Source organism: Tachyglossus aculeatus, chromosome 18 (genome assembly GCF_015852505.1).
Source record: "Tachyglossus aculeatus isolate mTacAcu1 chromosome 18, mTacAcu1.pri, whole genome shotgun sequence".
NCBI lineage: Eukaryota > Metazoa > Chordata > Mammalia > Monotremata > Tachyglossidae > Tachyglossus > Tachyglossus aculeatus.
The window spans coordinates 38,136,086-38,671,148 of record NC_052083.1 but is presented as its reverse complement, the minus strand read 5'-3'; the positions used below and the strand labels follow the sequence as shown (position 1 = coordinate 38,671,148).

The 535,063-nt window shown below is 47.2% G+C and overlaps 6 protein-coding genes, 3 long non-coding RNA genes and 1 other non-coding gene across 14 annotated transcripts; 2 read left to right on the top strand and 8 right to left on the bottom strand.

Moving 5' to 3' along the window:
* Nucleotides 1-4,674: 4,674 nt before the first annotated feature.
* LOC119940281 (cytochrome P450 4B1-like) lies at nucleotides 4,675-33,624 on the bottom strand. Of its 3 annotated transcripts, none has more exons than XM_038760453.1 (13): nucleotides 33,386-33,623; nucleotides 21,075-21,213; nucleotides 18,918-18,962; nucleotides 18,525-18,652; nucleotides 18,085-18,209; nucleotides 17,490-17,641; nucleotides 16,318-16,424; nucleotides 12,645-12,835; nucleotides 10,666-10,799; nucleotides 9,548-9,612; nucleotides 9,275-9,357; nucleotides 8,144-8,314; nucleotides 4,675-4,847 (listed from the first exon to the last, which is right to left on the bottom strand). In XM_038760453.1, the coding sequence occupies exons 1-12, from the start codon at nucleotides 33,584-33,586 to the stop codon at nucleotides 8,146-8,148; spliced, it is 1,539 nt and encodes a 512-aa protein (XP_038616381.1). In that variant the 5' UTR covers nucleotides 33,587-33,623; the 3' UTR covers nucleotides 4,675-4,847; nucleotides 8,144-8,145. The 3 variants fall into 3 exon arrangements, with proteins under 3 accessions (XP_038616381.1, XP_038616384.1, XP_038616383.1); XM_038760456.1 differs by lacking the exon at nucleotides 4,675-4,847 and adding an exon at nucleotides 4,872-4,975 and having other exon boundaries at nucleotides 33,386-33,624; XM_038760455.1 differs by lacking the exon at nucleotides 4,675-4,847 and adding an exon at nucleotides 6,390-6,616 and having other exon boundaries at nucleotides 33,386-33,624.
* A 10,063-nt stretch (nucleotides 33,625-43,687) lies between these two features.
* LOC119940308 (tetraspanin-1-like) lies at nucleotides 43,688-62,716 on the bottom strand. Its single transcript, XM_038760511.1, has 8 exons — nucleotides 62,680-62,716; nucleotides 59,244-59,308; nucleotides 53,260-53,415; nucleotides 53,084-53,157; nucleotides 51,272-51,371; nucleotides 48,757-48,897; nucleotides 46,319-46,393; nucleotides 43,688-44,491 (listed from the first exon to the last, which is right to left on the bottom strand). The coding sequence occupies exons 1-8, from the start codon at nucleotides 62,714-62,716 to the stop codon at nucleotides 44,438-44,440; spliced, it is 702 nt and encodes a 233-aa protein (XP_038616439.1). The 3' UTR covers nucleotides 43,688-44,437.
* Nucleotides 62,717-78,058: 15,342 nt separating this feature from the next.
* On the bottom strand, nucleotides 78,059-100,829 carry TSPAN1 (tetraspanin 1). The gene is made up of 9 exons (XM_038760422.1): nucleotides 100,797-100,829; nucleotides 100,610-100,645; nucleotides 93,803-93,867; nucleotides 82,142-82,348; nucleotides 81,640-81,714; nucleotides 81,414-81,512; nucleotides 79,648-79,788; nucleotides 79,449-79,532; nucleotides 78,059-78,144 (listed from the first exon to the last, which is right to left on the bottom strand). The coding sequence occupies exons 3-9, from the start codon at nucleotides 93,857-93,859 to the stop codon at nucleotides 78,091-78,093; spliced, it is 717 nt and encodes a 238-aa protein (XP_038616350.1). The 5' UTR covers nucleotides 93,860-93,867; nucleotides 100,610-100,645; nucleotides 100,797-100,829; the 3' UTR covers nucleotides 78,059-78,090.
* A 156-nt stretch (nucleotides 100,830-100,985) lies between these two features.
* LOC119940262 lies at nucleotides 100,986-101,503 on the bottom strand. Its single transcript, XR_005454900.1, has 3 exons — nucleotides 101,382-101,503; nucleotides 101,179-101,191; nucleotides 100,986-101,022 (listed from the first exon to the last, which is right to left on the bottom strand). It is a non-coding gene; the product is annotated as an uncharacterized LOC119940262 (long non-coding RNA).
* A 9,068-nt stretch (nucleotides 101,504-110,571) lies between these two features.
* LOC119939968 (phosphatidylinositol 3-kinase regulatory subunit gamma) lies at nucleotides 110,572-228,356 on the top strand. 3 transcript variants are annotated; one of them, XM_038760018.1, is made up of 13 exons: nucleotides 110,572-110,648; nucleotides 116,420-116,502; nucleotides 129,492-129,576; nucleotides 133,998-134,090; nucleotides 218,282-218,393; nucleotides 219,530-219,628; nucleotides 221,694-221,874; nucleotides 223,360-223,485; nucleotides 223,935-224,077; nucleotides 225,565-225,741; nucleotides 226,633-226,707; nucleotides 226,877-227,047; nucleotides 227,849-228,356. In XM_038760018.1, the coding sequence occupies exons 4-13, from the start codon at nucleotides 134,069-134,071 to the stop codon at nucleotides 228,045-228,047; spliced, it is 1,305 nt and encodes a 434-aa protein (XP_038615946.1). In that variant the 5' UTR covers nucleotides 110,572-110,648; nucleotides 116,420-116,502; nucleotides 129,492-129,576; nucleotides 133,998-134,068; the 3' UTR covers nucleotides 228,048-228,356. The 3 variants fall into 3 exon arrangements, with proteins under 3 accessions (XP_038615946.1, XP_038615948.1, XP_038615945.1); XM_038760020.1 differs by lacking the exon at nucleotides 129,492-129,576; XM_038760017.1 differs by lacking the exons at nucleotides 110,572-110,648; nucleotides 116,420-116,502; nucleotides 129,492-129,576; nucleotides 133,998-134,090 and adding an exon at nucleotides 193,025-193,620.
* LOC119940484 lies at nucleotides 126,632-126,738 on the top strand. The gene has a single exon (XR_005454962.1). It is a non-coding gene; the product is annotated as a U6 spliceosomal RNA (small nuclear RNA).
* On the bottom strand, nucleotides 223,952-228,383 carry LOC119939969. The gene is made up of 4 exons (XR_005454865.1): nucleotides 228,288-228,383; nucleotides 226,884-227,158; nucleotides 225,413-225,475; nucleotides 223,952-224,428 (listed from the first exon to the last, which is right to left on the bottom strand). It is a non-coding gene; the product is annotated as an uncharacterized LOC119939969 (long non-coding RNA).
* Nucleotides 228,384-229,018: 635 nt separating this feature from the next.
* On the bottom strand, nucleotides 229,019-241,190 carry LOC119940092. Its single transcript, XM_038760141.1, has 8 exons — nucleotides 241,119-241,190; nucleotides 240,817-240,901; nucleotides 237,803-238,034; nucleotides 233,285-233,445; nucleotides 232,289-232,419; nucleotides 231,125-231,319; nucleotides 229,473-229,539; nucleotides 229,019-229,137 (listed from the first exon to the last, which is right to left on the bottom strand). Exons 1-7 carry the CDS (start codon nucleotides 241,188-241,190, stop codon nucleotides 229,480-229,482), a joined length of 936 nt encoding a protein of 311 aa, XP_038616069.1. The 3' UTR covers nucleotides 229,019-229,137; nucleotides 229,473-229,479.
* Nucleotides 241,191-246,683: 5,493 nt separating this feature from the next.
* Nucleotides 246,684-411,759, bottom strand: MAST2 (microtubule associated serine/threonine kinase 2). Its single transcript, XM_038760010.1, is given in 29 exon segments — nucleotides 246,684-247,198; nucleotides 247,201-248,031; nucleotides 249,289-249,476; nucleotides 249,603-249,739; nucleotides 250,617-250,739; nucleotides 252,129-252,355; nucleotides 252,736-252,951; nucleotides 254,577-254,872; nucleotides 255,955-256,109; nucleotides 256,659-256,768; nucleotides 257,456-257,578; nucleotides 258,701-258,802; nucleotides 259,526-259,691; nucleotides 260,689-260,821; nucleotides 261,748-261,886; nucleotides 263,870-264,078; nucleotides 265,265-265,350; nucleotides 265,832-265,893; nucleotides 268,086-268,218; nucleotides 269,290-269,391; nucleotides 274,648-274,857; nucleotides 277,225-277,300; nucleotides 286,360-286,514; nucleotides 294,254-294,332; nucleotides 296,594-296,614; nucleotides 300,576-300,651; nucleotides 305,488-305,579; nucleotides 368,507-368,538; nucleotides 411,659-411,759. Coding segments are annotated over 29 exon segments (4,746 nt in total). The 5' UTR covers nucleotides 411,698-411,759; the 3' UTR covers nucleotides 246,684-246,770.
* A 94,486-nt stretch (nucleotides 411,760-506,245) lies between these two features.
* Nucleotides 506,246-534,139, bottom strand: LOC119940421. Its single transcript, XR_005454918.1, has 3 exons — nucleotides 534,069-534,139; nucleotides 533,707-533,758; nucleotides 506,246-506,498 (listed from the first exon to the last, which is right to left on the bottom strand). It is a non-coding gene; the product is annotated as an uncharacterized LOC119940421 (long non-coding RNA).
* Nucleotides 534,140-535,063: the final 924 nt, after the last annotated feature.

The window sequence follows — 535,063 nt, the reverse complement described above, 5'->3', positions numbered from 1 at the left end:
GGGGGATGGGAGCAGGGGGTTTGGGATGCCCGGGGGCACAAGAAGGAGAATGAGGGTAGCCCGGGTGATGGGAGGAGGAAGCTGAGGGTACCCCGGGTGATGTGAGAAGGAAGTCTGGGCTGCCCGGGGGCACAAGGAGGAGACTGAGGGTACCCCGGGGGATGGGAGGAGGAGGTTTGGGATGCCCGGGGGCACAAGGAGGAGAATGAGGGTAGCCCGGGGGATGGGAGGAGGAGGTCTGGGATGCCCGGGGGCACAAGGAGGGGACTGGGGGTACCCCGGGTGATGGGAGGAGGGGGTTTGGGATGCCCGGGGGCACAAGGAGAAGGATGAAGGTAGCCCGGGGGATGGGAGGAGGGAGTTTGGGATGCCCGGGGGGCACAAGGAGGAGGCTGAGGGTAGCCCGGGTGATGGGAGGAGCAGGTTTGGGATGCCCGGGGGGCACAAGGAGGAGGCTGAGGGTAGCCCGGGGGATGGGAGGAGGAGGTCTGGGATGCCCGGGGGTACAAGGAGAAGGCTGAGGGTAGCCCGGGGGATGGGAGGAGCAGGTTTGGGATGCCCGGGGGGCACAAGGAGGGGACCCCTAGGGCCGCCCTAGGGGGTTGGGGGGGGGGGGCCGGGGCCGCCCCGCCCCCCGCGGGCCTTTCCTTTCTCCTTTCCTTTCCGGTGCGGTGCGGTCAGGGGGGCGTCGGGGGGACGGGGACCGGCCCCTGCCCCTGCCCCTGCCCCGGCCTCCCTTCCCGGCCCATGGCCGCCGCAGCCCGGCCTCACTTCCCCTCCGGGCAGGCGCCGCGCAGCCGCCCAACACCGCGCGCCCCCATTGGTCAGGCCGGCGGAGGCCGCCCAGGATCGCGCGCCCCCATTGGTCAGGCCGGCGGCGGCGGCCGCCCAAGATAGCGCTCCCCCATTGGTCAGGCAGGCGGCCTCACAGGATCGCGCGCCCCCATTGACCAGAACGGGGGGCAGCGGCCGCCGCGCAGCCGGCCAGTAACGCGCACGCCCATTGGCCAGAAAGGGTGATGTCACGCAGAAGCCGAGCCCACCTTTAAAGGCTTAAAGGGGCCGCTGCCTACAGCGCTGACGTCACTCCCCCACCCACTCATTCATTCATTCATTCATTCATTCGTTCATTCATTCATTCATTCATTCATTCATTCATTCATTCATTCAATCGTATTTATTGAGCGCCTACTGTGTGCAGAGCACTGGACTAAGCGCTTGGGAAGTCCAAGTTGGCAACATAGAGAGACGGTCCCTACCCAACAGTGGGCTCACAGTCTAGAAGGGGGAGACAGAGAACAAAACCAAACATATTAACAAAATAAAATAAATAGAATAGATATGTACAAATAAATAAATAGAGTAATAAATCCGTACAGACATATATACATATAGACAGGTGCTGTGGGGAAGGGAAGGAGGTAAGGCGGGGGGGATGGAGGGGGGGAGGAGGGGGCTGAGTGTGGGAAGGCCTCCTGGAGGAGGTGAGCTCTCAGTAGGGCCTAGAATAATAATAATAATAATGTTGGCATTTGTTAAGCGCTTACTATGTGCAAAGCACTGTTCTAAGCGCTGGGGGGATACAAGGTGATCAGGTTGTCCCACGTGGGGCTTACAGTCATCATCCCCATTTTACAGATGAGGTCACTGAGGCTCCGAGAAGTTAAGTGACTTGCCCAAGGTCACACAGCAGACATATGGCAGACCCGGGACTCGAACCCACGACCTCTGACTCCAAAGCCCGGGCTCTTTCCACTGAGCCACGCTGCTTCCGAGAGCTAGCTTGGCAGATGTGCGGAGGGAGGGCATTCCAGGCCAGGGGGAGGATTTCCCATTCAATCGTATTTATTGAGCGCTTACTGTGTGCAGAGCACTGTACTAAGCTCTTGGGAAATGCAAATTGGCAACATATAGAGACGGTCCCTACCCAACAGCGGGCTCACAGCTTCTAATAATAATAGTGATGGCATTTGTTCATTCATTCATTCAATCGTATTTATTGAGCGCTTACTGTGTGCAGAGCACTGTACTAAGCACTCGGGAAGTCCAAGTTGGCAACATCATATAGAGACGGTCCCTACCCCACACTGGGCTCACGGTCTAGAAGGGGGAGACGGACAACAAAAGAAAACATATTAACAAAATAAAATGAATAGAATAAATATGTACAATAAATTTGTTAAGGGCTTACTATGTGCGAAGCACCGTTCCAAGCGCTGGGGGGGATAAAAGGTGATCAGGTTGTCCCCCGTGGGGCCCACAGTCTTAATCCCCATTTTACAGATGAGGGAACTGAGGCTCAGAGAATAATAACTGCGGTATATGTTAAGCGCTTACTATGTGCAAAGCACTGTTAATATTAATAATAATAATAACGATGGTATTTATTAGGCACTTACTATGTGCGAAGCACTGTTCTAAGCGTTGGGGGCGGATAAAAGGTGATCAGGTTGTCCCATGTGGGGCTCACGGTCTTAATCCCCGTTTTATAGACGAGGGAACCGAGGCCCAGAGAAGGGAAGTGACTCTCCCCAAGTCACCCAGCGGAGCCGGGATTAGAACTCAGGCCCGGGCTCCTTCCGCTAGACCGCGCTTGGCCACTTGCCGGACTGAAGCAGTGATGGCGGGATGATGCTGAGAGGGAGCTTGGTTTTGTTCTCTGTCTCCCCTTTTTAGACTGTGAGCCCACTGTTGGGTAGGGACTGTCTCTGTATGTTGCCAACTTGGACTTCCCAAGCGCTTAGTACAGTGCTCTGCACACAGTAAGCACTCAATAAATACAACTGATTGATTGATTGATTGTTCCCTCATCTGTAAAATGGGGATGAAGACTGTGAGCCCCCCGTGGGACAACCTGATCACCTTGTAACCTCCCCAGCGCTTAGAACAGTGCTTTGCACATAGTAAGCGCTTAATAAATGCCATTATTATTATTATTATTATTGTCCACTAAGCCAACCTGCTTCTCTATATCCCCTAAGCAGTAAGGCCTCCTCCCCAAACACTTAGGTCCATATCCTAAGCAACGTGGCTTAGTGGAAAGAGCACGGGTTTGGGAGTCGGAGGATGTGGGTTCTAATCCCAGCTCCGCCACGTGTCTGCTGGGTGACCTTGGGCAAGCCACTTACCCTCTCTGTGCCTCAGTCGCTTCATCTGTAAAATGGGGATTAAGACTGTGAGCCCCATGCAGGACAACCTGATTTCCTTGTATCTACCCCAGCGCTTGGAACAGTGCTTGGCACATAGGAAGCGCTTAACAAATATCATAATAATAATATCCTTTCAATCAATGGTATTTACTGAGGGCCTTCATGTGCAGAACACTGTACTAAGGACAGCCCACTGTTGGGTAGGGACTGTTTCTATATGTTGCCAATTTGTACTTCCCAAGCACTTAGTACAGTGCTCTGCACATAGTAAGCGCTCAATAAATACGATTGATAATGATGATGAATACAACAGAGTTCCCTGCCTACAAAGAGCATACAGATTTTCGGAAGTGCTGTTGCTTTTTCTACATGTAATTATTATTATTATTTTTGATGCCTGCCATTCCTGCTGGATTCTAAGATCTTTGAGCGCTTCCCAAGCGCTTAGTCCAGTGCTCTGCGCACAGTAAGTGCTCAATAAATATGATTGAATGAATGAATGATTGAGGGCAGGGATTGTGTCTACTTACTTCATGGTATTGTACTTTTCCAAGCACTTAGTAGTAGTAATAGTATTTATCAAGCTCTTACTTTGTGCAGAGCACTGTACTGAGTGCAGGGAAAGAGTGCACGTGTGGAAAATTAGCCACAAACCCTGTCCCTGGATGGGCTCATAATCTATAATCAGTCAATCGTAATTATTGATCTCTTACTGTGTGCACAGCACTGTACTAAGCACTTGGGAGAGTCCAATATAACACTATATAACAGATATATTCCCTGCCCACAATGAGCTCACAGTCTAGAAGGGGAGACGGACATTAGTATAAATCAATAACTTATAGGATTAATAATATCATATATTAATATAATGTATAATGTGTAATATATAAAATATAATAAGTTATATTGTGTCGATAATAAATCAATAAATTACAGATACAGACATAAGTGCTGTGGGGCTGGGAGGGGGAATGAATAAAAGGAGCGAGTGGGAGTGAGTGGGAGAAGAGGAAAGGAGGGTTTAGGCAGGGAAGGCCTCTTGGAGGAGATTCATTCATTCAATCAATCGTATTTACTGAGCGCTTACAGTGTGCGGAGCACTGTACTAAGCGCTAGGGAAGTACAAATCGGCAACATATAGGGACGGTCCCTACCCTACAATGGGCTCACAGTCTAGGAGGAGGTGCGCCTTCAATAAGGCTTTGAATGGGTTAGCTTTAGAGGAGGGGAAGGGAGTCTGTCTGCCATCTTCGTTGTATTATACTCTTCCCAGAGCTTAGTACAGTGCTCTGTACACAGTAAGCGCTCAATAAATACCACTGATTGATCGTCCTCAGTGGCAACCACTGAACCAACCTAGCCACACACCCCACCAAGGCAGGACCCCCGTGGATTCATTCATTCAGTCATATTTATTTAGCACTTACTGTGTGCAGAGCACTGTACTAAGCGCTTTGGCGAGTAAAATACAGCAATAAACAGACATATTCCCTGGGGATGCAGGAGCCACACAGAGAGGCACTGGGCAGAGCAAGAAGGTTTATTGATGCCTTGCTGAGAGTCAGTTACAAGTTGGAGCCGACAACTGTTCCGCGACTTGGAGAGGGTGACAGCAGGAGGGATTGAGGCTAGACATCCAGAAGAACTTCCTCGCTCAGAGACTTGTGAGGCGGCGGCGGATGTTGGCGACGGAGCCTGTGGAGGGCAAGCTCTTTAGGCCCAGAATTTTTTAAGGAAAGGCAGGGGATGTTCTGGAAGCTTTAAACGCAATCATCATCTTCACGGTCATCACCAGGATTCACTGAGTGCCCGAAGTGTGACACCTGTGAGCGGGGACTATACTGAGCATCTAATGGGCGCTTAAAGCAGAGCACTGTGCTGGGTGCTTGGGGATCGTTCAGAAGACGTATGAGACTGATCTTCAGCCCCTTCCTACCTCTCCCCCTCATCACCCTCTCCATCCCCCCCATTTTACCTCCTTCCCTTCCCCACAGCACCTGTATATATGTATATATGTTTGTATATATTTATTACTCTATTTATTTATTTTACTTGTACATATCTATTCTATTTATTTTATTTTGTTAGTATGTTTGGTTTTGTTCTCTGTCTCCCCCTTTTAGACTGTGAGCCCACTGTTGGGTAGGGACTGTCTCTATATGTTGCCAACTTGTACTTTCCAAGCGCTTAGTAAAGTGCTCTGCACACAGTAAGCGCTCAATAAATACTATTGATGATGATGATGAATGGGCGCTTAAAGCAGAGCGCAGTAATGGGAGCATACATGTTTGTGGAGCACTGTGCTGGGGGCTTGGGGATCATTCAGAAGACGTATGAGACTGATCTTCAGCCCCTTCCCTCCTCTCCCCCTCGTCCCCCTCTCCATCCCCCCCATCTTACCTCCTTCCCTTCCCCACAGCACCTGTATATATGTATATATGTTTGTACATATTTATTACTCTATTTATTTATTTTACTTGTACATATCTATTCTATTTATTTTATTTTGTTAGTATGTTTGGTTTTGTCCTCTGTCTCCCCCTTCTAGACTGTGAGCCCATTGTTGGGTAGGGACTGTCTCTATATGTTGCCAACTCGTACTTCCTAAGCGCTTAGTCCAGTGCTCTGCACACAGTAAGCGCTCAATAAATACGATTGATTGATTGATTGATTGCCAACTTGTACTTCCCAAGCTCTTAGTCCAGTGCTCTGCACACAGTAAGCGCTCAATAAATACGATTGATTGATTGATTGATTGCCAACTTGTACTTCCCAAGCACTTAGTACGGTGCTCTGCACACAGTAAGCGCTCAATAAATACGATTGATTGATTGATTGATTGATTGCCAACTTGTACTTCCCAAGCGCTTAGTACAGTGCTCTGCACACAGTAAGAGCTCTATAAATATGATTGATTGATTGATTGATTGCCAACTTGTACTTCCCAAGCACTTAGTACGGTCTGCGCACAGTAAGCGCTCAATAAATATGATTGATTGATTGATTGATTGATCGATCTTCGCCCCTGAGGGGCTTAGGGCCTATCAGGGGGAGGTGGACGATTTACACAACTCCTTGATTTTTCCTCTCTTAATTTCCATGGTTCCTGACTGTCATTCAATTCATTCATTCGGTTGCATTTACTGGGCGGAGAGCACTGTATGAAGCGCCTGGGAGAGTACCACAGAACAGTAAGCCGACGCATTCCCTGCCCACAACGAGCTCAGAGTCTAGAAATCAATCAATCGTATTTATTGAGCGCTTACTATGTGCAGAGCACTGTACTAAGCGCTTATCTTGTGGTCAAACACACCGTGGAGCCAGGGCTTCGGAGCAACCGCCCGGTTCCCTCCGCACCGGTGGCATCTGGGGCCGCTGGGTGTCCGGGGGCCGGGCCGGTGCCTCCCGGGGCCCGCGTGACCCCAATGGTTGGCGTCACCCTGCCACGTCTTGTCGCTGATGTCCTGGGGATGACCGTTCAATCAATCAATCAATCATATTTATTGAGCGCTTACTGTGTGCAGAGCACTGGAATAAGCGCTTGGGAAGTACGAGATGGCAACATGTAGAGACGGTCCCTACCCAACAGTGGGCTCACAGTGTGAAAGGGGGAGACAGAGAACAAAACCAAACATACTAACAAAATAAAATAAATAGAATAGATATGTACAAGTAAAATAAATAAATAAATAAATAGAGCAATAAATATGTACAAATATGTACAAACATATATACATATATACAGGTGCTGTGGGGAGCATCATCACGACCCGGGGCCAAGCATGGGAAAGTGGTGGGTGGGACCCAGTGGGGAGGTCTTGGGGTGATTTATTACTCTATTTATTTATTTATTTATTTTACTTGTACATATCTACCCTATTTATTTTGTTCTGTTAGTATGTTTGGTTTTGTTCTCTGTCTCCCCCTTTTAGACTGTGAGCCCACTGTTGGGAAGGGACTGTCTCTATATGTTGCCAATTTGTACTTCCCAAGCGCTTAGTACAGTGCTCTGCACATAGTAAGCGCTCAATAAATATGATTGATGATGATGATGATGATCAGGCCAAGAGCCAGCGGGTCAAAAACACCCCATATGGGGTCTTTCCAGCCTGAGCCCCCTTTTTCCTCTGTCCGCCCTCCCTCCTTCCCCTCCCCGCAGCACCTGTATAGATGTTTGTACAGATTTATTACTCTATTTATTTTACTTGTACATATTTACTCTTCGATTTACTGTGTGCATGACGCGCATTTAGCTTCCATTCTACTTGTTCTGACGACTCGACACCTGTCCACATGTTTTGTTTTGTCGTCCGTCTCCCCCTTCTAGACTGTGAGCCCGTTGCTGGGTAGGGACCGTCTCTATATGTCATCATCAATCGTATTTATTGAGCGCTTACTATGTGCAGAGCACTGTACTAAGCGCTTGGGAAGTACAAATTGGCAACAAATGTCGCCAAATTGGACTTCCCAAGTGCTTCGTACAGTGCTCTGCACACAATAAGCGCTCAATAAATACGACTGAATGAATGAATGAAAGAACGGATGGAAGTTGGCGGGTCCGGTTGGCTGCCTGGAGGGAGTGAGGCTGAGGGAGCGACCTGGGCAGGGAATGTGTCTGTTTCTTGCTCTGTTGAACTCTCCCAAGCGCTTAGTACAGTGCTCTGCACACGGTAAGAGCTCAGTAAATATGATTTAATGAATGAACGACACCTGTGGGGATGACAAAATGGCTTCATCCCAGTCAGTTCCCAACAGCTGGAAGACAGGGGACGCAGGTCCCCGTCACCTTCTGGGGTTGAAACAGGCCCCGACGTCTGTCTGGCTTCCCCTTCTAGACAGCGCCTGGCACATAGTAAGTGCTTAACAAATACCATTATTACTATTATTACTGCTACTAATGATGAATCATTGAAGGCAGCCTCACTACCTCCCGTCACCATCCTTCCCCTCCCCGGGTCACACCTCCCTGTCCCTCGCCTTCCCATACCCACCCCTACTGCAGCTTCCTGAGGCGCAGGTGGATGCCCGTCTTGGACTTGAGGATCAGATGGGGAATGGGCTCCGGGGGCCGGGAAGGGTCGGGCAGGAACTCGAAGCGGAGCAGGCACTGGGCGGCCACCACCTTCATCTCCATCATGGCGAACTGCTGCCCGATGCAGTTCCTGGGGGAGAGAGGAGGCCTCGCCGGTGTCGGGGACACCGGCCGGAGAGAGCCAGGCTCAGGAAAGGCGGAGGGAGGTGGTAGAGACAGAGGCAGAGAGAATACCAGGGTGGGGGGTGAAGAGGGCTTGTAAAGGATGGACATCTTTCCCACAGGCCCGGGAGTGGAGGTTCCATCATCATCATCATCATCAATTGTATTTATTGAGCACTTACTGTGTAGCAGAGCACTGGACTAAGCGCTTGGGAAGTACAAGTTGGCAACACATAGAGACAGTCCCTACCCAACAGTGGGCTCACAGTCTAAAAGGGGGAGACAGAGAACAAAACCAAACATACTAACAAAATAAAATAAATAGAATAGATATGTACAAGTAAAATAAGTAAATAAATAGAGTAATAAATATGTACAAACATATATACATATATACAGGTGGTGTGGGGAAGGGAAGGAGGTAAGATGGGGGGATGGAGAGGGGGGCAAGGGGGAGAGGAAGGAAGGGGCTTAGTCTGGGAAGGCCTCCTGGAGGAGGTGAGCTCTCAGTAGGGCCTTGAAGGGAGGAAGAGAGCTAGCTTGGTGGATGGGCAGAGGGAGGGCATTCCAGGCCCGGGGGATGACGAGGTCCCGTTCCAGAGGGCGGGACCTGCAGGGGGTGCGACATCTGGGAATGGGGCTTCCAAGGGACCGTATTTGTCCATCCTTCCCCCTTTTCCATTCCTCTGGTTCCCATCATCGCCCTGCCTCTGAGTATCCAGCGCTTAGACAGTGCTTTGCACGTAGTAAGCGCTTACCAAATGCCATCATTATTATTATTATTATTATTATGACCCTTCACCTCTCCATCCAGAAGAGGAAAGAGAAGGCCCACCCTCGTTGCTCCTTCTTGGCCACCCACACAGGAGGTCCGGAGGGGGTGTTTGGAGGCTCCCCTCAAGCGGTCTCCCCCGACACCAAACCGTACCTGGGCCCCGCGGAGAACGGCAAGAAGGCGTAAGGGTGTCGGCCCACGGAGTTCTCCGGGGAGAAGCGGAGGGGATCGAACACCTGAAAGGGAGAACGCACGCGCTTCGTCCACCGACCGGAGTCCAAATCCCGCGCTCCGGCCCGCCCTCTTAGACAATGTTGACCTTAGACCCGGCCCTTGTCCCTCTCCGTGCTAGCTTAGGGATGTCCCCCTCCTCCCAACCCCATAGGAAAGAAGACCAGCCCGGAGGCACCCCAATCCCTGAATTACCTCGGGGTCAGACCACACTTTAGGGTTCCGGTGGAGAGCGTAGATATGCAGGGAGACCAGGGCGCCTGGGTGGAGGGAGGGAAAACCCGGTAACGAAATCACAGTTTCACCCCCGCTTCCATGGGCTGAGCTGTGAGGCAGTCAACCTTCAAAGCTCTCTGAAATGGTCAGGCCACCAGTGGAAGTGGAACTGAGGTCAGAGGCCACTGAAGGAGGAAGAGGGAGCTGGTTCCTCCCCTACTCTCTGCCCATCATTTCTCAGAATCTTCTGGGAAAATGATGTCTTCTGGGGGAGCGAAGAGACCGGATCAGCAAGTCGGGCACAGCCCCTAAATTCAGGACTTGAGAGGCTTCTTCTGGGCCTGTTTCTCACCTCCCTTGCTCTACCTGACTCCCATCATCGTCATCATCACCTCTCTCATCCTCACTGTGAACCAGAGTGATGCGCCCATGTTCAAGAGATCATGTTTATAGAACTTCGTTTGAAGGCTGACTTTCTCTCTGTGGAAGTCTATATGGTTACTGAAGCTTTTTTAGTGGGGAAGTGTAAACATTAAAATCTCATCTACTTCCCCCTTTCTCTCCAAACTAAATCCCCTTGTCCAACGTTCCTGCGACGGTTTGAGAATGAATTTTGCCCTGGATCCCCAACCCTCGGTCCTTGAGGGTCAGCTTTCCCAGAATGTCCCAGATTGGAATTGCAAGACAACGGTGGGGAAAGAGGCGTTTTTAGCCAGGGAAGGGATCCAACGCCCGGGTGAGCCGGGGGTCTTGTGGTAACTTGGCTGCTCTCCGGACAGTAGTTCAGTCAGTCGATCGTATTTATTGAGCGCTTCCTACGGGCAGAGCACTGTACAAAGCGCTTAGAAGAGTATGCTATAACAACAAACGGACACATCCCCTGCCCCCAGTGAGCTTGCAATCTAGAGGGGGAGATAGACATTAACGTAAATGGATATATTACAGATATGGACATAAATGCCGTGGGGCTGGGAAGGGGGAAAATAAAGGGAGCGAGTCAGGGCGATCCAGAAGGGAGTGGGAGAAGCGGAAAGGAGGGCTTAGTCGTGGAAGGCCTCCTGAAGGAGACGGGCTTTCGATAAGGAAAGGAAACCGACCTTCTGGCAGGTTCCTTCCATCGACGAAGTGAACCGGCTTGTTCAGCTGGCGATAGATCTGGGGGACGGGCGGGTAGAGGCGTAAGCTCTCCTTCATGCACAGGGTGAGGTAAGTCATCTTTCCCAGATCGTCCCTGGAGGCAACAGGGGCTGTCAACACCGAGGCGGGGAGGCCGGACGCCTCAGTTTCCCCATTGGTAAAATGGGGAAGAGGCTTCCCGCTTTGACCTCCCTCCTGGGAAAAAAAAAAGTCCTGGGATTCTTTCTCCCTCCAGAAGAAAACCCCGCGTTTCAATCAATCAATCAATCGTATTTATTGAGCGCTTCCTGTGCGCAGAGCACTGTACTAAGCGCTTGGGAAGTACAAGTTGGCAACGTATAGAGACAGTCCCTACCCAACAGAGGGCTCACACTCTAAAAGGGGGAGACAGAGAACAAAACCAAACACACTAACAAAATAAAATAAATAGAATAGATATGTACAAGTAAAATAAATAAATAAATAGAGTAATAAATATGTACAAACGTATATACAGGTGCTGTGGGGAAGGGAAGGAAGTACAGTCAGCTGTATTTGTTGAGCGCTTACTGTGTGCAGAACACTGTGTTAAGCACTTGGGAGAGTCCAATGTAACAGAGTTGGTAAACACGTTCCCTGCTCGCAAGGAGCTTACAGTCTATAGGGGCTTGCAAACTAGAGTTTACAGTCTACCATCTAAATACTCCAAATAAATCAATCCATAGTACGAACTAAGCCCTCAACACTGTAAGCTCGTATTCATTCATTCATTCAATCGTATTTATTGAGCGCTTACTGTGTGCAGAGTACTGTACTAAGCGCTCGGGAAGTACAAGTTGGCAACATATAGAGACGGCCCCCACCCAACAGCAGGCTCACAGTCTAGAAGGGGGAGACAGACAACAAAACACAACATGTGGGCGGGTGTCAAGTCATCAGAATAAATAGAAGTAAAGCTGTATGCACCTCATTGACAAAATAAATAGAATAGTAAATATGTACAAGTAAAATAAATAGAGTAACAGTGGGAAGGGAACGTGTCTACCGTCTCTGTTGCATTGTACTCTCCCAAGCGCTTAGTACAGCGCTTCGCACACAGTAAGCACTCTATAAATAAGATCGAATGCATGAATGAATCGATACTGAGCACCTTTTGTGTGTAGCTCACCCCACTGAGTGGTTGGGACCGCACAAAAGAATAAGGAAACACGATTCTTGCCCTCAAGAAGCTTACAACCCAACAGGGGAGTCAGGCTAAAATAAATTGCACTCGGGAGGACGAAGAAAGAAGAAGCAGCATGGCCTCGCGGTGAGAGCGCAGACTTGGGAATCAGAGGACCTGGGTCTTAATCCCAGATCTGCCATGTACCTGCTGTGTGACTTTGGGAGCGTCACTTCACTTCTCTGTGCCTCAGTAACCTCACCCTCGCGGTGAGAGCACAGACTTGGGAATCAGAGGACCTGGGTCCTAATCCCAGCTCTGCCATGTACCTGCTGTGTGACTTCGGGTGCGTCACTTCACTTCTCTGTGCCTCAATAACCTCATCTGGAAAAAGGAGATTAAATCCTCGTCCCTGTGATTGAGATTGTGGGCCTTTTATGGTTGTACATATTTATTACTCTATTTATTTATTTATTTTGCTTGTACATTTCTATCCTATTTATTTTATTTTGTTGGTATGTTTGGTTTTGTTCTCTGTCTCCCCCTTTTAGACTGTGAGCCCACTGTTGGGTAGGGACTGTCTCTATGTGTTGCCAATTTGTTCTTCCCAAGCGCTTAGTACAGTGCTCTGCACATAGTAAGCGCTCAATAAATACGATTGATTGATTGATTGATTGATTGATGGGACAGGGACTGGGTCCAACCTGATTATTTTGCGTCAACCTCAGTTTTTAGAACAGTGCTTAAACACTTACCAAATACCATTTTAAAAAATGGAGGGCGGCGGGGGGACCTTACCACTGGAAGGTGTCCCGGTCTCCCAGAATCTCCTGGACTTCCTCACGGCAGCGCTGCTGATGCTCGGGATGGAGGGCCAAAGAGTAGAGGAACCAGGAGATGCCGCTGGTAGTGGTGTCGTGGCCCTCGAACATAAACGTGTCCACCTCGGCCCGCAGGTCCGCGTCCGACAGCCCCTCGCCGTTTTCGTCCTGAAGGAGGGGGAGGGACGTACTGTGCGCAGAGCACTGTACTGAGCACTTGGGAGAGGCCAGTATAGTTTGTAGACGCGGTCGCTCCCCTCAGAAAGCCTCCAGTCTAGGGGCCACCCATCTCCGTTCTGTGTTTAGTCAGTCAGTCAGTCAGTAGTATTTATTGGCTGCTTGCTGTGTGCAGACCAGTGTACTAAGCCCTTGGGAGAGTATAATATAACAATATAACAGACACCAATCAATCGTATTTATTGAGCGCTTACTGTGTGCAGAGCACTGGACTAAGCACTTGGGAAGTCCAAGTTGGCAACATATAGAGGCAGTCCCCACCCAACAGTGGGCTCACAGTCTAAAAGGGGGAGACAGAGAACAAAACCAGACAGACTAACAAAATAAAATAAATAGAATAGATATATACAAGTAAAATAAATAAATAAATAAAAAACCACAACAATCTCACAGTCTTGAGGGGGAGACAGGCATCAATCAATCAATCAATCGCATTTATTGAGCGCTTACTGTGTGCAGAGCACTGTACTAAGCGCTTGGGAAGTCCAAGCTGGCAACATCTAGAGACAGTCCCTACCCAACAGAGGGCTCACAGTCTAAAAGGGGGAGACAGAGAACAAAACCAAACAGACTAACAAAATAAAATAAATAGAATAGATAGGTACAAGTAAAATAAATAAATAAATAAAAACCACAACAAGCTCACAGTCTAGAGGGGGAGACAGACATTAATCAATCAATCAATCGTATTTATTGAGCACTTACCGTGTGCAGAGCACTGTACTAAGCGCTTGGGAAGTCCAAGTTGGCAACATATAGAGACAGTCCCTACCCAACAGTGGGCTCACAGTCTAAAAGAGGGAGACAGAGAACAAAACCAAACAGATTAACAAAATAAAATAAATAGAATAGATACGTACAAGTAAAATAAATAAATAAATAAAAAACCACAACAAGCTCACAGTCTAGAGGGAGGAGACAGACATTAATATACGTCAATAAATGGCAGATATGGACATAAGTGCTGAGGGGCTGGGAGGGGGACACGAATAAAGGGAGCGAGTCAGGGTGATGCAGAAGGGAGTGGGAGAAGAGGGAAGGAGGGCTTAATCAGGGAGGGCCTCTTGGAGGAGGTGGGTCTTTAAGAAGGCTTCGAAGTGGGGGAGAGTCATTGTGTATATATGTATATATACCTGTATATATGTATATATGTTTGTACATATTTATTACTCTATTTATTTATTTATTTATCTTACTTGTACATATCTATTCTATTTATTTTATTTTGTTAGTATGTTTGGATTTGTTCTCTGTCTCCCCCTTTTAGACTGTGAGCCCACTGTTGGGTAGGGACTGTCTCTATATGTTGCCAACTTGGACTTTCCAAGCTCTTAGTACAGTGCTCTGCACACAGTAAGTGCTCAATAAATACGATTGATTGACTGATTGATTAATGTCTGTCTCCCCCTCTAGACTGTGAGCCTGTTGTGGTTTTTTATTTGTTTATTTATTTTACTTGTACATATCTATTCTATTTATTTTATTTTGTTAGTCTGTTTGGTTTTGTTCTCTGTCTCCCCCTTTAAGACTGTGAGCCCACTGTTGGGTAGGGACTGTCTCTATATGTTGCCAACTTGGACTTTCCAAGTGCTTAGTCCAGTGCTCTGCACACAGTAAGTGCTCAATAAATATGATTGATTGGTGTCTGTTATATTGTTATATTATACTCTCCCAAGGGTTTAGTACACTGGTCTGCACACAGCAAGCAGCCAATAAATACTACTGACTGACTGACTGACTAAACACAGAACGGAGATGGGTGACCCCTAGACTGGAGGCTTTCTGAGGGGAGCGACCACGTCTACAAACTATACTGGCCTCTCCCAAGTGATCAGTACAGTGCTCTGCGCACAGTACATCCCTCAATGAATACGATCGATGATGATGATGATGATGATATGAGGAGGGAGGACGCTCCCCGGGTGAGAGGTCGGCGGAGAGGTAGACGAGATGGAGGTACGGGGAGAAGGTTGGCATTAGGGGGTGAAGTGCGAGAGCTGAGTTGGAGGAGGGGAGCAGTGGGGTGAGACGGCGTCTGGTTAGCCCAGCCCAGCCCTCCGGCTCATGTCTCCAAGTCAATCAATCAATCAATCAATCAATCAATCGTATTTATTGAGCACTTACTATGTGCAGAGCACTGTACTAAGCGCTTGGGAAGTACAAATTGGCAACACATAGAGACAGTCCCTACCCAACAGTGGGCTCACAGTCTAAAAGGGGGAGACAGAGAACAGAACCAAACATACCAACAAAATAAAATAAATAGGAAAGAAATGTACAAGTAAAATAAATAAATAAATAAATAGAGTAATAAATATGTACAACCATATATACATATATACAGGTGCTGGGGGGAAGGGAAGGAGGTAAGATGGGGGGATGGAGAGGTGGACGAGGGGGAGAGGAAGGTAGGGGCTCAGTCTGGGAAGGCCTCCTGGAGGAAGTCCTGTGGCTGTGGCTGGGATGAAGTGCCCCATTTCAGAGGGGCCCGGGAAGGCCCTGGAGTCAGGGGACGGAGGGGAAGGGATTCCAACGTCGCATGGCTTCGGAGGTCCGGCCGCAGGGTTCACGGCGACTTCCCCTATTATTATTATTAAGTCCTCTTTTCCATTTCTTCCACTCCCTTCTGTGTTGCCCTGACTTGCTCCCTTTACTATTGGGTAGGGACTGTCTCTATATAAGCACTGTCACCTTGCCCTCTCCTACTGCACCTGGCTCCTACCTACTCACTGAACCTTGATCTTGCCTATCTCACCGTCAACCTCTCACCCACATCCCGCCTCTGACCTCGAATGTCCTTCCTCTTTATATCTGGTAGTCGATTGCTCTCTACCCTTCAAACCTTAATAGAGGCACATCTCCTCCAAGAGGCCTTCCCAGACTACGTCTGGGAAGCAGCGTGGCTCAGTGGAAAGAGCCCGGGCTTTGGAGTCAGAGGTCGGGGGTTCAAATCCCGGCTCTGCCAACTGTCAGCTGTGTGACTTTGGGCAAGTCACTTCAATCAATCAATCAGTCAATCAGATTTATTGAGCGCTTACTATGTGCAGAGCACTGTACTAAGCGCTTGGGAAGTACAAATTGGCATCACATAGAGACAGTCCCTACCCAACAGTGGGCTCACAGTCTAAAAGGGGGAGACAGAGAACAGAACCAAACATAACATAACCAAACTTCACTTCTCTGGGCCTCAGTTCCCTCATCTGGAAAATGGGGATGAAGACTGTGAGCCCCCCGTGGGACAACCTGATCACCTTGTAACCCCCCAGCGCTTAGAACAGTGCTTTGCACATAGTAAGCGCTTAATAAATGCTATCATTATTATTATTATTATTCCCCTAGGCCTTTTCGGGCCGGTTACGGTTCGGGGTGGGCAGAGGCCCGAACCCCGGCCGTCCCCCGGCCCCGAGACTGACCTTGGCGAAGAGCAGGATGTCCAGAAAATCCAGATGCCTCTTCTTCTGGAGCGCTGCCAGCTCCCGCTCGTTCTGGAGGGCCGCCTTCCTCTCCCGGATGACTTGGTCTGTGTTCAATCAACCCATCGATCAGTGGTATTTATTGAGCGCCTACTCGTAACAACGATACGAGTAAGGGAATACTCTCTCTGATACTGTCTCTGATAAGGTACGATTGAGGGAAGCAGCATGGCGCAGTGGAAAGAGCACGGGCTTTGGAGTCAGAGGTCATGGGTTCAAATCCCAGCTCCGCCACTTGTCAGCTGTGTGACTTTGGGCAAATCACTTAACTTCTCTGTGCCTCAGTTACCTCATCTGTAAAATGGGGATTAAAACTGTGAGCCCCCCCCGTGAGACAACGTGATCACACTGTAAACTCCCCAGCGCTTAGAACAGTGCTTTGCAGATAGTAAGCACTTAATAAATGCCACTAAAAAAATGATAGCTCACCTCCTCCAGGAGACCTTCCCAGACCGAGCCCCCTCCCCATCGCCCCCGCCTTACCTCCTTCCCCTCCCCACAGCACCTGTATGTATGTTTGTACAGATTTATTACTCTATTTATTTTACTTGTACATATTTACTATTCTATTTATTTTATTTTGTTAATATGTTTTGTTTTGTTGCCTGTCTCCCCCTGCAAGACCGCGAGCCCGCTGTTGGGTAGGGACCGTCTCTAGATGTTGCCAACTTGGACTTCCCAAGCGCTTCGTACGGTGCTCTGCACACAGCAAGCGCTCAATAAAGACGATTGAATGAACGAATGATAACGATGGTACTTGTTAAGCTCTATTTTACTTGTACATATCTATTCTATTTATTTTATTTTGCTAGTATGTTTGGTTTTGTTCTCTGTCTCCCCCTTTTAGACTGTGAGCCAACTGTTGGGTAGGGACTGTCTCTAGATGTTGCCAACTTGGACTTCCCAAGTGCTTAGTACAGTGCTCTGCACACAGTGAGCGCTCAATAAATACGATTGATTGATTGATTGATTGATTCTACGCACTGCGGTCGTTACAAGCCGATCAGGTCGGACGCAGTCGGTGCCCCCCGCCCCGTGTGTCCAAGGGGGGAGATCCCGGCCCGGGGAGGAGGGGAGGGAGACCGGGGCGGAGGGAGCCCCCCGAGATGTACCTGTATGGTCATGGGTGGCCTTGCAGGCCCGGAGATAGCGGCGCCCGGCCGGCGTGAGCCAGTAGATGAAGTCGTTGTGATATTGGAAGCGGTCGAGCCGCTGTTGCGTGAGTATGGTCAGGTCGTGGACTGCGCGATAGTAAGCGCTCTCACTGCAGGGGGATGGGAAGAAGGGGAACGGCGTCAAAGACTTCCAGTCCCCTCTCTGCTCCGGCCTCAGACCCGGCCCTGAACCTCTCCATCGATCAGTAGATCAACATGCGGACCACTGAACTGAGCGCTTGGGAGAGTACAATATAGCAGTGTTGGTAGACTCGTTCCCTGCCCGCAGCGAGCTCTCGGGGGCCGTTTCCGCCCCCGTGGAACGGGACTGAGATCTCTGCCATCCTTCCCTCCTTCCTAAACCGTGGGCCCCGGGGCTGGTTCCCGCCCGACCATCCAGGATCCGCTTGGCACGGAGTATGCCTTTCCTCAGTTTCCCGCGGAAGGCCCAAGGAAAGCGGTCATTTCCCTCAGACCAGCAGGAGGTTGGGGGGCGGGGGGAGGGAGGGAAGGGGCTAGAAGACAGGTGAGGAAGGGGCTGGTGACCTCTGACCTCGCCACCTGGCTGTTATTCCCCTTGCCAAAGGTGCACTTCATGAGGCTGTCCAGAGCCATGAGCCCCACGTCGTGGATGATTTCCAGGGACGGCCCTGCGGTCATCTTCTTTTCCCACTTGTCCTGTGTGGGGGATGGAGCAGAAGTCTGTGATTTCTTTATATTAATATCCACCTCCCCTTCTTGACTGGAAATTCGTTATGGGCGGGGAGTGCGTCTACCTACTCTGTTGTACCGTACTTTCCCGAGTTCTTAGCATATTGCTCTGCAGGCAGTAAGTGCTCAATAAATAGGACTGATTGATTAAGTCATAGGGAGCGGGGACAGCCCGGGTATCTACCCCAGCGCTTAGAACGGTGACTGGCAAATAGTGAACACTTACAAATACCATAAAAAAACACAAATACCACGTTCATCATCGTCATCATCATCACTCACCAGCATCACCTTGGAGGAGTCCACAAACACTTGCGTGTAAGGTTTCAGGATGTCGTAGTGAAATCCTGGCGTCAGCAGTTTTCGGTGCTGGAACCATTTGGCCCCTTCCAGAATGAGCAGCCCTTTCCCTGAAACCCACCGGCCCAAGTCCGTCCATCAGTCAATCGTATTTATTGAGCGCTGGGAGCCCCACGTCTAACCTGATTTGCTCTAACCACCCCAGGGCTGGCGCATAGTAAGTGTTTAAAGGACACAACAGTTATTATTATTAGAATGGGAGCTCCTCGAGGGCAGGGAATGTGTGCCTTGCTTCTGCTGCTCTCTCCTAAGCGCTCAGTACAGTGCCCAGGGCGTCCCGCGATGGAGTGGACGAGGCAGGGTCTGTGTACCTACCGATCCACTGGAGAAGTAAATCATAGATGTCCGAAGCCTTGGGATCTAGTGGGGAGAAGAGAAATGAGGGTCTGAGGTCTTCCCTTCATTCATTCATTCATTCACTCAATTTTATTTACTGTGTGCATTCATTCATTCATTCAATCGTATTTATTGAGTGCTTACTGTGTGCAGAGCTCTGCACTAAGCGCTTGGGAAGTCCAAGTTGGCAACATAGAGAGACGGTCCCTACCCAACAGTGGGCTCACAGTGTAGAAGGGGGAGACAGAGAACAAAACCAAACACATTAACAAAATAAAATAAATAGAATAAATATGTACAAATAAAATAAATAAATAAATAGCTGTCCAGACTGGTGGGAAGTAGCATGGCCCACTGGAAAGATCCCGAGCCTGGGAATCAGAGGACCCGGATTCTAATCCCAGCACTGCCGATTGCTCTGCCAAATAATAATAATAATAACGATGGCTTTTGTTAAGCGCTTACTATGTGCCAAGCACTGTTCTAAGCACTGGGGGTGATACAAGGTAAGCAGGTTGTCCCACATGGGGCTGACAGTCTTAATCCCCATTTTCCAGATGAGGTAACTGAGGCCCAGAGAAGTGAAGTGACTTGCCCAAAGCCACACAGCAGACAAGTGGCGGAGCCAGGATTAGAACCCGTGACCTCTGACTCCCAAGCCTGTGCTCTTTCCACTGAGCCACACTGCTTCTCTTGCCAAATGCTAGACACGTGACCTTGGGCAACTCACTTCACTTCCCCGTGCCTCAGTTTCCTCAACTGTAAAATAGGGATTCATCCCATTCTCCCTCCCACTTAAGATTGTGAGCCCCACGCAGGACAGGGACCATGTCCGACCTAATTGACCTGCGCCAAGTACAGTGCTTTGCACACAGTAAACGCTCGATAAATACGATTGAATGAGAATGACTGGAAGTCAGAAGGTCATGGATTCTAATCCTGGCCCTGCCCCTTGCCTGCTCTGTGACCTTGGGCAAGTCACCTCACTTCTCTGTGCCTCAGTGATCTCATCTGTAAAATGGGGATTGAGACTGTGAGCCCCACGTGAGAGAAGGACTGTGTCCAATTCGTTTTACTTGAAACCACTCCAGCGCTTCGAACAATGCCTAGCGCATAGCAAGCGCTTAACAAATACCAGCACTTTTTATTTTTATCACTCCCGCGCCTCTCCCTCTCCCCCTTTTAGACTGTGAGCCCACTGTTGGGTAGGGACTGTCTCTATATGTTGCCAATTTGTACTTCCCAAGCGCTTAGTACAGTGCTCTGCACATAGTAAGCGCTCAATAAATACGATTGATGATGATGATGATGAATAGCGTTTGCCACACAGTAAACGCTTAACAAGGGCCCTAAGAAAACAAAAAAATTCCCCCCCAAACTCTACTCCCAGGCTGGCTCCCCCCACCGAGACCCTCTGAGCCGGGAGGAAAGACCCCCCTCACATCTGGCCTGTGACCCGTTATCTCAATAAATACGATTGATTGATTGATTAATTGATTGATGATCTCCGTAGCCCCTCCCTGGGCCTGCCCGGACTGGCCCGTTCCCTTCCGCCAATCAATCAATCAATCAATCGTATTTATTGAGCGCTTACTGTGTGCAGAGCACTGTACTAAGCGCTTGGGAAGTACAAGTTGGCAACATATAGAGACGGTCCCTACCCAACAGTGGGCTCACAGTCTCAAAGAAACCAAGACAAGGACAGGGATTTTTAGCGGGGAGGTGGGGAAGGAGGTTGTCTATTATCTAAGACTATTCATTTTAAAACTTCATTTGGTCATTTCTTTTAACATTTGAAACACCTTTTGGAGTGTGCTCATGATTAGGGATCTCTGGCCACAACTCCCTCCATGGTTTAGGAAAGAGGAGTGGAGGTAACTAGAGGAATAAAGAGGAAGAAGACTCCTGGGGCGTAGGCAGGGCCATAAACTATGTGACCATGAGAACTCTCCCAGGTCTCCAGGCAATCAATCTTTAAAGCTTGATTTAAAGCTTTAAAGAATGATTTAAAGAGACTAATCTCTTTAGTCTCCAGATAGCCACAGGTCTAACAACTAATTGACTTGGCCTGCGAGCATGTCTAAAGAACCACAGATTGCCGTTCACCTTTCAGCACAGCCTTAATATTTGCCTCACCTCCACGGCTGAACACGGCCTTGGCGAAATCCGGCTCGTGGATGTTCAGATAGCCGATGAATTTCCCGAGCCACAGCGGGAAGGCGTCGGGATACTCCTGGGCCCAAACCTTCACCTTCTGCAAGCCGTCTCGCTGAATCTGGACGGGACAAGAGGTGAATTGAGGACCTGGGACGCGTTGGTGGGAGAAGAGGGAAAGTGCACCCGGCTCCCCGCGGGAAGGGGACGATTTCTAAACCAGGATGGGACAATGAAATTCCTGAGATCAGCCTGTTCTTCAGTGAGGTGATGAACCGACGTCTGCCTCAGGCCGGTAGTCTGTTGACCACTTGCAAGGCTGATGTGTCCACTGATGTCACCTCAGCTTGACTTGGGCAAGTCACTTAACTTCTCTGGGCCTCAGTTCCCTCATCTGTAAAATGGGGGTTGACTGTGAGCCCCCCCCGTGGGACAACCTGATCACCTTCTAACCCCCCAGCGCTTAGAACAGTGCTTTGAATATAGTAAGCGCTTAATAAATGCCATTATTATTATTATTATTATTGACTTCATAAAAGAGAAGCAGGATGGCTTAGTGGTCCATCCCCCCATCTTACCTCCCTCCCTTCCCCACAGCACCTGTATATATGTATATATGTTTGTACATATTTTTATACTCTATTTATTTATTTATTTATTTAATTTATTTGTACATATCTATTCTATTTATTTTATTTTGTTAGTATGTTTGGTTTTGTTCTCTGTCTCCCCCCTTTTAGACTGTGAGCCCACTGTTGGGTAGGGACTGTCTCTATATGTTGCCAATTTGTACTTCCCAAGCGCTTAGTACAGTGCTCTGCACATAGTAAGCGCTCAATAAATACAATTGATGATGATGATGATGATGACAGAGGACGGGCCGGCTCCACCGCTTGTCTGCTGTGTGACCTTGGGCAAGTCGCTTCCGTTCTCTTTGCCTCCCTAATCTCATCTGTAAAATCAATCAATCAATCGTATTTATTGAGCGCTTACTGTGTGCAGAGCACTGTACTAAGCGCTTGGGAAGTACAAGTTGGCAACATATAGAGACAGTCCCTACCCAACAGTGGGCTCACAGTCTAAAAGGGGGAATTAAGACTGTGAGCCCCATGTGGGACAAGGACTGGGTCTAACTTGATTTGCCTGTATCTACCCCAGCACTTAGTACGGTGCCTGCCACGTAGTAAGCGCTGAATACCACTATTATTACTATTATTATTACATAACACCATTAATAACCGGCCCTGGGTGGTTTTACTGGCTGGAAAAGTAAATCTGGAAATCTGGGAGTCAGAGGACGCGGGTTCTAAACCCGGTTCTGCCACTTATCTGCTGTGTGACCTTGGGCAAGTCACTCCGTTTCTCTGTGCCTCAGTTTCCTCCTCTGTAAAATGGGGAGTCAATAGCTGTTCTCCCTCCTATTTAGATGGTGAGTCCCATATAGGACAGGGATGGTGTCTGACAATTAATTTGCACCTGTCCTAGGGCAGTGCTTGGCAACTTCCCCCTTCTAGACTGTGAACCCGTTGTTGGGTAGGGACCGTCTTTATATGTTGCCAACTTGTACTTCTGAAGCGCTTAATACAGTGCTGTGCACACTGTAAGTGCTCAGTAAATATGATTGAATGAATGAATGAATGAACTATAGTAATAATTATAATTGCACTTAGATCTGTACCCCTTAATCACTCCACCCTTATCCTCACAGCGCTTCTATACATACCCTCTAGACTGTAAACTCATTTAGGGAGGGAACATGATTACTAACTCTGTTGTATTGTACTCTTCCAAGCACATAGTACAGTACTCTGCATACAGTAAGTGCTCAATAAATACCACTGATTGAGTGATGTCCATAATTTTTTTTATGTCTGTCTCCCCCTCTAGTTTGTAAGCTCCTCCTGGTCAGCGAATGTGTCTACCGACTCTGTTATACTATAATAATAATAATAATGGTACAGTGCTCTGCATACAGTAAGCGCTCAATAAATACCACTGATTGAGTGATATCCATAATTTTTTACAAACCCCCTCTAGTTTGTAAGCTCCTCCTCGTCAGCGAATGTGTCTACCGACTCTGTTATACTATAATAATAATAATAATAATAATAATAATAATAATGGTATTTGTTAACTGCTTACTGTGTGCAAAGCACTGTTCTAATACTTTCCCAAGTGCTTAGTACAGTGCTCTGCACCCAGTAAGCGCTCAAAAGATACTACTGATTAATATTATCAGTAATAATAGGGGGGGAATGTGTCTGTCTATTGTTCATTCATTCATTCAATTATATTTATTGAGCGTTTACTGGGTGCAGAGCACTGTAGTAAGTGCTTGGGAAAGGACAATGCAACAATTAACAGTGACATTTTCTGTCCACAACGAGCTCACAGACTAGGGTGTGGGGGGACGGACACCAACGCAAAAAGATAAAATTACAGATATGTACACAAGTTCTTTGGAGCTGGGAGAGGGAAAGAGCAAAGGGATAAATGAAATTCTAGATATGTACCTAAGTGCTTTGGGGCTGGGAGAGGGGAACAGCCAAGGTGTTGCATTGTACCCTCCCAAGTACTTATTACGGTAGACTGCAGTCAATAAATACGATTGAATGAATAATCACAATGACAATAATAACTGGCGTTAAGCAAGACTTGAGCCCCTGAAGGGATTCCAGAATCATCATCATCATCAATCGCATTTATTGAGCGCTTACTGTGTGCAGAGCACTGTACTAAGCGCTTGGGAAGTACGATTTGGCAACCTATAGAGACAGTCCCTACCCGACGGTGGGCTCACAGTCTAAAAGGGGGAGACAGAGAACAAAACCAAACGTACTAACAAAATAAAATAGATAGAATAGATATGTACAAGTAAAATAAATAGATAAATAAATAGAATGTGATGTCCTTAACTGCTCCCACCGTCCGGTGGCCCTAAAAGACCCCACCCAGAGAGACCCCAACTCAGCCAGGCTTTTCTTTCTCCTTCGAGAACAGAACGGCAGAATTTTTGGCGAGTGTGGGAGAATGGCCTGTCCTCTCAGCCTCTTAGAAACCATGCCCGGCTGACGCCAGAAGCTCTCAGGACAAACTGAGCCGACCCTCTGAACTCAGACGATGGGGAGTTGTGGGGTGAAGGGGAACAGCCGGTGAAGACACGTCCCTCTTGGCTCGACCACCTTGCAGACTGGGCAACTAGCTCGCCAGCTCAGGGCTACCCTTCTTCTTGGTGGTCTTCGTTAAGGCACCGTTTGAAGTGCTGGGGTGGATACAAGCTAATAATAATAATAATAATGATGGCATTTATTAAGCGCTTACTCTATGCAGAGCACTGTTCTAAGTGGGGTTGGCCACAGCCCCCGTCCCACAGGAGGCTCACAGTCTTAATCCCCATTTTACAGTTGCCGTAACCGAGGCACGGAGAAGTGACTTGCCCAAGGTCGCCCGGAAGGCGAGTGGCGGAGCCGGGTTTAGGATCTAGATCCTTCTGATTCCCAGGCCCGTGCTCTACCCACTAGGCTACACTGCTACCTTTCTCTGCCCCTGCCTTTCTTGAACACGGATCCATGGAGGGAAAAACACTCAATTCCACATTCCTGGGCCGGCTTCCAGCTATCCAAATCGCTGAAAGTTTGAGTGGGTAAAGATCAGATCTGGCCCCGGGGACCAGATTATGTAATAACAATAATGTCGGTACTTGTTAAGCGCTTACTATGTGCAAAGCACTGTTCTAAGCGCTGGGGAGGTTACAAGGTGATGAGATTGTCCCACAGGGGGCTCACAGTCTTCATCCCTATCTTTATTCATTCATTCATTCATTCAATCGTATTTATTGAGCGCTTACTGTGTGCAGAGCGCTGTACTAAGCGCTTGGGAAGTCCAAGTTGGCAACATATAGAGATGGTCCCTGCCCAACAGTGGGCTCACAGTCTAGAAGGGGGAGACAGAGAACAAAACATATTAACAAAATAAAATAAGTAGAATAAATATGTACAAGTAAAATTTTCCAGATGAGGGAACTGAGGCCCAGAGAAGCGAAGTGACTTGCCACAAGTCACCCAGCTGACAAATGGCGGGGCTGGGATTTGAACCCATGACCTCTGACTCCAAAGCCCCTCGCTCTGTCCACTGAGCCCCGCTGCTTCTCTGTTTCGTAATGTAATGTTTTGTAACTATTGACTCGGGCGGACTCTGGACAAAATCCTTAACCCTACGGGAGTTCTTGGGTCAAGTCCCCGGCTGACGCCAGAAGCTCTCGGGACAAGCTGAGCTGACCCTCTGAACTCAGACGATGAGAGTTGTGGGGTGAAGGGGAACGGCCGGTGAAGACACGTCCCTCTTGGCTCGACCACCTTGCAAACTGGGCTACTAGCTCGCCAGCTCAGGGCTACCCTTCTTCGGGGTGGTCTTCGTTAAGGCACCATTCGAAGCGCTGGGGTGGATACAAGGAAATAATAATAATAATAATGATGGCATTTATTAAGCGCTTACTATATGCAAAGCACTGTTCTAAGTGGGGTTGGCCACATTCCCCGCCCCACAGGAGGCTCACAGTCTTAATCCCCATTTTACAGTTGCCGTAACCGAGGCACGGAGAAGTGACTTGTCCAAGGTCGCCCAGAAGGCGCGTGGCAGAGCCGGGTTTAGGATCTAGATCCTTCTGATTCCCAGGCCCGTGCTCTACCCACTAGGCTACACTGCTACCTTTCTCTGCCCCTGCCTTTCTTGAACACAGATCTATGGAGGGAAAAACACTCAATTCCACATTCCTGGGCCGGCTTCCAGCTATCCAAACCACTGAAAGTTTGAGTGGGTAAAGATCAGATCTGGCCCCGGGGACCAGATTATGTAATAACAATAATGTCGGTACTTGTTAAGCGCTTACTATGTGCAAAGCACTGTTCTAAGCGCTGGGGAGGTTACAAGGTGATGAGATTGTCCCACAGGGGGCTCACAGTCTTCATCCCCATTTTCATTCATTCATTCATTCATTCAATCATATTTATTGAGCGCTTACTGTGTGCAGAGCGCTGTACTAAGCGCTTGGGAAGTCCAAGTTGGCAACATATAGAGACGGTCTCTGCCCAACAGTGGGCTCACAGTCTAGAAGGGGGAGACAGAGAACAAAACATATTAACAAAATAAAATAAGTAGAATAAATATGTACAAGTAAAATTTTCCAGATGAGGGAACTGAGGCCCAGAGAAGCGAAGTGACTTGCCACAAGTCACCCAGCTGACAAATGGCGGGGCTGGGATTTGAACCCATGACCTCTGACTCCAAAGCCCCTCGCTCTGTCCACTGAGCCCCGCTGCTTCTCTGTTTCGTAATGTAATGTTTTGTAACTATTGACTCGGGCGGACTCTGGACAAAATCCTTAACCCTACGGGAGTTCTTGGGTCAAGTCCCCGGCTGACGCCAGAAGCTCTCGGGACAAGCTGAGCTGACCCTCTGAACTCAGACGATGGAGAGTTGTGGGGTGAAGGGGAACGGCCGGTGAAGACACGTCCCTCTTGGCTCGACCACCTTGCAAACTGGGCTACTAGCTCGCCAGCTCAGGGCTACCCTTCTTCGGGGTGGTCTTCGTTAAGGCACCATTCGAAGCGCTGGGGTGGATACAAGCAAATAATAATAATAATAATGATGGCATTTATTAAGCGCTTACTATATGCAAAGCACTGTTCTAAGTGGGGTTGGCCACATTCCCCGCCCCACAGGAGGCTCACAGTCTTAATCCCCATTTTACAGTTGCCGTAACCGAGGCACGGAGAAGTGACTTGTCCAAGGTCGCCCAGAAGGCGCGTGGCAGAGCCGGGTTTAGGATTTAGATCCTTCTGATTCCCAGGCCCGTGCTCTACCCACTAGGCTACACTGCTACCTTTCTCTGCCCCTGCCTTTCTTGAACACAGATCTATGGAGGGAAAAACACTCAATTCCACATTCCTGGGCCGGCTTCCAGCTATCCAAACCACTGAAAGTTTGAGTGGGTAAAGATCAGATCTGACCCCGGGGACCAGATTATGTAATAACAATAATGTCGGTACTTGTTAAGCGCTTACTATGTGCAAAGCACTGTTCTAAGCGCTGGGGAGGTTACAAGGTGATGAGATTGTCCCACAGGGGGCTCACAGTCTTCATCCCCATTTTCATTCATTCATTCATTCATTCAATCATATTTATTGAGCGCTTACTGTGTGCAGAGCGCTGTACTAAGCGCTTGGGAAGTCCAAGTTGGCAACATATAGAGACGGTCTCTGCCCAACAGCGGGCTCACAGTCTAGAAGGGGGAGACAGAGAACAAAACAAAATGCATTAACAAAATAAAATAAGTAGAATAAATATGTACAAGTAAAGTTTTCCAGATGAGGGAACTGAGGCCCAGAGAAGTGAAGTGACTTGCCACAAGTCACCCAGCTGACAAATGGCGGGGCTGGGATTTGAACCCATGACCTCTGACTCCAAAGCCCTCGCTCTGTCCACTGAGCCCCCCTGCTTCTCTGTTTCGTAATGTAATGTTTTGTAACTATTGACTCGGGCGGACTCTGGACAAAATCCTTAACCCTATGGGAGTTCTTGGGTCAAGTCCCCGGCTGACGCCAGAAGCTCTCGGGACAAGCTGAGCTGACCCTCTGAACTCAGACGATGGAGAGTTGTGGGGTGAAGGGGAACGGCCGGTGAAGACACGTCCCTCTTGGCTCGACCACCTTGCAGACTGGGCAACTAGCTCGCCAGCTCAGGGCTACCCTTCTTCGGGGTGGTCTTCGTTAAGGCACCGTTCGAAGCGCTGGGGTGGATACAAGCAAATAATAATAATAATGGCATTTATTAAGCGCTTACTATATGCAAAGCACTGTTCTAAGTGGGGTTGGCCACAGTCCCCGTCCCACAGGAGGCTCGCAGTCTTAATCCCCATTTTACAGTTGCCGTAACCGAGGCATGGAGAAGTGACTTGCCCAAAGTCGCCCGGAAGGTGCGTGGCGGACCCGGGTTTAGAATCTAGATCCTTCTGATTCCCAGGCCCTTGCTTGAACACGGATCCAATGGAGGGAAAAACACTCAATTCCACATTCCTGGGCCGGCTTCCAGCTATCCAAACCACTGAAAGTTTGAGAGGGTAAAGATCAGATCTGGCCCTGGGACCAGATTATGCAATAATAATAATGTTGGTACTTGTTAAGCGCTTATTATGTGCCAATCACTGTTCTAAGCCCTGGGGTGGTTACAAGGTGATGAGATTGTCCCATGGGGGCTCACAGTCTTCGTCCTCATTTTCCAGTTGAGGGAACTGAGGCCCGGAGAAGTGAAGTGACTTGCCCAAAGTCACACAGCTGACAAGTGACGGAGCTGGGATTCGAACGCATGACCTCTGACTCCAAATCAATCAATCGTATTTATCGAGCGCTTACTGTGTGCAGAGCACTGTACTAAGCGCTTCAAAGCCCTCGCTCTGTCCACTGAGCCCCGCCGCTTCTCTGTTTTGTAATGTAATGTTTTGTAACTATCGACTCGGGCAGACTCTGGACAAAATCCTTAACACTACAGGAGTTCTTGAGTCAAGTGTTTTGTTTGTGATCTGGGAGACCGGTGAGATAACTGCTCATTCCAGGAGAAATCTCTGCCCCTTCCGGATCCCCACATCCCCCCACCTGACACATTCCATCCTTCCCTTCATCCCCAGGATTCCCACTTGCTTGACAAAACAGGGTAAGGGCTGGAAAGAGGGAGGGGAACAGAAAAGTCCAGAAGCATTTTGCTCTTGAATATGCTTAGCTCAGTGCTCTGCACAAAAGAGCTGTCTGCTCTGTCACCTTGCGCAAGCCATTTAACTTCTCTGTGCCTCAGTTACCTCATCTGCAAAATGGGGACTCAATAATAATAATTAGGGTATTTCTTAAGCGTTTACTATGTGCCAGGCACTGTTCAATACCTGTTCTCCTCTCTACTTCAATTGTGAGCCCTTTGAGGGACAGAAACTGTGTCTGACCTGCTTACTTGGTATCTTGCCCGTTGCTTAGAACAGTGATTGACACTCACTGCTGCTGCTGAATGAATCTCTAGCAAATATTCAATTTGGACACTCTGCCTGTCTCACCTTGGGGTTGGGGGGAGGCAGTGGATCCTGGGGGTCTTGTCAAGGGGCTGCAGCCCCCCTGGAGACCTGTATATATGTTTGTACATATTTATTACTCTATTTATTTATTTATTTATTTTACTTGTACATATCTATTCTATTTATTTTATTTTGTTAGTATGTTTGGTTTTGTTCTCTGTCTCCCCCTTTTAGACTGTGAGCCCACTGTTGGGTAGGGACCGTCTCTATATGTTGCCAATTTGTACTTCCCAAACGCTTAGTACAGTGCTCTGCACATAGTAAGCGCTCAATAAATACGATTGATGATGATGATGATGATGACTGCCCAGGAAAGTTCACTGGAGTTCTGGTAATAATGATAACTGTGGTATTTACTAAGCGCTTACTATGTGCCAGGCATTTGGATACAAGTAAATTGGGTTGGACACAGTCCCCGTCCCACAAGGAGCTCACAGTCTCAATTCCCCTTTTATAGATGAGGTAACTGAGGCACAGAGAATAATAATAATGGTATTTGTTAAGCCCTTACTATGTGCAAAGCACTGTTCTAAGCGCTGGGGAGATTACAAGGTGATCAGGTTGTCCCACGGGGGGCTCACAGTTTTAATCCCCATTTTATAGATGAGGAAACTGAGGCACAGAAAGGTTAAGTGATTTTCCCAAAGTCACATAGCTGAGAGCTGGTGGAGCCGGGATTTGAACCCATGACCTCTGACTCCAAATCCCGTGCTCTTTCCACTGAGCTACGCTGCTTCTCCAAAAAAAATAAAAAAGTGATCCGGTTGTCCCACGGGGGGCTCACAGTCTTACTCCCCATTTTACAGATGAGGGAACTGAGACCCAGAGAAGTGAAGTGACTTGGCCAAGGTCACCCAGAAGACATGTAAGGGAGCCGAGATTTGAACTCATGACCTTCTGACTCTCAGGACCCTTCTGGTGAGGGGTGGGGTGGAGGGGGCTGTTACCTCATCGCCCAACAGGCAGGTTGGGTCAGGCAGCCTTTCCTGCCTTCTCAAGTGTCTGTTTACTGCGGAACAAAAGTTTCCCTGAGGTCGCTGCTTTCTTCAACGACATTTTTTCCTTCCAAGGCTCACAAGGTTTTTTCCACAGCCCTGCAGTTGCCACCCCTAGCGCGGCATCTTAGTGACGATTGTGGAGGTTGGAGTGGGGTTGGGGAGGGAATTCACTGGGGTTGGGGAGGGAATTCATCCAAGAGCAGCTCAGAGACTGAATGATGTTGGAGAAAGGGATCCTGTGGGCCTGGGCTCTGAGTTGACAGCACCTCAGGGCTGAGCGGGAGGAGATTTGAGTTTGGTCCCTTCTTCCCAAGGACCCAGCCGGGATTCCCGGGGAAGAGAAGCGGCGTGGTCCAGTGGATACAGCACGGGCCTGGCTTCTAATCCTGGCTCCGCCGCTTGTCTGCAGTGACTTGGGGTGATTCACTTAACTCCCTAAACTGTAAAATGGGGGTTAAGACTGTGAGCCCTGTGTGTCCGACCCGGTTTGCTTGTATCTGCCCCGGCGCTTAGTATAGCACCCGGCACATAGCACTGAGGATGCTGTGGGAAGGTAGCCTGGGTACGGACGGAGACTAAACGGGGCTTGAGAAAATTGAACGGGGTCAAAAGATTGGCTGCTTCTATGGAGGGAACAGGACAGATTTGAGGGGAGGACGAGGATGGAAGAGAAGAAGGTGAGGAGGTTGAGAGCTAGAGAACTGACCAGGCCCGAGAATCCATTTGCCCGCTAGAAGTGACAAGTCAGTCCCTGGACCGAGCCAATCATCATCCTCATCATCAATCGTATTTATTGAGCGCTTCCTGTGTGCAGAGCACTGTATTAAGTGCTTGGGAAGTACAAATTGGCAACATATAGAGACAGTCCCTACCCAAAAGTGGGCTCACAGTCTAAAAGGGGGAGACAAAACCAAACATACTAACAAAATAAAATAAATAGAATAGATATGTACAAGTAAAATAAATAAATAAATAGAGTAATAAATATGTACAAACATATATGCATATATACAGGTGCTGTGGGGAAGGGAAGGAGGTAAGATGGGGGGGATGGAGGGGGGACGAGGGGGAGAGGAAGGAAGGGGCTCACCAATGCTAATAGCAGTCAGCTGTATGTCCTCAAGGATCATTTCTTGCGCCTCTACTTTGACCTGCTGCCCCTCAAACCGGGTCCCTCCTAACACTGACCCATTCATTCATTCAATCATATTTATTGAGCGCTAACTGTGCGCAGAGCACTGTACTAAGCGCTTGGGAAGTCCAAGTTGGCAACATATAGAGACGGTCCCTACCCAACAGTGGGCTCACAGTCTGGCTGCCAGGAAACAAACACCGAACACTGACCCTGTTCACTCATTAACCTCGCCCCCCCAATGGCCCGCGGCAAATCTGCCAAGTCTCAAAAATGTCCTAAGTGTCCACGCTGTCCCCTCCCCATCACCCCATAGAGTGGTCACTTGAAATTCCTGCTGGACTCGAAGCTGGAATTCCTGAGTGGGAACTCCAGTTCCAAATCCAAGAGGGTCCGGCTCAGTGGAGGCTGAGACCACCCCCATCCAAGCCAGCCCAGTTACCCCTAACATGGCAACCACAGTCCTCTCCCATCCCCTCCCCTAGAGCCCCGGACCATCCCAGACAGATGAAAAGGACGTCCTATCTATCCACACCAGCGCACAGTACAGTTCCCGGCCACATATTAATAATTATTACGGTATTTGTTAAGTGCTTTCTATGTGCCAGGCACTGTTCTAACCACTGGGGTAGATACAAGGTAATCAAAAATAATAATAATCATGTTATTTGTAAAGCACTTACTATGCGCTAAGCACTGGGGTAGATACAGCGTAATCAGATTGTCCCACGTGGGGCTCACAGTTTTACTCCCCATTTTACAGAGGAGGGGACTGAGGCAAAGAGAAGTGAAATGACATGCCCAAGGTCACACAGCAGGCAAGTGGCGGAGTCAGAATTAGAATTCATGACCTTCTGACTCTCGGGCCCATGCTTTATTCACTAGGTCGTGCTGCTTCCCTGACACCTAGTAAGCGCTTAACAAATGCCGTCGTTATTATTATTCTTGTTATTATTAGTAGTAGTAAGCATTGAACAAATAATAATAATAATAATAATAATAATGGCATTTATTAAGCGCTTACTATGTGCAAATCACTGTTCTAAGCGCTGGGGAGGTAACAAGGTGATCAGGTTGTCCCATGGGAGGCTCACAGTCTAACTCCCCATTTTACAGATGAGGTAACTGAGGCACAGGGAAGTTAAGTTACTTGCCCAGATCCTTACTTATTACTGCCGGGGACCACTGCAGAGCTCCTCCCCGCATCCGTCACCCCGCCGTATTCTGAATTCGAACCTGAGATTCTGTGGTAATGTCCGAGCCCCAACGCCATCAATCAGTCAATCAATCGTATTTATTGAGCACTTACTGTGTGCAGGGCACTGTACTAAGCGCTTGGGAAGTCCAAGTTGGCAACATATAGAGACAGTCCCTACCCAACAGTGGGCTCACAGTCTAAAAGGGGGAGACAGAGAACAAAACCAAACATACTAACAAAATAAAATAAATCATCATCGTCATCGTCAGTCGTATTTATTGAGCGCTTACTATGTGCAGAGCACTGTACTAAGTGCTTGGGAAGTACAAGTTGGCAACATATAGAGACAGTCCCTACCCAACAGTGGGCTCACAGTCTAAAAGGGGGAGACAGAGAACAAAACCAAACATACTAACAAAATAAAATAAATAGAATAGATATCATCATCATCAGTTGTATTTATTGAGCGCTTACTATGTGCAGAGCACTGTACTAAGCGCTTGGGAAGTCCAAATTGGCAACATATAGGGACAGTCCCTACCCAACAGTGGGCTCACAGGCTAAAAGGGGGAGACAGAGAACAAAACCAAACATACTAACAAAGTAAAATAAATAGAATAGATATGTACAAGTAAAATAAATAGAGTAATAAATATGTACAAACATATATACATATATACAGGTGCTGTGGGGAAGGGAAGGAGGTAAGATGGGGGGATGGAGAGGGGGACGAGGGGGAGAGGAAGGAAGGGGCTGAGTGTGGGAAGACCTCCTGGAGGAGGTGAGCTCTCAATAGGGCCTTGAAGGGAGGAAGAGATCTGCCATCCCCACCACCGGACCCCCACGCCGTACCTCGAGCGCGTGGCCGAACAGCCAGTGGGCTGGGGGGCCGGGGAAGTTGCCGAAGGCCTTGACAAACAACCTTCTCCGCAGACACAGCTTAGACAACTTGAGCAGGAGGAGAGTCAAGAAGAGCCCAGCCAGCCAGGGAAAGACCCCAGACAGGTTCACGCTGAGCCCCAGGAGCTCCAACCCCTTCCACGACGCCATCATCGCAGGAGGCCAACTTTCCTCTCCCGTCACCTCTGCCCCCGTCCCTCCGCCTCGAGTGGCCCCCTCTTATTCTCCCGCCGGCCGTCCCATGACAGAGCGGGCCGGAGAGTCTGACGGGTTGCCAACTCCCTCCTCCCGCCCTACCCCTGCTCCACTTCCTAGGAAGAGCCGGGAGCTTGCTAAGGCCAATTCCTTAGGGGGTGTTTTCAAATTCTGTTTCCCTCCCAGAACAATAATAATAATAATAATGATGGCATTTAGTAAGCGCTTACTATGTGCAAAGCACTGTTCTAAGCGCTGGGGAGGTTACAAGGTGACCAGGTTGTCCTTCGGGGAGGGGGCTCACAGTCTCAATTCCCATTTTAGACTGTGAGCCCACTTTTAGACTGTGAGCCCACTGTTGGGTAGGGACTGTCTCTATGTGTTGCCAATTTGTACTTCCCAAGCGCTTAGTACAGTGCTCTGCACATAGTAAGCGCTCAATAAATACGATTGATTTTACAGATGAGGGACCTGAGGCACAGAGAAGTTAAACAGCGTGGCTCAGTGGAAAAGGCCTGGGCTTCGGAGTCAGAGGTCATGGGTTCGAATCCCAGCTCCGCCGCTTGTCAGCTGGGTGACGTTGGGCAAGTCACTTGACTTCTCTGTGCCTCAGTTACCTCATCTGTAAAACGGGGATTAAGTTTGTGAGCCCCACGTGGGACAACTTGATTACCTTGTATCTACCCCAGCGCTTAGAACAGTGCTTTGCACATAGTAAGCGCTTAATAAATGCCATTAATTAATTAATTTATTTATTTTAAGTGATGGGCCCAAAGTCACACAGCTGACAATCAGCGGAGCCGGGGTTCGAACCCATGACTTCCGACTCCAAAGCCCGGGCTCTTTCCACAGAGCCACGCTGCTCCTGGCCGGAGTGGGAGAACTGTGAGCTCACAGGCAGCAAGACTACAACCAACCCAGGAGGGAAGCAGGGGGAATCAATCAATCAATCGTATTTATTGAGCGCTTACTGTGTGCAGAGCACTGTACTAAGCATTTGGGAAGTACAAGTCGGCAAGACATACAAGATTTGGGGAAGATTTGGGGGCTCAGAGAGAAGAAGAGGGAAAGCGTTTGGAACGACCTCAACCAGTTTCCAAATCTCAGCACTGCCAAGCTACTCTGATACCCCGGGGACAGAGCCACTTCCTGGAATGAGTAATTCCCCTGGGCTGGGGAATCCTCGGATTAATTCCAGCAGAAAGCAGCCAGCTCTTAGTTGTCTTCTTTTAAAATTTTTTTTATAGTATTTGTTAAGTGCTTACTATGCGCCAGGCATTGTACTAAGCACTGGGGCAGATACAAACTAATCAGGGTGAATACAGTCCAACTGGTGGAGACGGGGAGACTGGTAAATTCAAGTCCGTAGTTAATCTGAAAGCCCAACGGAACACCAATCAATCAGTCAATCAATCAATCTTATTTATTGAGCGTTTACTGTGTGCAGAGCACTGTACTAAGCGCTTGGGAGGTACAAGCTGGCAACATATAGAGACAGTCCCTACCCAACAGTGGGCTCACAGTCTAGAAGGGGGAGACAGACAACAAAAGCAAACATACTAACAAAATAAAATAGAATAGATAGGTATAAGTAGGTATAGAGTAATAAATATGTACAAACATATATACATATATACAGGTGCGGTGGGGAAGGGAAGGAGGTAAGATGCGGGGGATGGAGAGGGGGACAAGGGGGAGAGGAAGGAAGGGGCTCAGTCTGGGAAGGCCTCAATCAGTGGTATTCACTGAGTAGCTACGGTGTGCGGAGCACTGTACTAAGCGCTTGGGAGAGTACGACAACACTATAACAGCCCCATTCCCTGCTCACAATGAGCTGACAGTCTAGAGGGGGAGACAGACATGCGATGCTTAGATTCACCTCTTTCTCCTAGCCCAGCAAATGGAAGCAGAAAGCGGCCGGTGTTCACTTATCACCGTGGATGGGGGCAGGGGGAATGAAGTCAGTGAAAATCTTCAATTAATCCCAAATCCTTTGGGAATACTTGAAGACAAAGGGCCAGCTTCATCCACAGAACAAATAAAGAACCCTGGAGCCTTGATCTTTGCCAGGAGTCTCTCTGGTCACTCAGATGATACCTGACATTGAAGGCTCTAGGGAATTCAGGAAAATCTGATTTTGTGGCATCCAGCCAAGGATATGTTGGCGAATTGTCATGGAATTGTAGACCACTAGAACTGGGAGAAATAAGATTGCTTAGGGCAAATCCCTTGCCTTTGGGATGATCGTTGCCTGCCATTTTCCTGAGCAACCAGCCAATCGATAAATCAATCATATTTACTGAGCACTTACTGTGTGCAGAGCACAGTACTAACGTGCTTGGGAGAGTACAATATAACAGGTGGTAGACTTGAGGTGGAGGAGCCTTGCCTTCAATAAACTTTGAAGGTGAAGAAAGTAATTGTCGGTTACATATGAAGAAGGAGGGGGTTGCAGGCCAGAGGCGGAACAATCAATTAATAGTATTTATTGAGCACTTACTGTGTGCAGGGCACAGTACTAACGTGCTTAGGAGAGTACAATATAACAGAGGTGGTAGACTTGTGGTGGAGGAGACTTGCCTTCAATAAACTTTGAAAGTGAAAAAATTAATTGTCCGTTACATATGAAGAAGGTGGGGGTTTCAGGCCAGAGGCGGGACAATCAATCAGTAGTATTTATTGAGCACTTACTCTGTCCAGAACACTGTACTAAATGATTGGGAGAGTATAATAGAGTTAACCGCCCGCAGAGAGCTTGCAACCTGACATTGCAACAGATGTTAAAAGAAATGACAGGAAAGGAATGGGTTCCACTGCCTTCCAAGTCAAATTCCTCTTGATGGAGGGTGAGCCCCTTCACAGGAGGAGGAGGAGGAGGAGGAAAGAGAGAGGAGGAGGAGAGGAGAGAAGGGGGAGGAATGAGAAAAAGTATACTTTGTTTACAGAGAGGGAGGTGACTCAAGTTTACTTTCTTCTTTTCTCTGAAACCACCTTAGCTCTTGAGGCCTCGGGGTCAGAATCTGCCCCACCACCTTTTCTAATAATAATAATAATAATGACATTTATTAAGTGCTTACTATGTGCAAAGCACCGTTCTAAGCGCTGGGGAGGTTCCAAGGTGATCAGGTTGTCCCACGTGGGGCTCACAGTCTTAATCCCCATTTGACAGATGAGGTAACCGAAGCCCAGAGAAGTGAAGTGACTTGCCCGAAGTCACACAGCTGACAGTTGGGGGAGCCGGGATTTGAACCCATGACCTCTGACTCCAAAGCCTGGGCTCTTTCCACTGAGCTATGCTGCTTCTAGTAAGGTGCTACACCAATCCTACCTCTCTGTCCACAGTCCAAAGGGACAGTGAGGAGGCTGCCCTCCGTCTCAGCGGCAGAGGGAAACACCACCAGCCAAACAAAGGAGTGAGGGTTTAGCGTCATTCCCAAGTCACTTGAGTCAACACCAAGGTTAGAAGTCAGGACACTCAATCAATCAATCAATCAATCGTATTTATTGAGCGCTTACTGTGTGCAGAGCACTGCACTAAGCGCTTGGGAAGTACAAGTTGGCAACATACAGAGACGGTCCCTACCCAACAGTGGGCTCACACTCAATAAGTCTTATTAAAAGCACAATTTCTCCAAGAGGGTACCCCTAAGCCCTCATTTCTGTATATATGTTTATACATATTTATTACTCTATTCTATTTGTCCATATTTATTCTATTCATTTTATTTTGTTAATATGCTTTGTTTTGTTCTGTCTCCCCCTTCTAGACTGTGAGCCCGCTGTCGGGTGGGGACCGTCTCTCTATGTTGCCAACTTGGACTTCCCAAGCGCTTAGTCCAGTGCTCGGCACACAGTAAGCGCTCAATAAATACAATTGAATGAATGAAGGAATTCCTGGGGCAGGGTGGGGTTAGGGCAAACACTCCACCTGCCTTGGCACCTAAGCCGAGGCGTCACCCTGCACCCAAGGCTTCTGTGTTCGAGTGAGTCACGCTGGCAGGGAGGGAGAAATCCCATAAGTAAAGGGAGTAGGGGGCATTCATTCATTCATTCAATTCAGTGATCAATCAATCAATCAATCAATCGTATTTATTGAGCGCTTACTGTGTGCAGAGCACTGTACTAAGCGCTTGGAAAGTCCAGTTGGCAACATCTAGAGACAGTCCCTACCCAACAGTGGGCTCGCAGTCTAAAAGGGGGAGACAGAGAACAAAACCAAACATACTAACAAAATAAAATAGAATGGATAGGTACAAGTAAAATAAATCGATAGAGTAATAAACATGTAAAATAAATAAATAAATAAATAGAGTAATAAATATGTACAAACATATATGCATCAATCAATCAGTGCTACACTATCAGCTTCCTGAAGGTAAGAGAAGCTTAAAGGAGCAGCGTGGCTCCTGACCAGACAGGAAGAGGGCATCAAGCGCTTAGTACAGTGCTCTGCGCACAGTAAGCGCTCAATAAATACAACTGAATGAATGAATGAATGAATAAATACGACTGAATGAACGGCTCTGAGCCCCACGTGGGCCAGGGACTGTGTCCAATCCAATTATCTTGTATCCAGCGCTTAGAACAGCGCCTGGCACATAGTAAGCACTTAACAAATATTATTATTATTATTTCCTGAAGGGCAAATGAGACTCTTCTTTCTTCTTTCTTGTATGGCATTTATTAAGCGCTTGACTCCTGACCAGACCAGAAGAGGGCATCAAGCGCTTAGTACAGTGCTCTGCACACAGTAAGCGCTCAATAAATACTATTGAATGAATGAATGAATGAATAAATATGATTGAATGAACGGCTCTGAGCCCCACGTGGGCCAGGGACTGTGTCCAATCCAATTATCTTGTATCCAGCGCTTAGAACAGTGCCTGGCACATAGTAAGCACTTAACAAATATTATTATTATTATTATTATTCTTTCCTGAAGGGCAAATGAGACTCCTGACCAGACCAGAAGAGGGCATCAAGCGCTTAGTACAGTGCTCTGCACACAGTAAGTGCTCAATAAATACTATTGAATGAATGAATGAATAAATATGATTGAATGAATGCCTCTGAGCCCCACGTGGGACAGGGACTGTGTCCAATCCAATTATCTTGTATCTATGCCAGCGCTTAGAACAGTGCCTGGCACATAGTAAGCACTTAACAAATATTATTATTATAATTATTGCCTGAAAGGCAAACGAGACTCCTGACCAGACCAGAAGAGGGCATCGAGCGCTTAGTACAGTGCTCTGCACACAGTAAGCGCTCAATAAATACAATTGAATGAATGAATACGACTGAATGAATGGCTCTGAGCCCCACGTGGGACAGGGACTGTGTCCAGTCCAATTATCTTGTATCTATCCCAGCGCTTAGAACAGTGCCTGGCACATAGTAAGCACTTAACAAATATTATTATTGTTATTGCCTGAAGGGCAAATGAGACTCCTGATCAATCAATCAATCGTATTTATTGAGCGCTTACTGTGTGCAGAGCACTGTACTAAGCGTTTGGGAAGTACAAGTTGGCAACACCAGATCAGAAGAGGGCATCAAACGCTTAGTACAGTGCTCTGCACACAGTAAGCGCTCAATAAATACGATTGAATGACTCCTCGGTCATCTAGTGGCCAAATCAGAGCCACATCTGGCTTTTCCAGAAAACTCCGGGGCCTGGCACTACCCGCAGGCTCCTGAGATTGGCTCACCCGGGCAGCGTGGGCTGTCAGTGTGGCCAAAGGGGTGGTTGCCATGGCAACTACCAGCTTCTCCACAGCATGTCATAACCACTGGGCACTATATAATGTTGGTATTTGTGAAGCGCTTACTATGTGCCAAGCACTGTTCTAAGCGCTGGGGTAGATACAAGGTAACCAAATTGTCATCATCATCATCATCAATCGTATTTATTGAGCGCTTACTATGTGCAGAGCACTGTACTAAGCGCTTGGGAAGTACAAATTGGCAACATATAGAGACAGTCCCTACCCAACAGTGGGCTCACAGTCTAAAAGGGGGAGTCTAGACAGTCTAAAATTGTCCCACATGGGGCTTACAGTCTTCATCCCCATTTTACAGATGAGGGAACTGAGGCCCAGAGAAGTGAAGTGACTTGCCCAAGGTCACACAGCAGACATGTGGTGGAGCCGGGATTCGAACCCATGACCTCTGACTCCAAAGCCCGTGCTCTTTCCACTGAGCCACGCTGTGCTGCGGCCTCTTTGGCCCCCAGAGGGTTTTGTCCCTAAAACACTCGCGCGCAGGCCTCAACTTGTGGCACCCCGTCCCCCGTCCGAAACACCACCGGCGGGTCCGAAAGCCTGTGCGTGACGCTGCGCGAACCACTAGGCCAACCATCATTTCCCATCAGTTACCTCATCGGTAAAATGGGGATTGAGACTGGGAGCCCCACGTGGGACGGGGACTGTTGCCAGCGCTTTGTACAGTGCCTGGCACATAGTAATAATAATAATAATAATAATGATGATGGCATTTATTAAGCACTTACTATGTGCAAAGCACTGTTCTAAGCGCTGGGGGGTTACAAGGTGATCAGGTTGTCCCACAGGGGGCTCACAGTCTTCATCCCCATTTTACAGATGAGGGAACTGAGGCCCAGAGAAGTGAAGTGACTTGCCCAAAGTCACACAGCTGACAGTTGGCGGAGTTGGGATTTGAACCCACGACCTCTGACTCCAAAGCCCGGGCTCTGTCCACTGAGCCACGCTGCTTCTCTTAATGGGTAGGGACCGTCTCTATACGTTGCCGACCTGTACTTCCCAAACGCTTAGTACAGTGCTCTGCACACAGTGAGCGCTCAACAAATACGATTGAACGAATGACTAAACAATTACCACAATTATTATTATTTTTATTATCAATTTCTCCACCCGGATTCTCACCCCTGAAGCCTTTGTGACAAGGCCGAGGCTTCCCCGCCACCAACTGTAAACTTATCCTCTAGACTGTGTCTGATAATAATCATCATTAATCGTATTTATTGAGCGCTTACTGTGTGCAGAGCACTGTACCAAGCGCTTGGGAAGTCCAAGTTGGCAACATATAGAGACAGTCCCTACCCAACAGTGGGCTCACAGTCTAATAATGATGGTATTTGTTAAGTGGTCACTATGTGCTAAGCACTGGAGAAGATACAAGGTAATCAGGTTGTCCCACGTGGGGCTCTCAGTCTTAATCCCCTTTTTCCAGATGAGGTAACTGAGGCACAGAGAAGTGAAGTGACTTACCCAAAGTCTTACAGCTGACAAGTGGCGGAGACGGGATTAGAACCCACGACCTCTGACTCCCAAGCCTGGGCTCTTTCCACTAAGCCACGCTGCTTCCCTGTTGTGGGCAGGGAATGGGTCTGTCAATTCTGTTACAGTGTACTCTCCCAAACGCTTAGTACAGTGCTCTGCACACAGTAAGGCCTCAATAAATACGATTGAATGAATGAATTAATTAATATAATTGATAGGTGAGGTAATGACCTCATTACCTGTATATATGTTTGTACATATTTATTACTCTATTTATTTTACTTGTACATATTTATTCTATTTATTTTATTCATTCATTCATTCATTCAATCGTATTTATTGAGCGCTTACTGTGTGCAGAGCACTGTTTTTATCTTGTTAATATGTTTTGTTTTGTTATCTGTCTTCCCCTTCTACACTGTGAGCCCGCTGTTGGGTAGGGAGCGTCTCTAGATGTTGCCAACTTGGACTTCCCAAGCGCTTAGTACAGTGCTCTGCACACAGTAAGCGCTCAATAAATATGAATGAATGAATGAATGAATGAATGAATAACGACGGGTTCTGGGCTAGTGCCCCCTGCTGGAGAATTGCTGCCGTTGCAGAGTTCAATGGCCCACGTGTGGATTCATTCATTCAATCGTATTTATTGAGCGCTTACAGTGTGCAGAGCACTGTACTAAGCGCTTGGAATAATGGCATTTGTTAAGCACTTACTATGTGCCAAGCACTGATCTAAGCGCTGGGGGGGATACAAGGTGATCAGGTTGTCCCACATGGGGCTCACAGTCTTAATCCCCATTTTACGGATGAGGTAACTTAGGCCCAGAGAATAATAATAATAATAAATAATAATAATAATAATAATAATAATAGCATTTATTAAGCGCTTCCTATGTGCAAAGCACTGTTCTAATTGCTGGGGGGATACAAGGTGATCAGGTTGTCCCACATAGGGCTCACAGTCTTAATCCCCATTTTACGGATGAGGTAATTTAGGCCCAGAGAATCATCATCATCATAATAATAATAATAATAATAATAATAATAATAATAATAATAATAATAAAAGTAATAAATGCCATTATTATTATTCTTATTAAGTGCTTACTATGTGCAAAGCACTGTTCTAAGCACTGGGGAGATACAAGGTGATCAGGTTGTCCCACGGCGGGCTCACAGTCTTAATCCCAATTTTACGGATGAGGTAATTTAGGCCCAGAGAATAATAATAATAATAATAATAATGGCATTTATTAAGCACTTACTATGTGCAAAACACTGTTCTAAGCTCTGGGGGTTACAAGGTGATCAGGTTGTCCCACATGGGGCTCACAGTCTTAATCCCCATTTTACGGATGAGGTAATAATTTAGGCCCAGAGAATAATAATAATAATAATAATAATGGCACAATAAATTCCATCATTATTATTATTATTATTATTAAGTGCTTACTATGTGCAAAGCACTGTTCTAAGCGCTGGGGGGATACAAGGGGATCAGGTTGTCCCACGGCGGGCTCACAGTCTTAATCCCCATTTTACGGATGAGGTAACAGGCCCAGAGAATAATAATAATAATAATGGCATTTATTAAGCGCTTACTATGTGCAAAGCACTGTTCTAAGCACTGGGGGGATACAAGGTGATCAGGTTGTCCCACCGTGGGCTCACAGTCTTAATCCCCATTTTACGGTTGAGGTAATTTAGGCCCAGAGAATAATAATAATAATAATGGCACTTAATAAATGCCATTATTATTATTGTTATTATTATTATTAAGTGCTTACTATGTGCAAAGCACTGTTCTAAGTGCTGGGGGGATACAAGGGGATCAGGTTGTGCCACGGCGGGCTCACAGTCTTAATCCCCATTTTACGGATGAGGTAATTTAGGCCCAGAGAATAATCATAATAATAATAATGGCATTTATTAAGCGCTTACTATGTGCAAAACACTGTTCTAAGCGCTGGGGGGATACAAGGTGATCAGGTTGTCCCACGGCGGGCTCACAGTCAATCCCCATTTTCCAGATGAGGGAACCGAGGCCCAGAGGAGTGAAGGGACTTGCCCAAAGTCACACAGCTGGCAAGTGGTGGAGCCGGGATTAGAACCCGTGACCTCTAGACTCCCAAACCCGGGCTCTTTCCACTGAGCCGCGCTGTGCGGATAATAATAATAATGATGGCATTTATTAAGCGCTTACTATGTGCAAAGCACTGTTCTAAGCGCTGGATCTCCCCGCCCTTCATTTTCAAAGATAAAGATGCGACTGATGGTGGAATTGTGGCTGCCAATTAATCATTCCCTGAGTGCTCACTGTGGGCAGAGCACCTTGGGAGAGTACTCAGTAGCCACTGTCTACAGAACCCTGTACTAAACCCTCGGGAGAAGATGTACTCAATCCCCGCCCTCAATTTACCGGGGAAGACAGACCAATAATAATTCAGATAGGAGGAAGAAGTGCTAGAATATTTGAGTCTGTACATATCTATTCTATTTATTTTATTTTGTTAGTATGCTTGGTTTTGTTCTCTGTCTCCCCCTTTTAGACTGTGAGCCCACTGTTGGGTAGGGACTGTCTCTACATGTTGCCATCTTGTACTTCCCAAGCGCTTAGTACAGTGCTCTGCACACAGTAAGCGCTCAAAAAATATGACTGATTGATTGATTAGAGGGAGGTTGTAAATGCCAAGGTGCGGAGTGTGGAGGCGAAAGTTGGGAAGTTGGAGCCTGGGGAGAAGAGAAAGGAAGGTCTCTTACGGGTGACAGGACTCCATTTTGAACTCCGACGCCTTCATTTATTTGTTAGCGTTTATTGAGCACTTACAGTAATAATAATAATAATACCACTACTCACTGTGAGCAAAGCCCTATAATAACAGTTACGGCATTTGTTAAGTGCTTAATATGTGCCAAGCACCGTTAAACGGTGTTAACAGATGAATAACTGTGATGCCTGTCCTCTGCAGTGTAAGGGGAGAGGCAGACGCTCATCGGATAGCTACAATGGGAATAGGATGGAAAAAAACCCGGCTACAACTAACACTATCCCAGAGTGAGACGGTAAATGCATAAATAAATGCACAGGGGAAGACTAGAGTCTGATGTGCTGTTACAACCAGGGGTGGTGGAAATTTATCGGGGAAGCTTCCCCGAAGGAGGAGGATTTCTGGGGACTTGGAAGAAGGGGGTCTGGCGGGGTTGGAGGCGGAGGGAGTTTCAGGGTGAGGGACGGTTCGAAGGACAGCTGAGGAAGGGAGAGGAAAGGAGAAGGAGAAGGCGACTGGAAGGCCTCGGACCGATCTGCGGCGGAGAGATCCGAGGATACGGGATGGGTGGGAAATGGCGTTTGGGAAGGACGTCGGAGCCGCTGGAGGTAGGACTGTCTGGGGGGAAGAAAAATTGGAGGCAGGGAGGCTATGGGCAGGTTGAGGGGTGGAGGGCGATGGGGAGAGCGAAATCATAGCCGAGGTTGGAGCTTCTGGGAGGAGATGTAGTCGACGGTGATGGAGACAGGAGGGGTTGGTGTCCGTGGTCCGGCCCGAGATCAGGAAGTGTCCAGCTTGCCGAAGAAATAGAGGGCCACCCCCACGGCGACGATCTGACAGGGGAAGAACAGGCGTAAGGGACAAGGGGCAGAGCCGGGATTAGAACCCATGACCTTCCGACGCCCAGGCGTGGGCTGTATCCACTACACCATGGGAAGAGACTGTATCTGGCCTGATTGTTCATTCATTCATTCATTCGATCGTATTTATTGAGCGCTTACTGTGTGCAGAACACTGGACTAAGCGCTTGGGAAGTACAAGTTGGCAACATAATTAACATAACATAAGATAGAATGTCTTCTATATACCCCAGCACTTACAACAGCGTTTTTAAAATATTATATAATAATAATAATAATGATGATGGTATTTGTTAAGCACTTACTATGTGCAAAGCACTGTTCCAAGCACTTGGGGGATACAAGGTAATCAGGTCATCCCACGTGGGGCTCACAGTCTTAAGCAGCGTGGTTCAGTGGAAAGAGCATGGGCTTTGGAGTCAGAGGTCATGGGTTCGCATCCCCGCTCTGCCAATTGTCAGCTGTGTGACCTTGGGCAAGTCACTTCACTTCTCTGGGCCTCAGTTGCCTCATCTGTAAAATGGGGATTAAGAATGGGAGCCCCCCGTGGGACAACCTGATCACCTTGTAACCTCCCCAGCGTTGAGAACAGTGCTTTGCACATAGTAAGCGCTTAATAAATGCCATTATTATTATTATTATGAATCCCCATTTTACAGATGAGGGAACTGAGGCCCAGAGAAGTGAAGTGGCTTGCCCCAGTTCACACAGCTGACAAGTGGCAGAGCCGGGGTTCGAACCCATGACCTCTGGCTCCCAAGGCCATGTTCTTTCCGCTGAGCCGCGCTGTTTCTCTCCCCCAGCGCTTAGTACAGTACACGACACATAGAAAGTTAAATACCACAGGGATTGTTATTATTATGAGGGAGAGTTGACCCCTGCAGGCCCAGCCTCCCACCCCAAACTTCCCTTCTTCAACTGTCCCCTTCTCCAGGAAGCCCTCCGGCCCTGTCAGCCCCAACCCCAAATGCTTAGTACAGCGCTCTGTACTAAGGTCGGAGATGACAGGATGACATAACTGAGGCACGGAGAAGTTAAGCGGCTTGCCCGAGGTCGCACAGCAGGCGAGTGATGGAGCCAGGATTAGAACCCACGTCCTCTGACTCCCAAGCCCGGGCTGTTTCCACTGAGCCACACTGCTTCTTACCAGATGAGATAACTGAGGCCCAGAAACGTTAAGTGACTTGCCCAAAGTCACACAGCTGACAATTGGCAGAGCTGGGATTTGAACCCACGACCTTCCTCCCTTCAAGGCCCTACTGAGAGCTCACCTCCTCCAGGAGGCCTTCCCAGACTGAGCCCCTTCCCTCCTCTCCCCCTCCTCCCCCTCTCCATCCCCCTCATCTTACCTCCTTCCCTTCCCCACAGCACCTGTATATATGTATATATGTTTGTACATATTTATTACTCTATTTATGTATCTATTTATTTTACTTGTACATATCTTCTATTTATTTTATTTCATTCGTATGTTTGGTTTTGTTCTCTGTCTCTCCCGTTTTAGACTGTGAGCCCACCGTTGGGTAGGGACTGTCTCTATATGTTGCCAACTTGGACTTCCCAAGCGCTTAGTCCAGTGCTCTGCACACAGTAAGCGCTCAATAAATATGATTGATTGATTGATTGCTCTGCACACAGTAAGTGCTCAATAAATGTGATTGAATGAATGAATGAACCCAGCCTTAACCCTTTGTATAGTGCTCCCTTCTTTTCCACCTTCTGTGGGTAGTCTGGAGGGGTGGGATAGTGTCCCCGTCCCTCTGGTCCCCACTGGGAAGGGAGAAGAGGGGGTCTGCTCACCTCCAGCGCCCCGATTCCGGCCATCACCCCTTTGACCACCGTAGCACTGGTCCATCTTTCCCACACGAAGCAGCCCTGCGGGACGGGAGAAAAAAAGACAAGCAGTTAGGTGTAGTGGGGATTAAGACTGTGAGCCCCCCGTGGGACAACCTGATCACCTTGTAAATTAAAAAAAAAAAATAATGATGGCATTTATTAAGCGCTTACTACATTGTAATAATAATCATGATAATAATAATAATGGCGTTTATTAAGCGCTTACTACAGCACTGTTCTAAGCACTGGGGAGGTTGCAAAGTGATCAGGTTGTCCCACGTGGGGCTCACAGTCTTAATCCCCTTTTTACAGACGAGGGAGCTGAGGCCCAGAGAAGTGAAGTGACTGGCCCGAAGTCACACAGCGGACAGTTGGCGGAGCCGGGATTTGAACCCGTGACCTCTGACTCCAAAGCCCGGGCTCTTTCCACTGAGCCATGCTGCTGTAACATCCCCAGCGTGCTTTGCACAGAGTAAGCGCTTAATAAATGCCATTATTATTATGATTATCATTGTTATAGAGCACGGGCCCAGGAGTCAGGTGGTCACGTGGCTCAGTGGAAAGAGCCCGGGCTTTGGAGTCAGGGGTCATGGGTTCGAATCCCGGCTCCACCACAAGTCTGCTGTGTGGCCTTGGGCAAGTCACTTAACTTCTCTGAGCCTTGGTTACCTTATCTGTAAAAATGGGGATTAAGACTGTGAGCCCCACGTGAGACAACTTGATCACACTGTATCCCCCCCAGCGCTTAGAACAGTGCTTTGCACATAGTAAGCACTTAACAAACACCATTATTATTATTATTATGGGTTCTAATCCCGGCTCTGCCCCTTGTCTGCTGTGTGACCTAGGGCACCTCACTTCACTTCTCTGGGCCACAGTTATCTCATCTTGGAAAATGGGGATTGAGATTGGGAGCCCCATGTGGGATAGGGACTGTGTCTAATCTGATTTGCTTGTATCCACCCCAGCGCTTAGTACAGTGCTTGGTCCATTCAAATACCACAGTCATTAAGTCATGAGAAGCAGTGTGGCTCAGTGGAAAGAGCCCGGGCTTTGGAGCCAGAGGTCATGGGTTCAAATCCCATCATCCCATCATGGGTTCATCTCCCCTTTCTAGACTGTGAGCCCATTGTTGGGTAGGGACCGTCTCTCTATGTTGCCAACTTGGACTTCCCAAGCGCTTAGTACAGTGCTCTGCACACAGTAAGCGCTCAGTAAATACGATTGAACGAATGAATGAGTCAGAGGTCACGGGTTCAAATCCCGGCTCTGTCGATTGTCAGCTGTGTGACTTTGGGCAAGTCACTTCACTTCTCTGGGTCTCAGTGACCTCATCTGTAAAAAGGGGATGAAGACTGTGAGCCCCCGTGGGACAACCTGATCACTTTGTAACCTCCCCAGTGCTTAGAACAGTGCTTTGCACATAGTAAGCGCTTAATAAATGCCATCATCATTATTATTATTATTATTATTATTAAAAAGCCCTCTACCCTCCCTCCCCCTCAGCTCACTCTCTCTGCTTCTCCCAAGCCAACCTTCTTACCGTTGTCTCCCCCTTCTAGACTGTGAGCCCATTGTTGGGTAGGGACCATCTCTATATGTTGCCAACTTGTCCTTCCCAAGCGCTTAGTACAGCGCTCTGCACACAGTAAGCGCTCAATAAATACGATTGAATGAATGAATGAATGGCCTGAGATGTTTGTACATATTTATTACTCTATTTATTTTACTTGTACATATTTAGTCTATTTATTTTGTCTTGTTAATATGTTTGGTTTTGTTCTCTGTCTCCCCCTTCTAGACCGTGAGCCCGCTGTTGGGTAGGGACCGTCTCTAGATGTTGCCAACTTGGACTTCCCAAGCCCTTAGTCCAGCGTTCTGCACACAGTAAGCGCTCAATAAATACTATTGAATGAATGAATGAATGGCCTGAGATGTTTATACATATTTATAACTCTATTTATTTTACTTGTACATATTTATTCTATTTATTTTATCTTGTTAATATGTTTGGTTTTGTTCTCTGTCTCTCCCTTCTAGACTGTGAGCCCGCTGTTGGGTAGGGACTGTCTCTAGATGTTGCCAATTTGGACTTCCCAAGCGCTTAGTCCAGCGCTCTGCACACAGTAAGCGCTCAATAAATACGATTGAATGAATGAATGAATGCCAGCGCTCGCCTCTTCCACCTCCATGCCGTTCCCCCTCATCCCAGAACGCCCTCCCACCACAAATCCCTCCCCTCCAACCCCAAATCCCATCTCCTACACGGCTTTCCCACCCAGCCACCTTAGGGCAGACGGACGGATCACCAGGCTCCCTGCCCCGTCCCACCATCCGCTCCCGGCGTTGGGGTTGGGGGGTCCCCCCGAACAAGATTCCCACCCCCGTCGGTCCCTCAGTACCTGGATGGTGTCTACACTTGCTACCGCTCCTGTGCACCGGATGGTTGTATTCTGGCAGCAATATGCTGGGTAGACCTTGGCCATGTTGAAGAAGGGGGAATCCTCAAAGTCCGCGTAGCCATTGATGCCACAGCAACACAGCTGGAAGCGAGGGGAGCGGGCCTCAGCATCGCCGTGGGCAAGGCCAAGGGCCACCGGAGTTCCTCTCCCCCAGTAGCGTGGAGGGTGGACGGGAGGCCTCCATCCTACTCTTCCCACCTCCTCCCCACCCAGCCCCGCCGGGCTGAAACGGGGGCCCGAGGTCAATCAATCAATCAATCAATCAATCAATCGTATTTATTGAGCGCTTACTGTGTGCAGAGCACTGCACTAAGCGCTTGGGAAGGACAAGTTGGCAGCATATAGAGACAGTCCCTACCCAACAGTGGGCTCACAGTCTAAAAGGGGGAGACAGAGAACAAAACCAAACATACTAACAAAATAAAATAAATAGAATAGATATGTACTAGTAAAATAAATAAATACATAAATGAGTAATAAATATGTAATAAATAGAGTAATAAATATGTACAAACATATATACATATATACAGGTGCTGTGGGGAAGGGAAGGAGGTAAGATGGGGGGGATGGAGAGGGGGACGAGGGGGAGAGGAAGGAAGGGGCTCAGTCTGGGAAGGCCTCCTGGAGGAGGTGAGCTCTCAGTAGGGCCTTGAAGGGAGGAAGAGAGCTAGTTTGGCGGATGGGCAGAGGGATTGGGGGCATTCCAGGCCCGGGGGATGACGTGGGCCGGGGGTCGAACCCAAGGCTCAGAAAGGGCTGATGACCTGCCCCGCGTCACACGGCGGCAGGGCCCGGCCTGGCCTTCTACACTGTGAGCCCGCTGTTGGGTAGGGACCGTCTCTAGATGTTGCCAACTTGGATTTCCCAAGTGCTCTGCGCACAGTAAGCACTCAATCAATACGACTGAATGAATGGCCTGAGATGTTTGTACATATTTATTACTCTATTCATTTATTTTATCTTGTTAATATGTTTTGTTTTGTTGTCTGTCCTCCCCCCCACTCTAGACTGTGAGCCCACTGTCGGGTAGGGACCGTCTCTAGATGTTGCCAAGTTGGACTTCCCAAGCGCTTAGTCCGGTGCTCTGCGCACAGCAAGCGCTCAATAAATATGATTGAATGAATGAATGAATGAATGGCCTGAGATGTTTGTACATATTTATTACTCTATTTATTTTACCTTGTTAATATGTTTTGTTTTGTTGTCTGTCCCCCCCTTTCTAGACTGTAAGCCCACTGTTGGGTAGGGACTGTCTCTGTATGTTGCCAACTTGTACTTTCCAAGCGCTTAGTACAGTGCTCTGCACACAGTAAGCGCTCAATAAATATGATTGATTGGTGAGCCCGCTGACGGGTAGGGACCGTCTCTAGATGTTGCCAACTTGGACTTCCCAAGCGCTTAGTACAGTGCTCTGCACACAGTAAGCGCTCAATAAATATGATTGAATGAATGAATGAATGGCCTGAGATGTTTGTACATATTTATTACCCTATTTATTTTACTTGTACATATTCATTCTATTTATTTTATCTTGTTAATATGTTTTGTTTTGTTGTCTGTCTCCCCGCTTCTAGACTGTGAGCCCGCTGTCGGGTAGGGACCGTCTCTAGATGTTGCCAACTTGGACTTCCCAAGCGCTTAGTCCAGTGCTCTGCGCACAGTAAGCACTTAATTAATACGATTGAAAGAATGAATGAATGAATGGCCTGAGACGTTTGCACATATTTATTACTCTATTTATTTTACTTGTACATCTTTATTCTATTTATTTTATCTTGTTAATATGTTTTGTTTTGTTGTCTGTCCCCCCCTTCTAGACCGTGAGCCCGCTGTTGGGTAGGGACCATCTCTATATGCTGCCAACTTGGACTTCCCAAGAGCTTAGTACAGTGCTCTGCGCACAGTAAGCGCTCAATAAATACAATTGATTTATTATCATATAATAAATATAAATAATAGTATTATTATAATATAATTTATAATAAATATAAATAACAACATTCATTATATAATAATAAATTATATTATTTATGATTATAAATACCACCCCAGGGGGGGTCCGAGGGGCCCTGCAGCCGGGAGCCCCAGAGGCCGGCGGAGCAAGTGAGGGGGTAGGGACTGTCTCTATATGTTGCCAGCTTGTACTTCCCAAGCGCTTAGTACAGTGCTCTGCACACAGTAAGCGCTCAATAAATACGATTGATTGATTGATTCTGGGATTGAACCCCAGGCCGGCCCGTGATGGAGCCCACCTTAACTGGTCCGTGGGGGACGGGGGAGGGTATGGACTCTCTGATGCCCACCCCCACATCTTGACCCTTCTAGTATCCTCCCATGGCCTTAGTACAGTGCTTGGCACATAGTAAGCACCGCATGGCTACTATGGAGGCAGGACGGGGTAGGGGAGTGAGAGGGCGAGGGGGCCGGGGAGGGAAGGGGCCTATCAGCTCACCATCTCCATCGTGCTGTTCCAGGCCTGGGTGAAAGACTCTTGGCTGCCATACTCCTTCCGGATTAAGGATCTACTCCGGTGGGACCGGGGGGGGCTCGGGCTAGAATGAAAATCCGAGACTAGAGCCGGGTGGTGGGTAAGGAGGTAAACCTGTTCTTTGGGGGCTCCAAGTTCCAGAACAGTCCCCTCAACAAAGTGAGAGGACTGCTATTCAGTGAACATAATAATAATAATAATAATAATAATAATAATAATAATGATAATAATGGCACTTATTAAGCCCTTACTATGTGCAGAGCACTGTTCTAATCGCTGGGGAATGTACAAGGTGATCAGGTTGTCCCACGTGGGGCTCACAGTCTTCATCCCCATTTTCCAGATGAGGGAACTGAGGCCCAGAGAAGTGAAGTGACTTGCCCAAAGCCACACAGCTGACGAGTGGTGGAGCCGGGATTTGAACCCATGACCCCTGACTCCAAAGCCCGGGCTCTTTCCACTGAGCCACGCTGCTTCTCTTATCCACCAACTCTATTATATTATACTCTCCCAAGCGCTTAGTACGGTTCTCAGCACGTAGGAAGCGCTCAATAAATACGACTGATTTCCACTGCTTTGCGTAGGGCGCTTGGCGGGCTGGGATCTGGATATTGGATCCATCCTGATCCCTATCTTGTATATCTGGGATATCTTGTACATATTTGCTGTTCTATTTATTTTATTAATGAGGTGCATCTAAGCTTTACTTCTATTTCTAGACTGTGAGCCTACTGTTGGGTACGGACTGTCTCTATATGTTGCCAACTTGTACTTCCCAAGCGCTTAGTACAGTGCTCTGCACACAGTAAGCGCTCAATAAATACGATTGATGATGATTTATTTTGTTAATGAGGTGCATCTTAGCTTTACTTCCATTTCTAGACTGTGAGCCCACTGTTGGGTAGGGACTGTCTCTATATGTTGCCAACTTGTACTTCCCAAGCGCTTAGTACAGTACTCTGCACACAGTAAGCGCTCAATAAATACGATTGATTGATTGATTGATTCTGATGACGACACCTGTCCACGTATTTGGTTTTGTTGTCTGTCTCCCCCTTCCAGACTGTGAGCCCGTTGTTGGGTTGGGAAGCAGCCTGGCTCAGTGGAAAGAGCCCGGGCTTTGGAGTCAGAGGTCGTGGGTTCAAATCCCGGCTCCGCCACTTGTCAGCTGTGTGACTTTGGGCAAGTCACTTCTCTGGGCCTCAGTTTCCTTATCTGTAAAATGGGGATGAAGACTGCGAGCCCCACGTGGGACAACCTGATTACCTTGTATCTACCCCAGCGCTTAGAACGGTGCTTGGAACATAGTAAACGCTTAACAAATACCAACATTATTATTATTATTATTAGGGACTGTCTCTGTATGTTGCCGACTTGTACTTCCCAAGCGCTTAGAACAGTGCTCTGCACACAGTAAACACTCAATAAATACGATTGAATGAATGAGTGAATGAACGAATGGGGACTCGCAGTCTAAAACCGGAGCTGGGGGAGGTCAGGGAGACGGCAGGGGAAATTCGGGTAGGAAAAAGCCATAATAACCGCGACATTGATAGAGACTTGGGAAGCCAATGGACACGGCTGTCAGGAAGGGAGAGTCCCGGAGCGATTCACTTCCCTTCTCTGTGCCCCAGTTACCTCATCTTGTAAAGCGAGGATGGAGACTGTGAGCCCCACGTGTGTCCAACCCTGTTTGCCTGCATCCACCCCAGTGCTTAGTACAGTGCCCGGAACCTAGTAAACGTTTTAACAAATACCACAGTTATTATTATTACCATTGTTTGGTAGACCAGGGCGACCACCATGGCGATGATTTCGGCCATGAAGACGAGGATGAGAATGCCAGAGAACTGCAGGGGGAGAGGGAAGTGAGAGACCCGGATTGGGGTGGGGGGAGGAGGAGGACTGGCCCCCCAGGAAGGGGGGGATGAGGGGGTTCCCCAAATACTCACCATTAAGAGGAGCTGCCTGCTCTCCTTCAGGGCCGCAAAGCAGCCCAGGACGCTGAGGAGGATCAGGACCCATCCCACGGCGATGAGAACCGAGCCCACTTTGGTCCGGTCCAGGGATACCCAGAAGCCCTCGCCCAGGAGGGTGCCACCAGCCAGCTGCCAGGGGGGAAAAAGGAATCCGAGGGAGAAGGGAAGGGGTGGGAGGGAGAAAATCAGGGAGCAGAGGAAGGGGCACCAGGAAGAGGGAAGGAAAAGTCAAAGAGCCACCACTCCTGTTATCGACAAGTAGGGTGCAAAATAGGTTAATCGGTGTAAATCGGCCGCAGGGTTCTTGTACCCAGGGTGGTGACGCAGAGAGGAAAAATGACTCGGAGACATGAGTTCAGATACAGCAGGAAAGAAGGAAAGTGGCTACCTGCCCGTTCGCCTCCCGGGAGAGGGACGAGTGACAAGCAGCCCCGATCCCAGCCGCTTCTTCCTCTTTTATTGGGTTTCAAATCCGTGCTACACAAAGGATTCCTGAGAGTAGTGCCGGACGTGAGGCCTTGGCATTCCTAGATCCCAAGTTAAAGTACAACTGTTTGTTTGGCATGGTTTGGTTAGTGTTAAAATCCCCGTTTACAAGATGTTATCAGGAGATAAAGGTCAACACAGGATGGGGACATTCCAGACAGAGAGGGGCCGCTTTGGTTAATGTTACTTTACAAACACTGGAGTGCTTTCGGTCTGCACAAAATAAAGGGTTACTGTTGGTATGCACAAGATGGAGTCAGTCATGCCAAGTTTGCTGGTAGACAACACTCCCACCCCACAACCAACCACACTGAAACATTCTGGGAGAGCAGGTAGAGGAGCAGTGCGGCTCAGTGGATAGAGCACGAGCCTAGGGGTCAGAAGGACTTGGGTTCCGATCCCTGTTATGCCACTTGTTTACTGTGTGACGACGGGCAAGTCACTTCACTTCTCTGGGCCTCAGTGACCTCCTCTGGAAAATGGGGATTAAGAGTGTGAGCCCCACGTGGGACAGGGACTGTGTCCAACCTGATTGACTTACGAGAAGCAGCATGGCTCAGTGGAAGGAGCACGGGCTTTGGAGTCTATTTATTTATTTTACTTGTACATATCTATTCTATTTATTTTATTTTGTTACTATGGTTGGTTTTGTTCTCTGTCTCCCCCTTTTAGACTGTGAGCTCACTGTTGGGTAGGGACTGTCTCTATATGTTGCCAACTTGGACTTCACAAGCGCTTAGTCCAGTGCTCTGCACACAGTAAGTGCTCAATAAATACGATTGATGATGATGATGATGAGTCAGAGGTCGTAGGTTCGAATCCCGGCTCTGCCACGTGTCTGCTGTGTGACCTTAGGCAAGTCACTTAACTTCTCAGAGACTGAGTTACCTCATCTGTAAAATGGGGGTGATGACTGTGAGCCCCGTGCAGGACAACCTGATCACCTTGTATCCCCCCCAGTGCTTAGAACAGTGCTTTGCACATAGTAAGCGCTTAACAAATGCCATTATTATTATTATTGTATCTACCCCAATGCTTAGAACAGTGCTTGGCAAATAGTAAGTGCTTAATAAGTGCTATTATTAATAATAATTTATTTATTTATCGTGTTAATGATCTGGCCTTACTTCTATTTATTCTGATGACTTGACACCTGTCCACATGTTTGGTTTTGTTGTCTGTCTCCCCCTCCTAGACTGTGAGCCCACTGTTGGGTAGGGATTGTCTCTGTATATTTCCAACTTGTACTTCCCAAGCGCTGAGTACAGTGCAGGGACTGTCTCTGTATGTTGCCAACTTGGACTTCCCAAGCGCTGAGTACAGTGCTCTGCACACAGTAAGCGCTCAATAAATATGATTGAATGAGTGAATGAATTATAATAATAATAATAATAAGATTGGGGTTAGGTGGGGCAGGGGGAAGGCCAGCAAACCCAACCTGAGTCTGGAGCAGCCTGGGGGGAAAGATGGACAGTCAGACCGGATCATCATCATCAATCGTATTTATTGAGCGCTTACTATGTGCACAGCACTATACAAGCGCTTACCACAGTCCTCAGGGCCTTCAGGATAGATTTTGGAAACCTCAGAATCCATCAATCAGGAGCACTTACTGGACACCTACTGTTTACAGCGCACTTTGGGGAGTACCAGAGAGATCTGGTCTTTTACTTACAGAACTAACGGTCTGATGGGAGAGTCAGGCAGGCATAAATTATCGACCCCAATTTGTCCAGGAAAATGTGATTGATTTTAGGAGTGACCCAAAGTGCAGGTTTGGTTCCTGAAACAGGGACTAAGGCAGCCTTCCCGGTAGAAAAATGAAAAACAGGCTTTAGCCACTTGCTTTGAGGCTTGCTTTCGTTTATCTCAAAGCAAGTGGGTAAAGCCTGTTTTTCATTTTTCTACCGGGAACAGAGACAAACGAGGAAGAATCCCTTTTGTCTCGAACGGGCAGCAAACTGACCGTAGGCAAGGAGCCCGGGCCCACCCATGGGTGCCGGAAAGGGTGGGCCAATGTTTGAGCACCCTGGCTTCTGCGGGAGTGAACGCGGATGAGGATGGACAGACACGCAAATGCTCTAAATTATGTATTAGAGATTGGGAGTGGGAGGAAGAACAGAGATACGACGGGTAATGCAAGAGAATGGAAAGATGAATAAATAAGCAGATGGAGAAGCAGGGTTCGTAGATCGATGGCTAAGTGAGTGCTAAATGCAGCTGGCGGTTTTCGCCGGTCGGGACTGGAAATTATTCAGGGAAGGCTTTCTGGAAGACGTGGGATTTCATGAAGGCTGCGGTGTGGAAGCTTGGGCCTGGGAGAAGAGGAGAAGGGAGGGGATTCTGGTGGGGGTGGTGTGAGCAAAGTGCTGGAGGAGATAGAGTCCTGAGCAAGGCACAGTAATCAATTGACTGTATTTATTGAGTGCTTACTATGTGCGGGACACTGTACTAAGCGCTTGGGAGAGTACCATGCAACAGAATCAGCAGACACGAGCCCTGCCCACAACAAGAAGCAGTGTGGCCTGGGAGACAGAAGGACCTGGGTTCTAATCCCAGCTCCATGCCACCTGTCTGCTGTGGGACCTTGGGCAAGTCACTTCACTTCTCTGGGCCTCAGTTCCCTCATCTGGAAAATGGGGATTAAGAGCGTGAGCCCCACGTAGGGCATGGGCTGCGTCCGACCTGATTTGCTTTTATTCACCCCAGCGCTGAGTACGGCGCCTGGCACGTAGTAAGCGTTTAACAAAGACCACAGTTAATTTATCGTTATTATAACGAGCTTATAGTATGGAGGGGGGAAGAGTAAGACTGAGGGAAAGAGCAGAGCGTGTAAACAAGCGGGCAGGGATCATGCCCACCGACTTTATCGTACTCTCCCAAGCGCCTAGTACAGTGCTGGGCCCACTGTCAGCACTCAAATGCCAGTGGTCTACTAACCGGTGAGACCTGATGTGTGGCATGGACTAGAGGAGAGAGCACAGCCCAGGGATTCCAGAGACCTGGGTTCTAATCCTACTCCATCATCATCATCGATCGCATTTATTGAGCGCTTACTGTGTGCAGAGCACTGTACTAAGCGCTTGGGAAGTACAAGTTGGCAACATACAGAGACAGTGCCTACCCAACAGTGGGCTCACAGTCTAAAAGGTGGGCTCACAGTCTACTACTCCACCACGTACCTGCTATGCGACCATCATCCAGTCGCTTCAATTCTCTGGGCCCCAGTTTCCTCATCTGTAAAACGGGGGGATTCAATACCGGACCTTCCCTCCCATTGAGATTGTGAGCCCCATGGGGGACCGGAGCAGGATCCCAACTTAATTATCTCGTATCTATCTCAGGGCGTAGTACTTAGTAAGCACTTAGCAAATATCGCTAATACTATTATAACATTGTTGTTACAGTGGAGTCTTAAAAGGATGAGGACCGGGGTCATCGGCGATGTTGAAGAGTGCGGTCTCAGCGGACTGAAGTGGGTGGGTGGGGAGGAAAATGAAGGCAGCCCATGAGTACACCCCACCTTAGAGGAGTTTGAGGCATGGGAGCCCGGAGATGGGGCAGTAAAGGAAACGAAACCTTTTTAATGAATGAATTAACGAAAGCTTTTTAATGAATTAAAGAATGAGTGAGACGGGAGCGTGTTTGGAGGCAGGGAGGAAGGCATCAGTAAAGAATTTTGGAGAGATTGAAAACGGCAGGAGGAGGAGAGAGAAAGGAGGGAGCCTGGGTTTTTAAAGAGTGAGAGGGGGCGGGATCTGAGGCGAGGGGTGATTGAGAGGAAAAAGTAGGAAATTTACAGAGAAATGTTGGGAAAGGAGGCCATGGGGTGGAAGGACAACCTCTGAGGAAGATTCTGCCTGGCGGGGGTCTGTTTTGCCAACAAGGTAGCTAGATTAAAGAGGGATAGAAGAGGAGGAGTTAAAGGTCAGGAGTAGCTGGAGGGGGCTGTGGGCGTGGGAATCAATCAATCAATCGTATTTATTGAGTGCTTACTGTGTGCAGAGCACTGTACTAAGCGCTTGGGAATCCAAGATGGAGGAGGAAGCCCACTGTTGGGTAGGGACTGTCTCTCTATGTTGCCAACTTGTACTTCCCAAGTGCTTAGTACAGTGCTCTGCACACAGTAAGGGCTCAATAAATACGGTTGATTGATTGATTGATTGATTGATTGAATAGTAGTTGCTGAGCAGAAGAGAGAGGGCAGGGTCATCAAAGGCAGTACCCAGCCTCAGGGCCAGTAATTGGGCTCAGATGTCCTCCCACCACCCCAACACCAAGGAGATCCTGCAGTCATTCATTCAGGCCTATTTATTGAGCACGTACTGTGTGCAAAGCACTGTACTAAGCGCTTGGGAGAGTAAATAGACACATTCCCTGCCCACAGTGAGGTAGCTATAATCATGATGGCATTTGTTAAGCGCTTACTATGTGCAAAGCGCTGTTCTAAGCACTTGGGAGAGTAAATAGACATATTCCCTGCCCACAGTGAAGTAGCTATAATCATGATGGCATTTGTTAAGCGCTTACTATGTGCAAAGCACTGTTCCAAGCGCTTGGGAGAGTAAATAGACACATTCCCTGCCCACAGTGAAGTAGCTATAATCATGATGGCATTTGTTAAGCGCTTACTATGTGCAAAGCACTGTTCTAAGCACTTGGGAGAGTAAATAGACACATTCCCTGCCCACAGTGAGGTAGCTATAATCATGATGGCATTTGTTAAGCGCTTACTATGTGCAAAGCACTGTTCTAAGCACTTGGGAGAGTAAATAGACACATTCTCTGCCCACAGTGAGGTAGCTATAATCATGATGGCATTTGTTAAGCGCTTACTATGTGCAAAGCACTGTTCTAAGCGCTTGGGAGAGTAAATAGACACATTCCCTGCCCACAGTGAGGTAGCTATAATAATGATGGCATTTGTTAAGCGCTTACTATGTGCAAAGCACGGTTCTAAGCCGTTTGGGAGAGTAAATAGACACATTCCCTGCCCACAGTGAGGTAGCTATAATCATGATGGCATTTGTTGAGCGCTTACTATGTGCAAAGCACTGTTCTAAGCGCTTGGGAGAGTAAATAGACACATTCCCTGCCCACCGTGAGGTAGCTATAATGATGATGCCATTTGTTGAGCGCTTACTATGTGCAAAGCACGGTTCTAAGCCGTTTGGGAGAGTAAATAGACACATTCCCTGCCCACAGTGAGGTAGCTATAATCATGATGGCATTTGTTGAGCGCTTACTATGTGCAAAGCACTGTTCTAAGCGCTTGGGAGAGTAAATAGACACATTCCCTGCCCACAGTGAGGTAGCTATAATCATGATGGCATTTGTTAAGTGCTTACTATGTGCAAAGCACTGTTCTAAGTGCTGGTCACACTGTGCGCCAGCCCCCCAAGTCCATCTGGTGCTAAAAGCCAGGGCGGGAGGATGGCAGCCCCCGCCCAGTCCCACCCCCGGGCACTTACATAGAGGGTCAGGCTAGAGATGACCATCAGGATCTTTATCCAGCTGAAGCCACCCATCTTGGCTCCTGTGGAGGAAGGGATTTATTTATTTATTTATTTTACTCGTACATATCTATTCTATTTATTTTATTTTGTTAGTATGTTTGGTTTTGTTCTCTGTCTCCCCCTTTTAGACTGTGAGCCCACTGTTGGGTAGGGACTGTCTCTATATGTTGCCAACTTGTACTTCCCAAGCGCTTAGTACAGTGCTCTGCACATAGTAGAAACAGCGTGGCTCAGTGGGGAAGAGCCCGGGCTTTGAAGTCAGAGGTCATGGGTTCAAATCCCGCTCCGCCAATTAGCTGTGTGACTTTGGGCAAGTTACTTAACTTCTCCGGACTTCAGTTACTTCATCTGTACTCCCAGACTGAGCCCCCTCCTTCCTCTCCCCCTCGTCCCCCTCTCCATCTCCCCCGTCTTCCCTCCTTCCCTTCCCCACAGCACATGTATATATGTTCGTACATATTTATCTTTTAGACTGTGAGCCCAATGTTGGGTAGGGACTGTCTCTATATGTTGCCAATTTGTACTTCCCAAGCGCTTAGTACAGTGCTCTGCACATAGGAAGCGCTCAATATATATGATTGATTGATTGATAGTAAGCGCTCAATAAATACGATTGATGATGATGATGATGATGGAGGGGCTGGGTGTGTCGGGGTGCGGCCGCAGACCTCCCCGGCCCCCCAGGACAGACCAGAGCAGGGCGAAAGGATCCCCCAATCCCTCCCCTCCCTCCCCTGCACACACAAACCCATCTCCGGGCCAAACACACGCAGGCGAGCGTGACTGTGGACCCACTTTCAGGGTGCACACACTCACTCTCCCCTCTACGGACCCCCAAACCCCGTTCCCCGCTACAGGCCCACCTGCTCCTTATTTTGTTTTGTTGTCTGTCTCCCCCTTCTATTCATTCATTCATTCAATCGTATTTATTGAGCGCTTACTGTGTGCAGAGCACTGTACTAAGCGCTTGGGAAGTACAATTTGGCCCGTTGTTGGGTAGGGACCGTCTCTATCTGTTGCCGCTTTGCACTTCCCAAGTGCTTAGCTCTCTTCCTCCCTTCAAGGCCCTACTGAGAGCTCACCTCCTCCAGGAGGCCTTCCCAGACTGAGCCCCTTCCTTCCTCTCCCCCTCGTCCCCCCTCCATCCACCTCATCTTATCTCCGTCCCTTCCCCACAGCACCTGTATATATGTTTGTACATATTTATTACTCTATTTATTTATTTCACTTGTACCTTTCTATTTATTTTATTTTGTTAGTATGTTTGGTTTTGTTCTCTGTCTCCCCCTTTTAGACTGTGAGCCCGCTGTTGGGTAGGGACTGTCTCTATGTGTTGCCAATTTGTACTTCCCAAGCGCTTAGTACAGTGCTCTGCACATAGTAAGCGCTCAATAAATACGATTGATGATGATGATGATGACGATGATGTTTGTACATATTTATTACTCTATTTATTTATTTATTTTACTTGTACCTATCTATTCTATTTATTTTATTTTGTTAGTATGTTTGGTTTTGTTCTCTGTCTCCCCCTTTTAGACTGTGAGCCCAATGTTGGGTAGGGACTCTCTCTATATGTTGCCAATTTGTACTTCCCAAGCGCTTAGTACAGTGCTCTGCACATAGTAAGCGCTCAATAAATACGATTGATAATAAATACGATCGATTGATTGCTCTGCACACAGTAAGCGCTCAATAAATATGACTGAATGAATGCTCCTGAGCAAAAGTTTAGCTCAGAGAGTCTCAGTCCAAAGCCTTCCTTGAATTCTAGGGGTTCATGGCTCCGGCACTCCCAGGGGGGCATCTTCCACCCCTCATCCAGGGACTGACCGCTCCCCGCAATCGCCCAGGGACCGAATGACCCCCCAAGTATCCATTCCCTAGTCATTCATTCATTCAATCGTATTTATTGAGCGCTTACTGTGTGCAGAGCACTGTACTAAGCGCTTGGGAAGTCCAAGTTGGCGACATATAGAGATGGTCCCTACCCAACAGTGGGCTCACAGTCTGTGCTTACTGCTTGCAGAGCACTGTACTAAGCCCTTGGGAAATACAAATTGGCAACATATAGAGACGGTCCCTACCCAACAATGGGCTCACAGTCTAGAAGGGGGAGACAGCCAACAAATCAAGTAGACAGGCGTCAATACCATCAGAATAAATGGAATTAAAGCTATAAACACATTATTCATAAAATAAATAGAGTAATAAATATGTACAGATATATACAAGTGCTGTGGGGAAGGGGGTACAAATAGAGTAACAACTATATACAAGTGCTGTGGGGAAGGGGGTACAAATAGAGTAACTCTGCACATGGACCCCCAAACAAATATATATAAAAAACAAATATATACAAATATATACAACATATATATTATATATATACATATAACAAATTTTTACAAGTGCTGTGGGGAAGGGGGTACAAATAGAGTAATATATACAAGTGCTGTGGGGAAGGGGGTACAGATAGAGTAACAAATATATACAAGTGCTGTGGGGAAGGGGGTACAAATAGAGTAACAAATATATACAAGTGCTGTGGGGAAGGGGGTACAGATAGAGTAACAAATATATGCAAGTGCTGTGGGGAAGGGGGTACAAATAGAGTAACAAATATATACGAGTGCTGTGGGGAAGGGGGTACAGATAGAGTAACAAATATATGCAAGTGCTGTGGGGAAGGGGGTACAAACAGAGTAACTCTGCACATGGACCCCCCCAAACAAATATATACAAATAACAAATATAACAAATATATAACAAATATATACAAATATAACAAATATATACAACATATGTATTATATATATATATAACAAATATATATATATATATATATATAACAAATATATATATATATATATATATATATATATATAACAAATATATACAAGTGCTGTGGGGAAGGGGGTACAAATAGAGTAACAAATATATACAAGTGCCGTGAGGAAGGGGGTACAAATAGAGTAATATATACAAGTGCTGTGGGGAAGGGGGTACAAATAGAGTAACAAATATATACAAGTGCCGTGGGGAAGGGGGTACAAATAGAGTAATATATACAAGTGCTGTGGGGAAGGGGGTACAAATAGAGTAACTCTGCACATGGACCCCCAAACAAATATATACAAATAACAAATATATACAAATATATACAAATATAACAAATATATACAACATATATACATATATATATATGTGTGTATATATATATATATACATATATATATATATATATATACAAGTGCTGTGGGGAAGGGGGTAAGGCAGGGCGGGGGTGATGGGGAAGAAGAGAGGAAAAAGGGGGTGGGAAGGCCTCCTGGAGGAGGTGAGCTCTCAGTAGGGCTTTGAAGGGAGGAAGAGGGCTGGTCCTGGGGTGTACCTGGTTGCAGCTGTCCATAGTCCTGCATCAGGGCCATGGCCAGGCCAGACAGAGGAAGAAGAAGAAGGAGAAGATGAAGAAGAAGAAGATGAGGAGGAGGAGAAGGAGGAGGAGGAGAAGAAGGGGGAGGAGGAGGGGAGGAGGAGCAGGGAGAAGCCGGGCCGACACACCCACACGCCCCCCAGCGGCCGCCCGCGACACTGAGCCCCCCAGCCTCCTCCGCGCGTGCGCGCTCCCGGCCCGGTGCTGCCCCCTGCTGCCCCGGCCTGGGAGCGCCCCCACGCCTAGGCCCCCTGGACTAATAATAATAATAATAATAACAATAATAATAATGATGATGATGATGGCATTTATTAAGCGCTTACTATGTGCCAAGCACTGTTCTAAGCGCTGGGGGAGGTTACAAGGTGAACAGGTTGTCCCTCGGGGGGGCTCACAGTCTTCATCCCCATTTTACTGATGAGGTCACTGAGGCACGGCGAAGTCAATCAATCAATCAATCAGTCGTATTTATTGAGCGCTTACTGTGTGCAGAGCACTGGACTAAGCGCTTGGGAAGTCCAAGTTGGCAGCGTAGAGAAACAGTCCCTACCCAACAGTGGGCTCACAGTCTAAAAGGGGGAGACAGAGAACAAAACCAAACATACTAACAAAATAAAATAAATAGAGTAGATATGTACAAGTAAAATACATAAATAAATAGAGTAATAAATATGTACAGACATATATACATATATACAGGTGATGTGGGGAAGGGAAGGGAGGTAATATGGGGGGATGGAGAGGGGGACGAGGGGGAGAGGGGGAGGAGGGGGAGTTAAGTGACTTGTCCAAAGTCACAATGATGGCATTTGTTAAGCGCTTACTATGTGCGAAGCACTGTTCTAAGCTCTGGGGGGGATACAAGGTGATCAGGTTGTCCCACGTGGGGCTCACAGTCTTCATCCCCATTTTACAGATGAGGGAACTGAGTCACAGAGAAGTTAAGTGACTTGCCCACGTGGGACAACCTGATCACCTTGTACCTCCCCAGCGCTTAGAACAGTGCTTTGCACAAAGTAAGCGCTTAATAAATGCCATAAACATTATTATTATTATTCTCTGTGCCTCAATTCCCTCATCTGTAAAATAGGGATAAAGATTATGAGCCCCATGTGGGACAACCCGATCACCTTGTATCCCCCCCCCCCCCAGCACTTAGAACAGTGTTTGGCACATAGTAAATGCTTGTGGTGTAGTGGAAAGAGTACAGACTTGGGAGTCAGAGTTGCGGGTTCTAATCCCGCCTCCTCCACTTGTCAATTGTGTGACTTTGGGCAAGTTATTATTATTATTATAATGGCATTTATTAAGCGCTTACTATGTGCAAAGCACTGTTCTAAGCGCTGGGGAGATTACAAGGCGATCAGGTTGTCCCACGGGGAGCTCACAGTCTTCATCCCCATTTTACAGATGAGGTACCTGAGGCATAGAGAAGTTAAGTGACTTCCCCAAAGTCACACAGCTGACAACTGGCAGAGCCGGGATTTGAACCCATGAACTCTGACTCCAAAGCCCGTGCTCTTTCCACTGAGTCACGCTGCTTCTTAAGTCACTTTCATTCATTAATTCATTCATTCAATCGTATTTACTGAGCACTTACTGTGTGCAGAGCACTGGACTAAGCGCTTGGGAAGTCCAAGTCGGCAACATCTAGAGACGGTCCCTACCCAACAACGGGCTCACAGTCTAGAGGGGGGAGACAGACAACAAAACAAAACATGTGGTTAGGTGTCAAGCCGTCAGAATAAATAGAATTCAAGCTAGATGCACATCAGTAACAAAATCAATAGAATAGGAAATGTGCACTTCACTTCTCTGGGCCTCAGTTCCCTCAACTGTAAAATGGGGATGGAGACTGTGAGCCCCACGGGGGACAACCTGATGGCCTTGTGTTTACCTCAGTGTTTAGAACAGTGCTTCAATTACTGTCTGAAGCCAGGCCTGCCTTTGAGTGTGAATCTTGGCTCCCACTAGGAACTCTCAACGCTAATCTATCTGCTCATGTTAGAACTGTAATTTAAACTATATAGTTTAAACTATATAAACTATAATTTAAGCTGTAATTTAAACTATATAATCTCCTTGAGGACAGGGATAACAGCATGGCTCACTGGCAAGAGCCCGGGCTTGGGAGTCAGAGGTCATGGGTTCAAATCCCGGCTCCGCCAATTGTCGGCGGTATGACTTTGGGCAAATCACTTCACTTCTCTGTGCCTCAGTTCCCTCATCTGGAAAATGGGGATAAGTCTCTGAGCCCCCCGTGGGACAACCTGATCACTGTGTATCCTCCTCAGCGCTTAGAACAGTGCTTTGCACATAGTAAGCACTTAACAAATGTCATTATTATTTATTTTTTCACCCGTCCACATGTTTTGTTTGGTCGTCTGTCTCCCCCTTCTAGACTGTGAGCCCGTTGTTGGGTGGGGGCCGTCGCTAGATGTTGCCAACTTGTACTTCCCAAGCGCTTAGTACAGTGCTCTGCACACAGTAGGCGCTCAATAAATACGATTGAATGAATGAATGAATGCTTGGCACATAGTAGGCACTTAACAAATACTATCACCAACAAATACCATCAATATTATTATTACTATTATTCTAGTAGGCGGCGCCTGCAGTGGGCCTAGGTGGCCGCCAGGGGGCGGAAAAACCGCACAGACCTGGGGAAATCATTCATTCATTCATTCATTCAATTGTATTTATTCATTCAATCATTCAATCATTCAATCGTATTTATTGAGCGCTTACTGTGTGCAGAGCACTGTACTAAGCGCTTGGGAAGTCCAAGTTGGCAACATCTAGAGACGGTCCCTAACCAACAGTGGGCTCACAGTCTAGAAGGGGGAGACAGAGAACAAAACCAAACATATTAACAAGATAAAATAAATAGAATAAATATGTACCAAAAAATTCATTCATTTATTCATTCATTCAATCAATCAATCAATCGTATTTATTGAGCGCTTCCTATGTGCAGAGCACTGTACTAAGCGCTTGGAAAGTCCAAGTTGGCAACATCTAGAGACGGTCCCCACCCAACAGCGGGCTCACAGTCTAGAGGGGGGAGACAGACAACAAAACCAAACCTATTAACAAGATAAAATAAATAGAATAAATATGTACAAAAAATTCATTCATTCATTCATTCAATCGTATTTATTGAGCGTTTACGGTGTGCAGAGTACTGTACTAAGCTCTTGGGAAGTAAAGTTGGCAACATCTAGAGACGGTCCCAACCCAACAGCGGGCTCACAGTCTAGAAGGGGGAGACAGACAACAAAACAGAACATATTAACAAAATAAAATAAATAGAATAAATATGTGCAAGTAAAATAAATAAATAAGTAGAGTAATAAATACGTACAAACATATATACAGGTGCTGTGGGGAGGGGAAGGAGGTAACGGGGGGGGGGGGTGTCCCCACAGCACCTGTATATATGTTTGTATGTATTTATTACTCTATTTTACTTGTACATATTTACTATTCTATTTATTTTGTTAATGATTCATTCAACCGTATTTATTGAGCGCTTACTGTGTGCAGAGCACTGGACTAAGCTCTTGGGAAGTCCAAATTGGCAACATATAGAGACGGCCCCTACCCAACAACGGGCTCAAAGTCTAGAAGGGGGAGACAGACGACAAAATGAAACATGTGGACAGGTGTCAAGTCATCAGAATAAATTCATTCATTCATTCAATCGTATTTATTGAGCGCTTACTGTGTGCAGAGCACTGTACTAAGCGTTTGGGAAGTCCAAGTTGGCAACATATAGAGACGGCCCCTACCCAACAACGGGCTCAAAGTCTAGAAGGGGGAGACAGATGACAAAACAAAACATGTGGACAGGTGTCAAGTCATCAGAACAAATTCATTCATTCAATCAATCAATCAATCGTATTTATTGAGTGCTTTCTGTGTGCAGAGCACTGTACTAAGCGCTTGGAAAATACAATTTGGCAACAGAAAGACAATCCCAACCCAACAACGGGCTCACAGTCTAGAAAGGGGGAGACACCCAACAAAACAAAACAAGTAGACAGGCGTCAATAGCATGTCCCACGTGGAGCTCACAGTCTTAAACCCCATTTTACAGATGAGGGAACTGAGGCACAGAGAAGTGAAGTGACTTGCCCAAGGTCACAGTGCAGAAAGGCACGGAGCCTTTGGGAAGTACAAGTTGGCAACATCTAGAGACGGTCTCTACCCAACAGCGGGCTCACAGTCTAGAAGGGGGAGACAGACGACAAAACATGTGGACAGGTGTCAAGTTCTCAGAATAAATAGAAGTAAAGCTAGATGCACATCATTGACAAAATAAATAGAATAGTAGATATGTACAAGTAAAATAAATAGAGTAATAAATCTGTGCAAACATACATCAGCGTGGCTCAGTGGAAAGAGCACAGGCTTTGGAGTCAGAGGTCATGGGTTCAAATCCCGGCTCCGCCAATCGTCAGCTGTGTGACTTTGGGCAAGTCACTTCATTCTCTGGGCCTCAGTGACCTCATCTGTCAAATGGGGATGAAGAGTGGGACAACCTGATCACCTTGTAACCGCCCCAGCGCTTAGAACAGTGCTTTGCACATAGTAAGCGCTTAACAAATGCCATTATTATTATTATTACTAGGTCCCTTTTTTTAAAATGTTTTTTGTTAAGCACTTACTGTGCACCAGGTACCGTACCAAGCGCTGGGATGAATACAAGATCATTCATTCATTCATTCAATGGAATTTATTGAGTGCTTACCGTACTAAGCGCTTGGGAGAGTACAGTACAACAATAATAGAGACATTAATAATAATAATGATGACATTTATTAAGCGCTTACTATGTGCCAAGCACTGTTCTAAGCGCTGGGGAGGTTCCAAGGTGATCAGGTTGTCCCACGGGTTGCTCACAGTCTTCATTTTACAGATGAGGTCACTGAGGCCCAGAGAAGTGAAGTGACTTGCCCAAAGTCACACAGCTGACAGTTGGCAGAGCCGGGATTTGAGCCCATGACCTCTGACTCCAAATAACAATAATTATTAATGGCATTTATTAATGTCATTAATAAATATATTAATTGCATTAATATTAACTAATTAATATATTATTTACTAATATATTAATTAATTGCCTGTATATATGTATATCCTGTATATATGTATATATGTTTGTACATACTTATTACTCTATTTATTTATTTTACTTGTACATATCCATTCTATTTATTTTATTTTGTTACTATGTTTGGTTTTGTTCTCTGTCTCCCCCTTCTAGACTGTGAGCCCACAGTTGGGTAGGGACCGTCTCTATATGTTGCCAACTTGTACTTCCCAATCACTTAGTACAGTGCTCTGTACACAGTAAGCGCTCAATAAATATGATTGATTGATTGATTAAGCGCTTACTATGTGCAAAGCACTGTTCTAAGCGCTGGGGAAGTTACAATAAAAATAATAATAATAATGGCATTTATTAAGCGCTTACTGTTCTAAGCGCTGGGGAGGTTAACAAGGTGATCAGGTTGTCCCACGGGGGGGCTCACAGTCTTCATCCCCATTTTACAGATGAGGTAACTGAGGCCCAGAGAAGTGAAGTGACTTGCCCACAGTCACACAGCTGATAAGTGGCGGAGCCGGGATTTGAACCCATGACCTCTGACTCCAAAGCCCGGGCTCTTTCCACTGAGCCACGCTGCAGGTTCCCTGCCCACACTGAGCTTACAGTCTGGAGGGCTCCCAGCTCTGCCACTTGCCTGCCTTGTGGCCTTGGGCAAGTCACATCACTTCTCTGTGCCTCAGTTACCATTGGTGAAATGGGGATTAAGACCGGCAGCCCCGCGCTTAATAAATGCCGTCATTATTATTCATCATCAATCGTATTTATTGAGCGCTTACTCTGTGCAGAGCACTGTACTAAGCGCTTGGGAAGTACCAATTGGCAACATATAGAGACAGTCCCTACCCAACAGTGGGCTCACAGTCTAAAAGACTGTGACGAGTATGACTGTGACTGTGACTAAAGACTATTATTATTATGGGAAGGCGGAGGGGGAGCAAGGGGAGGACCAATCAATCAATCAATCAATCGTATTTATTGAGCGCTTACTATGTGCAGAGCACTGTACTAAGCGCTTGGGAAGTACAAATTGGCATCACATAGAGACAGTCCCTACCCAACAGTGGGCTCACAGTCTAAAAGGGGGAGCCAGAGAACAGAACCAAACATACCAACAAAATAAAATAAGTAGGATAGAAATGTACAAGTAAAATAAATAAATAGAGTAATAAATATGTACAACCATATATACATATATACAGGTGCTGTGGGGAAGGGAAGGAGGTAAGACGGGGGGATGGAGAGGGGGATTGATTGATTGATTGACCAGAGAGGGGTAGCGCGTGTTCTGAGGTCCCACAGCATCCTGGTCCTGGCCTGGCAGGGAGGAGGAGGGAGCCGGGGCCCTCTGGGGAGTTAATGGGCTGGCATGTCCTGGCCTGCCTTGCCCGCCAGCCGCGTGGCACCGTTGCCCGGGGTGACCGGCGGCAGAGCCCGAGATTTCGACCTGGGGAGGGACAGAGAGTGATGACCAGCGCTCAGGGCCAAGGGGAAGGGGACGGGTGACATGGTGTCCCGGCTGGACACGAGCGCTGCCCGCTTGGTGGGAAACTGAGGCCTGTTTGCGCGTTCATTTACTGCCCTCTGGACCGTAAGTCCATCAGGGGCAGGGAATGTGTCCATTATATGGTTATACGGGGCACAGTCCCAAGTGTTTAGTGGAGTGCTCCACATATCAGCACTCAATAAATATGATTGATTGGCGGACTATAGTGCTTAGTACGTGCCTGGCACATCGTAAACATTTAACCAAAGAGAGTGGAGGAGACCGTGAGCCCACTGTTGGGTAGGGACCGTCTCTATGTGTAGTCAACTTGGACTTCCCAAGCGCTTAGTACAGTGCTCTGCACACAGTAAGTGCTCAATAAATACGATTGATAGAAGCACTCAATAAATATGATTGATTGGCTGACTATAGTGCTTAGTACGTGCCTGGCACACAGTAAACATTTAACCAAAGAGAGTGGAGGAGACCGTGAGCCCACTGTCGGGTGGGGACCGTCTCTCTATGTTGCCAACTTGGACTTCCCAAGCGCTTAGTACAGTGCTCTGCACACAGTAAGCGCTCAATAAATACGATTGATAGAAGCACTCAATAAATATGATTGATTGGCTGACTATAGTGCTTAGTACGTGCCTGGCACACAGTAAACATTTAACTAAAGAGAGTAGAGGAGACCGTGAGCCCACTGTTGGGTAGGGACCGTCTCTATATGTCGCCAACTTGGACTTCCCAAGCGCTTAGTCCAGTGCTCTGCACACAGTAAGCGCTCAATAAATACGATTGATAGAAGCACTCAATAAATATGATTGATTGGCTGACTATAGTGCTTAGTACGTGCCTGGCACACAGTAAGCGTTTAACCAATGCCATTAGAAAAAGAGCGGAGGAGACCGTGAGCCCACTGTTGGGTCGGGACCGTCTCTCTATGTCGCCAACTTGGACTTCCCAAGCGCTTAGTCCAGTGCTCTGCACACAGTAAGCGCTCAATAAATACGATTGATAGCAGCACTCAATAAATATGATTGATTGGCTGACTACTGTGCTTAGTACGTGCCTGGCACACAGTTAAGCGTTTAACCAATGCCATTAAAAAAAGAGTGGAGGAGACCGCGAGCCCACTGTTGGGTAGGGACCGTCTCTATATGTCGCCAACTTGGACTTCCCAAGCGCTTAGTCCAGTGCTCTGCACACAGTAAGCGCTCAATAAATACGATTGATAGAAGCACTCAATAAATATGATTGATTGGCTGACTATAGTGCTTAGTACGTGCCTGGCACACAGTAAGCGTTTAACCAATGCCATTAGAAAAAGAGCGGAGGAGACCGTGAGCCCACTGTTGGGTAGGGACCGTCTCTCTATGTTGCCAACTTGGATTTCCCAAGCGCTTAGTACAGTGCTCTGCACCCAGTAAGCGCTCAGTAAATATGATTGATTGATTGATATAAGCACTCAATAAATATGATTGATTGGCTGACTACAGTGCTTAGTACATGCCTGGCACACAGTTAAGCGTTTAACCAATGCCATTAAAAAAAGAGTGGAGGAGACCGTGAGCCCACTGTTGGGTAGGGACCGTCTCTCTATGTTGCCAACTTGGACTTCCCAAGCGCTTATACAGTGCTCTGCACACAGTAAGCGCTCAATAAATACGATTGAATGAACGAATGAATGTCTGCTGTATGACCTCAGTCAAGTGGCTTCACTTCTCTGGGCCTCAGTTCCCTCATCTGTAAAATGGGGATTAAGAGGGTGAGTCCCCATGTGGGACAGGGGCTGCGTCCAATCTGATTAACTTGTATCTACCCCAGCGTTTAAAACAGGGCTTGGCACATAGTAAGCGCTTAACGAGCACCACAATTATTATTACAACAGAGATAGTGGACATATTCCCTGGGCACAAGGAGTTCACTCTCCAGAGGGCGAGACAGACATTAATTTGAATAAATAAATTATGGGTGTGCACTTAAATATTGTAGGCTGAGGGCGAGGCAAATATCAAGTGCTTAATGGGTACAGATCCAAGTATGTAGAAGGAAAAGGAAGTAGGGGAAAACAAGGCTTAATCAGGGAAGGCCTATTGGAGGAGACGTGATTTTATTAATAATACTAATAATAACGATGGCATTTATTAAGCGCTTACTATTTGCAAAGCACTGTTTTAATCAATCAATCATATTTATTGAGCGCTTACTGTGTGCAGAGCTCTGTACTAAGCGCTTGGGAAGTCCAAGTTGGCAACATCTAGAGACGGTCCCTACCCAACAGTGGGCTCACAGTCTAAAAGGGGGAGACAGAGAACAAAACCAAACATACTAACAAAATAAAATAAATAGAATAGATATGTACAAGTAAAATAAATCAAGAAATAAATAGAGTAATAAATATGTACAAACGTATATACATCATCATCATCATCAATCGTATTTATTGAGCGCTTACTATGTGCAGAGCACTGTACTAAGCGCTTGGGAAGTACAAATTGGCAGCATATAGAGACAGTCCCTACCCAACAGTGGGCTCACAGTCTTAAAGGGGGAGACAGAGAACAAAACCAAACATACTAACAAAATAAAATAAATAGAATAGGTATGTACAAGTAAAATAAATAAAGAAATAAATAGAGTAATAAATATGTACAAACGTATATACATCATCATCATCATCGATCGTATTTATTGAGCGCTTACTATGTGCAGAGCACTGTACTAAGCGCTTGGGAAGTACAAATTGGCAACATATAGAGACAGTCCCTACCCAACAGTGGGCTCACAGTCTAAAAGGGGGAGACAGAGAACAAAACCAAACATACTAACAAAATAAAATAAATAGAATAGATATGTACAAATAAAATAAATAAATAAATAGAGTAAAAAAAATATGTACAAACATATATACATATATACAGGTGCTGTGGGGAAGAAAAGGAGGTAAGATGGGGGGATGGAGCAGCGTGGCTCAGTGGAAAGAGCACGGGCTTTGGAGTCAGAGGTCATGGGTTCGAATCCCGGCTCCGCCACATGTCTGCTGTGTGACCTTGGGCAAGTCACTTAACTTCTCTGAGCCTCAGTTACCTCATCTGTAAAATGGGGATGAAGACTGTGAGCCCCACGTGGGACAACCTGATCACTTTGCATCCCCCCAAGCGCTTAGAACAGTGCTTTGCACATAGTAAGCGCTTAACAAATGCCAACATTATTATTATTATTATTATTATGGAGAGGAGGACGAGGGGGAGAGGAAGGAAGGGGCTCAGTCTGGGAAGGCCTCCTGGAGGAGGTGAGCTCTCAGCAGGGCCTTGAAGGGAGGAAGAGAGCTGGCTTGGCGGATGGGCAGAGGGATTGGGGGCATTCCAGGCCCGGGGGTCGATGGCGGGACAGGCGAGAACGAGGCCCGGTGAGGAGATTAGCGGCAGAGGAGCATATCCCCCCAGTGCTTAGAACAGTGCTTTGCCCGTAGTAAGCGCTTAACAAATGCCATCGTTATAAAAGGAAGTGGCGGGCACGTGGACACCCACAGAGCCACATCCTGCTGGCGGGCACCCAAACCCGGGCAGGTGACCAGGCTGCAGAGGGGGTGGTGGCGGGGGGGAGGAAGAGGGCCCCTTCAGGGAGAGGGACAGGGAGGGAGAGAAGAGGGAGAGAAAGTCACCGGGCCGGTTGGCCGGAGAGCCCAGCTGGGCCGCCCTGCTCACCAGAGCTTTGGTCCAGAACGGGGTTCGGCTAATCATCTACTGGCGCCATGGAAACTGGCACAGGACCAGGCCAAGAGGCCGGCCGGCGGGGCTCGCCAACAAAATAATAACCATGTTGGCATTTGGGAAGCGCTTACTATGGGCCAAGCACTGTTCTAAGCACTGGGGGGGACTACAAGGTGATCAGGTTGTCCCAGTCTAAAAGACTGTGAGCCCACTGTTGGGTAGGGACTGGCTCTATATGTTGCCAACTTGGACTTGAAGCAGCGTGGCTCAGTGGAAAGGGCCCGGGCTTTGGAGTCAGAGGTCATGGGCTCGAATCCCGACTCCGCCAATTGTCGGCCGTGTGACTTTGGGCAAGCCACTTTACGTCTCTGTGCCTCAGCTACCTCATCTGGAAAATGGGGATTAAAACTGTGAGCCCCCTGTGGGACAACCTGATCACCTTGTAACCTCCCCAGCGCTTAGAACAGCGCTTTGCACAGAGTAAGCGCTTAACAAATGCCATCATTATTATTATTATTATTGTACTTCCCAAGCACTTAGTACAGTGCTCTGCACACAGTAAGCGCTCAATAAATTCGATTGATTGATTGATTAATCCCCATTTTACAGATGAATAAACTGAGGCACAGAGAAGTGAAATGACTTGCCCAAGGTTACACAGCAGACGTGTGGGGGAGGCGGGATTTGAACTCATGACCTCTGACTCCCAAGCCCGGGCTCTTTCCATTGAGCCATGCAAACTGGCACAGGACCAGGCCAAGAGGCCGGCCGGCGGGGCTCTCCAACAAAATAATAATCATGTTGGCATTCGGGAAGCGCTTACTATGTGCCAAGCACTGTTCTAAGCACTGGGGGGGAATACAAGGTGATCAGCTTGTCCCAGTCTAAAAGACTGTGAGCCCACTGTTGGGTAGGGACTGTCTCTATATGTTGCCAACTTGGACTTCCCAAGCGCTTAGTACAGTGCTCTGCACACAGTAAGCGCTCAATAAATATGATTGATTGATTGATTAATCCCCATTTTCCAGATGAATAAGCTGAGGCACAAAGAAGTGAAGTGACTTGTCCAACATCACACAGCAGACATGTGGGGGAGGCGGGATTCGAACCCATAACCTCTGACTCCCAAGCCCGGGCTCTTTCCACTGAGCCATGTCAACTGGCACAGGACCAGGGCAAGAGGCCGGCCGGCGGGGCTCTCCAATAAAATAATAATCATGTTGGCATTTGTTAAGCGCTTACTATGTGCCAAGCACTGTTCTAAGCGCTTGGGGTGGGGGGGGGAATACAAGGAGATGAGGTTGTCCCATGTGGGGCTCACAGTCTTAATCCCCATTCTACAGATGAGGGAACTGAGGCACAGAGAAGTGAAGTGACTTGCCCAAGGTCACACAGCAGACATGTGGGGGAGGTGGGATTCGAACCCATAACCTCTGACTCCCAAGCCCGGGCTCTTTCCACTGAGCCATGCCAACTGGCACAGGACCAGGGCAAGAGGCCGGCCGGCGGGGCTCTCCAATAAAATAATAATCATGTTGGCATTTGTTAAGCGCTTACTATGTGCCAAGCACTGTTCTAAGCGCTTGGGGTGGGGGGGGAATACAAGGAGATGAGGTTGTCCCATGTGGGGCTCACAGTCTTAATCCCCATTCTACAGATGAGGGAACTGAGGCACAGAGAAGTGAAGTGACTTGCCCAAGGTCACACAGCAGACATGTGGGGGAGGTGGGATTCGAACCCATAACCTCTGACTACCAAGCCCGGGCTCTTTCCACTGAGCCATGCCAACTGGCACAGGACCAGGGCAAGAGGTTGGCTGGCGGGGCTCTCCAATAAAATAATAATAATGTTGGTATTTGTTAAGCGCTTACTATGTGCCAAGCACTGTTCTAAGCGCTTTGTGGGGGGGAATACAAGGAGATGAGGTTGTCCCACGTGGGGCTCACAGTCTTAATCCCCATTTTACAGATGAGGGAACTGAGGTATAGAGAAGTGAAATGACTTGCCCAAGGTCACACAGCAGACATGTGGGGGAGGCGGGATTCGAACCCATAACCTCTGACTCCAAAGCCCAGGCTCTTTCCACTGAGCCACGCCGCTTCTCTCCCTCCCTCCTTCCCCTCCCCACAGCACCTGTATATATGTTTGTACAGATTTATCACTCTATTTGTTTTACTTGTACATATTTGCTATTCGATTTATTTGGTTAATGAGGTGCATCTTGCTTTACTTCTATTTATTCTGACGACTTGACACCTGTCTACATGTTTCGTTTTATTCTCTGTCTCCCCCTTCTAGACTGTGAGCCCACGGTTGGGTAGGGACCGTCTCTATATGTTGCCAACTTGGACTTCCCAAGCGCTTAGTACAGTGCTTTGCACACAGTAAGCGCTCAATAAATATGACTGACTGAATGAATGATAATGATGATGGCATTTATTAAGCGCTTACTATGTGCAAGGCACTGTTCTAAGCGCTGGGGAGGTTCCAAGGTGATCAGGTTGTCCCACGGGGGGCTCACGGTCTTCATCCCCATTTGACAGATGAGGTCACTGAGGCCCAGAGCAGTGAAGTGACTTACCAAAGTCACACAGCGGACATGTGGGGGAGGCGGGATTTGAACCCATGACCTCTGACTCCAAAGCCCGGGCTCTTTCCACTGAGCCATGCTGAGAAGCAGCATCCCAGCACATCCTCAACCCATCCATCCCCCTGCCTCCGCCATCAAAGGCGGGAAGGGTGCCAGGGATGGGGGAAAGAATTCAGACTCAAGAGGGATTTAGTGGACCACCCTCGCTCTCTGAGGGCAAGGCTTGAGGGATCGGATTTGAGCTGCAGCAGGAGGGATCTGGGTTAGATCCGAGGGACCGGAACGATAACAACCCAATTGAGGGAAGGGGATCGGAGCCCCTTCTAATTAATTAATAATGGCATTTATTAAGCGCTTACTATGTGCAAAGCACTGTTCTAAGCGCTGGGGAGGTTACGAGGTGATCAGGCTGTCCCTCGTGGGGCTCACGGTCTAAATCCCCATTTTACAGATGAGGTAACTGGGGCCCAGAGAAGTGAAGTGACTTGCCCAAAAGACTGAGAGCCCGTTGTTGGGTAGGGATTGTCTCCGTCTGTTGCCGAATTGTACTTTCCAAGCGCTTAGTACGGTGCTGAGCACACGGTAAGCGCTCAATAAATACGATTGAATGAATGAATGGACGAGAGGCTCATGGAGTCCAGACTTTCCCTCTATTCATTCATTCAATCGTATTTATTGAGCGCTTACCGTGTGCAGAGCACTGTACTAAGCGCTTGGGAAGTCCAAGTTGGCAACATATAGAGGCGGTCCCTACCCAACAGTGGGCTCTAGGCTGTGAGACCACTGGGGTCAGGGAATGTGTCATTCATTCAATCGTATTTATTGAGCGCTTACTGTGTGCAGAGTACTGTACTAAGTGCTTGTCAGTCAGTCGAATTGTGTCAAATTGTTGTATTGTGCTCTCTGAAGCGCTCAGTCCAGTGTTGTGCACACAGGAAGCGCTCAATAAATATGATTGAATGAATGAACGGACAAGAGGCCACGTTGCCAACTTGTACTTCCCAAGCGCTTAGTACAGTGCTCTGCACACAGTAAGCGCTCAATAAATACGATTGATTGATTGATTTTACTTGTACCTATCTATTCTATTTATTTTATTTTGTTAGTACGTTTGGTTTTGTTCTCTGTCTCCCCCTTCTAGACTGTGAGCCCACTGTTGGGTAGGGACCGTCTCTAGATGTTGCCAACTTGGACTTCCCAAGCGCTTAGTCCAGTGCATCAGCACACAGTAAGCGCTCAATAAATATGATTGATTGATTGATTCATTCATTCATTCTCTGGGCCTCAGTGACCCTATCTGTCAAGCGGAGATTAAAACCGTGAGCCCCCCCCGTGGGACAACCTGATCACCTTGCAACCTCCCCAGCGCTCAGGACAGTGCTTTGCACATAGTAAGCGCTTAATAAATGCCATTATTGTTATTAGACTGTGAGCCCACTGTTGGGTAGGGACCGTCTCTAGATGTTGCCAACTTGGACTTCCCAAGCGCTTAGTCCAGTGCTCTGCACACAGTAAGCGCTCAATAAATACGATTGATTGATTGATTCATTCATTCATTCTCTGGGCCTCAGTTACCCCACCTGTCAAGTGGGGATTAAAACCGTGAGCCCCCCCGTGGGACAACCTGATCACCTTGCCACCTCCCCAGTGCTCAGGACAGTGCTTTGCACATAGTAAGCGCTTAATAAATGCCATTATTATTATTAGACTGTGAGCCCACTGTTGGGTAGGGACTGTCTCTATATGTTGCCAACTTGTACTTCCCAAGCGCTTAGTCCAGTGCTCTGCACACAGTAAGCGCTCAATAAATACGATTGATTGATTAGAAAGCCGTGCCCGGCCACCTGGGAGAGTAAACCAATCCCAGCCATTTCGAGGGCACTGTGGATGAACCCCACCCGCACTCGAGCCCACCCCCCCACCACGCGACCGACACTCGGAGAGTAGGGGGTCCCCCAGGAGGACCGTCCCACCCCGCAGAGGGGGACAACCCACATTCTGGAAAAGTTGACGGTTTTTATTTCAAAATCCGCCCTTCCCAACACCCACCTTGCCCCCCTTGATCACAGGGCGGGGGGCGGGCAGGGCCTCAGGGGAACCAGCCCCCCCCCCTCCACAGGCCCCTGACCCACCAGGGCCGTTCAGTCTCCGCAAGAGAGGTCATCATCACAGCCCTTGGGGTGCATCCCCCCCCAACCACAGAACCGAGGGAGGTAGAGAAAGGGCCCAAAAGCCACCTTCCCTACCCTACAGTGAACAGTTGGAGGTTCCCCAGCTCCCCAGGGGGAGAGTTTTAGGGGGGCTGGGGGGGTCTCCCCCCAAATTCAGCATTGGCTGCAGGCGGGCCCAGGCTTCGAGATGAGGCCTGTCGATTTATCCATTTGTGCATTAAAATCCCCCTCCCCAGTTCCCCCCACCCCCAGTTCCCACCCCGCCCCAGCCGCTGGTCCTTCCGTCCGTCCGGGGGTCAGGGTGTGCCCAGCTTGTAGTAGAGGTACAGGGCCACCACCATGGCACCGAGCTGCAAAGGGAGAGAAACAGAGTCAGGGGGGCGACCTGGTCCGGACGGGCACCCCCTTCCTCCAGGAAGCCCTCCAGGACTGAGCCAGCACCAATCATTCACTCATTCAATCGTATTTATTGAGCGCTCACTGTGTGCAGAGCGCTGTACTAAGCGTTTGGGAAGTCCAAGCTGGCAAGGTATAGAGACGGTCCCTACTCAACAGTGGGCTCACAGTCTACAAGGGGGTTATTCATTCATTCATTCAATCATATTTATTGAGTGCTTACTGTGTGCAGAGCGCTGTACTAAGCGTTTGGGAAGTCTCAAGCTGGCAAGGTATAGAGACGGTCCCTACTCAACAGTGGGCTCACAGTCTACAAGGGGGTTATTCATTCATTCATTCAATCATATTTATTGAGTGCTTACTGTGTGCAGAGCACTGGACTAAGCGCTTGGGAAGTCCAAGTTGGCAACGTATAGAGACGGTCCCGACCCAGCAGTGGGCTCACAGCCTAGAAGGGGGTTATTCATTCATTCATTCAATCATATTTATTGAGTGCTTACTGTGTGCAGAGCACTGGACTAAGCGCTTGGGAAGTCCAAGATGGCAACGTATAGAGACGGTCCCTACCCAACAGTGGGCTCACAGTCTAGTAGGGGGTTATTCATTCATCCAATCGTATTTATTGAGCGCTTACTGTGTGCAGAGCACTGGACTAAGCGCTTGGGAAGTCCAAGTTGGCAACATATAGAGACGGTCCCTACCCAACAGTGGGCTCACAGTCTAGAAAGGGATTATTCATTCATCCAATTGTATTTATTGAGTGCTTACTGTGTGCAGAGCACTGTACTAAGCGCTTGGGAAGTACAAGTTGGCAACGTATAGAGATGGTCCCTACCCGACAGTGGGCTCACAGTCTAGAAGGGGGTTAGAACCCATAACCTTCCAACTCCACGGATAGGCCCGTGCTCTATCCACTATGCCGTGCTACTTCAGGTCTTCGCCCGCACCAACGCCCCCCTTTCCCACCCACGTCATCATCATCATCAGTCGTATTTATTGAGCGCTTCCCGTGCGCAAAGCACTGTACTAAGCGCTTGGGAAGTGCAAATTGGCAACATCTAGAGACAGTCCCTACCCAACAGCGGGCTCACAGTCTAAAAGGGGGAGACAGAGAACAAAACCAAACATACTAACAAAATAAAATAAATAGAACAGGTATGTACAAGTAAAATAAATAAGCAAATAGAGTAATAAATATGTACAAACATATATACATATATACAGGTGCTGTGGGGAAGGGAAGGGTGGAGGGGCTCACCTCCAGCGCCCCAATTCCGGCCGCCACCCCGCCGACCACGGAAGCGTTTTGCTGAATGTCCAGAAGAAGTTGTCTGAAGCAGCCCTGCGTAGGGGAGGGAAAAAACAGAGAGAACCTGGCTTCTCAGCTCTCCGAGGGGTGATGGGGCAGACCCCCCCACCCCGGCAACCGGGAGAACGAATCCCGGGCTCCTCCGTACCTGGACGGCCGCATTGTCCGCCATGCTCTCCGAGCACGTGTCGTTGGCGGGAGAGCAGCAGTACGTCGGGTAGGAATTGTGCTCCTTGTAGAAGGGGGAGTCTTTGAAGTCGGTGTAGTTGTGGAAGCCGCAGCAGTGCAGCTGGGAGAGGGGACACCCCGTCTCATCATCATCATCATCAATCAATCAATCAATCGTATTTATTGAGCGCTTACTATGTGCAGAGCACTGGACTAAGCGCTTGGGAAGTACAAATTGGCAACACATAGAGACAGTCCCTACCCAACAGCGGGCTCACAGTCTAAAAGGGGGAGACAGAGAACAGAACCAAACATACCAACAAAATGAAATAAATGGGATAGAAATGTACAAGTAAGAAAAATAAATAAATAAATAAATAGAGTAATAAATCTGTACAACCATATATCCATATATACAGGTGCTGTGGGGAAGGGAAGGAGGTAAGATGGGGGGGGTGGAGAGGGGGACGAGGGGGAGAGGAAGGAAGGGTCATCATCAATCATCAATCGTATTTATTGAGCGCTTACTATGTGCAGAGCACTGTACTAAGCGCTTGGGAAGTCCAAGTTGGCAACATAGAGAGATGGTCCCTACCCAACAGTGGGCTCACAGTCTAAAATGGGAGACAGAGAACAAAACCAAACATACTAACAAACATCTTCTGGGTCCCTCCTTCCCCAGCCCGATCCACACCCCGACCGGACGAGGGTCTGGGGCGGAGACCCTATTGGAAGTCATCATCATCATCATCGTCAATCGTATTTATTGAGCGCTTACTATGTGCAGAGCACTGTACTAAGCGCTTGGGAAGTACAAATTGGCAACATATAGAGACAGTCCCTACCCAACAGTGGGCTCACAGTCTAAAAAGTCGTTGCGGGAGGGGACGTGGCTGTTTATGGGTCTATCGGACTCCTCCGAGTGCTTAGTACAGTGCTCTGCGCACAGAGTGAATACGACTGATTATTTTATTTTGTTAATATGCTTGGTTTTGTTCTCTGTCTCCCCCTTCTAGACTGCGAGCCCGCTGCTGGGTAGGGACCGTCTCTATATGGTGCCAACTTGTATTTCCCAAGCGCTCTGCACACAGTAAGCGCTCAATAAATACGATTGATTGATTGACTGAATGAATGACTGAAGTGTGGAAACACCCCCGACAGCGCTTGGGTCCGCCTGGACAGTGCTTTGCACGCAGTCACGTGGCTCAGCGGAAAGAGCCCGGGCTTTGGAGTCAGAGGCAGTGGGTTCGAATCCTGGCTCTGCCGACCGTCAGCTGGGTGACTTTGGGCAAGTCACTTCACTTCTCTGGGCCTCAGTTCCCTCTTCTGTAAAATGGGGATTAAGACCGTGAGCCCCCCGTGGGACAACTTTATCTCCTTGTATCTCCGCCAGTTGTCAGCTGTGTGACTCTGGGCAAGTCACTTCACTTCTCTGGGCCTCATGTTCCCTCATCTGTAAAATGGGAATGAAGACTGTGAGCCCCCAGTGGGACAACCTGATCATCTTGTAACCTCCCCAGCGCTTAGAACAGTGCTTTGCACATAGTAAGCGCTTAATAAATGCCATTATTATCATTATTATTATAAATACAACTGGATGAACGTTGGTTCCAGGTGGGGAACCCCGGGTGGGGCGGGAGCGGAGGAGCCCGGTCGGCTTCCCAGGATCCTTCGCGCGTCAGGTCCGGATCTGGGATGTCAAGAGATGTCAAGCGGTGGGGGGGACGACAGAGAGGGTGGACTCACCCCCTCCATGGTGCTGTTCCAGGCTTGCGTGATATCCTTCTGCGCCCCGTACTCTTTCTTGATCATGGGCACCACGAGGTTTTGCAGGAGAACCTCGGCCTAGCGGGAAAATCGGGCCCTGAATCCCTGGCCTGGGTCCGGGCAGGGGCCTCGGGGACCCCCAGCGCCGGCCCATCCCTCCTCCCCGCCTCAGCCCCCGCCACTCCCGCCTCCCCCCCAGCCCTACCAGTGAGGTGTAGACCAGGACAACCACTGCCACGGCGATTTCGGCCACAAATATGATGAGGAGAATGCTGAAGAACTGGGCGGGAAGGGGTGGAGGGTCAGGGTCCCCCCTCTGCCGACCGGGACCCTCCCTCCTTTCTCCCCAAACTGAGCTGCGAGTTTCCTCCCGTCGGGAGTGACCCAAACGACCCATCGCTCCCCACTCCGGGCCTGGGCCGTGGGGCAGTCACCCCTTATTGCCCCGGAGTACTCTCCCAAGCGCTTCGCACGCAGTAAGCGCTCAATAAATACGACTGATTGATTGATTGATAAATATGAGTGGATGAATGTTGGCTCCGGATGGGAAACCCTGGGTGGAGCGAGAGCTGAGGGACCCAGCCGGCTTCCCATTGATCCTCCGCACATCAGATCCGGATGTGAGATGTCGAGAGTCCTGGGGGGACCGGGGAATTTCGGGCGGGAAGAGAGGAAGGAAGCACTGGCCAGGAAGGGCCCCCGCTCACCGTGATGAGGAGACATTTGCTCTCCCTATGAGCCCCGCAGCAGCCCAGGAAGCCGAGGGACATCAGGACACAGCCCGCAGCAATGAGGAAGTAGCCTACGTTCACAAACTGCATAGCCGAGGCGGACACCGGGCCGAAGATCTTCAGGAAGGACGCGCCATCCACTGTCACCCAGATGCCCAGGCCGAGGAGGGCACCTCCACCCAGCTGCCAGGGGGAGAGGGAGAGGGGAAGGGAAAAATCAAAGAGCAATCCCGCCACTCAGCAGCCATCTTGGTTGCTTCTCCTGATCTCTTCCCTTCGTAGTGCCTCAGTTTATCTCACTCTCTCTCTCCCTCCCAACACCGGACCCTTTTCCACCCAAAGGGACCCCAACCTTCCCGCCCCTGGGAGCCCCAAAAGATTTTCTCTGGTGCCTTGAGGGCCTTGAACTCCGACTGCCCGGTTCATTCATTCGTTCAATCGTATTTATTGAGTGCTTACTAAGCGCTTGGGAAGTACAAGTTGGCGACATATAGGGACGGTCCCCACCCAACAACGGGCGGAGGGAGCACGGTGGAAAGAGCAAGGGCTGGGGAGACAGATCACAGCGAGGCTCAGAGCACGGGCTTTGGAGACAGAGGTCGTGGGTTCGAATCCCGTCTCCGCCACATGCTGTGTGACCTTGGGCAAGTCACTCAGCTTCTCTGAGCCTCAGTTCCCTCATCTGTAAAATGGGGATTAAGACGGTGAGCCCTGCACGGGACAAACTGATCACCTTGTATCCCCCCCAGCGCTTAGAACAGTGCTTTGCACATAGTAAGCGCTTCACAAATGCCATCATTATTACTATTATCACCTGGGTTCCAGTCCCGGCTTCACCTGTTGCCTGCTGTGTGACTTTTGGCTCGTCACAACTTCCCTCTGCCTCGTTTCCTCGCCTATAAAATGGAATTCAGATCCCGCCCTCCCATCCTCTTGGATGGCTCACCGGGACTGCATCCAATCTGATGAATATCGCTATTGTCCTACTGTCCTCACCCAAGCGCTGAGTACAGTGCTCTGCCAGTAGTGAGTGCTCAATAAATACCACTGACTGATTGAAGAAGGAAGATTGCGATCTCCGCAAGGGCATTACCTACTCACGCTATTGCAGACTCTTAAAGTGTTTAGTACAGTGCTGATAAGCGTCCAGGAAATACTGTGGATTGACTGAGGAAGGCCCGCGATGAAGTGGGGAGAGCCCGGTTGAGGGGTGAGAGGCTGAGGTGAGGGTGTCACAGAGGGAGTCAGTCAGTCTGTAAATCTTATTTATTGAGCACTTACCGTCTGCAGAGCCCTGCACTAAGAGCTTGGGAACGTACAATATAGCAATAAACAGACACATTCCCTGCCCATAATGAGCTTACAGTCCAGAGGGAGGAACAGACATATATAAATCAATAAAATACAGATACGTACGTGAGTTCTGTGGGGTCGAAGCGGGGATGAATAAAGAGAGCAAGTCAGCGTGATGCAGAAGGGAGTGGGAGAAGAGGAAAGGAGGAGTTAGGCCTTCAATAAGCGCTTAGTACAGTGCTCTGGACACAGTAAGTGCTCAATAAATACGATTGACTGAATGAACAAGGGTTTGAACAGGGTGGGGGGAGACTGACACCATGTCTCTCTCCAGGAGTTAAACCGGGGCTGTCGGGGTGGAGGAAAGACAAATAACAATAATAATAATAGTAATACTATTCATTCATTCATTCAATCATATTTATTGAGCGCTTACTGTGTGCAGAGCACTGTACTAAGCACTTGGGAAGTACAAGTTTTTTTTTCATGGCATTTGTTAAGCGCTTACTATGTGCAAAGCACTGTTCTAAGCACTGGGGGATACAAGGCGATCAGGTTGTCCCACGTGGGGCTCACAGTCAATCCCCATTTTACAGATGAGGTAACTGAGGCTCAGAGAAGTTGTGACTTGCCCAAAGTCACACAGCAGACGTGGCAGAGCCGGGATTCAAACCCATGACCTCTGGCTCCAAAGAGACGGTCCCTACCCAACAGTGGGCTCACAGTATAGAAAGGAGAGACAGAGAACAAAAAACATATTAACAAAATAAAATAAATAGCATAAATATGCGCAAATAAAATAAATAAATAAATAAATAAATAAATAAATAAATACTAATAACAATAGTACTTGTTAAGTGCTAACTACGTGTCAAGCACTGTTCTAAGCACTGGGGTAGATACAAGTTAATCAGGTTGGACCCAGTCACCATTTTCCAGATAATAATAATAATAATGACGGCATTTATTAAGCGCTTACTATGTGCAAAGCACTGTTCTAAGTGCTGGGGAGGTTACAAAGTGATCAGGTTGTCCCACGGGGTGGGGGGCTCACAGATAAAATCCCCATTTTCCAGATGAGGTAACTGAGGCCCAGAGAAGTTATGCGGCTTGCCCAAAGTCACACAGCGGACACGTGCCGGAGCCAGGATTGGAACCCGGGTCTTTCCAACTCCCAGGTCCGAAACCCACGACACAGACCTGGGGGGGATGTTCCAGTGCGGCCCAGGGTCAACCAGAAAGTAGTCAAAAATTACCCCCCTTGTGCCCCCTCCCTCCACGCCAGCCCCCTGGACCTCACTGCCCTTGCAGGAGTCTGCCCCTCTCCACTTATAATAATTGGGGTATTATTGGGGTAATAATTGGGAATTCATTCAATCATATTTATTGAGCGCTTACTGTGTGCAGAGCACTGTACTAAGTGCTTGGGAAGTCCAAGTTGGCAACATCTAGAGACGGTCCCTACCTGACAGCGGGCTCACAGTCTAGGAGGGGGAGACGGACGACAAAACAAAACATGTGGACAGGTGTCAAGCCATCAGAATAAATAGAAATAAAGCTAGATGCACATCATTAACAAAATAAATGGAATAGTCCATATGTACAAGTAAAATAGAGTAATAAATCTGTACTTTTTAAGCGCTTACTACACGCCAGGCACTGCGCTGAGCGCTGGGGTGGATACAAGAGAAGCAGCGTGGCTCAGTGGAAAGAGCCCGGGGTTTGGAGCCAGAGGTCATGGGTTCTAATCCCAGCTCTGCCACTTGTCAGCTGTGTGGGCAAGTCATTTCACTTCTCTGGGCCTCAGTTACCTCATCTGGAAAATGGGGATTATGACTGTGAGTCCCATGGGGGACAACCTGATTACCTTGTATCCCCCCAGCGCTTGGCACATAGTAAGCGCTTAACAAAAGCCATCATTATTATTATACAAGCAAATCGGGTTGGAGCCGATCCCCGTCCCACGAGGGGCTCGCTGTCTCAACCCCCATTTTACGGGGGAGGTCACTGAGGCCCAGAGAAGTGAAGTGACTTGCCCAAATTCACAATGTAGACTCACCACCCCACCCCACCCCACCCCGGCCACCCCTGGCCTCTGTCCCAGTGACCCTCCCACCCAATATCCCCCAGGGACTTTGAACCTGGGACCTGCTTTTCCCCACCCCGCCCCGGGCCTCTGTCCACCCTGGGTCCGGCCCAGACCCGGGAGCAAACAGGCCAGCTGGGACCCCGGGGGCTGTTGACTGAGGCAGGGAGGAACACGGAAATTTCCCAGAGAAGGAAAAACGCAAGGAGGTTCAGATTTCAAGGGACAAGACTCCGGCTGGGCCTCGGGCCTCCGGAAAGGGGCATCTGTGGCAGAGGACAAACCGGCTTCCCTTAACCCAGCCCTCCTTTCGCCAGTCCCACCGGCCAGAGACTGAACAGGTGGGGGAGGGTTTGTCAGTCCCCACCTCTGGAAAACCTAGTTCTTATTACTATTATTATTATCGGATTTAAGTGCTTACTATGTGTCCAGCCCTGTCCTAAGCACTGGGGTAGATACAAGTTGTCGGACACCGTCCCTGTCCCACATGGGAGCTCACAGTCTAAGTAGGAGAGAGAACAGCTCTCCACCCCCATCCCAGCCCCCAACCCCTTCATTTCCCAGGTTTGATCCTGCTGTGGGACCTTCAAAGACTTATTATTATTGTAATTATTAATATTATATTGTGCTATTGGAAGGAGAACAGCTCTCCACCCCCATTCCGGCCCCCAACCCCTTCATTTCCTAGGTTTGGTCCTGCTGTGGGACCTTCAAAGCCTTATTATTATTGTTATTATTAATATTATATTGTGCTATTGTCTGGTTATTAATATTATTAATAATAATAATGGCACTTACTAAGCGCTTACTATGTGCACAGCACTGTTCTAAGCACTGGGGTAGATAAAAGTTGTCGGACACCGTCCCTGTCCCACATGGGAGTTCACAGTCTAAGTAGGAGAGAGAACAGCTCTCCACCCCCATCCCAGCCCCCAACCCCTTCATTTCCTAGGTTTGGTCCTGCTGTGGGACCTTCAAAGCCTTATTATTATTGTTATTATTAATATTATATTGTGCTAGTGTCCAGTTATTAATATTAATAATAATAATAATAATGGCATTTATTAAGCGCTCACTATGTGCACAGCACTGTTCTAAGCACTGGGAAGGTTACAAGGTGATCAGGTTGTCCCATAGGGGCTCACAGTCTTGTACATATTTACTATTCTATTTATTTTATTTTGTTAATATGTGTTTTGTTGTCTGTCTCCCCCTTCTAGACTGTGAGCCCGCTACTGGGTAGGGACCGTCTCTATATGTTACCAACTTGTACTTCCCAGGCGCTTAGTACAGTGCTCTGCACACAGTAAGCGCTCAATAAATACAATTGAATGAATGAATGAATCCCCATTTTACAGATGAGGTAACTCAGGCCCAGATAATAATAATAATAACGGTATTTGGTAAGCGCTTACTATGTGCCAAGCACCTTTCTAAGCACTGGGGGGACACAAAGTGATCAGGTTGTCCCACGTGGGGCTCACAGTCTTAATCCCCATTTTACAGATGAGGGAACTGAGGCCCAGAGAACTGAAGTGACTTGCCCAAAGTCACCCAGCTGACAATTGGCAGAGCCGGCATTTGAACCCATGACCTCTGACTCCAAAGCCCGGGCTCTTTCCAGTGAGTCACGCTGCTTCTCTTCAGTTACTTGCTGTGTGACCCTGGGCAAGTCCCCTAACTTTTCTGTGCCTCAGTTTCCTCAACTGTAAAATGGTGATTCAATACCTGTTTTCTCTCCTACTTAGACTGTGAGCTCCCATGTGGGAGAGGGACGGTGTCCGACTTAACTTGTATCTACCCCAGTGCTTAGAACAGTGAGCCCACTGTTGGGTAGGGACCGTCTCTATATGTTGCCAACTTGTACTTCCCAAGCGCTTAGTACAGTGCTCTGCACACAGTAAGCGCTCAATAAATATGACTGAATGAATGAATGAATGAATGAACAGTGCTGGACATATAGTAAGCACTTAAATACAATAATAATAATAGTAATAAGAGCTAGGTTTTCCAGAGGTGGGGACGCACAAACCCTCCCCAACCTGTTCAGTCTCTGGTCAGTCAGGAGAAGCAGTGTGGCTCAATGGAAAGAGCCCGGGCTTTGGAGTCAGAGGTCATGGGTTCAAATCCCGGCTCTGCCAATTGTCAGCTGTGTGACTTTGGGCAAGTCACTTCACTTCTTCGGGGCCTCAGTTACCTCATCTGTAAAATGGGGATTGAGACTGTGAGCCTCCCGTGGGACAAGCTGATCACTTTGTAACCTGAACAGTGCTTTGCACACAGTAAGCACTTAATAAATGCCATTATTATTATTATTATTATTATTATCCCCCTCACCCCGCCACCTTGCTCACCAAGAGAGGTGACCTCAAAACTCCTTTTCGCTACATGGGTGGGGGATTTCGGAGTTAAGGGACAAGAGGAAATGCGTTGGAGGTGCAGCAAGAAAGATTAAGGTTAGACTTAAGGAAGAACTGTCCGCCCGTGGGGTTTCCGAGGTGGGTGTCTGCTGTGTGGCCTTTGGCACGTCACTTCACTTCTCTGTGCCTCAGTTACCTCATCTGTAAAATGGGGATGGAGACTGTGAGCCCTTTGTGGGACAGGAACTGTGTCCAACCCGATCTGCTTGTATCCACCCAAGTGCTTAGTACAGTGCAGTTAAATATCACAATTATTATCATTATTGTTATTATTAGGCTGGGCCCTCTGAGCCCCCAACAGTTCATTCATTCATTCATTCAATTGTATTTATTGAGCGCTTACTGTGTGCAGAGCACTCTACTAAGCGCTTGGGAAGTCCAAGTTCCACTTGCCATCCCCTCTGCCCATCCCAATGCCCAGGAGACCCTTTTCCCTGGGATATTGGAGAGGCAGCGTGGCTCAGTGGAAAGAGCGCGGGCTTGGGAGTCAGAGGTCATGGGTTCGGATCCCAGTTGTCAGCTGTGTAACCTTGGGCACGTTACTTAACTGCTCTGTGCCTCAGTTCCCTCATCTGTAAAATGGGGATGAAGACAGTGAGCCCCCCATGGGCCAACCTGATCACCTTGTAATCTCCCCAGAGCTTAGAACAGTGCTTTGCACATAGTAAGCGCTTAATAAATGCTATCATTATTATTATTATATTGGCAGTAGAGAGCGAGGAGGGGGGGAAGATCATTAAGTCAGATCCCCCTCCCCGCCGCATTTCTGTCTATGAACTCTTTCTCAGTGACCTCTCTGATCTTGTTCCCACCCAGCTGTCCTTCCCACGGTAAGCGCTCAATAAATATGACTGATTGATTGATTGATTCCCAGGAGCTTGGCCACCACGGGGTTAATCCTGTGTGTTTCTGTGTTTCTATTCTCAGAGCTCAGGGTGTTTACCCAGCACCTGTGGACTTGTCCACTTCCTGGTCAGGGCTGGCCTCCCCCCACCCTTCCAGCTCATCCAGAAGCAGATTCAGGAAAACCGGGAGAGGCCCTTCCAGTGCACCCTCCTCCTCTCCCGATCCAGGGTCTCCCGCACTGCGTTGGGCTTCCAGGATGAAAATCCAGGAGTCTTGGCCCCTCTCCCAAGGAGCAGGGTGAAAGAGGGAATAGCTACCTTCCTTCCCTCCCACTTCCAAGCCCTTAGGAGATTGGCAGGCACTGGAATTCATTCAATCATATTTATTGAGCGCTTACTGTGTGCAGAGCACTGTACTAAGCGCTTGATGTGTTCCAGAGGACTTGGGGGTGGGATTCATTTGGAGTGGAGGAGGAAGGAAAGAAGGAGGAGGAGGCAGTTCTTCCCCTTTCATTCATTCAATCATATTTATTGAGCGCTTACTGCGTTCAGAGCGCTGGACTAATAATAATAATAATGGCATTTATTAAGCGCTTACTATGTGCAAAGCACCGTTCTAAGCGCTGGGGAGATTACAAGGTGATCAGGTTGTCCCACAGAGGGGGCTCCCAGTCTTAATCCCCATTTTACAGATGAGGTCACTGAGGCCCAGAGAAGTGAAGTGACTTGCCCAAAGTCACCCAGCTGACAGTTGGTGGAGCCGGGATTTGAACCCATGACCTCTGACTCCAAAGCCCGGGCTCTTTCCACTGAGCCACGCTGCTTCTCTAAGCGCTTGGGAAGTCCAAGTTGGCGACATATAGAGACGGCCCCTACCCGACAACGGGTGAGCCCACTGTTGGGTAGGGACCGTCTCTATATGTCGCCAACTTGGACTTCCCAAACGCTTAGTCGAGTGCTCTGCACACAGTAAGCGCTCAATAAATACGATTGAATGAATGAATGAACAAACGGGCTCACAGTCTAGAAGGGGGAGACAGACCCGAAACACAACCTGTGGACAGGTGTCAAGTCGTCAGAATAAACAGAATTAAAGCTAAATGTACATCATTAACAAAATAAATAGAATAGTAAATCAAATAGTAAATATGTACAAGTAAAATAAACAGAGTAATTAATCTGTACAAACATATATACCTGTATATATGTATATATACATATATATGTATGTATATATATATATATACCTGTATGTACATATAAACATGTACAAGTAAAATAAATAAATAAATAAATAAATATATAGAGTAATAAAGCTGTACAAACATATGTACAGGTATATATGTTTGTACAGATTTATTACTCTATTTTACTTGTACATATTTATTCTATTTATTTTATTCCGTTAATATGTTTTGTTTTGTTCTCTGTCTCCCCCTTCTAGCCTGTGAGCCCACTGTTGGGTAGGGACCGTCTCTCTACGTTGCCAACTTGGACTTCCCAAGCGCTCAGTACAGTGCTCTGCACACAGTAAGCGCTCAGTAAATACGACTGAATGAATGAATGAATGAATGAATGAATAAATAAATGAATGAATGAACGAGGTACAGTCTCCTGGGCTGGGCAGATGAAAGCCAAAGGAGCCAGGCAAGGAGCCAAGGCCATTTCTCCTTCATGGGCAATTTGCATCCCCGGATGAGGGAAGGGCGGTGGGAAGGATCCGTTTTATCCACCACTGGAAATTTGGTTCCCTATAATCCACTGATCCATGTCGCTCTCCCCCCTTGGCAACAGACACTTCCTCTTCCCCAGCCCTGCCTTCCAGCCCCCAAACTCTATTTAATAATAATAATAATAATGGCATTCATCATCATCATCATCAGTCGTATTTATTGAGCGCTTACTATGTGCAGAGCACTGTACTAAGCGCTTGGGAAGTACAAATTGGCAACATATAGAGACAGTCCCTACCCAACAGTGGGCTCACAGTCTAAAAGGGGAAGACAGAGAACAAAACCAAACATACTAACAAAAGAAAATAAATAGAATAGATATGTATAATTTATAATGATGGCATTAATAATAATAACGATAATTATGGTATTTGTGAAGCGCTTACTATGCGCCAGGCACTGTAATAATAATAATAATAATAATAATAATAATAATGGTGGCATTTATTAAGCGCTTACTATGTGCAAAGCACTGTTCTAAGCTCTGGGGAGGTTACAAGGTGATCAGGTTGTCCCACGGGGGGCTCACAGTTTTAATCCCCATTTTCCAGATGAGGGAACTGAGGCCCAGAGAAGTGAAGTGACTTGCCCAAAGTCACCCAGCTGACAATTGGTGGAGCCGGGGCTTGAACCCATGACCTCCGACTCCAAAGCCCGGGCTCTTTCCACTGAGCCAGGCAGCCCCCAGCCATACCCACCCACTCCAGGAAGCCTTCCTGGATGATCTGGGACCTCCACCCGCCCTCCTGGGCCCGGCTCCCACCCTGTGGGTGACCGGCTCTGGATTTCCATTCCATCATTCACTCAATCGTATTTATTGAGCGCTTACTGTGTGCAGAGCACTGGACTAAGCGCTTGGGAAGTCCAAGTTGGCAACATATAGAGACGGTCCCTACCCAACATTCATTCCTTCGTATTTATTGAGCGCTTACTGTGTGCAGAGCACTGGACTAAGCGCTTGGGAAGTCCAAGTTGGCAACATATATAGGGACGGTCATTCATTCATTCAATTGTCTTTATTGAGCGCTTACTGTGTGCAGAGCACTGGACTAAGCGCTTGGGAAGTCCAAGTTGACGGTCATTCAATCATTCAATGGTATTTATTGAGCGCTTACTGTGTGCAGAGCACTGGACTAAGCGCTTGGGAAGTACGAGTTGGCAACATATAGGGACGGTCATTCATTCATTCAATCGTCTTTATTGAGCGCTTACTGTGTGCAGAGCACTGGACTAAGCGCTTAGGAAGTCCAAGTTGGCAACATATAGGGACGGTCATTCATTCATTCAATCATCTTTATTGAGCGCTTACTGTGTGCAGAGCACTGGACTAAGCGCTTGGGAAGTCCAAGTTGATGGTCATTCAATCATTCAATCATATTTATTGAGGGCTTACTGTGTGCAGAGCACTGGACTAAGCGCTTGGGAAGTCCAAGTTGACGGTCATTCAATCATTCAGTCATCTTTATTGAGCGCTTACTGTGTGCAGAGCACTGGACTAAGCGCTTGGGAAGTCCAAGTTGGCAACATAGAGAGACGGTCCCTACCCAAAAGGGGGCTCACAGTCTCCCCAACGCTTAGAACAGTGCTTGGCACATAGCAAGCGCTTAATAAATGCCACTATTATTATTATTATTAGAAGGGGGAGGGCTTTGCCAAACTTGTACTTCCCAAGCGCTTAGTATAATAATAATAATAATGTTGGTATTTGTTAAGCGCTTACTATGTGCAAAGCACTGTGGGCTCAATCAATCAATCAATCAATCAATCGTATTTATTGAGCGCTTACTGTGTGCAGAGCACTGTACTAAGCGTTTGGGAAGTCCAAGTTGGCAGCATATAGAGACAGTCCCTACCCAACAGTGGGCCTTCATTCATTCAATCGTATTTACTGAGCGCTTACTGTGTGCAGAGCACTGTACTAAGCGCTTGTACCTTCTCCCTACCCAACAGCGGGCTCACAGTCTAGAAAGCCCCTTCCTTGGAAGTCTTCTTGAGCCAGTGTTCCCCTCCCTCCTGAACCCAATTCCTGGAGGGATGGGATCTCATCTACCTTCATTCATTCAATCATATTTACTGAGCGCTTACTGTGTGCAGAGCACTGTACTAAGCGCTTGTTCCTTCTCCCTACCCAACAGTGGGCTCACAGTCTAGAAAGCTCCTTCTTTGGAAGTCTTGTTTTGAGCCAGTGTCCCCCTCCCTCCTGAACCCAATTCCTGGAGGGTTGGGATCTTGTCTACCCTCATTCATTCAATCGTATTTACTGAGCGCTTACTGTGTGCAGAGCACTGTACTAAGCGCTTGTACCTTCTCCCTACCCAACAGCGGGCTCACAGTCCAGAAAGCCCCTTCCTTGGAAGTCTTCTTGGGCAAATGTCCCCCTCCCTCCTGAACCCAATTCCTGGAGGGTTGGAATCTTGTCTACCTTCATTCATTCAATCCTATTTACTGAGTGCTTACTGTGTGCAGAGCACTGTACTAAGCACTTGTACCTTCTCCCTACCCAACAGCGGGCTCACAGTCTAGAAAGCTCCTTCCTTGGAAGTCTTCTTTTGAGCCAGTGTCCCCCTCCCTCCTGAACCCAATTCCTGGAGGGATGGGATCTCATCTACCTTCATTCATTCAATCCTATTTACTGAGCGCTTACTGTGTGCAGAGCACTGTACTAAACGCTTGTACCTTCTCCCTACCCAACAGTGGGCTCACACTCTAGAAAGCCCCTTCCTTGGAAGTCTTCTTGAGCCAGTGTCCCCCTCCCTCCTGAACCCAATTCCTGGAGGGTTGGGATCTTGTCTACCTTCAGTCATTCAATCGTATTTACTGAGTGCTTACTATGTGCAGGGCACTGTACTAAGCGCTTGTTCCTTCATCTCCGGCATTGGCTGGCTGCCCTTTGCTGTGCTTCACCTAGGAAAGGAGTGAACTTCCTTAATCCCGCAGGATTCTCAGGCCGGGTGAGCCCACTGTTGGGTAGGGACCATCGCTATATGTTGCCAACTTGGACTTCCCAAGCGCTTAGTACAGTGCTCTGCACACAGTAAGCGCTCAATAAGTACAAATGATTGACTGGAGGTTCCCAGGGGCCCAGTCCTTCAGGTCACTTGGCGGGCAGGTGTCTGAGGTGGCTGAGCTCCTCTCCTTATCCCACCCATGCCCCACCTGACGCCGGGCTTCCTGGAAAGGTGTGCGTAGGCGTCTACTCTACTCAGCAGTCACTGCCCGTCCCCTGTCCCCCCCACTCCCGCCCACCCCGCGGCACTTACAAAGATGACCAGGTTAAAGAGGATCATCAGGAGCTTGAGGAACGAGAAGCAGCTCATCTTGGCCCCTGCAGAAAAACCAGAGTCAGAGGGACTGTTTGGACGCCCCGAGACCCCGCCACCGACCACCCCGGCCCCCGATCGGGACAGAACCCGGGACAAAAGAAACACTTCCTCCAAAGCTGCACGTGTCTGTGAAAACACACACACACACACACATACCCATCTATTCATTCACTCATTCAACCATACTTATTGAGCGCTTACTGGGGACGAAGCACTTGGGAAATCCAAGTTGGCAACACAGAGAGACAGTCCCCCCCCAACAGCGGGCTCACAGTCTTAGAGGCTCACAGCGCTTAGTACACTGCTCTGCACACAGTAAGCGCTCAATAAATATGGCTGACTGGATGAATGAATGAACCAATTCCATAATTATTATCCGGTCATTCCTCCAATCGTATTTATTGGGCGCTTACTGTGTGCGGAGCGCTGTACTAAGCGCTTGGGAAGTCCAAGTTGGCAACATCTAGAGACGTTCCCTACCCAACGGCAGGCTCACAGTCTAGAAGACAGTCTAACACGTCTGTGTAATCACTCAGTCGATCGAGGCTATTTACTGAGTGCTTACTGTGTGCAGAGCACTGTACTGAGCGCTTGGGAGAGGACAATACCACAGAATTAGCAGACACATTCCCTGCCCGCAGTGGAGCTAGGAGGCTATTTATTGAGCGCTTACTGTGTGCAGAGCACTGTACTGAGCGCTTGGGAGAGGACAATTCCACAGAATTAGCAGACACATTCCCTGCCCGCAGTGGAGCTAGGAGGCTATTTATTGAGCACTTACTGTGTGCAGAGCACTGTACTGAGCGCTTGGGAGAGGACAATACCACAGAATTAGCAGACACATTCCCTGCCCACAATGGAGCTAGGAGGCTATTTATTGAGCGCTCACTGTGTGCAGAGCACTGTACCGAGCGCTTGGGAGAGGACAATACCACAGAATTAGCAGACACATTCCCTTCCCGCAGTGGAGCTAGGAGGCTATTTATTGAGCACTCACTGTGTGCAGAGCACTGTACTGAGCGCTTGGGAGAGGGCAATACCACAGAATTAGCAGACACATTCCCTGCCCACAGTGGAGCTAGGAGGCTATTTACTGAGCTCTTACTGTGTGCAGAGCACTGTACTGGGCGCTTGGGAGAGGACAAGTCCACAGAATTAGCAGACACATTCCCTGCCTGCAGTGGAGCTAGGAGGCTATTTATTGAGCGCTTACTGTGTGCAGAGCACTGTACCGGGCGCTTGGGAGAGGACAATTCCACAGAATTAGCAGACACATTCCCTTCCCGTAACGGAGCTAGGAGGCTATTTATTGAGCACTTACTGTGTGCAGAGCACTGTACTGAGCGCTTGGGAGAGGACAATACCACAGAATTAGCAGACACATTCCCTTCCCGCAGTGGAGCTAGGAGGCTATTTATTGAGCGCTTACTGTGTGCAGAGCACTGTACCGGGCGCTTGGGAGAGGACAATACCACAGAATTAGCAGACACATTCCCTTCCCACAGTGGAGCTAGGAGGCTATTTATTGAGCGCTTACTGTGTGCAGAGCACTGTACCGGGCGCTTGGGTGAGGACAATACCACAGAATTAGCAGACACATTCCCTTCCCGCAGTGGAGCTACGAGGCTATTTATTGAGCACTTACTGTGTGCAGAGTACTGTACTGGGCGCTTGGGAGAGGACAATTCCACAGAATTAGCAGACACATTCCCTGCCCGCAGTGGAGCTAGGAGGCTATTTATTGAGCACTTACTGTGTGCAGAGCACTGTACTGCGTGCTTGGGAGAGGACAATACCACAGAATTAGCAGACACATTCCCTGCCCACAATGGAGCTAGGAGGCTATTTATTGAGCGCTCACTGTGTGCAGAGCACTGTACCGAGCGCTTGGGAGAGGACAATACCACAGAATTAGCAGACACATTCCCTTCCCGCAGTGGAGCTAGGAGGCTATTTATTGAGCACTCACTGTGTGCAGAGCACTGTACTGAGCGCTTGGGAGAGGGCAATACCACAGAATTAGCAGACACATTCCCTGCCCACAGTGGAGCTAGGAGGCTATTTACTGAGCTCTTACTGTGTGCAGAGCACTGTACTGGGCGCTTGGGAGAGGACAAGTCCACAGAATTAGCAGACACATTCCCTGCCTGCAGTGGAGCTAGGAGGCTATTTATTGAGCGCTTACTGTGTGCAGAGCACTGTACCGGGCGCTTGGGAGAGGACAATTCCACAGAATTAGCAGACACATTCCCTTCCCGTAACGGAGCTAGGAGGCTATTTATTGAGCACTTACTGTGTGCAGAGCACTGTACTGAGCGCTTGGGAGAGGACAATACCACAGAATTAGCAGACACATTCCCTTCCCGCAGTGGAGCTAGGAGGCTATTTATTGAGCGCTTACTGTGTGCAGAGCACTGTACCGGGCGCTTGGGAGAGGACAATACCACAGAATTAGCAGACACATTCCCTTCCCACAGTGGAGCTAGGAGGCTATTTATTGAGCGCTTACTGTGTGCAGAGCACTGTACCGGGCGCTTGGGTGAGGACAATACCACAGAATTAGCAGACACATTCCCTTCCCGCAGTGGAGCTACGAGGCTATTTATTGAGCACTTACTGTGTGCAGAGCACTGTACTGGGCGCTTGGGAGAGGACAATTCCACAGAATTAGCAGACACATTCCCTGCCCGCAGTGGAGCTAGGAGGCTATTTATTGAGCACTTACTGTGTGCAGAGCACTGTACTGCGTGCTTGGGAGAGGACAATTCCACAGAATTAGCAGACACATTCCCTGCCCGCAGTGGAGCTAGGAGGCTATTTATCGAGCACTTACTGTGTGCAGAGCACTGTACTGAGCACTTGGGAGAGGACAATACCACAGAATTAGCAGACACATTCCCTGCCCACAGTGGAGCTAGGAGGCTATTTACTGAGCTCTTACTGTGTGCAGAGCACTGTACTGGGCGCTTGGGAGAGGACAAGTCCACAGAATTAGCAGACACATTCCCTGCCTGCAGTGGAGCTAGGAGGCTATTTACTGAGCGCTTACTGTGTGCAGAGCACTGTACCGGGCGCTTGGGAGAGGACAATTCCACAGAATTAGCAGACACATTCCCTTCCCGTAACGGACCTAGGAGGCTATTTATTGAGCACTTACTGTGTGCAGAGCACTGTACTGAGCGCTTGGGAGAGGACAATACCACAGAATTAGCACACACATTCCCTTCCCGCAGTGGAGCTAGGAGGCTATTTATTGAGCGCTTACTGTGTGCAGAGCACTGTACCGGGTGCTTGGGAGAGGACAATACCACAGAATTAGCAGACACATTCCCTTCCCACAGTGGAGCTAGGAGGCTATTTATTGAGCGCTTACTGTGTGCAGAGTACTGTACCGGGCGCTTGGGTGAGGACAATACCACAGAATTAGCAGACACATTCCCTTCCCGCAGTGGAGCTACGAGGCTATTTATTGAGCACTTACTGTGTGCAGAGCACTGTACTGGGCGCTTGGGAGAGGACAATTCCACAGAATTAGCAGACACATTCCCTTCCCGTAATGGAGCTAGGAGGCTATTTATTGAGCACTTACTGTGTGCAGAGCACTGTACTGCGCGCTTGGGAGAGGACAATTCCACAGAATTAGCAGACACATTCCCTGCCCGCAGTGGAGCTAGGAGGCTATTTATTGAGCGCTTACTGTGTGCAGAGCACTGTACCGGGCGCTTGGGAGAGGACAATTCCACAGAATTAGCAGACACATTCCCTTCCCGTAACGGAGCTAGGAGGCTATTTATTGAGCGCTTACTGTGTGCAGAGCACTGTACTGAGCACTTGGGAGAGGACAATTCCACAGAATTAGCAGACACATTCCCTGCCCACAGTGGAGCTAGGAGGCTATTTACTGAGCTCTTACTGTGTGCAGAGCACTGTACTGAGCGCTTGGGAGAGGGCAATACCACAGAATTAGCAGACACATTCCCTGCCCACAGTGGAGCTAGGAGGCTATTTATTGAGCGCTTACTGTGTGCAGAGCAGTAAACTGGGCACTTGGGAGAGGACAATTCCACAGAATTAGCAGACACATTCCCTTCCCGTAACGGAGCTAGGAGGCTATTTATTGAGCACTTACTGTGTGCAGAGCACTGTACTGAGCGCTTGGGAGAGGACAAGACCACAGAATTAACAGACACATTCCCTGCCCACAGTGGAGCTAGGAGGCTATTTACTGAGCTCTTACTGTGCGCAGAGCACTGTACTGGGCGCTTGGGAGAGGACAAGTCCACAGAATTAGCAGACACATTCCCTGCCCGCAGTGGAGCTACGAGGCTATTTATTGAGCGCTTACTGTGTGCAGAGCACTGTACCGGGCGCTTGGGAGAGGACAATTCCACAGAATTAGCAGACACATTCCCTTCCCGTAACGGAGCTAGGAGGCTATTTATTGAGCACATACTGTGTGCAGAGCACTGTACTGAGCGCTTGGGAGAGGACAATTCCACAGAATTAGCAGACACATTCCCTTCCCGCAGTGGAGCTAGGAGGCTATTTATTGAGCGCTTACTGTGTGCAGAGCACTGTACCGGGCGCTTGGGAGAGGACAATACCACAGAATTAGCAGACACATTCCCTTCCCACAGTGGAGCTACGAGGCTATTTATTGAGCACTTACTGTGTGCAGAGCACTGTACTGGGCGCTTGGGAGAGGACAATTCCACAGAATTAGCAGACACATTCCCTTCCCGTAATGGAGCTAGGAGGCTATTTATTGAGCACTTACTGTGTGCAGAGCACTGTACTGGGCGCTTGGGAGAGGACAATTCCACAGAATTAGCAGACACATTCCCTTCCCGTAATGGAGCTAGGAGGCTATTTATTGAGCACTTACTGTGTGCAGAGCACTGTACTGCGCGCTTGGGAGAGGACAAGACCACAGAATTAACAGACACATTCCCTGCCCACAGTGGAGCTAGGAGGCTATTTACTGAGCTCTTACTGTGCGCAGAGCACTGTACTGGGCGCTTGGGAGAGGACAAGTCCACAGAATTAGCAGACACATTCCCTGCCCGCAGTGGAGCTACGAGGCTATTTATTGAGCGCTTACTGTGTGCAGAGCACTGTACCGGGCGCTTGGGAGAGGACAATTCCACAGAATTAGCAGACACATTCCCTTCCCGTAACGGAGCTAGGAGGCTATTTATTGAGCACATACTGTGTGCAGAGCACTGTACTGAGCGCTTGGGAGAGGACAATTCCACAGAATTAGCAGACACATTCCCTTCCCGCAGTGGAGCTAGGAGGCTATTTATTGAGCGCTTACTGTGTGCAGAGCACTGTACCGGGCGCTTGGGAGAGGACAATACCACAGAATTAGCAGACACATTCCCTTCCCACAGTGGAGCTACGAGGCTATTTATTGAGCACTTACTGTGTGCAGAGCACTGTACTGGGCGCTTGGGAGAGGACAATTCCACAGAATTAGCAGACACATTCCCTTCCCGTAATGGAGCTAGGAGGCTATTTATTGAGCACTTACTGTGTGCAGAGCACTGTACTGGGCGCTTGGGAGAGGACAATTCCACAGAATTAGCAGACACATTCCCTTCCCGTAATGGAGCTAGGAGGCTATTTATTGAGCACTTACTGTGTGCACAGCACTGTACTGCGCGCTTGGGAGAGGACAAGTCCACAGAATTAGCAGACACATTCCCTGCCCGCAGTGGAGCTAGGAAGCTATTTATTGAGCGCTTACTGTGTGCAGAGCACTGTACCGGGCGCTTGGGAGAGGACAATTCCACAGAATTAGCAGACACATTCCCTTCCCGTAACGGGGCTAGGAGGCTATTTATTGAGCGCTTACTGTGTGCAGAGCACTGTACTGAGCGCTTGGGAGAGGACAATACCACAGAATTAGCAGACACATTCCCTGCCCACAGTGGAGCTAGGAGGCTATTTACTGAGCTCTTACTGTGTGCAGAGCACTGTACTGGGCGCTTGGGAGAGGACAATTCCACAGAATTAGCAGACACATTCCCTGCCCACAGTGGAGCTAGGAGGCTATTTATTGAGCGCTTACTGTGTGCAGAGCAGTAAACTGGGCACTTGGGAGAGGACAATTCCACAGAATTAGCAGACACATTCCCTGCCCACAATAGAGCTATGAGGCTATTTATTGAGCGCTTACTGTGTGCAGAGCACTGTACTGAGCGCTTGGGAGAGGACAATACCACAGAATTAGCAGTGGAGCTACGTTTAGAAGGATAAATTTAAGTCCTGAGCTTCCCCTGCCCTTGGGGGTTGCCGGCTTCTGCCCCCCGCCCCAGGGAGACGCCCCCACCCCGGGACCGACCCCTGGTTCTGAGCATTCATTCATTCATTCAACCGTATTTATTGAGCACTTACTGTGTGCAGAGCACTGGACTAAGCGCTTGGGAAGTCCAAGTTGGCAACATCTAGAGGCGGTCCCTACCCGACAGCGGGCTCACAGTCTATTCTATTTATTTTATTTTGTTAGTATGTTTGGTTTTGTTCTCTGTCTCCCCCTTCTAGACTGTGAGCCCGCTGTTGGGTAGCAACTGTCTCTATATGTTGCCAACTTGTACTTCCCAAGCGGTTAGTACAGTGCTCTGCACACAGTAAGCGCTCAATAAATACGATTGATTGATTGATTGATTGAGACGGACAACAAAACAAACCATATTAACAAAATAAAATCAGTAGAATAAAGATGTACAACACGAGCAGTACCTGGTCGCTTGGGCTGCGGCAGAGAAAATCACCGGGCTGGAGGAAGGAAAGACAGCAGGTCCAGCCAGTAAGTGCTCAATAAATACGATTGATTGATTGATTGATTGATTGATTGAGACGGACAACAAAACAAACCATATTAACAAAATAAAATCAATAGAATAAAGTTGTACAACATGAGCAGTACCTGGTCTCTCGGGCTGCGGCAGAGAAAATCACCGGGCCGGAGGAGGGAAAGACAACAGGCCCAGTCAGGAAGCGCTCAATAAATACAATTGATTGATTGATTGATTGATTGATTGATAAGATGGACAACAAAACAAATCATATTAACAAAATAAAATCAATAGAATAAAGATGTACAACATGAGCAGTACCTGGTCTCTCGGGCTGCGGCAGAGAAAATCACCAGGCTGGAGGAGGGAAAGGCAACAGGCCCAGCCAGTAAGCGCTCAATAAATACGATTGATTGATTGATTGATTGGATTGATGGATTGAGACAGACAACAAAAAAAACCATATTAACAAAATAAAATCAATAGAATAAAGATGTACAGCATGAGCAGTACCTGGTCTCTCGGGCTGCGGCAGAGAAAATCACCGGGCCAGAGGAGGGAAAGACAGCAGGTCCAGCCAGTAAGCGCTCAATAAATATGATTGATTGATTGATTGATTGATTGATTCATTGATTGATTGATTGAGACGGACAACAAAACAAACCATATTAACAAAATAAAATCAATAGAATAAAGTTGTACAACATGAGCAGTACCTGGTCTCTCGGGCTGCGGCAGAGAAAATCACCGGGCCGGAGGAGGGAAAGACAACAGGCCCAGTCAGGAAGCGCTCAATAAATACAATTGATTGATTGATTGATTGATTGATTGATAAGATGGACAACAAAACAAATCATATTAACAAAATAAAATCAATAGAATAAAGATGTACAACATGAGCAGTACCTGGTCTCTCGGGCTGCGGCAGAGAAAATCACCAGGCTGGAGGAGGGAAAGGCAACAGGCCCAGCCAGTAAGCGCTCAATAAATACGATTGATTGATTGATTGATTGGATTGATGGATTGAGACAGACAACAAAAAAAACCATATTAACAAAATAAAATCAATAGAATAAAGATGTACAGCATGAGCAGTACCTGGTCTCTCGGGCTGCGGCAGAGAAAATCACCGGGCCAGAGGAGGGAAAGACAGCAGGTCCAGCCAGTAAGCGCTCAATAAATATGATTGATTGATTGATTGATTGATTGATTCATTGATTGATTGATTGAGACGGACAACAAAACAAACCATATTAACAAAATAAAATCAATAGAATAAAGTTGTACAACATGAGCAGTACCTGGTCTCTCGGGCTGCGGCAGAGAAAATCACCGGGCCGGAGGAGGGAAAGACAACAGGCCCAGTCAGGAAGCGCTCAATAAATACAATTGATTGATTGATTGATTGATTGATTGATAAGATGGACAACAAAACAAATCATATTAACAAAATAAAATCAATAGAATAAAGATGTACAACATGAGCAGTACCTGGTCACTCGGGCTGCGGCAGAGAAAATCACCGGGCCGGAGGAGGGAAAGGCAACAGGCCCAGCCAGTAAGCGCTCAATAAATACGATTGATTGATTGATTGATTGGATTGATTGATTGAGACGGACAACAAAACAAACCATACTAACAAAATAAAATCAATAGAATAAAGATGTACAACATGAGCAGTACCTGGTCACTCGGGCTGCGGCAGAGAAAATCACCGGGCCGGAGGAGGGAAAGGCAACAGGCCCAGCCAGTAAGCGCTCAATAAATACGATTGATTGATTGATTGATTGGATTGATTGATTGAGACGGACAACAAAACAAACCATATTAACAAAATAAAATCAATAGAATAAAGATGTACAACATGAGCAGTACCTGGTCACTCGGGCTGCGGCAGAGAAAATCACCGGGCCGGAGGAGGGAAAGGCAACAGGCCCAGCCAGTAAGCGCTCAATAAATACGATTGATTGATTGATTGATTGGATTGATTGATTGAGACGGACAACAAAACAAACCATATTAACAAAATAAAATCAATAGAATAAAGATGTACAACATGAGCAGTACCTGGTCACTCGGGCTGCGGCAGAGAAAATCACCGGGCTGGAGGAGGGAAAGGCAACAGGCCCAGCCAGTAAGCGCTCCATAAATACAATTGATTGATTGATTGATTGATTGATAAGATGGACAACAAAACAAACCATATTAACAAAATAAAATCAATAGAATAAAGTTGTACAACATGAGCAGTACCTGGTCTCTCGGGCTGCAGCAGAGAAAATCACCGGGCCGGAGGAGGGAAAGGCAACAGGCCCAGCCAGGTCCCACAGAGCTTGTGTGGCCCCTAGTCACACGTCAGGCCTCTTACAAAGCGACACACCCACAACCCCCAAGTGGCGTCCAGGAAATCCAACCCCCTCCCGCCCTCGATACCCTCCCCTCTTCTCCCCAGGGTGATGCCAGTCAACTTGGGCCCACCCCCACCCCGCCCTGGGCACTCCTGGCCTCCTGATGCCATCTGCTGCCCCGAGGAAGGGACGTCCCCGGGCCAACTGGAAAGTCAGACAACAGCATTTAATAATAATAATTACTGTTATTCATTCATTCAATCGTATTTATTGAGCGCTTACTATGTGCAGAGCGCTGGACCAAGCGCTTGGGATAGTCCAAGTTGGCAACATCCCTCCTTCCTCTCCTCCTCTGCCCTCTCTCCATCCCCCCCGCCTTATCTCCTTCCCTTCCCCACAACACCTGTATATATGTTTGTACATATTTATTACTCTATTTATTTTACTTGTACATATCTATTCTATTTATTTTATCTTGTTAATATGTTTGGTTTTGTTCTCTGTAATTACTGTTATTCATTCATTCAATCGTATTTATTGAGCGCTTACTATGTGCGGAGCGCTGGACCAAGCGCTTGGGAGAGTCCAAGTTGGCAACATCCCTCCTTCCTCTCCTCCTCCGCCCTCTCTCCATCCCCGCTGCCTTACCTCCTTCCCTTCACCACAGCACCTGTATATATGTTTGTACATATTTATTACTCTATTTATTTTACTTGTACATATCTATTCTGTTTATTTTATCTTGTTAATGTGTTTGGTTTTGTTCTCTGTCTCCCCCTTCTAGACTGTGAGCCCGCTGTTGGGTAGGGACCGTCTCTATGTGTTGCCAACTTGGACTTCCCAAGCGCTTAGTACAGTGCTCTGCACACAGAAAGCGCTCAATAAATATGATTGATTGATTGATTGATTGAGTTTACTTGTATATATCTATTCTATTTATTTTATTTTGTTAATATGTTTGGTTTTATTCTCTGTCTCCCGCTTCTAGACTGTGAGCCCGCAGTTGGGTAGGGACTGTCTCTAGATGTTGCCAACTTGGACTTCCCAAGCGCTTAGTACAGTGCTCTGCACACACTAAGCACTCAATAAATACGATTGATTGATTGATTGATTGATTTTACTTGTACATGTCTATTCTATTTATTTTATTTTGTTAATATGTTTTGTTTTGTTCTCTGTCTCCCCCTTCTAGACTGTGAGCCCGCTGTTGGGTAGGGACCGTCTCTATGTGTTGCCAACTTAGACTTCCCAAGCGCTTAGTACAGTGCTCTGCACACAGTAAGCGCTCAATAAATACAGTTGATTGATTGATTGATCTAGAGACAGTCCCTACCCAACAGTGGGCTCACAGTCTAGAACGGGGAGACGGAGAACAAACCCAAACATATTCACAAAATAAAATAAATAGAATAGATATGTACAAATAAAATAAATAAATCAATAGAGTAATAACTATGTACAAACATATATACCCCTTTGTTAATATGTTTGGTTTTGTTCTCTGTCTCCCCCTTCTAGACTGTGAGCCCGCTGTTGGGTAGGGACTGTCTCTATGTGTTGCCAACTTGGACTTCCCAAGCGCTTAGTACAGTGCTCTGCACACAGTAAGTGCTCAATAAATACGATTGATTGATTGATTGATTGATCTAGCGATGGTCCCTACCCAACAGCGGGCTCACAGTCTAGAAGGGGGAGACAGAGAACAAAACCAAACGCATTAACAAAATAAAATAAATAGAATAGATATGTACAAGTAAAATAAATAAATCAATAGAGTAATAACTATGTACAAGCATATATACCCCTTTGTTAATATGTTTGGTTTTGTTCTCTGTCTCCCCCTTCTAGACTGTGAGCCCACTGTTGGGTAGGGACTGTCTCTATGTGTTGCCAACTTGGACTTCCCAAGCGCTTAGTCCAGTGCTCTGCACACAGTAAGTGCTCAATTAATACGACTGATTGATTGATTGATCTAGAGACGGTCCCTACCCAACAGCGGGCTCACAGTCTAGAAGGGGGAGACAGAGAACAAAACCAAACGCATTAACAAAATAAAATAAATAGAATAGGTATGTACAAGTAAAATGAATAGAGTAATAACTATGTACAAACATATATACCCTTTTTTCCCCGCCCCCCACTCTTCGCCCCCTTCTTCAAGAGCTTAGTACAGTGCTCTGCACACAGTAAGCGCTCAATAAATACGATTGATTGATCCCCCCATACAAATACAGGTAAAATAAATAAATCAATAGAGTAATAACTATGTACAAACATATATACCCCTTTGTTAATCTGTTTGGTTTTGTTGTCTGTCTCCCCCTTCTAGACTGTGAGCCCGCTGTTGGGTAGGGACCGTCTCTAGATGTTGCCAACTTGGACTTCCCAAGCGCTTAGTCCAGTGCTCTGCACACAGTAAGCGCTCAATTAATACGACTGATTGATTGATTGATCTAGAGACGGTCTCTACCCAACAGCGGGCTCACAGTCTAGAAGGGGGAGACAGAGAACAAAACCAAACATATTCACAAAATAAAATAAATAGAATAGGTATGTGCAAGTAAAATAAATAAATAAATAGAGTAATAACTATGTACAGACATATATACCCGTTTTTCCCCGCCCCCCACTCTTCACCCCCTTCTGCAAGCGCTTAGTACAGTGCTCTGCACACAGTAAGCGCTCAATAAATATGATTGATTGATCCCCCCCCATCAAATCCTGCCACATTTTGGGGCGCTGGGGGCGTCATGCCCTCCTCGGCCACAAGGTGGCGCTTCCCCCGCTCAAAATCCGGGTCCAGATGTGCTGGGGCCGTGGACCGGCTCCCCCTGCTGGTCAATCAATTAATCGTATTTATTGAGCGCCTCCTGTGTGCAGAGCACTGTACTAAGCGCTTGGGAAGTCCAAGTTGGCAACATAGAAAGACGTCCCCTACCCAACAAGCGGGCTCACAGTCTAGAAGGGGGAGACAGACCACAAAACCAAACATGTTAACAAAATAAAATAAATAGAATAGATACGCACCAGTAAAATAAATCAACATCGCAGCCTCGTAGTATCAAGAGCACCAGGCCCTGCAAAGGAGGAAGGGGTCACATTTTCTGCAAATTTGGAATTTTTCCCTTTCACGGCCCCCGCCTTTCCCTGACCTCCTTGCTGTGGAGTGTTCCAGAGGAGGCAGCTCATGTCCTTTCTCGGTCTCCCTCGATCATCCATCCCACTGTCTAACCCTGAGGCAGGTCAGGATGTTCTCTCAGTCTAGCTTAAGTCCCTCCGGCTGCAGAGTGGCAGTTCCCCAACATTCAGCCATGAAAGCCGTGAAATCACTCCCCGATTTCTGCTGATCCCAGCCCCTCAGCTCACCTTTCTGGGTGTCTCCTCTGATCCATCTCTATATGGATGGATCGCTATATGTTGCCGTCTCTATATGTTGCCAACTTGGACTTCCCAAGCGCTTAGTACAGTGCTCTGCACACAGTAAGCGCTCAATAAATACGATTGATTGATTGATTGATCCATCTCTTCATTTTCCAGACAGACCCGTGAGAGAAGGAAGCAGGACTGTGAGCCCGTTGTTGGGTAGGGACCATCTCTATATGTTGCCAACTTGGACTTCCCAAGTGCTTAGTACAGTGCCCTGCACACAGTAAGCGCTCAATAAATACGATTGACTGATTGATTGGTTGATCCATCTCTTCATTTTCCAGACAGACCCGTGAGAGAAGGAAGCAGGGCTGGATTGTTAATATGTTTTGTTCTGTTGTCCGTCTCCCCCTTCTAGACTGTGAGCCCACTGTTGGGTAGGGACTGTCTCTATATGTTGCCAACTTGTACTTCCCAAGCGCTTAGTACAGTGTCCTGCACACAGTAAGCGCTCAATAAATACGATTGATTGATTGATTGATCCATCTCTTCATTTTCCAGACAGACCCTTGAGAGAAGGAAGCAGGGCTGGATTGTTAATATGTTTTGTTTTGTTATCCGTCTCCCCCTTCTAGACTGTGAGCCCGCTGTTGGGTAGGGACCATCTCTATGTGTTGCCAACTTGGACTTCCCAAGCGCTTAGTACAGTGCTCTGCACATAGTAAGCGCTCAATAAATACGATTGATGATGATGATGATGAGATAATAATAATAATAATCCCCTTCTAGACTGTGAGCCCACTGTTGGGTAGGGACCGTCCCTCTATGTTGCCAACTTGTACTTCCCAAGCGCTTAGTACAGTGCTCTGCACACAATAAGTACTCAATAAATACGATTGAATGAATGAATAATAATAATTATTACTCTATTTATTTAATTTATTTATTAATTTATTTATTTTACTTGTACATATCTATTTATTTTATTTTGTTAATATATGTTTTGTTTTGTTCTCTGTCTCCCCCTTCTAGACTGTGAGCCCACTGTTGGGTAGGGACCGTCTCTATATGTTGCCATCTTGCACTTCTCAAGCACTTAGTACAGTGCTCTGCACACAGTAAGCGCTCAATAAATACGATTGATTGATTGATAATAATAGCATTTAATAGGTGCTTACTATGTGCAAAGCACTGTTCTAAGCGCTGGGAGGTTAACAAGGGGATCAGGTTGTCCCACGGGGGGCTCACAGTCTTCATCCCCATTTTATAGATGAGGTAACTGAGGCCCAGAAAAGTTAAGCGACTTGCCCAAAGTCACACAGCTGACAAGTGGTGGATCCGGGATTTGAACCCATGATCTATGACTCCAAAGCCCAGGCTCTTTCCACTGAGTAAGCACTTAGCAAATACCATTATTATTTTGATAGCACCTTGAGGGATAGCAGGCCTCAGTTACCTTATCTGTAAAATGGGGATTAAGACTGTGAGCCCCATGTGGGACAACCTGATTACCTTGTAATCTCCCCAGTGCTTAGAACAGTGCTTTGCACATAGTAAGCCCTTAACAAATGCTATCATTATTATTATTATTATGGGCTTTGGAGTCAGAAGTCATGGGTCCAAATCCCGGCTCCGCCAATTGTCAGCTGTGTGACTTTGGACAAGTCACTTAACTTCTCTGGGCCTCAGTGACCTCATCTGGAAAATGGGGATTAAGACTGTGAGCCCCCCATGGGACAACCTGATTACCTTGTAACCTCTCCAGTGGTTTGCACATAGTAAGTGCTTAATAAATGCCATCATTATTATTATTATTATCACTAAGCACTGGAGTGGATACAAGCAAATCGGATTGGACCTGGTCCCTATCCTAAGTGGGGCTCACAGTCTCCATCCCCATTTGAGGTAACTGAGGCCCAGAGAAGTGAAGTGACTTACCCAAGGTCACAGCAGACAAGTGTAGGAGTCGGGATTAGAACCCATGACTTTCTGACTCATGATGCACTTTCCTCCTCCTCCAGGGCAAAGCCCGTGGGAACAGGTGTGTGCGTGTTCGTGTGTGTATGCACACACATTCAATCGTATTTATTGAGAGCTTACTGTGTGCAAAGCACTGTACTAAACGCTTAGGAGGGTACATCGTAACAACAGACACATTCCTGCCTATAACGAGCTCATGGCCTAGAGAGGGAGACAGACATTAATATACATAAATAAACAGAACAATCAATAAATAAGGGACTTAGTGCTCTCTACCCTTACATAAACCTCTGTAAAAATGAGGTGCAAAATGACAATCTCTGCACGAATGAGCTACAAAAAGAAAATCTCTGTAAGAATGAGCTACGAAAAGAAAATATCTGTACAAATGAGCAACAAAATGAAAATTTTTGGACGAGTGAGCCATGGAAAGAAAATCTCTGCCTGAATGAGCCACGAAAAGAAATTCTCTACAAAATGAGCCACAAAAAGAAAATCTGTACAAAATGAGCCACAAGAAGAAAATCTACAAAGTGAGCCACAAGAAGAAAATCTACAAAATGAACCACAAGAAGAAAATCTACAAAATGAGCCACAAGAAGAGAATCTCTATAAAATGAGCCACAAGAAGAAAATGTCTACAAAATGAGCCACAAAAAAGAAAACCTCTACAAAATGAGCCAGAAGAAGAAAATCTACAAAATGAGCCACAAGAAGAAAATCTACAAAATGAGCCACAAGAAAGCCTCTACAAAATGAGCCACAAAAAAGAAAACCTCTACAAAATGAGCCAGAAGAAGAAAATCTACAAAATGAGCCACAAGAAGAAAATCTACAAAATGAGCCACAGGAAGAAAATCTCTACAAAATGACCCACAGGAAGAAAACCTCTACAAAATGAGCCACAAAAAAGAAAACCTCTACAAAATGAGCCACAAGAAGAAAACCTCTACAAAATGAGCCACGAAAAAGAAAACCTCTACAAAATGAGCCACAAGAAGAAAATCTCTACAAAATGAGCCACAGGAAAGCCTCTACAAAATGAGCCACAAAAAAGAAAACCTGTACAAAATGAGCCACAGAAAGAAAATCGGTACAAAATGAGCCGGAAGAAGAAAATCTACAAAATGAGCCACAAGAAGAAAATCTACAAAATGAGCCACAGGAAGAAAATCTCTACAAAATGACCCACAGGAAGAAAACCTCTACAAAATGAGCCACAAAAAAGAAAAATTCTACAAAATGGGCCACAAGAAGAAAACCTCTACAGAATGAGCCACAAAAAGAAAACCTCTACAAAATGAGCCACAAGAAGAAAACCTCTACAAAATGAGCCACGAAAAAGAAAACCTCTATAAAATGAGCCACAAGAAGAAAATATCTACAAAATGAGCCACAGGAAAGCCTCTACAAAAACTGAGCCACAAAAAAGAAAACCTGTACCAAATGAGCCACAAAAAGAAAATCTGTACAAAATGAGCCAGATGAGGAAAATCTACAAAATGAGCCACAAGAAGAGAACCTCTACAAAACGAGCCACAAGAAGAGAACCTCTACAAAACGAGCCACAAGAAGAAAACCTCTACAAAATGAGCCACAAGAAGAAAATCTACAAAATGAGCTACAAGAAGAAAACCTCTACAAAATGAGCCACAAAAAGAAAATCTGTACACAATGAGCCGGAAGAAGAAAATCTACAAAACGAGCCACAAGAAGGAAACCTCTACAAAACGAGCCACGAGAAGAAAACCTCTACAAAACGAGCCACAAAAAAGAAAACCTCTACAAAATGAGCTGCAACAAGGAAATCTCTGCACAAATGAGCTACAGAAAGACCGGCACGAAGTCAGATGTTTTGGAGTCACGGGTTTTGGTCATTTCTTTTGTTTTATTTTTTTTAATGGTACTGCAACAAGGCTTCACCCCCTCCTCATTTTCGGGGTGGGGGTCTCCCTCTTTATCATCTCCCCCCCCCCCAAAAAAAACTTGGCCTGTCTCTTGCGGCCCCATCTCTGCCTCCCTGCCCTGCTGGTGGTGGGCAGGGGGGGAGAGGGAAGGATCTGCCCAGGGGTCTTTCTGCTGGAGCCCCTCCCCCTTCTCCGACAGGTCCCCCCGCCCCCCGAGGAAGAGGAGGGAGAGGAGGGGGCGTCCTCCTTCCCTCCATCCCTCCCTCCCTCCATCCCTCCGCACTGACATCACCGGGGAAAGCGCGGAGGACCGGCCGGAGGAGGGAAGTCTGCAGGTTGCCTAGACAACCGCAGCCCCCAGCCCCACATCCAGCCGCAGGAGGTGAGCTGGGGGGTCCCAGCTGGGGGGAGGGAAAAGGAGGGGAGCCCCCTCCCCCTGTGCCCACCGTGGGGATGGGTAGGAGGGGGCACAGCCAGGCGAGGGGCGAGGCCCAGGAACTGGGGAGGGGGGCTCTGAGACAGGTGGTGGTGGTGGGGGAATCCAAGACCTGGAGAGATTGGGGTGGGGGCACCCACCCCCAGGACCACTTGGAGACCCTGCCCCTGGATGCCACCCCTGGGAGGAGAACAGTGCTTGGCACATAGTAAGCCCTTAACAAATACCGTTATTATTATTATTATTATTATTATTATTATTATTATTGCCCAGCTGGTCAGCCACTCAAGGGGCCTGGGGTGGTGAGGGGCTATTTGTGGGGTGGTGAGGGGTTATTTGTGGGGTGGTGAGGGGCTAGTTGTGGGGTGCTGAGGGGCTATGTGTGGGGTGGTGAGGGGCTATTTGTGGGGTGGTGAGGGGCTATTTGTGGGATGGTGAGGGGCTATTTGTGGGGGGTGAGAGGCTATTTGTGGGAGGTGAGAGGCTATTTGTGGGGTGGTGAGGGGCTATTTGTGGGGGGTGAGAGGTTATTTGTGGGGTGGTGAGGGGCTAGTTGTGGGATGGTGAGGGGCTATTCGTGGGGTGGTAAGGGGTGGGATATTTGTGGGATGGTGAGGGGTTATTTGTGGGGTGGTGAGGGGCTATTTGTGGGGTGGCGAGGGGCTATTTGTTGGGTGGTGAGGGGCTATTTGTGGGGTGGTGAGGGGTTATTTGTGGGGTGGTGAGGGGCTATTTGTGGGGTGGCGAGGGGCTATTTGTGGGGTGCTGAGAGGCTATTTGTGGGGTGCTGAGAGGCTATTTGTGGGGTGGTGAGGGGCTATTTGTGGGGTGGTGAGGGGCTATTTGTGGAGGGTGAGAGGATATTTGTAGGGTAGTGAGGGGCTATTTGTGGGGTGGTGAGGGGCTATTTGTGGGATGGTGAGGGGCTATTTGTGGGGGGTGAGAGGCTATTTGTGGGGTGGTGAGGGGCTATTTGTGGGGTGGTAAGAGGCTATTTGTGGGGTGGTGAGAGGCTATTTGTGGGGTGGTGAGGGGCTATTTGTGGAAGAACTGGGGGAATTCCAGGGAACAGAAACACTCCCCCAAGCCCCCTTCTCCCCAAAGACTGAAGAGGCTGGAGGAATTACCATAATGTTGTGCCCAAGGCCCCCACGCCAAAGTCCCTCATTGCTTCCCCTTTCATTCATTCATTCATTCATTCATTCATTCATTCATTCATTCAATCGTATTTATTGAGCGCTTACTGTGTGCAGAGCACTGGACTAAGCGCTTGGGAAGTCCAAGTTGGCAACGTCTAGAGACGGTCCCTACCCAACAGTGGGCTCACAGTCTACAAGGGGGAGACAGAGAACAAAACAAAACATATTAATAAAATAAATAGAATGAATATGTACAAATAAAATAGAGTAATAAATACGTACAAACATATATACATATATACAGGGGCTGTGGGGAGGGGAAGGAGGTGGGGGGGTCCCCACAGCACCTGTATATATGTATGTACAGATTTATTACTCTATTTTACTTGTACATATTTACTATTCTATTTATTTTGTTAATGATTCATTCAATCATATTTCTTGAGCGCTTACTACGTGCAGAGCACTGGGCTAAGCGCTTGGGAAGTCCAAGTTGGCAACATATAGAGACGGTCCCTACCCAACAGCGGGCTCACAGTCTAGAAGGGGGAGACAGAGAACAAAACAAACCATATTAACCAAATAAAATAAATAGAATAAATATGTACAAATAAAATAAATAAATAAATAGAGTAATAAATACGTACAAACATATATACATATATACAGGTGCTGTGGGGAGGGGAAGGAGGTAAGGGGGGCGGTCCCCACAGCACCTGTATATATGTATGTACAGATTTATTACTCTGTTTTACTAGTACATATTTTCTATTCTAGTTATTTTGTTAATGATTCATTCAAACGTATTTATTGAGCGCTTACTGTGTGCAGAGCACTGGACTAAGCACTTGGGAAGTCCAAGTTGGCAACCTCTAGAGACGGCCCCTACCCAACAGCGGGCTCACAGTCTAGAAGGGGGGGACAGAGAACAGAACAAAACATATTAACAAAATGAAATAGAATAAATATGTACAAATAGAGTAATAAATACGTACAAACATATATACATATATACAGGTGCTGTGGGGAGGGGAAGGAGGTAAGGCGGGGGTGTCCCCACAGCACCTGTATATATGTATGTACAGATTTATTACTCTATTTATTTTACTTGTACATATTTACTGTTCTCTTTATTTTGTTAATGATGTGCATTTAGTTTTAATTCTATTTATTCTGATGACTCGACACCTGTCCACATGTTTTGTTTTGTTGTCTGTCTCCCCCTTCTAGACTGTGAGCCCGTTATTGGGTAGGGACCGTCTCTAGATGTTGCCGACTTGTACTTCCCAAGCGCTTAGTACAGTGTTCTGCACACAGTAAGCGCTCAATAAATATGATTGAATGAATGCTGGGTCTAACACACACCTGAGCTGCTAAACTAGCCCACTTCCCCCTCTTCAAAGCCCTACTGAGAGCTCACCTCCTCCTAGAGGCTTTCCCAGAGTGAGCCCCCCTTTTCCTCTCCTCCTCCCCCGCTCCCCATCACCCCGACTCCCTCCTTCTGCTCTACCCCCCTCCCCACCCCACCCCACTTGTTTATTTATTTTTATTATTTAATATTTATTATTCTATTTATTTTATTAATGATGTGCCTCAGTGGAAAGCACATGGGCTTTGGAGTCAGAGGTCATGGGTTCAAATCCTGGCTCTGCAAACTGGCAGCTGTGTGACTTTGGGCAAGTCACTTAACTTCTCTCTGCCTCAGTGACCTCATCTGGAAAATGGGGATTAAGACTGTGAGCCCCCTGTGGGACCACCTGATTGCCCTGGAACCTCCCCACCGCTTAGAACAGTGCTTTGCACACAGTAAGTGCTTAACAAATGTCATTATTATTATTATTCATGTCTTTATTCTCTATTGCTTTACCCTACCTGTAATTTATTTTAGTGTCTTCCTACCCTGCTAGATTATAAACTCCTTGAGAGCAGGGATCATGCAAACAATAAGTGCTCAATAAATATGATTGAATGAAATGAGTGAATGAACGGGATACCGGCTTTACAACGTCCCTGGAAAATAGGGTTAAGGGCATGGAAAGAGCCCGGGGCTGGGCGTCAGGGGAGCTGGGTTCCAATGCTGCTTCAGCCACTTGTTTGCTGTGTGACCTTTGCCCAGTCACTTAACTTCTCTTAAGTTACCATCTTACCTCCTTCCCTTCCCCACACCACCTGTATATATGTATATATGGTTGTACATATTTATTACTCTATTTATTTATTCATTTATTTATTTATTTATTTATTTATTTTACTTGTACATTTCTATCCTATTTATTTTATTTTGTTGGTATGTTTGGTTCTGTTCTCTGTCTCCCCCTTTTAGACTGTGAGCCCACTGTTGGGTAGGGACTGTCTCTATGTGTTGCCAATTTGTACTTCCCAAGCGCTTAGTACAGTGCTCTGCACATAGTAAGCGCTCAATAAATACGATTGATTGATTGATTGATTGATTGATTGATTCTCTGTGCCTCATATTCCTCATCTGTACTATGGGGATTCAATTCCAGTTCTCCCTCTTACTTAGACTGTGATCCCCGAGTGGGACAGGGACCGTGTCTGCCCTGATGGAGCTTGTATCTACCCCAGTGTTCAGTACAGTGCTTGGCACATAACAGGCGCTTAGCAAATCCCACAGTTATTATGATTTGGTACCACGAAACTCCACGCGGCCAACATTTTGGCTGAGACCCCCCTTTCCACTACTGCCCTTTCGGCCCGTCTAGGCCGTCTGCCCACCGCCGTGGGCAATAGTGGGCACACGGTGACAAAGCACGGGCCGAGACTCAGAAGGACCTGGGTTCTAATCCCGGCTCTTCCACATGTCTGCTGGGTGACCTTGGATAAGTCACTTACACTTCTCTGGGCCTCTGTTCCCTCTTCTGTAAAATGGGGATTAAGGCTATGAGCCCCGTGTGGGACGGGGACCGTGTCCAACTTGATTTGCTTGTCTCCAGCCCAGCGCTTAGTACAATACCTGACACATAGTACGCACTTAACAAATACCACAGTTATTATTACTTCTCTGAGCCTCAGTTACCTCATCTGTAAATGGGGATTGACTGTGAGCCCCACGTGGGACAACCTGATCATATGTTTGTACATATTTATTACTCTATTTATTTATTTATTTTACTTGTACATATCTATTCTATTTATTTTATTTTGTTAGTATGTTTGCTTTTGTTCTCTGTCTCCCCCTTTTAGACTGTGAGCCCACTGTTGGGTAGGGACTGTCTCTATATGTTGCCAATTTGTACTTCCCAAGCGCTTAGTACAGTGCTCTGCACACAGTAAGCACTCAATAAATACGATTGATGATGATGATGATATCCCCCCAGCGCTTAGAACAGTGCTTTGCACATAGTAAGCGCTTAACAAATGCCATTATTATTATTATTATTATTATTATTATTATTATTACTATTAATATGATTAAATTCTGCCTCTGCCTTGGCCTTCTCCGAGATCTTGGGTAAGCCACTTTCCCTCTCTGAACCTCAACTGTGAAATGTGGCATGAGGGACAAGAAGTAAAATGAGTTAAGAAATGTGAAAGCCCTTCGGCAAAATCACAAGCGTTCTACCACATTTGAGGCATTGTTACGGCACTAAGTAGCCCCCAGTCAATCAATCGTATTTATTGAGCGCTTATTGTGTGCAGAGCACTGGACTAAGCGCTTGGAAGTCCAAATTGGCAACATATAGAGACGGTCCCTACCCAACAGCGGGCTCACAGTCTAAAAGGGGGAGACAGAGAACAAAACCAAACATACTAACAAAATAAAATAAATAGAATAGATAGGTACCAGTAAAATAAATAAATAAATCCATCACTCAGCCCACCGTAGCGCTCAGCACGGTGTTTTGCTCACCACAGGTTCAGGTAATCCTGGCGGTGCTGACCTAATCAATCAATCAATCAATCAATCAGTCGTATTTATTGAGCGCTTACTGTGTGCAGAGCACTGTACTAAGCGCTTGGAAGTCCAAGTTGGCAACATATAGAGACAGTCCCTACCCAACAGCGGGCTCACAGTCTAAAAGGGGGGAGACAGAGAACAAAACCAAACATACTAACAAAATAAAATAAATAGAATAGGTAGGTACAAGTAAAATAAATAAATAAATCCATCACTCAGCCCACCGTAGCGCTCAGCACAGTGTTTTGCTCACCACAGGTTCAGGTAATCCTGGCGGTGCTGACCTAATCAATCAATCAATCAATCAGTCGTATTTATTGAGCTCTTACTGTGTGCAGAGCACTGTACTAAGCGCTTGGGAAGTCCAAATTGGCAACATATAGAGACGGTCCCTACCCAACAGCGGGCTCACAGTCTAAAAGGGGGAGGCAGAGAACAAAACCAAACATACAAACAAAATAAAATAAATAGAATAGATAGGTACCAGTAAAATAAATAAATAAACCCATCACTGAGGCCACTGTAGCGCTCAGCACAGTGTTTTGCTCACCGCAGGTTCAGGTAATCCCGGCGGTGCTGACCTAATGACCACCCCAGGCTGGGCAGGTGCTGGGTTTGAGTCAGGCTTTGGGTCTGAGTGTGTTTTCTGTGTTTTCCAGGATCGCAGGGATCGTAGTTGTCGCCACTCCCCGAAGGTGCCAAGCTGACTGTACTACACTCCCAGAGGGTCCGGAGAGAGCAGGTGATGGACGGGTGGGCCGGGGGGCGTGGGGGAGACTAAAGAGGGCTGAGGTGATGACGGCGAAGATGTCTTGTCTGCCCCGTGGAATTCACGCTGCACGATAGACCACGGGCCTGGCAGTCGGAAGGACCTGGGTTCTAATCCCGGCTCTGTCCCTTGTCCGCTGAGTGACCTTGAGCAAGTCACTTCGCTTCTCTGATACTCGGTTCCCTCATCTGGAAAAATGGGGATTAAGACGGTGAGCCCCGGGTGGGACAGGGACTGCGTCCATCCCTATTAGACTCTTTTAGACTGTGAGCCCACTGTTGGGTAGGGACCATCTCTATATGTTGCCAACTTGGACTTCCCAAGCGCTCAGTACAGTGCTCTGCACACAGTAAGCGCTCAATAAATACAATTGAATGAATGAGGGAATGAATAAATACGATTGATTGATTGATTATTAGGGATCGTGGGGGTGCAGGGAAAACTGATCACACCAGGCTGCTGGGGACAGTGGGTCTTCTGGGGATGGTGGAGACAATTTTCAGCGCTTAGAACAGTGCTTTGCACGTAGTAAGTGCTTAATAAATACCATTATTATTATTATAATTGGGGGATGGTGGAGTCGCTGGGAATAACAATACTAATGATAATTGTGATATTTGTTAAGCGCTTTTAGGCACTGTACTAAGCGTTGGGGTGGATACAAGCAAATCGGGTTAGACACGATCCCTGTCCCCCGTGAGGCTCACAGTCTTAATCCCCATTTTACAGATGAGGTAACTGAGGCCCGGGGAAGTGAAGTGCCTTGTCCAAAACCACCCGGCAAACAAGTGGCTGAGCTGGGATTAGAATCCCAGAGAAGCAGCGTGGCTCAGTGGAAAGAGCCCGGGCTCTGGAGTCAGAGGTCACGGGTTCAAATCCTGGCTCCACCACTTATCAGCTGTGTGACTTTGGGCAAGTCACTTAACTTCTCTGGGCCTCAGTTCCCTCGTCTGTAAAATGGGGATTAAGACTGTGAGCCCCCCGTGGGGCACTTCATCACCCTGTAACCTCCCCAGCGCTTAGAACAGTGCTTGGCACGTAGTAAGCGCTTAATAAGTGCTATCATTATTATTATTATTATTAATCCATGACCCTCTGACTCCAGGCCCCTGCTCTAGCCACTAGGCCATGCTGCTTCCCCACTGGGCACACTGGGAACACTGGGCATACTGGGGTTCCGGGGATGGTGGAGATGCTGGGAATACTGGTTACTGAGGATGCCGGGAGATGCAGAGAAGCTGAAGATGGGGAAGACGCTGGAGATGCTCGCTCGGCCTGAGCGGCGGTTGCCTGGGAACAGTCGCTCCATCACCTCCTACGTACACACCCAGACACGTGTACTCACACAAACACACCTCCACACCCCCACGAGAGGCCCAGAGGAGCAGGGCTCTATATGTTGCCAGCTTGTACTTCCCAAGCGCTTAGTACAGTGCTCTGCACACAGGAAGCGCTCAAGAAATACGATTGAATGAATGAAAGCGTGGTCCGCTGTTGGGTAGGGACTGTCTCTATGTGTTGCCGACTTGTACTTCCCAAGCGCTTAGTACAGTGTTCTGAACACAGTAAGCGCTCAATAAATACGATTGATTGATTGATTATATATATGTATATACAATATATATACATCTATATATGTATACATATACATACATATACATACATATATACATATATGTACATATACATATACAAATATATACAAATATATGTACATGTACATATACAAACATATATACATATATATGCATATGTATATATGTTTGTTATGTATATATGTTTGTACATTATGTATATATGTTTGTACATATTTATTACTCTATTTATTTATTTATTTATTTTGCTTGTACATATTTATTCTATTTATTTTATTTTGTTAGTATGTTTGGTTTTGTTCTCTGTCTCCCCCTTTTAGACTGTGAGCCCACTGTTGGGTAGGGACTGTCTCTGTATGTTGCCAATTTGTAATTCCCAAGCGCTTAGTACAGTGCTCTGCACATAGTAAGCGCTCAATAAATACGATTGATGGTGATGATGATGATTGATGATTGATTGAAAAGGCCCAGGATGCCCAGGTGGCGGAGCGCAGTCCCAGAGCCCGCCAGCAGGTGGCGACTCGGCGTCAGCCCCACCCGTGTCAATCAATCAATCAATCAATCCATCAAAGGTATTTATTGAGCGCCTACTGTGTGCAGAGCACTGTACTAAGCGCTTGGAAGAGTACAATAGAACAGTCAGCAGGCACCTTTCCTGCCCACAACGAGCTTAGAGTCTTCTAGACTGTGAGCCTGTTGTTGGGTAAGCCCGTGGTTGGATTAAGCGCCTAGTACAGTGCTCTGCGCACAGTAAGCGCTCAATAAATACGATTGAACGAATAATAATAATAATAATGGCATTTGTTAAGTGCTTACTATGTGCAAAGCACTGTTCTAAGTGCTGGGGGGGATACAAGGTGATCAGGTTGTCCCACGTGGGGCTCACAGTCAATCCCCATTTTACAGATGAGGTAACTGAGGCTCAGAGAAGTGAAGTGACTTGCCCAAGGTCACCCAGCAGACACGTGGCAGAGCCGGGATTCGAACCCATGACCTCTGACTCCAAAGCCCAGGCTCTTTCCACTGAGCCACGCTGCTTCTCTGAATGAACGAATGAATGGGTAGGGACCGTCTCTATATATTGCCAACTTCTACTTGCCAAGCGCTTAGTACAGTCTCTGCACACGGTAAGCGCTCAATAAATATGATTGAACGAATGAATGAATAGTTGGGGAGACAGCCTCCGTGGAGGGAGGCTCAGGAAGGGGAAGTGAAACATGGAAATTCAGGGAATGCTCGCCCTGGCCCAAACGGGATACCCAGCAGGACAATAGCTCCTCGGACAACACTAGGTAGCCGCAGTCGGCGCATGAACCGCTGGGCTTCCGACTTGGATTCCGGCTTCTGGCCACGGGCCTGGACCCCAAGAAGCCCCGCTTTGTCCCCTTCCACGGTGGCTAAGCCACTGTCCTGTCTGGCCGGTCCTCATCCCGGTCCAAGGAGCCGCACTGACCCTCCTTCCCTCTCGGCCTGCTTAATAATAATAATAATAATGGCATTTATTAAGGGCTTACTATGTGCAGAGCACTGTTCGCAGCGCTGGAGAGGTTACAAGGCAATCTGGTTGTCCCATGGGGGGCTCACAGTCTTAATCCTCATTTTACAGATGAGGAAACTGAGGCCCAGAGAAGTTAAGTGACCTGCCCAGAGTCACACAGCTGACAATCGGTGGAGCCGGGATTTGAACCCATGACCTCTGACTCCAAAGCCCGGGCTCTTTCCACTGAGCCACGCTGCTTCTCTGTTTCCACACTCCCGCGGCCCACGCCACCAGATGTGGCCGGTCTCCTTTGCCTCTGGCCCAGAGACCCCCGCGAGGGCAAATATATACAAATATATATGTATATATGTTTGTACATATTTATTACTCTATTTATTTATTTATTTTACTTGTACATATCTATCCTATTTATTTTATTTTGTTAGTATGTTTGCTTTTGTTCTCTGTCTCCCCCTTTTAGACTGTGAGCCCACTGTTGGGTAGGGACTGTCTCTATATGTTGCCAATTTGTACTTCCCAAGCGCTTAGTACAGTGCTCTGCACATAGTAAGCGCTCAATAAATGCGATTGATGATGATGATGATGAGGGCAGCCATCCGTGTACCCTTCCATTCACTCAGTCGTATTCGTTCATTCAATCGTATTTATTGAGCGCTTACTGTGTGCGGAGCACTGTGCTAAGCGCTTGGGAAGTCCAAGCTGGCAACATCTAGAGACGGTCCCTACCCAACAGCGGGCTCACAGTCTAGAAGGGGGGGACAGAGAACAAAACAAAACATGTTAACAAAAGAAGATAAATAGAACAAATATGTACAAATAAAATAAATACATAAATGGCGTCTTTCTTCTGAACAGGCATATAGAATATAAACTTGTTATATATAAAGCTAGAAAACCTGACAGAAAGTGACCACACAACCTTCATTTCAACTTTTGAAGAACTCACCACCACAGTCAGACTCACGAATCAATCAATCAATCAATTGTATTTATTGAGCGCTTACTGTGTGCAGAGCACTGTACTAAGCGCTTGGGAAGTCCAAGTTGGCAACATATAGAGACAGTCCCTACCCAACAGTGGGCTCACAGTCTAAAAAGGGGAGACAGAGAACAAAACCAAACATACTAACAAAATAAAATGAATAGAATAGATAGGTACAAGTAAAATAAATAAATAGAGTAATAAATATGTACAAACATATATACATATATACAGGTGCTGTGGGGAAGGGAAGGAGGTAAGATAGGTAAGAATTAACATGATGCTCTCACCTCATGAGAGGCACTACTGGAAAGAGCACGGCTCCGGGAGTCAGGGGGCATGGGTTCTAATCATCATCATCATCATCATCAATCGTATTTATTGAGCGCTTACTGTGTGCAGAGCACTGTACTAAGCGCTTGGGAAGTACAAGTTGGCAACACATAGAGACAGTCCCTGACTTTGCCACTTGCCTGTAGTGTGACGGACCACCCCCCAACACCGAAATGGTACTTGTTAAGCGCTTACGCTGTACCAGGCGCTGTTTGTAGATACAAGTTAGGTTGGACACCGTTACAGTCTTAATCCCCACTTTACAGGCGAGGAAACTGAGGCCCGGAGAAGTGAGGCGCCTCGCCCAAGGTCACGCAACAGACGCGGGGCAGAGCCGGGACTAGAACCCAGGCCCTTGTGTCTCCCAGGACCGGGCTCTATCCACTAGGCCACCCTGCTTCTCTAACCGAGTGGGAGAGGGGCAGGAGGACAGGCCGGGGCTTGCCGAGCTATCTGCCCCCCATTTCCGCGCCACAGCCGCCCCCCGGCCTCTGTCCTCTCCCCGTCTCCGGCCCCCAGCTGACTCCGGCCAAGGGAAGGTCATTTCCTGGTTGAAGCAGGAGAATTCCAGCCCCCTCCCACTTCCAGGGCAGCTGCCAGAGGAGCTGAGTCAGCAAACATACACGCACACGCGTGCACACACATGTGCACACCCCTTTTTAACCCCCCCCCCCCCAGCTAAGAGTCTGCCCTTCTCTGTCCTCCTGTCCGTCCTAAATCCCAACTCTGGAGTCCATCCTGACTCCTCCTAAATCCGAACTCTGACCTAGCCCCTGACCGCCCTTCCTCTGGTCCGCACGGAAGACCAAGCTGTCAATCAATCAATCAATCAATCAAACGTATTTATTGAGCGCTTACTGTATGCAGAGCACTGGACTAAGCGCTTGGGAAATCCAAGAGACAGTCCCTACCCCACAGCAGGCTCACAGTCGAGAAAGGGGAGACAGAGAACAGAACCAAACAGACTAACAAAAGAAAATAAATAGAATAGATATCATCATCGTCATCACCAATCGTATTTATCGAGCGCTTACTATGTGCAGAGCACTGTACTAAGCGCTTGGGAAGTACCAATTGGCAACATATAGAGACAGTCCCTACCCAACAGTGGGCTCACAGTCTAAAAGGGGGGAGACAGAGAACAAAACCAAACATACTAACAAAATAAAATAAATAGAGTAGATATGTACAAGTAAAATAAATAGAGTAATAAATATGTACAAACATATATACAGGTATGTATATATAGATATGTACAAGTAAGATAAATAAATAGAGTAATAAATATGTACAAACATATATACAGGTACACTCCACACACCCCCAGCTCCCGCACTTTGGAGCGCCCAAAATAGAGCCGGCGGACTGGACTCCAGCCTCCAGCTGCTGCGGCCACGGGGATTTCCTGGCATACGGGGCCGGGAATTTTTTCCACCGTGAGAGCCGGGGTGAGTGGGCGGGAGGACGTCTGTGCAAGCGATAATAATAATCGTGGCATTCATTCGGGCGCTTACACTATGCCAAGCGCTGTACCCAACACCGGGGTGGGGGACGCGTGTGTCTGGGAACGCGTGCACGTGTGGACGGACGTTTGTGTCTTTCTGGGAACGCGCGGCTTCGGTCTAGGTTTGTCTGCGTGCGTGCGTGGGCCTTAAAGTAGCAATCAATCAATCGTATTTATTGAGCGCTTACTGTGTGCAGAGCACTGTAGTAAGCGCTTGGGAAGTCCAAGTTGGCAACATCTAGAGACGGTCCCCACCCCACAGCGGGCTCACAGTCTAGAAGGGGGAGACAGAGAACAAAACAGAACATATTAACAAAATAAAATAAATAGAATAGATAGGTACAAGTAAAATAAATAAATAGAGTAATAAATACGTACAAACATATATACAGGTATATAGCAGCATGGCTTAGTGGACTGTGAGCCCACTGTTGGGTAGGGACTGTCTCTATGTGTTGCCGACTTGTACTTCCCAAGCGCTTAGTACAGTGCTCTGCACACAGGAAGCGCTCAATAAATATGATTGATTGATTGACTGAGCGGGGGGCCGGGAGTCAGAACGTCGTGGGTTCTAATCCCGGCTCCGCCACTTGTCTGCTGTGTGACCTTGGGCCAGTCACTTTGCTTCTCTGGGTCTCAGTTACCTCAACTGTAAAATGGGGATTGAGACCGTGAGCCCCATGGGGGACCGGGGCTGGGTCCAACCCCATTTGCTCGTCTCCACCCCAGCGCTTAGTACAGTGCCTGGCACATAGTAAGCGCTTAGCAATTATTATTATCATTGGTGGGTCTGAATCTGTGAAAGGGGAGGGCTTGGTGTGGGTTCCCCACATGCATCTTCCTCAACTGGATTTATTTTGTGTCTTTCTCCCCGTGATAGTAGTAATGATGGTATTTGTACACATAGTAAGCGCTTAACAAATATCACAATTATAATAATGTTGGCATTTGTTAATCGCTTACCATGTGCCAAGCACCGTTTAAGCACTGGGGGGGATACAAGGTAATCAGGTTGTCCCACTTGGGGCTCACAGTCTTAATCCCCATTTTACTGAGGAAGTAACTGAAGCACAGAGAAGTGAAGTGACTTAATAATAATAATAATAATAATAATAATAATAATAATGGCATTTATTAAGCGCTTACTATGTGCAAAGCACTGTTCTAAGCGCTGGGGAGGTTACAAGGTGATCAGGTTGTCCCACGGGGGGGCTCACAGTCAATCCCCCTTTTACAGATGAGGTAACTGAGGCCCAGAGAAGTGAAGTGACTTGCCCAAAGTCACCCAGCTGACAACTGGCGGAGCCGGGATTTGAACCCATGACCTCTGACTCATTCATTCATTCATTCAATCGTATATATTGAGCGCTCACTGTGTGCAGAGCACTATACTAAGCACTTGGGAAGTACAAGTTGGCAACATAGAGAGACGGTCCCTACCCAACAGCGGGCTCACAGTCTAGGGCTTTGGAGTGAGAGGTCATGGGTTCAAATCCCGGCTCCGCCACTTCTCAGCTGTGTGACTTCATACAAGTCACTAAACTTTGCTGTGCCTCAGTGACCTCATCTGGAAAATGGGGATTAAGACTGTGAGCACTCCCGTGGGACAACCTGACCACCCTGTAACCCCCCCAGCGCTTAAAACAGTGCTTTGCACATAGTAAGCGCTTAATAAATGCCATCATTATTATTATTATTATAGAAGCAAGCGGCATGAAGGAGTTTGCATCGTAATGGGGCGGACAGACACGTAATGGGTGAATTAAGCATAAACAGCAGTGTGGCTCAGTGGAAAGAGCCCGGGCTTTGGAGTCAGCGGTCATAGGTTTGAATCCCAGCTCCACCCCGTGTCTGCTGTGTGACCTTGGGCAAGTCACTTAACTTCTTTGGGCCTCAGTTACCTCATCTGTAAAATGGGGATGATAACTGTGAGCCCCACGTGGGACAAGCTGATCACCTTGTATCCCCCCCCAGCGCTTAGAAGGGTGCTTTGCACATAGTAAGCGCTTAATAAATGCCATCATTATTATTATTATTAGACTGTGAGCCCACTGTTGGGTAGGGACTGTCTCTATATGTTGCCAACTTGTACTTCCCAAGCGCTTAGTACAGTGCTCTGCACTCAGTAAGCGCTCAATAAACACGATTGATGATGATTATTATTATAAACCACATCTGATGAGAAAGACGTGATTCTGGTCCGATCGACTGTAACTCTAGACTTCTAGCAGACCCTAGTCTTCTAAGACTGGGAGCCCACTGTTGGGTAGGGACCGTCTCTATACGTTGCCAACTTGGGCTTCCCAAGCGCTTAGTCCAGTGCTCTGCACCCGGTAAGCGCTCAATAAATACGATTGAATGAATGAATGAATGGAAGGGGGAGACAGACAACAAAACAAAACATATTAATAGACTCCAAAGCCTGGGCTCTTTCCACTGAGCCACGCTGCTTCTCTGCTATTTTTATGCTGTCAATGTGGGTGTGTAGAAGTATGTGTGCGCATGCACGTGGGTGTGACCCGGAGCAGATGTGGGGGTCGCCTACATTGAGGGGGCGGGGGGTCTGAGTTGTTCCCGAACAGCTGGAGGACGTGGGAAGCGCTCAATAAATACCACTGATTGATTGATTGATTGATTGGAAGCAGCCTGGAAGCATGTTGGGGGTGGACGGGGGCCTTTGGGGGGCCTCTGGCAGGAGCCCCTGAAGGGATGTGGGGGGATTCATCATCATCAATCGTATTTATTGAGCGCTTACTATGTGCAGAGCACTGTACTAAGCGCTTGATTCAGAGGGCAGGACCCTGGAATTCCAGCCCCTTTGGCTTCCCAGGAGGAATTCCCCTTCCTGCCTGGTGGCTCAGAGGATCCGGAGCAGGAGGAACAGGCCCCACAGGGAGTCTCTTGTGAGGAGCTGGGGACAGGCCCCGCTGACCACCGGAGCCCTGACGGCCACTGCCTCATCATCATCATCATCAATCGTATTTATTGATTATTGAGCCTCCGGCTCAAAGCTCCGCTCTCCCCCTTCTAGACTGTGAGCCCGTTGTTGGGTAGGGACCGTCTCTATACGTTGCCAACTTGGACTTCCCAAGCGCTTAGTCCAGTGCTCTGCACACAGTAAGTGCTCAATAAATACGATTGAATGAATGAATCCAGGGAAGCAGCATGACCTGGTGGATAGAGCCCAGCCTGTGAGTCAGCAGGACCTGGGTTCTAATCCCGGCTCCCCCACTTGCCTGCTGTGTGACCTAGGGCAAGTCACTTCACTTCTCTGGGCCTCATTTCCTCCACCTGTAAAATGGGGCTTAAGAATATGAGCCCCGTGTGGGACAGGGACTGTGTCCAACCCGATTTGCTTGTATCTCCCCCAGCGCTTAGTACAGTGCCTGGCCTATAGTAAACGCTTAACAAATACCATTATTTTTATTATTATTATTCGGAAAACAAATCCTTTAAGTGCTTTGAGATCCTCTGCACTTCCATGCCCCCTGTGCCCCGGGTGCTCCACCCCCGACAGAATGCTTATAGACATAGTTTTCTGTTATCTGTTATCTGTTCTATTTCTGTATGAGAAGCAGTGTGGCTCAGTGGAAAGAGCCCGGGCTTCAGAGGCCATGGGTTCAAATCCAGGCTCAGCCAATCAATCAATCGTATTTATTGAGCGCTTACTGTGTGCAGAGCACTGTACTAAGCGCTCGGGAAGTACAAGTTGGCAACATATAGAGACAGTCCCTACCCAACAGTGGGCTCACAGTTTAGAAGGGGGAGACAGAGAACAAAACCAAACATATTAACAAAATAAAATAAATAGAATAGATATGTACAAGTAAAATAAATAAATAAATAGAGTAATAAATACGTGCAAACATATATACATATATACAGGTGCTGCACACAGTAAGCGCTCAATAAATACGATTGAGTGAGTGAATGAATGAATTATTATTATTGTTATACTGTCCACACTAGGAAACAACACCGCTGGCTCAGAACCAAGTGAGCCAGCCACCCCTTGGCCCCTTCCCCCTCCCAAATGCTGCCGGAAAATCTCCTTTCGGTTGCGTAGACAACAGGACTTGAAAATGACTCATTCGTTGGTTTTCTAATCCTGAGAATGGGGAGAAGCCACCCTGGGAAGGCGAATGGGGTCCGGGTTCAAGGTGCCCTGAGCTCCCTGGAAGATTGGTGTGCTCGCTTCGGCAGCGCATATACTAAAATTGGAACGATACAGAGAAGATTAGCATGGCCCCCGCGCAAGGATGACACGCAAATTCGTGAAGCGTTCCATATTTTTCTATTTATTTTACTTGTACATATCTATTCTATGTATTTTATTTTGTTAGTATGTTTGGTTTTGTTCTCTGTCTCCCCATTTTAGACTGTGGGCCCACTGTTGGGTAGGGACTGTCTCTATATGTTGCCAACTTGGACTTCCCAAGCTCTTAGTACAGTGCTCTGCACACAGTGAGCGCTCAATAAATATGATTGATTGATTGATTGATTGATTGATTGGTTTGCGGGGGCAAGGTGGGGATGGGAGGCGGTGCTCCTGGATTCCTGGATTCCAGTCAGAGCGGCCCTTTTGGTTTGACCGTTCCCCTGAATCGGGAGGTGTGGGGACCGTTCATGGAAAACAGGGTCCATGAGAAAATAACACCTGTAATAACAATAATAATAGTTGCATCTGTTAAGTGCTTACTACGTGCCTGACACTGTACTAAGCCCCAGGGTAGATACAAGCAGACCAAGTTGGACACAGTCCCTGACCCACACGGGACTCACAGTTTTAATCCCCATTTTACAGCTGAGGTAACTGAGGCCCAGAGAAGTGAAGCCGCTTGCCCAAGGTCAGGCAACAGAGAAGTCTCATCTTCTCACCCACGTCTGCCGTCTCCTGGACCTTTGCACCCACACACTCACGTCGGATTCCGGAGATGGTTTAAGCGCCCTTTCTCCTAAACTGCTCCAAGAGCTGTGTGACCTTAGCCCCTAGCCTGTCTAGAGGAAAGGAGCGGGATCCTTCTAATCAGGGGGTACCTAAGTCCCAGAAAGGTTAAGTAACTCACCCGACGTCACACAGCGAATCGAGAACGGAACGGAAAGAGGCCGGGAAGAGGGACTGATTTGGAAGGGGCTTTGAGATCCGTTGAGGTGGGAGCAGGATGGATCCCAGCCGGCTCCGGGAATTTCCTCTGGGGACTAGGGCCAAGACGTCTGCGGGTTTTATTTTTGACCATCCTTCCTTTTGGGCAGTTGGAGCGCAGACAGAGCCCCCTCCCCGAGCACCCCGCCCTCCTATCTGGGGAAGGCTTCCAATCCCTCCCGCTCCTTTCTTCTGCATGAGGGATAACTCAATTTTCTCATTTACCTGGGACAACCCCGATAAAGTCTAGGGGGGTCCTCTAGACTGGAAGCTCATTGTGGGCGGGGAACATGTTTACCAGTTCTGTTGTACTGTAATCAATCAATCAATCGTATCGATTGAGCGCTTACTGTGTGCAGAACACTGTACTAAGTGCTTGGGAAGTACAAGTTGGCAACATCTAGAGACAGTCCCTACCCACCAGTGGGCTCACAGTCTAAAAGGGGGAGACAGAGAACAAAACCAAACATACTAACAAAATGAAATAAATAGAATAGATCTGTACAAGTAAAATAGATAAATAAATAGAGTAATTAATATGTACAAACATATATACAGGTGCTGTGGGGAAGGGAAGGAGGTAAGATGAGGGGGATGGAGAGGTACTCTCCCAAGCACTTAGTACAGTGCTCTGCGCACAGTAAGCACTCAATAAATGCCATTTATTGATTGGGCCTAGACTAGGCCCCCCTTTTCCTCTGCTCCTCCTCCCCTCCCCATCGCCCCAACACCCTTCCTCTGCTCTACCCACCTCCCCGCCCTACAGCACTTGTGTATATAGGTACATATTTGTTATTCTAATTATTTTATGAATGATGTGCACAGAGGAGCAGCGTGGCTCAGTGGAAAGAGCCCGGGCTTTGGAGTCAGGGGTCATGGGTGCAACGAGCTCACAGTCTAGAGGAGGATGGAGAGTTGGAGGTGGCTAGAATCAATCATTTATTCAATGATATTTAGTGGGTGCTTACTGGGTGCAGAGCACTGAACTAAGCGCTTGGGAGAGTACGGTATAACAGAGTTAGGAGACATGGTCCCTGCCTTCAAGGAGCTTAAAGTCTAGCGGGAGAATTAAAAGCCGTAAGCCCTCTGGGGGCAGGAACTGTTGTTTGGTATTTGTTAAGCGCTTACTATGTGCCAGTCACTGTTCTAAGCGCTGAGGTAGATACAAGGTAATCAGGTTGTCCCACATGGGGCTCACAACCTTAATCCCCATTTTACAGATGAGGGAACTGAGGTACAGAGAAGTGAAGTGACTTGCCAGGGTCACACAGCAGACAAACGGGATTAGGGCGGGATTAGAACTCAGGTCCTCCTGAGTCCCAGGCCCACGCTCTATCTGCTAGGCCGTACTGCTTTTCTGCTTCAGGGTCCTTAGCTTCTGGGACTACAGCGTGTTCCGGGCCGCTCCTGGGGAAGTAACAGAGGTTGCCCACACCATTCCCGCCGCCCTCGCTGCCCCCTCCCCATCTATCCTGGGCAACAAGGGGCTCCGCAGATGCAAATCCCACTGACGCAAGTTGCAGTAAGAGTGTACGTATGTGTGAACGGGGGCGGGCTGAGGGCAAGACGCCTTCTTCATGAGGATGGGCTGGTGGAACAAGGTGGAAGAGAAGAGACGGCGTAGTTGTGTGTCTGTATGCCTCTGTTTATGTGGGTACATAAACAGTGTTTATGTACATACATAGTACAGTGCTCTGCACATAGTAAGCGCTCAATAAATACGATTGATGATGATGATGATGTGGGTACATATTTCTGGGTGGGAGTGCGTGAGCAGATACACGTGAGGATGGCTATGTGTATGTGTGTGTATGCAGGTAGGTGTGTTTGTGTATGTGTCCCTCAACCTTTTCTCTTGCTTGACCTGTCTCTTACCCTTCCTTCCTTCCTTCCCTGTCCCACAGACTTCCCCCGGCCCGGAGGAGTGAGAGTCATCCAGCCACCCTGAGGTCCTCTGCCACTGCCCTCCACGCTTGCCCGCCTGCCCAGGTGAGGAACCCTGGGGTCAGAAGTCAGGGGGCATCATGCCCATTTCTCAACATTCCTCAAGTCAGAGTCCCTGGGCTGGTCAGGGGTCGGCGTCTGAACCGACCGGGCGGTTTAGCTGACCTCCTGGGTGGGGTGGGGCCAGAACTGCCCAGAAACGGGGGTCCCATCACCCCAGAATTCCCAGCAGAGACTTTCCCCAGCTCCCTCTGCCACCCAACTTCACTTAGGAACAGCAGAGAACAATTTGGCCCCAAATTGACCCAGCTGGGCCAAATTGACCCAGCCCCAAGGAGGCTTTTCTCCTCCCAGCACCCCAGCTCCCCCTTTCCTCTCCTGCCCTCCCCCAACTAGGGCAGCTGGCCAGGGTGGGTGGTTTTCTCCTGATTGTGCTGAGCGCCTGCCAGCTGGACTCGGCCTACACATTCCTGTCACCACATGGCAGGGGACGGGCGGGAGACGACTCAGTCCCTCCAGGGTCAGAGGTCTTCCCAACAGGGAGGGGGTGAAGGGGAGTGGGAGAGGTATTATCTGGGAGTTCTGGGGTCCCCCCCCATTATAGAGTGGGCTGCCTCCCTCGTTGGCTCAGACAGTCCAAGGTCTCTATCTTTCAGGGCCTGAGACAGGGCCCCCGGCTCTCTCCCTCAGCCCTCGCCTCCAACCCTCTGACTTTCCACATCCCCAGCTGTGGAAAGTTAGCAGGAGATGGGTGAGTATTTCTTCCCACTGTCTCCTGGTCTGTCCGGTACCCCCCAGGCACAGCCCTGGGTTCGAAGATTTACCCCTAATGGTAGGAGGTGCAGGCGACCTGAGGGATGGCGTTCCCCATATCACACGGCCGGGAATCGGGGGCCCAGAGAGGTTTAGTGCCTGGCCCGGAGGTGCCCAGTAAGGCAACATCCGAACCGGATCGATGGAAATTCAGTCAGTCACTTGTATTCATTGAGCGCTTACTGTGTGCAGAGCACTGTACTAAGAGCTTTGGAGAGTAACAGTAGACACATTCCCCTTCCTTCCTCTCCCCCTCGTCCCCGTCTCCATCCCCCCCATCTTACCTCCTTCCCTTCCCCACAGCACCTGTATATATGTATATATGTTTGTACATATTTATTACTCTATTTTATTTGTACATATCTATTCTATTTATTTTATTTTGTTAGTATGTTTGGTTTTGTTCTCTGTCTCCCCCTTTTAGACTGTGAGCCCACTGTTGGGTAGGGACTGTCTCTATATGTTGCCAATTTGTACTTCCCAAGAGCTTAGTACAGTGCTCTGCACATAGTAAGCACTCAATAAATGCGATTGATGATGATGATGATGACACATTCCCTGCCTCAGTTAGCTTACAGATTTAGAGCGAGGTCTCTTGCCTCTCCATCCAGGGTGGGAAATCCTGCCTCAGAACCTTGACGGTTCCTGAGGATCCCGTCTAGACTGGAAACTCGTTGTTGGCAGGGAATGTGTCTATTTATTGCAATATTTACTCCCCCAGGTGCTTCGTACAGTGCTCTGCACGCAGTAAGTGCTCAATAAATATGACTGACTGAGGGAGTAAGGGGGCATGGAGAGAGGCAGGATGCCCAGAGCTCAGTCGTCAGTCTGGGGACACCTGCGATGCTGTGTGACTCGGAGCTCTGAACCCACATTGCCATTTTCTAGGCTGTCCCCGCCGAAGTGCCCAGCACGCCCCGCTCCCACCCTTGAAATCGTATTTGAGTGCTACTGCGTGCAAAGCACTGTACTAAGCGCTTGGGAGAGTACATTAGAACAACAGACACACTCCTGCCCACAAGGAGCTCACAGTCTAGAGAGTTTCCCGAGAGGCCTCGGCGAGGAGACGGAGAGAGCGGGAGAGGCGGGGCCGGAGATGGGGTGCCAACCTCCGGCTTCCCAGATTCTGGAAAAAGGCCTCGGGGCCCCGTTGTGCGGTTGGCGAGCAGACAGTCTTCCCGGAGATGAGCTTAGCCAACAGCTGACATTGGGGAAATCGCCCCCGCCAGCCCCGGCCCTTCTCACATACACTCCCTCACACACACACACAAACACACACATAAGCACAAACACATACACCCCAGCTTACTGGAACACCTCTGCCTTCCCTGGAGCACAGGTGCCAAGCCTTTGGGGCACAGTTAAAGGGGAAGACTCCATTTCCCCCTTTAAGACTGTGAGCCCCCCTTTTAGACTGTGAGCCCACTGTTGGGTAGGGACTGTCTCTATATGTTGCCAATTTGTACTTCCCAAGCGCTTAGTACAGTGCTCTGCACATAGTAAGCACTCAATAAATACGATTGATGATGATGATGATTTCCACCCCAGCGCCCGCCTCATCTGCCCCGGTCCCTCAGATAAGTCCCTCAATCGTATTTATTGAGCGCTTACTGTGTGCAGGGCACTATACTAAGCGCTTGGGAGGCCTTCCCAGACTGAGTCCCCTCCTCCCTCTCCCCCTCCTCCTCCTTCCTCTCCCCACAGCACCTGAATATCAATCAGTTGTATTTATTGAGCACTTATTGTGTGCAGAGCACTGTACTAAGCGCTTGGGAAGTAAAAGTTGGCAACACATAGAGATGGTCCCTACCCAACAGTGGTCTCAATCAATCAATCAATCAATTGTATTTATTGAGCACTTACTGTGTGCAGAGCACTGTACTAAGCGCTTGGGAAGTCCAAGTTGGCAACATCTAGAGAAGGTCCCTACCCAACAGTGGGCTCACAGTCTAGAAGGGGGAGACAGAGAACAAAACATATTAACAAAATAAAATAAATAGAATAGATATGTACAAGTAAAATAAATGCATGTATATATGTTTGTACGTATTTATTACTCTTATTTGTACATATTCTATTTATTTTATTTTGTTAATATGTTTTGTTTTGTTCTCTGTCTCCCCCTTCTAGACTGTGAGCCCACTGTTGGGTAGGGACCGTCTCTATATGTTGCCAACTTGGACTTCCCAAGCGCTTAGTACAGTGCTCTGCACACAGTAAGCACTCAATAAATATGATTGAATGAATGAATGAATGAATGAATGGGAGAGCTTATCACAACACTGTAACAGACACATTTCCTGCCCACAATGAGCTTACAGTCTAAAAAGGGAGATGGACATTAATATAAATAAATTAGATATAATAATAATAATGATGTGTTAAGCACTTACTATGTGCAAAGCACTGTTCTAAGCGCTGGGGAGGTTACAAGGTGATCAGGTTGTCCCACGTGGGGCTCACAGTCTTCATCCCCATTTTACAGATGAGGTAACTGAGGCACAGAGAAGTTAAGTGGCTTGCCCAAAGTCACACAGCTGACAGTTGGTAGAGCTGGGATTTGAACCCATGACCTCTGACTCCAAAGCCCGGGCTGTTTCCACTGAGCCACACTGTTTCTCTGTGTATGTACATAAGTGCCGTGGGACTGGGGATGATAACTAGAACAGTGCCTGGCACATAGTAAGTGCTCAACAAATAGCACAATTATTAGTATTTATTAAAGGGAGCAAGTCAGGGTGACACAGAAGAGAGTGGGAAGAGAGGAGGGCTTAATCAGGGAAGGCCTCCTGGAGGAGGTGTGCTTTCAGTAAGGCTTTGAGGGTGGGAAGAGTCGTTGTCTGTCAGTCATGAAGGGATAGAGTGTTCCAGCCCAGAAGCAGGACATGAATATTATGGTATTTATTAAGCGCTTACTATGTGCTAAGCATTGGGGTAGATACAAGGAAATCAGGTTGTCCCAAGTGGGGCTCACAGTCTTCACTTAACTTCCCTGGGCCTCAGTTTCCTGTTCTGCCTTTTACTTGGACCGAGAGCCCCATGCAGAACAGGGACTGCGTCCAACCCAATTGACTTATGTCTACCCCAGCCCTTAGACCAGTGTTTGACACATAGTAAATGCTTAACGAGTACCATAAAAGAAGCAGAAAACAACAACAGGGCAGGGAGGGGAGCTTGTAGCCTGGGGAGTGATGAGCTGCTTTGGACTCATTGCTCGTGCTTTTCCCCCTGCTTGGCGCTCCCTCCGCTCCCTCAGAGTCCTCCTGAAAAGCCGCCTTCTCCAGGAGTTCCTCCCTGATTGCCAGGGAAAAGCCAATCCAAGCATAACGTCAGGATGTAGGAGCCCAAAGATGAATTGCTTCCCCACAGCCGGGGTGGGAGTCCCCGGAAGGCAAAGGTCACCGAGCAGCCCTCACTGAAGGCTTCCTGGAGGAGACGGGCGTTGAAAGAGGAGGAAGGCATCGTAGACACATCATAGCTCAGCCATGCCTCAGTTTACCCCTCCCCTCCAGTGCTGAAGGGCTTCTCCAGTTGCACCCCAGACTCAGCTGAGTTCAAACTAACCCTAGCCCCACCCAAGCTCAGTTACAGCCCCTCCTAGCCCCAGCTGAGTTCAGTCCCACCTCAATCCACCCCTCCTCCTCTCCTTGCAGACTGCAGCGAAACCTCAGTTCAACGTGAGACCCCCCGGAAGCTAGAGAGTCTCCTCACGGCCAGAGGTGGGATGGAGTCCCAGGTTGGAGCAGGTAGGGAAACCAACTTTTCTCCTTCGCGGTCCGTGGTCTGCCTGTCTCTGCTGCTGCCTCGTCCCCAAACCCCAAGGGTGCTGGAAGGGAGAGGGGTGGATGAGGGTGTGTTTGGAAGGTGGGAAATCACAGGTGGGGTGAGGAAGCGGCCTCAACTCCTTCTCTGTGACTTCAACCGGCCCCGGCTTCTAGAGGGCAGGGAAGGTGGGTAGGCCGGGTGATCCGGCCGGTGTCTGACAGAGGAGGGAGGACCAGGGCTTGGAGAGGAGGGTGATTGTTTCTCCTGTAGCCCTGGGGTCAGGGTGGGGGGGCTTGATGGGGGGTAGGGGCTTCGCCTCCATGTCCAGTCACCAGCTGGTTGGCCCAGGACAGCCTCGAGCCCGGCCTCACCCGTCAATCTCAGTTGCCTTTTGTGTATTTATTGAGGGTGGGCAGAGATCAGACTCTTGGTGTGATATCCGGGGCCTTGCTCTTTCCGGGACAATTTATCTGGCAGTTCCCACCCTCCCATGTCTCTGTTTTGGCCAAGAGCTCCTCTGGGAAGGACTGCGTTACCTTGCTTTGTGGGGGTCCCCAGGGGCTGGCCCGGGCCCTTGTTCACTAGGGGTACCCCCATGCCCCTTGGCCACTGCCATCGCCGCCCCAGAAGCTCTGCCCCAGTGGCAGGAACGAAGCCCTAGTGAGATCTGGTGACACGGGGAGGGCGCGGGAGTGTCGGAAAATCCAGACCCAGTTCGGGGATGGAGGTTGTCAGATCAGTGCTCGGGGACCGGGCTTCAGGATTGCTCACTGGGAAACTTGCCCGTGCGGACGTGAAAACTTTGGTGGGGGCGGGCAGGAGGAGGCAGAGGGGAGGGCTGGTGGGTTATCGCTCCATTGGGTGGAGTGGAGAACTGGCTCCTTGACCCACAGTGGAGCCAGCTGGGCTCCTTCCACAGGGAAAATGCTTTATCACGATGGACAGACAGATGGACGGGCGGGCAGACGGACGGAGAGTCGGCTGGGGAGGAATGTGGGGAGCAGGATGGGGCTGGAGGTGGGGGGAGACTCTCCTGGAGGAGACGGCTGAGGCCAGAGCGGCTGCCAGGAGCAGTGGGAAGGGGCTGGTAGCGGAGCTCTTGGGGGACTGAGCCCAGTTGGAGTCTGTCCAGCCCCTCCAGTCTCCTTCCCTGGGGCTCTGAGTGAACCTGGGGGCGGGGAAGATATGATTCAGATTAGAAATAGGAGCTGGTGGAGTAGCCAAGATATCTGGGGAGGGGGACAAGGGACCCCTTTCATACTGGCAGAAAGGCAAATTGTGTGTCTGTGTCCATGCATCAGAGCCACCTGGTATATACATCTATACATGGGTACACCTGGACTGATACAGGCCCTTTAAAAAAACCTTTTTTTAAAAAAATGGTATTAAGCACTTACTAAGTGCTAGCCACTGTACCAAGTACTGGGGTGGAGACAAGCTAATCAGGTTGGATGCAGCCCCTGTCCCACGTGGGGCTCACAGTCTTCACCCCCGTTTTCCAGACAGCCCCCCTTCTAGGCTGTGAGCCCGTTGTTGGGTAGGGATTATCTCTATTTGTTGCTGAATTGTACTTTCCAAGCGCTTAGTACAGTGCTCTGCACACTGTAAATGCTCAATAAATACAGTTGAATGAATGGACGAGGGAACTGAGGCCCAGCCAAGTGAAGTGACTTGCCCAAGGCCACCCAACAGACAAATGGGGGAGCTGGGATTAGAACCCAGGTTCTTCTGACTCTCAGGCCTGTGTTCTAGCCACTAATAATAATAATGATAGCATTTAGTAAGCGCATACTATGTGCAAAGCACTTTTCTAAGCGCTGGGGAGGTTACAAGGTGATCAGGTTGTCCCACGTGGGGCTCACAGTCTTAATCCCCCTTTTACAGATGAGGTAACTGAGGCCCAGAGAAGTGACTTGCCCACAGTCACACATCTGGCAATTGGCAAAGTGGGGATTTGAACCCATGACCTCTGACTGCAAAGCCCGCGCTCTTTCCACCGAGCCACGCTGCTTCCTTTTCTCTTCAACTAAATACCCAATCCCCCTGACACCCAATATTCAAACCTTATGATACTGGCAAAATGTTGAGGCGCACACTGCCGTTTTTAAGTAGTATTTGTTCATCCGTCAATGCTATTTATTGAGCACTTGTTGTGTGCAGAGCACTATATTAAGCGGTTGGGAGAGTACAATCTAACGGACACGTTCCCTGCCCAGCTTGTTGTGGGCAGGGAATGTGTCCGTTAGATTGTAACCCATTAGGTTATTCTGCTTCCAACCCCCTGTCTCCATCGGGGTCAGTCCCCCGCCTCTGCACCTGTCCCCCTCCAGGGCCCACCAGGCCAGGTTGAACTCCCGAGAAAACGTCCCGTGATGGGGAGGGTCCCCAGGAGTCCCCGGGTTGGGGGGACCGCAAACCTTTGACCCTGGGGGGATGGGGAGGGTCCTCCAGGTTGGGCCCCCCCAAATCAGGAGGCTGGAGGAGGGGGGCTTTGAAAGAACCAGGCCTGCAGGGAGGCGGGGAATTGCGGTGGAGCTCGAGCTCGGCTTATATAAATGAAGATGACATCAGTGCTGCACAACCTATTTATAGCGCGGGCCTTCTCCCTCCTGCTTCATCACCCTCCGCAGCCCCCCAGCCTCCGCACAGCCCCCCTTCACAGCCCCCCACCCACCATTCATTCAATTGTATTTATTGAGTGCTTACTGTGGGCAGAGCACTGTACTAAGCGCTTGGGAAGTACAAGTTGGCAACAGATAGAGACGGTTTAGAAGACTGTGAGCCCACCAATGCCACCTTTCCCTCCTCCTGGGGGCGGCTGCCCACTTTCATGCATCCAGCCGTATTTACTGAGCGCTTACTGTGTCCAAAGCACTGCACCAAGCGCTTAGGAGAGTAAGCTATAACCAGTGTCCCATCCGCCTCTGCCTCAGTTACCCCTCTGGGAAACAGGGGAGCACCTCTCATCCGATCCTGGCTCGCTGTCGAGTCTGACCTAATTATTTATTGAGGGCTTACTGTGTGAACTGTGCTAAGCGCTTGGGAGAGGACAGTATTCATTCAGTCAGTCGTATTTACTGAGCACTTACTGTGTGGAGAAGCAGCGTGGCTCAGTGGAAAAGAGCCCGGGTTTTGGAGTCAGAGGTCACGGGTTCAAACCCCAGCTCCGCCAATTTTCAGCTGTGTGACTTTGGGCAAGTCACTTAACTTCTCTGTGCCTCAGTTACCTCATCTGTAAAATGGGGATTAAGACTGTGAGCCCCACGAGGGACAACCTGATCACCTTGTAACCTCCCCAGCGCTTAGAGCAGTGCTTTGCACATAGTAAGCGCTTAACAAACACCATAATCATCATCATCATCATCAGAGCACCTTATTAAGTGCTTGGGAAGTACACTCATTCATTCAATCATATTTATTGAGCGCTTACTGTGTGCAGAGCACCGTACTAAGCGCTTGGGAAGTACAAGTTGGCAACATTTAGAGACGGTCCCTACCCAACAACGGGCTCACAGTCTAGAAAGGAGAGACAGAGAACAAAACAAAACCTGTGGACAGGCGTCAAGTTGTCAGAACAAATAGAATTAAAGCTAGATGCACATCATTAACAAAATAAATAGAATAGTAAATATGTACAAGTAAAATAGAGTAATAAATCTGTACAAATATGTATACAGGTGCTGTGGGGAAGGGAAGGGGGAGAGGAAAAAGGGGGCTTAGTGTGGGCCGTGAGCCCACTGTTGGGTAGGGACTGTCTCTATATGTTGCCAATTTGTACTTCCCAAGCGCTTAGTACAGTGCTCTGCACATAGTAAGCGCTCAATAAATACGATTGATGATTGATGATGTGGGAAGGCCTCTTGGAGGAGGTGAGCTCTCAGTAGGGCTTTGAAGGGAGGAAGAGAGCTAGCTTGTATGAGCCGGTAGACACATTCCCTGCCCAAAACGAGCTTAGAGGCTAGAGGGGGAGGCAGGCATTAATAGAAATAAATAACCTCGTCTCGGTGTGCCCCCCGGATGGGGAAACTGAGGCCCGGAGAGATGGTTCCCCGGATCGACAGTGGGCAGGGAGGGGAAGGGGTCTGCAGGAGCAGGTGATAACTGTGCACTCTCCCCAGCACCCTCAGCCCCTTGGCATCGCCACGACTGAGGCAGTAAAAAGGGGAAGGCAGCCCAGCCAGCTGGAGGCCAGAGGTTGAGGGGCCTGGTGCCCCTGCTCCTCTCCCTGACCACTTCCCCTCCGCAGGAGGTCAGGAAAGATTTAGGTTAGGCTCCAGACAAAACTCCCCAGGCTGTCTGAGGTGGGGGCCGGGGGCAGTCTCCCTCCCCCCCCCCACCTCCAGCCTGCTCTGGTCAGCTACGCAGCGGAGAGGGGAATGGGAGAGACTTGGGAGAACCAGCTGGGATCACCGATTCCTGAGTCGGCCGTGCCTCCTATGCCTCTGGGTTCTGCTTCCTTTGTCATCTCCATCCTCCCTCTTCCCCTTCCCAATCCAGGAGGAAGCCCCTCTCCCAGAAGGGATTGCTGGCAGCTTTGTCCTCAGGGAGACAGATGGCTTCCTCTTCCTCCCTGGATTCCACCGCATGGGAGACAGGCAGGCGGCCCCCTCCTCTGCCCCTATTCCCAAAGTCCTGCCCCTTCTCCTCCAACCACTCCGGGGATTCCCTCTCCTGAGACGCCCCTCCGGCCCCTGCCATTGGGACCCGTGGTTTATCTGTAACCCGGGGTACCTGCCCATGCCCACGTTGTGTAAAGGAAACAGGAGGCTGGGAGAGGGGCTTGTCCCTGGAAAAAAGGACAAAACTGGAGCCGGGATGGGGCCGGGGACCCTAATGGGGACGCCTGCAAGGAAGGGCCCAGAAATGGTACGGAACCAGCTGTGGGCAGGAGATGGGCGGGTCCAGTTCTTCCTATTCTCCCTGCCTCCATTCCCCCAGGTCCCCTTCCTAATAATAGTAATAATAGTTGTGGTTTTCAAAGACCGGAATAGTTACCAGATAATCAGGTTGGCCCCAGTCCTTGTCCTACACAGTGTTCATGGTCTAAATAGGAAACAGTCAGTAGTATTTATTGAGCGCTTACTATGTGCAGAGCAGTGTACTAAGTAGAACAGTACTTTGCACGTAGTAAGCGCTTAATAAATGCCATTATTATTACTTGGAAGAGTTCAATACATAGAGTTTAGAGGGGAAGGCAGACGTTAATATAAATAAATTACAGATACGTACATAAGTGTTGTAGGGCTGGGATGGGGGAAGAATAAAGGGAGCAAGTCAGGGCGATGAGGAAGAAGCGGGAAGCAGCGTGGCTCAGTGGAAAGAGCCCGGGCTTTGGAGTCAGAGTTTATGGGTTCGAATCCCGGCTCTGCCAATTGTCAGCTGTGTGACTTTGGGCAAGTCACTTGACTTCTCTGTGCCTCCGTTACCTCATCTGTAAAATGGGGATTAAGACTGTGATCCCCCCGTGGGACAATCTGATCATCTTGTAACCTCCCCAGTGCTTAGAACAGTGCTTTGCACATAGTAAGTGCTTAATAAATGCCATTAAAAAAAAAAAAGGAGGGCTTAGTCAGGGAAGGCTTCTTGGAGATGTCTGCTGTGCGACCTTGGGCAAGTTAATTAACTTTTCTGTGCCTCAAATCCCTCATCTGTAAATTGGGGATTGACTGTGAGCCCCACGTGGGGCAGGGACTGTACCCAACCCATTTAGCTCGTCTCTACCCCAGCGCTTAGTACAGTGCCTGACACATAGTAAGTGCTTGACAAATATCTCCATTATTATTAAGTTTGGTGGATGATGGAGGGTAGGAGGTGCCTCCCCTCCCTCTGGCCAGGGTGGGAAGAAGCTTTAGGGAGACAGAGAGAGTCAGAGAGCCTCTTTCTTTCCCTCCACCCCCCAACAAGACAGAATAGAAGACACAGCCTGGACCAGACACTTGGCTCAGCCAACAGCGCAAAGCCCCGGGGCAGCTGAGTGGTCGGAACAAGGGAGCCCTGTCCGGTTCCAGACCCGTGGGCTCCGGGACACAGGCCTTTCTCCTCCTCTCCCCCCCGCACCCTTCCCCCAGCGTCCTTCCCAGTAGTCATGGGGTCCCCTGACTCTTAAACCGCCCCCCCACACATACACGCAGTCTGTTAATCGTATTTACTGAGAGCTTACTGTGTGCAGAGCACTGTACTAAGTGCTTGGGAGAATACAATATAACAATAAATAGGCACCTTCCCTGCCCACAACCAGCCTAAAGTCTCGAGGGGACTATCCAGGGGAGGCCAATGTGGAAATGTTGGGAAAACATCATTCATCATCATCATCATCATAATAATTTTGGTATGTGTTAAGCTCTTACTATGTGCAAAGCACCGTTCTAAGCGCTGGGGAGGATACAGGGTGATCAGGTTGTCCCACGTGGGGCTCACAATCTTAATCCCCATTTTCCAGATGAGGGAACTGAGGCCCAGAGAAGTGAAGGGACTTGCCCAAAGTCACACGGCTGACAAGCGGCGGAGCCGGGATTTGAACCCATGACCTCTGACTCCAAAGCCCAGGCTCTTTCCACTGAGCCACACTGCTTCTCTAAATACATTCATTCAGTCGTATTTATTGAGCACTTACTGTGTGCAGAGCAACAAATCCCAGGACCTTTTAGTGAGTCTAATCTGCCCAAGTAAAGTGACTTGCCCAAGGTCACACAGCAGGCAAGTAGAGGAGCCGGGATTAGAACCAAGTTCCTTCTGAGTCCCAGGCCCGTGCCCTATCCATTAGGCCATACTGCCCAACCTCTCCAAAGTGCTCAGTACCAGGCCATGCAAGCAGCGGGTGCTCAGGAAAGAGATCATCATCAATCGTATTTATTGAGCGCTTACTGTGTGCAGAGCACTGTACTAAGCGCTTGGGAAGTGCAAGTTGGCAACATATAGAGACAGTCCCTACCCAACAGTGGGAGATAATTCCCGATCTGCGATGGAGAAGCAGCACGGCTCGGTGGAAAGAGCCCGGGCTTGGGAGCCAGAGGCCATGGAGCAACACATGTCTGCTGTGTGACCTTGGGCAAGTCACTTCACTTCTCTGAGCCTCAGTTACCTCATCTGGAAATTGGGGATGAAGACTGTGAGCCCCACATGGGACAACTCGATCACCTTGTATCCCCCCCAGCGCTTAGAACAGCACTTAGTAAGCGCTTAACAAATGCCATCATCATTATTATTATTATAGATTGGGAGCTCCAGGAGGATGGAATTCTAGCAGGACGGAGGGCAGGAGTAAGAGACTGTGAGCTCGTTGTTGGGTAGGGACCGTCTCTAGATGTTGCCAACTTGTACCTTCCAAGCGCTTAGTACAGTGCTCTGCACACAGTCAGCGCTCAAGAAATACGACTGAAAGAATGAAAGAAAGGAAATCTTAATGGGCCGGGGTCTGTCGGCCAGGGCAGGCAGGGGGACCGATTCCGCTGTAGCCCGGAACCCAGATGGCCGCACCCCTGGCCCACCTGACCAAGCCAGATGGGTGGCTTCGCTCTGCTGTGTGAGGCTCACCACATTGAGCTTCCTGCCCCGCTTCCTCCTCTCCCGGTCCCTTCCCCCAACTGCTCCCTGATTCCAGGCCGGGGAAGTCTGGAGCCTGTTCCGGCCTACTGTCCCCTTTGGTCCCCAGTTCCCCACCCCCCTGCACTGCTCCTCTCCTCCAAATCTAGGACATTCCTCCAGTCAGTCAGTCAGTAGAGCTCCGGATGCTCCCCGGTTCGTTTCAGTGCCGAGTTCCACGTCTCAGACTTGGCACCGATGTCTCACGGACCTTGGAGGGAACGAGGAAGCTCCGGAGCAAAGTTAGGGAGGCACCGGGGTGCTCTCAGTGGACCGCTGTAGGATCACGCAAAATCCATGGTCTTCCACAAAATGGCACCCGTGATGTCGTCACGTGAGGCGGCGAGCTTGGCATCACACCTGAGGCATCAGGGGGGGTGGCCTCTCGTTTGCAGAGTTTCCCTTCTCTCGCCGGACAGGGGGACGTCTTCCCCGTCAACCAGGACGGCCCCTGCTGGGGGCCCAACACTTCTGAATGGACCGGAAACAAATCACTGAACGTTTAGTACAGTGCTCTGCTCGCGGGAAGCGCTCACTAAATGCCACTGATTGAGTAGATCAGGCCGGACGAGAAGCGGCCCGAAACTCCCTTCCATGAAGGGAGGGGATTCTTGGCAACCTCCCCGGGAGTGAGCTCTGGGCCGCTTCCTGTTTGGTGACGCTCACCTCCTGGTCGTCTCGGCTCGCTTCCCGTTCGACACGGCTCGCTTCTGGTCCGGAGCCCCCGCTGCCCCCGGCCCCGCAGGTGGGAGAAGCGGCGTGGCTTAGTGGATAGAGCACGGACCCGGGAGTCGGAAGGAATCCCGGCTCTGCCACATATCTGGTGAGTGACCTTGGGCAAGTTACATAACGTCTCTGGGCCTCAGTTACCTCATCTGAAAATGGGGATTAAGAGGATGAGTCCCATGTGGGACAGGGACTGATTAACATATACCCACCCCAGCGCTTAAAACAGTGTTTGGCACATGGTAAGTGCATTCAGGGTCTGACCGTAGCTCAGCTGGGACTGTGGTGGGCCACCCAACCTGCCCAGCCAGTCAGTCAATCAATCATAAATGATTAACAAACTACCCGAGCATCCATCCCTCCTATCCAGAATTCCCTCCGTCTTCCCCTCCGGCCGGCCCCAGCTCTCCCCGTCTCTAAAGCCCTTCTGAGATCACATCTCCTCCAGGAGGCTTTCCGGGACACATTTCTGTTCTTTTTTAAAAAAACGGTATTTAAGTGCTTGCTGTGTGCCAGGCGCTGTTGTAAGCGCTGGGGTAGATTTAAAATCAGGTTGGGGCCCACAGTCTTCATACCTGTTTTACAGGGGAAGTAACTGAGGCACAGAGAAGTGAAGCGACGGGCCCAAGGTCCCACAGCAGACAAGTCGTGGAGCTGGGTTAGAACCCAGGTCCTTTTGGCTCCCAGGCCTGGACTATATCCACTAGGCCAGGTTGTATCTCCCAGCTCAGCCCTTCATTCGTTCAATTCAATTTATTGAATGCTTACTATGTGCCAAGCACTGCTACCAAACACTTAGGAGAGTACAAAATAACAGTAAACCAACACATTCCCTGCCCACAATGAGTTCATGGTCTCTGCGCTAATCATGCACTTGTTGTATACTTCACATAGCAACTCTGTACAAGTGTGACATACCCAGTTACTTAAGCATTACCTCAAAAACATATCCCCTCTCAGTCAGCGGTATTCACTGAGTGCTTACTGAGACCCGGGTTCGAATCCTGCCTCTGCCTCCAGCCTGCTGCTGAGTGACCTTGTGTGAATCACTTTGCTGCTCTTTGCCCCAGTTTTCTCACCTGAGGCCCTCTCCTCTCTCCCCTCTCCCATCTTTAGTCTTGCCTCGTCTCTTCTCCTTCTTCTCCCCCTCTCTCTCTTCTCCTCCTTCTCTTTCTCCTCTCTCTTCTCTCTCCTCCGCCTCCTCTGTCTCTTTCTCACTCCTCTCTCTCCTCTTTTTCTGTCCTCCTCCTCCTCTCTTTTCTCTCCTCCTCCTTCCCTCTCTCCTGTCTTTTTCTCTCCATGTCCCTCGGCTGTGTGTCTGTCCCACTGTCTCCCAGTCCAAGGAACAGGAGAAGTTGGCGTGGCTGCTCAGTGATGGTGGCGTGAGGTGGAAGGGCCTGGCTCCCACGTCCCCCCACCCCCAGCCAGGTGGTGAAGGGGGAGGGAAGGAGCGTGTGTTTGCAGGAGGAAAGAAACTCTGAAAAGCTGCCAATTCCTCCAGCTCCCCTGCTTGGCCAAACCGCAGAGAGCCAGTGAGCCACCTTTCTCCAAGGCCCCGATCCTCCGGGGGCGGGAGGGGGGCCGGCCAGGCGGAGACCGGCGGGACGGAGGCCAGGGTAGCAGCCGCCCTGCCGGACTGAAGGATTCTGGAATTTTTGCAATGATGTTTTCTTGGGCCCGAGTCCTCCCAAAAAAAGGATAGCTTATATCTACCTCAGTGCCTGGCACACAGTAGGCACTTGACAATTACCATTATTGTTCTTAAGAAAGTGGAGCTAAGGGAGTGGAGATCCTGGGAGTCGGGTCAGGGCAACTAATGCCTGGTATAGGCCAGACCGCTGTGAATAAGGACTGACCCGCTAAGGGCTGTCTCTCTTCCCACTGTCCAGAGGCTGGACTGAGGGGTTCCAGCCGGAGAGGAAATTAGGGATCTGAGACCACCCCTGCCACCTAAACTGATGTCCAAGGGGGAGGACGGGGGAGGTCTTGCCGTGCTTGTTCTTTCAGAATTTGCAACCAGCAATCTCAAGCGGGTCACAGAGGGTTCGAATAGCCTCGCTCCGTGCCATTGATCCACCCCGGGCAACCAACTCTGCTATAATAGTAGTAATAATAATGGCATTTGTTAAGCGCTTGCTATGTGCAAAGCACTGTTCTAAGCACTGGGGGAGGATACAAGGTGATCAGGTTGTCCCACGTGGGGCTCACAGTCTTAATCCCCATTTTACAGATGAGGGAACTGTAAGGAGTCCAAGTCCAGGCTGGTACCCGTTGGCTGTTCCTTTTCAGGAAGCTGCCCCGGCAAACCGATTGCGTTGGATTTTCCTCAGGGGCTCGGGAATTTGGGCCCAGAACATGGTAACCCGTGGCTGGTGGGTTGACAGGATTGAGGATTCTAGCTTCCTCCCCTTCCCATTGAAGGGAAGGCGAGGAAAGCCCATTGGATCAGAATCCAGGTAGTGAAAGAAATCGGGCAGCGAGTCAGGAGGACTCTATTCAAAATGAAATGTGTGTCTTGGTATGTCTTTCTCCCTCCTCTCCATAATCAATCCAAGCTATGTATTGAGCGCTTACCGTGTCAGAATGCTAAGCACTTGGGAGAGTACAATATAGCAGCAGTACAAATGAGAAGCAGCGTGGCTCAGTGGAAAGAGCCCGGGCTTTGGAGTCAGAGGTCATGGGTTTGAATCCCAGCTCTGCCACATGTCTGCTGTGTGACCTTAGGCAAGTCACTTAACTTCTCTGAGCCTCAGTTCCCTCATCTGTAAAATGGGGATTAAGACTGTGAGCCCCATGTGGGACAATCTGATCACCTTGTACCCGCCCCCAGCGCTTAGAACAGTGCTTTGCACATAGTAAGCACTTAACAAATGCCATCATCATTATTATTATTATTATAGCAGAGTTGGTAGACACTTAGGGGAAGCAGCATGGCTCAGTGGAAAGAGCCCGGGCTTTGGAGTCAGAGGTCCTGGGTTCAAATCCTGGCTCCGCCACTTGTCAGCTGTGTGACTTTGGTCAAGTCACTTCACTTCTCTGGGCCTCAGTTACCTCATCTGTAAAATAGGGATAAAGACTGTGAGCCCCCCGTGGGACAACCTGATCACCTTGTAAACTCCCCAGCGCTTAGAACAGTGCTTTGCACATAGTAAGCACTTAAGAAAAATGCCATTATTATTATTATTATAGACACGTTCCCTGCCCACGACGAGTTTACAGTCCAGAGGTGCAGACAAGGTATTTCAAGTATTTTTAGACTGTAAGCCCACTGTTGGGTAGGGACTGTCGCTATATGTTGCCAATTTGTACTTCCCAAGCGCTTAGTACAGTGCTCTACACATAGTAAGCGCTCAATGAATACGATTGATGATGATGATGATGATTTCAAGTGGCTCACACCTAAACTCGGTCTTCAGGGCCCCGGGATCGAGGGTGGGACGGCCCCGGTCTGAATCCTTCACTTCTCCAGGCTTCAGTTTTCCTCTCTGCGAAATGGGGAGAAGAGGAAGGCTGAGGCTAGGAGCTTGCCAGAAGTCTCGAGTTGAGATGGGGGGGAGGGAGAGGGGGAGAGAATGAGGTCATGTCTGCAAAGGGCTGAGGGGGTGGGAAAAGAGGAAAACTTAAGTGCCGGTTACTAAACTTCAAAGGGCCGACGGGAGGGCATTGTTGTGACCTCTGCGTTTGCTGGCACTGATGAGTTAACTGTTGCAATAGGTAATGGTTAATCATTGATGCAGCCAGAGAAACTGAGGCCAGTGAACCTGCCTGGCACTAGCTCAATGAGGCTAGCACTGGCCTGCCTAAGTTGCCAGACATAGGGTGAGGAGGAGTGTGGGCATCCCATCTCCTGGCCTCTTCCCCCTGTCTCCTGACCCTTCGCTATTCTCCCTCTCCCCCTCCTCCCCCTCTCCATCCCCCACGCTTTACCTCCTTCCCTTCCCCACAACACCTGTATATTTATATTTATATATAAATATGTATATGTATATGCATATTTATTTTACTTGTACATATTCTACTTATTTTATTTTGTTAATATATTGTGTTTTGTTGTCTGTCTCCCCCTTATTACTCTATTTATTTTACTTGTACATATTTATTCTACTTATTTTGTTAATGTGTACTCTTGTCTCCCCCTTCTAGACTGTGAGCCCACTGTTGGGTAGGGACCGTCTCTCTATGTTGCCAACATGGACTTCCCAAGCGCTTAGTACAGTGCTCTGCACACAGTAGGCGCTCAATAAATACGATGGAATGAATGAATGGACCCTATCTGAGCTCTCTTTGCCACTGGGCACAGCGTCATTTATGCCACCCTTTGTGGGCAAGCCTAACGCATCATGCCGGGTCACTGGGGGAGAGTCAGCTCCCCCTCCCCATCCCCCCCGCCTTACCTCCTTCCCTTCCCCACAACACCTGTATATATGTATATGTGTGTGTACGGATTTATTACTCTATTTATTTTACTTGTACATATTTATTCTACTTATTTTATTTTGTTGATATGTTGTGTTCTCTGTCTCCCCCTTCTAGACTGTGAGCCCACTGTTGGGTAGGGACCGTCTCTCTATGTTGCCAACATGGGCTTCCCAAGCGCTTAGTACAGTGCTCTGCACACAGTAGGCGCTCAATAAATACGATGGAATGAATGAATGAACCCTATCTGAGCCCTCTTTGCCACTGGGCACAGCGTCATTTATGCCACCCTCTGTGGGCAAGCCTAGCGCATCATGCCGGGTCACTGGGGGAGAGTCAGCTCCCCCTCCCCATCCCCCCCCGCCTTTCCTCCTTCCCCTCCCCACAGCACCTGTATATATGTATATATGTTTGTACGGATTTATTACTCTATTTTACTTGTACATATTTATTCTACTTATTTTATTTTGTTAATATGCTGTGTTCTCTGTCTCCCCCTTCTAGACTGTGAGCCCACTGTTGGGTAGGGACCGTCTCTCTATGTTGCCAACTTGGACTTCCCAAGCGCTTAGTACAGTGTTCTGCACACAGTAAGCGCTCAATAAATATGATTGAATGAATGAATGAACCATATCTGAGCCCTCTTTGCCACTGGGCACAGCGTCATTTATGCCACCCTCTGTGGGCAAGCCTAATGCATCATGCCGGGTCACTGGGGGAGAGTCTGCTCCCCCTCCCCATCCCCCCCACCTTAACTCCTTCCCCTCCCCACAGCACCTGTATATATGTATATGTTTGTATGAATTTATTACTCATTTATTTATTTTATTTGTGCATATTTATTCTATTTATTTTATTTTGTTAATATGTTTTGTTTTGTTCTCTGTCTGCCCCTTCTAGACTGTGAGCCCACTGTTGGGTAGGGACCATCTCTCTATGTTGCCAACTTGGACTTCCCAAGCACTTAGTACAGCGCTCTGCACACAGTAAGCACTCAATAAATACGATTGAATGAATGAATGGAATTTCCGTTAATGTCTGTCTCCCCCTCTAGACTGTAAGCTCATTGGGGGCAGGGCATGTGTCTATTATTTTGCTCTATTGTAATAATAATAATAATTAATGGCATTTATTAAGCACTTACTATGTGGAAAGCACTGTTCTAAGCGCTGGGGAGGTTACACGGTGATCAGGTTGTCCCACGGGGGGCTCTCAGTCTTAATCCCCATTTTACAGATGAGGTAACTGAGGCACCGAGAAATGAAGTGACTTGCTGTCCCACGGGGGTCTCACAGTCTTAATCCCCATTTTACAGATGAGGGAACTGAGGCCCAGAGAAGTGAAGTGACTTGCCCAAAGTCACGCAGCTGACAATTGGGGGAGCCAGGATTTGAACCCGTGACCTCTGCCTCCAAAGCCCGGGCTCTTTCCACTGAGCCACGCTGCTTGCACTCTCCTAAGTGCTTAATACAGTGCTGTACACACAGTATGCTCAATAAATGACTATTACATGTAACCAGGAAGATGTGTTGTCCGGGAGAGCAGGCAGCCACCGGTTGTACTCATTCTGCTGCTTCCTGTGTGACCTTGGGCAAGCCACTGAGCATCTCTGAGCCTCTTTCCCTTCTGCATCCAGATGGGAAAGGATTGGAGGGATTTTAGGGAAGAAAGGTCCCACTAGGAGCCACACGCTGCACCTAAGGGAGGCCCCTGCTTAAACCCCCCCTCCCCATTGTACAGATGGGAACACCGAGGGTCAGAGCCGGGAGCCGCCTCGCTCTCTTGGCCACGTCAGTCGTATTTACTGAGCGCTTACCGTGTGCAGCGCGTTGGACTAAGCGCTTGGGAGAATACAGTATAACAATACACAGTCACATTCCTTGCCCGCAAGGAGCTTACGGTCTAGAGAAGAGAAGCAGCATGGCTCAGTGAAAAGAGCCAGAGGTCATGGGTTCAAATCCCAGCTCTGCCCATTGTCAGCTGTGTGACTTCGGGCAAGTCACTTCACTTCTCTGAGCCTCAGTGACCTCATCTGGAAAATGGGGATACAGACTGTGAGCCCCCCGTGGGACAACCTGGTCACCTTGTAACCCCCGCCAGCGCTTAGAACAGTGCTTTGCACATAGGAAGCGCTTAATAAATACCATTGTTGTTATTAGAGGGTTGAGACGGATATTAATCCGTGGAGTGTCACGGAGGGAAAAATACCATCGTTGTTATTAGAGGGAGAGACGGGTATTAATCCGTGGAGTGTCACGGAGGGAATTAGAGCCAAGAGGGAATTAGAGCCAAATGCAGGCCTTCTGGTGCTCATGCTCTTACAAGCGCTTAGTACAGTGCTCTGCAATACGATTGAATGAATTTTCAGGGTACCGCCTTGTCCTCGGTCAGCCCCATCTGTGTCCGGAGTTGAGATTCTCAGCTGACAATCTCTGTGCCGCTCCGACGCTTCTCCTCCCCTCCTGATTCCCCTGGGCTTTCCGCCTCTCTGCGTCCCTCGCTGTGCCACTACCTTTGTGCCGCCTAAGCACTTAAGTACTAAACAATTCCCCAGAGAAGTGAAGTCACTTGCCCAAGGTAAAAAAGTAGCGCCGATTTTCCAATCTTATATACTTAAAAATGATAATATTACGCCCCTCGCAGCGTGGCTCAGTGGAAAGAGCACGGCCTTTGGAGTCAGAGGTCATCATCATCAATCGTATTTATTGAGCACTTACTATGTGCAGAGCACTGTACTAAGCGCTTGGGAAGTACAAATTGGCAACACATAGAGACAGTCCCTACCCAACAGTGGGCTCACAGTCTAAAAGGTCATGGGTTCAAATCTCCATACTGCCGCTTGTCAGCTGTGTGACTTTGGGCAAGTCACTTTTTTTATGGCATTTGTCAAGCGCTTACTATGTTCAGAGCACTTTTCTAAGCGCTGGGGGTGGGGGGCGATACAAGGTGATCAAGTTGTCCCACATGGATCCCTGCCCTCAAGAAGGTTGCAGTTTAGAGGGGAAGAAAGGCCCTAAAGTGAATAATAATAATAATAATTTTGGTATTTGTTAAGCGCTTACTGTGTGCAAAGCACTGTTCTAAGCGCTGGGGAGGATACAAGGTGATCAGGTTGTCCCACATGGGGCTCACAGTTTTAGTCCCCATTTTGCAGATGAGGTAACTGAGGCTCAGAGAAGTTAAGTGACTTGTCCAAGGTCACACAGCAAACATGTGGTGGAGTCGGGATTCAAACCCATGACCTCTGACTCCAAAGCCCGTGCTCTTTCCACTGAGCCACGCTGCTTCTCTGTGCCTGTTACCTCATCTGTAAAATGGGGATTAAGATTGTGAGCCCCACATGGGACAACCTGATCACCTTGTATCCTCCCCAGCGCTTAGAACAGTGCTTTGCATATAGTAAGCGCTTAACAAATACCAAAATTATTGTTATTATTATTAACTTTAGGGCCTTTCTTCCCCTCTAAACTGCAACCTCCTTGAGGACAGGGATCCAATCTACCAATTCTTGTGTCATCTACCAAGTGCTTAGTACAGCACTCTGGACACAATAAGTGTTCAATTAATACTACTGAAGGGACTCTAAGCTCCTGGTGGTGTCTACTCTGTTGTACTCTCCCAAGCCCTTAGTTCAGTGCTCTGCACACAATAAGTGCTCATGTTCAATTCAGACGTATTTATTGAGAACTTACTGTGTGCAGAGCACTGTACTAAGCCCTGGGAGAGTCCAATAAGAGAATAGACACATTCCCTGCCCACAATGAGCTTACAGTCTAGATGGGGAGAGCACAGACCTGAAAGTCAGAAGGACCTCGGTTCATTCACTCATTCAATTGTATTTATTGAGCGCTTACAGCGTGCAGAGCACTGTACTAAATGCTTGGAAAGTACAATTCGGCAACAAATAGAGACAATCCCTACCCAACAACGGGCTCTCTATTACCGGCTCCGCCACTTGTCTGCCGCGTGACCTTGGACGAGTCACTTAACTTCTCCCCCTTCTAATAATAATAATGTTGGTATTTGTTAAGCGCTATGAGCAAAGCACTGTTCTAAGCGCTGGGGTAGATACAAGGTAATCTTGTTGTCCCACAAGGGGCTCACAGTCTTCATCCGCATTTTACAGATGAGGGAACTGAGGCCCAGAGAAGTGAAGTGACTTGCCCAAAGTCTCACAGCTGACAAGTGGCGGAGTGGGATTTGAACCCACGGCCTCTGACTCCAAAGCCCGTGCTCTTTCCACTGAGCCACGCTGCTTCGAGACTGTGAGCCCACTGTTGGGTAGGGACCGTCTCTATATGTTGCCAACTTGGACTTCCCAAGCGCTTAGTACAGTGCTCTGCACACAGTAAGCGCTCAATAAATTTGATTGATTGATTCTCTGGGCCTCATTTACTTCCTCTGTAAAATAGGGATTAAGACTGTGAGCCCCAGTTGGGACAGGGACTGTGCCCAACCTGATTATCTCGAATCTACCCCAGCGCTTAGTACAGTGCAAAGTGTAACAAATACCATATAAAAAATAAATACCATGCTTGATTGTCTGTCTGTCTACCTCTGCCTGTCTGTCTCCCCTTTTTCACCCTCTAGCAATGGCTCCAGCCTCCCTGGCAGGTTCAGGGTGAAAGAAATGTGGAATATTCCATTTATGCACACACAATACTCTCTCTCCCCCTCTCTTTTTCTCCCGTGCGTGCTCTCTTTCTCTCACACACACACTCCGTGGGCTGCTCTCTGCACGATTCTTTAATAAATCTTTTCATGCCTAATGAAACCCGCTCCCCAAACTGACAGTTAAAAAAAATAATAATAATCTCAGCCCCCAGACAGGAAGGAAAAAAATGGTAATGATGCAGGGGGCGGTCAAAACCCACCCCAGTTAGATGGGATCAATATAACCATAATAATAATAATCAATCAATCAATCAATCGTATTTATTGAGCGCTTACTGTGTGCAGAGCACTGGACTAAGCGCTTGGGAAGTCCAAGTTGGCAACATATAGAGACAGTCCCTACCCAACAGTGGGCTCACAGTCTAGAAGGGGGAGACAGAGAACAAAACCAAACACACTAACACAATAAAATAAATAGAATAGATATGCACAAGTAAAATAGATAGAGTAATCAATCAAATCAATCATATTTATTGAGCGCTTACTGTGTGCAGAGCACTGTACTAAGCTCTTGGGAAGTCCAAGTCGGCAACACATAGAGACGGTCCCTACCCAACAGTGGGCTCACAGTCTAGAAGGGGGAGACAGAGAACAAAACCAAACATACTAACAAAATAAATAGAATAGATATGTACAAGTAAAATAAAGAGTAATAGATGCACCTCATTAACAAAATAAATAGAATAGTAAATAGGTACAAGTAAAATAAATAGTGATAAATCTGTACAAACATATATACAGGCTAGAAGGGGGAGACAGACGACAAAACAAAGCATGTGAACAGGTGTCAATCGTCAGAATAAATAGAAGTAAAGCTAGATGCACCTCATTAATATGTACAAACATATATACATATATAATAATGGTATTTAAGTGTTTGCTAGATGTCATTCGTTCATTCAATCGTATTTATTGAGCGCTTACTTTGTGCAGAGCACTGTACTAAGCGCTTGGCAACATATAGAGACAGTCCAACAGCGGGCTCACAGTCAAGGACTGGGGTAGATGTGAGATAATCAGGTCAGGCTAGTCTCCAAACCACTCAGCAGGAAGGTAGCAGAATCAGGATTAGAACCCAGGACTTGAACAAGAAGCAGTTTTGCCTACTGGAAAGAGTGCAAGCCTGAGAGCCCATCTGGGTTCTAATCCTGACTCTGCCATTTACCAGCTGTTTGACCTTGGGCAAATCATTTAACTTCTCTGGGCCTCAGTTCCCTCATCTGCAAAATGGGGTTTCAAAACCTGCCCTCCCTCTTATTTAGACCGTGAGCCCTTATGAGAAGCAGCGTGGCTCCGTGGAAAGAGCCCGGGTTTGGGAGTCAGAGGTCGTGGGTTCTAATCCCGGCTCCGCCACAAGTCTGCCGTGTGACCTTGGGCAACTCCCTTAACTTCCCTGAGCCTCAGTTCCCTCATCTGTAAAATGGGGATTAAGACTGTGAGCCCCACATGGGACAACCTGATCACCTTGTATCCTCCCCAGGGCTTAGAACAGTGCTTTGCACATAGTAAGCGCTTAACAAATGCCATTATTATTATTATTATTATGGGACCTGTTTATTTTGTATCTCCCCTCTAGTGCTTAGTACAGTGCTTGGCACACAGTAAGGACTTAACAAATACCACAATTATTTTGGACTCAATCAATGGTATTTACTGAGCATTTTTTACATGCAGAGCACTGTATTAAGTGTTTGGAAGAGGCTAATACAACAGACACCCAGGCCCATATTTTTTTCATTTAGGCCATTATGTAGACAGAGCCAACCCCAAGTCTTCTCCATAATAATAATAATATTGGAATTTATTAAGCGCTTACTTTGTGCAAAGCACGGTTCTAAGTGCTGGGGAGGTTACAAGGTGATCAGGATATCCCATGGGGGGCTCACAGTCTTAATCCCCATTTTACAGATGAGGTAACTGAGGCCCAGAGAAGTGAAGTGACTTGCCCAAAGTCACGCAGCTGAGTGGCGGTGCCGGGATTTGAACCCATGACCTCTGACTCCAAAGCCCGGGCTCGGCCCACTGAGCCAAACTCCTTCATCCCACCATCTGGTCATTGAGCTTCTGGGAGAGACCATGGCCTAGTGGAAAGAGCATAGGGCTGGGAGTTAGGAGACTTGGGTTCTAATCCCGGCTCCGCCACTTACCAGTACTAAGCGCTTAGTACAGTGCTCTGCGCACAGTAAGCGTTCAATAAATACGATTGATTGATTACCATTTGCGTGACCTTGGGCCAATCACTTCTTGTACCTGTTTCCCCATCTGTAAGATGGGCACGTTACCTGTTTCCCCCTCCCTCGGACTGGAAGACCCTAGTGGGGCAGGAACTAGAGAAGCAGCGTGGCTCAGTGGAAAGAGCGCGGGCTTTGGAGTCAGAGGTCATGGGTTCAAATCCCGGCTCCGCCAATTGTCAGCCGTGTGACTTTGGGCAAGTCACTTCACTTATCTGGGCCTCAGTTACCTCATCTGTAAAATGGGGATGAAGACTGTGAGCCCCCCGTGGGACAACCTGATCACCTTGGAACCTCCCCAGCGCTTAGAACAGTGCTTGGCATGTAGTAAGTGCTTAACAAATGCCATAATCATCATTATTATTATTATCATTGTAACCTCCCCAGCGCTTAGGACAGTGCTTGGCACGTAGTAAGTGCTTAACAAATGCCATCATCATCATTGTTATTATTATCATTGTAACCTCCCCAGCGCTTAGGACAGTGCTTGGCACATAGTAACTGCTTAACATGCCATCATCATCATTATTATTATTATTATTATCATTGTAACCTCCCCAGCGCTTAGGACAGTGCTTGGCACATAGTAAGCGCTTAATAAATGCCATCATTATTAGCTATGTCTGATCAGATTGGGTTGTGTTTGGCACAGCGTTTGACGCACAGTAAGTGCTTAATAAACATCAGCATTATATTATTTTTGGACGGTAATAATCGTGGTGTTTAAGTGCTTACTATGTGCCAAGCACTGTACTCAGCACTGTGGTAGATACCAGATAATCAGGTCCCACATGGGGCCGACAATCTAAGTGTGGGAAGGACAGGTATTGAATCCCCATTTTTGCAGGTGAAAGAACCGACTTGCCCAAGTTCACACAGCAGGTACGTGGTGGAGACGGGATTATTATTACTCTATTTATTTATCTATTACTCTATTTATTTATTACTCTATTTTATTACTGTGTTTATTTTACTTGTACATATCTATTCTATTTATTTTATTTTGTTAATATGTTTGGTTTTGTTCTCTGTCTCCCCCTTCTAGACTGTGAGCCCACTGTTGGGTAGGGACCGTCTCTATGTGTTGCCAACTTGTACTTCCCAAGCGCTCAGCACAGTGCTCTGCACACAGTAAGCGCTCAATAAATACGATTGATTGATTAGAACCCAGATCCTCTGACTCCCAGCCCCCTGGCCCTTTCCACCAGGCTATCCTGCTTCTCAGACCGGCAGCAGGATGGAACGGAGAGGGGCAGAGAGCGAGTGCCAAGCCGAGCGAGGGGCGAGGGCGGTTGCCAGGCGGAACGGGAAAGATGAATAGGGTTGGGAGTCTTTGCCACTTCCCGGCTCAGATTAATAATAATAATGATAGCATTTATTAAGCGCTTACTGTGTGCACCATTCTAAGCGCTGGGGAGGTTACAAGGGGATCAGGTTGTCCCACGGGGGGCTCCCAGTCTTCATCCCCATTTTACAGATGAGGGAACCGAGGCCCAGAGAAGTGGAATGACTTGCCCTTCTAGACTGTGAGCCCACTGCTGGGTAGGGACTGTCTCTATGTGTTGCCGACTTGTACTTCCCAAGCGCTTAGTACAGTGCTCTGCACACAGTAAGCACTCAATAAATACGATTGATTGATTGATTGCCCAAAGTCACACAGCTGGCAATTTTCAAAATCCCCTCTCCAGCCCTGATGTCTCTCCTGCGAAGAAGCCTCACATTCCCTCTGCCCTTGTTATGTCTCTTATCTGGATGTTCCCCCGACCCCTCAAACTAAACATGCTCAAAACAGAAGTCCTCCTCCCCTGTCTTTCCCACCGCTGTAGACAATACTACCACCCTCCCTATCTCACAGACCTGCAACCTTGGCATTATCCTTGACCGACCTCTCTTAGTCAACCCGTACGTTCAGACTGCGAGCCCGTTGTTGGGCAGGGACCGTCTCTATATGCTGCCAACTTGTACGGTGCTCGGGACACCGTAAGCGCTCAATAAATACGATCGGATGAACGAGTGAATCGGCAGAGCCGGGATTGGGCACGGGAATGCCCCAAACTGACCAGCTTGCCCATCTCACAGGCGGGGGCTTCTGTCTTCAGTGGGTGAGGGCCCAAGGGAAAGCCCACTGTTGGGTAGGGACTGTCTCTATATGTTGCCAAGCGCTTAGTACAGTGCTCTGCACATAGTAAGCGCTCAATAAATACAATTGATGATGATGATGGACCCAAGATACCGGCCGGTCAACCTCCCTGCCCCGGCCCAGGATGGTTTGGGCGACAGAAGGCCCGGCCGGCTCTACCCGGGTCTTCCCGCTCTCCTCCTCGCCCCCTCCTCTTCCCACCCAACCTGTCTCCCATGGCTCGGTGCGGCAGTGGCTTTGGAAAAGGCAGTTTCAGCCGGCTGGGCCGAGGAATGGGAGGCGGTGATGTCATCCCCTTGGTTGGCACAGCCGCACTTGAGCGCTCTGTGTGACTCATCAGGATCCGATTTGTGAATGGCAGATGCGGGCACCCCAGTGCCAGCACCCCCAATCAGTCAATCGTATTTATTGAGCGCTTACAGTGTGCAGAGCGCTGTCCTAAGCGCTTGGGAAGTCCAAGTTGGCCACACAAGTACAAGTTGGCAACACAAAAGTCCCCCACACTGAAGTCCCCGCTGCTCCCAAATCCCCAGACGCGGGACGCTGTAATCGGCGCGCTCCAGTGATTTGGAGGGCGGGAGAGCGGACACTCTCGGCATAAAGGAGAGGGCCTGTGTGCGTGCGTGCACGTATGCAGGACAGAAAGATGGGGGTGGGAGGGAAGGCCAAGGAGGTGGCGGGGTTATGGACATGCACAAGTGCCCGTGTGGGTAAATGCTTTAAGCAGGGCACTGGAAAGCGTAGCTCCTTGCCTTGCCGGAGAATCAATCAATCATTTTTATTGAGCGCTTACTGTGTGCAGAGCACTGGACTAGGCACTTGGGAAGTACAAATTGGCAACATATAGAGACAGTCCCTACCCAACAGTGGGCTCACAGTCTAGAAGGGGGAGACAGAGAACAAAACCGAGCATACTAATAAAATAAATAGAATAGATATGTACAAGTAAAATAGAGTAATAAATATGTACAAACATATATACATATATACAGGTGCTGTGGGGAAGGGAAGGAGGTAAGATGGGGGGGAAGGAGAGGGGGGCGAGGGGGAGAGGAAGGAAGGGGCTGAGTGTGGGAAGGCCTCGTGGAGGAGGTGAGCTCTCAGCAGGGCCTTGAAGGGAGGAAGAGAGCTAGCTTGGCGGATGGGCAGAGGGAGGGCATTTCAGGCCCAGGGGATGTGTGCAGAGGACTGTACTAAGCGCTTGGGAAGTCCAAGTTGGCAACATATAGAGACAGTCCCTACCCAACAGTGGGCTCACAGTCTAGAAGGGGGAGACAGAGAACAAAACCGAACATACTAACGAAATAAAATAAATGGAATAGATATGTACCAGTAAAATAAATCAATCAATAAATAGAGTAATAAATATGCACAAACATATATACAGGTGTTGTGGGGGAGGGAAGGAGGTAAGGCGGGGGGATGGAGAGGGGGAGAAGGGGGAGAGGAAGGAAGGGGCTCAGTGTGGGAAGGCCTCCTGGAGGAGGTGAGCTCTCAGTAGGGCCTTGAAGGGAGGAAGAGAGCTAGCTTGGCGGATGGGCAGAGGGAGGGCATTCCAGGCCCGGGGGAGGACGTGGGCCGGGGGTCGATGGCGGGACAGGCGAGAACGAGGTACGGTGAGGAGATTAGCGGCAGAGGAGCGGAGGACCGACTTGGCTCCCAAAAAGCATCGGGCCCTTGGCCTGGTCCACAGCCCTCCGTTCCGGGCACCAGGCTCGGCCAGAGCAGAGGCGTTCCAATCCCGGCTCTGCCAGTTGTCAGCTGTGTGACCTTGAGCAAGTCACTTAGAGAAGCAGCATGGCTCAGTGGAAAGAGCGTGGGCTTTGGAGTCAGAGGTCATGGGTTCAAATCCCTGCTCCGCCACTTGTCAGCTTTGTGAGTTTGGGCAAGTCACTTCACTTCTCTGGGCCTCGGTTAACTCATCTGTAAAATGGGGGTTAAAGCTGTGAGCTCCCCATGGGACAACCTGATCACCTTGTAACCTCGCCAACGCTTAGAACAGTGCTTTGCACATAGTAAGTGCTTAATAAATGCTATCATTATTATTATTATTCTCTGTGCCTCAGTTAACTCATCTGTAAAATGGGGATTAAAACCGTGAGCCCCTGTGGGACAACGTGATCACCTTGTAACCTCCCCAGCACTTAGAACAGTGCTTTGCACATAGTAAGCGCTTAATAAATTCTATCATTATTATTATTATTCTCTGTGCCTCAGTTACCTCATCTGTAAAATGGGGATTAAAGCTGTGAGCCCCCTGTGGGACAACCTGATCACCTTGTAACCTCCCCAGCGCTTAGAACAGTGCTTTTCACATAACAAGCGCTTAATAAATGCTATCGTTATTATTATTATTATTATTCTCTGTGCCTCAGTTAACTCATCTGTAAAATGGGGATTAAGACTGGGAGCCCCCCGTGGGACAACTTGATCACCTTGTAACCTCCCCAGCGCTTAGAACAGTGCTTTGCACATAGTAATTGCTTAATAAATGCTAACATTATTATTATTATTATTATTCTCTGTGCCTCAGTTAACTCATCTGTAAAATAGGGATTAAAACCGTGAGCCCCCTGTGGGACAACTTGATCACCTTGTAACCTCCCCAGCACTTAGAACAGTGCTTTGCACATAGTAAGCGCTTAACAAATGCTATCATTATTATTATTGTTATTATTATTATTATTATCATTCTCTGTGCCTGTTAACTCATCTGTAAAATGGGGATTAAAGCTGTGAGCCCCCCGTGGGACAACTTGATCACCTTGTAACCTCCCCAGCACTTAGAACAGTGCTTTGCACATAGTAAGCGCTTAACAAATGCCATCGTTATTATTATTATGGCCCACTGCCATCCTCCACCGGCCCCCGGCTGACCAGGCCTCCTCCGGGAGGCCCAGCTGCTCTGCTCCTTTGGGAGGGCTGCGGTGGATGCTGTTGTGGTCAGGGTGCTCAATAAATATTGAATGAATGAATGAATGAATGAATACATCAGTTTAGACGGAGCCATTCCGTGGGAGAGGAAGTATTCTCAGCTGGATGAGGGGAGGGTCAATCATAGAAACATATTTATTGAGCGCTTACTGTGTGCAGAGCACGGTACTAAGCACTTTAGAAGTAGTATGGCTTAGTGGATAGAGCATGCATCCATCCCGGCGCTTAGTACAGTGCCTTTGTGGCTCAGTGGAAAGAGCCCGGGCTTTGGAGTCAGAGGTCATGGGTTCAAATTCCGGTTCCACCACTTGTCAGCTGTCTGACTTGGGGCAAGTCACTTCTCTGGGCCTCAGTTCCCTTATCTGTAAAATGGAGATTAAGACTGTGAGCCCCACGTGGGACAACGTGATCACCTTGTATCCTCCCCAGCGCTTAGAACCGTGCTTTGCACATAGTAAGCGCTTAATAAATGCTATTATTATTATTATTACACCCAGCATGGCACAGTCCTTGGCCCTTGAAGTCAGAAGGTCATGGGTTCCAATCCCTGCTCCGCCACTTGTCTGCTGTGTGACCTTGGGCAAGTCACTTCACTTCTCTGTTACCTCATCTGTAAAATGGGATCGAGAGTCTGAGTCCCAGGTGGGACAGGGATTGTGTCCAACAGCACTTAGTACAGTGCCTGGCACATATTAAGCACGTAACAAATACCAGAATCTTTAGGGGAAGCAGCATGGCGTGGCGGACAGAGCCGTGGTCTGGGAATCAGAAGGTCATGGGTTCTAATTCCGGCTCCACCACTTGTCTGCTGTGTGACCTTGGGCAAGTGACTTCACTTCTCTGGGCCTCAGTTACCTCGTCTGCAAAACGGGGATTGAAACCATGAACCCCACGTGGGCTCACCCGATTTCCTTGTATCCACCCAGCGCTAAGTACAGTGCCTGGCACAGAGTAAGCACTCAACAAATACCACAATTACTATTAACAGATGCCACTATTATTATTATTATTATCATTATTGAACTGGGCCCCTGCAGGGAGCCGGAGAGAGGAGGAAGCTTTGGGGTTAGTTGGAGGGGCCTGGGGCGAGGGAAGGTTCTCTGTGGGAGCCTTGGGGAAGGGTTGGGGGTCCCGCAGTACCCACCCCAGGATGGCAGGAGGTGGGCACAATGCAGCCAGCAGTGACATCACCCCTTTGCTGGAGCCCGGGAATTTATTTGCAAGCTCGGGGGGGTTCCCTTTGCAAGCCCGGGAATTTATTTGCAAGCTCAGGGGGTTCACTTGCAAGCTTGGGAATTTGCTTGCAAGCTCAGGGGGTTCGCTTGCATTTGCTTGCAAGCTCAGGGGGTTCCCTTGCAAGCTTGGGAATTTGCTCGCAAGCTCAAGGGGTTCACTTAATAATAATAATGGCATTTATTAAGCACCTACTATGTGCAGAGCACTGTTCTAAGCACTGGGGAGGTTACAAGGTGACCAGGGACAGAGAGGGGGCAAGCCACAGGGCTGCCTGCTCTCCTCCTCGAAGGTTGGGCAACCGAGGCAATGCCCTGCGCGCCGTGGGTGCCCAGTACACTGCCCCCACTTTCTGTAATTTATTGATTTACATCAAAGTCTGTCTCCCTCTGACGGGGGAGCCGGGATTTGAACCCCTGACCTCTGACTCCAAAGCCCATGCTCTTTCCATTGGTGATTGAGTGCTTTAAAGCCTCTGACAAGGAGTTTCTGTTTGACAAGGAGATGGATGGGCTGTGTCTGATCTGATTATATTGTATCAATCCCAGTGCTTATGTACAGTGCATTGCACAGAGTAAAGACTTAAATACCACTATTATTATTATTACTTTTTGAGTGGGAGCAAGCCTCAGAGATGGGCATTCCCATGGCAGCCTGTAATGAATGCCAACCTTTCATTCCCTGCTCACCGAAGGAGGAGAGATGCGGCAACCATGGATGGGGGATGCCCCGGCCTACTTTTCTTTCATTCGGTCGTATTTATTGAGTGCTTCCTGAGTGCGGAGCGCTGTACTAAGTGCTTGGGAGAGGACAGTACAACAATAAACAAACCCATTCCCTGCCCACGGCAAGCTTACAGGCTAGAGGGGGAGACAAACATTAATATAAGAAGCAGCGTGGCCTAGTGCAGAGAACGCAGGTCAGGAGGTCATGAGTTCTATTCCTGACACGGCCACGTGTCTGCTGTGTAACCCTGGCCAAGTTACTTCACTTCTCTGGGCCTCAGTTACCTCATCTTTCAATGAGGATTGTGAGCATGAGACCCCCTCCTCCCGATCCCGCCTGCCTTACCTCCTTCCCCTCCCCACAGCACCTGTATATATGTATATATGTTTGTACGGATTTATTACTCTATTTTATTTGTGCATATTTATTCTATTTATTTTATTTTGTTAGTATGTTTGGTTTTGTTCTCTGTCTCCCCCTTTTAGACTGTGAGTCCACTGTTGGGTAGGGACTGTTTCTATATGTTGCCAATTTGTACTTCCCAAGTGCTTAGTACAGTGCTCTGCACATGGTAAGCGCTCGATAAATACAATTGAATGAATGTGGGACGGGGACTGTGTCCAACCCGATTTGCTTGTATCCACTCCAGCGATTAGTACAGTGCCTGGCACATAGTAAGCGCTTAACAAATACCATTATTAGTATAATAAATGCATTAAAGATATGGACATAAGTGCTGTGGGGCTGGGACGGGGGGGGTGGGGGAGAATAAAGGGAACAAGTCGGTGACGCAGAAGGGAGTGGGAGAAGGGAGGAGGGTTTAGTCAGGGAAGGCCTCCTGGAAGAGATTCCCTCATCTTGGCTGAAACCTGGATGTTCCCAGTTCCTCCAGCATGTGACCCCCATCCCGGCAGGCCACTCCCTAAGGAATAAGGAGCATTTCCTTAGCGGCTTGACATCAAAAGTTAATCTTTAAACAATGCCCCCAGACTTAGCCCGCACCTGCTCCCTGCCCACAGGCTGGAGCGGTTGGTAACCTTTGCTTGAAGGGAGTTTTGCGGGAGGAGCCCCACACAATCCCGGGAAATCCCCTTCATCCCGCCTGGCCCTCCTGTCTGGCCACACTCTCCCCCTCCTCACCTGGTTGGGCCCGGGCCAGACCGATGCTTGGAATAATCGTAATTGTGGTATTTGTTAAAGGCTTACCAGTGCCAGGCACGATACTAAGCGCTGGGGTGGATACAAGGAAATTGGGTTGGACACGGTCCATGTCCAGCTCCCAGTCTTAATCCCCATTTTCCAGATGAGGGAACTGAGGCACAGAGAAGTGAAATGACTTGCCTAAGGCCCCACAGCAGACAAGTGGCAGAGCCGGGATTAGAACCCGGGGCCTTCTGACCTCCAGGCCCGGACTCTAGCCACCAAGCCATCCTGCTTTCCCACCTTGGAAGGCAGTTCCTGAGGAGACTGCAGGCCTCTAGACTGTAATCAATCAATCAATCAATCATATTTATTGAGCGCTTACTGTGTGCAGAGCACTGTGCTATGTGTTTGGGAAGTCCAAGTTTGCAACATATAGAGACGGTCCCTACCCAACAGTGGGCTCACAATTAATCAATCAATCAATCGTATTTATTGAGTGCTTACTGTGTGCAGAGCACTGTACTAAGCGCTTGGGAAGTCCAAGTTGGCAACATAGAGAGACGGTTCCTACCCAACAGTGGGCTCACAGTCTAAAAGGGGGAGACAGAGAACAAAACAAAACATATTAACAGAATAAAATAAATAGAATAGATATGTACAAGTAAAATAAATACATAGAGTAATAAATACGTACAAACATATATACGTATATACAGGTGCTGTGGGGAAGGGAAGGAGGTAAGGCGGGGGGGATGGAGGGGGAAAGGAAGGAGGGGGCTCAGTCTGGGAAGGCCTCCTGGAGGAGGTGAGCTCTCAGTAGGGCCTTGAAAGCTCCTTGTGGGCACGGAATGTGTCTGTTCTTCTATTGTACTGCCCCAAGCGCTTAGTATAGTGCTCCATACATGTAAGCACTCAATAAATACTGGAGGCCTGAGGCCTCCAGTGTGGCTCAACTCCTCTGTTCCTCTGTCCCTCATCAGGTGACCGGCCCCAAGGACCGGTAAATAAACAAAGGGCCCAGGCTAGGAGCCTGGGCACTTTTTTTTTTCCTCGCCTTGGCAATTCTCTATCAACGCTGTGGGGGAAAACAAGGCAGAGAGAAGCCAGCCAGGAGGGTGACAAGAAGGGGTGTTGTTCGGAGAAGGACCCGGCCACCCCAACGGCCAAACTGAAAGCCATTGAGGCCTCGGGCGGGCGGCCCATGTGCGGCTCAGCTGACCCTCTCCCCGTCACAGGCCCCATTGTGCCGCCCTCCCGGGACAATGGCAGGAAATCCAGTCCCCTGCACATGCTCCCATCCGAACAATGCATCTCGGGGATCGGCCGTGGAGCGGCTGGACCCTCGGGGCCCCGCGTGGGAAGAGGAGGCGGCCCGGTGGTGGTGGTGGGGAGAAGCCCGCTCCCCTCGCCCGGGGCGTGACTGGCACTGCCCCTGGAGACTTTCCCGGAAAATCCCGTCCCTTCCAGTCCCAGGTGCCTTGGGCCGGAGGAGCAGGGCAGCACAGCCCTCCTGTCTACGCTCCATGTCGCCCACCTATCCTCCTTTCCCTTCTCGCCTTCCTCTTAGCTGTAATTAATAATGATGGCATTTAGTAAGCGCTTACTATGTGCAAAGCACTGGTCTAAGCGCTGGGGAGGTTACAAGGTGATCAGGATGTCCCACGGGGGGCTCACAGTCTTAATCCCCATTTTACAGATGAGGGAACTGAGGCCCAGAGAAGTGAATAATAATAATAATAATAATGTTGGTGTTTGTTAAGCGCTTACTATCATCATCATCAATCGTATTTATTGAGCACTTACTATGTGTAGAGCACTGTACTAAGCGCTTGGGAAGTACAAATTACTATGTGCAAAGCACTGTTCTAAGCACTGGGGTAGATACAAGGTAATCAGGTTGTCCCACGTAGGGCTCACAGTCTTCATCCCCATTTTACAGATGAGGTAACTGAGGCCCAGAGAAGTAAAGTGACTTGCCCACAGTCACACAGCTAAGTGGCGGGCCGGGATTTGAACCCATGACCTCTGACTCCAAAGTCCTGGCTCTTTCCACTGAGCCACGCTGCTTCTCCGTAATTATTTTGTGTCTGCCTCCCCCACTAGACTGTAAGCTCCCGGTGGGCCAGGATCGGGTCTCTTAAGTCAGGTCTGCCCTGCCCACCGATCTCTAAGAGTGCTTAGTACAGGGCTTTACCATCTGAAGGTGTCCAGCCCAGTGCCCTACACACACAGGAGGCACACAGACGACTTGCCCAAGGTCACACAGCAAAGTGGCAGAGCTGAGTTTAGAACCCAGGTCCTTCTGACTCCTGGGTCAGTGCTCTATTCACTAGGCCACACTTTTGCATCTTAGACTCCCACCATCATCATCATCATCAATCGTATTTCTTGAGCGCTTACTGTGTGCAGAGCACTGTACTAAGCGCTTGGGAAGTCCAAGTTGGCAACATATAGAGACAGTCCCTACCCAACAGTGGGCTCACACCATCTTTCTGCTGTGTGACCTTGGGCAAGACACTTCACTTCCCTGGGCCTTGGTGCCCTCATCTGTGAAATGGGGATTGAAACTGTGAGCCCCGCATGAGACAGGGACTGTGTCCATCCCAACTGGCGTGTTTCCACCCCAGTGCTTAGTATGGTGCCTGGCACACAGTAAGCGCCTAACAAATTCGTTCAATCGCATTTATTGAGCGCTTACTGTGTGCAGAGCACTGTACTAAGCGCTTGGGAAGTCCAAGTTGGCGACATATAGAGACGGTCCCTACCCAACAGTGGGCTCACAGTCTAGAAGGGGAATACCAGAATTATTATTATTGTTAGATTGTAAACGCCATCTAGGACAGGAACTCTGTCTGACCTGCTAATCTTGTATCTACCCCAGGGCTTAGTACAGTTTTTGGCACAGAATAAGCACTTAACCAATACCACAGTTGCCATTATTCTGGTTCGGTCTCCGTGGGCAGGGGCTGTGTCTTTTCTTCAAACCGAATATTCCCAAATGCTTTAAACAGTGCTTCCTACCCAGGAGGTGCCCAGCACATTGCTCCCCAGTCAGCGGCTCCCAGGGTGGCACCACCGGCGATGGAGATTGTTTTGGGGGTCACCAGCCCCGACCAAAGCCCTGCCCCTGGACCCCCGAAGCAGAAGATAATCCTGCCAGCTTCCATTTATTACTCTATTTATTTTATTTGTACACATTTATTCTATTTATTTTATTTTGTTAATACGTTTGGTTTTGTTCTCTGTCTCCCCCTTCTCGACCGCGAGCCCACTGTTGGGTAGGGACCGTCTCTATATGTTGCCAACTTGGACTTCCCAAGCGCTTAGTATAGTGCTCTGCACACAGTAAGCACTTAATAAATACAATTGAATGAATGAATGAATTTAACTCCTGTGACGTCACCCCCCTCCCCTCCCTCGCCTCTCTGGCAGGCTTTTTTTTTTTTTAAATCATCATCAATCATCAATCGTATTTATTGAGCGCTTACTATGTGCAGAGCACTGTACTAAGCGCTTGGGAAGTACAAATTGGCAACATATAGAGACAGTCCCTACCCAACAGTGGGCTCACAGTCTAAAAGGGGGAGACAGAGAACAAAACCAAACATACTAACAAAATAAAATAAATAGAATAGATATGTACAAGTAAAATAAATAAATAAATAAATAGAGTAATAAATATGTACAAACATATATACATATATACAGGTGCTGTGGGGAAGGGAAGGAGGTAAGATGGGAGGGATGGAGAGGGGGACGAGGGGGAGAGGAAGGAAGGGGCTCAGTCTGAGTGCTTACTATATGAAGAGCACTGTATTAAGCACTTGGGAGAGGACAGTAAAACAGAATTAGCAGCGTGGTTAAGTGGAAAGAGCCCGGGCTTGGGAGTCAGAGGTCATGGGTTCTAATCCCGGCTCCGCCGCTTGTCGGCTGTGTGACTTTGGGCGAGTCACTTCACCTCTCTGTGCCTCAGTTACCTCCTCTGTAAAATGGGGATTAAGATTGTGAGTCCCACAGGGGCCTGTTCACCCTGTATCCCCTCACTGCTTAGAACGTGGCTAGGCACATAGTAAGCACTTAACAAATACAATTATTATTATTATAATTAGCAGACGCGTGGTTCCCTGCCCGTAATGAGCTTACAGTTTAGAGAGTTCCTCCTCACTCATGGCTTGAGCCCCACCCTGGCTACTGGTCGATGACTGGAGCCTTCTCTGGACCGGCCCTCTCGCAAGCATTAGATGAGGTCAATCGATCAATCGTATTTATTAAGCGCTTCCTGTGTGCAGAGCACTGTACTAAGCGCTTGGGAAGTCCAAGTTGGCAACATATAGAGACAGTCCCTACCCAACAGTGGGCTCACAGGTCGTTTATCAGGCTTCAGCAGGATCCCCGGGGCACAGCCCAGTGCGGAAGAACTTGAACTCCTCTCTACCAAATTCAGCCTTTTGGCTTCCTGACAAGATTTCTGTCCTTTTCTGGTCTACCGAGGCCTTACTGAATTGGGTCCAAATTTCTGGAGAAAGTGGCTCAGCAACTGGATCTGGGCCCAAAGATTTTGCCCTCAATCCTTCCACTGAGTCCCTGGGTGTCTTTGGGCAATTGGTTGGGAGGCAGTGTGGCCTAATGGAAAGAGTCTGGGGTTGGGAGTCAGGAGTTCTGGCTCCACTCATTGGTATTTCTTGAGCTCTTAGTGTTTGGGAGAGTACAATATAACAAAGTTGCTGTACACATTCCCTGCCCATAAGGAGCTTACAGTCTAGAAGGGGAGACGGACATCTGCTCTGTGACCTTGGGCAAGCCACATCTCTGTGCCTCAGTTACCTCATCAGTAAAATGGGGATTACAGTCTAGGAGGGGAGACGGACATCTGCTCTGTGACCTTGGGCCAGCCACTTCTCTGTGCCTCAGTTACCTCATCAGTAAAATGGGGATTATAGTCTAGAAGGGGAGACGGACATCTGCTCTGTGACCTTGGGCAAGCCACTTCTCTGTGCCTCAGTTACCTCATCAGTAAAATGGGGATTAAGACTGTGAGCCCCATATGGGACAAATTGGTTACCTTGTACCTACCCCAGTGCATAAAACAGTGCTTGGCACACAGCTATTGGTACAGTGCCTGGCACCTAATAAGCACGTAACAAATCCTGCAATTATTATCGTAATTCAATCATATCTATTGAGTACTTACTATGTGCAGAGCACTGTACTAAGTTCTTGGGAAAGTACAATGCAACAATAAACAGACACATTCCCACTATTATTATTATTTTGTTGTTTATAACAACAATTTTGTTGTTTATATGTGTTGCCAATTTGTACTTCCCAAGCGCTTAGTACAGTGCTCTGCACATAGTAAGCACTCAATAAATACGACTGATGATAATAATAATAGTAATTATCTCTCCCATTCACCCCCTATCTCCTTTAGCCCGGTTTCCCTCCAAGATAGAACATTCCCTCCCATCCTTCCCATCCCATGAGAAGCAGCGTGGCTCAGTGGAAAGAGCCCGGGCTTGGGAGTCAGAGGTCATGGGTTCTAATCCCGGCTCCGCCGCTCATCAGCAGTGTGACTTTGGGCAAGTCACTTAACTTCTCTGGGCCTCAGTTCCCTCATTTGTAAAATGGGGATTAAGACTGTGAGCCCCCCGTGGGGCAACCTGATCACCTTGTATCCACCCAGCACTTAGAACAGTGCTTTGCAGGTGGTAAGCGCTTAAAAATACCATTAGTATTATTATCCCATCATAATTCAATTATTTTTGAAGCCTTTGGTGTAGACCCTTGCCAAAGACTTTTTGAAAATCGAAATGTATTCTCTGTTTACCGAACCCTTCAAGGAACTCCAACAGACTAGTGAGGTATGATTTATCTGTACAGAAACCTTGTTGTCCTTCCGTCAACAGGTTGTACTTCTGTAAGTGCTCACCCATCTTAAGCATAATTACAGAGTCTACCAGTTTGCCAGACAAAGTGACACTTGCATTTTTATAGAGGGCACCTGTGGAGTCCTTCTTATGAAAGAGAGTTGGCATTGGCCAGTCCTCTGGACAGATGCCATTTGTGATGATAGGTTACCCCTTCTTTACCAACAGTTCCATACCTTCCCTTTTGAGTTCTTCAGAACTCTTGGGTGATTTTCCTCTGATTCTATGTGTTTATCTCTCGTTTATCAATTGGGACAATACCATCTTGTGTGCTTTATCACTTGGGCTCTCGTGTCTCTCTCCACTTCAATCCATACTTCATGCTGCTGCCCGGATTATCTTTGTCCAGAAACGCTCTGGACATATTACTCCCCTCCTCAAAAACCTCCAATGGCTACCGATCAATCTGCGCATCAGGCAGAAACTCCTCACCCTGGGCTTCAAGGCTGTCCATCACCTCGCCCCCCTCCTACCTCACCTCCCTTCTCTCCTTCTACTGCCCAGCCCGCACCCTCCGCTCCTCCACCACTAATCTCCTCACTGTACCTCGCTCTCGCCTGTCCCACCATCGACCCCCGGCCCACGTCATCCCCCGGGCCTGGAATGCCCTCCCTCTGCCCATCCGCCAAGCTAGCTCTCTTCCTCCCTTCAAGGCCCTGCTGAGAGCTCACCTCCTCCAGGAGGCCTTCCCAGACTGAGCCCCTTCTTTCCTCTCCCCCTCGTCCCCCTCTCCATCCCCCCGTCTTACCTCCTTCCCTTCCCCACGGCACCTGTATATATGTATATATGGTTGTACATATTTATTACTCTATTTATTTATTTATTTTACTTGTACATTTCTATCCTACTTATTTTATTTTGTTGGTATGTTTGGTTCTGTTCTCTGTCTCCCCCTTTTAGACTGTGAGCCCACTGTTGGGTAGGGACTGTCTCTATGTGATGCCAATTTGTACTTCCCAAGCGCTTAGTACAGTGCTCTGCACATAGTAAGCGCTCAATAAATACGATTGATTGATTGATTGATTGATTGGGCGATGTCAGGGCTCGGCCTGGGACGGGAGCAGACCCAGAGAAGCTGAGACCAGTGGCCACTCCAGTGAAGAAGGCAACTGTTTTGGGGCACAGCCTCAAAAGGGGGTGGTGATTTAAAAATATGAAAGTGTTTAAAAATATGAAATTGTCCACTCATTGGGTGTGACCCTTGTGTGAACAGAGACCTGGGAGAGGGCACAATAGCTCTGTACTTCCCAAGCGCTTAGTACAGTGCTGTGCACACAGTAAGCGCTCAATAAATACGATTGATTGATTGGAGCAAGATGAATGGTGGGGGTACCCCGCCCCCCTAGAGAATGCTTCATCTGTGGAAGTCAGTCTCCATTTAGGAACCGATAGGAAAACCCTTTTCTAAAGACCCAAAGCTCCTCCTCAGGACTGTGAGCTCCTTGTGGGCAGGGAACTTGTACTTCCCAAGTGCTTAGTACAGTGCTCTGCACACAGTAAGCGCTCAAGCTATAATTCTATTTGTTCTGATGCTTTTGACACCTGTTTGCATGTTTTGTTTTGTTGTCTGTCTCCCCCTTCTAGACTGTGAGCCCGTGGTTGGGTAGGGACCGTCTCTATGTGTTGCCGACTTGTACTTCCCAAGCGCTTAGTACAGTGCTGTGCACACAGTAAGCGCTCAATAAATACGAATGAATGAATGAATGGACATTGATACAGAGTCACCATGTTACATCAGGTGCACACGCAGCGTGACGTTACGACATCAAACTGGACGGACCTGGCGGAGTCACCGAGCTGTGGTATCAATCAAGGGTATTTATTGAGCGTCTACTGTGTGCAAATGCCTAGTGCCAGTGGGTGCTCACTAAATGCTATTATTTTTATAGCATTCTAAGTGCTTAGCACAGTTCTCCACACATTGGAGCGGCTCAATAAATACCACTGATTGATAAATCAATTGATGATATTTATTAAGTGTTTACTGTGGGCAGAACGCTGTACTGATTGATTCTTTCCCTCCCATCCACCCCCAACCCTCTCCTTCATTCAGGGGGTCAGGGAGAGACTCTTTCACCCGATCTGTTTCCTCGTCCTTTTCCCATTGGGTGGCCAAGAGATGCCAGAGTTTCTGTGACCTGGTTGAGGAGGAGGCAAAGTGGTGTCCAATCTGATTGACTTGTATCTACCCTAGTGCTTAGGACAATGCTTGACACATAAGTGCTTAACAAATACAGTAATAATAATAATAATAGCATTTATTGAGCACTTACTGATACTAAGCATGCAAAACAGCGAAGCAAGAGTTTCCCCTCCCACACGGAGTTTATGCTCTAATGGGGGAGACCGACATAAAAATATTTGCAGATGGCATCATCAAAATAAAAAAAAATATATTGAATGGAATAATCATACCCAAGTGCTGAGCTGGAGACCTTAGCATTTCTGACTTTAACCATCATCATCATCAATCGTATTTATTGAGCGCTTGCTGTGTGCAGAGCACTGTACTAAGCACTTGGGAAGTACAAGTTGGCAACATATAGAGACAGTCCCTACCCAACAGTGGGCTCACAGTCTAAAAGGGGGAGACAGAGAACAAAACCAAACATACTAACAAAATAAAATAAATAGAATAGATATGCACAAGTAAAATAGAGTAAAAAATATGTACAAACATATATACATATATACAGGTGCTGTGGGGAAGGGAAGGAAGTAAGATGCCAGCCTAAACCAAGGGCTGTCAGAATATGCAAGTACCATAATTATTAATTATTGCAGCCAGTACTAGGCTGGACCTCTATCCATCAGACAATGGTGGTGTTTATTGAGCTCTGACTATGTGCAGATCACTGCATAAGAGCTTGGGAGAATCCAATGCAACAGAATTAGCGGACACATTCCCTGCCCATAATGAACTTTCAGTCTAGAGGGGCAGAGAGACATTGATCTGAATAAATAAGTAATGAATAATATATCACTTAAAGATATGTACATAAGTGCTGTGGGGTTGGGGCAAATAGCAGATGTCCAAAGGTCACAGATTGCGGTGCATAGATGATGCAGAAAGGAGAGCGGGCTGGGGGAAAAGGGGGCTTAATTGGGGAAGGCCTGGCGGAGAAGATGTGACCTGAGTGATGCTTTGATGGTGGAGAATCTCACCATGAGGAAGCTAGTGGGTGGTGTGTTTAGCTCTTGCCCCTAATTTCACTCACCGCCCCCTCCTTCTCCCAGGCCCCTATTCATGGCTTAAACGGTCCCCTCCCCTTCCCAATGACCCACCCATCAAATCACCTTGGATCGACCCTCGGGGTGTCAATCAATCAATCAATCAATCGTATTTAAACCGAACCTTCTGAGTTATTTTCCTAATGGCACTGTTGTGACTTCAGTTCCCCTTTGAGTTTGGGGTGGCTCAGCTCGGTAATTACACACACTTAACAAAAATAGCAAACCACCGTAGTAGCCTCTTAGAAATAAGCGGCTGATCGTCCCTGACCTGTTGTGACCTCTTCTTCAGCTCCAGTGCAGCACGTAAATACGCGTTTAAATAATTCAAAACTATAGGTTTCGGGGGTGGGCCATTGGGGACCAATTATGGTTTACCTGGCAATTAAACTACATCTTTCCTTTTAAAAATTAAATGTCTGTTATTGTTGCTCCTATAAGTTGGTCTCTTCACCCGGTTACATGGAGTCTTTGCTACCGGGCCCTTATCAGAACATGCCAGAAGTCTAGCCCTTTCTTCCTAACTTGTTCTGTAAGCCAGGGGATCCTTGTAGTTGTCCATTTGAAAATGGGGAAAGGGATGCATTTAATTTTTAAAATATCTGCACACATGGCTGTGATATCCGAGCTGGAAATCAATACCTCACTGTTCCTACAAACTCGCCCTGAGGTCTCTGGAAAAAAACAAATTCAGCCCAGGACATGATCTTTTTCTGCCTTTTCTGTCTCAGAGTGGTTATTTCCCCCGACCCTCTCTTCCAAAACTTGGGTTCAACTTGTTAATAATAATAATAATAATTATTATAACAATAATGGCATTTCTTAAGCACTTACTATGTGCAAAGCACTGTTCTAAGCGCTGGGGAGGTTATAAGGTGATCAGGTTGTCCCACGGAGGGCTCACAGTCTTAATCCCCATTTTACAGATGAGGGAACTGAGGCCTAGAGAAGTGAAGTGACTTGCCCAAAGTCACACAGCTGACAAGTGGCAGAGCCGGGATTTGAACCCATGACCTCTGACTCCAAAGACCATGCTCATTCCACTGAGCCGTGCTGCTTCTCACTTGTTGAGTTCTTTGTCCCCAAATGGATTGGCTCCCCAAATTTCCCAGAGGGTTAATATGAATAATGATATAGTACTGATGATAGTAATAATAGTTGTGTTTTTTTGAGCACTTACTACGTGCCAAGTATCATACTAAGCGTTGAGGTAGATACAATGCAATCAGATCAGATACTGTCCCTGTTCCACACAGGACACTTACAGTCTGAAGTGGAGAGAGAATAGGTATTTCATCCCCATTTTCCAGGTGAGGAAGCTGAGGCCCAGAGAAGTGAAGCAACTTGCCCAAGGTCACACAGCAGGGAAGTTGCAGTGCTAGGATTAGAGCTCCGATCTCCTGACTCCCAGTTCCCGGGGCCACGTTGCTTCTAGTGGAAAAATGAGAAATATATATTGGCTTGGGGCTGGGCAATCAGCCAACCAATCGATCAATCGTATTTATTGGGCACTTACTGTGTGCAGAGCACTGTACTAAGCGCTTGGGAAGTATAAGTTGGCAACATATAGAGACGGTCCCTACCCAACAGTGGACTCACAGTCTAGAAGACAATCAAAGGACATCCAGGTCTCTCCGGGGAGGGGAGGATCTGAGCTGGCATACTGAGACTAGTTTGGATTCTGCAATTCCCGTGCATTGGGTGTTTGAATTTGCAACCTGGGGGCTCCTCCTCCACCCACCCCAAAAATTTCCCTCATAGTTACTCCGTCTAGCACTCACACCCTCTAATTAAGCCAGCCTGACATCTAAAATTAGTGCAAGATTACTGTCTGGGCCTACTAATACTAATAGTACTTAATAAATGCCATTATTATTATTATTATTACTAGCTTTCTGTTTTGGGGGGCCCCTGTCATGTCCGAGTAGGGTTCTCAAGCCAAGGGAAGCCAGGTGGAGAAGAAAGCAGCAGGTTATTTGCTTTTCATTACGGCTCCTTGTATGGAGGGCCTACCAAATATTCCGTTTTTCGAAGGATGCGTAAGTGTTGCAATGGAATGGGTGCCAGCCATCGGGTCAGTAGAGAAGTGGGGAGGTAAATTCCCCGATATTCTGGACCGCTGATGATTTTCGTAATTGATAATAGTAATGACTGTGGCATTTAAGCACTTACTGTGAAACTGTGTCCAACCCGATTTGCTTGTCTCCACCCCAGCGCTTAGTACAGTGCCTGGCATTCATTCAATCGTATTTATTGAACACTTACTGTGTGCAGAGCACTGAACTAAGCGCTTGGGGAGTACAAGTTGGCAACATATAGAGACGGCCCCTACCCAACAAAAGGGCTCACAGTCTAGAATGGGGAAACAGACTTCCCCTCCCTACAGCACCTGTATATATGTATATACGTTTGTACGTAGTTATTACTCTATTTATTGTATTTGTACATATTTATTCTATTTATTTTATTTTGTTAACATGTTTTGTTTTGTTCTCTGTCTCCCCCTTCTAGACTGTGAGCCCACTGTTGGGTAGGGACCGTCTCTATATGTTGCCAACTTGTACTTTCCAAGCGCTTAGTACAGTGCTCTGCACACAGTAAGCGCTCAATAAATACGATTGAATGAAGGAATGAATGTAGACAGGCACATAGTAAGCGCTTAACAAATACCATTATTATTATTATTAAGCCCTGGGGAAGATACAAGAGAATCAGGTCAGACACAAGACCCTGTTCCACACGGGGCTCACTGTCTAATGGTGAGGGAGAACAGGTATTGAATCCCATTTTACAGATGAAGAAACTGAGGACCAGAGAAGTGAAGTGACTCACCCAGTGTCACACAGCAAGCAAGTGACAGAGCATGGATTAGAAGGATGGTCTTCTAACTTCCAGTCCCGGGGTCGTCCTTCTCTAAGACAGGTGGTTGTCAGCTCTAATCAATCAATCAATCAATCAATTGTATTTATTGAGTGCTTACTGTGTGCAGAGCACTGTACTAAGCGCTTGGGAAGTGTGCTGCCTGGATCTATTGCTTCAGTTTCCATAAACTGCTCCATTTGGGATTTGTCCCCCTAGGGAGGCAGCATGGCCTAGTGGATGACTGGGAATCAGGAGACCTGGGTTCCAGTCCCAGCTCTGTCACTGAATCTCCCTGGCCCTCAGTTTCCCCACCTGCTAAATGGGGACAAAGGTCCCTCTCTCCCTCTCACTCTTAGATTGCGACCCCCGGGTGTGGTAGGGAATAGGATCTGATCTGATTAGCTTGAATCTACCTCAGTGGTTAGCACAGTCAGTTGATCGTATTTATTAATAATAATAATAATAATAATGATGGTATTTGTTAAGTGCTTATTATGTGCAAAGCACTGTTCTAAGCACTGGGGAGGTTACAAGGTGATCACGTTGTTCCACGGGGGGCTCACAGTTTTAATCCCCATTTTACAGAAGAGGGAACTGAGGCACTGAGAAGTTAAGTAACTTGCCCAGAGTCACACAGCTGACAGTTGGCGGAGCCGGGATTTGAACCCATGACCTCTGACTCCAAAGCCTGGGCTCTTTCCACTGAGCCACGCTGCTTCTACTGAGCACTTACTATGTGCAGAGCACTGTATTAAGCAGTTGGAAGAGTACAATAGGCTCCGGGATCCAGGGCCAGCTGCTCCGCTTGGCCTAAATTCCTTTCAGGGTCAACTCAGACTGGGCTTTGTGCCATTGTGAGAAACAGCAGGCTCAAAGCACGGGCTTGGGTTCTAGTCCTGGTCGCCCCCTCTTGTCTGCTGTGTGACCATGAGCGAATCACTCAGCTTCTCTGTGCCTCAGTTACCTCATCTGTAAAATGGGGATTAAGATTACGAGCCCTATGCAGGACAGGGACCATGTCCAGCTCTCGGTTTAGTGCATGGCACAAAGAAAGCACTTAACAAATACCATAAAAAAGCTCTTGAGAGAGAGATCAGTGACCTTTGGGAGGCAGATGGGACCCAAAGTGCGGGGCTGCAGCCTACCCTCCATTCATTCCTCTCATTAAATCGTATTTATCGATTGCTTACTGTGCAGAAAGCACTGTACTAAGCGCTTGGGAGAGTACAGTATAACAATAAACAGACACATTCCCTGCCCACAATGAGCTTACAGTCTAGAGGCAGACTCTGTCTTCTAAAAACATCACTGAGACCCCTATGTGTCTGTCCACAGGCAAGGAACTGGTCCAGAGCTGGGAGAGAGTCAAATCAAATCCTTACTTCTCTCAGCCAAATAACAGGAAACACGGACCCTTCATTTATTCGTTCACTCAATCATATTCATTGAGCACTTACTGTGTGCGGAGCACTATACTAAGCACTTGGGAGAGTACAGTCCTTCCTCCCCTACTTTCTTGGATTTCAGTGTTCTGTAATTCCTGAGGATTGCGCCATTGGAATATGTATTGTTATTATTTCAGTAAAAATTCCAAGGGAATGAAGAAGGGGAATCTTGTTCCATTTCAGTCTTCCGCTGACCTACAAATCATTCCCCATTTGACCTCTCTCTTTGCTTTGGACATTGCCCTGTAAATTGGAAGCTGAATTCCTTCTTATTTTCGGAGCGTCATTTAGCAAAAAACTTCATCTACAGGGTACGTCGTATGTAGGTTTTTGATTTCTTTAACTTTTCTGAATTCAGCGTCACGATAAAGTGATTTATTTAATCCAAGGGAAAGTGGGCAATTATGGGATTTATTGATTTTTCTTTTCCTTGCAGTCAGGTTACTCGGCACAAACCAGTAGGACCCGAAAAGTGTTTCCGACTCTCCCCGGCCACCTCCGAAACTCTCCTTAGTTATTTTTGAGGTGGGCGGAAGAGGCACGGGTTACTAAATACTCTGTAAAAGATCTCCAGAGTCTCCCAAGAAGAAAAAATGTAACATAGCACGTGGACTGCAGTTGACATTTTTCCAAACTGGGGCTTTGGCCTGTTCCAAAAATGCAACGTTTCATCTCAGAAATTTTTTTTTTTTTACTTTTTAAGAGGTCTCAGGTCAGAGGGATCGTAGTTCAGTCTCCCTTCATCCCCCCCACAAACCTCACTCCCCTCCCCATTCCAGGAAAACCTGGGAAAGGATAACAGATCCAGGGATTGGCACCATCCCAAACTTCTTTTACCTCCCAAACCACCACCCGAAAGAAGGCCAATGGGACCCTCCAGGCCCTGCTTTCACAGCTGGGGTGGGTTAGTGCCTGCAAGATAAGGAAGAAGGCCCATGGTTTCATTTATTTTTTATGTTATCCGTTAAGCGTTCATTCATTCATTCAATTGTATTTATTGAGCGCTTACTATGTGCTGGGCACTGTACTAAGCCCTGGGGGTAGATACAAGCTAATCAGGTTGGACACAATCCCTGTCCCTCATGGGGTTCCCCATCTTTTTACAAATGAGGTAACAGGCACAGAGAAGTCAAGTGACTGGGCGAAGTCACATAGCAGACAAGAGAAGCAGCTGTGGCCTAGTAGATAGAGGATGGGCTTGGGAGTCGGAAGGACTGGGTTCTAATCCTGGTTCTGCTAGCTGTCTGCTGTGTGACGTGGGGCAAGTCCTCTCCAGGCCTCAGTTTCCTCATCTGTAAAATGAGGATTAAGACTGTGAGCCCCATGTGGGACAGGGACTGTGTCCAATCAGATTGGCTTGTCACTACCCCAGTGCTTAGAGTGCCTGGCACGTTGTAAGTGCTCAACAAATGCCATTAAAAAAAAAAAAGGCGGCAGAGCTGGGATTAGAATCCAGGGCCTTCTGCCTGTCCGGCCTGTTTTCTATCCATTAGGTTTTGCGGCTTCCCAGGCTATTTGGAGTACGTGTCTCTCTTGGCACCAGAGGAAGGTGGCCCACAGGCAGTCTCAGTGAGAACTCTGGTCCCTTCTTCTCTCCCTCCCCCCCACTGTTGGGTAGGGACCATCTCTATATGTTGCCAACTTGTACTTCCCAAGCGCTTAGTACAGTGCTCTGCACACAGTAAGCGCTCAATAAATACGATTGAGTGAATGAATGAACAGGGGTCTTTCTGACATTCTCCTCTTGCTGCTCCTCTGTATAGAGGGTGAATGTGGATGAATGTGTGGGTCTCTGTGGACTGGGTTTCTGAGAGAGTAGAGTGGGTGCTTTCGGGGTCATATGTGTCAGGGACTGAATTGCTTTCTGTGTCAGTCTTCCCCAAGATTCATTCTATTTCTTTGTTTTGGTCTCCCTCTGGGATTCTGTTTCTGCCTCCGTTTCTGTCTCCCCCGAGACGCTTTTTTTTTTTTCCTGTCTTCTTCTGGGGCTCTTGGTTTCTGTTTCCTTCTGGAACTCTTTTAGGCTTGCCTCTGTCTCCTTTTGATCACTCTCTGTTTCTTTCTCCTTTTGGATCACTCTTGGAATCTCTCTTCTTTTTGGATCATTTTCTGTTTCTGTCTCCTCCCGGATCTCTTTCCATTCCTGCCTCCTCCCGGATCATTTTCTGTTTCTACCTCCTCCCAGATCACTCTCCATTTCCGCCTCTTTCTGTCTTCTTCTGGAACTCCTTCTGTGTCTCGATCTCGCTTTCTCGCCTTTTCCTCCTTTTTCATCTGCCTGGACCATTGAAGTCCAGTCCCCCCCCCCCCCCCCCCCGACCCATGTAGAGCTCCAGAAAGCCCTGGCTGAGGGAGAGGTGAAGCCACAAAGCCCAACAGTCACTTTTTTAAGGCCCTAGAAGCTGGCTATCTGTTTCTGTATCTGAATCTTGGGTGGTGTATCAGCAGGCCACAGCCACCCTGCTGGCCTCCTAACAACTTTCCGAAAGGGATTGATCACACACCCAAGTGCAGCTAGCAGATAAGTAGAAGATCTGGGTCACGTGGAAGAAAACGCGTCATCCGCATGATGGTGACCCAGCCAAACCGTTGTGATCTTAGGTGACATTCCCATCGGCAGGCCGCGTTACTTATTTTAAAAAGTTCCAATTTTTAAAATATGCTGCCGAAGGGACTCGGGCCTCAGGTTCAAAAATTAAAAAAGAAAAAGCATGCTAAAGTCGGAAACCCGTTCAGATTAGATGCAAAATGGCCTCAGGCCCATTGGGAGAGCCTAAGGCCAGCCAGATAAGATGTGCACCTTATCTCCGAAGGTTATCAAACTAGACTTCTGATGGATCCCTAGGGATGAATCTTTTTAGGGGAGGGGAGACCGATTCTATACTTGCTCCTGCTGCCTCAGAATAACATTTTTCTTTTACAGTGATTCCCCAGAAGAGAAACTGCATCTGTAGAGTTGAGGAAAATGAGGCAGTGACTGCATAGCAAATAATTATACTGCTAATATAGGAAGTGGTTTCCAGCTTCAAGCATTCTAATAGCGTAAACTAATTAACTTACGTTTGGTTAAGCGCTTACTATGCCAGGCACTGTATTAAGCGCTGGGGTAGATACAAGATAATCAGGTTGGGCACTGTCCCTGTCTCACATGGGGCTCACAGTCTCAATCCCCATTTCACAGATGAGGTAACTGAGGTCCAGAGAAGTGAAGCGACTTGCCCAAGGCCTCACAGCAGACAAGTGGCTGAGCTGGGATCCACACGGACAGCAGCCCCCAAACCAAATCCATCCAGCAGTGAATAGTATTTATTGAGTTCCAACTCTCTGCAGAGCACTGGACTAAGCACTTGAAAGTGTATCGGTGGGTCAGTCAATGGTATTTACTGAGAATTTGCCATGTGCAGACCGCTGTACTAAGGCCTTGGAAAAGTCCAATAGAATAACGTTGGCAGGCGATCCCTGCCCACAAAGAGCTTGCAGTCTACAGGGAGATGGGCATTAAAATGAATTACTAAGAGGGGAAATAGTAGGATTTGCATGTAAATGCTGGGAGGCTGGGATGGGCATCAAAGTGCTTAAGGGGTTCTCGGCGAACCACATAGGAGAAGTCGCAGAGGGGAGGGTGGATAGGGGAAGCCAGGGCTTAGGGAGTACAGTGCCCTGTCCTCAAGGAGTTTAGAGCTAGAGGGGGATACAGATGGTAATATATATATATATATATATATATATATATATTACAGGTATGTACATGAGAGCTAAAGGGCTGGGTGAAGGGGATGAATAAAGGGAACAAGTCAAGGCTAAGCAGAAGGGAGTGGGAGAAGAGAAAGGAGGGCTTAGTTAGGGAAGGCCTCATAGAGGAGATGGGCCTTCAATAAGGCTTTGAAGTGGGAGGGAGTAATTGTCTGTCAGGTATGAACAGGGAGGGCATTCCAGGCCAGAGTCAGGATAGGAGAATAGCGAGGTGAGGTAGGAGGGGGCAAGGTGATTGACTGCTTTAAATTTGATGGTGAGGAGTTTCTGTTCGATGCAGAGGTGGATGGGCAAACACTGGAGGTTCTTGAGGAGTGGGGAAACATGGCCTGGACATTTTTGTAGAAAAATGATCCTGGCAGCAGAGTGAAGTAAGGACTGGAGTGGGGAGAGACAGGAGGCAGGGAGGTCACAAAGGAGGCTGATATGGTAATCAGGGTGGGATAGGATAAGGGCTTGGATTAACGTAATAGCAGTTTGGGTGGAGAGGAAAGAGCAGATTTTAGCAGCTTCGTGAAGGTTGAACTGACAGGATTTGGTGACAGATTGATCATGTGGCTTGAGAGAGAGGAGTCAAGGATAATGTCAAGGTTATGGGCTTGTGAGACAAATAGGTTGGTGGTACAGGGATGGGAAAGTCACGGGGAGGACAGGGTTTGGGTGGCTCTGTTTTGGACATATTAAATTTGAAGTGACAGGACATCCAAGTAGAGATGTCTTGAAGGCGGGAGAAAATGTGAGACTGTAGAGAGGGAGAGAGATCAGGGCTGGAGATGTAGATTTGGGAGTCATCAGCATAGAGATGGCAGTTGAAGCAACATGGCCCAGGGGGTAGAGCACGGGGCCAGGAGTCAGAAGGTCATGGGTTCTAATCCTGGCTCCTTTGGGTAACGTTGGACAAGTCACTCCACTTTCCTGTGCCTCAGTTACCTATCTGTAAAATGGGGATTAAGACTGGGGCCCCCATGCGGAACAGGTACTGTGTCCAGACTGATCACTTTGTATTTACTTCATGGCTTAGAATAGTACTTAACAAATAGTAAGCGCTTACAAAATTCTATTACATTTATTATTATTATTAATGATAATAATAATAATAATAAGCCATGTGAGCAAATGAGTTCTCCAAGGGAGTGGGTATAGATGGAGAATAAAAGGGGGCCCAGAACTGGACCTTGAGGGACCCCCCCCACACAGTTAGGGGGTGGGAGGCAAGGAGGAGCCTGCGAGAGAGACTGGGAAGTGGTCAGAGACATAGGAGGAGAACCAGGAGAGGACGATGTCAGAGAAGCTGAGGTTGGATAGTGTTTCCAGGAGAAGGGGGTTTCAGAGGCAGCCGAGAGGTCGAGGAGGATTAGGATGGTGTAGAGGCCGGTGGATTTGGCAAGAAGGAGATAGTTTGTGACCTTTGAGAGGACGGTTTCTGTGGAATGAAGGGGTCGGAAGCCAGATTGGAGGGGGGATCAAGGAGAGAATTGGAGGAGAGGAACTTGAGGCAGTAGGTGTAGACAACTCTGTCAAGGTGTTTGGAGAGGAATGGTAGGAGGGAGAAGGGGTGATAACCGGAGGGAGCCATGGGGTCAAGGGAGGGGTTATTTTAGGATCGGGGTGACCTGGGCATGTCTGAAAGCAGTATCTGAAACCTGTTCAAGTCCAGTTCCCTGATGTGGAATTCGATTTCGTCTCTCTCACCGCCAACATCTCGTCCACATCCTGCCTCTTACCTGGAACTCCCCCCCTTCATATCCGACAGACGATGACTCTCCCCACCTTCAAAGCCTTATCGAAGGCCCATCTCCTCCAAGAGGCCTTCCTTGACTAAAACCCTCCTTTCGTCTTCTCCCCACTCCCTTCAGTGTCACCCTGATTTGCTCCCTTTATTCACCCCTCCCCCCAGCCCCACAGCACTCCTGTCCATATCCGTAATTTATATTATTGTCTATCCCCCCGTCTAGACTGTGAGCTCGATGTGGTCAGGGATTGTGTCCACCCACTCTGTTATACTGTTGTATTGTCCTCTCCCAAGTGTGTAGTATAGTGTGCTGTTCACAGTAAGTGCCCAGTAGATATGATTGATTTGGCTTTGGAAACTCCTTGCAGGTGGCTTCCCGCCCGACACTGAACTGCCTTTGCTAGTTTCAAAGCAATTTTTCTGCTCCCCAGGCGGTATTGCCAGGAAGAATTTTGGAGCGTTTCAGATGTTGGTCAGGCAGGGGTTGGCACCGTCCATCTCTGTGGTGAGCTGAGCATGCTTCAGGGCGATGTAATCAGTGAGGGGCCAGTGTTTATTAAACGCTAGGATTTGTTTCTCACATTCAGTAGAAAGAAAATAATGCAGTCACTGCCGGGCATCTCTTACCTATCTTGTTGTGTTGCAACAAGGAAGAGGTTTTTGTGTGCATGATATTGTGTGGGTCCCGCGTTGGCCCTTTCAGCCACGCATGCACTCAGTCCACCAGTCAGTGGTATTTATTGAGCGCTTACTGTTTGCAGAACACTGTACTAAGTGCCTGGGGAGGTACAATATAACAATGAACAGATATATTCTCTGCCCACAAGGAGATTACAGTCTAGAGGAGGAGATAGGCATTAATAGAAATAAATTACAGATGTACGTAAGTGCTGTGGGTCTGGGAGTGGGGATGAATAAAGGGAGCAAGTCAGGGCGACACAGAAGGAAGTGGGAGAAGAGGAGAGGAGGATTTAGAGAGGGCCTCTTGAAGAGATGTGCCTTTAATAAGGATTTGAAGTGGGGGAGAGTAATTGTCTAATTGGAATTACTGTGAAGGCAGGGATCATGTCTTCCAGACTTCCTCCCCTCTAGGCTGTAAGCTCACTGTGGGCAGGGAATTTGTCTGTTTATTGTTGTACTGTACTCCTCCAAGTGCATAGTACAGTGCTCTGCACACAGTAAGTGCTCAGTAAATACAACTGTATGAATGAACTAGTGACTTCTAATTCGGCTATATTCTCCTAAGCACTTAGTGCGGTGCTCTGCATAATGTAATCAATGCTATTGATTGATTACGAGGAGGACTCCTGCTTTTTAGCTTTCCAATACCATATGGGCCAGAGACTTCCTCCCACCCTTGTTTCAGATTGAGTGGCAACCAAGGATTTGCACAGTCACATCACTGATTTTTGACCTTTATGTCTTTGAAATAAAAGTGCACTTTACCACTACTATTGCAAGTAATATCCAAATGCCATTCATTCTATTTTACTTTTAACGTACAGAGATTTTCCTTTCACATGCATGATCTCTTTTTAAAGCAGAATACATGTATGGATGAAATTTAGAGCGGTGTTAATGAATTGAGGGGAAGAGAATAGGATAAATGAAATACATGCTGAACTAGGTGAAAGAGCCTGTGGCATACTATTTGCTTTTTATTAATCTGCCCAGAATGATCAGGTGTGCCTTAAAATCGTTCGTGATTTCTATACTTGTTCTGGTCAAGCACTTTGGTGAGAAAATGGCTGTTTGTGAAGGGTGAATGTAAATTCGAAATTTGCCGAAGGCAAACTGAATAGAACCAAAAAGCCCATTTGGATAAAATCAGTAAGTCATTCCAGTCCACCAGTTAGTAACTCAGTAGTATTTTTTGAGCATCTACTGTGATCGGAGCATTGTACAAAGTATTTGGGAGTGTACAGTAGAGTTAGAAGCACGGTTATTAAGATGACGGTAGTTGTTAAGCACTTACTATGTGTCACGCACTGTTTTAAGCACTGGAGTAGGTTCAAGACAATTAGGTCTGACCTTTTAGTAGAAAGAGCATTGATTGAGCTCCCATTGGGGACAATGTGCTATACTAACCACAATACTGAGTGAAACATTCCCTGTCCACAAGGAGTTTATGCTCTAATTGAAGAGTTTACACTCTAATGGAGTGGACTGACTTGGATCAAGGGGAATAAGGCAGCTGGAAGTGTTGAAAGGCTAACTAGAGTCTCTCATTGCATTTTTCCAGGCCCGATATCCGCCCTCAACGAGCTTACACAGGGGAGGTATAATTTACAGATAGGAGGAAAAATAGAATGGCAAGTGTCCTTGCCCAGAAAGGGGGTGATAATACTCTGCCTTGGTAGTTAATTACTGTGGGAAAATGCTCTGAGATTCTCAGCTGTAAAGCCTTTTCTTTGTACAAAGTACATTTCAAGAGTCACCCAACCTTCCAACCTCGCTCTCTCCCTGACAAATTCTTCCTTTATCCCTTTTCTTCTTCTCTCTTCCTACTCCTCTTCCTCCCCGCAGGGCCTAGAGTGTGAAGCACGAAGGGCTCAAAAACTAGTGTTAACAATTCCGACAACGGTCTCCCCGTTGGATTTCTTAAATGAGAAATAAATTTCCTCACCCCCACTTGCCTCCATTATGGAGCGGAGGAACTGCCTGGGAGAGATTGCAGGGCTGGACGTGAAACTGTCTGCTCCAGACGGAAGAGCAGATAGTTATCCGAACGGGCCCGATGATCTCCTAACCTCCGAGCGACACGCAATTTCCACGGACTTCAATCAGACAGCCACAAGCAGGGACACTTAAGAGTGAAGGATCAACCTTCTAGACAGCTAAATTCTAATTAGTTTTAAACCGGGCTCGGCACGGCCCTCTCTTTTCCGACGGATGCTGGAGATTTTTCTTGTCAGGAGCAAAGAAAAAGTATTGTCGCATATTTTGAAAAAGCAACAGAATGATCAAATTGGGAAACTGAGATGATTTTTTTTTTCCCCTTCAACTATGGAACACTCCAAAAACTGCTTTTAGATTTGGAGACCTGGGGAATTACGGGCCAGTTATTGAACATTCCAGGGAAAAAAAGTCGGAGCTACAAATTGTTCCAAAAGCATTGAAAGAATGAATACAGCAAGTGGAGGTATTTTAAAGCCCTATATGGTGTTACATTTCTGAAAGGGTCTCCTTACCGAAACCCCAAAGCAGTTTCTTAACTTGCAGGATTATTTTCTTGAATTTTCTACAAACCGCTTGGAATTTTTGCAAACAATTTGCAGCTGATCAAATAAAAGTAGAGTGAAGATAAATGTTGGGGAAGAGGGGGCAACAGACAGCTTTAGATCTGTAACTCGAGCAATGTAGAGCCTGTTGGGGGTTTATTTGTTTTTCGGCGTTATTTTCTCTCCCCCTTTTTCCAGGGATCAAGGGAGGACATATGGAACAGGTCTGTGGGATTATTTTTCCATGTTCTGCTCTACGCAATTGTCCGGCCAAATCTACTTACGGCTTATCTGTCACCTCTTCGCTAAAGCTAGCCTATCGTCAGCTGTCTGGATAACTTAACAGCAAAGCAATAATGATTCTCAGGGCCCCAAGATAGCACCAGTGCTGCAGAAAGGGGGATTTCAGGAGCAGAGAGATGATGTGCTTCTGCTCTACGGCTCCGTCAATCCGGGTGGAAGTCGGCTAAGACGCGGGTTTCCTCAACTGCAGGGTTACTAGCCTAGAAGCAGTGTGGCCTAGTGGATAGAGCCCGCGCCTCGGAGTCAGAAGGACCTGGGTTCTTATCCCGGCTCCTCCACTTATCTGCTGTGTGACCTTGGGCAAGGGACTTCTCTCCGCCTCAGTCACCTCATCTGTAAAATGGGGATGAAGACTGTGAGCCCCATGCGGGACAGGGACTACGTCCGACCTGATTAGCTTGCGTCTACCTCAGCTTTTAGAACAGTGCTTTAAACCTAGAAATGCTTAACAAATACCATCATCATCACCAGAAGCCTGTTCCTAGCTTGAAGAGTTCTCTTTTGAGATAAACAAGCTATTCCACTCAGTATTGTCTTTTTTCGATGTTTTTGGCCAATCGGCCTAATCCTAGTTTTCACGCTCTTCAGAAGAGCGGGAGACAGGGAAGGCTGTTAAATAAGGATCCCTCCCAGGAGCCATCAATATAATTAGGGTATCTGTTAAGCACTTACTTTGGGCCAAGCACTGTCCTAAGCGCCCGGGGTGGAAACAAGATCATCAGATTGGACACGGTCCCTGTCCCTCACAGCGCTCAAAGTGGGAAGAAGTCGGATTGAATCCCCATTCTAAAGGTGAGGAAACTGAGGCCCAGAGAAGAGAAATGACTTTCTTAAGTACGTACAGAGGGCACGTGGCAGGGCTGGGATTAGAAGCAATGTGATCTAGTGGATGGAGCACAGGCCTGGGAATCGGAAGGACCTGAGATGTTATTCCATTAAGTCACTTAATTTCTCTGCGCCTCAGTTCCCTCATCTGTAAAAAGGGCATTAAGACGGGGGCGTGGATTGCGGCCAACCCAATGCTTAGTACAGTGCCCGACACATAGTAAGTGCTTAGCAAATACTACGGGGAAAAGCAAAACAAAACAAAAATAACTCAGGTCTTCTAACTCCCAGGGCCGGGGTCCTTCCACTAGGCCGCTCTGCTCCTTGTCACCTTAAGAAACATTGGCACCACCCGAACTCTTGGGTGCTCACAACCTCCAGTAGCCCTTCTGTTTGCATCCTACCCTCCTTGTAACTCGAACACTGATTTGCACACATCTCCCCTTTTTCCTTCTTCCCCCAAACTGTAAACTATTTCCCAGTCCACCTCCGTATTTTCAGGTCTATGAGGGCAGAGATGATGCCGATGAGCTCTGTTGTACTCTCCCAGACAGTATAGTGCTAGACACTGCAGTAAACAATCAGCCAATCAATGGCATTTACTGAGTGCTTACTATGTGCAGAGCACAGTACTTAAATGCTTGGGAGAGTACAATTATCATCAATACTATGGATTGATTAGATCAGGCTCTTCAAGGGATGACTATTGGTTTCTCCTCTGAGGTGGCGGCAAGATGACCCTGGTTTCACTCGGTTCTTTCACCCTGGGAAGAGACCTCTTCCATTTAGAATTGCGATTTCTCCGTCTCATAGGGCCTTTGGGCGGGGAAGGTCACGGTTAAAGGTTACTTTTAATTTCTTGGGGTCTACCTCTGGAGTAGCTCTCCGTACTCTCAGGCTAATAGGAGATGCAGGAAAACTGCCGCTGAAATGAGAGGTGTGAGGAAACTTAGGCCCTAAGGGTGGGGAGACGGGAAGGGAAGCCAAGCCAGTGCTCCCTGAGCCTTAAAACCAGCCCTGCTCTTCAAACCGGTGGTCTTTTCTTTTTCAGTCCAAGCACTGCATTTCCATTTTGCACGTCTTGACACTCAAATAGCACCTTGAATCACACAACACTCTATAACCCACTGGCTCGGTTCCAGGCCGATTTTGCTGGCATAAGGAATTCTGAGACCAAGCTGTATGTATATTCGTGCAGTGAAAAATTTTCACCATCTCTAAAATGCAGCCACTTCTGGGGGGAAAACTGTAGCACAGCGTGTAGAAATAGCAATGAATCACTTCACAGCCACACTGTATGGTAAACTAGGATCGAAAGTAAATAATGCTAGCCGTCAGTCATTTTCTTTTCCCTTTCCGTGGCGTTTTTCATTCTCAGAACCCTTCACGATCAACTAGCCTGATGAATTTTAATTGTGATTCGGGGCCTTATTAAATAGTTCCAATGTGCCTAAGCCATAGGGTAGATTCGGGGAATCACATCAGACACAGTCTGTGTCTCCCATGAGGAGCGAAGCAGCGTGGCTCATTGGAAAGAGCACGGGCTTTGGAGTCAGAGGTCACGGGTTCAAATCCCGGCTCCACCAATTGTCAGCTGTGTGACTTTGGGCAAGTCGCTTAACTTCTCTGGGCCTCAGTTACCTCATCTGTAAAATGGGGATTAAGACTGTGAGCCCCCCCATGGGACAACCTGATCATCTTGTATCCTCCCCAGCGCTTAGAACGGTGCTTTGCGCATAGTAAGTGCTTAATAAATGCCATTATTGTTGTTCAAAATCTTACAAGGTGGGAGAGCGGAGATTTCACCCTCATTTTACAGATGAGCCAGCGGAGGCACAGAGAGGTTTTGCCCGAAGTCACGTGGCAGAGCTGGAACCGGGACTCGGGTCTCTCAACCTCCAGCCCCCTGCTCTTTCCGTTAGGCCAATCTGCCTCTTGTCAACAACTGATTCTCCTAACTCCGTCGGACAGACCGGTGATAGTGTCCGTTATACAGAGGGGGCAAACTGAGCCTGACCCAGTTGGGCAACTTGCCCAAGACCAGCAGCTCGAGGCCCAGGATGAGAACTCAGGAGTTTCGACTCTCAGAACTGAATTTGAACCGCACCTCAAAATGGAGGCGGTCCAGAACATTAGGGCTACTATCCCTCCCACTTTCCCTCCCTTTCTCCGCTCCTCCTGCCAGAAGGGCCTCGGGTTGTTTAGTGACAAGCCGCCAGGACCTTGTTTTTTATTTCTCAACTGAAAGAAAGCCATACCAGGATCATCCTGCCCCTTACCACCATGCTAGGGCACTGGTTCAATCCTGTCTCAGAAGGAAGTGGGCCACCTCTTGAATCATCTCCACTTCTTACATCACTCTGTTTTTCTCTCATCCGAAGTATTAAAAAAAAAAAAAGTTGGACACCTGGTAAAGAAACCGCAACCTTAAGCGGCACAGCTAAGCAGTCTCCCCTATTCCTTTACGCCCCGTTCTTCAAGATTAAATGTGTATTATTTCTCCTCACGATTCCACCTTGACGAGTCTCTGTCCAAAGAGAGGCCCTTTGTGCTGTTTTCAAAATGGAGCCCCTCGGCATAATGGGAAACTTAGTCCAGGGATAAGTCAAGGGTAGAAAACTGGAGACCATTATCTTTCCACCTGCTTCCTCCTCTCCTTCGTCGAATCGAGGGAGCACGGGCAGATACGTGAATGAAAATAAGCCAGCTTGCCCTTGACCGCTTGTCCGGTGCTCTCAAAGGCTGGCTCCTTCCCGGATATGGCTAAGGGAGGTGACCGCTGGGAAGCCGGCCATTGATCAGAACCGGTCCGTGGCCAGAGAGGAGGCTTCTTCCTTGTACTTTGGAGGCCACTGATATCCCCCTGCCCTCCACCCACCTCCAGTCAGGGCCCAGCCTGGCCCGTGTTTGAATTTCAGAAACCTCAGAAAAAAAACGGAGTACCCTGGGAACTCTTCCACTGCCCCAAATCACCGTCCATGGTAGAAACAGTTGACTTGGATTGAAGTCTTTGGGCACCCGGGTGACTCCGCCTATTCCAAAGTTGCAGCCGTCTCTGGAGGTGGAGGGTGAGACGTGGCAGCCTCTGTTAGAGCTACACGGGCCACTCCGCACAGCAGCTTAGGGTAGGAGGTTTAGTTGGGGCTTAAAGCGGGTTGCCAAATATAACACAATGGGCTTTGTTACTCCAGAGTGAAGAGGAAATGGAGCCGTTTTCTGCCTCCCTGTACAGTGCCGTGGGGTGTGTAGAACAGCAATCTCACATGCACCCTACAAAATATAAACGCGCGTTTCCTCTGCTCAGGTTCTTCGCCCAATTAATTACGCTGCCTCTGAAATACACGGGCATTGCCGGGCCTTACATCCTGTCTCGGGGCGTCCGTTTTATGGGGCTGGGAGACTGAAGGGTGACTTTATGTTGATGAATAGTAGCACCTATGGTTTATCTCAGAAGCCACACGGATGCCCGGTGCTTCCAGATCACTTTTTCTGGCCGGATAGCGCGACCCAGATCACGGTGGGGAGGAGGGAGTTGGGAAAGGGGGCAAGTGGTCCGTCTTGGGCCTCAGGTGGCTTTGGGTCGGCCTGCCCTGGGGGGCCGTGGTTCTCCGCAAACCTCCTCTCGGGTGGCAGAAAACAGGGAGACCTCTTAAGTAGCAGTTAGCCCCAGAAGCCAGGGGCTGGAAATCAATCAATCAATCAATCAATCGTATTTATTGAGCGCTTACTATGTGCAGAGCACTGTACTAAGCGCTTGGGAAGTACAAATTGGCAACACATAGAGACAGTCCCTACCCAACAGTGGGCTCACAGTCTAAAAGGGGAGTCTAAAAGGGGAGTTTGTCTTTGCCCGGGTGGTTTGGGGAGTCCAGAGGACCGACCACGAGACGTAGCCCAGGGCCTTGGTGCCAGCCGAGCATCACACCCTGGGCAACTCGGAGTGCCCGGAGGCGTCTGGGAGTTTGGCTCCCTTTTCAGGGCGACCTCTTGCCCCAAGAACCAGGAAGGGCTTTTGTATACCTTGGCCGAGCCGAGCAATGCCCCTCGTCGATTACGGTAATATTTGCCGAGCACCCGGAGGGCACTTGGCACCCTCCGGGAGACAGGGAGAGGGCAACCGGCCTCAGCTGTCAAGGAGCTTGGACAAACAGGGAGGCGGCGACCGGTCTGCGACGGTGAAGGGGACTAGGTTTATTTCATTCACTCATTCAATCGTATTTATTGAGCGCTTACTGTGTGCAGAGCACTGTACTAAGCGCTTGGGAAGCACAACTTGGCAACATGTAGAGACGGCCCCTACCCAACAGCGGGCTCACAGTCTAGAAGTTTGTTGGGTAAGGATCATCTCTATATGTTGCCAACTTGTACTTCCTAAGCGCTTAGTACAGTGCTCTGCACACAGTAAGTGCTCAATAAATACGATTGAATGAATAGAAGGGGGAGACAGACAAATATTAACAAAATAAAATAGACTAAATATGTACAAATAGAGTAATAAATATGTAGAAACACATTGAAGCAGTGTGGCTCAGTGGAAAGAGAAGGACTTTGGAGTCAGAGGTCATGGGTTTGAATCCTGACTCCAGCACGTCTGCTGTGTGACCTTGGGCAAGTCCCTTAACTTCTCTGAGCCTCAGTTACCTCATCTGTAAAATGGGGATTGACTGTGAGCCCCTCGTGGGACAACCTGATCACGTTGTATCCCCCCCGCCCAGCGCTTAGAACAGTGCTTTGCACATAGTAAATGCTTAACAAATGCCATTATTATTATATACATATATACAGGTGCTGTGGGGAGGGGAAGGAGGTAACGTTGGGGGCGAGGGGGAGATGAAGGAGGGGGCTCAGTCTGGTGGAGCAGGGGCAGGAAAGTGGGTGAATTGATGCCTTTTGGGGGAGTTTCGGGGGGTGACTTGAGGGGAGAGGGAGGATAGGTCCCTCGTCCATCTTCCCCCCCCCCCCCCCTTATCTGTCTTTTTTTCCCCCGTCTCGCTGGTGTAAGAAAGGAGGTTTGGTCCGTTGGTCCCTCGTCCATCTTTTCCCCCCCCCATCCATCTTTCCCTACCCTTATTCATCTACCCCCCCCCCCATCCATCTTTTTTTCTCCCCCGTCTCGCTGGAGTGAAAGAAAGGAGGTTTGGCCCGTTGGTCCCTCGTCCATCCTTCCCCCCCGACTTATCCATCTCCCCCCCCCATCCATCCTTTTTCTCCCCCTCGTCCATCTTTTCCCCCCTTATCCATCCCCCCCCCCATCCATCTTTTTTCCCCCCCGTCTCGCTGGAGTGTAAGAAAGGAGGTTTGGCCCGTTGGTCCCTCGTCCATCCTTCCCCCCTCATCCATCTTTTCCCTCCCTTATCCATCCTTTTTCTCCCCCTCATCCATCTCCCCCCCCCCCATCTTTTTTCCCCTGTCTCGCTGGAGTGTAAGAAAGATTTGGCCCGTAGGTCCCTCGTCCATCATGCCCCCCCATCCATCCTTTTTCTCCCCCTCATCCATCCTTTCCCCCCCTTATCCATCCTTTTTCTCCCCCTCATCCATCTTCCCCCTCTTATCCATCCTTCCATCCCCCCGTCTCGCTGGAGTGTAAGAAAGGAGGTTTGGCCCGTTGGTCCCTCGTCCATCTCCCCCCCCCCTCCATCCTTTTCCCCCCCCATCCATCCTTTTTCTCCCCCTCGTCCATCTTTTCCCCCCCTTATCCATCCCCCCGCCCCCATCCATCTTTTTTCCCCCCGTCTCGCTGGAGTGTAAGAAAGGAGGTTTGGCCCGTTGGTCCCTCGTCCATCCTTCCCCCCCCATCCATCTTCCCCCCCCCCTTATCCATCCTTTTTCTCCCCCTCATCCATATCCCCCCCCCATCCATCTTTTTTCCCCTGTCTCGCTGGAGTGTAAGAAAGATTTGGCCCGTTGGTCCCTCGTCCATCATGCCCCCCCCATCCATCCTTTTTCTCCCCCTCATCCATCCTTTCCCCCCCTTATCCATCCTTTTTCTCCCCCTCATCCATCCTTCCCCCCGGCTTATCCATCTTTTATCCCCCCGTCTTGCTGGAGTGTAAGAAAGGAGGTTTGGCCCGTTGGTCCCTCGTCCATCTCCCCCCCCCCCCATCCTTTTCCCCCCCATCCATCCTTTTCCTCCCCCTCGTCCATCTTTTCCCCCCTTATCCATCCCCCCCCCCCCATCCATCTTTTTCCCCCCCGTCTCGCTGGAGTGTAAGAAAGGAGGTTTGGCCCGTTGGTCCCTCGTCCATCCTTCCCCCCCCCATCCATCTTTTCCCCCCCTTATCCATCCTTTTTCTCCCCCTCATCCATCTCCCCCCCCCCATCTTTTTTCCCCTGTCTCGCTGGAGTGTAAGAAAGATTTGGCCCGTTGGTTCCTCGTCCATCATGCCCCCCCATCCATCCTTTTTCTCCCCCTCATCCATCCTTTCCCCCCCTTATCCATCCTTTTTCTCCCCCTCATCCATCTTCCCCCTCTTATCCATCCTTCCATCCCCCCGTCTCGCTGGAGTGTGAGAAAGGAGGTTTGGCCCGTTGGTCCCTCGTCCATCTCCCCCCCCCCATCCATCCTTTTTCTCCCCCTCGCCCATCTTTTCCCCCCTTATCCATCCCCCCCCCCCCCCCCATCCATCTTTTTCCCCCCCCGTCTCGCTGGAGTGTAAGAAAGGAGGTTTGGCCCGTTGGTCCCTCGTCCATCCTTCCCCCCACATCCATCTTTTCCCCCCCTTATCCATCCTTTTTCTCCCCCTCATCCATCTCCCCCCACCTCCATCTTTTTTCCCCTGTCTCGCTGGAGTGTAAGAAAGATTTGGCCCGTTGGTCCCTCGTCCATCATGCCCCCCCATCCATCCTTTTCCCCCCATCCATCCTTTTTCTCCCCCTCATCCATCCTTCCCCCCCTTTATCCATCCTTTTTCTCCCCCTCTTATCCATCCTTCCATCCCCCCGTCTCGCTGGAGTGTAAGAAAGGAGGTTTGGCCCGTTGGTCCCTCGTCCATCTCCCCCCCCCCCATCCATCCTTTCCCCCCCCATCCATCCGTTTCCCCCCCTTATCCATCCTTTTTCTCCCCCTCATCCATCTTTTCCCCCCTCCCCGTCTCTCTGGAGTGTAAGAAAGGAGGTTGTGGGAAGGCAGGGCAAGTGTGTCTTCGCTTCTTTCCCCGCCCCTCAGGCCGGTCGGTCTCTGGGCAGAAGGAGGGCTGCTCCCTCCCCCTCCCCCCCCGTCGGTCCGCCCGGGCTGTCTCCGGGCAGCGCGCGCCTCCCGAACGCAGCCCGGCCCGTCACCAACGGCCGCTTTCTTCGCCCCCCCCTCCGCCCCCCAATCCTGCCTTTTGTCCCGCTTAGTAACCGGGAGCCAGCCAATCAGCTGCCGCCCGCCCGGCGCCCGCTGCCTCCTGATTGGCCGGAGCGGGCGCGCAGGCGCCCGGCGCCCCCTCCGAGGAACCAGGCAGACAAAAGACGCAGGCTCCGGCTCCGGCAACGGGGCTAAGCCAATCCGCCCCTCCCCTCGGCGCGCGTGCGCCTCCGGCCCGTACCACCCCTCCGACCCTCTCGGGGGGACACGGGGGGGCGAGGTTGGATTAATTCAGGGACAGGGCGGGGGGAAGCCCCCTTTCCTCTACCAATCCCAACTAAACAACAAGTTAAATCAGTCCCATCCGTACTGGGACCCATCATCCTGGAGATAGCGGGGGATGGATGCGACCGTTGTCTTTGGACCCCCCCCGGATGGTGGAGGCGCGTTGGTCTCGCCCGTCCCCTCCGCGCCCTTAAAAAGGCCCGGGCACGGGGGCTCGAGGGCAGAGGAGGATTCGGCGTCGGGACGTCGACATCCCAGCTCCCCATCCCTCCGGGGAGGGATCCCTTCCTCCCCCGAAACTTCAACCACCACAGTTTTCCCACCCAATTCCCCTTCCCTCTTCTCCCCAGCCCCTGCGGCTTTTTAAAAGGACACACACACAAAGTGCCTTTTCTAAAGACCAACCTTCCAGGCAGCCGGCCCTTAATTTCTTTTTGACACCTCACTCCCCCCACCCCCCAAATCCGCTCCCTTTTTCCCCCTCCGAGGAGCAAACCCTTTGGACGGAAAGTTTGGGTTTTTATTATCATTTTTTATTGTTTCCCCGGTCAGAGGGGAAGATCACCACCACCCCCCTCCTTACCACCAGTAGTGACTGTTCCGAAGCCTCGCATACGTTTCCGGAGGGGACTTTTGAAAAGACAGAATTCTATTTTTTCAAATTTTTTTTTTCTATCCCCCAAAAGTATCTATTCTCTTGTTTCCCAACGACCTGCTCCTGGCCCCGCGATGTACAATACAGTGTGGAATATGGACCGCGATGACGCAGACTGGAGGGAGGTGATGATGCCCTATTCCACGGAACTGATATTTTATATTGAAATGGACCCTCCAGGTACTGAGGAGAAAAAAGAAATTGTTAAATTGCTCGCATTTGTGCTCAACAGTACGTCCTGTGGTGTCTTCCAGCTAGGTTTATCTCTTCAAGTAAAGGGGTCATTTGCAGAGAAGGGCTACAGTCTAAGTGCCTTTACCATTATATATATATGTATATATATAATGTTAAACTTGTAAACTTTATACATTTAAAGTTTGCAACGAAAGCCTGTCCCTTTCATTGTTCAGGACGGAGTGGTGGGGGGAAGGGACCCCATTCACGGGTTTTATCTTTTTTGGGGGTGTTGGGGGATTTTGACCCCTGAATGCGGGGCCTATTATACTTGAGTCTTCACAAAATAGGAATATGGGCTTGCAAAAGAGGTTTCTTCATCCAAGATCGGGGCCGGGAAGAGGCGGTCTTCCTCCATTCTTGGTTCCTTTCTTTGATTTAATTACCGTCCTCCTCTGGAGAGTTTGGTACTTTCGTGCATCCCCAGAATTTGGTTGATTGGTACCTTTTTGGCATTGTCCGCTTTTGAGGTTGAGAAGGTTTGTTGGGGACTTTATACGGGCATATGTTTATATCAAAGTACATCTGTATATCTGTGCTTTTTCCCTGTCGCTTTTTTAGAATCCTAAATCCAGTTTGGTAACGCTCAGGGATTGGGGAGAGAGAGTCTAAGGGCTTGGAACCTGCGCTGAGATTTCTTCTTTGAAAGCTGCCGTTGAGAAGGATGTGTGTAGTTTCTTTGCATTTCATTTAAGGCGAGGTGGAGGATTTAATGAGGCTTCCACCATTACTTAATCTGCAAAGAAGGAAGGAAAAGTGTGTGTGTGTGTGTGTGTGTGTGTGTTAAAGAGGGGGAGAGAGAATGGGGTGGGTGAGTGACTGCTCATATGTACAGATACATGTGTTCCCGCATACATGTGTGAATGCATGCATTCACACGAAGACAACCACCCTTCATTTTAAAGCGTTGCTTAAGTCCTCAGATGCGTTTCTTTTGTGCCCTTTTGGAAGAGTGCAACATTGGAAAGGAAGACTGAAAAGTTGGGTGGTGTTTTTTTTTTCTTCAGAGTGCTACGTTTTACTTTATCAAATTTTTAAGCCGTATATGCATGTTCAGTTGACACTTCTAATAGTCATCCAGACGATTTTGGATAAGTAGAGGGCCTTTATGAGTATTTTCGTTCGGAATGACTTCAGTATGTTTTATTTTTTTTAGCTCTTACAGCCAAGTCTGCAGAATAAATTGGCATTGGAGGTTTCATTTATTATAATGCTCTTGATGCCTGTCTACTTGTTTTGTCGTCTGTCTCCCCCTTCTAGACTGCGACCCGTTGTTGGGTAGAGATTGTCTCTATCTGTTGCCGAATTGTACTTTCCAAGCGCTTAGTACAGTGCCCTGCACACAGTAAGCGCCCCATAAATACGAGTGAATGAATGAATTATAAGGCTGTACGTTGAGAGCTGGTGCCCCTTGTGTTTTTTGGATGGGTTTGAAAGGATTTGAGGCCATGGCAGTGCATTCACAGTACATGCATTTCATGTAAAAAGTATTTCTTTATTCTTTGGTAACAGAGAATGAATTGTTTTGGCTTTCAGTTTTCTCAGTTCAGTCTTAAAACCGGATTATTCAGTAACATTTAAAAAACAATAAAAAATCAATTTTTGACTTTCCCGTCATTTTCCCTATCAGTTTTCCTTTCCCTGCTGCCTTAAGTATTTGAATGTCATTAATTTTTGTTCGTTACAATTGAGGATTCTTTTTTTTTTTTGCATGTACAGTACCCAAATGTTTATCAAAGTTTGTAAGCCCTACCGGAGTCCATTGTGTGTATTTTTCCCTTTTGTTTCCCCCTAATGGTAAAGCATCACTTCCTAGAGTTCATTTGTCATTCATATGACTGGAAACTGGTAAATGATAGGGACTGTATTAATAAAATCAAGGTAAGCGATCCTGAATTTTCTTTAATGTAGGCATTAAGCATTCAAAATGCCTTAGAAATCTACAGTATGCATTATTGCCTCAGCAGACATACAAAGGGATTGGGGGAGGGGAAGAATAATTAATGGTTGAAAAATATCGGTCTAGTTAAATTAGTCAGAAAATGCTATAAAAGAAAGGTGGCCAGAAACATGGTTGGGCAATTAAGATTGTGCCAGAGTATCGAGCTAGTCACACATTTCAATGTAACTCACCCGAAATTCAGGCCGAGGTTTGGGGGTGTCTAACGTTTGTGTTTAAAATTGCCTTTCTGGAAGAAATTTACCGTAGTGTCATTCTCATCTAGTTAGGGTGTATAGATGCTTCTTTTAGTACAGGTTATATTTTTTTGTAGCACTTGTCTACTATATGGTCCATTTCATCCAAGAATTTGTATGAAGAAAAGGGCATATTATATATTACCTTGTCAAAAAAGTTCATCTTTTTGGTAGGGAAATTGGGCATGATGGCTAGGTTTGTGTTAATGTCAACAATTCCATTCCCATTCTTCGATAAATGGGGGATTTTGAAGTGAGTTGCTATTGACAAATAAAGCGGCCCTAAAGCTTAAAAGTCTGTTGCTTCTAGAGTTTCCCTATCAGAGGGTCTAAATGGTTTTTAAGAGTCACTATTTATGTGGACGCAAGGACCCATACTGCAAATTTTCAGACTACCTGTAGACTTTTGGTTTTCTTGTTACTTTCATAAGTTTCTTACTTTTCGACAAAAGTGCCAAGTTGTTAAATAAAATTACTCCATGTGTTGGGTCCCATAGAGGTCACGTCCACAGGGAATATCCTCCCCTTAGAGCAGTGAGAGAAAAAGTGGGTTTTTGGAAGTAGCGTTTGTCCGCACTCTGGTTTGGTAGATAATGTGAAGGTTTGTGAGTCCCTTAAAGATGATCTGGCTACGAACACACGGCTGGGGACTACCCAGAAAGAGCAGCCTTGTGGAAGGCCTCCCTTCCCAGTGATGCGGGAAGTTTCTGTGTATCCTAGGACTCTGTGCTCACTGGTATTTGGTGCTGTGTACCCTTCCACTGCTCTACCTTTCCAATACTTTGGGGGAAAAAAAAAGATGACATAATTACCTCTTTGATTTTAGGAGTAGAAATAGTATTTATGAAATGCTTAAGCCATTTAATAGAGCACTGTAAGCCTATCTACCAGCTTTTCACTCATTTTTTTTTTAAATTTAGGGTCCACAACATGCCAAAGAACTTGGGGAGTAGGCTCCCCATCCCCATGAAAACTAAATCCGGGGGAAAGCTAAGAAATGTTAGAAGAGCAATAATTATGGTAATGATGATGGTATTTAAGCGCTTATTATGTGCCAAACACTGGTCTAAGCACTGGGGTAGATACAAGATAATCAGGTTGTCCCACGTGGGGCTCACAGTCTTAATTCCCCCTTTTACAGATGAGGTAACGGAGGCACAGAGAAGTAAAGTGGCTTGCCGAAGGTCACACAGCAGACAAATGGCGGAGCCAGGATTAGAACCCATGTCCTTTGATTCCTAAGCCCGGGTTCTTGCCACTAAGCCGTGCTGCTTTTCCAATAGCGTTCTAACTCCGGAGGAAGGATTCTAGGGACTGCCACCAGCTAGTTGTTTGAAGACTGAATGCTGGGCTAGGTGGGTCATTGTTCTGATTCATTGTGGCATTCCTTCTGTCCTAGCAGCAAGCTGAGGGCCAAGCTGGAAATAGAAACAGAGGTCCACACTCCTGTTTCGGTCTTTCAAGTCATGCCTGCTAGCTGTTTTATTTGCCTTTTTCTTTTCCCAAGAGCTAGAATTGGGGTTCGGTAATAGAATCTGGGGGTGGGAGTGGGCTTTGATGGCGAGCTGCAGGGCCCACAGTTGGGGACCGTTGGCTCAGTGGTTGGAAAATGACTGCTGAGACCAAGGGCCCCAGAATTAGGTCACCTGACATCATGTGGTTCTTGCCCACTGGTGAGCAAGTGACCCATATCTGCGGCTGACTAGGCAGTCAGGTTGGACTTTTTACTTCAAATAGATCTACCTCTTGTGAGTCTTCCTCCTTTTCATCATGAAGATATTTCATTTTGGCCAGATGACATTTCTTAGTAAGGGAAGCGTAGGTGACGGTGGCTTAGTACTAAATTCCCCCTAAAGGTATTAAAACAGTGCTACTATTGAGTACTCTGCAGATTCCCCTCATGATAGAAAAAGAAATCATCGGCTCTATTTCACCTGTCTTAGCTTACCCAGCTTTACTTCGTTAACCGTAGAGTTCTTTTGTGGGCATACATTTTAAGTATCCGGGTAACTGATTGAATTCGGAACCTCATCGGTAGTGCAGATTGAGCGCTTAGGTTTCGAGGACTTAAGTTCTTAGGTGATACAGAAGTGTTGAGCAGGCAGTAAGGGGATATAAATGCAGGGATTAGAAATTAATTGGGGAAGGTCTCCTGGAAGAAATGGGATTTCAGAAGGGCTTTGAAAATGGGGGGAGCCGGGGTGTTTAGGATCTGAAGGGCAGAGCATTCCAGGAAGTTTGAGGGACGTGAGGAAGAAATTAGGGTCAGGATAGATAATAGTAGGGTTAGTTTGAGAGGGAGCTGGGCTGGGAGGGAGGGGGGGTGTAGTGGGAGAAGAGGATAAGTAGGAGAGAACTGTCCGAAGGCCAACAACAGGTGATGAGAGGAATGGGTAGCCACTGGAGGTTTTTGAGGCGTTGAGAATGACATTTTTGGAAAAGAGTTTGGGCAGCCGAGGAAAGTATGGGAAATTATGGTCCAGGGTAGCGGCCTTCCGGAAAAGCTGTGAAGGAAAATCCGTCAGGTTGGAAGAGGTGGGGGTGGAATGCAGTTTTAGTCTTGTACCATTAAGTCCCTAGAAAAGGGACTAGTATTTTTGAGTGTAATGCAGCTTTTATTTTGGTCCTCGTGATCCAGTATCTGGCTGTAAATATTTGTAATGAATGAACTTCCCCATGGTCCAAGTTCTGCCCTTTAAAAGGGGATTTTGCATTGCAGCCGAAAGTTATCTCAATGTAATTTATAACTGAAACATTAAATCGTATTGTGTAGGTCACCACCACACCTTTCAGTTAAGAGGGTTTATAGCTCTTTTCTCTCATTTGTCTCATTTACTTTATCATCAATATGCATTTCTGCAGTTCTGATATGACAGCTTGGTTTTCAGAGAGCAAAGAAAATCAATGAAGACTATAATATTTGTACTGTAGATCTTGGCTCTGATCTACTTGAGCGCTTACTACCGGCACACCCTAAGCAATTATCCCCCAAGCGCTAAGTACAGTGTTCTGCACACAGTAAGCGCTCAATAAATACTAATGAATGAATGAATTATTAGCATGGATTTTCACCGAATTCTTCAGGGCATAAATCAGCTGCTGGGAGGACTGGGTTTAGCCTGCCAGGCCTTGGTGTGTAGCCATCCCAATAGCAATGTTGTCATCGGTGGGTGATTCCTTGCCATGCTGGTGCCCCCACCCTTCAGTCCAGCCACGAGGGGACATTCATCGCTCCCTCCAGACCATCCGCTATTCCGATGTGTCACTGAGTGCACCATTAAACCCGGTCCCTGTTAATACTTTTATGATAGTAATACGCACAGCCCAAGGGAAGGAGAAGATTGGACCATTATCCAGTTGCTATTAAACAGCCCAGCCGGAGGATTCAAGACCAAAAACTCCACTTTGAGTCCCTTTCCAGGCCTCTCTGTAGGACACTCATCAGCTGGTATCTACTCTGCCCTTCTCCTCACATTGGTCGGGCAGATCCAGCTAGCCTCTGACCCATATCTTGTTGTATTAAAATTAGTCTAAAATAAGAATACACTTCTTTTTGAAATATGACTACAACCAGTTATCACAACGTGGTTTCTGACGGAATGCACCATTAATGAGGTGAAAATTACCCCTCTTGAATTGATGTATGCTAGAGGAAAGTTCTTCCCAATTGCAAAATGATAGTGACGCTTTTTGTGTCATCAGGTCTGGGGTTTATTACACTGCCCAGCTTCAGCGCTTTCAAATTCCAGTGTGATACTCTTCATTTGGATATGTGAAGTTGCATTTGGTTCTTGGTTTTAAAATCTTTATCAGTTAGTGTTACATTTTGGAGAGTTAAGTGAAAACACACCACACTTGTGAAAGTGGAGTTTTAAAAAAAAAAAAAGATCTGGCATGAAGCCTGTTCATCTCCTTGCTAAAAAAATGTTAAATCTATTTAACTACTTGGTAACAGAACTGTTTAGGAATTTTAAAAAAAATGTTTCTGTATATCTTGGCAGCCTTTAATAGGGACCCAAGAACATCACTCTTGGAGTGGTCACCTTTTTAGTGTCATTCTGGAGGGGGTTTGACTTTGGTATAAGCATTCAGTTGGAATTTTTTTTAAAGTAAGTGCTTTAATTAAGCACTTACCATGTGCCAGGCTAAGTGCTGGGGTAGATTCAAGGCAGTCAGGCTGGACACAGTCCCTGTCCCACATGGAGCTCACGGTCTTAATCCCCATTTTATGGACGAGGTAACTGAGACCCAGAGAAGTGAAGTGACTTGCCCACGGTCACACAGCAGACAAGTGGCAGAGCCAGGACTAGAGCCCAGGTCCTCCTGACTCCCAAGCCCGTGCTCCATCCACTGGGTCACACTGCTTCTCAAACCTGTATGGGAGATGTATGGAAAAAGTTACTTTATGTGGGAAGTATTTGGTGAAAAGAGATGAGGTCAGTATAAAACTCGCAAATTAGAGCTTTTACAGGGGAGAGATACCCGGAGGCTAATCTCCTAACCATGCCGTGGGTCACTGGGTTGAGTGAATGATGTGGGAAGAAGTTGGTGGGGGGCGAGGGGGATGGCCTGGACTGATCTCATAGGTACCAACCCCAAGGGGGACAATGGAGGCAATTGCCTCTCTAGTGGTTTGAGCTGCCCCCCTTAATCCGTCCCAGTCCCAGGACTCTGACAAGATCTGAGAATTTGTAATTAATGCTGAAAAGGTCCCCAAATGGCAGCCTCCTGTCAGTCAGTCCCTGAAGTCTGCCGTCTTTCAGTCCCACCCCGTCAAAAATCCATGCTCCCTTTTTGCCCCATGCTCTTAAAAGCTCTTTTGTGGGGGGGAGAGTCAGGGGTGCTTTTAGGGAGGTCTTTTAGTGGTAGGAGACTTGCACAGGGAGAAGTCCGATGCCTCCACATTCTGCCTGCTAACGTTTTAGCTGAACAGGAAAGCTGGCTACGGAATTCATTTTAAAATTTCAGTTAGCAGATCTCGAGCCTTTTTTGTAGAGTAGTTGTAAATGATGGGATGAGTCGTGCCAAAGAAAGCCAAGATTTTTCAAGCACGGTGTATAGCGACATGTTTTGTTTCCATTATGGCTTTTTTGGTTTTGAGAGTAAAAAAAAAATTGGCTTTTTTTGGTTACTCAATTTGTATGATTTAGAAATAGAAAAGATTTAAAACTCACCCATATCCCAGAATAATAGAAATAGATAATTATTTTTTGGTTTTGACATGATTGTTGGGGGTTTGCCTATCAGCCCATTGCAATGAAAAAAAAACAAAAAAGTGTGGAGAAGCAGTTTTAAAAATAATTGCAGCACAAAAATTCAATGATCTAAACCCATACCAGTAAAAAGAGACCTGGATGACTGCAAGGCTGATAGTTTCACTAGCCAGAATTTTAAACATTGAGAAAATGTGATATTATATTGCCCTAGTTTGGGCTTCTGGAGGGTGTATTCAGTTTAATAGTGTATTGCAATCCACAATCTTAAGGTTATAGTATCACCCCAGAGTATTATCAGTATATTTAATTGGGCCAATTAAAACATTCATCATTGCTGAGGTGACTTAGTTCTTTAATCTTACATTTAACTGAAAGTGATATTTCTCTGTGTTGTTAGTCTATATTAGTCTATATTTTTTTCCCAATTCTACACCCTTTTTTAAAAAATTTTGGATTTGTTTCCCTAGTGAAATAGATTTCAGATCATTCGGCCAAGCAGAGTTTACCCAAGGGTAGTCATCTGCAGAATTTTTCATCTTCAGAGGCTACTTTTATAAACATTACTGATCAAATCTGAACTGTGATGTGGTTTCCTTTCAGTGATAGCTTGGTATGATTTAATGTTAAGAAGTCCTTTCTACAGAATTTCTGGGATGGGAATGGGTGGGAACAGAGATGTCTCCTTCATTTGGCTTCCTTGGTTTGCTGAATCTTTTGTCTTAGGTAACATCACCTTTTCTCTAGCCACATTAATGTTTACATACCTGTGCATGGAAGGCAATATAGAAATTAGTGGATCAAGAAGTTATACTAGTCCTTATATAATATAATCTGTGCCCAAAGTGCAGGAGAAATGAAAGACTTCTCATTAATGATTTCACTTTGTAGACAATTTTTTTTCCTACACACGAAGCCCTTAGCCAAGTTCTATTGTCTTGGGTTACTTCCTTGCTATTTTATTTGAGGATTAAAATATTTTGTTTAAATCTGGTTGCTTCTCAGAAGAGATCAGCCCGGATTCAGTTTCCATTCCTACTTCTGCTTCTGACTTTAATATGAGAAGTCCAGAGGGAGGTGTATTCTCAGGTGAAATTTATGGCCAGCATCTTTCAGCATGTAAAGTGAACTCTGGGCCAAAGCTGCCATGGGATGATCCAACTGGATTTTAGATGTTCCTTTGGTCCAGAGAACATTGAAGGGGCCAGTGTATTTTTGCTGCAAAGCAAGATTTTTAATAAGGGGGTGTATCGGCCTCAGCAAGGATGCTTGAGCCAGGAGGGAAGAAAGAGGGAAGAGAAGAGAGAGGGAGAAAACCAGCACCCACATACTGGGAATTTCTTCATGGGCCAAGCTCCAGTGGTATCGGCCCAACCCTGGTAGCCGATTAACTAGAACCTTTGGAAAGGCCCCGTGGCCCCAGGGGACTCTAGAACTCCTTTCTGGCAGGAAAGGATTTCTGAAATAACATTGCTACCTTCCTGTTGACTTTTGGTCAATGTTAATGATGTACTTAACAGTGAGGGGTATTTATGGAGCACCTACTGGAGCACTGTATTAAACCTGTGGGTGAGACCATTAAAGTTGGAGCCATGGTCCCTGCCTTCGAGAAGCTTATAGTGTAATGGGAGAGACGTATTAAAATAAATAAGAATAGGGGAAACGATGGACGAATATCCAGAAAGGCGGTTTTAGGTGAAATGACAATGATGATGGGATTTGTTAAGCACTTACTATGTGCAAAGCAGTGTTCTAAGCGCTGGGGAGGTTACAAGGTCATCAGGTTGTCCCACGGGGGGCTCACAGTTTTAATCCCCATTTTACAGATGAGGGAACTGAGGCACAGAAAAGTTAAGTGACTTGCCCAAAGTCACACAGCTGACAGTTGGCGGAGCTGGAATTTGAACCCGGGACCTCTGACTCTAAAGCCCGTGCGCTTTCCACTGAACCATGCTGCTTCTCTGTTGTTTTGAAATATGACGATTGTTTTGAAATATGCATTGCGGGTGAGGAAAGTGTAGACTCTTACACCAAAATGTTCACTGTCACATCTACATTTCGTAACGTAACAGTTTTGATTAACTTGTAATTACAAGAATGATGATGATATTTTTTGAGCATTTAGGATGTGCAGAGTGCAAGGGTAGATGTAAGATTATCAGACGAGACTCAGCCCCTGTCCAACATGGGGCTCAAAGTCCAAGAGGGGAAAGAACAGGTATTTTATCCCCATTTTTTAGATGAGGAAACTGAGGCAAAGAGAGGTCACTAGGTGACTTGCCCTGGTCACTCAGCAGGCCAGTGGCAGAGCTGGTGCTGGAATCTGGGTCTGTGGAGTCCGTCCTGTGCTCTTTCCTCTAGCAGCAGTTGGATTTTTTTGGCTAATCTAGGATATTGAATCTCCTGAGAGGGAAAAACAAAATTATTCAAAGTCAGCATTTCTATGTTGTGACCAGAACCTGAAGTTTAAAATTAATAGGCTTTTTTTTTTATCATGTTCTGATGCACCTTTTTCTTTCCCCATAACTTCCAAGTCCTCCAGTTCCTCTCCAATTCTGATAATGATTCTGTTAAAAATTATCTTTTTTTTTTTTTTTTTTTACTTTGCAGGAATTTTCCACTTCCCAAATTTAAACGACGTCTTGGTTCTGAGGCCAGCCATCACCCTTAACTCCAACACCTCACTCTGTCTCCCTGTCTCTTTATAGGGAAGTAGCCTGGTGGCTAGATCACTGTCCTGGGAGTCAGAAGGTCATGGGTTCTAATCCCGGCTCTGCCACTTAATAATAAATAATAATAATAATAATAATAATAATGGCATTTATTAAGCACTTACTATATGCAAAGCACTGTTCTAAGCGCTGGGGACGTTACAAGGTGATCAGGTTGTCCCATGTGGGGCTCACAGTCTTCATCCCCATTTTGCAGATGAGGGAACTGAGGCCCAGAGAAGTTAAGTGACTTGCCCAAAGTCACACAGCTAAGTGGGGGGAGTCAGGATTTGAACCCATGACCTCTGACCCCAAAGCCCGGGCTCTTTCCACTGAGCCACACTGCTTCTCTGCAGTGTGCAGTCTGCATTGTGACTGTGGGCAAGTCACTTCACTTATTTGTGCCTCAGTTACCTCATCTGTAATCTGGAGATTGAGACTGAGAGTCCCAACTGGGACCGGGACTGTATCCAACCCGATTTACTTGTATCCGCACAGTGCTTGGCATATCGTAAGCACCTAACAAATGCCGTAATTACCATTACTCTAAAAATACCATTTAAAAAAGTAGCTTGAACCTAACATTCAGCTGTGTTTAGAGCACTGACACTTCTCCACGGAGAAAAGGAGAGAAAACATTCAGAGCAATTTTTATTAGTCTCGTTAACTTAGATGTCTGCTCCTAGACTGTTGGAACTGTCTTCTGATCAGCTCCGGTGGCGTTGTGGACATGAAACTATAGATTAAAAAGTGTGTGTGTACGTCCACACACCCCCATATGTACATTTTTCAAGTTTGAAATCGAAGACACCATCAGTGAGAATTTTATCTGTGCAGGTGATAAATATCAATTCCCTCCTACATTGAGTGGAGTGCAGTCGACTTTCCTTTAGACTGCCAACTCACTGTGGGCAGGGAATGTGTCTACCAACTCTGTTATATCGTACTCTCCCAAGTGCTTAGTACAGTGCTCTCCACACAGTAAGCCCTCAATATATACGATTGATTTAGTGCAGCCAAAGGAGACTGTTCTTTGCTGCTCAGTTGCTTTGGCTACCTGTAATGCCCGCTACCATTTTTCCCCCTTTTTTGTCTGTCTTGCGATGTTTTCGAAGCTTGTATTCCAAGAAACCCCTTCCCCGTTATTTCAGATGATTTTTGATGTGGTTAATCTGTCTTCTGCTGCTTCCCAACTACCCGCCACTCATGGCCACAGGGGTTGAGGTTTTCTTTCTTTGTCCTTAAAGCATTTCTTCTTCTGTCTTCCTTATTTATTGTTCCTCCTTTTCGGTTCACCCCAGAGCAGCCGTTTGGGTCTTCTGCTGTGACAATGGGTCATCCATTGTCCTCCCCAATCCCTGCCCAGGTGGGAAGCAGTGAGCATTCTCACAAACTGGTAAATGGCCTGGGTTTCAGCAAGCTCTGCTTGCTTCTGATCCTGTCTTGCCTTGCAAGCCAGGACATGTTTGTTCAATCAATTGTATTTATTGAGCGTTTACCATGTTCAGAGCACTGTACTAAGCGCTTTTTCACCCGGGTGGGATTGATGGAACAGAACTGTGTATCTTGCGGCTAAACTGAAAATGTAGTTGTCTCTAATTGGTGGAATAATACTACTAATAATAATAACAATGGTACTTAAGGTAGCCAGGATTCTCAGAATGCCTGATGGGTGCCTATTAGAGAAGCAGCGTGGCTCAGGGGAAAGAGTACGGGCTTTGGAGACAGAGGTCATGGGTTCAAATCTGCCAGTTATCAGCTGTGTGACTTTGGGCAAGTCACTTAACTTCTCTGGGCCTCAGTTTCCCTCATCTGTAAAATGGGGATTAAAACTGTGAGCCCCATGTGGGACAACCTGATCACCTTGTATCCCCCCCCAGCGCTTAGAACAGTGCTTTGCACATAGTAAGCGCTTAACAAATACCATTATTATTAATAATAATAAGTATGGTGGTATTTTATTATGAAATTACTATGAGCTAAGCGCTGGGGACAGAGTGGACAGTCTCTGTCCCCACTGGGGGTCACATCTAGCAGAAGGGAAAGCAGGAATCTGAGCCCCATTTTATGGAGGAGGAAACAGGCATAGGAGGGTTGTGACTTAGCTAAATGATATTTTTTTGTAATGGAATCAAAGATTTGAAGTCCTCAGACCTTGATGGTAGGAAAAACAGCGTGACTTTGGGGTCACCCTACCTTTGGCAAATTGGATCTTGATCACTATTTTCCAAGATGCTCAAGGCCCACTATCATTTCCCCCACCTACTCAGCTAATTGTCCCTTTTATAACTACTCTGGAAAACAGGCCTTTATGCCAATGTGATTGCCTCTTTTTAATCATTGATACCAAGAGGAAGGCTAAGAAAAGGTTGTACATTCTTTTAAACCACAAGGATTAGGAAACATTTTTAAAAGTGAACCCAATCCTCATACATTAAAGCATCTAAGTGGGCAGAACACCAGGGTGTTTTAGGGTGGTGGTCTGAAATTCCCTGACACGATTAGGTTGCTTGGGTGGAAGGAATATTTGAATCGAGAATTTTTACAAGCGCCTATCACAAAAGATGTTTTAGGATTTTCCTATTCACTTTTTAAGTAGGCATTTTCACATAGATCCCTTTAGTTCCCCAGTGCTAAGACGTCAGTCATTTCTACATGTAAACTAAGCTAATTTCTACATCTAGTATTGGAATTGATCTACTTTCTACAGATTGACCCATTTAAACGAGTTCTCATTTAATTCAGTTTGGCTTGTATTTCATCTGTGGAATGGCCTTTCTCAACTTAGTTTAGTAATATAGTATACAATTCAATGAACTATAATGCAACCAGAAAAAGTTACTTTTCATGAAAAATGAAACTTTTGAAAAGAAAATTTAGACGAGGGTAACAGTACTAAATGTCAAAGTTTAAAGAATGGTTGCTTAATGGTGACAATTTTTCATCTCAGAGTAGTAAAAGCAATTTGTCTCTTCCAGATTGGAGTATATTATGGGTGTAAAATAAATTTACAGATAAGAATTGTCTCAGTTATGACGTTCCTTGATAATATAGCTGTGTGAATCTTAAATGAGAGGCCATTGGGTTAGCTAAGAATTTATGATATACTGAACATAATTTCCTTTTTAAATTTGTTCATCTTTTTTTAGTTTTAAGAGTGACAAGTCTTTTTTAAAAGAAGAATGTTCTTTATCATTTCTAATTAAATTTGAATGTAAAAAAGTGCACACGTGGTGGTTTTATTGGGGGTGTGTGAGTTTTGACTAAAGTGTTTCTGCAGGTCATAGTAAAATAATTTTTCAAGTTTCTTCCAACACTTGTTAAAAGTAAACCCAGGCTGAAGTTAGCCCTAAATTTAAATATGGTCTTTTGGACTGGTAAATACTTTTGACCTTTAAATGGTGAATTAAAGTTTTCAGTATTCCAGGCTCATTTTGAATCTATATGCTCTGACTAGAGTTGGAATTGATTGTAGTACTTTGGGTTTGTTTTTGGCATTTCTAGAATCGATGTTCGTAATTTTCCCTAAAGAACCTATTGTCCTTACACCAATTAAGTGTTGAGCAGCCAAGTAGTGAAATCTGTTGATATTTGAAATGGAAACGTAAAATCCTTTTATTTTTAATTTTTTTTTTAGAACTTGGAAAATGGCAAGGACTTATTCTTGTTTTCTGTCGGTGAAAGAAAATTTCTTTAAAATGTTTATTATATTGAATTTTAGTGTGGGAATGTGTGACACATCCCTTGAATCAGTGCCAAGAGTAGTTTCAGTTTTGATTCTTTTTAGGGGCGGGTGTATATGTAATACCTTTTCAGGAATACTTGAAATTAAAAAAAAAAAACCTTCCAGAAAAACAGACTAAGCAGTATCATTTTCAGTATTGAGCAGCATCAGGAGAGAGCAAATCCTCTCCCTCCCTGAGTCAACTAAAACTACCTGCTGGAAACAGCTCAGCTACTTTCTGTCTCCACGTCAGGAACATACGATCCCAATGCTGGGTTGTGATTGGCCATTGAACTGTCTCCATTCAGAGATTAGTTTTGCCAACGTCTGATTTGGGATTTAGCTCCGAAAGCAGTTTTGGTTGGTGGGGGGGAAAGGAAAGGTTTAGGGTTACTAAGAAGCCAATTACAGAGGAACCATGTCAGTGCAAAAAAATGGTACTTTTGTGAGCCAGAATTGGTGAGCGATTCAGGGCTTGCGAGCCAAACGGTCGTTGGTCTAGATTTGAACACGGCCGTGCGCTGTTGAAGGAAGAAAGTGACTTTGTTTTAATTCTTCCTTTTTTTGGATTTTACCAAAAAAAAAAAAACCACGCCCACCCATAAACTCGGACTGCTTTCATCTACCTTAAACAAAACAAAACATAACCGTTATCTTTTCTTCCCAGCTCCTGGTTCTTAGTTTTCCCATGCTTTCACAAAACTGAAAAGAAAGCAAAATGGTTACTAATTCACCAGTGTTTTGTATGCAAAATGTTAAATTTTAGTAATTCTTTACAACAAAGGCACTACCCAGTGCAGTACTGTTTAAGTTTTTCTCATTTCCCCATAGGTTTCTATTTGAAACTAGATTTTGAGAGGTGTAACAAAAATCTTCAGTATCCAATTCTTGGTTTCAAATTTGTTTTCCTTGTGCTTTACTCACAAAACGTTTCTTATTTTGTTGCCACCCGATGGATGGCTGTTGGCAAACCAGGTAAAAATTAAGACTTCACATTTTTGAAACTCTCCTTGTGAGAATACGAAGGCCAAACTTACTATTCAGAGGGTAGGTAGTAGACCAACAGGGCTTCACGTACCAGTGGGCTGATTACTTCAGACTCTTCACTTCTGTTCGAATTCATTTTGGAACATTTTCAAACGCAGAATTTTATGCAGTTAATCATTCAGCATCCTTGTTGTGTTCAGCTGTCTAGATAAGTTGGTGTAGTGCCAGGGTGAGCAAAAACGCCTGTCTATACATCAGGAGTCTGGTAAATCACTCCTTCAAAATGGTGAGAGCAAGAATCTACCTCAAGGCTGTAGGAAGAGGAGGAGGAAGGGGAGGAGAAGGAGGAAGAGAGGATCAGGCAGAGACCTGGCTTCCCATTTTCCAGTTTCTCTGTGGTCTTCCCACCATCTTCCACTGTCCCAGCTGTAGCTCCCCCCTTCCCCCTTGTCACCTCCTGATGTTCACTGGGGTCCCTTCAGTCCAGTCACCTCAGCCCCATCTCCACATTTAGCACTTGGGTGCTTTGTTCCTCTCCTCAGCACTCCTGTTTTATATTATTCATTCATTCATTCAATCTTATTTATTGAGCGCTTACTGTGTGCAGAGCACTGTACTAAGCGCTTGGGAAGTACAAGTTGGCAACATGTAGAAACGGTCCCTACCCAACAGCGGGCTCACAGTCTAGAAGACTGTCTGTCCATGAAATTATTTATGGGACTGGTCCTGTTTTCTCTATATATACTGCTTCCTGCTTTATCCTTGCTATTCCTTGAGTTTTCACTGTCTGTAAATCATTCTGTCTTCTTAAATTGCAAGCTGCTTGAGGGCAGATAATGTGTAGCAACTGGTATATTTTCCCCTATCTGAGCAATAATAATAATTGTGATATTAAACACTTACTACATGCCAAGGACTGGGTTAGATACAGTACAATCAGATCAGATACAGTCCCTGTCCTACATGGGGCTCTCAGGCTAAAAGGGAGGAAGGATAGGTAGCTAATCCTCATTTTACAGAGGAAGTTAAGTGACTTGTCCAAGGTCACCCAGCAGGGAAGTGTTGGGACTGGGATTAGAACCCAGATCTCCAGACTCCCAGCCCTTTGCTCTTTCCAGTAGACAGACCTGCTTCTCTGTCCTAAGTGTTAGAAAAGTGCCAAACCCTTAGTAGATAATCAATCAAATGTATTTATTCCACGGATTAACTGTTTGTAAGACTGTAAGGAGTCCATGTGAATGAAGCATTTTTTGTCCTCAACAGCTTTGCATTGGAATTTGTTTGTCACCATTCCGAAGCAGCAAGCCTTGCTGTAGATCGGTTCCTTTATTCATGGTTTTTAGTCCCTATCCCTGCCTCAGAGTAACTTAGCATTCTTTGTCTGGTCTAGTCAGTAGAAGATCATTATGTAGCCTGGATGCGCTGTTTCTTGGAATGAGTGTATATGTCCCCCTTTTTTCCACCCTCACCATTCCGTTCATTTCAGAGCTGAAATTTAGAGTTAGTAAATTGCGGAGGAAAGGAAGTTCATTTTAGTCTTGGTCAGAGCACCATCCTCTCAGGGCTAAGGTATGGTGCAGTGGTTTGCTCACATCGTAGGGTGATGTTCTTGCAGAATCCCTCTTTAAGGAAAACAATCTATCAATTTCACTCCTTGAATTTGGTTGGACTCTACAAGTAGCAGGATAGTCCCCTCAGGTTTTCTTAGCACTATGCTATCTACCTCATAGTTTATTTTCCTACTTTTGTCATTTTTATCTACGTCATTAGTCCTATTCCTGTTGTATGCAATTCCTGTTCCTGTTGTATGTTTGTAACTTGGAGTTCAGGGATGTGGTTTTGTACTTCAATTGTTTGCTCCCAAGTGCCTAGAACAGTGCCCTGGTTAGGGGTTCTCTAAATAGTGATTAAGAGGATTCTTGTAATTTCTAATCAGCCTTCACTCTGTGCCAGGGTCAACCAACATAGGGTAAATTCACAAAATAGCACCCATTAGGCCCTCAAGGTCTTTGCTTGTGTTTGCCTCCTTTGGCAGAGGTAAGTTCCTCTCTATCCTTGGGAAATGTCGCAGAGAAGATGGATAATAATAATAATAATAATGGCATTTATTAAGCACTTACTATGTGCAAAGCACTGTTCTAAGTGCTGGGGAGGTTACAAAGTGATCAGGTTGTCCCACGGGGGGCTCACAGTCTTAATCCCCATTTTACAGATGAGGGAACTGAGGCACAGAGAAGTTAAGTGACTTGCCCAAAGTCACACAGCTGACAGTTGGTGGAGCCGGGATTTGAACCCATGACTTCTGACTCCAAAGCCCGGGCTCTTTCCATTGAGCCATGTTGCTTCTCTGATGCATTTCACGTTGTGAGTCTGAACGTGTCGAGATTCTCCTTCAATCAGTGGTATTTATTGCATGCGTACTGTGTGCACAGCATCGTACTGAACACTTGGGTGAATGAATTACAGTAGAGTTGGTAGACACGTTCCCTGCCCACAAGGAGTTTAAAGTCTAGGGTGGGAGAAGGACATTAAATAAATTGTGGAAGTGGACAGGTGCTGTGGGGCAGAGGGAGGGGTGACTATAAAGTGCTTAAAGAGGCCAGATCCAAGTTCTTAGGCAGCGCAAAAGGGGTAAAGGAATTGCATTTGCCACTCCTGCTGTTTTTTACTGTACTTTTGTTGCCAAATCTTCCGGGAGCCCCTGTTCAAGGAGAATAGCTCCTTCTCAGATAGCTCTATGCCAGGTTGCTATTATTATAATAATAATACAGTGATAATTATTATGGCATTCAAGCACTTAACGTATCAAGGACTGTTCTAAGCGCTGGAGTAGATACAAGTTAATCAGGTTGGACATGGTCCCTGTCCCTCATGGGGTTCACAGTCTTAAATAGGAGGGAAAATGGGTGTTTAATCCCCTTTTTACAGCTGAAGAAAGCAAGGCACAGAGAAGTGAGGTGCTTTGCCCAGTATCACACAGCAAGCAGTTGGCAGAGCCAGGATTGGAATCTGTGTCCCGTCCACACCTCTCCATGCCACTGATTTCCTTTTTCACAGCATCATACTGGGGGCAGACTAAAAAATTAATGTTAAGTATCAGTCAGTCTTAATCATTGAATGCTTACTGTATGTAGCATACTGAACTGAGTGCTTGGGAGAGTACAGTAGAGTTGTCATCCCTGCCTTCAGGGAGCTTCCAGTCCAGTGGTAGAAACAGATAAGAAAATAAATTGTAGTAGGGGGAAGCAGTAGTGTATAAAGCTGTGTACATAAGTGCAGAGGGGGTTGGAAGAGGAACGTAATTACTCAGGTGCTTCGGCAAAGTGGCAGGAGTGAAGGAACTAGGGTGGGAAGGTGAGAAATAGACGGGATAAGAGAGGTCTCGGCATAAGAGAAAGTGCTGTAACGGCCCTGACCCTTGGGCCTGGGCTGCGTTCACCTGCCATCTGAACAAAAACGGTCTGGTCTTCACCCCTCTATGCCATGACTCAACTTTGCCACTGTACAGATAAGAAGGGAAGAGGGGGGGTAGTTAAGAGGTGCAGGAGGGAGGGGAAGGGGGTTTGGGAAGGGTATGAAAAGGTATCTGACGCAGTGGTGGCTTTGGGAAAACTCCATTCACTCACCAGAGGGCTGTGCCCCATAAACCTTTGTCTTCCCACATGAATAGGATCTAAGCACCTATAGTGCCTTCCTTCCAGAATGAAAATGGATGGCTTTATACACACCCTCCGAAGAGGTCAGTGTAAACCTCTCTGTCTTGGTCTTGCTGTCCGGTTGCCAGTAACGATTAGCAAAATTCCAGCCAAAAGCTGTGTAACGTGGATCACAGGGGACCTCTCTGGGACCCCAGTTCTCAGAAAGGCACCCCCCCCCCCCCATTGTCTCCAGCAACTCTAGACAAGAAGCGAAGGCAGGTTAGAAGTCCCCAGGGGGTGTTTTTTCTTTAAATTCTAATTATTCGTATGGCAGGAATCACTGTGAACTCCAGATCTGCCAAGTTGAATTATGGGCAGTTGGGAAATGCAACAAGATGGTTTCTGAGATCAACTTTACATCCTCTCAGGGCCCGTTAGTGACTTTAAATATATATAACAGCCCAGGATGTCGTTTTCCGGAATCAGCATAATTTTAGATCTGCAGACCTAGGTGTGCGACAGAGTGCTTCGGGGTGTAGGGTTTGATGTGGACAAAGGATGGTTCTGTACCCAACATCCTGGAGGGAGGACAGCGATCGGGAAACTGACCACCCAAACGAAATAAAAGAGGGGCCCTGAAACACATTTGTCCACCGAAGCAGTGAGGAACTCTAACCGCCAAAGAGAAATTCAGTTTTGAGTCCTGCCAACCCACCAACCAGAAAGTTGAGCATAGTCTTTGGGAAAGTCTGGCTCATTACGTTAAAACAACAGAAACCCCTCATTGGGTTTGGGGTTTAGATGAATGATAGGATGGAGGATTGAGTCAAGGTTCTGGGGTCAGATGACAAGATATTGGCACTCCTAGCCGAGATGGGGCAAGCGAAGCGGAGAGTTTAACGGTGGTGGAAGATAGGGAATTCTGTTATTACCAGCCTATCTCCTGACCAAAATGAGGACTTGAATGGAAGTAAATTGGCTGTCAGTCAAGGCTGGTAACCCCGAAGTAATGCCTTTGGACAAGAAATAAGGCTAGAGAAAAGTGAGCTGAAATCATCTCAATCCGAGGCAGATAGGTTCCGTTAGGTATTGGCCCCTGTGATATTTTGCAGGCCTCTTGTCCATGGAGGTTTTTGTGTGTTGTGTCCTTGGGCACACGTGTGGTTTTAGGACATTTCAGTTTACATAGACTATATATGGGAAGGCTTTTACTGAGTAGCCTCTGGGCCCAGTCTTCACATTCAATGCCTCTGAGGGCAATTCAAGGTCCAGAATATGTGACCATCTTCATTGCATGCCAGAAAAGCCTCTCTCTGTCTCCCTGTCTTTCTTTTTATGGAACTGGACTTGTGAGTCCTGGCTGCAGAGGGCTTTTGGTATTAATCCTTTTCCTTTGGAATTTTCTCTGCCTGCCAGTTTGGCAGCCTACAGAGGATACTTGTAATCTTTTTTTTTGCTCAGTTTCTTAGTTTTTGTGTTTTGCTTTCCTGTTATTCTAGCACCAGTGTGTTTTGGAATGAGATGGAAAGTCTAATACCCCTTTTGGAATAACTTGTTTGCTTCTAAAATGGGGTGAGGCTAAAGGGATCAAGAGAAAGATTGCTTTGGCTATGTGTTTTTTTTTTTTTTTTAACTAGCACCTGGTAGACCTAATTAAAGGTACGGACCAGAAAAACCATGAGAGTGAGCATATAACCAACTATAGCTAGAAACTTGTACCTGTACTGTATTAGGTAATGACACTGTTTTACTGAAAATGCTATATGCTTGGTGAAAAGACTCCATTAGTTTTCTCAGAAATTCTCAATCCTGAATTTTTAAAAGTCTCTTACCAAAATGCGGTGGGCACAGATTCTCACTTGGTTGCAATTTTGAGGACTGTATTACCTTAAGTAATTATCAGAAAGTGTTCAAAAAAACCACTTCAATCTGCTCCATCATCCAGTGGTTAGATTTATAGTCAGATTGTGTTTTGCCTCTTCCATGCTTCTTTTCTCTCTGTATATTGTCATTGAATTTTGAATTTCCATCTCACTACAACTGATATCCTCCCTACTCATAGCTTCCTAAGTTGCCATTCTTTTTTCAAATTCTTTTAGGATAATTGAGATTTTATCATTAAACAAATAATGTGCAGAAACACTGTCTTTTCCTTTTTTGCCATTGCTACAACCTAACTCTAAACTCTACAATTCTAAAAATGTGGCAGCTGTAGCTTTGGTTGTTCTTTTGATTTTTTAAATATTAGACAAAATTGCCTAATTTAGGGTTCCTCCGGTTAAGGGTAGCTCAGGCCCCTCTTGCCCTGCTCTTTGGAGAGAGCCAAGGTTGCAGTGCATCTTTTTAGAAGTACTATATTTGCTTTACGGAGAACCTCTTTCCAACTCTAGCTTTACATACAGAAGGGACAATTTTTTTCTTTCCCCCAATTGTACCTCCAGATCATTCCAGGTTCATCCTTGGATGCAGCAGCTCATTAGAATTGCAGCTAGCATGGACATCCTGGAGGAGAGCATACACGTTTCATGGAGCAGTGGGGATAAGGATTTTCAGTTTGCCCACGAACCATGAACTCCTAGTCTAAGGGAACTACTTACAATTCCCCTCCAATTTCAGTGGAAAATGAGAAATATGCTCTGTTATTGTTTTAAATTATGGCTTTCTATAAGGGAGGCTTACTTGTTTATATTTCATAAGTGGGGGTGATGAGGCCTTTCTTTGGGCGTAGACCACTCCCCATAATACGATGCTAACCACACTAACCCATTGTGGGCAGGGAACACGTCTGCTGACTGGTTGTGTTGTCCTCTCCTAAGTTCCTAGTACAGTGCTCGACACATAAGCGCTCAGTAAATAACCATTGATTGATTTTAAATTGCTACCTATGTTTCCAGTTTTCCTGATGGGTTCATTTGTTTCCAGTGTTCACGGACTTAGAAAAATGATGGGCCCCTTTCACCCAGAAGGCCCCAAGTCTCTTGGGAAACTCAAGAACTAAGAACTCATTCAGCATTAAAAGATGGAGAAACCCAATCACCAAACCACTGTATGGGGCCTTCTAAGCATAAAAGGAGCAAGTTATTTCCCCACTTGAAACGGTCAGGTGCTTGGATAGGGCAGGAAAAGGCAGTTTCTCAAGATGAGATTGGATGAGGCCCCTGGATCTCTCGGCTGGTCAGAGGTGGCCTCTTGAGGAATAAAAGCACCCCACCCAACTCTGTTTCCGTCATCATCTTTCGATAGATTTTGCTTTCGCCTTCTCGCTGACTGGGTGGTTCTACCGTGTTTAGCGGACGCCTCCCGGATAGATGTTGTGCTAGTTGTTCCTTCAGCAGGGCCCGCTTGTCTCTTGGACGCTGACCACTGGCCTCTTTGCAAACACCTCCTCTCCCTGGGCCTCCTATTCCCTTAACCAATCAATCATATTTATTGAGCGCTTACTATGTGCAGAGCACTGTACTAAGCACTTGGGAAGTACAAATTGGCAACATGTAGAGACAGTCCCTACCCAACATTGGGCTCACAGTCTAAAAGGGGAAGACAGAGGAAAAAAAAAAAAAAAAAAAAACCAAACATACTAACAAAATAAAATAAATAGAATAGATATGTACAAGTAAAATAAATAGAGTAATAAATATGTACAAACATATGTACATATATACAGGTGCTGTGGGGAAGGGAAGGAGGTAAGATGGGGGGGACGAGGGTGAGAGGAAGGAAGGGGCTCAGTCTGGGAAGGCCTCCTGGAGGAGGTGAGCTCTCAGCAGGGCCCTTAGAAGCATTAAAGGACTGTCAGAAGGGGTGTCCAGCTCATCCCATCCCCACCAGCACACCCGCATAGGCCTGGAAATGCCAAGTGGAAGGGGCAGTCCCTGCTTTCCTGCTGGCACCCCAATGGGAGACAAGCAGACACAAATCGCCAGCTGTAAAAGAAGGAGAGTGAAGTCATTTATTCATTCATTCAGTCGTATTTATCGAGCGCTTACTGTGTGCAGAGCACTGTACTAAGCGCTTGGAAAGTATAATTCGGCAACACTAGTCCTCCCTCTGTAATGAGTCATGGGGGTGGTAAAGTGTGGTGAAGAGGATTGATTGGGGAAGCGGGAATTAGTTTGGGAAGGTCTCTCGGCAAGGATGACTTTTCGGGGGGGGGGTTTAAAGGTGGGGAGGGAGACGCTTTGGGAGAGCATAGGGAAAGGCGGAAGCTGTGGGTCGGTGATGGGAAATTCCCGAGTGACATACAGGTCCTGTTAGTTGGGAGGAGCGAATTGCTGAACGGGAGGCCACAGGCACAACTGGCGTTTCACCGTCCTGCCGGTAGCCCTCCTGTTACAGTCCGCTCCCTCTGGCAGGGAAGAGAGAGCCCCAGTGGAGTTGCACAGGTCAATCAATCAATCAATCAATTGTATTTATTGAGCACTTATTGTGTGCAGAGCACTGTACTAAGCGCTTGGGAAGTACAAGTTGGCAACATATAGAGACGGTCCCTTCCCAACAGCGGGCTCACAGTCTAGAAGGGGGAGACAGAGAACAAAACATATTAACAAAATAAAATAAATAGAATAGATATGTACAAGTAAAATAAATAAATAGAGTAATAAATACGTACAAACATATATACATATATACAGGTGCTGTGGGGAAGGGAAGGAGGTAAGGCAGGGGGGAGGAGGGGGAGAGGAAAGAGGGGGCTCAGTCTGGGAAGGCCTCCTGGAGGAGGTGAGCTCTCAGTAGGGCCTTGTGTCCCGCAGGCTCTCGATCCTGAGGTGATGGGACTGAGGCTTGCCTGCTCAGCTCCACAGGAGGCATCAGGCGGACAGACCCAGCCCCTCCCCTTAGCACTCGGATTTTACCGAAAACCTTTCCCGCCCAACCCCATGGTTTATTCATTCCTCGCTGCTCTTCCCAAAAGATAACAATAATAATAATGGCATTCGTTGAGCGCCTACTATGTGCGAAGCACTGTTCTAAGCGCTGGGTAGAATACAAGGTGATCAGGTTGTCCCACGTGGGGCCCACAGTCTTAGTCCCCATTTTACAGGTGAGGTAACTGAGGCTCAGAGAAGTAAAGTGACTTGCCCAAAGTCACACAGCAGACAAGTGGCAGAGTCGGCATTAGAACCCATGACCTCCAACTCCCAAGCCCGGGCTCTTTCCACTGAGCCACGCTGCTTCTCTAAGATCTGGCAAATACCACAGGCGAAGGGCTGGACTACCTTGGGTGCGTGTTGTGTGTTCTTCTGCCCAGTGCGATGGAGCGAAATGGTGATCAATGAACTAGGCCCCCACAAGAAAGCAAAAGAGAGTTTTAGAATAGAACGAGGCCCAGCCTGGCCCTCTCCAGAACCCCTGAGGACGGCTGCTTTGTATCACATAGTCTGATTCCGTTAGAAATCCAGGAACTATGAGAGACGATTGCACGTTTTCTAAAATAAAAGCCCCCGACTTTGGCTAATTGAACAGAAAATTGTCTGATAAGCTGCCGGCCGGCTGTAGTTCAGATTTCACGTTTCCGAAAGATCTCTATCATCCTGGGGATTCTGCCAATATACCCATCTCACAGACTTTGCTCCAGGGGGTTTTCGGTTTGCAGAGTTTGGGGGCGTTTATTAGCCCAGAACCAATATCAAATCCGAAGTGTTGTTAGGGAAGCAGCATGGCCAAGTGGAAAGAGCACAGGCCTGGGAATCAGAAGGCAACCCGGGTTCAAGTCCCAGCGTCTGCTGTGTGACCCTGGGCATGTCACTTAACTTCTGTGCCTCAGTTCTCTCATCTGCAAAATGGGGATTCAGTCCCTGTTCTCCCTGCTAGTTCAACCGTGAGCCCCATGTGGGACCTGATTATCTTGTATCTATCCCAGCACTTATTACAGTGCTGGATGCATAATACGTGTGTGACAAATACCACTAATTATTATTATTGTTGTTACCATAAAAGCCAAACGACTGTTTTTTTCCTCTTCACACAGTCTCTGGCAGAGGTCTAGATGGAGTCTTTCTTTGCTGGGCTAATATTTAATACAAAATAGTGTTTGGTTATTGCTCCGGACTTGATATATATTAGTGGGCTGGTTTTAGCTGAGGAGACAGGAACGTGAATGACAGCTACTCTATGTAACCTTTGTTTCTCCTCTTCTAGCTCTTCCTCCCAAACCGCCCAAGCCAATGACTCCGTCAAGCACAAATGAGGTCAAGGACAGTGCTGCTGTAGCCCTCCAGGATGCCGAGTGGTACTGGGGGGACATTTCCAGGTAACTAAGATCCTTTCTTGCCACAAGCTGATAGATGCTCTTAAGCCTCTTTGTCCCTCGAGAATTAATAGTTGGTTTTTTAAGTGTTAATGCGCCATTAGGTGGTCTTTTTTTTTTCTTTTTCCCCCAAGGTTACCTTTCCTTGGCAAAGCGTTCCTTGGAGGCTTTTCAGCTCTGAATAGCAATTTCTTTTTCTCTTTCAGCTTTGTATTTAATCCAAAGCAGTGGTCCCATCCCTAGAAATGTCTCACAGAAAGGGACTGGAATCATTCCTTATTTCCCGGGGGTTAAAAATTTTGATTAGATTAGGTACTGCCCCACGAAATCGGCAAAGGAGAGAGTTTTTGATGACTGCTGCGTAGGTTTCAGGCCAAAAGGAAAGTAAAGGTTATATTGTTTCCATTGTTTTGCAGCTGGTTTTTGTCCTTCCCTGTCTTTGAAAGAAAGCGGGGTTCGTGGGGGAAAAACGTCGGGCTCTTAGGTTTAGAGGTTCTTAAGGTTTTGAACTATTTTCCCAAGGCGTCAGGTGTATTTATTTATTTATGAATGGATGAATGCTAGAAAGACCTCTTCTCCCTGGTCGGAGTGATAAGGCCTGGGTCCTTCCTTCCTCTCGTCCACCTTGTTGGAGAGTTGAGGGCCCATTTCCCCAAAGAGCCCAAGCCTCAGTTTCCCATAAGGGCCCAACCCCCAGCCTCACAAAGGGTGATGTTCCCAGCGCAGACTCAGGCCGGAGCAGATCACGCCGAGAGGTTGTGAACTCGGTGATTTTCTCCGATCAGACCCAGCTGTTACCGCTGCTTTAAATATAACCTTCCTTCTAAACAGCAGATCAGCGCAGCTGCTGGTTTGGCTAAAAAGCTACAAGTCCAAACCTGCCTGAGGAAGCCCTGAAGACCGAACAGAAACACTATCCCCTGCAGACCTCCAAAACCCGAAAGGACGGTTTCAAAGGCAGATAGCCATCCCCCTCCCTGCGGTCGCCTACTACCGAACAGCCAGGAGGAAAGGAAAGCCAGTCCATGTCGGGGGTCAGGAGAGCTGGGCGCTCTTCTCCCGCCCTCTTAGTTGCCCACCACGTTAGTCAGGTGACGCCAGCTTATTTATCTCACTGTTACCGTTGTTTCCTCATCCAGGGAGGAGGTGAACGACAAATTACGAGACATGCCGGATGGGACTTTCTTGGTGCGCGATGCATCCACGAAGATGCAGGGAGACTACACTTTGACACTGAGGTAAAAACTCTGCCCGAGCACCCGTCAGGCCGACCGCCCGCTAGCGGGATGTTCAAAGTCTGGGCTGGGGATGGACGCGTATAGAGAGAAAGAAGGCGACGAGGGCATGGGAAGCAGCATGGCCTAGCGGAAAGAGCAGGGGCCTCTGAGGCACAGGACCTCGGTTCTCATCCGGGCACATAGGAAGCGCTTTCCAAATGCCATTTAAAAACCAAACAAAAAACGCAATAGTTCAGATAACAGAGCAAGTGAACATTCACCAGTCCAGAATTGCAGCATTAAAACCCGTAAATCCTACAATCCAGGTAGGGCTCAGTCAGCCCTTCTGGTCCCTCACCACCCCAGGCTGGGAACTAGTCCTTTGTGGAGAAGCGGCCACATCTTTCCCGGCGTTCCAGCCGTTGGGAAGGTAGCAGCCAAGGAGGCTCCAAGCCTAAGGAGCCTCCAAATTCCTGCTTGCCATGCCCCCCCACCCCTAGAGAGCAGTTACTCCTAATGTTTTACTCATCTGACAGACGGCTGAATGACATGAGAATCGTACCTTTCTTATGTGACTACAAATGGCTGTTCGCAAGTCAGGATGATGTAAAGTCCTGGATTAATTTCCCTGTAATCAGTCATTCAGAGGATTGAATTAGGTTCGAGTGTCGTGCTTGAGCATCAAAACCTTGAGCCACATCGATGATTGCATTAGCAATCCATCTTCATCTATTGTTCGTGATATAAATGGCTTTTGGGGGGAGCTTCTGAATGCTGCAGCTTTTTCGAATGATCTCTCAGGCTGGCTGAGGGGCCTATCCTGTTATTCCCCCTGAGAAATTAGAGTTAAGTTGTAGTTAAATATGAGGAGCAGGTTGAGTGCTGAGAAGATGAGGTTCACTTCAGGTTCTTCACTCCAATAGTCCATAAAAACTTCAGGATTTACGTGTTGTGGTATCGATAGCTGGGTGAATGAATTATCCTCTCCCCTCGAAATATTTACACCGGTAACTCAGAGATACGGGCGGCCGGTGTATTTTTCACTTTCCCCCCCGCAGGCTGGGTCGGCCGAAGGTGAGGAGATCAGTGATTCCGCCCGGGACCTTATCGGGCCTCCCGGAACCTGGCTCATTTGTTGGCTGACTGCACGGGGATTTTATGGGCAGAATTTTTTTGTGGGGGGGACGGGGGCGGGGAGGGACTGAAAAATGATCTGCTGGGACCTGCAGCTAGTGAGCTCTGCCGTGAGATAGTGTCTTCGTTTCTGCCTCCTGGTTGTGCTCCCTTCATCACTCTTTTCTCCGCCTCCAAGACTGAGGTGTGACCATCCTGAGGGTCTCCATCCCTTCCCTCCATCCTTCACCCCATCTCTTCCCCCAAGTGAATGACATCAGGCAGAGAGGGCCCTGGCTGGAAGAGACTGGACCGGAGAGCTGGAGATATGCCCTTGTGTGTTAGGGTACCCTGGGCATTTTCACATTTTCAATCACATTTATTGAGCGCTTACTGTGTGCAGAGCACTGTACCAAGCACTTGGGAAGTACAAGTTGGCAACACATAGAGACGGTCCCTACCCAACAGTGGGCTCCCAGTCTAGAAGGGGGAATCCTGCGTGACGGAAATAACTAGTGCTAGTGGTTACTGCAGTGCCACATGCTTTCTCCTTTCCCTGTCAGACACATTCCCCCTGGGGTATGGAGTACAATGAACAAGTAGGTGAGGAGGTTTCACACCCATTTAGAGCCAAAGGGACACAGAACAGTGCTGACATTTTCCTTTTTTTAATGGTATCTGGTAAGCACTTACTATGTGCCAGCCACTGTTCTAAGTGCTGGGGTAGATACAAGTGCCTGGCCTGACAGTGCTCCACGGATAGCATGGTTTGGCATTTACCTCTCCTCAACTTGGTTTGCGGGCGAAAAGTTCTCTTCCAGAGCCCTCCTGCCCTGGTCAGGCCCGGCCCTTTCTCTACCACCCCGATTTTGCCCTGACTTCAAACTTGAACTCGGTACGAGGAGGAGCTTCTCCGATGCATCTCGCGATACCCGGGAAAGAAAATTCCTAAAGCCGCTGTCTTGTTTTACAGGAAGGGAGGCAATAATAAGCTGATAAAGATCTATCACCGGGATGGTAAATATGGTTTTTCGGATCCGCTGACGTTTAATTCTGTGGTGGAGCTCATCAACCACTACCGCCATGAATCCCTTGCTCAGTACAATCCCAAACTCGATGTGAAGCTGATGTATCCAGTATCCAGATATCAACAGGTGCGATTTCCAAAGTGTCCTCTAACCCTTGAGATTGCCAATGCACGTGGGGGGGTGAAACGGGTCACTTAATAAGCGCCAATGAACAACACTATGCTAAATTATAAAAGGCGTTGTGGTATTGTACCTACTGTGCTGTGTGCCTAGCACTGTGCTACACAGAAGATGGGGAGATCTGACAAACCTTGGAACCACCCCAAGCATCTCGTCTCTTATTTCCCGGATTAATCAGCATTTAAAATTCTCTAGAACCAAGGGATCGGTCCCCGTAAATCAATCAATCGTATTTATTGAGCGCTTACTGTGTGCAGAGCACTGTACTAAGCGCTTGGGAAGAAATCACCACTCCCCACTGGCGTTCAGCAGCCTGATCGGGGTGGTGTCTAGAGCCACTAGCTTGGGAGTCAGAAGGTCATGGGTTCTAATCCTGGCTCCACCACTTGTCTGCTGCGAGACATTGGTTAGGTCACTTCACTTCTCTGTGCCTCAGTTACCTCAGCTGTAAAATGGGGATTGAGACTGTGTGCCCTGTATGGGATAGTGACTGTGTCCAACTTGATTTGCTGGAATCCACCCCAGTGCTTAGTACAGAGCCTGGCACATAGTAAGTGCTTAACAAATACCATCGTTATTATTACCTGCCCAGAAAGTCGGTGGCCCTGCTTGAATTCCAGGTTTATACTTGAGGGTGGCTGGGTTATAATAATAATAATGGTATTTGTTAAGTGCTTACTATGTGCCAAGCACTGTGGTAGATACAAGGTAATCAGGTTGTCCCCCGTGGGGCTCACAGTCGTAATCCCCATTTTACAGATGAGGTAAATGAGGCACAGAGAAGTTAAGTGACTAGCCCAAAGTCACACAGCTGATAAGCGGCGGAGCCGGGATTAGAATTTATCATCATCATCATCAATTGTATTTATTGAGCGCTTACTATGTGCAGAGCACTGTACTAAGCGCTTGGGAAGTACAAATTGGCAACATTTAGAGACAGTCCCTACCCAACAGTGGGCTCACAGTCTAAAAGGGGGGAGACAGAGAACAAAAACCAAACATACTAACAAAATAAAATAAATAGAATAGATATGTACAAGTAAAATAGAGTAATAAATATGTACAAACATATATACATATATACAGGTGCTGTGGGGAAGGGAAGGAGGTAAGATGGAGGGGATGGAGAGGGGGACGAGGGGGAGAGGAAGGAAGGGGCTCATTTATGGCCTCTGACTCCCAAGCCCGGGCTCTTTCCACTGAGCCACGCTGCTTCCCTGCTACACTTAGCATTAACTGGACTAGCTGCCCCAAATCGCCCATCAAATTGAAACGCTTGTAATTTTTCAGCCTCTCAGCTCCCATGGGGTTGCCCCCGAGGGTTGCCCGGTAGGAGGGCCTACACGTGGAGGATGGGAAAAGGATGTAGAAGGAATGATCCGGCCTTAGCCAGTCAACCCTTAACCCTCTCCCTTTGGTTTCTGCCCCCAGGATCAGTTGGTGAAGGAAGATAGCATCGACGCCGTGGGGAAGAAGCTTCAGGAGTACCACGCTCAGTACCAGGAGAAGAGCAAGGAGTACGACCGCCTGTACGAGGAGTACACCAGAACCTCTCAGGTAGGGGGGCTCGGTCCCGTCTGCCCCCTCACTCTTGTTCCTTCTAATCTGGGCAAGCTCCTCGAGGGCAGGGATCGGCCCACTCGAGGCCCAGGGAGGAGCCGTGCGTGCGAGCTGGGGGGCGGTGGGAGGGGGAGTGCTGCTTGGCAGGGGTTTAGAAAGGGTAGGAAGATGCGGACAGAGGCAGCCTTTTCAGGAAGAGGAAACGGGGGCCAGAGTAGAGTATGGATTGGGAGCCTTAGGGCCTTGTGTCTTGGAATTTTAGCCACCTTATGTGAGGGGAGATGGATTTCTACTTGAGGCAGTTGGTTGGGTGTGGTCACGTGACAGATTCCTTCAGGAACCCTAATTGCCGCTCCCAAGAGGGATGGGAAATAGACCTGGGAGATCGTCCGACAAAAGACAGTGAGGTCAGTATTCCCCACCTCCTCCCTCTCCTCCCCCTGCAGGAAATTCAGATGAAGAGGACGGCAATTGAAGCTTTTAATGAAACAATTAAAATATTTGAAGAGCAGTGCCACACCCAGGAGCGGTACAGCAAAGAATACATCGAGCGATTTCGTCGCGAGGGGAACGAGAAGGAAATCGAACGGTAAGCCCGGCAGATCCTGCGAGGGGCTCGTGTCTGTCTCTTCCCTCAGCTCCCGGCCCTGCCTTAGGGTGGTTCCGGCCTCGATGGGAGAGAGGGTGGGGTGGGGACGTGCACCTTTTAAGGTAGTGAGAGTTGCGCTCAACTTCTGGAATCTCATCGGCTGATAAGAGCAGTAGTTCACCTGGGTCTTCAGTGCCCAACCTGTGGCACCTCCAGGGCAAGCAGTGGTCCTGTGGGGATGGAGTCAGTCTCCCATGGAAGCTGGCATGCGAGCAGAAAAAACTAGGCGTTTGGCTGGTACTCCAGAAGGGAGAGCATGCCCTTCAAGTTCATTGCCCGGGTACTTCCTCTCTGGCAGGGAGATTTGGGGCCAGAGAATAAACACATTAACGTGAGCCCGATTCTTCCCTTTTCACCCAAGAGGCAGCCAACCTACTGGCCCTCTGATTCTGCCACCCCAGGGGCCCACCAGAGTTGTGGGGAGCTGCTTCGTTACTGCAGTTAGCCAGGGCAGGAGAGGAGGGCAAGACAAGAACGAGGGGGCACTGTTTTGGTGCCCCTATCCCCCTTCTCTTCTCCCCTGCCCTTTCGGGATAGGGTTAAACAGGCTAGGCCGCAGGTGGAGTTGGCCTTCCCAATTGTTGTGGTGATAGTGAAATTTCCCACAAAGTTGTTAATCCCCCCTGCACACCCACCCACCCCAGGTGGAATCACAGTGTCATTGTGCACAGGCAGAAGGCTCCATGTCCTCCTCTTTTCAGCTGGTCACTCACTAGGTGAGGTGTAGGTATGGCTCTCCTCTCCTCCTCTCCTTCCCTCCTGTCCCTGGCACTTGGTCTGTTTCCATCTTCCTCTACTTATTTTATCCATCAGGTCAACCCCTCCGAACCTCTCCTTGTTGGGCACCCTTTCTTGGTACTATCACCCTTGGTTTATCTTTAGTCTCTACCCACTCTTTTCTTCACTCCAGATTCTCTCACCACTTTTCTCACTATCTAACCTTTTCTCACTACTGTTTTCTCCACTTTTTGCACTCTCCTTCTCTCCACGCCTTCTCTCCCTCCCCTTTCTCTGTCTCCTTTTCCCTTCCACCCCACCTTTTCCATTTTTACTCCCTTTTTACTCCCTCCTCCACTTCTCAACTTTTTTCTCTTCCTTCTCTCCATCCTTTCTTTCCCTCCTCTTCATTTTTTACTTCTCTCCTCTTCCTGACCTCTCTCTGCATCTCACCGTTCCTTTCTTCCTCTCCCTCCTCTTCGCCCACCCCGCCCTCTCAGTTTTCAAATGGCTGCAAGAGGGGTGGGCTTTGGTTGCCAGGGAAAGCCTGGTGCTTACCTCCCCTCATCCACAGCTGGCATTTTGGGCAGGGTCCTTTTGTTCCTCTGGGAGCAGGGTCACCTAAACGAGGGTACAGAGAAACCCCAGCCCCTGGACGGTGAGCCCCAAGCTGGCTTAGAATCTCTCCAGTCAGTGAAAACTTTTCCCAGGATTATGATGAACTACGAGAAATTGAAGTCCCGACTGGGAGAGATCCACGAGAGCAAAATGCGGCTGGAGCAGGACCTGAAGAAACAAGCTTTGGACAACCGGGAAATCGATAAAAAAATGAACAGCATCAAGCCAGACCTCATTCAGCTGCGCAAGATCCGAGACCAGTACCTGGTGTAAGTCAGGGCGGGCCGGTTCGGGGGCTGCCTCCCGGAAGGGCGTTTTAGGCGAAAGCTCTCGGGCCAAAAGCAGCCCTCCCTTCCTTCCTCCCTCTCTCCCACGGCAGCTTTGCATAACTTGAAGGAAGAACTTTTGACCGGCGCATTCAGTTGTTTAATCGCTCAGGAGTATTTCTTGAGCACAGAGCGTGCAAGTCCGAGGACCTGGGTTCTAAGCTCGGCTCTGCCCGTAATAATAATAATAATGGCATTTGTTAAGCGCTTACTATGTGCACAGCACTGTTCTAAGCGCTGGGGAGTTTACAAGGTGATCAGGTGGTCCCACGGGGGGGCTCCCAGTCTTAATCCCCATTTTACAGATGAGGGAACTGAGGCTCAGAGAAGTGAAGTGACTTGCCCAAAGTCACCCAGCTGACAAGCGGCGGAGCCGGGATTTGAACCGATGACCTCTGACTCCAAAGCCCGGGCTCTTTCCACTGAGCCACGCTGCTGCCTATTACTTGCTGTATGACCTTGGACAAGTCACTTCTGTGCCTCAGTTTCCTCAGCTGTAAAACGGGGATTAAATGCCAGTTCTCTCTCCTACTTAAACTGTGTCCAACCTAATTAACTTGTACCTACCCCAGTGCTTACAACAGCGTTTGACACGTAGTAAGCGCTCAAATACCTTAAAAAAAAGGCTTAGGAGAGTTAGTAGATGAAAGTCCTGCCCTGAAGGAGATGACAATAAGGGGTTAGTCAGGGAATGCTGGAGAGGAGGGGCCTTCCTCCCCACCCCGGGATGGGAATGTGATCCCTTGTCAACCCCCGGCCATGGCCACGGCCTTTTTCCCCTGGTCCCTAGTGATGAGACGCCTCATCCCTTCTTTCCGTCTTCTCCCACGGCAGCTGGCTTAACCACAAAGGCGTCAGGCAGAAGCGGCTCAACGACTGGCTGGGAATCCAGAACGAGAACAGAGACGAGTGAGTTCCCTGTTTCCTTTGCATCTCCCTGTTGCCCGGGCCCGGTCCACCTGCGTGCGTGTTGGTTGGGGGGTGGGTGGGAGTCTGTAACATCCCCCCGCGTCTCAGCAGCGAGTTTTAATTCCTCTGAATGGAAAGAAACCCCTTCCGTCCCCCCCTGCCCCCGTAGCACTTACTTTGTGAACGAGGAGGACGAGAACCTGCCCCACTACGACGAGAAAACCTGGTTCGTCGGGGATCTCAACCGCACCCAGGCGGAGGACTTGCTGCGCGGGAAACCCGACGGGGCCTTCCTAATCCGCGAGAGCAGCAAGAAAGGATGCTACGCCTGCTCCGTGGTGTAAGTACTGGCCGGCTCCGGGCGCGGAAGGAAGGGTCGGCGCTCCGCTGTTACGGACCCCCTTGGCCACGACCTGCCCGCTCGGTGGTGTAGAGGTCGGGGTGGAGCAGCCTGGGGGAAAAAGAAAGGAGAGTTCTTACTACATGATAAAACTCAGGGGGGCCGAGTGCCGAGCGAGTACTCCCCCTTACCCACGGACCCCCAAAAGCAGATGCGATGAAAACGGCGTAGGTCAGAGGCATCTGTCCTGGCTGGCGCCAGGAGCCTTGATTGGACTTGCCGTTTTTCCACAAGTCCAGATGGGTTCCTGGGGTCCAGCATTGACCTGGAGGAAGCCCCCCACCTCCAACTCCGGCTCGCCTTCCGCCCGTACAGGCCAGCTCTGTGCTGACGCCCCATTTGGGGTGATGATGTCGCCCCGTTGCAGAGTTAGACTAAAACTGCAGTCAGAATGCCTTTGGGATTTCTACACAGAGGGGGACAGAGGCCCCGATTTCCGGCGTCTGGCGTCAGCTCCTCTACTCACCCGGGGTCCGGCGAGGCGGGGTGAGGCTGCCTCTGGTCAGCAGCAGCTAGGAGGGAACCGGGCGAAGGGGTTCTGCCCTCCGGGCCCACGTGGACGTCTACTGGATGTCCACGGGCCGTGACCGGAGAACCAACCTTGGCCGCGGCCGGGGATGAGCCGAGCTCCCGCCGGGAGACTGAGAGGGGGCGGAGGGTGTTGGGGAAGGTCATGGCATCCCCTCGCCCTGTCCGCTCCCCAAACCCCTGCCTAACTGTCGGTCCCGGCCTCCCCCGCAGGGCCGACGGCGAAGTGAAGCACTGCGTCATCTACAGCACCCCGCGCGGCTACGGGTTCGCCGAGCCCTACAACCTGTACGGCACCCTCAAGGAGCTCGTCCTCCATTACCAGCAGACGTCCCTGGTCCAACACAACGATTCCCTCAACGTCCGGCTCGCCTACCCCGTCTACGCACAGATGCCCGCCCTCGGCAGATAAATCCACCCGCGGCGGGGGCCGGGGCGGGGGCGGGCCGGGCCGGGCCGCCGTGGAGTCTTTTCTACCGTTTTTACTAGGACTCGGAGGGCATTCTTTCTACTTAGACTGCTTGTTTTGCACAAGAAGTGATTCTGTGAATGTGAAGCGGCGAGGCCGAGCGCCCACCCGCCGCCCACAACCGGAAGCGGGGGGTTGGACGAGGAAGAGGAGGAGGAGAGTGGGGGGTTCTCGGTTTCGTACCTGTCCGTTCCTCTGTCAGCTAGGGATCTTCGGCGAGCCGTGGGCCGGGATGGGGGGGTGACCGGGTCCGGAGCGCCAGCCTCCGGGGCGGGAGGGGTTGGGGGGGGGAGGGGGAGTGACCCGGACAGCAACTTGGGTCTCTCTTCTGATGAAGTGGGGACCTGGCGAGAGAGAAGACCAAAGGAAGAGGGGGGGGGAAGGTTCAGGTTTTGAACTTCAAAAAGAAAGAAAGAAAAAAAAAAGTCATTTGTTCAATGTTGCTTTATTTTATCCGCCCCCCCCAGCCCCCCACCAGTAAACCCAGTTTAGGCCGCCGTGCTCCCCGGCTCTCGGCTTGAGGAGAGACACCGTTCGTTTTTACCAAAAGGAACTCACCAAAACTTGGTTCGCGGCTGGGCTGAGCACTTACGGGGAAAAGGTTGCACTAGCATCCGCACATTTCTACACCAAAACTTGAAGAGAAATAAAAGGAAAAACTGAAACCCGTGTGTGTTTTTTGAGAACGTTAGCACTCTCACCTTGAACACGACTCCTCCGGCTTCTCCTCCTCTTCCTCCCAGCTGGGGCCCGGCGGGGCCGAAGGAAGCTTCCGCCGACTCCGCGCTCATCGGCGGAGGCTGAGCGCGCGGGCGTTGGCGGCTCGGGGGGCTGCGGACGATCTAGCTCCTCGGTGCGGATCCCGCTGACTTTTACCAGCCAAAGGGGCAGCTTCGGTGCTCCTAGCTGGCGTGAATCAAATGGGAAAGGTCGGTTTAAACCAGAAAATACCAGGGCCGAGCCCGTTGACTCGCTCGGCCTCACCTTTTGGGTCGCACTTGTTTTCCACCCCTGGCCAGGCGCTCCCCTGCTCCTGTCGAGTGAGGAAAAAACCCCACGAGAGCCCAAGTGAGGACGACTAGATCTCGGTTTCCCCCGCACCCACCTAGAAAGCCAGTCTTCAGTCAAATAAGCCCACCGAGAGCGAGCCCAGGAACACGAAGCAGCAGCGGACTAGATTAGGCGCGGGCGACCGCTAAAACGGACCTCCCCGAGCCCCGCGGTCCTCTGTCTAGGGGGTCCAGCCCTCACCTGCCAGAGAGGACGGAGGAGCGGGGCCATTTATGCCCCGCCCAGCATCTTTGAACAAGTCTTATTTATTCCCCTTGCTTCTAGAACAAATAGCCACGGCAGATGAAGTCGGCTTACCGTTAGGTCAGAGCCGGGCGGAGTCCGGGTTCCAGTCGTCGCCATCGCTCCCGGCTGGATCCTTCACCTGCGAGGCGGAAAGGACCGAGCTGTAGAGCGGGGACCAGTTTCCACCCTGCTCTCGGCCCAACCAAGCCGGTCCCGGCTCACTCTAGGAATCGGCCGGACCGTGGCCGGCAGCCCAGGTACGTTAGCACTCACCTGAGCCGAGCTTGTCGACTTGGGGACACCTGCCCTGTCTTTGGGGTGCTTTTGGGGGTGGGGGGGTGACATCGGGAGATGGGAAAGTCCCGATTATTGTTGCTACGCTGTTTCATTCATTCAATCGGATTTATTGAGCGCTTACTGTGTGCTGAGCACTGGACTAAGCGCTTGGGAATCAATCAATCGTATTTATTGAGCACCTACTGTGTGCAGAGCACTGGACTAAGCATTTGGGAATCAATCGTATTGAGCGCTTACTGTGGGCAGAGCACTGGACTAAGCACTTGGGAAGTCCAAGTTGGCAACATATAGAGACGGTTCCTACCCAACAGCGGGCTCACAGTCTAGAAGGGGGAGACGGACAACAAAACAAAACATATTACCAAAATAAAATAGAATAGTAAATATGTACAAGTGCTGTGTGTCAAGCCCTGTGCTAAGCGCTGGGGTGGAGCCAACCTAATCAGGTCGGAACCGATCCCTGCCCCACATGGGGCTCACACTCTTAGGTGGAGAAGCAGCGTGGCTCAGTGGAAAAGAGCATGGGCTTTGGAGTCAGAGGTCGTGGGTTCAAATCCCAGCTCCGCCACTTGTCAGCTGTGTGACTTTGGGCAAGTCACTTCACTTCTCTGGGCCTCAGTTCCCTCATCTGTAAAATGGAGATTAAGACTGTGAGCCCCATGTGGGACAACCTGGTCACCTTGTAACCTCCCCAGTGCTTAGAACAGTGCTTTGCACATAGTAAGCGCTTAATAAATGCCATTATTATTATTATTATTATTATCCCCCGAGGCACTGAGAAGTAATGATAATCACTGTGGCATTGGTTAAGTGCTTACTATTGTCAAGCGCTGTACTACTTGGGGTCGACGCAAGATCCTCTATGACCCGTAGGAGAGGAGTCAAGTGACTGTCCTAAGGTCACGCAGCAAAGTGGCAGAGCCGGGCTGAGGCCCCAGTTCCCCTAAACTTCCATCATCATCATCATCAATCGTATTTACTGAGCGCTTGCTGTGTGCAGAGCACTGTACTAAGCGCTTGGGAAGTACAAATTGGCAACATATAGAGACAGTCCCTACCCAACAGTGGGCTCACAGTCTAAAAGGGGGAGACAAAACCAAACATACTAACAAAATAAAATAGAGTAATAAATATGTACAAACATATATACATATATACAGGTGCTGTGGGGAAGGGAAGGAGGTAAGATGAAGGGGGTGGAGAGGGGGACGAGGGGGAGAGGAAGGAAGGGGCTGAGTGTGGGAAGGCCTCCTGGAGGAGGTGAGCTCTCAGTAGGGCCTTGAAGGGAGAAAGAGAGCTAGCTTGGCGGATGGGCAGAGGGATTGGGGGCATTCCAGGCCCGGGCTCTTCCCGTTAGGCCACGCTGCTTCCTTGATCCAAAGCCAAGCCCGCGCACGAGGAAAGCCACGTCCTCTCAAAGCACTGACCTCAGTGGCGGCTCTGCTGTGGCCAGGGGTCCACTGGTGGGGTCGTAGCCCAGGCCGGCGGGGGGGCGTGAGCCTGCAGAGTCGAGTGGGGGAAGCCCGGGCTTTGGAGTCGGAGGTCACGGGTTCAAATGCCGGCTCCGCCACTTTGCTGTGGGACTTTGGGCGAGTCACTTCACTTCTCTGGGCCTCAGTGACCTAAAATGGGGAGGAAGACTGTGAGCCCCCTTGGGACAAGCTGATCACCTTGTAACCTCCCCACGCTTAGAACAGTGCTTTGCACACAGTAAGTGCTCAATAAATGCCATCATTATTATTATTATTATTATTAAAAGGAACACAGTGAATGCAGACCGGGCCGGGGCTCGAGTTTCAGAGAGACCAACTTGTCTGCCCAGTGTTCGGCGGAAAGTGACGGGACGGGGGTGTTGGAGATGAGTTTTTTTCCCTTAACGGGCATTGTCATAGTCCAGTTGAGGTGTATCTGCAGGGGTCTGATTCAGCGTTGTGCCGTCTCCAAAGCGAGAAGCCAAATCGACTTCTGGGGCTGCCGCTGTACTCGCCTGGGTTCCCATCCCTCCCAGCCCGGGGCTTGGGTTCACCGGATTCCAGTTGGCCCAAGGGCATTTCTAGCTTTTAGACTGTGAGCCCACTGTTGGGTAGGGACTGTCCCTATATGTGGCCAACTTGTACTTCCCAAGCGCTTAGTCCAGTGCTCTGCACACAGTAAGCGCTCAATAAATACGATTGACTGATTGATTCTAGTCTTGGGGTGGGGTCCCTGGGTGGGTCGGGGCTGCAGGAGGGCACCACAGGGGAGATGGAAGAGGAGGAGGAGGACGAGTCCGCCACCCTCTCCCCTCTCTAGGCCGAGGAGCCAAGGCCCGGGGAGCTGTGGTGCCCCCCGGCTGGTTCCCGGGACCCCGAGAGCCGGGATGGGATGGGACGGAGCGGCAGCGGAGGCCGTGTGGAAGTGGATTCTGCCACCAGGAGATTCGTTCATTCATTCAATCGTATTTATTGAGCGCTTACTGTGTGCAGAGCACTGGACTAAGCGCTTGGGAAGTCCAAGTTTGTGTTTGGGGCTGGGGGCGAGGGGGGCAAGGTGAGGGTGGGCCCCACGGGGTTTAAAATAGCCGGACGGCTGACCAACTGGCCATCGCTTACCGTGTAGAAAAGCCCCTTGTTGGCTATTGAATGATCTCTTCTGTTGTTCTGAGTGTCGGCTTTTTCCGCGACTGGGAAGTAAAAATCTCCATCGTTAGGGAGTCCTGTACGTCTGCAGACGGAAGCGGCTCCTTTCGGTGAGGAAGGGGACACAGAGAGGGGATGAAAAGGCAACGTCCCGTCTCCCCCCACCCAAGCGGGCCTGTGGGGTTGGGAGGGCGGGGGCGTGAAGGGGAGAGGAGACTTTCCACTTTTCTTTCTCACTTCTCTTCCAACGTCTGTTATTTTAATTCACTGACTGGGGTCGCTCCGTGGGCTTCAAAACCCTGGCATTGTGCAGAGCAGAGCTAAATGCTACACTTTATGGGGCCCCGGAGACTTTAGCGGGAGCTCAGTGGGGTAAAGCCCAGCTTCAGGGTCATAAAGAAGCCCCAACTTGGGACACCTCAGACACGGGGGCGATTGTATTTGAGCAGGGCCCAGCCTGCCTCTGAATAAGCCTCTCTCCCTTTCTTCAGGACTCACAAAGGGGAGATTAGGGCCCAGGATGGCCCCGTTCTTCTGCGTATTGTTTTTAAACCGTCCGCTCACGTGTTGTGTGTCCGATCCGGGGGCCCATCCCGTCCCCCCACCCTTGGTCCAGGCTCTTTCAGGGGAAGGCCGCTCCCTCTCCTCCCTCTCCGCTCCTTGCGGGGCCTTAGGCGATCCCAGGGAGCAGCGGACGGACGCCGCGGCCCCTGCTCTCGGCCCATTGTTCCGGGGATTAAAGGTGACGGGTGCCACATGTCCCACGGGGGTGGGCGGCAGATGGCCCGAGCCAGCCCACGGAGCCCAGGTCTGGGTGGAGGGTTTTGTCTCGGTCGGAGGGGCCCCGGCAGCTGAGACTCGGCCAGGGATTTGCGGGAGGAGGGGATCGGCGTCCAGAGCCGTTGGGGCCCCGGACAGGACGCAGGCAGGGGGTGTCGGGAAAAACGGGACCCAAGTGACCACACTGACCTCCTCCCGGGCTCCGGCTCCTGCTCTCTTTCTCCCAAACCGGCTTCCGGGGACGGGGAAGGCGGCGCGGCCCGCTTTTCTGCTCCCCGGGTGTTCCGGCGTGTAACTCTGGTACTTCGGCGTTATCGGTTGTGAACGAGACTCTTCCGTCCTTTCCGCCGCTGCAAAAGAAATCCGCGCCGTTAAAACCTGCCGAGACGGGTTCCCGCGGAGACCGATCGTGCGTCTGTGTTTTTGGCCTCGTCCCGCTGTAGTTCCTAGACTGGTGTTGCAAAACTGTACTTGTCCCCGGCTCCGTTCAGACTTTGGGTTGGGGAAAGGGAGGGGAGGAGGTCTGTTTTGTTCTTACCTTTCCGAGATGCTCCGGCCCCCCAGAAGGGACATGTTCTGGCCTACTTCCTCCAGAAGAAATGCAATAAAAACATTACCGTAAAGCACGCTGCCATACTGTTTCGGAAGGATCATCAATCGCATTTATTGAGCGCTTACTATGTGCAGAGCACTGTACTAAGTGCTTGGGAAGTACAAATTGGCAACATATAGAGACAGTCCCTACCCAACAGTGGGCTCACAGTCTAAAAGGAAGGATGTGCCGGGGTGCCTCCACTGTAGCGGGGTTGGGGTTCTGGGGTGTGGAGAACTGTCGGTTACTGTCGGGAAGCAGCTCGGCCTTCGGAAGAGGCTTATGGAGAAACCTCAACCCGGAGGAGGGGGAGGTGGGGTGAGGAGAGGGGGCACAAAGCCAGGTGCCATCTTGGCCTCGTCCCTCCTGGGGCGGCAGAGCTGGGATCAGAGCCGAGGCTCTGGGAATTTCGGGCCGCCCCGCCGCCCTGGATTGGGGCAGCTCCCCTGGTCGGTGCCCGTCGGTCTTGGAGGAGGGAGAGGAGACCCCACTTGCTGGGGGCTTTGCAGGGTGTGGGAAGCAGGAGCCCCAGCAGCCGGGAGGGTCCCCCTTCCTGGTTAGAAAACCCTCCCTTTTCGGTTGGCGCCGGAGTGGCTTCTTTGGGAAAGCCCGCGGGAAAGCCCGAAGGCCCGGGGAGACGCTCGCTCCCCAGAAGCCGGAACTCCACTGGGCCAGCTGGGACCCTGAGCGGCCTGAGGGACTAAAATAATGATGAGGATGGTACTCATCAATCGTATTTATTGAGCGCTTACTGTGTGCAGAGCGCTGTACTAAGCAGCGTGGCTCAGTGGAAAGAGCCCGGGCTTTGGAGTCAGAGGTCAGGGGTTCAAATCCTGGCTCCGCCACTTGTCAGCTGTGTGACCTTGGGCAAGTCACTTCACTTCTCTGGGCCTCAGTTCCCTCATCTGGAAAATGGGGATTAAGACTGTGAGCCCCCCCCGTGGGACAATCCGATCACCTTGTAACCTCCACAGCGCTTAGAACAATGCCTTGCACATAGTAAGCGCTTAATAAATGATATTATTATTATTATTAAGCGCTTGGGAAGTACAAGTTGGCAACATATAGAGACAGTCCCTACCCAACAGTGGGCTCTGTGCCAGGCACCGTTCCAAGCACTGGGATAGAAACAAGCTAATCAAGTTGGGCATAATCCATGGTCCACACGGGGCTCCAAGTTTGAACCCCCATTTTGCAGAGGAGGGAACTGAAGCACAGAGAAGGGAAGTGGCTTGCCCAAGATCACACAGCAGACGTGGTGGAGCCGGGATTAGAACCCAGCTCCTTCTGATTCCCAGGCTCCGGCTCTGCTCAGTAGGCCGTGCTGCTTTTCAGTTAGGTGGAAACGGGGGAGGACTTCCTACCCATGAGGGCTGTCAGACTGTGAGCCCACTGTTGGGTAGGGACTGTCTCTATATGTTGCCAACTTGTACTTCCCAAGCGCTTAGTACAGTGCTCTGCACATAGTAAGCGCTCAATAAATACGATTGATTGATTGATTGATTGATTGAGGAGCCCGGAAGAAGATCCCAGGGGAAGGGCTGGGGTGGCCTGGGCCCCAGCAGCCTCCTTCGTGGCTGCCGGCCGGTCCCGGGATCCTCCTCCTCCTCTGAGGAAAAAGCAGGCACTGCCCACTTCTCTCCCCAGCCCTGCCTGGCAGCTGGGCAAAAATAGCCCAAGGCGGCCAAGCGTGTGGCTCACTTCCAGAGATCTCTCTTCTTCCTCCTCCTCCTCCTCCTCCACGCGAGCCCAGGGCGAGATCCAACCCCGCAGCCTCTGCTTCACTGCCTCCTCCAGGCTGTCGGCCCAGGGCCCCGGAAGCAGAGCCCTCTCAGCCCAGGACTGTGGAGCCTCAGTTTCCCCTTCTTCCGGCCTACCGAGAAGGTGGGGATACGACCGCAGGTCCAGCCCGGAGAGGCCAAGGCCCCAGGGGTCCGCCAAATCGTCCTGTCCTGCCCTCCCCTCCCCTCCAATGACTCTCTGGGGACATTCTGGCCGCGAGAACTTGAGCTGAGGCAGACGGGCAGGTGGGCCGGCGGGCGGGAAGGGGGCTATTTTGGGAAGCTGAAAAGTGTCCAAGGAGGGGCTGGCCCCTGGGGCTCAGATGCAGCCAGATAGAGCCTCTCGTGGACGTGCATCTGACTGAGACCAAACCTACTGCCCCCTTCCTCTCCCCCTGGGGACCCCCAAACCCTCCAAGAGGAGCGGGGGTGGGCGATAGGGCCCCCAGGAACAGCAGCCTCAAGCCACCTGGACAAAGGCCCGCGAGTCGGAGGACGTGCGTTCTAATCCCGGCTCCGCCACTTGTCAGCCGTGTGACCTCGGGCAAGCCGCTTCACTTCTCTGGGCCTCAGTTTCCTCCTCTGTAAAATTCAGGTTAAGACCATCAGCCCCACGTAGGACATGGACTGTGTCCAACCTGATTAGCTTGTATCTACCCCAGTGCATAGTGCAGTGTCTGGCACACAGAAAGGACTTACAAATGCCATTAAAGTAAGAAAAACCCCCTCAAAAACAAGAAAACCAAGAGTACAGAAACTGCCATCCTAAAGGGAGACAATTTAGGCTGGAACGGGCTGCCGGGAGTCACCCTGTCCACACCCCTACCTCCAGGCAGACTACATCCAAGCCGTCCCAGACTGTTGGGGATTTCCCTTCCCGTCAGTTCGGAGTTGAATGATCTTATTCAGGTCCCGACCAAAATCTCTCCCATGGCCGATTTTGGCCCCTTTGCCCTGGGCCTGCAATGGCTACTCTGATGGGGTGGCCGTCCCACCCTGCTCCTCCAAACAGATCAAGGCCCATTCTCATTCCCCCAGCCCCCAGGAAGTGGCGGGGAGAGGGTGGGAGAGACGGGGAAAAGGACGGAAGGAGCAAGGAAGGAACATCAGCACTCTGTGTCGCCTGAGGAAACTGAGGCCCAGAGGGGGCCAGTGGCGGCCTGAGTTCACCCGGCCCCGTGGGGCAGAGTTGCCCCCGCTACAAGGAGGGATGACTCCGGACTCTGGCCTGGCCCAGGCCCAGCGGGCAGTTAGGTAACCGGGTGGCACAGAGTGACGTCAGTCTGTGGGCCAGGAAACCAAGAGAAAGCAAGCCACGCCGGCCGGAACATATTTATCCCAAGAAGATGAAGAGATGTCCCCCAGCCTGGGTTCCCGGGGCTCCTGCTGCTATTATACCTCACCCCTTTTGTCTTTCACCCCGGGCATCAGGTGTCCAGGCTTGGGGAGTGGGGGGCTCTCTCTCCTCCCCACCCCCTCACCCCAGCCGCCGGGATCTGGGCTCGGCTCTCGGGGCCTTGTCCCAGCCCGGAGACGGCGGTCAGAGTGCGGGCACCGGAGGGATTCTGGGGAATTTCCACTGGAAGAATCACCCACTTCGGAGGGTCTGTCGCCATGGTGACCGGAGCCGGCATCGTCTCCATGGAGACCCCCGCACTAGCCCTCTCTGCGGGAGCTCAGAGCCACAGGCCCACAGAGGGTGGGGGCAGTTAGGGGGGCAAGGGGGCTGGTGATTTGAGGTGAAGTTGGGCGTTCATCCTGCGTGCCTGCGGGCTGCTGCAGCTCTCTGCCTCTGAGCCGGCTCAGGGTGGGAGGGGGCTGTTCACAGGGCCCTTTTCCCAGCCAAGGCCCCAAGATGGATGGGCTGTCTCCTCAGGCTCCTTCCTCTGACCTACCCAAAGCCCTGACCGCCAGAACCCAGGCCCTTAGGCCAGCTCTCTCTCCACCCTCGTTCCTCTCTCACCCACCCGCCCGCACGATTTTCTCCTCCAACAAAAATCTCTTCGCCGCCTCTCACTGTCCCCCTCCCTTCCCCTACACATCTGACAGACCAGTGGCTTGAGAAGCTGCGTAACCTAGTGGGCAGAGTCCGGAGGCCCTGGATTCGAATTCCACCTCCGGGCTCTGTGGCTTTGGGCAAGACACATCACTTCTCTGGGCCTCAGTGACCTCGTCTGTAAGCTGCAAATTAAGACTGTGAGCCCAAGGTGGGACACGGACTGTGTCCCACCTGATCACCTTGTATCTACCCAGCCCTCAGGACATTGCTTGGCACGGTAAGCACGAAACAAGTACCGTAATCATCGTTATCCCGATTGAAGCCAGTGTTCTTACCGGCTGAGTGATCCCGTGTCTGTATCCGACGAGGTCCTGGCTGCTCCTCTAGCGACGACGAGTGAAAGCCTTTCTGATGGCAGAGCTGAGTGTCCCCGCCACTCCTCAGCTCCGGTGTCCCGCCTGGGCCCCGGGTACCTCTGTCTCCCATTTGCCGTGATCCCGAGGAGCTGTTGTGAGGCACCGTCCGGGCCATCTCGGTTCTCCCACTTCAGACGGCAAGAAGGTTTTCCTCATCGGAGAAGCAGCGCGGCCTACTGCATAGAGCCCGAGCCTGGGAGTTGGAAGGACATACGCTCTTGTCCCGGCTCTGCCACTTGTCTGCTGTGGGACCATGGGCATGCCACTTCAGTGCTTCAGTTCCCTCATCTGTAAAATGGGGATAAAGACTGTGAGCCCCATGTGGGACACAGACTGTGACCAACCTGATTATTTATTTATTTATTTTACTTGTACATATCTATTCTATTTATTTTATTTTGTTAGTATGTTTGGTTTTGTTCTCTGTCTTCCCCTTTTAGACTGTGAGCCCACTGTTGGGTAGGGACTGTCTCTATAGGTTGCCAATTTGTACTTCCCAAGCGCTTAGTACAGTGCTCTGCGCATAGTAAGCGCTCAATAAATACGATTGATGATGATGATGATGATTAGCTTGTATCTACCCCAGGGCTTAGAACACTGCCTGGCACATAGTAAGAATTTATAGCAAATACCATAAAAAAACCCCTCAACACCCCTCCCACCCTCCACGAAAAAAAACCCAAAGCGCCTTCAGGGCTGGGAATGTGTCCCCTGTCTGAGCTGTCCTTTCCCAAGCGCTTAGTACAGCGCACATTGTCCTCGGTGGGCACTCGGTCAATACCACTATTCCCGCTACTGCTGCTGCCGGAAGTCACGGCGTGTCTCCTGCCCCCGTCCCCCTCAGTGGCTGCCCAATCCTGGGAGAGCCTTCCCGGAAACGGGGCAGTAACTGGGAATGGTAGGGAAGCAGCGTGGCTCAGTGGAAAGAGGCCGAGCTTTGGAGTCAGAGGCCATGGGTTCAAATCCCAGCTCCGCCAATTGTCAGCTGTGTGACTTTGGGCAAGTCACTTCACTTCTCTGGGCCTCAGTTCCCTCATCTGTAAAATGGGGATGAAGACTGTGTGCCCCCCATGGGACAACCTGATCACCTTGTAACCTCCCCAGTGCTTAGAACAGTGCTTTGCACATAGTAAGCGCTTAATAAATGCCATAATTTAATTTAATTTTTATGGGCCTCAGGCCGGAAGAGGCAGCCCAGTCCTGTCTGCGGAGGACAGCCCGCAAAGTGTCCAGTGGCGCTCACCCCCCTAGGAGTGTCCGGACCTGCCCAATGCTCCCCTCCTTTCTGACCCCAGGATGGGGCCCACAAGACCCCCTGCCTGATCCGGCCCATGGAGCAGGGGCTGGGGGTAGTGCTGTGTGTGACCCCAATTCTGACCGCAGGAGGAAGGAAGGGGCAGGGCCTAAAGCAAGAAGGAGACACAGAGGGGGACAAGGAGAGGGGAGGGAAAGGAGATGGGAGGAGGAGGAGGAGGAGAAGAACGGGAACAGGAACTGCGAGACCTACGCCACGCCTCCCCCCTCTCTAAAAAGATCACCCTCGACTTTGCTGGCCGGCAGATCCTGGAGGAACAAGGAACTTTGTTAGAATAGCACAGCAAGCTGGATGAGACCATCCAGGACATTAATTCTGGAGCCTTGAACAAGCCATTTCCCAAGCTGAAGCGAACCTCAGGAGAGGCCTTGGGGGTTCTGGTAAATCCACATCTGCACCAGCCTGCTCCTCTGGTTAGTGTCTGTGAAAGAAATCTCCTATCTCACTGTGGACACTGTACAGAGAAGCAGCGTGGCTCAGTGGAAAGAGCCCGGGCTCGGGAGTCAGAGGTCATGGGTTCAAGTTCCGGCTCTGCCACTTGTCAGCTGGGTGACTTTGGGCAAGTCACTTCACTTCTCTGTGCCTCAGTTACCTCATCTGTAAAATGGGGATGAAGACTGTGAGCCCCATGTGGGACAACGTGATCACCTTGTAACCTCCCCTGCGCTTAGGACAGTGCTCTGCACATAGTAAGTGCTTAATAAATGCCATTATTATTATTATTATTATTATTATTATTATTATTATTATTATTATTAAAAAAGGGGGTTGTCCAGACTGTGGGCTGACACTGCCCACTGGTGGCCGCTCCCTGGTACTTCAGGGATGTGCCCAGCGCTGCCCAGCCTGTGCCAGTGGCCTAGGCCTAGACCTTGGATAGGGGAATAATGATAATGATGGCATTTATTAAGTGCTTACTATGTGCAAAGCACTGTTCTAAGCGCTGGGGAGGTTACAAGGTGATCAGGTTGTCCCACGGGGGGCTCACAGTCTTCACTCCCATTTTACAGATGAGGGAACATGAGGCCCAGAGAAGTGAAGTGACTTCATCATCATCATCATCATCATCAATCGTATTTATTGAGGGCTTACTGTGTGCAGAGCACTGTATTAAGCGCTTGGGAAGTACAAATTGGCAACGTATAGAGACAGTCCCTACCCAACAGTGGGCTCACAGTCTAAGAGGGGGAGACAAAACCAAACACATACTAACAAAATAAACAGAATAGATATGTACAAGTAAAATAGAGTAATAATAAGTAGAGTAAAAATAGAGTAATAAATAAATAGAGTAATAAATAAATAAATAGTGACTTGCCCAAAGTCACACAGCTGACAATTGGCAGAGCCGGAATTTGAACCCACGACCTCTGACTCCAAAGCCCAGGCCCTTTCCACTGTGCCACATGTCTGGGCCCTGAGAGGGCACCTCCCGGGGACCACTTCCTCCAGGGAGATTTTGCCTTGGAAGAGAAAATCTCCCCCCAAGGAGCCGAGCCCCATCAGGATGCAACCCGGCTTTTTTCTTAGTTGGGCTGAGGGGTGGGATGGGCAGGGCCTCAGTCCGGCGTGGTCCTTCCTGGAGGAACCCTGGGCGCCATCCGACAAACAACCAGACTTTCCCAAGGGCCTCCCAACAGGGTGAGGGAGTCGGGGGTCCCGCAGGTGTTCCATTTTCCTACTCCCGAGCCTCTTTGCAGGGCCTGGGATCCGAATTGAAGCAGGGGTCCCGGTGGAATTGCCCCTCCTGCCCCCCTTTCCCCCGTCCCAAGGTCAGAAAGCACGGTCCGCCAGGGGAGGGATGTGCCATGAAAATGCTTCAGCAGAGAAGCCTGGGCCAAAGAGGGGTGGGTGGGCTCACCTTAGCCATCAAGGGGTCACTGCGTTCTGGCTCCCGGAAGCTCTCCAAGCTCGACTGACCTCTGAGTCTCCTCTGGCCTCTGCACGGCTGTCGGATGGGCCTTCTTCTTCCTCCATCTGGGGTCTCCACATTGCGTGTCACTGGCTGGAATCCCCCCTCACCCCCAAATAACGGTCCCCTTGTGCAGCTCCTAACATCCCAGGCCTTGGGCCCGGCTCCTCAACCGAACACCCCATTCTGGAGCTGGGGAGCCTCGGGGTCTGGATGGCCTTCACGGTTCCAAGTTCCGTCACAGGCTTTAACCAAAGAAAGATAGACAATTCCTCCTCTCGCCGAAGCCCCCGAGGGGTCATCTCATCCGACCCCTCCGCCTCCAGCAAGGGTGACCTAACCCTGCTCGGCTACTCGAGGACCCATTTTAGGCCCGACGACGTGAGGCCCTGAGCCGCTGCCTCAGAAGCCCGGTCGGTTTGGGCCTGGGTCCTAATCCCGGCTCCGCCACCTGTCTCCTGTGTGACCTTAGGCAAGCCACTTGACTTCTCTGTGCTTCAGTTTCCTCATCTGTAAAACGGGGATTAAGACTGTGAGCCCTTTGCGGGACAGGGACTGTGTCCGACCTAATTAACTTGCATCTACCCCAGAGCTTGGCACAATACCTGTCACGTAGTAAATACCGCAATTATTATTATTATTGGGTGTGTCCTCCCTGCAGAGGACTGACCATTCTGCCCCTTTAGGAGCTTTTGGTTAATGAAACGAGACAGATAACAAAGAAAGGCTAACCTAGATGTCAGGAGCCGGGGGGCAGTGACCAGAGGACAGTGAGTGGACTTCCTGGAGACAGTGGGCTTAGAAGTAAGCCACAGGCTGCTGTTCCCCAAACAATCATGTGGGAAGCCTTACGGCCTGTATGGATTTTATACCTTTCCAGGACATCATCTCTCTGTTCCGTTACCATTACGCTCCTTCCTAAATGGAAAAGAAATGAGTTTGTGTGATTCACTAGCTCTTGAAATTCCCAGTTTGGGAACAAGTTTGTTCACCCTGTCGCAGTTGGGTGGCCTCCCGGCCCCGCCCCACTGCGGATCCCGGCTCGAGGATCGGTGGTCACTTCTGACGGCTGCCTCAGACACTGGCCGGGGGCTTTCCTGGGGTCGAAGGGCTGGGAGGGAATCTCAGTAGGCCCCTAGCTACCTTTCTGCCTCCAGGCGACCCCTTCTTACCCACCTCCCCAAAGAGAAACGGCGGGAATGTTCAATCGATAGAGCGCAATTCCTGTAGGGCGAGACGGAGCAAATGAGTGACGGAGCAGATTTCACCACGGCCCATCCTACTGATATCCCCTCCCGCCTGCCACAGGGATGAGAGAATTCCATCAACCGCACAAGTTTGCACTCATATATATATATATATATAAAAATTTATTTTGGGGGAGGGTTTGAACATCAACATGCAGGTACAACAGGAATAAAAATTATTGCACTGCTAGTATGTGGCAATCGTTCAAGTTTCTACCAACACTTGGATAGTCAGTTCACCCTAGACTTCAAGGGGTCCCTTGTTCTCTGAGCGCCCGGGGACTTCTCGGTATGATGCTGAGACACAGTGGAAACACACACAGACTTGTCAGGGTTTTCTACTAGAAGGACAGCGTCACCCATAACATCCAGTAAGGGGAAACCGGAGAAAGACGGTACCCTCCCCCTTCAGGGAGAAAACACAACTTAGTCCAAATCACACACAGACTCGGTGTGGACGGGCACACTACAAGTCACACCGATAACCCATCATCCACCACACGCATCCTGCGGTTCTCCAGAGGGCCAGGGGGCCTCCAGCGGAGTCTCTGGGAGCAGCGGTTACCATACTAAAGCCTAATATTTACAATAAATACTATTAGTCCCTCTACGCTACAACGTTGAAGTAAAAAAAAAAAAAAAAAAAAACCCAAATGAACAAAACCAACAAAACACTTGAGCCGAACAGAAACACAAGTTGGATACAGGCATGAAAAGTGACTGTACCGAAGGGAGAAAACTCCATTTCACTTTTCTAAAAACAAAAATGAAGGGGGCAGACTGATGAAAATAAAGGAAAAGCAACAGGCTTAGATGGATGGGTATTATATGCGGGTACGCGTGAACCTACACACACATAATATACCTTCTACCTCTTCCAGATTACCCTCTGCTTATCTCCTCGCTAGTGACTGCATTCTTCCACCTTTTTTTTCCTTTTTTTTTGCTGTCTCTATATCATTTTCTTGTCTCCTCCTGAAAGTCCTATTTGTGAGTACCCAGACCTTCTCCTTCTTCCTCACCTTCCCACTCCCAACCCATTTGAGGTCCTGCATCCTCCCACTCCCTTGGCCTTCTTTGGCCACTGTTTCGGGTCCAACGCTTTAAGGTTTCGTCTCAGGGCCTAGCTCACCCTGTTAGTTTCTGGAAGAATAAAATGACCCACTCCGGGAGCAGAAGGCGTGTGTGGGGCCTCTCTCCCCGCCTACCTTTTCCCATCACTACTCGGACGCTTCAGGGGCAGGAGGTGGGGGGCAAAATTGAAACTGAACCCCTTCTGGGGCTTGAAAGTAGTTGCCTGGCCTTCAGTTGCCTTCGCTCACCTAGAATTGACTTTCTGGAAAAAGGACAGGGAACAAGAGAGAGCAAGTGAATGATCACCTGCGGACCCCCAGCGCCTGATCTCTCCAGAACTAATGGAGGTCTGCTTCCCCCCCACCAAACTTCCCCTAGAGATCTCTGCCCATGGCCCCCATCTCAGCCACGTGCTTTCTCAGTGCTCATGGCTTTGCCAGACCAGGGGAGTTCTCAGGGGGTCAGATTCTCCGGCCCAGCCCAGCCTGGGAGGGGGGTGGGGGGAGCCATGCCAACCATCACCCCTTTCTTTGGGCACCGAGGGGCCTTTCCTCAGGAGGCTTTAGCCCTGTTCGGCCTGGGGCTCCCGCGCCTCTCAAATAAGTTGAAGCCCGTCGGATCTGGCCCCCGCTGACCTACTATCAATCATGCCATCCTGCTAAACGGGCACTGGCCGGGTGCTGTCGGGACCCCGAGGCTCCGGATGATCACCTCTGAATTTTCCCACACGATTCCCTGCTGAAAATGCCCAGGTCATGTGAGCTCCCTCCAATCGCCGCCCAGCTCTTAATGGCCATAACCCCCAAAATGTGCTGACATCGACACTCCAATACATTCCTTCAGGTCCTTCACCGAGCTCTGAGATGCTAATCCCGTTCACGGGACGCCGAGCCAGTGGCGGAGTGGGGTCGGGGGAGTCTCCTGTCCCAACTCCCCCAAGCCTCTGCCCTAGAGCCCGACAGAAGCCCCACGGGTTAGGCTATCGCTGTAAACAAAAACACAGACACGCACAGGCCACAGAACAGAAGAGGAGCTCCCAAATCAGAGCGAATTGGTCAGGGTTGAAATTTGGAGAACGAAAGAGAAGTGACCGGGAAAGAGAAGCCAGGCTGCAGATTCGATGGCTGCATTTCTGGGGCTGTGGGATAGGAGGGCGATCCGATAGGTTGCCTACTGTAAGACTGGGGGCTGGGGGAAGATTTTCCGGGACGATCCGGAATGCAGGAAGGAGGAACTCGGGAGGGAGGCAGAGCATGTCTAACGGAGGGAGCCCTGACTGCAGCTCTTGGCCCCTGGATTGTCAGGAAATGAAAAGGGACCAAAGCACCGCTGTGATCAATTTCAATGTTTTCTGCCTGAGGTCTAGGGAAATGGCTACGCTCAGGCCTTCTGTTCTGTGCGCAGGCCTTCGGAAAGCTGAGAGAAGTTCTGCACCCTTTCTGTCGAGGTCATTGTGGGAGGCCCGGGAATGCCCTGGCCTGGGGGCAGAGAAGGAACAGTTCGAGGTGCCAGGGTCACGGCTTCGCTCTGCGGCATCAGCCCCCTTGGAGCTGGGGAACTCCTGATCCCAGTGCTGCCTGCTTTTCCCGACAAGCCTCGATTCCGGGAGGATGGGGAGTTCTCTTCGAGTAATCAGGTGAATGACTGACCAGGTGAAGCGGGTGGGCAAAAACGCCCACGATGTCGTGAGAAGTCACCTGCCCTGATTTTGATCTGAGCTGCCAACCCTTCTTTCCTATCGCTAAGATCCTGACTTGCTCTTTCCGGAAAAACTTCCTACACCCAAAAGGCCGCTCACGACAAGTGAAGACAATCACCTTGGCCAGGAGTCAACTTTGCTTTCATCAGGTCAATCGGCCCACTGCGTGAGACCTCCAACCCTTCTTGTTGAGGGGGGAGGTAGGACAAGCACCCTTGGGCTCTGGGAGCCGACTGGAGTTGAGACGGGGGAAGGGTGGGCGAGAGGAACAGGTAGACAAGGGAAGAAAACAAGAGACAAAAATTCCAATTAAAATGCTTAAAACTGGATGGCAGGCTGCCTTTAAAATGATAGCCAAAAAAAATCCCCCACCAAAGCAGGTAGCCTGTGGGAGCAGAGATCCGCCGCTTTGATCTTTTTTGTGAGAAGCGAGTTGAAATTTTAAAAAAGAAGAAGAAAAAACGTTTTCAAGACAAGCAACAGATTCGTCCCTTCCTTGGCAGACAGTTCCTTAACCAGACTGCTGCTCCCCGCAACCGGGGGATGAGGGGGAGGCCGAAGAGCCCGACTGCAAGCACCATGGGAATAAGAACCCATGGGGACCCCCAATATTGCATCTGAAGGGAGAGAGACGAACAGAGGCGAGAAATGATCCGGGCAAGGCAGCCCCATCACCCCCCGATTTTCCTCTCGCCATCGCGGGGGGCCCCTCTGGTGAAGGATGCCTGGGTCCACTGGTCCCCGCCCTACCTAGCAGGCTACCCTGTTCCAAAGAGACCCCAAACCACGAGCACAGTGTGAACAAAAATAGGAGCGCCAAGATGGGGAAGGGCAAGGTGAGTGGAGGAGCCGCGTCCTCCCACCCCACCCTGCCCCGGAACCGCTCCCGCCCCCCAGGTCTCTTTAGCTTCGTGTGCCGTACGGAGGGGCCGGGGTGCCGTCAGTCTCTGGCTGTAAACCTGGGGTGCCGTTATGTTCTCTTCGAACCCTCAGTGGGCGACAAGTTAGCATCCTGGAGTTCTGTGTGGCTCCCTATCCTCCTCGGGATAGCCGCCTCCTCTGCGTCGGGCTGTGGGCCGCCGTGCGTTGGGACGGTCGCCTCGGCGGCCTGGGGGCTCGGAGAGATGGGGTGGTCTTTGGATGGTGCAGCTTTCTTGCTCTCCCCAGGGGCCACGGGTGCTCGGGACCCACTGGAGCCAGGCTCCTTTTTCTCGGAGGAGAGGAGGGCGGCAGGCCTGTGGGACTCTTTGGGAAATCCTAGCGGCAAGGCAGGGCCATCTACGCTGGCGAGACTGGAGTTTTCCGGGCCTGCCGCCACTTTAGGGACCTCCAGCCTGCTCCGCTCTGAATCCCTCTCTCGTCTCCTTGACGGGTCGGCCTGGGAGATGGCGAGTGTTCCTCCGGGCTCCTTGGGGCTGCCGGGCCGGTTGAGTTTGAGGGGGCCCAAGACGCTGGTAGCTACGCTGACCTGCTGGGAAGCCTGTAGGGTTTGTTCGTGGTCGCTCCAGCCGCCGGGTCCGGAGGCGTCAGTGCTCACTGGAGGGCCGCCCGGGGCGTCCAGTTGCCTCTTGCTCTCCAGCACGCCTGGAGCCAATGCCGGAGCCTCCGGAGCATCGGGCCCGGGAGCCCCAGCAGGCCCGTCATCTCGCACGCTCGGCCGGCCCTGTGGCGGCGGACCGTGGGGCTGCCGGCCCGTCTCCGAGGGTGGGAGTCCCCGCAGGGGGTCGGGAGCCGGAGAACCCAGGGGGCCTGCCAGCCAAGGGGTCGGGCCAGGATCGGGCCACGGTTTCTGGTTGGCCCCGGGGGGCCCTGGCTCCTCTGGGCTCGCCCTGCTGTGGTGGGAGCCCGCCCGGCTCCCTGCCTGGGTCCCACGAGGGATTTTCTCCGTTGGGCTGGCCGCTCGCCCTGCCGCACCGGGACCCTCGGGGCTCCCCCCTGGACCGCAGAGCTCGGGGGGCAGATCGCCTGGCAGCTCGTGGTCTTCCCCGGCCACTCCCTCCAAACCTGCTGTGGGCTTGCCCGGGTGTCCTGGCGAGATTCCCGGCCCTGCCCGCGAGGCATCTTGGGGCGGGCCTCTTGTGTCTCGGGGCCCCTCCGGGAGGAAGGCATCATCTTCCCCACTCCTCTTGCTTTCCAACGGGGCTCCGGGCCGCCCGCCGCCCAAGGCGTCCGGCCCCGCCTCGGCTCCGAGGGAAGGCCGGTCCGGCCTCCTTCCTTCCTGGCTGTCTTCGGAGCCGTCGTCCGTCTCGTCCTCGGAAGAGTCCACTTCCCGGATGGCCTCCTGCTTCTGCAGGGACTCCCTCCTGTCAACCCTGTCTTGCCGGATGGCGCCCAGCTTCCGGGAGGGCGGCTTCTGCAGGGCGCCCTTCTCCGCCAGGCCCGCCTTCCCCGCCGCCGTCTCGTTTATGGCCTCCTGCAGGCTCTGTAGCCCGGGGTCCCTCTGCAGCATCTCCTTCTTGAACTCCGAGTGGGAGATGTCCAGGCTGTGCTTGCGAGAGGCAGCCAGCTTCTTCTCCGACGAGGACAGGGAGGAGGTCAGCTTCTCGGCCGACTGGACCCTCTTGAGGAGGGGCGACCGTGGCGGCTCGGCGCTCTTGGGCCTGGAGATCTGCCGCACCAGGGGCGGGGAGGAGTGCAACTTCCCCGGGAAGGACTGCACCGAGTGACAAGGCAGCGGGGATGGTGAGCGCTGGGGGGATGTGGACTGGGGGGTCGGGGACGGAGTGTGCGCCAGCGGGGACAGGGGGATGTTGCCGGCAGACTTGCGCCTCGGAGAGCGGTACTGCCTCTGGAGTTTGGGGGCCAGGCCGTGCAGAGAGCACGGGCGGATGTGCCCAGAGCTGGCCGGAGAGTTGGGGACACTGGAGCTGGGGGAGCTGCTCTGAGAAGACGTTCCGCCCACTTCAAAAGAACAAACAAAAACAAAACAGAACAAAACACAGGGGGTCAGAACCGGGGAGCAAGCCAGCCGGCAACCGATCGATCCATCGGTAGCGTTTAGCGAGCGCGGGGCAAGGGACCCCAGGAGGTAGCAGAAGAGGGAGGGGAGTATGCCACGGCCTCATACCAGGGGCCGAACGGGGCCAACCCGAGTGACCCCGCCTTCCGTCTTTCCGCCCTTCGGGCCTCTGGGTCCGCCCCCCTCGGGGAATGCCATCCAAAATTTTTTGCTTCACACCTACTAGGGAGAAACCGAACATCTTCAATGGCAGTTTGGGGTATGAGTGGCATCTAGTTTTGAACGCGCTTCGCGTGCCTCAGTGCTTTTTGGTGCTGGACTTCGGAGAATGAAAACCCCCGCGTTCATTTCACGCTCGGGTCCTGGGCTGCTGCCACACAAGTTGGGGATTATCAAGAAAGACATCAGTGCCTCCGGTCACCCCCAGGACCCTTTGGGGCCACTACTGGAGACGGAGGTCAGAGCTGAATAGGCCAGACCAGCGGCGGCATCCCTCGGGTCCGTGGAACCTGCCGAGTTTTCCTTTCACTTCCACCCCAACCCCAGCCGGGATCTGGGGAAGGGACAGGTGCCACGCAAATGTGGCCGTGGACACGATCCGGTCCAGAGGCACCGACGGGGCACCTCACTTTGTCACTTAATCACTGATTGATTTTAAGTTGCCAGAGAAGGAAATTCCGGGAATGCTCGGTCCTCTCTCTGGTATGTCGCATGAAAATGCCCGATGTGTCCGGCATCACGGTACAGCAGCATGGCACAGGGGACAGAGGCCCGGGCCTGGGAATCAGAAGGTCATGGGTTCTAATCCCAGCTCTGCCACTTGCTTGCGGTGTGACCTTAAGCAAGTCGTTTAACATCTCTGTGCCTCAGTTACCTCATCTGTAAGTGGGGATTGAGACTTTGAGCCCCATGTGGGACAGGGACTGTGTCCAACTGATTTGTTTGTATCCACTCCAGCCCTTAGCGCGGTGCCCGGTATAATTGTTATTAATTATTGTTATTCTAATCCTGGCTCCGCCACACGTCTGCTGTGTGACCTTGGGTAAGTCATTTCACTTCTCGGGGGCCTCAGTGCCTGAGGAACCCTGGCCCTGGAGGAGTGACAGTTTCAACTTCAAAGAGCCCTCATCATAGTGATGGACGCCACGTGGCAGACGCGGGCTGGCTCTGCCCCCCCAAAAGAGACCCCCGAGCTCTACCTGAGTGCCCAGACTCCGGGGTGGATCTGTAGCTCTGGGTGGGCGAGCGAGGAGACAGGTTGTGCGTCGGGGACCCAGGCACGCTCTCGCCGGAGGACAGTGAGCGGTTGAGGGAGGACAGGCTGCGACTTGTCTGCAGCAAGGACGCCTGCTTGGTGATCTTACGTAGCAGCGAGTTTTTCTTCTTGCTGAGGGGGGAAACGGGCACAGGGTACTTACGGGAGGGTCCGCGAGGCAGCTCGGGCCGGCCTCCCCCCCAATCCCTCCCCCAACCCCAGTCTCCCTGAGCTGCGCCCCACCGGGGCCCCACCTACCTCTCCTGCCCGTCTCTCGTTTTGCTTTTCTTATTCCGGCGTGCCATCTTGGATTTGTAGCTGGCTTTTCGAGCTGGGCCAACTTTGATCGAGGTGTTCTCAAAGGGCGTTGTGGAGATGGAAACTTTGTTTCCGCTCTGGCGGGAAGGAGGAGGAACCAGGGCAGTCAAGGTCTCCCCCCGCGGACGGTGCTCTCCCTCAGCAGCCCAGCCGGGGGTTCTCAGCCAACGGAGAGCTAATTCTGCACACTCTTCCTGTTTTATCCCTTCCACCTCCTCCCGGCCCTCGCTGTCCTCTGCTTCTCCTGGAACTGACCCTTTCCCTCCCCACCACGTGCGAAGCGATCCCTTCCTTCAATCGCTGCCTCCATCATCACGGAGTGCTGGGGTTCCTCAGAGCCACTTTTGGACGGGGACTTTACATCTTAAGCCCTCTGACTCCTCCCGGAATCCTCCGGCCACATGTGCAACCTTTCTAGGAAGTCGTACGGGACGGACCAGACTTTCCTCTCCCTCAGGCAGGCTGGCCTAAACAAATAAACCCCCGAGCTCCCTTAAGCCCACAAGGGCAGTGCTATTTTTAAAGCCCCCACCATTACAGAGGCGACCTGTGAATTTATGAGCCCGAGCCCCCTTGGGCAAGGGAATTTCAGCTCAATGAAGCAGCAACCTGACTCTGGAAAACAAGAAGGGATTTGTGTTCTCTCCGCCACCCGTTACCACCAAGACTGTAAGCTCGTTATGTTCAGGGAACGTACTGCTAATTCCATTGTACTGTACTCTCCCAAGCGACTAATACAGTGCTCTGCACATAGGTAAGTGCTCAATAAATACCACTGGTTGATTAGAAGGAATTTCTGAACTCTCGAGGTGCTGGGAGCCTCCATCTCCCAAGGCACCAACTTGGGATGGGCTGGGAATGGCGGGGGTCTAAGCTGAGCCGCGTGGGAAAGAACTTGGCGCCCGACAGGCAACTGAGGGCTGGGAGTCCCAGCTTCCCCGGGACAGCGCTCACCTTCAGGATGGACTCCACCACTTCGGTGTGCACCAAGCCGTGGACCGGCTCCCCGTTCACGTGGGTGATGAGGTCCCCTTCCCGCAGCCCCGCTTCGCTGGCGGGTCCGCCTTCTTCCACGTGCTGTCGTAGAGAGGGAGGAGGGGGGACAGGGAAGGGGACCACATTGTCCGAAGGGGCTCGCCTTCGAAAAGATGGCCACGGCTGGCTTTTCACCTTCAAAGCACAGCTCCTCCAATACAATGGCGAGGGCCTTAAAAGTAGGGAGGGGCAATTTGATGATGGGACTTCCCCTACTGAGTGGAGACACCCGGCCTCAGCACGCTGGAGGGGGAGCGGGGAGGGTTGACGTGGCACAACTGATGCCATGGCTCCTCTTGCCACCGGGATCACGAATGATCCCCCCGACCTACCTCCCACCAGCCCCGTTCCTGACAACGGGCCCAGCTTTCCCGATGCATGGCAACATTTCCCAGAATGTGGAGAACCTAAGGTGGGTCTCCGAGTGGCCCAAAGCAACTTCCTGCCATTCCCGCTGGTAAAGCTCATTCGGTTGCCCTGAGCCCTCTTAAGGCGAGGGCCGGCATTCCGGCTGAACCCTTTGCAATTCCTTATTACATATATTAGCTTTATCTAGGAAAGCCGCATGGCACAGCGGATAGAACATGGGCCTGGGAGTAAGAAGGTCATGGGTTCTAATTCTACTCAGCCACGTGTCTGCTATGTGGCCTTGGGGAAATCACTTCACTTCTCTAGGCCTCAGTTACCTCACCTGTAAAATGGGGATTAAGATCGTGAGCCCCATGCCGGACAGGGACTGTGGCCAACCCGATTTGCTTGTATCCACCCCAGTGCTCAGTACGGTTCCTGGCACATAGTAAGCACTTATGAAATACCCATAATTCTTATTAGGTAAATACTTATATTTCCTTGTCTGCTTATTTTTCACTTATATTGGGTTTTCTTAGTCTGAGCCAAGGCCTATGGGCCCAGAGAATTAGGGAGATGAGACAAGGAAATGGGAGAGGGGATTGGGAGGGAGAGATGGAAAGGGTGGGAGGGATGAGAGGAGTGGAAGGGGTAGGAGAGAGGACCTCCCCCGGGGGTCCAGCAGCAGTTTGGCACAGACCAGACTGAGCCTCTGGACACCTTCTAGCCAAGTCGGGCCCTTTGGCTAAAATGTCTACCTCACAAATCCCCAAAGACACAAGGCGTTTGAAACGGCCCATGGCCGGCAGGAAGGGGCTGTTGCTGACACTCGAGAGGTCGTCTCCAACCAAAGGCCGAGGACAAAAGGTGAAAGGCAGAAGGAAAAAGGACAGAGCGACAAGCTTTTCATTGGACCGAGCAGGCCCAGGCACCACAGCCAAAGGGATGGCCCCGGCTCTTTCTTCCTGCCGGCTTGGAGCCCCTCCAAATATAGCCCGGGAGCCTTTAGCTCGTCTCTGTGCCGACCGGAGCCAAAAACTGAGAAAGGAGTCAGGGCAGACAGCCACCAAAGCAGAGACCTACCCAGACCATGTGCTGCACCGTGTACACGTCGGTGTCCCCCATATACACGCGGATGGCTCGGAGGGTGAAGCCGTACTTCTTCCCGGCGCGGTGGATGACGATCGGGGGCTTGGGGTTGGTGACGGCGGGCGAGAAGTCCCTGCTCGGAGACGAGTCCCGGGAAGATGGGTTTGAGGACTGGGAGTGCGGCGACATCGGGCTGGCCAGCGGTGAACAGGAGTGATGATCTGCGGTAGCAACAGAGGGAGGCCGTCAGCATGTCTGCAAACACCAGGTCCCCCGTCCTCACTGCACGTGCTCTACTGGCTTTCAATTTACATCTCTATACACGACTGCTTCCACTATTATTATTAAGACTACTAGTACACATACCACCAAAGAAGTTCCAGGGTGAAAACGGCCTACCTTCTCCAAGCCGGGGGGCTCAACACCCCAGAGAGCCAAAGCTCTGCTCGGGGCTGGTCAGGACATCCCCGTACCGTCCCCCGAACCCCGCCCCCGATCCGGCCCCGTCAACTCGTCACCAAGGGGGATGGAAGAAGCGTCGGTGCGCCGGGCCCTTCCCCGGTCTAACCCCCGTCTCTCGGCGCGGAGCATTAAGCCTCACCGGAGGGGATGAGGAGGGAGAGGGCAGTGGCCGACGCCGACTTAATGACTTTGTTGAGGGGCCTGGAGGTGCGTTTCTCTCCCGCCTCCCCGGAGAGCAGCCGGTGGCGAGCGCGGCGGACCGCCAGGTCGCTGATGGCCTTGGGAGCGCAGCCGTCGGACGCCTCGCTGCTGTTGCCGCGGGCCCGCTGGTCGGACAGGTCGGCGCTGCTCCCGGCTACGGGCCCGATTGAGAGAACGTCACAACCACGGGGGGACCCCCGCCCGCCGCCTCCCTCCACGGCCAGAGCGTAGGGGACCAAAATCACCAAGTCCAACTGCGGGGCTTCCTTCAGAAGTGACTCTGGGACTTATTAACAATAGTAATAATAATAATAATTGTGGTCCTTCTAGACTGTGAGCCCGTTGTTGGGTAGGGACTCTCTCTATATGTTGCCAACTTGTACTTCCCAAGTACAGTACAGTACAGTGCTCTGCACACAGTAAGCACTCAATAAATATGATTGAATGAATGAACGGTATTTGTTAAGTGCTTACTATGTCATCATCATCATCATCAATTGTATCTATTGAGCGCTTACTGTGTGCAGAGCACTGTACTAAGCGCTTCGGAAGTACAAATTGGCAACAAATAGAGACAGTCCCTACCCAACAGTGGGCTAGGCACTGTACCAACCGCTGGGGTGGATACAAGCACATCGGGTTGGACGCAGTCTCCGTCCCACGTGGGGCTCACGGTCTCCATTCCCATTTTACAGATGAGGGAACTGAGGCCCAGAGAAGTAAAGTGACTTGCCCAAGGTCACACAGAGGACAAGTGGAGGAGCTGGGATAAGAACCCATGACCTTCTGGCTCCCAGGCCTGGGCTCTATCCACTCCGCACTCTATCACGGAGACAACGACCACTGGGGGTTCCCAGCCTGGACGCTGGACGGGTGTTTCAGAGGTGGAAAACATTGTAGGAAAAATCCGGTTTGGGCAGCCTCAGAGGTTAGGAAACCAAACCACCCAACTCAGACTTGAGAGCAGCAACCTCTTTGCGAAAAAGGGAAAACGATGCACAATGCTAAGGGAGGGGTGGGAGATAATAATAATAATGATGGCATTTATTAAGCGCTTACTATGTGCAAAGCACTGTTCGAAGCACTGGGGAGGTTACAAGGTGACCAGGTTGTCCCATGGGGGGCAAACAGTCTTAATCCCCATTTTACAGATGAGGCCCAGAGAAGTGAAGTGACTTCCCCAAAGTCACACAGCTGACAATTGGCGGAGCCGGGGTTTGAACCCATGACCTCTGACTCCAAAGCCCAGCCTCTTTCGACTGAGCCACGCTGCTTCTCATAAGAAGCAGCTTCTCAGAGGAGATGGTGCTGCCTGACAAACAAAGAGTTTAAAATCAAAGCCACCGAAGATTTGGGGTGACTCAACATGATTAAGCCTCCTGAGCAGGCAGAATCCAGTGAAGGACACGGCCTAGTGAGTCTGGGAGTCAGAAGGAGCTGGGTTCTAATTCCGGCTCTGCCACCTCCTCTGCTGTGCAACCTGGGGCGAGTCACGTCCCTTCTCTGGGCCGCCGTTCTCTCATCTGTAAAATGGGGATGAAAACCGTGAGCCCCACGTGGGACAGGGACCCATTAGCTAGCGCAGTGCCTGGCACAAAGTAGGAGCTGAACAAATACCATTAAAAAAAAGAAGAAACCAGGATGTCAATGGGGCAGGGTCAGCCTGGCTTCCCTCGGGCTAGTCGATGGAGAAGAGTTCAAACGGCAACTTCACTGGCCCCCGAACACGGCCAAGGTGAAACCCCGACGGGGCTCGGCTCCGCCAGCCCGCCCGCTTACCTGGCGTGACCGGGCCGCTGGCCAATCCCGAATCCTCATCTCGTTTCAGCTCCCGCTCCGCTGGCCGCTCCAGGATGGGCAAGGGCACCCCTTCCCGGGCCTGGGCCACCGCCAGCAACGTCCCCTCCGGCTGGTGCAGTTGCTGCTTCCGCTGGGCACCGCCGCCGTCATCTTCGGTCGAGATGGCGAAGCGGGGCATGTCCAGCAGGCCCGAGCAGCGGCGCCGGACCGTCAGCGGCGGGCTCGAGTCGCTCTCCGTGTGTGAGGACTCTGACACCGAGAGCCGCTTGCGTAATCTGTGGAAAGTCGGGAGCTGAGCCTCTGCGTCGGAAGGCTACGGGTCGTGAGCCGCGGCAGCTCCCGGGATATGAGCTCCGACCGAGCTCTTTGGGATTTTTGGGGGGTGAGCACTTGCTAGATCTGCTGGGGCGCCGCGGTCCCCCAATCAATACACCCAACAGGGCTCGCAAACACACTGGGATTTAATTGACTAGACACGGGCCGGAAGCAGCATGGTCTAATGGACCTTGGGTGAGTCACTTCACTTCTCTGGGCCTCAGTTGCCTCATTTGTAAAACGGGGATTAAGGCTGGGAGTCCCACGTGGGCCAGGGACTGTGTCCGATCTGACTATATTGTATCTACCTCAGCACTTAGAACAGTGCTTGACACATAGTAAGCGCTTAACAAATACCATCATCGTCGTCCTCCTCATCATCGTGCGCTCTGCCCACGCTGCTGTTGGCTCATCTGATCGGTGGCTGACCTTGGTTTGGCGTTTTCCCCACTCTCCCCTACTTCTTGTGGTGGGGTTTGCTACTCTACTCTCTGACCCAAGCACGAGCCTGGGAGTAACAAGGACCTGGATTCTAACCCCAACTCCGCCGCTTGTCTGCTGTGTGACTTTGGGCAAGTCACTTCTCTTCTCTGGGCCTCAGTTACCTCATCTGTCAAATGGGCATTAAGACTGTGGGACAGGGCCTGTGTCCACCCGGACTGCCTTTTAACCAGTGCTCAGTACAGTGCATGGCACATAGTAAGTGCTAAATACCATCATTGTCACCTAGACTAAACAGTTGGTGGCTAGAAGGGGAAGGAGAGAGGAACTTGAACATGCCAAACACTTGGTGACTCTAGATTGTAAGCTCTCTGTGGGCAGGGAATAGTTCTACCAACTCTGTGGTACTGTACTTTCGCAAGCACTCTACACAGTGATCTGCACATAGTAAGCACTCAATAAATACCATTATTGCTGATGTGACTGCCCCAGTGATACTTCCTTCTCCTGAAGCCTCCTACATGGGCCCGTCCGGAAGCAAACACGCCCTCCCCCTGCTCCTTCCTTAGGGACTGTATGAGACCCCCTGGACCCTGCTCACATTTCTGGAGACCCAATCGCCCAGCTCCGGTCCCGACTCTTCAGGCCACAGAGGCCGTCCAGTTTATCTTCTTTTTCTTCGCTCAGACTCCGCTTGGTGGGCGGTGGGGTTTTCCTTTCTTCGTGGAGGGAGAGCCGCTCCATGCTGCTATAAACCTGGGAGACGGGAAGGCAGGTCAGGGCTCCGCCACCTGCCTACTCTGTAACCTTGGGCGGGTCACTTCACTTCTCTGGGCCTCAGTTCCCTCATCTGCAAAATGGGGATTAAGACTGTGAGCCCCATGTGGGACAGGGACTGTGTCCAACCAGATTTACTTGTAGTCCTCTCAGTGCTTAGTACAGTGCCTGGCACATAGTAAGTGCTTAACAGATACCACTATTATTAGGAATGAATTGAAGGATGTCCTTATGGGTGGGGAACCCATCTACCACCTCTGTTATATTGAACTTTCCCAAGTGCTTAATACAGAGCTCTGCACACAGTAAGCACCCAATACATACCACTGATTGACTGATTACAGATTTCACTTCATTCTACGCTCCCTTGGCCTAAAGGACAGCCAAAGCAGCTCCACAACATCAGGATAAATAGGACCACCTAATAGGACCTAAATACGACCACCTAAGTTTTGAAGCTGGATAGAGGGGAAAAAAAAGAAAATCCCCAAAGGCCACTGCAGTCAGGGCGGGGCTCTGCGCTTTTACCTTACTGAACCTTGGCGAGCAAGAAGAGAACTGCCGGATTTCCACACGATCGTCGTCGTTTGTGTCCTCCTCCTCTTCCGAATCCAGGTGGTGGTATCTTTCCGACCGGGCTGGGCACAAGAACAAACGCATTTGTGGAGGAGGCTGCTGTGCCCAATGCAAGCGGGGTTAGGCTACCCGGAGGGCACCTGGATGCTAGCCAGAGGCCTGCAGAGGAATCTATACACATCAAGAACCGGGGGGAAGGTGGGGTGGAGAATGAATTACTGCAGCCAAGTGCTGAGTTCTATTTTGCCCCCAAACACATCGCACGGGACCACTCCCCAGAAACCGTGCCCGTGGAGCTCTTGGACGCTTGCACGGTCATCTGGCCCGAGGCAGCCCAGTGCAGAACACGAGTACAACCGCAGAAATCCATGCTACCCATCTTGGGGCTATACAAAAGACAATCCCTTGATCGATCTAGGATCAACTCCACATAGGTTTTAACGGAGTCAAGCCAACGGCCCTCACAACTGCAGGCTTGTCTCTAGACCGTAAGCTCGTTGTGGACATGGAATGTGTCTCTTGTTATAGTATACCCTCCCAAGTGCTTACCACAGTGCTTTGCACACAGGAAGTGCTCAATACATACGACTGAATGAATGACTTGGGGTGACGCTGCTATTTGAGACGACAAAGTGATCCAGAAATCAGACACTGGTCTGAACATCCAGCCTGGGGCCCGGGAGCGGGGCCTGTGGCAGATGAGCCCCGCCACCCACGGCCTCCCAGGCCATATCAGTCTTTTTCCTTACTGTCAAAGTAGCTGGTGTCGTCCTCGGATTCCAGCTGGGGGATGAACTCGGCTTTTTGGCGGAGTAACCCGGTCCAGTCCAAATCTTTAAAGAACCGGTGCTGTTTCACCTCAAATGCGCTGCCTGGAATTGGGGAGGTGAAAAGGGCTAGTTCAAAATGATTCTTCAGACAGCAGAGAGAGCAGAGCAAGGAAGAGGTGAAAGGAACAAAAGAAAGAGATGGAGGGGAAGAAAGAGAGGAGGAAGAGGAGATGGAAGGAAAGGGAAGAGGAAGAAGCATTCGAGGGCTTCCTCGGGAGGAGACAGTTCACGAACACCAAAGACTGGAGGAATGTAACTTTGGGGGCTTAACCAGCCCTGGGATGTGAGATAGGAAATAAACACACAAGAAGGAAGAGGGAAAGTGTTTTGATAAGGTCTGAAGGGATGAAGTCAGAGGTTCAGGTGGAAGGGGTAGATTGAGAGGAGGTGAGACTCTGCTGCTGCTACTACTATCACTCGCACTAGCTGAAGGAAAAAGTCAGAGCAAAGCAGAATTTGGAATGCCAAAACCTTTCACACCATTATGTCTCCACTAGGATGAGGGTGCCCAAACAGTTTCTGGGTTTTGGCTCACCCTCAAGGGTGTTTGGGGACTTCCATCATCATCAATGGTATTTACTGAGCGTTTACTGTGCGCAGAGCACTGTACTGAGTGCTTGGGAAGACTACCATACAAACAGAGTTGGCAGATGTGTTCTCTGCTCACTTGTAGGGGGCAACGCTGAAAAGGGCAAACAATCCAAAGGGAGAGGAAGAACCATTAACTCTGGGTTTAAGCCGAGGGTAGGGTAAGTGGCACGCAGAGATGAGTCTGGGGGTCTTGACGTCTGGCCTCAGCCGGAGGGCCCAGCGGAGGCGAGGAGGAGGGTCTGGTTTCTGACAGGAAATCGTCCGCTAACTCCCATTCTATGGTCTCTGTAAGATGGAACTGGGGACCAGCGACTTCAGATCACCCCTGGTACCTCGGGGGTATGGGGTTTTCCAGAAATAAATACCTTAAACCTCACCCCCTGCCCCCAAGCTTACCCGCTTGAAGCTCCTTGTGGGCAGGGAGCCAACTCTGTTATATGGTGCTTTACCAAGCATTTAGTACAGTGCTCTGCGTGCACTAAGTGCTCAATGAACACCGTGATTAAACCTGCCAACCTCCTGTTTCTCCCCGTCTGCTTAGAAGCATCACCATCAGCCCAAGGGGGACTGTACCTGTTCCCAGCCTTTCCAGAGGGTTTTGGTGGAGAAGTTTGGATGTGAGGTCCTGGGCGTCGGGAGGCAAGGCATCATCACCCTCCGGCCAAGCAATTTCATCTGTGCCAATAAAGAACACAAGGAAGGTTACGGAGCAAGTAAGTCCCTACCCTGGAGAGCCTTGAGGAGCCTCTGCCACCCAGAATCTTCATTAGATTTCAGCCACTGACCTGCAAAACCACCCCAGTTTTACTTTTTTGAATGGTATTTGTTAACTGGTTACTATGTGCCAGGCACTGTGCTAAGCCCCGGGGTAGATACGAGCAAACCAGGTTGGACACAGTCCATACCCCACATGGAGCTCACGGTCTTAATCCCCATTTTACAGATGAGGTCACTGAGGCCCAGAGAAGTTAAGTGACTTGCCCAGGGTCACACAGCAGGCAAGTGGTGGAACCAGGATTAGAACCCAGGTCTTTCTGACGCCAAGGCCCGTGCTCTATCCATGAGGCCACGCTGCCCAGGCAGGTTGTCGGGAGCCAGGTATCAAGCGATTGATCTGGGCCCTTAATCCTGGGCCCATCCGAATGACCAGTCAATAAAGGCAGCGTGCACGAGAACGTACTCTCACTCTCTCTCTCTCTCACACTCACCCCCAGTCACTCTCAAACCAATGCTTGGCATCGCAATGGATTCAGCCCAAGACATGCTTTCTTGAAGTGGAAACTATGAGGCTATTAAATTATTCACTTAATCTTTGCCCAGTTCAGGTTTTGGCCTGGTTTTTCCTCTCCACCCAAGGCTGAAAAATCTACTTTGGGGAAACAGAGCAGAATGACTTACCACTGATTACCTGTCCAAACAGCTCTTCTGGTGTGTCCCCGAAGAACGGAACACAACCCACCAGAAACTCATATAGGATAATCCCCATGGCCCACCAGTCCACTGGCTTGCCGTAGCCTTGTCTCAAGATTACTTCTGGAGCAATGTATTCTGGAGTCCCACAGACCTGAAAACCAACAAGCAGATAAGGAGCTGGTCAGCCACACAGAGGAGCAGGTCCCCAAACAATCCTAGATATTACTTTCTTCTCATGTCCAAGGAAACCAGAGACAGAACCGTTCCATATCTCTGCCTCAAGAAGGGCTCGTCACCCCGTCAGTGGACTAACATTAAGTTCGCTCCGCTCGTGGTCCCTCGTGGCCTCGTCATTCAGAAGGGGAAGGGAAATTTCCATTCGGATCTGGGCCTGGCTTTTTAAAGCTAAAACTAAGACTCCGAGTTAAAGAGGGGGCTTTCTTCCCTTTCCTTTCTTTCCTCTAGACTGTAAGATTGTTGTGGGTAGGGAATGTGTCTACCAACTCTGTTATATTGTTTTATTATACTCTCCCAAATGCTTAATACAGTGCTTTGCACCCAGTAAGCACTCAATGAATATAAATATGATTGATTGATAACTGATTGATTCCTTGAGAAGAATCTGGGAAGAATCCGGAGAAGCAGCACAGCCTAGTGGATAGAGTATGGGCCTGGGAATCAGAAGGCCCTGGGTTCTAATAACATGTCTTCTGTGTGACCTTGGGCCAGTCATTTCACTTCTCTGGACCTCAGTTACTTCGTCTGAGGGTTAAGACTGAGCCCCATGTGGGACATGGACTGTGTCCAACATGATTAGCTTGTATCTACCCCAGCGCTTAGCACAGTGCCTGGCACACAAGCAGTTTTGACAATATCCTTTAAAAAAAAAAAAAGAAAAGAAAAGAAGAATTTCATTCCTCAAGGCCACTGTACAAGGGGGACTTTTTGCCTCAGAGGGTTGTTCGTTGGCAGGACCGAATCTGTGGGGCCATTTCTTTCAAGATCCACGGCTTAGTCCGCTGTCATGGAGAACAGTTCGGGAGAAGGGAAGGCAACAGGCCGGAAAAGCACCACCTGATTTTCAACGCTCCCCAACCTTCACTGCTCACAGCCTGCCGGTCTTTCCCAGACGCCCCTTTCCAACGCACCTGCTTATCCAGGAATTCTCTGGCATCTTTCTCGATATGGCCCTCGTACAGATTTGTCGTGAGACTCATGAGTCCTATTTTGGAAAGTCCAAAGTCTGTGAGTTTGATGTGACCCATGGAGGTTATCAGGAGGCTGCAAAACATTGAGGGGCGGGGAAGGAAATACAATGGGGGACTTGTTTCCGCTAAAGAGCCAACCTGGCACCAGGCTACGTGCAACACAGATGTCCGCCGTTTCGACCACATTTTCCACCTCGGCGGTATCTGTGCGCAAGCAGTGAGAAAGCACAACAGATTCGGCACCACAGACTGCTTTCTGTAATAATGGAGCCTCATCACTAATGCCATAATGGACTGCCTCCTGTTTAACAGTACTGGCTCCGAGTGAACGAGTAAGCTCCCCTGAAGCTACAGGTGGGTAGGTGGCTGTTCGATGCTACGTGCCCAAATCAAAATGAAGCCTTAGAAAATGGGATTTCTTTGGAAGTCTAATAAGACTGAATCCATTCCAATGCTGACTGGGACCTGCAGTCTGGGCTTTTTGATTTGTTCCACAGTGGAGAATCTGTGATAATGGGTGGTGGCAGGTCTCTGGCTCAAACTCTGGAGAAGCAGCTTGGCCTAGTGGAGAAAGCCGGGGCCTGGACGACAGAGGACCTTGGTTCTAATCCCGGCTCTGCCGCCTGCCTGCAGTATAGCCTCGGGCAATCTCGGGGGCTCAGTTCTCCCGCCTGCAAAATGGGGATTCGATACCTGTTCTCCCTGCTACTTACACTGCAATCCCCCCGTGGGGCAGGGACTGTAACCTTCCCAATTACCCCAGTGCTTAGTACAGTGCTCAGCACTTCATAAGCGCTTCCCAAACATCGCGGCTACTAAACGGTGTGGACGAGCGGTCGATTGTTGGGCAGCAGCAATCCGGTCGAGGTAAGCCGGGGCCCACATTCCCATTCCTCGTCATCCAGAGGTGGCTGGCTCCGACAGCATGCCTCTGCTGACCCTTGTGAGCACCCTGTAGCGAGGCTGGAGGGAGGACACGCGCCAGCTAGGGAGGCCTACTTGTCAGGCTTCAGGTCCCGATGGACAATGCCGTAGTTGTGCAGGTACTCCAGGGCAAGGACCGTCTCGGCAAAATACATCCTGGCCATGTCCACGGGCAGGGCGCCGATGTTCTTCAGTAGAGTGGCGCAGTCTCCACCTGCAGTGAAATTCAAAGAAGGCACACCACTGGAAGGCAAATCCTACTAACATTGACACTCCCCTCTGCTCTCCTTAGAGTTTTAATAATAATAATAATGATGATGATGATGATAAGAATAATAATGATGGTAACGATAATAGTGGTATTTGTTAAGTACTTACAATGTGCCAGGCACTGTACTAAGCGCTGGGGTAGATACAAGCTAATCAGGTTGGACACAGTCCAACAGTCTTAACCTCCATTTTAAGGATGAGGAACTGAAGCCCAGAGAGGTGAAGCCACTTGCCCCAGGACACTCAGCATGCAAGAGGCAGAGCCGGGATGAGAACCCAGGTCCTTCTGACTCCCAAGCCCGGGCTCTAGCCACTAGGCCACGCTGCTTCCAAGGAGGAGACATCCTTTCAATCTTCTAGGAATTTACCATGTAAAAACATACTCCCATTGATAGAGAAATCTAAAGTACATCCCCAAGCACATGGGGTGACAACTAATAGACTTTTAGACTGTGAGCCCACTGTTGGGTAGGGACTGTCTCTATATGTTGCCAACTTGTACTTCCCAAGCGCTTAGTACAGTGCTCTGCACACAATAAGCGCTCAATAAATATGATTGATTGATTGATTAATAGCCTACTGGTGTGCGGGTCACCCAGCCAACCTGCGTCCAGAGAATGGACTTCACACTTAACTGCACTAGAAAATCGCAAAGGTTGGGTTGGGCCAAGTGAGGAGCTACAATCAATATTATCATCAAAAATCTGGTTAGCTGTTGGACAAAAGGGGTTAGGACCGCCCTCAATTGGGACTAGATAAAACTATGAAATACAATTGTTTTACGTTTTCAGTGAAATAAAGGTTGAAGAGAAAAAAACAAACAGCCTGGCCAACTTCAGAGGGTGAACTCTCCTCATGATTTTCCATCAGGACAGGCTTTTGGGACATCTCTTGGCCCTTCTACAGTCTTTAAGCAATTGTGGCCCAATGGAAAGAGGCTGGGCCTGGGAATCAGAGGGCCTGGGTTCTAATCCCGGCTCTGCCCCTTGCCCGCTGTGTGACCGTATGTCACTTCACTTCTCTGTGCCTGTTTCCTCATCTACAAAATCAGGATTCAATACCGGCTCTCCCCCTCCTCTAGGGTGTGAGAGCCTCATGTGGGACAGGGCCTGATTCTCTTCTATCAACCCTAGGGCTCAGTACGGTGCTTGGCACAGAGTAAGTGCTTAACGAACACCAGAATTATTAATATTATTATTATTACTGGCTATCAACCAAACTACAGTGGAAGGAGCGATTCCTGGTCTGCTCTCTAAGTTGGACACCTGCAGAATTCAGCATGAGCAGTGGTTCTTTTCTTCGGCCGCCTTCTCTTGATTTCCCAAGCAGTGTGGCCTAGTGGAAAGAACAGGGGCCTGGGACTTCTCTGTGCCTCAGTTTACTCAACTGTAAAACAGGGATTAAATCCTAATACCTCCTACTTAGGCCATGAGCCCATGTCGACAGCGTCCAACCTGATAAACTTGTATCTACCCCAGCTTGACACATAGCAAGCGCTTGACAAAGCAGCGGGGCCTAGTGGATAGACCACGGCCCTGGGAGTCAGAAGGACCTGGGTTCTAATCCCGGCTCCACCACTTTGTCTGCCATGTGACCTGGGGCACGTCACTTCACTTCTCTGTGCCTCAGTTTCCTCAACTGTAAAATGACAATGAAAACTGTGATCCCCATGTGGGACGTGGACTGTGTGCACTTTACAAATTCTGTGTCTCCCAGCCCCATAGCACTTATGTCCATATCCATAATGTATTTATTTATATTCGCGTCTGTCTCCCCCTCTAGACTGTAAGCTTACTGTTGTGTTGTCCTGTCCCAAGTGCTTAATACAGTGCCCTGAAATGTTCAATAAATTCGACTAATTGAGCTCCTTAAAAAAAAGAGAAAATCAACAATAAAACAAAAACCCAATGTCAGAAAAAAAAAATACCTTCCACATACTCCATCACCATACACAGGTGACGCCTGGTCTCAAAAGAGCAGAACATGCTGACCACAAAGGGATTCTCGGCGAAGGTGAGGATGTCTCTCTCTACAAACGCCTGCTGGATCTGATTCCTCAGAATCAGGTTCTGTTTGTTGATCTTCTTCATGGCAAAGCGCTGGCGAGTCGACTTGTGCCGCACCAGAAACACGGCTCTAGGAGACACAAGATTCCCCACGAAGGTTCTCGCAGGGTGCAACGTATCGCCCGCTCCAGCCCAACAGTTCGCCTACTTCTCATTTCACCCCGAGTCTGGGCACTATTTCGGCACCCCATCCGTTTCCTGAGGAAAAGTGCCGTCGGTTTGGAACAGAAAGGAGAAAAGAGCAAGGGGAGAGGGCCACGATGAAAGATGCAATTTTTAATCAGCTCCAATTCCTCTCTGAGGTCTTTCTTCTAGTGGAGAAAGGCCCGGCCTGGAAATCACAGGAACCGGGTTCTAATCCTGGAACCGCCACTTCTCCACAGTGAGAAGTTAACTGACTTGCCCAAAGTCATAGAGCTGACAAGTGGCGGAGCCAAGACTCGAACCCATGACCTTCGACTCCCAAGCCCCTGCTCTTTCCACTAAGCCACGCTGCTTCTCTGCATGTAGTAAGTGTTCAACGAATACCACTGATGGGTTTATTGATTACGTGAAAACTTTCTTTCTAATGAGCAATGCCTAACGTTTACATTTATAGTATTTTATTCACACGTCATGGGATTTTTTAACCTGCATAAATTAAACTTCACCACAGACCGAGTAGCGAGCAAGGGATCAAGGGCAATGTAATCAAATAACAGACCCTTCTCTAAAATTCCCAGATTTACTTATTTATTTTAATGTCTGTCTCCCCACTCTACATTGTAAGCTCACTGTGAGCAGGGAATGTGCCCATTTACTGTTGTATTGTATTCTCCCAAGATCTCAGTAATAATAATAATAATAATAATAATGGCATTTGTTAAGCGCTTACTATGTGCAAAGCACTGTTCCAAGCGCTGACAGTGCTCTGCACACAGTAAGTGCTCAATAAATAGGACTGAATGAATAAATGAATGAAGAAGAGGTGAAATGAATGGCACATTCATCCGACATAGAAAAATTTGCGTGAGGCAGTTAGCTATTCCTCCTGCTCAGTTGTTGCTACGAAAGCAACCATCATCGACGGATGCGGTCGATTTTGGCCATCGGCATCCAAAGCCGAATCGGGCGGAACAGTCAGATAATGCTGACTTAGAACGAAAGTTGCTCCAAATACCGAAGAGGGATAATGTCGGGATACAACCTTCCAGTAGGCCTAAGTGTTTCTTCAGAAGTAGAAGGAAAACCAGCTCACTACAAAATGAAGATGTTACCCATAAGCCCCATTGCTGATGAGCTTGATAGTTTCGAACTCCTCTTCAGAGGGTGTTTTCTTTGACTGCACGGTGGCTCCCCGATTCTGGAGAATGAGAGAAAGGAAAGAATTTAGTTTCCCAGAAACCCAATCTGATGTACCAAAAAAACAAAAGAAAATGAAAAACAAAACAAATACTACACTCAAAATACCACCCACCCACCATCGGACAACTGTTTCTTACAATTATCTATTCCAGGGTGAAAAAATGGGAAATGTATAATATTTAAATTGCAATGCCGCAAGAAAGTGTTTCTGATCTATCAAAGAATGACTCATCTCTGAACTCAAAAGTCTACTGCATTTAAATTGCTTCATTTCAAGTCTTTTCTTTTTTAAAAAAAATATTAAATCTATGACCAAATCCTTTATTTGAGAGTCTGGCTTCCTTAAGGATGATGCATTATTGTGACAGTAGACGTGGCACTCTTCCAGCAAAGAACAATCATTCTGTGGCATGGATATGTATTTTTTTCCTAGCACAGTATTTTTGCAGTAGGTTAATTCTTTTTTTTTTTTTTTTTACCTCAACTGAGTCGTCTGTCTCTGGAGTGTCTGGACTGTCATAGCTATTCAACTGGGCCATTTCTGAAGAAAAATAAAGAGCAAGGAAACAAACCACAGTAATCGACTTGTCAATCAGAATCTTCTATATGGAATAGACATTTCAATAACATTGCACACTTTCTGCAGAGGGCAATTGTTCCCCTAGAATCACCCAGAGAGACTGAACCTAATCCAAAGGGCTGCTCTTTCTGAACGTTTCGGAGAATAGGGTCTGACGCCTCAAAGGCACCTCTCCCGGAATTCATCATTTCTGACTCCGAGATACTGCGTTATTTCTCCTGGGACGAAGGGACGGCTCAAACGGGAGATAGAGGTGAGGCAAAAAAACGTTATTTCCATCAGATTTGAACGTCAAAAATGACACTGCGTATGTATTAGGTGCCAAATCTGTCAACCGCTTTCCTGAGTAGGGTGGAGATTCAGAGTGGTAGATCCCTTATATTTTGGGCAACGAGAAGATGACACTCTCCAAGGGCCCCCTGGATCAATGCTGGGTGGTCCCGTGCCTGCCTACTAATTCTAGGGTGGCTTCCAGCTTCACTGAGAATGAACCCTAGACTTCCAGCGTTTAGAACAGTGCTTTGCACATAGTAAGCGCTTAATTAATGCCATCATTATTATTATTATTCTCCGTTCCAGCTTCAGATGGTTTTGGTGTTTTAGGCCCTGCACTTCTTCAAGCATCGCTTGGTCCGATCCACAATCAGAAACAGACTATCTCTGGGCTGTAGTTCATTATGGGCAGGGAATGTTTCTGCTAATTCCATTATATTCAACTCTCCCAAGCGCTTAGTACAGTGCTCTGCACAGAGTAACTGCTCAATAAGACTAAAGAGCAGAACTGTTCTCCAAAACTTAAGTGAGGCCAGGCTCATTTAATAATAATAATGATGATGATGATGATGGCATTTGTTAAGCGCTTACTATGTGCCAGGCACTGTTCTAAGCGCTGGGGGAGATAGAAGAGAATCAGGTTGACCCACATTGGGCTCACAGTCTTAATTCTCATTTTACAGATAAAGGAATTAAGGCACAGAGAAGTTAAGTGGCTTGCCCAAGGTCACACAGCAGACAGGTGGTTCTGTGTGGGACAGCAGCTGCAACAAACCAAGCGCCCATTACAGTTTTATCTGTTGGGTGACGGGGCTCTGGGTAGTTTGCACTGGTCACAGGAGCACGGTTTGAGGACCAAAATAAAGCAGAGAGAGAAAATGTAACTAATCGGTCGTCTCTTACTGTAGCCTGCCGTGTAACGTCAGTAGTTAAAGTGAAGTCAGATGGTCCCAATGGACTAGCTGTCATTCTCCCTGATAAAAGAGGGAGAAGCAGTGTGGCCTAGTCGACAGAGCCCAGGCTGGGAGTCAGAAGGACCTGGGTTCTAATCCTGCCTCTGTCACTTGTCTGCTGTGTGACCTTGGGCAAGTCGCTTCCCTTCTTTTGGTCTCAGTTCCCTCATCTGTAAAATGAGGATCAAGGCCGTGAGCCCTGTGTGGGACAGGGACTGTGTCCAACTGGATTACCTTGTATCTAGAACAGTGCTTTGCACATAGTAGGCACTTAACAAATGCCATTATTATTATTATTATTATTATCTATCCTAGTCTTAGAGCAGTGCCTGGTAAATAATAAGCACTTAACAAATACCACATATTACAACGATCGACATGAGGGATGTTAGGTTTACTGCTCAATTTCTTTTTTAAAACTTCCCCGTTTCATTTAAAACTTTTATTTTAAAACTTCCTGGAGAGTAGGAAAACTAGCTTTAGAATGGCCCTGGGAGTCAAAAGATCAGGGGTTTTAAACCCGGCTCCACCACTTTTCTGCTGTGTGACCTTGGGCAAACCACTTCCCTTCACTGGGCCTCAGTTACCTCATTTGTAAAATGGGGAATGAGACTGTGAGGCCGTATGTGGGACCAGGACTGTGTTCAACCCGATTTGCTTGTAACCACCCCAGCGCCCAGTTCAGTGCCAGGCACCCAGTAAGTGCTTAGCAAATACCACAATTACTATTACATCTGCTAAAGCACACGCAGAGGCAGCCCAGAGAGGGCAGATAAACAGAGGCACCAAGAACTCCAGAATGTAAGCATACCCATTTCACCCATTAAATAATTCCAAGACTGAGAGCATTCACGATAAATATTATTATTATTATTGTTTTTTAAAGCCACCTCACTCCTTCCCTGAAGGCCAAACAGAAGTTCTCACCCTCCAGGGGATCCCTGGTGAGGCCCAGCTGACTGATGATGTAGCGCGGAATGTCACATTTGATGCCTTGCCCTTCCTTTGCATGGCCTTCGGCAGCTTCCAACAGATGGTAGAATTCCTCGGGATCAAATTCCTACGGCAAAAAAAAGGGATGGGGAGAAAGAAGGGCTTTAACTGCAAATTTCAAGAGGGGTACACTTCTTCAGGTTTTGTTTAATTGGTCCCAAAGTGGAATGTAGGTGAGAAGGAGGACTCTTAAGCTGGAACAGCTGTTCTCCTCCTGAACGCATTTCATTCCAGCTGAACCCACAATGCTAAAACCTAGCTGGGGAGAGTTTGTGCATGGGACTGTCTGTCTCTCTGTCTCTTTCTAGCTCACACACTCATTTATTCACACTGACCAATGGGTTTTCCGGGCTGTGAACCAATTGACTTTGCCCCATCGGCTCTTAGACCGGGACTGAAAACCTGGACTGGGCAACTCGGGGTAGAAGACACAGACACGGCACGGTTTTGGAATTCTTTCAGGCAGAGAGAGGCGCAAAGCGCGCGTGAAGGCTGGGTGGTTTTTTTTTTCCTTTTATAACTGAACGCAGAATACGCTTAAGTCCCGAGTGATCCCAGCAACGTGTCGATAGAAGCTGAACATTAAGGTTATATGTGGCTGAATTGCCCAATGTCCCGATCCTCAGCTATTCCCGAAACACTCCTTTACTCAGAAAGGGTTGGTATTTTGATATCTACCCAGAGAAGTGCAAACACAAACTGGCCAGATGAAGGGTTCCCTAGACACAGTTGGCTCAGTGGAAAGAGCCCGGGCTTGGGAGCCAGAGGTTGTGGGTTTTAATCCTGGCTCCGCCACTTGTCAGCTGTGTGACTTTGGGCAAGTCACTTAGCTTCTCCAGGCCTCAGTTACCTCACCTGTAAAATGGGGATTAAGACCGTGAGCCCCACGAGGGACAACCTGATCACCTTGTATCCCCCCCAGCGCTTAGAACAGTGCTTTGCACGTAGTATGTGCTTAACAAATGCCACCATCATCATCATCATCACCCTCAAAAGAGGTGGTCTGAGTTGCCAGGATCCATGAGATGGCCAATTCCCAGTTTCCTGGCATCACTCCCGAGAGGGTGGATCTTCTTCACGCCCTGCCACATCCCACTGGAGCTGACGGACCCCTCCCCTTCCTCCTCCTCCCACTCACCAGGCACTCCAGCAGTCGTGCTGGGCGCGCGATGATGATCATCAGCTTCTTCACCAGCTGGGTGACAAAAGCCACCTCGGAGCTCTCGGATCTCTCGTGGGCCTGTAGGGGACAAAATGTGACATTATCGTTCCAAACCTCTAGGCATCTCACACCAGCACAGCCTATGACCAGGCCAGGGCAGTCTAGGGCCTTGGTCATTAAAAATCTGGGGCCGGGCACAGCCAAGCTCAAGTAACCCACTTTTTTTTAAATGGTACTAGTTAAGCACTTACTATGTGCCAGGCACTGTATTAAACGTTTGGGTAGATACAAGATGATCAGGTTGGACACAGTCCCTGTCCCACACAGGGCTCACAGTCTTCATCCCTATTTTACAGATGGCGTAACTCAGGCACAGAGAAGTGAAGTGACTTGACCTTGGGCGACCCAGCAGACAAGTGGCGGGGCTGGGATTAGAACCCAGGTCTTAGGATTCCCAGGCCCACGCTCTATCCACTGGACCACGCTGCCTTCTCACTTGATTAAAATCCAACCGTAATGTACCTAACAAGTGACCCTTCCCAGGACAGTACCTCAGGTTTTAAAGTTGACAATATCCACTGAGGTTTATTGTGGGGTACTGGATTTAAACTGATAATGTTCTTGGGAGGAAAAATCATGAGGCAAACAGAGAAGCAGTGTGGAGAGAACCCAGGCCTGGGAGCCAGAGGATCTGGGTTCTAATCCCGATTCCACCACTTGTCTGCTGTGTGACCTAGGGGAAGTCACTTCACTTCTCTGGGACTCAGTTTCCTCATCTGTAAAATGGAGATTAAGACTGTGAGCCCCACATGCGACACGGACTGTGTCCGACCTGATGAGTGTGTCTATCCTGGTTCTTAGTACGGTGCCTGGCACATAGAATGCACTTTAACAAATACCATTATGAAAAAAAGAAACCATCTATAAAGCCCCACATTATGTTCAAGCACAGCCTTGGAAATAGGGTCCCAACACTGGCTGAGAGATAAACAAGACCATGGAGCTCTCCAGTTGCTTGTGGGCATAACATTTTATCAACAAGGGCCCAGGCATAAAAGAGGTAGGAGGAATGGAGGTGGAGAAAAGTGAATCATTTAATAATGCTCATTAAGACAAAAATGGAAAACAGAAGAATGGGAATGAGAGAGACAGACAGACACACACCTAGAAACCAAGACTGATCAACAACCTCCTGGAAAGTTTGTGAGAAAAGAGTGTGATTTATTTATTTGAAGCTTCTTTTCTTAACACATCAAATTTTCTCTGCTGTTAAAAACCTGGGGATGCCACTGCAATCGAATAGGAACCTCAAACAAATGGGAAAGATCTCCTGTTCTCTGTTCATCAGAACACAGGTAGGAAATTATGATTGGATACACTGCAAATGCCAGCCAGAGGAAACAGTATTTTGATCCCCTCTAGTAAGAGCAAATGCTATTTCTAAATTTAGAACCTCATGGGGGGAAAAACCAGGTAAGTATTACCGACCAATGGTCTCCAGTGGGAATTTCTAAAAGAGGCACCAATAGCAAAACCTAGTGTTTTTTGCATGCTCAAAAGTGCTCTGAGGAACATTCCTGCCTCTGGGTCTTTGGGTGGATGTGCAGGTTACTCCAGAGAACCAGCACAATGGACGATTGGATCCCTGATGCAACAGCCCTGCAATCCGAATAGCCATCCACTATGTGAACACTACCTCAGAACAGATTTAGGCTCTGCCTCTACAATGCCAAAAACTTGTTTCCTTCCACCAAGCTCACGGGACCTTAGTAACTTACAGGAGGGACACAGGGAGCTGTTAAAAAACGTATCAGATTTTGGTATGAACTGATATTTTCCCTGAAAATCAAAAAGGAACCGTTTGCCAGGCAAATGAGAGCGAGAGTGAGAGAGAGAAAATGGCACAAATGACAAGACCATAGAAATCAAACACAACTTGAAACAACCACTCAGCCATAATCTCTGCCCAGCGCTCTTCCAAAATCCTCAGCAGAATAACTTCTTCAGGTTTCCCCTTCTTGTGGGTCGCTCCCGACATGGCTCCCGACGTGGCGTTTGCTGTCCGCCCTGGCCACGGGGTCTGGGAATCGCCGCGCTCTGTTCCGAATGGCCGCCTGCCCCTAGCCCCCTCTCTGGGATGGCGAGCGCGGTCTAATTAGAAGGGGCTGGAGGGCAGCACGTTCGCCCGTAGGGTCCCGTTGTCACTCCAGCTTTTCTCGGAGAGGGAGGGAAGGCGGCGTGGGGGGTGGCGAGGGGAAAGGGCTGCGACTCCTGCCATTCCTCCACACCCCGAGCCGATCCCGCTGACACGTGTACTGGAAGTGGTGATGGGATAATTTACACAGCGATTTCCTTATCTGAAAGACCCATCCGTCACTAACAGTACCTACTGGGGCGTGAAATTAAAATCACCGGCCTCCCCCTGGGGTTCCAAAGGACCAATCACCAGAACGTGCACGTCAACAACGGTAACAAGGCGAAAACCCGGGTCTCCACCAAGATGCCTGAACTGCCGGTGGGTTTGCGTGCCTGAAGAAAACAATTCTCATCCAAGCCTCTTTGTGATCCCACTGATGATCATCGATATTCATTCATTCAATTGTATTTATTGAGCGCTTATCTCCTTTTTTTAACGTATTTAAGGGCTTACTGTGTGCCAGACGCTGCTCTAAGCGCTGGGGTAGATTACAAGACAATCAGGTTGGACAAAGTCCCCTGTCTCATATGGGGCTCACACTCTTCCCATTTTACAGATGGGAATTGAGGCACAGGAGTGAAATGACTTGCCCAAGGTGTCACAGCAAGGAAGTGGCAGAGCCGGGATTAGTCTCCGTGTCCTTCTGACTCCGAGGCCCGCGCTCTACGCTCTGCACACAGTAGGCATTCGATAAGTGCCACTGATTGTGACCGTGAGCAAACTAGTTAACCTCCCTGGGCCTCAGTCTCCTCATCTGTAAAACGGGGGTAAGAGAGAGTGGTGAGCCCCACCAGGGCCTGGAACCGTGTCCGATCTCATAACCTCGATTTGACCCTGGAGTTTAGCACATGGTAAGTGCTTGATAAATGCCTCCCGAGCAATCACTACTTCTTTAACAGCAACGACCGGACGCCTGGAAGTCAGAGGACCTGGGTTCCGATCCTGAGTCGGTCACTTGGCTGCTGTACGACCCTGGGCAAGTCATGCCTCTGTGCCTCAGTTTCCTCAACTGTAAAATGGGGATGAAATACCTGTTCTCCCTTCCTACTTAGACTGTGAGGGACAGGGACTGCATCCGACCTGTTTAACCTCTATCTACCCCAGTGCTTACAACAGTTCTTGACAAATCACAAGTGCTTAAATACTGTTATCTTTATTATTATTAATGATAATAATAATAAGTTTCCTTAGAAAGAGGGGGAACCAATTTGCCCAGGAATAAATGGAGATACTTGTTCTCTCTCATGCTGGATGTAATGGGGGTCAAGGACCTTGACAGATTCCTATCTCTTTTACCACTATGAGCTGCGTCTCTAATATTTCTTTTCATTTTCGAAAGTTTCCATGTTGGAAGGTAAGGAAAAAAAAGATGAAAACCCAAATGGTCAAATCTTCAAAACCGAAAATGGGAGTTAAAGGCATTAAAGATGGACAGAATGCCAAGGAAAAGGAGAGAAGCGTCCCTTTTCTCCCAGGGCTCCCCTCGTCTCTTCCTTGAACTGTCCCTCTTCCGTGGGCCCTTTCTTTTCATGTTCTGGTCCCCGCTCACCCTTAAGAGCAGTTACCCCAGGGTTTAGAACAGTGCTTGGCACATGGTAAATGCTTAACAAGTACCATAATTATTACCAAGTCCCAATCTCAGAACAACCTTCCGCTGAACGCTAAGGATCAACTTCCCTCTTTCTCCCTCTCCTCCTCCCCTTCAATGTAATCAGAGTCAAGGCAACCGTGACCTATAGATTCCCGACAGAGTGCCACAAATAACGGTTCTGCCTTATCCCTCTCCGGGGCAGGGAAACCAAGATTCACCTAAAACGGGAGAAAGAGGTGGTATTCAAAAGCCCTTCAAATTCTACCTGTGTCTAGACTATAAGCTCGTTGTGGGTAGGGAATGTGGCTGTTCATTGTTACATTTTGCTCACTCAAGCACTTAATACAGTGCTTTGCACACAGTAAGCGCTCAATAAATAACGGTGGAATGAATTATTGAACTTTCTATCTAATTCACTCAGCCACAACTCACCATTAAGCCATGGGTTTGGAACCCAAGAGGCAGTCAGAGTCAAACTGGCTGAGACCGGTGACCGTCCCCGGGGAACGATCGAATCTCTTCAGCAGCTCGCAATTGTTCTCCACATTTTGAACCTGGGCTAGACACGGGAACGGAGTTACGTGGATTCTCTTCCCCGAACCTGCTAGGCGCTCCCCAGTTCCATGAATGGCTACAGTGACCGGCTCAAAGAAGGACACGGGCAGACTTGGGTGGAGTTGGTGGTCTCACAATTTTCCAGAAAATAACCCTACTGGATGGACATTTTATGCGACCAGTGCCGGTACACAGGTGAACGCTGAAAGAAGTGATTACAGAATTGCTATGAGCATGCGAGAAATCATTTCTCCGTGTGAGGCACTATAATAATAATAATGGCATTTATTAAGTGCTTACTATGTGCAAAGCACTGTTCTAAGCGCTCGTGTTCGAAGTTGCATAAAGGCTGGTCAGCCACCACCCTGGGCATACTCTCCCTCGAGTTCTTCCCATCCCCGTCGAGACGGCAGGACTTTCTAGTTGTGCTGTTTCAACCCAGTTAACCTGTAATGGGACACCTCAAGCGGGCCGCCGTATCTTCAGGATTACCAACACTATTGCACTGCATTCTTCCAAGCGCTTAGTACAGTGCTCTGCATACAGTAAGTGCTCAATAAATATGATTGACACTAGTTGAAGAGTCATGGGTCTCAGAGACGTCACTGTTTCCCATCGTTCGCCACTTGTCTGCTTTGTGACCTCGGGCAAGACACTTCACTTCTCTATGCCTCGGTTACCTCATCTGTAAAACGGGGACTGAAACTGTGAGCCCCACGTGGGACAGGGACTGTGTCCAACCCGATTTGATTATATCCATCCCAGCGCTTAGGACAGTGCCTGGCACATAGTAAGCGCTTAAATACCATAAATATTATTAGTACTTTCACTCAGCCCTCGAAGGTACCAGCATTCTCCTCGCCAGGATTTCTGCGTGGAAAGGTGTCACCTCACTGACGTTTTTCCTAGGTCGGGTTCAAGAGATTGTAGCTTGAACACGAAGGCGGGTCACCAAACCTTATATCGTCCGGTGACATTTAAAGGTACTCACATCATGCAGGAGTTTCTCCAAATTCTCCTGCAGTTCGTAGAAGTACCGTGAAGTGATAAGTCCGTCCCGGGATTTGTCTAGGCAGTCTCTGGCCATCTCAATAACCTGGTGATGAATAAAACTCAGGGCTCCATCTGCTAGCGGCAACACGTTCTCTGGAGCATTGGAGGCAATAAACTCAGCCAGCCGCTCCTCCATCTGTGCGGTGGCCTAAAAATGACAGAGACCAGAACAAAAAAAAAACCAAAACAACTCTCAACTTACTGGAATTTCGGAGCCCTCTAACCTACGCATAAGCAGAAGGGCACTTCACCGGCACAAAGGGTGAATCCAGGTGATGCGGTCCTGGCTTTTAGGACAGGGAAGGTGTTGCCAGATTAAAACCATGACTAAATTCAATGTTCTTGAATTAGCAGTTGTCCAGTAAAACATTTTGCTTCTTATATGTCAGTGACTGCTTGCTTTTTGTGATGATGGTGAATACAGATGTATACATATGAATTCACAATATGAATGACCCTGCCATTTAGCTGCACACCACAAAGGGGGATGGAGGGTCCTCGGGGTGGGGGTGGGAGAAGAGATCCTATCTTTCCTAGGCGTCATCTCAAATGCAGAGTGAATCTTGTGCTTGGGAAGGTTTTAGGCCACAAAAAGGTAACTTCCCGCAGTTCAGAGCCAAGGGCTTAAAACTCCCAGAGCTGGGGCCAGGGACAATTCGGTTTCAGATAGTTCATTCCCCCTTCTTTGGTCCTTTCCAGATACACCTAGATTCTGCCTCGTTTTCCCTAGGGGATGGGCTGAGCACCCGACCCACCCCTCCCGATCCCCTTGAGGCTCTTCAGAGTCAACCGCTAAGACCTCAAATCCCACACAGACGGAAAGGTCCTTGTGGGCAGGGATCGCGTCTCTGCTGCACCGTATTTTCCCAAGTGATCGGTGCGGTAAGCGCTCGATAAGTACTGCCGATTGACCACCCTGTCATGGAGACGGCTTCGCTACTCCCTGAGGGAGTAGACTGAGCCACCCACTCTGGTGCTTATCTGCCATACATCCTCCTTTGGCATGTGACTGAATCTGGGACTCACAACTGGTAATATTTATTTGCTTCGACCGGACGTCCCCTAAGCCTCCTTGCCTTCACCACAGCTTCCCGCTTACACCTGGGGCTCCAGTGGGCCCCAGTACTGGTTCTAAACTGGAAGGGAGCCCAGCCTATGTGTAAGACTGAAGTAGGCTCCCCTGCGAAATGCTCCCCGGACTGCATGAAACCACTTTGGTGTAGTAAATCAGTGCCCACAGGATGAACAGGATCAAGTGAGTTAAGAGTAAGGGAGACCACCCAAGAGCTTCCCTCAGATTTGGGAGCCAACCGGCTTTATAGTGCTGGGGCCGGTACTCTGGTGTAGTACCAGTTCAGCTGCCATGCTGAAACCCCAAGGCCTGAAACCTTTGAGGGGGAAGAGGAGGAGGAAGAGAAGGATGAGGAAGAGCTGCAGCGGACCTAAGGAATCGCCCCAAACTCATCCAAACCCCACTGGGATCCTGGAGGACCCATCCGATCTGAATCTGCAACTTCTATCAACTGGAGGCTTTTATTGAACCCCTCCTGAGGGCTTGGGGCCACACAGCAGACGGGAGAGTTAGAGCCTCGGCACTGCATGACTTAGTGGCTAAAGCCTGGGATTCGGAAGGACCTGGGTTCTAATCCCAACGCCACCGCATGTCTGCTGTGTGATCTGGGGTAAGTCACTTCACTGGGCCTCAGTTCCCTCGTCTGCAAAATGGGGATGAAGATGTAAATGGGGATGAACACTTGCTCTCTGTTCCCCTCTGAAGGAGGCCCCACTCCGTCCTACCCTAAAGTAATGTTTCCACTTCCACTCTCCTCCCTCTTCTACCCCACAGTAACCATTCCACCTCCACTGTCCTCCCTCTTCTCCCCCGACGTCAGCCCCTTCGGACCTAGACCCTGCTCCCCCTCCCAATCCAAACATCCCAATCCTCTTTGGGAAACCAATCCGGGTCAGGGGGCAATGATAAGAGGACAGGATATCTTTCTTCTCTGGGACAAATGGGTCACATGCATTAAATCGCCCTCTGATGTCAAGCCTGGCTTCTTCGGCACTGGTCATGCTGGAGGATGTCCAGCCCGGCTCCTTCACTAGCCCCCAGCGCTATAAAGCCGGTTGGCTCCCAAATCTGAGGGAAGCTCTTGGGTGGTCTCCCTTACTCTTAACTCACTTGATCCTGTTCATCCCGTGGGCACTGGCAGGACCCCTTCAGCCTACTCCTTGAGAAAGCAGAATGGCATCCCAGGGAGAAACAGCTGGAAGCAAACGAGGAGATCCCTCTTGCTGACCGACTGCTTTTTTCCCCTTTTTTCCCTATTCTGGCCTGACTGCTGGGACGGTATGCCGAGGAGGCTTGTGAATCTGAAAAGTCTCAAAATAAATGGAGGGGCTGAGAATCTATGGCAAACAGAACGGGCAAATCTGTTCCTCCTTCACAGAGGCTCCAGTTGTTGTGGGGGGAAAAAAAACCAAACGACGATCTGGTCGATATGCTGGTCCTTACCTTGGGAAATCTTTCTTTGTACACATGATTCATCATTATGATTTCACTGTCAAAGGAAATTGGGGAGCGGCCAGGGCTGGAAAAGAAACGAAAGGCACATTACTTTTTCACCTTGATTTTCATGGTTAAACATCGGTCTGGAGGCGGCTACTGGCCAACCCTACTGTGGCTTTCAGGGGCTAGCCCCTTCTTCCTGGACCTTCAAGAATGATTTTAATTTACCCTTTTTGCCCCCGCCCCCTGGTCCTTCCTAGCCTCGACCCCTGTGAAGAGTTGGATTGTGCTCCCATCCTGGGCTAACTGGTTTTTTAAAAATTTCAAATCAGCTGTACCCCCACTCCCCAAGCCAGCCTCCCACCACAGCTCATGGCTCCCACAGACTTCTTTTTCCACCCTTCTCCATGCCAGGTAGCATTGCTTTAAAGGCAAGTCAGAACTTCCGATGCCATCACCCTCTCTGCCGGCCTCTACTGCATTTATCGCTGGACCTTTGGGACAATCCCTTATTAGTCAATTGCTTATCGAGAGACGGTCCATGATGGGCGATATCCACGAGGCAAATATCAACTAGACAAATCCAGCGCAACACTCACACATCTTGTCTCCTGGAGAGAACAGGATGCGAAATACACATTGTACCATCCATCTGGGTGGCTGGCTTTTTTAAAAAATTGTATTTTCTTAATGTAACACAGGGGCCATTCTCTTTCACATTCAAGAAAAATGTCTTGGAGACATTCTTCCCACTAGGCTACTAAATCTTGAGGGATGCTATACCATCACCACTACTTGGGCATTTTCAAAGAACAATTGCATCTTGTTTCATCAAAATACACGGTCAGCGTATAAATGCTATGACTCACTCCGTGGATAAGTAGCCCCAAAGGTTGAATGGATCAGCTAGATAAAAATTAATTACGCACTTAGGTACATGCTCGATTGCCTGCAGTGGGTAATGGCTTCTCTTCATTTCATGGTTTTTATTTATTTCTTTTAGGAATTAATCGCATCTTCTTTTTCGAATGCATATTTGGGTGATTTGAACAGACTCAGTGTTTGTTTCCCCGTTTTGTACTGAAAATCTAAAAAGATATTTATGACTGCAACAGCTTCTGAAAAGGTTCACTTTTTATTTTTTAATGGCATTTGTTAAGCACTTACTTATTTGTCACAGTTCTAAGCTCTGGGGTAGATACAAGTAGGTCAGGCAGAGCCCCTGTCTATGTAAAGCTCACAGTCTAAGTGGGAGGGAGAAAAGGTACTCCATTTTACAGTTGAGCAAACAGGAACAGAGAAGCTAAGTCACTTGCCCACGGTCACACAGCAAGCAACTGGCAGAGCCGGGATTAGAACCCAGGTCCTTCTGACTCTCCAGCCCATGCTCTCTCCACTATGCAATGCCGCCTCCCTTCTACTCTTCATGTGGACGGCTCAATCGGTTCTTTTTGGAGACAGTCTCTTTCTGAGCTGATCGTCTTGGGTCTATTCCAGTACTTGGCAAGCTTGGGTGGGGAGGGATACTGTAGCAATAATGAAGAAGCGTTGCCAAGCGGAGAGAAACCGGGGCTGGGAATCGGTGGATCTGGGTTCTAATCTTGGCTCTGCCCCGTCTCTGCTGCGTGCCCTTGGGGAAGTCCACCTGACTTCTCTGGGCCTCGGTTACTTCATCTGTAAAATGGGGGTTAAGATCATGAGCTGTGAGCCCCATGTGGGACAACGTGATCACCTTGTACCCCCCCAGCGCTTAGAACAGTGCTTTGCACATAGTAAGCGCTTAACAAATACCATTATTAGTATTATTAGTATTATTATGAGCCCCACGTGGGACACGGACCATGTCCAACCTGATCAGCTTGTATCTACCCCAGAGCTTAGGACAGTGCCTGGCACATTGTAGGTGCTTAACAAATATCTTTAAAAATAAAATGGTGAAGCTTTCCAATTGTTAGGTAGCCTTGCTTGGGCTACAGAGCACCCAGAGGAGACTGTAAGCTTGGTATGAACAAGGAATCTGTTTATTGTTGCATTGTACTCTCCCAAATGCTTAGTACAATGCTCTGCAGTCGGTAAGTGCTCAATAAATACGATTGACTGACTGGAGGAACCCAGCTTCTCCAGACAGGCACCCTGATATTTTTACCTCAGAGTTACTAAATGTGCAAAGCATGAACGCCAGTCAATCCACATCACTCGGGAGGAGGCAAACTTGCCAAGAAAATTAAAAATGTTCTCCCGTATGGCCGGATTTCAACAGTCCTTTGGGCGTGTTAAAGTTGGTCACGTTGGAATAAAGCAAAATTTCCTATGAAATATTTTCAGGAGGCATTAATAGATACTGACCAAAATGCCTTAACAGCTCAACGTTCAAGGAGTTCTTTGGCATGCTACATTTTAAAAATATGACAACATTAAAAAAAAATAACCTTACATTTACAGTCTAGAATAAAACCCAGGCCCAAATCAGTTACAATTTGGGAAGGGTCAACAGGACTTTCTCCAGGAAAACATATTTACTAGTTTCCTTTAATGACACATATTTTCACTTCCCTTGCCTTCATAAACAAATTTGGACATGTATCCTCCCTAAGAACTCACCTACTCCTGCCGCTGGATTTCTGCACAAATCATTCACTGTCTCTTGCTCAGGACTTAAGGCAAGGTTTTAGCCACTAAAAGAACATTAACTGGGAGAACGGAACATTTGGCTTTATTTCAAAAAGCCTGCCAGATGCCAGAGAAAATAAAACCCAATAGCAAGTGGCTGCAACAAAAGCCAGCTTCTATAGAACAAGTCTAGAATGCCACGAATCAAGCTGATTATTCCCCCCCTTTTTTTTAATCCATCAGCCATGCAGCTAGGGATAATATTTTTGAGAGCATATTAATAAGACTGATCAATTACCGGACGTGACCAAGTTATTTAGTAGGTGCTCAGCTACGGACTTGGCCTGAGGATCAAATTCCAAATTGCCTCAGAAAACAGGAAACCTCCCCAAATAACCCATCAAATTAAATGTCTAATTGAGTATGGCAAGACTGTGAGGTCATGCATTACATCGGGACGGAAAAAGATGCATTTTGTCCAGGAGGCCATGGAGGTAATTATATGGATAATTGACTGACTAACCAAAGGCTACCAGATGACGGGTTGGTCTCTGACACCTTTGAGACATTAACTGACAGAAGTGAGAGTCGATACTGAACGGGTGGCGAAACCCGTCGGGGGAAATGCCGTGAAGGAATTTTCACGTAGATGAGGAGGTGGGATCTGAGATTTGGCTACTAAATCGAGATCTGAGAACAACGTCCTGCGGTCGGTTTCTATATTTAACGGCTGGGCCGGGGAGGAGCCGTACCAAAATTTTGATTAGACTGGTCTTGAGTGTGGGCATCATAGCAAAAGAGAGTTGTCTGGTGGGTCGCTGTCCCTGTTAGCTTCGTAAGCGTGCTCTCGAGAGGAGCTCACTGGCAAAATGAAAAAAATCTCCTCTGCTTCGTCGTCTCTAGGAAGAAGCCCTCTAAGTGGCAATCCGGTCCCCTGCAATTCAGGTAGCGGGTTTCGAGCTTGTCAAAATAAAGGCTCGCCCACCTAACCTCAGTGACCCCCGTGGGGGGGGATATCAAATTCAGTTACTTTCTGGAAATGACACCTATGATTTTAATCAATGAGACCTTATAAAACTGTAGGGTAACGGGGATTAAATCAAACCGCACTGCTTGCTGATGTGTAATTTTGTCCTCAAATGGACAGCTGCGTTTATTGGAAAAATGCAGAGAGGCTTAAACCTGGGATCTGATCTGCCGTATAGCTCACAGTGAAAAGGTCTAATGAGAATATATGAATAGCGATAGATCCTGAAACCTTTATTTGTTTAGGACACAATGGGAGCCTAGGCTTTACTCTTTTGATAGGTACAGTTAATGAAATCAAACAAAAATCTAATTTTTTCTTCTTTTAAATAAGGAAACCTAATCTTGTGCAGCTGTACTAACTGCACAGGATTCATTTCCTATATCCTTACTAGAATGCAATCTGCAATGGTTTCACTATTCTGGGCCATAAAATGTGGTTGCTACAAGGAGGGGTTTTTTTGTTTGTCAATGACCAGAGCATGACCAAAAAAAACGAACATAGATTGTAGCTCAAAGCAGCAGAGTGGTCTTTGTTTTGAATTCGATGACCCGAGGACGGTAATAGAATTTGTAAAAGGTGTTCCCTCTAAACAAAAGAGGAAACCAAAAAGGACATAAAAGGACGATCAACTGGTTGAAATGCCAAGTAGACGGTTATTATTCCATTCCAGCTATTCTACTAGCACATGAAAAAAGAGATTTTTAGGAAGAGGGTAAGCCGGAGGCAACCAAAGTTTACAAATGGAGGTCTTCCCCGACTAAGCCCTCATTTCCTCTTCTCCCACTCCCTTCTGGTTGCGCTTAGTACAGTGTTCTGCACACAGTAAGCGCTCAATAAATACCATTGAATGAATGAATGCCCTTACACTTGGATTTGACCCTTTACTCACCCCTACCTCAGCCTCACACCACTTATGACCACGTCCCTAATTTATTTATTTATATCAATGTCTGCCTCCCCCTCTAGACTGAAAGTTCACTGGGGGCCGGAAACGTCTCTACCAACTCTGTTATTCTGTATCCTCTCAAGTGCTTAGTTCAGTGCTCTGCACCCAGTCAATAAGAGCTCAATAAATATGGCTCATTCATTGTTTGACACTGGCAGCATTCAAGGCTACAGGACAAAACAAATGAGTTCGACCTGCTGCATCCTACACGAGATACGGAGGGAAAGACCATATTATCACAAATGGGAGAATGGGATAAAAGCGCTTGGGAGAGTCCATCCCCATTAGGACCCTTACTCAATTCACCCTGCCCTTCTGAAGATGGCTGTGGATCTAGATTCAGATCAACCTGAACAGGAGAAGCAACGTGGCTCAGTGGAAAGAGCACGGGCTTGGGAGTTAGAGGATGTGGGTTCTAATCCCGGCTCCGCCACTTGTCTGTTGTGTGATCTTGGGCCGGCCACTTCACTTCTCTGTGCCTCAGTTACCTCATCTTCAAAATGGGGATTAAGATTGTGAGCCCCATGTGGGACAACCTGATTCCCTTGTATCTCTTGGCGGTTAGAACAGTGCTTGGCACATCAGAAGTGCTTAGCAAATACAATAATCATAATAATAATAATCAATAGGATGTGTGGGACAGGTGGATTGGAGTCAAGGAGGTGAGATGGAAGGCATGTGGAAAGTGATGCAGGGAGTGGGAAGGGCAAGCCAAAAGTGGGGAGTGGTTCCATGGGGAAACTTTATCCTCTCTCCTCAATCAATCACTTGTATTTATTGAGCGCTTACTGTGTGCAGAGCACTGTACTAAGCACTTGGGAAGTACTAGTTGGCAACATATAGAGACAGTCCCTACCCAACAGTGGGCTCACAGTCTAAAAGTCCTCGAACTCCTCCCTGCCAAAATTTTATATTTGGAAGATTTGGAAAGCCACAGTTCTCCGGATCGAATAGGGTGGTGTGCAGGTTGTCAATCCCTGAGTGACGATCTGTCAAATATCCTTATTACCTAACCAAGTTACTGCAAACATATCAAAAATGGCTTGCGGTAACTGGATTCAATTATCTTAAGAATGTCAAGGAAGGCAAAAAAAAAAAAATTAGCTTCCTTAAATTATCCCAGGATCAACCTCTAGTCCACTTCAATGATTCAGAATGCATTAGTAGTCAATTATATAATCACAACATGATTCTACTTGAAAGTTGAAGAGATTAAAGAGATTAGAGAAGCAGCGTGGCTCAGTGGAAAGAGCACAGGCTTTGGAGTCAGAGGTCATGGGTTCAAATCCCGGCTCCGCCAACTGTCAGCTGGGTGACTTTGGGCAAGTCACTTCACTTCTCTGCGCCTCAGTGACCTCATTTGTAAAATGGGGATTAAAACTGTGAGCCCCCCGTGGGACAACCTGATCACCTTGTAACAGCCCCAGCGCTTAGAACAGTGCTTTGCACATAGTAAGCGCTTAACAAAGACCATCATTATTTATTTATTATTTATTATTAAAAATCTTCAAGCCTTTCAACACCACTAAATTGACGAGATGTACAAATTTTACAGGAAGGGTGTTACTTCATAAGCAGGAGTTAATCTGACCAATTAAAATACTAATTTTTAATAAAAAACATTCCACCAGACCACCAAGATCCATTTGTCTGATTTTTCTGACCAAAAACAAAACCCCCCAAAAGCAAGAACAAAAAACTCCACTTATTTATAATGCCCGTCTCCCCACTAGACTGTAAACTCGTTGTGGGCAGGGACTGTGTCTGGGACCGGCCCACGTCATCCCCCGGGCCTGGAATGCCCTCCCTCTGCCCCTCCGCCAAGCTAGCTCTCTTCCTCCCTTCAAGGCCCTGCTGAGAGCTCACCTCCTCCAGGAGGCCTTCCCAGACTGGGCCCCTTCCTTCCTCTCCCCCTCATCCCCCTCCATCCCCCCATCTTACCTCCTTCCCTTCCCCACAGCACCTGTATATATGTATATATGGTTGTACATATTTATTACTCTATTTATTCATTTATTTATTTATTTATTTTACTTGTGCATTTCTATCCTATTTAATTTTGTTGGTATGTTTGGTTCTGTTCTCTGTCTCCCCCTTTTAGACTGTGAGCCCACTGTTGGGTAGGGACTGTCTCTATGTGTTGCCAATTTGTACTTCCCAAGCGCTTAGTACAGTGCTCTGCACATAGTAAGCGCTCAATAAATACGATTGATTGATTGATTGATTGATTGTTATATTTTCCTCTCCCAAGCGCTTAGTTCAGTGCTCTGCACACAATAAGCGGTCATTAAACACGACTGGCTGACTGGCTGATTTCGACTTTTCAATTTTATTGAATCTGAGTCGCTGAGCAAATGGCACGTTGCCAGAGGCGGGCCAGAAAGGGTGAAAGACTGGGTCCTTTCATTCCACGTTTTGGCTGGAGTGATGGCGGGGAATTAGAGAAGATGGTAAACTCCCTGTGGGTAGGGCTCATACCAACTCTACGGTGCTGGACTCTCCCAAGCGCTTAGTACAGTGCTCTCTGCATATGGTAAGCGCTCAAATACCACAGACGGATGGACTGCTTCATCCGACCGCACAAGCCTGCTGTACTCATGTGGGGCGGAAGCCATCCTTAAAGAGGGACTCTGGGGGAAACTCGGTTAACCTTTCAAGATCCGCAGCACAGAAGAGCGAGAGGAGCCACTGAGGCCTGTATACCTGGAGCTCACTTGCTTGTAACTTTGACTCTTGGAGGTAAGAAAGTTCTTGATGTGAAGGCAGTCCGTGTTAACGCTGGGGAACAAATCTGTGATTTAAAAAGGTCGTTTCTATTTCGGGATCCGGAGTTTCCGGTTAGTAATCATGTTTTTGACAGGGGATTAATAGCCCGACTGCAACTGGGTTAGAAAAGCACACGAAGAGGGTGTCATCTACTCCGATAAATACGTTGGGGGGATAAAAAAAATCAATGCTCCTACTGAAGCTCGTTTTCATCTAGGATGAATTAATTAGAGGTAGTAGAAAGTTAAGAAGGACAGGTACAAGAATGAAGGGGGACACTGGATGGAGATTTGACAAATGCAACAGAAATCATGTAACTAGTCTGTCATTACATGGCATTTTAGGGGGGCCCACTGGCTCTATGTCACTACTGGCAGCACTCACCTGCTCCTGTGGGTTACTTTGTAACTACCCTTAGAAGATCCCCAGGTAACTGCCATGTAGCCTGCACTGTGGTTCGGGAGACAGAAATCATCAGGAATTTCAACCTAGCGGAGTACTGACCACTTTTACTAAAACCAGGCACGGAAATCGAGTTCACCCAACAGCTTCAGGTGACTGGAAATCCCCCGGGCAGATAGAAATTTAGGGAAAGGTGAAATGAGGACGGGTCTCCGGAGGGCATATCGTTGCTCTGCTTCAGCGGATAACTCTTTCCGAAGAGGGTGCAAGACAATGTGCCTCTCTGTTTTCTGTGGCTCTCCGGAGGAGAGCACTGTAGAGAATAACAATAATAATGATGGCATTTATTAAGCGCTTACTATGTGCAAAGCACTGTTCTAAGCGCTGGGGAGGTAACAAGATGATCAGGTTGTCCCAGAGGGGGCTCACGGTCTTAATCCCCATTTTACAGATGAGGTAACAGGCACAGAGAAGTTAAGTGACTTGCCCAAAGTCACACAGCTGACAACTGGTGGAGCTGGGATTTGAATAGCCACAGAATATCATTCATTCAATCATATTTATTGAGCGCTTACTGTGTGCAGAGCACTGTACTAAGTGCTTGGCAAGTACAAGTTGGCAACGTATAGAGACGGCCTCGACCCAACAGTGGGCTCACAGTCTGCAGGAACCACCAACTAAAAGGATCGGGCCAGCTTTCGAGGGAAGTTTTAGGAACTGCATGTTGGCACGGTACTTCTTCGGAATGTCAACCGCGGCTAAGAAGCAGCGTGGTCTAGTGGGTAGAGCCTGGGTGTCAGAAGGACCTGAGTTCTAATCCTGGTCCCACCACTTGTCTGCTGGGTGATGTTGGGCACTTCTCTGGTTCCTCAGTTCCCTCATTGGTCAAATGGGGATTAAGGCTGTGAGCTCTATGTGGGAGAAGGACTGGTTAGCGTACCTCCTTCCCTTCCCCACAGCACCTGTATATATGTGTATATGTTTGTATATATTTATTACTCTATTTATTTATTTTACTTGTATATATCTATTCTATTTATTTTATTTTGTTAGTATGTTTGGTTTTGTTCTCTGTCTCCCCCTTTTAAACTGTGAGCCCACTGTTGGGTGGGGACTGTCTCTATATGTTGCCAACTTGTACTTCCCAAGTGCTCAGTACAGTGCTCTGCACACAGTAAGTGCTCAATAAATACGACTGATTGACTGATTGATTGGATCTCTTGATTGATGACTAGTGAAAAGCTGGTCCTTGCCTTCAAGCTGATTCCAGGGCCTCAGACCCCATGATTAGTCACTGATTTAGGGCCGGAAAGCAGAGTGAGACCCGGGGGGGGTCTCTCTGGTGGTGGCTGGGGTTAAGGGGGTTCGGAGGGGGGGGGGGCCTCACCTGAGACTGCGGGATCGGGGCCTCATGGCTGGAGACTGTCGCCCCTCTTCGTCGGTGATGCTCTCGGTGCTGAAGTGCTTTGTCAGGAAGTGCAGTTCGTCGGCCGTTGGCTGGAAGGGCAGCTGATGCAGCTTCTCCTGGGATGAGCATGACGACTGAGCCCACAAAAATAAAAAAAAGAAAAGACGGGAGAGAGAGCGAGTCACACACATAGAAAGTTAGCAGGGGATGGCTCAGGAGTGGAATGGGCAGATCTGCCAGACACTCGATGTTCGGTGGTTTAGACGGAGGGCGGGGAGTATGCCGCTCAAACCACCAGCTCTTTGTGGTCTACGTTTATGTCGGCAGCCTTAAAAGGATGGAGACCAAGAAAAATTCCCGAGTGCTGGAGTCGGGCGTGCAAACCCTTCAGAGTTCCTGACGGTAGGGCTGGGCCTGAAAGGTCCTTGAATGTCCTTAGAGACGCAAAGGACAATGGGGGAGGCAATGGAAAAAGCGCAGGCTGGGAGTTAGAGGACCTGGGTTCTAATCCAGAGAATAGCGTGGCTCAGTGGAAAGATCCCGGGCTTTGGAGTCAGAGGTCATGGGTTCAAATCCCGGCTCCACCACTTGTCAGCTGTGTGACTTTGGGCAAGTTACTTCACTTCTCTGGGCTTCAGTTACCTCATCTGTAAAATGGGGATGAAGACTGTGAGCCCCCCGTGGGACAACCTGATCACCTTGTAACCTCCCCAGCGCTTAGAACAGTGCTTTGCACATAGTAAGTGCTTAATAAACGCCATCATTATTATTATTATTATTATCCCAGTTCTGCCGATGGTTTGCTGGGTGACCTTGGCCAAGTCACTTCACTTCTCTGTGTCTCAGTCTCCTCAACTGTAAAACGGGGATTAAACACCTGTTCTCCCTCCTACTTAGATAGTCCCTCCCATAAGGGGCAGGGACTGTGTCTGACCAATTAAGCTTTTCCTACCCCAGAGCTTAGAACAGCATTTGACACATAGTAAATAGTAAATAATAATAATAATAATAATGTTGGCATTTGTTAAGCGCTTACTATGTGCAAAGCACTGTTCTAAGCGCTGGGGGGGATACAAGGTGATCAAGTCGTCCCACGTGGGGCTCACAGTCTTCATCCCCATTTTACAGATGAGGTAACTGAGGCTCAGAGAAGTTAAGTGACTTGCCCAAGGTCACACAGCAGACATGTGGCGGAGCTGGGATTCGAATCCATGACCTCTGACTCCAAAGCCCGGGCTCTTTCCGTGGAGCCACGCTGCTTCTCAAAAATTTAAGGATCGCCTCTGGGTTGGGAAAAGGTGATGGCCAATGACAAATCTTTCCTTTCTTTCAGTCGACAGCCCATTATCTACAAAACCCTCTCCTAAATGCATCATCAGTTCAAACTTTGTCTTCAGATTGAATTCAGAACGAATGCATTCATCCTGGGTACAAATTATTACATTATCGCCTGGTTTTCTGCCAAAGTTCCAGTTAATAATAATGGCAGTAATAATGAGGGCATTTGTTCAGCGCTTACCATGTGTCAGGTACTGTACTAAGTGCTGGGGAGGATACAAGCAAACTGAGCTGGACACAGTTCCCTGTCCCATGTGGGGCTCGCATTTTACAGATGAGGTTACAGGCCCAGAGAAGTGAAGTGACTTACCCAAGGTCATACAACAGACAAGTGGTGGAGCAGGGATTAGAATGAACGGCTTTCCGACGCCCAGACCCGCCCTCTTTCACGAAACTTGGATCTAGGCTGGGTCGGCAGAAATAAAAGTGATATCAAATAAGCACAGTGCGATCTCTCTGGGATTCCCTTTGCCTGGTTCTTGCTCTGAGGAGAATCATGTTCTAGGGTCTGCTGCGCTTAAGACACAATAACATGCTGTTGTAAGCAAGTCCACTGGGGAAGGGAATTATTTTTAGATCCCGAATGCAAAGGTCCTTTTGATCTGAAAAGGAATGAGCACTCTCAAGGCTCAACAGTAATTCAGGGCTTTTAATGTAAGGGACTTTGCAAACTCTCTTCGGCCAGTCACCAGTAAAATAACATTCTACTGCCTGGCAGCTCTAATGATGACCCCCCAAATCAAGTTCCAAATTTCTTTCCTGCAGTAAAGCACTTTGTAACAATTAATACTTATGGTCCTTGTTAAGTGCTTTTAATGTGCCAAGCACAATTCTAAGCACTGGGGTAGATACAGGAGAATCAGGTTGGACACAGTCCATGTAATAATAATAATTTTGGTATTTGTTAAGTGCTTACTATGTGCAAAGCACTGTCCTAAGTGCTGGGGAAGATACAAAGTGATCAGGTTGTCCCATGTGGGGCTCACAATTCATTCATTCATTCAATCATATTTATTGAGCACTTACTGTGTGCAGAGCACTGTACTAAGCACTTGGGAAGTACAAGCTGGCAACATAGAGAGACGGTCCCTACCCAACAGTGGGCTCACAGTCTAGAAGGGGGAGACACAGAGAAGTTAAGTGACTTGCCCAAAGTCACACAGCTGACAAGCGGCGGAGCTGGGATTTGAACCCATGACCTCTGACTCCCAAGCCCGTGCTCTTTCCACTGAGCCACACTGCTACTCCATAACACATCTGGGGCTCATGGTCATTTTGCAGAGGAGGTGATTGACGCCCTGAGAAGTGAAGTGACTTGCCCTAGGTCAGGGCAGACAAGTGGCAGAGTCGGGATTAGAAGTGAGCTCCTCTGATTTCCGGGCCCGGGCTCTTTCCACTGGGCGCGCTGCTTCTCTTAAACCGGGGCCTGAGAGATTTCGGTTGGAGGCTAAAGGGAAATAATAATAATAATAATAATAATGGCATTTATTAAGCACTTAACTATGTGCAAAGCACTCACTGTTCTAAGCGCTGGGGAGGTTACAAGGTGATCAGGTTGTCCCACGTGGGGCTCACAGTCTTCACCTCCATTTTACAGATGAGGGAACTGAGGCCCAGAGAAGTTGCGTGACTTGCCCAAACTCACACAGCTGACAATTGGCAGAGCCGGGACTCGAACTCATGACCTCTGACTCCAAAGCCCGGGCTCTTTCCCACTGAGCTACGCTACGTCTGAAAGGACGTCCAGAGGGTCAGGGGGCAGCCAAGGCTGGGAAGGGGGGAACCAAGGGAGGCTGTAAGATGTTGCCCAACAGGAGGACGGCTTTTTGCCAGTTGTTTGCCAGCCAATTGACGGGTACGCCTCATATGGGGGTCCTCGGTGGCAAACCCCTCCAACGGAGAAGAGCTGTGAACCAGCAGGTAATTTGTAGGATATTACAAAGTAAGGCAGGCGTGTGGTTATCAATTTTTTTTGTCCTGCCTGGAAACTACCTCTCTTCTTCTATGAGAAGCAGTGTGGCTCAGTGGAAAGAGCCCGGGCTTTGGAGTCAGAGTTCATGGGTTCAAATTCCGACTCTGCCAACTGTCAGCTGTGTGACTTTGGGCAAGTCACTTCACTTCTCCGGGCCTCAGTTCCCTCATCTGTAAAATGGGGATTAAGACTGTGAGCCCCCCGTGGGACAACCTGATCAGCTTAGAACAGTGCTTTGCACATAGTAAGTGCTTAATAAATGCCATCATTATTATTATTCTACCTATCTGCTGATCGTTTTAATCCTCCCGGGTGCTCTTGGAGCCATGGTTTGGATTTGCGTCCTGGGATAACAATAAAAACTGGAGGAAAGAGCACAGGCTTGGGAGTCAGAGGTCAATCAATCAATCAATCAATCAATCGTATTTATTGAGCGCTTCTCTGTGTGCAGAGCACTGTACTAAGCACTTGGGAAGTACAAGTTGGCAACATATAGAGACGGTCTCTACCCAACAGTGGGCTCACAGTCTAGAAGGTCATGGGCTCTAACCCCGGCTCTGCCACTTATCAGCTGTGTGACTCTGGGCAAGTCACTTCACTTCTCTGTGCCTCAGTTCCCTCATCTGTAAAATGGGGATTAAGACTGAGAGCCCCACATGGGACAACCTGAATACCTTGTATCTACCCCAGCACTTGGAACAGTGCTTGGCACATAGTAAGAGCTTAACAGCTATGATTATTATTAATTATTATTATTATTCAACAGTGATAGGTTCCCGATTCTGAAATACATTTCCCCTACTACTTTGCCAGGCCTCCTACTCCTGATTTGAGATAGTTGAGGGTGGACTGACTGCTAAAAATAGCAATTTGGAGACTTTTTAGTTATAAGTGCGCTTTCTAGCTGAGAAGAAGGAGGGAAAAAAGGGTCCAACGCTTCGGGGATAGCAAAGATTTTGAATCGTCTCAGCAAAATGGCAATGTCCAGGAGAAATCCCACTTCTCAACGATCCTCCTAAGCGGGGAAGAGAAGAGCCCAGAGACAGGGTGAGAGGACGCTAGACGGCACTCCCGACGCTGCAGGTGTCCATCTGCTCTCCCTTGGCTTCGCTTGCTGAATGGAGCTTTTGAGAACAGTGGAGGGCCGGGAGTCCAGCCAGATTGTCACATTTCAATTCAGTAGAGAAAAGTCAATTGAGGAAAGCCACCCAAGCTGTTGAAGCCCCTGGAATACTGGATCTGAGCGAAAATGTAAGCCAGGGGCCTGGGTTCCTACTAAGAGCCTCAGGGCTCACAGGGACGGAAAGAGAATCAACAAGACTTTTTGATCCCCAAGTTACACAAAAATCCCCATGATGAATACTAGCAGGCAAGCAGGGCACGTTTCCCAACAACCTTCCAAGTTCGGGCCTCCAGTGCGGTGGTCTCTGCCTGGGTCAGAGGGTGAACTGTTTAATTTTTTTTTCTAATGATATATGCTAAGCGTTTACTAGGTGCCAGGCACTGTACTAAGCACTGGGGGTAGATAAAAACTAATCGGGTTGGACACAGTCCATGTCCCACATGGGGTTCACAGTCTTAATTCCCATTTTACAGATGAGGAAACTGAGGCCCAGAGAAGTGAAGAGACTAGTCAATAATAATAATAATAATAATAATAATAATAATGATGGCATTTATTAAGCGCTTACTTACTATGTGCAAAGCACTTTAAGCGCTGGGGAGGTTACAAGGTGATCAAGTTGTGCCACGGGGGTGCTCACAGTCTTCATCTCTCATTTTACAGATGAGGGAACTGAGGCTCAGAGAAATGACGTGACTTGCCCAAAGTCACACAGCTGACAATTGGTGGAGCTGGGATTTGAATCCATGAACTCTGACTCTAAAGCCCGGGCTCTTCCCACTGAGCCACGCTGCTTCTCCAATCAATCAATCAATCAATCGTATTTATTGAGCGCTTACTGTGTGCAGAGCACGGTACTACGCGCTTGGGAAGTACAACTTGGCAACATATCTCCAAGTGCTTAGTCCAGTGCTCTGCACACAGTAAGCGCTTAATATGACTGAATGAATGAATGGCAGAGCTGGGATTAGAATCCAGGTCTTTCTGACTCCTTGGCAGGGGATCCGTTTCTAGACTGTGAGCCCACTGTTGGGTAGGGACCGTCTCTATATGTTGCCAACTTGGACTTCCCAAGCACTTAGTACAGTGTTCTGCACACAGTAAGCGCTCAATAAATACGACTGAATGAATGAATGAATTAGGCCACGCTGGTTAGCATTCTGCATTCATAATCTCAGGACTGCTCCTGTAACTTCCCTGTAATGTTCGGGAAACCAGTGGGTAATGCAAAACCAAAGCTGCAACTTGGGGAACGATCACACATTTGCCCATTCTGTGGTTCTCCTTCAACGCCCACCATCATCATCGCCATTACCAGTGCTATTCACGGAGCGCTTTCTATGTGCGCCACACAGTAAGCACTCAATAAATACCACTGATTGATGGGTGACTTTGGGCTAATCACTTGGACGGACTGTGAGCCCGTTGTTGGGTAGGGACCGTCTCTATATGTTGCCAACTTTTACTTCCCAAGTGCTTAGTACAGTGCTCTGCACACAGTAAGCGCTCAATAAATACAATTGAATGAATGCCCAACCCAATTTGCTTGCATCCACCCCAGTGCTTAGTACTGTGCCCGGAACATAGTAAGCGCTTAACAAATACTATAATTATTATTAACACAACCTTTTTGGGTCCCAGTTACCTCATCTGTAAAGTAGGGATTAAGACTGTGTGCCCCACCTGATTATCTTGTATCTATCCCAGCGCTTAGTAAAGTGCACAGTAAGCACTTAAATACCATAAAAAAAAAATGAAAAGTAGCATCACCTATATATTTTAGCACCGCTGCTTAAAAGCTCAAGGCAGCTTACTAATTATGTTCCTGACCCTCCCAACACCCCGGTGGGGAAAAAGGCAGGGAGCCGTTTGCTGACTTCCAAGATGGGGAAAGCAGGAAACGAAAAGCTTCTGGTCCGGCCAAGCGCGTCCAGGTCGTGGCTCAGTGCTGAGTACAGTGCCTGGCACATAGTAAGTGCTTAACAAATACCATAATTATAATTATTTATTATTATGGGCCAAGTCCGGGCTGGCCCTCAGGTCTCCCCTCTCCCAGGCCCTTTTCATGTCCCTTACTCTCTCACCTGCCTCGCCCTTTGCGTCAAATTCCCTCATTTCAAGCCTGAGTTGCAAACGAAGCGTGGTGAAAAGTATTTCTCACCCTGTCACATGCTGGGCAATGAGGAGGCCTCGCTCTCCAGTGATTTCTTCAGGAGAAAATAAGATCGCCTAAAACAGCTAGCTAATAATAATAATAATGATGATGATGGCATTTATTAAGTGCTTACTATGTGCAAAGTACTGTTCTAAGCGCTGGGGAGGTTACAAGGTGATCAGGTTGTCCCATGGGGGGGCTCACAGTCTTCATCTCCATTTTACAGATGAGGGAACTGAGGCCCAGAGAAGTGAAGCGACTTGCCCAAAGTCACACAGCTGACAACTGGTGGAGCTGGGATTTGAACCCATAACGTCTGACTCCAAAGCCCCGGCTCTTTCCACTGAGCCACGCTGCTGCTCACTGCTTTGAATCACAAAGGAAAGATATGCAAAGCTTAACTTATGTGAGAAAAGGACTCCCCCTCTCCAATTGGGGCAATCCTGCGTTTACAAAATTGATTTAACAAATGATTTCCTTCCTTCTTACTTTCCTCAACTTGGGGGCGGTGGGGGGAAGGGGAGGGAGGAGGGACAAAAAGCATCACCAAAGTAGCAAATTGTATTTCCCAAACTAACACTTTCCGCGAGGAACTAAAAAGAACAAACCAAAAAACACAATTCAAATGAAGCCTAATTTTTCCACAGGCTTGTAAAACTGGAAGGAGATGGGAGAGAGGGGCTGGATACAAATTGAACATGGGTTCTAATGGTGGCTCCTCCGTTTGTCTGCCGTGTGGCCTTGGGCAAGTCACTTCACTTCTCTGTGCCTCAGTTCCCTCATCTGTAAAATGGGGATTAAGACAGTGAGCCCTAAGCAGGATAGGAGGCCTTCCCAGACTGAGCCCTTTCCTTCCTCTCCCGCTTGTCCCCCTCTCCATCCCCCCCACCTTACCTCCTTCCCTTCCCCACAGCACCTGGATATATGGATATATGTTTGTACGGATTTATTACTCTATTTATTTATTTTACTTGTACACATCTATTCTATTTATTTGATTTTGTTAACATGTTTGGTTTTGTTCTCTGTCTCCCCCTTCTAGACTGTGAGCCCACTGTTGGGTAGGGACCGTCTCTATATGTTGCCAACTTGGACTTCCCAAGCGCTTACTACAGTGCTCTGCACACAGTAAGCGCTGAATACGATTGATTGATTGATTGATACGGATTGTGTCCAACTCAGTTTGCTTGTATCCACTCCAGCGCTCAGTACAGTGCCTGACACAAAGTAAGCTCTTAACAAATATCACTGATTATTATTATTAGGAAGAATTCTTATTACTTACTGAAACCGTCGAACTGGGAGTGTTGGTCCCGTAGCCCGAGGAAGGCAAAGATGCCAGGGACCAGCGACGTCCATCCGTCCTGTGACAGAAAAGGCAGGTTAGGCGATTGTCTGAGGCGGAAACCACCAAGGCCTTCCCCCTTTCCCCTAGTTTTCCTCACGGAGTCCTTATTTAGGAGGCTGCAGAGAATCTGGCAGACCTCAATGGGGGCAGGAGGGATCTTGGCCCCCAAAGCAGCTGCCTTGGTCAAGGCCTGAGTAGTGAGGGCCAAAGCCCACGGCGCAACAGTTTTATGATCCACAGCAGATTTGGTTTCCCTCACTTCAGAACCACTGGCCAGTGACCTGCTCTTAGGATAAATCCCATAAAACGGATCACACGAGGGTATGCATTCCCTCGGAGATGGTTTTCTCCAAACAGGCCCGCTCTTGAGTCCCCAGATGTAATTTCCTTCCCTATTGACTACATAAAAGGAAGGGTTATTGGCTTTTTCGCCGCACGTGGAAGACTCTCTCTCCATCTCCAGTCGCTAACAGAGAGACATGTGATGTGCTCGCACAGAAGCTCCCGAACACAATGAGACTGACAACCGGGAAAGCGGCCAAAGCGCATCATCACACTGGGAAGAGAATGAATCATGTGCTCAAGCCTCTTGGAAACCCCGATATCCATTTGAAGATTTCCTGCTCAAGGTACCTTAAATTCCCCTCTGAAGCCCTCAGAAAAAGAGGGTAATGAAATTTATTTGGCTTTATGCAGGAAGTGTTGCCCTTGAATAAAACATTTCTCGACAGATCCCCATTTACAGAGCGCTACGACTTCAAGCCAGTGCCCCGTGTTCCGTAGAAAGGATGAACTGCCATTTACCTATTTTACTCGCATGCAGGGCGATATTTAATCTGCAACAGGGAAGGCTAAACCAGTTAGGCCAAAATCCAATTGAGTGCAACAGGGGATTTAAATCCACCAACTTTTTCCCTAGTCGGGTGTGATCGGGGAATCCCATTTGTTTGGGTGGAAACGGGATGACCAGGCAAGAGCCTGGCTACTGGACTGAAAAACTGGATTACAAATGGCAAACCCAGGGGCCGCCAGGAACTTGCCAGCGTGGGCATTCGTTGGAGTTCATCATCCTTGCGCCCGACAACAACTACGACACGGGTTGGCTACTAGAAAGCGTAGCCGACGGCTGTTCATGCTGCATGCGACATCAGCGGAGGGTCATGGTTTCAAACAGACACACGGCACGTTTGAACGGCAACCCTATTTAGGCTCAGCTTTTGCCCCAGTGCCGGGAAGCCATTTCCCGGTACGGTCTCCACTTCCTGATTCCTTCTAGGCAGACTGACCATAAAGGCCAGGAAGCAATGGGAAGGAAGTTACATTTACTATTAAAGCACTTAAAAGTATAAAAGAGAAAACAATCGCACAAGGTTAGGGCCAGAATGATGGGCAAAGGAGGAAGCGATCCAAAGCCCTTTCCTAGTGACATCAATTTTCAGCAGGTTGCCTTGGAATCATCTGTGCTAAGTTTGGATTAAATCTGGACCACAAAGCACGTGAAGAGGCCGGCAGAGCAATGAATGCCGCAGTTTACCACAATTTCTCTGAAATTCAACAGAACTAGGATGATGAGGCTTGAAGAGAAACTGATGCCTTCAAAACACAGAGGCAAATAAAGAAAAAAAAACCCACCTATTTTGCAAATACATCAACTTCTGTTCATCAACTTGAGCTTTCAAATGACTTGAAACTCAAACCATTCTCCCATTATTAGAGAAGAGGGCAAGAACAAAGGCTTGCTGATTTTCCCCCCAGAACTACTCTAATGAAAAATGCAATGGCTGAGTATTAAACCTTCCCGGCCATGAAGAACTCCCTGACTTCCCTCTAAGAAAATCAGTAGCATTCTGTGATTGGCGACGTGGCTTTTTATCTTTGGAAATTTGCCGACCCCGGTTTAATGCTCAAGTTTCTGGGAGATAATTACAATCCTCGCTATTAGACCAAGAGGATAACCTGAGGAAGATCAGCAAGGGACAGTCTGAGGATGAGAGTGTGAAACTAGCCATTCCTGGCTCAAAGTGATTAGAGGTCAGTTGGTGTCTCTGACCGTCATAAAAAGTCTTGACTTGGAAGTCGTTGAGGCAAACTCTATTTGCTCATGAAGGAGTCTAATTTTTCTTCCCAATCAGCAAGAGCTGAATGCCTGAATAGGGTCACAACGGAGCATAAACCCACTGGACGCACACAATGCAAGCATGCAAAATCATGCGAAATTAGCACACGTTAACTACATATATATATAAATAGCAGATATATCGATCGTGGCCCCGTTACCTGTCTGCTCTGTGTCCATGGCTGTAATGGAGAGAGCGTAGAGGGGAAGTCAGTACCAAGTAAAATCCGAGGGAATACTGAATGGGACAAAGGAACCAATCACTCTGCTGTATGTTCGCTTCTTCAAAAGCTACGTGGCCACGTTGCATGTAAGCGCTTAGTACAGTGCTCTGCACACAGTAAGCGCTCAATAAATACGATAGAATGAATGAGACTGTGAGCCCACCGTTGGGTAGGGACTGTCTCTATATGTTGCCAACTTGTACTTCCCAAGCGCTCAGTACAGTGCTCTGCACACAGTAAGCGCTCAATAAATACGATTGATTGATTGATTGAGAAAGAGAACGTCCCTTTTGGCGGGGAGGTGGGAGAAGAGGAGTCCAGACTGGGACTGGAACCGTAAACGTTTTAATCGATCAATCATTGGCACCGGGGAAGCAGCATGGCTCAGTGGAAAGAGCACAGACTTGGGAGTCAGAGGACATGGGTTCTAATCCTGGCTCCGCCATTTGTTTACTGCTGTGTGACCTTGGGCAAGCCACTTAACTTCTCTGTGCCTCAGTTACCTCATCTGTAAAATGGAGATTAAAACTGTGAGCCCTACGTGGGACAACCTGATTACCTTCTCGGCATATAGTAAGTGCTTAAAATATACCATAATAATAATAGTAATTTATTGAGCACCGTGTGCAGAGCACTGTACTCAGCGATTGGGAGAGTATGAGACAGTAGATTAGTGGACACATTCCCCTTCCATAACGAATTTACAGTCTACAGACACAGAAGTGTCAACTTCAAGTTGTCTGTTTATGGGAGTTTCTTTCCTCCGATTTGATCTAGCGGTGAGTCTTCTAGAGTTCACCCCCAGCATCGTATTAATGTCAGTCTGCCCCCGTGGACCGTGAGCTCCTGGTGGGCAGGAAATGAATCCGCCAACTCAGTATTGTACTTTCCCAAGTGGTTAGTACAGTGCTCTGCACATAGTAAGCACTGAAAAATACAACTGATGGATCCCCAGCAAATACCATCGCTGCATTCAATTAAGGGACTTCCGGCAGCCTCGTCCCTTGACGAGGATGTTCAGGAGCAGTTACCAGAGGGCCGGGAAAGTCCGGGAAAACCTTCTAGGACCTGAGCAATAAAGGGAAGTAGAATGAGTTGGGCAGGGATGGCTTTGGGGACTCCCACGGTACAAGCAAGAGAAGTGGACCCCACTACAGATTACGGCGTCCCAATTCTTTCTGGAGCCGGCCAACGTAAAGCCAGGCCTTCAGGGGCTACTGAGCCACAGATTTCTCAGCCAGAAGTAGGCATTTTGAGGTTCGGTAAATTTGGGGGGCAATGTGCACATGTCCGTTTATTAAAAATGAAGGCAAACAGCCCACATTCCAAATTTCACGGGCTCTCTTTTCCAAATAAATAAATAAATAAACCCCTAAGAACAACAACAAAAAGGTGGAAAATTCCAGTCCCTTTAAAAGGGTCCAGATGCACTGGTATTCTTGAGATGTTAACAGGAGAAACTGGGCAGGTCCCACGTTAGTGTCCTTTCTTCTTTCTTTTGTTAAGTGCTTACTGTGTGTCAAACACTGCTCTTGTAAACAACAGCTTTTGAGAATAATTTCAAGAGTTTGACGAAAACAGGTTGAGACTTTGGGATCTGCTCATCTAACCTCGTCCTCTCACGGGCCCCCAGCTTTTCTTCTGTTGACAGAGAGCCCTTTTCTCCGCCCTCTTGTTTTTCTGCCCAAACCACGCTAGCCCGACAAAGGTGATGATGATGTGTGCAGGGGAAGGACAGAAGAGAAGCATTAAGAGTCTGATGCTTCCTCAAGTCCTAAACTAATGCACATTTGTGCATTTATGCACGTTACTTTTCGGCTTGATTTCCTTTTCAGAGGCCTGTGGTGGTGTTTTTTCCTCCTTGCCAACAGTATTTAGTGCAGGAGCCATTAGCTAGGACCACAGCCAGGCATTAGTAAGGTTCTTAAGTCTGCTTAATGCTCAGGGCTGTTCTCGGCCCGACAATCCAAGTTGCGTTCCTCCGGGACTCTCCACCTGAGAACGGTCCACTGTGCTCTCGGGAGGCCCTTCTCCCCTAAGAAAAGCGGACGGTGAAGAACACGGCTACACAGGTAGCCGTGATGGGAGCAGTAAGTGCTCCACAAATACGATCGATTGATGGACGGGAGAGGCGACCCATTTCCAGAGTTACGGCAGAAACCATTTTGATACCGCTAGAGCCGAAAGAAGTCAGCTGGATTACGGACCAACAATGGGTGCCCTTTGAAATAAGTCTCTTTTTTTTTTAAACAAAATATAAAGCACAGAGGATCTTTGTGGGCAGGGAGTAAGCTCATTGCGGGCAGGGAATGTGCCTGATATATTGTTTTATTGCACTCTCCCAAGTGCTTAGTACAGCGCTCTGCACACAGTAAGCGCTCAATGAACACTACTGTCTGACTTCCCTGCCGTAACTACGGAGAGGGCAGTCTAGTCACCCTGCCGAACTTTACTTTCCCCAGAGAAGACTGCGATCCTGAAAATACCCTGTGGGTAAATTAACCATGGGAATAAAGTCTGGGGGAGTAAAGCTCTGATACAAGGCAGTTGGGTGGCGATTATTTGGGTGGCGATTATTTGATTCTGCGATTAAGAGCAGTGCTACACTCTGCTTCATTGCCGAGTCTTACCGATTTCTTAGACCTGTAGACTGTAAACTTGTTGTGAGCAGGGAAAGTGACTACGTATTCAGTCCCACTGTCCTCTCCCAAGCGCTTAATACAGTGCTCTGAACACAGTAAAGTGCTCAATAAAAGGCCTTCCCAGACTTAGCCCCCTCCTTCCTCTCCCCCTCCTCCCCTTCTCCATCCCCCCCCACCTTACCCCTTTCCCTTCCCCACAGCACCTGTATATATGTACATATGTTTGTATGTATTTATTACTCTATTTATTTATTTATTTTACTTGTACATATTTATTCTATTTATTTTATTCTGTTAACATGTTTTGTTTTGTTTAGTACAGTTTAGTTTAGTACAGTTTAGTTTAGTACAGTTTAGTACAGTGCTCTGCACATAGTATGCGCTCAATAAATACGATTGATTGATTGATTGATTTTGTTCTCTGTCTCCCCCTTCTAGACTTTGAGCCCACTGTTGGGTAAGGACAGTCTCAGTATGTTGCCAACTTGGACTTCCCAAGCGCTTAGTATAGTGCTCCGCACACAGTAAGCGCTCAATAAATACGATTGAATGAATGAATAAAAGCCAGACTGACCGACTGACCTGATTCAGTCTCACCTCAGGTGGCAGTGTGATGTTAGGAAAAAAAAAAATCACTCCCTCAACGTGCTGGGTGAACAGTGCTCTGCACACAGTCAGCGCTCAATAAACACCATCAATTTACTGAACGATGTGGAAAGGCTGCTCGGTCTTTGGACTTGGGCCTGACACCCAGGGAGCCATCACCACAACGGCAACTAAAACAGGCTGGTGTGACTTTTGCTGCCCACAAAATGCCCCATTGGAAAGATAGTACGGGGCTTTGTGACAATACTTCCTAACCCCTCACTGTCTTGACTCTCTACACCTCTGTTCCTCTTTCTACCTTCACAGCAGGAGGATTTGCTGCCCTACGGCATTAGCATTTTTTAATCAATCCATTTCCATGCAGATCAGGTTTTTTCAAAGCGGCCAATTAGGCTCTGGAAGAAGCTAAACACAAGCTTCACCTCTAAAAGTGCAAGCAGAAAACAGGGCCCCCCGGTTCACCCTTCCACCTAAATTGAGTGTTCCTGTGGGGGAGAGAGCCAGGGGGGTTAGCGGAGGAGTGCCAATGAGGAAGCCGAGGGGAATTTAAAAATTGAAGCCAAATGTCCACTCCGAAGCGACACTGCCACTGCGATTGCTCCGGAGAAGGGGCAACCGTGTAGGGTGGCATTCGCGTGCCAGGCCCGGCCAAGCCATTCTTAGGAACTTACCTGCGGGCAGGGACAAAGGAAAAGTGAGCAGGTGCATTTGGAGAGAAGTTTCGGGGGCTGTCCAGAGGACTGCTACCTGTGATTTGAGAAGACACAGAAAAGCACGATCAATTCTTAGTCCCTCTTCGGGTGAGGAAGCGTAATTCATTCATTCATTCATTCAATCGTATTTATTGAGCGCTTACTGTGTGCAGAGCACTGGACTAAGCGCTTGGGAAGTACAAGGTGGCAACATATACAGACGGTCCCTACCCAACAGTGGGCTCACAGTCTAGAAGGGGGAGACAGAGAACAAAGCAAAACATATTAACAAAATAAAATAAATAGAATAAATATGTACAAATAAAATAGAGTAATAAATATGTACAAACATATATACAGGTGCTGTGGGGAGGGGAAGGAGGTAAGGCAGGGCGGATGGGGGGGGGGGGACAGAACCAAGGTGAACGGAACCAACCCCAGCCCCCTAGCACTTATGGATGTTTCTTCAAAATATATATTATGAAGTACTTATTTATTCAGATTAATGTCTGCCTTCCCCTCCAGACCGTAAGCTCGTTATGGGCAGGGAATGGGTCTGCACAATTCTGTTGTATTGTGCTCTCCCAAGCACGCAGTACAGTGCTCTGCATATAGTAATAGAAATAATGGTATTTGTTAAGTGCTTACTAGGTTCCTATCACTTTCCTAAACGCTGGGGTAGATTCAAGCTAATCAGGTTGTCCCACGTAGGGCTTAAAGTCTTAATCCCCATTTTACAGATGAGGTAAGTGAGGCACAGAGAAGTTAAGTGGTTTGCATGAGGCCACACAGCAGACAAGTGGCAAAGTCAGGATGAGAACCCACGTCCCCTAACTCCCAAGGCCGTGCTCTTTCCACTAAGCCACGCAGTAAGCGCTCAACAAATACCATCGATTGATTGGAAGTAGGAAATGCGTTTTGCAAATGACCACATCTCCTCGTGGTGATTCTGGTCCGGTCTGTAAAACTAACCCAGGCTTTTGACTAAATGTCCTTTCATTTCCTCCCTTTTTACTTGATTCTGAAAGCTCGCAGCTCAACCTAATAGTCAGCTTTCAGGACAAGGGAAGGGTGCTAAGCTCAGCTTGTGCATTTCAATCAGAAAGATGAACAGGAAAGCAGCTGAAAAACAACTGGAGTAATGAGAAAGCCTTTACGCTATTCGCAACACATGACTGCCTTGTAAATGGAAATTCAGAGACACAGTTTTAATTAAAGCAACAAACTCCAACTCCCTGGTGCATCCAGGGTAAGCTGTAGCAAGGAAGAAAAACTACACCCTGCGTTTGCCCCGAGTTGAGATATTCGGGGAACACAGTCACGACTCATTGTTTCTCCTCTCAATGGCCCGATTCGGAATAAAAACGCCATTCAAACATCAGGGGACTGCAATTTCCTGGAGTGAGCATCCCGGGCTATTTAAGCACAGGGCCCTACTGCAGCATATGAAAGGCAAGTCACCCATTCACAAACTTCTGGGACCAAGGCGGTACAAACCACTCAGAAAAATATGCTGTGTGGTGAAATAATGTGTCCCATCCATGCGGGAGTGTCCTCTACCTCCTCAGGTGTTCTATATTTGCAATCAGACCGTTATTTGGGAACCTTTAGGAGCCACACCGGAATAGGAAAGAATACATTTTCATCCTCTCAGATTAACGATCATCATCATCTGATAATTGCTCCTTCAGATCTTTTTTTAGGGGATTTGGTGCTGGCTCCTTCATGCTTTCCCCCCAGACGGACAATTTGGTGGTTCCTGGGGTGCCTAAATGTCTCATTTTCTCTGCAGCAAATCCAGCTGATGTCTCCATTTGCCTCTCGTTTCCAGATGGAACAGGGGTAAGTCCCGTTGGATGGATGTGAACCGTTGAGGGAACGGGGAAAGAATTTGTCTGCCGGATTTGAGAAGCCGCGCGTCCCAGGGAAAGAGCCCGGGCTTGGGAGCCTCCATTTGCCTCTAGTTTCCAGATGGAACAGGGGTAAGTCCCGTTGGTCGGATGGATGTGAACCGTTGAGGGAACGGGGACAGAATTTGTCTGCCGGACTTGAGAAGCAGCGTGTCCCAGGGAAAGAGCCTGGGATTGGGAGCCTCCAATTGCCTCTAGTTTCCAGATGGAACGGGGGTAAGTCCCGTTGGTCGGATGGATGTGAACCGTTGAGGGAACGGGGACAGAATCTGTCTGCCGGATTTGAGAAGCAGCGTGTCCCAGGGAAAGAGCCCGGGCTTGGGAGCCTCCAATTGCCTCTAGTTTCCAGATGGAACGGGGGTAAGTCCCGTTGGTCGGATGGATGCAAACCGTTGAGGGAACGGGGACAGAATTTGTCTGCCGGACTTGAGAAGCAGTGTGTCCCAGGAAAAGAGCCCAGCTGGGAGTCAGAGGATCTGGGTTTCCCGGTGGGCAGGGAACATTTCCACTGGGAAGAACTTCGAGGGCCCGGGGCATCCTAGGAGTCGTGCTCTGGCTTACCCTGAAAGGCCCACACCTTCCTCGGCCTGAGCCTGGCAAACCCTGACAAGGTTTCTGTGCCTAGTGGAGCCAACACTTAAAGGCACTGTGACCTCCGGGCTGTGGCTGACCCACCCAGACTGGCATAGTCTTTTTTTCTTTTGGTATTTGGTAAGCGCTTACTCCGGGCCAGGCACTGTACTAAGCGCTGCGGAAGAAGCAGCAGCATGGAACAGTGGATAGTGTCAGGAGGCCATGGCTTGTACATATTTACTACTCTATTTATTTTACTTGTGCATATTTATTCTACTTATTTTATTTTGTTAATATGTTTTGTTCTCTGTCTCCCCCTTCTAGACTGTGAGCCCACTGTTGGGTAGGGGCCGTCTCTGTATGTTGCCAACTTGGACTTCCCAAGCGCTTAGTACAGTGTTCTTCACACAGTAAGCGCTCAATAAATACGACTGAATGAGTGAATGAATGAATGGCTTCTAATCCCTGCTCTGCCACTTGTCTTCCGTGTGACAATGGGCAAGTTGTCTCATGCTTGACACACATTAAATACTTAACAGATACCATCATTATTATTATTCTCTGAGCCTCCGTTACCCCATCTGTAAAATGGGGACTGAGACTGTGAGCCCCATGTGGGACAGGGGCTGTGTCCAACCCAATTTGCTTGTACCCACCCCAGTGCTTAGTACAGTGCCTGGCACATAGTAAGCGCTTAACAAATACCACAGTTATTGTTATTACACAAGCTATTCAGGTTGGACTGAGTCCCTCACCTGCATGGGGCACAGGTGATGCCGAGAGGAGAGGGAATGGAGAAATGAGAAGCAGTTTGGCCCAATGGAAAGAATGCCGCCATAGGAGACAGTAGACCTGGGTTCTACTCCCGGCTCCGCTCCTTACTGCTGTGTGACCTTGGGCAACTCACTTAACCGCTCTGTGCCTCAGTTCCCTTATCTCTGCAACGGTGATTATGACTGTAAGCCATATGTCGGACAAGGGCTGTGTCCAAACCCAGTGCTTAGTATAGTGCCTGGCACACACCATAAAAAAAAGAAAAGGGTGTTTTCCCCCTGGAGCATCCACTCCGAATCGCTAGCCCATTTCTTGCCCATCGTGGGAATTTTCCCGGCCTGCCCAAGGAGGCTGTCCAACCTTGTCGGCAGGGATTGGCGCGGTGATGGATCAACTGATTTTCCACAGGCCATCAAAACGCATTACGGGAAAAAAAAAACGAGTCGTTAAACTGGCTAAGAATGAAAAGCTCGCCAAGCTGAAAACAAGAATGATTTTCTCAACATGCTGTTCATTGCCATCCTTCTTACAAACCATTAAGTGATGCTTTGGTGAGCTAATTAGAAAAGGCAACTCTGTAATTGTATGATGATTTAGTGAACACGCTACCTGAATTTTTTTTTTAATACTAGAAACGTGATGAGCCCACAAGAATTTGATAAGCCAATCAACAAATCAAGGGAGATGCTGTCTCTCTAACCAGAGATGGACACTCGGAAGGGGTCAACTACCAAAATAAATTTCAAAAGTCTTTTGCTAATTTTAGAAATAATTAGAAATTATTATTCTCAATATTATTATTATAATTATTTGCGGTGGCAAACAGCAAGCAGCCCAGGAGGCTAGGGGTGGCGGGGACGATCAGTCCCATAGGCCTTTCTGGTCACCCCCGCACCCACGGATTTCTTTTATGGTCAGCAAAATCTCTGTATTTGAAGGATGGTAAATGAATCGATTAGTCGTAACTGCTCTCCACCATTACAGCCTCAACTTTAAGTTCGAGCCGAGGTGCTGTTTTGCCAAAACCCTTCCCACCCGACTCGGGTGAGTTCGAATATCCTTTATATATTTTTTCTGCAGTGGGGTGTGAGAGTAAACAATTTCTCTCTTTAGACTGTACGCGCATTGTGGGCAGGGAATGCGTTGGTTATACTGTAGTCTCAAGCATTTAGTACAGTGCTCTGCACACGGTAAGCGCTCAATAAATGTGCATTGTGATGGGCATTTCTGACGACTTGACACCTGTCCACATGTTTTGTTTTGTTGTTTGTCTCCCCCTTCTAGACTGTGAGCCCATTGCTGGGTAGGGACTGTCTCTATATGTTGCTAACTTGTCCTTCCCAAGCGCTCAGTCCAGTGCTCTGCACACAGTAAGTGCTCAATAAATACGATTCAATGAACGAATGAATAAATAAAATTGATCGATTGATGACCGCGCACACACCTATGTTAAGACGTACAGTGCCTGACACGGTGAAACAATGAGAACCGCAAGTCGGGCCTGGCTTTTTCAACGGCCCGCTGACGTGGGGGGTCCAAAATCCTGAATTTACGGCGGAAGCGACAGGGCAGCGACTTTCTGTGCCGAAGCCGCTTTGCTCCGGGTTTCAGCCGCGGGGTGGGGACTCGTTTACCTGGGTGTCCATGGAGAGGCGAATGTGGCCGAGGCAACGTCGGTGATGTGCTGGACGTTACGATCAGACTCTTGCGGTTACTGGTCCGGCAGCTGCAACGAAATGCGTACAGTGAGTAGCTGGAAGAGCGCCTTTTTCCGGGCGCTGTCGTGAACCACCGACACAAAAAAACGTCTGCCAAGGCGGTGGCTCGTTCCAATCTGAGGAACTGGCCATCACCCCACGCGCCCACCCGGCCGCAGGAGGCCCGGGCTCGTAGGCCGGTGTAAGCAGGGCTCACCGGACAGTAGGCCGGGCCCGGCTCTGCCTATTATTTTTGTGCTCAACTGTCTCATCGAGTGAAAAAAAATACACTGGGTGGGAAATTGGACCCACTGGGTGGCCGTCTGGGATGGCAAGTCAGAAATTATAATAATAATAATAATAATAATAATTACGGCATTTATTAAGTGCTTACTATGTGCAAAGCACTGTTCTAAGCGCTAGAGAGGTTACAAGGTGATCAGGTTGTCCCACGTGGGGCTCACAGTCTCAATCCCCATTTTACAGATGAGGTAACTGAGGCCCAGAGAAGTGAAGTGACTTGCCCAAAGTCACACAGCTGACAATTGACGGAGCCGGGGTTTGAACCCATGACCTCTGACTCCAAAGCCCGGGCTCCTCTCCACTGAGCCACGCCGCTTCTCTAGTGGCCCCAGGACGGCCACTAGCTTGATGTGTGACCTTGGGCAAGTCACCTAATCTCTCCGGGCCTTGGTTTCCTCCTTGGTAAAATAGGGATGAGATTTCAGCTCTCTCTCCCTCTTAGATAATGAGCCCAGTGTGGGACAGGGACAAAGTCTGATTTCAATTTGTGGCTATCATATCTACCTCAGCGGTCAGCGTGTTGCTGTGCAACCAATAAGTGCTTAAGAGCATAATTGTTATCGGATAGCATCAAATGCATTATCAATGGGTGATAGATAATATCACTTTTAGCCCATTTGTCTGTCCTCCACCTTAGAGACTGTCAGGGTCCCAAGAGCCAAGGGTCATGACTGAATCAATGTCTCTGTCATTCTTCTCAGCACTCAAATTGGGCTTGGATATTGTAAACACTGAATAACTATCACTGACTGATCATTATTACTGATTATTACTCTATTATTACTCTATTTATTTATTTATCTTACTTGTACATATCTATTCTATTTATTTTATTTTGTTAGTATGTTCAGTTTTGTTCTCTGTCTCCCCCTTCTAGACTGTGAGCCCGCTGTTGGGTAGGGACTGTCTCCATGTGTTGCTGACTTGTACTTCCCAAGCGCTTAGTACAGTGTTCTGCACACAGTAAGCGCTCAAGAAATACGATTGATTGATTGATTGATTGATCAGTAGGCTATGGTTCAAACCCAAGTCATTAAATGTAGGATTAATGCTCACTTCAAGGCGTGTTAGGAATTGTTTCACTTAACCTCCAAGTAGTGCACCCATAGGTTCAAGTTTCATCTAATTTTCGTGCCTTTGTGGATTTAAGTCGGAGTTTGGGATTTCTTTTGAGCAACAGGAATGTGCCCAAAGGTTGCATTTTAAGCGCTCCGAGAACTCAACAGTGACAGACTTTCCAGGAAATCCCGTGGTTACTACTGTCATCCATTAACATTCATTGAGAGGCTCTTAGGTGAATGGTCGGAGAAAGTCAGTGAAACTTTCAGGCCCCAGAAGACAGTGTCCCGCTCGACCATCAAATTCGGAGCATTTTCTGCATCTTCCTTACGAAAACCCCCCCATCCAACGAATACGAGTGTCACTGAATTTTATGCTTTGGGCAAACACCCACTCAAAAATCGACTGCCGCTTTACATGCCATTTGTAAAATCCAACAGCCGGAGGCTCAGAGGAGCTTGAAATGTCAGCACAGGAATAAGTGTTTCAGGGCACTTCGATACATGAAATGCAGCACAGCACACAGGACTGGTCCCTAAATTTACTAACAAAATTTTTAGATTAAGTCCCGTTCTTGTAAGTCCCATCCACAAGGGCTTTGGTACAGAATTCACCTCAGATGCATAATCAATTGCTTTCCTCAGTACATCCCTCCTAAAAGGGACCCACATTTTACAATCAGAATTTTAAAAGACAGGTATAGCCAACAGTCGTTCGTATACTCAGAATAAAATCACAAATAGTGTCAAAGGAGGAAAAAAATGTACATATTGAGCGCATCCATCCGCTGAGGAACTCAAAATTTTGATGGCCAAATTTCTGCCAAGTGAACAGGCTTAGAACAAGGCCGGGTTTCCTTGGTTCTAAGCCTCAACAACTGGAACACATTTAGCAAGTGCTGGAAAATACTTCTGTTAAACTCTATACTGGTCAGACACCTATTAGAAATCATGTAGCCATTCGGCTCTCGAGAAACTCCATGTTAAGGAAAAATCGCATTACAGCAAACGCACACACACTCACAGCAGTTTCTTCCAACATTTATCGTGTTCTAACGTGACCGACAGGCACTGGCAAAGGGTGGCAGAATTTCACCTTGGGTCGTGAAAACACACTCTGGGAGGGCTGTATGGCCGGGGAAGGAGCAGAAGAGCGTGACAAGAACGACAAGGACAAACAAGCGCTTAGTACAGTGCTCTGCACATAGTAAGCGCTCAATAAATACGATTGATGATGATTAAAAGGACAGAAAACGTGTCCCCTGGGGGGAAGGTTTGGGGTTGCTTACCCTGAAAAGAGAAGCTATGGGGTAACCATTCAGTGGCCAACTTGTACTTCCCATCATCATCATCATCATCATCATCAATCGTATTTATTGAGCGCTTACTATGTGCAGAGCACTGTACTAAGCGATTGGGAAGTACAAATTGGCAACATATAGAGACAGTCCCTACCCAACAGTGGGCTTACAGTCTAAAAGGGGGAGGCAGAGAACAAAACCAAACATACTAACAAAATAAAATAAATAGGATAGATATGTACAAGCAAAATAAATAAATAGAGTAATAAATATGTACAAACATATATACATATATACAGGTGCTGTGGGGAAGGGAAGGAGGTAAAATGGGGGGGATGGAGAGGGGGACGAGGGGGAGAGGAAGGAAGGGGCTCAGTCTGGGAAGGCCTCCTAGAGGAGGTGAGCTCTCAGCAGGGCCTTGAAGGGAGGAAGAGAGCTAGCTTGGCGGATGGGCAGAGGGAGGGCATTCCCAATAATAATGATAATAATAATAATAATAATAATAATAATAATAATGATGGCATTTGTTAAGCGCTTACTATGTGCAAAGCACTGTTCTAAGCACTGGGGAGGATACAAGGTGATCAGGTTGTCCCACTAGGGGCTCACAGTCTTAATCCCCACTTTACAGATGAGGTAACTGATTGATTGATTGAAGGGACTTGCCCAAAGTCACACAGCTGACAATTGGCAGAACCGGGATTTGAACCCATGACCTCTGACTCCAAAGCCCGGGCTCTTTCCAATGAGCCACGCTGCTTCTCTATCAATCAATCAATCGTATTTATTGAGCACTTACTGTGTGCAGAGCACTGTACTAAGCGCTTGGGAAGTCCAAGTTGGCAACATATAGAGATGGTCCCTACCCAACAGTGGGCTCACAGTCTAGAAGCCTAGACAGTCTTCTAGAAGTCTCTAGCGCTTAGTACAGTGCTTTGCACACAGTAAGCGCTCAATACAATTGATTGAATGAATGAATGAATGAATGGTATTTACTGAGCACTTCCTATTTCTACTGTAGTAGGTCCCCAACTTCTTCCAACGAATGTGTTCCTTGGTGTTCAATTTCACCGTTGTGAAGAAGGCTGGCCTGAAATTCATCCTTATCTGTAAAATGGGGGTGAAGACTGTGAGCCCTCCGTGGGACAACCTCATCACCTTGTAACCTCCCAAGAGCTTAGAATAGTGCTTTGCACATAGTAAGCACTTAATAAATGTTATCATTATTATTATTATAAGTGCTTAGTACAGTGCTCTGCACACAGTAAGCGCTCAATAAATACGATTGATTCTCTGACCCACCAATTCACATACGGGCATTCACAATGCCCTCCCTCTGCCCATCTGCCAAGCTAGCACTCTTCCTCCCTTCAAGGCCCTACTGAGAGCTCACCTCCTCCAGGAGGCCTTCCCAGACTGAGCCCCTTCCTTCCTCTCCCCCTCGTCCCCCTCTCCACCCCCCCCATCTTACCTCCTTCCCTTCCCCACAACACCTGTATATATGTATTTATGTTTGTACATATTTGTTACTCTATTTATTTTACTTGTACATATCTATTCTATTTATTTTATTTTGTTAGTACATTTGGTTTTGTTCTCTGTCTCCCCCTTTTAGACTGTGAGCCCACTTTTGGATAGGGACTGTCTCTATATGGTGCCAACTTGTACTTCCCAAGAGCTTAGTACAGTGCTCTGCACACAGTAAGCGCTCAATAAATACGATCGATGATGATGATGATGATACGGGTGGGCTGGCTCAGTTTAATGAGACCTGAAATAATTTTCCATTGCAGCAGAAGGATCTTGCTCCACACATTTCTTACACTCGTCCGTTCCAAAAGCAGCGGGGCCTAGTTTAAAATAAAATACGTATTGGGCACGTACTAGGGTCCAAACTTTTTCCAATGAATATGTTCCTTGGTGTTCAATTTCACGTCGTTCTCAGTGCGTTACCCATTCGCTCAAGGGTGGGGTGGGAAGGGGGAGAGGTGGTTAGAATTTGATACAGGTGACATCAGGGGGGCTGTCAATCCTTTCAGAACGGGGCAAATTGTCTACTCGCCAAACCAGACACTGACCGTTTACCTCCTCCTAATAAGCACGTGGCTTACCTAGGCCAGAGTTCATCAGTATTTCGAAAGTATTCCCACCTTAATTAACTCTACTACCATTCCTGCAACCTTCCCACCTCTTACCGGCAAAGGGAACATCAACTTTATAGCCCGCCCTTGTGACGTATGGATGGCTTTCCTACCTTGAAATAGCAAATCGAACAGAATGTCCCATCCTAATAAAGCCACGAAGTGTTTCATTTCACCTCGCTGAATCAAGGGACGATAGTCGGGGGCCTTGGCCAAAGTGAAGTTGCCTGTGGACCTGCATCCTTTATTTACCCCACCCTCAGCCCCAGTGCACTCTACATATACTTCGGTAATTTATTTATAGTAATGTCTAGCTCCCCCTCTGTACGCTGTGTACTCAGAGTACTGTACTAAGCGCTTGGGAGAGGACAATATAACAGAGTTGGTAGACCTGTTCTATTTATTTATTTTATTTTGTTAGTATGTTTGGTTTTGTTCTCTGTCTTCCCCTTTTAGACTGTGAGCCCACTGTTGGGTAGGGACTGTCTCTATATGTTGCCAATTTGTACTTCCCAAGCGCTTAGTACAGTGCTCTGCACATAGTAAGTGCTCAATAAATACGATTGATGATGATGATGATGACAAATGGGGGTTGCGTTCCTGGCGATTTGACGACCCCACCCACGTGCCCATAACCATTTCTTTCAACATGAGAAGCAGCGTGGCTCAGTGGAAAGAACACGGGCTTTGGAGTCAGAGGGTCATGGGTTCAAATCCTGGCTCCGCCAGTTGTCAGCTGTGTGACTCTGGGCAGGTCACTTCACTTCTCTGTGCCTCAGTTACCTCATCTGTAAAATGGGGATTAGGACTGTGAGCCCCCCGAGGGACAACGTGATCACCTTGTAAACTCCCCAGCGCTTAGAACAGTGCTTTTTTTATAGCATTTATTAAGTGCTTACTATGTGCAAAGCACTGTTCTAAGCGCTGGGGGGGATACAAGGTGATCAGGTTGTCCCGCATGGGGCTCACAGTTATCACCCCCATTTTACAGATGAGGGAACTGAGGCTCCGAGAAGTTAAGTGACTTGCCCAAGGTCACACAGCAGACACGTGGTGGAGCCAGAATTTGAACCCATGACCTCTGACTCCAAAGCCCGGGCTCTTTCCACTGAGCCACGCTGCTTCTCTGCACATAGTAAGCGCTTAATAAACGCCATCATTATTATTATTATTATTAACATCACCTGCGTTCTACCCTGATGGTGTACGGTGTTAGAGGAATGCTCCCTAATCCAACCCGATTATCTTCTATCTATTCCAGTGCTTAGGACGACGCTTGACTTAGAGTAAATGCTTAACAAATACCAAAACATCTCCAACCTCTCAGTGGCGTTAATCCGAAATATCTCCTGAAAACACGTTGCGGGAAGAGAGAGTGGACCTGTCCTGATGTTTAGTACCATACAGGGTCTTGCCCCCAAATAAGCCCTTAACTGTTATCTGTCAAAATGCCGCCAATAACGGTCTCGGTACAAATGTTGTGAATCCTCTGAAAAGAACCCGCTTGGAGGGCGTCCAGAGGATCACTGATTTCTTGTAGTAAAAATAGCCGTTCTTGTCACACAGGGGGACGTGCCCTGTTCCCTCTGGAAATCGGATAGCGCCAGCCAGCTGACGTGCGCCTGGTAACTGGACACTGTTCCCAAACCCTAGGACAGGTATGGGAACACTGGAGCGCAACCTCATCTTTGAGGTAAGAATTCTCAGAGAACATCCATCTAATCAACTTCTATCTGCCAAAACCTTTATTGAAGGCACATCTTCCCCAAGAAGTCTTGACTAAGCCCTCCTCTCTTCTCCCACACCCTTCTACGTCACTCTTACTTGCTCCTTCATTCATCCTCCCTCTCATCCCCACAGCACACATGTATATATCTGTAATTTATTTATTTATATTAATGTCTGTCTCTCCCTCTACACTGTGAGCTCATTGTGGGCAGGAATATGTCTATTGTTATATTGTACTCTCCCAAGTGCTCAGTACACTGCTTTGCACACAGTAAGCACTCAATAAATGACAATGAATATCTATCCCAGCACTTAGAACAGTTCTTGACACACAGTAGGTAATTAAATACCATAAGCATCTTCCTTAGTCTGGGAGCCCCATCTGGGACCTGATTATCTCCTATCTCAGTACTTAGTACAGTGCTCGGCACAGAGTAAGCGCCTAACAAATACCACGATTACTGTTATTACTATTATATGAAGAATGCCTGGGTTAACACTAGAGTGCTCTTTTACTAGTTCTCTCCAAATCCTCTAAAAGCATTCAAAGATTTGGCACTTGACTAAAAACTTGACTTTCAATTTACTTTATGAAATTGGGGTAAAAAAAAAAAAGCCAACAACATACCACACTGCCCATCTGCACAGCATATCCAGGGATTCCTGGCATACACACTGTATCCATCCTGGCTCTCGATATTGTCTCTTGCAAATGGTAAGCACTTAACATCACAATTATTATTGTCATTATCATAGACATAGTGTGCCTTCAGAATATAGTATGGTCCAAACCATTTTACTGTCTTTAAGTTCTTTCCTCTAAGTGTTTCTCATGATACTTTCCAAAGGACAACCCATCAGGTCCCTCACAAGACCTGGTGAAGCAGGAAACAAGAAATATCTCTCGGGAAAACTGGTGCACAGAAAAATTGGATTTTATTCCAGGTCAGGCGGTAGGGATAGAGCCAGGAGATGCCCAAATTCTCTAAACCCCTGACCACTTAAATTTCTCCTCCTTTCAGCCTCGGTTGGTAGAGCCGGCTCTCTTCTCACCGGTTTCTTAACGGATGGGCATTCGGTCACTTCTGAACTACAAAGACTCTCGGAACCCAATTTCCACTTTTGGCAACCCAAGTCCAAAGCACAAGGCCCCGTAAGTCTATCCTTCGGCCCGCTGCCCTCGAAACAGTACCCATCCATGGAAGACATCCATGGTTATGTTAAAATCATCGCTCGACCCGGTTAATCCTTAAGTTTTCCCGGGCTTTCCAAACAGCCTTCATTTATACGTCAGCCCTTTGTGGTTGAGAGCCATCAAGGGAGGGGGGAGAAAAAAAAGTTCTTTTTCATTAGAAACCTGTTTGCAGATGAAAACAAATACTTAAGAAATTTCACTTACAATAGGGCAAAATAGACGAGCTGGAAATTTGCATATTAATGAAAGCACCAGCTGCAGGGCCATGTTAAGTAGACAGGGAAGTTATGGTTTTAATTATAGTAATTTGGAGATGGAAGCGATTTCACAAGCATTGGTGGTACTGACAACGGGAATAATTAGTTCTTCAAAGGAGGATAAGAATAAACAAGCATTTGGTTCAGAGGGATTATTTCTACATTCAGGAAGAGTTGCAGTGCCTGCCCCGTCAATAACGGGGAAGATGCTGGTTCTCCATGCCACCCGAGCGCGGCCCAAGAGATCACATTAGCTTTCAAACCCCAACCGGAACGGGCACTTCTGCCCATCCGCCAGATTCGGTCTGCGGCTCTGGAGGCCTTGTTCCTCGCCTTTGCAAAGAAGCAGCCTCCCCTGATCCTCTCTCATCACGAGGGCTACCTCCGCCATTCGGGCCCTCCGTGGACCTAATTAGCGTCCCCCTCCAAACCCTCCCCAGGAACTGGCTGAAATCGGTACAACCTCCGACCCCCAGCAGGCCCCACCCTCCGTATTTGGCGTGGTTAATTGTATACATGTATATATAATAATAATAATGGCATTTATTAAGCACTTACTAGGTGCAAAGCACTGTTCTAAGTGCTGGGGGGATACAAGGTGATCAGGTTGTCCCACGGGGGGGCTCACAGGCTTCATCCCCATTTTACAGATGAGGGAACTGAGGCCCGGAAAAGTGAAGTGACTTGCCCAAAGTCACCCAGCTGACAAGTGGCGGAGCTGGGATTTGAACCCATGACCTCTGACTCCAAAGCCCGGGCTCTTTCCACTGAGCCACGCTGCTTCTCCTATATATGTCTGTACATATTTATTACTCTATTTATTTATTTTACTTGTACATATCTATTCTATTTATTTTATTTTGTTAGTATGCTTGGTTTTGTTCTCTGTCTCCCCCTTTTTAGACTGTGAGCCCACTGCTGGGTAGGGACTGTCTCTATGTGTTGCCAACTTGTACTTCCCAAGTGCTTAGTACAGTGCTCTGCACACAGTAAGCGCTCAATAAATACGACTGATTGATTGATTGATTAATCCCTGTTTCCCGAGGATGGTACGAGTGAGGCGGTGTGGGCGCCCCTGGACTCCATCAACAAAGGTGGAGAAGCAGCCTGGCTTAGTGGAAAGAGCAACGGCTTGGGAGTCACGGCTCAGGGGTTGTAATCCCGGCTCCACCGCTTAGCTGGGTGACTTTGGGCAGGTCACTTCACTTCTCTGTGCCTCAGTTACCTCATCTGTAAAATGGGGATTAAGACTGTGAGGCCCATGTGGGACAACCCGATTACCTTGTATCTACCCCGACGCTAAGAACAGTGCTCGGCACATAGTGAGCGCTTAAAAAATACCGTCACCATCTTCATCCAGGGGCATTTTCTGCTGACAGAAGGATAAGGCGACCTCAGGGCAGAAGATCCTTTGAGTTGGAGGCGAGGTTCGATAAGGTCACGGAGACTGAGAGCCGTCGCATCCCATCCGTCCTGATACGGGACTGATATGAATCCCATTCCCCCAGGACAAAGGCCTACAAGGTCCTGGGAGTCAGAAGGACCTGGGTTCTAATCCCGGCTCCACCGTTTGCTGTGTGTCCATGGGCAAATCATTTCACTGTTCTGTAGTCCTCTAGACTGGAAGCTCGTTATGCTCTGCTAATTCAGTTGTATTGAATCAATCAATCAATCAATTGTATTTATTGAGTGCTTACTGTGTGCAGAGCACTGTACTAAGCGCTTGGGAAGTACAAGTTGGCAACATATAGAGACAGTCCCTACCCAACAGTGGGTTCACAGTCTAAAAGGGGGGAGACAGAGAACAAAACCAAACATACTAACAAAATAAAATAAATAGAATACATATGCACAAGTAAAATAGAGTAATAAATATGTACAAACATATATATATATGTATATATACAGGTGCTGTGGGGAAGGGAAGGAGGTAAGATGGGGGGATGGAGGGGGGACGAGGGGGAGAGGAAGGAAGGGGCTCAGTCTGGGAAAAATATGGAACGCTTCACGAATTTGCATGTCATCCTTGAACTCTACCAAGCACTTAGTACACTGCTCTGCACACAGTAAGCACTCAATAGATACCACTGACTAATTGATTCTTTGTGCCTCAGTTATCTCACCCGTAAAACTGGGGTTGAGACTCTGAGCCCCGTGAGGGGCGTGGACTGCCTCCGACCTGATTAGCTTGTATCTACCCCAGCGCTTAGTACAGTGCCTGGGGCATAGCAAGAGCTTACCAAATACCATTTCAAAAAAGAAAACAAAAGACTCCTTTCAAACATTTCCTCCTACTCATCATTTCCAGACAAAGACCTGGCTTGTCATCACAAGGAACGGATGAAACAGATAATGCTAATGCATTCACTGTAAAAACATCCCATTTGCTTACCTGCTGCCGCTCTGAACTTTCAACCTAATTAGCTGTCTGAGGTTGTAGTAGGGGTATTTGTTGGTGAGAAAGAAACAGGGAGAGAGAGAGAGAACTCACCTGACCCTGGGGATTTGGATGGGTGGAAGACTGAATCCATCAGTGTGACTGGGGCTACTCCTATTTATTTATCACAGGAACGCTTGCAAAATTTAGGTCACGCTTACATAGCGCTCTAGCTACCAGCCCCTGCTCCCGTATATGCTTCACTCAGGGATATTTAGCAATCTAATACGTTCCTGTTACACCACCCCCTGGGGTTGCCAAAATCCCGGAACAATTTGGGGGCATCAGGAAAGCAGGCGGAGACCTCTGGGATTCCGAGTCGACCGGGCAGAAGGGGGCCTCCACTGGAGTTCAAGATGGCAGGGGGAAAAACCAAACAGAAAGGAAAAGCTTCCTTGTGCAGCAAGGAGCCATCCGTCGTATGAATGTATTCTCCCCAGAGCCGGTGTAGGCTGAAAAGCTTCGGAGGTTCAAAAGGCGGCGTGGATGGGGATGGGGCGGGAGAGTGTTTGGAAAATTCCAGGGATGCACAGGCCACTGCAGGCTTCTCAAAGGAAGGTAAAACACCCTTAAACTCCTGTGACCCTGCACTTGGTTAATAATATTAATGATAATACTAATAATTGTGGCATTTGTTAAGTACCTACTACGTGCCAAGCACTGTTATAAGAGCTGGGGTGGATGCAAGTTAATCAGCTTGGACACACTCCCTGTCCCACATGGGGCTCACGGTCTTAATCCCCAATTTACAGTTGAGGGAACCGATGCACGGAGAAGTGAAGTGACCTCCCCAAGGTCACACAGCAGACAAGTGGGGGATCCAGAATTAGAACCCAGGTCCTCCTGACTCACAAGCCCATGTTCTACCCGATATGCCACGCTGCTTCTCCCGTCTACTCCGTTGCTCAAGTTGGCTCGAGGCAGAGGCGGGCACCTAGACTGGTGATGTGTTTCTATTTTTCCGAGGTTTTTTCAGACTGTGGCTGGGACGCTTCCAGGATTGTGGCCAGTATTCAATCAGTAGTACTTACTGAGCGCTTTCTGTGTGCAGAGCACTGTACTGGGCGCTTGGAAGAGTACGTAATTACAACTAGCGGGCACGCTCCCAGCCCATAACGAGCTTATTCAGCACCCCGGGCTCCCTCGTCATTAAGGCTTACTTGCCTCTCCATGGTTTAATTAAAGTTTTGTTAACAAACTGCTTTTCCTTGAAGGTACAACGAGGTTTGGACTGGTCTCCTCACTGTCTGCGTTTAGAGAGAGTTCGATCGATTGGAACAAAGAGCCAGAGACTCCCGGATTCATCTTATTGACTGGCGGGAAGCAAGGCCGAGGGCGCAGATCTCGGGGACCTGAGGATAAAAATGGATTCAAAGGAAAGCAGGTTGGAAGATGGAGGGGCAATCTGATATACTAGGGCCAGGGCTAATTAGGTAATTTTAGAAAGCTAAGTAACCTTATAGAGCCCCAAGAGGCAGTGTTAGGGAGGTTGGCTGCCTATTTACATCTCCCTCTATGTGGAAGGGGATTTGAAGAGTTACAGGGAGATAAAAATGAAGTTAGGTCTTGGAAAAATGTGAGAAAGCTGTGTGGGCCCCCAGGGAGTGGGGAAGGATGCCTCTCTGATCCTGACTGGAAGCGGGGCGGGGAAGAGGGAATCCCCTGCACCCAGCCCCCAGTTTCAATCTTACAGGGTTCCGGGATCAAGTTCGGCACACCCCGACAGTCAGTCTACACACTTTCCAAAACCACCCCCACAACGCCTCCGTGAAATGGACACCTATTTTTTGTATTTATGGTATCTGTTAAACATTTTCTATGTGCCAGGCATTGTGCTAAGTGCTGCAGTGGATGCCGACTAATCAGGTTGGCCACCGTCCCTGTCCCTTACTGGGCTCACAGTCTTAATCCCCAGTTTACAGATGAGGTAACTGAGGCACAGAGAAGTGAAGTGTCTTGCCCAAGGTCCCACAGCTGACAAGTGGCGGGGCCGGGAGTAGAACCTGGGTCCTTCGGACTCCGAGGCCCGACCTCTACCCATTTGGAAGCTTTTAGAGAAGCAGCGTGGCTTAGTGGAAACGGCACGGATTTGGGAGTCAGAAGACGTGAATTCTAATCCCGGCTCCGCCACTTGTCTGCTGTGTGACCTTGGGCAAGTCACTTCACTTCTCTATACCTCAGTGACCTCATCTGTAAAATGGGGATTAAGACTGTTCGCCCCAAATGGGGCCACCTGATTACCTGGTAACTATTCCAGTGCTTAGAACAGTGCTTGGCACAAACTAAGTGCTTAAAAAGTGACCTACGTGTCCACTTGAAGAATCTACATTCTTACAAGACCACAGAGATCAAATGTCGTTACTGTTCTGCCGGCTTTCATGAGCGTTAGCTACTCTGACAGCACCAGAAAACACACAAAGATGAAAAAAGGTTTAAATGTGATGATTATAATTATGCCTGTAAACAGGAGCGTCACATGATAGCGCATAAACGTACGCATACTGGGGAGAAACACTTTTCCTGCCTTCATTGCAATCAATGTTTCCAACAGAAGCAACTCTTAAGTGTTCACTTCAAGAAATATCATGATGAAAATTTTACTCCAATAGTTTATGAATGCCCCGAATGTGGGAAGGCCTTCTCACGCTTGACTAATATGAGCAAACACCTTGAGCATTGCGGACCGGCTAAATCCGAGACTGTTATATCTAGGAAAGGAAGAGAGACTAAAAAGAAAGGACAGAAGAACGACAAATGCAAAATTAAAAAAAGAAGACTGTGAGCCCACTGTTGGGTAGGGACTGTCTCTATATGTTGCCAACTTGTACTTCCCAAGTGCTTAGTACAGTGCGCTGCACACAGTAAGCGCTCAATAAATACGATTGATTGATTGATTGATTGATTGATTGATTGATTAACAAACAGCGTTGTTGTTTTTTTAACCCAGGGTCTTCTGGAGTTTGTGAACACAGAAACAACAGGAGGAACAATAGCATCAGTGCATCCTGACAGTGCCTCAACTGAATTGCATACCGGCAGATAAGAATTTTCTCCAATATGTTGACATCAGGGCGGATCGCCGGATGCTGCATTGGAAGCTAAAAGTCATCCCTGCCTGAGATCATCATCCTTACAAAGAAGCTCACGAGCTACTGTGAGAAGCTCCCAATTTACGGAAAAAATGTTTGTAGAGGTTTTATGCTCATTAGGCTTCTGCTACAACTCCCCCATAGTGGGGAGTCAGTAATTATGATGTATTCCTACACAATAACCTCATCAGCAAATATGGCAGAAGCGAAAACTGTGCCAATAAAAGAAACAAAGGGTCGAGGAGATGAAGAATATAATGGCAAGAAGGGCATGAATGACACCAAATGGAAAAATGAGGCAGGACACAGGTCTCTCTGGAAGAAAATTCCAAGGATTTTTTTTGGAAGTAATTATGAAGTGTTTAGAAAATAGTAGAGAAGTAAGGATTTTTTTTTAAGAAAAGGTCATTTTGAAGTGTTTTGAAAAATCGTGAAGCAGAAATGAAGGAGAGTTTGAACAATAATAGTGATTATTTGACTAAAGTGAAGAAATGAAAGGATGAAGAAAGAACACCAAGAGATGCTGAAAAGCCAGTGTGGGGAAAGGACAACAAACAAGAAATGAGGGACAAAGCACACTCCAAATGACCATACTAATGTGAAGTCAGCCCAAAAGGAAACTGGATGGTTTTCCAGAAGGAACTTCGGAGGAAGACGATTAGACTGCTCACAGTCTGGAATGTGGAAATACTGATGTGGGGAGGAGGCGGGTAACACCTGGACCAAATATCTCCAAACAGTAGGGATAAATCCAAGCCTGGAAGTCTCCGACTTCACATCTGCTACCCCCGTCTCCTCAATCAATGAGCAACTTGATTTGGCGCTGGAGTTTTAGACTTCTGGGCGGGAAACATGAGGAAAGTGAAAAGTGAGAAGCAGCGTGGGTTGAGCACAGACCTGGGGCCAGAAGGACCTGGGTTTGAATCCTGGCTCCGCCACATGTCTGCTGTGTGATCTTGGCCTTGTCACTTCACTTCTCTGGGCTTCAGTTACCTCATCCGTTAAAGGGGGATAAGAACGTAAGCCCCATGTGGGACAGGGACTGAGTCCAACCTGATTAACTTGTATCTACCCCAGTGCTTAGAACGGTGCTTGGCACCGAGTAAGCGCTTAAGATGTACCATTATTATTATTATCATTATTATTAAAAGTGACTGGAGTATCTCGGTGCTGCCCGCGTGATTTTAGTTTGAACGTGAATCTCTTGGTGGTTTCTTGTGTTTGTCACCTCTGTCCTTGAACCCCCTTATCCGAGAAGCGTCCCCTGACGACAAGTCATGTCTTGAACGCGTTTCTTCTTTGTCCAGCCTCAGTTGGTCAGTCAAGCGTATTTACTGAGCATTTACTGTGCGCAGAGCACTATACTACGCTCTTGGGAGAGTACAATACGACAATAAACAGACACATTCCCTGCCCACAACAAGTTCACAGACTAGACTGGGAGACATATTAATATAAATAAAAACGTCAAAATTTTAGCTCTCCAAACAGGCACTCCGCAAACGTTAGTCTGCTACAGCACTGTAAGCTAGACTGAAAGATCAATGTGGGCAGGGAATGTATCTGTCATTATATTATACTCTCTGAAGCGCTTAAAACAGTTCTCTGCATGCGGTAAGGGCTCAATAAATATGACTGAGTTACTGCAATAGACGTTTCTGAACTTCTGAATGCCGGCAAACTTCCACTGACGAAACAATACCCCGTTGCCTTGAAAGGCTAAATGCACTTTAGCCTTTAGAGAAGCAGCATGGCTTAGTGGAAAAAGCCTGGGCTTGGAAGTCAGAGGTCGTGGGTTCTAATCCTGCTCCGCCACTTGTCAGCTGTGTGACTTTGGGCAGGTCACTTCACTTCTCTGTGCCCCAGTTATCTCATCTGTAAAATGGGGATTAAGACTGTGAGCCCCACGTGAGACAACCTGATCACCTTGTATCTACCCCAGCGCTTAGAACAGTGCTTGGCACACAGTAAGGGCTTAACAAATACCATCATCATCATTAAATGCACATCAATCAGTCAATGGTATTTACTGAGCGCTTGCTAAGCACAGAGCACTAAACTAAATTAATCAATCGTATTTAATCAATCGTATTTCTTGAGCGCTTACTGTGTGCAGAGCACTGTACTAAGCGCTTGGGAAGTACAAGTTGGCAACATAAATACGTGGGAGAGTACAATACAAGAGAATTAGCAGCACCGGCTTCTGTTTTCCTCAGCCTTCCTACTGGAGAGGATTTGAAGGTTCCCAGAGAGACCTGGTAACCCATTCATTTAAGCCCTACACCTGCTATTAACTTAGCTTGATTTCGTTCTCAAATAACAGTGCTTGTTTGTATTATGCCAGGTTGAAATGTTGGTTTTCCTTCAATGGAATACACTTACTGACACATCCGTAATTATCTTCCTGTGAGTAAACTGCATCAGATTGACCCCCTCTACAGCTTAAGGGAGCCACTGCTTTATTGCACAACTGAGGCCCAGGCAACGGTTTCAAATTTAGCCCCCGGGACTCTAAACACAAATGTTGAAAATAGGCTTGGTCAAGGGAATATTAAAATAACCCTGCTTCTAGTCCAGGTGAGCGGTCCAGTGCCACATGGCATAGTGGAGAGAGACCGGGCCTCAAGAGTCAGAAGGTCATGGGTTCTAGTCCCGACTCTGGCACGTGTCTGCTGTGTGACCTTGGTCAAGTCACTTCACTTCTATGGGCCTCAGTTACGTCATCTGTAAAACTGGGGATTGAGACTGTGAGCTCCACGTGGGACAGGGACTGTATCCAACCCAATTTGCTTGTATCCACCCCAGCGCTTAGTACAGTGCCTGGCACACAATAAGCCCTTAACAAATACCATCATCATTATTATTATTATTACAAAGTTGGTTGTGATATTGCCTCATAAGCACATTTTCCATGGTACTTGCAACAAAGCACCCCAAACGTTATTATTATTATCAATGATAACATTTCTTAAGCGCTTACTATGTGCCAAGCACTGTTCTAAGCATTAGGGTAGGTACAAGATAATCAGGTTGGACACAGCCCCCGTCACATATGGGACTCACAGCCTAGGTAAGAGAGAGCAGGACTTAACCTCCATTTTACAGATAAGGACACTGAGGCACAGAGCAGTTAAGTGACTTGCTCAAGGTCACCCAGCAGACAGGTTGCAGAGCTGGGATTTGAACCCGTATCCTCTGAATTCCAGGCCTGTGCTCTTTCCAGCAGGCCATGCTGCTTCTCTAAGCAAGGAAAAAGTCAAATCCTATTCTATCTTGGACTGTACTTCAGCCAATGCCATTTTATTCTCTATTTGTTGCCGAACTGTACTTTCTAAGCACTTAGTACCGAGCCCTGCACATAGTAAGCAGCGTGGAAGCAGCGTGGCTCAGCGGAAAGAGCCCGGGGTTTGGAGTCTAAGGTCATCGGTTCAAATCCCGGCTCCGCCACTTGTCAGCTGTGTGACTTTGGGCAAGTCACTTCGCTTCTCTGTGCCTCAGTTCCCTCATCTGTAAAATGGGGATTAAGACTGTGAGCCCCCAGTGGGACAACCTGATCACACTGTAAACTCCCCAGGGCTTAGAACAGTGCTTTGCACATAGTAAGCACTCAATAAATGCCATTAATAATAATAATAATAATAGTAACTGCTCAATAAAGACAACTGAATGAATGAATGAATGAATTTTTCAGAGCTGGGGGAGACGGAGGGGAAAAGGAGAGAGGAAGCTTACACTTGGAGCAGTGAAAGGTGGAAAAAAAAAGTCTCCACAAAGCCCAGCCAAGATGTATGCGAAGGATTTCATTTAAGAGCAATTTTCATTATAAAACATACCACATTATCGTTAACAATTGGAACACGTTTCTCTATGTAGAAATGCTAGACGATCACAAGACCAGATGTTCGGGGAGATCGCGCTGATTTCCATTAGTTCACATGTTTCCTCACACTAATGAGGGTAACGGTGGGTAAAGCGACATCTCCAGCCATCTCCCACCTCCCCTCCCCTTCCAAAATGGCTCATTCTATTTTGAACATCACGTTTCTAGGAGGAAGAACACGTACCGCTCTCTGGTTTAAAGTTTCTTTTTCTCATTTCTCCGGGAGATCGCTTTCATCTGACCTCATTAAGATGAGCCACGCATTATCTTTACTTTTTTTTTTTTTTCCTTTCCAGCTCTGGAGAGGAAGTCTGTGCTGTGGCACTTCTTTCCAAATAGGAAATGATACTCCCTGGCCCAAGAAGAAAAGGCTAAAGCGGACGGTTCATGTTTAATTACCACCCATCACAAGCCCTATCCCCAGCTGCTCACCTGCCCCTCCCTCACTCTGAAGTCGCGACCTTTTGAATTATTAAAAACGGGGTGGGGGGGGGGGGGAGAACCTCTGCCAAGTCCAACAAAAGAAATGTCACGCTGAACTGGAATGCAAGCGACCATCTCCCCTGAAAAATAAACTATCTTGTTCCTTTTCCCCCACTCCATCCCCAGGCTTTTAGAAAACAAAGATCACGATCACCAGTTGTGGCCAAGGAGAGTCTGGCCTCTCCGCTGGTTGACATTTCTGAGGGATTCGGAAAAAAGGAAGACTGTCAGAAAGAGGACCCAGGCATCCCATCTACCTCACTGAACAAAAACCCACCTGATTAAAGGAGTAAGGGGCAAAGTACGATTGATAGGGCAGTTCTGAACCGTTAAAAAGATTGGGTCATCTTCCTCCTTCCTCCTCCTCTCCCCCATTTCTAAATTTGGAAATCTTCCCCCACGATAATCAACTTTCTACATGAATCAACTGAGAGACAAATTCGGAAAATTCAATGCACTACCCCAGTTAGTGTGGCTTTTTTTTTGTTTTCGTATGTTGAATATTTTAACTCTTGTTGAGAAGCAGCGTGGCTAGGTGGAAAGAGCACGGGCTTGGGAGTCACAAGTCATGGGTTCTAATCCCGGCTCCGCCACTTGTCAGCTGTGTGACCTTGGGCAAGTCAATTAACTTCTCTGGGTCTCAGTTCCCTCATCTGTAACATGGGGATGAAGACTGTGAGCCCCACGTGGCACAACCTGATCACCTTGTATCCTCCCCAGCACTTAGAACAGTGCTTTGCACATAGTAAACGTTTAACAAATGCCATTATTATTATTATTATTATTATTATTATTATTATTAACACCTCCCTCCAAAATGAACCATCCAGATCCCAACTGCAAAGGAGGACTGACTTGAGGGTGGGGGGAAATCCAAGTATTTACACTTAAAATCTTTTATAATTAAAAGTCTTGAACAAAAACCCACGGGTAAATTACCCGAGCTAATCATTTTGACGAAAAAACAGCAACTGTACAATGGGAATTTACATCTACTTGCAATCTAGCAGAATATCATTAAATACGTGGTACCTTATGCTTCCTTGTAGAAAAGAGTCTAAAATCAGGCAGCATCTGAGAGGAGTTTCAGAAGCCATTTGGGAATAAGAGAGTCGCAGTGTTGTTGCGTGCTAGGGTAAAAGATAGAAAGCCCTAAAATATTTATGCACTGTCCCTTGGAAAAACCGATTCACAACCATAAACCTACCCAATCCTTTTAACAACTTTCCATCCGTGCAGAACACACAGAAGGCAATCTACTCTAGCAAACTGCATTGTCATCTGATGAAATATCGGCCTCAAAAAGTATTCATTAGCTTTTGATTGCAGACAATAGAATTAAAATTCATGTTACCAAGATGATCGGCAACAGAAAACTCCAACCCTAAGGGGGCGAGTACAGGAAGCAGATGGATTTGGCAGGAAGTCTAAAACGTTTTACAAGCAAAGGACCCCCAAATTTGAGTTCTGAATCTTCGCTCCCATCAAGGCCTGGTGACTGTCCCGGCTGCCTGAAATGAAAATTACACAGCGCTGGAAATACGCGGTTACAGTCTTTGTATTGCAGAATGTGACAAAAAAGTGACCTGGTATGAACGCTGAGGAAAAACCGAGGGGAGGGTGGGAAACATTAGCTCTAATTCTAGGGATTCCCGCTCTACTCTAAACCATTCTCTTAAATTGGGACCTGATAAGAACCCCAACATGAGTGATAACTGGGGGCTTTGCGGAACACCCTGTTCCCTACAAGGTGAGCCCGATGCTTCTCTACAAGTGACGACCCCCGTCTTCTTTGTTGCGTTTTGCCCAGTCTCTGCTGAAAACTTTCCACCACGAGTAACTTTAAGGTCCCGAACACTGCATCATCGCTGGGATTGAATTAATGTTGGAGTAATGCTGAATATGTACTTTCAGGCCTCGTCTCCTCTCTAATGGATTCTTCCAGTCACTTCTCTCCCTAATTTGCTTCAAGGAAGGCTGTAACTGAGGGAAGAAGGCCATAGGAAGCAGGAATAAGCTACCGATAAAACCCGACTGAGGTGAGGTAGAGGGGAGAACGGTCTGAAGAGACACTGTGAACGCTTGTCACCAGTGAAGGGACATTTTTGTTCTTTTAGACCTCTGATGCCCCAGACAAAATCGAGGAAAGAGCAGTCCACTGGCATCTTTCTTTCACACCCTCCTCAGGAGCCTCTTTGCCTTAAGACACCTGGTGAAACTTTTCTCCCGTTCAGCTAGGGATGAATGCCCAATTGCCATGATGACAGGGGGAAGGAAACGAAGAGAAGTGGTCTGAGTGAAGTAACCTGAAAATCATCACCTTCCCCTGAAGACTACACGTCTATTAGGGAGGGGAAAAAAAGAGTCCACACTAGCAGTCTGGCCCAGGGACAAGAGCGGGACCCTGGGAGTCAGAGGACCTTGGGTTCGAATCCCAGCTCTGCCACTTGTCTGCTGTGTGGCCTTGGGTAAGTCACTTCACTTCTCTGGGCCTAAATGACCTCACCTGTAAAATAACGATAAAGGCTGCGAGGCCTATGTGGGACAGGGACTCTGTCCATCCTGATTTGCTTGTATCCATCATTGTGCTTAGTACAGTGCCTAGCACATAATAAGTGCATAACAAATATCGTAATTATTATGATTATTGTTGTTGTTGTTAGTAGACCTTGGGCAAGTCACTTAACTTCTTTGGACCTCAACTTTCTCATCTGTAAAATGAGAATTAAATACCTGTTTTCCCTCCCTCTTTGGACTGTTAACTCTGTGACTTACATGATTATCCTTTATCTACCCCAGTGCTTCCTACAGTGCTTGGTACATAGTAAGTCCTCAACAAATACCAATTTATTATTATTATTATTACAGTTGTTAAAACCTTGCAATCATGTTATATTTCTGAAGAGTTACGGCCACTAGCTGTCCGACTGCAGGCTGCCAGCAAACCTACACGGGATATATAATTTACTCTCCGGCAACAGTTATTCACAAATTTCTCAAGCTGTCAGTAATCACAGAGTGGGCGGGAGGGGACTGAGTGCCACTCAAATGACTCACAAATTGGAGTTCTAAGTAGTACAGGAAAGTTCCTAAATTGTTCAGTGTAGCAGGGTGAATGAGGAAGGCTTGAATCAACGCCAGAAATAGATGTTTCATCTTTTCTCCTCCTCCCAACTTATGTTTCGGTAAAAGTGCCATAACGTGGGCAGAGCAGGAGGAAGCATGAACGAAAAAGGGTAAAAGTTGAGCCAACCTAAACACTTATGCGGTGGCTCGTAGGTGGTGCATTTTGGGAATGATACTATGAAACACAAACACACACACACACACACCCCAACCACCAAATTGGGAATTTTTCCAGCTGAGCCGGATTCTATTATTCTCAGGACCAAAGGATGGGTTGCAGCTCCAAGAGCCAAGTGTTTTCACATTTCTAGGTAATGGTACCAAATCTTAAAGCTGTGGCTGACAGGGAATTTGAGGCCAAGTGGTTAAGTCTCCAAAAATGGTTCTCACCGAAGGAGCTCTGGCTTTGATTTTGAACCCTGACCCCAGAGCCTTTCACGGAACACAGCTAATGGGGAAAAGGGGCATAGGTAATGACCAAAACGGAAAACTACAAATGGGTTAACTTTTTTATTGTTCCTTTGATTAACGTAGTTTTGCGTGTATTTAGATTGGCTTTAAAACCCCCTCAAGGGAGCAAAATACAAAGTTCTCTACCGCCAGGCTAGTAAAGAGGTTATGATGTGCTGCGTCTCTTTGATCCCCTAACAACTTCCACGGTTCCTCGACTTACCCGGTGATACAGTAGCACTATGCATGTGGATAGACCAATCGGGAAAACTGGCTGGAGGAGGGGGCCTGTGCAAGAATCCCCTTTTATGTAGATAAAACTTCTTGATTACTTCTTTCCTCCCAATTTCTGTCTCCTGGGAAACTGATGCCCCTAGAAAACCACGCTACAACCACATTTTCAAGGAATGCAATCCAATCGGGCCGTGCTGGGGTAGACACCGTGGTTTTATTTATTCATTCGGTCAGTCGTATTTATTGAGTACTTACTGTGTGCAGAGCACTGTGCTACACGCTTGGGAGAGTATGATCTAACAACAAGCAGACACATTCCCTGCCCGCTTAGATCTGATAAGTCCCCTGTCCCACGTGGGCTCACGATCTAAGCAGAGAAGCAGTGTGGCTTACTGGCTAGAGCACGGGCCTGGGAGCTAGAAGGACCTGGGTTCTAATTCTGGCTCTGCCACATGTCTGCTGCGTGACCTAGGGCAAGTCACTTCACTTCTCTGGGCCTCAGGGACCTCATCTGTCCCATGGGGATTAAGAGTGTGAGCCCCACATGGGAGGGGTACTGTGTTCAACCTGATTAGTTTGTATTTACAGAAGCAGCGTGGCTCAGTGGAAAGGGCCCGGGCTTTGGAGTCAGAGGTCACGGGTTCGAATCCCGGCTCCACCAATTGTCAGCTGTGTGACTTTGGGCAAGTCACTTCACTTCTCTGTGCCTCAGTTACCTCATCTGTCAAATGGGGATGAAGACTGTGAGCCCCACGTGGGACAACCTGATCACCTTGTAACCTCCCCAGCGCTTAGAACAGTGCTTTGCACATAGTAAGCACTTAATACATGCCATCATTATTATTATCTACCCCGGCGTTTAGAACAGTGCTTGGCGAATAGTAAGCGCTTCACAAGTACCATAATTATTACTATTATTTAAGCGGGGATGGACGGATACAAACAGCGGCAACCGGGACTTAGGACAGAGCCACGTTAACTGTGAGCCCACCGTTGGGGAGGGACTGTCTCTATATGTTGCCAACTTGTACTTCCCAAGCGCTTAGTACAGTGTTCTGCACACAGTAAGTGCTAAATAAATGCAATTGATTGACTGATTGATTAAAAACTGCAATTTTCCTCACTGATCCAAGTGAAGAGTCCTTAGTCCTCAAATGTGGCGGGTCCTAACGGCTCGCCCCGTGTTGCCAGGGGAGGCTGGAACAGGCCTAGAGCCTCTGAAAGAGACCCTCCGACCGAAGACCAGCAACTCTGCGGGCCCACTCGCTCCCGGATGCAGATGGCCAGTGGTCTACAGATCATCATCATCATCATCAATCGTATTTATTGAGCGCTTACTATGTGCAGAGCACTGTACTAAGTGCTTGGGAAGTACAAATTGGCAACATATAGAGACGGTCCCTACCCAACAGTGGGCTCACAGTCTAAAAGGGGGAGACAGAGAACAAAACCAAACATACTAACAAAATAAAATAGAATAGATATGTAGAAATAAATTAAATAAATAAATAGAGTAAAAAAATATGTACAAATGGTACAAATGTACAGATGGTAACCATTTCCCCAATCGACCCCCGAGTGCGCACTTAAGGGGGACGGGGCATTATGAGCCGAAGGGTGGGTTTCAAGCTAAGCAGCTGCTTTGTTGCGGGGGCTGTTTGGCGTTTTTAATTATTCAGAGACTCATCTGGACACCGGGCCGATGGGCGGACTTTCGGAGAACTTTTTGCCTGATGAAAATTCCCCTGCAAAAGACGGGTGGGCTAATTCAGGACCTCGATCGCAGGAAAAATTCAAGTGGGTGACGGCCTGGGTGACCATGGCCCTAGAGAGTCAACAACTCAAACCAAAGGAAACTAGGTGCATAAAAATTAATGAGTCTCTGGTCAAGTCTAGAAGCAGCGTGGCTCAGTGGAAAGAGCACGGGCTTTGGAGTCAGAGGTCATGGGTTCGAATTCCAGCTCCGCCACATGTCTGTTGTGTGACAGTGCTCTGCACATAGTAAGCGCTCAATAAATACGATTGATGATGATGATGATGACCTTGGGAAAGTCACTTAACTTCTCTGAGCCTCAGGTACCTCATCTGTAAAATGGGGATGACGACTGTGAGCCCCACGTGGGACAACCTGATCACCTTGTATCCCCCCCAGCGCTTAGAACAGTGCTCTGTACATAGTAAGCGCTTAACAAATGCCATCATTATTATTTTTATTAAGTCCCTTTCCGAGTCTGTAAGCTCATCGTGGGCAGTGAATGTGTCTGTTTATTGTTGTATTGTCCTCTGGTGGATAGAGTCCGGACCTGGGACTCTGAAGGACCCGAGTCATCATCATCATCATCATCAATCGTATTTATTGAGCGCTTACTGTGTGCAGAGCACTGTACTAAGCGCTTGGGAGTACAAATTGGCAACATATAGAGACAGTCCCTACCCAACAGTGGGCTCACAGTCTAAAAGTCCTAATCCTGGCTTCTCCACCATCTGCTGTGTGACCTTGGGCAAGTCGCTTCTCTTCTCTGGGCTTCAGTTAGCTCATCTGTAAAACGGGGGCGAAGACTGTGAGCCCCTTGTGGGACGGGGACAGTGTCCAACCCGATTTACCTGTATCCACCCCCAGTAAGTGCTTAACAAATACCATTATTAGTATTAGAATTATTATTATTATTATTGCAACAGGAGAAGTAGGAGTTGTGGGAACCCAGACTGCCACGGGGACAAGCTTTAGTCAGTGCTGTTGAAAACAGCGGGCTCAAAAATCTACTCACCAGTTGCCCAAAAGGGAGGAGAAGGTGAGCAAGGGCATTTTACAACTATGCCCTGCGGGTTCTATTGCATTAAACCACCTTTAATTTGTCTACCGCATTTCAGTCCTTCAGGGTCTCAAATTGGTTACATTACGTTGGGTGCTAATTGGTTATGAGTCAAGCCTCAGAGTTCACTTCATCATTTAAGTAATTCTTGGCATCAGGCTTATGGCTTACAATGCCTGAACTACTTTTTTTTTTTCCTTAATTCTTCCGGAGAATATGGCCACATCTGCTTATGGCCAAATTCTCCCCAGGTTTTAGGGAAGTCAATGGAGAATTTCATTCATTCATTCATTCAATCGTATTTATTAAGCGGTTACTGTGTGCAGAGCACTGTACTAAGCGCTTGGGAAGTACAAGTTGGCAACATATAGAGACGGTCCCTACCCAACAACGGGACAATCATCTCATCTTACAGATTTATACATATGTATAAACATACATATGCATTTGTACATATAAGGGTGTATATAGATGTGTACATGTGCACGTACAGGCACATGTGTTTAAAATGTTACATGCTAAACAAGAACATCAACAATATTTTTTAAAGTAACATCGGGGTTAAAGAGAGTACTTTGTTCCTTATTAGAAAGAAAATGGAATAAATGAAGAAGTTGCCATCAACCTTTTCTCTGCAAAATAATGTAGTATACTATTTTAAATTATTATTTATTTTTAATTTGCAAGCAGGTCACGTATCTGTAGGTACGTCTGGCTAGGCAGCGAGTTAGTGTCCATTTGCTTCCAGTGATGGACGTGCAATGCATTTCTCCCTTCCATGCTACATTTGATAAAAATGAACTGAAGGAGCTGGTGACTTTTTTTAAAGTTAAAAATCATTCTGCACTTTCTGAAAAATGAGTAACATATGTGTGAGATTTTAATACATTAGGCCATGAGTTCCTCAAGCCCAACTGATTAAAACGAATAATTCCAAAAACTCACACTGACGAATGACAAATGAGAAGCAGCATTGCCTAGTGGAAAGAGCAGGGCCCTGCCACTTGTTCGCTGTGTGACTTTGGGCAAGTCACTTTACTTCTCTGTGCCTCAGTTACCTCATCTGTAGAACGGGGATCAAGTCCGTGAGACTTATGTGGGACAGGAGCTGCGTCCACCTCGACTGCTTGTATCTACCCCGGAGTTTAGTAGTACGGTGCCTGGCACGTAGTAAGTGCTTAACAAACAGCACAAAAAAATATAACTCACTTTCTAATCCAAAATCCTTTAAGCAGGGCTCATTTTCAGCAAGGATGTGATATTATCTGGTCACAAAAAGACACTGAGAAACTGAATTCACCAAATCAGGTTCTTCTATTCCACTCATGTCGGCATAGGAATCTGGATTCCCTGGGATCTAACGATGATTAGGATCTCCTTTCAAAAGCTCTGCATTTTCCGACGCAAAAGACACTCAAGCGGAAGCCCCACAGGGTCCAAATAATTGAACGGCAGCGAACACCGAGCAATCCACCGCTGCATCAAAACTCACCATTGGCTTTAAAGCACTCGACCGCTCTGCTCACCTCACTGCTGTCCCAGTCCGCACACTTCCCTGCTCTAATGCCAGTATGCATTTTCCCGTTTAGAAAACTTTCTTATAAACAAGATTCTCATGAAGTTGTAGGATTGTAAGAGCTGGAAAGTATGTGTAATTGGTATAAAATAATTTCAAAATATAGAAATTGGAACAGGTAGAGCACCAATTGATGTGCCATATTGCCGACTTGTGCTTCCCAAGCGCTTAGTGCGGTGCTCTGCACACTGTAAGCGCTTAATAAATACGACTGAATGGATTGAATGAATGAATGAACTGTACGTATTTATTACTCTATTTTACTTGTACGTATTTATTCAATTGATTTTATTTTGTTAATATGATTTGTTTTGTTGTCTGTCTCCCCCTTCTAGACTGTGAGCCCACGCTGTTGGGAAGGGACCGTCTCTCTATGTTGCCAACTTGTACTTCCCAAGCACTTAGTACAGTGCTCTGCACACAGTAAGCGCTCAATAAATACGATTGAATGAATGAACTTCCTCACAGTACCTCAGTCTCATCTCTCTCGCTGCCAACCCCTCGCCCACATCCTGCCTCTGGCTTGGAACCCCCTCCCTCCTCATAGCCGACGGACAATTATTTTCCCCTCCTTCAAGGCCTTACTGAAGGCGCATCTCCAAGAGCCCTTCCCTAAACCCTTCTTTTCCCCCCTTTTCTTCCACTCCCTTCTGCGTCGCCCTGATTTGCTCCCTTTATCCATAATAATAATTTTAGACTGTGAGCCCACTGTTGGGTAGGGACTGTTTCTATATGTTGCCAATCTGTACTTCCCAAGCGCTTAGTACAGTGCTCTGCACACAGTAAGCACTCAATAAATACGACTGATGATAATAATATAATAATGATGGTATTTGTAAAGCGCTTACTATGTGCAGAGCACTGTTCTACGCGCTGGGGAGGTTACAAGGTGATCAGGTTGTCCCACGGGGGGCTCACAGTTTTAATACCCATTTTACAGATAGTAATAATAATAATGGCATTTATTAAGCACTTACTATGTGCAAAGCACTGTTCTAAGCGCTGGGGAGGTTACATGGTGATCAGGTTGTCCCATGGAGGGCTCACAGTTTTAATCCCCATTTTACAGATAATAATAATAATAATGGCATTTATTAAGCACTTACTATGTGCAAAGCACTGTTCTAAGCGCTGGGGAGGTTACAAGGTGATCAGGTTGTCCCACGGGGGCTCACAGTCTTAATCCCCATTTTTACAGATGAGGTAACTCATAGAGAAGCAGCATGGCTCAGTGGAAAGAGCCCGGGCTTTGGAGTCAGAGGTCATGAGTTCAAATCCTGGCTCTCAGCTGTGTGACTTTGGGCAAGTCACTTCACTTCTCTGTGCCTCAGTTCCCTCATCTGTAAAATGGGGATTAAGACTGTGAGCCCCCTGTGGGGCAACCTGATTGCCTTGCAACCTCCCCAGCGCTTAGAACAGTGCTCTGCACATAGTAAGCGCTTAACAAATGCCATCATTAGGCAACTGAGGCCCAGAGAAGTGAAGCGACTTGCCCAAAGTCACCCAGCTGACAATCGGCGGAGCCGGGATTTGAACCCACGACCTCTGACTCCAAAGCCCGGGCTCTTTCCACTGAGCCAGGCTGCTTCTCCTGCATGAGGGATGAGGGAACTGGTTTTTTTTTCACCCCCTCTCCCAGCCCCCTCAGCACTTTCGTCCGTCTCCATCATTCATTTATTTGGATTAATGTCTGTCTCCCCCTCTAGATTGCAAGCTCATTGTGGGCAGAGTACGTGTCTGTTATAGTGGACTCTCCCAAGCGTTTAGTGCAGTGCTCTGCACACTGACTGACCAGAGAACCTGGGGCAGGGATCATGGAAAGGCAGCAGGGTCGCTTGTACCTTAAAGATCAGCTCCCCGGGGCCCGGTCCGTCCCGTTTGAGAGCACGGGGGCCGCCATCCCTCAAAGCACCTTGTGCTAGAGAACTCTCTCTCGATGAAATCGTATTTATTGGGCACTTACTGTGTGCAGAGCACGGTACTAAGCGCTTGGGAAGTCCAAGTTGGCCACATCTAGAGACGGTCCCTGCCCAACGGTGGGCTCACAGTCTAGAAGGGGGAGACAGACAACAAAACACTATAAAATAAATAGAATATGTACAAATAAAATAGAATAATTAATACGTACAAGCATATGGTCTAACCAGACAGGTGCTTCGCCCTCTTCCCGGACAGTGGCACCTCGGTTCTGCCGTCGTGTTCCCCTCTAGACTCTAAGGTCTTTGGGGGCAATCAATCAATCGTATTTATTGAGCGCTTACTGTGTGCTGAGCACTGGACTAAGCGCTTGGGAAGTACAAGTCGGCAACACCTAGAGACAGTCCCTACCCAACAGCGGGCTCAGTCTAGAAGGGGGAGACAGAGAACAAAACCAAACATACTAACAAAATAAAATAAATAGAATAGATAGGTACAGCGGGGCAGGGAATATGAGGGTTATACTGGACTCTCCCAAGTGCTTAGCATAGCGCGACCGATTGATTGCCAGAGAGCGTGTGGAAGAAACACTGAACTGAACGCTCTGCACACGGTTGGCAGGCGATGAACAAGCGGGGGCGAGGGGGGTACTCTTCCCCTGCTCCTTTTTCCTCCCTCCTCCAGTTTGGAAGCGACGTGGAAAAGATCCTGTGAGGGATCCAACCAAAGGGACAAAAGTTGGAGCAGTTGGAGCCAAGAAGCTGGTGAATGGAGCTCCTTGACTACAGAGCCTTAGTCAACTCCGGAGAGGAAGAAAGAGCTTCCAACTGGCGGAGGACGGAAGGTCAGAGTCCTACTGGAAAGAGCACGGGCCTGAGAGTCGGAAGCCCTGTGTTCTAATCCTGACTCTGCCAGTCATCTGCTGAGTCACGGCACTTCTCTGGGCCTCAGTTTCCTCATCTGTGAAAATCGTCATTCAATATCTATTCGCCCTCCTACTTAGACTATGAGCCCCATGTGGGTCAGAAGCCCTGTGTTCTAATCCTGACTCTGCCAGTCATCTGCTGAGTCACCTCAGGCAAGTTACGTCACTTCTCTGTGCCTCAGTTTCCTCATCTGTGAAAATCGTCATTCAATATCCGTTCGCCCTCCTACTTAGACTATGAGCCCCATGTGGGTCAGAAGCCCTGTGTTCCAATCCTGACTCTGCCAGTCATCTGCTGAGTCACCTCGGGCAAGTCACGTCACTTCTCTGGGCCTCAGTTTCCTCATCTGTGAAAATCGTCATTCAATATCTATTCTCCCTCCTACTTAGACTATGAGCCCCATGTGGGTCAGTAGCCCTGTGTTCTAATCCTGACTCTGCCAGTCATCTACTGAGTCACCCCGGGCAAGTCACGTCACTTCTCCGGGCCTCAGTTTCCTCATCTGTGAAAATCGTCATTCAATATCTATTCTCCCTCCTACTTAGACTATGAGCCCCAAGTGGGACAGGGATTGTGTCCAACCTGATTAACCTGTATCTGTCTAATCCCAGTGCTTAGAACAGTGCTTGGCACATTGTAAGCGGTTAACAAATACAATAATAAATAATAAACGGTATTGAGGGTAGCCTTTAGAGTACATCCTTTGGGGATGCCGTCTTACGACACCTGTGGGCACTTGGATTTGCTCCCTCAGCCCCACAGCACTTACGTCCTTATCCATAATTTATTTCTTTATATTCACATCTGTCTCCTTCTCTAGACGGGAACTCACTGTGAACCGGGAATGTGTCTACCAACTTTGTTACAATGTACTCTCTGAAGCGCTTAGTACGGTGCTCTGCACACAGTAAGCGCTTAATAAATATGATCAACTGATTAACCGATTGATCACAGGCCGATCCCAAGTATACCTGTCGAATTAATATGTTGTGCTCAAGACTTTAAGCCCATTGTAGGGAGGGGACTTGTCTGCCAACTCTGTTGTATTGTACTCTCAGTGCTCTGCACACAGTGAGCACCCAATGACTACCATCGGTGGACTGATCGGATGGCCTTTCCTAACCTCTGCGCCACACATTCACTCTCTGAGCAAATATTTAAACCCTAAAACCTTGCTCGCAGAAGCCAAATATATCACCGGCTCAGGGGGACGGCGAGCTTATATTAAACTTTGAACCAATAAAGCCAAAAGCACATTTCAGGAAATCACATTTTGAAAGGTATCAGAGCAAACTTCCCTAGCCTACATGCCTGCCTCCAATCGCAATCTAAAATGTATTTTGCTATCGAGTATCTCTGGCCTGGGGACCCAGCCTGGGATTTTGAAGGCCGGGCCTTCATAACCTCACGTTCTTCTGAGAAGGGAGAGATGTGGAGCTAGAGAAGATAAAGGCTGAAGAGAGGGACTATTTGGAAGTGAAAAGAAATGAGGCCAGAGTTCACTGAGGGAAGGAAATAAGGAAAAATGGCGCTCTGGAGCGAGCCCCGGAATTGAATAACCAGGCCTGGGGCAGAAGGGGAAAGAAAACAGAAGTAGAATTTTTTTTTTTCCAAAAGGGGCCCCAAAATGTAGAAATGAATAGGGTCCTTAAGCAGAAAGCTTGGAAATAAAGGCATATCCTGAGGACTCATGTGAAGTGGCCCCTCCTTGATGTAGTTTATAAGATAAAAGCATCCCCTTCAGTCAGTCAACTCTGAAAATTGCCCCGTACCCCACACTAACTTGGGGACCTGCTACAAGTGGAAGGGCATTTGCACAATCCTACAGGACTTGAACCCTGCACCTATCAGAGGTGCCCAACATTTTAACAATCACTTCTGCGCTCTTAAGTCGACCACCACCCGAGAGCTCCTTTTGGCCACGTTTTCACCCAGGCTTTGTAAGTTTCAGAAATGGCGCCGGGTGGGGAAAAAATGGTAGGAGATCTGAAGACACCGGGAGCCCGACCCGATCGTAAAACCAGTGCATCATTGAACTCTATGGATAAATGCAAATCTGAATGTAAAGTACCTGAAACTCATAAAATATTTATTCAGTTGTCATCTGAACCTAAGAAATGTCAGATGAACCAGATGAGAGAGGACCCATCGGCACAAGCGAGGGATTAGTCCACTTATCGCAGTTAAATACTGAGGAAGCACAGATTCCCTTGCCGGCAGCAGTCAGTTAAAAACTCTTGAGACATCCACTCTCATCTCTGCTCCCTATCAATAAGGAAAGAAATGACTTCATGACACTGGCTAAAATCTTATTCAGTAGTGATAATTGTGGTATTTGTTAGGCTCTTACTAGGTGCGAGGCACCATACTAAGCGCTGGGGTGGATACGAGCAAATCGGTTGGACACAGTCCTTGTCCCATGTGGGGCTCACGGTCTTAATCCCCAGTTTACAGAAGAGGTAACTGAGGCACAGAGAAGTGACTTTCCCAAGGACACAGGTGGAGCCGAAATTAGAACCCAGGTCCTTCTGACAGGCCCGTGTTCTATCCACTAGGCCATGCTGCTTTTCAATCTTCTGAAATCTCTTCAAAGGCTCGAGTAGACAGAATGAAAATCCCTAAACTCAAAGCTTACGGTTAAATTTCGGGAAAATGTTTTGTTTTTTTCTGACCGCATTACAGTTGCAGTTGTTCTTTTAATCCCAAACTTTACAGAAGCCCTGGATTTATACAAACCAAAAACGCTATCGAGGATTTCAGTAATTGATCAAAAGGCTAAACGCTTCAATTAGAAATCACGAGTGGAGTCCAGAGCTTCGGCTACCTCTCATGGTATTTTGGAGCTATTTTTGCTTCTCCCAGGCAGAGCGAAGCACTTCGAGAGCGATATCGTTATGCCAGGCTGGGCACTGTAAACAGACAGTCCCTGCACAAGGCCACGAGGCATTCACCACTCATTCCAGCAGTACCCAAAAGGAAAACAAAAATCTAACATTTAAAAATGAATTCCAAACTATTTCACAGAGTGAAGTTTAAAAGACATTCTCGAAATGCAGCACATCTATGTTGAGGCTGCATCCTTTACCCTCAACCACGCTAAGCCCGGTACATTACTAAGTTGACCATTCTGCCGGATTTCATCAATCCCGAGCCCTCTATCTGAAATAATGAGACAAGCTGTTCTCAACAGCAACTACTCGGGACTTTGTGCACATACAAAGCCTTGTCGTGAACTTACAATTCACCGAACGCAGGGACGTCATCCATCCTTAGCAAAGCACCGTTTCCCACCACTGAGAACCCACAAGCCAGCACTATTGGCACTGTATTCTTACGGCATGGGTTAAAAATAGCCTGGACAAAAACCCGGAGCTGGAACCTATCTCCACGATCCCGTCCGCGACCCTGAAAACGCGCTCTGAAGAGGGTCCGAAAGACGTGCCCCGGACGGCCTCCTGCGGGGTCTTGGCCGGGTGGATTTTTCCGAATGATTTCGGTTACCTTTTAGATCGCCTCAGCATGCTGGTGGCAGGCAGGGAGAAATTGGACAGCACCGTCCAGAACGAGTCAGACATGATCTTTAAGAGCTTTCATGGCTGGGAAGATCGAGCGCGGTCGAGCCAGCGGCGATACATACGGAACCTGTGACGGAGGCGACGCCAATTCCCTGTAGACCCTGGAGGCTGTTCCATTAGCAGCAGACAGACAGGCAGGCAGGCGGAGGCTATTGCTGCTGTCGACTGATTCCACCCTTGCTGCTTTCCTCCCCTTTTGCAAAGAGGCGGTGGCAAATGAGAGGCTTTCCCTCTCGCTAACGCAGCCTCATTCTAAAACTGGAGTCGGAGCTGGCAGGATGTGGCGCTCAACCAACAAGTCCCCATCCCTCGCCATCCGTTCGCCTGTTTACCCGAAAAGAACTAAAATTAATTTCACTGCTGCTGCTTACCTGCTCCCAAACAGCGAGGCGGGCTCCTCTCTGCTCACACACACATACACACACGTCCCATCATTTACAGGGCACATTCCTGTCTTTAACCTTGTAGCGTAACCACCATATTACCAGAATGCTGTGTGATGTAAAGGTTTTTTTTTTTTAAAAAAAGGGGGAGGGGGGAGGTGAGAATCATCTCCAGAATGAGTTTTAAAGTATGGGGTTTAATTTGGAAAGTCAATGAAGTCCATTTAAAAGCAAAGCGACTGTCTTTGGTTGTGACAGAGTAAACGTTATTTCAAGGTGGTGACGTGAGGCCTGTTTAAAACTGTGGAGATCGTGCTGAAGTGTATGCAACAACTCTACGGAAAAGCTCAATTTTGCCTCCATTCCTTTGGCCTTGAAGCCCAACCTGTTGGCTGTGCATATGCTACGCCCCGAGAGGCCTTTCCCACACCCCACCCTGCCACGCGAATGCCAGATTGCTTTCTCCTTTTCCCACGAGAAGTCTTGGTATAATGTGCGGTTCATCAGATGCTGAAAAATGCTCAACCTTCACCTGCAGCGGGATGACCCGAGGCAGGATGTGAATCTCCAGCTGAGGCCCTCCCAACATCATCATCATCATCAATCGTATTTATTGAGTGCTTACTATGTGCAGAGCACTGTACTAAGCGCTTGGGAAGTACAAATTGGCAACATCCTTTTGGTGGGCAAGAGGAAACCCCTGGAAGACTGGGATAGATACAAGTTAATCCAATTGGAATCAGTTCATGTCCCATATAGGACGCATAGTCTAAAGCCCCACTTTCCAGATGAGGTAACTGAGGTACAGAGAAGAGATCTGCCCAAGGTCACACGGCAGACAAGTGGCGGAGCCGGAATTAAAACCCAGGTCCTCTGACTCCTAAGACCCATTTTCTTCCAAGTCATGCTGCTTCACATGCTGGCTGGCGATCTAGTGTAACTTCACTTCTCGGTGCTTCAGTTTCCTCCTCTGTAAAATGACACTAAGATAATAATAATAATAATAATTATGGCACGTTAAGCGCTTACTATGTGCCAGGCACTGTACTTAGCACTGTATTAAGATGTGAGCCCACTGTTGGGTAGGGACCGTCTCTATATGTTGCCAACTTGTACTTCCCAAGCGCTTAGTACAGTGCTCTGCACACAGTAAGCGCTCAATAAATATGATTGAATGAATTGAATGAATCCCTGCTCTCTCCCTCCCCTCTTAAACTGTGAGCCCTGTGTGGGCCAGGGACTGGGCCCAATCTGATTGCACTAAACCAACCCCAAAGCAAGTGTTTGAAAAATACCACAATTCTTCTTCCTTGCAAATTCTTAGCCAAAAGTTAACATGGAGCAGCCCAAGGGTTATAAATCAAAGATGTGTCAGAGGATTAGACCCTTTGCCTCTCTAAACACGAAAAGCAAAATGAAAACTGACACCAACATCAGTCATCCTGTTCTGATTCCCAACCATTTCCCCCCCTCTATTTCTTTCCTCTCACTGACTCTCCCAGGCGGCAAGAAATGAGGAAAATTAAACAGATTTAAAAGCATAGAGGCCAAAGAAAACGGCTGCACAGGCAAAAGAAATTTGATGATAATTATAGTACTTGCACGGTGCTTACTATGTGCCATGTGCTGTACTAAGCCCTGTGGTAGATACAAGTTAATCAGGGTGGACATGGGGCTCACAATATAACTTAATCCTTATTTCGCAGGTACGGTAACTGAGACACAGAGAAGTTAAGTGACGACATAGGGCACAGAGCAGACATGGGACCGGGCCGGAATTCAAACCCAGGTCCTCTGATTCCCAGGCCCATGTTCTTTCCACTAGTGAGGTTATGCTGCTCCTCCAAAAATATGTGAGAATTGTAAAATTGATGGCAGGCAAAATTAACAAAACACAAATGTGTCACTGATTACAGTTGAAGTAATGGGCAAAAACATTTTCCAAGAATCCACATGGGAAAGCTTCAAAAATCCTGGTGTCATTTTCTTTGCCCAAATTTAAGACCACACTTGAGCTATTTAAAAAATGTAAAACCACCCAACTGCCTGGGGGAGGATGGAGAATGGGAAAATGATTCCTCCAATACCCTTTGTTCTAGGCTTTCACCATATTCTTTCCTACTAAACTTTTCATTTTTATGTTGAAAAATTAGCCCTCTCCCAAGCTTACAGTACAGTGCTCTGGATGCAGTAACTGCTACATAAACATCGCGGACTGATCGATCAATTGACCGATACAAGCTGAGTGAGGTGTGACATTAGAAATAATAATAATAATTATGGTACTTGAGCACTTATTATGTGCCGGGCACTGTACTAAATGCTGGGGGGAGGGGGGAATACAAGGAAATCAGGTTGGACACAGTCCCTGTCCCGCGTGGGGCTCACACTCTCAGTCGCCATTTTACAGATGAGGAGACTGAGGCCCAGAGAATAATAATAATAATAATAATGGCATTTATTGAGTGCTTACTATGTGCAAAGCACTGTTCTAAGCGCTGAATAATAATAATAATAATTTTGGTATTTGTTAAGCGCTTACTATGTGCAAAGCACTGTTCTAAGCGCTGGGGAGGATACAAGGTGATCAGGTTGTCCCACGTGGGACTCACAATCTTAAACCCCATTTTACAGATGAGGTAACTGAGGCACAGAGAAGTTAAGTGACTCGCCCAGAGTCACACAGCTCTTCCCTTCCCCACAGCACCTGTATATATGTATACATGTTTGTACATATTTATTACTCTATTTATTTATTTATTTATTTTACTTGTACATATCTATCCTATTTATTTTATTTTGTTAGTATGTTTGGTTTTGTTCTCTGTCTCCCCCTTTTAGACTGTGAGCCCACTGTTGGGTAGGGACCGTCTCTATATGTTGCCAGTTTGTACTTCCCAAGCGCTTAGTCCAGTGCTCTGCCCATAGTAAGCGCTCAATAAATACGACTGATGATGATGATGCCAAGCGGCAGAGCCGGGATTTGAACCCAGGACCTCTGACTGCCAAGCCCGTGCTCTTTCCACTGAGCCACTTGATCACCTGAAATGACTTGCCCGAGGTCACGCGGCAGACAAGCGGAGGAGGCAGGATTAGAACCCACGACCTTCTGCTTCCCAGAAGCCAGTAGGCCGCGCGCGGCGTGATTCACAAGCGTGGCAAGTACGAGGGGGAGAAATTCCCAAAATCTCGGACCCGAAGAGACCGGCCAGTGCTGCGTCAACTTCCTCACTCTCACTAGGTGCCAGAGAAATCACTCCGTCACACACCAGATGCCTGCAAGACTGTAAAGGGTGTGATGACAGTTCTGCCTTCAGAGGAAATTCCTCGCAAGCTGCGTCTATTAAATATGGGGACGGTTTGAAGGGGCTTCTCGAGGCCGAGTATTTCAGAAGTCGACGTGGCACTTAGCGAAGGCGTATTTGGCGCGGGGCTCAGTGGAAATCAATCAATCAATCGTATTTATTGAGCGCTTACTATGTGCAGAGCACTGTACTAAGCGCTTGGGAAGTACAAATTGGCAACACATAGAGACAGTCCCTACCCAACAGTGGGCTCACAGTTTAAAAGGGGGAGACAGAGAACAGAACCAAACATACCAACAAAATAAAATAAATAGGATAGAAATGTACAAGATAAATAAATAAATAAATAGAGTAATAAATATGTACAACCATATATACATATATACAGGTGCTGTGGGGAAGGGAAGGAGGTAAGATGGGGGGATGGAGAGGGGGACGAGGGGGAGAGCGCCAGGGCTTTGGAGTCGGAGGTCACGGGTTCAAATCCCGGCTCCGCCAGCTGTGTGACTTTGGGCAAGTCACTGCGCTTCTCTGTGCCTCGGTTACCTCATCTGTAAAATGGGAAGTAAGACCGGGAGCCTCCGTGGGACAACCTGATCACCTTGTGACCTGCCCAGCAATTAGAACAGTGCTTTGCACATAGTAAGCGCTTAATAAATGCCATTAAAAAAAAAAAAATCCCGGCTCCGCCAGCTGTCAGCTGTGTGACTTTGGGCAAGTCACTGTGCTTCTCTGTGCCTCGGTTACCTCATCTGTAAAATGGGGATTAAGACCGGGAGCCTCCGTGGGACAACCTGATCACCTTGTGACCTGCCCAGCAATTAGAACAGTGCTTTGCACATAGTAAGCGCTTAATAAATGCCATTAAAAAAAAAAAAATCCCGGCTCCGCCAGCTGTCAGCTGTGTGACTTTGGGCAAGTCACTGTGCTTCTCTGTGCCTCGGTTACCTCATCTGTAAAATGGGGATTAAGACCGGGAGCCTCCGTGGGACAACCTGATCACCTTGTGACCTGCCCAGCAATTAGAACACTGCTTTGCACATAGTAAGCGCTTAATAAATGCCATTAAAAAAAAAAAAAATCCCGGCTCCGCCAGCTGTCAGCTGTGTGACTTTGGGCAAGTCACTGCGCTTCTCTGTGCCTCGGTTACCTCATCTGTAAAATGGGGATTAAGACTGGGAGCCTCCATGGGACAACCTGATCACCTTGTAACCTGCCCAGCAATTAGAACAGTACTTTGCACTAGTAAGCGCTTAATAAATGCCATCATCATTATTATTATTATTATTAATAGGTGTTTGGGACATTCGGCGCAACCAGAACCCTTCCCACCAGGCGTTTATGCTCTAATGGGGAGGTACACGCGCAAAATAAGTCAACTGACCAGATAAACATGCCAGGGCTGCAGAGGGTGAAAATACATACACGCTGGAGAATGCGAAAGAGACGGTATCGCTCACTGGCCTGGAAAATAAACCGAGGTAACCCTGGAGAAGGAGGCAAAATTACAGGAGGGATTTTTTTAAAAAAACCAAAAAAAAAATAAAACGGCACGTTAAGTCCTTTATTACGTGCCAGGCACTGTACTAAGCACTAGAGTAGATACAAACTACTCAGGTTGGACCCAGTCCAGGTCCCACTTGGGGCTCACGGTCTTAATTCCCATTTTATGGACGAGATCGGATTGTGGGGAGAGCTGTGGTCTGTCTGATGTGGGAAGGGAGGGAGTTCCAAGCCAGAGGAAACAGCGTGAGGGAGGGCACGGAAAGTTGAGAGCGAGGCCTGGCTAGGAGGTTGCCTCAGAGGGAGTTAAAGGGTTGGAAGAACTGATGGAGGTTGGGGGGCCATGGGAGTCGACGAGGGAGGAACAGAAGCATTATTAGGCAGTTATTTAAGCCTCTATGTGGAAAGGGCCACCGTTTAAAAGAAAAAATTCCTAGATGGGCCAGGGAAGGAAGGCAGACATCAGGATGATTGGCAGAAGCGAAAGAGCCAGCGCTACCCGAGCTAGGATTCAGCGGAGCAAGAGGAAGAAAATGACGACATATGTTCTCGCTATTCTCCGAGACGAGTCACTCCTATATAAATTTGAAAAATGCCAAATTGGTGCCCATAAGTTCCAGAAAAATAAACATGCCATCTGGAAAAAAAAAAAATTAGACGGCGGGATGATGGAAAATTGGGATGGGGCATGTTGTTTTTTAATTTAAGCACTAGCAATGCTGTCGTCGTCTTATGTGTTTGTTTGCCTACATCTTTGCTTAAATCCAAACTGGCCCAGCTGTACTCAGTTGAGGGGTAACTGTGGAGACTGCTGCTGCTGCTGGCAATACTCCAGCTGCTATTTTCTCCGTTCATTAAAGTGACAAGAAAAATCACGACTTGTCAGATCCTGCCTGCTGAGTTTGACAAACATCTCCCAGATACGTCTAGGTATCATTCAATACTGCCATTTAGGAAGTCATAACTACATTTTAGATTTATCGTGCCACTGATATTGAGGATGTTCACACTGCTTGCTGCTGTTGCCAAATCTGCCCAAATTCGACAGCGAATACGAGTGTGCGTTTTGATGGCTCCCTTCGCTTCCAAGAGATCTCAAAAACTGACAGAGCCCGGGCTTGGGAGCCAGGGGTCATGGGTTCTAATCCCGGCTCCGCCACATGTCTGCTGGGTGACCTTGGGTAAGTCACTTAACTTCGCTGAGCCTCAGTTCCCGCATCTGTAAAATGGGGATTAAGACTGTGAGCCCCACGTGGGGCAAGCTGATCACCTTGTATCCCCCTCCAGCGCTTAGAACAGTGCTTTGCGCATAGTAAGTGCTTAACAAATGCCATCATCATTATTATTTAGAATACACCCGAATCTTGAAGTTCAATGACCTTTAATCACCCAATCGTATTTGCTGAGTGCTTACTGTCAATCAATCAATCAATCATATTTATTGAGCGCTTACTGTGTGCAGAGCACTATACTAAGCGCTTGGGAAGTACAAGTCGGCAACACATAGAGACGGTCCCTACCCAACAGCAGGCTCACAGTCTAGAAGGGGGAGACAGAGAACAAAACCAAACATACTAACAAAATAAAATAGAATAGATATGTACAAGATAGAGTAATAAATATGTACAAACATATTTACATATATTCAGGTGCTGTGGGGAAGGGAAGGAGGTAAGATGGGGGGGATGGAGAGGGGGATGAGGGGGAGAGCTGTGTGCTGAGCACTGTACTAAGTGCTTGGGGGAGTACAATGTAATGGAGTTGGGTAGACTCATTCCCGGGCCACAATGAGGTTACAGTCTAGAAGGGAGCTGACAGCCTAGGCCTTCATATCCTAACTGTAAAAACTTTCATCTCTTATACAAATCCTGACAGTGGTCTTAGATTTACACACCTGGAGGAGAAATGCTGCTTACTCTTAAGAGTGTAGCAACTCTGTTGGGTCGTTAGAAGATCTCGGAAATGCCGTCACTGGCATCTTTGAGAGAGAAGTTCAAAGTGGCAAGAGCCCGGGCTTTGGAGTCAGAGGTCATGGGTTCAAATCCCGGCTCCGCCACATGTCTGCTGTGTGACCTTGGGCAAGTTACTTAACTTCTCTGAGCCTCAGTTACCTCATCTGTTAAATGGGGATTAAGACTATGAGCCCCATGTGGGACAACCTGATCACTCTGTACTCCCCCCAGCGCTTAGAACAGTGCTTTGCACATAGTAAGCGCTTAACAAATGCCAACATTATTATTATTATTATTATTATTATTATTAAAGTCCCACCGTTGGCAGAGCTACATTGTGGCAACTGCTCGGAGGGCTTGGTTCCCCTGAATGATTCCATCAAGGTTCTCAGTCTGCTCCACAATGGCACGCAGAGCTAACCTCGGGGCCGGTGGGAGAGTTGGTCCTGTCTGATCCAGTCTCCGGGGCAGGCTTGCAACAAGAATATTTCAAAGAATATGTTTCAAATTCCCCCTCCCAGGGAAGTTCTCCCAACTCGACGGGCGACACCCATCCTCCAGAGTCCCGGGAAACTTCATCCAAGGGCCAGGCTTATGTGATGGCTGTGCCTTGGTGGGACAGAGCCAAGGAGGCCTGCCGGTCGTTGCCAACTGCTCTGAGGAGCATCTTGGCGCTACGGGCCGACAAGAAGAGAGGCAGGGCGGCCTAGTGGATCGAGCCCGGGGGGCCTGGAAGTCAGAAGGACCTGGGCTCTACTCCTGGTACCCCCACTCGTCTGCTCTAATGCATTTATTTATATTAATAATAATAATAATGATGGCATTTATTAAGCGCTTACTATGTGCAGAGCACTGTTCTAAGCGCTGGGGAGGTTACAAGGTGATCAGGTTGTCCCACGGGGGGCTCACAGTCTTCATCCCCATTTTAGAGATGAGGGAACTGAGGCCCGGAGAAGTGAAGTGACTTGTCCAAAGTCACCCAGCTGACAATTGGCGGAGCCGGGATTTGAACCCATGACCTCTGACTCCAAAGCCTGGGCTCTTCTCCACTGAACCACGCTGCTTCTCATATTAATGCCTGTATCCCGCTCTAGACCGTCAGCTCATTGTGGGCAGGGAATGTGTCTGTTTATTGTTTTATTGTACTCTCCCAAGTGCTTAATGCATTGCTCTGCACACAGTAACCGCTTAATAAGTACGACTGGATGAATGAATGCTGTGACATCTTGAGCAAGTCACTTCACTATTCTGGGCCTCAGTTCCCTCATCTGTAAAATGGGGATTAAGACTGTGAGCCCCCCGTGGGACACAGACTGTGTACTACTTGATGAGCTCAAATCTACTCCAGCACTTAGTACAGTGCCTGGCACATAGTAAGCTCTTCGATACCATAAAAAATTAAAAAAAAATGCGTGTGAAGAAAATCGAGCTAATGCTTCAGGGAAACCCTAAATAAAACCGGAGAACTTCACTGGAGACCAAGAACAAAATTCCATCCCAAAATCTGGTTCTGTAATCAGGGCGCAGAACCTTGAAACAGAATCCATCGACGCATATCCGAGCTACATTCGGCTCTAGGCCGCTTTTTTAGGGCTGGGTTCTGTGGAAGAGAATGGCTGGTGGGTACTGACGGCTTACGTTGGAGGAACTGAGATGGGGTGGTTGAAACGGAGGAAACCTCTTAAGGCCAGTGTAAAGTGAGATAATAATAATAATAATAATAATAATAACAATAGCATTTATTAAGCGCTTACTCTGTGCAAAGCACAGTTCTAAGTGCTGGGGAGGTTACAAGGTGATCAGGTTGTCCCGTGTGGGGCTCACAGTCTTCATCCCCATTTTACAGATGAGGGAACTGAGGCCCAGAGAAGTGAAGTGACTTGCCCAAAGTCACACAGCTGACAGTCGGCGGAGCCAGGATTTGAACCCATGACCTCTGACTCCAAAGCCCGGGCTCATTTCCACTGAATCACGCTGCTTCTCTACAATCTCAGACAATGAGGCAGTGAAGCTGAAAGCCCACCGGGGCAGGTAGAGCAGCACAGGAGCCTGAGTTGGAAAACGGGGAAGGGGGGTGGGAGGGCCTTTTTTCCAGGCAGAAGCATCAACCAGATCGGCGGACAAAGAAGCGAAAGCCAAAATAGTGCCCGGTACTGCCGCCAGACGCAGGGGAACACAAAGGACAAGCTTTGCGTGTGTATGTATGCGGAGGTCGGAGCTGTTATTCCCACTTAAACCCCTAAAGAGAGGCAGGCAGGCACACTCACATGTGCACCAAAGTCACCATTAATGGAATCAACTTTGAATATTAAGTCCAACGCCCATGTCTCTCCCACTTGACCCGAGAAATGCATTCTGGCAAATGGTGTCGCCAAAAGAAAATCGATGCGAGGAGAGGGAGGTATCAGGACAAGTTCTCTCAGTTCCCACAGGCCGCAGCTGAACAGACTCTGTCAATCCTGGGACGTGTCTGGTACAATGCTCTTACACCCGGTAAGCGCTCAATAAATACCCATGACTGACTGACTGAGCTTGGGAGAATCAGTTGCTGCGTGCCTTGGGCAGGCTTCAGAAACCTCTCCCAGCACCAAACTTGACTGAAGACACCTCCTGCCTTGGATGCAGAGGTGCCGACTTTTGGCCGCAATTCTCAGAGATTCAGGTTCGCCTGGGCTTTGATTTCCTGCACACGGAAAAGGAGCTCAGGATGCCCTCTGGATGATACTCAAAAAAAGGACAAACAGAAGGAAGTTTAAAAAAAAAGCACCAAAAAACCTCAAGATATTCTGGAGGGAACAGCTCTCCTAAGTCCTGCTGACTGACTGCCTGCCTGCGGGCCTTTCCTGACAGGCTTGGGCTTGTCAGGCGACACAGGCCAAAAATCAGCAGGGCAGCACCTGTGAAAATAATCCACCCAGAACCATTATTCAGCATATTCTGGGCACGAGGAATCTGAAGTGAAGCAAGAACTAAAACTGGAAAGGGCCAGTCTCTCCACCGAACAAACACTTCCAACATCAATCAGGCTGACTGCAGAGCGGCGCGTTAATCCCAGGGCATTTATCAAATGTGATTTACGGAATAAAAGAAGCTCACAGATGTTGCCTCGAGAAACTTTACGCTCATTTCTTAATTCGGCTCAGGATGCCCTTCTGAACTTTTGAACTTTCAAACGGTTAAACTCTAAAGGTGACAGTTGTCGGCCACTGGGCTCTCCGTTTAGGCGAGGCCTCCGTTATCGCTTTGCAGAGACCCAGGTCCCCCCGCCTCCCGGTCTGGAGCTCTGGACTAGACGCCCTGACCTTCTTAGGCTGAGGCCATGACGATTACTCGTGTGCCCCGGAGAATAAATGCGGCTTCCCAAGGCCCTAGCCCAACCCAGCCCAGGAATAGCTTAGACCCTGACTCGATAAAGGCTGAGAGGAATTACATAAAAACTTAATTTAGCAATTATCGCCGATCAAGGGGGCAAAACAGCCAAAACATAATCCCTCACTTGACCGTAAACTCCTTGAGGAGAGGGATTGTTTCTGCCAACTCTACTGCATTGTCATACCTTCCGAAGCGATTAGTACAGTGCTCTGCGCATACACAGTAGGAGGTCATAAAATTCCACTCATTGGACCGACTGGAAAAGATTTAAACCACTCGGTTGGGCGACGAACTTGAGTGGTGGATGAGTACCAACTGAACGGGAAGGATCTTGGCATCACTGTCTGCTGCTCTCCCAAATCACCGGCCTAAATGTTTAGCAGCAGCTAAACGGCTCCCAAAATTGTGCGGATTATCAAGAGGGTTACGGCGCGTAAAATGAAGAACATACTGTCCCCACTATATAAAGTCACGGAGCATCAACATATGGTCTGAGTACAATTTTGGTCACTGCTTCCATAAAGATCGACTAAGCAATCAATCAATAGCATTTATTATGCACCTAGTACGCTAGTACTAAAATCTAGGACGGGCACCACAGAATTAAAAGACATGATCCCTGTCCTCAAGGAGAAACACTATCGATTAACAACGGTGCTTACTGAGCGCTTACCGAGTGCAGAGCACTATTCTAAGCGCTGGGGAGAGTACAATAAAACAGAGTTGGTAGACACGTCCTCTCCCGCTACAAGCTGACAGTCCAAAGAGGGAGACAGATATTAATATAAAGAAATTTACAGTTGGAAAAGATACCTAGGAGGACAACCAAAGGGATCAGAAGGACAGGGTACCTTCCACTTAAGGACAGAATGCAACGCCTAGGCCAGGAAGCAACGAGGTGGGGAAGCAGTGCATCCTAATGTCGGGAATACAGGCCTGGGAATCAAAGGACTTGGGTTCTGATGCCGACTCGGCCACCTATCTGCTGTGTGACCTTGGGTGAATGACTTAGCTTCTCTGAGCCTACGTTCCCTCATCTGTAAAATGGAGATAAAATACCTGTTCTCCCTCACTCTTAGACCGTGAACCCCACGTGGGGCAGGGACTGCGTCCAATCTGCTTAGATTGTAGCTACTCTAGCACTTAGTACTTAACACCACCATAATTACGAAGGTGATTAAATTCCATGTTTCAAGTCTGAATATCACAAAAGGTGCGTCCCCAGGGCGGGTGTTCAGAAAACCCCACACGCGGCAACTACTGAAGCACAAAGTGGCAAGCCAAAACAAAACAGAACAACCAAGAAAGGACACTTCTGCACACGGCAGCTGACGAACATGGGGAATCTGCTACGATAGGGGAGTTCCTCAAGCTGAAAACTTCAACGAAGGCTTCGGGAAACCCACATGGATGACTGGTCCACCGTGGGCTACCGTCGCCGTTTGCAATTGGGAGGCTGTGAGAGGGAAAACACCGCGCTTGTCCTGGCTCATTTTTAGGACAAGGCTCATTTTTAGGACAAATGCCTTCAAGGGAGAGATAATCCTATTTTCTGAAGACTGATGCGTGCCAATGGAGACACACCACTGTTTCAAGTCCCCATGCTTAGATACCTACCCCATGCATATCCAGAAAACTGGGTTACCAAATTTTTGGTTGTGATAAACACTTAGAGGGGTGTGCTATCTATATTCAAGTCACTGTGTATATATGTTTGTACATATTTATTACTCTATTTTACCTGTACATATTTATTCTATTTATTTTATTTTGTTAATATGTTTTGTTTTGTTGTTTGTCTCCCCCTTCTAGACTGTGAGCCCGCTGTTGGGTAGGGACCGTCTCTATATGTTGCCAACTTGGACTTTCCAAGCGCTTAGTCCAGTGCTCTGCACACAGTAAGCGCTCAATAAATACGATTGAATGAATGAATGAATGAATGAATGTTTCACCAGAGACCGCTTTCCGGCAGCTGGTTTCGCTGACGCTCTCTTGCACACGTGGGACTTCGGCTTTCCGCTCGCGGGAGACTGGGTGTACTCTGTCGCTTCTGCGACATCCGGGAGGGAGACCAACTTAGGAGCTTCGGGGACTCGAGGGGCCTCGTCGACGGGTCGGGCCTTCCTCCTAGCATCCTCTCCCATGTCATCTTGGTGGGGATGGGGCGGGGTTGCACTCGCTTTTCCTATCCTCTATCTTTATCCTTAAACTCGTTATGGAAGGGGGATGGGTCCATTATGTTATTATTCAGCGTTTACTCTGTGCAGAGCACTGTACTAAGCACTCGGGAGAGTACAACAGAACAATAACATCAAACCCTTGGTGAAATCAGAAGCAGATGTCTTGAGTGACCTAAACATGTCATGCTTGAAAATCAGGCTTTTTTTTCCCTTTTGGCTAATTTTATGTTCTTCAGGGATAGTTTGAGAGGGTTTTGGGTTTTGTTTTGTTTTTTGTCTGTGTCTCTGGAAAAAGGCATGTGGAAGTTAGTTCATCTTCCAAATTCACCCTGAGAGTTCTAAGGTGGAGGGAGGGAATAAATTGCTTTATCCTTTACGTGATTTGAAAAGCATGGTGAATTTTGGCCCCTGATTTTCAGACTCCATTGTTTTCTTGTCCGTGATGACACAAGGGCATTCTGTCTTGGACAGTCAAAATAACATTTTAAATTAGGGAACTGGATTTCCCTCCCGTCATCTAAAAGGGTTAACCAGGGTATTTTGTTTTGGATTGTTGGGTTGGGACCGTCTCTAGATGTTGCCGATTTGTGTACTTCCCAAGCACTTAGTACAGTGCTGTGCACACAGTAAGTGCTCAATAAATATGATTGAATGAATGAATGAATTAAAAAGTAGACACACTGCCTGCCCACGAAGAGCTGACGGTCTAGTAAGTCCTTGGCTTCCACTGCCAGGCTCACTAGAGGGAGAAGCAAGGACCAGGGGCCAAACTGGGCTGGGAAACACTAGGACAAACAAACAGATTGTTAGTTTCTGTTCCAGGAGTTGCATTAAGCACCTTCAGGACAGGCGGGAACTGTGTCCAACCTAACTTGTATCCAATCGTATTTATTGAGCACTTACTGTGTGCAGAGCACTGTACTAAGCACTGGGGAAGTCCAAGTTGGCAACATATAGAGACGGTCCCTACCCAACAGCGGGCTCACAGTCTTGTATCTACCCCAGTGCTTCAAACAGTGCACACAGTAAGCACTTAACAAGTGACTTTGGGCAAGTCACTTCACTTCTCTGTGCCTCAGTTACCTCATCTGTAAAACGGGGGATTAAGACTGCGAGCCCCCCGTGGGACAACTTAATCACCTTGTAACTTCCCCAGCGCTTAGAACAGTAAGTGCTTAATAAATGCCATTATTATTATTATTATACCCCCTCGAGCCTGTTTGTGCTTCCAGAAAGAATTCATTCATTCAATCGTATTTATTGAGCGCTTACTGTGTGCAGAGCACTGTACTAAGTGCTTGGGAAGTACAAGTTGGCAACATATAGAGACGGTCCCTACCAAACAGCGGGCTCACAGTCTAGAAGGGGGAGACAGACAACAAAACATATTAACAAAATAAAATAAATAGAATAAATAGGTACAAGTAAAATACAGTGATAAATATGTACAAACATATATACATAGTGATTTGAATATAAATAGCACACCCCTCTAAAAGTTTATCACAACCAAAAATTTGGTAACCCAGTTTCCTGTTTATGCATAGGCTAGGTATCTAAGCATGGGGACTTTCCTCTTTTCAGAGCAGTAGTTGCCCAAAATCAATTAATTAATCAATGGTATTTATAATAATAAGAATAAGAATGGCATGCATTCAGCGGTTACTATGTGCCAAGCACTGTTACAAGCGCTTGGGAGGTTACAAGGTGATCAGGTTGTCCCATGTGGGGCTCACAGTCTTAATATCCATTTTACAGATGAGGGAACTGAGGCACAGAGAAGTGACTTGTCCAAAGTCACACAACTGACAAGGATCTCCCCATGCCTCCTTATCATTGAAACAGGAGCTCCCCTGAAGCTATATAATTTTTCACCAGTCTTTCACTGGTTTCCAAGAGCTGATTCTGAACAAAATTGTATTCTCCATCACGTTAATTTTCCTCAAAGCGGAAAAACCTTCCCCTGTCGCAGAATAATGGACGCGGCATGAGTGGCAACTCATCTATCCGATTAGGAAGACGAGTTAATCAATCAATTAATCGTATTTATCGCATGCTTATCGTGTGCAGGGCATTGGACCTACGTCTTCGGAGAGTACGATATAGTGGTAGACAGGTCTCCTGCCCACAGCGAGCTTACATGTCCAGAGGAAAATATACTTGCATTGCCCAGGAAGATGTACGGGGCGGGGGGGAAGGAAAATAAGAGAAAACACATCAAGGGAACAGCTCCCCACTGATGAACCTGGTTTTTATCAGCTTAATTCCTCAACACACAATTCGACGTTTTACCCGCAATAAGGGCTGGAAGTTCAACGGCTAGTAAATGAGATGATCGGTACCGATTGCTACATTGTCTGAATGAAACTTAACCCCAGAGCAGTGGTAAGAATGACTGCAGCTGGCACTGTATCCAAGTAAACAAATCAAAAATAAAAGGGGGAAAGGGTAGAGGAGGATTTAAGAGAGGGAACTTCACACCAGCTTTGCGATTTTCCCCAATTTAACGCACACCCAAATTTTCATGGGGGGAACGACCGATTTGCCTTTCTGCCACATAAAAACGCGCTGCAGAGGAGAAGCAGCATAGCCTAGTGGGCAAAGCACGAGCCTGGGAGCCAGAAGGGCCTGGGTTCTAATCCTGACTCCACCAATTGTCTGCTGTGAGGCCTTGGGCAAGTCACTTCACTTCTCTGGCCTTAGTTCCCTCATCTGGAAAATGGGGATTAAGACCGGGAGCCCCAGGTCTTAATTGAAGCGACCAATTTGCCTTCCTGCCACGTAAATACGCACTGCAGGGGAGAAGCAGCATGGCCTACTGGACAAAGCACGAGCCTGGGAGCCAGAAGGACCTGGGTTCTAATCCTGACTCTGCCAACTGTCTGCCGTGAGACCTTAGGCAAGTCACTTCACTTCTCCGGCCTTAGTTCCCTCATCTGGAAAATGGGGATTAAGACCGGGAGCCCCAGGTCCTGTGTCCATCCTGATTACTTTGTATCTACCCCCGCGCTTAGTACAGTGCCTGACACAAAGTAAGCGCTTAACAAGTACCATTAAAAAAAATAAAACTAAATAAAACCACCCATGAGCCAGCACAGAGATTTTTGGGTTTCCCTAAGCTAGGCTGGGCTTCTCCCTTGAACCATGAACCTCCTCAGGATAATAATAATAATAATGATGACATTTATTAAGTGCTTACTACGTGCAAAGCACTGTTCTAAGCGCTGGGGAGGTTACAAGGTGATCAGGTTGTCCCACGGGGGGGGACTCACAGTCTTAATCCCCATTTTCCAGATGAGGTAACTGAGGCACAGAGAAGTTAAGTGACTTGCCCAAAGTCACACGGCTGACAATTGGCGGAGCCGGGATTTGAACCCATGATCTCTGATTCCAAAGCCCGGGCTCTTTCCACTGAGCCACGCTGCTTCACACGCTGCTTCAGGATGTCCTCGTGGGCAAGGGGGTACAAGTAGATTGGAGAGAAGGACCAAGCACCCCATCCACTCATCAATATGGGGCACGGGCACTTTCAGCGTGGGGCTACCCTAAATCCCAGCTTGATCCCCTCCGCCTACAGAGAGTAGCTTTGGCGGATTTGTGACTTGGAGAAAGACGGGGCAGGACTTGACACAACCGAAATATTGGCCATCACTTGACATCTATCAGCGTATTCAAGAATTTCTGTAGCGCCTCCATTCCTAAGCATGTTATTTCCAATGGGCACCCTCAATTTTTGATGGGGGAAAGCAGATGAAAAATGGAATATTTCAGGAAATGGAAAAATGATTATTATAGCCCTCATGTGAACACACATCTGTGAGTGATCGGCGGACAACACTTAGACAACAATTGGCCAGCTGAAGAGCTGTGTGCGCGATTATGGCAAACAGTTGTTGGGAAAACTGAAATAGAACCCCGGAGAAGTGATCCTTTCCTTGTCATAAAAATAGCTCCGACTGCCACTCTACTCTTAAGGTTGGGACTTCTGAAAACTTCCCTACCTCTCAAGATTTTGATATCCGCATCAAAAACACCAGAGGGAGGTTTGTGATGCCCCATTCAACTTCAGCGCATATTAAAAAATCATTCCTTCTCTGCAATGACTTCACTGCTATCTTACTCTAAGACCTTTCATTTTCCTAACTGTCTGCCGGTCTGGGTCACTCCTTGATAACAGTGCAGAGTTGTCCTTCAGGTTTGAAGAGTTTCAACCGCTGCCGGACGGGCCTGGGAATCAGAAGGACCCGGCTTTTAATCCCACCTCCGCCACTGTCTGCTTTGTGGCCTTGGACAAGTCACTTCACTTCTCTGTGGCTCGGTTCCCTCAGCTGTAAAATGGGGATTAAGATTCTGGGCTCCACGTGGGACAGGGACTGTGTCCAACTTGATTTGCTTCCAGTGCTTAGTAAGCACTTAACAAATGTCACCATTATCAGAATAACTGCAATTATTATTACTATTATCATTAATTCACCTTCGAGTGCTGAGTGGCCCACGGGGCCATTACAAAACCCAGAGTCCCGGCCGCATCACGCCCACAAAAATGCTGACCTTGTTGTCCTGCTACAGTTTAACGTCTGAGGCACCCAACGCTGTCTTCTCTTCGCCTCCCTGTTTTTCACTCTATCGGTCCCGCGTCTCTTCCTCCCTTCAAGGCCCTGCTGAGAGCTCACCTCCTCCAGGAGGCCTTCCCAGACTGAGCCCCTTCCTTCCTCTCCCCCTTGTCCCCCTCTCCATCCCCCCCATCTTACCTCCTTCCCTTCCCCACAGCACCTGTATATATGTATATATGTTTGTACATATTTTTTTTACTCTATTTATTTATTTATTTTATTTGTACATATCTATTCTATTTATTTTATTTTGTTAGTATGTTTGGTTTTGTTCTCTGTCTCCCCCTTTTAGACTGTGAGCCCACTGTTGGGTAGGGACTGTCTCTATATGTTGCCAATTTGTACTTCCCAAGCGCTTAGTACAGTGCTCTGCACATAGTAAGCGCTCAATAAATACGATTGATGACGATGATGATGATGATTGGAGAACGAGTCCATCAGCATCGCCTCCATAAGACACTTCGCATCAGAATGGAAAGGCGGGATCGCAGGCAACGTGGTCCTGGACCACAACTGTCTCACTGGTACCAGGGGGAAGGGGGTGTGTGTCTCCCTTTCACGGGGGTGCGTCCACTTACGTTCTCAGTCTGCTGGGAAATATTATTAGCCTAAAGACTGCGGTCAAAACAACAGTTCACACTGGCACAGACGTGAATTTCGCCACCGGTTTCCTGATCAGCCTAGTCTACGGCGTTGGCCACTTTCCAAGTCAAATGATAAATGTCCAAGTCTAGATGAGCTCGGCCACGGCCTCTTTTCTGATTTTTCTCTGCACTTATAATACGTGCCAGAATGTGGTTCGGGGGGGCGGAGGTGGGTGGTCACAGGGGCAAGAAAAGCAGCCTCCCTCCACTCAAGGTAGCAGGTTAGAGTCAACCCGTGAATCAGCGTGGATTTTTTTAAATGCTATATTAGGCACTTACTGAGAAACAGCGTGGCTCAGTGGAAAGAGCCCGGGCTTTGGAGTCAGAGGTCATGGGTTCGAATCCCAGCTCTGCCACGTGTCCGCTGTGTGACCTTGGGCAAGTCACTTCACTTCTCTGAGCCTCAGTTACCTCATCTGGAAAATGGGGATTAAGACTGTGAGCCCCGTGTGGGACCACCTGATCAACCTTGTGTCCCCCCCCGGCGCTTAGAACAGTGCTTTGCACATAGTAAGTGCTTAACAAATGCCATCATTATTATTATTATTATGTGCCAGGCATTGGATTAAGCGCTGGGGTAGATTCAAAATAATCAGGTTGGACAAAGTCCATGTCCCAGCTGGGGCTCACAGTCTTAATCCCCATTATACAGATGATACACCTGAGCACAGAGAAGTGAAATGACTTGCTCAAGGTCACCCAGCAAACAGGTGGCAGAGCCGGGATGAGAACCCAGATCCTTCTGACCCCCAGGCCCGGAGTCTATCCAATAAGCCACACTGCTCCTCTTCATTCATTCATTCATCCACAGTGAACGAATTTCAGCTCTGAATTCGGAGAGTCACTGGATGGAATCTTCTCCAAACAGACCAGTAACAAGTTGTCAACCCAGTTGCCCACCAAAAGCGGAGCATCAGAAGAGCAGTGGAGAGAGCCTAGGCCTCGTGGCTCAGTGGAAAAAGCCCGGGCTTTGGAGTCAGAGGTCAGGGGTTCAAATCCCGGCTCCACCACTTGTCAGCTGTGTGACTTTGAGTAAGTCACTTCACTTCTCTGGGCCTCAGTTCCCTCATCTGTAAAATGGGGATTAAGACTGTGAGCTCCCTGTGAGACAACCTGATCACCTTGTAACCTCCCCAGCGCTTAGAACAGTGCTTTGCACATAGTAAGCGCTTTATAAATGCCATCATCATCATCATCGCCAGAGGATGGGGCTTCAGCTCCCGGTTCTGCCACTTCCCTGCTATGTGACCTTGGGCAAATCACTTGACTTCTCGGTGCCACGAGTTTCCTCATCTGTCAATCAATCAATCATATTTATTGAGCGCTTACTGTGTGCAGAGCACTGTACTAAGCGCTTGGGAAGTACAAGCTGGCAACACATAGAGACGGTCCCTACCCAACAGTGGGCTCAGTCTAGAAAACACAGATTCAATCCCTGTTCTTTCCTCCTACTTTGAGCCATGTCGGGTGGGGACCGTGTCCAACACGATTCGCTTGTATTTACCCCAGTGCTTAAAACAGTGGTTGACACACGGTTAGTGCTTAACCAATACCCCAATCATCATCATCCTCATCGTTATAAAATGTAGCCTGGCAGACAACCAAGCTCTAGTACACCGTGGATATTCAGGGCTAAAAGGAGGACCATCATTCATTCATTCATTCATTCATTTGTATTTATTGAGCGCTTACTGTGTGCAGAGCATCGTTTCACCTATTTCACGGGAGGATGGCTTGGGCGGAAATATCACAGCCAAGAAAGAGAGAAAGCGAAAAGCCTCGGGTATCGCCCACACATTCAGGTGACAAGAACCTTACCTGAACTGGCAAGGAGATTACTACAATCCAGCCACAGTCGGTGCGGCAAACGTCGCTCCAAGAAAACTTTTTAACCCGTCCCCTGGTTTGCCAGAGGCGGAATCACCATTATGCCCAATATTTACCTCTGAAACAAGCCCACTGACAGGGTCACGCTTGTGTTCCCCGAAAACGAGGACGGACACCCCTCAATCACGGTGGCCCGGGCTGAGCGCGACCCCCCCCATATGGCTAAGCAAGCCGTTTCTCCTCCTCCTCCCGTTCAAGCATTCGATTTTGGGAATAGGACGATTTGGAAAACCACAAGAGATTCCTTAGGCGTGGCTAGGCATAAAAAGGGACCATTTTCTCCCGTCTGGGGCTGGGGAGGTTGCCATGTGTCCGAGGGACCCCCTGGGTGGGAGAGGGGAAAGGAAAGCCCCCTCCCTCCACTGGTGGTGGCAGAGAATCTATCCTGGGCCCCCCAACACTGGCTGTTAATAATAATAATAATAATGATAATAATAATAGCATTTATTAAGCACTTACTATGTGCAAAGCACCGATCTAAGCGCTGGGGAGGTTACAAGGCAATCAGGTTGTCCCACAGGGGGCTCACAGTCTTAATCCCCATTTTACAGATGAGGGAACGGAGGCACAGAGAAGTTAAGTGACTTGCCCAAAGTCACATAGCTGACAAGTGGCGGAGGAGGGAGTCAAACCCATGACCTCTGACTCCAAAGCCCGTGCTCTTTCCACTGAGCTATGCTGCTTCTCCCCCCCATCAAGCCCCGTACTTTCCTCTCCAACTGAGGTCATGTGGGTTAACCTCGAGCCGAGATGCTTAAGGGGAACCAGAGCAGAGATGGCTGAACTGAGGGCCTCTCTCCCCGCAAACGGCAGGAAAGCACCTTTGCCCTGGGGAGGGGGTCTGTAAAAAAACCATGGCTTAATAATCTAGTGTTTCCAACTCCCATCCTTCCCCCGTCCCCACGCCACCCACAGAGAGTCTGAGGTCAGGGACCACTCGCTTCGGACGCTGTCGGTAGGAGGGGACCCCCGCCCACCCCCAGCCCACTCTGACCTGACCCTCCTTACCTCCACTGGAGCGGATGGCTGAAGCCGGGGCTGCCGGGATTGCTCTGGGGGTGAGGGTTCAGGAAAAACAGAAGAGGAGACGTTGCCAGAGCGCAATCGGCGCTCAGGGGAATTTTAGGGTGCTTAGCGGCGGCGAGAGCAGGAAGGGGCCAGGGCGCGGGTGGCTGAGCTTCAGCTCCTCGGCAGAGAGAAGAAATTCTGACAAGGCACCACAGCAGAAACAATCGGGGTCAAATAAAGATGTCTTTCAGCACAGGGAGTATAGCCGCGGTCAATTACTGCACTTCCAAATTCACAACACAAAAGTGGTCAAAAATCATCCCCCCATGGAAGGCCTCTGTTTAGATGTCAGCACAAAATGATAAAAAAAAAAACAGTGCCAGAAGCCAATATGGAAATCCTAAAGCTACTTCGTTTCAAGACCCTAATATTGCTTCAATATTACCATTAAGTGGCATTAAGAGCCGCTTGATGTTTAATGTGAAGCATAAAAATAACATAATAATGATGGCATTTGTTAAGTGCTTACTATGTGCAAAGCACATTAGGCTGCAGCTTCCCAGTAAGCAGAAGAGAATATTATGTGATTATTTATTGAGCCGTTCAATACTTGAAATGTATTTCTATGAACACATACGTTTTATTTCAGAAAGTTCATTAAACTCCTTTCGGAACAAATACATACATTTGACTGAATTTCCTTAACTGAACAACAAAGGACCTTCGGTTGGAAGTGTCAGTCCGCTAGAAATTCTGGGCTATGAAGCAGATTTGGGGTATACATTTTATTTCAGAAAGTTCATTAGACTCCTTTCAGAGCAAATATATACATTTGACTGAACTTCCTTAACTGAACAACAAAGGACCTTCGGTTGGAAGTGTCAGTCTGCTAGAAATTCTGGGCTATGAAGCAGATTTGGGGTATACATTTTATTTCAGAAAGTTCATTAGACTCCTTTCAGAGCAAATATATACATTTGACTGAATTTCCTTAACTGAACAACAAAGGCCCTTCGGTTGGAAGTGTCAGTCTGCTAAAATTCTGGGCTATAAAGCAGATTTTGGGTATACATTTTATTTCAATACTTCAATTACTTCAATGTATTATTATTTATTAATATTATTTATTATTTATACTTCAAATACTTCAATTTATTTCTTCTAGACTGTGAGCCCACTGTTGGGTAGGGACTGTCTCTATATGTTGCCAGCTTGTACTTCCCAAGGGCTTAGTACAGTGCTCTGCACACAGTAAGCGCTCAGTAAATACGACTGACTGATTGATTGATTTCAGAAAGTTCATTAGACTCCTTTCAGGACAAATACATACATCTGACTGAATTTCCTTAACTGAACAACAAAGGCCCCTCAGTTGGAAGTGTCAGTCTGCTAGAAATTCTGGGCTCTAAAGCGGATTTTGGGTGGGTGTTAAGCACTCACTATGTGCTAAGCACCGTACTAAATGCTGGGGAAGACACAGGTCAGATTCAGGCCCTATCCCACATGGGGCTTACGGACTACGTAGAAAGGAGTAGACAAGATGAGATAACTAACTACAGTGACTTGCCCAAGGTCACACAGCAGACCAGTGGCAGAGCAGCGATTAAAATCCAGGTCCTCTAACTCCTAGGCTGGAGCTCGTTGCACTAGGACACAGTGCTTATGAATTATTAACCAAAGGCTCCTGATATTCCATATAAACATTTACTGCTGATGGTCAGAGGGGTGAAGGGGTGCCCCGGGCCCCATTTCTGCCCCCCTGGTGGGATTCGAACACAGCCCTCGGAATACTCCCTTCCCTTGCAGTCCGAAACTCAGGGACAGGCTTCCGACAGAATCAACATAATTATTCGGATACTGCGGATTCACGGCTTCTGCTGCTCTATCGCTTTCTCTCTTTTGTATGGTATTTGTTAAATGCTTACTATGTGTCCAACACCGTTCTAAGCGCTGGATGGACACAAGTTAATTACGTCGGCCACAGTCCCTGTCCCGCACGGGACTCAGAGTCTAAGTAGGAGGTAGAAGAGGTATTTAATCCCCATTTTACAGTTGAGGAAACTGAGGCGCTGAGGAGTTAAGTGACTTTCCCACGGTCACACAGCAAGCAATTGGCAGAGCCAGAATTAAAACTCAGGTCCCAGGCCCGTGCTCCTCCCCCGAGACCACCCTGCTTCTCTCGTTCTCTGGCGGCCTCTGAGCAGAGGGATAATAATAATAATAATAATGGCATTTATTAGGCGCTTACTATGTGCAAAGCACTGTTCTAAGCGCTGGGGAGGTTACAAGGTGATCAGGTTGTCCCACGGGGGGGTTCACAATTTTAATCCCCATTTTACAGATGAGGTAACTGAGGCACGGAGAAGTGAAGTGACTTGCCCAAAGTCATACAGCGGACAAGTGGCGGAGCCGGGATTCGAACCCATGAACTCTGACTCCAAAGCCCGGGCTCTTTCTCCTACCTCACTAGAAGGAGGGAAAGTGAAGTAACTGGGATTGCAGCTCAGATTCTGTTCACTGTCAACAGCTCCGGTCAAGGGTTCCGTGGGAGAAGGGGGCCAAATATATCGACTCCGACTAGATTTTTTGATGTTCCCAACTGTGATCTACCTCGTTTCTGTGGAGATCAAGAGCCGGCTGGGCTCCACGCACCTGCATTTCGCTGGCCCTGTAGTTTGTATTTGAACACCAATGGGTCCCCCACTTGGGAAGGGGAGAAATGCATTTACAACATGTGGCCCTCAATGCCAATCAGGCTTTCCAGTGCCAAAGTTGGCTAAATGGTACCCCAAGTAAACTGTGCGGCAAATGATTTTTGACCACGTGTGTTTCTTAAAAACGCTACGGAAACAAAACTTTCGCCGTGACAAATAAATCATCTTCATTTAAAAAGTTCCACACTCAAGCGACACCTACCCTAACTTATCTTCAATTTCTCAACCACCCCGTTGGTTGAGAAAGTTAAAACTACAGGTCCTACTCCTCCAAATTCTGTGTTTTAGCCACGATCAAGTAGAACCATTAAGCCAATCGAGGGTTTTGCTGACTGGCGGTTCCTTGGGTATATGACGGCTACGTTGTCATCTATATAGTATATTAAGCGGGCACAGATTCTCAAATACATTTGGTTTTTACCCAAAAAAGCTCCCGGGTCTAGGTGGAGCACTAAAATTTAACAGTATGAAAAACTGAAATGCGTCTTCTGTCGTCATTATCGGTGGCTCAGCAAATGCTGAACAGGAAGGAGTTTTGGAAGTAAAATAATTGCTAATTTTACAGTTTCAGAAATCCCCGGTGGTTCATTCGGCATCTTATCGGTAAACAACCCGTGCTTACTGGAAATCAACCCCCTCTCTCCCCCAGTAATAGCTGCTTAAACAGCTGATGTGGTTTGGAATCCACTGACAGAGAAGTTAAGCTTCTAATTTTCTCCTCTTTAATCATCCAGCGACTCTGGCCGGTACTTTGCCACTGTTCTTAGTTGAATTTCATTTCTTCTAAAAATAAGAACTCGCTCCTGCACCTGGAGGGGAACTAGACTCTATAATGAAAATAGTTTCAAGGTAATGTGGAAAGACATTAGCCAGGACATTCAAGATACTGGCTGACTGGACAGATATGAAAACAGGATCCATGTTTTACACTTGAGCAATGCTGTTACCACTAAAGAGATCAAGTTTATATTTTTCCCCCACATATTTACTGTTACAAGAGCAACTAAAAAAAAAAACCCTCCAATAAATCTCCTACAGATTACAATTTCAAAACAACGACAGCATGCAGATCATTTCAGTCATTTGCTTAAACTATGTAGTTTTTCTAAACACTATTTTTCTCACTTTTCTTTAAACTAAAAATAGCCTCTGACTTCTTTGGACAATCTCTGATTTCACATTCGCTCCGAGTGTGGAAACCATCCCATTTACTTTTTGAGTAACCAGAGCATGTTTTAACGAACGACGCTGAAGTTGCTTTTGAAAGCTAGGGAGGTCTCCGCTAAAACATATGAAGATGACATTTGTTGGCCACGATCAGCGAGGATTTGGTCAATCGCTTTCTATTTCAAAGTTAACTGGCCGTTTTCTCCCCCGCCCCCCCGCACCATCCTTACTGGATCCGAAGAGATGGAGCTCCCAGCCTCTCTTTCCTTCGTTTCATCATTGTACTGTCTGATACACTTTGCCCCTTCACGGACTAAGCAGCTTAGGCAGCAAAGGAGAAGCCCCGTTATCGCTCCAATGCAGGGTGCCAAATAATCGACATAGACTAAAGCGTCTTCAGCCCTCCAGTTCCACAGAGGCCTTGCGAAGTCAGCCGCAATTCCTGATCAGCAGGCTCGTGTTGATATTTTCATTTATTTTTTTTTTTTTAAAAGAAATCACTGTGCAGAGAGAGCCCTGAGGGTAACCGTAACTCAAAAGAGGGAACCAAGACCCGGACGCGGCTCGGTCTGAAGAAGCGGCCGGAGAAACAAACTAAATCTGACCCGTCATACAGACGGCAATGCTCTGCTGACATCACTCACACTTCGGCTGCAGCAAATCAGGGGCAGGGAGCAGAAACTTTTCCAGAGGCTCGGAGCCCGGGGCCTGCACACTGGCCGGACTCAGTCTGAGGGAGGGAACTAGCTCCCGGGGAAAAGACCCTGGCACAAGTCACACATACCAACTTGAAAACTCACCCTGTGACACAAGTACAGTCATCGCTCTCAGAAACCTGGGAGAGTCACAGGCAAAGCGGAGAGCAGCTGTTCTTTACCGGAGAGAGAAACAAAGAGAGGGAGAGCACGCCAACCAACCCATTTTTGGAAATCAAAGAGCAGAAGAATTTGCAGGGCCTTCCACACGAACCATTATTAATGCAGTCCCAGTGACAGAGAGAATGCCTGTTACGATGTTAATTCGTCAAACCGGGAACCCAGCGTGAACTCTGATTCAATGGGATTTATTGAGCGCTTGCCGCAAGCCGGGGACTGAACTAAGCGCACGGGAGAGAACGGTATTCCCTTCCCCAGATCTGGACAGTTAGGTATTTCTTTAGCAATCTCCTTTAAGGTATTTTGTGCCCTTCCACCACGTTGGTAATCATTCATTCATACAATCGCATTTATTGAGTGCTTACTGTATGCAGAGCAGTGTACTAAGCGCTTAAGAGAGTATAACACGCAGTAGGATAGGGTACTGAGGAAAGTAATGGAAACACAATGAGAGGGAGACGGATTAACTGCTTAGAGCAAAACTTGGAAACGGCTAACACCCCGAGACTATTTCTAGGGTACAACTAGATGCCAGAAAAAGTTTCTTCTCATTACTGGATTGAAACACAATGTCACTGATGAAAATAGCCCTCCAGTGGGGTTAAAAATGATCATCTGCTTCCACCAAGTGCCTAGCCAGATCCACCTTTGATCTCTCCCATTCCAGATTTCCACATTCTTTCCCCTTCCCACAGAATGCTAGGATCCTTTAAATACCTTCTTTGTTCAGAAGGGAATTGTTCCTTCTCCCTGTGTTCCTCCGACACAGCCCATCACCAGTAGGAATGCTTCCATCACAATTTTGCTCTTCCTCAACCATCCCGTCTGTATACGTTAATGCCGCTGGCGGGGTGCCTTGGATTTGCAAGGTTTTCTGCCGCAGAAAGGCCAGTTTTTTAAATTAATTTTCTGCAGCAGTAGCCGTCTGGCGTTGCTCCAATTCCCCCCCCCCCCCAACACCACTCAATCAATGACTCAATAGGATTTAACTGAGAGCTTACTTTGTGCAAAGCATTGGGCTAAGTGCTTGGTAGAGCACCGTATAGTTGGTTGATCCCTGCCTTCCTGAAGCTTATAGTGTATCTTGGCAATTTACCCCAGCACTCAGTACGTAGTTTGGCACATATTAAGTGCTTTACAAATACTATTATTATTATTCTCACCAGCATCTCCCTATAGCTCTCACCTACCAACCCCCCGGATCCAAGCCCACATTTCTGGACCACCTTCTTCCTTTTCACCCGTACACTCTCTCACCATCTGTGTGGGCTATTCCTCACCCTCTGACTCCATCCCCTTCCCATTTCTCAACAACCAGGACCTGCCTTGGACTTAATTCCCCCTCTTAGGTCAGACCCTGCACTTTCTGGCTCCAACTCAGAAAGGTCTTTTTTAATGGCCACCTAAATCATCCCCTCCTCCCACCCCCCGCCTCTTCTGCACCGGCCCGGTGCCTGGATTGAGATCTCTAGTTGGGCCCACCTGGGGCACAGTATGGTCTGAGCTCCCCCGTTTTACCCAAAGTGGTAGCTGGCATCTGTTCCCTACCACTTTCCTTTCCCAAAAAAGAGTTTCATTTTGGGAAGCTAACTGTGGGCCCTAGAGGGGGAAAAAAAAGGCGGTATTTAAATAATCTTCACCCAAGCATCAGTTGTATCCATCCATCGATTTATACATACTTTCAATTTGTTAAAACATAATAAATCCCACAATTATCATTATAATAATATAATTAGATATAATATTATATTATAAAAATAGCCTTTGTTAAGAGCTATGTGCCAAGCACTGTTCTAAGCACAGGGGTACATACAAGGTAATCACGTTGTCCCACGTGGGGCTCACAGTCTTAATCCCCATTTTACAGATGAGGTAACTGAGGCCCAGAAAAGTGAAGTGACTTGCCCACAGTCACACAGCAGACAAATAGTGGAGCTGGGATTAGAACCCAGGTCTTTCTGACTCTCAGGCCCTAGGCTCTATCCACTAGGCCATGTTGCTTCTGTTACATATCTTTTTTTTTTAACCATTGATGATGGTAATAAATTTCTATGACGTCTTTCGAATGAGGAGCCCAAATGTTCCATCAGGATCAGGAAATGTATTGGGTTGTTTTGTTTGTTTTGCCTTGTGAATAAGAGAGCTCCAATGCTCTAACATCCAGTCCAAGGAAATATTAGCTGACCACTCCTGGAAGATCATTACAAAGTCCTGTCCGGCTACAATTAATTCACATCGGCTCTACAGGGTCTCGATCTGTTACAGTGTAATTACATATTCCCCGCAAGGAAGCAGCCAATAGTAAGTGGAGGTTATTTAACCCTTCTCTGATTTTTTAACAGGAGGCATTTCTGATTAATCATCGGTTGATAAAATTACTGGCGGTACGGAGCACTTAACGGTTGACTATAATTTGCCTACTTAAACCTCAGCATTTCATCGCTTAGTTCCTGAATAAAGAAGATAATGTGCATTTTCAGGTGTGTGCATAAGGATAATAGAAAATTAATCCCCCAACCAAGCAAATCTGAAGTTCCCGAGACAGGAAGTCATTCGATGACAGCCCTAATGAATTCAACTGCAAGGTGTTCCGCTTTACAAATAAAAACTTTTCCATTCAGTTGGCCTGAAGTCCTCCAATGAACTTGAAACATGTCAGCGAAATAGGTGCTTTTCTGGGGGAGCAGATCAGAAAAGTCTGACAGGCGTCACTGACATGGTTGTGATGAACATATTACAATTCCCATTACAAAGGAAACTGTCAGATGATTACCCTTTTGAAACTGAGGTCCAGAGATGTTAAGTGACTTCCACAAGGACACACAGCGGGCAAGCAGCAGAGCTGGGATGAAAACCTTGATCCTTTCACACCCAGGCCTGTGCTCTTTCCCTTAGGCAACGCTGCTTCTCTACACATTACTGAGGAGTCTATAAGGATCTATGAGCATCACCAGTACAACTAACTCAATTTTCAACACTTGTTAGAGGGGGAAGCCAAGATTCAATGATTTCTTTGGGACAGTCTCCAATATTTGAGGGTGAGCACACCCCCTTCCCCCTGACCACATCAACCAAACCCCCAGGTTCCCTCACACACACCCTCATGGATTTAAAAACTTTAAAGAAATAGTTCACCACCAGTCGATTGATAACATTTGGAAATCCAGAGTTCATTTAGTCTTCCAGGAAAAAAGGCCGGGTAAGAAAGTCCGAAAAAAAATTCACAAAATTAACAAAAACTGAGCAAATATTACTGAAATATCACTATTGACATATTTAGCCTCTGACAATTGCCCATGTTCAGTTCCAACCTTCAGAAGCCCTAAATTCAGAGGGAAAACATAGCTACAACTGGTAACGGACAAAAACAGGAATGCATAAATGAATAAATACACCTATTATGTGCTATGGGATCAATACTTTGAGTGGGGCTTTATTTTCCTACACTCGCTCTTGTACAAAAGCGACAACTGTATTCAAGACAGACTAGCAAAACGGGTTTTCAAAACAAACGCTGGATGAGTTCATCACCAAAGAATCTTTAGATATCAAACAGTAAAATAACTGGCAAGCTCGTGGCCATCGCTAAGAAGTCTGGGTTTGCATGAACCGATTGCTTAAAACCTCCAAAAGGAGTATTTCAAGCCCTCACTCTTGACATAGTGCTACTTTCAAAATTCTGACATGGAACCAGATCTCTTTTCCCAAATCCTCTATCAGTTAGAGCCAGGAGAGACGGTAATGAAAAGGAGAGCGAATCCTGATGCTGTGCAAGATTCCTAAGAGGGAAGTCTCTGAGTCTCCGTGGTCTGCCAGGCTCAAACCAAGCCCACCCAAGGCTCGGGCTGGACTGGACCGTCGAATGGTGGGGTCACATTTAGGACACGCCAGGGAAGGCCTTTGGGTCCCCATTTCCAACTTCCTTCAACGGAAAGGGAAGCGGCTGCCAACGAGCCCAGCAGTGACACAAAGGCACAAAAGGAATCTGAGGCATCTCCAAGCTCCTGCCTTGTTTTCCAGGACCAGTCCCAGGAAATCACAGGGTAGCCAAGCGCCTGCCTCCCATCACACAGATGAAGGAACCGGCTCGCTACTTTCAGACAGGTCGCCTCGGGCTTTCGCCCCGGACTGGGTCCACAGTATAAGAAATCAGCTCGGGGTTGATCAGGCCCAGGCCCCAGGATTTTGGCCTTCACACAGCTCAAAAATCAACAACTTCTTTGAATCACACATTTATCTACATCTATACACATACATATGTACATATATGCAATATAATACATACACACATATAATCAAAGAGTCTTATAGCTCTGAAAATCCTCAAAAAGATTCAAACCTATTCATTAGACTGCTTTTCTAAAGACAGTTTTTAAAGTTTACTTTCTTTGTCTGCATTGTAGCTGAGTCAAGCCCCAAAGAAACACACACACACATGCAACCCCACCGCCACCCGTGCTCCATGGCCTGGTACGGATTTCAATTTTCCAGAAGTGGAAATACACTTACAAGACCAGTAAAAGCCAAAAACTGAAGGAATTCTTCGCCAACAAAAATGATTTGCACAATGCCTAATGGACTCAACGTCAGACTGAGATCAGGATGTCTGAGCTCCAAACTTCCATCAGCCAACGGCTCACTTGGGTAGCTGTGGACACATCTCCATCCTCCTGATTTCTTCCCCCAAATGTAGGGATAATTATTACCACCTCAAAATGGGCTGGAGGATTTCACAGTATTTGGGGCTTTTCCTGAATAACATCACTTGGGATCGCATGGGGCTATATACAGGATACACAGGTTGCTATGGCAGAAACAATGCTTGTTAAATTACAGATTGATAAAAAAAAAAGAATGTACTTACAAGCTTCCTCTTCTAGGAAGGCTCAATTCTTTCTGAAAAACAAAATACAAACCAAGTTTAGAGGACTGAAGGATCCTACGGTTCAAATACGTTGACAATGTTTTTAAAAAAAACATAATAGATAAGAATATTAAACTTGTCCATTTTTTGTTAAGAAATGAACCAAAAACAAAAGGGATGCCAGCATATCACATCGTGTTTATTACGCAATTTTTGTTTGTCTCCAAACCGCATGTTCATCACTCCTCCCATCAATGTAAAATGCATTAGAGAAATATAGACGCTGGTGCCAATCGGATCAGGCGGCAAAGAACAAAGATAAGTGGACATATTCACAATAATCATGGGACGAGAACCTTCCACAAGCAAAACAAACTTGTGAAAGTATAAACAAACTGGTGGGAATGTGGGTTCAAATATGTTTGGGTTGCGCGGACGGCGGGGGAAGGCGGGGGACGGTCATACTTTGGAGAGTAAACTTTGGTAATTTTTTGACTGAGTTTGATGTCAGCGGACGAGTCAGGAAAGGATGAAGTGAACAAAGTGAGGGCACCTAGGTCGCAGATGTTGCAGACAAAAATGTTCTCTAAAAGAGTGACTCTGATGAGAAGAGTCAGTTGAGCAAGAGAAACAGGGAAAAGGTGAAAGGAAAGTAAGGAGAGTTGCCCAATCGGGTGGGGCTTTGCGGGAAGGAATCAGAAAACTAGGAAGTGAAGGAAAACAAAGCACTAGCCAACTTTAAAATCTCAGAAATCTTTACCATGCCTCAACCTGCGTTAAACAATTTGTTCCCAGGGAAGTGTATTTCCTTGTATTTGGAATGAACAAATCCCAGTTGAAACTTTAACACTCCACTACCTTCTTTCGAAGCTGGAACAATGTCTTGGTTTTTTTTTACTATGCTGGAAATGTTCAGAAATTTGCTTCGGCAGGTGGAGAACAGTTTGCGAGTCTTGAAACTTTAACACTCAACTACCTTCTTTCGAAGCTGGAAAAATGTCTTGGTTTTTTTACTATGCTGGAAGTGTTTAGAAATTTGCTTCGGCAGGTGGAGAACAGTTTGTGAGTCTCATCACTAGATGGAACCATTTCCCGTTCAGAAAAGATAACCGAAAGGGGAAAGGTTGAAATTCTAAATGCTACGACGAAGAGACAGGATTTTTAGTGTCAACTAAATAATAATAATAATCATAATAATAATAATAATAATAATAATGGCATTTATTAAGCGCTTACTATGTGCAAAGAGGTTACAAGGTGATCAGGTTGTCCCACAGCGGGGGGGGGGGGGGGGGCCACACAGCTTAACCCCCATTTTACAGATGAAGGAACTGAGGCCCAGAGAAGGTAAGTGACTTGCCCAAGGTCACACAGCAGGCAATTGGCAGAGCCGGCATTTGAACCCGTGACCTCTGACTCCAAAGCCCGGGCTCTTTCCACTGAGCCACGCTGCTTAAATCGCTATTCGGCTAAACACAGCACTGTCATTTAGATTCTCAAGCCAAAAACGGTGCCCAACATCTCTATCTGTGGCCTTGCTAACTCAGATGGGCAGGTCACCGTTTCCTGGGGATATTCAGAGAAGCAATCAATCAATCAATCAATCATCAATCGTATTTATTGAGCGCTTACTGTGTGCAGAGCACTGTACTAAGCGCTTGGGAAGTACAAGTTGGCACCATATAGAGACAGTCCCTACCCAACAGTGGGCTCACAGTCTAAAAGGGGGAGACAGAAGAACAAAACCAAACATACTAACAAAGTAAAATAAATAGAATAGATATGTACAAGTAAAGTACCCTGCGATGAAAAAACATTAAATGTTTGAGTTTCAGTGAAAGGTTCAACTGGGAATATAGAAAGAATAAATGAAATGAGTAAGTGGAATAAATAACCCAAGAACCACACGAGGCTTAAGAGCGGCTGAGGGGTGATGTCACTGTGAAGGGTTGGCTTTTCAGGAGGATTGTAATGGTGGGGAGGGACGTGGTTTGGCACGGCGCGAGGTGGAGTGGTCGGAAGTGGGAGAGTAGAGAGTCAGGTGCAGTTAAGAGCCAAGCTTGAGAAGCGCGAAAAAGTGCCAACCGGCTGTAGCGAGAGGAGGAAGTAGCAAGAAAAGAAGGAGACAGTAAGAATCTTGAACCCAAAAGTCAGGGGTTCCGTGTGAGAGGGAAAGTGTGAGGCTTTGGAGAAGAAGAAAAGGTTCGGAACATCTTAAGGAGAGGATTCGGGAAGGAGAGTGTACGAGGCACTAAAGGGGATTGAAGCTTGGAGGCAGGGAGGCCTCTGAGGAGCCTGTTCCAGGAGTCCGGAAGGGAGAAAAAACAAAAAGACTCTTGGCCATAAAAGCAAAGAGGAAGATCTAGGAAATATTGTGGGGAAATGTGCAAGAGTGATTTTTAAACACATGGTTGTCCTTCGAATCCTGTTGAATTCGTTACGCGCTGGCAGACTAAACATGAGAGGTTAAAGACAACACCAGAGTTCTGAGTTTCTGATGGGGGAGGCATGTGGAGACAATGACACTGTCAACTGCACTGCGAATGAGGGGGAGTAGGTTTCCAAAGCACCGCGATGTGTCTTGAGCTTCATTTCTGGAAGATATCTGGAGAAAGCAGAGCGCGGGACACGCTGAAGAGGGGAATGCACGGGAAAGATGAATGCTATTTGGAGAACGTGAACCCTGTTCTGGTGGGCCCAGGTGGTTGTATTAATCATGAGTGTGTTAACAGAAGCAGGTGCCTTGAACCCAGGACAGCTCAAGGCTCCTCCCCAGTTCCCATATCGTTCGGTGCTCCCCCTTCTAGACTGGGGATTAACATTGCTGGCATTTATTAAGCGCTTGCTACGTGCAAAGCACTGTTCTAAGCGCTGGGGAGCTTACAAGGCGATCGGGTTATCCCACAGGAAGCTCACAGTCAATCCCCGTTTTACAGATGAGGGAACTGAGGCACAGAGAAGTGAAGTGACTTGCCCGAAGTCACAAAGCTGACAATTGGCGGAGTCTGCATTTGAACCCATGACCTTTGACTCCAAAGCCCAGGCTCTTTCCACTGAGCCACGCTGCTTCTCTAAGACTGTGATTAAGACTGTGAGCACCACATGGGACAACATGACCACCTTGTAACCTCCCCGGCGCTTAGAACAGCGCTTTGCACATAGTAAACGCTTAATAAATGCCATCATCATTATTATTATTATTAAGTGGTGGAGTCGAGATTAGAACTCAGGTCCTTTTGACTCCCACGCCTCAGCTCTAGTCAGAAGGCCACACTGCTTCTCATTCTTCCGCAAGGAAGGGCCCCGGGAATCCCAAGTCTGTCACAGAGTCTAAATCTTTGACTTGCCTGTTTGTTGGATAATAATAATACTAATGATGGCATTTATTAAGCGCTTACTATGTGCAAAGCACTGTTCTAAGCGCTGGGGAAGTTACAAGGTGATCAGGTTGTCCCATGGGGGCTCACAGTCTTAATCCCCATTTTACAGATGAGGGAACTGAGGCACAGAGAAGTGAAGTGACTTGCCCAAAGTCACACAGCTGGCAAGCGGCAGGTCTGAGACTGGTTTAATATGAATCAGTCCTTCAGTTTTCTGCCAGTGCCCTATAAATTTACACATCTATATGGTCAGCAAAACGTATATACCCCAAACACCTGAGAATTATTTTTCTTCAGTTATTAGCAAAAGAGCAATCGTTCTGGAAGCTCCTTTAAAAAAATACAAAAAAAAACAAACAAACCCCAAGTGGTTTGGTGCAGATCATGAAATATCTGGACTACAGGAATGTTAATGAGATTTAGCCTCTCTGGTTTGGATGGAAATTACTGCTGGCCCTTGCAAGAAAAACAGCTGCAAAATGTCAATCACATTACAGAAAGGCATTTTAACATGATTAAGAACTTGGGAGCATCAATTTCCCTACTCAAGTGCACCAAAAAAAAAAAAATCTACTGAGTCAGGAAGTCTGACAACAGGATAGGAAATATATATATGTATATATGTTTGTACATATTTATTACTCTATTTATTTATTTTACCTGTACATATCTTTTCTATTTATTTTATTTTGTTAGTATGTTTGGTTTTGTTCTCTGTCTCCCCCTTTTAGACTGTGAGCCCACTGTTGGGTAGGGACTGTCTCTAGATGTTGCCAACTTGGACTTCCCAAGCGCTTAGTACAGTGCTCTGCACACAGTAAGCGCTCAATAAATACGATTGATTGATTGATAGTCAAAAAATACAATCTGATTCTATTCTTAAAAGGACTAATTACTAGTGGCTATGAATTCAAATGCCATCTTTTAATGACAACAACACAGAGTTTATCACACCTTTCCCCCAAAGGGCTCCAAGGGTAGTTATAAAAATGGTAACAATCTGCAACTGGCCATTTATCAGTCTACAAAAATGAAACGTAGCTCCTTGCCAAAGGCACTGCTCTCCTGTCTTCCCCACATGGGTGTTGTTTCCAGGCTGGAATCAATCAACCCATCAATCAATCGTTTTTATTGAGCGCTTACTGTGTGCAGAGCACTGTACTAAGCGCTTGGGAAGTACAAGTTGGCGCTTGGGAAGTGCAAGTTGGGACAAGTTGGAAGTGACTTGACTCCAGTAGACGGAGCCACCAAATGGACTTCTCTCCGCCATAAACTGCCGCCCCTTTCTTTACGAGCAAGAGGCCACCCCCGCACCAAAAGTCGAGCCCACGGGCGGGGTGAAAACCCAGAAAGAGGGGAATATGCCTGGCCACCAAGGGTGGTGGCCAGTCTCAAAGGGAACCCTGAAAATAGCCAGCTGATATTGGAGGTCAAGGAAGACCACAGTGGCTACTGAGGTGGCTACTCAGCGCTTAGAACAGCGCTTTGCACATAGTAACCACTTAATAAATGCCATTATTATTATTTATTATTATTATTATTATTACTCGGGCAACCACTTTCCTGTCTTTCGCCGGCCACATTCTTAAGCACGTGAAATTACTTGTCATATTACTTGAGAGCTGGCTAAACAGACTGGTTTATTAAAAGCCCTCTGCCCATCCGCCAAGCTAGCTCTCTTCCTCCCTTCAAGGCCCTACTGAGAGCTCACCTCCTCCAGGAGGTCTTCCCAGACTGAGCCCCTTCCTTCCTCTCCCCCTCGTCCCCCCTCCATCCCCCCCATCTTACCTTCTTCCCTTCCCCACAGCACCTGCATATATGTATATATGTTTGTACATATTTATTACTCTATTTATTTTACTTGTGCATATCTATTCTATTCATTTTATTTTGTTAGTATGTTTGGTTTCGTTCTCTGTCTCCCCCTTTTAGACTGTGAGCCCACTGTTGGGTAGGGACTGTCTCTATATGTTGCCAGCTTGTACTTCCCAAGCGCTTAGTACAGTGCTCTGCACACAGTAAGTGCTCAATAAATACGACTGATTGATTGATTGGCTTAATAGTGCTGGCTTAACGGCCTTCTAGACTGGGAGCCCACTGTTGGGTAGGGACCGTCGCTATATGTTGCCAACTTGCACTTCCCAAGCTCTTAGTACAGTGCTCTGCACACAGTCAGCGCTCAATAAATACGATTGATTGATTAATAATAATAATAATAGCATTTATTAAGTGCTTACTATGTGCAAAGCACTGTTCTAAGCGCTGGGGCTTAAATATCACTTTCCTTCTGTAATTAGCAGTCTTTGCACTACACTATTTGGGTAGTGCAAAACAAACAAGTGGCATACTTCCCTGCCCTCCAGGAACTTTCAGTCTAAGGAGGGACTCAATAAATACTATTGAATGATTGGTCTCTGGCTCTGGATTAAGCACTTGGGTAAAGTACAATGCAATATATATATATATGCATATATCCTGTATATATGTATATATGTTTGTACATATTTATTACTCTATTTATTTATTCATTTTACTTGTACATATCTATTCTATTTATTTTATTTTGTTACTATGTTTGGTTTTGTTCTCTGTCTCCCCCTTTTAGATTGTGAGCCCACTGTTGGGTAGGGACTGTCTCTATATGTTGCCAACTTGTACTTCCCAAGTGCTTAGTACAGTGCTCTGCACACAGTAAGCACTCAATAAATACGATTGATTGATTGATTGATCAATAGAATGGGTAGACATGATCCCTGCCCCCCACAAGGAGATTACAGCAGTGTGGCTCAGTGGAAAGAGCCTGGGCTTTGGAGCCAGAGGTCAGGGGTTCAAATCCCGGCTCCGCCAATTGTCAGCTGTGTGACTCCGGGCAAGTCACTTCACTTCTCTGGGCCTCAGTTCCCTCATCTGTAAAATAGGGATTAAGACTGTGAGCCCCACGTGGGACAACCTGATCGCCTTGTAACCCCCCAGCGCTTAGAACAGTGCTTTGCACATAGTAAGCGCTTAACAGATATCATTATTATTATATTATTATTATTATTTAAGATCAATCGTATTTATTGAGCGCTTACTGTGTGCAGAGCACTGTACTAAGCCCTTGGACTGTACTAAGCGCTTGGATGGGAGGCTTCATTGTGCCTGGAGGGGCAGGGGGAGACTGTGATTTGGCTCCTGCTGTCTGTCAGTTGGTCAACTGTCTTTCATTCATTCAATCGTACTTATTGAGCGCTTACTGTGTGCAGAGCACTGTACTAAGCGCTTGGGAAGTACAAGTTGGCAACATTATAGAGACGGTCCCTACCCAACAGCGGGCTCTTTTTTGAGCACTTACTGTGCAGAGTACTGTACTAAGTGCTTGGGAGGGTACATTATAACAATACAACAGACACAACCCCTGCCCATAATAAGCTTACCAGACTAAGGTCTCCAGTGCCCGAGAAAACAGTAAGATTAAAGAAAAAAAAAAGGCTCTTGGGACGAGATAATTGTCTGCCTGGCTTGAGCTGACCACACTAACTTTTTGAGAGATTTCCAGCCTCTGCAGCGTGGCTCTTGAGAAACCAAGGCACAGTCCTTTCCCCTCCCAAGGCGGAGGTTTTCATTCAAGAGTGGGTGGCGTCCAGAAACCTTTCAGCTAATTACATTCCCAAGTGGACTGTTTCGCAAAAGGAATGAAAACTCGGCTCTGGGCTTCTACCCGGATTTCCCAATCAGAAGTACAGTAACTGGTGCCTGGTTTTTGTTTTTTGTACTGTCTGTGTACCATCCCATCTTTTAGACTGTGAGCCTACTGTTGGGTAGGGACTGTCTCTATATGTTGCCAACTTGGACTTCCCAAGCGCTTAGGACAGTGCTCTGCACACAGTAAGCGCTCAATAAATACGATTGATGATGATGATGATGATCCCGTTGAAATTTTACAGACCTCGGTAGACGCACGTACGAGAAAGTAAACTGACATGCTGAACACGGAGAGATGTTTTGCTGGGGAGTGCTACAACAGACCTTCCCTTTCTCCATTTAACAAGCCACAAAATATGCAAGGTGGATGATTTTTAAGCCCCCACCCGCGAAGAGACAAGCACCATGTCTAAATTCCCAACTGGGGATTCTTTTCCTGGAATTCCTGCAGCGTTCTGCAAAGAGTAAGCATTTAATAAATATTGCTACTTCAGTAAAACACACAGCTCCTCTCTGAACATTGGCCAGGCTTCGAATCAACTCTAGATTATGATATTTTTAAGAAGCGTACTCTTTAAAGAGAAACAAGCAAGGAGGTACTTAGTAGGTGTCCTCGAAGGACTGAAAGGGGCTCTGGTCAGACAGCCCCTCATATGCACCCGCTAATCAAGAAATTTGGACTGAAAGAATTAACGTGGCAAAGTTATGGTACTTTTGTCGTGCAGCTTTCCGCGCACTGTTTCACGCGCACGCCTTTTCCCAAAAACTGCAACGCTGAAAGGACCGGCCCAGGTAAACCTGTAACAAAAATCAATCGAGGTATTTTTGCACAGTGCCGTATTTTTCACGCTTTACCTTAGACAAATCTGCAATCATTCCATTTTGGCATTGATTACCTTAGTAGATTTTTCCAAGGTAAAGCCTGAAAATTGGGGCACCGTGAAAAAAGGTCCCAAAAGGATCTAAAGAGAACCTACGAGTCTTGCTCCTTAAGAAAGGCCACTCTTCTTACCTTCGGGGCCCGATTTAAAAAGCAAACGGTGCCTAGCTAGCTTTATTCGAACGACTCCACAGTCCCCGCGGGGAGACAACAACGGTTCATTTTAATTTCCACTTCATGAATAATAGGCACAGTGGGAGCGAGAGGAGCCTGGAAGGAATCATGCATTGAGTAAGTCTGAACACAAATGTAGAAAGATGAGTTTCAAATTAACATCAGTAATTATAGTCACGCTCCCTGGATACCGTGTTCCACTTATAGGTACAGTTCCACAGTCTTCTATCCCTGAAATTCCAAGCGGAGCAACAACCCGACAGAGACACCGGGAGTAGGCTCAAAATGAACAGAAGCCAACATCACACGTCAGGAAAAACACCCTGTTTTACCTCTATCCTATTTTAAACACAATTATCGTGACGGTAAGATACTGAGTACTTCTCTGTGTACTGAACTAAGTGCTGGCGTAATGCAAAGGATGTTTCCCATTCATTCTTTCATTCAGTCAGTCGTATTTATTGAGCGCTTACTGTGTGCAGAGCACTGTGCTAAGTGCTTGGAATGGGACTCACAATCTAAAAGGGAAGGAGGATGGATAAGGAAGCAGAAGGAGCGTGGCCCAGTGGATAGAGGCTGGCCCTGGAAGTCAGGCGGACCTGGGTTCTAATCTTCCGGCCCCGCCACTTGTCGGCTGTGTGACCTGGGGCAAGTCACTTCATTTCTCTGGGCCTCGGTCCCCTCATCTATAAAATAGGGATGACGACTGGGATCCCGTGTCAGAGAAAAAGCGTGGCTCAGTGGAAAGAGCCCGGGCTTTGGAGTCAGAGGTCATGGGTTCGAATCCCGACTCTGCCACGTGTCTGCTGTGTGACCTTGGGCAAGTCACTTCACTTCTCTAAGCCTCAGTGACCTCATCTGTAAACTGGGGATGAACACTGTGAGCCCCATGTGGGACAACTTGATCACCTTGCATCCCCCCCAGCGCTTAGAACAGTGCTCTGCACATAGTAAGCGCTTAATAAATGCCATCATTATTATTATTATTATGTCGGGCAGGTACTGTGTCCAACCCAAATGGATACTTAGATCCCAAATAAAGGAGATTCCAAGGAGCTGACTGATTGTTGGAACTTCGTGAATCCTTAAACCGGTCAGGGAAATGAGCATTTCCCTGAAGGCTCAACACTTTTTGGAGGAGCGCCATTATAACAATGATACTAATAATAATTATGGCATTTATTAAGCACTTACTATGTGCAACACACTGTTCTAAGCACTGGGGAGGTTACAAGGTGATCAGGTTGTCCCACAGTGGGCTCACAGTCAATCCCCATTTTACAGATGAGGTAACTGAGGCGCAGAGAAGTGAAGTTACTTGCCCAAAGTCACACAGCTGACAACTGGCAGAGCTGGGACATGAACCCATGACCTCTGACTCCAAAGCCCGGGCTCTTTCCACTGAGCCACGCTGTTATCCCAACCACATACCCGGGGAAAGTGGATCTCAGGGAGACCACCCTTAGCCGGTGGTCACTTTCAGGTTCCCAGACTTCATAATAATAATCACGGTGGGACGCGTTAAGCCCTTCCTATGTGCCAAGCACTATGCTAAGCTCTGGGGTAGATACAAGTTAATCAGGTCGGACCCAGTTCCCGCCCCCCACGGGGCTCACGGTGCAAGTAAAGAAAAAAATGGTATTGAATCCCCGTTTTACAGATGAGGAAACTGAGGCACGGAGAGCTGAAGGGACTTGCCTTCGTGATGCTAACATTGCCTGAAATTCACTAAGCTCCTTGCGGGCAGAGAATGAGGCTACCAACTCCATAGCATGGCACTCTCCCGAGCGCTCAGTACACTGTCCTGCCCACATGGGTAAGGACTCAGGAAATACCGCTGCTTGAATGAAATAGGCATCCATAATAATAATAATAATAATAATAATAATAATAATAATAATAATAGCATTTATTAAGCGCTTACTATATGCAAAGCACTGTTCTAAGCGCTGGGGAGGTTACAAGATGATCGGGTTGTCCCATGGGGGGCTCACAGTCTTCATCCCCATTTTACAGATGAGGTTAACTGAGGCCCAGAGAAGTGAAGTGACTTTCCCAAAGTCACACAGCTGACAATTGGCAGAGCCGGGACTCGAACCCATGACCTCTGACTTCAAAGCCCGTGCTCTTTCCCCTGAGCCACGCTGCTTCCGAAACCTTCCGCTCCTATTTGAGCGGCTCTGAGAAAGCCGAAGCCGAAGGATCACTTCCCTCAATGTCGCGCGCTCTGACGACAGGCCCAGGCCGCTCTGCAATCCTAATCCGCTAGAGAAGAGGGGTGGCTCAGCGGAAAGCGCCCGGGCTTGGGAGCCGGAGGCCATGGGTTCTAATCCCGGCTCCACCACTTGTCAGCTGTGTGACTTGGGGCAAGTCACTTCACTTCTCTGGGCCTCAGTTCCCTCATCTGAAAAATGGGGATGAAGACTGTGAGCCCCCCGTGGGATGACCTGATCACCTTGTATCATCATCATCAATCGTATTTACTGAGCGCTTCCTGTGTGCGGAGCACTGTACTAAGCACTTGGGAAGTACAAGCTGGCAACATACAGAGACAGTCCCTACCCAACAGTGGGCTCACAGTCTAGAAGGGGGAGACAGAGAACAAAACCAAACATATTAACAAAATAAAATAAATAGAATAGATATGTACAGGTAAAATAGAGTAATAAATATGCACAAACATATATACATATATACAGGTGCTGTGGGGAAGGGAAGGAGGTAAGATGGGGGGATGGAGAGGGGGAAGAGGGGGAGAGTATCCTCCCCAGCACTTAGAACAGTGCTTTGCACACAGTAAGCGCTTAATAAATGCCATCATTATTATTATTATTGTATCCTCCCTCCCCCAGCGCTTAGAACAGTGCTTTGCACATAGTAAGCACTTAAAAATGTCATCATTATTATTATTAGTAGTAGTAAAATGCTGCTGGGAAAGCCTGAAAGAGCCTAGTGAGAAAATGGCCTGTTATCCAGTGCTTATTCAGTGGGCTTGCTTTACCCGTTTAGTCACATGAGGCATTCTCCAGCAAGCCTACAAAATAAGTAGGCACCTGCCTTCCTTCAAGACTGGATGTGCAATAATCAGAAGACAATTTTGCCTCTGCTATTAAAAACCGCCACGGGTACAAACAGCTGCTATTCTTCTTTCTTCTCTTCTAACATAGCAACACTGACGGCGTAATTAAGTCACTTGCAATTCCTACTCCACCCGTGCTTTCCCGGGCTGAGTTCACTCTTTGCTCATTCACTTTTCCAACCAAAATTCAATACGCTGACACATTCTGAGGTATTTTCCCAAATATCCCTATTGCTTGGATCATTTTGAATCCACACGAACAACCCCTTAGAGATAAAATAAAATAAATAGAATAGATATGTACAAGTAAAATAAATAAGTAAATAGAGTAACAAATATGTACAAACATATATACATATATACAGGTGCTGTGGGGAAGGGAAGGAGGTAAGGCCGGGGGTAATGGAGAGGGGGAAAAGGGGGAGAGGAAGGAGGGAGCTCAGTCTGGGAAGGCCTCCTGGAGGAGGTGAGCTCTCAGTAGGGCCTTGAAGGGAGGAAGAGAGCTGGCTTGGCGGATGGGCAGAGGGATTGGGGGCATTCCGGGCCAGGGGGATGAGGTGGGCCGGGGGTTGACGGCGGGACGGGCGAGAACGAGGCCCGGTGAGGAGATTAGCGGTGGAGGAGCGGAGGGTGCGGGCTGCGATGGAGAAGGAGAGAAGGGAGGTGAGGTAGGAGGGGGCGAGGGGATGGATGGACAGCCTTGAAGCCCAGGGTGAGGAGTTTCTGCCTGATGCGCAGATTGATTGGTAGCCACTGGAGATTTTTGAGGAGGGGAGTAACATGTCCACAGCGTTTCTGTATAAAGACAATCCGGGCAGCGGCGTGAAGTATGGATTGAAGTGGGGAGAGACACGAGGATGGCAGATCAGAGAGGAGGCTGATACAGTAGTCCAGATGGGATAGGATGAGAGCTTGAACACACACACGCAAGCATGCACACACAGGCTAACTGCTTCCCAGGCACCTCTGGAGATTTTCAGACAGCGCGGACCCTCCCCTTGGCCCTGGCTCTTGCCACTCAGGAGGGGAGAGTCGCCTTCCTGAAATGTCCTTCGGAAGGCATCGCTCTGCTCCTCAAAAACTTCCACTAGCTCCTCAATATCACCTAGCCTGTCAGCTCAAGGGAGGATACTTAGAAGCAGCGTGGCTCAGTGGGAAGAGCCCGGGCTTGGGAGTCGGAGGTCACGGGTTCAAATCCCAGCTCTTCTGCTTCATTCATTCATTCATTCAATCGTATTTATGGAGCGCTTACTGTGTGCAGAGCACTGGACTAAGTGCTTGGGAGGTCCAAGTTGGCAACATACAGAGACGGTCCCTACCCAACAGTGGGCTCACAGTCTAGAAGGGGGAGACAGAGAACAAAACAAAACATATTAACAAAATAAAATTAATAGAATAAATATGTACAAATAAAATAGAGTAATAAATATGTACAAACATATATACATATATACAGGTGCTGTGTGGAGGGGAAGGAGGGGGCGAGAAAGGAGGGGGCTCAGTCTGGGAAGGCCTCCTGGAGGAGGTGAGCTCTCAGTAGGGCCTTGAAGGCTTGTCAGCTGTGTGACTTTAGGCAAGTCACTTCACTTCTCTGGGCCTCAGTTACCTCATCTGGAAAATGGGGCTGAAGATTGTGAGCCCCACATGGGACAACCCGATCACCTTGTGTCCTCCCCAGCGCTTAGAACAGTGCTTGGCACATAGTAAGCGCTTAACAAATACCAAAATTATAAGCGCTTGGTACAGTGCTCTGCACACAGCAAGCGCTCAATAAATACGATTGAATGAATGAATGAATACTTCCACAAGTTGGAAACCAAACCAAGACGATCAGTTTTAATGGCTCTTAACTGAATACTGACCTTATGCTACCCCCATCTCTTTAATTAGTTTATGAGGGATGGCTGCTGGGAGCTCACAAATCATCCATTTAAGTCCGCTGGCTAGCCCTGTCACCCTATGGCTTCTCCTACTATCTGGGTCGTATTTTATTCAGGGTATGCATTTAATCTCCTACTATCTGGGTCATATTTTATTCAGGGTATGCCTTTAAAGCGAATACTTCCAAGAAAAAGTAGGAAAACCTTTCACCTTAACCAGAGGACAGGCCATCAGAGGGAATCTACCAACGTTAATCTATACCTACAGGATACCTCTCCCTCCTCTCCCCCAGGGAAGCAGCAGGGCCTAGCGGATAGAGCAAGGCCCTGAGAGTCCGAAGGACCTGGGTTCGAAGTCCAACTCCGCCACTTATCTGCGCTGTGATCTTGGGCAAGTCACTTCACTTCTCTGTGCCTCAGTTACCTCATCTGTAAAAGGGAGACTGAGACTGTGAGCCCTAGTGGGACTGGGACTGTGGCCAACCCGATTAACGAAGCAGCGTGGCTCAGTGGAAAGAGCATGGGCTTTGGAGTCAGAGGTCATGGGTTCAAATCCCGGCTCTGCCAATTGTCAGCTGTGTGACTTTGGGCAAGTCACTTAACTTCTCTGTGCCTCAGCTAACTCATCTGTAAAATGGGGATTAAGACTGTGAGCCCCCAGTGGGACAACCTGATCACCTTGTGACCTCCCCAGCATTAGAACAGTGCTTTGCACATACTAAGCGCTTAATAAATGTTGTTGTTATTATTATTATTATTATTATTATTATTATTATTATTATTATTATTATATCCCAGTGCATAGGACAGTGCCAGGCACACAGTAAGCGCTTAACAAATACCACAGCTACTATTAGAAGTGTAAGGGGCTAGCCACTCTGGTGGTCCTTGTTCTTCTTTCTCGTTCTTTGAAAAATGTATAAAAAGTAGGAGTACTCTCATCTGTGGTCTTTAACCAGTCAATGGTATTTATTGAGTGCTTAGTGGGTGCAAGGCACTGTACTAAGCACTTCGGGGAGTACAAGACAATAGAGGTGGGAGACAGGTTCCTTGACCACAACGAGCTTTATTCAGGCAAATCTCGATATGACCAATTTCCTTTAAAAACCAAGGGTGATTGGCCCCCAAAATAAATAATTCACCAAGTAACTCATACCACTTTGTTTCACTTCCTGCTTCTGCCCCTCTAGAGTTCATCCTCTACAGTGTAAGCCCACTGTGGGCAGGGAATGTGACTATTATATTGTTGCATTACATTCTTGCCAAGCCCTTCGTACTGACTGACTGCCCCCATCTAGATGCCATTCTTCCTAGCATAAACTCAATCACAAGGAAATGGCCTAAGAAAACGGTGACCTGGTATTCGACATTTGATGCTGAGGCCTTTTCCAATGTTGATTTCTAAAGGAGAAAATAATTACAGCACAATGTCCACACTGCCGTCCTGAAAACCAAAAATTTCAACTTTGGCAATCATATCTCATCAGACTTTTAGAGCTAAATTTGCAGTGTTTTTAAAAATAAAAATAGTTTCCATAGAATAGAAACCAACTGGATTCAAAGGGATTTTTATGTTATTTTCCAGGCAGCACGGTGCATGGAGCTGGGAGTCAAGACACCTGGGTTCTAGTCCTGGCAGATCACTTGATAATAATAATAATAACAATGATAGCATTTATTAAGCGCTATGTGCAAAGCACTGTTCTAAGCACTGGGGAGGTTACAAGGTGATCAGATCGTCCCATGGGGGGCTCACAGTCTTCATCCCCATTTTACAGATGAGGTCACTGAGGCCCAGAGAAGTCTTAACTTCTTAGGGACCTGGTTTCCTTGTCTCTTAAATGGGGTTAATAAAACCACTGTTCCCTACCTTACGAGCATGTCCTGAGAATAAAAGCAGACAACTCACATGAAAGCACTTTGGAAAAATAAAAGTGCTAGACAAAACACAAGGCCCTCATTTTAATTTTTCATTAAAAAGTCATTTTCATTTTGGGAGGACTTCCCACACAAGTCATTATCTCAGTCTGGTTTCCATATAGTAAGGTTTCAGAGCTATAATGGAAATCCCTGTGCCATCATAACTAGCGCCAGTGCTATAGGAAATTAATAGAAAATGCCAACGTTAAAGTTTTTTATTTTAATTAGTCGATAGGCTGAAACTTTTCTAATGCTAGTTATGCAAAATTAGTGTAGTCTTGTTTTCCACAATGTTGCTCCAAATCCATAGTTTTTACACAAAACAGAAAAATCACACCGCCTTAGAGTTCTATAAGATTTTTACTGCGAAGAACTCAACTCTCATCACATAGAGAAGCAGCGTGGCTCAGTGGAAAGAGCCCGGGCTTTGGAGTCAGAGGTCATGGGTTCAAATCCCGGCTCCGCCACTTGTCAGCTGTGTGACTTTGGGCAAGTCACTTCACTTCCCTGGGCCTCAGTTCCCTCATCTGGAAAATGGGGATTAAGACTGTGAGCCCCACGTGGGACAACCTGATCACCTTGTAACCTCCCCAGCGCTTTGAACAGTGCTTTGCACATAGTAAGCGCTTAACAAATGCCATCATTATTATTATTATTATAAACTATCTCATTTTCTCTCACACCACTGGGCAGTAGGGAAACGGATGGATGAATAGCACAACTCTAAGAACTGCATTGGGTAGTCTCATCTCATGAATAACTTTACACTTCTCACTCCTTCCAAAAACGACATCCCTCTAAGGCTGAGGGGAGATTTAAAATTTACTTAGAATTTCTGAAATGGTTGAAGCTGAAAAACAATGATTGCTCCTGAACTCCCTTGAGGGTTTAAAGAGAAACTCGGTACTAGTCGAGAAGCAGTGTGGCCTAGTGGAAAGAGCCCGGGCCTGGGGAGTCGGAGGACCCGGGTTCTAATCTCAGGTCAGCCATTCGTCTGCGGTGTGGCCTTGCGTAAATCTCCCATCTCTTCTCTGCCTCAGTTTCCTCATCTGTAAATTGGGAATTCAGTACCCACTTTCCCTCCAACTCAAACTGCGAGACCCTTGCAGGGACAGTGTCTGACCTGATTATCTTGTATCTGTCCTAACACTTACTACAGTGCTTGGTACATAGTACAAGCTTAACAAATACCACAATTATTATTATTGGTTTAATTAAAAGGGAGCAAACCACCTTCTCATCATTTTCACATTACAGGCCTATGAAGGGGAATTCTGAAATATCAGACTACAGAGCTACGGTAGAACAAGTGATAAAATTAATTTACAAATCAAATCGATGACGGTAAGAGGTATAAAATGATGTGAGCAGCAGAATTTCAGGGTCTGGCAGAGTCTGTCTTAGAAAAGCAATATGCTTTGTTCAAGTTCTCACTTAAAATAATAGGAACAACCGCAGGCTTTGTAAGCACGTTTCTTTCCAGTGAAGACTGTTTTTTCATGCAACTGAAAGATACTTCCGTTGAAAGAAAAAAAAGATTTCACAGCCACGTGACATACATTCTGATTGTGACTTGGGGTCCCAGGTTTTTCGAATGCACGTGCCGCGAGGAAGGGAACTGAGTTGCTTTTGGATCGCCTGTTCCATTTATCTGTGTTTCCAAAGGATCTTTCAAATTTATGGCAAAAGCCTCCCAAAAACCCAGAGTCCTCCAAACACATGAGTCATTCCCATATTAAAACCTGCAGGCAGTATTTAATGACTTTAAATTTTGACAGGAAGTCGGGCTGCCTTTCAGTGGGCAGATGTAATCAGTTTACTTCTTATAAAGATCGGTGGCCTGGCATATATTTCATCCTTATTGATGTATCTGCAGTCAAAATTAGCTGTCATGCCTTCCCTCCGCCTAATGTCTGGAGTGGAGGCAACTTTCCGATTACTGGCAAACCTCGGCTTCAATTCCAAGCAGCCATCAGGAGAGCGGCCCGAGGCTTCAGGGTCTTTCCATAAACAATCTCAGGGTAATGTGGGAGTGGGAGCATAATGCAGAGAGCATTTGGGATGCTTCCCTGATCACATACAATGACGGGAAGGAGCCTTTCTACCACCCCTCTACAGTGTGGCCTCGGGCAAGCCACAGTTCCTTCAACTGTAAAATGGGGGAGAAATGCCCCTCTCCCTGGTCCCTCCGCTTCCTCCTTGCTCCCAGCTCCTCCTCCTCCTCTTCCATCATCATCATCATCTACACTCGTATTTATTGAGCGCTTGCTGTGTGCAGAGCACTGTACTAAGCGCTTGGGAAGTACAAGTTGGCAACATATAGAGACAGTCCCTACCCAACAGTGGGCTCACAGTCTTCCAGCTTCTCCCAGGCCCCCCACTACCACCACCTCCAGCTCTTCCTCTTCCTCCTCCAGCTCCTCCTCTCTGGTCCCTTCCTCTTCCACCTCCTCGAGAAGCAGCGTGGCTCAGTGGAAACCGCCCGGGCTTTGGAGTCGGAGGTCATGGGTTCAAATCCCGGCTCCGCCCATGGTCAGCTGGGTGACTTTGGGCAAGTCACTTCACTTCTCTGGGCCCCAGTTCCCTCATCTGTACAGTGGGGATGAAGACTGTGAGCCCCACGTGGGACAACCTGAGCACCTTGTAACCTCCACAGTGCTTGGAACAGTGCTTTGCATATAGTAAGCGCTTAACAAATACCATCATCATTATTATTATTATTATTATTATTATTATTGAATCTGCTCTCTCATTCTCCCCACCTCCAAAACCTCTCAAAAACCTGCCAGTTTCACCTTCATATCATCGCCAAGATCCTCCCTTTCCTCTCCATCCAAACTGTTACCACATTAGTACAATCACTCATCCTATCCCTACTGCTCCCTCCCTCTGCCCTACCCCCTTCCCCTCCCCACAGCACTTGTATATATTTATACATATTTATTACTCTATTAATGATGTGTATATAGCTATAATTCTATCTATTCCGCTGTTTTGTTTTGTTGTCTGTCTCCCCCTTCTAGACTGGGAGCCCGTTGTTGGGTAGGGACCATCTCTATGTGTTACCGATTTGTACTTCCCAAGCGCTTAGTACAGTGCTCTGCACACAGTACGCGCTCAGTAAATACGATTGAATGAATGAATGAATGACTGTGAGCCCCACGCAGGACAGGGACTGTGTCGGACCTAATTCACTTGTATCTACCCCAGCGCTCGGAAGAGTGTTTGACACACAGTAAGCCCCTCACAAATACCATAAAAAAACACCAAAATCCCTGTCTCTTGAGGTGATATATGTTGCCAACTTGTACTTCCCAAGTGCTTAGTACAGTGCTCTGCACACAGTAAGTGCTCAATAAATACAATTGATTGATTGATATTAAAATTGATATTAGAGAAGCAGCATAGCTCAGTAGGAAAGAGCACGGGCTTTGGAGTCAGAGGTCATGGGTTCAAATCCCGGCTCTGCCAATTGTCAGCTGTGTGACTTTGGGCAAGTCACTTCACTTCTCTGGGCCTCAGTGACCTCATCTGTAAAATGGGGATGAAGACTGTGAGCCCCCTGTGGGACAACCTGATCACCTTGTAACCTCCCCAGCGCTTAGAACAGTGCTTTGCACATAGTAAGTGCTTAATAAATGCCATCATTATTATTATTATTAAAATCCAGGTCCCAACTTGAGTTAGGAGATCACCCTAACACCACCTCCCCAATAAATTCCCCGAAATGGTGATGCTTTCTGTTCCTGTGGCCCCGAATCATTAATGCCACCAACGAGCCTAACTTCATAGGAAACTACGAGAGAGCCGCCGGCTTTCCTGCTACTCCGATCGTACTCCTGAAACCCGTCGCTGTAGCAGACGCCTCTTGCTTGCCCAGAAAGTGAGGGTTCCCCATTGACAGGCCGATCCCTCTTGGTCCAGGCAGTGGTATCCCCAGACCTCTCTTGCTGGGTTTTTTTTCGTTTGTTATTGGTAATTGTTAAGCGTTTACTACGAGCCAGGCACTGCACTAAGCGCTGGGTAAGATACACTCTAATCAGGTCGGACACAGTCCCTGTCCTACAATGGGGCTCGCGGTCTTTAATCTCCATTTTCTAGATGCGGGACCTCAGGCCTAGACAATCAATCAATCAATCAATCAATCGTATTTATTAAGCGCTGTGTGCAGAGCACTGTACTAAGCGCTTGGGAAGTACAAGTCGGCAACACATAGAGACAGTCCCTACCCAACAGCGGGCTGACAGTCTAAAAGGGGGAGACAGAGAACAAAACCAAACATACTAACCAAATAAAATAAATAGAATAGATATGCACCAGTAAAATAAATAAATAAATGCATAAATAAATAAATCGTATTTATTGAGCGCTTACTGTGTGCAGAGCACTGTACTAAGCGCTTGGGAAGTACAAGTTGGCAACACATAGAGACAGTCCCTACCCAACAGCGGGCTGACAGTCTAAGAGGGGGAGACAGAGAACAAAACCGAACATACTAACCAAATAAAATAAATAGAATAGATATGTACAAGTAAAATAAATAAATAAATGCATAAATAAACAAATCGTATTTATTGAGCGCTTACTGTGTGCAGAGCGCTGTACTAAGCGCTTGGGAAGTACAAGTCGGCAACACATAGAGACAGTCCCTACCCAACAGCGGGCTGACAGTCTAAAAGGGGGAGACAGAGAACAAAACCAAACATACTAACCAAATAAAATAAATAGAATAGATATGTACCAGTAAAATAAATAAATAAATGCATAAATAAATAAATCGTATTTATTGAGCGCTTACTGTGTGCAGAGCGCTGTACTAAGCGCTTGGGAAGTACAAGAAAAGCGAAGTGGCTTTTGTTTCTGACAGTCTGCAAGGGAATGTGAGAAAACAAAACCAGCGCGCCATCCTTGCTGCACAAAGCAGGTTTTCTGGGAGGGGAAGATGCTGAGCCGCCTTAGGAAGAGGAGGTGAAGCCTATCTTTAGCCACCTGTCCCTCTTCGTTTTTGACGCAAACCAGGTGATCTGATCTGCTGACCTCTAGCTAGCCCCCCCTTTACAAATGGGGAAACTGAGGCCCAGAGAAGTTATGCGATTTACCTAATAATAATAGTATTTGGTAAGTGAGCACTGTCCTGAGCAATGGGATAGACTGCACGATAATCAGGTCAGACAGAGTTCCCCATCCCTCATCGGGCTCATAGTAGCAGGGAGAGCGGATTGACGCAGAGAGTTGGCTGAGCTACAACTGGAATCCACAGATATTGAAAACTAAGTAAACCCCCTAGTCCCTAGACAAGGCTGCAAACGATAGCGTCTCAAGCGCACGCTCACTAAATGGGACAGATCGAAAGGAATGCCCGCGACTGATACAATTAAAATGATTACTAACAGTGATGTTTGGTTTCCTTTCCCAGGAAAGTCACCCGAAAGAAGGAAAAGCTTGTCGATGCTGCTATACGTCGGAAAGCCAGAACGGGGCACGTTAAAACAGGACTTAGTACAGTGCTCTGCACATAGTAAGCGCTCAATAAATACGATTGATGATGACTTGCTGTTGGTTGTTTTGAAGAGGCTGGGAAGCAGGGGAGGAAGGGAGGCCCAACACAAATCAAAATCCTTCTTGGCTTGTCTTTCTGTTCCTGGTGTTCATGAAGATCATGTTTTAAGTTCTGTTCCTTTTAGACTGTAAGCTCATTGAGGGCAGGAAGCTGGCCTTCTATTTTTCGCTACCAGAGACTTAGTACCGTGCTCTTGTGCTCAGCATGCACTTAATAAATACTCTTGGTTGTCTGATTCTATTCCACAAATTTGTTCCAGACTATCAACCGTTTCTCCTTCCCCTTCCCACCCAAAGTATCAGTGTCGACAGGATTTCTCTTACTCCATATGCAAAGCATTAACTTGAAACCCTGGAAACCCAGACCATCAGAACTGGTATTTTCCTATCGCTTGTGGAAGCAACACAGAGGCAAATCCCACTCTTTGAATGAAACTGGTCTTTATGAGAAAATAAAAGTTTGGAGAAAGCCATGAAAAAATACACCTGATTCAGTTGCTGGCTTGCAGGGAATAGCCCTCTTCTGCAGGTTGGGGGGAAAAGATACTGAACTTTTCTTGGGTTATGGAGTTTATGAAATGTAAGCCTTTGCCCAATCTTGGCTTTGAGTTATTCAAATGTGTGTAAATCCTTCAATTAAGAGGAAATGGCTGTAATGAAAAATAATCTATTCCTAAATTGCACACACACACACACACAAAAAAAAATCACTTTAATTCTCAAAGGATCATAAAGAGTACTTAAATTATCGGCCCTCGATACCCGTTCAGAGTCTTTCCGAGATTTTATTTGTTGTGGGAACTTCCTCCTTTGCAAGTTTCCTGCCAATTATCCACCAACAGAAAATGCAAGGTTTTTTGTTGTTTTTTCTTAGTTCAGGATTGGGGTTTAATATATCCCATGTTTGCCCTAATGACTCAATACTTCCGCCTACTGCATGCTAATTTAACAAGAAAAGAAAATATGGACAGAGGGGAAGCCTTGCCTGAAAGTGATGTTGGTTGGGAAGCTTGGCCCCATCAGTGGTATTATCAGATTAAAATTTTCATCCTATGTAAGAAATGCAGTAAAGGTACTGACGCGATATGTTGCCAACTTGTACTTCCCAAGCGCTTAGTACAGTGCTCTGCACACAGTAAGCGCTCAATAAATACGATTGATTGATGTGATAAAATCCGATGAATCTGGAATACTGCTATTACAGAAATTTCTTTTCCCCTGAAAAACAAGCCCGTAGTCTCCATGTCTGGGGCTAAACAATCCATGTCCAGAACAGGACTTCTGGTTTTCTGAGAGCTCCGTGCCTCTGGATTTTTTTAAAATGGTATCAGTTAAGCGCTTACGATGTTCCGGGCACTGCACTAAGGGCTGGGGTAAAAACCAGCTAATAGGGTTAGACACAGTTCCTGTCCCACACGGGGCTCCCCGTCTTAACCCCCATTTTACAGATGAGGTAACCGAGGCACAGAGAAGTGAAGCGACTTGCCCACGGTCACACAGCAGACAAGTGGCGGAGCTTGGATTGGAGCCCAGGTCCTTCGATTCCCAGGCCCGGGCTCTCTCCACTAGGCCACTCTCTTTCACGCTGCTACTCATCCTATTTTCGACGAGATTTAAAACGTGCGATGCGTGGAGAGCATCCACTGTTTTCCCTGTCGTCCGGGTGCAGGACTTCACTCTCCATATTTTTTCACGCTGCTACTCATCCTATTTTCGACGAGATTTAGAACGTGAGATGCGTAGAGAGCATCCGCTGTTTTCCCTGTCGTCCGGGTGCAGGACTTCACTGCAGTTCTGCCCATTTCACTCTCCACATTTTTTCACGCTGCTACTCATCCTATTTTCGACGAGATTCAAAACGCGAGACGCGTAGAGAACATCCGCTGCTTTCCCTGTCGTCCGGGTGCGGGACTTCGGGGCAATTCTGCCGCTTTCATTCTCCACATTTAGACACTTGAGTTTCCCCTGTCTCACACACACCCCTCTCCCCACCTCCAAAGCCCCCCGCTACTTGCCGCTGGCAGCCCCTCCAGATTCCTTATCTGTACCAAATGTTTCTCACTAGTTCGGACATGCACAGAATTACTGGAATCAAATCACTAAGGCTGAAATCGTCCAGTCTGGAAATCTTAACAGGATCAAAAATAAAATAAAATAAAAAAACCCCCAAAAACCAGCGAGAGACCTGGAAGAAACCCTGAGTAATGATTTGGTTCAGTCATCATCATCATTATCATCATCAATCGTATTTATTGAGCGCTTACTATGTGCAGAGCACTGTACTAAGCGCTTGGGAAGTACAAATTGGCAACATATAGAGACAGTCCCTACCCAACAGTGGGCTCACAGTCTAAAAGGGGGAGACTAAAAGGGGGATCATCATCATCATCAATCATCAATCGTATTTATTCAGTCCTCTGTCTCCTCTTACTGCCAGACCCCCCAGGACAGATGGATGGTGGTTCTTTTCCAAATGCTCTCCAAAAGCAGAACCTTCAATCAATCAATCAATCAATCGTATTTATTGAGCGCTTACTGTGTGCAGAGCACTGTACAGTTCTGTTTGCGATCAATCACTGATGTCTAGGGAGCATTGACTCCTTTTGCAATCAGTTGAATGAGCATTTATTAAGCACTTACTATGTGCCAAACACTGTGCTAAGCGCTGGACTAGACAAGTTAAGCCAGTTGGCCACAGTCTACCTAGTGGAGAGATGTCCATGTTGATAATGAGAAGCAGAGAAGCAGCGTGGCTCAGTGGCAAGAGCCCGGGCTTTGGAGTCGGAGGTCATGGGTTCAAATCCCGGCTCTGCCAACTGTCAGCTGGGTGACTGGGCAAGTCACTTCACTTCTCTGGGCCTCAGTGACCTCATCTGTAAAATGGGGATTAAGACTGTGAGCCCCCCGTGGGACAACCTGATCACCTTGTAACTTCCCCAGTGCTTAAAACAGTGTTTTGCACATAGTAAGCACTTAATAAATGCCATCATTATTATTATCATCAAATAAATGGCTGTCTATGTAATGCAGGCATCTAAAACAATTCAACTTTGGGGCCTGACCCACCCACTTTTCCCACTGCTCTTCAGATCACTTACGCTTAGTGCACTTAATACAGTGCCTGGCACATAGTGAGCGCTTCAACAAATACCATAATTATTATTAATTTTATTGTTAGTTACAGGACCCCAAAGTAGACAATCACTCTTCTTCCATTCAAAAGCACACCTCCTCCAAGAGGCCTTCCCTAAGCCCTCATTTCCTCTTCTCTGACTCCCTTCTGGGTCACTCTTGTACTTAATAATAATAACAATAATGGCACGTATTAAGCGCTTACTCTGTGCAAAGCACTGTTCTAAGCACTGGGGAGGTTACAAGGTGATCAGGTTGTCCCACGGGGGGCTCACAGTCTTAATCCCCATTTTACGGATGAGGGAACTGAGGCCCAGAGAAGTTAAGTGACTGGCACAAAGTCACCCAGCTGACAATTGGCGGAGTCGGAATTTGAACCCATAACCTCTGACTCATGCTACTTCTCATATAGTTACCCCTCCCTCAGCCCCACATCACATACGTGTGCAACCAGAATTTACTTTTTTCTGTCTGCCTCCCCTCTAGATTGTAAGACTCCTTGTGGGCAGGGAAATGGTTTACCAACTCTGTTATAGTGTACTCTCCCAAGTGCTTAATAATAATAATAATAATTGGCATTTGTTAAGCGCTTACTATGTGCAAAGCACTGTTCTAAGCGCTGGGGAGGATACAGGGTGATCAGGTTGTCCCACGTGGGGCTCACAGTCTTCATCCCCATTTTACAGATGAGGTAACAGAGGCCCAGAGACGTTAAGTGACTTGCCCAAGATCACACAGCAGACATGTGGCGGAGTCAGAATTCAAACCCATGACCTCTGACTCCAAAGCCCGTGCTGTTTCCACTGAGCCACGCTGCTTCTCTCACGCTGCTTAGTACAGTGCACTGCACACAGTAAATGCTCAGTAAATATCACTGATTGGCACAAAGACTAAATTCTTTAGCCTAATTTCTGAAATCTGTGGGGTGCTTTTTAACTCTGCATTTCACACTGAATTTGGACTTTGGTTAACTGAACAGTAATAAAGTTAACTGAACTTTATAACAGTATTTTGGTCACCTATTGCATTTTCACTTGACAGTTCAGGTAAGTTTATTGTCAATAACTGGGTTGTTAGTTAATTTTAGCCCGATTCACTGATCTCACATTACCCCCTTATTCGTGCAGTTTATGTAGAGTGCGCCTCGTCAATCTTTTAATCACATTTGCAGGTTCAAACGCTCATTCGGGACAATTAGTGGGATCTGTTTTCAACTTTCATTCCTTGTTACATTTCACATTCGTCTTCTACCGAGATAGGGTGGCCTTTGGAAACTATGCCCCAGGCATTGAAAACCATCTATTTTTGAGAATTCGAAAACCGTCTGATTTTTTTAATGCTATTTGTTAAGAGTTTACTATCTGCCAGGCACTGTTCTAAGCCCTGAAGTAGATACACAGTAATCAGATTGGACACAGTCCATGTCCCACATGGGGCTCACCCTCTTCACCATTTTACTGAAGAGGTAACTGAGGCACAGAAAAGGTAAGTGACTTACCTAAGGTCACGTGGCAGAGTCAGGATTATTCTGCTTATTATTTTCACCCCGTGCTTTGGGGGACCATTGTAATTGTTAACTGCAAATAAGGATTTTTGTTGCGACTGCTGTGCAACAATCAAAATACTAGGTGTTGGGTTTTTTGTTTTTAATGGTATTTATCAAGTGCTTTCTCTGTGCCAAACTCTGTGCTAAGCCTTGGGGTGGATACAAGTGAATCCGGTCAGATGCCGTCCCTGTCCCACAGTGGGCTCGGAATCTGTTACTTTTGTTAACTAATAATTGTTACTGGTTCGTTGCTAGACAAAGTAAAATAGAAAGACCGGATCTTTGGTCTATGTTTTTGATTCAGGCCGACAACAATCAATCAGTCGTATTTATTGAGCGCTTACTGTGTGCAGAGCAACAGGAAGGTACTTCACAACTACCCCAAGCCCAGTTTCTATCCTTCCTCCTCTTCTCTACACCAGCGTGCCAAGAATCTGAACGTAAGGTAAAAGGCTATGAGGTTCGTCCAAGTGAAAGCTATAACCGAGCTGGACAACAAATATTTTGGTGGGGAAAATTTCCCAATTGCTATTTCCAGATTTCTTTTTAATTAGGCAGAAAATCAATTATACATCAGCAGTATATTCATTCATTCATTCAGTCGTATTTATTGAGCACTTACTGTCTGCAAAGTATATTCATTCATTCAATCGTATTTATTGAGCACTTACTGTCTGCAAAGCACTAAGTGCTTGGGAAGGTACAATGTAACAACAGACACACTTCTGCTCACAACGAGCTCACTGTATTGATAAAGTTTCATCTACACTGTAAGCTCCTTCTGGGAAGGGAATGTGTCTACCAACTCTTATGGTATGCTCTTCCAAACACTTAGTACAGTGCTCTAAACACACACTAAGCACTCAATAAATATCACTGATGGATTTATTCATTCATTGTTTCTAGGTATGCATTTTTCACAGGACCAAAATATCAGTCAATTTTCAATAATTCATTCATTCATTCAATCGTATTTATTGAGCGCTTACTGTGTGCAGGGCACTGTACTAAGCGTTTGGGAAGTATAAGTTGGCAACATGGAGAGATGGTCATCATCATCAATCGTATTTATTGAGCGCTTACTATGTGCAGAGCACTGTACTAAGCGCTTGGGAAGTACAAATTGGCAACATATAGAGACAGTCCCTACCCAACAGTGGGCTCACAGTCTAAAAGGGGGAGACAGAGAACAAAACCAAACATACTAACAAAATAAAATAAATAGAATAGATATGTACAAATAAAATAAATAAATAAATAGATGGTCCCTGCCGAACAGCGGGCTCACAGTCTAGAAGAAAAAAAAATAAAATATCAAACCACGCATAATAATGCCATATTCCATACTGAAATCTGTAAGAGCAGCGTGACTCAGTGGAAAGAGCCCGGGCTTTGGAGTCAGAGGTCATGGGTTCAAATCCCGGCTCCGCCAACTGTCAGCTGGGTGACTTTGGGCAAGTCACTTCACTTCTCTGGGCCTCAGTGACCTCATCTGTAAAATGGGGATTAAAACTGTGAGCCCCCCGTGGGACAACCTGATCACCTTGTAACCTCCCCAGCACTTAGAACGGTGCTTTGCACATAGTAAGCGCTTAACAAATACCATCATTATTATTATATGCTATTTCACTCTCTTGGTTAACACTGATCTTTAGCGAATTTAACGAATCAACCCACCCACAACAACTCTGTATATTTTGCTCCCTCTCCACAAAAGCTTCACAATGGCACAAGCCAATCTCAGGACATTAAGCAGACAGCCTGGGGTAGAAAAGTTATATGGAGGAGACACGGAATTTGCTCCTACCAAGACATATATTAGTTTCAAAGAGTGTACAACCCACGGACTAAGGTTAACAAGTCATTCAATTACGTCAACCTAGAAAATATCAGCAGTGCTCCTGACTTACCTTAACTTCCATGGCTTCTCAAGGATTAAACTGAGCTAACCTGATCATCTCTTCAATTAAAAATGCATTATTGTCAGCTAGGCCCAAGACTCTTCCCCATCTTTTCAGAACAGACAAACCTGGTTTATTTTCTGTAAGACCAAAAGTAAATAACAATCAGCTCCCCGGAAAGGTGAAGCAAATAGGAATGCTTTTTAGATTTAGCTGCCTGACTCATTCTGAGTTCCCTTTCAATGCTCATTTTCCCCCCTAAATGAAATCTTGCCCCAAAACTAAATACACAAGTCCTTGCTACCCCTTCCCTTGCTAACTCTCACCCTGGGCTTAATGTTCCCCGTCCAGGGGCTCCTCCTCTTTTTTCCCAGGCACCTCAAAAACCTTGAGCCTCACCCAAAGGTCTTCCTTATCCACATAATAAATGCTTACTGATTGACAGACACCTAGCTCCTCACCTTACCTAGTACTTGCCTTTTCTCCCTCTCTGCTGAAGGGAGGTTAATAATAATAATAATGGCATTTATTAAGCACTTACTATGTGCAAAGCACTGTTCTAAGCGCTGGGGAGGTTACAAGGTGATCAGGTTGTCCCTCAGGGGGCTCACAGGCTTAATCCCCATTTTACAGATGAGGGAACGGAGGCCCAGAGAAGTGAAGTGACTTGCCCAAAGTCACACAGCTGACAATTGGCGGAGTCAGGGTTTGAACCCATGACCTCTGACTCCAAAGCCTGTGCTCTTCCCACTGAGCCATGCTGCTTCTCTACTGACTCAGTAAGTAAATCTCTCTTTCCACATCGTTATCGAGAGCTCGTTCCAACAACACACATTCGGGGAAAGAAGAATATCAATGTCTTTCCGACCATTTTAAAAAAATATATTGCTTTGCCAAGGAAAGCAATATCTCCTGCCTGGTAAGATATAATTAGCTCTTACCATTGCACTAGTTGTCTTTTTATTTATCCGGTGACAACCAGGAACAATAATATGCTCCCTCAAGACCATAAAAGTCAATTACCGTAACTCTTTCCTTACATACTTTTCATCCCACAGAGCTCAGCACACAGGCGTTGCGCCAGGCGAGGAAAAAAAAACAATCTGAAAAACATTCAATTTGCTCTTTTCATCATTTCTTCTAGGCTGTGGACTGATGTTTGGTTGCCCTCGCTGGTTTGAATGAATATCACTGAAAATGTTCAGAATAGGATGCTCTTCTACTGTCGCGCTTTCCTAATAGGCCGGCACAATGAACTCTGCCTGCAACTTGTATGGCCCTAAATCAAATCCTGTTTCGTTCGTTCGTTCCATTGTATTTATTGAGCGCTTACTGTGTGCAGAGCACTGTAGTAAGTGCTTGGGAAGTACAAGTTTCAAAAGAACCTTCCTAAGTAACAGACCTGATGAAAGGTCTGATTAACTTGAGGCCGACGGCATAATAATAATGATGGTATTTATTAAGCGCTTACTATGTGCAAAGCACTAAATCAAATCCGGTTTCAAAAGAACCTTCCTAAGTAACAGACCTGATGAAAGGTCTGATTAACTTGAGGCCGACGGTATAATAATAATGATGGTATTTATTAAGCGCTTACTATGTGCAAAGCACTAAATCAAATCCTGTTTCAAAAGAACGTTCCTAACAAACCTGATGAAAAGTCTGATTAACTTGATGCCGATGGCATAATAATGATGGTATTTGTTAAGCGCTTACTATGCGCAAAGCACTGTTCAAAGCGCTGGGGGGATATAAGGGAACCCTATCCAAGCTTTGTTGAACCAATATAGTTCTCTCCTGATTTTCCATCTGCTTTCCTTGGCTGATCCACTTTAGGATCACTGGCTCCTCTTTAAGCTCTCCTAACTGTAGTTGTCCCTCGGGGCTGCCCGGGTCCAGGGTCCTACTCTGCTCATTTGCCCCTCACTCACTCATTCATTCATTCATTCAATCGTATTTATTAAGCGCTTACTATGTGCAGAGCAACCCTGGCCAAGTGGCTTCCGCTCCCACGGCTAGGCAGATGACTCACAAATCTCCCTCACTAGCTCCAAACTCTCACCTCTGCAATCCTGCATTTCTTCTTGCCTCATTTTGTGGTTCTCCACTCTAGGATGCTCCTCTTGAGCAAGGGAGAGGGTTTTTAAACCCCGCAGTTTCAGCAAAAGAAAGACCTCCCTGCTGAAAGGGAGTGCCCCAATATTTCCTGGAATGGAGTGATTTTCTTTTTCACACACACGACTTCCCCTTTTTTTTTTTCCTTTTTGGAGAAGCGGCATGGCCTGGTGGAAAGAGTCCGGGCCTAGGCATCAGAGGACCTGGTTTTCATCCCGGCTCTGCCACTTATCTGCTGTGACACCACAGGCAAGACATTTCACTTCTCTGGGCCTCAGTTGCCCCCTCTGCAAAATGGGAGGTAAGACTCTGAGCCCCATGTAGGACAGGGACCGTGTCTAATAATAATAAATAATAATAATAATAATAATAATGATAGCATTTATCTATCCCCCTTTTAGACTGTGAGCCCACTGTTGGGTAGGGACTGTCTCTATATGTTGCCAACTTGTACTTCCCAAGCGCTTAGTACAGTGCTCTGCACACAGTAAGCGCTCAATAAATACGATTGATGATGATGATGATTTATTAAGTGCTTACTATGTGCAAAGCACTGTTCTAAGCACTGGGGAGGTTACAAGGTGATCAGGTTCTCCCACGGGCGGCTCACAGTCTTCATCCCCATTTGACAGGTGAGGTAACTGAGGCACAGAGAAGTGAAGTGACTTGCCCAAAGTCACGCAGCTGGCAACTGGCAGAGCTGAGATTTGAACCCACGGCCCATGACTCCAAAGCCCGTGCTCTTTCCACTGAGCCACGCTGCTTCTCTGATTACTTCTAGACTGTGAGCCTGCTGTTGGGTAGGGACTGTCTCTATGTGTTGCCGACTTGTACTTCCCAAGTGCTTAGTACAGTGCTCTGCACACAGTAAGCGCTCAATAAATACGATTGATTGATTAATTGATTGATTACCTGATTACCTTGCATCTACCCCAGTGCTTGGTACAGAGTCTGGAACATAGTAAGCGTTTAACACAGACCATTAAAATAAAAATAAAAAATACTCCCTAGATTCTGGGCCAAGGACGAGCGGAGGCTTTGCACAACAGCTTGGGCTGTCCCTCTCCCCCAGGAATTTTCCCGTTAAATGAGGCTGACGCAAGCAAAAGTTACGCATCAGCAGACGCTTCGGTTGCACTAATGTTCATTCTCCTCTGGGTCACAATGGCCGCGTCTTTCACACAACTGAAATCTACTTTTAACGCTGCGAAAGGCCCCAGTCGAACTCACGGAAAATGTCCCTCCTGCTTCAGCCATGTTTACTTCGTCAGTCAAAGGTATTAACTGAGCATTTATCTACTGAGCACACAGGCAGGCCCAGTGGCCCTAGAAATTTGCCTTACTGTGGGATCTTAAAACATTTGCCTATCGAAATAACTCCATCACTTTGCAGGCAGTTGATCACAATTAGGGTGGAAATGGGAGGCACTAAGCACTCATTATTTAGGTCCATTAGAGGTAGTCATCAACAGAGGCCCATTCCAAAGCACAGAGTCTTGGTTTTTTTTCTTTCTAATATGGTTACCCCAAAAGAGAGCAATTCCTGGCTAAATACGGTTACCCCAAAAGAGAGCAATTGCTGGCTAAATACGCTCGGCCTCGACACACTGTTTTACTTTGGGTGACCACTTCATTCCAGCTGGCACAGAAAGGGCAGAGAAATAGCTGAGCATCTCTTCTTATCATCAATCGTATTTACTGAGCGCTTACTATGTGCAGAGCACTGTACTAAGCGCTTGGGAAGTACAAGTTGGCAACACAGAGAGACGGTCCCTACCCAACAGCGGGCTCACAGTCTAGAGTCACAGTCTAGTCACAGTCCATCCCCCCCACCTTACCTCCTTCCCCTCCCCACAGCACCTGTATATATGTATATATGTTTGTACGTATTTATTACTCTATTTTATTGGGACATATTTATTCTATTTATTTTATTTTGTTAATATGTTTTGTTCTCTGTCTCCCCCCTTCTAGACTGTGAGCCCACTGTCGGGTAGGGACTGTCTCTATATGTTGCCAACTTGTACTTCCCAAGCGCTTAGTCCAGTGCTCTGCACACAGTAAGCGCTCAATAAAGACGATTGAATGAATGAATGAATGAAAGTCCTCTGGTTCCCAGGCCCGTGCTCTTGCCACTAGGCCATGCTGCCTCTATTTAGATTAGCTTTGGAGTTGTGAAGAGAGTGAGTTGGAGAGTTGGAAGAATCTAGTGACCCAACAGTGCTAGCTGCCCTGTAGAGTTTGAAAAAGCAACAATTCACACACAACAATTCTGTAGCTGCCCAGGCGTACATGATGACATTACTAAATCAAAATCAGGCATGTTTCCTGAATACTGCACGAATGAAACAATCACCTGATGAGAACCCATTAAAACTGGAAGAGCAAGTGTGTTCGAAAATGGCGACTTCTCCGTTTGGTTTTCTATTTATTTTATTTTGTTAGTATGTTTGGTTTTGTTCTCTGTCTCCCCCTTCTAGACTGTGAGCCCGCTGTTGGGTAGGGACTGTCTCTATGTGTTGCTGACTTGTACTTCCCAAGCGCTTAGTACAGTGCTCTGCACACAGTAAGCACTCAATAAATATGATTGATTGACTGATTGATGGCTATCCATAAAATAACAAAACTATACAGCTACAGTGAATTTCCTCACTTTAATTTTTAAACGGCAATTTAATAAACAACACCCACCAACCTCTGAAAGAGCAACCATTGCCCCGTGATACATGGGTCCCTGAAGCTTTAGACATCATACACTGCTGTCATGCTGGTAGAGTTGTTAGTGTGGAAATGAAATGCTTTGTAAGAAACTTGTCAAATGCCTGGTGATTTCACAGCTCATAAACCAGACAGACTTGAAGGAGGGTGCTTCAGGCAACAAACAAGTTATTTTATCCTCAGCGCTAATGTTTTGAGAGGTATTTCTCAATAAATTAAAATTCGGTTTTATTTATGTCCAGCCTAAGGTACACGGAGCAAATGAGAGGAATCAGTTCTGTGGCCTTACAGCTGTCCTATCTCAGTTCTGCCAGTTGACTGCGGAGTGACCTTGGGCAAGTCCCTTAACTTCTCTGGGCCTAAATTACCTCATCTGTAAAATGGGGATTAAGACTGGGAGCCCCAAGTGGGACAAGGCCTGAATCCAACCCCATTATCTTGCATTTACCCCAGCGCTTAGTACAATGCCATGCATATAGTAAGCACTTGACTGTGAGCCTCCTAGGCACTGTCACCATATCTAATCATCATCATCATCAATCATATTTACTGAGCGCTTACTATGTGCAGAGCACTGTACTAAGCTCTTGGGAAGTACAAATTGGCAACATATAGAGACAGTCCCTACTCAACATTGGGCTCACAGTCTAAAAGGGGGAGACAGAGAACAAAACCAAACATACTAACAAAATAAAATAAATAGAATAGATATGTACAAGTAAAATAAATAAATAAATAGAGTAACAAATATGTACAAACATATATACATATATACGGGTGCTGTGGGGAAGGGAAGGAGGTAAGATGGGGGGACTCTATTTATTTACTATTACTCTATTTTATTACTCTATTTTACTTGTACATATCTATTCTATTTATTTTATTTTGTTAATATGTTTGGTTTTGTTCTGTCTCCCCCTTCTAGACTGTGAGCCCACTGTTGGGTAGGGACTGTCTCTATATGTTGCCAACTTGTACTTCCCAAGCGCTTAGTACAGTGCTCTCCACACAGTAAGCGCTCAATAAATACGATTGATTGATTGATCTGTGCACTTTCTCCCCACGCCTAGCAGAGTGCTCTGCACAGAATAAGCGCTTAATAAATATTATCACACCTACTACAGTAGGACCAACTGTCATCAACAGAAAGAAACCGGGAACACTCAAAGGCATTCTAATACCTTGACGGCGCACATATTACGGAGGGCAGATTCAAAAATAAATCAAATGCAGGCAACTTATCCCCCAGATTCCTGGGTTCAATTAAAAAGGTTAATTTGACATGCCACATATTGTCCTCAGACAGGACTTCAGTATTCAGTGGTTCAATTCCTCAAAGTGAAGCTCTTCTGTCAAAAATACAAATGAGCTTCATGTGTATATTTCCCTGAAGATCTCTGGACATTCAAGAATGGTAACGGGGATGCTCTCTGCCAACTCTGCCGTACTGTACTCAGCCAAGCGCTTAGTTCAGTCCTCCGCACACAGTAAGCGCTCAGTAAATACCACGGTCTGTGATGGTGTCCAAATTCCTTCGAAATATACTGTACTCTCCTAAGCATTTAGTACAGTGTTTTGCTCAAAGTGAGCACTCAATAAATACTTTTGATCGAGGCGGGCAATGAGTTGGAAATACTTTTGAGCGAGGCGAGCAATGAGTTGGAGATGGAGGGGCGGTCGAGAATAAAGCACCAAAATGAAGGTTAGCTTGAGAGGGAGTAAAAAGAATGAAATGGGGTGGACTTGAAGAGAGTACATTTGTAAGAAGAGAGGGGGCTTTGAAGTCAAAGGTCAGGAGCTTCTGCTTCAGGTGGTGGGTAGCAAATTTCAAGAGTGGACTGACTTGCTCAAAACGGTATTTTAGAAGGCCGATCTGGGCCGCAGACTAGAGAACGGGCTGAAGAGGAGGGTTGATGGGGTCTCGGAGACCCCATCTCATCTCATCACGGTCTCATCTCATTTCAGGTACCTGAGATAAGGAGCCCCTGAAGGACTGAATGGTCTAAATACAGCCCCAAAGGACAGAGAGTTGTTTTATTTGTTTGTTTTACGGTACTTGTTAAGTGCTTACTCTGTGCCAGGCACTGTACTAAGGGCTGGGGTAGATAGTAGGAGAAAGCCAATTTTTTGGAGGGGATCTCGGGATAACTGTGTCAAAAGCCTGTATATATGTATGTATGTACTCTATTTATTTTATTTGTACATATTTATTCTATTTATTTTATTTTGTTAATATGTTTTGTTTTGTTCTCTGTCTCCCCCTTCTAGACTGTGAGCCCACTGTTGGGTAGGGACTGTCTCTATGTGTTGCCAACTTGGACTTCCCAAGCACTTAGTACAGTGCTCTGCACACAGTAAGTGCTCAATAAATACGACTGAATGAATGAACTGACTGAGCCCCTTCCTTCCTCTCCCCCTCGTCCCCCTCTTTATCCCCCACATCTTACCTCCTTCCCTTCCCCACAGCACCTGTATATATGTATATATGTTTGTACTTATTTATTACTCTATTTATTTATTTTACTTGTACACATCTGTTCATTTTACTTTAATATGTTTGGTTTTGTTCTCTGTCTCCCCCTTTTAGACTGTGAGCCCACTGTTGGGTAGGGACTGTCTCTATATGTTGCCAACTTGTACTTCCCAAGCGCTTAGTAGAAGCAGGGTGGCTCAGTGGAGAAGAGCCCGGGCTTTGGAGTCAGAGCTCACGGGTTCAAATCCCGGCTCCGCCAATTGTCAGCTGGGTGACTTCGGGCAAGTCACTTCACTTCTCTGTGCCTCAGTTACCTCATCTGTAAAATGGGGATTAAAACTGTGAGCCCCCTGTGGGACAACCTGATCACCTTGTAACCTCCCCAGTGCTTAGAACAGTACTTTGCACATAGTAAGCGCTTAACAAATAACATCATTATTATTAGTAGTAGTAGTACAGTGCTTTGCTCAAAGTGAGCACTCAATAAATACTTTTGATGGAGGTGAGCAATGAGTTGGAAATAGTAAGTGCTCAATAAATACGACTGAATGATTGATTGATTGATTGAATGAATGAACGGAGACCAGTGGCGAAGGCAGTGTGGGACTTTAGATGGGCTGAGCTTCGCTTGGAGGGTGTCAGGGTGTTACAGGGCCAGAGCCGGGGAATACTACGGAGGAAAAATCAGCCGGGTTTTAACCCAGACTGGATGGAGACGGAAAGACAGAACGGAGCGTGGGAAGAGAGAAGGAGCGTGGGAAGAGAGAAGCAGTGTGGCCTGGCGGTTAAAGCCAAGGCCTGGGGCGTCAGAAGGACCCGGGTTCGAATGCGGGCTCCGCCATTTGACTGCAGCGTCATCACGGGCAAGCCACTTCACTTCCCAAAGCCTCCGTTATCCCGTCTATAAATGGGGATTAAGACTGTGAGCCCTATATGGGACGAGGACTGTGTCCAACCTTGTATCTACCCCAGCGCTTAGTACAAGCTGATCAGGTTGTCCCACAGTCTTAGTCCCCATTTTACAGATGAGGTAACTGAGGCCCAGAGAAGTTAGTGACTTGCCCCAAGTCACCCAGCTGACAAAATAAAGCACCTTCCTTTGGGTGCTTTATTCTCAACCGCCCCTCCATCTCCAACTCGTTGCTCGCCTCGCTCAAAAGTATTTCCAACTCGTTGCTTGCCTCGATCAAAAGTATTTATTGAGTGCTCAGTTTGAGCAAAACATTGTACTAAATGCTTAGGAGAGTACGGTATATTTCGAAGGAATTTGGGCACCATCACAGGTGTTATTTACTGAGCGCTTACTGTGTGAGGAGGACTGAACTAAGTTCAAGTAAGCATTGAACAAATGAATTGAATGCTGTAGAGAAGCGGCGTGGCTCAGTGGAAAGAGCCCGGGCTCTGGAGTCAGAGGTCGTGGGTTCAAATCCCAGCTCCGCCAATTGTCAGCTGTGTGACTTTGGGCTAGTCACTGACTTCTCTGGGCCTCAGTTACCTCATCTGGAAAATGGGGACTAAGACTGTGGGACAACCTGATCAACTTGTAACCTCCTCAGCGCTTAGAACAGTGTTTTGCACATAGTAAGCGCTTCATGAATGCCATTATTATTATTATTACTATAAATACCATGAAAAAAAGGCAGAAAAACTGATACCCAACAGTTCTCATTTGCGTTCAATCCCCACTGCCCGGAGATATCATCATCAATCGTATTTATTGAGTGCTTACTATGTGCAGAGATATGGACTGTCGACCTTATGTCGACATTAATAAATGCACAAAGCCAGTAGGCAAAATGAGTACCAGTGGTTGAGTTGTATTTCTGTATTCAACTTGAGAGTTTCCGTATTCATTCGGTGTAGAAGCTGCTCTTTAAACACAAAGACGATGTCACACAGTCTCTTTAAAGCGATCCAAATTGCCCCCTTGTCAGAAGTACCTGACTTGGATATAAAGTGAGTATCGCATGCTCTCAACTCACTCGCCTTTGATAATTACCTGACTTCTCTGCTGTAATCCCAAACCTCACTGTCAACTCACACCGACCGACATGTCGCTCTTCTTCAGACGTGGCTTCCCCACAGGTGACAGTCACCAGAAAAAGAAAATGAAGCTCGATAGTTAATTAGAGGAGCTCCACTTTAGATTTCCGTGTTGGAGTTAAACCCACTCTAATAGGAACTCCTCTTTACACTAGACGGCCTGTATTTTTTGTCAAAGGAGGAATAACTACTGACAGAGACTTGATAGGCTATTTGTAGTACATATCTGCAATTTATTTATTTATATTATATTTATATATAAATATATAACGTGTATTTATATATTTATATTTATATCCCAGCTCTGCCAATTAATAATAATAATAATGATGGCATTTGTTAAGCGCTTACTATGTGCAAAGCACTGTTCTAAGTGCTGGGGGGGATACAATGTGATCAATTGCCAGCTGTGTGACTTTGGGCAAGTCACTTCACTTCTCTGGGCCTCAGTTCCCTCATCTGTAAAATGGGGGTGAAGACCGTGAGCCCCCCGTGGGACAACCTGATCACCTTGTAACCTCCCCAGCGCTTAGAACAGTGCTTTGCACACAGTAAGCGCTTAATAAATGCTGTCATTATTATTATTATTGTATTAATGACCATCTCACCCTCAAGTTCATAAGCTCATTGTGAGCAAGGAATGTGTCTGTTACACTGTTATGCTGTACACTCCCAAGCGCTTTGTAGAGTGCTCTGCACACGGTGAGAGCTCAATCGGAGCAGCGTGACTTAGTGGAAGAGCACGGGCTTGGGAGTCGGAGGTCGTGGGTTCTAATCGCAGCCCCGACACTTGTCAGCTGGGTGACCTCAGGCAAGTCCTCTGTGCCTCAGTTCCCCCATCTGTGAAATGGGGATGAAGACCGAGCCCCACGTGGGACAACCTGATTACCTTATATCTACCCCAGTGTTTAGAACAGTGCTTGGCACATAGTAAGCGCTTACCAAATACCATCATCATCAATAAGACTATTTTCCCTTGCCTTCCTCTTGGGTCTTCCACTATCTTCTCTCTTCCAATCTCGCCATTATCTCCCTCTAGTTTTCTCTCCTACTGTCCCCTTTCTTTCTTCATCATCATCAATCGTATTTATTGAGCGCTTACTGTGTGCAGAGCACTGTACTAAGCGCTTGGGAAGTCCAAGTTGGCAACATATAGAGACGGTCCCTACCCAACAACGGGCTCACCGTCTAGAAGGGGGAGACAGACAACAAAACAAAACATAGTAACAAAATTTATTAAGAGCTTACTATGTGCAAGGCACAATCAGTGGTACTTATTGAGTGCTTACTATGTGCAGAGCACTGTACTAAGCGCTTGGGAGAGGAGAATACAACAGAGTTAGTACCCACATACTCTGCCCACAAGGAAGCAGTGTGGCCCAGTGGCTACAGCCCAGGCCTAGGAGCCAGAAGGACCTGGGTTCTAAATCCGGTTCTGCCAACTGCTTGCTGTGTGACCATGGGCAAGTCACTTCGCTTCTCTAGGCCTCAGTTTCCTCAACTGTAAAACGGATCCCCATTTTACCTGTTAGGGACTCGGTCTGACATACCTATCCCAGTGCTCAGAACAGTGTTTGAAACACAGTAAGTGATTCAGAAATACCGTTAAAAAAGGAGCTTACAATCTGGAGGGGTAGACTCTGACTTCTTTCTCTCCATCTCTCACCCCACTTCTGGATTTCTCCCCTGACTCCATTCCAACAGACCCCCCTGCCCCCCGGCTCTCTCAATCTCAGCCATCGGGAGATTGGGGGAAAGCAACTGTTCCTGATATTAATATATCTACCCTCCAACTATCCATTTGAAGGTTAATGGCACAAACAGTTAATCATTTCGTAAGTGCAAAATTGCTCCAAGAAATCTCTGATAACATTAATTTTTCTTAATACAATTTGTCTAATACCAAATGGATTTTCTTTTAGAATTAAGCACCACGGTTTATCTCCCTTGGGAGCTGATTTATATTTCAATGCTATTGATCATGGGCAGCGGAGATGACAGGAGGAAACATATTACTATAGTCTTAACCTCTGGCAAGACATTATCCCACAAGAAACCATTTTTTAACTAAAATGGCAAGTGGTATGTACATTTAGTTCAACAGTGGTCACTCACTGTACCCATCCTGCAAAAGGCACCAATCGTTAGTGGCTTGCCAACTTCAAGCCATCGTTATGTCAAAATTCAAAGAGGGGTTTAGTATATTGTGCAAATATGTTAATCTCTCAAAGGAGCTTAAGAGGGGCTCCCCCCAGTTATCCGCAATGGGGATGGGAAGGCAGTGGGACAACCCTTCACTGAGGGGGCTTTCAGTTCTGGTTGAGCCCAGTCAGCTAATTATTCTATTTTTGGTAGTTGTTAGGAACTTACTATGTGTCAAACACTTTCAAAGTGCTGGGGTAGATAAAACTAAATTAGGTTGGACACAGTCCCTGTCCCACATGGGGCTCGCAGTCCGAGTACTGTGAATTCGAATGGATTTTTATTGACCCACATATCAAAGAGAATCTTGTTTTTTGATTTGTTTTTTGAACACAGGCTTATCTTGGGGTCGGTTTTCGAGCCTCGAGCAAAAACTTAAGACACCTTGTGGGAGACATGGAATCTCAACACTTCTCTGTCTCTGGACACATTTTTCCTCTTCCAAAATCAAGTTGCTGATGCTCTAGCTTCCTGGTTTGGATGAAGATCAATCAATCAATCAATCAATCGTATTTATTGAGCGCTTCCTGCGTGCAGAGCACCGTACTAAGCGCTTGGGAAGTACAAGTTGGCAACATAAGATTTGTGGGAGATACAAGGTAATGAGGTTGGACACAATCCATGTCCCACACAGAGCTCACAGTCTTCATCCCCATTTTACAGAGGAGGCAGCTGAGGCCCAGAGAAGTGATGTGACTTGCCCAAGGTCACACAACAAACAAGTGGCAGAGCCGCAATTTGAACCCATGACCTCTGACTCCAAAGCCTGTGCTCTTTCCACTGAGCTATGCTGCACAGATAAACGTTACCGGTTAATTATCTAGACAGACTGGCTTCTATTTCAATGTGCCTCCCAAAAGTCTTCTCTGAAGACACCTCTCACTTCGCATATAATCAGTATTTAGGGTGACTATTGGAGAGCAATTCTCTTGAGTCTCTTTTAGACTGTGAGCCCACTGTTGGGTAGGGACTGTCTCTATATGTTGCCAACTTGTACTTCCCAAGCGCTTAGTACAGTGCTCTGCACACAGTAAGCACTCAATAAATATGATTGATTGATTGACTGATTGAGAGTTTTAATGGTCTACTGGTCTAGGTGAGTCACACTGCCTGAGAGACCGTAAGCTTGTATAATGGATAGGGAATAAGTCTGCTAATTTTGTTGGGCTCTCCCGAGCGCTTCGTACAGTGCTCTGCACATAGTAAGGGCTCAATAAATACAACTGATTTAGAGAGGCCCGCTTACTTTCAAAATCTCAGCTAGAGGAGACTCTCTGAATGAACTTATCCTCCTTGGGTCGCTTTTTAGATGGCTAATTTGTGTGCTTTCACATTCATGACTCAATGCTACCTTTCTCTGAAACTATTTGTCATGCGCATATTTAAGGATAATCTAAGGGGAGTCCAAACATTATCCATCGATCCTAAATCATGAGCTCTTAATTAATCACTGTTTTTCACACAGCACTTCCTGAGACTGAATCATTGAAGAAATAACCCAAGTGAGATACCCATTTTCTGTCCTTATGGGGCTTACACTAAAATTCAACTACCATGTGGCGAAGGCAGGCAAAACCACTTCCAAATAGTTGGAGCGAGGGGAGGGTAAACTGAGAAATAACAGGGCCTAGCAGACAAAGTACAGGCCTGGGACTCAGAAGGACCTGGGTTCTAATCCTGGCTCTGCCACTTCTCTGCTGGGTGATCTTGGGCAAGTTACAGCACAACTCAGTGCCTCAGCTGCCTCATCTGTAAAACGGGGATGAAGACTATTAGCCTCATGTGGGACATGGACTGTGCCCAACCTGATTAGCTTGCATCTACCCCAGCGCTTAGTACAGTGCCTGGCATGTAGTAAGCGCTTAACAAATTCTATGGGGAAAAAAGAAAAAAACCAAAAACTGCGAGCCCCATGTAGAACGGGGGTTATATCCCACCTGATAATCAGGCATCTACCCCGTGCTTAGTACAATGCTTAGCGCACTATTTTTATAACAACAAATTCGACCTATTCAATCTTGAAAAATATAACCTTCATTTTTACTCCTGGGAGGGGGAAAATGGAATTTTCCCAGGTTTTAACTTTAAGAAAGTCTACTCTTAAAACGTGGTGGCACTAACCCTGCAGGAACATAAAGATACATTTGGTGGCAACTGGGTGTAGATATCACTTTGGGAGACGTGGAAATATTGTTCTCATAGCCTTTTTCTCATGGCAAATACCCACTGTACATTCACTTCAGTTGAAAAAATATTTTAAACCTGAACTGAAGGCATGATTAGCTCCAGATGGTACAACAGAATCACCATTCCACTAGCTAAAGTTCAAGTTGATATACTTGGGATGTATATATTCTGCATGTGATATTAGAACGTAATCCCTGCAGGTTAATTAACTGCAGTCTAATATGCCACTCATGATGTAGGTTAAGGTGGTACTTAGTGCTACGTTTTAAAGACGGCCTTTTATTGGCACCATTCAAAAGAAAAATTTTTAAAACTTCCACACCGCAGATAAAAACGCCCCAACTTCCTGCAGCCCATTATTAAACTGGCTCAGCAGAAAGCCAGCCGCAGTAACTCCCAGGATGAAGAAACAGCCCGGATCTTGGCAGAGTTTCTTAAGAATCTGTAAGGGGTTTCATTCACTTGGTTAGGTTCCCTTGTGCGCTTAATATCTTCCGGGCAGAAAGAAGGGTTCTCAGTGTTCACTTATTTGTGCTTCGGCTTCTAAAATGGAGGTCTCCTTAAATCACCCCTGCCTGCTCTGTTGAGGTGATCAGCTTTGTTGACGTCATCAGTCAATTAATCAATGTTTTTTACGGAGCGCTTACTACGTGCACAGCAGTGCACTAAGTGCTTGGGAGACTAATTAGCAGACCTGCTCCCTGCCCAGAATGAGCTTACAGTCTAAAGGGGGAGAGTGGTGAGAGTCAAAAGCTTCCCTTGATAAATTTTTCACTCAATGAAATTTCCCTTTTTCAAAAGGAGAGATTGACCTCGTATGGTCTGGCATTTGTTGGCTGATGGATGTGGTTGAAAGTGAAAATGCCATAGTCCCAAAGCCCAACCACCCCACAGACAAGCACCTTCAGTCCTCAAATACTATCAATCGTATTTATTGAGCGTTTACTATGTGCAGAGCACTGTACTAAGCACTTGGGAAGTACAAATTGGCAACATATAGAGACAGTCCCTACCCAACAGTGGGCTCACAGTCTATAATCTGGTAGCAGCCTAGCATTCTCAGCTTCTACTGGAGAACGGAGTAGACTACAGATTAATAAATACCGAACCACGTCTCAGGACAATGTTTTCAAACTATCTTAGCAAACAGCGTAACAGAGGCAGCAGACCAGGCCGCAAAAACATAAGTTGAAAAAAATCTCTCAATACTGACAAATCAATATTCCAATCAACTGGCTTCAAAAGACGAATTTGCCAACTCATAAGTATGTGTCGTCTGTGAAGGACACAGTAAGAAGCTACCTAGAGAATCCTCTACTACCACCAATAAAGGATTCTACAAATGCTAGATCCAAATGGTGAGAACAGAAAGGAAATTCATGAGGAGACAAACAAATGATCCTGATCCATTAGCTTGGTAAAAGTGTGGCTTCTAAAAGAACTGAATCCATCTGGGTTCCAGAGGGTGTCTTTCTCTATTTCGTGACAAAAATGTAGTCTACTGATAATTTTATTTCAGCATCAAGATATAAGCGATCATAAAATTCAGTACAACTACCACGTAGTTCACCTCACCACAATACCAATGGCAAAATTCAGAAAACTATTACTAGTTCTAAGTGCACTTGGATTCATCGGGGCCCTCAGAACCTTTAGCACTGCCCTAATCAATCAATCGTATTTATTGAGCGCTTACTGTGTGCAGAGCACTGTATTAAGCGCTTGGGAAGTACAAGTTGGCAACATACAGAGATTGTCCCTACCCAACAGTGGGCTCACGGTCTAGAAATCTAATCTTTAATCTAAACTAATCTTTAGCTTTAGTTCATTCTGCACTGACAAGACACCAACTAGCACTAAATCATCCAAAATGTCCTAGACAAAGCTTCTATAATTACTTAACTGATTATTCTTCTTATTCAACATAAAAGTAGTCGGCACTAAAATACCACCGCCTGCATAGTGCGTGAAGTCCAAAGAAAATACGCTCTCTGATTTCCTCGTGTTCCAAATAAAAGTAGTCGGCATTAAAATGCCATTGCGTGATAAATGAATGAAGTCCAAAGAAAATACGCTCAATTAGAAGTAACCACAATAGACACAAACGAGGAACTTGGAGGAGACTCCCATAAGGCTTATGCCTTATTACGTCCACTGATAAAACTATCTCTGAAACCGAAGTTAAATGGCCTGAAACAACAGACATATACACATTCACGTTTCCTTAAGTACCTGACCCCTTCAATGGGGGAAACCTCAATGAGGCTGCTTCTACTCACCTGTAACCCCCTCCTTCGCAGAATAGTTGAATCGTCCATATTCTGAATTTACTCCCGGTATATATGCTCCCCCAAGGCAACTGATTCCTGCTGTTCGCTTAAGATCTGGCTAATGCAGTTGGGTCAAATGACTTCAGGTTGTCAGCGTCACTGGTAGTTTACTGCTTCGACACCCCAAAAAGACAGAATTCCTTGACACACGGGAAAGCCCAGCCCCCGCCGGACATCAATCCTCCGTCTCCCTCTCCATCGGTACCGTCGAGGTACATCTCCCGGCCTGTCAAAACTGGGAGAAATTCCAATGTGAAAACACCCTGCCCACCCTTTCTCAATCTCCGGCGCCGAGGACTGCCAAAAGTTCCACGAGGAAGAATTCCAGGTGCCTCGGTCCCACTTTTGCTCTTTATTTCAAAGGGCCGTTAAATGAAGAGCACTAAAATCCGGTGATTGGCTCTGTGACTTTGTATAACCCATCTAAAGCCCCCACAGCCCCGTTTCCCTTCCCAAAGACAAGACCCCTTTACACGCCGCAAAACAAAAATGACGACTGCTCTTCGAAAACACAAAATACAGGGGTGCTCGAGTGAATGCCGAAGTCCCGGATCGAGGACCAGACCGCACTGGGATTTCTCCTGGCCAGAGGGCAGAATTCCACCATCCTTTTGAACAGACAAAGCAAATGTCAGATTCTTCCGATACCGTCACACAGGCTTTTGTTTCTGTGTCTCTGAATTACGCCGGTCTCTTTCTCTTCCGACGGCAGGCCTTAGTTTGAGGCAGGTGTTCCCCCTACTCTTTTATGGACTGGAGGGTCCGATGCACGTGTTTTGGAGTTCTGAGCAAGAAGAATAAATTCATTCAACTATGCAGGGCTGGAGGGACTGTCACAAGAAACCCTTCCCATTCCGTCATCTCAAATAGCGGCACAGTCCGAGAAACTAACGTTCTTCCCCGAGCCTTTTTTCGGGCTGTTTGATAATGTGGTTTCTTTTCATCTCAGTCTGGCGCTTTCAAACTAAGCCCTTCGACAACGGGGAAAAACAAAAGTCTACTTGAGAAGCCCGATCCCGATGTATATTTTTAAACTGGGATGCAATTTCTCAAGGCGTGACTCGGTAAAGTAGAAACAATCTCAAAAAATATGCAAAAACACACACACACACACTCTAGAGCAACTGCGAGTTAATTGGTAAAAAAAAAAATCCGCAAATCTTCCCTTAATTTATGTCCAGGAGTTGTCGGGAAAAATTCTCAAAACAAACAAAAACCAGATGTTACGAGCAATTAATGCAGCAACGTGAATTTTATCAGAGGGTTAAACAGCTTCAAGTCTCAAACAGAAACAATGAGAAAAATCTAATTATTACTTCAGAAGTTGCTACACACACACAGAGAGAGAGAGAGAGAGCCTTCCCCACCAATCTGTAGTTATTGACCCAAAATTTCCAATTTTGCCAGGAGAAGAGTGAGACGAGGCACTTTTCATCCCAGGGTCACAGTTCCTGAAGGATGCAATGCAGCAGTAATGACAGTCCCGACCGCGGTCTGCTTCTCTTAGCTCCGGGAAAAATTTCTCTTGCCCACAAAAGTCTGACAGCGGCCACCGGCAATCTGTCTCAGTGAAAGCCCGCGGGGTCGGTGGTGCTTAAAGGGAGGGGCGCTTCACGGGAGCGTCTTTAGCCACTCTTCACGCCGCTCTCGAACGCGTGACCGGACAGCATCCCCGAAAACGGAACCGATGGCGGGGAGGACTCGAAGCCGACGGCCGGAGCTCTTCGGGTCCTTTGGCGGAGTCCGTGAGAGGTCTGTCACAGTGTGGGCTGATAAATCCTCGCCGAGATCCCTCCTTCCATCTGCCGCTTTTCCCGACTGAACGCTGAATTAGGTTTGGCAGCGTCTTTGTGGTCGCTTAACGGGACAACCAACCACGGGTGTGCGGGCTGAGACAACCGATTTGCATACAGCGCTCTGTACACTGCACCAGCAGAGCCTGACAAAAACAACTTGCCCGGGGATTTGCTTTTAAAGCTGCAGACCCTTTTTTCCAAGGCGCCCCAAGGATGACTAGCCTGTGAGCCCACTGTTGGGTAGGGACTGTCTCTATATGTTGCCAACTTGGACTTCCCAAGCGCTTAGTCCAGTGCTCTGCACACAGTAAGCACTCAATAAATACGACTGATTGATTGACTAGTGGAGGGGGGCATCCCCGGTCCCTCAATTTCTACATGTTAAGAGTGAAAACAGATGAGATGGATGGATTAGTAGCAGTAATAATAATAATAATGGTATTTGTTAAGCGCTTACTGTGGGCCAATCTATGTGCCAGTCTTCTAGACTGTGAGCCCACTGTTGGGAAGGGACCATCTCTAGATGTTGCCAACTTGGACTTCCCAAGCGCATAATAATAATGGCATTTGTTAAGCGCTTACTACGTGCCAATCTATGTGCAAGTCTTCTATAATAATAATAATAATGGTGATGGCATTTATTAAGCGCTTACTACAAGCAAAGCACTGTTCTAAGCGCTGGCGAGGTTACAAGGTGATCAGGTTGCCCCACGGGGGGCTCACAGTCTTCATCCCCATTTTACAGATGGGGAAACTGAGGCCCAGAGAAGTGACTTGCACAAAGTCACACAGCTGACAAGTGGCGGAGCTGGGATTTGAACCCATGTGAGCCCAATGTTGGGCAGATGTCTAGACTGTGAGCCCACTGTTGGGTAGGTACCGTCTCTAGATGTTGCCAACTTGTATTTCCCAAGCGCTTAGTCCAGTGCTCTGCACACAGTAAGCGCTCAATAAATACGATTGATTGATTGACTAGTGGAGGGGGGCATCCCCGGTCCCTCAATTTCTACACGTTAAGAGTGAAAACAGACGAGATGGATGGATTAGTAGCAGTAACAATAATAACAGTGGTATTTGTTAAGCGCTTACTGTGGGCCAATCTATGTGCCAGTCTTCTAGACTGTGAGCCCACTGTTGGGAAGGGACCGTCTCTAGATGTTGCCAACTTGGACTTCCCAAGCGCATAATAATAATGGTATTTGTTAAGCGCTTACTACGTGCCAATCTATGTGCCAGTCTTCTATAATAATAATAATAATGATGGCATTTATTAAGCGCTTACTACGTGCAAAGCACTGTTCTAAGCGCTGGCGAGGTTACAAGGTGATCAGGTTGCCCCGGGGGGGCTCACAGTCTTCATCCCCATTTTACAGATGGGGAAACTGAGGCCCAGAGAAGTGACTTGCCCAAAGTCACACAGCTGACAAGTGGCGGAGCCGGGATTTGAACCCATGTGAGCCCACTGTTGGGCAGACGTCTAGACTGTGAGCGCACTGTTGGGTAGGGACCGTCTCTAGATGTTGCCAACTTGTATTTCCCAAGCGCTTAGTCCAGTGCTCTGCACACAGTAAGCGCTCAATAAATACGATTGATTGATTGACTAGTGGAGGGGGGCATTCCCGGTCCCTCAATTTCTACACGTTCAGAGTGAAAACAGACAAGATGGATGGATTAGTAGCAGTAACAATAATAACAATGGTATTTGTTAAGCGCTTACTGTGTGCCAATCCATGTGCCAGTCTTCTAGACTGTGAGCCCACTGTTGGGCAGGGACCGTCTCTAGATGTTGCCAACTTAGACTTCCCAAGCGCATAATAATAATGGTATTTGTTAAGCGCTTACTACGTGCCAATCTATGTGCCAGTCTTCTATAATAATAATAATAATGATGGCATTTATTAAGCGCTTACTACGTGCAAAGCACTGTTCTAAGCGCTGGCGAGGTTACAAGGTGATCAGGTTGCCCCAGGGGGGGCTCACAGTCTTCATCCCCATTTTACAGATGGGGAAACTGAGGCCCAGAGAAGTGACTTGCCCAAAGTCACACAGCTGACAAGTGGCGGAGCCGGGATTTGAACCCATGTGAGCCCACTGTTGGGCAGACGTCTAGACTGTGAGCGCACTGTTGGGTAGGGACCGTCTCTAGATGTTGCCAACTTGTATTTCCCAAGCGCTTAGTCCAGTGCTCTGCACACAGTAAGCGCTCAATAAATACGATTGATTGATTGACTAGTGGAGGGGGGCATTTCCGGTCCCTCAATTTCTACACGTTCAGAGTGAAAACAGACGAGATGGATGGATTAGTAGCAGTAACAATAATAACAATGGTATTTGTTAAGCGCTTACTGTGTGCCAATCCATGTGCCAGTCTTCTAGACTGTGAGCCCACTGTTGGGCAGGGACCGTCTCTAGATGTTGCCAACTTAGACTTCCCAAGCGCATAATAATAATGGTATTTGTTAAGCGCTTACTACGTGCCAATCTATGTGCCAGTCTTCTATAATAATAATAATAATGATGGCATTTATTAAGCGCTTACTACGTGCAAAGCACTGTTCTAAGCGCTGGCGAGGTTACAAGGTGATCAGGTTGCCCCGGGGGGGCTCACAGTCTTCATCCCCATTTTATAGATGGGGTACCTGGGGCCCAGAGAACCGAAGTGACTTGCCCAAAGTCACACAGCTGACAAGTGGCGGAGCCGGGATTTGAACCCATGTGAGCCCACTGTTGGGTAGACGTCTAGACTGTGAGCCCACTGTTGGGTAGGGACCGTCTCTATATGTTGCCAACTTGTACTTCCCAAGCGCGTAGTCCAGTGCTCTGCACACAGTAAGCGCTCAATAAATACGACTGAATGAATGAATAAATACGATTGAATGAATGAATGAATGAATGAATGAATGAATGAATGAATGAATGCCAAGCACTGTTCTAAGTGCTGGGGGGATACAAGGTAATCAGGTTGAACACAGTCCCTGTCCCACTTGGGGCTCATAGTCTCGATTTCCATGTTACACATGAGGTAACTGAGGCACAGGGAACTGAAGTGATTCGCCCAAGGTCACACAGCAGACAAGTGACTGGGGCAGGATTAGAACCCACGACCTCTAACTCCGAAGCTCGGGCTCTTGCCACTAAGCTATGCTGCTTCATTCATTCGTTCAATCGTATTTATTGAGCGCTTACTGTGTGCAGAGCACTGTACTAAGTGCTTGGGAAGTCCAAGTTGGCAACATATAGAGACGGTCCCTACCCAACGGTGGGCTCACAGTCTAGATGATGTGTAGTATCAAGGAACACGGGGCCAGGAGTCAGAAGGACCTGGGTTCTAATCCCGCCCCATCCACTTGTCTGCTGTGTGACCTGGGCAAGTCACTTCACTTCGCTGTGCCTCGGTTCCCTCATTTGTAAAATGGGGATTAACTCTGTGAGCCCCAGGTGGGACATGGACTGTGTCCAACCTGCTTACCTGGTATCTACCCCATCACATAGCAGGGAAGCAGCGTGGCTCAGTGGAAAGAGCCCGGGCTTTAGAGTCAGAGGTCATGGGTTCAAATCCCGGCTCTGCCACTTGTCAGCTGTGTGACTTTGGGCAAGTCACTTCACTTCTCTGGGCCTCAGTTCCCTCATCTGGAAAATGGGGATGAAGACTGTGAGCCTCCCCGTGGGACAACCTGATCACCTTGGAACCTCCCCAGCGCTTAGAACAGTGCTTTGCACATAGTAAGCGCTTAATAAATGCCATAATTATTATTATTATTATTATTATTATTAATGGACCTGCGCTCACAGTCGCAGTAACAGAACCACCCTTCTTCAGGTCTTGATATTGGAAATTGCTTGGATCTTCAGAGCACTGGAACCTCACTAAGCAACCTTTGCGGGTTACACCAAGTCCACCTGCCGCTCCTATCTCTCTTTCTCTTCCCCATCCAGTTCCGGAAATAAAGTGGACGGTCAATTGACCCTTTTCCCGCAAGATAATCTGGAAGCCGGGAGATAGAGGGAGGCAGAACAGCTAGCCCTGAATTTTTCTTTTTAATTAACATTCCCAGCATCCCCGCTCATCTCGTTTTTAAATTACCTAGCTTCCTGCTGCCACCTCACCATCCTAATCTAACATCACTGCAATTAGAGCTATCACACTTTATTTCCCCTCCCAGATAGGCAAGACATGAAAAAATTGCTTTTGATCCCCGGAAAATCATTGGATTTTAGCACATTTGAAATTTTCTGTTCTGTGGATCTTCTCAGACACCTAATACTGTGGTTTGAAAAAACTGAAATCTTCTCAGACACCTAATACTGTGGTTTGAAACACTGAAATCAGAGCATTATCTAACAGGTGTGCACCAATATGTGTATTTGAATAAAAATGACTCAAACTGAAATCTTGATCATCCTTTCAAATCACCATTTTCATTCAAGTTTCTTCTTTGTTTCAACACCTGACATTAGCATGTTAATCTTGTTTAGTATCTTTTCAACGGAACTATATCATGTTGTGTGTACATATGCATATATACATGGCGCTTAGAACAGTGCTTGGCTCATAGTAAGCGCTTAATAAATGCTATCATTATTATTATTATTATTAGATATATGGTATTATAAACCTCCTGGGTTTGTTAAATTGTTTAGGGCGCAAACAAAGCCCAGAGATAAGGAACTCTTGCAGTGGAAATATGAATAATATATCTGGATAATATATTAGTACTCAAATTAACTTAAATGTGCTCAAGTCCTTGAATGACTGAACCAAAAATTAGCCATTAGCACAAAGATCCCTTTAGGCAGTTTCCCATTTCAAGAAGTCAGGAGGTCTGTTAACAAGTCTCTTTGCGATGAATATTACTTTTTTTTTGAGGGAATACATAGCGTACCCTGAGGGGAAAGGTGGAGAAAAGCATGGCCATACTGAGTTTACTCGTTCATTCATTCAATCGTATTTATTGAGCGCTTACTGTGTGCAGAGCACTGTACTAAGCACTTGAGTTCCCTCCTCAAATTCAATGGCCGGAGTAAATCCTCAAGCATCACTCCCTGATCGGCCATACCTAAAATCCACGTTGGGGTCCACGGTACCCCAACAATCCTAATTATTCATTCGATCATATTTATTGAGTGCTTACTGTGTGCTCAGCACTGGAATAAGTGCTTGGGAAAGTACAACACAACAAAAAACAGTGACATTCCCTGCCCATAACGCAGCTTACAGTCTAGATGGGAGACATCGATACAAATAAGAGTACAATATTAATCACTTATTATAGTAGCATGTTAAGCGCTTACAGCGTTTGTTAAGCACTGTTCGAAACACTGAATTTAATTAGAACCCAGGTCCTCTGACTCCTAGGCTCCCGCGAGTCCCACTAGGCCATGCTGCTTCATGATGGTAAGATGACTAATTAAGCAGTTCTTGGAAATGGGTCCTCAGACTCCTCAGGGCTCCTGTTAAGCAGCGGGATTTCAGATTGCCGGAGCTTCTCCAAGTGTCTTAAAGACGCTTCTGGTGTGCAGGGGTTTGGGCTTCAACAGCGGCTGCCGCAGGTTTTGGGTGGCCACATCCCCTCTAGCCTGGAAGCTCTTTGTGGGCAGGGAACGTGACAACCAAATCTGCCATACTGTCCTCTCAATCAATCAATCAATCAGATTTATTGCGTGCTTACTGTGTGCAGAGCGCTTTACCAAGAGCTTGGGAGACACATTTCCTGCCCATACAGAGCTTGCTGTCTAGATGGGAAGCCACCAGGTAGCTCAGTACTTGGAAACACCTAGTTCAGTGCTCTGTGCCCATTAAGCGCTCAGTAAATGCAATCGTTTTTGGCAGGGAATGTGTTCTGTTGTTATACTGTAGTCTCCCAAATGCTTAGTTTGGTGCTCTGCACTCAGTAAATACGATGGAGTCCTACAACACAGGAACTCCCAGCTTTAAAGAGAAACTTGGGTCTCTCGACCTGCCCACCTCCTCCTACCCTAGAAATTCCTGCCCAATTTATACCAGCCCCGGGGGGTTTGCTTAGTCCCCAAGGAAGGGAAATAAACCCATGTTGCCCCTCAGGAGCAGCTCAGCATGAATGGCAAACACCAAAGGCCACAACGTATGTAGTATGTAAACTCGCTCTAGCTTTTATACAGCATCTATCCTTTGAAGGCCTCATATCGTTTTCAAATATACTGCTCACAGGGGGTGTCAGCTTTTCATTTTGAGCACAAGGCTGGGGTGATGATGATGGCATTTATTAAGCGCTTACTATGTGCAAAGCACTGTTCTAAGCGCTGGGGTAGATACAAGGTAATCAAGTTGTCCCACGTGGGGCTCACAGACTTAATCCCCATTTTCCAGATGAGGGAACTGAGGCCCAGAGAAGTTAAGTGACTTGCCCAAAGTCACAAAGCTAAGTGGCGGAGCCGGGATTTGAACCCATGCCCTCTGACCCCGAAGCCCGAGCTCTTTCCACTGAGCCATGCTGCTTCTCTAATAATAATAATAATGGCATTTATTAAGCGCTTACTATGTGCAAAGCACTGTTCTAAGCACTGAGGAGGTTACAAGGTGATCAGGTTGTCCCGCAGGGGGCTCACAGTCTAAATCCCCATTTTCCAGATGAGGGAACTGGGCCCAGAGAAGTTAAGTGACTTGCCCAAAGTCACACAGCTGACAATTGGCCGAGCCAGGATTTGAACTCATGATCTCTGACTCCAAAGCCCGGGCTCTTTCCACTGAGCCACGCTGCTTCTCTAGCCATCATCAGTCACCTTCTGGTGGAAACTACGAATGGTTTTGGAAGCACTCATCCCAGCGCGGCATTGGGGTATCTGGGAAACTAGGAGTAGACTGTGAGCCCACTGTTGGGTAGGGACTGTCTCTATATGTTGCCAACTTGGACTTCCCAAGTGCTTAGTCCAGTGCTCTGCACACAGTAAGCGCTCAATAAATACGATTGATTGATTGATTGATTGATTGAGTAGCGGCCGGGGGCAGGAGGGGTAGCAGAACAACCAGGGAATATGAAGAAGAAAGGGGGACGGACAGAGAGAAAGAGAAAAAGGAAAAGGAAGAAAAAGGAAGAAAAAGGAGGGAAAAGGGAAGAGAGGGAGGAGGAGGAGGAGGATAGACCATGGGCCTGGGAGGCAAAAGGACCTGAGTTCTAATCCCGGATCAGCCACTTGTCTGCTGTGCAACCTTGGGCAAGTCATTTAACTTCACTGGGCCTCAGGTACCTCATCTGGAAAATGGGGATAATGAGGAAGAGCCCCATGTAGGACAGGAACTGTGTCCAATCTGATTACCCTGCCTCTACCCCAGCGCTTAGAACAGTGCCTGGCACCTAGTAAGCGCATAACAAGTACCATAATTATTATTATTACTAATGATGATTATAATAGTAATAAACTCTAAGCACCCGGCAGGAGTCGTTTAACTTCACTGGGCCTCAAGTACCTCATCTGGAAAATGGGGATAACGACGAAGAACCCCATGCAGGACAGGAACTGTGTCCAATCTGATTACCCTGCATCTACCCCAGCACTTAGAACAGTGCCTGGCACCTAGTAAGCGCATAACAAGTACCAGAATTATTATTACTACTAACGATGATTATAATAGTAATAAACTCTAAGCACCTGGCAGGAGTCATTTAACTTCACTGGGCCTCAAGTAACTCATCTGGAAAATGGGGATAATGACAAAGAGCCCCATGTAGGACAGGAACTGTGTCCAATCTGATTACCTTGCATCTACCCCAGCGCTTAGAACAGTGCCTGGCACCTAGTAAGCGCATAACAAGTACCATAATTATTATTATTACTAATGATGATTATAATAGTAATAAACTCTAAGCACCCGGCAGGAGTCATTTAACTTCACTGGGCCTCAAGTACCTCATCTGGAAAATGGGGATAACGACGAAGAACCCCATGTAGGACAGGAACTGTGTCCATTCTGATTACCCTGCATCTACCCCAGCACTTAGAACAGTGCCTGGCACCTAGTAAGCGCATAACAAGTACCAGAATTATTATTATTACTAACGATGATTATAATAGTAATAAACTCTAAGCACCTGGCAGGAGTCATTTAACTTCACTGGGCCTCAAGTAACTCATCTGGAAAATGGGGATAATGACAAAGAGCCCCATGTAGGACAGGAACTGTGTCCAATCTGATTACCTTGCATCTACCCCAGCGCTTAGAACAGTGCCTGGCACCTAGTAAGCGCATAACAAGTACCATAATTATTATTATTACTAATGATGATTATAATAGTAATAAACTCTAAGCACCCGGCAGGAGTCATTTAACTTCACTGGGCCTCAAGTACCTCATCTGGAAAATGGGGATAACGACGAAGAACCCCATGTAGGACAGGAACTGTGTCCAATCTGATTACCCTGCATCTACCCCAGCGCTTAGAACAGTGCCTGGCACCTAGTAAGCGCATAACAAGTACCATAATTATTATTATTACTAATGATGATTATAATAGTAATAAACTCTAAGCACCCGGCAGGAGTCATTTAACTTCACTGGGCCTCAAGTACCTCATCTGGAAAATGGGGATAACGACGAAGAACCCCATGTAGGACAGGAACTGTGTCCAATCTGATTACCCTGCATCTACCCCAGCGCTTAGAACAGTGCCTGGCACCTAGTAAGCGCATAACAAGTACCATAATTATTATTATTACTAATGATGATTATAATAGTAATAAACTCTAAGCACCCGGCAGGAGTCGTTTAACTTCACTGGGCCTCAAGTACCTCATCTGGAAAATGGGGATAACGACGAAGAACCCCATGCAGGACAGGAACTGTGTCCAATCTGATTACCCTGCATCTACCCCAGCACTTAGAACAGTGCCTGGCACCTAGTAAGCGCATAACAAGTACCATAATTATCACTATTACTAATGATGATTATAATAATAATAAACTCTAAGCACCCGGCAGGATACCAAAGACCACACAAAGCCTGCAATTCCAGATTTCCTGATGACCATCGCCTGGTGGTCCTTTTTACTAACGCCAAGTTGTGAAATCATTGGCTCGGAAAACCCTTCGGCATTTTCACTCCATCTACTTTTTCCCGAGCCCAGGCTCGCCCAGCGCTGATTTTTCATCTCTAAATGAAAACTGCCAGAGGTCAACCGGCATCAAAGACGAAAAGAAATAACCCAGGATCCTGGCACCCCACGTCACCTCTCCATTTAACACGGCTATACTTGAGGGTCTGCGGGTGGGCCACCTTACAGCAACAGCGAAATGTGGGTAACGGAGGAATTCGTGTTCGGAGAGGAAGAGGCCGGTGGGAGAAGGGAGGAAGAAGGAAAGGAGTGGAATTTCTGAAGAGAAGGCGGGCTTCTGAATCTCCTACCAGAACAAAGAGAGAGCAGCAGGAGCACCCTATCGAGGGGGGAGGAAACATCTGGAAAGAATGCCACCATTACCATTCCGTTTTCTAAGAACTGGGGAGGTTACAATAATAATAATAATGATGCATTTATGAAGCGCTTACTATGTGCAAAGCACTGTTCTAAATGCTGGGGAGGTTACACGGTGATCAGGTTGCTCCATGGGGGGCTCACAGTCTTCATCCCCATTTTACAGATGAGGGAACTGAGGCACAGAGAAGCTGTGACTCGCCCAAAGTCACCCAGCTGGCAATTGGCAGAGCCGGGATTTGAACCCAGGACCTCTGACTCCAAAGCCCGGGCTTTTTCCACTGAGCCACGCTGCTTCTCTCTGTACTGAGCACTTCTGGATGGAGAACGCTGGAAGAGAGATACGACTAAATGAAAAGAGAGAAAATCCCACCTCACCCTCCATCCCATCCTCGGTGTGGCTCAGTGGAAAGAGCCCGGGCTTTGGAGTCAGAGGTCATGGGTTCAAATCCCGGCTCCGCCACTTGTCAGCTGGGTGACCTTGGGTAAGTCATTTCACTTCTCTGGGTCTCAGTTCCCTCATCTGTAAAATGGGGATTAAGACTGTGAGCCCCACGTGGGACGACCTGATCACATTGTACCCTCCCCAGTGCTTAGAACAGTGCTTTGCACATAGTAAGCGCTTAATAAATGCCATCATTATTATTATTATTATCCCCAAATCGAGAACGGCACCGGCGACTGAAAGCAGAAGGGGCTGAGGGGGATGGAGGTGGTTCTTGGGACGGAACCTGAAACTTCCCGGCAGCGTGGCTCAGTGGAAAGAGCCCGGGCTTGGGAGTCAGCGGTCGTGGGTTCTAATCCCGGCTCCGCCACTTATCTGCTGTGGGACTTTGGGCAAGTCACTTAACCGCTCTGTGCCTCAGTTTCCTCATCTGTAAAACGGGGATTAAAACTGTAAGCCCCATGTGGGACAACCTGATTATCCTGTATCTCCCGCAGTGCTTAGAACAGTAGCGCTTGTACATATCTATTCTATTTATTTTATTCTGTTTTGTTTTGTTCTCTGTCTCCCCCTTCTAGACTGTGAGCCCACTGTTGGGTAGGGACCATCTCTAGATGTTGCCAACTTGGACTTCCCAAGTGCTTAGTACAGTGCTCTGCACACAGTAAGCACTCAATAAATACGATTGACTAATTGGCACATAGTAAGTGCTTAACAAATACTAACATTATTATTATTCTTACACCCACTTCCCCCTCTTCTGCTACCCTGGAGGGCAGAACATCTTACGCTTCACTCAAGCGGCAACCCGAGCTTTGTGGGTGTTCGGCACTCACCACCAAACCCAATTTCAGGAGCAACTACCAAAAAATGCAGGTGCCCCGTTTTTGACTGTGAATGGCCGAGAGGCTGAAAGGGAAGGGAAAAGCCAAGGAGTGAAGCTACAGACCCTCGACACGAGGGCTTACTTCTCCCTGCAAGGTCATCTTCTTTCCCAGCAGGAACTGGTACAACGCCAAGGGCCTCTGGCGGGGACGGTTGACTACATTAGCTAATTGAAATCTCTCCCCACGAGCAAATCGAGTGACGGCGAGGACCTCGGTGCATTCTGAGGGAACCAGAGCAAGCCGATGTTCGCGGGGACGTTCGGGAGAAGCCGGAGCTGTCGGCACGTGACCGGGAGGACAGAAATGAGAAGTCGTCTTCTCTAACAGATCAAAAAAAGTCCGGCTACTGAAAAACAATCATTTACCCCCCCCGCAATCCAACCCCCGACTTTCAAAGCCCTCCTAAAAATCTCACCTCCTCCAACAAGCCTTCACTGATTAGCTCCCCACACCCCATGTCACATCAACATGTATATATGTTTATACAGATTTATCACTCTATTTTACCTTGTACATATTTACTGTTCTATTTATTGTTTTAATGATGTGTATCTAGCTTTATTTTTATTTATTCTGGTGACTTGACACCTGTCCACATGTTTTGTTTTGTTGTCTGTCTCCCCCATCTAGACTGTGAGCCTGTTGTTGGGTAGGGACCATCTCTACATGTTGCCAACTTGTACTTCCCAAGCTCTTAGTACAGTGCTCTGCACACAGTAAGCGCTCAATAAATACAACAATGAATAAATCAACCATCAGCAGCTTCACGCACCTATGTACTGATTTGAAGCGGGTCTCGTGCATCTGTTGTATTTCCCAAGCGCTTAGTACAGTGCTCTGCACATAGTAAGCACTCAATAAATACGATTGATGATGATCTGTTGGACTTCCCCATCACTTAGTTCAGGGTCCTGCACCCGGAGGGCGCTCAATAAATACCCACCCTTCTGCTACTGTGAAGATCAAGAGAAGAACCAGATGGAGAGAATTACAATACTGGTCGCTACACTGGGTTATTCGGTAAGGAAAAGGATGGATCCGATGCCGTTTATTTTCCTCTCGCTGTTTCAATAAAGATCAAACATTCCCTTTTGTGACCATCATAACCATCAGATCTGACCCAAAATTGGAGGGGATGGGAGAAGAGAAATGAGGAGACGGTTCCACAAACTCATGAAGTCACAGGAATGCAGAATTATATCCAGAAAATTAATACAGCCCCTTTCTCGCTGAGGCAGTGGAAGTTCAAATCAGGTGCATCTAGTTCATGAGAAAAAATAACCCTACTCATAAGGCTCTGAAACCTGGGCCCAAGCTGACACAAGGAAAGGCGGGCAGAGACGGGGAGGGAGGGAGGCTTGGGGAAGCGTTTAGAAAGCATTTAACAAGTGCTAGTATTATTATTATTATTATTATTATTATTATTATTATTATTACTAGGAGTGGAAAGCAGGAACAGTAGCCAGGGGCGCGATCCTTGGCCACAACCATCGACTGAGAGTTGAAACCAAACCAAACTAAGGTTTCCTTTTAATCCACACAAACACCCAGCTAGGACAAGAAATCCCTTTCTTGAACATTCTGGCCTTCGCATGAAATTCTTACACTCTCTGAACATAACAATAGCCCTTTATGGCAGTCGCCGCATAATCGCACTCTGAATCCTCCTAAGCCAAACATCCCTTGTGTAAAACAGACCTGACGCTGTCTATAAAACAGTCACCCGTTGGCCGATTTGAAATCAATAAAAATGTCATAGGAAATTGGTCTGAACGTTTTATAACAGCTTAAAATGTTCCTTTGTCGCTTCCAGAGGAAACCTAAATTTTCTCCTAGACGCAAATGTGCAAGAAAAATTATTTTTCGTTATTCACCCAAATTATCGCCTGGGCCTTAACCTCAAAAACTAGAACAGGATATTTAATGTTAACCGAAAGAGACAGTTTTAAGTAACTGGTTTGGTGGAGCCGACGATTTCACCCATCAAGTTTTGACATTATCATTCTTGAAATAAAAGAACAAAGCTATTTCTTACCAGTACTTCTAAGGAACAATTGTTTCGGCTGGAAAAATGGAGGGAGGTTGATCGTAATTGCAGGTGGGATATTAAAAGCCTAGAGCGGGCTTTTGTAAGGCACATTTTTCAAAAACATTCTAAAGTCTGGAAATCAAACCACAAGTTTGGAAATTTCTATTTCTACACCCCCATCAGTTTTGGCCTTTTGACTAAGAAGGATAATCTGACGAATGTAACCAAGCAAGGCCCAATACTCTAGGCTATCATAATTTAAAATTAGACATAATTACCCTGAACAAAACCAGGCACTATGGAAAGGGGCTCTGAACAGCTGCTCCTCTTCAATTCTAATGCTCGTTTGTTTTACACTGACCCAGAAATCGGGTTCCTCCTAACCAAACGCCAATCAGATAAGTGTCCTTTCAGCTGGCGGTGGACCAATTCTCATGTCTAGGTCTGCGGAGAAGAGAAACTGAATCGAAGGCGTATACTATTGTCCAAAATGTGAAGCTCCCAAATCTTCCGGGGTTTATATGAGGTAGTGGAGAGACGACGGAAAGGGGAAGGGGAAGAGGAGGAAGGGGGGGGAAGCCGGCTTGCCCTGCGTATTCCGGATTATTAAAGATAGCCTGACATTAAGGAACACAGCACAGGGCTCCTGGCCCTGCCGTCAGAGACAGTCTGGGGCAATGCAAAAGTGAAGACATTCCAAGTGACTTGCCCGTGTGGAGGAGAAAATGCTGCTCATCTCGCCCTGCTCCGGGCAGAGAACCATCTCTACGACCCGTCTTGGCAGCCTCTGTTCACCATCCCTCTAAGCAAGAGGCCCGATGCCAAATCAGGAGCCAACTCCAAGGTGCCATTTCAGCAAGCGTGCTCGGAAGCTGTCGTTTTCTTCAAAAGAAGGTCACTGGCCCCGGGCTTTTAGGGGGCACAGAGCAAACCAAATTTCAGGCATCGATGATTCTCCCGCCGACCCCCCCACCCCGTAATTTATTTTTTTTTAGCCACTTGTACTACAAGAAAGACATTAAACTTGTACTTCCCAAGCGCTTAGTACAGTGCCCAGCACTTAGAACAGTGCTTTGCACATAGTAAACACTTAACAAATGCCATCATTATTATTATTATTATTATTACAGTGCGATTGAATGAATGAATTAAAGAAAACCAACATTCAACACACACGTAGATTGTAAACTCATTGTGGACAGGGACCGTGTTCCCTGCTAATTCTGTTGTACCGTCCTCTCCTAAGCGCTCAGTACAGTGCTCGGTACCTACTAAGCGCTCAATAAATACCACTCGGTGATTGATACGAAGAACTTGCGATTTCGTTTCGGGAAAATCTAGTTGACCCAGTGTTCCGTTCCCTAGCTTATTTTCCACCTCTATAGTCGGAATTGATGCACTGATGGTTCAGCCCAAATTGCCCATTCCTTCCCTTTTCCTGGAAATAATCCCATCTGGTAAGGCAGACTGAGAAGACGCGATGGGGTCTCTTGTTGAGAGCCACGGACCACCCTTGGATCTCAGGGTTCTAGGCCAAGAATCCCTGCAAAGGAAACTGAAGTTGCGAAGCATCATCATCATCATCAATCGTATTTATTGAGCGCTTACTATGTGCAGAGCACTGTACTAAGCACTTGGGAAGTACAAGTTGGCAACATAACAGGGCCCAAGCAGCAGGGCCCAAGTAAATATAGCAAGGGTTCTAACCCCAGCTCCTCCAATTATCTGCTGTGTGACCTTAGGCAAGTTACTTCACTTCTCTGTGCCTGTTACCTCATCTTTAAAATGGGGATTAACACTGCGCGCCCCATGTGGGACACGGACTGTGTCCAACCTGCTTGGCTTGTATCTCCCCCAGTGCCTGGCACACAGTAAGCACTTAAAAAATACCATAAATACAAATACTATACTGCTGGTGGTTTCCATGATACCCTTCATACTCTTGCTTCCCTCATTCTGTTGTAATAATAATATAATAATAATGATCGCATTTGTTAAGCCTCTTACCATGTGTCAGGCACTAAGCGCTGGGGTAGATTCAAGCTAATCGGGTTGAAAACAGTCCCTGTCCCACATGGGGCTCACACTCCTAGCCCCCATTTTCAGCTCTTAGAGCAGTGCTTGGCATGCAGTAAGTGCTTGACAAATACCATCATTATTATTATTATTACAGATGAGGTAACTTCCCTTCCCTGCACCAAGTTAATTCCTCCCTTGAAATGCTTATTTATATTCCACACCTGCTGATCACCTAACCCTCATTAAATAACAGTAAGCTGTTGGATTCTCTGATGGCTCAAATCCATTTTGCAGGCTCCTCCTCCCCCTCCCATCCTCTTACTGTGGGAGTTCCCCAAGGTTCAGTGCTTGGTCCCCTTCTGTTCTCAATCTACACTCACTCCCTTGGTGACCTCATTCGCTCCCACGGCTTCAACTATCACCTCTATGCTGATGACACCCAGATCTACATCTCTGCCCCTGCTCTCTCCCCCTCCCTCCAGGCTCGCATCTCCTCCTGCCTTCAGGACATCTCCATCTGGATGTCCGCCCGCCACCTAAAGCTCAACATGTCGAAGACTGAGCTCCTTGTCTTCCCTCCCAAACCTTGTCCTCTCCCTGACTTTCCCATCTCTGTTGACGGCACTACCATCCTTCCCGTCTCACAAGCCCGCAACCTTGGTGTCATCCTCGACTCCGCTCTCTCATTCACCCCTCACATCCAAGCCGTCACCAAAACCTGCCGGTCTCAGCTCCGCAACATTGCCAAGATCCGCCCTTTCCTCTCCATCCAAACCGCTACCCTGCTAATTCAAGCTCTCATCCTATCCCGTCTGGACTACTGCACTAGCCTTCTCTCTGATCTCCCATCCTCGTGTCTCTCTCCACTTCAATCCATACTTCATGCTGCTGCCCGGATTATCTTTGTCCAGAAACGCTCTGGACATATCACTCCCCTCCTCAAAAACCTCCAATGGCTACCGATCAATCTGCGCATCAGGCAGAAACTCCTCACCCTGGGCTTCAAGGCTCTCCATCACCTCGCCCCCTCCTCCCTCACCTCCCTTCTCTCCTTCTACTGCCCAGCCCGCACCCTCCGCTCCTCCACCACTAATCTCCTCACTGTACCTCGCTCTCGCCTGTCCCGCCATCGACCCCCGGCCCACGTCATCCCCCGGGCCTGGAATGCCCTCCCTCTGCCCATCCGCCAAGCTAGCTCTCTTCCTCCCTTCAAGGCCCTGCTGAGAGCTCACCTCCTCCAGGAGGCCTTCCCAGATTGAGCCCCTTCTTTCCTCTCCCCCTCGTCCCCCTCTCCATCCCCCCGCCTTACCGCCTTCCCCTCCCCACAGCACCTGTATATATGTATATATGGTTGTACATATTTATTACTCTATTTATTTATTTATTTATTTATTTTACTTGTACATTTCTATCCTACTTATTTTATTTTGTTGGTATGTTTGGTTCTGTTCTCTGTCTCCCCCTTTTAGACTGTGAGCCCACTATCGGGTAGGGACTGTCTCTATGTGATGCCAATTTGTACTTCCCAAGCGCTTAGTACAGTGCTCTGCACATAGTAAGCGCTCAATAAATACGATTGATTGATTGATTGATTGCAGCGCAGCAATTTCACAGAGGTTCTTTATCCCCAACCCAGCCAGATTCAATTTGCAATTCCTCCAACCCATCCATCCCGACATTGGCTCTACCTTCCCAATGTTGGGACTTCCTCCGGACTCTCAAACTTCTATGGAAACAACTCCCTAATCTTCTTGGTTAGAATACTGAGCACGCCGTTCGGAAAGCTTGAGAGAACTGGGAAAATACTATACGCCCACCGCTTTGCCGTCAAAGCAAGTGTTGAAATGCTAAATGAAAAAATAATAAAGGTATGATTTATCTTGCTGGAAAACAAAGATGTAGGTATTTCCCTGCCCTCTGTGCATAAAGAAATATTAATAACCCATTCTCTGTAGGTGTAGCTCACACATGTACAGTAATAATTAGCTAAAATATAGTCCTATGAACATTTGGTTATTAGTTAACAGATGAATGGGGGCAGATACCTGTCTTGGTAAGTGAATGTACAAAAGCCTTAAATATGTATCACTTCAATCACTCAGTGAGCAAACAGTAAGCAAAGAAAAATCTCAGAGGCAACACAATCTATCAATCAACTGGGCTTCGACTGCACACATCAGTTACTGCTTCTGGATATTTCCACTCAGACTGTGAACCCCATGTGGGACGGGGACTGTGTCCAACCTAATTAATTTCTTATCTACCCCAGTGTTGGACACACAGTAGAACAGGGTTTGATGCCCAGGAAGCACTTAAGAAATACCATTTTAAAAAAGCAAAACAAAAACTGGTTCTGAGAGTAATTCTTCAAATTTTCCAAGCTTAGGAACATCAACCTCTCTGAACTAGATACCCCCTGCCCCGCACTGTCCTGTCCCGTCCAAAAAACCCTTATCAAATGGCCAAAATTCCTCGATACGGCTGAATTCCCCTGCTCCCTGACCATACAAATAACGGCTCTGAAAACTCCTGAACCTCCTTTAATGAGGATGGGCGGGGGGGCGGCGCATAATAAAATACTCCATATTTCCACAAGCCATGCTTCTTTCTCTCCTCACTTCTGCTGCCTTCTTAACTACGCCAAAGGCAGACGGGCTTCCTGCTAGGTCCCAATCCTGTTTAGCATATATTTCCGTGGCAATCGGTGATATGGCCAACGGGGTAATGAATGATTTAAATAAAAGACTAGGCTGTGGAACAGATGACAAACAAATCTAGAGAACCCATGCTTAGTCTTGCCCTCAGGTGCATGAGCACTTGGGCAGATAGGTGAGGGATTCCTGAGCAGAGGGCAGGGTTCAGGAAAGGAGCATCAGAGGGGCAGAAAAATATTGGGAGGAGGAAAAGGGAAGAGGGAGGAGGAAAAGGGAAGAGGGAGGAGGAGCAAACCATATGGGAAGATAATGAGAAAGAAGCACAAAAGAGGAAGGGGATGGGGACAAGAAGAAACGGAACTGAAGACGGGAACAAGAGGAAGACACAGAGAGACTGTCAGCTCGTTGTGGGCAGGGTACTTGTCTGTTATACTGTCCTCTTCCAAACACTTAGTACAGTGTTCTTCACACAGTAAGAGCTCAAATACCATTGATAATAATAATAATAATAATAATAATAATAATAATAATAACGGCATTTATTAAGCGCTTCCTATGTGTTCTAAGCGCTGGGGAGGTTACAAGGTGACGAGGTTGTCCCCCGTGGGGCTCACAGTCTTCATCCCCATTTTCCAGATGAGGGAACTGAGGCCCAGAGAAGTGAAGTGACTTGTCCAAAGTCACCCAGCTGACAAGTGGCGGAGCCGGGATTTGAACCCGTGACCTCTGACTCCAAAGCCCGGGCTCTTTCCACTGAGCCACACTGCTTCCCATGATGCTTGGGATGAGGAGAGGTGAAAGAGGGAGGTGGCGGAGCCTGAGTGGACCCAAAAAAGAACCATGAATCAATCAGATTTCTGGAGCATTTCCTATGTGCAGAACTCTGTAGGAAGCACTTGGGAGAGTACTTGGGAGAGAAACAGCATGGCGCAATGGAAAGAGCCTGGGCTTTGGAGTCAGAGGTCATGGGTTCAAATTCCGGCTCCGCCAACTGTCAGCTGTGTGACTTTGGGCAAGTCACTTCACTTCTCTGTGCCTCAGTTACCTCATCTGTAAAATGGGGATTAAGACTGTGAGCCCCCCCGTGGGACAATCTGATCACCTTGTAACCTCCCCAGCGCTTAGAACAGTGCTTTGCACATAGTAAGCGCTTAATAAATGCCATTATTATTAGTAGTAGTAGTAGTACAAAACAACAACATAATAGACACATTCCCTGCTTACGATGTTCCATGAGTATCAGCTAATGCTCTGTTTTAAGGGTGAAAGCATACAATTTAGTGAAAACACTAAAATTATGTAATATGTAATAAGCACCGCTTCTGAAAATATTTTTTAAAGGAGAAAACAGCGCAAACAGTAAGCGCTCAATAAATACGACTGAATGAACGAGAATTACCCATGAGGACTCCAGCAGTTAGAATATGCTCTTCTATCCAGTTGGTACTTGCTCCTGTATCAGAAACATCCCTTCTGTCCTTTCTGGCAGAAAAATCCCCATTTCCCATCTGATTCTCTTCATGTCTTTTGTCTTCCATTTTGATTTACAAAACTGACTGGAGTTTTATTTTTTAAGGAGCATATTTTCGACTTACCAATTCATTCTTCCTTAAAACAGCCCCCCAAAAAAGTTAAAATCATATTGGTATTTTCTCTGAGTAGTGGAAGAAAAAACACAGTTTTGGAGTTTCCACCTTCGACAAAGAGGGGAAATTTCCCAAAATCAACTCCAAAACAGAAACCTGTCTTCAATTTCTCCTTCTAAGAGTTCCTTGATTGATAATAATGATCTGTTTACCAGGTGGGCTAGGACAGGGGCTTGGATCAGTGCACTAATGGTTTGGATGGAGAGAAAATAATTTTAGTGATGTTGTGAAGGTAAAACCAACAGGATTTTGAAAAACCTTTTTTTTTTTTTACTAGGAACAGGCAACAAGTTAACTGCTTAGCATGAAGCATTTTACCGATAACACTTATTTTATTCATCTTCTTCATGCTACTTTCATTGAAGGGAAGAGGTGACTTTCTGAAACTTTAGACTTTTCTTTCTTATGGATCAGAGAATGAATTCCTCTAAATAGTGGCAGTACCCAAAACACTCTGGACATTCAATGTTTGAGACCATGGAAGAGGAAACCTCTCCATTCAAAAATCTCCGTGACCAAATATCACATAAACTGAACTAAGTGAGCGTAATAAATAGTAATTCTGGTATTTAAGTGCTTACTATTCGCCCTGTACTACACTGAGCGATGGGGTAGATATAAGCAAATCAGGTTGGACAAGGTCCTTGTGAGTCCCACATGGGCACCCAGTCCTAATCCACATTTTCCAGATGAGGCAACTGAGGCACAGATCAGTGGAGTGACTTGCCCAAGGTCACACGGACCACAAGGAACAGGGCCGGGATTAGAACCCAGGCCCTTCTGACTTCTAGCTCCGTGCACTAGGCCATCTTGCTTCTTAATAAATACCTTAACTAACTGTAGAGGTGACTTTTACAGTCCAACTCCCCCTCCGCATTTCTCGAGGTATCCTCTCATAAATCTTGGAGAAATTACAAGTTGACGCGGAATTACGGTACTCAAAGGTATTTTCAAGAAATCAAGTTTCATCGACCTCTCTTCCCATGCATCTTCTTTCTTGACACCCAACTGCTCTGCTCTCTCCTTAAAATTATAGCCTCAAAGTGCTTAACGGTGGCGCGAAAAGTCAGTTTTGCAGGCATCAGCAATTACTGGAGCACAGGCACCAGCAGTTGTTTATCGACCACCCTGATTAACACATCAACCTCTGCAGCCTCCGTTTTTATGGTATTAAGTGTTTACTACGGTCCCGGCACTATACTGAGCGTTGGGGTAGACACAAGCTAAGCAAGATGGACACAGTCCCTGTCCAACATGGGGCTCCCAGTCTTAATCTTCATTTTCCAGATGAGGGAACTGAGGCCCAGAGAAGTAAAGTGGCTTACCCAAGGTCACACAGCAGACAAGTAGCAGAGCCAGGATTAGAACCCAGGTCCTTCTGACTCCCAGGACCGTGGTCCATCAACTAATCCACAGTTTCATGAGCCTTCCTCCATTCCTGATGACCTCAGTGATTTCCAGAGAGCTGATGTCATTGTTTCTTTTAACCATGAGTCCCAGTCCAATGAAGGCGGCCCCTGGGAATTTCCACTACCTCAAATTTTGCCCACTGCATTTTTTTTACAATCTCAATTTATTTTAGCTCCCCAATAATGTTATAGGTTAATAAGAAAATGGAAAGAGTCGAAAAAATCATTAATCACTAACTTCAATTTATTAGAGTGCTCTCTTGGAATGAAACCAAGGACGCTTTGCTTTTTTTTTTTTTCCTTCTTTTACATCCCCATGAAGGGATCTAATAAGGCTTCTGGGAATGATATAAGGGAGATTTGAGAATACAAAAGATAGGAGGGAAGGTTTAAAGCACTGAAGCATGATGTATTCTGGGCTTCTTTCTTCAACTGAGACTTATTTAATTTATTAACTGTCACAACGCATGCTAGGATTTCTGTGCTCAACACAATATACAGAAGGGTATAAACTTCACATTCTGATATAAGACAAGTAATCTAAATTTACAGCAGCTCTATAGGCCCAGCGCTTAGAAAAGTGCTTTGCACATAGTAAGCGCTTAATAAATGCCATTATTATTATTATAGGTAAAAGATAATATTCAAGCCAATGTATCACAAGTCATACCAGTGCCCCAATTTCCAAAACAGATCCACATCTAACATTAAGCAATCTTCGTCAGTTTTGCTCAAGGCAACCGGCATGCAAAGCTTACCCATAACAGAGAAACAGAGGTATCTTATTAGTATTATTGCTATTGTCACTAATATTAATAATAGTAATTGTATTTGTTAGCAGTCAACTCTGTGCCAGGCACTGGGGTGGATACAGCAAATCAGGTTGGAGACAGTCCTTGTCCCACATAATAATAATAATGGCATTTATTAAGTGCTTATATGTTGCCAATTTGTACTTCCCAAGCGCTTAGTACAGTGCTCTGCACATAGTAAGCGCTCAATAAATACGATTGATGATGATGATGATGCTTACCATGTGCACAGCACTGTTCTAAGCTCTGGGAAGGTTACAAGGTGATCAGGTTGTCCCACAGGGGCTCACAGTCTTAATCCCCATTTTACAGATGAGGTAACTGAGGCCCAGAGAAGTAAAGTGACTTGCCCACAGTCACACGGCTGACAATCGGCAGAGCCGGGATTTGAACCCATGACCTCTGACTCCAAAGCCCAGGCTCTTTCCACTGAGCCACGCGGCTCATAGTCTCAATCCCCATTTTACAGATGAGGTAACTGAGGCACAGAGAAGTGAAGTGACTCACCCAAGGACACACAGCAGACAAGTGACAGAGCTGGCATTAGAACCCAGGTCCTTCTTACGCCCAGGCCCTTGCTCTAACCACTGCTTATCTTCAAAAGAATGCCCTTGCTCTAACCACTAGGCAATACTGCTTATCTTCCAAAGAATGTACAAACAAATGCTAAATCTAGAAGTTAATCCATGAGAAAGCAAATTCATTCATTCATTCATTCAATCGTATTTATTGAGCGCTTACTGTGTGCAGAGCACTGGACTAAGCGCTTGGGAAGTCCAAGTTGGCAACATCTAGAGATGGTCCCTACCCAACAGTGGGCTCACAGTCTAGAAGGGGGAGACAGGGAACAAAACAAAACATATTAACAAAATAAAATAAATAGAATAAATATGTACAAGTAAAATAAATAAAGAGTAATAAATATGTACAATCAATATTTATTGAGCACTTATTGTGTGCAGAGCACTGTACTAAGTGCTAAGTGTACGCTTGGGAAGTACAAGTTGGCAACATTCATTCATTCATTCAATCGTATTTATTGAGCGCTTACTGTGTGCAGAGCACTGTACTAAGCGCTTGGGAAGTACAAGTTGGCAACATTCATTCATTCATTCATATTTATTGAGCGCTTACTGTGTGCAGAGCACTGGACTAAGCACTTGGGAAGTACAAGTTGGCACCATCTAGAGACGGTCCCTACCCAACAGTGGGCTCACAGTCTAGAAGGGGGAGACAACAAAACAAAACATATTAACAAAATAAAATAAATAGAATAGATATGCACAAGTAAAATAAATAAATAGAAACAAATAAATAATACATATATACAGGTGGTGTGGGTCAATGTGGGTTGGGAATCCAACGCCCAAAGTTGCAAACTTCTTGAGGGAAGGGGACATTCATTCATTCAATTCAATCGTATTTACTGAGCGCTTACTGTGTGCACAGCACTGTACTAAGCGCTTGGGAAGTACAAGTTGGCTACATATAGAGACGGTCCCTACCCAACAGCGGGCTCACAGTCTAGAAGACATGTGTACAGCCACGCACTTAGTACAGTGCCCCACCCACAGCAGGTGCTCAATAGACGCTCAATCATAGGAGATCTCAAAGACACTGTTACAGCTCCTGTAATGGGAGAATTGAGCTGAATTCGTTGAACACGGAGACGATCACATATTAATCAATGCACCCCATGATGTTCGGACAGCTGACGTGTGTTGAAATAATTCCCCGAGACGCTTGGTGGGTATAATCGTTTGCATTCAGCTTGGATTTCATTTTAGCGAGGCCCAAGATGTACTGAACAAGAGCAAAATGGAGTGCAAAGCGCCCTTTGGATCAACGTGGAAAGACCCAAGACCAAACGTAGCCATTAAAAACCTATTTTAGGCAAGTTAGTCATAAAATTAAGGCTTCTTCCCGTAACGAGTGGGGAAAAAAAAATGCTTTCTGCCAAGGTTTTAAATTGAAAGGAAAAAGACCAAATGATAGCTTCACATGTCCTGCTGAAATGGGGCTAATCTGAAATTTTCATTTCATAACATTAAATTCAGCTCAAGTCAGAGATTCTTGTTTGAGGGGAAAGAAGGAGGGAGGGGGCCCGGGGCCTGGGAATCACCAGGACCTAGGTTCTAATCCCGGTTCCGCCACTGGTCTGCTGTGTGACCTTGGGTAAGTCATTTAACTTGGCTCAGTTTCCTCAGCCGTAAAATGGGGATGAAGACTGTGAGCCCCATGTGGAACGTGGACTGTGTCCAACCTGATTCACTTCTAGACTTTTTAGACTGTGAGCCCACTGTTGGGTAGCGACTGTCTCTGTATGTTGCCAACTTGTACTTCCCAAGCGCTTAGTACAGTGCGCTGCACACAGTAAGCGCTCAATAAATACGACTGATGATGATGATAGACTGTGAGCCCGCTGCTGTGTAGGGAACATTTCTATATCAATCAATCAATCAATCATATTTATTGAGCGCTTACTGGGTGCAGAGCACTGTACTAAGCGCTTGGGAAGTCCAAGTTGGCAACATATAGAGACGGTCCCTACCCAACAGTGGGCTCACAGTCTCTATATGTTGCCGACCTGTACTTCCCAAGCGCTCAGTACAGTGCTCTGCACACGGTAAGCACTCAACAGATACGATTGAGTGAATTCACTAGTATCTGTCCCCAGAGCTTAGTACAGGGCCTGGCACAATAGTATGCCCGGAACAAATACCACAGTATTAACAACTACTGTAAAAAAAAATAAACAAATAAATTGTCAGTGCAGGTCTTGAAGCAGTGAGGCTTGCTGCTCACCTCATCTTCAAGGTTCTTCAGAAATCACATCCCCTCCATGAGACCTTCCCGGATTAATCAATCAATCGTATTTATTGAGCGCTTACTGTGTGCAGAGCAATGTGCTAAGCGCTTGGGAAGTCCAAGTTGGCAACATATAGAGACAGTCCCTACCCAACAGTCCCTACCCAACAGACAGAGAACAAAACCAAACATACTAACAAAATAAAATAAAAAGAATAGATATGTACAAGTAAAATAGAGTAATAAATATGTACAAACATATATACATATATTAATCTCTCCTAACCCCACCATACTTTCCCACCTCCTGCCACCTCAGCACTTCTGTGTCACCTAAGCGCTTGGGCACACATACACCCCCATGCCACCTATGTACATGCCTTCATACTGCCTTCATTTTACCATCTGTCTCCCTTGCTAACCTATAATAATAATAATAATAATGGCATTTATTAAGCGCTTACTATGTGCAAAGCACTGTCCTAAGCGCTGGGGAGGTTACAAAGGGATCAGGTTGTCCCACGTGGCACTCACAGTCTTCATCCCCATTTTACAGATGAGGTAACTGAGGCCCAGAGAAGTGACTTGCCCAAAGTCACACAGCTGACAATTGGCGGAGCCGGAATTTGAACACATGACCTTTGACTCCAAAGACCGGGCTCTTTCCACTGAGCCACACTGCTTCTCTATAAGTTCCTTAAGGGCAGGGATCCAGTCTACTAACCTTATTATACTCCCCTGGGTGCTTAGTACAGTGCTCTGCAAAGCGTAAGTTTTTGATACATGCTATTGATGGATTTTTTTCCCCCCTCAAGCATAGTGAACTCTTTAATGATCATCCTCACAACTCTCCCTAGCAAGTGAAAACATCTGGTTGGTTTTTGTGTTCAACCAAGAGGTGAGAAGAACAGAGAAGCAGCGTGGCTCAGTGGAAAGAGCCCAGGCTTTGGAGTCAGAGGTCATGGGTTCTAATCCCGGCTCCACCACTTGTCAGCTGTGGGACTTTAGGCAAGTCACTTAACTTCTCTGGGCTTCAGTTCCCTCATCTGTATAATGGGGATGAAGGCTGTGAGCCCCACGTGGGCTAGCCAAAGGTCGTGGGTTCTAATCCCGGCTCCAACACTTGTCAGCTGTGTGACTTAAGGCAAGTCACAACTTCTCTGGGCCTCAGTTCCCTCATCTGTAAAATGGGGATGAAGACTGTGAGCCCCACGTGGGATAACCTGCCCACATGTTTTGTTTTGTTGTCTGTCTCCCCCTTCTAGACTGTGAGCTTGTTGTTGGGTAGGGACCATCTTTATATGTTGCTAACTTGTACTTTCCAAGCGCTTAGTGCAGTGCTCTGCACACAGGTAAGTGCTCAATAAATACGACTGAATGAATGAATGAATAACCTGATTACCTTGTATCTACCCCAGTGCTTAGAACAGTGCTTGGCACATAATAAGCACTTAAATACCAACATTATTATTATTATTATTATTTTATTGTAACAGGCTGGTTTTTATTGTTTAAGGCTCTTACTAAGTGTTCGCTCTGTGCAAAGCACTGTTCTAAGCACTAGGGTAGGTGCATGAAAAACATAAGCTTGTTGTAATAATAATAATAATAATGGCATTTGTTAAGCGCTTACTATGTGCCAAGCACTGTTCTAAGTGCTGAACACTGTTGTAGGGAGGGAATGTGGCTGTTTATTGTTATACTGTATCTCAAGCGCTCAGTACAGTGCTTCGCACACAATAAGCGCTCAAATATAATTGAATGAATGAATAAATCTGACTTTTAGACTGTGAGCCCACTGTTGGGTAGGGACTGTCTCTATATGTTGCCACCTTGTACTTCCCCAGCGCTTAGTACAGTGCTCTGCACACAGTAAGCGCTCAATAAATACGACTGATGATGATGATGATGACTGAGGCAAAAACATGCCCAAATCTACAGTTCTTATGCATGTCTAATAGGAGATCCGGTTCCCTCTTCGACAGTGAAAGGAACCCACTCAGGTAAAGAAAGGTTTCTATTGGGTATTTCCAGGCTCCCCTTGACTATTTCTAAAATGTTATCAAAAAGATAAACTAGTGAGCGACGAAATCAACACAGCAACAGTTTTTGGTGTTCCACCTAGGGCTGGGCCTGAATGTCGGAATGACGAATCCCGGTCAGAGCAGTGAAAAATTAGACAAAAATGACAGACACCTAGCTGAACGGGGAAATGCCGTAAGCGCCTGTACTGAGCAGGGACAATCAATCAATCGTATTTACTGAGCGCTTACTGTGTGCAGAGCACCGTACTAAGCGCTTGGGAAGTCCAAGCTGGCAACATATAGAGCCGGTCCCTACCCAACAGTGGGATCACAGTCTAGGCTCACCGACGACTTTTGTATCGTACTCTCCTACGTGCTTAGTACAGTGCTCTGCACACAGTAAGTGCTCAGTAAACGCAAGTGCTCGGTTCGAACGCTATAGCTGTGCGCGGGCCTTGGACACATCCATTTTGCTCGATAACCACTGAAATGCTGCTACACTTGAGAGTGGTGAGTTGGAGTCCAGAGGGCAATGGAGGATTCTACCAATTTCTCAGCAGGAGGTGGGTGATATATTCACTAATTTAACTGTCAGCCCTATTAAACTGTGATTTGAAGTGGCCATCTTCATGAGCTCCAGACATTTCTCTGCCTCTGCTGACTACATGGGTTCTCCTGACTTTACCCTACCATTTCCCTTCCTCTTCCTTCCTTCCTTCCTTCCTCTCCCCCTCGTCCCCCTCTCCATCCCCCGCATCTTACCTCCTTCCCTTCCCCACAGCACCTGTATATATGTATATATGTTTGTACATATTTATTACTCTATTTATTTATCTATTTTACTTGTACCTATCTATTCTATTCATTTTATGATGATGATGATGATGGCATTTATTAAGCGCTTACTTTGTGCAAAGCACTGTTCTAAGCACTGGGGAATTTACAAGGTGATCAGGTTGTCCCACGTGGGGCTCACAGTCGTAATCTTAATATACAGTATATATGTTTGTACATATTTATTACTCTATTTATTTTGCCTGTACATATCCCATTTATTTTATTTTGTTAGTATGTTTGGTTTTGTTCTCTGTCTCCCCCTTCTAGACTGTGAGCCCACTGTTGGGTAGGGACTGTCTCTAGATGTTGCCAGCTTGGGCTTCCCAAGCGCTTAGTACAGTGCTCTGCACACAGTAAGCACTCAATAAATACGATTGATTGATTAATCCGGGAAGGTCTCATGGAGGGGATGTGATTTCTGAAGAACCTTGAAGATGAGGTGAGCAGCAAGCCTCACTTCAAGACCTACACTGACAATTTATTTGGTTATTTTTTTTACAGTATTTGTTAATACTAATTGTGGTATTTGTTCAGTGCATACTATTGTGCCAGGCCCTGTACTAAGCTCTGGGGACAGATACAAGTGAATTCATTCAATCGTATCTGTTGAGCGCTTACCGTGTGCAGAGCGCTTCGGAAGTACAAGTCGGCAACATATAGAAACTGTGAGCCCACTGTTGGGTAGGGACTGCCTCTATATGTTGCCAGCTTGGACTTCCCAAGCGCTTAGTACAGTGCTCTGCACACAGTAAGCGCTCAATAAATACGATTGATTGATTGATTGATTAATTTCCTGGCTGACGGGATGGACTTGAAGCCAAGAGCTGTGATCGCTAAATTCCCCGACAAGGCCCCCTTCTTCCATAGGCCAGTGTTCACAGGCATCCTGTGAGTGTGTTTTCCTGAAAAGCTACTGCCTTTGCGCAGATGAGTCAAGCCAACATCTGGCAGGAGAGAATTTGCGCACCAAAGGCGTCGAAGGATGCAGGAAGCAATAATTACATCCAAAGTAACTGCTACTCCAAGCAAAAGTGCACATGCCCTGGTGACACATAATCACGACTCATTGCACCTCTGCTCCGCCGGCGTCTCGTCCACGAAGGAACGGCTCCCGGAGAAAAGGACTGAAAAGCCTTTCAATTTTAGAAACTTTTGATTCAGGATGGGGCAAACCACCTGGCTGACGGTAGAATAACCTATTTAGGAAGAGCTCGATCTGTTGCGAGTGCTTACCAAAAATGACTCGATCGCTTTTTCAGAACGCTCCCAACTCGGAGGAAGAGGAAAAATATTTCATTGGACCTCAATGGGGATAAACATAATAATAGTGCTTCCAGAAATTTCTCTCTGGGAAAAAGAGATGGGCTTGAGGGTCATTTCTATGCTCGCTCAGAGCATATGCATGATCTGTATCATCATCAATCGTATTTATTGAGCGCTTACTATGTGCAGAGCACTGTACTAAGCGCTTGGGAAGTACAAATTGGCAACATATAGAGACAGTCCCTACCCAACAGTGGGCTCACAGTCTAAAAGGGGGAGACAGAGAACAAAACCAAACATACTAACAAAATAAAATAAAATAAATAGAATAGATATGTACAAATAAAATAAATAAATAAATAGAGTAATTAATATGTACAAACATATATACATATATACAGGTATATCTGTATATAATAGCTCTTGTCCGTGTTCAAAGACAACACCAGTGATTCATTCATTCAATCGTATTTACTGAGCGCTTACTGTGTGCAGAGCACTGTACTAAGCGCTTGGGAAGTACAAGTTGGCAACACCTAGAGACGGTCCCTACCCAACAGCGGGCTCACAGTGATGAGAGACAGACAGAAAAAGAGAGTGTGTGTGTCTGCCTGTCTGTCTGAAAAGACCAATGTGGGATCCAGAGTCCCAGCCACACTGGCAATACAAAAAGTTTGTCAATGTTGTCTTAATCAATCAATTATTTTTACTGAGGGCTTATGCGTAGAGCACTGTACTAAGAGCTTGGGAAAATACAATATAACAGCGTAGGCATGTTCCCTGTCCACCAGAAACTTCCAGTATAGACCTTAAATTAGTTCGCAGTGATGGGAATCAGGGCTTGAGGGGTGGCCTCGTAATTACAAGCTCATATCTACCCTTTCGTTTAAAAGGCTTTTATACGCAGAATCCTGAGTCCGGGTCATTGGCTAGCAAATACGCGATCCCTTAAACGGTTCGGATGCGAAGCCCCCGGCAAAACACATTGAACGTGTTTTCCCCTTTTGTTTATAATAAATGAAAAGGTGACTTTGCCAGAAGTCTGGCAGCTGGCACCCGGCCGGTCCCTGGAGTTCCCTCCTGTCCCTCCTCGGGTCAGACGGTCTGCAGGAGAACACGGGCACTAATGGGCTGCGCCTGGATTCACTGCCTCAAGGGCGCAGTCGGGGACTAAACGAAAAAAGGCAAACCCAAGAAAAAACCTTTCCTTATAGCTGCATTTAAAAACTGAGGGAAAAAGAAAACTGGGACTAAACAGTAATGGTTGTGTCACAATGCTTCTGTGGGCAGGAAATGTCACTTCTCTGTGCCTCAGTTGCCTCATCTGTCAAATGGGGATTGGGACTGTGAGCCCCCCGTGGGACAACCTGATCACCTTGTAACCTCCTCAGTGCTTAGAACAGTGCTTTGCACATAGCAAGCGCTTAATAAATGCCATCATTATTATTATTATTACACGAGGGTGTGTGTCTGCCAGTCTTTGTGTGTCTGTTGTCTGTCTCCCCCTCTTCTAGACTGTGAGCCCGTTGTCGGGTAGGGACCGTCTCTATACGTTGCCGACTTGGACTTCCTAAGCGCTTAGTACAGTGCTCTGCACACAGTAAGCGCTCAATACGATTGAATGAATGAATCTGTAATACTAATAATAATAATGGGGCTTGCTAAGCGCTTACCAGGTGCCAAGCACAGGGTGGATACAGGCAAATCGGGAGGGACGTATTCCCTGTCCCGCGTGGGGCTCACAGTCATCATCCTCATTTTACAGATGAGGTAACTGAGACTCCGAGAAGTTAAGTGACCTGCCCAAGGTCACACAGCAGACAGGTGACGGAGCCAGGATTCGAACCCACAACCTCTGTCTCCAAAGCCCGGGCTCTGTCCACTGAGCCATGCGGCTTCTCAGCATGATACCAACTCAGTCCTTATTTCCCAACGAGATAATGCACTTTTCCCATGACACAACTTTTTCCAAGGATACCGTTCCTGCACTAATGGAGACTTTGCTAAGTGAAAAGACGAACATTCCTTACAACTTCTTCCTTCACATGCTGGCTAGAGGGAAGTCAATTTAACAGTGAGTCTAGCAGAGATTGAGTGCAAATTCACCACGCGTAAGACAATCCCACGGGTTGACCTCTAATTAATCAATGGTTTTTTTTGAGCGCTTACTGTGTGCAGCACACTGTACTAAGCACTTGGGAGAGAACAATACAAGATTTGGTAGACAGGTCCCTGCCCACAACGAGTTCACAGGTTGGACAAGGCCTTCCTAATCTCTAAATCTAAGGAGGAAGGTGAAAGGGAAGAGACCGCGACTTCAAGTGAATCTAAAACTCATGTCAGGATTTTTCATTCTGTAAACAAAGTTTGCGTTGCTCTCTATTAGCGCTGTCCACAAGTTTCCTAAAATTCCAATTTACCGAGCGCTTCCTCGCTTTCCACCTTCGAGTGGACGGCTGTCAAAAAGAAAGCTGAGCCTGTATGTCAAAATCAATTTAACAAGCTTGGAGACAAAAACAACACACAGCGGCATCTGAAGATAATGAGAACTGTAATTATTCAAACTGACAGGCTTCCCAATTAAACAAAGCACAATCCACGGACTTATGTTTGAGTTGATACACCTAAACTGACACGCCACAGGCTCCACACAAAAATACTAAGATTTTCTATTAGAGGACAAAAAATCTGAGCTGAGACGCTTAACTGACAGGCAGATATCTGCTCACCATGCCCCCCAAAAAAGCATTCTTCTAGCAGCACCTGGAGTTATTCAGATCAATAATCAATACTGGTGGGATTAGGCATATTTATGGATGGGCCCCTCCTGGATAACAATTCTTACCTACAAATGCTGACTAGCTGGAGATATTTTTCAATTATTTACTCTGGCTCTTGCTCATCCCTTCAGCTCCTTGGTTATTCAGGCAATCAACTGCCCCTTCCACTGCCTTTTATGGGCTGGGAAAAAAATAATCGTCTCAACATCCTGGAACAATCTGTAATTGAATTCCATTAATGCAGTTACACTGCCAATCTTCAGATGCAGAATTCTCTTTGAAGCACTTTCACCGGCGGAAACCTTCACCCCAAATAAATTAAGCCACAAACGACATTAACTGGCTCCCCTCTCCCCGCCGCGTTAGAGCGGCCGACTTAATCGTGAGCACGTGTTGGAGGGTCCTTTGGAGACGAGCTCTTCTGCCCCGGGCCCCCGAAAGCGGAGAAGGACCCCTTTTCTGACCCCCCGGCTCTCCAGAGGTCAGCGCTGAATCCATTAGTGAGGGTTTTAAACATCAAGGGTTCACGGCACTACCGAGCAACAGACCAGATTATCACGGAGGCTTCTGTCTTAATTTTGAGGGGAGGCGGTGGGGGGAAAGGACACAGCCTATTCCAGGTGGCCCTTATGCTTCATTTGTGACTGCAGTAGTGGGGATGGGTGGCACTGAGCCATTCGCACTCTCCCCTGGTCTCTCTCTGTCCCAGCTCGGCAGGGCTGGTGGATGCAATCTACGGCTAACATTCATTCATTTGGGTAGGGACCGTCTCTATATGTTGCCAACTTGTACTTCCCAAGCGCTTAGTACAGTGCTCTGCACATAGTAAGCGCTCAATAAATACGACTGATGATGGTGATTCGTTGTCATATTTACTGAATGCTTCCTGGGTGCAGAACACTGAATTGAGCGCTTGGAAGGGCACAATACAACAATAAACGGACACATTCCCGGACCCCAACGAGCTCACAGCCTAAATATCACTGACTTGAAGGTTACAGAAGACATACGTGCACACATTAATATTTTAAAACGGCGGTACAGAGACGCCAGAAAATACGAGGGATTCAGGAAGAAATCCTTTTAGACTGTGAGCCCACTGTTGGGTAGGGACCGTCTCTCTATGTTGCCAACTTGTACTTCCCAAGCGCTTAGTACAGTAAGCGCTCAATAAATACGATTGATGATGAAAGGAATAATTAAACAAAGTGGAAGCTGCTGGAGAGACTGGAGACAGGTGGGATTGGTCATGGGTTCAAATCCTGGCTCCGCCACTTGTCAGCTGTGTGACTTTGGGCACGTCACTTAACTTCTCTGTGCCTCAGTGACCTCATCTGTAAAATGGGGATTAAGACTGTGAGCCCCATATGGGACAACCTGATCACCTTGTAACCTCCCCAGCACTCAGAACAGTGCTTTGCACATAGTAAGTGCTTAATAAATGCCATCATCATTATTATTATTATTATTATTATTATTATTATTATGAATTGAAATGCCATTGTGACTAGGACTGAAGTCACCTTCCTTCTGTTTGGTAGCCTGTCATCTCTCCCATTGTTAAAGGTTTTAAATCAATCAATGGTATTTGTTAAGCATCTACTGTGGGCATAGCACTGTACTAAGTGCTTGGGAGAATACAGAGTTGGTAGACCCGCTTCCTGCCCGTAATGAGCTTACAGTCTAGAGGGGGAGACAGACATTAATACGAAAAATTTTCAAGGGAGAAACTGCCAACTTTGCAACTGGGAAAATTACGGAAAAAAAAACAAGAGTTTAGATCATAAACAGGAGTCAAAGACTGCCCTTTTTGGATAACACATCTTGACTTAAGAACAGAATCTCCACTTACGACGCCTGCTTTTTTCAACAACAAACTGAATGCTTAGCGACGACTCTATTGCTCAAATCCTGCCATTCTTTCCTCATTTGAATCATTCCTTCAACCTACCTGGTTACATTAATGAATGAAGCTGGTACAACCCCATAAAAAGACAAGCTTTGCACCCTGTAAGCACCGAATAAAAACTATTACTACTGCTACTACAAGCTTTCAATCTCTAAACACCAAATCGGAAACACAGAATTGCTTCAAATCTCTGTCTAAATCCGTAATGGCATATTTAAAGGGATGACATCTTATAATAATGATGATGATGATGGGATTTTATTCAGCGCTTACTATGTGCAAAGCACTATTCTAAGCGCTGGGGTGGTTACAAAGTGATCAGGTTGTCCCACGGGGGGCTCACAGTCTTCATCCCCGTTTTACAGATGAGGTCACTGAGGCACAGAGAAGTTGGGTGACTTGCCCAAAGTCACACAGCTGACAAGCGGCAGAGCCGGGGCTTGAACCCATGACCTCTGACCCTGAAGCCCGGGCTCTTTCCGCTGAGCCACGCTGCTTCTCATGACTTGTCTCTCCCAAAATTTCCTGGCAGTAAACTCACAAAAACAATCCTTCATTCTGGAAACCCTGACACTTGAAGCCACGTAGTGTATGTGCTGAACATAAGCTTAGAACATCATCATCAATCGTATTTATTGAGCGCTTACTGTGTGCAGGGCACTGTGAGAACAGTGTTGGGCACTTAGTAAGCGCTTAAAAATACCATCATTATTATTGTTATAACCATCCTACTACCAAAAAGACACTAGTTGGCATCAGAATTTTCCCCGTACACCCGAGTAAAACACATGTAGTGGAAATTTTCTTCCACTCTCCCCCTCTAGACTGGAATCTAGTGGTGGGCATGAAATATAAATAAATATGATCGATGATGATGAAATATGCCTACCAACTCTGCTTTACTGGACTCTCCCGAAAGCTTAGTTCATAGCGCTCAGTAAATACAAATAACTGATTCCCGTTATCTGAAAAAATTATGCTATTTGGTAAGGGCTTACTAAGTTCCAGGCGCTGTAATACACGCTGGGGTAGACACAAGGTAAGTAAATACAAATAATTGATTCCAGTTATCTGGAAAAATTATGCTATTTGTTAAGGGCTTACTAAGTTCCAGGCGCTGTACTAAGCGCTGGGGTAGACACAAGGGAAGTAAATACAAATAATTGATTCTAGTTATCTGGAAAAACTATACTATTTGTTAAGGGCTTACTAAGTTCCAGGAGCTGTACTAAGCGCTGGGGTAGACACAAGGTAAGTAAATACAAATAATTGATTCCAGTTATCTGGTAAAATTATGCTATTTGTGAAGGGCTTACTATGTTCCAGGTGCTGTACTAAGAGCTGGGGTAGACACAAGGTAAGTAAATACAAATAATTGATTCCAGTTATCTGGAAAAATTATGCTATTTGTGAAGGGCTTACTATGTTCCAGGCGCTGTACTAAGCGCTGGGGTAGACACAAGGTAAGTAAATACGAATAATTGATTCCAGTTATCTGGAAAAATTATGCTATTTGGGAAGGGCTCACTATGTTCCAGGCGCTGTACTAAGCGCTGGGGTAGACACAAGGTAAGTAAATACAAATAATTGATTCCAGTTATCTGGAAAAATTATGCTATTTGTGAAGGGCTTACTATGCTCCAGGCGCTGTACTAAGCACTGGGGTAGATACAAGGTAAGTAAATACAAATAATTGATTCCAGTTATCTGGAAAAAATATGCTACTTGTGAAGGGCTTACTAAGTTCCAGGCGCTGTAATAAACGCTGGGGTAGACACAAGGTAAGTAAATACAAATAATTGATTCCAGTTATCTGGAAAAATTATGCTATTTGTTAAGGGCTTACTAAGTTCCAGGCGCTGTACTAAGCGCTGGGGTAGACACAAGGTAAGTAAATACAAATAATTGATTCCAGTTATCTGGAAAAATTGTGCTATTTGTTAAGGGCTTACTATGTTCCAGGAGCTGTACTAAGCGCTGGGGTAGACACAAGGTAAGTAAATACAAATAATTGATTCCAGTTATCTGGAAAAATTATGCTATTTGTGAAGGGCTTACTATGTTCCAGGCGCTGTACTAAGCGCTGGGGTAGACACAAGGTAAGTAAATACGAATAATTGATTCCAGTTATCTGGAAAAATTATGCTATTTGTGAAGGGCTCACTATGTTCCAGGCGCTGTACTAAGCGCTGGGGTAGACACAAGGTAAGTAAATACGAATAATTGATTCCAGTTATCTGGAAAAATTATGCTATTTGGTAAGGGCTTACTATGTTCCAGGCGCTGTACTAAGCGTTGGGGTAGACACAAGGTAAGTAAATACAAATAATTGATTCCAGTTATCTGGAAAAATTATGCTATTTGGTAAGGGCTTACTAAGTTCCAGGCGCTGTACTAAGCGCTGGGGTAGATACAAGGTAAGTAAATACAAATAATTGATTCCAGTTATCTGGAAAAAATATGCTACTTGTGAAGGGCTAAGTTCCAGGCGCTGTACTAAGCGCTGGGGTAGACACAAGGTAAGTAAATACAAATAATTGATTCCAGTTATCTGGAAAAAATATGCTACTTGTGAAGGGCTAAGTTCCAGGCGCTGTACTAAGCGCTGGGGTAGACACAAGGTAAGTAAATACAAATAATTGATTCCAGTTATCTGGAAAAATTGTGCTATTTGTTAAGGGCTTACTATGTTCCAGGCGCTGTACTAAGCGCTGGGGTAGACACAAGGTAAGTAAATACGAATAATTGATTCCAGTTATCTGGAAAAATTGTGCTATTTGTTAAGGGCTTACTATGTTCCAGGCGCTGTACTAAGCGCTGGGGTGGACGCAGGGTAAGTGGGTTGGCAAAGTCCCTGTCCCACATAGGGCTCACAAGTCTTTCATTCCCGTTATTGGGTAGGGATTGTATGTTTGTTGCCGAATTGTACTTACCAAGTGCTTAGTACAGTGCTCTGCACACAGTAAGCACTCAATTAAATACAATTAAATGAGTTTATTGAGCGCTTACTGAGTGCAGAGCACTGCACTAAGCGCTTGGAAAGTACAATTCGGCAACACTACAGGCAATCCCTGCCCAACAACGGGCTCACAGTCTAGAAGGGGGGAGACAAAATAAGTAGTCAATTCATTCAGTCAGTCGTGTTTATGGAGCACTTACTGTATGCAGAGCACTGTATTAAGCGCTTGGGAGAGTGGCTCAGTGGAAAGAGCACGGGCTTTGGAGTCAGAAGTCATGGGTTCAAATCCCTGCTTCACCACTTGTCAGCTGTGTGACTTTGGAGTCACTTCACCTCTCTGTGCCTCAGTTACCTCATCTGTCAAATGGGGATGAAGCCTGTGAGCCCCCCGTGGGACAACCTGATCACCCTGTAACCGCCCCAGCGCTTAGAACAGTGCTCTGCACATAGTAAGCGCTTAACAAATACCATCATCATCATCAATGGCATTTATTGAGCATCTACTCTGTGCAGAGCACTGTACTGAGAAATGTCAGCGATATCCATTAAATGTTTCCCCACCACCCCGACTTAGACTTTAGTAAAAAATAAATTTTTGGAGGAGTGCCACTAAACTGAATAGGGAAGATTTAGGGAACTGAAAACAAAACAGTCACCGCAAGCCTCTTCCTTCAAGGTAATTAGGTAAAGGATTCGAGCGGTCTTCTGCCCGTGTGGCTCTAATCTAACTCTCAGGGACTGGTTACCTCTAAAAGCAACTTCAATCTCATTTAAAACGGACCTGAGCTCTTGCAGAAATCGCCTTGGGGAAAATGCAGCCAAGATAATAATAATAATAATAACAATAATAATAATAATAATAATAATAATAACAGTATTTGTTAAGCCCTTACTATGTGCCAAGCACTGTTCTAAGCACAAGGGAGGTTACAAGGTGATGAGGTTGTCCCACGGGGGGCTCACAGTCTTCATCCCCATTTGACAGAGGAGGTCACTGAACGACAGAGAATAATAATAATCATAATGATGATGGTATTTGTTAAGCGCTTACTATGTGCCAAGCACTGTTCTAAGCCCTGGGGGAGACAGAAGGCGATCAGGTTGTCCCATGTGGGGCTCACAGTCGTCATCCCCATTTCACACGTGAGGGAACTGAGGCCCGGAGAGTAATAATAATAATAATGATGATGGTATTTGTTAAGCGCTGTTCTAAGCGCTGGGGCGATCAGGTTGTCCCACGTGGGGCTCCCAGTCGTCATCCCCATTTTCCAGATGGACACCAAAGACGGAAAGGGTTTCCAAAGTAAGTCCCTTCTAACTCCGGGGGAGATTATGATAAATGAAAGGCCACTGAGGGCAACGGGCCATCTCCATTTGGCAAAAAAGTACCGTCCCCGCAAATTCATAAACACCTTGACAGCCAACGAGCTTCGACCCATTAACGACCGTTGGGCGAAACTCGGGTTCTAAAAGTAACCTACCTCTGAAACGGTCGCATTTACAACAAAGAGGTAGGAAATAAACAGGAGTCTTACAACGAATTGGTCCTCAAGAGATTCTTTCTTCACTGCTGATAAAAGCTCCGCTAACTTGTGAAAGTCACAGAAAGTCTGAGTTGGGCGAGTCGCTTCATTCACTTCTCTGGGCCTCACTTGCCTCGTCTGTAAAATGGGGATTTAGACGGCGAGCCCCACTGTGGGACATGGACCGCGTCCAACCTGATTCACTTGGAACTACCCCGGTGCTTACTGCAGTACTGGGCATCCAGTAAGGCGATCAAGATACCGTGAAAAAGAAAAATTTTATCAAAGAGCAAAGAAATCACGCAGCAATTGTCCAGCTTGCCATGTTGATTAGAAAATTCAACAATACCGTCTATAGCTCTCTCATTTCCCGGGGCCTCCACTTGTCTGCTCCTGATTTTTCTGGTCCAATCTAGCCATTCCCCGGCCCAGGGCATCAACATCCAGTCTCCCCTGCCCCCTGCAACCGGAACGGAGCAGAAAATCGATCTTGAATTTCACGTGTCACGGGGCTTAGATGCACCCATCTTTGGTGCCGGCACCCCAAATTGCTAAAAGCTGTGTGTGGATATCACTAAAGCACAGGCTTGGGAGCCAGCGGACCTGGGCTTCAATCCTGGCTCTGTAACCTGCCTGTTGTATGACCCTGGGCAGGTCTCTTAACTTCTCTGTGCCTCGGTTTCCTCGACTGCAAAATGGGAATTCAACAGCTGCTTTCCCTCCTGCTTAGACTGTGAGCCCCATATGGGAAAGGGACTGATCTGATTAACTTATATCCACCCTGTGTTTGCAACGGTGCATATTGCAGAGTAAATGCTGAAGAACGACTATTAAAATGATAAAAATAAATACATAAATATTTATGTGTATTAAATATACATAAATGCATGCATTCGTTCAATACATGCATGCTTACTAAGCATTTTGCAGAGTAAATGCTTAAGAACGATTATTAAAATTATAAAAATAAATACATAAATATTTATGTGTATTAAATATACATAAATGCATGCATTCGTTCAATACATGCATGCTTTCTAGGCATTTTGCAGAGTAAATGCTTAAGAACGACTATGAAAATCTTAAAAATAAATACATAAATATTTATGTATATTAAATATACATAAATGCATGCATTCATTCAATACATGCACGCTTTCTAAGCATTTTGCAGAGTAAATGCTTAAAAATGACAATTAAAATTATAAAAATAAATACATAAATGCACGCATTCATTCAATGCATGCATGCTTTCTACGCATTCTGCAGAGTAAACGCTTAAGAACGACTATTAAAGTTATAAAAATAAATATATAAATATTTATGTGTATTAAATATACATAAATGCATGCATTCGTTCAATACATGCATGCTTTCTAAGCATTCTGCAGAGTAAATGCTTAAGAATAACTATTAAAATGATAAAAATAAATACCTAAATATATACATAAATGCATGCATTCATTCAATACATGCATGCTTTCTAAGCATTCTGCAGACTAAATGCTTAAGAACAACTATTAAAATGATAAAAATAAATACATGAATATGTATGTATATTAAATATGCATAAATGCATTCAATACATGCATGCTTTCTAAGCATTCTGCAGAGTAAATGCTTAAGAAAGACTATGAAAATTATAATAATAAATACATAAATATTTATGTATATTAAATATATATTAAATGTATGTATATGTAATTGTAATGTATATGCATACATGTATGTACATATGTACATATGTGTATATGTGTGTATATGTGTGCATATGTATATATACATATGTATATGTAAGTGTATATATTAAATGTATTTAATATATTAAATATAAATTAAATGTGTATTATATATAATATATATATTAAATATACATAAATGCATGCATTCATTCAATACATGCATGCTTTCTAAGCATTCTGCAGAGTAAATGCTTAAGAACGACTATTAAAATGATAAAAATAAATACACAAATATGTATGTATATTAAATATACATAAATGCACGCATTCATTCAATACATGCATGCTTTCTAAGCATTCTGCAGACTAAATGCTTAAGAAAGACTATGAAAATTCTAAAAATAAATACATAAATAGAAGCCCGACCACTAGTCTGCAAGTCTTTCCAGCAACTAAGCCAACAAGAGAAAGCCTGCTGAAGGCAACTGAACCCGGCTTTTGTCTGGAAGGGTTGGGCTCCGGTCCCTCACGTGCTAATTCCCCAACTGTTAAATTAACAGGGTCCATTTCTACCTAGCCTATATTAACTTTTTTTTGCAATTTACATGGATTATTGTCTCCGAATGCCAGAGATTTTGTGACTTTGTAAGTGCCAGAAGATGGCACTACGGGAGCTGCTTTAGATTTAACCCACAGGTGTCCCTACGTTGGAAACTATTTTGTTTCACAAATGGGGCAAGAGGCAAATTTTTCTCCGGCTTGGTGCTTTTAATGGGGTCTTCTCTGAACATGGTTAAAGACCACCAAGGCCTCCCACCAATAATAATAATAATAATAATAACTATTATTATTATTATTATTATTATTATTATTATTATTTGGGGATTTATTAAGCGCTTACTACGTGCAAAGCACTGTTCTAAGCGCTGGAGAGGTTACAAGGTGAGCAGGTTGTCCCCCGGGGGGCTCACAGTCTTAATACCCATTTTACAGAAGAGGGAACTGAGGCCCAGAGAAGTTAAGTGACTCGCCCAAAGTCACACAGCTGACAAGTGGAGGAGCTCACCTCCTCCAGGAGGCCTTCCCAGACTGAGCCCCCTCCTTCCTCTCATCATCAATTGTATTTATTGAGCGCTTACTGTATGCAGAGCACTGTACTAAGCACTTAGCACTGTACTAACTCCCCCTCCTCCCCATCACCTTACCTCCTTCCCCTCCCCACAGCACCTGTATATATGCATATATGTTTGTACGGATTTATTACTCTATTTTATTTGTACACATTTATTCTATTTATTTTATTTTGTTAATATGTTTTGTTTTATTCTCTGTCTCCCTCTTCTAGACTCTGAGCCCACTGTTGGGTAGGGACCGTCTCTAGATGTTGCCAACTTGGACTTCCCAAGCGCTTAGTACGGTGCTCTGCACACAGTAAGCGCTCAATAAATACGATTGAATGAATGAATGAATGAACCCTTGACCTCAGACTCCAGAGCCCAGGCTCTTTCCACTGAGCCACGCTGCTTCTCTGAGATGTGAGTGGCACTAAGGTGCTTGAGAGCCTCTGAAGGGATGCACAGTGCTTAGTACAATGTTTTGCACACAGTAAGCGCTCAATAAGTACGACTGACTGACAATGAATGAATGAATGTACAGGCCACCAGCATGGCTCAGTGGAAAGAGCATGGGCTTTGGAGTCAGAGGATGTGGGTTCAAATCCCGCCTCTACCAATTGTCAGTTGTGTGACTTTGGGCAAGTCACTTCACTTCTCTGGGCCTCAGTTCCCTTATCTGTAAAATGGGGATGAAGACTGTGAGCCCCCCGGGGGGCAACCTGATCGCTTTGTAACCTCCCCACCACTTAGAACAGTGCTTTGTACATAGTAAGCGCTTAATAAATGCCACCACTATTATTCTACAACTCAGCCCACCATACTATTTTTCCCAAGTTCCTGCTCAGCCAGATTTGGCAATACAAAACCCCTTTTTTCTTTTTTATTCTTCTTTTCAATACAGTACTTCTTAAGTGCTTACTAAGTGCCAGGCACTGTCCCGAGCGCTGGCACAGATACAAGATAATCAGGTTGGACGCAGCCCACGGTCCACCTGGGCTTCATAGTCTTAATCCCCATTTTGCAGATGAGGTAACTGAGGTAACAGAGAAGTGAAGTGAGTTGCCCCAGGCCACACAGGACACAAGCGACAGAACCGGAATTAGAACCCAGGCCCTTCGGACTCCCAAGCCTCGGCTCTATCCAACAGGCCCCGTTGCTTCTCTCTTGTCGGTGCCTTGTCTAAAATACTGACTTGGGTTTTCAAAGAAACCGGCCTGAACTATATTAAAAACAAATTAGGTCGAGGCTTAGGTGAGATGGACAATCTCTGGAAGCAGAGTGAAAATGAACCATTCAAAATACTGGCTACCTCCTGTATGTTTTCACATTTGCAAGTAACTAGCATAAAACATGCACTCTACTAAAAAAATGTGAAAAAAGTAATAGAAAAACCATGGAAATAGAGCATAATATGAGTCTATCTACCCTGCCCCTGAAAGAGCTATTTCCCCAGAGTGAAGAGCAGCGCGGGCACGGAGGCTTTCCTGTTGTAATTAGTAAAACACCTCAAAATCAGCCCTATCAATCAGTCAATCAATCATATTTATTGAGCGCTTACTGTGTGCAGAGCACTGTACTAAGCGCTTGGGAACTACAAGTTGGCAACATATAGAGACGGTCCCTACCCAACAGTGGGCTCACACTCTAGAAGGGGAAGCCCTAGTTAGGAGACCAGCTGCATGTAACTAAGCTGTTCCAAGACCTTACAGTCCACGTGCTTAAAGCTGAAAGCCATTTTATTATTTTACCATGCCATATTACAGGAGGTTTGGCCATTTTAAAGCTCTGACTTAAACTAAGCAAGCAAAGTCAAAGTGGCGCGGAAGTCTGAAATGCTAACCCTAACTAAACCGGTGGCTAAATCTTAAAACAGTGAGAAAAAGACTCTTCAATTTTCTGCATTACGGGTTTAAAAAGAAGGGATTGATCTTCACCTCACAAACCTGACCTTTCCTAAGCCTCGGAGGCCTAACTAATTTTGAGATGAGACACAGAAAGCGGAAGGAAAGGAAAGGATATACTGTATATATGTATATATGTTTGTACATATTTATTTATTTATTTATTTATTTGTACATATCTATTCTATTTATTTTATTTTGTTAGTATGTTTGGTTTTGTTCTCTGTCTCCCCCTTTTAGACTGTGAGCCCACTGTTGGGTAGGGACTGTCTCTATATGTTGCCAATTTGTACTTCCCAAGCGCTTAGTACAGTGCTCTGCACATAGTAAGCGCTCAATAAATACGATTGATGATGATGATGAGAGCAGAACAGAAAAAATAAACGGCGCTGAAAAGTAACTTGGAGCTGCTAAAATACACAAAAAAGAAAATCCGTTGTGAACTTACATTTAACTATGTTGTGCTCAAACAAAGATGAGATTGGGACAATTTCCAGGGGTTTTTGTTTAGGACAATTGTTTTTCAGGCGAGAGGAAAGGATTGGAAAAAAGGAACTTTTTAAGTCTTCCCAAAATAAACTTGCATGGCAAGAGAAAGCTTTCATTTCCTTCATGCAGTCTGGTTACAGGCAAGCGCTACTTCGTTGGAAAGAAATTTAGGGTGGAAAAACACCGTTCAGAGCAGGATCGCACGGACAAGGCAATAAGGCGGAGACGGCTTAGGTTTAAAATGTGTAATCAGAGCACATGAAATGTGCAGGCACTGAAGTCCAGATTCAAAGGAAAAGGAGAACAGTTCTTTCACAATGCTGTCAAGAAACAATTACTGCTTTAACTGTACAATCACCTTAACCATACAAACATAGCAAACTTTAAAAGGGGAAAAAAAAAATCTTTTAACACTTACCAGGCCGGCGGTAAGAGACGGAGCAGACTGGCCCAGGGACTGGTTTCTTATCCGAACCAAGTTTGATGCTTCCCCAAGTGCTTGCCATGTCAGCTGTCCTACACCGCTGTGCACGCTGTTCGATAAGGGAAGCAGCTGCTTTCCTTCCATAACAAAAGATAAAAAAAAAAAGATGGATTGAAGGCAAAAAACACCTCAGTCGCATTTATTGATCGCTTACTATGTGCAGGGTAAGAGTTTAGACTGCAAGCCTGCTGTGGGCAGGGAAGGTATCTGCTAATTCTGCTGTATTGTTCCCTTCGACGCGCTTGGTACAGTGCTCTGCACAAAGTAAGCATTCAATAAGTGCAACTGATTTACCGAGTGCAAGGCACCATACTAAGCGCTTGGGAGGGTACAAAATAAAAGAGCTGGGAGACACGTCCCCTGCCCATAGTGAGTTTACGGACTAGAGGGGGAGACAGACATCGGTATCATTAAATGAATTATAGATATGTGCCAAATAGTAATAATAATAATGGCACTTATTAAGCGCCTACTATGTGCAAAGCACTGTTCTAAGCGCTGGGGAGGTTACAAGGTGATCATTCCCCAGGCCTGGAATGCCCCCAATCCCTCTGCCCATCCGCCAAGCTAGCTCTCTTCCTCCCTTCAAGGCCCTACTGAGAGCTCACCTCCTCCAGGAGGCCTTCCCACACTGAGCCCCTTCCTTCCTCTCCCCTTCTTCCCCCTCTCCATCCCCCTCATCTTACCTCCTTCCTTTCCCCACAGCACCTGTATATATGTATATATGTTTGTACGTATTTATTACTCTATTTATTTACTTTACTTGTACATATCTATTCTATTTTATTTTGTTAGTATGTTTGGTTTTGTTCTCTGTCTCCCCCTTTTAGACTGTGAGCCCACTGCTGGGTAGGGACCGTCTCTATATGTTGCCAACTTGGACTTCCCAAGCGCTTAGTACAGTGCTGTGCACACAGTAAGCGCTCAATACGACATTGACTGATTGATCCGGGACTGATAATGAATGAGTGGAGCTTAAATCAATCAATCAATCGTATTTATTGAGCGCTTACTGTGTGCAGAGCACTGTACTAAGCTCTTGGGAAGTACAAGTTGGTAACATATAGAGACGGTCCCTACCCAACAGTGGGCTCACAGTCTAGAAATACTCACACTCCTCTTTAAGCGCAAAAGAGAGCACTGCTAGCCTGAGAGATTACTGTACTTCCCAAGCGCTTAGTACAGTGCTCTGCACACAGTAAGTGCTCAATAAATACGATTGAATGAATGAATCTCCCCACTTTTCCAATCCCAATCAACAACTCTCCATTTCGCCCTCCTCCCTAGCAACATGACCTAGTGGATAGGGCACAGGCCTCAGAGTCGGAGGGACCTGGGTTCTAATAGAGGCTCTGCCACTTGTCTGCTGTGTGACACTGGGCAAGTCAATTACCTTCTCTGTGCCTCAGTTACCTCATCTGTAAAAGGGGGATTAAGACTGCGAGCCCCACGTGGGACATGGACTGTGTCCAACCTGATTAGCTTGTATCTGCCCCAGAACTTAATATAGTGCCTAGAACAGAGCGCTTAGCAGACACCATTTAAAAATAAATAAATAAATGGCTCTTCCTAGGAAAATGGGGTAAAAAGCAGCAAGTCGTTGTCTTGGCTCTTTAATAGTATCCACCCAATTAGCCACTTACTAGACTGTGCCTCTCATTATATCCCAACGTCTGGTGTCTGGCTCCCACTGAGGGGGAAAAATTAAGTGTAATCTCCTGGTTAGATGAAGACCATGTGTTATTTTGGACAAAAACCTCAGACTCAGAATAACTCTAAATCACCCCTCACTTATGGATTTCTGAGTACACTTAGCAATATTTATACTTCAGTGGCTGACTGAACAGGCAAAGATCACAATGACCCCAAAAATTACTTTCCCCAGGGCAATTTTCGGCCAGAGATATTTTGGGGGTTAAAGTTACTTTGGAGGACTGATCTATGGAGTGGGAGACGCCCAATCGGTAAGTCTAATTTTGTACAACTTCCTCAGGATATTCAAGAAGGGAATGCTTTCCATAAATGTGCCGCGACTGGGAGAATAGAAATCTGCCATTCTTATCGACTGTCCGCCATTTGATCAAAAATAGAATATATATATATTTAATTAGGTCTGTTTTGTCATTATCTTGACAATCTTGTTGAGATAACGGAGTTTGGACAATTCTCTCAATCTGGAAACCTGTGTAGGGCCTGAAAAATCACCAGGCCTTCTGGTTACCTCAGCGGTTCCTAGAGCTAGACCTCCTTGTTTCTGTGGCAACCAGAAAAGTTATTAGAATTTGTACTGCCAGACCAGCAGTTTAAAAAACGATCCTGTAATGGCCAGTGGGATGCACTGAGTATCATTTCTCCTTTTTCGGGGAAGGAAGAGGGATCTCAACTTTATGAACACTGCAGCCAAAAGAGGGGAACAGATAAGAAAACAGATTTTCTGGGTCGAGTGCTTTCTAAGTACATTGTTATTACTTTGCTGTGCAATGTTTTGAAGCCAGAACTGGCAACCTTCTAAAAAAGCAGGGAGGCAAATGGCTCTGGTTCCGGCTTTTCCCGTTCGTGGAATAACCTCTCCGTCCTAGACGCTTTAATTACCATTTTTCAGCAGTACCAGTGTTGGGATTTTGCTTGCTAAAGCCAGGCTGCTGAGTTGATCCATTCTATGGTTCCCATTTTGGAGGAGAAAAGTTTCTTTGCATTGACTTTGGGAACAAGTCTTGCCCTGTTCGTTCATATGCTAACTTGGGATTGGTTAATATTTGTTGTAAGGGAACAACAGATATTGGGAATACTAAAACCTTAATTTTCAAAAATACAAAATCACTCACTCGACATACGACAAAGTTTATGAGCCCTAAATCCAAGGACTTCGGGTCTTTATGGCAAAAAAAAAACCACCCCAAAAAACAACAAAAAAACCTGCTACATTCACAACTGACCAGTACTCAAATATTACCAAAAACTCAGGTCCTTATTCTGATCCCATAACTCTACCAAATTCTGAGGAAGCAAGTAATAGCTATTTGGTAAATGATTGCTAAAATGACAATTAACCTCAAAGAAATGTCTACACAAGGGAAGCCTTCCGTGGTCTAAAAAAAATTATTAATAAAATGACGTAGGAGACTTTGCTTCTTTGGGAAATGCTTCCCCTCAAGGCTATAAGCTCCTGTGGACTCTCTCAAGCACTTTGTGAAGTAAATAAGTAAGACCATTTGATTGACTGAAATTCCTCAACCTACTCACTCCTACTGTCTCCAAATAATTGTGCTGGAATTCTAAACTGCCCTGTTCTCAATTAAGGAAACCATTCAGTTTTCCAAAAGAACCTATGTAACAGCAATCTATCCTTAAACTACAGCACCTAAATTATAAGCTCCGATTTAAAAATAACTCTTCTGTTTTCTTTTTTTTTTTTCCTACTTTTCCAAAGAGTTTAGTGCAGCTCTCCCCGGCATCAGCAGCAGAATGGGAGCTCACCCAGAGAAGGTACTTTGGTTTGCAGGGTGTGTTCTGATATCTGATGATGCTACTGGGCAAGTACTGATGGGGGAGAACTGAAATCTTTCTTGCCCTACTGACTGTCTTTCCTCATTTATTTTTGTATACATATATGGTACTTGGGCAGGGATCGTCTCTCTTTATTGCTGTCGCTTAGTAGAGTGCTCTGCACAGAGTACGTGCTCCATAAATACGATTGATTGATTGATATGCCAGGCACTTAACTGAGCGCCGGGGTAGTTAGAAGCTAATTAGGTTGGACACAGTCTCTATCCCACATGGGGCTCAGAGTCTTAATTCCCATTTTACAAATGAGGTAAATGAGGCCCAGAAAAGTGAAGTGACTTGCCCCAGGTCACCTAGCAGACAAGTGGCGGAACCAGGGTCTGAACCCAGGTCCTTCTGATTCCCAGGCCCGTGCTCTATCCACTAGGCCGCCCCGCTTAAAGACGTCTGTAGTAGAGAATTTATGAGAAACTGTACCACAGGAACCTGGCCCAACGTATTTCTGCCTTGGGTGTCCAGAGGAAAATAGAGAAAGGAATAAGTGGCAATTCCTGCCTCTTACTGATTGACACGCAAACTGTCAGGATGGGAGACTATGTCATTTGTTTTATAGAAACGGGTCTCCTGGCATCTATGGGCAAGTATTGGTTTATCACCTGGTGTAGCTTTTTCCCCCCCATATTTGGAGAGCTACAAATTATTTCTTAATCAATGGATCCACACTGATTCATAAAACAGATAAATTACGAACACATCTTGCATGGCCCATCGTTTAGGCCAAAAATGAGTACAGTAGCCATATTATTCCAAGTCCAAGAATCTAAATATCGCTTTGGGCCAATTCTTTTAGACTGTGAGCCCACTGTTGGGTAGGGACTGTCTCTATATGTTGCCAACTTGTACTTCCCAAGCGCTTAGTACAGTGCTCTGCACACAGTAAGCGCTCAATAAATACGATTGATTGATTGATTGATTCTTCAACATCCCACTATACTCTTCAACGATACATAAATGAACCTCATTTACATCCTGCAAAGACTGACTCGGAGCAGGGAAAATATTTCACTGAGTCAAAGCTTAGAGAAGCAACGTGGCTCAGTGGAAAGGGCCCGGGCTTTGGAGTGAGAGGTCATGAGTTCAAATCCCAGCTCTGTCACTTGTCAGCTGTGTGACTTTGGGCAAGTCACAACTTTTCTGGGCCTCAGTTACCTCATCTGTAAAATGGGGATTAAAACCCGTGAGCCCCCCGTGGGACAACCTGATCACCTTGCAACCTCCCCAGCACTTAGAAGAGTGCTTTGCACATGGTAAGCACTTAATAAATGCCATTATTATTATTATTAAGGCTGGTTTTAGCGCAAAAACTAAATTTGCCTTTCTCCAATAATCACCAAGCCTACTAACAAACCTAATAGTTTATAATCCATGAACCAGAACTCATAAAATGAGCCCGAAGGGAGGTCTTCCATTCTAGAACACCTATTTCACATTTTTTCATTGTTCTCTTTTTTTCAATAGCCTGAAGGTAAAGTACAGTAAAAGATGCCATTAATTAATCTTGAAAGGCCCCAAGCAGTAAGACAGATTAGAGGTGCTTGTAATGGGTGAGCTGTTAACATGGGGAAGCATATCAAACAGTTTTACTCAAGGCCAATGATTAAGCTACACTCACAAGCCCAGCCTTCAAAATGCATGTGTGCATGAGAGAGGAAGAAATACACCGCACCCATAAGAAAGGTCACTGCACAGACTTAGGGAAAGGTTGGTGAGCGGTGGAAAACGTAGATGAGTCTTTTCCATAAGAGACCATCTTTTGGAAAGATCCGTTTTATAATTAGCAGGTTTTTTTTGAATGGTCCTCGTTAAGCCCTTACCATGTGCCAAGCACTGTACTAAGCAATGGGGTAAATGCCCGATAATCAGGTTGGACACAGTCGCTGACCCACAGAGGGCTCACAGTCTAAGCACGAGGGAACACAGGTTCCAATTCAGCGCTTAGAACAGTGCTTTGCACATAGTAAGCGCTCAATAAATGCCATTATTATTATTATTATAAATGAAGCTGAGAAGGCCCCCCCCTTTCAAGCTTCAGTCGATGCGCTTTGTCCTTTTATCACGATACCTGGTCAACCACGATGCCATTTTGCTACTGTCTTATCCCTCTAGGTTTTATAGATTCTAATCATATCCTCTTCCAGACCGATGACCTCCAATCTTTCTAGTCCACCCTCATTTGGAAGCTGTTTCATGCCCCATCCATCTTCCGTCTCCAGCTCTACTACGTCCTTCTTAAAATGAGATGGCCAGAACTGCAAGCGGTATTCCACAGAGAAGATGCTCCTCCACGATTTCATATCAGGGTAAAATTTAGGCTTTCTGTTTCTCTAGCTACGCCCTTCCTGATCAGGCCTATTTTAACAAAGTCTTACTACACAAAACCAGGCTGTAGTTCCTCTGCTTCTATAACTCGGCCTCGCACTTCACTCCTTCTATGCTAACCTTCTCCCTGTGCCTCCATCTCGCCTACTCGCTGCCAACCCCGAGCTGACCTGATGTCCTGCCTCTTCAAATCCCAGACAATTACCCTCCCCGACTTCAAAGCCTTACTGAAGGCACATCTCCTTTTAGACTGTGAGCCCACTGTTGGGTAGGGACTGTCTCTATATGTTGCCAACTTGTACTTCCCAAGCGCTTAGCACAGTGCTCTGCACACAGTAAGCGCTCAATAAATACGATTGATGATGATGATCTCCTCCAGGAGGCCTTCCCAAGGTAAGCCCTGGCTTTCCCCTTCTCCCACTCCCTCCTGCATTGCCCTGACTTGCTCCCTTTGTTCTTCCCCCCTCCTAGCCCCACAGCATTTATGTACATATCTGTAATTTATTTACGTGTATTGATGTCGTCCAGCCTCTAGACTCATTGTGGGAAGGGAATGTGTCTGCTTATTGTTGTATTGTACTCTCCCAAGCGCTCAGTACAGTGCTTAATTGAATGAACGAACTGAATGAAATATTTGCCACCACCACAATCCATATAATATATATTCAGGAGTATTTCAGTTCCTGCAAACTGTTATTCTCAAAACTGCTGAAGAAAGGTCTGCAAGTGGTGATCAAAGGGTAGACTTAATGGCATGGGATGACATCAGATCCTTCGCAACCTACGCCGGTCCAGTTCTCTTTTAGAAAATAAATAAAAAGGGGAAGCTTACCAGACAGAGAACTGGCCAAGCTTCCTCTCCGTAGTTTACAGTCATCCTGACTAAGCTGGCGATGGAGGTTGGCTTTTCCAGGAGAAGAAAAAATATCCGGATTGCTGAGTTTCCTGAAGAGCAGGGGACTGGGTCCTGTTACAACATCCTGAAGAGGGGCAGGGAAAAAAGACAGAACAAAGCCTTGTGAGATTTTCTTTTCCACGGTTCAATACAGCCCGCAAGGATTTTGAATGAAATAACACCAGGGGTGACAACAAAATGGGGAAACACCGCTGTTATGTTTCCCGCCCATAACAAGCCCGGAATGAGGGGCATTTACTAGAATCAGATGCACAGCATCCATAACCGGTTTCCTAAATCCCGTTCTAAAGGCACTTGGAACATGGGAATCCATGGCCAAAAGAGGACCCCACCCCAACGCTTTCAGGGCTTAAATGACGTGAAAAACTGAACCTCTGCAAATTGTTGTTGTTCAAGCCTTCCAGAAAGGTAGAGTGTTACCACAAGTTTTAAAAATTCAACATGAGGGAGAAAGCGGATAGCACAGAGCTAGGGTTCTAGAGGGAAATTTGACAACCATTCAGTTGAAAGAGAAATTGATCGTGTTAATTAAGTCCCACAGGAACACAAAAACAGACTGTTGAAGATGTGCCAAAAGATCATTTGAGAGCAAAGAACAGTGCATGCTACCGCCCCAAAGCAGAGAGTCCTGATAGTTCTGGAGAGGCAGAGGGGAACGCAAACATAAAATCTAAGATAATGCGTCCCTACTGACAGTCTCAACTTTCATGAAAGGAGAGCTGGAGACAAAATGTCTAACTTCAAAGCTGAACCCCAGACAGGAAATACGGAAATAAGTGCAGAAACAAAGACATGATTATGTTGGCTAACTAGGAAACATTCACAGTGTTCTAGCATTTCTGTGTTCCCTGCTCTATGGTTTGTTCACTGGTCTTTCTAAACTCCTGATTCTGACTCAGCCGCTTCTGGATGTTTTTCCCTCCCTCTGCTAATTTCGCCACGGACTTTGATCCCTCTATCTCCATCTCTCTTCTCCCATTCCTTATTACCTGTACCTTTTTTTCTCTCAAGTCTTTACCTCAACCCTATCCTCTTTAACGTTCTTACACCTAACCTACACCTGATTTTGCCCCGTCAACTCTCCTCTTCCTGGTCAACCCTCTCATTCGTTCATTCATTCGCATTTATTGAGCGCTTACTGTGTGCAGAGCACTGTACTAAGCGCTTGGGAAGTACAAGTCGGCAACATGTAGAGACGGTCCCTACCCAACCACGGGCTCACAGTCTAGAAGGGGGAGACAGACAACAAAACAAAACATGCAAACAGGTGTCAAAATCATCTGAACAAATATAATTATAGCTTGAGCGCTTACTGTGTGCAGAGCACTGTACTAAGCGCTTGGGAAGTACAAGTCTCCCACACTACTGCATTGCTCATACTGATTAGGCAAGGACCTAGAAACAAGGCCCTCCTGCCTTTTAAATGTGTGGGCTATTCATCAACCATCATCAACATCAATCGTATTTATTGAGCGCTTACTGTGTACTGTGTTCCCTTTTAGACTGTGAGCCCACTGTTGGGTAGGGACTGTCTCTATATGTTGCCAATTTGTACTTCCCAAGCACTTAGTACAGTGCTCTGCAAACAGTAAGCGCTCAATAAATACGATTGATGATGATGATGATGATGCAGAGCACTGTACTAAGCGCTTAGGTCCTTTCGTTTCTGTTCTCTGGGATTTTGGTTCTGGCCGAGTGGGAGGTTGCCCTGAACCCTACCATTTTGCTTTGGCACCTGGCACCAGGCCGAGGTGGGGCTTCCTTCCCCGGATCCGTCGGGCTGCCCCGTCTGAGACCCGCATCCTTCTGGCCTTGCCCTCTCAAGTTCGAACCTCAGGTGCTTCCTGGCAACAGAGCCCGGGCTTGGGAGCCAGAGGCCGTGGGTTCTAATCCCACCTCCGCCCCTTATCTCCTCCAGGAGGCCTTCCCAGACTGAGCCCCTTCTTTCCTCTCCCCCTCGTCCCCCTCTCCATCCCCCCGTCTTACCTCCTTCCCTTCCCCACAGCACCTGTATATATGTATATATGGTTGTACATATTTATTACTCTATTTATTTATTTATTTATTTATTTTACTTGTACATTTCTATTTTGTTGGTATGTTTGATTCTGTTCTCTGTCTCCCCCTTTTAGACTGTGAGCCCATTGTTGGGTAGGGACTGTCTCTATGTGATGCCAATTTGTACTTCCCAAGCGCTTAGTACAGTGCTCTGCACATAGTAAGCGCTCAATAAATACGATTGATTGATTGATTATCAGCTGTGTGACTTTGGGCAGGTCAACTTAACTTCTCTGGGCCTCAGTTACCTCATCTGTAAAATGGGGATTAAGACTGTGAGCCCCACGTAGGACAACCTGATTACCCTGTACCTACCCCAGCGCTTAGAACAGTGCTTGGCACATAGTAAGCGGTTAACAAATACCATCATCATCTCCTTCTCCAACCTCCCCTGGCCCCTGCCACTTAATGCCCTCCCCATTTCGACTCACGGCACCTCCCAGACTGTGCCAACCTTCCAGCAGCCGGCTCCAACGGACTCTACTACCTCTCGCTGACCTCATATAGCCCCAACCATCTATGACAGCGCCCTTGATGATGATGATGATGGCATTTATTAAGCGCTATGTGCAAAACACTGTTCTAAGTGCTGGGGAGGTTACAAGGTGATCAGGTTGTCCCACGGGGGGGGCTCCCAGTCTTAATCCCCGTTTTACAGATGATGTAACTGAGGCCCAGAGAAGTGAAGTGACTTGCTCAAAGTCACACAGCTGACAAGTGGCGGAGCCGGGATTTGAACCCATGACCTCTGACTGCCAAGCCCGGGCTCTTTTCCACTGAGCCACGCTGCTTCTGATTCCTGTCCTGGCCTCAAGGCCCTGCTGCTCTGAGACCACAGTAGCATCCTCCACCCATCATCATTAATCGTATTTACTGAGCGCTTACTGTGTGCAGAGCACTGTACTAAGCACTTGGGAAGTACAAGTTGGCAACACACAGAGACAGTCCCTACCCAACAGTGGGCTCACAGTCTAAAAGGGGGAGACAAAGAACAAAACCAAACATACTAACAAAATAAAATAAATAGAAAAGATATGTACAAGTAAAATAAATAAACAGCCACTTGACACCTCCCTCATTAATTCATTCAGTCGTTCAATCATTTATTGAGTGCTACTTTTCAAACCCTTGCTGCCTCATCCCCACTTCTTACTAATCCAGCATCCTCCTGCCGTCTCCTAGTCTGTCAGTTGCATTTACTGAGCGCTTTCTGCATGCAGAGCATTCTACTAAGCGCTTGGGAGAGTACTATATAGCAATATAACAGTCACAGTCCCTGCCCACAGTGAACTTACCCTCTAGAGGGGGAGATAGACAATATAAATAAATAAATTATAGATCTGTAAGTAAGCGCTGTGGGGCTGGGAGGAGGGATGGATAAAGGGAGCAAGTCAGGGCAATGCAGAAGGGAGTGGGAGAAGAAGAGAGGGCGGCTTAGGGAAAGCCTCTTGGAGGAGATGGGCCTTCAATAAGGATTTGAAGAAGGGGGAGTGGAATTGTCCGTCGGATCTGAAGGAGGGAGGGCATTCCATTCCAGAGGCAGGACATGGGTGAGAGTTCAGTGGCAAAAGAGACGAGATCAAGGTCCGGTAAGAAGGTTGGCATTAGAGGAGCCAAGTGTGCGGGCTGGGTTGTAGAAGGAGAACGGCGAGGTGAGGTAGGAGAGGGGCAAGCTGATTAAGTGCTTTAAAGTCACCGGCTACCTGGCACACCATCAATCAGGGCTGCCTGATCACATCAGCCCATCACCATGTAGTTTCCAGGCCATCCCAATCCCTCACCCTCAATCCACCTGAAATGCTCTGCTCTGCCTCACAGCAATGGGGATTCCCTTGCCTCTCATCCCAAGTCCTTCCACCCGCCCTGGCTCTCCAGGAGGCCAGATTTCCTCACTCTCTATGTTCCTCTATTTATTTATTTTTAATGGTATTGGTTAAGTACCTACGACGTGCCGAGCACTGTGGTAGAAACAAGATAATCAGGTTGAACACAGTCCCTGTCCCACAAAGAGTCCCCAGTCCTAGTCTCCAGGTGGCACCAAATGAGATGCCACCTCAGATGATTTACATTATAGCCATAATTTATTTACATTAATGCCTGTCTCCCCCTCTAGACTGTAAGCTCGTTGTGGGCAGGGAATACGTCTACCAACTGTTATAGTGGACCCTCCTAAGTTTTTAGTACAGTGCTCTGAACGAAGTAAGCGCTCAAAAAATACAATGCACTGACCGAAATAGTGGAGAGAAAAATCAACTGCTAGTGTCCTTGTTTTCCTTTCCCTCAGTACTGCCTTCTGAAATTCTTCCCAGACATGCCATGTCTCGTCCTCCCAGATTGGCAAAGACCACCTAACGAACACTTTCAAAACCCTCAATCCTGAACCACCTAGACCCTCGAGAATCAACTCAGCAATACCACCCAATCCTGTGGTCCATATATGTCAAACCCTTCATTTCACCATGCACAGCGGCATTTCCCCCAACGCGTGCACCTTACCTGTCAAATTTAATCAATCAATGGTATTTATTGGGTGCTTAATACGTGCAGAGCGCTGTACTGGGTGGAGGCTTTGGGAGTCAGCAGGCACAATTAGACAGAATTAGCAGACACATTCCCTGCCCATAATAAGCTTACAGTCTAGAGGGGAAGACAGATGTTAATATGAATAACTAATTTATAATATCTAATTTAAAGATACGTACTTGCCCAGTGGCTTACACTTAAGTCTAATGTAGCTCTGTACATGTACCCTTAGCACTACCAGTTTTCAGAAACCGAATTTCATATTAAACACTTGATATTTTTAAAAGGTTAAGAATGCTGATGTCACAGATGAAGTGATTCAAAAAGCAGTATCACCGCTCAATCCCTTCCATCTTTTTTCCATGATTTCTTCGATGGCTATTTTATTTAGATTATCATTGGTTTATGGCAAGGCCATCCATATTATTTAGACATTACGCTACGAGTTATAACAGGAACACTATCTAGTTATTGACTATGATTCCTTCAATCCATAAAGCTGTCACCTACTTATTCAGGGGCATCTAAATCAGCAAATAAACACTATATCCAACTGTTTTCTTCTCTACCAGCCTATTATCAACCTAATGGTTTACTAGTGTCATTAACATGGCAAGGCACAGTTACTTAAGCAATTATGGAGGCTGGCAAAGAAGCATGCCAAAACAAAACATTCCTATTTGATTGAAAAATAAACCTGCAACGGTGTTTTGTAACAGTCTTGAAAAGATTTCCACCAAATTAAATATTAAAATTTCACACTATGAAGGGAAGGCAATGGATTCTTCTCTTAAAGAACATACAACTGAATGGATTCCCCCCTCAAATCCAAGCCGCTCTAATACTAATTGGAAGTGGTTTGGTTTGCCTCCTCCTATTACTTACATGGCAGGCAACCACAAACTTTACCCGGGGAGTCTGAGTGATTTCATTAGGCTACTACAGGCATTTTTCTGACATGCCCTCACATAATCTGCGATACAACAATTTCTATTACCTCCCCCGAAGAAGCCCAAATCCGACTGGGCAAAAATGTCTGGGAATTGATACCAGTTCCAGACCAAGGGGGTTTAACTGCAAAATCAGTGACCAAGTCTCCAACTGAGGGCCCGAAAATGATTGAATTTGGAGACCCAAAGCCCTGTTTCGCAAGTAACTGAGGGTATTCTTGGAAAGGAATGGAAAATGTCATTTGATAGTTAAGCACGGCAGCTAAGTAGGTGTTGGTCTTCATAGCAAGGAGGAGACTTGGAAGTAGATTAATCTCGCTTTAGGACTTGGAGGGCAGAGGCTGCGGGTTAAGTGCTCTTCACACAGTAAGCGCTCAATAAATACGATTGAATGAATCGCTAGTGGCGGAAACAGCTGTGCCCCCGTCTCAAAGCAAATGAACAAACCAAAAAACCCAGCTAACAGAAAGGAGGGCAGAAGGCGGAGGGAAATGAGGAGACAGAGAGGAGGGAAAGTGATTGGAGCGGAGTAAGGAGCATTTTAAAAAGTGTTGAGAGGCCCCTGTGGAGAAAGCCCAGGGCTGGGAGTAAAAGGGCCTGGGTTCTAATCCCGGCTCTGTCACTTGTTTGCTAACCCTAGGGCCACACATGAATATGTGTACCATACAGGGTGTAACAGACAAGATTTACCAGATGCAATAATTCGGGAAATTCACCACACCCATAAAACACAAACGTAGGCATGTTGTTTGATCCGTATACATAAAATTGGGTCGAACTTTGCCCTCAGAGGGACCATAACCGTTTACTCTTTTCTTTAAAAGTCCCGTACACGATTGAGATACATTAACCCAACGTGTCAAATCATAAAAACTAACACGGGAAAATAAGTATCTTGCTACTGCCTCAGGCAAAACAAGCCAGAATTGTAACCTGCGTGCCACAACAATTAAAGGAAACAATTTTTTAAAACCACGGCATTCTTTTGATCTACTATCTTTCTCAACCAGGGTGAAATTAAATGCTCTCCACAGCTTCCACAAAATATACATATATATATATATATATATGTGAGCCCACTCTTTTAGACTGTGACCCCACTGTTGGATAGGGACTGTCTCTATATGTTGCCAACTTGTACTTCACAAGCGCTTAGTACAGTGCTCTGCACACAGTAACTGCTCAATAAATACGATTGATTGATACATTGTATATGTGTGTGTATACATACGCATACATATATATTCACATATAACAAGAGATTTTCTTGAAAATGTTTTGTGCATGCTAATTCGAATAGACTAGACTGTAAACTCACTGTGGGCAGGGAAAGTGCCTGTTATATTGTTGTGATGGACTCTGCCAAGCGCTTGGTACAGTGCTCTGCACACAGCAAGTACTCAATAAATAGGATTGATTGATTGTTGGCCGGCCACCCTCACCTGACACGGGTGAGGCAAATGGGGATTTCCAAGCGCCTAGTACAGTGCTCTGCACACAGTAAGCGCTCAATAAATACGGTTGATGATAATGATCAAATATGAGGTTGGGGAGAAGCTGGAGTGGCCCCCAATTACTGCCCTTTCCTCTCCCCCAGAAAGAGACCCTGAGGCTGACGAGGGAGCAGAGGAAGATATTTTCTTCCCCCAAGCAGACGGCTTGCCCTGTAGCCAGTAGCACCAACCCCCCTTTAGACTGTAAGCTCAGTGTGGGCAGGGAATGCGTCTATTTATTGCTGTACCGTACTCTGCAAAGCTCCATAAATACGACAGTGAATCAATAGTAATAATGATAATGATGATGAGATTTATTAAGCGCTTACTATGTGCCCAGCATTGTTCTAAGCGCTGGGGGAGATACCAGTTTATCAGGTTGTCCCACGTGGGGCTTCCAGTCTTAATCCCCATTTTACAGATGAGGTGGCTGAGGCACAGAGAAGTGAAGCGGCTTGCCCAAGGTCCCGCAGCAGACAAGTGGAGGAACCGGGATTAGAACCCAGGTCCTCTGACTCCTAAGCCCGTGCTCTTTCCACTAGGCCACGCTGCTTCTTAAGGGAATCAAGGGAAAGGATTTCCCTTGTACATTTCTATCCTATTTATTTTATTTTGTTGGTATGTTTGGTTCTGTTCTCTGTCTCCCCCTTTTAGACTGTGAGCCCACTGTTGGGTAGGGACTGTCTCTATGTGATGCCAATTTGTACTTCCCAAGCGCTTAGTACAGTGCTCTGCACATAGTAAGCGCTCAATAAATACGATTGATTGATTGATTGATTGACTGAAAGGAGGGTAAGGCGGACGCACGGCTCTCCCACACACGGAATGGAAAGACCCCGGAAATGGCCAAAAGACTCAAACCTGGATTTCCTGACGTCCCAGTCCCAGGCTCCTTAAATTGGGCCATGTTTCCTGGTGGCTGGGGATGAATCATTTAATCGTATTTATTGAGTGCTTACCCCCTCAACTGCGAGCTCAGGAGAATCCTATAGAGTTGGTAGGCCCGGTCCCCTGAGGAGTTCACAATCTAGCCGTGGGAGACACACACACACACTACAATAGATTACAGTAGGAGAAAGCAAGAGAGTTTAAAAGATACGCACGTTAAGTGCTCCCAAGGGAGAGTGGTTGTAATAGACCCCCAACTCCTGTGGCGTCAAGATGGTGGGAGTTCAGGGACATAATTCAGCCCCTTCCACCAACGGCCTCCTGGATAAAACACAGGCCTGGGAGGAGTCAAGCCTGTATCCACCCCAATTAGCCTGTATCTACCCCAGTGCTTAGAAGAGTATTGGCCACACAATAAGCGCTGAACAAGTACCACTATTATTATTATTATTATTACTATTATTATTAGATGGACCGGGGTTCTAATTCCGGCCCTGCCACTTGTCTGCTCTGTGGCAAGTCACTTCACTTCTCTGGGCCTCAGTTCCCTCATCTGCAAAATGGGGATTTAGACTGTGAGCCCCCAGTGGGGCAGGGGCTGTGTCCACCTGATTTGCTCATATCCATCCCGGCATTTAATGCAGTGCCTGGCACACACTAAGTGCTGAACAAAAGATACAATTATTATTACTGCATGCTTACATTGTGCAGAGCACCCTACCAAGTGCTTGGGACAGTACAGTCATCATCAACGGCATTTACTGAGTACTTACTGTGCTCAGAGCCCTGGACTAAGTGGTAGAGTGAGCACAATTCAAGAGGTGGGAGACACATTCCCTGTCCACAACAGGCTTACAGTCTAGAGAGGGAGACAGACGTTAAAATATAGGTAGATAAATGCCATGGGGGTGAGGGTGGTGTGAATATTAAGTGTTTAGAGAGTACAGATCCAAATACATAGGCAGCTCAGGAGGGAGAGGGAGTAGTGGAAATGAAGGCTTAGTTGGGAAGGCAACTAGTTCGGAAATCCAGAACTAGTCCATAGAAAGACTGAATTCAAGACAACAGCCGGTGATTATCATCACCGTACTGAGCATTTCTACGGCACCTGACATTTTAAAAGCCTGTATTATTTTACGACTGCCAGTGAATAGCTTCTCCTCACCCATCAACTACAGAATGTCTATTCAAAACACATTAATCCCTCCCTATTTAAATTCACAGGTTAGAAAACACTAGTACTCAGACTTTCGAGGCTAGAATCGTAGTCAACGAAAAAAAAAGTGCTGCTGAATAAGGGGACGTTGTTGAAAAGGGATTGCTGAATGAACGGATGTCAAAATTACTCCCTGGAGAGCTTTGACACAATTTAAAGAGGAAAAGGAAACAGGCATTATTGACATTAACTGTATATCTTCATAATTTAATGAGTTAATTCCTGTGAACTTTTATTTCAAGAAGAAAGTGACCTAACAGTGTAAAGACACACTCTACTACCGATGCAAATATCTAGAATAGAGTTTTCAGCTGCGGCTTGTAGAAAAATATGGGACTCTTTTAGTTTTATGTGGCACGATTCACAGAACACTACCAATACATGGAACCTCTTCTGCTCTACAATATGAAGCGCTGAAGTTTATAATTCTACTGAAATAATACCAAATTACAGGAAAATCTAAAAAAATAAGCCCAACTAAGGTGGGAATGGAAACATTAATCTAAAAATGCAGGCCAATATCAAAATACACTGTTACACAATGAAAATAGAAGATAAGATTACATATGTCATGCAGAAGTAGCCTGGCCTAGTGGAAAGAGCCCAGGCCTGTGAGTCGGATGACCTGGGTTCTAATCCCGGATCTGCTGCTTCTCTGCTGTGTGATCTTGAGCAAGTCACTTCACCTCTCTGGGCCTCAGTTTCCTCATCTACAAAATGGCGATTCAATCCTTCTCCCTCCTTCCTAGACTGTGAGCCTTATGGGGGACAGGGACTGTGCCCAACCTGATTAACTTTGTATCTTCCCCAGCGTGTGGAACAGTGCTTGCCACATAATTCTGTTATACTGTATTCTCCCAAGTGCTTATTATAGTACTCGGCACATAATAAGCAATCAATAAATACCACTGATGGAAGCATTTAACAAGAACCATAACTATTATAAGTGAAAGCACATTCCCTTGAAATTAAATATACCATGTTTCTTCATTTTTTTCTCCTAGAAAAAAAAAATCAAAGCACTGTATATTACCTCAGAGCACTCATTCATTCATTCATATTTACTGGGTGCTCACTGTGTGCAGAGCACTGTACTAAGAGCTTGGGAGAGTACAATAAACAGACACATTCCCTGCCCTCAAAGGGCTTACAGTCTAGAGCAGGGGAGACAGACATTGATATATAAAAAATATTACAGATAGGTACATAAGTGCTGGGGGGCTGGGAGGGGGAAGAACAGAGAGCAAGTCAGGATGATGCGGAAGTGAGAGAAGAGGAAAAGGGGAGGCTTAGTCACGGAAGGCCTCCTGGAAGAGATGTGCCTTCAGTAAGATTTTGAAGGGGGAGACGGGGAGAATAATACTTTGTCGGATTTGAGGAGGGAAGGCGTTCTGGACCAGAGGCAGGGCTTGGGCAAGGGATCAGCGGCGAGCTAGGTGAGATCGAAGCACAGCGAGAAGCGAAGTAGAGAAGTGTGCAGGCTGGGTTGTAGTAGGAGGGCACTTCATTCTTAACATCCCCACCAGATATATTACAGACAAATGTTTTTACCCTCATTGTTCAGGTAAGGAATCAGGCAACAGGAAAGACGGGAAAGTGACTTGCCCAGGATCCTACGGTGAGGCAGCAACCCAAACTATAACCCTCATCTCCGGATCCCCAGCACAGCAAGCACCCTTTTCACAGCAAGTTAAATTTTCCCTTTCTGATTAAGTTAGTCTCTCCACCATTTCAAAATACCAAGACCAACAACTGTGCTCAAAGCAACTTCCCATCTAAAATGTCTTAATCCGGGGAAGCCATGTGGCCAAGTGGAAAGAGCAGGGGCCTGGGACTCAGAGGACCTGGGTTTTAATTCTGACTGCCAACTGCTTGCTGTGTGACCTTGGGCAAGTCACTTCACTTCTCCTTACCTCAGTTTCCTCAACTGTAAAATGGGGATTCAATAATAACGATGATAGTATTTGTTAAACACTTACTATGCGCCACGCACTGTTCTAAGCGCTGGGGGAGATACAAGGTTATCAGGTTGTCCCATGTAGGGGCTCACAGTCTTAATCTCCATTTTACAAATGAGGTAACTGAGGCACAGTTAAGTGACTTGCCCAAGGTCACACAGCTGACAAGTGGCGGAGCCGGGATTAGAACCCAGGACCTCTGACTCCCAAACTCGTGCTCTTTCCACTAAGCCACACTCCTTGTCCTACTCACTCCTTCCTAGACTGTGAGCCCTACTTAGAACAGAAACTGTGTCCCACCTGATAAAACTTTTATCATCATCATCATCATCAATATACCAATAAAATATTGGTATAAATACCAATAAACAAACATCAGTGCTCCACAGTTGATGAATAAACTGACACTACAAATACCAATAAATAAAAATCAGTGCTCACCAGTTCATTCATTCAATCGTATTTATTGAGCGCTTACTGTGTGCAGAGCACTGTATTAAGCGCTTGGGAAGTCCAAGTTGGCAACATATAGAGACAGTCCCTACCCAACAGTGGGCTCACAGTCTAAAAGATCTACCCCTGTGCTTAGAACAATGCAGGAGACATCCTAAGCTCTTAACAAATACCATAAATTAAAAAAAAAAATTGGTCTTTCTGGTAGGCTCTAAAAGATCAAAATGTAAAAGCTGATTTAAAACTTCTTTTAATGATTTCAAAAGGGGTCATAAATAGGTAACCAGTCATAGAGATTACAAAATTATCCATTATCCCAAAAGCTCCTAATGCAGGTAAAACATCTATTGTGCTGGGTTTGTGTGACTGGTGGGCCACCCTTAAGACACAAACATAAAGAGAGAGCAAAACAGGTATCTTCTGCGCATTTTATTGTTGAGGGAATTGAAGCCCAAGGAGGTTAAATGACTTGCCCAAGATCACAAGGCTAACCAGCGGCAGACTTGGGACTGGAACAGGCCCATGCTCTTTCCGCTGGGCCACGGTGCGCGGTTATTCTTCATCAATCGTATTTATTGAGCGCTTACTGTGTGCAGAGCACTGTACTAAGCGCTTGGGAAGTCCAAGTTGGCAACATATTGAGTGCTTACACCCTAAACTACAAGCTAGGGAGAGTCCAGCAAGTTTGGCGGGCATGATCCCTTGAGGAGCTCACAATCTAGCCGTGAGAGACACACAATCCAATCAATTGCAAGTAGGGGGAAATAAGAGATAATGATAATGATAATGATTAAAAGATAATGATAATAATAACTGTGGCCTTTGTTAAGGGCTTACTGTGTGCCAGGCACTGTACTAGTGCCTGGAAGCAGCATGGCTCAGTGGAAAAGAGCCCGGGCTTTGGAGTCAGAGGTCATGGGTTCGAATCCCGGGCTCTGCCACTTGTCAGCTGTGTGACTTTGGGAAAGTCACTTAACTTCTCTGGGACCTAGTTTCCTCATCTGTAAAATGGGGATGAAGATTGTGAGCCCCCCGTGGGACAGCCTTATCACCTTGTACCCTCCCCAGCACTTAGAACAGTGCTTTGCACATAGCAAGCGCTTAATAAATGCCATTATTATTATTATTACTAAGTGGTAGATACAAGCAAATCGGGTTGGACCCAGTCCCTGCCCCATATAGGGCTCACAGTCTCAATCTCCATTTTACAGGTGAGGGAACTGAGGCCCAGAGAAGTGAAGTGACTTACCCAAGGTCACACGGCACACAAGTGGTGAAGCCGGATTAGAACCCAGTTCCTCTGACTCCCACGCCTGAGCTCTTTCTGCTAGGCTACACTGCTTCTCTCCTATATTGAGAAGCAGCGTGGCTCAGCGGAAATCAATCAATCAATAAATCGTATTTACTGAGCGCTTACTATGTGCAGAGCACTGTACTAAGCGCTTGGGAAGTACAAATTGGCAACATATAGAGACAGTCCCTACCCAACAGTGGACTCACAGTCTAAAAAGCCCAGAAAGAGCCCGGGCTTTGGAGTCAGAGGTCAGGGGTTCAAATCCCGGCTCCACCAACTGTCAGCTGTGTGACTTTGGGCAAGTCACTTCACTTCTCTGGGCCTCAGTTCCCTCATCTGTAAAATGGGGATTAAGACTGTGAGCTCCCCGTGGGACAACCTGATCACCTTGTAACCTCCCCAGCGCTTAGAACAGTGTTTTGCACATAGTAAGTGCTTTATAAATGCCATTATTATTATTACAATACATACGCAAGTGCTCCCGAGGGAGAGTGGTGGTAGTGGGAACTCAAATCCTGCAGCTTTGAGATGGGGGGGAGAACGTATTCCAACCCCTTCTTCCAAAGGCCTACTGGATAGATAGCGGACCTGGGCGTCCAAAAGACCTGAGTTCAAATCCCGGCTCCACCACTTGTCTGCTGTGGACAGACAAGCTTGCTTGGGCAAGTCACGTTACTTCCTCGGGCCTCATTTGCAAAATGGGGGTTAAGACCGTGAGCCCCATTTGGGACAGGGACTGGGCACAACCTGACTAGCTAGTATCTACCCCAGCACTTAATAATAATAATAATAAAGGCATTTATTAAGCGCTATGTGCAAAGCACTGTTCAAAGCGCTGGGGAGGTTACAAGGGGATCAGGCTGTCCCAAGGGGGGCTCACAGTCTTAATCCCCATTTTCCAGATGAGGTCACTGAGGCCCAGAGAAGTGAAGTGACTTGCCCAAAGTCACACGGCTGGCAGTGGCCGGAGCCGGGATTCAAACCCATGACCTCTGACTCCAAAGCCCGGGCTCTTTCCACTGCGCCACGCTGCTTCTCTGTTAATACTTAATACAGTGCCTGGCACATGGGAAGTGCTTAATGAACCATACACACACACACACACACACACCAAATGCCATTCAAAAAAAAATACACATACACATAGTAAGCACTCAAATACCATTAAAAAAAATACATGCGGTCAAATACATTCGGTGCCGCCAAAACATGTGTTTTATGTTGCCAACTTGTACTTCCCAAGCCCTTAGTACAGTGCTCCGCACATTTTAAGCGCTCAATAAATACGATTGATTGATTGATTTTCATTATGAGGTTTGGATAGAACTTGACGATGGAATTAGAGAACATTCTTCTACCCCCCGTCTGAGTACAACAACGAGGGATGGGAGACTAAACAGTTGTGCAGCATACACACCCGCAGCATCGGGTGCGTGTTTCCGTAACACAGGTTCTGCAAGAAAGCAACCGCCCGCTATAAAGAAGTGGGTGCAATCATGAACAGTAATCAGCCATTCGATGTTATTTACTGAGCGCTGACTACGTGCAGGGCACTGTACTAAACACCTGATGTGCAGATGTACAGTCCCCTGTAATGATGTACAGGCCCTCTAGACTCTAAGCTCGTTGTGGGCAGGGAACCTGTCTACCAAGTCTGTTGTATCATACTCTCCCCAGAGCTTGGTACAGTGCTCTGCACACTAAGCGCTCAATAAATATGACTGACAAATGTAAATAAGTTTCTGGGCTGAGCTGGAATCCGTTGACCCTCCCTATTTCTCCTTGAGAAGCAGCATGGCGGAGTGGATGGAGTGCGGGCTTGAGAGTCTGAAGGTCATGAGTTCTAATTCATTCATTCACTCAATCGTATTTATTGAGCCCTTACTGTGTGCAGAGCACTGTACTAAGCGCTTGGGAAGTACAAGTTGGCAACATATAGAGACGGTCCCTATGCAACAGTGGGCTCACAGTCTAGAAGGGGGAGACAGACAACAAAACATATTAACAAAATAAAATAAATAGGATATCATCATCATCATCATCAATCGTATTTATTGAGTGCTTACTATGTGCAGAGCACTGTACTAAGCGCTTGGGAAGTACAAATTGGCAACATATAGAGACAGTCCCTACCCAACAGTGGGCTCACAGTCTAAAAGGGGGAGACAGAGAACAAAACCAAACATACTAACAAGATAAAATAAATAGAATAGATATGTACAAATAAAATAAATAAATAAATAAATAGTAAATAAATAAATAGGATATGTACAATTAAAATAGAGTAATAAATACGCACAAATATATACATATATACAGGTGCTGTGGGGAAGGGAAGGAGGCAAGGCAGGGGGTGGAGAGGAGGAGGAGGGGGAGAGGAAGGAGGGGGCTCAGTCTGGGAAGGCCTCCTAATGTCACATGTCTGCTGTGTGATCTTGGGCAAGTCACTTCACTGTGCCTCAGTTACCTCATCTGTAAAATGGGGATGTTGCCAATTTGTACTTCCCAAGCGCTTAGTACAGTGCTCTGCACATAGTAAGCACTCAATAAATACGATTGATGAGGATGATTGAGACTGTGAACCCCCATGAGGGCCAGGGGCTGTGTCCAGCCTGATTTCCTTGACTCCACCCCAGAGCTTAGTACAGTGCCTAGCACGTAGTAAGCGCTCAACAAATACTACTATTCTTATTCTTATTATTGGGCCCCCACTGCCCACACACCATTGGTTAGCCCAGCCTGGACAGGAAGCCATACCCTTCCCGCAAACGTACAGATGAGATTTGGGACGGCCCCCGGATCTAGTTTTGCTTCTCCCCCTTGGGTTAATTTTTTTCTTTTTAATGGTATTTAAGTGCATACTACATGCCAGGCACTGTACTAAGTGCTGGGGTATAGACACAAGACAGTTAGGTTGGACGCAGTCCCTGCCCCATATGGGCCTCACAATCAATCCCCATTTTACAGATGAGGAAACTGAGGCCCAGAGAAGTGACTTGCCCAAGGTCACCCAGCAGCCAGGTGGCGGAGCCGGGATTAGAACCCAGGTCCTTCCCAGGCTCGGGCTCTAGCCACCAGACCACGCTGCTTTAAGGAGAAGCAGCGTGGCTCAGTGGGAAGAGCTCGGGCTTTGGAGTCAGAGGTTATGGGTTCGAATCCCAGCTCGGCCACATGTCTGCTGTGTGACCTTGGGCAAGTCATTTAACTTCTCTGAGCCTCTGTTACCTCATCTGTAAAATAGGGATGAAGACTGTGAGCCCCCCCGTGGGACAACCTGATCACCTTGTAATCTTCCCCGGTGCTTAGAACAGTGTTTTGCACATAGTAAGTGCTTAATAAATGCCATTATTATTATAAGGGGATTCAGCCTCGCAAAACCTGGCGATCCTCATCCGGAGGGACCTGAGAATGTGGTTGCCTAACAACCTCATGCCTCTCGTCTCTGCCTGTCTCCCCCTCCGGACTGTAAGCTCGTTGTGGCCAGGCAATGTGTCTGTTATACAGCCCTCTCCCAAGCGCTAGTACAGTGCTCTGCACACAGTAAGCATTCAATAGTACTAATAATAATAATAATGATGGCATTTATTAAGCGCTTACTATGTGCAAAGCACTGTTCTAAGCGCTGGGGAGGTTACAAGGTGATCAGGCTGCCCCAGGGGGACTCACAGTCTTCATCTCCATTTTACAGATGAGGGAACTGAGGCCCAGAGAAGTGAAGTGAATTGCCCAAAGTCACAAAGCTGACAACTGGCGGAGTCGGGATTTGAACCCATGACCTCTGACTCCAAAGCCCGGGCTCTTTCCACTGAGCCACGATAAATACGATTGAGTGACTGGCTCCCTGCTTCTTACACCCCTGCTTCCACCTGGAGGAGGAGGAGGAGGAGGAGGAGGAAGAGGGTAAACATTTCTTCAGGTAAACTGCCTAAACTACTGCCTCACCGTACCTCGCTCTCGCCTGTCCCGCCATCGACCCCCGGCCCACGTCATCCCCCGGGCCTGGAATGCCCCCAATCCCTCTGCCCATCCGCCAAGCTAGCTCTCTTCCTCCCTTCAAGGCCCTGCTGAGAGCTCACCTCCTCCAGGAGGCCTTCCCAGACTGAGCCCCTTCCTTCCTCTCCCCCTCGTCCCCCTCTTCATCCCCCCCCATCTTACCTCCTTCCCTTCCCCACAGCACATGTATATATGTATATGTATACATGTTTGTACATATTTTTTACTCTATTTATTTATTTTGTTCGTACATATCTATTCTATTTATTTTATTTTGTTAGTATGTTTGGTTTTGTTCTCTGTCTCCCCCTTTTAGACTGTGAGCCCACTGTTGGGTAGGGACTGTCTCTATATGTTGCCAATTTGTACTTCCCAAGCGCTTAGTACAGTGCTCTGCACATAGTAAGCGCTCAATAAATACGATTGATGATGATGATGATGATGATAAACTCTACGGAAAAGTCTCTTCCCTTCCAACCCACAGGCAGGACTTGAAGAATCCCTTTTCCTTTAATCGTGGGCAAATGGCAGAGCGCCAAGACACAATGTAACCTCTTTACGGCTCTCACTGTCAGGTATTTCAGAGATAATTTAGAGAAGTGGGCTGAAATGTACGTCGCCAACTTGTACTTCCCAAGTGCTTAGTCCAGTGCTCTGCACACAGTGAGCGCTCAATAAATGTGATTGAATGAATGAATATTATTATTATTCTCTTTGCCTCAGTTACCTCATCTGTCAAATGGAGATTAAGACTGTGAGCCCCCCGTGGGACAACCTGATCGCCTTGTAACCTCCCCGGCGCTTAGAACAGTGCTTTGCACATAGTAAGCGCTTAACAAATACCATCATCATCAAAGTTTTTCATTTTCTTCTTTCTCCCCAACGTTGCGGGTTTCTTGGAGAATTACTTAACAGCCAAAGAGAGGGATTTAGGCTTTCATTTACTTCGCATTCATGTGCGAATCCTTCTCCATACTGGACAATTTTGGGTGCTTTAAGAAAATAAAAAAGCCAGCAGGCGAGTGAGAGACCGGCTTTGGGGAAGGACTATTACATGTGTGTGCTTGCTTACCGTATTGGCTTGGGTGGGGACTACATTTTACACCCCTTCCGAATATTCCCCGAGGACCTATTGCAGAGCTCCACACCAATTGAGACATTCACAAAATTCCTCTAATAATGATAATGAAAACAGCTGCCTATAGTCGGTGGCTAAGATGACCCCAGGAGTCCCAAGTTTCTGGCTTCATCCCACGCTTAGAAGGTCTGGACTCATTGCGAGTCTTAGAAAGATTACAAAAATCACACAAGTTGAAGAAACCTGAACTCCCATATGAGTAGCATTTGTCCTAGGCAAAGTGGTCTAATTTCCTAAAGCCAGTTGGCTCAACCAGCATTTCCATAAAAGGACCCATTAAAATGGTCAGATTTGCCTCCCAGAGGCAAATGCTGTCCAGATTAAAACTCCTTGCCAAGCAAAACCAAAATTTACCAGGCCTGAAAACACACACATTAGCATATAACCCTTGAATGACAAATAGCAAGACGTGCATCCTCTCCAGACATACTTGGATGTTTCCTAAACAAAATTTTCAAGATAAAGTCCAATAAAAGTTTTAATTGTCATTTATCTCTCCCTTCCAGTTGCATCTCCCCTTTTAGACTGTGAGCCCACTGTTGTGTAGGGACTGTCTCTATGTGTTGCCAATTTGTACTTCCCAAGTGCTTAGTACAGTGCTCTGCACATAGTAAGCGCTCAATAAATACGATTGATGATGATGATGATGATGATCTCATTTCTGGCACACTCCTCCTTGCTTATTTTTTTTTTTTGGGTGGGTGGGGGCATTTGTAAGGCACTAACTATGAGCCAGGCACTGTTCTAAGCACCTGGATACATACAATCAGGTTAATCCCCATTTTACCAATGAAGTAACTGAAGTCCAGAGAAGTGAAACGACTTGCCCAAGGTCACACAGCAGACAAGAGGCGGAGCGGGGATTAGAAGCCCAGTCCTAATGACTCCCAGGACCATTCTCTATCCACTTGGCAACAATGCTTCTCAATGACCTAAAATACTGTACATTTCTCTTTTCAGGTTTCTATAACCTTCTGCGTCTAACCAACAGGTATCTTAATACCTTTCTGGTTCATTCAATCGTATTTATTGAGCGCCTACTGTGTGCACAGCACTGTACTAAGCGCTTGGGACGTACAAGTTGGCAACATATAGAGACGGGTTCCTCCTAAGTACTATATCTGGAGAACTGTTGTTTGAAGGAACAGTCAGATTTCTTAAGACTTGAACTCTGGTTTTCTTTCCAATTAGTTCCTTCTGATCAGTGTCCTAAGGCTGTTAAGATTTGCTTTTCTAAGTTCACCTTCCTTTGCTGAATTCTGTCCTCCCTTCCTTTATCAATCAATCGTACTTAATGAGCACTTACTGTGTGCAGGGCACTGTACTAAGCGTTTGGGAAAGGACAACAGGACAATGTAATAGACACATTCCCTGCCCATAATAGCTTAGTCTAGAGGGATCTCAAATACAATCTTCTACAAAGGTTGCCACAAGCCTGGAATACTGCATTTAATCATCATCATCATCATCATCAATCGTATTTATTGAGCGCTTACTATGTGCAGAGCACTGTACTAAGCACTTGGAAAGTACAAATTGGCAACATATAGAGACAGTCCCTACCCAACAGTGGGCTCACAGTCTAAAAGGGGGAGACAGAGAACAAAACCAAACATACTAACAAAATAAATAGGATAGATATGTACAAGTAAAATAAATAAATAAATAGAGTAATAAATATGTACAAACATATATACATATATACAGGTGCTGTGGGGAAGGGAAGGAGGTAAGGTGGGGGGGATAATCTTCCTCTGTTTAGTGAGAAACAACTCCCCCATCAAAAATGGAGAAGACAGAACAAACCTTCCTCTCGGCGTTGATATAAAGAATACCAAGCGTTGCAGTGCTCCATAATTTCAGTTAAGTTCTTAAGAATGATTCTTAATGCATTTGAGACATTTAGCCTTTTAGGTTAAAAAAAAAAGTGGCACTGTTAAATGTTGTAGCGTAACACTTTCATCCTAACTTCTATTTTTTTTAGCTGTCTACACTAAGCTAATAAAAGTCTAATGAAACGTTAATCTTGCACTCTTCCTCTTTTTAAAAAACAAAAATCAATTATGGTACTTTTACTGGGAGATAATACCTGAACACATGTAATAAGGTGAGGAGAATGAGTCTTCAGAAACTTCCTACAGAGTTTGCATTTCTATAAATGCTTAGATTTAGGGACTAAATGGAGTCACATAGTTGAGAGAGTATTTACCCCGCTAAAATTAATTTTTCTTCTTTTACCTCAACATCCCAAATCACAATGAGAAAAATGGAACAATCACATCTGAACACAAGGCTCTGCGTTAGGCTGGTCTTGGGGTATACTCGGCCATCTATTTAATCCATCACTGATATTTATGAGAAGCAGCGCGGCCAAATGGATAGAGCCCGGGCCTTGAAGTGAAGGATCTGGTGCTAATCCCTGCTCCGCCATTTGCCGGCTGTGTGACTTTGGGCAGCTTGCTTGAGTTCTCTGTGCCTCAGTTACTTTATCTGTAAAATGGGGATTGAGACTGTGTGCCCCATGTGGGAAAGGGGCTGGGTCCAACCTGATTACCTTGTATCTACCCCAGTGCTTAGTACAGTGCCTGGCACATAGTAAGCGCTTAACAAAGACCATTAAAAAAAAACTTATCGAGTGCTTACTGCGTGCAGAGCATGGTACTGAGCTCTCGGGAGATTGACGGGATGGAGTCAGTAGACAGGTTCCCTGGCCACAACAGGTTTACAATCTAGTCACCTTTAAGAGGGTAGGCAGGAGAGTCATCCTACTTCCCTATCTACAAGTAGCTCTCTTCCTCCCTTCAAGGCCCTACTGAGAGTTCACCTCCTCCAGGAGGCCTTCCCAGACTGAGCCCCTTCCTTCCTCTCCCCCTCGTCCCCCTCTCCATCCCCCCCATCTTACCTCCTTCCCTTCCCCACAGCACCTGTATATATGTATATATGTTTGTACAGATTTATTACTCTATTTATTTTACTTGTACCTATCTATTCTATTTATTTTATTTTGTTAGTATGTTTGGTTTTGTTCTCTGTCTCCCCCTTTTAGACTGTGAGCCCACTGTTGGGTAGGGACTGTCTCCATATGTTGCCAACTTGGACTTCCCAAGCGCTTAGTACTGTGCTCTGCACACAGCAAGCGCTCAATAAATACGATTGATGATGATGATGATGATGAAGTAACATTTCCTATTCAATTTTAGCCACAAGGCTGGGGCAGAAGTGAACTGAATAAATGTATATCCCAACAGATATGCTGCAAAGATATTTAAAGCACAGGGATTGTCTTTCCCTCAATGTAACCTCCTTCCACGAAGGTCAAGTGCCTTATTTACCTGAACTCCCTCTCACTCCACCCACAAATAGCAATGACTTTTTAATAATCTGTTTAAAACCCACACAAATTTATCAAATACTGAATACCCCAGACTGAGCTCCCTCCTTCCTCTGCCCCTCCTCCCCCTCCCTATCCCCCCACCTTACCTCCTTCCCCTCCCCACAGCACCTGTATGTTTGTACATATTTATTACTCTATTTATTTTACTTGTACATATTTATTCTATTTATTTTATTTTGTTAATATGTTTTGTTGTCTGTCTCCCCGTTCTAGACTGTGAGCCCGCTGTTGGGTAGGGACCGTCTCTATATGTTGCCAACTTGTACTTCCCAAGCGCTTAGTACGTGCTCTGCACACAGTAAGCGCTCAATAAATACGATTGAATGAATGAATGAATACCCCCACAATAATTTGTACAGCTGCTTAGAGCTCAAATCACTTTTAAACGCATCACCTTGTTCACTCTCCCAAAAGCCCTGGGGGTTAAAATGATAAATTTAACAGTCCCCTTTTAGGAAAGTATGCATGAATAAATGTTTTAAGTTTCGGACAAAGAGTCCAAACTAAACCACGCCATAGCAACAGAAAGAAACCTCCACCTACAAGAGCAAAATAGAAGCCCATTCAGGGCTGAGGCAGTGTGGCCTAACGGACGGAGCACAGGCCTGGGAATCCTAAGGCCCTGGGTTCTAATTCGGGCTCCACCACCTGTCTGCTGTGAAACCCTGGGCAAGTCACTTCTCTGTGCCTCAGTTCCCTCGTCTGGAAAATGGGGATTAAAACCGTGAGCCCCACGTGGGACACGGACTGTGTCCGACCTGATTATCTTGTGTCTACCCCAGCACTTAGTACACAGTAAGTGCTTAATAATAATAATAATAATAATAATGGTATTTATTAAGCGCTTACTATGTGCAAAGCACTGTTCTAAGCGCTGGGGAGATTACAAGGTGATCAGGTTGTCCCACAAGGGGCTAACAGTCTTAATCCTCATTTTACAGATGAGGGAACTGAGGCCCAGAGAAGTTCAGTGACTTGCCCAAAGTCACACAGCTACGTGGCGGAGCCGGGATTTGAACCCATGACCTCTGACTCCAAAGCCCGTGCCCTTTCCACTGAGCCATGCTGCTTAACCAATACCATTTTGAAAAAAAGAAGGGATCCCAATCAAGACCGTCCACGATCATTTCAAGAGACTGAATCAGTCTGAGATTTCAGAGCAGAACTGCTCTGCGTCCTCTTCGTTTCCGACATATGAAGTGACCAACACTGCTAGCGGCACAAAAAAGGCAGAGCAGAATCTCCATAAAAGGGGGAAAATCCCAAGAGTCGGTCAGTCCTGTTTATTGAGTGCTCACGGCATGCAGGGCACTGTACTAAGCGCTTGGGAGAGTACAATATAACGACAGGGCGGACACATTCCCTGCCCACAGTGAGCTTACAGTCCAGAGGAGTTGAGGTCAAGGGTAGCCAATCCTCAAAGGTGTACGTTCTCTTTCCGGAGATGGTGTCCATGTAAAGTTGGGCTGGGGGATTCCTAATCAGTCACTCCTTTCAACCCCCAAGTCCACATGCTTGCCTGAAACGGCCCAGCCCATCTCCCGCCATGCTTAACATTAACAAAGTGCTTATTATTACTATTATTATTAATAATAATAATAGTAATAATGATGGTGTTTGTTAAGCACGTACTATGTGCCCATTCCTGAACTGGATGGACAGAAGCAAATCGGGCCGGACACAGTCCCTAGCCCAAGTGGGGCTCACAGTCTCGCTCCATGCTGCTTGAGAGAAGAGCATGGGCTTAGGGAGTCAGGGGTCATGGGTTCGAATCCCGGCTCCGCCACTTGTCGGCTGGGTGACCTTGGGCAAGTCACTTCACTTCTCTGGGCCTCAGTGACCTCATCTGTAAAATGGGGATTAAGCCTGCGAGCCCCACGTGGGACAACCTGATCACCTTGTCTCCCCCAGCACTTGGAACAGTGCTTTGCACATAGTAAGTGCTTAACAAATACCACTATTATTATTATTATCCCCATTTTAACACGAGGTCACTGAGGCCCAGAGAAGTGAAGTGACTTGCCCAAGGTCACACAGCAGACAAGTGGCAGAGCCGGGATTAGAACCCATGACCTTCTGGCTCTCAGGCCTGTAGTCTATCCACCATCCCATGCTGCTACCAATATTATCACCATTCTGTGGCAAGGTCTGCATAGTGCTCTAATGGAAGCAATCAATCTCAGTTATTTTTTAATGGCATTTGTTAAGCACTTACTATGTGCCATGCACACCGTAAAGCACAGAGAAGCAGCGTGGCTCAGTGGAAAGAGCCCGGGCTTTGGGTCAGAGGTCATGGGTTCAAATCCTGGCTCCGCCAAATGTCGGCTGTGTGACTTTGGGCAAGTCACTTCACTGGGCCTCAGTTCCCTCATCTGTAAAATGGGGATTAAGACTGTGAGCCCCTCATGGGACAACCTGATCACCTTGCAAACCTCCCCAGCCCTGCTGAGAGCTCACCTCCTCCAGGAGGCCTTCCCTGACTAAGCCCCTTCCTTCCTCTCCCCCTCGTCCCCCTCTCCATCCCCCCCATCTTACCTCCTTCCCTTCCCCACAGCACCTGTATATATGTATATATGGTTGTACATATTTATTACTCTATTTATTTATTTTACTTGTACATACCTATCCTATTTATTTTATTTTGTTAGTATGTTTGCTTTTGTTCTCTGTCTCCCCCTTTTAGACTGTGAGCCCACTGTTGGGTAGGGACTGTCTCTATATGTTGCCAATTTGTACTTCCCAAGCGCTTAGTACAGTGCTCTGCACATAGTAACCGCTCAATAAATACGATTGAAGAAGATGATGAAGATAGTAAGCGCTTAATAAATGCCATCATTAATTAATTAATTCATGCACTGTGCTATGCGCTGGGCTAGATACAAGTTAATTGGAGAGGACACACACAAACGTGGGACTCACAGTCTAAGTAGGAGGGAGAACGGGGATCGATAATCCCCATTCTTCCCACTATTCCGCCATTCCGCTTCCCTTCTTTAAAAGGGTGAAGCATTAGGTTGAGGGCTGGGGAAAAGATAGAAACATTAAGAGAGTAGTCTGCGGTACGCATGCACAAGAGGGAAGGACTAATAGAGAAAATTCAAAGAGCATTAGGAAGATAATGAGGCTCAACACAAAAACTCCAAAGTGATGCCACCAAAAGAAAACCCTCTAGTGCTTTGAAGACAAAGTCTCTTTGCTACTCTCCTACTCATCATCATCAATCGTATTTATTGGGCGCTTACTGGGTGCACAGCACTGGACTAAGCGTTTGGGAAGTCCAGGCTGGCAACATATAGAGACAGTCCCTACCCAACAGTGGGCTCACAGTCTAGGGACCGTCTCTCTATGTTGCCAACTTGTACTTCCCAAGCGCTTCGTACAGTGCTCTGCACACACTAAGCGCTCAATAAATACAATTGAATGAATGAATTTGCTCCCCTAATGCCAATCTTGTCTCACTATGCCCCGATTTCGCCTGTCTCGCCGCCAACCTCTTTGCCCACGTTCCGCTTCTGGCCTGGAACGCCCTCCCTCCTCACATCCGACAGACAATGATTCTCCCCACCTTCAAAACCTTACTGAATGCACATCTCCTCCAAGAAGCCCTCCCTGACTAAACCCTAATTTCCTCCTTCCCTGCTCCTTTCTACATTGTCCTGACTTGCTCCCTCAACCCCACAGCACTTGGGTATATTTCTGTAATTTATATTAATGTCTGTCTCCCCCTTCCATAAGCTCGTTGTGGGCAGGGAATGGGTCTTCTTATAGCGTTGTCCTCTCCCAAGCGTTCAGTACAGTGTCCTGCACACAGTAAGCGCTCAGTAAATACAACGGATTGACTGAAAGTGCAACACAACAGAGTTGGTAGGCACAATCCTTGCCCCCAGTGAACTTGTAGTTCCTGTTGTTGGGTAGGGACCGTCTCTATATGTTGCCGACTTGTACTTCCCAAGAGTTCAGCACGGCGTTCTGCACACAGTAAGCGCTCAATAAATACGACAATGAATGAATGGTTTATAAGGGGAGACAGGTATTATAATAAATTACAGGGAGGGAAAACAGTAGGATATAAGAATATTTACTTAAGTATTATGGGGCTGAGGTTATGAAATCAACCTTCTTAATTAAGCACTCAATCAATCAATCGTATTTATTGAGCGCTTACTGTGTGCAGAGCACTGTACTAAGCGCTTGGGAAGTCCAAGTTGGCAACATATAGAGACAGTCCCTACCCAACAGTGGGCTCACAGTCTAAAAGTGGGGTTATTTCGGGCACTCATTTCGGGCACGCAAGGTGTTTGTTTATTGTTATTACACTGTGCTCTCCCAGGCGCTTATTACAGCGCTCTGCACACAGTAAGCCCTCAATAAATATTACTGAATGAAGCACTCAACAAATACAATTGACGGACACTTGGGAAACTACAGTTCAGTACAACACAGATGGGAGACAGATTCCCTGCCCTAAAGAAACTTGCGCTCCTCTGGGGGAGGCGGGCCTTGAAATAAATGAGGGGTCAGGAAAGGATAAATGACAGATAAAAAGTGCAAAGCACCTTACCAAGTGCTGGGGCAGACACAATGTAAGCAAGTCAAGCACAGTTCCCGTCCCACGTGGATCTCATCCTTATGACGATCACCTGTGTTTATAAATATTTGTTTGTCCCGTCTTTCCCATTACACTACGAGTGCTACAAGGGCGGGGACTGGAAACTCCATTTCCTTGCAAATTTCCACAACGCCTAATATCACCCTGTCTCCATAAAGTGAACACCCAATGGTAGATGCTTTTGACTGACTGAAAGCAGGCATATGTATATATGTTTGTACATATTTATTACTCTATTTATTTATTTATTTTACTTGTACATATCTATTCTATTTATTTTATTTTGTTAGTATGTTTGCTTTTAGACTGTGAGTCCACTGTTGGGTAGGGACTGTCTCTATATGTTGCCGACTTGTACTTCCCCAGCGCTCAGTACAGTGCTCTGCACACAATAAGCGCTCAATAAATACGATTGAGGATGATGATATACACAAGAATGCGATAGCCAGGTCAGTGATATCTACTGAGCGCTTACCGCGCGCAGGGCACCGAACTTGAGCGCTTGGGAGAGGACAATACACCAGAGACGGTAGACACGTTCACCGCTCGCAATGACCAGACAGTCTAGAGGGTGAGAATAAGAAAAATAAGAAATAAGGAGGTTCAATTGCAACGGAACGGGCAACGAAGGCTAATTCCAAATCAGCGCTCCCACTAAGCACACCTCCCTTCCTCCTCGCACCCAGCCCCCCCATCCAATCTCATAGGGGACCGCAGTTTTTATTTCTAGTCCCAAAGCACCAACACAGCACTCTGCCCCAGGTAATCCCACACCAACGCGCTGAAGTGTTGCGATCCACATCCCCCACATCCAAAGAAAACGATTCCTTCTTTTGGGAGGGGTTGGGAATGCATTTGGGGGTGAAAGGTGCACTTTGCAACAGGTGGACGGGGGACCCCGCCAGACTGTAAGTTCGTTGTGGGCGGGGAAATGTGTCTACTATATCTTTATAGCGTACTCTCCCACACGCTTAGTACAGTGCTTTTCACACAGTAAGCGCTCAATAAATACGACTGACTGGCCCTTTCTGAAGACTTGGGCAAGCCTGAAGGCCTGCTGAATAGAAGATGACTCCGTCCCCTAGCATGACCAAAATCACCATCACAGTTTCCCCAAGCACCAACCGGGCAACCAGCCTCGGGAAAGTCCCACACCAACTCGCTGAACAATAGGAGCATTATGTGCCTCAGTTTCCTTATCTGTAAAATGGGGATTAAGACTGTGAGCCCCCTCCGTGGGACAACTTGATCACCTTGTAACCTCCCCAGCGCTTAGAACGGTGCTCTGCACATAGTAAGCGCTTAATAAATGCCATTATCATTACTATTATTGTGACACACATGCCGATAAACCAAAGAAAACAATTTCCAGATTGGGAAGGGGGGTGGCTGTTGGTTTTTTTGGAAGGGGGGGTTACACTTTCTCTAGACCTTAAGCTCACTGTGGGCAGGGAATGTCACTATCGTTGTACTGTACTTTCCCAAGCCATTAGCGCGGTGCTCTGCACATAGTAAGCCCTTAATAAATGCATTCAATCGTATTTATCGAGCGCTTACTGTGTGCAGAGCACTGTACTAAGCGCTTGGGAAGTCCAAGTTGGCAACATATAGAGACAGTCCCTACCCAACAGTGGGCTCACAGTCTAGAAGCGGGGAGACAGACAACAAAACAAAACAAATAAACAGGGGTCAATAGCACTTGACTGCTGGGTGACCTTGGGCAAGCCACTTGACTCCTCCGGGCCTCAATGACCTCATCTGTAAAATGAGCCTCACGTGGGACAACCTGATTACCTTGTATCTCCCCTAGTTCTTAGAACAGTGCTTGGCACATAGTCACTGCTTAAAAAATACCGTCATCATTATTGTTATTATTATCCGTTAAGTGCTTACTATGCGCCAAGCACTGGGAGATGAGGAGAAGTGGGGCCTAGCCTGGGAAGACTTCTAGGAAGAGATGGATGGGAGATGAGAAGTGGAGCTTAGTCTGGGAAGGCTTCTTGGAGGAGATGGATGGGAGACGAGGAATAGTGGGGCTTAGTCTGGGAAGGCTTCTTGGAGGAGATAATAATAATAATAATAATGGCATTTGTTAAGAGCTTACTATGTGTGACGCGCTGGGGGGATACAAGGTGATCAGGTTGTCCGGGGGGGGGGGGCTCACAGTCTTCATCCCCATTTGACAGATGAGGGAACTGAGGCCCAGAGAAGTGAAGTGACTCGCTCAAAGTCACGCAGCTGACAAGGGGCACAGTCGGAATTAGAACCCAGGACCTCTGACTCCCAAGCCTGGGCTCTTTCCACGGAGATGGATGGGAGATGTGAAGTGGGGCTTAGCCTGGAAAGTCTTCTTGGAGGAGATGGATGGGGGATGGGGGATGAGAAGGAGTGGGGCTTAGTCTGGGAAGGTTTCTCGGAGGAGATGGATGGGAGATGAGGAATAGCGGGGCTTAGCCCGGGAAGGCTTCTTGGAGAAGATGGATGAGAGACGAGGAACAGCTGGGCTTTTATTCTGGGAAGGCTTCTTGGAGGAGATGGATGGGGGATGAGGAGGAGTGGGGCTTGGCCTGGGAAGGCTTCTTGGAGGAGGTGGAGGGGAGATGAGGCATAGCGGGACTTTTAGTCTGGGAAGGCTTCTTGGAGGAGATGGATGGGGATGAGGAGGAATGGGGCTTGGCCTGGGAAGGCTTCTTGGAGGAGATGAATGGGGATGAGGAGGAATGGGGCTTGGCCTGGGAAGGCTTCTTGGAGGAGATGGATGGGGGATGAGGAAGAGTGGGGCTTGGCCTGGGAAGGCTTCTTGGAGGAGGTAGATGGGGGATGAGGAGGAATGGGGCTTGGCCTGGGAAGGCTTCTTGGAGGAGGTGGATGGGGGATGAAGAATAGCGGGACTTTTAGTCCGGGAAGGCTTCTTGGGGGAGGTGGATGGGGGATGAGGAATAGCGGGACTTTTAGCCTGGGAAGGCTTCTTGGAGGAGGTGGATGGGGGATGAGGAATAGCGGGACTTTTAGCCTGGGAAGGCTTCTTGGAGGAGATGGATGGGAAACGAGGAATAGGAGGGCTTTTAGTCTGGGAAGGCTTCTCGGAGGAGATGGATGGATAAGAAGCAGCGTGGCTCGGTGGAAAGAGCCCGGGCTTTGGAGTCGGAGGTCACGGATTCGAATCCCGGCTCTGCCACGTCTGCTGTGTGACCTCGGGCAAGTCACTTCACTTCCCTGAGCCTCGGTCCCCTCGTCCGGAAATGGGGATTACGACTGTGGGCCCCCCGTGGGGCAACCCGATGACCTTGTATCCCCCTCGGCGCTCAGCACGGTGCTCCGCACATAGTACGCGCTTGCCAAATGCCGTCGTCATTATCGTTATCATTATTGCTATGGGGGCCGAGGAGGAGGAGGGGGGGGGGCTCAGCGTGGGAAGGCTTCTTGGAGGTGGTGGCCGTTCATCGGGGCTTTGAAGGCGGGTGGCGGGGGGCCCCGTTGGGCGGGGCGGGGCGGGGCGGGGCGGTGGGTCCCGGCCGTGTCCGCCGGTTACCTGGTCCTTGGGCCGGTGCGGGCCCCGGAGGGCGGCGGGGCCCGGCGGCTCCTCCTGCTCCTCCTGCGGCTCCTCCTGCTCCTGCTCCTCCTTCTTCCCGGTCCTCCTCCCGGCATCTTCCCCGCGGGTCCCCGGCCGGCGGGGGGCCGCCCCCTCCCCCTCCTCCCCCTCCTCCGGGCGGCCCTCCGGGCCTGGCCTCGAGGGGGCCCGGGCCTTGCCCCGCTGCCGGCCGCGCTTCATGTCGGGCCCGCCCGGACCCTGCGGCCTCCCCCCCGCCGCCCCCCGCTCACCATGGCCCGGGGTGCGCGCGCACGCACGCACACACGCACACACACACACACGGTGGCGGGGGGGCCCGGGGGTCAGGCGGCGGCCGGGCGCGGGAGCGCGGGGCGCGTGCGCGGGACGCCCCCCTCCCGCCCCCCCCGGAGCGCGCTCTGCGCGCGCGCGCGCCCCCGCCGTGGGCCCCGCCCCCCCGCAGCCCCCCACCACCACCTTCTTCCTCCCCCTCAGGGCCCCCCCCCCCACAATCCCCCTCCCGCCACAGGCCCCCCCTCCCCCCCCCAGGGCCCCCCCCCACAATCCCCTCGTGCCCCCTCGTCTTCTTCCCCCCTCCCAGCCCCCCTCCTCGTGCCCCCTCAGCCCCCCAGGGCCCCCCCCCACAATCCCCTCGTGCCCCTCGTCTTCTTCGCCCCCACCCCCCAGCCCCCCCCTCGTGCCCCCTCAGCCCCCCCCGGGCCCCCCTCCGTGCCCCCCCACAATCCCCTCGTGCCCCCCTCGTCTTCTTCCCCCCCTCCCCCCCGCTCCCCCCCAATCCCCTCGTGCCCCCCTCGTGCCCCCCCCTCGTGCCCCCCGACCTCCCTCCCCTCCTCAGTGCCCCCCCCCGGCCCCCCCTCGTGCCCCCTCATCACCTTCCCCCCCACCCTCCAACCCCCCTCCCAGGCCCCCTCCTCGTGCCCCCTCCCCCCCCGCTCCCCCACAATCCCCCTCGTTCCCCCCCCAGCCCCCCAAGGGCCCCCCTTCGTGCCCCCCCACAATCCCCCTCGTGCCCCTCATCTTCTTGCCCCCCCACAGATCCCCTCGTGCCCCCTCAGGGCCCCCCGGAACCCCCCCACAGCCCCCCTCCTCATGCCCCCTCATCTAATAATAATAATAACAACAATATTAATGGCATATTTATTTTACTTGTACATAGCTATTCTATATATTTTATTTTGTTAGTATATTTGGTCTTGTTCTCTGTCTCCCCCTTCTAGACTGTCAGCCCGCTGTTGGGTAGGGACTGTCTCTCTATGTGTTGCCAATTTGTACTCTCCGGCCCCCCCCCGCAGCCCCCCCACCTTCTTCCTCCCCCCCAGGGCCCCCCCCACAATCCCCTCGTGCCCCCTCGTCTTCTTCCCCCCCACCCCCTCAGGGCCCCCCTTCGTGCCCCCCCACAATCCCCCTCAAACCCCCTCAGCCCCCCAGGGCCCCCCTTCGTGCCCCCCCCCACAATCCCTTCCTGCCCCCTCATCTCCTTCCCCCTCACAGCCCCCCTCCTCGCGCCCCCCCCCCACAATCCCCTCGGGCCCCCCAGCCCCCCTCGTGCCCCCTGACCTTCCTCCCCCCCTCAGTGCCCCCCCGAGCCCCCCCACAATCCCCCTCGTGCCCCCTCAGCCCCCCAGGGCCCCCCTTCGTGCCCCCCCATCCCCCTCGTGCCCCTCATCTTCTCCCCCCCCCCATCCCCCTCGTGCCCCCTCAGGGCCCCCCGGAACCCCCCCACAGCCCCCCTCCTCATGCCCCCTCATCTAATAATAATAACAATAACAATATTAATGGCATTTATTTATTTATTTATTATTTATTTTACTTGTACATAGCTATTCTATATATTTTATTTTGTTAGTATGTTTGGTCTTGTTCTCTGTCTCCCCCTTTTAGACTGTGAGCCCGCTGCTGGGTAGGGACTGTCTCTAGATGTTGCCAACTTGGACTTCCCAGGCGCTTAGTACACTGCTCTGCACATAGTAAGCGCTCAATAAATACGATTGATGATAATGGCATTTATTAAGCGCTTACTATGTGCACAGCTCTCTTCTAAGCGCTGGGGAGGTTCCGAGGTGATCAAGTTGTCCCTCGGGGGGGAGGGACAGTCTTCATGCCCATTTTACAGACGAGGTAACTGAGGCACAGAGAAGTTAATCTTCTTCCCCCCTCCCCCCCCCGCACAGTCCCCCTCGTGCCCCCTCCTCTTCCTCCACCCCCCCCCACAATCCCCCTCCTCGTGCCCCCTCATCCAAAGCAGCGTGGCTCAGTGGCAAGAACCCGGGCTTGGGAGCCAGGTCGTGGGTTCAAATCCCACCACTGGTAAATCATTTTGTGCCTCTGTCTCCCCCACAATTAAAGTTTACGTCTTTTGTCGTTGGGGAAGTGCTATTTGCTTGTGGGCAACGACGGCAGTCTATCGACTCTATTGTACTTCCCCAAGAGCTTAGTACAGTGCACTGTTCTCTAGAAAAACAAATACCGCTGATTGATTTCTCATTTGAGGGCTAATTGGGGGAAGGAAAAATGGGGAAGAGAAGAAGAGAAAGGAAAAATACCAGTTCCACCCTTAGATCTCTCCCCTACCTGCTGATTGACAATGATGGGAAGTGCCTGTGACACTTCTTCACCCCTCCCTGGAGGTAATCAACCAATCGGTTGTATTTAAAAACACAATTATTATTATTATTGAGCACTTCCTACGTGCAGAGCACTGTACTAAGCGCTTGGAAGAGTCTATTACAACAGTCTTCTAGGCTGTGAGCCCGCTGTTGGGTAGGGACTGTCACTATATGTTGCCAACTTGTACTTCCCAAGCGCTTAGTACAGTGCCCTGCACACAGTAAGCGCTCAATAAATACGACTGAATGAATGAATGAACAGAGTTAGCAGTCATATTCCCAGCCCACTCGAGCATTTTTTTCTAGTATTTGTTAATCGATCAATCATAGTAAATTAAGTGCTTACTATGTACTTGATTTACTCTTTTTTTTTTTCGGGTATTTGCTAAGCACTTCCTATGCGCCAGGCACTGTTCTAAGCACTGCGGTAGATACAGACTAATCAGGTCGGGCCCAGTCCGTGTCCCACATGGGGCTCACAATCCTTAGCCCCATTGTTCAGATGAGGTAACTGAGGCACAGAGAGGGGCCCAAGGTCCCACAGCAGATACGTGGCAGAGCCAGAATTAGAACTCAGGTCCTTCTGATTTCCGGGCCCGTGTTCTATCCGCTAGACCACGCCGCTTCATGCAGGGGCCCTAAAAAGTGCCCTGCCCTTCCTCCTGCCCTGCTTCCTAGTAGATTGCGTGGCTTTGCGGATATCTTCCCTCTACCCCAGTTCGGAGAATAATGTCCGGTACAGAGTAAGAGCTTAACAGATGCCATTGTTATTTATCATCATTATTATTAATCGTTATTACTAAGAGATGCGGGAAAAAAGATGAGAGCCCCGTGCCTGTACAGGCTTCTTCAGCTCCCGCCTCCTCCCCTCTGCCTGCTCTGAAATTCCCAAGGGAACGAGGCTGCAGAGGGAGTTTCTGGACTGTGGGCATGTCGAGGGGTAGAGGTTTGGAGAGGGAGGCGGCGAAATCAATCAATCAATCGTATTTATTGAGCGCTTACTGTGTGCAGAGCACTGTACTAAGCGCTTGGGAAGTACAAGTTGGCAACGTATAGAGACGGTCTCTACTCAACAATCAATCAATCGTATTTATTGAGCGCTTACTGTGTGCAGAGCACTGTACTAAGCGCTTGGGAAGTACAAGTTGGCAACATATAGAGACGGTCTCTACTCAACAATCAACCAATCGTATTTATTGAGCACGTACTGTGTGCAGAGCACTGTACTAAGCGCTTGGGAAGTACAAGTCGGCAACACATAGAGACAGTCCCTACCCAACAGCGGGCTCACAGTCTAGAAGGGGGAGACAGAGAACAAAACAAAACATATTAACAAAATAAAATAAATAGAATATGTACAAGTAAAATAAATAAATAGAGTATTAAATCCGTGCAAACATATGTACAGGGTCAAGTTTGGGAGCCTCAAGTAAGTCACTTCACTGGGCCTCAGTTCCCTCATCTGTAAAATGGGGATCAAGCTTGGGAGCCTCAAGTGGGACAACCTGATCACCCTGTGTCTATTCCAGCGCTTAGTACGTAGCAAGCGCTTAACAAACACCAACATTATTAGTAGTTATTACAGACGAGGGAGCTGAGGCCCAGAGAAGTGACTTGGCCAAGTCCAGCTGCTACTTTCCCTTGTAAAGTTAAACTCAGTCAATCTCCCATTGATTCGGGGAGAGTGGCCTGGGAGTACCGGAGCACGTTGGATGTTGGAATGCATTGACTGGATTTTTTGATTTTGGATTTTTTTTTGGACCGGGGGCAAGTAGGGGGAGGGAGTCGCTCAGTCAAAGTGTCTGGAAAGTCCCCGGGAGTAAAACCCAAAGGGCTTTGCTAACGTCGGCCAAACAATCTCTGTGAGCCCCGTGTGGGACAGGGACTGTCCGACTGTGAGCCCGTTGTTGGGTAGGGACCGTCTCTGTATGTTGCCAACTTGGACTTCCCAAGCGCTCAGCACAGTGCTCTGCACACAGTAAGCGCTCAATAAATACGATTGTATGAATGAATCTCCTCCCGAGTTTAGGTTGTGGCGGGTCTTGGCAAAGTGAATCATCACGACCAGCCTTCTCCAAAAGACTAACGGAAGCGGCGTGGCCCAGTGGATAGAGCCCGGGCCTGGGAACCAGGAGGACCTGGGTTCTAGTCCCGGGTCTGCCACCTGTCTGCTCTGGGACCTTGGGCAAGTCACTTCACTTCTCTGGGCCTCAGTTACTTCATCGGTAAAATGGGGATTAAGACTGGGAGTCCCACGTGGGACACAGACTGCATCCGACAGCCCGTTGTTGGGTAAGGACCGCCTCTAGATGTTGCCAACTTGGACTTCCCAAGCGCTTAGTACGGTGCTCTGCACACAGTAAGCGCTCAATAAATACGATTGAACGAATGAATGAATGAAACTTTTATCTACCCCAGTGCTTAGAACATAGTAAGCGCTTAACAAATACCATAAAGGAAAAAAAGACATACTATTTCAGTCCATGATTTTACCACTGGAACTCCTGGGGGTCCAAACAGTCACACGGCTGAATCACAGATACCAAATCTAGGGACCACCCACACACATCCTAAAACCATAAATCATAGGGCCCAGTGGGGTCACGGCCTTTTTGATGCCCCTTGGGAAGAACAGGTCACTGCGTCCATGTTGTAACCACCCTGCCTCTCTGAAGAAGCAGAAGCAGCGTGGCGCAGTGGATAGAGCTCGGGCCCGAGAGTCAGAAGGTTATGGGTTCCGATCCCGCCTCCCCACTTGTCTGCTGTGTGACCTTCAGGCAAGTCATTGCACTTCTCTGGGCCTCAGTTCCCTCATGTGTAAAATGGGGATTAAGACGAGGAGCCCCACGTGGGACAGGGACTGTGTCCAGCCCAATCTGCTTAGATCCACACCAGCGCTTAGTAGAGTGCTGGGAACATAGTAAGCGCCTAACAAATCAATCAATCAATCAATCGTATTTATTGAGCGCTTACTGTGTGCAGAGCACTGGACTAAGCGCTTGGGAAGTCCAAGTTGGCAACATATAGAGACGGTCCCTACCCAACAGTGGGCTCACAGTCTAGAAGGGGGAGACAGAGAACAGAACAAAACATATTAGCAGAATAAAATAAATAGAATAAATCAATGGTATTTACTGAGCGCTTGTTGTGTGCACAGCACTGTACTAAGTGCTTGGGGGACTACACTACAACGGAGTTAGTACACATGTTCCCTGCCCGCAAGGAGCTTCCAGTCTGGAGGGAAGTCAGACTGAGCGTAAGCTCGCTGTGGGAAGGAAATGTGTCTGTTATGTTGTTATAATAATAATAATGGCATTTATTAAGCGCTTACTATGTGCAAAGCAATCAATCAATCAATCGTATTTATTGAGCGCTTACTATGTGCAGAGCACTGTACTAAGCGCTTGGGAAGTACAAATTGGCATCACATAGAGACAGTCCCTACCCAACAGTGGGCTCACAGTCTAAAAGGGGGAGACAGAGAACAGAACCAAACATACCAACAAAATAAAATAAGTAGGATAGAAATGTACAAGTAAAATAAATAAATAAATAAATAGAGTAATAAATATGTACAACCATATATACATATATACAGGTGCTGTGGGGAAGGGAAGGAGCTGTTCTAAGCACTGGTGAAGTGAAGTGACTTGCCCAAGGTCACACAGCAGACAGGGGGTGGAGCCGGGATTCGAACCCATGACCTCTGACTCCAAAGCCAGTGCTCTCCACATGGTAAGTGCTCAATAAATATGACAGACTGGCTGTTTTTCCACACACCAATATAGCTCTGTCCCCTCTTCTCCGGCAGTTCATGACAAGGTATTTCAACACCATCCACAGCTGCGCAACCAGAGGAAGTGGACTGGAAATGGGAGCGGGGACCGAGGAGGAAAGGTGGAACCCAAAGAACTGGCTTTTCTTGGTTTGTTTTTATGGTATTTGTTAAGCGCTTACTACTCGCCCGTAGTAAGCACGCTGGGAACGGTAAGCACTGTTCAAAGCACCAGGGGAGATACACGCCAATCAGCTGGGACGTAGTCCATGTCCCACTTGGGGCTCCCGGTCCTCATCCCCATTTTACGGATGCTGTAAATTCATTCAATCGTATTTACTGAGCGCTTACTGTGTGCAGAGCACTGTACTAAGCGCTTGGGAAGTACAAGTTAGCAACACAGAGAGACAGTCCCTACCCAACTACGGGCTCACACTCTAGAAGGGGGAGACAGACAACAAAACAAAATATGTGGACAGGTGTCAAGTCATCAGAACAAATAATTAAAGCTAGATGCACATCATTAACAAAATAAATAGAATAGTAAATATGTACAAGTAAAATAAATAGAGCAATAAATCTGTACAAACATATAGACAAGAGCTGTGGGGAGGGGAAGGAGGTAAGGCGGGGGGGGATGGGGAGGAGAGGAAAAAGGGGGCTCAGTCATTCATTCATTCATTCATTCATTCGTATTTATTGAGTGCTTACTGTGTGCAGAGCACTGGACTAAGCGCTTGGGAAGTACAAGTTGGCAACACATAGAGATGGTCCCTATCCAACAACAGGCTCACATTCTAGAAGGGGGAGACAGACAACAAAAGGGAAGCAGCGTGGCCCAGTGGAAAGAGGCCGGGCTTTGGAGTCAGAGGTCATGGGTTCGAATCCCGGCTCCGCCACATGTCTGCTGTGTGACCTTGGGCAAGTCGCTTCACTTCTCTGGGCCTCAGTTCCCTCATCTGGAAAATGGGGATGAAGACTGTGAGCCCCATGTGGGACAACCTGATCACCTTGTAACCCCCCCAGCGCTTAGAACAGTGCTTTGCACATAGTAAGCGCTTAATAAATCCCATCATCATCATCATCAACAAAACATGTGGACAGGTGTCAAGTCGTCAGAACAAATAATTAAAGCTCTATGCACATCATGAACAAAATAAATAGAATAGCAAATATGTACAAGTAAAATAGAGTAATAAATCTGTACGAATATAGATACAAGTGCTGTGGGGAGGGGAAGGAGGAGAGGAAAAAGGGGGCTCAGTCTGGGATCCAGCTAAAGAAGTGCAGTGACCGGCCCGAGGTGGCCCAGCAGACGCGGGATTAAAACCCAGGTCCTCCTGACTCCCGGGCCCGCGTTATATCCTCTAGGCCATGCTGCTTTCTCGTGTAACTTAGTAAATTCAGAGATTTGGGGACCATCTCTAGACTGTCAATAATTTATCCATCAACCAGTGCTTTGAAAGGTGCTGGGTACACCGGAGAAAAAGACCGTCGGACAGGTAGGGTAAGTTTTCAACCAGACAGACATCATCATCATCATCATCAATCGTATTTATTGAGCGCTTACTGTGTGCAGAGCACTGTACTAAGCGCTTGGGAAGTACAAATTCCCAAGACATGTGGGTGGTTAAATTGCCAACGACCGCGTCTTCAAACACAAAGGACAATAAGAAGAAGAAGACATAAGCAAAGGAATCCAACAGTGATACCAGTTGAATCCCTTTTCCCCGTTATTCATCATGGGCAGGGAACGTTTCTCCTAATTCTTATCGCATTATACTCTCACCGCTTAGTACAGTGCTCTGCACAGAGTAAGTGCTCAATAAATACCACTGATTGATTGATTGACTATATGATTTAGATCTGCCTAACTCCCTCATTAGGTTTCTAGCAGCAGGAGGGCAGGTATCGGACTCTACAAGGCTTTAGTAATCCATCCTGCAACGGTCGCTCATTAATTCCTAAATATTACTCAATGTTAGAGAAGCAGCGTGGCTCAGTGGAAAGAGTCCGGGCTTTGGAGTCGGGGGTCATGGGTTCAAATCCCGGCTCCGTCAATTGTCAGCTGTGTGACTTTGGGCAAGTCACTTCTCTGGGCCTCAGTTCCCTCATCTGTAAAATGGGGATTAAGACTGTGAGCCCCCCGTGGGACAACCTAATCAATCAATCAATCATATTTATTGAGCGCTTACTGTGTGCAGAGCACTGTACTAAGCGCTTGTAACCTAATCACCTTGTATCCCCCCAGGGCTTAGAACAGTGCTTTGCACAGAGTAAGCGCTTAACAAATACCATCATTATTATTATTATATTATCGGTTGATTAATTGAAGGGGATATTAACTACAGGAATAGCTCCCAAACAAGGGCTAGATGAGGGTAGAGAGAGTAAAAAATGGGATTTTGGGCCCTGGAGAAAGAAAACCAGCTGCCTTGCTGACCCAATCTCTGTCAACTGCAGTTGGTTTATAGGATAATGCAATCATTGTCTCTCCTTTGCTGACAAGTATTTGCCTGTCAGTTGACTTTAAGGATATGGGAAGCAGCAAGGCGTAGTGGATAAAAGACGGACATGGGAGACATATGGTCACGGGTTCTAATTCTGGCTCCGCCACTTGTCTGCTGTGTAGCCTTGGGCCACTTAACTTCTCTGTGCCTCAGTTACTTTATCATCCGTCAAATGGGGATTAAGAGTGCGAGCCCCATGTGAGACGTGGACTGTGTCCAACCTGATTCGCTTGCAACTACCCCAGCGCTCAGTACAGTGCCTAGCACATAATAAGTGCTTAATAAACACCATAAAAAAAGTGTCCTTCCTCCAGCATGTGCCCTGAGGACCAGATAACAAATGCCCTTTGATGCAGCCCCAGAAGAAGAAATCGGAAAGGGAGTCGTGGCCCGCTTTGGTAACAGGACTGAGCTATTTAACAGATTGAACTGATGTCTGTCTCCCTCCACTAAACTATAAGCTCGTTGTGGGCAGGGAATATGTTTATTGTTGTATTGTACAAGAGCTTCATACAGTGCTCTGCACATAGGAAGCGCTCAGGAAATACGATTGAATGAATAAATGAACTATTTGCATGTGAATTTCTTCCCGAATCTGTTCTTTCCAGATAGTGCTGACCTCTGGTTCTGGGCCTTTTGCAGGAGAACTTCCCACCCGGCTCTGGATCATTCCTGACATTTTTCCTCTCTTTTTTTTTTTAAATGGCATTTTTTAAGTACTTACTACCAGGCACTGTACTAAGCACGGGGGCAGTTACAAGCAAATCAGGTTGGACACAGTCCCTGACCCCCACGGGGCTCAGAATCTTAATCTCCGTTTTAGAGATGAGGAAACTGAGGCCCAGAGAAGCGAAGCTATTTGGCGGTCAAAGACTGTGAAAACATGTTGCCAACATGTAGAAAACATCTCTACACCTCCTCCCTTGCTGTGCAATAGCAATCCAGGGGGGGGGTCAAAGGCAGAGGGGAAGTTTCCCGGGGGCTAAAACCAAACAGGCCACCCTTACCTACAGATCAGAAAGATTGCTCCACATTTTTAACTTCCCTTCTTACTACTTCTGCATTTTTTTCATGCCCAACTCACCTACTCCCCACATCTGTTTTTCTGTTCCTCACCAATTTTCCCACCAAACCAGTACTTGAAAGAGGCGGGGAGGGTGGGGAGGGGAACCCCAGCGGAACATTTTCCAAAGACTGAAGCAGCAAGAAGTCGCGGCGAAATCATCAGCATCATCATCAATCGTATTTATTGAGCGCTTACTGTGTGCAGAGCACTGTATGAAGCGCTTGGGAAGTCCAAGTTGGCAACATATAGAGACGGTCCCTACCCAACAGTGGGCTCACAGCCTAAAAGGGGGAGACAGAGAACAAAACCAAACATACTAACAAAATAAAATAATAGAATGGCGAAATGTTAGAGCTCTGCCGACCAAATGTCATCGCTGTGCTGTCGCTCTGTGGTCAGTCGCGGAGTGATTGAAAATGAAAACGGAGCCCACCAATTCGGCCCTGGGAAAACTCAATAACTCCGTGATTCATCCTCCCTCAGGAAGTCACCGAGCCATACCTCATTAATCCTCCATTTCCTTTGATCTCATCTGGCACATTCACATCCGGACTCCACTCGCTGTGCAGCTTGCTCCGACCCTTGGGGGATTTCCCCACCAAGTGTACTTCAAGCTCGGAGATTGTTCCTTAAAAGTGAATCCAGTGTGATTTTTCTCTCTCTTCCATACACACACACACACAGCTCCTGCCATGCTGCTTTCGCCTCCATTTCAAGAACCCGACTCGACTACACTTAATGATACTAATAATAATAAACTTTCCAAGTGTTAGCCCACTGTTGGGTAGGGACTGTCTCTATATGTTGCCAACTTGTACTTCCCAAGCGCTTAGTACAGTGCTCTGCACACAGTAAGCGCTCAATAAATACGATTGATGATGACTGATGAAGTGTTGTCTTTGCTCTACTCCTTTGCTGCCAGATGTAGCCGGGGAATTGTTTCTATGCTAAAGAAGCATGGCCCAGTGGATAATAATAATACTAATGATGGCATTTGTTAAACGCTTACTATGTGCAAAGCACTGTTCTAAGCGGTGGGGGGATACGAGGTGATCAGGTTGTCCCATGTGGGACTCAGTCTTAATCTCCATTTTACAGATGAGGTAACTGAGGCTCAGAGAAGTTAAGTGACTTGCTCAAGGTCACACAGCAGACATGTGGTGGCGCTGGGATTAGAACCCATGACCTCTGACTCCCAAACCTGGGCTCTTTCCACTGAACCACACTGCTTCTCTATAATAATGTCATTTATTAAGCACTTACTGTGTGCAAAGCACTGTTCTAAGCACTGGGGAGGTTACAAGGCGATCAGGTTGTCCCACAGGGAGCTCCCAGTCTTAATCCCCATTTTAAAGATGAGGTAACTGAGGCCCAGAGAAGTGAAGTGACTTGCCCAAAGTCACACAGCTGACAACTGGCGGAGCCGGGCTTTGAACCCATGACCTCTGACTCCAAAGCCCGGGCTCTTTCCACTGAGGGATAGAGCACTGGCCTGGGGGACACCGTGGCTCAGTGGAAAGAGCCCGGGCTTTGGAGTCAGAGGTCATGGGTTCAAATCCCAGCTCCGCCAACTGTCAGCTGGGTGACTTTGGGCAAGTTACTTAACTTCTCTGTGCCTCAGGTCTCTCATCTGTAAAATGGGGATTAAGACTGTGAGCCCCACATGGGACAACCTGATCACCTTGTAACCTCCCCAGCGCTTAGAACAGTGTTTTGCACATAGTAAGCGCTTAATAAATGCCATCATTATTATTATTATATTCTAGTCCCACTCTATCATTTGTCTGCTGTGAGACCTCGGGCAAGTCGCTTCATTTCTCCGAGCCTCGGTTCCCTCATCTGTAAAATGGAGATGAAGAGCGTGAGCCCCATGTGGGACAGGGATTGGGTCCAACCCTATTTGCTTGCATCCACCTCAGAGCTTAGGACAGTGCCCGGCATACGGCAATAAGCTCTTAACGATTATCACAATTATTATTACTATTATTAGATGTCACGGGGCTTCTGCTGTCTGGGGGTTCAGTGCATTTCCTCCCCCAGCCTAGGGAGGAGGAGTCTGAGGGTCGAGGCTCAGACTTTTCCCATCCGGGAGATGGATTTTCTCCTTTAAACACCAGGCTGAACTCTGGGAAGACTACTGCCCAATGCTGAGCCCTTCCCAAAGCACAGGTCTGGGCCTGCTAAGGGGACCACACCAACTGCCCCCCTCTAATCAATCAATCATACTTATTGAGCACCTCCTGTGTGCAAAGCAGTGTACTAAGCGCTTGGCAGAATGCAACACACTAGACACACTCCCTGCTTATTTTCTTTTACAATATTTCTTTTATTTTGTTAGTATGTTTGGTTTTGTTCTCTGTCTCCCCCTTTTAGACTGTGAGCCCACTGTTGGGTAGGCACTGTCTCTATATGTTGCCAACTTGGACTTCCCAGGTGCTTAGTCCAGTGCTCTGCACACAGTAAGCGCTCAATAAATACGATTGATTGATTGATTGATTGATTGCTTACACCGAGCTTCCAGTCTAGTATCCACCTCAGAGCTTAGAACAGTGCCTGGCATACGGCAATAAGCTCTTAACGATTATTATTACTATTATTAGATGTCACGGGGCTTCTGCTGTCTGGGGGTTCAGTGCATTTCCTCCCCCAGCCTAGGGAGCAGGAGTCTGAGGGTCGAGGCTCAGACTTTTCCCATCCGGGAGATGGATTTTCTCCTTTAAACACCAGGCTGGACTCTGGGAAGGCTGCCGCCCAATGCTGAGCCCTTCCCGAAGCAGGGGGTCTGGGCCGGCTAAGGGGACCACACCAACTGCCCCCCTCTAATCAATCAATCATACTTATTGAGCACCTCCCGTGTGCAGAGCAGCGTACTAAGCGCTTGGCAGAACGCAACACACCAGACACACTCCCTGCTTATTTTATTTTACAATATTTATTTTATTTTGTTAGTACGTTTGGTTTTGTTCTCCGTCTCCCCCTTTTAGACTGTGAGCCCACTGTTGGGTAGGGACTGTCTCTATATGTTGCCAACTTGGACTTAGTACAGTTCTCTGCACACAGTAAGCGCTCAATAAATACGATTGATTGATTGATTGCTTACACCGAGCTTCCAGTCTAGAGTAGCTCCGTCAGCCCCAGAGCACTTCCGTCCAGATCTGTCATTTATTTCTTTCTATTAATGTCTGTCTTCCCCCCGGGCCCCGTAGACTGGAAGCTCGTCATGGGCAGGGAACGGGTCCGCCTACTCTGTTGTACTCTCCCAAGCGCTCAGACCAGAGCTCCAGCCGCAGCAAGCGCTCAGTAAATACGGTGGATTGATTGATCGACTGCCACATGGAAAGGTCTCTTAGGGAGAAGGGAAAGTTGGGCGTAAAACGGCTTTGCTGATCCAATCGGAGGGCGCGCGTTAGCTCTCGGCTCGTGACGGGGGCTTGGCCTTGGGGAATTCAGTATAAAGCCGAGCAATCCGTTACATCCCCATGGGGATCCGGGCCGCCTGAGGACTCAACTGACCTTGATTCTTACTGCAACCATATGATCTGTCAGCTCCGGGCTCCTCCCAGCATCTCCCGGAGCAAATCTATAAAATATTAATCAATCAATCAATCAATCGTATTGACTGAGCGCTCACTGTGTGCAGAGCACTGTACTAAGCGCTTGGGAAGTACAAGTTCGCAACATATAGAGACGGTCCCTACCCAACAGTGGGCTAAAATATGTCGCAGGATCAACCATCTGCGCCACATGTGGAAGATGGAAAATGTCGTCTTTTTGGCTCCAGTAGAAAACCCCAAAAGGACCCTTGAGAGAGAGGTTTCATATTAAGCAAGTAACAGAGGAATTTAAAGTGGTTTATGTCAGCCGAGTCACGTCCACCCTCTCAACTAAATCTGATGGTTCAATGGAGGTCTAGAATCAATCAATCAATCAATCGTATTTATTGAGCGCTTACTGTGTGCAGAGCACTGGACGACGCGCTTGGGAAGTACAAGTTGGCAACGTATAGAGACGGTCCCTACCCAACAGCGGGCTCACAGTCTAAAAGGGGGAGACAGAGAACAAAACCAAACATACTAACAAAATAAAATAAATAGAATAGATATGTACAAGTAAAATAAATAGAGTAATAAATATGTACAAACATATATACAGGTGCTGTGGGGAAGGGAAGGAGGTAAGATGCGAGGGATGAAGAGGGGGACGAGGGGGAGAGGAAGGAAGGGGCTCAGTCTGGGAAGGCCTCCTGGAGGAGGTGAGCTCGCAGTAGGGCCTTGAAGGGAGGAAGACAGCTAGTAGGACAAGGGACTGCGTCCAACCTGATTTACTTGTATCCACCTCAGCGCTTCGTACAGTGCCTGGAACATAGTAAGCACACAACAAATATCATAACTATTATTATTATGTGGGGCTCGCAGTCTAAGTAGCAGGGAATGGGATTTAATCCCCATTTTACAGCTGAGGAAACAGGCGCAGAGAAGTGAAGTTACTTGCCCAAAGTCTCACAGCAGAGAAGTGGCAGAGCCGGCATTAAAATCCAGGTGTTCGGACTCCCACTGACATTCGTGGAAGAGTCAACGAGGTAGTTGATGGGAATCCGGACGTGCTCCTTGCTCTGGGAGCTCACAAACTAAATAAGGCCAGCAGATCATCATCATCATCATCATCAATCGTATTTATTGAGCGCTTACTGTGTGCAGAGCACTGGACTAAGCGCTTGGGAAGTCCAAGTTGGCAACATACGGAGACAGTCCCTACCCAACAGTGGGCTCACAGTCTTAAAGGGGGAGACAGAGAACAAAACCAAACATACTAACAAAATAAAATAAATAGAATAGATATGTACAAGTAAAATAAATAGAGTAACAAATATGTACAAATATATATACATATATACAGGTGCTGTGGGGAAGGGAAGGAGGTAAGACTGGGGGGGATGGAGAAGGGGACGAGGGGGCCGAGCAGATCCCACAAAGGGATCGACTGTAAATTCGTTGTGGGCAGGAAATGTGTCTGTTTATTGTTGTATTGTACCTTCCCAGGCGCTTACTACAATGCTCCGCCCCCAGTGAACATGCAATAAATACCACTGAAATATGAAGATCACATTAATTACAATGGAAAGGGTGGTCATATATGTATATATGTTTGTACATATTTATTACTCTATTTATTTTACTTGTACATATCTATTCTATTTATTTTATTTTGTTAATACATTTGGTTTTGTTCTCTGTCTCCCCCTTCTAGACTGTGAGCCCACTGTTGGGTAGGGACTGTCTCTATATGTTGCCAACTTGGACTTCCCAAGCGCTTAGTACAGTGCTCTGCACACAGTAAGTGCTCGATAAATACGATTGATTGATTGATTGGTTGGTTACGATACCTGATTATCCTTCATTCCTCTCTCAGGTTTAGAAAGCGCTGGCTCGGGAGTCAGAAGGACCTGGGCTCTAACCCAGGCTCTGCATCGACCCCAGCGCTTAGTACAGTGGCTGGCACAAAGAAAGGGTTTAATAATAATAATAATAATAATTTTGGTATTTGTTAAGCGCTTACTACGTGCAAAGCACTGTTCTAAGCGCTGGGAAGGATACAAGGTGATCAGGTTGTCCCATGTGGGGCTCACAATCTTAATCCCCATTTTACAGATGAGGTCACTGAGGCCCAGAGAAGTGAAGTGACTTGCCCAAAGTCACACAGCTGACAAGCGGCGGAGCTGGAATTTGAACGCATGACCTTTGACTCCAAAGCCCGGGCTCTTTCCGCTGAGCCATGCTGCTTCCCCATTTAATTTAATGCCATTATTCATTCATTCAATCGTATTTATTGAGCGCTTACTGTGGGCAGAGCACTGTACTAAGCGCTTATAGCCATTATAACCTCTACTTAAGCATTTTTGTACCAACTATGCCCTTTGGTACTCACAACCACCCCTTAAGCACAAGTCCGTTTCCCCTTCTTCTCTGTAAATTACTTCAGTCTGTCCCGGCGCTTAGAACAGTGCTTGGCACAAAGAAAGGGTTTAATAATAATAATAATAATTTTGGTATTTGTTAAGCGCTTACCACGTGCAAAGCACGGTTCTAAGCGCTGGGAAGGATACAAGGTGATCAGGTTGGCCCATGTGGGGCTCACAATCTTAATCCCCATTTTACAGATGAGGTCACTGAGGCCCAGAGAAGTGAAGTGACTTGCCCAAAGTCACACAGCTGACAAGCGGAGGGGCTGGAATTTGAACCCATGACGTTTGACTCCAAAGCCCGGGCTCTTTCCGCTGAGCCACGCTGCTTCCCCATTTAATTTAATACCATTATTCATTCATTCAATCGTATTTATTGAGCACTTATTGTGTGCAGAGCACTGTACTAAGCGCTTATAGCCATTATAACCTCTACATAAGCACTTTTGTAGCAACTATGCCCTTTTGTACTCACAACCACCCTTTAAGCACAAGTCCATTTCCCCTTCTTTTTCTTCTCTGTAAATTACTTCAGTCTGTCCCGGCGCTTAGAACGGTGCTTGGCACAAAGAAAGGGTTCAATAATAACAATAATAATTTTGGTATTTGTTAAGCGCTTACTACGTGCAAAGCACTGTTCTAAGCGCTGGGAAGGATACAAGGTGATCAGGTTGTCCCATGTGAGGCTCACAGTCTTCATCCCCATTTTACAGATGAGGTCACTGAGGCCCAGAGAAGTGAAGTGACTTGCCCAAAGTCACACGACTGACAAGCGTCGGAGCTGGAATTTGAACCCATGGCCTTTGACTCCAAAGCCCGGGCTCTTTCCGCTGAGCCACGCTGCTTCCCCATTTAATTTAATGCCATTATTCATTCATTCAATCGTATTTATTGAGCGCTTACTGTGTGCAGAGCACTGTACTAAGCGCTTATAACCATTATAACCTCTACTTAAACACTTTTGTACCAACTATGCCCTTTGGTACTCACAACCACCCTTTAAGCACAAGTCCATTTCCCCTTCTTCTTCTCCGTAAATTACTTCAGTCTGTCCCAGCGCTTAGAACAGTGCTTGGCACATAGCAAGTGCTTAACAAATACGATCATCATCATCATCATCTTCCTCCCTAGACTGAAAGATTGCTGGCAGGGATCACGTTCGCTAACTCTATTAGAGAAGCAGCGTGGCTCAGTGGAAAGAGCCTGGGCTTTGGAGTCAGAGGTCAGGGGTTCGAATTTCGGCTCCGCCACAAGTCTGCTGTGTGACCTTGGGCAAGTCACTTAACTTCTCTGAGCCTCAGTTCCCTCATCTGTAAAAATGGGGATTAAGACTGTGAGCCCCACGTGGGACAACTTGATCACATTGTATCCCCCCCAGGGCTTAGAACAGTGCTTTGCACATAGTAAGCGCTTAACAAATGCCATTATTATTATTATTATTATTATTATTATTGTTCTCTTCCAAGCGCTTAATTGTTCTCTTCCAAGCTCTTCCAAGTGGACCCCCGGCCCACGTCCTCCCCCGGGCCTGGAATGCCCCCAATCCCTCTGCCCATCCGCCAAGCTAGCTCTCTTCCTCCCTTCAAGGCCCTGCTGAGAGCTCACCTCCTCCAGGAGGCCTTCCCAGACTGAGCCCCTTCCTTCCTCTCCCCCTCGTCCCCCTCTCCATCCCCCCCATCTTACCTCCTTCCCTTCCCGACAGCACCTGTATATATGTATATATGGTTGTACATATTTATTACTCTATTTATTTATTTATTTTACTTGTACATATCTATTCTATTTATTTTATTCTGTTAGTATGTTTGGTTTTGTTCTCTGTCTCCCCCTTTTAGACTGTGAGCCCACTGTTGGGTAGGGACTGTCTCTATATGTTGCCAATTTGTACTTCCCAAGCGCTTAGTACAGTGCTCTGCACATAGTAAGCGCTCAATAAATACGATTGATTGATTGATTGATTGACTGATTAATACAGTGCCCTGCACCCAGAAGAAGCTCGATAAATTCAATTAATTGATCACTGCCCAGACACCCCATATAGTTCTATGGGGTGAAAAACCGATTATGTGAAAACATGCCAACTGGCCGCGTTGGAATGACTGGTGCGTCAGAATCACAGACCCAGAAGCCGAAGCGATCCGTTCCAAATCCTGTAAATTAAGAATTGATTTGAAGGTGATTCTCTAAAAAATCCTATCTCTTGGGTCGCGCTCCGTTTATAGGCCTCCTGGGGAGAAAACTCAGTCGATCCTCCCTCTGATCAATTTATAACCAGGGGAGATAAAATCCTGGGCCTTTGGGAGCTCATGTCACGTCAGGGAAAAACTAATTGCCTATCGATCTGTGGTTGTTTAAATACCTCCGGGAAAAGCGGGGTTGTTGTTATTAGTTTCTATTACCTTTTATCTGTGTGCTTAAATCAAATGTTGGAGAATCTCCCAAGTGGCCTCAAAATACATCTGTCCATGTAGTTCTCCTGGGGTCAGAGGCAACTGTTTATAGTGACAGACTGATCAATCAATCAATCAATTGAATTTATTGATTTTATTATCCATCCCCCCCATCTTGTCTCCTTCCCTTCCCCACAGCACCTGTATATATGTATATATGTTCGTACATCATCATCATCATCATCAATCGTATTTATTGAGCGCTTACTGTGTGCAGAGCACTGTACTAAGCGCTTGGGAAGTCCAAATTGGCAACATATAGAGACGGTCCCTACCCAACAGTGGGTTCAGAGTCTAAAAGGGGGAGACAGAGAACAAAACCAAACATACTAACAAAATAAAATAAATAGAATAGATACGTACAAGTAAAATAAATACATAGAGTAATAAATATGTATTACTAACATATGCATATACATATACATGCTATACATACGTATAATATATACTTGTACATATCTATTCTATTTATTTTATCTTGTTAGTATGTTTGGTTTTGTTCCCTGTCTCCCCTTTTTAGACTGTGAGCCCACTGTTGGGTAGGGACTGTCTCTATATGTTGCCAACTTGTACTTCCCAAGCGCTTAGTACAGTGCTCTGCACACAGTAAGCGCTCAATAAATACGATTGATGATGATGATGATGAAGGCATGTACTCTTTATTTGAAAAGTAAGTGCTGTGAGGTTTCCAACAGATACCGTGACTCATTATAATTAAGTGCCATCGAGTTGTTTCCGATTCATAGCGACTCCATGGATATATGCTTTCTCCAGAACGTCCTGTCCCCTGACATAATCTGCAACCCTTCTAATGGTTCTTCGTTATCGTTATTATGGTCTCTATCCTTCTAGCTGTCCATCTGCCTCGTCCTCGTTTTCCCTGGTCTTTTCCGAGCATTAGTGTCTTCTCCAGAGAATCAGTCCTCCTGATTGTGTGTCCCAAATGTGCTCATCTAAGTCGAGTCATTTGGCCTACCAAAGAACAGTTTGGTTTAATTTGCTCTAAGATCCCTTTGTTTGTCATTCGGGCAGTCCGTGGGATTCACAAAAGCCTTCTCCAAAACCACATTTCACAAGAATCGATGTTCTTTCTATCCTGTTTTTTCACTCCAGCTTTCGGATCCATACATTGTCACTGGAATCCCTGGACTTAATATGTTGGGTGTGTGGACGGCGGGAGGGGCGGGCAATGAGGAGATGTGTATGCAGATGCATGTGTGGCCTCAGTAGCCACGCGTGCACGTATGACTGAAAAGCAACAGACAGACCAATCCACCCCGACCCATGATCAGACTCGCCTCTGTTATTCATCTTCAAACCTTCTGAAAACCTCAGTTTCCAATGTGACACTCCATTTCCAGCTGCTCCATAATTAGGCAATGGAGTCTGGGGTTAAAAAAAAAACAACAACAACCCTGCAATTTGGTGGGTAATTGTCAGGTTTGGGCTTTTTTTAAATGTAGGCGAAAATCAGGTTTAAATAGCAGGGTTTTTTTAGCTTTAATTTTTACATACAACAGGTGCACGCTAAGTGTTTCTTCGGAAGGAGTCCTCCTTTCCGGCATTTGTGAACAATGCAAATGGCTAAACAAATGTTCATCGCAAATGGGACCCAGTACTCATTAGGAAAGGGGTTTCTAGCTGATATGACAGAGCCACTGGAGGTAACCCGAGGCTGAACTGAAAGGTGACTTGGCAACCTGGGGTTGACTTTGTGAAAGGCAGGACAGCTAAGGAGCTCACAACTACATTAGTCATTCGCTCAGAGGCTAAGAGTTTAAATCGTGACCCTGCTCCTTGTGTGCTGAGTGAATCTTGCAAGCCATCTCGGGGCCTCAGTTTCTCCCTTTGAAAGATGCGCTCTGACTCTGCCCATCCGCCAAGCTAGCTCTCTTCCTCCCTTCAAGGCCCTGCTGAGAGCTCACCTCCTCCAGGAGGCCTTCCCAGACTGAGCCCCTTCCTTCCTCTCCCCCTCGTCCCCCTCTTCATCCCCCCATCTTACCTCCTTCCCTTCCCCACAGCACCTGCATATATGTATATATGTTTGTACATATTTATTACTCTATTTATTTTACTTGTACATATCTATTCTATTTATTTTATTTTGTTAGTATGTTTGGTTTTGTTCTCTGCCTCCCCCTTTTAGACCGTGAGCCCACTGTTGGGTAGGGACTGTCTCTATATGTTGCCAATTTGTACTTCCCAAGCGCTTAGTACAGTGCTCTGCACATAGTAAGCGCTCAATAAATACGATTGATGATGATGATGACTCTCGACGACTGACTAAATCGATCAATTTGCAGTGATAATCAATCAATCAATCATATTTATGTGTTGCCATATAAATGTTTTATATGTTGCCAACTTGTGCTTCCCAAGCGCTTAGTACAGTGCTCTGCACACAGTAAGCGCTCAATAACTACGATTGATGATGATTTATTGAACACTTACTGTGTGCAGAGCACTGTACTAAGCGCTTGGGAAGTACAAGTTGGCAACACATAGAGACGGTCCCTACCCAACAGCGGGCTAACAGTCTAAAAGGGGGGAGACAGACAACAAAACCAAACATACTAACAAAATAAAATAAATAGAACAGATACGTACAAGTAAAATATAAATAAATAGAGTAATAAATATGTACAAACATATATACATGATAATGATAAGAGACTGCTGGATGCCAATGCCCCTTCAAACAACTTGGTTGACCCATTTAATTTTGGGGATCTCCCACAAGCCATTCCCTGATCGTGACCCCCGCCAAGTACTGGGAAGGAGCATGGCCTAGTGGCTAGAGCCCGGGCCTGGGAATCAGAAGGACCGGGGTTCTAATCCCGGCTCCGCCACTTGTCTGCTATGTGACCTTGGGCAAGTCACTTCAGTTCTCAGGGCCTCAGTGACCTCATCTGTAAAATGGGGATTAAGACTGTGAAACCCATATGGGGCAAGGATGGTGTCCGGCCCAATTAGCTTGTACCTACTCCAGTGCTTAGTACAGTGACAGGCACATAGTAGCTTTACTTCTATTTATTCTGATGACTTGACACCTGTCCACATGTTTTGTTTTGTTGTCGGTCTCCCCCTTCTAGAGCATGAGCCCGTTGTTGGGTAAGGACCGTCTCTAATGTTGCCAACTTGTACTTCCCAAGCGCTTAGCACAGTGCCCTGCACACTGTAAGCGCTCAATAAATACGATTGAATGAATGAATAACCTGATTACCTTGTATCTACCCCAGCGCTTGGAACAGTGCTTGAATGAATGAATGAATGAATAAAAAACTGCTTAGTACAGTGACTGGCACATAGTAGCTTTACTTCTATTTATTCTGATGACTTGACACCTGTCCACATGTTTTGTTTTGTTGTCAGTCTCCCCCTTCTAGACTATGAGCCCGTTGTTGGGTAGGGACCGTCTCTATATGTTGCCAACTTGTACTTCCCAAGCGCTTAGCACAGTGCTCTGCACACAGTAAGCGCTCAATAAATACGATTGAATGAATGAATAACCTGATTACCTTGTATCTACCCCAGCGCTTGGAACAGTGCTTGAATGAATGAATGAATGAATAAAAAACTGCTTAGTACAGTGACTGGCACATAGTAGCTTTACTTCTATTTATTCTGATGACTTGACACCTGTCCACATGTTTTGTTTTGTTGTCGGTCTCCCCCTTCTAGACTATGAGCCCGTTGTTGGGTAGGGACCGTCTCTATATGTTGCCAACTTGTACTTCCCAAGCGCTTAGCACAGTGCCCTGCACACTGTAAGCGCTCAATAAATACGATTGAATGAATGAATAACCTGATTACCTTGTATCTACCCCAGCACTTGGAACAGTGCTTGAATGAATGAATGAATGAATAGAAAACTGCTTAGTACAGTGACTGGCACATAGTAACTTTACTTCTATTTATTCTGATGACTTGACACCTGTCCACATGTTTTGTTTTGTTGTCGGTCTCCCCCTTCTAGAGTATGAGCCCGTTGTTGGGTAAGGACCGTCTCTAATGTTGCCAACTTGTACTTCCCAAGCGCTTAGCACAGTGCTCTGCACACAGTAAGCGCTCAATAAATACGGTTGAATGAATGAATAACCTGATTACCTTGTATCTACCCCAGCGCTTGGAACAGTGCTTGAATGAATGAATGAACAGAAAACGCTTAACAAATCCCGCCTCCCCAAAATAAAAAAAAAAGAAAAATTGATCCCCGTCGTGGGCCAAGCAGCCCCGCATAATCAGGGCCCCGATTCAATTCGTTTCCCACCTTGGTGTTTACAAATCAACATCAGCCTTGACTTTGGGCATTATTCCTCTCACACATGCCATCTTTACAGGGCCGGCATTCTCTGATCCGTTTCCCTGTCTTCTCTGGACTGCAAGCTCGTTGTGAGCAGGGACTGAGTATACTTATTTTTATATGGTCCTCTCTCAAGCACTTAGTATAGCGATTTGCACACAGTAAGCATTCAATAAATATGGCTGATTGATTGATTAGCCTTCCCTGCTAAGCCTTCATTCCCTCTTTTCCCACTCCCTTCTGCATTGCCCTGACTTGCTCCCTTTATTCATCCCCACCCCCAGCCCCATGGCACTTATGAACACATCTGTACTTCATTCATTCATTCAATCGCATTTATTGAGTGCTTACTGGGTGCAGAGCACTGTACTAAGCGCTTGGGAAGTACAAGTTGGCAACATATAGAGACGGTCCCTACCCAACAGAGGGCTCACAGTCTAGAAGACTGATGGTATTTGTTAAGCACTTACTATGTGCAAAGCACTGTTCTAACCGCTGAGGGGATACACGGTGATCAGATTCTCCCACGGGGGGCTCACAGTCTTCATCCCCAATTTACAGATGAAGTAACTGAGGCCCAGAGAAGTGAAGTGACTTGCCCAAAGTCACACAGCTGACAGTTGGCGGAGTCGGGATTTGAACCCATGACCTCTGACTCCCAAGCCCAGGCTTCTTCCATTGAGCCACGCTGCTTCTCTCTAAAATGGCATTTATTAAGCGCTTACTATGTGCAAAGCACTGTTCTAAGCGCTGGGGAGGTTACAAGGTGATCAGGTTGTCCCACGGGGGGCTCACGGTCTAAATCCCCATTTTACAGATGAGGGAACTGAGGCCCAGAGAAGTTAAGTGACTTGCCCAAAGTAACACAGCTGACAAGTGGTGGAGCCGGGATTTGAACCCATGACCTCTGACTCCAAAGCCCGGGCTCTTTCCAATGAGCCACGCTGCTTCACTTCCTCTGTGCCTCAGTCATGTCATCTGTAAAATGGGGACTAACATTATGAGCCCCATGTGGAGCCCATGGACTGTAACCAAACTGATTGGATCTACCCCAGCACGTAATACAGTGCCTGGCACACAGTAAATGCTTAACAAACACCATAAAAAAGTAGTCATAACAATGATCATTATTAGGGTACAAATTAAAGCCGGGCACTGTTCTAAGAACTGAGGAGATAGATACAAGATAATCAGAGACAGTCTCTACCGCACATGGGACTCACTAGCGCTTAACAAATGCCATCATCATTATTATTATTATTATTTATAACACGGAGGAAGAGCAGGTATCTTTTCCCCATTTTACAGATGAGGAAACTGAGACACAGAGAGGTTAAATGCTTAAAATCCCTCTAACCTTGACTCTTGAAGACTCTAAAATCCCTCTAACCTTATTGAAGACCCATCCCCTCCAAGAGGCCTTTCCCTGACTAAACCCTCCTTTTCCTCTTCTCCCACTCCCTTCTGCATCACCCTGACTTGCTCCCTTTATTCATCCCCCCCACCAGCCCCACAGCATTTATGTCCATATCTGTAATTTATTAATTTATATTAACGTCTGTCTTCCCCAGAGACTGAAAGTTCGTTGTGGACCGGGAATGTGTCACTTTTTTGTTATACCGTACTTTCCCAAGCTCTTACTACAGTGTTCCGCACATAGCAAGTGCTCAACAAATACGACTGAATGAATGGAAGTTCCCACTTTGGGAGGCATCATCATTATTACTATTACTCGCTCAATTAAATGGCAATGGCACCTGTCACCCCCCCCGCTTGCCTCTGTCTGAATCTAGATTCAATCAATCAGTGGTATTTATTGAGTGCTGTACTGTGTGTAGAGCAGTGTACTAAGCGTTTGGGAAAGGACAAGTTGGTAGACATATTCCCAGCCCACAGCGAACTTACAGTCCAGGAGGGGAGGAAGCAAGAAGAAAATAAAAATGATGGAGCCCATCGCATATGGGGGCTAAAAAAGAAAAGTTTAGAGCAGTCAAGTATACTTCTCAGAGTGGCTTAGTAAGTGTCGGAGAGAGGGGGCATTTTCATTTTATAAAAAGCAAATATGTACAAAACAAGAAATGGCAAAGAAAGGGTGAAAGCAAACTAATTTGTTTCTCTTCTTCATGCTTCCTTGGTGTCTCCTTTCTCATTTGTTTTCAGGTGAGGCTGAAATTCCTTTTATAGCCAGCTGGCTCGGGGTCATACTACTTAAACCAGAGCTCGGATTAGCTGGAATTACAATGTAATTTCACCCCAAAAGCTTATGAAAGACACAACTGGCTGAAAATGGCCAGGCCATTCACATATTTGGAGCCAAAACAACTTTCCAGAGCCAACTGTTATCAATTACCAAACCTGTTTTCACTCTGGAGTGTTGCACTGTAGAATCTGAAACATCCCCTGACGTTGGGCAACCCTATTGAGATTATGAGGCTCTAGGCTAGAAGTTTCAGTTTGGCAAGAACCATTCATTGGCCGCTCAGTCGAAAGGCGAAATCTATGGTTTCAGTGCAGAATGCCCTGAGTTCTAGCCCAAAGATTGAAATAATAATAATAGTAATATTATTATGGTATTTGTTAAGTGCCAATTGTCAGCTGTGCGACTTTGGGCGAGTCACTTAACTTCTCTGGCCCTCAGTTACCTTATCTGTAAAATGGGGATGAAGACTGTGAGCCCCCCGTGGGACAACCTGATCACCTTGTGACCTCCCAAGTGCTTAGAACAGTGCTTTGCACATAGTAAGCATTAATAAATGCCCTCATCATTATTATTATGTACGGTATTTTCATTGATGGTGAACTGAATACATTTTCATTCTCTTTGATACCTTGCCATTGGGTATTCTGTGCCAAGAGAGCAAATAATTCTGATAATAATAATTATGATACTTGTGAAGCGCTTACTGTGTGCCCAGCACTATAACCACAATGAGCTTGATAATACAGCCTACCTAGATCCATAATCTCTTCACTCAGCTGGCCAGGCAAATTCCCAATAAGCTGGGCCACTGGGAAGAACTTCCAGGGACTAGGCTTCTGAGGACTGGTGACATTCAGTGTGAAATCTAGAAGTGAGGGAGGGAAAGAGAACGAGTAAGAGAGAGAGAAGAGATTCTACCACTCGTTCCCTCTCCCACAGGCTGGAAAAGGGCAAAAAGTATATTTTATTCCACAGGCCACCAGGCTAATGACCAAGTTTCCTCTGGAGCAGTTCGACCCTGGGACTGCCTCATTTTAAAGATGATTTCAGTTGCATTACGGCCTCATCTTTACTCCCAAATCCTCAGTGACTGTGCACAAGATTTTGCTATTTTCCGACACTGTCTTGCCTATTCATCTATCAGCCACGTCTTATTTTCCCCCTCTGGCTGGTAGTCGTGGCTACTTTCTCTCAATAGGAAGTGAGAATCTTACTGGCTTGCATCTTAACCTCCCATTTGCTGTGTCCTGCCCCCGTCCCCCCACCTGCTCCAGGGGGTCCCGTTGCCAACTGGTCTTGGTAAACCTAATCTGGCTTCTGCCCATTGCTGAGGGTTATGTTGCCAACTTGTATTTCCCAAGCGCTTAGTACAGTGCTCTGCACACAGTAAGTGCTAAATAAATACGATTGATTGATTGATTAATTAAGGGTTACCCCCACAACTCTGACTGATCGTTGGCCTTAGCCCTGATTTAAAGAAAGAGGACAGGAGCAGGAAGAAAGCCAAACTACATGCCAACCTCATATAATTCAAGAGATGCAAGGGTCCTTAAGAGATCATTAGGTCTGGACCCCTCCCGGCTGATAAAAGCCTAAATGATCCAGGACAGATGGCGGCCTGTTCTCTTGTAAAAGCTTCCAGTGGAGAGACTCAACGGCATCCCCTTGTTCCAGTTCCAGCATTTTAATCATCCTGACAATCAAGTAGTTCTTTTTTACCTGAACAAATTCATTTCTTCTCATTTGGAACTCGGTGAACGTGGAGAAGACCCCTTCATCTACCTGAAGACAATTATTCCAATCAATCAATCAATCGTATTTATTGAGAGCTTACTGTGTGCAGAGCACTGTTCTAAGCGCTTGGGAAGTACAAGTTTCCAGCACTTAGAATAGTGCTTGGCACCTAGTAAGCGCTTAACAAACACCATCATTATAATCATTAAGAAATGCTCTCACTCTCTTTTTAACAGTCCCATTTCATTAATTCCCTAAGTCACTAAAGCTCTCTCCTTAGGATCCACTTAATCGACTTTGTAGCTTTTTTTCTAATCTCCAGTTTCTTTAAACAGAGTCACCCAAATAGGATGTGATAATCTACTAGGGTCTGAATAATGTTAGTTAGAAGAGGACTCCTTCCAGGCACATACACGTTATTCATGTCAGAATCCTTATGTTTGACTCTGTATGGGTGTATATATGCATGTATATGTATATACACAGGACTCTGACGTGAATAATAATGTATGAATAATAATACATATGACATAAGTTGAGAAAGAATCCTTCCATAGCCAACACTATTCAGACCAGAATCTGAATATTCAGCAGGCAAAGGGCACAAGTGGAATCTAAATCAGTAATCTAGTGCCTTGGATAATTAGGGTAATGCTGATTATGGTACTTAAGAGCTTACTATAGGTCAAGCACTATTCTAAGAGCTAGGGTAGATACAAGTTAATCAGGTAGGACACAGTCTCCATCCCACATGGGGCTTTTGGTCTAAGTAGGAGGGAGAACACAAATATATATATATATATATATATATATATATATATATATATATATGAACAGAAAGAGAGAGTGCGTGCGTTTGTGTGTAGAGTATTTGACACTCAGTAGGCACTTGAATACCCTAATAATAATAACTTTTAAAATAAAAGCAGCATGAGAATTAGCATGCCCTAGTGGGAAGAGCCAGGGCCTGGGCATCAGAGGACCTGGGTTCTAATCCCAGCCCTGCCACTTGCCTGTTGTGTGATCTTGGGCACGTCACTGCACTTTTCAGTGCTTCAGTTTCCTCATCTGTAAAGTGAGAATGCAACACCTGTTCTCCCTCCTACTTAGACTATGAGCCCCATGTGGAACAGGGACTGCGTCCAGACTAATTACCTTTTTATCTATCCCAGGGCTTAGAACGGTGCTCAACACAGAGTAAGCCCTTAACAAATACCAAAATCGCCATCACCATAATTATCAAAGGCACTACATTACTGATTCATATTCAATTTGTGGTCTTTTCCTGCTGAATTTCTGCCCGGTCAGACTCTCCCCTATAGGGTTTGCTTTCTCCTCCTGATACGTCATTTTGCCCTTGACCCAATTTAATTTCGCCCGGTTTTCTAGGGCCTGTTGAATTTCACTCTTGACTTTAGTATCACCTGCAAACTTGGTCAGGCTGAGTTTTCCCTTTCCGAGGAGAAACTCACCGCAGTGGCCTCCGCCAATGGTCACTGTCGTCAGAGGAACAGAGCAGATGTGTCTGCTAGTTCTGTTGTACCGTACTCTCCCAAGTGCTCAATAAAGACCTTTGATTGATTGATTGATTGATTAACCTTCCAACCCACTGGGATTTCTCCTGATAGCCTTCTGGGACAGCCTACCTGTGGGAGAGTCCTGCCTCTGGCCCGGAATGCCTTCCCTCCTCAAATCTGACAGACAATTGGTCTCTCCTACTTCAAAGCCTTAGTGAAGACATCTTCTCCAAGAGGTCTTTCCTGACTAAGCCCCCCTTTCCTCTTCTCCCACTCCCTTCTGTGTCACCCCGACATGCTCACTTTGTTCATCCCCCCTCCTGGCCCCATAGCACATATCTGCCATTTATTTATTTCTATTAATGTCTCTCTCCCCCACTATAGACTGCTGTGGGAAGGGAATGTGTCTGTTTATTAATAATAATAATAATAATGGTGGCATTTTACTGTTTCCCAAGAGCTTAGCACAGAACTCTGCACACTGTCTCCCCCTTCTAGACTGTGAGCCCACTGTTGGGTAGGGACCATCTCTATATGTTGCCAACTTGGACTTCCCAAGCGCTTAGTACAGTGCCCTGCACACAGTAAGCGCTCAATAAATACGATTGATTACTGATTGATAGTAAGCCCTCCGTAAACATGGCTGAATCAATGACTAGTCTACATCTGCCAGGGATTGAGAGGGTGCTTTGGAAACCCTCTTTAGGATCGGTATATGTTGCCAACTTGGACTTCCCAAGCGCTTAGTACAGTGCTCTGCACACAGTAAGCGCTCAATAAATACGATTGATTGATATGTATATATGTATATATATATGTATACCTGTATATATGTATGTATGTACATGTTTATTACTTTATTTTACTTGTACATATCTATTCTATTTATTTTATTTTGTTAGTATGTTTGGTTTTGTTCTCTGTCTCCCCCTTTTAGACTGTGAGCCCACTGTTGGGTAGGGACTGTCTCTAGATGTTGCCAACTTGGACTTCCCAAGTGCTTAGTACAGTGCTCTGCACACAGTAAGCGCTCAATAAATACGATTGATTGATATGTATATACCTGTATATATGTATATATGTTTGTACATATTTATTACTTTATTTATTTATTTTACTTGTACATATCTATTCTATTTATTTTATTTTGTTAGTATGTTTGGTTTTATTCTCCGTCTCCCCCTTTTAGACTGTGAGCCCACTGTTGGGTAGGGACTGTCTCTAGATGTTGCCAACTTGGACTTCCCAAGCGCTTAGTACAGTGCTCTGCACACAGTAAGCGCTCAATAAATATGATTGATTGATATGTATATACCTGCATATATGTATATATGTTTGAACATATTTATTACTTTATTTATTTATTTTACTTGAACATATCTATTCTATTTATTTTATTTTGTTAGTATGCTTGGTTTTGTTCTCTGTCTCCCCCTTTTAGACTGTGAGCCCACTGTTGGGTAGGGACTGTCTCTAGATGTTGCCAACTTGGACTTCCCAAGCGCTTAGTACAGTGCCCTGCACACAGTAAGCGCTCAATAAATACGATTGAATGAATGAATGAATCGGTAGGAAAAGCAGAATGGCCACTCTCAACAGGAGCTGGGGGAGAGAGGGAGGGGATGAGATCTTTCAGGTTGGGCAGTCCTTCTCTGTTACGCCCAAGGCGACGACCTTGGTTCAAAAAGAAAAAGAACCCAAAACGCCCAACCGCCCTGACCTGCAAAGGGCAGCCGAGCGTCAGACCGACTGGTCGACCTCTGGACCCGGCGACCGAACAGACAAGGACAACGTCTTGCTTAGTCCAATCTCCTCCATTCTGTTCCTTGATGCTTAGGTGTACAAGACCGGGGCAGACCTGTGTGACGGCATGTGCGGGCACTCCTTCAAGGCAAGAAGTCGCTCCTGTCGCTGTCTGGAGATGGACGGGACTCGCCTGTTCTCGCCTCGTTCTCGCCTGTCCCGCCATTGACCCCCGGCCCACGTCATCCCCCGGGCCTGGAATGCCCCCAATCCCTCTGCCCCTCCGCCAAGCTAGCTCTCTTCCTCCCTTCAAGGCCCTGCTGAGAGCTCACCTCCTCCAGGAGGCCTTCCCACACTCAGCCCCTTCCTTCCTCTCCCCCTCGTCCCCCTCTCCATCCCCCCATCTTACCTCCTCCCCTTCCCCACAGCACCTGTATATATGTATATATGGTTGTACATATTTATTACTCTATTTATTTATTTATTTATTTATTTTACTTGTACATTTCTATCCTATTTATTTTATTTTGTTGGTATGTTTGGTTAAGCGCTTAGGACAGTGCTCTGCACATAGTAAGCGCTCAATAAATACGATTGATTGGTTTGGTTCTGTTCTCTGTCTCCCCCTTTTCGACTGTGAGCCCACTGTTGGGTAGGGACTGTCTCTATGTGTTGCCAATTTGTACTTCCCAAGCGCTTAGTACAGTGCTCTGCACCTAGTAAGCGCTCAATAAATACGATTGATTGATTGATTGATTGACGGGAGGGACGAAGAGCTCCTGAAGTACATCACGGATGAGAGCTCGGAGGAGAGGTCCAGCCTGAGCAGCAGTGAGGACAGTAGTGGGAGCAGGGAGGAGAAGGCCCGTGGCCATGGGAGGCGGAGGCTGCAGCTGACGAGACGGCTGATAAAGGAGGAGGAAGAGATAGAGTGAGTGCGGGGGGACCCGATCGAAGAGGCCCTCGCCTTTCAGGGGTGCAGGGGTCAATGGCGCGAGGAGATTATTTTCCAGCCCTCTATCTCTAAACGCCCGCGGTCCAAAAGCAATTAGGGTAGAAGCAAAACTAGATGAGAGGCGGCATGGCCTAGTGGAGAGAGGCCAGGCCTGGGCCTCAGGAGGATCCGGGGTCTAATTCCGACTCCGCCACTCAGCTTCTGGATGACTTTGGGCCAGTCACTTCACTTCTCTGGGGCTCAGTTCCCTCATCTGTAAAATGGGGGTTAAGACTGTGAGCCCCATGTGGGACAGGGACTGGGTCTAAGCTGATACGCTTGTATCTAACCCAGTGCTTAATAATAATAATAACAATGGCATTTATTAAGTGCTTACTATGTGCAAAGCACTGTTCTAAGCACTGGGGAGGTTACAAGGTGATCAGGTTGTCCCACTGGGGGCTCACATTTAATCCCCACTTTCCAGATGAGGGAACTGAGGCACAGAGAAGTTAAGTGACTTGCCCAAAGTCACACAGCTGACAAGTGGCGGAGATGGGATTTGAACCCATGACCTAATAGAGTACCTGACATATAGTCAGCGCTGAACAAAAAAAATAATAAAAAGCAATAAAAGCAGAGAGAGAATGACAGTTGTTTTGGAGGAGGTCCAATCTCCCAAACTAGGCTACTTTGTCACTGGCCGCTTTTTAGAGGCCTGATTTCCTTTATACTCCATGTGCATGTGAGAGGGCAGGGTTGCCTGGGAGTAAGAAGACCTGGTTTCCAATTCTGCCTCTGCCACTTGCCTGCTCTGTGTCCTTAGGCAAATCACTTCATCTCTCTGTGCCTCAGTTTCCTCATCTGCAAAATGAGGATTCAATACCTGTTCTCCCCGCTATTTAGCCCCAAAATGGGATGTGATTACCTTGTATTTAACCCAGTGCTTGGTATATAGTATATGCTTAATACCACCATTATTAGTAATAATGGTGGTATTTGTTAAGTGATTACTATGCACCAAGCACTGCTCTAAGCGCTGGGAGGGGGATGCAAGGTGGTCAAGGTTGTCCCACGTGGGGCTCACAGTCTTAGTCCCCATTTTACAGATGAGGGAACTGAGGCCCAGAGAAGTGAAGTGACTTGCCCAAGGTCACCCAGCTGACAAGTGACGGAGCCAGGATTCGATCCCGTGACCTCTGACTCCCAAGCCCGTGCTCTTTCCACTGAGCCACACTGCTTCTCTGTTGAGCCACACTGCTTCGCTGTGACAGAAGCATGATTAGAACCCAGGTCCTCTGATTCCCAGCCCTGTACTCTTTCCTTTTGCCACGTCGCTTCCCTAAAATTATAGTTCAAATCACAAAAGGCATTCCTATCATTTTCCACACTAAATTGCCTTCTTCCCCAAAATAATAATAACAATAATAATGGCATTTATTAAGCGCTTACTATGTGCAAAGCACTGTTCTAAGCGCTGGAGAGGTTACAAGGTGATCCAGTTGCCCCACGGGGGGCTCACAGTCTTCATCCCCATTTTACAGATGAGGTAACTGAGGCACAGAGAAGTGAAGTGACTTGCCCAAAGTCACACAGCTGACAATTGGCAGTGCCGGGATTTGAACCCACAACCTCTGACTCCAAAGCCTGGGCTCTTTCCACTGAGCCATGCTGCTTCTCTAAACATAACCATTATCACAGAACTATGAAATATTTTCTTTTCAAAATATTTCACATCCAGAATATGATTAAATCTCCCCTTTAGGCAAACAAGAGAAAGGAATCACTGCCCCCTTTTTCCCCCAGAGGAAAACCGGAGAACAAAGCAGGTAGAAGTAACTTGCCCTGAAATTACCCTTAGATCAATCGATGGTATTTATCGAGCGCTTACAGTGGGCACAGCACCATACTAATCAATCAATCAATCGTATTTACTGAGCGCTTACTGTGTGCAGAGCACTGTACTAAGCGCTTGGGAAGTCCAAGTTGGCAACATACAGAGACAGTCCCTACCCAACAGTGGGCTCACAGTCTAGAAGGGGGGGACAGAGAACAAAACCAAACATACTAACAAAATAAAATAAATCATCATCATCAATCGTATTTACTGAGCGCTTACTGTGTGCAGAGCACTGTACTAAGCGCTTGGGAAGTACAAGTCGGCAACATATAGAGACAGTCCCTACCTAACAGTGGGCTCACAGTCTAAAAGATAATAATAATAATTATTATAATTATAATTATAATGGCATTTATTAAGGGCTTATTATGTGCAAAGCACTGTTCTAAGCTCTAGAGGATCAATCAATCAATCGTATTTATTGAGCGCTTACTGTGTGCAGAGCACTGTACTAAGCGCTTGGGAAGTACAAGTCGGCAACATATAGAGACAGTCCCTACCCAACAGTGGGCTCACAGTCTAAAAATAGATATGTTTTATATTGTACATATTTATTACTCTATTTATTTATCTATTCATTTTACTTGCACATATCTATTCTATTTATTAGAATAAATATCTATTTATATTTTATATAAATATAATATATTTTATATAATATATATAAATAGATATTTATTCTATTAAATAGAATAGATATGTGCAAGTAAATAGAGTAATAAATATGTACAAACATATATACAGATATATATATAGATGTGTGTATATATATATATATATATATATATATATATATATATATATATACACTAAGCTCTTGGGAGAGTACAATTTAACAGAGTTGGTAAGGACCTGAAACCCAGGTGACAGAAAAGGGGCCAGTAGACCCACACAAGTCAACAACCTACCTGCAGTACACACTCAGGATACACAAAGTCCGAAATCTCACTCAGCCACAAACACCTCTCCTGACAAAAACTTCCTATTTCTAGTGGCCAACAGAACCCTCTAGACTGTAAGCTCCCTGTGGGCAGGGAATGTGTCTGTCTTATTGTTACATTGTACTTTCCTAGCGCTTAATATTGTGCTCTGCACATGGTGTGCGCTCAGTAAATATGATTTGACTGCTTTCCTGCCTCCCTATAGAAAGGAGTTTCCAATAATATTCATTCATTCATTCATTCAATCGCATTTATTGAGCGCTTACTGTGTGCAAATAATAAAAATAATAATAATAATAATAGCATTTATTAAGCACTTACTATGTGCAAAGCACTGTTCTAAGCACTGGGGAGGTTACACGGTGATCAGGTTGTCCCACGGGGGGCTCAGTCTTAATCCCCATTTTACAGATGAGGGAACTGAGGCCCAGAGAAGTGGAGTGACTTGCCCAAAGTCACACAGCTGGCAACTGGCAGAGTCGGGATTTGAACCCACGACCTCTGACTCCAAAGCCCAGGCTCTTTCCACTGAGCCACACTGCTTCTCTAATAGCCATCTTGGTGAGAAAGGGGAAACTTAGGGAGATTAGGAGAGAAGGAAAAGTCAAGGGGACAAGAAAGAATACTTCCTTGAAGCTTTAAAAACAAAGCACTAGGGGGTTTTTTTTCATAAAATGCTTATTTTGTGGGGATTTTTAAAGAGTGCAGAAAGTCAGTTTGGGCTTTTTGCCCAGTGGGATCATATGGCTACAGACTACTTTCCACAGTAAAAATAGAAAGTAAATCCCGCAGTAATCTGCTGAGAAAATTGTTATTTCCTTTGAGAAAGTTCAAGAGCTACTAAAAAGGCTTAATTTAGGCTAACTCTTGAAGGGTATTAGCATGATAAATATTATTTAGTAACCCATGAATTTGAACTTTTCTCATCTGCACAGGTTCCAGTACACTGTGACCGAGATGACCTGGTCTCGAACGGTTTTGAAGATGAAGCAATGGTGCCTTTGAACTCTGTCTCAGGTGTCCACTGCCAGTGCTAATTCCTCAGTCTTGAAAAATTGGGAACGCCTTGCAAAACATGTTCATTGACCTGAAAACCGTGTTATCTCTAACAGAAAATCCTCACAGATTAGCCGGTGAACATCGAATTCTAAGTTTTTCACTTGGGGCTCCCCTTATATGTTGCCAACTTGTACTTCCCAAGCGCTTAGTACAGTGCTCTGCACACAGTAAGTGCTCAATAAATACAATTGATGATGATGATTTACTTTTCCTCTAAGACCTGAGTCACTGAAACTAGGTCAGACTGACAGTTTATCAGATTACGGTCAGATACACTTTCAGCCTGTGAAACATTAGCTTAGGTTTGGGCTGAAGCACTACGGGAAAACTTAACTGGTGATGTCTTCCTTCACTCCCACGTGCCTTACTCTTCTAAAAATACTACAAAGTTAATTTAAAAAAATGTAATTATACTTTAGGCACTTGTTTTTCTATTAAACTATCTTCCTCCTGGCCTCCCCGCCAATTCAGTGTCTAAGCAAGATTCAGTAATTTTGATCTTCATCTTATGGGTAAAATACCTTTATTCTTCAAGGTTTCAGTTTTCAAGACAAAATTCTGATGTGGAAAAATCTAACAACAAAAACAATTACAAAACACTGCAACTGGCTTTTGTTTCGGAGAAGCTACATACATGGCAGAGCTGGGATTTTCAAAAAAAGTAACTGTTGATGGGCAATTTTTACTTCCAAATCAGCCCAGAAGTGACTACTGGGGCCAAACGTCAATCGGGTCCGTGAAATGTGGCTCGTACCGCCTATACAGCAGTGTGGCTCGGTGGAAAGAGCCCGGGCTTGGGAGTCAGAGGTCATGGGTTCTAATCCCGGCTCCCCCACATGTCTGCTTGGGCAAGTCACTTAACATCTCTGAGCCTCAGTTCCCTCATCTGTAAAATGGGGATTAAGACTGTGAGCCCCACGTGGGACAACTTGATCACCTTGTATCCCCCCCAGCGCTTAGAACAGTGCTTTGCCTTACCTCCTTCCCTTCCCCACAGCACCTGTATATATATATATATATATATATGTTTGTATGTATTTATTACTCTATTTATTTATTTGTACATATTTATTCTATTTATTTTATTTTGTTAATATGTTTTGTTTTGTTCTCTGTCTCCCCCTTCTAGACTGTGAGCCCACTGTTGGGTAGGGACTGTCTCTTTTATCTCTATATGTTGCCAATTTGTACTTCCCAAGCACTTAGTCCAGTGCTCTGCACACAGTAAGCGCTCAATAAATACGATTGAGTGAATGAATGAATGAATAGTAAGTGCTTAACAAATGCCATCATTATTATTATTATTATTAGTATTATATCAACCTAGTCACTTACCCCAAAGAAAAGGGCACAGAATATGCCAGGTGAGAGGAGCGGCACTTCATCTGATTCCGAATGCTGAGCCTGTCGTTTCCTTTAACTTTCAAATTCATGGAACTTCAGAGTTCAAAAAGCAAGCACTGGGATCGAAACGGGCTGCTCAGGTTGGACACAGTCTGTCCCAGTTTACTCTCCATTTTGCAGATGAGGGAACTGAGGCACAGAGAAGTTAAGTTTATTACTCTATTTATTTATTTATTTTATTTATTTTACCTGTACATATCTATTCTATTTATTTTATTTTGTTAGTATGTTTGGTTTTGTTCTCTGTCTCCCCCTTTTAGACTGTGAGCCCACTGTTGGGTAGGGACTGCCTCTATATGTTGCCAACTTGTACTTCCCAAGCGCTTAGTCCAGTGCTCTGCACACAGTAAGCGCTCAATAAATACGATTGATTGATTGATTGATTGATTAAGCAACTTGCCCGAGGTCAGAGAGTGGACAAGTGGGGGACCTGGGATTTGAACCCAGGTCCTTCCGACTCTGAGGCCCAGGTTCTACCCACTAGGTCCTGCTGGTCCTCCGGGCCTCCCCACTCACCAGTCCTCTCGGCTGCACTCCAACTCCTGGATGGTGGAGGATTACAGCAAAAGTGACAGCAACGACAGGAGGGAAAAAGGGAGAGCCCCAAAGTCGCTTTTAAGTAGAGGTGCTCTTCCACAGGGCATTGTGGGCGGCAAGTGGCAACCAAAACAGATCATCATCATCAATCGTATTTATTGAGCGCTTACTGTGTGCAGAGCACTGTACTAAGCGCTTGGGAAGTACAAATTGGCAACATATAGAGACCGTCCCTACCCAACAGTGGGCTCACAGTCTAAAAGGATAACTGCCATAGCAATCTTGATGGCCACTTTACAATTTTATTAAAATTGTATTGTATTAAATTGTTGTACTGTACAGTACTGTATTGTATTGCACAATTGTATTGTATTAAATTTATTAAAATTTTAATAAAATTAATTATTAAAATTAATTTATTAAAATTAATGCACATACAGAAGGGCGCAAGCCTCTCTTTCACAATGTGCAGCAGGAGAACACCTATAATGAATAGTAATCGTATTAAAATCACAAACTGCGTGCAAAGCACTATACTAAGTACTAGGAAAAACTACCCTGGTAAGAATTAGGCGACAACCCAGACCCCTCAAAGACAATAATTATATGACATGAAGAGGGAAAGAGTTCTACCATGCTTTATCTGCAAAGGAGTCAGGGTGCATTAGCAAAAAAAAAATAATAACAATTGTGGTATTTTATTAAGCGCTATGTGCCAGGCACTGTACTAAGCGCTGGGGTGGACACAAGCAAATCAGATTGGACAGAGTCATTCATTCATTCACTCAATCGTATTTACTGAGCGCTTACTGTGTGCAGAGCACTGTACTAAGCGCTTGGGAAGTACAAGTCGGCAACATGGAGAGACGGTCCCTACCCAACAACGGGCTCACGGTCTAGGAGGCTCACAGTCCCTTATGGGGCTCACGGTCTCAATCCCCATTTTACAGATGAGGTCTTTGAGGCCCAGAGAAGTGAAGTAACTTGCCCAAGGTCACAGAGCAGACAAGTAGCGGAACCGGCTTTAGAACTCACCAATCAATCAATCGTATTTATTGAGCGCTTACTGTGTGCACAGCACTGGACTAAGCGCTTGGGAAGTACAAGATGGCAACATACAAAGACGGTCCCAACCCAACAGTGGGCTACAGTCCCTACCCAACTCATGACCAACATCATCATCATCAATCGTATTTATCGAGCGCTTACTATGTGCAGAGCACTGTACTAAGCACTTGGGAAGTCCAAATTGGCAACATATAGAGACAGTCCCTACCCAACAGTGGGCTCACAGTCTAAAAGGGGGGAGACAGAGAACAAAACCAAACAGACTAACAAAATAAAATAAATAGAATAGATATGTACAAGTAAAATAAATAAATAATAGCTCTCTTCCTCCCTTCAAGGCCCTGCTGAGAGCTCACCTCCTCCAGGAGGCCTTCCCAGACTGAGCCCCTTCATTCCTCTCCTCCTCATCCCCCTCTCCATCCCCCCATCTTACCTCCTTCCCTTCCCCACAGCACCTATATATATGTATACATGGTTGTACATATTTATTACTCTATTTATTTATTTATTTATTTAGTTTACTTGTACATTTCTATCCTATTTATTTTATTTTGTTGGTATGTTTGGTTCTGTACTCTGTCTCCCCCTTTTAGACTGTGAGCCCACTGTTGGGTAGGGACTGTCTCTATGTGTTGCCAATTTGTACTTCCCAAGCGCTGGGTACAGTGCTCTGCACATAGTAAGCGCTCAATAAATACGATTGATTGATTGATTGATTGATTTAATATGACCGAGATAGTTACGTAAGGAAACTGAGCAGCTCCAAGGGATCAGGAAAACAAGACTTTTTTTTTTTTTTCCCTAACGTACTACATTACTGCGGTTAGCAATCCTTTCCTTAGCCACCCTCCCTTTCCAGTCCACCTGAAATTTCATGGAATGAAATGAGATGTCCCATCCCAGGGAACGCCAAAGGACCAAGTTTCTATTTTGTATTATCAGAAAGACCAACCATATTGATACAGTGCCCTCTCCTGGAGTTTGCTTGGTGATTTTAAGGGTTTTTTTCTCAACATTTGACTGCCTCAGGGCAGTCTGATTTCCAGGAAATGATGGCTGAAGGTAAGTACTCTGACTGATCACGGGTCATTTCCCAGTAAAAATAATAATAATAGCACTTATTAAGCGCTCACTACGTGCAAAGCACTGTTCTAAGCGCTGGGGAGGTTAACAAGGTGATCAGATTGTCCCACGGGGGGCTCACAGTCTTCATCCCCATTTTCCAGATGAGGTAATTGAGGCCCAGACTTCATCATCATCAATCGTATTTATTGAGCGCTTACTATGTGCAGAGACTTGCCCAAAGTCACAGAGCTGATAAGTGGTGGAGCCGGGATTTGAACCCATAATAATAATAATAATAATAATAATAATGTTGGCATTTGTTAAGCGCTTACTATGTGCAAAGCACTGTTCTAAGCGCTGGGGGGGTACAAAGTGATCAGGTTGTCTCACGTGGGGCTCACAGTCTTAATCCCCATTTTACAGATGAGGTAACTGAGGCTCGGAGAAGTTAAGTGACTTGCCCAAGGTCACACAGTGGAGATGCGGCGGAGCCGGGATTCGAACCCATGACCTCTGACTCCAAAGCCCGGGCTCTTTCCACTGTGCCACGCTGCTTCTCCAGTACTTTATTGAAAGAGTCTGGTGTTTAATGAAAATTAATCAATCATATTTATTGAGCACTTACTGTGTGCACAGCACTGTACTAACCACTTGGGAAGTACAAATTGGCAACAGTCCCTACCCAACAGTGGGCTCACAGTCTAGAAGGGGGAAGACAGAGAACAAAACCAAACATATTAACAAAATAAAATAGAATAGATATGTACAAGTAAAATAAATAGAGTAATAAATATGTACATACATATATACAGGTGCTGTGGGGAAGGGAAGGAGGTAAGACGGGGGGGATGGAGAGGGGCACGAGGGGGAGAGGAAGGAGGGGGCTCAGTCTGGGAAGGCCTCCTTCCCTTTTCTTGACAAAAAGAATTTGTCAACCACACATTTCACACTGTTAAGCCAGTTTAAAACATGTGTCAACCTGCATCAGGACGAGGGTGAGGGTCAGATTCCTTTTGTGGACAAAGACCGGTTTGAGGAGGAATGTAGGGAGCTGAGTTTTAATTACAACCCCAGCTCTCTCTTTGCAAAATTGGTCAAGTTGCTTGATTTCCTTCATGTCACAGCTTCGCCAATTGCCTGTCTTGCCTTTCTCTTTCTTGCAAGAGGTATCATTAGAATTAATGAGTAAAGCACTTTGGGCCCTTAGGGTGAGGATAACTACGTGAATTTAAAACCACCAAGACCATTACAGTAGCGTATGAAAAGAAATCCTGAAATATTCGATAGTTTTAGAATTAGAACACCTGCTTTTACCTATTCTACCACAGAGCCCCCACTTATCCACTCATCTTGTTTTTGCAACACTCTCCCCAAGGCCCGCAAACCACACACTTTCATCACTCTTCAACTCCTTTCAATTCAATTCAATCGTATTTATTGAGCGCTTACTGTGTGCAGAGCACTGTACTAAGCGTCTCTCTGAATGTATGACCTTGGTTTCTGCCTTCTTTCTTTTTGGGTCGTGGTCCCAATCGTTCTTTATTTTTCTAACTCTCCACTATATTTCAGGGTTTCCATTTAGCATTATCTTTTTTTGCCAGGGGGAGGGTTCTTGGTCTGGCTGTATTGCTCTGTGATTCTTAATGGTCTGGGTTTTAGCTCTAGTCTGTCTATTTTGTTTTGTTTTTAGAAAATCTACATCACTAAACGTCTCTGTCCTCTGAGTAGGAGTTGATTGTTTTGTGCCTCCTTTACAAGCTTGTGGTTTGTGCTTACTTTCCCCTCTGCATGCCCATATCTGCTGAACTATCTATGAAAATACCCATTATTACTGTTACATGCATTTGAAACAGAAAACAAAGCAACCGCTCATAAGTCTTAAACTTACATGGTATTTGCTCAGGAAGGAGGAGGTAGAGGGCAATTTGCAAAGGGAAATGTCAAAATACAGACTATAGAATGTACTGCGCTTACCTTAAAGCTCTGGACCTTCAGACTCATCTCTTCACACTTGCTTTATTTATACCTGAAAAAAATACCAGTGTTTCACCCGGTATTAGAAAGAGATAGGCGTAGAAGACCAAATCACAGAGAGACAGGGATATGAAACAGAAATACCCATCTCTGTCCTAAACACAGACCCTCCCTTAACCCATGCAAACATGTTTCTTCAACCACTCACATATCATCATCATCATCATCAATCGTATTTATTGAGCGCTTACTATGTGCAGAACACTGTACTAAGCGCTTGGGAAGTACAAATTGGCAACACATAGAGACAGTCCCTACCCAACAGTGGGCTCACAGTCATATTCCCCCGCTAAAGCAAATACCTTCATCGGTGTAGACTAGCATAGGCCGAAGAGTTCTCGGTCACCACCACTACTGCTGCTAAATTATGGGACAGCCACCATACCTGAAGAAGGAAGTGAGAAGCACTCAATCAATCAATCAATCGTATTTATGGAGTTCTTACTGTGTGCAGAGCACTGTACTAAGCGCTTAGGAAGTACAAGTTGGCAACATATAGAGACAGTCCCTACCCAACAGTGGGCTCACAGTCTAAAAGGGGGAGACAGAGAACAAAACCAAACATACTAACAAAATAAAATAAATAGAATAGCTATGTGCAAGTAAAATAAATAGAGTAATAAATATGTACAAACATATATACCGGTACCACTAATTGATTAGCTTGGCCTGGGGTGTATAGCGCTTAGTACTAAGCACTTAGCACAGTGCAAGCTCTTAGTTCAGTGCTCCGCACACAGTAAGAGCTCAATAAATACGATTGAATGACTGAATAAAATGTTTTTAACATTGCACCCCCACTCTGAATGAATAGAAAGTACAAATTTATAGGTTCCAGTTTAGTGAGGTTTTCAAAATAGTACCGAAAAAAAATCTGCTGACACCCAACTCACCACAGCAACCCTACTTGACACTAACAGCCTCGTGCCATGCGTTAATTGGGAGCCCCATGGACGATAGGGACTGTGTGCAACCTCATTAACTTTTATCTTCCCCAGGGCTTAGTACAGTGCTTGGCACAAAGTAAGCATTTAATGAAGAATCCCACTATCATTTAATCTTTCCAGAACGTTTTGGGAAACGGGTCTGCCTGGATTAAATCTCAGTCGCCTTATACTATGTGCAGGGAATATGTCTGTTTATTATTCTATTGTACTCTCCCAAACGCTTACTACAGTGCTGTATGCACAGTAAGTGCTCAAATACAACTGACTGAATCCCTCCCTTTCCATCCCAAGGAGCCACAGTGCTCTGCACACAGTAAGCGCTTGATAAATACGATTGGATGACCAGTGAG

What these genes read in the sequence shown, in the direction of transcription:
- LOC119940281 (XM_038760456.1), bottom strand. Translation starts at nt 33,586, where the DNA reads ATGATGGCGTCGTGGAAGGGGTTGGAGCTCCTGGGGCTCAGCGTGAAC. An exon ending in ACTCCTCCAAGGTGATGCTG is followed by an intron (nt 18,210 to 18,524) that starts GTGAGTGATGAT and finishes TCCCCCACACAG; the next exon opens with GACAAGTGGGAAAAGAAGAT. An exon ending in GACCGGGACACCTTCCAGTG is followed by an intron (nt 10,800 to 12,644) that starts GTAAGGTCCCCC and finishes TGTTGCCTCCAG; the next exon opens with GGACGATCTGGGAAAGATGA.
- TSPAN1 (XM_038760422.1), bottom strand. Translation starts at nt 93,859, where the DNA reads ATGAGCTGCTTCTCGTTCCTCAAGCTCCTGATGATCCTCTTTAACCTG. An exon ending in TCCTGGTCTACACCTCACTG is followed by an intron (nt 81,513 to 81,639) that starts GTAGGGCTGGGG and finishes TTTTCCCGCTAG; the next exon opens with GCCGAGGTTCTCCTGCAAAA. An exon ending in GGAACAGCACCATGGAGGGG is followed by an intron (nt 79,789 to 81,413) that starts GTGAGTCCACCC and finishes CCCCTCTCCCAG; the next exon opens with CTGCACTGCTGCGGCTTCCA.
- LOC119940092 (XM_038760141.1), bottom strand. Translation starts at nt 241,190, where the DNA reads ATGTGGAGACCCCAGATGGAGGAAGAAGAAGGCCCATCCGACAGCCGT. An exon ending in AGGCCAGAGGAGACTCAGAG is followed by an intron (nt 240,902 to 241,118) that starts GTCAGTCGAGCT and finishes TTCGGATCCCAG; the next exon opens with GCCCTGCAAAGAGGCTCGGG. An exon ending in ACAAGGGGCTTTTCTACACG is followed by an intron (nt 231,320 to 232,288) that starts GTAAGCGATGGC and finishes TCCCCATTTTAG; the next exon opens with GTCACTGAGGCCCAGAGAAG.
- LOC119940308 (XM_038760511.1), bottom strand. Translation starts at nt 62,716, where the DNA reads ATGGCCCTGATGCAGGACTATGGACAGCTGCAACCAG. An exon ending in CAAGTGTAGACACCATCCAG is followed by an intron (nt 46,394 to 48,756) that starts GTACTGAGGGAC and finishes CCCGTCCCGCAG; the next exon opens with GGCTGCTTCGTGTGGGAAAG. An exon ending in CCGGAATCGGGGCGCTGGAG is followed by an intron (nt 44,492 to 46,318) that starts GTGAGCAGACCC and finishes TTCCCCTGTCAG; the next exon opens with ATCGTCGCCGTGGGGGTGGC.
- LOC119939968 (XM_038760017.1), top strand. Translation starts at nt 193,515, where the DNA reads ATGTACAATACAGTGTGGAATATGGACCGCGATGACGCAGACTGGAGG. An exon ending in TACTGGGGGGACATTTCCAG is followed by an intron (nt 218,394 to 219,529) that starts GTAACTAAGATC and finishes TTCCTCATCCAG; the next exon opens with GGAGGAGGTGAACGACAAAT. An exon ending in CAGTATCCAGATATCAACAG is followed by an intron (nt 221,875 to 223,359) that starts GTGCGATTTCCA and finishes TTCTGCCCCCAG; the next exon opens with GATCAGTTGGTGAAGGAAGA.